The 435,000-nt window shown below is 38.3% G+C and overlaps 18 protein-coding genes, 2 long non-coding RNA genes and 4 other non-coding genes across 50 annotated transcripts in view; 15 read left to right on the forward strand and 9 right to left on the reverse strand.

The window, feature by feature from the left end:
• Positions 1–14,415: 14,415 nt before the first annotated feature.
• armc1 (armadillo repeat containing 1) lies at positions 14,416–21,652 on the reverse strand. 2 transcript variants are annotated; one of them, XM_026937838.3, is made up of 7 exons: positions 21,282–21,652; positions 20,451–20,658; positions 18,811–18,902; positions 18,068–18,257; positions 17,797–17,913; positions 17,630–17,704; positions 14,416–16,148 (listed from the first exon to the last, which is right to left on the reverse strand). In XM_026937838.3, the coding sequence occupies exons 2-7, from the start codon at positions 20,610–20,612 to the stop codon at positions 15,957–15,959; spliced, it is 828 nt and encodes a 275-aa protein (XP_026793639.1). In that variant the 5' UTR covers positions 20,613–20,658; positions 21,282–21,652; the 3' UTR covers positions 14,416–15,956. The 2 variants fall into 2 exon arrangements, with proteins under 2 accessions (XP_026793639.1, XP_053083860.1); XM_053227885.1 differs by lacking the exon at positions 21,282–21,652 and adding an exon at positions 20,913–21,196.
• A 111-nt stretch (positions 21,653–21,763) lies between these two features.
• On the forward strand, positions 21,764–31,145 carry mtfr1 (mitochondrial fission regulator 1). Of its 4 annotated transcripts, none has more exons than XM_053227881.1 (8): positions 21,764–21,921; positions 22,951–23,053; positions 23,158–23,256; positions 27,226–27,371; positions 27,546–27,772; positions 27,876–28,137; positions 28,727–28,901; positions 29,187–31,145. In XM_053227881.1, exons 2-8 carry the CDS (start codon positions 23,018–23,020, stop codon positions 29,232–29,234), a joined length of 993 nt encoding a protein of 330 aa, XP_053083856.1. In that variant the 5' UTR covers positions 21,764–21,921; positions 22,951–23,017; the 3' UTR covers positions 29,235–31,145. The 4 variants fall into 4 exon arrangements, with proteins under 4 accessions (XP_053083856.1, XP_053083857.1, XP_053083859.1 ...); XM_053227882.1 differs by having other exon boundaries at positions 21,765–21,896; XM_053227884.1 differs by having other exon boundaries at positions 21,768–21,867.
• Positions 31,146–32,315: 1,170 nt separating this feature from the next.
• On the reverse strand, positions 32,316–69,822 carry pde7a (phosphodiesterase 7A). Of its 6 annotated transcripts, none has more exons than XM_026938216.3 (14): positions 69,621–69,822; positions 46,913–46,973; positions 44,498–44,530; positions 43,795–43,884; positions 41,741–41,892; positions 40,959–41,022; positions 39,924–40,019; positions 39,004–39,104; positions 38,762–38,893; positions 37,757–37,848; positions 37,525–37,669; positions 37,068–37,164; positions 36,901–36,981; positions 32,316–34,730 (listed from the first exon to the last, which is right to left on the reverse strand). In XM_026938216.3, exons 1-14 carry the CDS (start codon positions 69,756–69,758, stop codon positions 34,540–34,542), a joined length of 1,473 nt encoding a protein of 490 aa, XP_026794017.1. In that variant the 5' UTR covers positions 69,759–69,822; the 3' UTR covers positions 32,316–34,539. The 6 variants fall into 6 exon arrangements, with proteins under 6 accessions (XP_026794017.1, XP_026794020.1, XP_026794019.1 ...); XM_026938219.3 differs by lacking the exon at positions 69,621–69,822 and adding an exon at positions 52,162–52,785; XM_026938218.3 differs by lacking the exon at positions 44,498–44,530 and having other exon boundaries at positions 43,795–43,881.
• An 8,971-nt stretch (positions 69,823–78,793) lies between these two features.
• dnajc5b (DnaJ (Hsp40) homolog, subfamily C, member 5 beta) lies at positions 78,794–84,498 on the forward strand. The gene is made up of 5 exons (XM_026938225.3): positions 78,794–79,049; positions 79,455–79,577; positions 81,648–81,861; positions 82,027–82,201; positions 84,123–84,498. Exons 2-5 carry the CDS (start codon positions 79,471–79,473, stop codon positions 84,206–84,208), a joined length of 582 nt encoding a protein of 193 aa, XP_026794026.1. The 5' UTR covers positions 78,794–79,049; positions 79,455–79,470; the 3' UTR covers positions 84,209–84,498.
• A 773-nt stretch (positions 84,499–85,271) lies between these two features.
• Positions 85,272–85,357, reverse strand: trnay-gua (transfer RNA tyrosine (anticodon GUA)). Its single transcript is given in 2 exon segments — positions 85,272–85,307; positions 85,321–85,357. It is a non-coding gene; the product is annotated as a tRNA-Tyr (tRNA).
• Positions 85,358–85,537: 180 nt separating this feature from the next.
• trnaa-agc (transfer RNA alanine (anticodon AGC)) lies at positions 85,538–85,610 on the forward strand. The gene has a single exon. It is a non-coding gene; the product is annotated as a tRNA-Ala (tRNA).
• Positions 85,611–85,884: 274 nt separating this feature from the next.
• trnay-gua (transfer RNA tyrosine (anticodon GUA)) lies at positions 85,885–85,970 on the reverse strand. The gene is given in 2 exon segments: positions 85,885–85,920; positions 85,934–85,970. It is a non-coding gene; the product is annotated as a tRNA-Tyr (tRNA).
• Positions 85,971–86,166: 196 nt separating this feature from the next.
• trnaa-agc (transfer RNA alanine (anticodon AGC)) lies at positions 86,167–86,239 on the forward strand. The gene has a single exon. It is a non-coding gene; the product is annotated as a tRNA-Ala (tRNA).
• A 286-nt stretch (positions 86,240–86,525) lies between these two features.
• Positions 86,526–96,329, forward strand: trim55b (tripartite motif containing 55b). 2 transcript variants are annotated; one of them, XM_026938223.3, is made up of 8 exons: positions 86,526–86,789; positions 87,785–87,954; positions 90,230–90,404; positions 91,398–91,493; positions 92,348–92,581; positions 93,474–93,496; positions 94,832–94,956; positions 95,091–96,329. In XM_026938223.3, the coding sequence occupies exons 1-8, from the start codon at positions 86,670–86,672 to the stop codon at positions 95,246–95,248; spliced, it is 1,101 nt and encodes a 366-aa protein (XP_026794024.2). In that variant the 5' UTR covers positions 86,526–86,669; the 3' UTR covers positions 95,249–96,329. The 2 variants fall into 2 exon arrangements, with proteins under 2 accessions (XP_026794024.2, XP_026794023.2); XM_026938222.3 differs by having other exon boundaries at positions 86,528–86,789; positions 90,227–90,404.
• Positions 96,330–97,627: 1,298 nt separating this feature from the next.
• crhb (corticotropin releasing hormone b) lies at positions 97,628–99,644 on the reverse strand. The gene is made up of 2 exons (XM_026938226.3): positions 99,067–99,644; positions 97,628–98,185 (listed from the first exon to the last, which is right to left on the reverse strand). The coding sequence occupies exon 2, from the start codon at positions 98,170–98,172 to the stop codon at positions 97,660–97,662; it is 513 nt and encodes a 170-aa protein (XP_026794027.1). The 5' UTR covers positions 98,173–98,185; positions 99,067–99,644; the 3' UTR covers positions 97,628–97,659.
• Positions 99,645–127,236: 27,592 nt separating this feature from the next.
• On the forward strand, positions 127,237–129,805 carry rrs1 (ribosome biogenesis regulator 1 homolog). The gene has a single exon (XM_026937813.3). It carries the CDS (start codon positions 127,272–127,274, stop codon positions 128,316–128,318), a length of 1,047 nt encoding a protein of 348 aa, XP_026793614.2. The 5' UTR covers positions 127,237–127,271; the 3' UTR covers positions 128,319–129,805.
• A 2,471-nt stretch (positions 129,806–132,276) lies between these two features.
• Positions 132,277–138,788, forward strand: si:dkey-97a13.12 (vexin). The gene is made up of 5 exons (XM_034298263.2): positions 132,277–132,405; positions 132,665–132,711; positions 134,442–134,621; positions 135,755–135,843; positions 136,444–138,788. The coding sequence occupies exons 1-5, from the start codon at positions 132,339–132,341 to the stop codon at positions 136,628–136,630; spliced, it is 570 nt and encodes a 189-aa protein (XP_034154154.1). The 5' UTR covers positions 132,277–132,338; the 3' UTR covers positions 136,631–138,788.
• Positions 138,789–141,945: 3,157 nt separating this feature from the next.
• mybl1 (v-myb avian myeloblastosis viral oncogene homolog-like 1) lies at positions 141,946–155,520 on the reverse strand. 4 transcript variants are annotated; one of them, XM_026938290.3, is made up of 17 exons: positions 155,423–155,520; positions 155,104–155,207; positions 152,232–152,328; positions 151,944–152,015; positions 151,318–151,410; positions 150,414–150,634; positions 149,593–149,779; positions 149,226–149,300; positions 148,748–148,846; positions 147,876–148,106; positions 146,549–146,914; positions 146,302–146,441; positions 145,932–146,046; positions 145,710–145,814; positions 145,494–145,604; positions 144,486–144,671; positions 141,946–144,408 (listed from the first exon to the last, which is right to left on the reverse strand). In XM_026938290.3, the coding sequence occupies exons 2-17, from the start codon at positions 155,124–155,126 to the stop codon at positions 144,280–144,282; spliced, it is 2,250 nt and encodes a 749-aa protein (XP_026794091.3). In that variant the 5' UTR covers positions 155,127–155,207; positions 155,423–155,520; the 3' UTR covers positions 141,946–144,279. The 4 variants fall into 4 exon arrangements, with proteins under 4 accessions (XP_026794091.3, XP_053084136.1, XP_053084135.1 ...); XM_053228161.1 differs by lacking the exon at positions 155,423–155,520 and having other exon boundaries at positions 155,104–155,390; XM_053228160.1 differs by lacking the exons at positions 155,104–155,207; positions 155,423–155,520 and adding an exon at positions 152,875–153,856.
• A 4,199-nt stretch (positions 155,521–159,719) lies between these two features.
• On the forward strand, positions 159,720–172,609 carry sgk3 (serum/glucocorticoid regulated kinase family member 3). 3 transcript variants are annotated; one of them, XM_026938083.3, is made up of 17 exons: positions 159,720–159,975; positions 163,961–164,151; positions 164,250–164,333; positions 164,622–164,694; positions 165,361–165,436; positions 165,705–165,780; positions 166,741–166,790; positions 166,937–166,994; positions 167,297–167,380; positions 167,554–167,685; positions 168,235–168,347; positions 169,490–169,526; positions 169,767–169,853; positions 170,144–170,239; positions 170,329–170,484; positions 171,537–171,626; positions 171,797–172,609. In XM_026938083.3, the coding sequence occupies exons 2-17, from the start codon at positions 164,074–164,076 to the stop codon at positions 171,965–171,967; spliced, it is 1,461 nt and encodes a 486-aa protein (XP_026793884.1). In that variant the 5' UTR covers positions 159,720–159,975; positions 163,961–164,073; the 3' UTR covers positions 171,968–172,609. The 3 variants fall into 3 exon arrangements, with proteins under 3 accessions (XP_026793884.1, XP_026793885.1, XP_026793886.1); XM_026938084.3 differs by lacking the exon at positions 159,720–159,975 and adding an exon at positions 159,998–160,127; XM_026938085.3 differs by lacking the exon at positions 159,720–159,975 and adding an exon at positions 160,693–161,324.
• A 717-nt stretch (positions 172,610–173,326) lies between these two features.
• Positions 173,327–180,495, forward strand: mcmdc2 (minichromosome maintenance domain containing 2). The gene is given in 15 exon segments (XM_034298211.2): positions 173,327–173,457; positions 174,410–174,531; positions 174,649–174,708; positions 174,790–174,985; positions 175,069–175,191; positions 175,870–175,971; positions 176,594–176,722; positions 176,815–177,052; positions 177,310–177,515; positions 177,660–177,826; positions 178,579–178,758; positions 178,880–179,004; positions 179,615–179,724; positions 180,104–180,219; positions 180,221–180,495. Coding segments are annotated over 15 exon segments (2,022 nt in total). The 5' UTR covers positions 173,327–173,360; the 3' UTR covers positions 180,272–180,495.
• On the reverse strand, positions 179,984–187,727 carry LOC113541286 (transcription factor 24). 4 transcript variants are annotated; one of them, XM_053228010.1, is made up of 9 exons: positions 187,453–187,727; positions 186,295–186,714; positions 183,989–185,973; positions 182,476–182,511; positions 182,190–182,239; positions 181,180–181,241; positions 180,935–180,981; positions 180,551–180,587; positions 179,984–180,252 (listed from the first exon to the last, which is right to left on the reverse strand). In XM_053228010.1, the coding sequence occupies exons 2-3, from the start codon at positions 186,667–186,669 to the stop codon at positions 185,863–185,865; spliced, it is 486 nt and encodes a 161-aa protein (XP_053083985.1). In that variant the 5' UTR covers positions 186,670–186,714; positions 187,453–187,727; the 3' UTR covers positions 179,984–180,252; positions 180,551–180,587; positions 180,935–180,981; positions 181,180–181,241; positions 182,190–182,239; positions 182,476–182,511; positions 183,989–185,862. The 4 variants fall into 4 exon arrangements, with proteins under 4 accessions (XP_053083985.1, XP_053083982.1, XP_053083984.1 ...); XM_053228007.1 differs by having other exon boundaries at positions 180,492–180,587; XM_053228009.1 differs by having other exon boundaries at positions 180,492–180,587; positions 180,935–181,032.
• Positions 187,728–188,434: 707 nt separating this feature from the next.
• On the reverse strand, positions 188,435–195,912 carry ppp1r42 (protein phosphatase 1, regulatory subunit 42). 2 transcript variants are annotated; one of them, XM_034298212.2, is made up of 9 exons: positions 195,794–195,912; positions 194,819–194,975; positions 194,548–194,714; positions 194,235–194,373; positions 193,658–193,774; positions 192,067–192,184; positions 191,698–191,829; positions 191,234–191,372; positions 188,435–189,701 (listed from the first exon to the last, which is right to left on the reverse strand). In XM_034298212.2, the coding sequence occupies exons 2-9, from the start codon at positions 194,948–194,950 to the stop codon at positions 189,683–189,685; spliced, it is 963 nt and encodes a 320-aa protein (XP_034154103.1). In that variant the 5' UTR covers positions 194,951–194,975; positions 195,794–195,912; the 3' UTR covers positions 188,435–189,682. The 2 variants fall into 2 exon arrangements, with proteins under 2 accessions (XP_034154103.1, XP_026793973.2); XM_026938172.3 differs by having other exon boundaries at positions 188,435–189,708.
• Positions 195,913–201,538: 5,626 nt separating this feature from the next.
• Positions 201,539–207,336, reverse strand: cops5 (COP9 signalosome subunit 5). Of its 2 annotated transcripts, XM_026937841.3 has the most exons (9): positions 207,253–207,336; positions 206,949–207,138; positions 206,038–206,272; positions 204,266–204,394; positions 203,774–203,839; positions 203,461–203,546; positions 203,105–203,216; positions 202,365–202,513; positions 201,539–201,755 (listed from the first exon to the last, which is right to left on the reverse strand). In XM_026937841.3, the coding sequence occupies exons 2-9, from the start codon at positions 207,083–207,085 to the stop codon at positions 201,665–201,667; spliced, it is 1,005 nt and encodes a 334-aa protein (XP_026793642.1). In that variant the 5' UTR covers positions 207,086–207,138; positions 207,253–207,336; the 3' UTR covers positions 201,539–201,664. The 2 variants fall into 2 exon arrangements, with proteins under 2 accessions (XP_026793642.1, XP_026793641.1); XM_026937840.3 differs by having other exon boundaries at positions 206,949–207,333.
• Positions 207,337–209,032: 1,696 nt separating this feature from the next.
• pign (phosphatidylinositol glycan anchor biosynthesis, class N) lies at positions 209,033–228,330 on the forward strand. The gene is made up of 29 exons (XM_026938095.3): positions 209,033–209,233; positions 209,486–209,731; positions 210,857–210,978; positions 211,126–211,224; positions 211,309–211,415; positions 212,655–212,779; positions 213,445–213,575; positions 214,549–214,668; positions 214,765–214,805; positions 214,905–214,964; positions 215,889–215,981; positions 216,075–216,130; positions 216,228–216,306; positions 216,396–216,578; positions 217,894–218,033; positions 218,619–218,718; positions 218,850–218,942; positions 219,799–219,890; positions 219,984–220,086; positions 220,306–220,414; positions 221,160–221,262; positions 223,804–223,906; positions 225,995–226,081; positions 226,193–226,248; positions 226,357–226,432; positions 226,952–227,025; positions 227,238–227,280; positions 227,367–227,419; positions 228,129–228,330. The coding sequence occupies exons 2-29, from the start codon at positions 209,505–209,507 to the stop codon at positions 228,250–228,252; spliced, it is 2,799 nt and encodes a 932-aa protein (XP_026793896.1). The 5' UTR covers positions 209,033–209,233; positions 209,486–209,504; the 3' UTR covers positions 228,253–228,330.
• On the forward strand, positions 228,216–233,192 carry LOC113541230 (probable G-protein coupled receptor 141). Of its 2 annotated transcripts, none has more exons than XM_053228122.1 (2): positions 228,216–228,349; positions 231,043–233,192. In XM_053228122.1, exon 2 carries the CDS (start codon positions 231,048–231,050, stop codon positions 231,939–231,941), a length of 894 nt encoding a protein of 297 aa, XP_053084097.1. In that variant the 5' UTR covers positions 228,216–228,349; positions 231,043–231,047; the 3' UTR covers positions 231,942–233,192. The 2 variants fall into 2 exon arrangements, with proteins under 2 accessions (XP_053084097.1, XP_053084096.1); XM_053228121.1 differs by lacking the exon at positions 228,216–228,349 and adding an exon at positions 228,437–229,499 and having other exon boundaries at positions 231,043–233,188.
• Positions 233,193–235,455: 2,263 nt separating this feature from the next.
• hnf4g (hepatocyte nuclear factor 4, gamma) lies at positions 235,456–248,053 on the forward strand. 2 transcript variants are annotated; one of them, XM_026938176.3, is made up of 10 exons: positions 235,456–235,637; positions 241,875–242,043; positions 242,205–242,299; positions 244,110–244,216; positions 244,656–244,811; positions 245,096–245,183; positions 245,289–245,441; positions 246,135–246,371; positions 247,216–247,338; positions 247,464–248,053. In XM_026938176.3, exons 2-10 carry the CDS (start codon positions 241,880–241,882, stop codon positions 247,595–247,597), a joined length of 1,257 nt encoding a protein of 418 aa, XP_026793977.1. In that variant the 5' UTR covers positions 235,456–235,637; positions 241,875–241,879; the 3' UTR covers positions 247,598–248,053. The 2 variants fall into 2 exon arrangements, with proteins under 2 accessions (XP_026793977.1, XP_026793976.1); XM_026938175.3 differs by lacking the exon at positions 235,456–235,637 and adding an exon at positions 239,206–239,431.
• Positions 248,054–248,400: 347 nt separating this feature from the next.
• Positions 248,401–386,433, forward strand: LOC113541128 (uncharacterized). Of its 2 annotated transcripts, XR_008300760.1 has the most exons (5): positions 248,401–248,674; positions 249,663–249,796; positions 280,104–280,188; positions 384,246–384,371; positions 384,505–386,433. It is a non-coding gene; the product is annotated as an uncharacterized LOC113541128 (long non-coding RNA). The 2 variants fall into 2 exon arrangements; XR_004576989.2 differs by lacking the exons at positions 384,246–384,371; positions 384,505–386,433 and adding an exon at positions 285,474–292,694.
• Positions 386,434–407,757: 21,324 nt separating this feature from the next.
• On the forward strand, positions 407,758–410,639 carry LOC117595807 (uncharacterized). Its single transcript, XR_004576991.2, has 2 exons — positions 407,758–410,088; positions 410,346–410,639. It is a non-coding gene; the product is annotated as an uncharacterized LOC117595807 (long non-coding RNA).
• Positions 410,640–417,019: 6,380 nt separating this feature from the next.
• zfhx4 (zinc finger homeobox 4) overlaps positions 417,020–435,000 on the forward strand; it is a 77,765-nt gene continuing 59,784 nt past the window's right edge. For 2 of the 4 annotated variants that reach the window (XM_053228201.1, XM_034298300.2), the window contains exon 1: positions 420,823–420,957. The gene's annotated coding sequence lies outside the window, so the exon portion shown is untranslated. Of the gene's footprint in view, positions 417,389–420,822; positions 420,958–421,790; positions 426,961–435,000 lie in introns of those variants that run through there. The other 2 variants (XM_053228202.1, XM_053228203.1) reach the window with 2 other exon arrangements.

The following is a 435,000-nucleotide window of genomic DNA, read 5'->3' on the forward strand; positions in this document are numbered from 1 at the left end:
GTGCTTTTGAGGGTTTTTTTTTTTTGCAGGCGACTGCGCCGGAGCGTTTGTCACTCAGATACCTAGCGAATTCGATAATTAATACCGTAATTCGAGTAAATCCACTCGGCGAGAGCCATAATGAAAACTGATGTAGCTACTTAGCACATCGAGCATCACAGGTGGGCCCAAATTAATGTGCAAATAGAGCTAAATTGCCTGCGCTCAGTGTTTTCGTCAGCGTCATTTCAGTTTGGGGGAGGTATCCGTAATTAATTCTGATATAACAAAGCCGTAAATCTAAGGTTAAACGCGTGTGTTAAACCTTGTGGGTGGGGTGGGGGGGATATCTCATCGCCGAGTCCCAGATGGGACTGAAATCTCGAGCGTTTTAGCGACACAGAGACACGACAACTGCTATATACGCTGTCGACTTCATTTAAGTGACTGAAAAACACAGATAACGCAGAGTACGTCCACAATGCTAATCAAAATCTGTTAGCGTTCCTCTAAGTAGATTTGATTGCAAGTTCTAAATGAATCCCTAATTTAGGCGAGATCATGAAAATGCTCATGTCTTTTACAGCAAATGATTTTGGGGTGTACAAACTTTCAACACTGTAATGACGCTCGTGTGAGAAAGTAACCGTCGCTTTCATCGTGTTGTTTCCCGCCTCACACTGCGCACATCCACTTTCCTTTAATGAACACGGTGGTTGAGACCAAACCCCAGACAAATCAGAGAAAATAATCACACATTTATGAATATTTAATATCATAGTCATGGCAAATAAGGGGTGTAATTAGTGGTTTCCATAAATTTGCAAATTGTTATTTCATGTTAATGAAAGAGCTGCAGTTTTGCCTCATGAATTATTCATACGTCAACAAAAAAGTTTGACTGAAAGAAGTGGAAAAGTGGTGCGAGACACCAAGAAGACACAAACAACTCAAGTGAAGTGGATGGATTTAAATACACACATCTTCACGTGTAGGTTTATCTGCAGCCTCCTTTCTGTACTTTACTATCACTTTTACATTTCATGAAAACATAAATACATTTTTACTTCTTATGTTCTCATTTAGACCTTCTGCCTGCTTAGACCTCAAATCTCAAATCATTGGCTAATATTTCTATGCATTTTATCTTTATTTATATCACAACACTGTTGGATTCTCGAATCTGATTGGTCACGAGGTGTCGATTCATTTTCTATAACAGCAACTTTGATGTCTGATAAAATAGAAAAATAAATGAATTAAGAATGTGCTGTTACTTAACAAAGAAAAATGTATAATCATTGATATGGTCAGCTTTTCTGTGAGGAGTCTCCGGCGTCAGTGTCGTTTTCCGTCACGTCAGAGTCGGAACAGTTTGCGCTTTACGGTTTCTCTGTAACAAGTAAACTTCAAGAAAGAGGAAAAAACACAGAGGCTGGTGAGGGAACGACTGTTTATAGCTGCTATAACGTAAGAGATAACAGAAACTTGTTTCGTAGACGTTCTACAACATTAAATGTAACTATAAATGGATAAAAAGTATGATGTGTCGTTCTTTAATAAATAAACAACTGCATAATTGTCGTGGTATAAGAGGAGTAAAAGACTTTAGCAACAGTGACTCTGCTTCATCACCAGTCAGTCATTGATTAATTTCCCATAACAGCACACCCCGAGGTGTTTTATTCCTTACTTTCACTGTGTTTGAAAGGAACAGGGATTTGGTGATATATATTCAACCCAGAATCCATCTGAGAGACGGATAAAAGAGAGACCGACACCAAATCGTCATCGGAGGCAGTAACTCACTTCTAAAAAGTGTGTAAAACCAAAATGGCTGAGGAGGGGGCTCGAGATCAGGGGTTAACATCTCGATGGAGGGGGTAAAGAGGCAGCGAGTCAGAAAACGGGGAACTAAACAAACCTGTGATCTGGAACTTCCTAAGCACCCACTCAGGAGGGATTAATGAGGAGTACGCTGGTGTGAAATTACGTGCCCTTTCGAGTCTAGAAAATAGTCCTACTGGTGCATGACCTTGAAATGAGGTGAAACAAACTTCACCTGATCCACAATTAACGATGTTACACGCCGAGAACGGGAAGGATGGAGGGATTGGGATGATAGACGGTGAAGAATACAATGTTGTAAATCAGTGATATTTGTACACCGGACATCTATACCTAGACACGATTAAAAAAGGGATTACAGAGGAGGAAAATGCTCGCCCCATCTCCCTGTGCCTTTGTCGTCTGGTGGCCGCCTTCAATCTTTGTGTAAATTCTCCGTCTGATGAAATGTGCTTAAAAAGATGAATTGGGATCGGAGGAGCTGTCCTGACATGATTATGAAGGATTCATCGGGAGCCATCTGCCATCGTTATGAAAAGAGGGGGGGTGAGGATGGGTTAGTCGAGAGAGCGCACCGAGACAGCAGACCTTCTGTTCAGCAGCCATGCCACTAGCACACAATAGACATGCAGAATTAACAAACCGGCCCGAAATACGCTTCAGGACAGACGTACGATATATACACACTGCCCTGTCGAGCTCCTTCACTTCACTTCACTTCAAATTCACATTGCTTTGATCGAAAAGGTACCACTAGGAACCAATATATACCCTATACATCACGTTCACACATCAGCTGGAGAAATGTCGGCAGCAGATGGGTGCCGTTGCTCATCAAAGCGTCCAGTTGTCGTTAAAAAAAAAAAGAAGGCGGAAATGGAGCCAGCATGCTCTCGACACGGACTTCAGCATCATGTGCAGATATCCGCCATTGTTTTCCTCGCACAATGCTTTGTGTAGGTGGGAGTTTGGTTGCTTGGTGTAGCTCAGGCCAAAAAAGATTCATCATACACCGGGATTATTGTATCAGAGGAACACATTACACAACAAAAAAGCCCAAGGAGGCATTTTCAGATTGCTGTTTCTTTTTTTTTTTTTTGGTTTAAACAGAAAGACAGGTCTTATCTTCTCATTATTATACTAACATGAGCACCATATTCTTTTTTATCCTTGTTTTAATATAAATTATATAGAAGTCAAAGTTAGATAGATGTACCAAATTACAGGTTTCCATCAACGGGATACAAACAACATGCATTCAAGGGCAAAAGTTAGCACTCCTATGCTTCTTTTTTCCCAATGGTAAATGTAAAACAAGGATCTATTTTGTAATTTATATACAAATCAAAAGAATTACAAGATGTTAAAAGTGAAACTTGAGTACATCCAGCAACAAGACGACAATCCAGATATGAGTTCAAGTACAAGATTTGCCCTGACAACTGCACTGTATATATATATATGTGTGTGTGTGTGTGTGTGTGTGTTTGAGAGGATACTGAGGCAGGAAATAAGTAATTATTGAATATTTATTTGTATAAAGTGTGTCTTTCTACTAATACTCTCTTAATTTATATTATTTGACAATTTTCTTGCTCTAAATTGGATTTCTGTCTTCTTCATTTTGTTCAAAGGGTATGCAAACTTTTGCACTTGACTGTAAATGTAACTTTAAAGGTATAACAGTAAACAGTACAAGAAATTCAATTATGTACCTTAGATGAGTTTTAAAAGTACACTTTATCTCCACGTTTGGTTTTAACTCATGATTCATTTATTTTCACATGAATTCTACCCATGATTCATTTCTCACATGTGATTCTTACACATGATTTGTTTATTTTCACGTGATTCTTATATGATTCATTTCTCACATGTGATTCTTACCCATGATTCATTTCTCACATGTGATTCTTACACATGATTTGTTTATTTTCACGTGATTCTTATATGATTCATTTCTCACATGTGATTCTTACACATCATTCATTTTTCACATGATTCTTACACATGATTCGTTTATTTTCACATGTGATTCTTATATGATTCTTTTTTCACATGTGATTTTTACACAATTCCTTTATTTTCACATGTGATTCTGTAATGTCTGGGTGTGTGTTGCTTTAAGACCCATGTTTGGGGTTTTCCCAGGCCCTGCACTCAGCGGGATTGTGGGTGAGATGAGTTAGGCTGCACCATTTTGTTTGTGCTCCTAAAATATAGATTCATCTGTTCACGGTAACCTGTGTTGTGTGGATCATGTTTCACACACTACAGGTTACAATTCTTACATTATTCTTTTATTTTCACTTGTGATTTTTTTTTTTTACACAATTCATTTATTTTCACATGTGATTTTTCACATGTATGATGGTTTTATTTTTCAGATGCAATTTACTCCTAATTATTTTCCACGTCATAGAATTATGTCACATCATGTTCATGTGCAATTTTAGGGCATAAAGCTGCCTAAAACGTCTCTTTTTCCCTCCCATTCCTGAGCAAATTTCATCATATCAGGCCATCACAGAGCTCTCAGAAATCACACTGAGCCGTATTTCGCCTCAGACAGTCGCTGTCTCCCGTGTCCGGTGCGATCAGCCGAGCAGCACGGTGATCCCCGTAACCCCCGAGTGAAGCGGTCAGAAATCTCAGCGCCGTTCCTAACATCTTTATGACAGGCCGTTACAAAGATAAACCCGGCGAGAGCTTGTGTAAAATAATCCCAGACGATCCGCAGAGGAACTCCCGTCGCCCCTGCCGCTTCAACCCAGCGCCTGTTTCATTCCCCTCTATTACAATCCTGCCATCACTTCCCATTCCAGGTCAAAGTTATGGTGCTTAATTATATGCCGGCTGCTCTCGCCTTCTAATAACCTGTCATTTGGGGCGAATTTGAATGTCACACCATATTGTAGAGGCGTAATGGTGTCCGGCAGATCCACTGATGGGACATTTTAGGACAATTATAGCAGAATATTCAAATCGCAGGTGGGATATTGAGCTCCCTCTCTCACATCCCTCCCTCTCTCATACACTCTCTATCACACACGCACGTCTTGACCCTGCGCTCGACGTTGACAAAATGAACGTCCCCCTCACCGAAACAGTTTTAACTGTAGCCTGATCGTTTTTATTATCCTCCCTAATCCACATATCAGATATTTCATCAGCAGCGGAAGATATGCATATCATGAATTATTTTGACACCGGGACCTTTTTAATTTTCGCCAGCGATATTTCATCTCCCCAATCAGGGTCTGAGATGCTGCAGCGATGCGGCAGCCATATTGAAGGCCATTTTGACCACCACCACCTTCACCACCACCTTCAGCACCACCACCACCACCTTCAGCACCACCCCACCCCCAATCCGCACCACCATGCCTTCAAATCATCTGGGAGCTTTAATGAGCTAAAGCCACAATTACTATCAGCTCCTGTGCTCACGCATTTCATTAACTCAGCCATGGACTGCGACACACACTCAGAGCACAGCGTTTGGAAACAGCTTCTTGCATAAGTATTCACCCCTCTTGAACTTTTCCTCATTTTCTAGTGCTACAACCTGGAACTGACTAATCCCAGCTTTACGTGGTCACTGACTTTGGTGGACGGTCTCCTTTAGGCAGAGTCATGATTGTTCCATATTCTTTCCAATTTTTAATATGGGATTTAATGTCTTTTCCAAAACTTTGTCCTGGATTTGTTGTGATAGCTCCTTGGTCTTCGGCTGTTTGTTTAGGTATGATCTCTAACAATCTCTGGCAAACAGATGTATTATTGTTGAGATCACATGACACTTTAATTACACACAGATTGACTCCATTCAACTAATTCCGTCACTTCTGATAGCAACTAATTTAGGGGTTTCCTAATACACCCCCTCACGCCCATTGTTCCCGGGATAGCCTCCACCACCCTGACCAGGATAAGCAGTTACTGAAGACAAATTAATGAATGAATGTTCATCAAATGTATTATATATAGCCCCATTAAAATATTTTATCTGAAACCATTAAAACACACGATTAAATTAATTGATAAAGCACTTACTGAAGATGAAGGAATGATACTAAATCATACTAAACATGTGATCACTTGTCACTGAAAAATGCGTTATTTCCGCATGATGATGGAAGTTGAAGGGATTTTCCATGTGTGCATATTTATATCCCAGGAATTGGTTAAAGGCAAGAATATAATTTTTTCAAAGCTTACAATTTGTGTGAGATATCTCTTGGGAGGTGGCAATATATTTGACACAAATGTTTTGGCAAGAAAATACCCATTTTCAAACTTTTGAGAATTATTTTTTTGGCCAGAACAAATTTCACCAATTGTTTGAATGATTTTTATTATTATTATTGTACGTCATAAAATGATGTATTTTATACAGTCATTGTAAAGGGTGCCAATAATTATGGAGTGCACTGTAAATGCACGCCATCAAAGCACTATATACTGCATATATATATGCAAATGTTGTGCATACACCCTAGCACACAGAATAACTTTTGTATTTAGCTAGTTTTAATCATGTTTGTCATGTCTCGAGTCCTCTATAGAGCTGCGTCAGATTTTGTCTCCGTGGCCTACGACTTTCTCACATCCCGGATGTCGACCCCACATTTAGAGTGACTTAAAGACCCCGTCGTTCTCTACAAAACCTCCACCCCTCCCCGGCCGCTCCATCATCCCACACGATAAAGAAAAATGTTTCAATTAAACCTCTACCCGGCTCCGGCGCTGAAGACTGATTGCATCCGATCTCGCCACTTTTACGTCCTCGAAAGTTATTTGACGTAAATTACAGGTGTCACATCATTTCTCCGGCGCACACTGGATGTAATTTACTGCTGATCTCACTGGCTGAGAGTCGCAGCTCGAATAAAATCGTGCAACCGCCCTCTCTCTTCTATCAGTCCTGCAGATTAACCATGCAAATACACGTGACACATTCGCGCACAAACATGCGAGGCTGAGTGATATCTCCGAGAGCCAGCCTGGGACACGGCTCGTTATCTGTTCCTCCGGAGTCGGGATACGTGTGCAAGATACGTAAGCAGTAACACACTCCGTGTTGTGCCGTCATAGGAAAATAATCAAGAGATTTTTTTATTCTTCTCCTATAAAAGCACATCCTGATGTGTTTTATTCCTCTTACACCACAGCAGTTACAAGTTCTATCTATTTAAGAATATCATACTTTTTATCTGTTTATAGTTACACTGAATGTCACAGAACATCCGTGAAACAAGTTCTCACGTATGTTATAGCAGATATAAACAGTCGTTCTATCACCGGCCTCTCTTTTTTTCTCTCTATTCAAGTTAATAAGACAAAAAAACACTTATGTTAGTTAGAAACCAGGAAGCAAAAAGCCTGGGGAAAAAGCGCTGATACTGGAGACTCCTTCCATACATTTTTCAAATAAACCTTTTTTTTTAAACAGAATAAATATCTCCTTGGATAAAAACTTCTTACACATCTTCATTTCTTCGTTAAGTATCAGCATGTAAGCGTTTATGTGAAGCGTTTGGGGTACAAGTCCTTGTGAATGAGCTGTTACCATAGAAACGGTAACGGATTACAAAACACAAAGAGGGCATTAATATAAACCTTGTAGCTACACTGGTGTTGTAGGATTCAGAGGATGGTTTGTTGTTAAATGGCGTTCAGAGACTCAGGACTGAGAATAGACGTGTGTAAAGGGAGGACAGGGAATTTTCTAATGAGCGAGCCGGATGAACACTAGCTCCATTGTCACTGCTATTGTAAGTGTAATGTTCTGACGTTCTGATATTTTTCAACGTTCCTCTTTTATTCCCTCTTGTCATCACTAAGCTGTATTCACACAGTCGAGTACAAAAGTTTGTATTCCCTGTGGGTTTTTCAAAGGAAACAAGGAATTTTTTTTTTTACAAGTTTACTTGCAAAAGAATAGAATTCCAAAGTGTCCAAAATGGCAAAATTAAGAGGAAAAAAAAAATAGGGGAAAATCAACAGAACAGTATTTTTAAAAATGGCTCCTGGCATGTCATAACTCTTCCGGTCTCTTATCTGAACAGGGCAGTGTGTGATTTCAGGCAGTTTTCACACCGATGTCAGGATGAAGGATGAAGTTACAGGTTTCGAGGATCCACCAAATCAAGGATCCAAAAGATTCTTAGATATTATGAAGTTATAAAAGTTATTAGAGAATATTTATATCACATTCAAAAAGCAAGATTATTAATATTACCATTCATATTTATTAATTAATCATTTCATAAATAAATATAAAATATTATTTGATAAATGATTACATATTATACAAAATGATTACAAATATTAATATATTAAATAGCATTTAATAATGACTTTATTTTTCATATATTAATATTAAGATTTGACCACAGTTGGCACTTGTAATAATCACATTTAATATCTTATGCTATTAATTACGAGTCTGCCTTTTTTTCCCCTTGGGGTGTATATACTTTTGCACTGACTTTTACAGTGGACTATTATACTGAAAAAATTGTCTGTAAATATGTTTATGAGACAAGAAATATGAGTGGAAGTATATCATGTCTTATAGTATATATATATATATATATATATGCTAATATTTATGCATATTAATTATTTTCTGTGAAATGAACGCCAAGGTGCGTCTCCAGTTTGAGCTGCATATTTTTATTTAAAAATATTAAATATTTTTTACATTTTTATTAATGTGTTAAATATATAATACATTATAATAAATTATACTACAATATTAAAATGTATTATTATTATTATTATTATTATTATTATTATTATTATTATTAATAAGGCAGACTCAGAGATATCACAGCTGACTCACGCCCCCTGGTGGTCTCTGGAGTCATCACTGACACCAGGCCTCACTCTGGCCCGGCGTTCCCCCGCCACTGTTGGCTCTTGTGACACTAAAAGCCATTCAGACACACACCTCTCCTACTGTACTGGGCATATGGACCCCTGACTCCATATGGGCACGGCGCTCAGGCCACGAGCGAAGGGTCTTCCAGGAGCAAAGCCCTACTGAAGAGGCTGACCTACTTCACCGGCTGCCGGAGGGGTGGAGGTGAAGGAGCAGCTCTGCTGGACACCACGCTGCTCAGGCACGTTGGGAAGATTGATGGATTTCCCTCCAGCTGTCTGAGCTCGGCCTGGTCTTGGAAGGATTTCCTCCTGCATGCTGCCAGCGGAGAGGTGAGGTGATGGGAGGAGTGCAGCTGGAGGTTTGTCAAAGACAGGAGGGGAAAATGTGATATTAAATTAATATAGTAATTACTCAATGTCGGTGCAAGATACTGGGGTGGGGTGAACTCTCAGGCTGAACTCCAGCCCCTAGAGGAAAAATGGCAAAGAATGGTAAAGAAATTCACTGAAATGTAGTCGATCAGCCAAGATATGTTCAGTGCCTGACGAGTTCAAGTTCGAGTTCAGGTTTAAGTTTATTAAAAGTTTATTAGTGCATTAATGTAATTGTTTAATACAATCAAGAAAGTCACCTAGTGAGAAAAGTCTAATAAATATTAGTTTAAATAAATATCAGACCATGTAATGCAAATATATATATATATATATATATGATTTAAATAAATGTATAATCACATTATCATTATTATTATAAGAACAAATGTAGAAATAAAATAAAAAAATATTTGATAATTGATATGATTTAAAAGTCCAGTTAAATTGAGGACTTAAATCTAACAAGTAATTATAAATAAATAAATATCTGGTTCTTTATGTGATTTAGGACAATTATTTTTCTTTAGCACATTTGGGTTTGACTCCGCCCCCTAGGCCCCACCCACCAGAATCTGAAGTAATGTTGATAATAATATAATTTTATTTAAATGGCCAGGCATTCTTTTGCTTTCGACTGTCTTTTTTTTTTTTTTTTTTACATTTCTGAATATTTTTTCATCAAGAGCCTATACACTTTATAATATAGAAAAAGAAATTACATATGATTGCTTCGAGACTTTATTTTTATACTTTTATCCCAACTCCTCCAACTTACACAAACAGTACACAAAATTCTTTATTTTTCAGGTTGAAGTTCAACAGATGGTTTCAGCTCTCTCCACACTGAATCATAGAATCCTGAAAAGCTAATTTCCTAAAGCATAAACGTTCTGTCCTTCACATATGGACATTTTCTTACACGACATAATGATTCATTGTTACTAACGTCATGTTTATTGACCTGTTTTCCCACAAGTCTTTTTCCCACCCTGCAAAGAAGGAACTTCTACATCATTTCACACAGAAAAAACAAATGAGCCGTTTAGAGTATAGTAGCTGCCTTAGATCTATCTAAAAACTTTTATTTAAAATTGAAACTACTTTAAAAAAGAAATTGTTTTGATAATATGATAATATTTTATTTTGTACTATAACTACACACAGTTTCATTTGTCATTTTTTCAGATCCAAGTGCAACATCTGTCTCCGTCATTGGAAAACTTACAGTCCCCTCTGAAACGATCGGAACGGGAAGGTCGATTCTTTTGTTTTTGTTTTGTTTTTGATTTTTCTTCACATCTCTCACAATGTTTCTGTCATCGATTGATGTCGTTTTCCTTGGCTGAACTGTTCGATGTCTGGTTGTTACTAAACCAGTGGGTTCTTTCTTTTACAAGACATTCCAGATTGTTGTATTGGCTATACCCAATGCTTGTGCAATGGCTCTGATTAATTTTCCCTCTTTTCTCTGCTTCAAAATGACTTGCTTTTCTCCCATAGACAGCTCTCTGGTCTTCATGTAGGTTTATCCATTTTAACAACAAATGCAGTCTTCACGGGCAAAACCCAGGGCTCAGTTTACCCAGAGACTGTATTTCCAAAACATTATGTTCTGTAGTCCATGTACAGATATACGTGTACATAATGACGTAAGAGAATATCCGTACATGGACTACAGAACATAATGTTTTGAAGAAATACATATGTTTTCCTCAAAGCATGATGTTTACTTATACAGTAAATAATATAAGATGTATACAGGAAATAATATAAGATTAATGATAAGATTCATCTACTAATTAGTCTATAAATGTCAGTGCAAAAACCTAGAGACTTCTAGAGAGTTCTATCATATAATCAGTTCATGGCTAGTGGATATGATGTATGGATATGATGTATGATCTACAGTACAGAGGCTTTGTGTCATTTTGGGATTTTCAAATCGCAGTTCAGATAAAGCTCGGCAAAAAAAAACCTGAACGTCACCTGGTGTGGTTTAAAAATGGCTCAGTCCTGCTGTAATTGTGTAATCTGGCTAAATGTGTCCTCCAGTGACATGCCATAAGGCACGCACACACACGCACACACACTCACACATGCACACACACACAGACAGTCTGTCTGATGATGAGGTCTATAAACAGCGCTGATGTGGGCATAGAAAAGTCTACTGCTGTTTACACTCATCATCATGAGGAAACAGTGAAACGGTGTTTTAGTCAGCATGTGATGCTGGAAGTGTGTACTGTGTGTGTGTGCTGAGTAAATCATCACACTGTGAAAATGTTTTCAACTTTGACCCCTGAAACGTAAAAAAAAATCCCACTGATCTCATCAGTAGCTACACGTTACGGCTGTGCGATGTGACAAAAAATATCAGATCACGATTCTCAAAGACATTTCTACGATACACATGTGTAATATGCACAATATTTAGATTTACTAAGAAACTGAAAACAAAACAGTAGTGTTACAAAAGACATGTATTTTTATATTTATGAATAACATTTATTTATATATAAAAAAATAAAATAAAATAAAATAATAGAACACTAAAAGGAGTAAAAGATTTTAAAATCTTTAAAAAAATCTGTAAAGAAATCTGTAAAGAAATCTATAAAATCTATTTAAAAAAAACATTTTATAATTTTAAACTTTAAGAAAAACATTTATTTATAAAAATAAAATCAAATAAAATAATAGAACACTGAAAGGAGTAAAAGATTTTTAAAATCTTTTTTTTTAAATAGTAAAATTTAAAAATTTCTTTTAAAAAATTATATAATTCTAATCAGCTGCTTCCGGTCAGTTTGTAAAAAAAAATTTTATTTAAAATGAATAAAAAAGATATTAGGAAATCCCTCAATATGGTAACATAATTGATCACAATATCAGTATAATTCCATCATATTGCCCAGCAGTGGTGGAAATCTTTTTGTGAATATTCTAAAACTATTCAAACATAAAGCTTAAATGTGTACAATAATATTCTTACTGTTTCGAGCTTTTTTCTTTTTTAATTTCTGAACTTTCCACCAACAAAACGTTAGGTCCAGTTTGACATTTGATAGGATTTTGTGATATTGAGGTTTGAATTGAATGGGTTCAATCCAAACCTCAATCCAAACCTCAATATCTCAAAATCCTATCCTACTAAAAACTTAATCATAAATAAAGACAGCTTTGATACTTCAATCAATCAATCAATCAATCCCAGCTCTCCTGGCAACACTTCATAGACCCCATTTTGATCAATTTTTTCATAAACACTGCTCTAGAAAGTCCATTTTACAGGAAGAAATCTAGATCCTACTGTTAAAGTGTGCTCTGGGTCTCAGGCTACAGGCTACAGGTGGTTAAAGCCGGGTTTAATAGACAGAATTTATCACAGACTTTTAGTGATTTACTACAAAACAAAACCTCTCATTTTTCCATGTAGAGCGTTTGCCACTTTAAATAAAACCACTTTAGCAAATAATCCCATATTTAACTTCAGTTTTCCTCGACTTCAGGAACTTTTGGGGTGAAATGGGTCTTTCATAAGAAGCGAAGCCAAAATCTCTCCCCAGCTCCCCTGCTGTTTACAATGCCAGCCAAGCCAATGTGTTTCTGTCTGTAGACATTAATTAAGAAATTTCTCTGGACAAATTTTGAGAAATTTTAGAGCAACACACCTTCTGAGTTTTCACACGAGGATGACCCGTGGAGTAGTTTACCCACAGAACTGAGAAGTACTTTCAGAAACAATTTAAATAAATTAAAGTAACTAATTTCTCTAAAGTCATGTTGTCGTAGAATAGACACGCTCATTCTGATAATGGTTATAAATCATTATAAATATCTGGGAAAGCTGATGCTTTGGAAAAGGCTTTTGAAGTTAAAGTGAAGTTAGATGAACATGAACTCGATGTGAAGCCAAGTTCTGTGTCTTTTAAATTAATTAGCAGCGATTTAACCTTAAATGTATGACTTATGGGACTCAACTAGCTCTAAAATATCCAAAACCAGTTTTCCAAAATGTTCTTTAAGCTTTCAGCTTCTGTTTACGTTTGCTAAATTACACCTTCACGGATCAAATGTTTCTAAATTGCGAGCTAGCTGTTACTAGCCACAGGACAGTAGCTAGCATTACTGCCTCAGCAGCAGCAGCTAAATTAAAATGTAGCTTGACTTCGTATTAAAGCTAGCTAGCATTAGCATGTTAAGAAAGCAGTTCATCGTCAAGCAAACGCATGCAGATTCATAGCAAAAGCATGTGTACTATGAGGGTTTTTGTGAGAGATATGATGAAAAATTTATAATATATAGCACTTTTCTCAAAGTTCTTTACATGCAAACTTTTAGAAGGTCACAAGAGGGTATAAATGACCATATGTTAAAGAACCTACGTAAATAACTAATGAATTAACTGTAAATCTGTCTAGAGTCCAAAGTCCAAAGATGCCACGTTAAACAAGATCAAGTCAGGTAGACTGAGCCACTTTTTTAGCATGCACTTTTTGTCACCAGTCTCCAAATAAGGCAATGCCACACCCACTTTAGAGACCAATGAAATCCTTTGTTCCATGTCAAATAATGTTGCGGCAATAGCATTTGCAGCAACCGGTTTTGGAATTTCTTTGGAAAAACTTCAGACGCTGCAGAATTATCTGCTCCACGTTACCTGACTTCACCCTGCTTTTAATCTGGATTTAAAACCAGTTATTTGTTCTTGGAAACACCGTTCCAAAATTTAGGGCTGATGTAAGAAACAGCTTGAGCTGTGATGCTCCTGCGAACAGAAATAAACAGTCCTAGCTCAGCTGAGTGAAGAGCTCAGGATGTGCTATACTGCTTCAGGAGATCAGCAAGATAGACCAGAGCTTTATCATGAGCAGGAATTCGAAGGTGAACGTAGAGATCTTTAAACTTGGCCTGAATAAACTGTAAACAGCTTTCACACTTCACCAGACGTCCCAAACTCCTGGTACCAGGTCCAGGAAAAAAAGCAAGACCTAAAAACTAAAAATAAATTTAAAAAAAAGACCCAAGATTGAGTTAATAAGCTCAGAATTTCTGTTCCTGTTGACATCACACACATCACAACAGTCTGATGTAGAAGTTACTTCTTATTGAGGCTGTTTCTCAGATGCTCAGTAACTTTAGAGATCAGATTTAAGAACAAACCAGCATCTCAGATCACACCAAAGTGTAGCTTTTGGATTCGAAGAAGAGCGAAATTGCAGGAGGACTTTATACCCATCATCAGCATTCATCAGCTTTATCAGAAATTAAGCTCTGTTAAAAACAGGGGAAGAAAAAAAATGAAGCACGACAAACACATTGTATTCTTTAATATATTTAATAGTGTCATTACTGTGAACAGGCAATAACTCCATGGTCTGAAATTCTTTACACACGTAACAGCAGACGTATTCTGTACACGAGAAGCTTCTACATCTAAACACGTGCTACGGTCTCGAACAGACTTCCTGATGTCACGGACGTTACCTGGGGTCAATCTAAAAGCTAAACGTTTCACTGGTGAGAAACTAAACGATGATTTAAATGCGTTAAAAAAAAAATCACTCATGCACAACAGCACAAGAGAGATTCAGCGATTAGTCAATCTGAGGTTGCGTTTAAATAACACTGTTGGTGAATTTTCCCTCCACTTTTTGTTCATATACTCGAGAGATTACTCATATCGAGGCGTTTTTATCCCGCAGGAGTAACAGACACGGATTGTGCATTTTGGCGATCGGGGTCAAATGAGACCCGATGAAATTCCCAACTGTACTGATTTAATAATCTGACCAAAAACCAAACACTAATAGTCGTCTTATAGGCAGTCAATGATAAAGAAAGTTATATGCAAGAAAATGAAGGCTCCCAAACAAACCTAGCCTCCCGACTCGAATTCAGTCTTCAGCTCTATGGTATTAATCTTTCGAGCAGTTACTACAGCAGCTGGCACGGAGCATGAGAAACTGTTAGCAGTCCAAGTAGTAATAGCGTGTGTTTTTTTTCCCTTTTTTCTGCATGCATCAAGGAGTTGGTAGATTATACAGCTTTGCTCAATGACTCTACAGCAGCCATTGCTGGTGTTTCTCCCATTCCCTTAACCGTCTATAAGACTGAAAACACCAAAATATGAATAAGGACATGGTTTAAATCTTCAGAAGTTGAGATGAGAACAAGAAAACGCATTGCAAAGTCTCTCTCCCACACACACACACACACACACACACAGACACACACACACACTTGCTAAAGGATAAGGACTCAAAGAGGATGAAAAAGGCATTGATTAAAGCAGAAAATCCCGAGGGCTTAAAGTGAATTTAAAACGGTTCATCGGTTTTCTTCAAATTAGCAAAGCGAGAGCAAGACAGTAAAACACACAAGAAGTGAGATGCAAAGGCAAAATACAGGAAAAGAGGGGAAAACAAGTACTCAAACTTCATGCATGAGGAAAAAGTTCCTTCGTACAAAACTGAAAATCCATCGCCAGGAAGATTATGCAACCTGGCAGAGCACTGAGTGTCCCAAAAAAAAAAAAAAAAAAAAACAACTACACAAATACCCAATGCTGTTTGGTATCACACATGGACCCATGAGGAGAAACTGGACCAAATCTTCTTTTAAAAAAACAGCTTCTGGCTGAAGGGAAAGCTGAGTGAGTGAGTGGGGGGAGAGAGAAAGAGAGAGAGAGAGAGAGACGCTACGGAGGAGACGCTCGTCATGAAAGCCATCTTCGTTGTTCTATGGCTTGGTGTCTCTTGTGGCGTGGGCGCTAACATGAGCTTTCGGAGGACTTGAGTTAGTTTGCAGCAGCCTGCAGTAGTGTTTCTGCACTGGGTGCGGTGGGTTATGGCGCAGCGTCACCAGTAGAACGAGCGGGACAGGAAGTTGGCGGCCGTGCTCAGCCAGCCCATACCGTCCTGCATGGAGCCCAGGCGAGACACGGCCTTGTGCAGCTCCTGAGCCGGACTCTCGTCCTCGGGGAGGTACTCCGGCAAGTCCCTGTTCTGCTCAACCTCCACGTCTGAATCCTCCTGAAACGGGATTACCATCTACACAAGAGACGCACAAACAAAAGTGTGATTCAGTGGGACTGGACAATGCAGGAGCTCCGACACCTGGGACATACAGATTTTGTTTTTTTTTTTTTTCCTTCAGACACACCAGTAACTTCAACAATCAGAAAAAGACAAAATAAGTTCCTCTGACATTCGCAGAAAAAAGCTGTCATTTAGTTTGCAGGTTATGTTTAAACTTCATGCGCTTCATGTCACGGTGGTGTGACGGATCTCAGACCTGCGTAGAGGGGAAACTTTCCCAAGACTGAATTCCGACACTTTAGAAACCGGCGAAAAAGCATCACAGTGACATTTCAAGGTTAAAAAAAATAATAACAATTTCAAGTTAGATTTTAATTCTCCAAATTTCCAATACTGGAGAAAGAAACTGCAAATTGAAAAACAAACAAAAAAAGAAAACAAACTGATAAGTTTAGTAAGAAACACAGTTGTGCGCATTTCCTTAATGTTTTATCAGCTCAGTATATGAAGGATGGCTTTAACGTAGCCAGTGATTCAATACATTTTAGAGCTGTTTTAATATAATGAAGTACAGGAAAAAAAGTTTTAAAAAAAGTTAGGAAAAGGGAGGCCACGTCTTCATCAATAAAAAACAGTGCAAGAGGAAATTAATTTGATCAGGGCTATAACACTACATATGCAGTAATAATTAGAAAAGTAAAACAGAGAGATGGACATGTACACAGAGACCTGCGTATAAATTAAATATAGTCATGTTGTGAATATTGACACCAAATCATCAGGTGAGGAATATAACATGAACCGTGACGCCACCTGCTGTACGGCAGAGGAACAGCGGGCTGAAAACACACGGCTCCACTGCCATGATAAAGGCTATTATAGGTCACGAGTGTGTAGCTGCCAGTAAAGAACACCCTTCCAATTATGGGAGAGAGGTCACGTCTCTTAATCAGCACACACGGCCTGTTTAACCGCATGCTGTGTGTGTGTGTGTGTGTGTGTGTGTGTGTGTGTGTGTGTGTGTGTGTATACAGACCCCCAACATTAAAACACTTGTGTGTCTGTGGCAGAATTGAGCAGGTCTGGGAAAGGTGTGTGTGTGTGTGTGTGGGTGTGGGTGTGGGTGTGTGTGTGTGTGTGTGTGGTGTTTAACCCTCCAGCTCTCAGTGTCATCCTGCATAAAGCTCAGGGCTCTTACTACAGCGAGGGCAGACAGAGCAGAGACACTATTGAAATCTGGATATGTGGTTATCATTAATAATAATAATAATAATAATAATTATAATAATAATGTTCGTTCTGGAATTTCTATAACAAAACTTCTAATACAAATTGGGGAGAAAACACATCAGTATCTTTCCTTGTTCCTAGAGTCTCCAGTTTCAGCGCTTTGTAACAGTCACAGTGGTTTGGCCATGTGACGCATGTTCTTGGTTTCAAACCCGCAGCAGTTTGAAGTTTTGGTGCAGGTCACGCGTCACGTGTTTGCTCACCTCATTACCGTCTTCTCCCTTCACCACTTGCTGCGCTTTCATCACTTTGGTTGACGCGATGGCTGTTCCCAGAGCCTGCAGATAAAACTCCAGCTGTTTGTATAAAAGTGACTACGATCTCATTTAAAGATTTTTTTTTTTGAATATTAAATCAGCACAAGCCTCACCTCAGCCTTCAGGTCGGAGCGAATCCTGACCACACACCTCTTAACAGCCATCTGGAAGGTGAAGCTGATGACCCCGCGGATTTTCAGCAAAGCCTCCTCACACAGGCTCCTCCGGGTCTGACACACACCAATAACAGAACGACAAAATACTAGCAACGAATTCAATCATCCGCATAATGACCAGTTTAGAGTTTCATCAACATGCCAGATACTGGGTAAAGAGTCACGGTGGCTCAGTGGAGACACTCAGGAGTTAGAATTCTGTCCTCACCGGATCGTCCAAGCCGTCGATCTGCAGCACCACGGTCTTGGCCCGCTTGTTGGTGGAACCCAGGAAGAACTGAGCCTTACGGCGGCACGAGGCGGCTGCTTCGGCCTGGTCAGCCTCAGCGTTGCTCGAGCTCTGCAGGATCTCGTAGATTTCTGAAGCCAACAATTTGGTCTCCCCTGGGGATGTGCTCCTGAAGAGAGCAAGAGAGAGGTTCATAAATATCAGAACTGTCAGACATGGTATCATATGAGAGTTTTATACACATACACACACACACACACACACACACACACACATATATATATATACACACAGGCTAGAAAGTTAAAAATTCAGCTCAGTGTCACTGGGGTTATTATATTTAAAACAATTTTATATATGAAGATTGAGAAGAAGGAGCTAAAATTTGAGACAACTCGATTATTTCCATAATGAACAAAATAAACAAACAGAAAGTGAAGCAACAGGGTCTTCTTTAATTTCTCACATAAAATACAAGCCGCTTGTAAACCTAAAGTACTTATAACACAAGTTTAAATAATTTAGAGGTCATTCCCGCCTCTTGATTTTCACCTTGTCACCAAAGAAACAGCTTTGACCCTCGATAACGCCACAGCCATCCAAGCGTGATCTCACCGACACACAAATATCTGTGATTAATCAGCGCCCCCTAGTGCTCAAAGTGTGTTTGGTGTTGGTTCAAAACGGGCGATATGATCATGAAGGCGATTTGAGAGACTTACTTCTGCATGACGTTCTGCAGACTCAGCATCATTCCCAGAACGCCCTTCAGCTTCTCCCTGTTGGCTCGACATTCTGCCAGGTAGCGCACGGCCTGATGGGACACACACACACACACACACACACACAAGCACAAGCACTTAAAGGTCATTTAAAGACAGATCACTGCTATTCAAGGTACTGCTGTGTTTACATACGCATGAACAGAACTGAGAAACACTTGTGTCACTTGACACAGCGACACTTAAAGGCTGCACACACACCCAATTACTGCCAGGTGCCAATACTTTTAATCTTGAGTGAAAATAATAACTTTGTGCACAAAACTTCGGTATATGTGTAATGGAAAAGTAATAACAAAAGTAAAAATATGCAGTACGCAACATAAAAGACTGTACACAGCTTTAGGCAAAAATATTGGCACCCCCGACTGTTGTTGGTGCCTCTAGAGAAGCTTCAAATGCGTTTACTGTAACTGATTATTCATAAGTGAAGTAGGTTTGAGATGAAAGCAGAATTTCAATCATAAATTTAGTCATAAATTTAAAGACTTCTACCTAGCAAGACTGCAGAAAATGCAAGATCAGAAGTGTTTGTTTGATATAAATTGGCATACACTTTTAAAATGTATACATTATTAATGTTTAAAAGACATTTTTTTCTCTTCTCTTTCCCTTTAGGGAAAAAAAACCACAAGAATTTACTAACACTCCTCTTCTGATAAACAGATTGAATTTGCATCGTAAGCTTTTAAAAGATGTACATGAGTCTGAAATGAAGTGAATATCCGAAGAGAATTCGGATACAAGCCCAAATCCATCCCAATTAATAAAATATTAATGTTGCAAGAATATTAACACATCTGGTGAAATAGCGCCGTTACAGAAGTGGTGTAAATGCAACAGCAGGTGGAACGAGGCCTCTGTCCGGATGGACTCACAGGAAAGTGCGAGTGTGTGAGCTCTGACATCACTGAGTCATGTGACACAGACGCACTCTTTCTGCATCCTGACCTACTCGAGTGAAATGGTTTATCAGATGCTGCGTCTCAATTCACATATTATCTGTACTGAATAGCGTCTGAGATTAGAATTAGTTCATCTCAAATTGTAGTATGTTGACATGAGGATCCCAAAGGTCTACTATTGGTCAAATACTTCTGATAGATTTTCGAAGTGTGGATCCGTGGACACTTTTTTTTTTGTGCAATGGAGGAGGAGGCGGTTTGTGATGGTTTGCTTCATCGTATTTAAGGACGCATTTTAGAGAAGTGTAAATGAAATGTGGAAAAATAAATCAAGGGAATGGCAAATTAGATTATTTAGTATAAATTATATAAGGAATAATGAATGAAGAAAAGCTGAAATGCAACGAGGAGGTTGTTTACGGTGACGGTGTGTGTGTGTAACTGGGAGACAACGTTCTCTGCATACTCTTTTGCTACACACTCAAAAGTATGTACTTTTTCTTCACAAAAAGAACGTATACTTTTTAGTATAAGCAGATGACTTGAGATCAGAGAGAGAGGTTATATCGGTCACCATGCACCCGCTGATGAGTGCACAGCGTCACACTGAGGATCAGCTCCGCTAACCCCACCCCACGTGGCCCCCTGCGTCTCTCTCATGTACGAGGATCTCACCAGCAGTGCAGAGTAGACGACTTGCGGATTGTGATGATCGAGGAAGAGGATGAGGCCCGGCAGGCAGCCCTGATCCTCGACAATAGCGCGCCTGTTCAGCGGGTCAGCAGCTAAATCTCGGAGCTGGTTGACCACAGCCAAGGCGTCCGGCTCGCCGCTCATGGTGCAGCCGCATGTAGTGCCATGTACACCAGAGGACCTTCCTGAGCTGTGGATGAAACAAACACAAACACATACATTTATCTTCACTCCTCTTCAAACACTTGCTCTTTGAAAGGCTCACACATCTAATCAGACACACAAACTGGTTATAAGAGACATCAGCAGCCATGAAGTGCAGGCAGTAAAGCCATTTATGACTGCCTCATGCAAACTATAGACCTCGTAATAACTCTATACAGACGTGGAGGCCTGTGTTGACATGCTAACAACAATCTAGCCATCACTGTTAGCTTAGCTTACTTGTACTCGCTATTAACTGCCGTTAGCTTCCAAGCTAGCAAGCTGTTTGTATAGCTAGCCAGCTGTTGCTACTGATTCTGAGGAGTGTCTTGTTCTCTTAGCTATCTGTTTTTGCTAAACAGTAATAAATAACAACAGCAACGTCGCGTAAATAAAATGTCATCAATTTAGATAGGTGTAACTTTAACATTACTATTAAAAAGCACTATTTGAACATGTTTGTGCTGTAGGACAGTTAACCTTGACCACTGTGTTTTGTGCCACTGCTGTCCACGCATAACCTTACAAAACACAGGCAGGATTGCTAAGCTAAAATGCTAAGCTATGCTAAGCTAACTAGCACATCATGATAGCTAACTGGGTCGTTACCTCGCGTTAGACGCTCTTCACGTCCTCCAGAAATCCAAATTATCTTTTTTTAAAGTCTATATGAGTGTGTGCGTTTATGACAGCGATAACATACGCATAACTGTCTTATAATTTAGCTACACAGATGACTAATAGCGACCAGGGAACATTTTCCAGTTCCTCGTCCATGAAACACACAGCACGCCCTGGAATTCCTCACGCTGATTGGTCAAGACCCCTGGCGACCCAGCCAATAGGAAAGACTCTTATTAAAAAGGAAAACGCGCCATTTAAAGCGTGGTTATTATATATTACGGACACATTTTAAAAATTATATTATATTAAAATAAGCGTATCTGCGTTCACTACTTTCTGGTAATTCACATCATGGCGTAAGGAAAGTATATAATTAATTCGATTGGCCCATTGAGCTGCTCGTCAGTCATTTTAAACCAATAGTTAACGAATGTATTTTATGTCCCGCCCCATATCTCGAATCCTATTGGCTCCTGGGTGACGTCTCTTTGAGAAACAGTTTTTCGTTAGCAACAAACGGTGTTGTTGAGTTAACGAACTGGAAAAAAACAGCTGTTCGGCGCAGATGGAGGTAAACCGGGTGTAGCAGATTGACTCCGGGTCAGTTTGAAGATTAGATAAGTTTGTAAGTCAACTTTATTACCATATTTACGCCGTAAATATTAACTTTTACAGTTAGCTTAGCTACCCGGCTAGATCCTAGGTTACGGCAGGGTCGCGTTCCAAATGGATCTGTGCTCCCTACATAGGTGCACTTCGTTCCCTACGGGTTTATAGTGGATGTAGTGCACTATGAGTGTAATAGGGAGGCGTTTGGGATCGAGTCAGAGTGAGTTGGATTGTGAAAGAAGGAGAAATGTGTCAGTGAGGGGATTTTGGCCTCAGGCAGCTGCTGGAGATAATAAAAGTTAAAATAGTCCATTTTTAGTTTTATAAACATCACACTGAGCAAATGTGTAGGAAGTTAAAGTGAGACGGAGCTAACTGCTAATAGTTTGGTAAGAGGTTAAGTGTCCAAGGTGGCTCGCTAGGAAGCTAAACTTTCTTTCATTCTTAATAAGTTCATAAGTTTCTCTTCAGCTTATTTTATTTTGTAATAACTTATTACTTATTTAGTAGTTTGGGGTTTTTTTTTCAACTTTTTTTTTTTTTTTTTTCTTGCCCTTCCTTCATCTTCCCTTTCTCTCCCTTTCCTTCACTTTCACTTTATCTTTACTTTTACCTTTTCTTTCCTTCACCTTCACCAAACTTTATCCTCCCTTTTCTTTCCTTCATCTTCATTCGCTTTCATCGGTCTCCCCTTCATATCACCTCTCCTTTCCTTTATCTTCACTTTGTCTTCTTTTTTCATTTTCTTTTCCCTTCATCTTCTCTTCTTCAGCTCCTTTTTTTTCCTTCCTCCTTCCTTTTCATCTTTCCATTTTCATATTTTCTTTATCTTGCACATTCCTTCCCTTCTTCTTCTCTTACCATCTTTCCTTCATCTTTTTTCCCCTCGCTTTTTAAACCACTGTCCTATTATTCCTTTCTTCCTCATCATTATTATTATTATTATTATTATTGTTGCTTGTTTATAATGCAGTAATGTCCACTAACGGCATCATGTGTAAATGCGTGTGTGTGTGTGTGTGTGTGTGTGTGTGTGTGTGCGCAGGTGACCGAGGTGAGGCACTCAGCATGGCAGAACATCACAGAGCAGTTTTAAGCGACTCGGTGTGACGATGAGAAGGAACGATGCGAGGATAGAGATGGACCTGGTCTGTTTAACATCTCGCTCCTCTGTGTGATGGAAGCTGTTTTCCTTCCTGTAGAGTTTCGCTTTGTTTGCTGACTTGCTCGCTCACGGCTCTTCTCTCTCCAGGCTTTTGGATCAGCGAAGCCTTATGGGTCGTCTCGCAGTATCGTTAGATGGATCGGCTCGACCCTCCCTCTGGCGCCATGCCCTCGGGTCCACTTTCAGGTACCTGTGTGTGTGTGTGTGTCCTGTGACTTTCAGTTTCCCTTTACTGTGAGTGTGTTTACACTGTAAATAAACAGGATTTGTCATTGCTGCATGTGTGGTGGATTTTAACAGGTCATACACGTTTACCTTCCATATCAGATTAGCATTAAACCTCAAATTGTGCTCAATAAAATGACAGAAAAGATTTTCAGGAATCTTTTGGGGAAAAAATAAAAAAATGCAAAATTTCCAACAGAAGCTATAGAGTTACAGCAAGGAGCCAATTCTGAAAAGAAGTTATCAGGAGCTTTAAATCTATTCATTTCCGTTTGTATCTGTGGTGTATACCTGCGTATAGTTCTACTTTTCTGCACTCTGTTTACATTTCCATCCCGTCGTTTCTGCAGTCTTCTACCCGAGAGCTGCACGGAGACGGAGACGGCCATGATACTGAATCACTTGACCTCTGAATACATTAGGAGCAACATTAAACACAGAACAGATACATACAGTAACTTTAATGAGTTATGTCCCTGTGTGTTCTCACTTTATACCTACCTTTTGGTGTTAAAGCCGAAACTCCTCCTCTTTTACTTTGTGAAGAAGGTTTCTGAGTTTATTGGTTTAAAAAAATAAGTACGGAATAACACACGACGGTCGTATGTAAATAATGCACACCGGGGTGGTGTGATGCGGTACCGCGTGCAGCAGATTGCCGCTAAACAGACTCTCCGTACCAGCTTCGCATTTTGTGCTGGTGAGAAACCAGTCCTAGCTTCTATCGGCTAATTAACTAACTAGCCTAGCTTCCTGTTTAGATTAGCTTTAGATTAGCTTGTGTGATTTGACAGCAGAATGTCAGATCACGTACCGGTGAACGCCCCAAAAACACACACACTGTAAAGTTTGAGGACAGCAGTCTGTCCTCCGTGTTTGTTTTTCACGCTTGTCCTTTACCTTTGTGACCTGCTCGCTCTTGACGTTACTTTTGACGCTCCACTGTGAACAAATCACCAGCAGCAATGCCTTTTTATTTATTTTTTATTTATTTTTTTTATAAAGTTACTACATTCCCGTTGAACTGCATATAAAACGTGCGCCGGTGGTTTAAGGGAAAAACCTTCACCAAGTGTGAAAGCACCTTAACATTTAACGAGTCATTTGTCTCTGGAGCTTCTGATCAAACGGTGATCTGTTGACGAGGGTTGTGTGTAGCCAGAGTGCGTGTTTGAGTCAGTAAACGGGTCGTTATGGGTCGTGTGGTGTGTGCTGCCGATTTTATTTTAACGTTCAGGACGTAGGCAGATGTGAGTCATGCTAAAATAACCCTCTATGAGTAACTGCTTTTGTGTGTACAAGGCATGGAAAATCATTTCTGAAAAAGAGTGAATACACACATTTCCACCCTGTGCAGTGCTGTCAAGCCGTTTTAGACATAGAGTTTACAGAAATGTCTTTCCTGTTTTGATGGCCAGTGATTTGTGAATCATAACATTCCAGGATTTGCATGATCCCAGCCAACTCTCTTATTGTGATGTCTAACATTTAAAAAAAAAAAAAAAAAAAAAAAAGAGAAGAAGCAAATGTATAATGGCACTCACGCTTTTTTTTTTTCTCTCTCTTCTCTCTCTTTGTCCTTCCTCCTTTTCCAGCTGTCCCCTTTAAGGAATGCAGCTTGTCTGCGTTAGGTTAGTTTATTGCCTACCTGACTGAAACATTTGCTCAGGTAAATCGAAGCCTGCTAGATATTTACTGACTTAAATACTGAAAGAGTTCTGAATATTAGCACCAGTAGTGAACGACCCGAGACGAACGAGACACTGCGTTCACGTTTTACAAAATCCATACATTCTCAAGAAAGACTTTTACGTTTAGTAGTAACACTTATCATTCCCTTAACTGGAACAAACCATGAACTTCAGCATTAATACACCATCAGAAACAATTACTAAAGTAAATATTATAATAATAATAATAATGATAATAATAATAAAGCATATCGTCTCATTATATCACGAGTAAAACGAATCCCACAGTAACCCACATGAACAACACTTTCACTAACTGATACATCAACATCAACCTGCTCTATAGAACAAGCTGTCTTTTAAATATTGCTAATTAATGTGGGTTTATTTTTACTCAGTGCAAATGTTATTAACGTTATTAACATTTAAACAGTCAAATAATAACCTTATACCACAGCACAGTTGAATTCTCGAATCTGATTGGTCAGAAGGTGTGCATTATTTTTGTATAACAGCACGACTCGGACAGTCGTTCCGGCTGTTACACAAACGACAGGTTCAGATTAATGCGCTCTTTCTGATACGTTATCGTTTCTATAGTAACAGCTCATACACAGGAACGTGTACAGCGGACGCTCCACATAATCTAAGACTAATAATAAGCAGATTTACAAAATGTTGTTGTTTAACAAAATAAAATGTATAATCGGTGATATGGTGAGCTTTTTTTGTTAGGAGACATTGGTGAACATTTATGGAAGGAGTCTCCAGTGTCAGCGCTTTGAAACAGTCACTGTGCTTTGCAAAGTTTCACAGTACAGGAAAGTGTTCAGGACAAAGGAGTTTATGTTTTCCAGTTTATTGAGAAAATGACAAGCTGCATTTTTTGAGAGAGGAAGAGAAAGAGAGGGAGGGAGAGAGAGAGAGAGAGAGAGGGGCTGATGAGGGAATAACTGTTTATCGCAGCTATAACGTGAGTGAGAACAGGAACTAACTCGTCTCTCGCACGTTCCTCAATATTAAATCAGCTTTAAAATGTGTCACGTGTCATTCATTAATAAATTAAAAGTTGTAATTGTTGGAAAATCGCTGTGGTATAAGTGGAATAACACACTAACTGCACGGTCTGTTGTGTGTTATACATTACTTGTTAACATTACTTATGATTTATTAATGCTGAAGTTTATTCATGCGGTAAATATTGTTATTTAAGGGAACGTCGATGAAAGCTTAAAGCATTACACATTTCAACAAAACACAGCTTCTTGATGCCCTCGTTCACTAATCTGACAAAAAAACCTCTGAGAACGTGTAATCTTCTAACACATTCCTAGCAGCTGAGGTTCGCTAATAAAATGTTGCACAAGAGTGTTTCGGCCGACTCGAGTCTCCACCCGGAGCCTCTGTGTTTAGGGTGGAGTTCATCATTCCTGTCCTGAGCACATCCTGACATGAGTCTGTTTTTCTCCTCCACCTCAAATATGTTAGAAACACAGCTCTTCAGCATCCTGCTTAAACACTAACGCAGGGGTGAACAAATCAGCACGGCCAGGACGAGCAGACTTCATGTCTGGGTTAGCAGGGTTAAATTCATATATACACAGAGCTCATAGCCAAAATGGTGGCCAACAATTTGGTGATTTTTTTTTCCCCCCCCTCCTCAATCTGCTACATCATCCACCACCCAGGAATTTATCTACTCCTTAGTTTCAAACTTAACTAGCTTAACATCCATTGTTAGATTTATGCTAGCTATGACTTCTTATCATTGTCAATTATGTTTCCAGGCCAAAACATGGGACTGGGCAGCACACTGCAAAATTACTTCATCATTTGTCCATCTCTAAAATGTAACCGCTAGTCACAAACACTGCTTTCATTTCAGTCCTGGAGACTTCTCAGCTCTAAAAAACGAACGCTACTAAAATTAACACATTTTCATAGTCAGTTAGCATTTGGCATAATGCTCATTCACTAACATCGCACAACAGGAATGTTCCAGTAATTTAGGAATTTGCACAAAATCTTCATAATAATGCTGATAGATCATGCGTATTACAGGTTTAAAGTCTAAACTAAACGTATATTTATATAAACTTGGGTGTAGTTTTTTCTTTGCTTGACCTCATGCTTTGCTAACGCAAGGTTAAATTAAAGCATGCTTTGCTTTTATAGTTTCGATCTGGTGTGTGTTTTTTGTCGTATACACTAACTGTGATTTTTCTGTTCGGTTGTGTAGCTCCAGACATTCGCTATCGGAGCTGGAGCAGGAGCTGGAGCAGGAGGCGCGGGCGGTCCAGGAGGACATGGCGGGCTCGTAGCATCGCTAGCTGACGTAGGGTGGATCGAGCAAGAGGAGAGCGCTGATGTCTCTGACAGACGGCGGTCAGTGTGGGGTTAAGCTCATGAAATAAACATGATGACCAGTGCAGGAGAGCTGATATTTGTAATTAGAATGATACAAAAATAATGGGATTGAAATTACAGTTCATCCCTATTAATAATATCAGCTGTAGTTTTTATTAAAAGTATTTCCTGTGCTGTTTGATGTCTCTCCAGGTTGGAGGCAAACTCTGGGCTGGCGTTTCGCACTCAGCAGTGCCCACCGCTCAGACGCCAGCACTCTTTACCCAGCATGCACCAGGCCGTGCCCGCTCCTCAGAGCCAGACACTCGTCAACGAGCAGGCCATTCAGAAGATCAGCGCTTTGGAGAACGAGCTGGCTAAGCTGCGAGCCCAGATCGCTCAGATCGTACAGGCTCAGGAGCGGAACGCACAGTCTGCAGGTAAACACGCTGAACTGAACTGAACACGCTCATGTCTGAAATGTCTCCAAGCACACGGTACTTACATGAGTAATGTACGCTCTTTTCATTTAAACACCATCAGCTCCTGCTCCAGGTGGTCCTTCTCCTCCACCCTCAGCACCTCCTCTTGCGCCTCCTCCTCCACCACCACCACCTCCTCCACCTCCACCTCCAGGCCCAGGCATGCAGAGGAGCGTTTCTGCTATTGACCTCATCAAAGAGCGGCGCAGTAAAAAGTCTGAGCAGCACACGGTGTTGGAGTCAGGGCCTAAACAGCCCGAGATGCCTAACATGTTAGACGTGTTGAAAGACATGGGCAAAGTGAAGTTACGCTCCGTTAAAAAGTGCGTATGGCTGTCGCGTAATACTTTTTTTTTTTTTTTTTTTTGTATGTTTTAAATAAAAAAAAGCATGCTAATCCTGCTATGATATAAGGTGCTAGGAGATCACATGTTGACGTTACCCTAAAGATAACAAAACATGACTGGCCATAAAGTGAAAGTTCATCCAGAAATTAAATGCACACAGTTTTACTAAGACGTGTTAGGGGTCCAAGCAGCAAAGGCTCGAGTTTTTAGGGGCCAAGCACTTTAGGACTTTCTTCTTCTTCTAATTATTATTACTATTAGGAGGCCAAAATTTTAGCGCTTGGAACCTTATTGTTTTCATTAGGATTTTTCTTATTATTTATTTATTTACTTTTCTTCATTGAATGGTGGCGCTATAGCACAGGGTTTTATGCTTTGGAGCATATTTCATGAACCAGAGATTTGGAGTAAATACAGACCATTACATCTACTGTTTAATAATAAAATTCAACTGATTGTACATAGAAGGTGCAACAGATGCATATTTTAATTAATGACTCTAGCTTTAGTTGCAGCTTCCTGTCCAATAACGAAGTGTACAAACTCATGATCTTTCCCTCTGCAGTCGTCTTGAGGAAGATCACACCAAGACTAAAGCCAGTGAACCCGCAGACCCCGCTGCTCTTATCGCTGAGGCTCTGAAGCGCAAGTTCGCCCATCGCTACCGCAACGACAGCGAGTGTGAGAGCAACTTCAGTCTCCCTGCTCGAGAATCCAAACCGCGCTCAGAGACGCCTGCGGTAAGATCCAGATTCGTTTCAGATCCTCCCATTTTCCGGAGGTTCCGGAGGTTTTTAACGCGTTAGAACGAGTGTATTAATATAAACCTGTGATTTGCAGCTGCATTATTGTCAGAGCTCCTGTTATAGAAAACTAATCAACACCTTCTGACCAATCAGAACTGAGAATTCAACAGCTCTGTGATTTAAACTGGTGAATTTCTACCACTGAGCATCAGCACTGATGTTCGTGTGTGTGTATAAATATATATAATGATGTTTGTTTGTGTTCTTGTGGCTCTGTAGTTCGGACAGCACATGTTGAAATCAACAGGAATGAGAAAACACGTGTGACGGCGGATCTGTGAGCTGCAAATCACGCGTGTACACACAGGAACAGACACTAAGCGCTCAGTCTGGTTTTCTGCACCAGCAGCATTGCAGATCACCGTAATCACAGAGTGTTGCACAATGCAACAGGAACCTGCTCGTTTTTATGCCTCGTTTATGCAAAGGACCAAAAAGCACGTTCACGTCCACGTCATGTCAGAATTACAGGAATGTAAAGATGACAACTCTTCTCAAATATGCACAATATCGAAAACAATACATATTTTTTGAAATATTTTCAGTTTTCACTAATTAGTAAAAAAAAAAAAAAAAACACTAAAAAGCTGAATTCTACAGCTGCTTAACTCATAACTTTAACTTTGGATGACGGCACTGTTTTTATTCTCGTCGTGTTTGTCGAAACATTTAACACATCATCTTATTTTCCGACTCTGACGTGACGTAAGCGATGGACTGAAAGCATTGGAATCGATTTCATCGTCTTGTTTTATTATTCTTCCTTTCTTAAAATTTGATTAAGAGCTAGCAAAAAGTGTGTGGATTGTGCTGATATATAAAAACACACACCTTCCTATTAAACCTGTTTCCTCTCGGTTCAGTGTTACGCAACAAAAACATGATCATATACGTGACATGAGCACTTTCTATAAATTCTTCTAAGTTTGTTAGTGTTAATTTATAAAGTCGGGGAGTTTATTTATGTGTGGTTTTAAATATTAATAATTTAGTCTTGTTAGTAGGATGTAATTTGAATTATGCAGTAGCTGCTGGTTATAAATACACACTACAAGTCATGATAATTCTTTTAATAACGTTTATTTTTCCTCATCATTGTTTCTAAATGCTACTCAGCTTGTTAGGAGGGTTGTGTGAGCTTTTCGGTATGTGATGTTTAGTTTTATTACTTATTAGAATTAAAAGACCGTTAAATAAGCCATCACAGCTCCACTGAACAAACATGAGGACAAAAGTTGTTATATACTGTAAGCAATGAGCTGATACAATTTCAGATCAGTTTTCAGTAATATGACCATATTGAATTTTTCCAAAATGACTACTGAAATAATTCCTCGGTTAAAGTGTCTGTTATGGCCATTTGGAGAACAGAATTATGGGATATATATATATATATATATATATATATATATATATATATGTCCTGGATTACTGTTTTGTTGACGATTTGACACGGACTAGGTCCCAGGACAACAAATCCATAAGCTCAAACCTGCTCAGAGCAGCTTATTCAGCTTAAACAAGACTAGATCACGTATTTAAAATGCTTTATGAATATGAAAATTGTGCCCATGTTTTATAACTAACTATATCACATGATCAACTAAATCAGCGTAATGTATTTGTTATAGCGAGACTCTAAATTATTTAAAAATTTGTCCTCGTGTCTAAAGAAAAACAGTGTCCGTGATTTGAATAAGCTCAGATCTGGAGTTCATGAGTCTGTTGCTTAAGTTCAGGAACAATCCCATGTTAGGAGTGTTACGATATAGCAATAAATTTCCACAGTACACTTTTTTGGACCAGCATTATTACTCAATAACACATGGTTAATTAGATATATACATTTTCACACTGGTTCCCTTTTATTTCAATATTAGGTTTGCCGTTTTGCATATTTTGCATCGTAAAAATAATTTCATCTTTGTTTTTGTGATATGGTCCATCCATATTCCACTGTTTATAACACTATAATACAGTTAACTCTAACTGAAGCACTTTGATGAAGTAAAATGTCGAGTGTAAGATACACTCGGCGCCCGAACATCCTCAAACATGCAGGAGTATTAAAGGGAATCAGGATGAAATATCTGTTATTTAAAACAGTTCCATTGTTGTGATATCTTTATAAAAGAAACTGGAATAAAGAGTTTCATCAATAAAATGTTTAAATTCTCATTTGTGAACTGCAACATTTTGTTTTTCAAAATGTTATGTATTCTGATATTTTATTAAACTGTAATACCACAACCTGCTGACAGACAGACAATTAGTAACAGTGTAGTGGGGTATTTTCCTGCTGTTTGAATTGCAGAGGTTTAACCTATTCTTACTACTGGTGAATTATTTTCAATATTACAGAATCATTACACCACTGCAGAGTCATTTATACTGTTTGAGATTTCATCAGACTCCTGTGAAATGTTTCCACTGTTGAAGAATCAATCGTACTATTGGAGAATCATTTGCACTACTGGGGAATCATTTCCATTATTAGCGAATTATTATACTACTAGAGAATCACTTTCACAGATGGAGAGTCATTACTCTATTGCAGAATGATTTACACTTCCAGAAAATCATAACACTATTAGAGAATCATTATACTGTTGAATCATGTCCTCTAGTAGAGAGTCATTACACTATTACAGAATAATTGTCACAATCGGAGAAAATGGGCTCCCAGGAGAAAACAAATAAATAAGAAAAATTAAATAAATCTGACACAGATATTCTGTAAATACTAGTGAGGTCCAGGAAAAGTTTCATGTTGGGCTTTATTGAACATGTGTTCATGTTCAGTCTAGAGACGTGTTACACTTTACTCATACATATCTGATTAAACAGCCAAGATTATACCGAGATCTGATGGAGAAGTGTGATATTTTTAATCATCTGGAGCAGTTTTAGTTCAGTGTTATGTAGTGTTGTAGTGTTGTGTTACTTTACCAGTAGTGCATAACTGGATGTGTAGATCACTCGATAAGTACAGCACCTTCAAGTCCAATCCTTGGGAATGACCTAAATCTTGGAGCGCAGGTCATCTAATCATAAATGAAAATGTTACAATACAGAATATAAGTTGGGAATGTGACGTCAAACTTTATACACAACAGTTGTGATTTAAAAGACCAACATGAACCTGAGCTGGATGCTCTGGAAGGTAATTTGGGGTTTTATCTTTCTAATGAAGGTTGTTTCATAGTATTTCATTAAGCATTAGTAGTTTCCTCTAAGCAACTAGTGGCCGGTTGTCTTCTTAATTACCTTCATCAGCCTGCAGGGGGCGATATCCAACAACATCCATCAACAGCTACAGAAAGAAAGAAAACCCAACAGACCCGAATCTTGTCATTCTGTACCATGAAACATCATGTCAACAATTTTTATTCATCAAAAATGCAACTGCAACAAGCATGTATCAAAAAGTCTGTACGACAAAGCCTTTACAAAATGGCTTGACACTTAAGTCTTCTCCCCAAAATGGCTGTTACAACAAATTGTAAACAGTTTTTTTTTAATCAACAGTCTTACAGCACTTACAACAAAAATACAACTCGGCTAAAATAAGAAAAAAAGCACCTGCTCTCTTTCAATCTGGAAAGAGACGCACAAAAAAAACACAACTGCACCATCTGTACAGAGTTAAAAAAAAAAAAAAAAATGGAATGTTCAATGTTAAAAAAAAAAAAAGAAGAACTAATTATTAAATCAATTTATCCGCCATATATTAATATTTTAAAAAAATTCTCCCATGACAGAAGGCAAAGGGCTGGACGAGAATCAAACGGACGTGATGATGCGCTTTAATGAAAATACAAGCTGGTTTGGTCACTTAGCTTTGTGCATAGTTTTAAGGCATCATTTTGAAGCAGTCTTCTGGATGGAGAGCTCGACTGTGGCTGAGACGCATTCTGAAAGGGAGTCTAGATCTACGTCTGTCGTCTGCAGATACCAGACGGCGGAGGAGGGGACAGCTACCTATAAAAGGCACCTTTCGCTTCCTCTTTTCTTCCAGCGGAGTGATGAGCAGGTTTGCGAGACCCTGAGCGAGATCCGTGGAGATTCCAGTCAGCTACATGTCCTGTGTGGCACCAGGCTCGGTCCAGGGCTCAGGAGGATAAGTGGGTGGAGTGACGAAGGGGAAAGGGAGAATCAGAGAGGGGAATGACAGAGGGGAAACAGGTGAAGGGGTGGAGTGACAGAGCAGAAAAAGGAGGGTCGGAGGGCAGAGTGATGGAGGGAGAAGGGAGGAGCAGTGGCACGAAAATGGGGTAGTGGGTGGAGTGATGGAAGGGAAAGGGAGGATGAGTGGGTGGCGTGATGGAGGGGAAATGTCAGGTCAGAAAGTGGAGTGATGGGGAAAGGGAGGATGAGTGGGTGGAGTGATGGAGGAGAACGGGAGGATGAGTAGATGGAGTGACAGAGGGGAAAGGGAGGATCACTGGGCGAGTGAAGCAGGGGAAACGGAGGATCGGCAGGGTGGAGTAATTAAAGAGAAAGGGAAAGGGAGGATGAATAAATCGAATGCTGGAGGAGAAAGAGGATCAGGGCAGAGTGAAGGAAGGGAAGAGAGGATGAGTGTGTAGAGTGATGGAGGGGAAAGGGGGGATGATCAAGGGGAGAAGATCAGGAGGGAAAGGAGGAAAGCCGGTCCCTGGTCCTTTCACAGCAGAAGCAGCTGCGTGTCCGAATCATGTGGCACCAGAATCTGGAGTGCAGGGAGAAAATTTCACAATGGAGCACAAAATGGCGCTTGTATGGCATCTGGCGTTTCAGACTGACTCAAGTGCAGTCCCTTGGTTGATTTTTTTCTTTTTCTTTTTTTTTTTTTTTTTTTTTTGTTCAGTACATCAGCAGTAACACAACAGTTCCAAACATGTAAAAGTGGTTCTTCACATCTGTGCTTAAAGGCAAAAGAAAAAAAAAAAAAAAAAAAAAATCACAGAACCAACATGATTCATTTATAACAATGACAACAAAAAAGACAATCTGTAAACAGTCTTCGTATAGAGGCAGCAAATGACTGGGCTCTTCACATTTGTCTTTTTTTCTCTTTCAGTTTTGTACACAAGAAGGAAGATTCGTTTGCAAAATGCACCAACACACGCACACCTACACACACTCACACTCACACACACACTCACACACCGTCTCTTGGCGCAGTCGTTTAAAAACTTGTCGCGTGAATACTCTTGGTGTTTGAGCGATTCCATAAGGGGTGGAAAAAATGGCACTTTTGACCCAGCAGAAGGGATCCATCGGGTTCAGCGTTCCCCAGTCCCAGCCGAGTTCGATTAGCAATGCTCCCCCCGGATGAAAACGAAACAAAACAAAAAAAACCCAAAAAATTTAAATAAATAAAATATGACATTTAAAAAAGTAAGAGTAAGAATGAAAATCGCAGCAGTAGCTGAATGAGGTATCCATGTATTGCTCTATGTCAAAGGGAAAAATAAAACGGTGTTAAAATTAAATAAATTAAATAAATCAGTGGTTGGTTTGAGATGGGAGGTGAGCAAATCAGAAGTGATTGAAGCTTGAGGGCGGGGCAGGGCGGGGCGAGGCAGTGTCAGGACTCGACGCTTCCCTGAGGTAAGGCTCTGGAGCCGCTGTCCTGCTCGAACTCGGCCTCCTCCGGCTGCAGGGCCTTCCAGCTGGCTTTGTTCAGGCACAGGTGACCCAGCATGGTCTGAGAGAGCCGCGTGTCCGAGAAACGAGCCCACTCGGCAAACAGCGGCTCCACAACGTACGTCATGAAACCTGCACGGTTACAAAGAGAGAGAAATCAAGATCGTCAAAATGAGCCACGTAGATTCACTCTTTAATAATTCCAGTCATGAGAACCATTAGATGGTTTTCCATCCAGCACTTTTATGCAAATTTTGGAGGAAAAAAATACCCTGAACGGAAAACAGCAGTGAAAATTGGGGGAAAAAAAACACACAGAAGTGGAAAAGTTGGTGTTCTGGTACAGACAGGTTAGAAACAGGTTTTTGAATAAATGATGACGCAGGGCAGTGGTCCTCAAAGTGGGATCTGGAGACCCCGAGGGGTCTAGGACTGTGAACGCAGCAGAACTCACAACCCATATTATCAACGTTATTATATTTACGGGTCCAAGCACCAAAGTCAGCTCAGACCTAATATGTTCTACAGGTGAAAAATTCAAGAACAGAATGCTCTATGGCTCCTTATCGTCATGAAATAAATCCATACTGTCAGAGTCTGTGGGATTTATTTTAGAATTAAAGGGGTGTTTCAGTGCTTTATTTAGTGTTATGTTTAGTGCTATATTTAGTGTTATGCATGTTTCAGTGCTATGTTTAGTGCTGTGGATGTTTCAGTGCTATATTTAGTGCTATATTTAGTGTTATGCATGTTTCAGTGCTATGTTTAGTGCTATGTTTGGTGTTATGCATGTTTCAGTGCTATATTTAGTGTTATGCATGTTTCAGTGCTATGTTTAGTGCTATGTTTGGTGTTATGCATGTTTCAGTGCTATATTTAGTGTTATGCATGTTTCAGTGCTATGTTTAGTGCTATGTTTGGTGTTATGCATGTTTCAGTGCTATATTTAGTGTTATGCATGTTTCAGTGCTATGTTTAGTGCTATGTTTGGTGTTATGCATGTTTCAGTGCTATATTTAGTGTTATGCATGTTTCAGTGCTATATTTAGTGTTATGCATGTTTCAGTGCTATGTTTAGTGCTATATTTAGTGCTATCTTTGGTGTTATGCATGTTTCAGTGCTATGTTTAGTGCTGTGCATGTTTCAGTGCTATATTTAGTGCTATGTTTAGTGCTGTGCATGTTTCAGTGCTATGTTTAGTGCTATGCATGGTTCAGTGCTATATTTAGTGCTATGTTTAGTGTTATGCATGTTTCAGTGCTATATTTAGAAATATCTATATGGAAACATGGCCACAGAGGACAGTCACCGTTGTTGGGACAGACGAAGAAACTTTCTCGATTTAAGTAATGAAATCACGGTGATCCTGAGCCAGATAAAGCACTTACTGTAGATGAATGAATGAACATCAAACATTAATTCTGTCCATTACACTGCTGTTTTGTCTCTTCTCTTTCTGTACACACACGTAAAACACACATTCACTTTGGGTATTATAGTCTTTTCCTCCCTATTCACTTTTTTTTTCCATCATCTTCAGGATTTTTTGCATGACTCGTTTGCATTTTCTTTTGCCAACTTTTCAGAAATTTGTGTTAACTGCCAACATTTGAATGGAAACTTATGTTACGCAATCTAATTCTTAGGTGTGTGATCAAAACCAAAAAGCAAGGTGTGGCTGATTAAAATGGCTAACGAATGCATATTAACCTGTTCAGTACCAAGCAATAAAAATCATGAGGAGTGTTAGAACTTAAATGATTTGTTCAGCTCGTTTTGCAGTAACATTTCCTAATAAAATCATACTCCCTAAGTTGCAGTCTAGTTGTTTAGTAACGTTTTCCCTCTAATGTACTTTAGAGGCCAACATCTGGCATTAACACTTTTTAAAAAAGTTCTCTATCACAGTAAGTGGCACACACTAATAACAAGATCGGCTTGTCTTTCTTGATAAGGTGTCTAGACTTCCTGGTTGGCTTTGATTCGTGGGATACAGCCATTAAAAACAAGGAGCTTGTTAGATGATAAGCTCGCCGTCCATCAGGGTGAAAAAGCGTCCCTGATGTCTGCGGTGTTTATTAAGCTAATCGCGTTTTATTTCAATCAGAGAGATAAATCGAGTGCCATCTCCTGATAATGTAAAGCCAATGACACACTATCTCCTCGTCCTGCCCTTAAATATCGTCTCAGACGTCTGCGGTTTGTCTTGGTCAGGAAAAAAAAAAGAAAAGAAAACCTTGATTGGCGTAAAAGACCTCGCAACACATCCCTGTGTCGCCGCATTCACGCTGACGTTCTTACCGATCTGAACATCAGCTATAGAGTTCGTGTCGCTGTCACACAGTGGGCTCACTTCAAGTTTGTGCTTTTTCTCGATGTCTCCTAAACAAGGGGGAAGAAAGGCGTCACATGATCACGCTCAGGAAAACGATCAGCAGTCACATCAGGGTGAAAGTGTGTGCAAGTACCTTGGTGGAAGAATTCTTCAGTCACCTTTTCACTCCACTGCTTGCTGAGTTCCCAAGGCCTGCACGGGTTACAGATGTCTGCACACTTCAGGGCCATCTGTACACACACACACACACACACACACGCACGCACACACAGAAAATACAATACCATTACGTGTGGTGTTAATCACTGAAATATATATAGGATGATGGATTTCAAAGGAGTTTCATGAGAGATGCTAAACAAGCCAAAAGACAATACTATAATATGTTTCCTGGACCGAAAAGTAGGGAAACACACACACACACACACACACACACACACACACACACTTCCATAAACTTACCTCTTTACTCTGTAATCCACATAAATCATATCCACATAACTGTAAATCTGTCCACCTTTAAATCATGTTTGCAGTTTGTTTTTGTATATTGTTGTCTTTTTTGCAGTTCTGTTTCTGGTCTTGCTCACCTGCAGGATGAAGTGGCGGTGAGAGGCGTTTCCCAGACACAGCTCCTCCTGGTCCAGGTGCGTCCTGAACCTGGACAGGTATTCGTTCTGCCTGCTGATATCTGTGGCCAGAATCAGAGACCCCAGCTGCCTCTCCATGTTCACACTGAGCACAGAGATCACCACGTCAGCCACTGACATGGGTTATACTGCTCATGAAGTGCAGCAGCATAATGCACGTGGGGATACTGACCTGTCCTCTGCGGGAAGGTGGGAGAAGAGCTCGGTCTCTCGTAGCAAACCCACTGCAGACCTCCAGTGATGGTTCTCCAGAACTGAGGTATTCTACACAACCCCACAAACACACACACGCACACACGGTGAGGACAGGGCTGGATTAAGACTAACGATACAAGGCGGCTTTAACTGCTGTAAGAATGCATTTAAAGGAATACTCTGCATCAGCGCATCTGCTGTGTGTGTGTGTGTGTGTGATTAGCGAATTAGAGAATTTTAACGTTTCGCAGTAATGAGAAAAGAACTGATAACATTTCCTTTTCCATCACTTAGCAGACGTGGATATCCAGAGTGACTTTCAGGACTTTCAGTAGTGCTTTCTAGTTGGTCTCAAAAACATCTTCTTACACAAGTTCAGGCTCAAGAATAGCATTGAGATGTTAGTAAAGCAAGAAAAGAAGACACACAAGTCAATGGATTTTTAAAAAGAAACAAATTAATTCAATAAGTGATCATTCAAGTGCTTGGTAAAGAGGAAGTGCTGTTTATCCAGTTTAAACTTATAATGGAAGTTCTCTAAGGGCAGTTCTTGAATCAATATATAGTTAAAAAAAAACACACACACACATTCGTAAATAATAATAAAGCTCCAAATGTGTGGTTCAGGAATTTAAGATCACACCAGAGTCGCCAGTGTAGTGACATGGACCGATTAAACGAGACCTTCTCTCATGTCTGGCTCATTCGAATGCATTTATTGTTATTGTGCATCTACAGTAGTTTTGAATTTGCATTACAAAGTCGCAAAACTGAAATATTTCCCAACAGCATAACAACTGCCCTTAGACCTCCATTATAACTGAGTCTGGAGTAAACAGGGTTTCTGTTCTTTTCTAAATACAGAGAAATTAACACACACACACACACACACACACACACACACACAACAGATGTAGGAGATAGATATTCAACTGAAAGACAATAGATTATTTCTTTACAGCGGTTCATGTGTTGCTCTCACCCTGTACAAAGAGGCTAGGTAATGGTTGGTTTTGATGAGGAAAGGCTGATTGACCCCGGGGTGGTCCAGGTCATGAGTGGCTGCTGCCAGCAGGCCCAGGAGGATATCACAGGAAGTGAGGGACTTGGCAAGCTGCACAGAGGATATACACACACACACACACACACATTATAAAATCATGCAGTGAGGATTTGTGAAGTCATATAGGTTTGAGTTCCTCCAGCTCTCCTGCAGTCGTATACCTTGGGCTCCTTCAGGTAACAGTGCATGGCCTGGGTCACGTCAGCAGCATGGACTGAGTTATGGTACGGGTTGTGATTGTGGTAATCCTCCTGAACCAGAACTGAGAGGAGCAGAAAAACACAGGAACGTGAATTCAGGCAAAAATCTGCAAACATTGTGTGACTGGTCGTTATAAACAAAGGGTGCCCTAGATGATTCATTTCAAGATGGAGGACGGTGAGGTGTACAAAACGTCTTCCTGTAGTCATGGAAACTGTTATGAAATTTTAACAGTGCCACCTGCAGTACTGGAGCACTCGTACGTGACTGTCCATACGAAACCGCTAAGAGCATACGAACTTATACACTTACGACAAAACATCATTGCCACATTGAGTATACTGGACCTCCTCCGAAGCCTAGATTTATTTCTACATGGGTGTAAGATGAAAAGAGTTTAAAAGAAAAAAAACAACAAAATTTAATGAATTATTCATATTGAAGAATAATATAAAATGTCATTTAGTGTAACAGATAATGTTAAAAAAAAAATGAATTGGATAATTATGATGCCATTGTGAGAATTAAACACCAGCACCAAAAATAAATAAATAAATAAATAACTTCTAATCTACTCACTTCACTGTTAGTTACTACTTTCATTCCTCTTTATTTGTCCACAAAATTTCTTTCCACTTATCAACTTTCCTCTTTTTCATTTGTGTCAATAAAATGGATTTATTTTAATATTAAATACTCATGTGAGGCTGCAAAACAAACCAACACCCTTTTTTGTTCTTCAGCCTTAACTGATATGATCTAACAATCAGGAAGTAAAATGACCATTTTGTCCTAAACTAAATTTGACACAGGACTAAAGTACAGCATGGGGGAAAATTTTTCTACTACAGTTTATTTCCTTATACGTCTATTTACTCACCTAAAAAGCGGCGTACTTTAACCATGTCTAACTGGAAGAGCTCAATTAAGCCGTAATGATTTAGCAGATATAAGGTCAAGTAGATGAGACTGTTTCCTGAAAATTCAGAGGAAAAGAGAAACATGACGGTTAATGTGATGTATAGAAGCCAGCGTTTTGAGCATCAGGAGCATTTATCACCAATATAAAAGAATATTCAGAGATTAATGCGAAAAAAATCTTGACTGAAACAGTTTGCACTGGACAGTTTAACCGTAGCTTACTAACATATATTACGTATCATATTATACCATGCAAAAATTTACATATCCTTGGGACAAACTGAAGAAGACAGATTTAATTTATAGCAACAATACATGCAGCGTGTGAGGTTTCTCAAATATTTCTTGCATTTCTTATTTTTCATGCACAATGTGTACTATCTGCATACAAACAGTGCACAAAAACATCATTACTTCAGGCTGTATTTCTAAAAGAAATATTTTTTTGTAGATAAATTGCAAAACAAAGCAATTTTTTTTTACCCCATTCGAAAACTTGGGGCATGCAAACTTTTGCCCTCAAGTGTATAGTATAATATAAAACAATAACCCACAGCATCAGATAGGAAAATAGAAATTCTGTGGAACGCAGGTAAAAGACCACTGTAACGTCAATACAGAGGTGAAATCCAACAAAAAAACTTTAATCCCGAGGATACTACATACTGCAATATGAACAGTGTTTCTTTATACACATTTATTTGCTACTGAATGTTAAACACTGGAGAGAATTGATGCACTTACGCACATATATGGGTCAGGAAGATGTAGGAATCTCAAATAGGAATCACACTTTACAGTGCACATATGTTCAACATTCACATGCGTTATCTGACCAGCAGATGGAAGCGTTGATCAAAAACACAGAGATGAACGTTTGTCACACTGCACTGTGACTCTTAAGAGGCGAATACCGGCATGATGCACAAAACACACACACACACACACACACTCACTCGAGCATCATGGACCTGAACGCTTTTAAAGCACTTACCATTTGTCAGCCTGTCGAAGAGGAAAATGTCAAAATTCCAGCTTCCAACCTTTTCCAACATACACTGCAAAAAATACGAGCAGGAAATTAAAATACAGCAATAAAAAAGCATAATACAGGCACCGTATATACTGCAGCTGTACCTGAAATATTATGTCATCAAATACATCACTGCAACATCGCCCACATGACATGAGCAGATATTTTAAAGATTACTACATGGCTTTAGAATATACATACACTTCATTCTGATCTATTCATTCATTTATCCGTTTACTATTTAACTCCTGTTTGTCTGAAAAGGACATCCAACCATATTAATGATTGATGTACAAGCCAAAAGAAAAAATTTTTTACAGCATACAGAAAAGAAAAGAAGCAGTCATGCAGTCCTGACTCGTTATCTCTTAAAATGCAAAGCGTCACTTTGAATACGCTGATGAGTGCGAGATTTGCATGACATTTACATTTACACATGCAGAACAAGTCTGTAAGTCTATTGTGTGCTGGTGTACTGCACGGCCGCCACAACGAATCCCACTGTTAATAATCCCACAAAAAAAAACCACGAAAGTTTGAATGTTAGACATTCCATGTCATAGCTTTTAGTTGTTGGATTAACTCGTGGTAGCTAGCTGGCTCACAAACTGAGTACAAACGACTTTCTATCAACTTCTCCTAACTATTTTCATTATGCTAGTTTCACTAAATATCTACGCATGTATGTGTGTGTGAGTGTGTGTGTGAGCTGTGATGTGTGTATGCTAGGACTGAAAACACACCCTGGCTTGTCCGCAGTAATCTTCATCCAGGATGTGCAGGGGGTTCAGGTGTGGAGCTCCCCGCAGCAACCGGGACGACAGGAGGTGACGCTGGAAACTGAAAAGCCTGCGGATCCTCCGGGCTGGAATCGATCCCGCTGACTCGGCACGGGCTGAACACACACACGGCCACACACACGGACAGTGATGAATTCACTACAGCACACAATACATACAATCTTATATGAGATAAAGGAATAGTCCAGAATTTTCTGTAGTGTGTGTGTGCGCGTTTGTGATTACCACAGACAAGAACTTCAACACTTTTTCTTGCACTAAGAAAACAGAAAACCATTTATTCCAAACTCGCTTATAATGGAAGTCTGAAGGCAGATGCTGAATTCGGGTTAAAGTTTACTAGAAAAACACATTTTGTAGAACCCTTTCATGAATTGTTCAGTGTTTGTAAATGATGCTCTAGATCTTTGTCGTTCATTCTTTCTGACTTGGAACTACTTTTTCCAAGGAAAGAATTTGCAGTTTTAAAGTTTAAAAACCAGAACTACTTTTTAAATATACTGCTCCAGTGTTGGAGACTTTTACACTTTTACTCATGTCATGTCCGTCTCATCCTAAAATGTTCATATATCATATATGTTGTAGTTTTGCATTTGCATCGTAAGGTCACATGTTTAAAAGTTTACTGACCGAATAAACGACTGCCCTTTACAGCGACTTCCATTACAAGTAAACTGGTTTTTCAGTTTTCTTCCCCCAGAAACAGGAAGTGTGTTGAGATTCTTGTCCATAATATGGACACATATGCTACAGACATAGCGCACAGTAGTATTCCTTTAATTTATAGAAATTAAATGTCAATAATGCTTTCTCTCATGTTCGGCTTCCTCTCGTTCCACTGTGACAAATCTGATGTCATTCGGAGGCCTGAGGCATAAAGTTTCTCACGAAGAGAGGGAGCAGGTCATAAAACATTGTTTCGGTAAATAACCCGAGGCGGCCCCGTGTGCTTTGTGGATTAAAGTGAATGAGGGAGGTGATTGATTAACACAGCATTGTTATGCCAGAGGGCACGAAGGGGCCGAGTGCTGACGCAGCAACTCGCTCCAAACCTCCGCTGCCAGATGCGAAAAGTTCAACTCCTGCCCGACGTGGACATAACACGGCCACGATCTGGAACAGCTCAGATATAAAATATTAAATAGCCAGCAACTGTGTCATGGCAGTGGTTTAGTGTGTAACAGAATGTGTAACTCCTGGATTTAATCGTGGAAAAATAAAACACCGTCATGCCGTTTAGAGCGTATAAACCTGTGAATTTCCTCTAACACATCTTCACAGAGGTTCTGGGAACCTTTCACAGAACTAAAGAGGTCATGGAAGAGAACTACACAGTTTCTGGATGAGTTTCTGATTTGCATTTCCACCACACTGGAACCATTATGCAAAATAACAGAAGTAACTTTGACCACTATGTATTTTGGTGCCAAAGAAAGGTTAAGAACTTGAGTTGAGATTTTGCGATTTTATTGTTTTTGCGTCATTGCACAAATATGGCGTTTTAAACTGCAACAGAAAGCTGGGCAATGCGACGACATAATATTGATATTGTTATAGGTATAAGTGTCTGTGCTTTTAGAAAGTGACTTTTCCACTTCTGCCAGTTTTCTCATACTGCCTTTTTTTTTTTTTTTCAATTTTGCAGCTAGGAACTAAAGTTGTGAGCGGGGAACTGGAGAAACGCTGGAGCTCACGTGTCATAGGATTGGTCATGGAATCATTTGAGCCATTTGCTTGGATTTGCCACTTTAATGTGACACTCGCATAGAATTGGGAAAATCTCTCGCACTGTCGTGTTCTGGTGTCGCTGAAATCAAACTAATGGTCCTTTAATTTACTGTACCAGTAAGTGTTTTCCAGTATACAGTATATACAACAGCAGCTCATATAATGTTGTCCAATAGCTTAGTGAGTGTAAAGTAGTGTAATATTTGGGTGTGTATGGACAGTATACATACAGTATAATATACAGTAGTGGCATTCTTTCTGGTACTTACAGTGTAAGGTGCGGAAATCGACACCCAGGTACGGGTGCGAGCCTCTTCGTTCGGGTTCAAATCCTACCTGGCTCCTCACTCTCACATCTCCTAGAAGGCATCAACAAAAAGTCCCTCAAGAGGTTTGTTAGCACACAGATCAAGGCCTAGCCTGGTGCTGGACACACAAACTACGCACAAACACATGCACACACGCACGCACAGCCAAAATGTGGGAAGGAGGGCGAGGAAAGAGAGAGAGAGACAGAGAGAGAGAGAGACAGACAGAGAGACAGAGAGAGAGCATGCAGCTCCATGCCGGGAGGAGAAAGGCATTAGTATTCAGACTGGCACAAGCGAGGTAAACGCGAGGAAAGAAAGGCAAGCTTGTGCCTCAGCCCAAGTCAGAATGGAGAGGGGGAAAAAAAAGTCAGAGGGACTTCAATGAGGTTGGCCAAAGCTCTCGAGTCACATCTGTTAAATTCTCATTCAATAGGCCTTTTCATGAGACTGTGTGTTGGGGACAGGAGGGGAAAAAAACATAAAGGAAAATATAATTAAAAAAAAAAAGCTTGCATAGAATTCTACTGAGTAATGGCAGCCTCCAACAGGTCATGTCACTAGTGATTGGTGTACATGTGCATTAAATAAGTGAATAAAGGTAAATAAATCAATAGGTAAATAAGTAAATAAAGGACAGCCTCCCACCAGTACATTTACTTACTTGAAAACAGCTGTTTGAATATTACACAAGCCCCTATCAAAATACCAAAACTGTGAATTACAATTACATAAAAACACTATCGTTTAAAAAAAGAAAGAAAGAAAAAGAAAAGAAATCATCATTCAAACAAAGGCAGACATGAGTAAAAATTTAAAATGCATTCAAAAGATCTGACAGAAAAATGTACAAAAGTGTAGCAGCACACGTCACGCATGCAAACGGGAAGTACCACACATGAAAAACCAGACTGAAGCTCCTCGAGCATGCAGGAGGAGGGGAAGCCGCTAAGGTGGAGAAGCGAGGGGCGGGAGGAGGGGAAAAACGCGCATCCCCATTACACAACCACAGCAGCTTTTTCTCCCACAAAACTCCCCGGTTTCGTTAGCACCGTGACCTTTGACCTCTGCAGCTCAGCTCTGTAAGCCTCTCCGCGCATTGACGATTATTAACAGCGTTATGTGAGAATGCCACCGGCTGCTTCTCGAGCGCCGACGCCTGCTGCGTGCTTCAGCTGTATGAAGGAGTTCCTCAGGGGGCGAATAAGTGGACGCTCTTGTTTACTCTCACGACCAGGCTGTTTGGACTGTTTTATCGGTCACAGCTCGAAATAAAAGTAGCAGGTCAGGGTGAGGTTGCTGGGGTTTTTTTGGCTCGGGGCTTCGGAAAGTACCGTTTATCAAAGCTTTTAAAAATTTCACTGTACATTCACACAACATTCACCGGTGATGTTTGTGAAGTTGAGTATTATTGCTCATACATTTAACAGCAGTACGAAAAAAAAACTGCATGTGATGAAATTTAAATAAATTTAACAAGCGGGAACAAAAAAAAAAAAACAGTTCCTCCATGAGCATGCTCATTAAAGACAAGACAAAGTCTAGATATGTAACTGTGAATAAAATCAGTCCAAAGCATTCTATTAATAAGCTTAAAGGAATACTCCAGACTTTTCAACCTAATCTTCATCTACCACATCTCTAGTGCGTGTGTGGGTGTGTGTGTGTGTGTGTGTGTGTGTGTGTGTGTGTGTGTGTGTGAGATTACCACAGACAAGAATTATAAGTGTTTTCTTGCATTGAGAAAGTGACACTTTACTCCAAACTCACATGTAATGAAAGTTTAAGGGCAGTTGTTAAATTCCATCAATAAACATTTAAACTACATGTTTTTTTTTTGTTTGTTTTGTTTTGTTTTTTTGCAGAATGCTTTCATGAACTTTTAAATTAAAACCATTTGTCGTTATGCCAAAGATACCAGCATGGCCATGTGGCTCTAACGGCAAAACAGAAATACACAGAAAAGCAAAATAACTAGATTTAAGGATGTAACTGAATATGAATACTTTCATATTCAGTTCACAGGGTTTCTGGTTGAGACTGGAGGAGTGCATCGGGACCAGGATGCTGCGGGACACAAACAAACAAGTCGCACGAGCAGGAGGTTTGTACGGTCATGCGGGCGTAAGCGAGCAGTCGGATATGAAGCTTGTGAGACAAACAAAGACCAAATTAACATGAGCATGCAGCACTTCATTTATCCTTAATGTAAATTAGGCTACAGGTTTGTTTATATTTTGGGAAATACATCTAGCTAATTCACTAGAACTGTATAAACATATATATACTGCATTCAGGCAAAAACAAAAAAAAAAGCATGAGCAAAAACAAAAAAAAGTCCCATGCACATCTCTAGTTCAGACGAATTATGAATATATTATAGAAAAATATTTTTTTCCAGTGTTTCCATGGGCATAGCAGTATGGTTGGGTTTTTTTTTTTTTTAAATAATTTGTGGTTTAGGCCACACCCACTCTGCATTTAAATCCAAAATCCAAATACAGATACAGAAATCTGGAGCACTAAACAGATACAATTATTGTGTTACACCCCTAATGATTTTTTTCCCTTTCTTGCTAAACAGCTTTGCTAATATTTTCTCTTATGGCAATCTCATGCTAACATGTATGGTCAAGTGGAGTAAACGGGTTTTGAAAAAATGTGTTGAAATTCTTCTCTGTGGTAATTACGCATAGCATTACAGCACTGGTGGATAATGATTAGGTTGAAAAATGCAGAAGTATCCCTTTAATGTCACTGTAGGATTGTGCAAAAGGAAATATGAGCTGCTCCGATTTCTCACCATCGAGCCTTTCTAAGAGGTCAAAAGGTCACTGAAAATCTGGGTAGTATCTATGTTAATCAAATTTACTGTAATCAGATCACATAAAATTTCAAAGGCGAGATCCTGAGGGGCTTTAAACCTTCTGCTGATGAGATTATCTGAGGCTGTGTGATTGACGGGGCAGGGATCCAGTACACGGTGAATGGTGTGATCAGGGACAGAGCTAGAGTATTTGCTGGTTTGTTTTTGTGTGTGTTGTGTGCGTGTGTTTGTATTAGTGCAAATGTTGCTTACCTAGCATACGAATATACAGAGCAGTTTGATCAGAACTGTCGTAGGAGATTGCGCCACGTCTCTGTGGGAAGGAAATAAAAAAGAGGTTCGAGTCAGAATTTAAACTGTCGCAAACCAAAATGAAATGCATTTTACTGAGACTAAAACTGCCTCAATGTGCATTAAAGATATAATCAGCCATCTTAGCTGGAGCAATTCTGAAATGCACAATGCAAAAAAACTGTTCTGCCTTTTTACTGTTCCCAAAAAAAAAAAAAAAAAAAAAAAAGAAAAAATTCAATTCAGTTTGCAAATCTCAGTGATGGTCTATAATATAGCTAGCTTAGCATGCAGAGTCTGTGGCTTAACATTTTCACGTACAACCACACGGTCATTCTCTAAAAATGATTGGTGTTTGGTTGTAAGTGGTTGAGGTTTTTTTTTGTTTTTGTTTTTTTTTTTTGCGATTTCACAAACTAAAACTAAAAATCCTTTTTTCAAGAGTTAGTACAAGAATATATATATTTTTAAAAAAGACTGACTGAAACTTTAAAGTCCTACTCAGCAACTTTGAAACAGTTTAGCTGAAGCTTGTGGTTTTACAGCTCAAAGTTTAAACAAATACAGACCTCCCATTAAGATTTTCCTGAAAAGCCACGCCTCCAAAACACATACTTATACTAGAATGCCTTAATGCTACATGGAAATAAAGACCTGTACTAATTGGGTGGATGATGGTGGTCCACATCAAGTTTTTTTCTGAATACAAAAGCTAAGCCGCCACAGAAACTTTGAGAGTTTGAAGTTTTATTGAATTGTGCCATGACGCAAGTAGAACGTCAAATATTATGTTCTTAAAACATATATTAAAAAAAAAAAAAAAAACACTGACTGCATCTTTAATAAAGACCACAATAAATATGAAAAAAGACACATGCAAGCAAAGCCTTTAACTTCTAAGCAACTTCATGTATAATCAGTACATGACTGATGCTGACCTCCGATCAGACTTCATGTGTCACGTGACAGACGCAGCCAGGCGCCGGAACGTAAACAAACGCATGATGTTTTCCTGAAGTATCTCTGAGGCGCCGTTTAAGTGTAACAGCACGTGCATGTTTCTCACACGGCCGTATTTCAATAGAGGTGTGTTTAACAGCCAGAGACTGGACCATCTCGCCAACACTGATCCAGCCTCCGCACACACACACACACGCGCTAACTTCAGCTCCACAGGAGGACACAACGTTCTGAATTAAGCACGCCTCATCTCTCCCGTTTAATCTTCTCGTCCATTTCCTGCCCCGCTACGCTAAGCCACTGGGTGATTAACACACAAACACAAACTCACACCTCGCCTCATGAAGTGACTGTGTTACAAAAGGCCTGGTTATTAAGCAGGAACGTCAAAAAGCAAAGCAAACCTCCCCATCCAAAATGATCCCTAATGGTCATACCTATAAAATTAATAGCACTAATATGTCAAAATCATATTAGATATTAGGAATAGTTTAAAAGAAAAAAAATTTAATTCTGAAATGGATGATAATTCTCTCTAACATTTCTCTCTTGAGCGAAAAAAAAAACAAAAAAAAGATTCACATTGCATTGATACACAGTGTAAATCATTCTTGAACAGTTCTCTTGTGATTCGATGCACAGTTTAGAAAAAACTAATTCGGAGATGCATCCTAACTCTCTTGAACACTTCTCTGCTGAACTGATACTAATACTAATACTACTAATACTACTACTAATAATAATAATAATAATAATACAAATTACAGAGATGCATCCTAACTCTCTTGAACACTTCTTTGGTGAACTGATACTAATACTACTAATACTACTACTACTACTAATAATAATAATAATGAAAGTTCCAGAGATGCATCCTAACTCTCTCGAACAGTTCTCACGTGAAAATTCTGAGAGAAGCTCTTGAAACTATTCACACTTGAATCTGGAAAAAAACAAATAAATAAATAAAAATAGAAATAAACTCAATTCTCATACTGACATCCTAACTCCCTTGAATCGATATCCAAAAAAAATTTGAAAAAAATCTGAGATGCATCGCAACGCTTCCTTGAATATTTCTTTCTTGAACTGATTCACCAGAAAATTCTGATATGCATTGTAACTTTATCGAACAGTTCTCTGCTGAACGGATGCCAAAAAAATAAAATAATAATAATAATAATAATAATAAAAAGATTCAGAGATGCATCCTGCCTCTTCTGAATAAATGCATGATTTTTATTGCCTGAAACATCAACAGTACTTTCATTACAAAGTGTAGTGAAAATGATAAAATTATACTTTAAAAGCAGCTAGCGGACATACTGGAAAAAACAAATAAATTAATGAATGCACATTTCTAGAACTCAAAAACATTGAGAAACATCAACAAGTACAAAAGAATTGGCACCCTGAATCAAAATCCAATGTGAGACCAAAAAAAATTAGGCGAATCCCTAACTCCACGTGTAGAGGTGGGCAATATGGCAAAAAAAATGCAATTTGATAGTTATTAAGTTATGTAGGCCTTTATAAAATTATAAATTCTCTAGCAATTTAACAATTTGCCTTCTACACTTTGCACAATTTGCTGTGCTTGAAACCATCTGACAAATGACTAAGTGTAAATGTAACAGTCATTTCAAAGAACTGTTAAAGAAAGAAAAAAAAAATCTACGAACTATTCAGAAATCTTTCTGCACGATGGCGCAGGAGGGAAGGAGACGAGGCTGAAAAGCTAAAGACCTGGCTCGTCTTGTGCTGGCTTTTCTTCACACACACACACACACACACACACACTCCAGTACAGCTTTTAGATGGCTGGACGTGGTGTCCCCAGATGGCACACAATTCAGCGTTTGACGTCAATGGACAACCAATTTGCATACTTGATTTTTAGCCATTATCAGTCCTGCTCTCCCTTCAGACTCCTCAAATGCAATTATGAAATAATTTCAAATAAGTAAGGCATATTTTTTCTCCCTGCCATGCAAAAACAAAACAAAAAAACTAAGGAAAGTGCAGAAATGATTTTAGCACAATATGCAAAAAAAAACAAAAAAAAAAAAACAAATCCTACATCCTACATGCATCATGTACCGGAAACAAAACCGTGACACAGGAGCAGGTTTTTAAAACGAAGGCTTGTAATATGATTCCAGTGTGGTTGTCTGCATCTATGGTTAATTACCGCTATGAAAGATAAACCCAGGGATGACTGTTTGAGGTGTGTCCACTCCCGGACTCAAACCAGGCACCCTGCAATAACGGCATGTGAATTGCTAGGGGACGTGACAACATGCTTGCAACAGGGAGACTTCAAGCGACAAGCACGCTGCCTGTTGAGTCATTTCGCCGTCCACAAGCGCCGTACTTCCACACATCACGCGGCGTACGGTGTGTGAGTAATCACGAGCAGGGGGTGCTGAGAGGAGCGTGCCCATATGGCACGGGTGTTACCGAGGGCTGGTATAACCCCAAGGAGAGCAGAATAACGTCAGCTGCTTTAGCATGAAAACGCTCAGCGGGCCATCGACTTGTGAGGACACACCTGGGACTTTCAGGGGATTTTAGAGAACAAAAATATTTCCTCTTTTCTGGGGAAACTACAAATATACAACCCTCAAGCTGCTCTGTGAAGTTTACATAAAAACAAATGAGCAGAACAAAAGAAAAGCACGATCAGAACCATTTATAAGCTTCATGAGGAATTTCAGCCCTGCTTTGAGGACTCTATTTGAACAGGTTAACTCGGCGCTGAATTGCAGAGCCGCATGCCAACTGCTACACAACAGGGAGGTGTGAACCAAGTTAAAGGCTCTTGTGAGTTTGCACGGACACGCCGGAGCCAAAAGACAGAGCACAGACACACAGCCTGCACATCTGCTACATTACTGTCAGCAAATAAAGAATAAAACACTCCGTGTTGGGCTTGTATGAGATAATAATCAGTGATGGCGTTGTTTGATGAAGTTAAATGTTACCACCCTGAAGTACCACTCCTAACAAATCCCTTCTTAATACATTATGATTAGATCACAACACCTACGATTTTTATGCAAAAATGTCATTTTGGATGCAGCAAATGTCTTCTGCATAAACGCTGGAAACAAGGAACATCACAAGACGACGGAGGTCAAGTGTGACAAGTCAATTTGCTTAGTACACACAATACAGCGATCAGATTGGTCAAAATCTATTCAGGTGACAATCTAGTTAAAAGACGCATGAAATGTGTGGACCAGGTGTAGATAAGCAGTTAAACAGGAAGTTCCAAAGAAAATTTGGACGGTCCTACCTGTTTGCATGACGACACCATTGAAAAAACTCAAAATTAACAATTCAGCATCCCATCATGTAGGAATAAAACACTTCAGGGTGTGCGTTTATAGGAAAATAATCAAAGCGGTTATGGTGTGATGAAGTGGAGTTACTGCTACCACAAAGTTGAGTGTTTTCCCCATAAGAGCAAATCTGGAAATGTGTTATTCCTATAAGTGCTATAAGAAGCCTTTGTGAATTGTCCCGTATACTGCAAAGTCCCTGTGAATGAGCTGTTACTATAGAAACCATAACATATTAATATAATGCTGATTTGCAGCTGGACTACTGTCAGTAATTACTTGTCATTTCTTTGGTACCTATGTGACCAGCTAACTGTTATACAGGTCTAATCAATTTTATAAATGATGAGCCCTCCCTGGTCCGATCTACTCATGCGGTTTTCTTTAGACTTCTGGATGACTGCAGAGACTTTTGGAACACAGACCGCATTTCTCAGTCCTAATCGAAGAATCCTTTCAGATGGATCAGACTTCGATCATATAGCAGCTATACACCGTCTGCAGGTGCGACTCTGGGATGCGCTAGTTAGGCCAAATTTGGAAAAACAATCACCAGTTCCACGGTGATCAATGCATATTTATAACATGCTGACCGCCTGCATGAAGGCAACGGCATTCACTCGTCCAAGGTGACTGTTATGGCTGTATCTGGGACGAGTGGAGCACACACTTACACGGTGTGTCGCTATTAGACTCGGAGGGAATCCTGTCTGATTCAGCTGTGCCATGTAACGACCGAATCCTTGAGTAGAAAAGTTCCAAAGGAGGACCGAGTCATGCAGATGTTAATCACACTAGTAGGACTTGCTCAATGTATTATTGTTGACGGCTGTCAGAGACAGAACATTTTTTAAAATCGTTTTTTTCTGAAGAGGTGTAAAAGCTACAGTTCACTCCAAAACCTACCTTGGAGAAAATCCATCTGATGAGAAAGGCAATTACAGACCAGATTAGAGCTATTCCCATTGGACCTTGAGGACACGGATGATCATAGTCTCGGTCTCCAAGTGTGGGTGTGTGTTACTGTGCGTGTCAGAGTGTGGGCGTACGTGTGTGTGTGTGTGTGTGTGTGTGTGTGTCAGAGACTCAAGCTTAAGGCCCAGACAGCGTGCTGAGTGCTGAGCTTAGTGCAGCTGTCTTAGCCGTGCTGCCGTCACCTGACCACACAATCATGGGACAGGCGCCATGGAGAGACACAGACATACACAAACCAGCTGTCCATGATGGCCATGAATGCCTCTCGTAAACTCCACCTCCCTCCCGCACCCCCCAACTCCTGCAGCTTCCAAGCGACAGCAAATCAGAGCAGCAGGTCCATTGACGCATGCAGGAGGAGGGGCTTAGAGGGACCGAGCACACTCCTGTCTCCTTATCAGCGCAGCTGGAGTGCACACTGTACACTCCATTTACTAAATAAAACACTGCCCAAACCTCCACCACCCTAATGAAAGATTAGGACACAACGATTTATTTTCCATTTGTTTTCTTGCACAGGGATTCATTCCTTTTTATAAAACTTATAGGGCCCACATTATTCATATATATATTACATATTACTTAACCCAGTGCCTAATCCACACACACACCTCCCACCCCCCATTCATTAATATTCATAAAACAGACCCCCCCCCCCCCCCACTCATTAATATTCATTACTTTGCTAATAGTCTTCTCAATAAAGCCAAGAACATTTTGCACATCTTCCATGAAATCTGCATGTTGTTGCTGTTTCAAACCGAAACAGAAATTTGCTGATTCATGAGTTTTTTTTTATCATGAAAACGACAGGATGTACATTTTTTTAACGCTGTCCTAAAAGAAACGAGCTGTTCTGAGAGAAATGAGAGTTGGACAATCACTAAAAAAACCTTGATCAAGTTTCGCTTTGTAGTAGGAATGGCTAATTTCTAGTTTCTTCAAGCTCTTTTTCAAATCATTTTGAATTTGTGGAATCGCTCGTGCTCCCTACGAGAGCTGTGTGTTACATATACCACCATATTAAATTGTGATCAAAAACAAGTACTGATCTTTTTTACAAGTGAAGCTGCTTCTACTCAGAAAGGTAGTATGCGGTTTGGGGCGAAGCCTGTTTTGACCACCGTGAACCAATCATAATGAAATATTCAAATGCCGTTCATGTGATGCACTCGTGCTACATGTTCATTTCAGCAATTGATCAACCACAGCAAATTATTCAAATGAGTCTCCAGCGACAAAGAGGTGATTTAAAACAGAGTGTGAAGTGAGAAAGTTTTTCCTCACAACAACCAAAAAACAACTAAAAAAAAACATACAGGTTTCACAATTTATCAATATTGCTGCAGCTCCTTATTGTCTGAAAACACAAGAGCTCAGTTTATTTTAAAAATACACTTCAAGGATGACAAAGTGGTACTTGTCAAAAAAAAATGGCTACATAACCAGTGTGCTAAGCTAGTTAGCTAGCTAAATCAAGCTAACATTAGTGATGAACAAATCATGGCTGTTCTATAAATCATTGAGAACATGGCTATGGAAACTGAGAATTTGTATATTTGTGTATGTTCATGAATCCTGCTCCGGAAAAGCAAAATTTTTCAAAATATATTTTTTTAAATATGCAAATATTTGAAAAATGCCCATGTTTTAGAAGACAAACATACATTTTAATCTATAATCTATATTTGGTTATGATTGCGAATATATTTCCATACCTTTGACATACATTTCTTTACGAAGAAAATATATTAACTATCTAAACCAAATACATTATTTATTTTGCAATATATTCTTAAGTGTAGGTCAACATAGGATAATTTAAAAATATCTGCCCTTATTCTAAGATGTACACTATTTAGCAAAAATGTATGTGGACACCTGACTGTAACATCCAGTGTGTCGTCCTTCCTTAAACTGTTACCACAAAGGTGGAAGCACACAACTGTATAGAAAGTCTTTGAATGCTGTAGCATTACAATTTCCCTTCACTGGAACTAAGAGGCTCAAACCTGTTCCAGCATGACAATGCCCCTGTGCACAAAGCGAGCTCCATGAAGACATGGTGTGTGAAGGTTGGAGTGGAAGAACTCGAGTGTCCTGCACAGAGCCCTGACCTCAACCCCACTGAACACCTTTGGGATGAACTGGAACACCGACTGAACCCCAGACCTCCTCGACATCCCAACATCAGCGCCTGACCTCACTAATGCTCTTGTAACTGAATGAACACAAATCCCCACAGATCTAGTGGAAAGCCTTCCCAGAAGAGTGGAGCTTATTATAACAGCAAACTCAATATTAATGGACATGTTTTTGGAATGCGATGTTCAGTGTTCAGGTGTCCACATACTTTTGGCCATATAGGACAGATTTTGAAATACATTGCTTTTCCATGTGGGTCAAGCCAAATGTGACGAAGGCCAAATGATCAGGGCTTTTTTTGGCAACATTGTCATTCTGAATTGGGTTTTGAGGCAAAACTATTGTATCGTGACCGCTCTGTTTTTAAATAAAACATCCATTCTTAACCAAGTGTGTATCATGTTCGAATCTATTTCCCAGTCACAGCCTTGGCCTTGCAAACGCCTAGTTTTGAGAACAGGTGTGCAATCAAACGCTCTCCCGCAGCCCAAATTAGGCCCGTCGTAGCATTGACATCACCACATATGTCTGTGGAGGAGAGTTTCCACAAATAGACTCGCAGCACGTTAGGCGAACTGAACACCGCACCACGGGCGCTACGACACACACAAGACTTCTCGCTGTTTCTCACATGACTTTCCACACGATGCGGACTTATTTAAAGGGTGCGATTTTAACTGTGACTTCTACTGTCTGGAAATAATCTTCTACACATGAGCCCTGAGCTTGAACACACCCCCACATGAGCTCCTACTCTGACTCTATCTTGGTTGAATATGCAAACTCATCTCTGTATGTTCACAGGGTCATATACTGAACCACACACACACACACACACACACACACACACACACACACACAAGGAGGGGGCTGCCAGAGACGTGGGTGGGTGAGAGTCCTGCGGTTTGAGGATCGAGAGATGAAGCACGCAACTGCTGATTCCCAAACCAAACACAGGAAATGTGGAGATGTTGCGTGTGACCACGTGTCCCCCGGGGTGAGGGAGGAAACGAAGACAATATTCATCAGAGGAGTCACGCTTCCGTTATGATCGTTTTATCAGTCACAAGTTATCCGTGAGCTGCTCGATAAGTCAATCACGAACATTGTCTTGGGTACAGACTGCAGCTGTGTCATTGGCCACGCCCACTGCCGTTCAAAATCATGATCCTGTGTACATGGTAGGGCTGTTAATTAAGGAATAAAATACTTGGTGATGTGCTGTTACAGGAAAATAAGCAACGACAAGGTGGTGTGATGATGTGGAGTCATTTTTACCACCATAAAGGTAATTTTTTTCCAACAATAGCACTACCCAATGGGTTTTATTACACTTATACAACAGCAGTTTTCCAATGCTAGCATTTTTATTCATTAAAGAATGAAACATCCATGAAACAGGTTGGTTCCTGTTATCACTTACATAGTAGCAGTTATGTAGCTTCAGTCATTGCTGCACTTTGTCTGGAAGTGACTAAGACAAAAAAAATCGCTTGTTACCATGAAACCGAAACGTCTTCTGACTTTTGATGAAGGAAAACGGAAAGTTACAGCTTTACCTCTGACTGTTACAAAGTGCTGATACTGGAGACTCCTTCAATAAATAAGACATTTTTTTAAGTCTGTTTTTTATTAGTCTTAGATATCTGGAACGTCTGCTACAGAAGTCCCCGTGAATTCACTGTTACTATAGAAATCATAACATATTAGAACGAGTACAATATAAACCTGTGATTACCATCAAAGCTGCTGTTATAGAAAATTAATCAAACATTCTGACCAATCAAAATGAAGAATTCAGCAGTGCTGTGTTATCAAGGCATTCATTCATGAGGCGTTTCATTATTACCGAATGTAAACGGAATGGTTTTAAATCAAACCAAAAGGGTTTTAATTTTAAATTGACGACAAATATGATAAAACAAAGATACTTTATCTGTGTACTTCTTCACCAGCTTTTTCTCCACTCAGACATGCACATAAAAATAAAAAGAGTCATGGAGCAGTTGCTTACATCTGGTGCAAAATGGGCTTCTTTGACTTTAACAGTTTCTAGGAATATATATTTATCCTTCTAATAAATTAATTATTAAGTGCAATAAAAGTAGCAATAATTAAAAAAAAAAAAAATCAAAAGTTAAAATTACAAGTTAAAGTACAATTGCAAAGTTTTCAAATTACCGAAAAATTATTAAATCTATGAAGGTCATAGCAATGCTGATTTTTTTTTTTTTCAAACAATTTATTATTTTTTAAAATTGACTTGTTATCTGCCATGTTCAGTGCTAAGGTCACGACCTCAGAGCTCCTGTCTAATCATGTCTTAAATTAAAAAAAATAAAAAAAATAAACAAAATAAAATAAAATGTCTGGTGGTGAAATTCAGCTGCCAGAATACAGAACAACTTCCTTTCTACAAAAAATCACCTATGCTTTACAGTTATTTTTTTCTGCTTCACTATTAAAGCCCCCCCGCCCCCCCAGGTCTCCAGGAAGTTACATTCACTTCTTCAGAAAGTGTCACAGTGCCATACTGAGGTCGCCTCGCTCGGAAGGGGTCATGTCCCTTCCTTCAAACATGTACAGACAGTTTCTGTTTTCTTTCCCCTTAGCGCAATAACGGTCAGTTTATCAGCACTTCATTCTTCCTCATACTATCAACTGAAGGCACATGAAAAAGAGCAAGCAAAAGAGGAAGCCGTGCCGATTCCCGTTCACTCTCAGCCTGACTCGGATTAAAGGAACAGTGCTCGAGTTCATAAATTCAGAGCTCCTTTATGAGTTATAGCACGCCGCTGTGAGACGCTGCATGACTGCACTGTACATTCCTGTAAGAGCCGGGCCATAAACGAGACCAGACTTTTACAGCATGGCTAATGGAGCTGAGCACTCGCTCACACAAACCTGCTGCTTCGGTGTAACAAAAGTAAACTTTTTTTTTTTTAAATGAAATACGATTTAGCACCATACTGCAGAAAGGAGAGACACAGAACAGGGTGCAAATATTTATTTTATTTTATATTTATTTATAATAATCTTTAATGTAGACATAATGTTTTATTTTAGATTTCTTACATCTGAGCATTAGTATAAAATGGTTATAGGTTTAATAAATGAACAACCTTTAATAAAAAAGTTAAATTTGGGAATTTTTCCAGAACCATCCAGAGGTGGATGATTTTTCAGCAAAACACAAATGACATTAAAAGATATGTAAAACAGAAAAATTAAAAATAATAATAATAAAATTAAAAATAATAATAATTATGTTGTATTTTGTGTAACTTTTACATTGTATATTGATATTGCATAATCGTGCATAATATGAGCAGACATTAACTAACAAAAGGTTTTTAAAAAATCACTCATTTCAGGTTTTCAGGTCTTTAAGCTCAAAATATGGCACATGGCTTTGTCATAAATGTTAAAGTTTAAAGAAAATCAATAACTCAAATTCTACTGGAAGAAACTGAATAACGCTGCGTTCTGAAACTCTGTAGCCTGCATTTTGCTAGCTTAATAATTTACATAGTCAAGATTGATAGGTTAAGTGTAGCAGCCAATGAAAATAGAGAAGAGGAGGCATGGCCTACATCACCGTCAGCTAAATAAATAATCTGGTCTTGCTAAATTTTCAGAAATTAACCGAAACTGTTGCCTTTGCTACTGTTCAATGGCCTTTCTGTGTAATTAATGCTTAATTAATGTTCTTAAAAATATGACTAATATATATTAAACATTCAATAAGAAATATTAATATTATTAATATTAATATGTATTTTAATTCATTTCATTATTCCGCATAGCAAAGCAATCCTTTTTTTCTCGTGCAGTCTGCTTTTGAATTGACAAAGCAAAATATACAAGCATTTATCCACTGTGAGCAATTATGTAATTATATGAAGAACAAGCACAATGAGAAGCAGTAAACAAACAGACATACACACTGTCCAAATCACACAAAAGCATCATGAATGAATAACTTACATTATCTCTGTCCAGTGCTAATTTGTTAAAAATAAAAAAATCCATCAAAAAAAGGTCAGAGAAACCTGCGGTCACAGGTCGGGACGTGTCCCCTGACCCTGAGCAAACTACATTTTATACACAGTTTCATATCAGAAGAGTGTCATGTGATTTTACTTCATTCAACACTTAAATTCACATTGTGTTCATTTATATATTTTACTAAATAAGGCTTGTTTTATTTAAATGCATTTCACCATGGCACTATGAAGATCAGCTGTAAATCCTCACTGACTGTTGTAAATATATAAGAGCATATATGGTTGGGAATTAAGCAACGGGACGACAGGCGTTACGCAGTAAATCACGTGGTAATGATGACATACGGAAGAAGAATACGAATATGAGAAACCGGAACCACAATACTGTGCAAATTCCTGCAACTTTTCTGTGTAAGAAAAACTCCATATAAACTGTGTATTAGACCGGTCGCAATTATGAACAGGGCTTTTCAGATCACATGTATCTTTAAATCAATTAATATTTTGCAAAAACAAAACTTTTTCTTTTATCCTTTTGAGGCATTGTTGATGCCTCAAAATAAGAACATAAGCAGAATATTGCTGAAAACACAAGATACACAACTAGGGGAGGAGTTCGTATTTTTGAAATGTTCAATATTAAAAATTCAAACAGTAAGGTGTATAGTAAGGAATGAACCACATCAGGTCATGCTGTTAGAGGAATAAAATCAACATTGGAGTGGTGTTATGAAGCAGAGTTACTGTCACCATCCTGAGGTTGATGATTTTCCTTTAACAGCATGTCCTGAAGTGTTCTATTCCTCTTATACCACAGCAATTTTCCAAGCATTACAATTTTTATTTATTAAAGTATGACACGTTATTTTTTTTATCCATTCATGGAGATATTTAATGTTGTGAAACAGCCATGAAACAAGTTAGTTCAGGTATAAACACGTTTCTCATTTGAAGCTAATAAGGTGAGAACACTGCAATTTTTCATGTTACCAAGAAACAGTAAATTTGTAGCTGCACTACTGCAGAAAATGAACACTTTCTGACCAATCAGGAAGCTGAAAAAAAACACTCGAGAGAATGCTGTTATAGGCAAATCATCAAATACATGGTGTGATACGGCCCGAAAGAGCACAAAGTAGAAGTTTAATTGTGAAATGTAGGAGTGAGCCAGTTGCAGCAAGTTTAAACTGTCACTCAGTGTACTTTATTGCAACTAGCACACAGCCAATACACACACACAGACAGACACAGACAGACACACATACCAGCTGATAAAAGCATAATGTTTTGTGTCATACATGCCATTTTGTGTGCATGTGTGGGTGGAAAATTGAATATTCATATAATATTCGCATAATGCTTTGAGAAAATTCGAATAATAATATTGTCTGAGACGCCCATTCCTATACACAGTGGTCTCAAGTCATAAGCTAGCTGACTGTCAGGATTATTTACACATGTGAATGTATGGTACATGTAAAATATTATGTATAGGGTGTGTATGATGCAGTAAGTCACACTTGCTGCACAAATATCACCATTTGCATTGTGCATTAAAGAACAATTGGTTACCAGACCATCTAGTGATCTAATTTTTGCTTCACACACAATTTTTCAGCCAATTTCTGACCAGAATTTTGCATGCACAAATCATTCTAACAAAGTCTAACAAATGCAAAATTCACGGCATGCATAAAGCAAATGAAATGCTCAAAATACTTATTAAGTTATAAAAGTACATGATATCTGATATTACATAAATTAATAAATACAAAAGAACACCAATATCAGGGAGATTAGTGAGTATCAGACATAGAACTAGAGGTTGCGCGCACTCACACACACAGACACACACACAAACAACAACAACTTGTGAAACGCTGAACAGCTCATTCAGCATTCTTACCACATCCTGAAACTACGTCAATCCAACGGCTCTGCATGAAACCCTTATCGCCTCACTGAAGATAAACAAATTCAAGAAGAAACAGTCTCCAAACACGAGCGAGGAGGCCTCCAACGAACACTCGCTGCACAGCCGACAGCTAATCTCTCACATTTCAGACTTCCTACCAACACCATGATACAGGCTGGTTCTGGATCTCAGTTTACACATGATAACACTAATGATAGAAACAGGAAGAATGAATACACTGAGGCGGGCGGCGTAGAGCTGCACGTGTACCAGGGGCACAATATGAAATTCATAACACTGACGACCTGCCATTACAAAACACTAAAGTACTATTGTGATGGTAATTCAGTGAAGGTTATTAATGAACTGAATTTATTTTCTGATGCATCTTAAATGAAGCTGGATGCTTCACTCTAGTTTATACCACAACCATTTTCTCAAACATGTGTGATAAATTTTGATCAAGGCCCCTGCTGCTTCTTCAAGCCAGATTTACTCAAGGTGATCATTCCAAAAGCTGTAAAATTAGTGTCAGGGAGCATAATATGGAGCCTGTATTGGTAGGTGTAGCAAAATTTGTACAAATTTGTACACGCCAAAGTCAACAATCAAGAGAAGGCTTCACCAGAGTGAATACAGAGGCTTTACCACAATATGTAAACAATTGGTAAGCCTCAAAAACAGGAGGACCAGATTAGAGTTTGACAAAAATGTTTCAAAAAACATTTGAAAAAGCCGGTACAGTTCTGGAACTGTATCCTATGGACAGATGAGACAAAGATCAACTTGTAACTTGTAACGATGGGAAGAGAAGATTATGGAGAAGGGAAGGAACGGCTCATGATCCGAAGCATACCACCTCATCTTATGGCGTGTACGGCTGCCAGTGGAACTGGTCACCTTGTATTTACTGATGATATGACTGCTGACAGGATGAATTCTGAGGAATATAGGGCTAAATGATTCAAAACTCATTGGACAGCACGTCACAATACAGACGGACAATGACCCGAAACACACTTTGAAAGCAACCTAAGACTTTTTTTTAAGGCGAAGAAGTGGAATGTTCTACGATGACCAGGTCAATCACCTGACCTGAATCCAATTGAGCATGAATTTCACTTGCTGAAGGAAAAACTGAAGGCAAATTGCCCCAAGAACAAGAAGGAAGTGAAGACAGCTTCAGTAAAGACCTGGGAGAACATCACCAGGGGAGAAACCCAGCGTTTGAAAGTTCCAGACTTCAGGCAGTCATTGACTGCAAAGGATTTGCAATCAAGCATTAAAAATGACAATTTAATTTATAATTTATAATTATGTTAATGTGTCCAATTAATTTTGGGCCCTTAAAAGGGGGAGCCACATAAAAAAGGGCTGTAATTCCTACACTGTTCACCCAATATTTGATGTAAATATCCTCAAATTAAAGGTCATTATTTAATTTCACCTCCAATATGCTGTGGATAATAACAATAACTTTGTCTAAATATGATCAGAACACACCTATTTTCTCGAAAAGAAGTCATCTGACTGACATTGCAACTGATCAGTCAGGCGTTTTCATGTCATACATCAGCACTCATTTACCCGCCACTAATATTTTTGAACAAAATGTTGTATAGTATTTAAACACCTAATGGTGTGAACTTCTTTAATCCAATAGCTATATCTTGCTCAGAGAAATGACGAGATTCTGAAGCTTGTGGCCAGAAAAGTGTACAACATATCAGACACAGTCTCATGATAAAGTACACTATAATTAAAAATATTTCTGCATAGCACAAACTTTTGAACTCCACCTACTTAAACATTAAATCGCTGACATGTTTTCTGGCAAGATCAAAAATTTACCAAAACGTGAGCACAATTTCATCAATTCTAGCAATAACAATTTCAGAGGGTGAAAATGAAGCGATTTAGCATTGTACAGTCTCACAAGCCAGACTTCTGGTACTTTCATGCTAAACATGGCCAAGTAGCATGAACTCTGACAGGAAGAGGCAATTTTACTGACGTGGCAGACAACCAACCACAGACTTTTCCTGTAGTGTATCAGCCTGATTTGTTTTTTTTAGATTCCAGTGACTACATCTTGCGCTCAATGGGTCTTGTTTACCTGAATACAAAGAAATTTAGTCGTAATTTGTGCGTAGGAGTATTTATGCAAGAAACGTGGTTCGAAAATCCAGTTCGTTGGGAAAAACGTTTGCAACCAACGAGAGCTTCCGAGTTTGAATGTTCATATTAGGACATTCACTAAAGGCTTCAAATCCTATAATTGGTGATGAGCTACTGCAATTTTATACACGCATTACGCTGTCAAGGTTAAATCATTTGCACACACCAACTGAATAAACATTTTGTGACACTCAGTCGTTCATATTAACGACTTGAAAGAAAAGAATCCAAAGCAAAGCCATAAATTAAGACAAATAAGCCTAGCCATTCAACCACGACAAAATTAATGATATGGTAACTGATGTGCTGCAATGGCTGAGTTGCATTACCAGAAGATTTAGAGCAAGCCACTCTTAGGAGGCACTCTTTCACTGTTTAGTCTTTTTAAGCTCTTTTTGCATTTTATGGAGATTTGTGGACATCAGCTGTGCCATGAAAGTGCAAAGTAATTTACGGATGATAGGCATTTATCAACATAGGCGCAAGACTATGAAGAAAATCAGCAAATGTGGCGGGAATTGTTAGTTTGGTGCGGCCTACAAAAACACTTACACACAGCTTTACTAAAGATTGATAAATAAGGCTGAACGTGTCACAGTGTTTAAAGGTTTCTTTTCCTGCTGGAGGCTGGTTAACCAATCAGATTGCAACCTCCAGGATTCTGCAGCTTGTGGCAGGAAAAGTGTACAAATGATAGACACTTTGTGGCCTCAGTGGTCATGTCAAACTGTGTGATCTAATCTCCTGAGCATGTTTGAGCTTGTGGTCTTGGCAACAAGTTCGACATCGGCTACAAAGAACGGAAAAATTCTGGATCAAATGTCAAATGAACAATAATCAAATCCAGTTAACTTGGTAATCCCTGTATTATGAACAGACTCATGCCTCTTTTATATTTCACACACACTGAGGTCACACTCGTCTGCTATGGTTTCACCTATAAACTTTTGGCATGCTGAAAGGGAGACTGTAAGAAGTATCGTCTCGCTAAAAACTATGATTCAAGAGCACGGCATCTGAAACAGTTAGTGGCTCTAATCAGACACAGCAGGATGTTTTCAGGGTGCATGACGACACAAGCCAGCTCCACCAGAGCACCAGCACCAACACTGTAAACTTCCCGAGTGAGCTGACATCACATTGATCGACCGGAGTGTCTGTATGACTAATAGCGGAAATCTATCAAGAGTCCAGCTGAGAGCCTGCTCTAAATACAGCAGCATCTCCAAATAAGACATCTTCTTTTTCTTTTTTCTAGTTAGTATTTATGGTGGTACAGAGAATCACAACAACAACAACATTTTTTACAAGAAGAGAAAAAACAACAACATTTACTGAGAACATAAATAGCAACACCACTGATCAGTATTTGTTGCCGCGCCCCTTTTCGTCAAACCTGTTACATCATCACGTAATCTCGGGCAGGTCAACTTGATACATTTTGACGGCTTGTAACTCAGATAAGCTGCATCACTTTTTTTGGCCAATATGCTGGTGAAAGCAAAGTGAAATGTTCAATGTAAGAAATGGTAAAGTTACAGTAGTAAATATTACCAGAAATGAACAATTAAAAAAATGTCCATCATATGTAATTCTTTAGAAATCCTTTGTGTCAAAATCAGCACTCCCATGTGGCCTGGAGCACTTCACTCTTCTCAGTGACCTCCAATGCAGCGTTTTTTTTTTTTTTTTTTTTTTGCGTAATATTAATATGCTGGTACTCATGAGGAGTTTATTTATGCCACCTGCTGCCATCATTAATTCATTTGTGGCCTACGCCAATCACTAGACTAACTATTAAAAGTATTTTTTTGATAAACTGCAGTTGCTTTTCAAATTTGTAATGCTTCATTTTAAAGATTTTTTTAATGCCCTAAAAATGCACAGGATTTTGTATGTTTGCATCACAATATAAAAAAATATGAATGTGTGTATGGCTGTTAACATGGTGTAATTTTTTCTTTAAATACCGTTTGGCGCTAAAGATGTCCATTTTGAGAATCTGAGACATAAAATTATTATTCTTTAACCACCAGATATCTGCTTTTTTGTGACATATCTTTGCACAACACAGTGAAGGATTAAATCACATCATTTTGGTGAGTAAAAGCCTTTAACATTGTCACATTCTGCATTCCTCAGAGCAAACCTGCAACATCTGTTCCATCCCGGTGGTTTCGGGAGCTTTGCACTGGCATGATGACACAGAAAGCTTCGATTTAGCATACACTCTCGCCCTCTTCGTGGAAATCTGAATAATTTGAAACGTCCCCCACATGTGAGAAGATGCCTTCTTTCACAAAAACGCGCCTGTTTGACAAGATCAAGAGTGGGAGAGTGGGACTGATGGGGGACGGAGTGATAGTAGCAAAACAGTGCAAAGAATGCAGAGAGAAAGTGTGAAAAGATAAAAAAGAGAATGTAAGAGAAAGAAAGAGAGAGAGAGCATTGTGGCCATCTGTGAAGTTGGAAAGGGGCCAAACCCCTGCCCCTAAAGCCCCAGCACATGTTTAACCACCTCATTCTGTAACATAGCCCACCTCGGTCCTGACAAACATGGCAGCATGGAACAACCCTACACACACACACACACACACACACACACACACACACACACACACACACAGCAACAGTCTCACCCTTTTGCGACTGCATGCGCACACACATAGCACTGCAGGAGTCACTCACGTTTTATGACTGCGCAGAAATAATGTTTGCAAAAAGCTAACTGCTCTCTGCAGCTTGTGAAATATCTAGCGCCGACTTCGTTTAGACAGAAATGCTCAAATAAAATCCTCCCTCATTTAACTGCTGAGATTTACACACCTCGTTGTCACTAAAATGACTGCACCTGTGTGCAAGTGTGGTTCAGATCAGCTTTGGTTTCATGCACCAGGATTCATGTAAACATCTTCAACTCGTCCTAGCACAGCAAGACTTCCTCTTCATTATATATATATATATATATATATAAATAAAACATACGATATAAAATAATATAGTGCATTATATAAAAAGCCATTTCAGATTCAGTTAGCCACAGAAAAACAGTATCTACAAAAAGAATGTGTTGGAAAAATGGACAAGCGTGACTTTTAGGGCAAATTTTTGTCCATTCTTTCATAAGCCTTATGCTGTTGTAGCTCATCTGCATCTGTTTGACATGTTAGGCGTTCTAAGATGCTTTTCTGCTCACCATGGTTGTAAAGAGTGTTTATGTCCACTTAATCTTGGCTCTCATTCACTTGCTCAGATAAAAACAATTTGCTAATATTCAGTGCTTTGTTGTCATGCACAGTACATATGGTTATTGCCAGCTTCTGAGTGGATATCTACAGTGAGGTCACATGCAATTGTTTTATTGGGGATAATTTTCCCTTATAAACGTTGGACAATTAATAATAATAAAGCTGTTGGCTAATTCAAATTGCAGCTCTTTCGATTTGGAAATCACACTCTTTTAAATCGTGATTTTGATATAAAGCCGGTTCATTATTCAGCCCTCGCTACAACTCCTGTCCGCCAAGAACAGGAATCTGAGGATACTTGGCCACAGGGTCACCAAAACTGGACAGCTGAAGATTGGAAAAAGATCATTACAACGGATTCTCTATGTCTCATGCTCAGTGGTTCACCAAGTGATGGAGACAAGCAACAACCTTGTTTTTAGGTTAACAAATTTATCCCAGTTTTATTGGCTATGGGACCCACTAAACATTTGTCCATTCCATCTCACCATGATGTTCCTGTTTCATCAAAGAAAGGTGAAGCCAGCCACAATGTGCTTAAGACAACACACAAACACAAGCCTCTTCGTCACAACAATTCCCTCCTATGCACATGTTTACATACGACAAGAGCACAAAGGCTTCGTCAAGTCTAGGCTTGGACTCAGGGCTCCATCCTACATTCCACACACACATGAAATTCCAGCCGAAAGCCTCGGAGCATTCCCATCTAAAGGCCAGAAAGTACCACGTCACACATTTGACCAATATTTCAATCAATTCTCGAACAGTATGAAAGCTGACGTTTGATCGATTTTTGCTTTTAAGTTCCATTTGTGATTATTTGGATGAAGGGATAAGACCCATAATCCCACTCTGACACATGATAAACAGGCTGCTGGGTTGCTATAACTAAAAGGCTCTGCAACACTCAAGTTCAATATAGAGCTGCAAGATGTATTTAATCATCTCTGTTAAACAACATATTAAAAAATACTAGAATAGTTAAGCAGGCATGAGCAGTAAAAGCCAACATCGAATGCATAAATAAAGAAATTCCAACGTTAAGTTTCTCACAACCCATCAGCTCAAACTTGATATTGTTTACAGAAGAACTATTTTTGCGCACACCACCATCTGCCCCCACCTCACAGCTGACAGTATTTTAAAAGCACTGTATTAAAAGTTCATTATATTTACATTCACATAGTTCAGGATTTAAAACTAACCAATAATTATTTTGGCTCTAGGTCTAGCACCTGCAAGCAATTCCGTTGCTCTATTGATGCCAAGTAACAAGCTACAAGTTTGAAACAACCGTTACAGGCCATATAACTTTGGATGTTTAAGGGCACTACATTTGTTTTTCCAGCTCCAGTAGAAACAGACTGAGAAGTAAACACATCTGTGACGCCGCTCAATTTATATTATTTACAAACTTGGAGCTGAAGATAAGAGACCAGGCAGACTGTAAAGATTACGGTTGAAGAGCACACAGAGCCAAAAGATAGAAAACAAAACTGCAGTACAGACCAGAGTATAAATACAGAGAGTAACAGAATATAAACCATACATTATGAAGATCAGAGAGTAAACCCCAAAATATAAACACTGCCAGAGTATACATACACAGTAACAAACTCACAGGTATTACACTCTTCTGGTATACGCCCAGATTTTAAATACTGAGTATGAACATTATGTGAAGCCCAAAGTATAAAAAGTAGTAAAGTTTGAACCCCAGTAGTCTAAATCACATGAGCATTAAACTCCTGTAGTATATTCCCAAAGTTTATGGAGCTGAATATATCCATTATATGAACCCCAAATATAAAAGTAAAGTATAAGCCATATAAATATAAACCCTTCCAATAAAAAAACACCTGTGGTGAACACTCAAAGTTTATAACACTGAGTATAATCATCATATGAACTCCAAAGTTTAAAACATAGTAAGGTCAAACTCTAGAGTCTGAATTCCGTTAGTATAAAGCACACGAGTATTAAACCCTTCTAGTATTAACCCCCCATAGATAAAACTGAAAAAACTTAGTGGTAAAAGCTTGACGTGTAAACCACGGGTATTAAACCGTTACAGTATTAAACACTATTAAAGGAGTATAATCTTTATCATGTAACACGCAAAGTATAATATACAGTAGTGTAATCCCTGAAATATAAACACAGTACAAACTCAGAGGAAACAACACATTAGTATTAAACCCCAAAGTATAAAAAGCTGTAGTAGAAACTCCAGATCACAAACAAGGAACAAATCTCAGAAGTATAAAACTAAAATACAAAAGCGAACAACCCAGTAGTAAAGATCTAAATTATAAACCACAAATATTTTAAACCTCTGTAGAATACAGAGTTTATAATAGATAGGTATAACCTTCCTCATGTACATTTTATTCTCTAAAATTAAACAATGAAGTAGTGTAACCCCTGAAATATAAATGAAGTACAACCCCCAATGTATAAACCCTAAAACAGAAACCCACATTAGAATTAAACCATTCTAGTATTAAACCCAGGTAGTATATACTCAGCATTGTATAACCCAAGGGTGTAACTTTCATCTTATAAACCCATGAGTATAAAAAGTAGTTGAAACTCCAGAATACAAATCTAATATAATCTCCATATAAAAACCACATAGTGTGAACACTAGAAGTATAAACATTGTACAAAACACCATTCTAGTACTAAATACCTGTAGTATACGTGCAGTAAGAACTTTTACCAGTATTAATCCATTCTAGTACGTCTACTTAACCCCTGTATGTTATATTCGAGTGAATAACAAAGAGTATAACCTTCACCGTGTAAACCCTAACGCCGTAGTCAAAATTCCTAATATAAACCGAATTTAACTGTATATGTGCTACAGTGTGAACCCCATGAGTAAAAACCTTAAGTACAATACACAAGTATTCTAGCATCACTTGTAGTTTCGGAGTTTTGTAACACATTTGAATTACAACCTTTACTGTATAAACTCCAAATGATAAAATGTTGTAGCTGAAACTCCAGAATACAAACCTAATATAATCTCTGTGTATAAACACCCGAGTGTGAACACAATTAACTGAACACAAGAGTATAACCTTAACTGTGTAAACTCCAAAGAATTCCAGAATACAAACAAAGGAAAAACCCCAGCTGTATAAACCCAAAATATACAAAGGAGAAAATATCTAGGAGTAAAGGTCTGAAGTATAAACCCTGTAGTAGCTATACACTCAACAGTATGTAACACAAGAGTACAACTTTCTTCATATAAACTACAAACCCAATATTAACTCAGTGTATAAACTCCAGTGTGAACCCTAGAGGTATTCATAGAAGTATCAAAGATTTCTAGTATTAAACTTCTGTAGAATATGTGTAGAGTTTATAGTACCTACAAGAGCAGCATATAACCCTAGAAGTATAAAGATTGAGTGCAAAACAAAACAAAACAAAAGAATTATACCATTCAAGGTGTATAACAAATTAATTGTAAAAACTCCAAAGTATATCGAAATTCCTTAATGTACACAAAAGTTAAAAAAAAAAAAAAAAAGACACAAACCTAGCAGTAAAAATCTGCAGTATAAACCCTGCAGTAGCTATACACTCAACAGTGTATAACACAAGAGTATAACCTTTATCATATAAACTATAAACCCAATATTAACTCGGTGTATAAATCCCAGTGTGAACGCTTGAAGTATCAAACAATTCTAGTATTAAGCACAAAATAAAACAAAAGTAATACACCATTCGAGATGTCCAACACCTTAACTGTGTAAACCCCAAAGTATAAGATTCAGTCATGTTAAGCGTGGAACCTAGACACGGGTTGAACCTGGATGGTAATGTGAACGCACAAGTGAAAGGAATGAGTTTGGAGCAGATTTAATGGGATTTTACCTGCGCCAGCTGCCGCGGGTCCGGAGCGCCGAACAGAGAGGAGCTGGAGCTGAAGCTGATCGCTCCTCTCCGGCTCAGCACATGCTTGGGAACCGGCCTGTCCAGAGGCAACACCGGTAACTGATAACATACTTCCATTGAACAATATGAACGCTGGATCCGGATCAAAAAAAGATCAAATTTAAAAAAAAAAAAAAAAAAAAAAAAAAAAAACAGATCACTAAAAAGAAAACTCAGGGGGTTGCCATGGATCGGCGTCTTGCAAAAAAAAAAAAGAAAAAAAGAAAAAGAAAGAAAAAAAAAACGAAAATGTTTTTTTTTTTTTTTTTTTTTTAATTGTTGTTGTTGTTTGTTTATTTTTCTTGAAACACAATTAAACCGGCGTTCAGGAGTCGAAGCGCTTCATTTTGTTCGGCTCGATGGGAAACTCGCGCGCGCACGCGCGCACACCGCCGTCGTTGGTGCTGTCCGTGTTCTCCCGTACGCGTGGTCCATTTTTTTCTCTATCTCCCCCTCTCTCTCTCTCTCTCTCTCTCTCTCTCTCTCTTTCTCTTTCTCTTTATTCGGTTTTTATTCCTTTCCTCCTTTTCTCGGGCAAACCGGGCCCTACTGACGACGAGGCCTGGATCTTTTTAGTATCTTTTAAAAAATGCTTCCTCATTTTTAAACTCCGCTGTGAGTGTGTGTGTGAGAGAGAGAGAGTGTGTGTGTGTGTGTGTGTGTGTTAGTCGAGCCTCATCGTGAAATGGCTCCGCGCACCGTTTCCGAATAAAAAGACAAAAGGCATGAACACTTCAAAAAAATCAAGACAGAGGCACGAAGAGGAAGAATGCACGAGCGATTAAAAAAGAAAAAAAAAAAGAAAGGAAGGAAGGAAGGAATCCACCAGGAAATGAGCAGGGACTCGTTTTCATTCAAGATCAGCGCCGCATTTTATTCGCCCCTTTTTATTCCGTCCCTTTTTCCCCTCAATGCGGATAGAGAGAGCAGACCTCTCAGCTCTCTCAGCTCTCACAGCGCACTCAATGCACCAGTGTGTGGCTTGGCCAAAAAAGCAAAAAATATATAAATAAATACATTTAAAAAATAATAACAATAAAGCATTTCCAGCGCAGGTATTTTGCCTCTTCATTCATTTGGCGCTCTTGAAATGAATAAAAAAATAAAGGAAAAAAAAAACCACGCACAGCCAGCTAACTCCACAGGCTTTTCTTTTTTTCTTTTTTTTTCTTTTCTCCAAAACACTGCAAGCTGCTTCCGACCATGCAGACAGGAGGCTGTCGAAAAGCGCCTCTTAGAAAAAAAATTCCAGCCAATACCTGCGCGGCTGCTCGTGTAAACCCGGATCTGATTGGATGAAATCGAAAGGCGATTTCAATACGAGGGATCTGATTGGCTAGACGTCCTGGGCGACTCCGCGACTGATTGATATGCAGTCGTGCGCCGACTGTATGGACCTCAGCGAGGGTATTCCACACGCCGGGGTTTGCCCTACATCACCGCCTGTGATTACCTTCACTGGCATGAGTCACTCTGTGAACACACATTCTCACTTAAAGTGCCCCTGAAATCAAAATAGGTGTTTTACACCTTGGCCCTTACTGTTATGGACGTCAATATGATAGCATATCTAGAGAAAAAGACAAAAAAATAGTTTGGGAGATATTCATTCATTCATTCATTTATCCGCCATATCCGGTAACTGCTTTATCCTGGTCAGGGTTGTGGTGGATCCGGAGCCTATCCCGGGTACACTGGGCATGATTACACCCTGGATGAGACACCAGTGCATGTCATACTCATTCATTCACACCTAGCCAATCCACCTACTGTGAGGTGGGAGGAAACCGGAGAACCCAGAGGAAATCCACGTGGGCACAGGGAGAACATAGAAAACTCCACATAGATAGTAGCTCAAGCTCAGGATTGATCCGTCGAGCTGTGAAGTGGCAACGCTACGCAATGTTTTGGAGATTTTTAATTTTATAGTTTGTCACTTACAGTAAATTTTTTTTAAGACTCATCCTGTACTAGTCTTGTGTTCATCCAATTAAAGTCCTACACACGACAGCGAGACAGTAACATCCATCCATCCATCCATCCTCTGTACCGCTTATCCTACACAGGGTCACTGGGGAGCCTATCCCAGGGGACTCAGGGCACAAGGCAGGCGACACCCTGGACAGGTTGCCAACCCATCGCACACACACTCCCATTCACACACTACGGACAATTTAGAGATGCCAATCAGCCTGCAACACATTTGAACTTTGAACTGGTGGAGGTAACCAGAGTACCAGGAGGAAACCCCCAAAGCGTGGGGAGAACTGGCAAAGCAAAAGCAGAGGTGGGATTCAAACCCCCAACCCCAGAGGTGTGAGGCTAACCACTAAGCCACCGTGCCCCCACTTGTAATGTCTGTGTCTTCATAGCTGTTTATGTATGACGAAGCATACAGTGTGCAAAGGAGCTGTGCAAGAATCCTTACATGCAGTATATGATGAACATTGTTGACGTTCATTTTTGGGAGCCCCTGCAGACACCAGGTGTAAAATAGCGCCGTTGCCATTACAGTGGACAAGCCGGAAGCGGAAGTGTTTGTGCAAGTAGCCCATTGCTCTCCAGAATGTAATGTATACGCGCAGGCCTGGGGCATGTCTTGCTCTACAGCAGCAGCTCATTAGCAGTTGGATATTTATTCATTTAGAAGAGGGTGGAGTTCGTACAATTTGGAGGCTATGTGACTTTTTGGAGGAGTGTTTTACCAACTCGGCACTGTTCAATGTCAGAATGTCACTACCTAAGTGATTCTGACTTTATACACTGTCAGGGCTTCTCCATCAGTAAGAGGAAGCAATATCATTTTATCTACCACTCAGAAATGTCAGATTCCTTCGGTGACACCGGCACCACTGACAATCAACCTCAGCTCAAATGTGTACGGCATAAAAATGCGGCATCTCGTTGTCTAGGATTCCATCGTTGTCAAAGTGGCCAGGCGGTGGTGAGAAATCCACATATTTAGCTAGTTTACTAAGCTACTGGCAAGTTTGTTTGGTGCAGCATATCTCGAATGCTATTAGCTGTTGTGTAAATCAGTCAAGCCTTTTATCATGCTGTCACTCTGACTTCCTGTTTCAAAAGGAAATGCATCAACATAGAGAATCTAATCACTGCCCTCAAGCATTGGGGCTTTAACTAGCTACAGGGTGAACAATACATCATTCCACAACATACTGTCTTAATTTTACCCTTTTAAAATAAACAAGCATGAAAAACATGTGTACTAATGCCCCTGTATACTTAGCATACTTAGCATTCCTGACGGAAAATGAGTCATAGGCAAATGCTGACCCACACTTGACACTTCATATGGCTCATATACCACCATGGAATGACAGCAATGAACTCATCCAAATCTGAGTGCCAGAACACGGCCGCAACTCAACCTTGATGACAGGAATGCTGTACAGCTGGGGGAAGTTGGGAATGACTTCAAGGGCCCCCAGTAGGCAAGGAGCTCCCCAAAGGACCACAGGGAATGGGCTGAGGAAGCCTTGTTTATTAACCTGTCAAGATTCAGATTGTTAAAAAGCATTACAATTATTCTTTTATTTCCTATGAGAATTCAGTTGATGGTTTCCATTAAGCATTTTCCCACCATGATCTCTCTGTGTTTATATTTTATCTAGGATATATTCAGTATGAACTAGTGTGTAAAAGTAAGAAATAAATCACTTGGGGGTGTGCTGCTGTAGAAAAATAATCATCAACCCTGTGGCATGATGCAGCCTTACAGGAAGCTGATTACTTTCCAATAGCTGCATGTCCTGAAGATGCTCTTATACCACAGCAATTAGCCAACACCAATAAATGACTTTTTATTTATTAAAGAATGACACGTCATCCATTTTTAGTTACATTTAATGTTGTGGAACATCTGTGAAATAAGTGAAGTCCTATTATTACTTACATTACAGAAGCTATAAACAGTTTTTTCTTCATCTGTCTCTCTTTTTTCTTTCTTAAGATAATAAGACAAAAAAAAAAAAACAGTCATGTTACCAAGAAACCAGAAAATGTAAATTCTTCTGTCCTGAAGACTCTCCAATGTCAACATGACACTGGAGACTCCTTATATAAATATTAAATAAACATCTCCTTACTGAAAAGATTTCTTCCTTTTTTAGGTGATATTCAGCTGAGATACTTAATATTCTAACATTCTTAATATATAATAAGACTTAATTCACACGATAAGACACCAAAATTAAAGCTAAGGGTGCAGTTAGTGTTTATGCATTTGTTTATTTCTTCATTTTTTTTATTAAATTGCACAAAATCAAACCACATCCCCCATACTTGTTTGGATTTGTGCAAATTTCTAATGAGACCAAATTGTTCTCAGAGCAGACTGATTGTAAACCATTTTGTGTGGTCATTCTGAACTGACTCATAAGTTACCTCATACTCGCTTTCATCTGTATATTTATCCAGAACACTTTCTTATTTGAATATTTATAGAAACATGAATAGATACAAACTCATCGGCTGGGTTAGCTACTATGCCTACAGTACATATGACCCCTGAAGGGTGTTGGAAAGTCATGGCATTTGTAGATTATCTCTACTCTTTCATACATTAATTAGCAGATCTTAGCACAGCTATTGTTTGGATTTATTCACCTCTGCTTTTTTTTTTTTTTATACTTGGCTTCTTGTCTTGGTGTAAACTGATTATGCTATTCAGGCCTCTAATCCCCTGAAATTCCAGGAATGATGGAAATTAGCCAATAACACCACACATTTAACATTGCATCACGTCCAGGATTACACTTCACATCCAACACTATAAGAAAACTCATCACTTTTAGGCCTGAGCTTGATTTATTTTAGTCGCAAGGGCAAACCTGGGCTCGTAAAAGAATTAGAGATAAGATGTTTTCGCTTTAGAGTGTTTGAATGTTTTAACTTGAATTGCAGGAGGCCGAGGGGACAATAGCGCGCCGTGCCATGGCAACAATCAGGCCGTATGCCAATAGTGGGTACAATGACTCGCTCCCACCTCCTCTCTAGCAGCTTAGAATACAATTCAGCACAGCCCAACCCCCTGCCATGCAGCCCTGAGCCTCTTCCGGCTAGATCAATTTCACCCTCCTGAAGCACAAACCTGGACCAGAATGTATGATAATTAAAAAATATGCATAGTGGATATGTAGTAAACTGTGCTTATGTACAAATATATAGGCAAAAGTATTTAACTCCTTTAGTAACTCCAAGCACAATTAAGACCAAGCACAATTAAGATGATTATTATTCAAAATCATTAACTGGAATATTGTTGAGATTTTTAAAAACAGGCTATATAACAATTAAAAAAAAACAAAACAAAATGTCCATATTTTCTGTCTTTTTCCTGGTTACGCTTTTTAATGAGACACCTCTGACTGGTTACTTGGTAGTCTTTAATAACCAGCTGCCCGAAAGAGTTAAATGAATGTTTATCAGTTTTTTCATCCATTTCATCCAATTTTATATTTTACACTGTAATTAAATGCATCAATCGACATGCTTTAAAGATTATTTAATACATAATTAAATAACATGATGAGAATCAGGAAGATTATAAAATTGCAAAACCTGGTTGTAATTACCATCTCAAGATGTATAAAAAAAATGATGAATGAGATCTTTTTAGTAGCTTTAGTAGCCTCTGAGTATGTAAAATCCTGAAATAAATCATAAGCAATTTATTGTGTGCACATTTGGTTGTTACAGTGATGCCTTAAATTGAAAATGTGAAAAAGTTTATAAATAAATAAATAAGTCAGATTTCCGAAAGGCTTTCATATGGGAAAAGGCAAAGGATATTCATATATCCATATATCATGATTCACTCTGGGGGGCACGGTAGCTTAGAGGTAGCTCCTCGTACTTCGGGGGTTTCCTCTGGGTCCTCTGGTTTTCTCCCCCAGTTCAAAGACTTGCTGTAGGCTGATTGGCATTTCCAAATTGTCCATAATGTGTGTGCGATGGGTTGGCACCCCATCCAGGTTCCCCGTGACCCTGTGTAGGATATGCAGTACAGAAATCAGATGGATGGATGGATGATTCACTCTAGGGTGGCCTGTGGTCATCCCTTAGTTACACCCATGCTTAGTTTCACCATGTTTAGAAGTGTTATGTGCTGTAATGATGATTTGGATAATATACTGCATGTCGGTATGCTTTAAGCCTTGCATGCATTGAGCTGCTTAACCAAAGCAGTGATGGACAGCATGCAACGTGCTACACTCTCCATGCACGGCTCATCAGGGACTCTCCCCAGTCCCTAACTAGGAGGAAACCATTTAGCAATGATTTGTTTCTAGAGGACTGTTTGCGGTACACAGTGTTCATGCGCCTGCATCAGCTTCACCGAGGGCCTCAGGGGAAGTGTGCTGTGCTGTGATGAGAGGAGGGAAGCGGCGCACCTGTTAATTCCCCCTGAGACGCCGAATCCGGTGTACGCTTTGCCCCAGTCATCAGACCACACACACACACACACACACACACACACACACACACACGCACTGCATAATTGACAGCGCTTGTTTATGTCAGGCATGGCGCAGGGCCCAGTCCTGATACCGCTTCTATTCACTTCCCTTCACCACTTCCACTTGGGAAGATCCATGACGCATTCGGGGGGTCACCGAACCCTCTTCCTACCAAAATTAGTTTCATTGCACATCTTCCTCTTAATAGCTTTCTTAACATTTCTCAAAACTACGTCTTGATTCAGCTCAACATCTTTATATAACTGATATATAAAAGAACCCCTTTTTCAACAAAACGGTGACCAAATTAAACCCCCCTGCGTGTTGGACTCGTCCAACTTGAACCGAGTAGCGGTTTAACGAGAGGCGCTTGTGTTTAATGTGAACTTTTAAAAAGTACTTTAACACAAACTGTTACTAAGAAAAACAACGTCATTTGGAAACAAAAAGGTTTTTATCCAAATAAGTGTCGAGGACTTTGTTTCTGTTGTTGCTTTGACGTTTGCTTTACCTTTTAATTTAAATTTAAAAACATTAGCTTATAGCCTACATGAGTGCATAAGAAGCTAAATGTTTTTATAACGCTGCTATTTATGTGTGAAAGTTTAAAAGCAAGAAAAAATTTATTTCTTTTGCCTTGTGAGAGGAAGCAGTGTCCTCAGCCGCCATCTTGTGGCTGTATAAGTCAAACACATGGAAATTATGCACAGAATTTGTGATATTTTTGTCGCATAAACAAAATAAAAACAACACATAACACACAAAATAAAACAGTCTGAGAAAACAACATTTAATCAGCCAAAGCAAAAGTAACAAGATCTGCACTACTTAATGTGTTAAATAGCCCTGGCTTTAACCACTTGCGCTTATATACGGAGTTTTACGGTAACCTCCAGGCTGTCTATTGTCTGTTTTAGTTAAAATGTAGACACTAGAAAAGTTTCTTATTATTATTGCTCATAAAATGTTTTCTCTCGAATAGCATGTTTGTTTTCTATCAGTCTATTCAGCTAAAATAGTCCTTTTTTAAAACATAAATATGCTTTAAATATACAAAATGATGAACATCTCAGTTCTCCCATTTAGATAAAACCACAATTTACTAATGGTAAAAATGTCCACACTACTGTTATTTAATATGAAATCAGTTTAATGTGACAAGTTTGAAAAATATGAAAGAAAAATGAAAAAAATATCTGGGAAATAGTGTTTTCAATTTTGAGGCTGACATAATTAATTTTCAGTAAGCAGACAAAACAATAATTATGATATATGATATGTGTCATTTAATATTTAAGCAAACTTGGATTAAAAAAAGAAGGAAAAAGCTGTTTTTCCTTTTAAACCAAAATATTTAACTCAACACAATGAAACAGTCTAACTGGAGACAGAAGAGTTTATCGAAGAGTGGAAGAATAATATAATAGAAAGTGAAAATGAGCGATTAATGTAGTACACTTTCAGAAAGTGGACATGTGGACATGTGGACCTCACTAAAAATTTCATCCTGGTTATGGTGTTATGGAATAATCCTGGCATATGGCGTACCCCTGGTTATGTGGCATCATTGCACTTGTATATGAAACTGAATAGATCTCTCACAAAGTTACATAAATACACATGATGTAACAACATCCAGCAAATTTACACCAACACCCAGTCTAAATGATTAAATAATTAATTTAGTAATGTAAATAGTATTTATTACTATATTAAAGCAGCAGTTTGTAATGTTTGAGCCCTCTGCTGCCTGTGAAGGAAATTGCACTGAAAACACTAACAATTCCCCAACCAATCATGTCCAGAACAGTGTGCTACTCCTTTCCCCTACTAATGGCAAAGTGCATTATGGGTATTTTCTACCCTTAAGGGTACGACATTTGTACACTAACTCATTGCTGTGCATTATACTTTTAGACAGGACTGTCCAAACTAGTGCATTATGTAGTCGATATGGTGAAGAGACAGGCCTAGTTGCAGCACCAGCTGTGTTTCGACAAGGGACAGCACTCATTCCAGGACAAGAAAAATGTAAATTTGTAAATGTAAATGTAAACAAAGGATTTTCTGTGGTATGTATTAAATTGTCTATGGACCTTTAATATACTATGTACGGTTATTATTGTTAAGACTATATACTGTGGTAAAGATGTGAAATAGTTATAATGTTCACATTATTAATTATGATATCACAGAAACATTATGTTCCTATGCAGTGAAATACACTACAAAGCATAAAAAAAACTATATCTCTCTTTTGTTTTTGTTTTTTAAATTAATTAAAGAATACTAAGAGTTCTTTCTAGACAAGTCTATTGTTTAAAAAAAAAAAGTATGTACTTGAAAATAATTTTTTTAATGGAGTTATTTTGAGTATGTGGTTGTCATGCATGAATTTTGTCAAGCATGAACTATACTCTGTGCTAACAACTAAGAGGCATTGTACACAAACGCCACAAAAATGCACCACAAGATGGCGCTCTGATATGCGTCTACTAAACACAAAAGATTAAGGTCTTCAGGCATACCTGCATGATTTTAGATATAAGCACAGAAATGAAATCTGGATGTGATCATTCCATAAACTCTTTCATTTCATCATCAGTCGCATCCCTGCATCCATCCATCCATCCATCCATTCATTCATCCATTCATCCATCCATCCATCCATCCATCCATCCCAGTGTCCTCCTATAGTTCACCAAACACACACACACACTGAAACCCAATCAAGCTTGTGGCAGTTACCTGAACTCATGACTCAGTCCATGTATAATTCATTTGCTCAGTGATCCACTCACTTATAGAGAGGCAACCTGATTCCAGTGACCCGTCTGCAAAACCTCGCAGAGGATCGGCACTTGCAGCATCAAAAAGTTGGGTTTTACAGGTAGGTAAGCTAATGGCATTCTTTCTGTATCATTTCTGATGTTGTGATTACAGCCAGATATTATGTTTTGGTCATTCTAGCATTCAAAATGTCTTGGGAAACATCACGGTTGTGTAATTTTGTATACTATTAAATATTCAGTACAGGCTCGGTATCAGGGATGGAATGATTCAGGCAGATGATACGTAAAAATATACAGGTGTGTGTTTTGAAGCTTTGTTGTTTGTAGACATAACAATTTTCCAGGCTACAGGAAGTAAACTTTCATTCAGCACCAGGTCAGCGATGACAAATTATAGTCCTACCAATTCAAGCCTGCGTTTAAAATGAAAAGTTGACCCTTGCTGCCCTGATGAATGCCTGTCACTCTGAAGACATTTTATTTATAGTATATGTGATGTGAAGGTAATGCTCAGGGAACATGAGTGAACAAAGACAGCGGGCCCTGTCCACGTCAGGCGAGGCTCTGTACCAGGTGCTTGGCCTTGACAAGAACTGCACCCATGATGACATCAAGAAATCGTACAGGTGGGTTCAAAGGTCTCTTGCTGTTCTTGATCTTTCTGAATAACTACACAACTTCTGAAATGAGATCTTCTGGTGTCTCTGGTGGCAAACATCTAGCAACTCAAATAGCTGTTTGTTCCTGGATGTGCTTGTGGAAACAGAGTTTAATCTGATGGAATGGACAAGCAGGCAAACTTAAGAAACGGACAGAAAGCAGAAAAATTGGTCATTTATCTATTTTAAGCTTTGGTTTCTGACAAGCTGTGTCGAGTTTATAAAACTGAAAATGTAATATTGTTGAGCTGTTTCAGATTTCAGGATTAAATTTAATAGAAAATGTGAGGCTGATGCTCTCCTGGTTGGCTCTTGCAGTGGGGAAACACTATCTGTCTATGGTTAGGAACGTCATAATGACTATAATGACTCCAGAACCACTTTTTTTTGCATTCATAAGTACTACAGATGGTGATATATTACAATAGATACAAAACGAAGTAAGAGGTAAACAAAAAGAGGTATTATGCTTCAGTTTTCCTCACACTCACACTCAGCCACCCTGCACTCACTTCATCTAAAAATATCACAAGCACTAAAACACTGATGCGACAAATGGGACAATTCCATAACATTAGTTCATGTCAAAGCCAGAGTGGTGCTCCAACAATTACAGAGACTTAAGTGCACTAATTTGTGCTGCCTTTAAGAGCCATTTAGATGTTAAAGCATTTTAACAGCACTTGCTTATACTTAATGAATATGTCATCATAGCAACTCTTTCTGAGGCCGTCAGCTTAATCAAAAATTAATGGGCATGTGTGTTTGGAGCATTATAAAATGTTGATGAGAAATGACAAATTTTAGCGCAGCACTGAAAAGTAAATTATATAAACAGAACTATGTATATTTAAAGCTTTTATAGTGCTTAATGTATGGACAATGGATGAACGTAACCTGTCTCTGTTTATATCAAGCTCATTTTGTTTTTAGATCTCTTTCCTGATGATCTGGAAGAATTTATATCACAGGTACATGAGGACCTTCTCAGTAGATTTCAGTTCCCAATAGAGAAACTCTAAAATAGTTTGGGGATAATACAGAACAAAGGTACTAAACTTACACACTCTTTAGAGGGTGTGTAAACTTAGTAAGAATAGCACATGATGATTCTAATAGGGGAATGTTTGGTGACGCACTGGTAACACAGTCTGAGCTCAGTTTACACACACTCAACTGGCATGTGTAAGAGTCAGGCATTTAAAAAAAATAAAATAAAAAAAGCCATCTATTCCCGAGCAAATATCTGTCTAATGCTGAGCTCCAGCACTGAGATCACATGATGAAACACAAATCCTTTTCTTTCAGTGAAACCTTTTTTTTTTTTTTTTTTACTTTTCCTTCTCGTTTTGTCATATAACAGTGTAAAGCAAACTGATACAGTCAAGTGCAAAAGTGTGCATTCTCTTAAGGCAGTGAAGAAGGCAAAGACAAATAATTTACACCAAGAGAACAAGGTTAGGTTTCTCAGATGTTCCTTTATTTTCACAAGTAATAAAAAGATGAACAAATTCTAAATATCAGTTCAAAAGTTTGCTTCTTCCTTTCTAAATGTGATATGAATATTCTATAGCAACATATATGTCCATCTTTTGCTTTTGTAACTGCCTCCAACTGCTTCTGTATCCTCCGAACAGCTTTTGGGTCCTCAAAAGCTGCAATATTCACCTCATATTTTTCCAGACATATCTGTTCTAAATCTAACCCTGCCAGATCTCACACAATGGCTTCTTCGAATTAAGTCTGGAAGATGAAAGGGTCATCATCTTTCAAGGCAAACCCATCTTCTTTCTTTTTGTCCTTTGTTAAATATTTTTCTGCTGATTGTATTGTTCATTCACTGTTAATTACAGAGAAATTTTTTTTTTTTTTTTAGATAAATTAAAATATCCTTTATTCATCCACAAACTGTAGGGGGTGCAAACTTTTGCACTGAACTGTATCACTAGTTTTGAACCATTGCCATAATCCTGTAGCTTCATTTTGGAGAATTTCTGTATTTGACGAGAGTCCTATCTCGTTTTTTTTTTTTTACAGGAAGCTCGCTTTGAAATATCACCCAGACAAGAATCCGGAGAACCCTGATGCTGCTGAGAAGTTTAAGGAGCTCAACAATGCTCACTCTGTGCTCTCAGACATCACAAAACGGAACATTTATGACAAATATGGCTCGTTGGGGCTCTATGTGGCCCAGCAGTTTGGAGAGGAGAACGTGAACACTTATTTTATGCTCTCCAGTTGGTGGGCCAAGGCGAGATTACCAGCACAGCACACAGCGCCATATTTAATTACTGTTCACATTGATTGTCATATGTGCATGTTGTACCTTAATCTACTTTTTACTTCTTCCTAAGTTTAAGTAAATAAGCTGTGTGTGTGTGTCTCTGCGTGTGTGTGTGTATACACTCATCTACAGGGTCTGTTTGCCATCTGCGGCTTGCTGACAGGCTGCTATTTCTGCTGCTGTCTGTGTTGCTGCTTCAACTGCTGCTGTGGGAAGTGTAAGCCTCGCACTCCTGGAGAGGAAGACCCCGAGTGCTATGTGTCTCCTGAAGACCTGGAAGAGCAGATTCGCACCGACTCGGAGAGGGGTAAGCACACACGCACACACACTCACACACACACACATACACTAATTGGTTTGACCAAGACAAACCAATATTTGATCTTAGGACATGCTTCTACATCAATAGTCCCTGCACTTTTATTTTAGATCTTAATGATGCTGAATTTTAGATTAATCATGCTACTCAGGACCTTGAGTTAGAGTTAGGGTTAGAGTTAGGGTTACGATCAGATGTGATGAAGTGGAGTTCCACCCTGAAGTTTATTTTCCAATAGCAGCACTTCCCAAAGTGTTTTATTCCTCTTTAACCACAGTAGTTACATTTTTTAAATGAAAGAACAACACATCATAATTTTATAGTTACATTTATTGTTGTGAAACATTCTCGAAACAACTTAGTTCCTGTTATCATTGACGTTGTAAACAGTCATTCCCTCACCAGCTCTCTTTATTACTTTCTTGATGTTAATAAACACAAATTCCTCTGTCCTGAAGACTTTCCTATGCTGTAAAAAGTTAAGTTACAGCTTTACCTCTGATTGTTACAAAGCACTGACACTGGAGCCTCTTTCATTAAATGCTAAATAAACAGAAAATTCAAGCCTGGTTTGTGGAGCCTCCCTAAGTAAGTTATTAGTATAGGAACGATTGCACCTGCAGTATTATCAGAGCTGCTGTTATGGAAAATAAAGCAACACCTTCCAACCAATCAGAATCGAGAATTCAACAGAGCTGTGGTATCATAGGGTATATACAGGTTAGGCTGTTGTTAAATACATTGAAAATACATTGAAAATCAAGACTCGGATACTGAAAATCCACTCATGAGCTAGTTAACTGGCAGTTAGCTAACCAGCTACGCTGTTGAGAAAATTGGGAGTGTTTTTAAAATGTATATTCATTTATTTCTAGGCATCTTAGTAGTTTTGAAAGTAGAGGTGTGTAAAAATATATAGTAAATAATTTATTACCCAAAAATATTATCATAATGGGTTTGAACATAATATAAATGCATTATTCTTTTTAAAAATGTGAAATGTAGGCAGATATTATGGTAACCTATATTTAAATAAAAAACTGTGCTACTGAATGACTCACTTTATCGTACTGTACCCCTTTCACATATTAGCTTGATGTCAGCTATTAAATGCTGTACACATTTCGCTAGAGAAAAACAAATCTTAACCATGGATACATTTTTGGTGTGTGTTCTCTGCAGAAGCCTTTCATATCAGGGGCCAAAGCTTAGAGCTTAAAATACACAATTTATCCAACACCCACCCTGTTACTGACAATAAATAGACTACATACTTCTGAGCCAGATGTTTGGATATAAACCGTTGTCTTTGCGCCAGTTCGCAGTAGGAGGTTTTTCAAGGCCCTCACAAAGCTGATAATTACTGCCTCTGAGTCATTTCTCCAAGCGAGTTTGCATACAGGTTATTTTTACTTATCACGCAATAATAAGAGGCAAAGTGTTTGTTCCTGGCCTTTGGGAAAATATCAGGCGTATCAGTAGACACAAAACCTTCATAAGTCACTTTAATGTCTGCTGAGTTCCTTCTGTCAAAAATATACACGTCTGCTGATTCAGACGTGTAGGAACAGGCAGAGATGTTTAATAATAAAAAACAGCTAGGAAAATACCACATACGTATATGTTTCGATTTACTTAAAAACTCATGTCATGGTGCGAGACTCAAAACTTTCTGGGTGATGAGGATTTAATAATCTCACCAGGCTGCCCTTCAAACTGGGATAAGGGAGCAAGTGCTCTGACGTCCTTGAACTGGATGGAAAACACATTTTTTCAGCAGGAGGCCCAATTACAGTCCATGTTCTAATGTGACCCTGCGTGAGATGCAGTACTCATTTTGCATGATGATGATTGTCCTCACTTACCTGTGTTTGTGTGTGTGTGTGTGTGTGTGTGTATGTTTGGCCAGATGGTGATACTCCAGTAATGCATCAGCCAACTAACGCAAGTGAGAAGACCCAGCTAATTGGGGACGGACACCGGACATACACCTGAGAGAGAGTGTCTTTATAAACAGCACTTTCCGATATGATTCTACTTTGAATAGCTGTTGAATAACTTAAAAAAATATATATCATACATGTCATAACATTAACGCTGGAATGTAATGGGGATGCACACTCTCAATGCACTAGCTGTATAGTTATGTGTCTTAATCATGGACGTTTTTCAACCAATGCTGTCTGTACATAACTTATAATGAACTATTACTATATATTTTTTCTGCAGATAATAAGACTTATTATAAAGTGACTCTGATGTCTAGTGTATTAAGAATAAAAGAAAGTTTTCACAGAAGTAGGACATTTCAGACACAATCATTTAAAAAAAAATTACAAAATGGCCCCGCTTAGTGGCATGATTTTTTTTTTTTTTTGTACATACCATGTCACTGCTATGTCTGACTTACTTATACCATCACCACACACACCAAAACACTACCATGTCAATGTCATGCTGTACTGGGAATAAACCACCATAAACCACCACATAAATATCTGATCAATGGTGATCCTATGGAGATCCTTTTCTACTGATGGACAGAGTAGAGGGGGGCCAATACATTGTGCATAGCAACAGATACGGTCAATAACAAAGTACAAAGTACAAGTTAAATAAAATGCACTTAACTACAAAGTAAGTTAGTTATACTATTTATTAATCCCTTACAAATGGCTTATATTGGGTTATTTGTTATATTTATTATAACTGGCTAATGGCGAGCACAGCTGTTGACTTAAAAAAATAGCAAAGACAGATGGTGCTGCCTATCCGATTCAGCATCATTAATGAGTGTGTTCCAGTGTGCATGTGAAATACACTATGGCCAAAAGTTTGGACACCTGACCATCACACTCGTATGTGCTTGAGGAATGTCCCATTCCAGATTTAATTCCAGTTTGCTCTTATAATAACCTCCACTCATCTGGCTTTCCGTTAGATTTTGGAGCATGGCTCTAGGCTGTGGAACATTTGTCCATTTGATAAACCTACGTACACTGATATAAATTTTTATTTTTGCGAAATTTACATAGTAAAAGAAGAGAAAAGGGATGACTCCTTCGAGCCGGATTCGAACCAGCGACCTAAGGATCACTGTGTAACCGCTACAGTCCTCCGCTCTACCAACTGAGCTATCGAAGGGCCGTGGGCCAGCTGATGAAATAGGGTATTAGTATGTAGTTATTAGTTATTATTGTAAGCACTGGATAGTAAGATGGGTGCTTCAGCTAGCTTGCTGGATAAGCAAAACACTTTCCATGCGCTTCTTACTGCTGCTACTACTGTTCATCTTTAAAGACGAAGCTTGAACCTTTTGAAGAAGGGGAATTAGCTCAAATGGTAGAGCGCTCGCTTAGCATGCGAGAGGTAGCGGGATCGATGCCCGCATTCTCCAATAGTTGCATTTTCCATTCCCCATTTGGCGCACAATTGTGCCTTGAACCTGTAAACAATCACAAATAGTCCGTCCATGCTGCACCATTGATATACGTGTAAATGAATCCATTTACTTTCCGTAATTCGTCTACTGCCACATCTCACCATGTAAACCAGCATCAAATCCATACCTTCCCACCAGTAACTGATCAGTGACCTCAGATAGCAATTCAGTGCCCGCTCGAAACAGATGTAAATATCAGAGTGAACAGGGTTTAAAACAAAACTTTGACTCCTTCGAGCCGGATTCGAACCAGCGACCTAAGGATCACTGTGTAACCGCTACAGTCCTCCGCTCTACCAACTGAGCTATCGAAGGGCCGTGCGCCAAGACCTAACGTTTGAACATAGACTTTAGATACCAGAATTGAGGTCTAACCTTCTGCTAGCGAAAGTAATTATCAGTTTTCAAAAACTCTATAAGCATACCAGAGTTAACGCTAGCTAACATTCACTAGCCAGCGTTAGTTAGTATTGTTAACATTATAAACAGGAAGCTCCAGCTAACATAACAAGGGGAATTAGCTCAAATGGTAGAGCGCTCGCTTAGCATGCGAGAGGTAGCGGGATCGATGCCCGCATTCTCCAAAGAAAGTTTTTCTTTCCTGATTTGGACAACGATTGCAATTGCAGCGTTTATAATCCATAAAAGAGTATATACATGATGTGTTATTGATACACTTGTAAATAAATGGACGAGTCTGTCTGTGCATTGCGACATTTTGCATCACCTCCATGTCCTGTCTCTCTAATTCCAATGTATTGGCTCAGCAGCCCCAACTTCTCCTGGCATGCATATATGGTAAAGTAAACATGGCAACTGACGTGACTGTTTCTAAAAACGGCTCCGGGTGACAGTCACAGGCCTGTGTGTGGGGTCAGGAACACACAGTGAGGAAACCACGCCACCATACACCATACACAGTGTGATCAATTATAAAGCCACTGTGCAGAGAAGATCACTGTGTATAGTTTACTTCTCATCTTTCTTTCTTTTTCTTTCTTTTTTTTTTGGACCATGGACATTTTGGAGAAGCAGCTGATTTGTCCAATTTGCCTGGAAATCTTTACAAAACCTGTAGTGATTCTGCCATGCCAACACAACCTCTGCCGGAAATGTGCAAATGACATATTTCAGGTACTATCTATCTATCTATCTATCTATCTATTTCTCTGTTTATCTGTCTGTCTGTTTCAGTTAACTGTTTTTTTTCTCCAGAAACTGGCCTGGCAAAATATAGTCTCAGGTTTTTATCAAGTTTTAAGGTTTTATCATGTTTTAAAGTATTTATTCTATGACATTCTGAATTAATTAGCTATTAACAAACGTGTCATTTGATTATTACCCATACATCTTATAACAGCAGGCTTCTAGTGGACTAAAACTAAGAAGTTTTATTGTATACACTCATTTACCCTTGACATTTGGTTTGGCTTCATCTGTGTCATATTTGAGCTGGTCACCTTTAATATAGATCCATATTAAATGTTCAGTGTAAAATATTAAGTTTAGCCATTCTCTGATTACCTGATAAAACCTCTGTTCCCTAAATAACAGATCACAGGGTAAATACAGGCCACAGACAAAAGGGCTTCCAAAAACTTTCCTAGAATAATATTACAAAGATAAGTGAGTGTTTTGAATAACAAATATGAACTTAAGAATTCTGTAAAACATAGTAATACATCTGATTCAAATTAAAAGCTTTTGGACTCAGAATATTAAATATAAAACTGATTAAAATACAAAAAAGTATAAAACTGAGTCTCAGTCATCTGATGAGTCACATCAGATCCAGTGTCACTCTTGGTGTGTGATGTTTCTCTATTTTTGCTCTTAAACACTGAGGAACTGAAGTAGAATCTGAAAGAAACCACCTTGTTTTTCATATTTTATTTATTTCTGTAATCACAGACCAAAGAGGCAAATAATGAATCTACAATCGTGATCCAACTGATTACTAATGACCTATTAATTATTATTCAATCCTGGCCCTTGGATGAGATGTGTTGTGATTAGAGAGAGAGAACAGAGCACTCCTTTTCTAGTACAAGAATGTGTTTTTGACAACATGAAGAACATGTGATTGTGTAATACTTATTTACTGACACGACTCCTCACCATGTAAACAGGCGTCAAACCCATATCTTCCCACCAGAGGAGGGTCAGTGACTTCAGGCGGCCGTTTCAGATGCCCATCCTGCAGGCACGAGGTTGTTCTGGACCGCCATGGGGTTTACGGACTGCAGAGGAATCTTTTGGTGGAAAACATCATTGATATGTACAAACAGGAATCCACCAGGTGAGCATGATTAAGTAAGGGAAGCCAGAACAAGATACTTACATTATGATCAGTATGAACAAAAAAATGTAGCATTTCAGTGCCTCTGTATTTATCCACTGGAAATAAATTATGTATTGAAGAAATTTCTGAAAAATTATTCAATCCTTTTTTTGTTAATTAGACTGACTATAGATGTACATTCAATTTCTATATAGATTTGTCTGCTGTCACTTTTAATGCAGTGTTTAAAAGAATGTATTTCCTGCTCTCACTTTGCACTTTGCTTTTAAGAACAGAAATCCCCTGGGCTGTACATTTTAGCCTGCTGTCACTCTTCCACTCTTCTCCACACTTAACCGTTTTCCATTTATTTATGAGTCAAACCCCTTCCTGGTTCAAACAGAGAAGACTTTTGCATTTGAAGAGGTTGTGCTGTGCAGGAAGTTGTCATGCAGCCTGTGCACCCGGTGCCCCCCTGAGCTCTGTGACTGATGAATGAAGTTAAATTTCTTTTTCTGAGACAGAGGAAAAGGTGATATGAGTAATTTAGCCAAACGATGGAGTACATTCTCTCTCCTATTGTCCTTCACAGGGGTTGACAAATCAGAAATTCATTAGCTAGTCCCTTGGGTTAATGTAAGCTCCAGTGTGCTCACATGTGTACCCAAATAGCTAGAATAAGAAGCAGCAACTCACGTAACTCAAAAGTGTGATGAGCTAATTATGCGCATTAATGCGGTCTCTAGAAAATAAGCGAGTGCTTGAATCCCTGGTTTTAGTCAACGTCTTTGTCCTTTCCTGAAAATGTCCTGATGAAGCATAATGTATGCGCCCTCACATACGTAAAAGGAATTGCTTAACATTTTGACTATGAGCTGTGGTGTTCCCTTGTTGCACATAAATACATGTCTGGCCTCCATGTTAATTATTTTGCTTGATGAAAGATTTAATTGGGATGTGACTGTGTGTTATGCTAGCATTAGAGTTACATAAGTTTTGTGCTGCACTGTACTGTGTTACTCTCAGTTTAATCACTGTTTACCTTTGTATTCCTGATTTGGGAAAGATCAGTTCAAGCTACTGTAATTAATATGCCTAGCCCGTGTCACTGGTATGTGTGCAGCAGGTGGTGAAATTCACAAAAGAGTAGAGCATGCCACAGCATCGAGGTCTTTTGCACCACAGAAAAATACACTATATACCCCAAAGTATGTGGACACCTGAGTATTGAACATCACATTCCAAAATCATGCGCATTAATATAGAGTTGTTCCACCTTTACTGTTATAATAAGCTCCACTCTTCTGGGAAGGCTTTCTACTAGACTTTGGAGCGTGGCTGTGGGGATTTGTGTTCATTTAGCTACAAGAGCATTAGTGAGATCAGGCACTGATGTTGGTGAGGAGGTCTGGGGTTCAGTCGGTGTTCCAGTTCATCCCAAAGGTGTTCAGTGGGGTTGAGGTCAGGGCTCTGTGCAGGACACTCGAGTTCTTCCACTCCAACCTTCACACATCATGTCTTCATGGAGCTCGCTTTGTGCACAGGGGCATTGTCATGCTGGAACAGGTTTGAGCCTCTTAGTTCCAGTGAAGGGAAAATATAATGCTACTGCATACAAAGATAAGATTATACATAATACAAATTATGTGCTTCCAACTTTGTAGCAACAGTTTGGGGAAGAACCACATATGGGTGTGATGGTCAGGGGTCCACATATTTTTGTCTATATAGTGAATACGAACATTTGCCTTTAAACCAAAATATCAACTGAAAAATTTTCATTTTCGATGATTCTTTAGTTCCATATAAATCCTACAAACATTCAACCACTTGTTCTCGAGATAGCGTGTTAACAAGAATATTCTGCTGAGCAAACGTTTATATATTTTGTGGTACTTAAACCCTACACATGGGTTGTACTGTATGGCCAGCCTTTCATACTAGGATTATATATTTATTTCTTTAAAGAAATTCATAATCTTGACAGGCCCTTCTCTTTCTAAGAAAGAATCTCAATATTTCTTTCCTCGCAGTGGGTCAGAAGGCTAAAGGTCTAAAGAGCTGCCTTCTGTGGCCAAAACCTACGAGCTTGCTGGTATCATGCAGCCCATACTCCTCACTCTATTATTCCTTTAATTAGGCTGTGACTAATGCTCCTGTTCTTGTCTGATGCTGAGGGAATTCTCCGCTAGATGATTCCAGACTAGGGTGTGCAAACTCTGCATTTTTTTATTAAGCAATTCACCTTTTGACATGTGGGTTCAGTAAGTGCTTCGGTGCTATTCCACAGTAGCAGACCTGCTCCAGAGAGGACAGATGACCAGCCCCTGTGTGAGGTGCATGAGGACGAGAAGATCAACATCTACTGCTTGACCTGCAGCATCCCTACCTGCTCCTTGTGCAAGGTGTTCGGCTCTCACAAGGACTGTGAAGTGGCACCTCTCAAAAATGTATATCAAGTTCAGAAGGTACAAGAGTCTGTATTAGAAGCTGTCAGACTACACAAAAAAAATGAAACACTTCATATTTTCAGGTTCCACTGTTTGTGATCATATAGCAAGTGCTTAATGCAAAAAGCTTAAGGCTGAAGAATTGTATATTCTGGGTATTTTTGTGCCTGTAGCACAAAAGCAAGGATTTGAGGGTGTGGTGGTACAATATCTGATCAAAACTAGCTAGATATCACTTAAATATTTTTACACTGATAGTGATATTTTAGTGGTGAATAAAATAATGCATGTATTGATTGATTGTGCTGTTGTGCCAGTTCTTCTTTTCCGAGTGCAATATATTTTGTCTGGTGTAGTTTTTAAAAAGGCTTTGTTAGACATGTTAGGAGTTTCTGTTACCACGCTGAAGTTTGTTTTCCTATAACAGCACATTCTGAAGTGTTTTATTCCTCTTATACACAGCAATTTGCCAACAGTTACAATTTGTTACCAAGTAAAGAGCGAAACATCATACTTTATTATCAGTTAATTGTTATATGTAATGTGGTGCAATGTCTGCAAAACAAGTTAGTTCCTGTTCTCACTAACATTACAGCATCTATAAACAATTCTTCCCTAACTGGGTTCTTTTTCTTCTCTGTCTTGAAGTTATTAAGACAAAAAAAATCAGCTTTTCATGTTACCGAGAAAGCCAGCCAAAAATCAGAGAAATCTGAATTTCTACATTCTTTTTTATAAACCACTGAAGGCTGATAATGAGCTTCTTAACAAGTCAAAAAATATTCTGAAAGATTTCCTGACAAAGTAATGTAACATGTATACTACACTGTTGTATATGATTTAATATCATGATTGTCATAAATTAAAAGTTGCAAAATATGAACTATGGTGTATTAAAAACTGATATTGGGTTGTAGTTATCATTGTAAATGTTCCATACAGACACTCTGTGTATGTAACTGTTTATGTATGTAAATTCATGTGATTGTTCATGTGTGCCTTAAATTTCAGACAGAGCTGACAGACAGCATAGCAATGATGGTGGGCAACAACGACAGGATCCAAGGCATCATTAGTCAGTTGGAGGAGACCTGCCGGGCCATAGAGGTGAGTTGCACCGTGTGTGTTCCAGTGCCCTGACAAAACTACTGAGTTTCGCCAGGTTATTGATGGGGAAAATGAGAACAGGCCCTCTGACATACTCACACTGGAGCTAATGAGACAGGCAGATAGGATGCTGGAGTGCTTCCAGCCTCTCATTGCTGTATCCTTGGAGGCTTTATGACTTACAAGCTAACCAGAGAGAGTTTTTTTCCTCGATCATGCATATGGCTGACCACAAGTCCTGTGTGAAAGAGACAGTAGATGGCAAGTAGGATGGGGTCAGCATTTCATGATTAGAGTTTTGATGACTCAGGTCACGGAAGCACAGAAGCACAAGATTTTGTGTATGACTAAAAAGTTGGAGGTTTAAAACAAGTTCATTAATCCAGATGAAATTTCTATCCTGTAGACTTTCCTGTGGTGAAAAACTTGACCATTACAAAGTGCTGGCACCATGAGACTTCATCCAAAAATGTTAGATAAACTTCTCCTTACAGCAGATTTCACCATATCAGCAATATTAAGTTGTTTTTAGATTTTTTTTTAATTAAATAACAACATGGTTTTTTGATCCATTTATTATTAGCCTTAAATTAATTCATAAGTCCCTGTGAATGTGCTGTTAATATAGAAATGATAATGATTATGTGCTGTTAATATGGAAATGATAACATATTAGAATAATATGTTATTCTAATAACATATAAGGACATTAATTTAAACCTGTGATTTGGAGCCGTACTACTGGCAGATTTGCGGTTACAGAAAATTAATCATCATGTTTTAACCAATTCAGTTTGAGAATTCATCAGCGCTATGGTATAAATCTTTTTAATCATTTCACATTCGTCTTTCAGGAGAATGGCAGGAGGCAAAAATCACATGTGTGTGAGAAGTTTGACCACCTCTATGCCATCTTAGAGGACAGAAAAAGGGAGATGAGTCTCAAAGTGACAGCTGAGCAGGACGAAAAGCTGAACTACATCCGTGGACTCAAGAGGAAGTATGAAGATCACCTGGAGAACATGACCAAGATTGTGGAGTCAGGGATCCAAACGATGGAGGAACCAGAGATGGCTGTTTTCTTACAGGTAAGTGAAATACACTTTAGTTCATTTTACATTGTAATTTTCATGTTCTAAACTATCTTTGGCTAATTAAGGGCGTTTTCACACTGATCTGAATATTCAAATATGTACCCAGGAACAATTTTAGTATTGTCTCGAGAGGGTGTGTTCATCCCAAGTATGCTTTCAGCAGCTTCACACACAGTTTAATGTCACTTGCGAGACACAAGATAATAGGCACATTTGTTTCTTGTCCTTATTAATGTTTATTTAATTGAGCTAATTAGTGTTGCTGTACTTTGGCTCAATTCTGATTAACCATTCATGAAGCCTTTCAGTCAGTGCTTCTTATTTACATACAAAAAATAAGTGTTTTTTTTTGTTTTGTTTTTTTTTGAGTTGTCACATTTGAATGTTTTCTATTAACATAATATACTGGCTATACTAAGTACTGTATTTCTTCTCCCCCACCAAATGTATTTTTCTGCTATTGTGGAACAAGTTCATTCATTCATTCATATTCAGTAACTGCTTTATCCTGGTCAGACATGTCGATTCAGTGCCCAGCCCCAGACCTGAACCCCAGACAAGTGTTGAGATGAATGTAAGACTACCTATACCTACATGTAGCGAACAACATGGAAACAGCTGAAGAGTGAAGCCAAAATGTGCCTGACATCCTCACCTGGCTGGCTCGTACTTCATTTTTCATCTAGCACACACATGAGATGCTCATTTTCATTTTGGCCAGCTTTCAAATTGAAACACCTGGACCATACCTGGGTTCAGAAACAGTATTTGCCCTCAACCAGATGTGCACAGCCTTGGGTTTGGAAAAATGTGAAAACTGTGAAAAATGTGATTTTATCCTTAATTGATCATTAGCACTTACATTATTCTGTATTTGGCTTTTCAGACTGCAAAACCTTTGTTACAAACGTAAGTAAACCCATTCACATCTAACAATTTTTTACATTTACATAACAATAGATATCACTTTCAACTATCATCAGCTACTATTGTTATAGTTATTTTTTATTGTTATTTGCTATTTACAGTTATATGCAAAAGTTTGGGCACCCCTGGCCAAATAACATATTTTATTTATTTTAAAGTAGAAGTAAACACAACTGCTGCAGCAAACTATTAAAAAACATGTTCACCAAAGTTACTGCAAATTTACTTTCTATTTGATTCAATTAAAAAATAGAAAAAATTAAATTAGTAACTGTGGCATGTGCAAAAGTTTGGACACCCTTCCAGGCCAACCATGGACTCCTCTAAGCAACTGACTGAGGTTTGGAAAATTAAATTAACTGATGGCTACAAAGCAGAGGAAGGCAATTTAAAGATATTAACGTGCTTCCAGGTCACAAGTTTCACTTTCAGTTAAAGGCAGGTAAGGGAAACTGTGGAAGTCAAGGCAAGATATGGAAGACCAAGAAAACCTTCAAATAGATCTGCTCATATGCTGGCGAGAAAGGCAAAGCAAAAATCCCCTGCAGGAAGGTTTAGCTAACACAGAAGTGGTTCTGCACTGTTCTGCTCTGCAGCATTGTTTGCACAAACACGATCTGCATGGGAGAGTCATCAGAAAGAAACCTTACCCGTGACCTCATCACAAAAGTAAACATCTAATGTATGCAAAGCAGCATCTAGATAAGCCAAAGGCAATTTGGAAGCAAGTGCTGTGGACTGATGGAACTCTTTGACCACAATCACCAAAGGTATGCTTGGAAGAAAAAAAGGAGCAGCATTTGATGAAAAGAACACCTTGCCAACTATTAAACCATGGGGGTGCCTCTATTACGTGTTGGTGTTGTGAGACAGCCAGTGACACAGGAAACATTGCACAGGCAGATGGAAGAAAAGATTCCAGTAAATATTAGCCAATTATGGAAGTTAATGTGACACAGTCAGTTAAGAAACTGAAGCTGAAACGACAACAGGACAATGATCCAAAACCTACTTCAAAATCTACCTATGCATGTCTAAGAATATCTCAGAACTAGAAGCATTCTGCAAGGAAGAGTGGGTGAGAATTCATTAAAGAAGAATAGAAAGACCCCTGGCTGGCTACAAAAGGCATTTTCAAGCTGTGATATCAATGCCACAGTTACAGTTTGTTCTATTTTTTAAGCTCATCAAATATAAAGTAAATGTACATTAATATTTGCAGAAAATGTTATTTTTTAAAAGTTTGCTGCAGAGTTTGTGTTCACTTCTTTTCACTTCAAAAATTCAAAATGATTGGTTTGTTTCCGAATCGGCCAGGATGAGCGAGGCCACGAATACATCCCACTTGGAAAAAGTGGAGCGTGGCTACGAGAGCATGGACCATTACTCCATTGACTTCAAGAAAGAACGTGGCGCTTTAAGTGCTATAAACTTCATCACAGGTAATAACGTGTTCTATAGCTTTAGCTTATGTCTGTTAGCATTGGATAAGTTAATGGTGTTAGAAGATCATATTGCAAGTGTGGCAGCTTTAAAGTAAGTGTCTGCTCTGTTTTTTTCCACAATATTTCTGCAGATGAAGATGAGGAAGAGGAAGATGGAGATGTAGTGGGAGCAGAGAAAGAAGTCCACAAAGAACAGGCTACTTCAGGAGGAGCAAATGCAGGGTTGCTGAGCAGCCAACCTGCTCCTCTTCCTCTGCCTCCAAATCCAGTCAAAAACACCAGCTCATAGCTCTCCAACTTCAGAATTTATTGCAGTTTACAGATTTCAATTTGTATGAAAAGTAACAAAAGTTAAGTTGACGATTAGGGGTGGGGTTAACATTTGTCTTTTTTTAACATAGTAAATTCACCTACATCTTCTTCACTAGTACAGATACATCCATCAAAGGCTTGATTTAGTGTCTACATGTGTAAATGTTCAGGCACCTATAACCTAATGAGTTATTGATAGTGATGAAGCTTGAAATATGCAGAAGTCACAACATCTACAGCCATGGCATTTGCAATATTTGACCTCTTGCTATACAGGAAACTACCCTGAAAAGACAATCAGACTAAACATGAATAAAATTCACCCGACACAAAAGACAATTCACTGAAGGGGAAAGGACGCGGGATGTGAAAGACACAAATTACTGTAGCGCCGGTTTTATCTTGGTGACCAGTGAATTCACAAGCTTCGGTCTTGTGAGGCAGGACAGTGGTCTCTTTGGTCGGAAAAAATTTTTTTTGGAGGAGCCTCTTATCACTGACTCATGCTCACACAGGACTTTTGCGTTGACATTTCCTAACCCCACACCTGGGGGATTTTTTTTTTTAATTTTGTTGTCTCGTCTAATATAATGCTAGGGTTTAAAAGGGGGTAAAATTAATCTTTTCCTTTGGTAGAATTTGCTAGAATTTTCTTGTTAGCACTTCTGAATATGGTATACTTCACAGATAGCTGATTTTCCCTGTTTTTATGAACTGAAAAAAAAGACTAGGTATAAATCATAGTGGATTGGCACAGAGTTTGTTTTTGTGTGATATTTTTACTCAAGTCGGCACCATCAGACTGTTTATTTTAAAAGTGACAAGATCTCCTTTTAACGCATGCTCATTTCCAATGTCACTGATGTAGAATATAACATGTTTCAGTCATTCATGTTAATTTCTCCATGAGGGAATGAGGGAATGGGGTTTTCGTTATCTCTAATGCTGATTGTAATGAGGTCCAGAGATCTGGGAAAACCCTGTCCCTATGGTCTGATGTTTGTTAGCACTACTCACCTTGGTCACCTGTGGTATAAATGCAATGTCTGAGTGATGAAGTGCTTTGTCCTGGTTTGTCTAACTGCAGTGAAGTAGATTTGACAGAACTCATGCAAACTAAAATCCAATGCTTGTCCTCACAGAAGGTCTCCAGTTGCTGTGTAGGGCACAATGAATCACACCAGCTAATTTGATTGTGTTGACCTCAGGTCAAGGAGCACAGTGTGAACATATAGTAATTACAACAGCCTGTATTTAATAGTATAAAGAGTTCAGAGGATTTTTCCCAAAAATGGAAGGAATTTTGGTTCTATACTCCACTGTGACAGTTCTATCAGGACAGGATGTTCTGAAATGACAGATGATAATGTGAGTCGTTGTTACAAAAAATCCAGATGTGATTTATTGGGACTGAAATTCGATGCTTTGTGTAGCAGCTTTTTAGGGCAATTCAGTTTTTCCCCCAAAGATGTGCTTTCTTCTGCATGTATTGTGCACAGATTTGCTCTCAGAGGATTTATCTGTGGTTTGGATGTGAGTTGCTAAAATGACCCATACAATGAAGGCTGGAAAGATTTAGGACATGATTTCTTAAAATATCTCAAAGTCTCAAATATCCCATTTATATGCAAGTATTTCTATTTGCTGGTCAATTTATTGATGGCTTACCTTCCAGTGAAAGTGTAAATGCATAAAATTATGTGGGTTGTGTATCTGCTTATCTTTCTGATGTGTCAAGTGTGTATTCACACACTCAGGACTGAGTCACGTTGTTTTGCTCTTTTCAGCGATGTAATGACTTGGACAAGAGCAGCCAAGAGAATATTTAATAATATTTCAGTATTATGAACATACAAGAGTCTTTGAAGCACTAGGAAGAATGAGCTGGGGTATTTTTTGCAATTGTGTTAACATTTATTAACAACTATGGTCATACATCAAAAATCTACACAAGAAGTGAAAAAATGTCTTTTAATGTTTTATTGAAAAATATAAAAATAAGAACATTCTCTTGCACAACAGAAAATTACTGTTTGCTCATTAGTTTATTAACAAACTTACAGTGTATTTTATAAGGTACAATGAAACTGGATGTCTATCCAGATAAAATCAACTTCTCAGTACAGTACTCTGAAAATATTTCCTTTTATTTTTTAAAAGAAAAGTAATGTACCGTCGTTTTTATGCTACAGTTTTGATTTAGCATTTGCACAGCAATTATGGAAAGTGACACCAGTGTCCATGTTCATTCTCCTATTTCTTTCTACAAATAAATAATACAATATATAAATACATTAGGATGGAAAAGCAGCACTGTGGTACAGGATGTTATGGTTTGTGCTAAATGTAAAAAAAAAAAAAAAAAAATCCTCTTTGTCAGATTCTAGGCTACTTGCCGAAAATCTCCATCATTTTCCGGTTGCTGTGTGCCTGCTGCGCCAGCTGCTCGGCCTTCGCCATCTCCAGCACTTCCCGCAGCAGGTGGAAGGTCAGGTCCAGGGAGATGGGTGGCTCCTCGGCGCGGCGAGGTCTCTCCGCTGGGGCGTTGCGCAACCCGCGGGCCGCCTCGGCGACCTCGTCCTCTTCGCGGAGCAGGTGCTGCGTGAGCCTGAGCTGCAGGGCGCGTTTGAACACCGCTGACGCCGGTTCGGGGCGCGTCTCAGGCTCGGACTCACGTTCACGCTGATTTCCGTTGCCCAACCGGATGAAGTATTCCTCTCCCAGCCGTGCCCAAATGGGCCGTGTGCGCCTCTGATCTTCCTCCTCTTCGAGCGCGTTGGCGGAGGGGGAGGAGAGGGAGGCTCGCCGGTCGGGACCGTCCACTGCTCGGCACTCGTTCATGCGTGGTGGGAAGGCAATGAGCAGAGCTGCGGCGGTAGTGACGAGAAAGTGGAGCTTCATTGCCGAGGGAATTCTGCGGGAGGAAAAACGATCACAATTACGCGCACGCCTATGGTCAACTGCGCGCTGCGGTTTGACATGAAACTGTGATTTACTTTAAAAAAAAAAAAAAGTTGAGGAAAGTTAATGAGTATGGTGACAGTTTTTGTCCGAAAAAGATGGTACTAGTTTGTGCCTTATCTCAGGGATGGTACCCTTACGCGTACGCCTGCTGTACCTTCAGAAGGCGCATGTAGTGTCCCTTTAACGCTTTATTCTAAAAGGTAATTACAGACCCACTACGTACCTTAAATCTTTTTAAAACGGTACAATATATCAACGTTTGCAAGTATACACAAGATAAGCGACAAGGAAAGCTACAGTTTAGTTTAGTACCTTTAGAGTAGAGTGCAGTCTAATTTTACTTTCTTTAAAAAACAAACTCTGGATGGATGAGCTGAAACATCATTTACCACAATTACTAGTAGACATTCACGACCAGGAACGATTCTTCAGTTAGTTGTGATATGAACAAAAACGGTTAGACAACAATTTATCAGAACATCCTTTAGGGAGCTCGAAATGGATTTTATGCTTAATTTATGAGTCTAGACTGCGTCCTAGCCGCATACTACAGTACTCAGTAGTATGTCAGAATAATACGGTACATCTGACATACTCACCTGTGATGTACTTTACTACTTAGTACAGAAGTATACAGTTTAGGACGCAGCTATCCTTTACAGTTTTACGCACCAACTTCAGCACCTTCATAGACTATGCACTATGATAAAGCACCAAAATCTCGTCATCCTGTTATCTTCATACATTGTACACAAGAATAATACACTAGCAACATTAATTAAAAAAAAAAAAAAAAAAAGAGCTTGCTGAATTTAAAAAAAAAATGCGTACCTTGTATGCGCAAATGTTGTATCCGCGGGAAGATTTCTCTTTTTAAACTTTTTAAACGCGATCTACTCTACTCTTCACCCCAGCTGTTCTCTGACAAGATACTCAAGATTAGAGTTTGGTGACTTCTTCGGAGGAGGGACTGGAGTTTGGGTTTATATAGTCTTTGCGCATGCGCACTGGGGAACGAGTGGACCTGAATGAACGTAAGAGAGCAGTTTGCTGGCAATCTGAATGAGTCATCGAGGTTCGTGTGTGTGCGTGTGTGTGCGTGTGCGCGCGCATCCTTATCTCATAAAGTGAGAGGTAGTATAGAAAAGTTCAAGTAAGAATGAATGTCTTGTTAAATTTCACACCTTCCCATGCAGAAAAGCTCTATTTTCCTGTCCTCTATTTCTGGAGTGCATTTTTTTACTACTGAATATGAACTGGATTTTAACATTTAAAGGCCAGAAAGGTGCATTAAAATATCCAGGACAAGCCTTCTTTATCTTTGTGCAATGACTCTAACATCTTAATTGGAAACCCTTGTGCAACATGAAGGAATATACATCACTGTTTATAAAACACACTTTATGTGGGTTTAATTGGAGTAATTAATTCCTTGCAACAAAGTGCAGATTTCGTAGTATCTAGTCTAACTCAGACAGCCTAATTAATTGTGTTAAATTGAAGATGCGTGACACCCTCTTAGAAGATGCTTTTGTCTGTATATAGTTTGTCTTTGTCAGATTAATAGGCATATTTCTCTTACATTACAGAATGAATTGGCTAGATTAATATAATTCATCTAGAGATAGTTTTTACCCCATGGATGTCAAGTCCTTAAGTGTCGTGCCACTCAGAGTTCAGAGGAGTTTCTGTGCATGGTTTCCCCATGTCCATGTGGGTTTCATCCGGGTCCTCCGGTTTCCTCCCACTGCCCAAAAACATGCCACGAGGTGGACTCACTACAAATAAATTGCCCCTAGGTGTGAATCAGTGTATGAATGTGTGTGTGTGAATGTGTGTGTGTGTGTGTGTGTGTGTGTGTGCATCCAGGGTGAATTCTCCCGTCTTGCATTCAGTGTTTTCGGGATCCACAGCGACCCCGACCAGGATAAAGCTTTCCTGAAGATGAATGAATGAATCAATGTCCATAGCACCTCAGTGAAATCTCACCTATATCCTCTTTCAAATCACAAATCTAAAAAGCATTTTTTTCCTCAGAGCTATCACACTCTGATCTATAACTAAGAGGATCTGATCGTCTCTATGCTACAGTGAGCTCTTGAATTATTCAAGAAAATTTGTGAAAAATTAACAAAAATGAATACATATGGACTTAAGCATATGGAGACAGACACAGTTTGGTTTTAGTTTAACTAAATATTATATAAAAGTTTCTTAAGTAGTGTATGTATTTCTTATTTGGTTAAGTGTCTGCTGGAGAGAATGGCAGCAACAAGTCTGTAAGTTGGAGACACATGTTGGAGACCTTGGAACCTCATTTATTTTGTTCATGTTGCTGTCCTTAACAGATTTTCATCAGGGTTCAATTCCAGTGACTGACACAGCCACTGAAAAACACTTGTTGTGTCATGTGGTGATTTCTGCATTGATTTGGATGTTCTGTATGTTTGCAGTCATTATATGTAACCTAGTCTTAACCTCCTGGCAGAGGCATCCTAAAAATCCTGGAATTTCAAGAGCCACTGACCACCAGCCACGAAAAAACCTAAAAGCATCACTGATCCACCATCACGTTGTGGAGTTTGGTTGTGGATTTTCTTTGTTTCTACCAAAATTAATGATGGTGTTGATGACTAAAATGTTCAAAGTTGCTCTCATCACACATTTCAAAGTGTAATTTATACTACGTTTGGTGACATTCAGGAGCTGTTCAGCGACAGTTTCGTGGGTTGCTCTCAGAAGGGTGTTGCAACCATTCCAAACAATGTGTTCTTTCAAGAGGTGATGCCTAATAGGTGATTTATAGAAATTAATAGTAAACTCAATAAACTGTGATTCTGAAACAGTGATCTTTGGTGTCTTCTTTGCCTCCCTCACTCCCCTTCTCACCATCTGGTTCCAGACTTTTGAATCTTTTCATTATGGTGGTGATTGTGCTTAGTCATATTTTTCACTGCTTATATATGTTTCCTGTTCATTACCTGACTTGTGAAGGTCAACAGCCATCTACTTCATTTGTGTTCATCATGGTGATGGATAATGAAGGAATTTTACAATATTGCAACCTCATATTTCATCAAAGGCAACTGGACATTTAAAGCAAATTCTAAACATGTTTAGGACTGTCACATGCCACTAATGATTTTGAACGATTTTAAAAGTGAAAAATTAAATCATTGTACATACTGTGTATTTTATACAGTCTTTTTGCCCATTCTCTTGAAGGGTGCCAGTAATTCTGGAGTTGACCATAGCTCGCTCTCTATTTATGTCACTCCCAATCTTGCTGTGTAAGATTATGTTTGGTTTCACGACGTTGTTGGAAATTAAGTGACCTCAATTTTGAGAAAGGCGTTATATAAATAAAACATTATTACTATTAATAGTTCGGTGCTTGTTACTTGTTTATGGGTTGAGTTTAAGGTTAAGGTTAGAGATTAGGATAAGAATGTAGGCGTGTTTTTCTTGCACACGGGAGAACAAAGACGTTCATGCTATATTAATACTCCAGAACAAGTGTTCACTGATGGAGGTTATAAATTATTCAAGTCACTTAAGGCTTGACTATACTGAAACAGCACTTATCAACATTGGAATGGAAAGTCTTGGCAAACTTTGCAGCTTGTCAGTCATTCAGTGAGAGAACAGTCTGGGCTGCTGAGACTCATTACAGATGCAGAGGAGCAGGACGACGTCATTGCTGTCTACCGCCGCTGTCTTTCTCTCTCGCTTTCATTCAGCCTGGTCCAGGAGGGAGACATGAAGATGGAGCACCTTGACCCGAGCTGCTTCATAAATGCCCTCAGAATGTCAACTGGGCGCTCCTGAGCCTCCACCCAGCTTCCCAGACTCATCTGATGAAAGGAATAAATCAAGGAATGTATGCATTCTTTTTCCCTTTTTCAGTGGAAGGCTGTCTTTTTAATAACATGCAACCTATTGTGTGTAAATGCTACAAGCATTTTATTCCCATGCACACTTCCGTTCACAACTTAGCAATTACACGAGACAAGTCTGATGCAATATCTTTCTTTATTGTTCCGCAGGATTAAAAAAAAAGTTATTGCAGTGAAAGAAAGGTAAAGGTAAAAGGTAATTACTCTTTAGTTTTGTGGAAGAACCCTAGGGATAATGGAGCCAAACAACAAGGGAAAAAAGTAAATTCATCTCGAGAATGATGTTATTAAGGATAATGACCGCATCCATCTCAAGCCAGAGCTGACAGGTGCAGAAGGCAGCAGCCATCTTAGTTCTATTTATGGATCTTTAGCAGAGCTAGTCTGTCAAAAAAGTTTTGAGTTAATTCGCTCAAACTTACCCCCAGTGATTCACTCCTGTAAATTAATTATTAATTTTTTCAACGCCTAGTATGCAGCCTCCCGTTGTTTCCTTTTGAGCTCAAAAGGAAATTTAACGCCCCTCCACATTCATCGGAAATATATTTATGTCAGATTTATTGCTTTTAGCCATGTGTGGGAGAGTTCATTTTGATTTATTGCATGGAGGCTCAAAAAGCAAGCACCAGGGTCAAAAGCTTAAGTGTTCCAAAACAGAGTCGAGCAATTTTTTTTCTTCTTCAGCGTCAAAGGTCTGATGTGAGACGCTGAAGCTTTGTGACAGAAACACACAACACCACAAAATCATCAGGTAAGTTTGCTGTTGGTCATCGATGTCATAGTGGTTTCAAATCAATGTCCTTATGTGGATGCAGCACCAGGAACACTACATTAGACGTCCAGGATGCTGCTCTGAATGGCTAATTATACATCAGGTCTTTAACATCACAAGTTTGCGTCCTAACAAGTTTTAAATGCAGAAAAGAAGCCTGATTCAAACTGGCAAATGCAGAGGGCAATGCACTTTAAAAAGCTATTGACAGTCAATGTAAAACTGTTTTTTTTTCTCCTTTCACTTCCTCAGTCTACTCCCAGCTTGGCCACTTTATCCTCAGGTAATTGCATTGGATTAAATAGGTACATTGTTAAAGAACACTCTTTCTTTTGGTCAATTCCGGGTGAATATCAATAAACCTCGTTGACATTATAAATGCGACTTTAAAAAGGCTTTTGAGTCCAGCTAATCTTTCTGGTCCTTATACATGGCTCTCTGACTCAACTGAAGGGCTCATCTGTCAGCTCAAAGGGGTGCTAGGTCATATGGCCTGAAATGGCTAATTGAATCCATAGTACTCACAATATTGGATTTACGCTTGCATTCATCAAGTTTTAAAGGTGCACAGAAACCTGTACAAAAAGACAGCACCTATAACTGTTGTTCAGTGCAATAGCTAATAAATCTGTTTATGATTTAGGGGTTGCAATATATTCTGTTGTCTTTATGTGATGGCAAGGGCATAAATCCTCACCATCACATAAAGACAACAGAATAAATATTAATACTCCAGTGCTTTTTGGCCTAAACAGTAGCTCATATGTGGTTACCACAGAAAGGAAGTTTTAACACGTCTCCATATAGTGACAAAAGTACAGAAAACCTTTACTAGTGGCAGCTCAGCCGTAGGGGCCAGTTTACACTAAATTTAGCTAGTTTAAAAATACTCCAGGACCACCAAGATCTTGTCTTATTGCAAATAATTATTAATTCTTAAGAGTGAAATCTAATAAATTTCTGCAAATAAAGTGCAAATATAAGTGCATACAGTGTATTTATGATGTACAGAACCATTTCTATAAGATATATTGCAAAGATTAAGAGAGGTAAAAGATGAAATTAAACACGAATGGACTACTTGCACAAACGGTTCTGTATTATAACCGAAATGACACTTCTGTTTTCCGGCTCATCAACTATAACAGCAATGATTACACTTGGTGACTGCAGGAGCTTCCAAAGATAAAAGCCTATGATGTTCATCTGTAAAAACACTTGGAAAGCTCCCTTTAATAAGTTGGTGAAAGGCACCAGACTGTATGCCTCGCCATATATAAACAACGAAGAAGATAAGAAAATACCTATTTATAGAAACGAACACCCAAGCTAATGCTAATCCAAAACTATGGCTTTATTTTAAGACAAATGTTAGATGATGCTGTCTCGCTGTACTGCCAAACCAGTGCTAATTTAGACATGAGATTCGCACTATTTCAAAATAGAAATACGTCATAGCCCCGAGTAGCTCATTCCTGCCACCACAGAATAACTAAGAGAGAACACCATTTTCACCAAACTAGACCACAGGAGAACAATTTTTCACAACTAGGGGGCACTATAAATATCCTGTGATGCCATGCAGGCTTGTAAATGTTTCAGCGTTTTAAGGGACTGGTGACACCTTGCTGTCAAATTTATCAAATTTATCACTGATGTACTCCCTTCTGTAGGTAGCACCACTATAATGGTGATCACCGACAGGTTTTCTAAGGCATGCTAACTTTCTCTCCCGAAATTACCCGCTGCTTCAGAGGCAGCTGAAGCACTATTTAATCATGTTTTCAGACTGTAAGGATTACCTTAGGGCATTACTTCTGATTGGGGTCTACGGTTCACATCGTTCATGTGGAAATCATTCTGCAAACTGTTAAATATCAATGTCAGTTTAACTTCTGGATACCACCCCAATCCAATCAGGAATTAGAGTGATTTCTACGCTTCCACGGTAGCACTTCTTGGAATCACTGCTACCTGGACGGAATATGCTCAGAACTCGTTAACCAACACATGCACAGGACTGACCCCTTTTCAGTGCATTTTAGGATATCATCCCCTATTTTTTCCCTGGTCTATGGAACATTCATATGTGTTTGCTGTGGATGATTGGATGAAACGAAGCAAACAGACATTTTGGTCCATGGATAAAGTAGCACACGTGTGTGTGCATATATGAGAGAGCAATTAAGGTCAGGGGTGCTCAGCCAGGTTAGCGATCCCACTGCAGTCTGAAGTCATGATGCCACTCCAACTGTCTGAAACCTACTGAGAGGCTGAAGCCTTGTGCCCCATAAAAACAAATGACAATTACAAGCACTGTTTCCCAGGCCTTATCCATCACCATCATTCATCCTCCCGCTGAGCATAAATCCTATTTTCATCTCAGCAGATGCATTAGTTAACACAGCCCTGCAACTTCCTGTTAGACTCCATTGCAACTGAAGATTTGTCCCAAAAAAAGAAAGATGCTGAAAATAAACCTGTTTGGGGACAGTTCATTTGATTAGCAAAAATATTACATTGCTGCAGAGGATTCTCCAAAATAAACAGTGTATTTTTTTATGAGACCATGTTTGGAAGGTAGGTACAAAGATTTAATTGATAAGCAGAGTCTTGCACAAATATGTGCTGCCCCACTTTTTTCTTTGATAATGCTCATTAAATATTGTATAAAGCTACCATTATACACACAATGAACACACCTGCACTGATTCATATAATCCTCAAAGAGTCTAAATAAAAACTTTATTTAATGTTCTGGGTCATTATATCACAAAATCTTAAAAACAGCTTCTAAAATAGACATGTGGATCGTGGCTCGAGACTTGGAGAAGGCAAACAATGCACATTTATATTTGTAAGGAGTAAAACATGACAAGATATGCTGTTATAGGAAAATAATCAGTGACAGGGTGGGGTGGTGGGATGCAAAACTGACTTACCCTTACCATGCCAAAGTTTTCCTATAACAGCACACTCCACAGTTTTTTATTCCTTGTACACCACAGCACTGTTTGTCCCAATGCTACAATTTTTGTTTATTAAAAAATGACACAGTGTACATTTGATCTGTTTATAGTTACATTTAATACTGTGGAACATCAGCGAAACAAGTTAGTTCCTTTTATCACTTACATTGTGGTTCCTACCAGCCTCTATTTTTTTCTCTTGCTCTCTTAAAGTTAATAAGACAAAAAATGGCACTTATATTACCAAAAAAACTACAATCCGCTGTTCTGAAGACTTATCATTGTCATAAACATAAAGTTACAGCTTTACCTCTGACTGTTACAAAGTGCTAACACTGGAGACTCCTTCCATAAATGTTAACTAGACGTCTCCTTACAGCAAACTATTACACACTATTACACCATTATCAATTATTACGCATGATAAAACTGCCATACAAGTCCCGGTGTTATGACAACATATATTATATAGAAAATTAATCAACACAGACAGAACAGCACTGTGGTATATACTATAATTGTAATTATATATTGTGCTTAAATTGTGCTAATAAATGTTATTGGTGTTTTTTCTACTTCCACCATAACCACAAAGAGAGAAATAGTGGTCAGTACACTACACAGTAGAATATTGTGATATATTTGTTTTGTGTAAAGGCGTACAATCAGGTGAAAAGTGTATACAAAGCGTAAGCTACAATTTTATTTCTGAATGATTTTCTTTGAGCAATTGGCACTAAATCTGGGTCACAATCATCGTTCTGACAATAAGAATTGCTCAGTCATCATCTGTTGTGGTGGAGTATTAAAAACGTTTACAGTGGTCACTCAAATACCCACACGTCTGTCCACGTAACCTTTACTGAACTCTGACTGGCAAAGCCCACAGTTCTGCACACCCATTCATATGTAGGTCAGAGTAGAATGATGCAGAACTATAGCTGACCCATATACAGTATACAGAAATGTAGTCATGACATCTGTTTTGAAATATTCATCATTGTATGTTATGTTTGTACTCATTCATAGTTAGAGTGGATCTTTGTTATACTAGATTTCCATTTCCTGAAGGAAATACATAGTGTTTGCAATGAGATGAAAGAGATATCTGGAAAAAAGAAATAAGTAAGTAAGTATGTAAAGAAGTGTTACGACCCATTACTTTTTTCTTGACTTTCCTCAAAGAAAGAAGGAAAGAAAGAAAGTGTCAGAAATGTAAAGAAAGCATGAAAGGCTGGGATGAAGATGAGAGCAAAAATTACAAAGAAAGAGACAGGAAAAATGTGAGAAATACAGGAAGAAAGTTAGAAAAGAGGAAAAAACAAAGAAGGGAAAAGAAAGAAAAGAAATAAACATGAAATAAGTCAATAGAAAGAGCAAGAGACAGAAAAAGTTGGAAAGAGATGATAAGAAAGAGAAGAAAAATAAAAACATAAAGAAACATATTATAATAAGAAAGAAAGAAAGAAAGAAAGAAAGAAAAAGAGAATGGGAGGCTTGTGGAAATGGAAAGAATGATAGGAAAAGAGAATATGAGAGAGAGACAGAAACTATCTGAGGAAAGTAGAAATAAGAATGAAAGAAAGTGACAGAAAACAAGAATGGAAGAGAAATGAAAAAGTGGGAAAGAGAAAGAACAAAAAAGAGATGGGAAAGAAGAATAGATAGTAAGGGAGAGAAAGTGAGATTAAGGTGAGGCTGTTGATTAGTCAACTCTGATGTTACAAGGAAGACATCATAAAGTTTAAAGCTTTTATTATAAATTTCAAAATTAAAAATAGTTTTTGATTTTCACTGCAAAGACACAGATTGAACAGAGCCTGTATACTCGATTCCTGTTGAATTTTTAAAAGTTTTAGTTTTCCAAAGAAGAAAATGAAAAAGAAAAAGAAGAAGTACCAAATTAAGTAACTGTGTTGTCATGAATAAACTGAAAAAAATGAAACCTTTGCTCAAAGTAAAAAAAATTGCATCAACTTGTTTGTTTAAGAAAAAAAATGCCTGCAACAAGTTGTAATATCATGACTGTGATTTGGTCTCAGATCGCACATTGTAGAACACAGCTCTAATGATATTTGCAACAGCACATGACCTTGACTGTTTTACTGCTTTTATACAACAGTTTAAAAAATACAGAAAAAAGCAAAGAAATGAAGAAAATTGTTTCAAACAGCTATTTTATCAGTCATTTCTTCCAAATGGCTTGTTGCTATGCAACAATGTAATACATACAGTATTGATACTGTAGAAGGGTGAAACTTTTTGTCAAGCCTGAAAACTAGCAGCTAGTCTGGAAGCTTCATTAGCTGGCTCCTCAGCATAACAGCTAATTATCATGTTTGGTAGAAAAAAACTGGGATTATTTTCTGCCTTCTGTGTAAACTTGAAGCAGGTTCCCTCAATACTGAGGAGATAATCTCTCACTATCATGCTGCTCTCACCCCATGTGTGTTTATTTATTTATTTAGAAAATTAGCACTATGGCTAACTCAACTTCTTTAGGCGCTTGGATTGAATTGAATTCTTTTTCCATGCATATGTAGCTTAGGATAAAAGCATACTGTATGTAGAATTAGCGTTGACTGAATTCCCTAGCCCAGCATTTGGCTATATAAAACAGCTGTATAGTGAAATGTCTCTAACTAACTAGTCAGTGTAACGCCATTGCGAATGTGTCATCTGGTTGTTCCTCGGTCAGGTCCATGTGACACGCAATCAATGTTTTGTGGCCTTTTGCAGCATGAGCAAGCACGAAGAGTGCAGCTGGGTCCTGTCACCGGCTGTACCCTCCCACACACACACACACACACACACACACAAACACAGTGTCTCTCTGAGTGATAAAGGGCATGAAATACACTTGGCTCTCTCGTTCTCCTGCATATTTCATCAGTTTGTGCAGCCTCCCTGTTTTAAACAATTATGTGTCCTCTCTCAATTCTCTTTATGAGCACGACTGTGGGACTGGACTATCTAGACGATTCTTTATGGAAAAATCACATACATTTCACATGTGACTGTATGTTTTTCACATGTGATTATGTTAGTAATGTGCATTTCAACATGTTACGCCCTGAAAAAAAACATGTGACATCTATGATTAATATGTGATAAATAATACCAAATGTCCTACATGTGAAACATCAACTTGTGAAAACAAAATGAATCATGTGTAAAATACTAATGTGGAAAAATAAATGAATCATGCCTAAAAAATTAAATGACAATAAATGAATTGTGTAAAAAAAAATCCAAAAACGAATCATATGAAAAAACAGTCATGTGAAAATAAATAAATCGTGATTATTTCCATGTGAAGTTTGTGAAGTTATGCACCTGAAAAAAAAAGAGCATACTTAGTATGTAGACTTTAAACTTTGGCAGTTAGAATCAGTGATGTGTGTTTGTCTCACTGTCCAAAATTCAGGACACCATTTCACCTTTATTTAATTTTTCATATTTTGGTTAAAATGACATAACAAAATATTGCAGCTAAACAGATGTGAAATATATTGTACAAGAGTTACAATATAACATCAGTCAACATAAAATGTTAAAATGTGTGAAATCTCAAACATATTTTGATTTAAAGTTTGCTGTCGGCAGAAATCATTCTTTCAGAGTCGACATCCAAATAGCAGGCGATTTGTGGCAATAACAACTGTATTGTGGGCCAAAAGAAAGTGGTTCAATTGTTAGCAGGAACATTTCAATTTCCGGTGAATGTGGTGTAAAATATTAAACTGCTTCTATAATGCCAAACAGCAAAGTGGATCAAAGAAGAAACAAGATAGAAAGATGATAGAAATACTATTCAAACATTGAGAATGAGAATCATGAGAACTGTCTGGGTGGGCGTGGCTAATATTTTAATGAGATTGCTTGATTGCTCTCACCAAAAATCCTAAACACAACAACAAAAGCAACAAGAAACAGGACTGTTCAGCCCAACATGTACCATCCTACCTAATTATAAAGTTAACACAATAGCTATGCTCACTAGGTTAAATTTCACTTTATATACTTTCTAGCCTTCTCTCACTAGATTGCTTTCATTTGCTAGATAGCATTTGCTTGCAAAATTAGTTTTTGCTTGCCAGTTTGTTTTCTCTCTTTTGGTTGCTTTGTTTTGCCAGTTTGCTTTCTCATGCTAGGTTGCGTCTTTTCTCGCTAGGTTCCTTTTTCTCAGTAGGGTTAATTTCTCTTGCTTGATTGCTTATTCTTGCTAGGTTGCTTTCTCTTTCTAGGTCTTTTTTGTGCTTTTCTCTTGCTAGGTTGCTTTCTTTCGGTAGGTTGCTCTCTCTTGCTAGGCTGTTTTCTCTTGCTACGTCGCTTTTTTCGGTAGGTGGTTTTCTCTTGCTAGGCTGCTTGCTCTTCTGCTTTCTCTTGCACTCATGGACTTTAGATACCTGGGGCTTTAGGCTGAGGCAACATTTGGGTATGAGAAGGGCGTGGGAGATGCCTCAACTTGCCTGCTGGATCAGCATGCAATAATAAATGATAATGCTAAAGATGTCTTATTGATGTTTTAAACTAGCTTTTAATGGCTGCTGCAGTGTCAGGAATGAGAATTTCGGAGGGGTCACGTAATGCCAACGCACAGCCTGGGACTGATGAATATACAATTAACAGAAAGCGGTTTTACTCATCTTCATATTCTGTGGCCAAGGATGCCAGTGACATGCTGCGAAGTTCATTTTCCTCAAGGTCGATCTCTTGTTCACTCTTCCAGCTGACTCTTCCTTTAGGAAATTTCAGGAACTTTCCTTTTTAATTGACTCTTTTTGCTCACGTGTCATACTGGCATACTCAAACTGGCTTCCTGTCATTTTGAACACATAAAAACACATTTTGAATATAAAAAAAAGATTTGTTGAGAGAACCAAAATTTGTGTATGACTGCTGATGAGTCATAGTAGCGTATATACACTATATTACCAAAAGTATTCGGTCACTCATCCAAATGATCAAAATCAGGTGTCCTAATCACTTGGCCTGGCCACAGGTGTATAAAATCAAGCACTTAGGCATGCAGACTGTTTTTACAAACATTTGTGAAAGAATGGGCCGCTCTCAGGAGCTCAGTGAATTCCAGCGTGGAACTGTCATAGGATGCCACCTGTGCAACAAATCCAGTCGTGAAATTTCCTCGCTCCTAAATATTCCACAGTCAACTGTCAGCTTTATCATAACAAAATGGAAGAGTTTGGGAACAACAGCAACTCAGCCATGAAGTGGTAGGCCACGTAAACTGACGGAGAGGGGTCAGCGGATGCTGAAGCGCATAGTGCAAAGAGGTCGTCGACTTTCTTCACAGTCAATTGCTACAGAGCTCCAAACTTCATGTGACCTTCAGATTAGCCCAAGTACAGTACGCAGAGAGCTTCATGGAATGGGTTTCCATGGCCGAGCAGCTGCATCCAAGCCACACATCACCAAGTGCAATGCAAAGCGTCGGATGCAGTGGTGTAAAGCACGCCGCCACTGGACTCTAGAGCAGTGGAGACGCGTTCTCTGGAGTGATGAATCACGCTTTTCCATCTGGCAATCTGATGGACGAGTCTGGGTTTGGAGGTTGCCAGGAGAACGGTACATTTCGGACTGCATTGTGCCGAGTGTGAAATTTGGTGGAGGAGGAATTATGGTGTGGGGTTGTTTTTCAGGAGTTGGGCTTGGCCCCTTAGTTCCAGTGAAAGGAACATTGAATGCTTCAGGATACCAAAACATTTTGGACAATTCCATGCTCCCAACCTTGTGGGAACAGTTTGGAGCGGGCCCCTTCCTCTTCCAACATGACTGTGCACCAGTGCACAAAGCAAGGTCCATAAAGACATGGATGACAGAGTCTGGTGTGGATGAACTTGACTGGCCTGCACAGAGTCCTGACCTGAACCCGATAGAACACCTTTGGGATGAATTAGAGCGGAGACTGAGAGCCAGGCCTTCTCGACCAACATCAGTGTGTGACCTCACCAATGCGCTTTTGGAAGAATGGTCAAAAATTCCTATAAACACACTCCTCAACCTTGTGGACAGCCTTCCCAGAAGAGCTTCAACTGTAATAGCTGCAAAAGGTGGACCGACATCATATTGAACCCTATGGGTTAGGAATGGGATGGCACTTAAGTTCATATGTGAGTCAAGGCAGGTGACCGAATACTTTTGGTAATATAGTGTAGTTTACATTTACAAATAAAAATAGTTAAGTCTGTTTTGTTGTAAATTTACTTATTTTTCCTTATTATCCACTTGAAAACATATTCTTTTGGCTTATATTATGTTCCTAAACTTATGTTCCTAAACTGTGGCCCTTGTCTGTACCCCTGCTGGTAACCCAGTGGCTTAAGACAGCCCTGGAGGTAAGAGTTGATGTCTCCTGACCTTACTACACCTTGACTTTTAGTAATCTGATGATTCCGCTGGCTTTAAAGCTTTGGCCCAAAACCTGCCCAAATGCATCCTGCCATATCTAATCCGTGTGCAGCATTTCAATTTTGGGTTGAAAAACGGACCAGCTGTGATGTCAGTATCATGGCTGCCATGATATCAAGACAGAGTTGTGGCTGTGTTCTGGCAACCAGATTTGGATGGGGTTTTTTTGCCATTATTCCATGGAACAGAACTCATTTGCTATCTGGGAAAGTGAGGAATTCACGGGAGACAGCTTGAGAAAATACCTTGACAAACATTCTTACTCTTGAGTAATGATTAAAAAAAACACTGTTGAGTTTCACAAGGAGTCACAGGACAATGATACCGATGCAAACCCTGCTGTGTATAATTAGCTGATGTGCGAGTTTCACTCTTGCTGAATGTTTGAAGAACAATGGAAATTATTCTTAGTAGTGTGCCATTAAAGAGTTGTATAATTGGAATGCGAAAGGGTCCCCTTCGTCTCCTCCATCCACATCATTACACGGCTTCTTTGACAACTAGTCATACTTCATCAGGTGCTGCTGATTGTGAAGCTAAATAAAGGCCTTCCTGTCTCATCTTCCACTCTAATTGGTGTTCATTAGCTTCAGGACTGATATCTTTGGTTCTTTTTATGACTTTCTGGCTTAAGTGAATCTTGGCCAAGAGTGTGATTAACACAATTAATGACTTAAGATCAGACATGCTAAATGGAGAATGGAGATTTAAATCTTATCTTTGTGAAATGATTCTTTTTATGTCAAAATACATCACCATAGTTGTGAGGAAAATTAATAACTGTTTTTTATTAATCGGATGAAATTTCAATTCACTTTAGTTTAGATCAATTTTATTTGTATAGTAGTTTTAAAGCAGCTTTACAGAAATCCAGAAGTAGATTTAGATCACATGAGAAAGACGAAGAGGAACCAGACTCAAAAGGGAAAACTTTCTATTCTGGGTGACACTGGATAGTGGGATTGTAAATTATTATAGTATACAGGTGTCAAAGAATAAAGACAAAGAAGTATGTTTGTCTATGTAATCTGAGCAGATTAAGAGTGAATAAGAGTCCTGGGATTAGCACAGGACAGTCTTTATGATTACAGCAGCAACTCTTAGGTACAAATCTCCAGCATCCAGGTGAGATTATCCTCTGAAGTATAGCTGAAATTTGGGTATAAATATGATATGGCTACACATAACACCTATAAATAAGTATGTGTAGAATGCAAAAAACACACACATCCATCACTTATTAAATTTCTTTCAGAAATTTCTTTCATACTTTATATTATTTGTGTTTTACATTTCTGAAGGTTCATTAGTGAGTAGTATCATTTTTACATTGAAAAAAAAAGGTATCATGCAGCACACTTGTTTATTAGATAGTCTTGTTATCTCATGGCTCCAGGGTCTCGGGTTCATTCCTAAGCTCGGGTTACTGTCCATGCAGGGTTTTGCTTGTTCTCCACGTGTTCACATGGGTTCTCCAGTTTCCTTGCTCCTCCCACCAGTGCCAGATTTCTGTTAGGTGTGAATGAGTGTTTGGATGTGTGTCCATGGTGTCCTGTGTTGCACTAGCATCCCTCCTCATGCCCAGTGCTCCCACAAACCTGACCAGTATACAGCATTTACAGAAGATGAATGAATGAATAAAAAGGATTCTTTAGAGAACAGGCACATTCAAACTGGCAAAACTAAACCAATGTAATCTCACACATGGTGGCGATATGAGTATCAATCTAACAGACTGAAGCAAACTGAAATACTCTCGCCTTGACAGGTGGATGTTTAGACGTTTGCGATCCTCTCATCAAATTAAGTGGACTGTTTATTTTTCACTTGCAAGAAGTCATCAGCGTAAGTGACTACAGTACGCAATGCTGACATCTTGTTCTGGACGTCACAAGACACCCATCAATTAGAGTAAACGTCTAAGCCAGAGACGAAGCTTCTTCTGGTCAGGTTTTATGTATGATTTAGAGACCTCTGCACTCATAAGATGAGTCAGTCCTTCCCAACAGAGCTGGATGCATCCCTTTGCAGCTTATGAGAATTTCTCCCTTGAGCTTTCTTTCACTTTTAACGCCATAAGATGAAACAGTTTTATTTAAAATCAGAGCAATATATACGCTCGTGAGTCAATAAGAGGGACTGCTCACTTACAAGGAACTGCTCCAGTCTGAGAAAATGAAGGAAATAAATACAGAGGATTGAATTTTCTCTCTGTGCCGCATATGTTTCCTGAAAATAAAAATGAAAAAGAATCACTGAATCTTAGCAGTTGATATTCTCTGGTATCTTTTTTTTTTCTCAGAACGCACACTAAGATTACCTGTGCCACCTCAGACTGCCAGTTTGTTAGAGCCACAAAAGCAAGGGGGTCTATTTTTGTTGGTACGCATTATGCATTAGTAGTACATTAAAGCTGTTAATCAAATGTTCTTTATCGAGTGTACCATAAACATGTCACAACACACAGTAACAAGCAATTTAGCCTGCTCAGGAGTTTGCACATTATGTGTCAAGTGTTGGTTCAAATTAGAGTCTCCTCTTAAAAGATTGATTAGACTTTATTAAGACCACCACTACCCTGACTGTACTTTTGATCTTACGCAAATATGTATAACATGCACAGGATTTTTTTTTCTTAATTTATACATGACAAAGCAGATAGGAAGAAACAGTTTGAGATGGTCATTTTTTTTTTTAGTCTATCCTCTAATTAATTACTTGTATTTTACTAACTGCTCATTCACGGAGACATCTTCTGTTAAGTATCCAACTGTCATCTCACCTTGTGGGAAGTGTATTTGCAACATCTACTCCATATAGGACTATTATTAATGCCATTACAATTTAATGTACATCTTCTGCAATGTCTCTTTTATTAAGAAGGGAATACATCAGGTAAATGAATAATTTTTATATCTTCAAACTAGTAGTAGTTTTGCATTTATGGCACTGTTACAAAGCCGTTATGTATATCTTTGACAACTTGCTTTGTTTAGATGTCACCTACATTTGTATATCACCAGAATGAATGTAAATGGAATTTGTACTTCATAGTAGATGTCTTAAAGCTTCCTGAATACGATGGTAATACGAACAAATGAATAACAAAATCAATAAAGAAATTTAAAGTAACAATCTTAATAATACCTTCTTTAATTTTCCCTTCTTTTGTCTCTCTTTCATATAACAAAAAAGTTACATACTGTCTAAATCCTCATAGTTTTTGACATAATTGAAGCTCCAATGAAGTGTTAATAAAATGTTACCACATTTCCTTTATGTCCTTCATTATAATCCCCTACTGACATCTCTGAACTTACACAAGTCAAAACCTTTCCAAGTAAAAACTATTCTACCAATTTTTTTTCCTCAGGAGAGGAATTCTCTCTTATGGTGTGAATGAAGTTTGATGCTCATGTTCGGTGCCCGGTAATTAAAGAGCAGGTTGTCGATTTCTCCACATCACTGCAGTTCATTGGACTGTGCTGTGCACTCCTTTCGCCACTCTGATGAAGGATGGCCAGTCCGAAAGGCCAAGCCATGACTCATGGCCAAGCATAGTTATCACACCCATTTCACCAATTATTTTTTTTTGGTATATTGTGTTTTGGTCATTTGGTCATTGTGTATGTTGTGTTCATTCGTTTTTGTGTTTTCATCTTCTGGCACTCATCTCAGAACATCCTTATTCAGCACCCTGTTGTGAGAAATGGACAGTAATTACTGCACATGTTGATCTCATTTTTATCATATATTTTATGAAAAAAGAATAAGGGTCCAAATTACACATTTTAACTGGAAAAAAGAGCATATAGAACAGCCTACATGAAAATCAGGTTGACTGTACATGAATATTTTAATTCTAGTCTTTCTAAACAAACAAGTAAAAACATGTCAATACATTTTTTAAAAATTGATTTATGGAAAAAATTGATTAATCTCATAATTCACACACACACACACACACACAAACAAACAATTGCACACAAACTGCATAACAGAAATAAAATAAAAAGCAGATTACTTCTTTTCCTATTTTCATTTCAAAGTGGAAAATGGATGAACACAATGTACACGAATCAGGTTTATATATTTAGATTTTATATGGTAGACCTACTTACCAACTGTTAAAATCCTTCCTCTAATCCTGTCTAAATTAGGCATCATTTGTTGCAATGAATCTTTCATAAAATGACAGAAGAAACAGCAATTTGGATTTATACATTGTTTGGGGGTGTGTTGTTTCATGGCTGGTGGCATTTAGCCCACAACGCAAACAAGAGACTGAGAAGCTGCACAGAAAAAGCGTATGTACTGCCTTCTCTGCCAAGAAATTCAGGAGCCTTGAGACAATGGAAACGTCCAATTCAAAGCTGCTCTTGAGGGTTCGGAATGACAACTGTAAAGTGGAAACAGAGCTGGCATGCAGTGTTTCTTAACACTCTTCAAAGCAATGAGTCATAGGCTTTTATTTATAGTAGGAATGCAAATGAGGTGCCTCAGCCGTCCGCACCATCTCTGCTGCACCTTTGACGGTGACTGTGGGGAAATTCATCGCCGTGTCATCAAAACGTCGCCAAGGTGGCACTGGTGCCACTTGTGAAAGAACTTTAACTTCTGTGCAAGGCCATGAGTCAGAACAGAGAGATGTAAGCATTTGACACAGCACTTATGTTACATTCAAATGGAACATTGATTGTGGAGTTTTGCTTTTGAAATGGGGAGTCAAATACATGATACACTCGCTGTTCAAGTGGTGAAATTCATGAGAATAGGCAACCCAGAAATATGTAAACTAACTAAACGAAGTACTGACTGAGGTTATCGATTTAGCTAGCTAACACATTGTAGCGTCTTCTATATAGACAAAGCAAAGGTGGAATGACAGTGAAAATGAGACAGAACTATCAGGAATATCAAGATTTCCCTACATATTTTGGTTAATTACTAAGAAAAGACTCCATACAAAGGGAATTAAACTATAATTACACTTAGCATTAACTGCTAACTGAATTTACATGGGTTTCGCAATATTGAGAAACGCTGTTGCTAGGCAACCCAGAAATATGTACCCCCAGGACAAACTAACCACTGACTGAGGTTATCGATTTAACTAGCTAATGCATAGAAGAGTCTTCTATATAGACAAAGCAAAGGCACAGTGACAATGAAAATGTGACAGAACTGTCAGAAATATCAATATTTCCCTCAAATCTGTTGGTTAATTTCTAAGAAAAGACTCCATAAGACTAAAATTACACTCTTTTTACACTTATCATTAAATGCTAACTGAATCTACATGGGTTCCACCGTACCAGGTGGCCATTTGCACCTGGGTGAAAATACTGGCTTTATTTACTTAATATAATAGTAAGACTTCCTAAACTAGTGAGCTAAAAGAAATAAAAAAAAGAACTGTGCTAACATTAACTGCTTCACTCGCTTACCTGTCATGTGCATGAGCACCTGATGTATGGAAGTGTGAGAGTTAACGCTAGCAAACTTAGCTGGTGTTTTTTACTTGCTAGCAAACCTGCTCCTGGTTAGCACAATACAATCCCTAGCTTAATGTTAGCATACTTGCTTGCGACCCTGGCTAAGTGTTTTCACAAGCCTAATGTTGGCTAGCACACCAGTGCATTGTTTTAATGACATGATATAATACCTAGCATAACCTAGCATAACAAGCTAGCTACTAAAGTCAAATAGCTAATGCTGGAAAGGTAACATTAGCTAAGCTAAATACTTAGATGTCATTGGCAAAATGCTGTGTTGAGGTAGCAGGCTAGTTTAGTTGACATAAAATAAGGATGCACACACTCTGTTTCACTTGCATACATCTGTTTTTGTGGTGTTTAAGGCTGTCAGTAGACACTGCCTTATTTTATTTTTCAACTGATGCCTCTTAGTAAAGTAACAGTTTCAGGAAGAAGCAAATCTGCTGTCTATCATGTCTCTTTTGTCCACTTGAGCTCACATTAACCCTGAAGCAAAAAAATGTATACATATATTAAAACCCACTCAGAATTGTTACACAGACCTCCCCTCATTCCGCGACAGCTCCCTTAAGGTTAGATAACTCGTCCATCTCCCTTTTTCGGAAGGAAGGTTATGAAACCAAGGAACTTCCCCTGCAGTAATTGTGGGGGTGTTAGCTACCTTTTGAGGCAGACAGCATAGAGCTCGAACCATTGGAGCATCACGTTTGTTTTCTGATATGGTGGTAGAGAAAGAGAGCGAGAGAGAGATATAGGAAAACAACAGGAATCCATTTAAATAAAGGAAATAACTAAAGAGTCACTAAAGAGCAATAATATGTTAAATAAACAAATAACACTGATACTAAAGGATCCCATGCCCTTTCCAAAATCAGCTGTGTTTTCAGGATCTAATTCAGTGTCCATGATGACCCCAAAGTGTCCCAAATGATCCCCGGCTGATGACCCGAATACTTTTAATCATGCGTGTAACTTCAGAAAAGCAGTCTTCTGGATAACAAAAAAACATGCTTTGTGCAGCAAGAATAGTTAATTTGCGCATACATGTAAATCTGAATTATTTATAGTCACCCAGAGCGACGCTGGATTTTACGCAGTTACGCATCTGTCATGTTCAACCAAGTGATAGTTTAGTGAACGGGGCCCGCAATTAGCAAATGTGGCAGCTGTCAGAGCCAAGGCCAGAGTGCCTCACATCCATCATAGCCAGGCATTGATCAGCGATACTCAGGGTGCCAGAATCAAAGGCCAGGTGACGTAGGACTATAAACTGAACATTCATTCAGCGTAGCCTTTCTGCATCCACAGGGGAGATAATTGCCCAGTTCTGTGATCACTCTCACTTCTGGATTGTGCTCCAACTCATACTAATTGATGCCCATTCCTGCATTTGGTCTGCATGTGTGCATGTGAGAGTTTAAATACTCTGAGAGTTTGTCTTGAGTCTACAGCTGGCTGTGACACAGATCAGAAGCAATATACATTACAAGTCAAAAATGTGTCTGTGTGTGTGTGGGTGTGCATGGTGCCCCACAATAGACTTGCACTCCATTCAGGGTGTGTCCCTGCCTTGTGTCCAGTGTTCCTGTGATTGGCTCTGGATCCATCGCAATGCTGTCTAACATTTACTGAAGTTAAATAACTGAAATAATAAAAAAATGATTTTTTGATAATGTCTGTATCCAAATGTGAAGGCTTTTCTCATAAAATAAAGTATATATCACTCAAACAAGCATGATATTTCCAAATCATAAGGCTTATTATCCAGTAACTACATGGAAAACAATGATGATAATAATAATTAATTAATAAAATAATTAAGTAAGTATTATATTGTAAGAACAAGAAGTGCTTCCATGATTTCTTGCAGTTTGGGAGGTTACTCTACATGTCAATAAAATTGTTGTGTTGGTGATTTTTTGGTCAGAACACTTTGTAAAATTTGGCATAGTTCTCAATCAATAAAAGTAATGGAGGGGAAAAAAGCAAAATAACATGCACCACATTCTGAGCACAAATGAGCACACTCCTTTGTTACTGATGTTTGGCATCTGGAATTTCTCTCAATTATCAAAAGGAAATCCAGACATGTTTTTAAAAATTCTTACAGTTATTGTAAGCTCACTCTGAGTAACATAATATTGAACATTATTGTTAATTTAACCTTAGTCTCTGGTGATATATGATGCATAGACTGCATGTGGCTGTAGTAAAGGGCTTGGCCCTGGGCAACTGCCCCTTTCAGACCTGATCTCAGAGCAAACTCCAGTTTGAAGACGTGACCCATTAAGATGTTTTATGATTCATTCATCTTCAGTAAGTATTTTATTCTGCTCAGGATCTGGAGCCATGAATACACGCTGGATGCCAGTCAATCACAGAGCACACTTAATCAAACCTAGGGGCAATTTAGAGTTGGCAATCCACTATCGGCATGTTTATTGGAGGTGGAGGAAACCATAAGAAACCCATGTGGACACAGGGAGAACATGTGAAACTTCACACAGGCAGTAACCAAAGTAACTCAAGACCCTGGTGATGCTATCGGCTGCACCACAATAACGCCCCATGTTTAACACGTATCACTTATATAAATTGTGGGATCCCCAGGCAGAAACACATATTCCTCTCTCTAAAGGGTTTAAAGGGTTAAAAAAGCTGCTCAGGAGGTAACCTGTGTATTTTGCTTACTGAGTTCTCTTAGTAACTTAGGAAGTTCACACAAATTATCAGACAAAAAGTCTTCACACTCTAAACCTTCCTAAGTGAACTATAGCTGATGAGAGTCTGTGACAACACAAGAATGACTTAATGAAGCAAAAATAAGATCGTCTCCAGTGTTTCATTCAGCTCTGCCCCTGTTTAAACGTCTGCATGTGGAGTAAAGGGGGTTTTAAACATCAGTGACGGAGTGGCCCTTCGGGATGTTCGAATCTTCATAATAGTCCCAGCATATTTCCCTAAAGGGCTGATTTGTCACTTGTCAAATGCAGATTTGGTGAAAAGTAAGTTGTTTGAGTTGGGCAGATTCCCTGTGGTCTGCCCCTGTCACTTCTGACTGCATCAGATGAGCGTGCGTCAAGGATTGATTTGATGTTAAAAGCTCCCATCTTTCCAATCTGTCACCTTGAAGAAGTTGTCACTCAGGACAAATAAACACTCATTAATGGGACGACGCTGTCAGTGAGAAACTTACATTACTGCCTGTTAGCTTACATCTGTGAACTAGTGTCTGACATCTGTTGATATCTGTTGAAAAATCAGCATTCAGTTGACAGCATTCAGTTGATAACATTTGGGGGGTTGACAGCATCATTATCCGTGTATTCCTAAATTTATTGGCATAATGTCTGGTATACTGGGCATCAGTACCATTGATTATGAAACTACAATTCTGCAGTTTTAGGCTATATCCTAAATGTGTAAGATGGAGTTGTGATATGCACATGCTATTAGCTAGCAGCAGGGTAAACCACATTTCTTATATACAACTTTGCACTTAGCGGTTTCTCTGTAACATGACGAGCTGATTTTTTTCAAGAGAGAGAAAGAAAGAAATACTTGTGAAGGAACGACTGCTATAACGTAAGTTATAACAGAAATTAATTTATTTTGTGGAAGTTAAATGTAACAATACACATTATGAAATATATTTTTCATACTTTTACAAAAAATAAGGTGTTACTCGTTGTTTATTAATTGATAGAAAAAATTAACATTGTGGAATTGCTGCGGTATAAGAAGAATAAAATGCTTTGGGACATACTGATTGGAAAACTCCTTAATAGTGGCATACTTATATGATGGAGAATCATTTGACAGTTTATTTTCTCACACTTCTCTGCAATACAAGCTGACTGAATCAATGCACTTCTTTTTTTTTTTTACAACTCTGTGTTTGTTTTTTTGTGTGTTCGGTTTTTTATTACATATTTTATGTATACATATTATCTCTCAGGAAGGTGTGACCAAAGGTTAGTGGGTGGCCATCTTTCTTTCAGTTATTTTAAAATGGCTCATGTTTTACACGTGAGCAAAACACGTGTATATGTGAACCCGGGGTTGCATTGCTGAAGTTACAAGGTTGGCTGCAATTCCACAGACACAAACACCACATATTTACATACTTGTTATTTTCCTGTTTTGTTCTGGATTTGATTTTGAGTGGTGTAAGGAGCATTTAGCCCAATGGCTTGAGTAATAATAATTACAGGCTGCATCGTTAGCTTTACTGACACCGTGGATTGTAGTTAGTGTCAGATCTGTGAGGTTTATAAACAGCAGGGGGTGAAAACGTGGCTGAGGGCTTCCCTTAGCGAGTAGTTCCACTGGATTTGGTGCAACGCCCTGCATGCTACTCGGGTGAGGGATGACCTCCGTTAGGGCTTGTTGCCATTTCTGTAATATTCTTTCCAGACCACAGCGTGAACCACACGGCTGCTGCTGAAGCATGAAAGAAAAAAGGTGGCGAAAAAACGCACTTTGGAATATCACTTCAAGGACTCTGGCTCACATGCTGGGCCTTTTCTAGGAACGTGTCCAGCCAGTGTGTCTGCTCTCTTCCCACTCTCTGCTTAGACGTCCTCTTCTCAGTCTCTGCCACATCTCCCAGAACATCCACCACACTTTAGCTGTATTGTACAAACCCAGAGATGAAAAGTACCCTTCTCTCCACTGCTCTGGTTTTCTTGGTTTATAACCATTTCTACAGAGCACAGCATCATGTATATCAGCTTCACTTCTAATCCTGCATCAGCCCTCACCTTTTGGATGAAGAAAATCACAGTTCAAACTCAGGTCAAAATTACTTGTATTGGGTGTGTACAAATGACATTCCTGAGAAAAGTCTAAACACACCTCATCCTTCTTCAGTTTTGTCCAAATATAGCCACCTTTGTCTCACTACGTCAGAATTTCTTCGGGATGAAAGGAATATCAGAGGAAATAAAATTTAACGGTGGTATGTGTTCAGGTGTTTTTTGGTATTATTGCATGACTGTGCTGATTAGCACCAGCCAGATTCAACTCCGCTTTCTTCCGTGGTAAGAACTTAAAAGAAGACTCCAGCATTTTTCAACCTAATCTCTAACCACAGCATCTGTAGCATATGTGTGATTAGTACAGGCAATAAGATTCCTTGTAATGAGAAAATAACAGAAATCCTGTTTACCTACAAAGATTCTACTGAATCTCTCCTTATGGAGTTTTATCCCACTTTCCAAAAACACCAGAACAATATAGTAAAAAAAAATTCCATACAGCATCCAGTACACCACAAATACTTCCCAACCACATCTGTGAAAGCACAAATTATGATTTACAGCTTCATTTTCAAGTACAGTTGACTAAAAGTATTCATGAAGACCTTCTACAAAATTGAACAACTGCACTTCCATTATAAGTATGTTTTTAGTTAACAGGTTTTCTGTTCTTTTCTCATTACAAGGAATCTTCTCATCAGTAGTTATCACACGTATGCTACAGACGTTGTGGATGGAGATTAGGTTGGAAAACACTAGACTATTCCTTAAAAACATATGGAACTGAGACCAGGATTTGTATGCATTCCTGAAAGGGTGTGTGCAGTTTTTTTCTACGAAAAAGCTGATAAATCGTGGATCTCATTTACTCGTATGGATTGTCTTTAGTGTCATAACCTTGCATTTTGAATTCATAATTAACCCCATTCAGTATCATCTTTTAAGATATGTACTTCTATTTCTTCAACACACCTTGCCTCTTACACCTTACCTTACCATCTTCTTAGCTCCATTAAAATTTCAGGCTTATGATATTTCTCAAGGTTGATTTCTCTGCTGGAAAATCTAAAAATTTCAACATTAGCTCATCATCTCTTTGGACTTGCTAACACCCGCTCCCTGGAGGTTTTCCTTATTTGGGTAGAGGCTCTCATGTTTACACAACACATGACTATAAATACATGTAGGCAACACATCTGTTATCAAATATGTCACTTTTGATTCAGTCTGATTAGCCATGTTGAAATAATTTTTTCCTCGACTTGCTCCTAGGTTTTCCCACCTAATTAAAAAAACATTAATCAGGATCAGGGAATCAGGGACAGTGTTTCATCCACTTAAAGGAAAAATCCACCCTGAACAACTTGCATGTTAATCTTTATCATTAACAAGCACCCAAGATTTATTTTGAACTTGAATTCTGAGTTTTTTTAGTTTACATTTCTTTCACTGACATGTTGCTCTGTTTTAACATTGGCTAACAGCTTCCCACATTACCCACATTGTCAATCAACTACCTGCTGAAAGTGATGCAGTGGGATTTAGCACTCGCTTCATCTCTACTTAAAGAGAGCGATGCAGCGCTGTTTTAGTGCTTTAGTCTGTCCTGCTCTCTCACCTCCTCATCTGTACACTCTGCTCAAACAGATCTGCTTCCAAAGTTTGAACTTTCATGCTAATACCACCGTCATCTCACTCGTCATCTTATAGATCACTAATTAGCCGAGCTGAGTCTCTGCCATAACTCAGTGCAATTGTGACTTTGAGTCCAGGACTTTGATTCTGGGACTTTGGAGTTTGCACTAACGTCTCCGCTACTTCTACACCGGATTTCTCGTTAAAATGACATTAAACGATCACTCATTTTGTAAGGCAGTGCGACACACAACTGCTAACTTCTCACAGAAATTACAAAAATTCAGCACCACCAAACAAATTAGCACTAGAATTACTAAAAACCTCACATATATTTCAGTATAAACATTTTTAATGTGTTTAATGTGGAGCTGTCCTTTAATCGATGTGACATCACTGAGTTTAGTGATTATTGGATCACGGTAATCCATGCTCATTGAAAATGAGACAGTGGGATCTTCTGGAAGACTGATTATCCCATAATCCACACACTGACAGTGTGACCTTTGCTGGGTTACATGTATTCCCAAGGCTGATTTGTGACACGTGAAGTCACAACTCACCAGCTGTAAGGTAATGGTAGAGTCTATATGCAGGGGAGATGTTAGATAATAAACGTGCATGGTAGATATCATGCCTGGAGTGACAATTATGCAATGTCAGGAAGTAAAGGTGTGTGCACATCAGAATGTAATGAAATCATGAGTGTGAGAACTCATCGTACCATTAGAGCTTGGTGTTGTCATCTTTAGGCCATTGTTAGTCTTTTTTGTGCAGGTATGTGCCCTCCTGCCATGTGAAATGTGTCTAAGAGCATGTAAAGCAATCACTCTGTGAGACAAAAAAAGGAGCTTTTGTTCGAGCAAATGCGCTCGTTCAGTTCTTATTAAGATTCTCACCATCGCCATACCTGCAGGCGTGTGGCGCAGCGTCATTCCTGCTCTCATTTCCATAGCCATCAGCAGCCTCACTTTCATGGCAAGACTTAACATTGCCTTTAATTAGCAGGGCTCAAAATAAAACAATGTCATTCACAAATACGTAGACATTTCCTAAATGCAAAATCACAGCTTGGCTTCTCCACTAGGCCTAGCTGTGAGTCAAAGAATGTTTGACTTTTTCTGCACTGCAAATTAAATTAAGTGGACTCATATAAGGAACACATGACATTGACATCTTATTTACATTATGCACCATACAGAATAGACAAGAATTTAGACGCAGTTGCTAGTTTTTTGCATTGCGATGAAATGAAGAGATTCGACACACACTGACCCTGAAAGCAAGTGAAGTCACATTGCAAGGGTTTCTGGGTTAAATGTTTTGAAAGTTCACAAAAGATATCTTTAAAGCTGCTAAAGCAGAGTTCATTGAGCATGATATTCCTGTCATTATGGATTCAAATCATAAAGCGGTGCCATCATCGTCTTTTTTTTTTTTTTAGAATCCTTGCTAAAACACAAACCCGCTGTAAATATGTCTATACTTACAAGTGAAAGCAAGGATGCAATTTACAATTTATTCTGAATACCGACATGTGCATGCATTTCAGACATACTGAAGCACTCCTAGTGCTTTTCTGATGCATGGATCTTGTATATCTTGTATAGTGTTATGTAATTATAGCACTCAGATATTCAACACACAGATGGAAATCATTTCTGAAGACACACAAATCTCTTCAGGTTTATGAATGATTTGAGATCATTACAACTACCTCAAAATGTGGGTTTAACTCCAATCCAGCTGTCATATCTACAAATCGGGAAGAACTTCTTCTCTCTAAATCCCTCATTTTCTTTGATTATCACACAGATTGATTACCAGTGTGAGGTACAGCATGGCACTCCGCTGTCTTTTGGACAGGGGCAGTTAGGAACGTTTCAACACTAATAATTTTAAATCAGTGGAAATTTTTATTCAGCAGAACTTACTGTTGCCCTTCGAGTCTGTGGGGAGACACCAGTCAAAGGTTCGCTATTCTAGTTAGAGAAGAAAATGGACCCCATACTAATGAGGGAGAAGAGAGGAGCTTGCAGAGACACAAAGGAGGATCAGCTTCCTTCTATCACTAAGTTCACAAAATGTCCCTCTCCCTCTGTGTGCGCTCCCCAGGGACGGGGGCGAGGCTTCAAAGTGTCTCTGTGCTTTGGCTGGGACTGAAATAATTAGGCCTAGACCTGAAACGTAGGAGTAAACCATGTTTTTTAACAAGGAAGATGGCCAACAGACTAGTGGACGCGCTTTCTGTCCATTCAGGAGTTTAAAAAAAGGTGAGCATTCTGTCCATAAATGGGGCTTTAATGATTTAAAGGCTCTTACAACACTACAGTGCTTCACTGTTTTGGCTGAAAAGGTGTTTTCCCATTTAATCCATTTAATATTATTCAGCATTTTCTCATTATGAGTTTCTCAATTAGGCTATAGGCCTGTAGACCCCAACTTCACTTTTTTGAAAGGATAAGTGTCTAAATCTATTGCTCAATGTGGATTTGTTGCTATAAAGATGATGAGAATGTAATGGTATTTAGTTTTCCTTAAAGTAATCGAAACTATTATTCTAATCTCCATCCCATTTGCCTGCCCCAAGTATAAACTGTAAAATTTATCCGGCAGCCCCACCTAGTGGTTAAAGTCAGAAATGCACCAGATACACTATATGGCCAAAAGTATGTGGACACCTGACCGTCACATGAGAGAGAATTAGGCTACAAATTAAAATTCTGGATCAAATTCAGCACCACAAATGATAATGAAGGACAATACAGGGAGGTGTAATAAGTGTCAGGTAATGGAGATGGTAGAGAATGGATTATTGCAATGCAATCAATATTAGACTAAAGTTTAAAAGTTTTTTTGTAGAGAAATCGAGCAGTTTCATTTGTAGAGGAGTACAGTATTTATTTATTTATTTATTTATCAAGAGAAACATGATTGTGAAGATGATACCTTTAAAAAAACTGACATTTGCAGTGTAGTCCAGTAGGGGGCAACAATAACCCTTTCAGCTGGCTGTTTAACCGCCTCAAGTCAAAAGAAGAAGAAGAGGAGCACGTGGGAATCTTGTATTCAAGATGGCGGCGTGCAGTATTGAAGACGTGCTCGCTAAAGCCGAAAAAGACGAGGCAGAAAAGTTAAAAAGTATCACAGTACATAAAGAATTAGACCTCGAGTTTGATATCGGAAACTTGCTGGCGTTGGACAAGAACTCGATAAACACTCGGGAGTTTAAACAGCAGAATAAAGACGAGTTTCTTCGCTCACTGGCTCGGGACAACACTCAGCTGCTCATTAATGAGATCTGGAAACATCCAAGCGAGAAGGTAGAGGAGGTTATCGTGGTCAAGCTGCCGGACCCCATCACCCAGTTACCCCGAGAAAAGCCCGCTCCCAAGCCGAGACCCCCGACCAAATGGGAGCAGTTCGCCAAACTGAAGGGCATCCAGAAGAAAAAGAAGACTAATCTGGTGTGGGATGAAGTGCACAAGGAGTGGAAAAGGCGCTGGGGCTATAAACGAGCCAAAGATGACACGAAGGAATGGCTCATAGAGGTGCCTGAAAACGCTGATCCAAATGAGGACCAGTTCGCCAAAAGGAACAAGGCCAAGAAAGAGCGAGTGGCCAAGAATGAGTTTAACCGCCTGAAGAACATCGCCAGGGCGCAGAAGCTGAAAGTCCCCGGCGTGGGACTCGCTCCAAGCAGCCAGCAGTCCAAAGCAGAGCTGGCCAAAGCTGTGAGTGTGGCCAAAACCTCCACAGCTTCAGTGGGGAAGTTCCAGGAGCGACTTCCTAAAGAGAAGCCGCAGAGAAACACAGGCAAGAAGAGACAGTTCCAGCCTCTGATCGGTGACTTCGCTGGAGAGAAGCAGAAGCACCTGGAGATGCTCAAAGTGATGGAGAGCAAGAGACCTCGCCTGGACATCACCAAAGCAGTGAATAAGCAGATGAGGGAGGAAGACAGTGAAGCTTCGGAAAGGAGGAGGGGGAAGAAGGGACGGAGAGGGAACGCGCCTGGAAAAGGGAGACGAAATGCCCCAAGTGGGAAAGGAAAAGGGAAAGGGAAGGGGGGAGCTTCCAAAGGCAAAGGACGAAAACCTGCAATGAAGCAGGGCAAACGTTAAAAAAGACTCCTAAAGCTTTAGTGAAATCTGGGACTTGTATTTGAACCCCAAACACACCTGAGCCTGTCGATGAGCATCACTCAGAAATAAAGTACTTTTCCTTGTCACTGGGGTGCTGTCATCCATCATACATCTTTATTATGTATGTTTTACTTGGAAAGATGCATCGGTGGTCCTTAAGGATAAATGATGTACTTCTAAATTATTTTTAAAGGTGAAAAATGCATATTAAAGGTACAAAAGATATCCCTGTGATGATACTCCTCCAGAGACAAGTGAAGATACAGTTTAATGTTTTTTATTTCTGAGAATGTACACACTGATGATAATATTGCAATAATACTTTTCTGATCATTTTGTCGGTGTTTTCTGCACTTCTAAGAGAATAACCAACTCTTGTTGCAGTAACAGATTTTTTTTTTCATATTTTTCCTGTTTTATGAATGGAAAAAAAACTGCCCTTTGACGCTTTGTCAGCAAATCATACCGTTCTGAAATAATGCAATGTACATCAAATATCGTTAGAACAACTTCAGATGTAATGATGTGAATATTTTTGCTCTTTTGTAACTAAAGCTGGAACAGAATAGATTTTGGACTGGAACCACCAGAACTATTACATGGGACACATCGCAGCCCTGTCCTGCATAGTTTAGTGCGTGATTTAATCTTAATTTATCGCTGTCCAGATGTTTAGTAGCATCTGGATATTAAAACTAGACGCAGGAATCTTTCAGCATGGTTGATGTTCAAAAACAAGAACCATGCATCCCTGCCTGAAATATAGAGTTTAGTGTTTGAGATACTGGGATATTGGATGTACTTTACTTGTCATGACATGACTCGAAGTGCCTTGTCTTATTTTGACGAGTAGCGATACGTGATATGGCAAAAATAGTTACTTGAAGGTGCCATTACAATACTCAGTATGTATTACAAAATTTAGTTTTGCTAACAGAGAACCAACAAAGCACTGTATCTATACAGCCAGTGATTTTTATTCAAAGTTTACATTAAAGATAAAATATTTGAATCAGAAAAATTGGTAAATAATTAAGGGGAAATAAGGGGGCAATGTTATCAGCAAGTGTCAGTGGCATTTCAAAAGCACTGACATACGCTCAGAAAAGGTTTGTTTTAATATTAATATATTAGAATACTGATATCATCATCATCATCATCATTATCATCATCTTGCCCAGCCACATTGATTAGGATTTTGAAATGAAAATCTGAAAAGATTTAATTTTTTTTTTTATTATTTTTTTGTGTGTTGTCGGCAATTTAGAATATCAGAATGTATTCATATTTTTTCTAAAATTACATGAGATGTATATTAAACTGTTTTATGCGTCATACTTGTAATTGTTATCCGGCATGAGAAAACCAGAGGATGTTTGTTATTGGTGCTTCAGATTCTGTCACGTCTGTGAAAACTGATTTTGCTTTTCACAAAGGTTTTTGAATAAATATAATGATATTATCGACATCGTGTCTAATGGGACTACTTTATAACACGGTTCCCTCTAATTACAAAGGTTTGACACAGCACTTTAACAAATTATCTTTCAATCATCACTTTTAATATTTCACTTTTACAATTTGTTTTCACCAAAGAGGATATTTTTGTAAAAAAAAAAAAATAATAAATATTAAATAAATAAAATTTCCCAATAGCATTTATTCTATGTGCTTTCCTAGATGTAATTACACAATATAATCTGATTTAAAATTTCTAAACTGAGAAGGGAAAAGATCAGTTCAAGATTTATTAGAACTGTAGCATTTATTAAAAAATCAAGTAAATAATATACGTCTCTGGTGCCCCCTTGTGGTCATTTTGTGGTATTGTATTCTCAATGCTGTAATGGACAAAATGATTTGTTGGCCTTGGCAAAATATTGATAATCACGATATATAAAATGTTCTCTTTTTCCATATTAAATACTTTTTTTTAATTAAATATTGCTAAATCTTTGAGCTCTGTTAACACTGTTTTGTTAGCAAAATTTCAGAAAAACAGAATCTCATGTCTTAAAATGAATATTACACATTTTACCTTTACATTTATTTATTTAGCAGATGATTTTATTCAAAGCAACTTGCAATTATGCTGATTAAATGAGGGTTAGGTTCAACAGTGGTTCTCCGGAAGTCCTGGAGATTGAAGTCACAATCTTCAGATTGTTTATTATTATTATTATTATTATTATTATTATTATTATTATGGCTTTAATTTTTGTAAAGTGATATATTTTTTGACATACCACCGTCCCTTACTGGTTATCCCAGTGTTTCTCAACATGGTGGTTCTTCAAAGAATGTATCAATGTTTATTTTTCACTGTTAAAAATTGCTACAATACTGTAATTTAAACCAAATCTAATTATGATAATTTAACTTTTTTTTTTTTTGTGTCTTTTTTGTGTTAACAGTCATTGTATTTTAATAGATGGATTGTTGGGTGTTTTTTGTGCTTTACACAGATACATCAGTATTAGCAAATAATAAAGCATTCAAAGAGGATTTTTAGTCCTAACTTCATTGTGCAATAAATCATGGTCATGCTAGGTTGCTTTAGGATTTACAAGTTAAAATTGTGCTGAAGATCAGAGCAAAATTTATAGAGGTAAACAGACTCTCTAGTGAGGGCTATTACTGTAAAAATGACATGATTTTTTTTGTGAATATATCAGAAATTTAGTGCCTCTGGTTATGAATGAGTGGAAAATAGTTTATATTTCTCTTTGACGTTTTAAGTAGAAAATGTCTGCTAAATACTTATTTATCCCAAATGAAGAAACAAAGCTGTCTGAAATATTGTAACAGAGTAAATGAATATTTACTCACTATGTAATTCATTACTCAGACAGATTTTAATTTGTCTGTGTTAATCCTAATCGTTTGTCCTATTATAAACACATGTCTGTATGAATCCTCTGGAGCTCCTGGGTCTAAATGACAGCATAAATCCATTCTTCATTTAGTTGATGGATGTTGTTTGACCGCTCACACAAGTGCTTAGGGGAGGCGGGATTCGGAGTGGGGCTAACCATCTGTTGACTGCAGTAAAAACAATCAAAACATCACCGTCCCACCTCAGAGGACGGGAATATACAGGGACACTCACAATCAAAATCAATCAGACTCACTGAGTTGACAGCAGCCTCTGAGGATCTCAAATGTGCACTGAGCCAGATGGAGAGGGCAAAGGTCACAGAGATATTAGAGCTGGGAGGTTTTTATATTCCATTTTTCCAATGATTAAAAATGAACTGAAAGAAAAACTAAATAATATAATATAATAGGCTCACTGACAACACTTTAAAAACTAATTTTACGGCCATGCTTATATAATATGCTCTGATTTTTTTTTTAAACCTGATTTTTTTCTCACAGCTGTATCTGTGTGATCAGAATTTCTGTGCATTACTGTATTCCTGCAGGAGATGTTACATTTATACACTTATAAGCATACAGGCTTGCTAATGTGTTGATGAGGCGAGTTAGCTGTGTCAGAGCAAGAAAACACTAAAATATCAAGTTTAATGGGACTCCATGGTCAGAATTGGAAATCATGGGAAACATGGACACTTAGTTTATCATACTTAGCTTTCAGCAAGTGAAAATATCTTCAATATAGTATTTCCTATTAAAAGATGACAATAAACCAAATATATGTTTATTGAAGCTATTTCTAGATTTTTTTTAACTAATTCCTAGTGTTTACTTCTAAAAACTAGCAAAACTCACTAACAAACTTTAAAGCTTGAAATAAGTAAAAACATCTAAACCTGAATGTAAAAGGCTGAATAATCTTATATTTGATTGATAATAATCTCATAATAAGAAATATTAGATAAATGCTGTTGTTGTTATCATTGTTTTTACACCTGCCTGTATCCACTTTTTCCCTCTGTGTCCTTATAAATCTCAAGCGCTGGATTAGTGAGTGGAGTTTATTTAAAGGAGACGGAGAAAGTGAAGCAGTCAGTGTGTCTCGCTGATACAGGATTCAGGATGCAGCACATTTACATGCAGAGTGATGAGCACTTCCAAGTCTTCACCACTGTCCTCACGCCTCAGGGTCAGTAACAACAAGGCGATAATAATGCACGATTATATTGTGTTTATGTAATATCTAATGTAATTTGTTCAGTATGGTTCCTGCATGACGAATGTCTCACTCAAGGCCAGTTTGTTGCATGAATATTTTGAGGCACAGCTGGGGAATGAATAGAGGTTTTGTTCTAGCACAATCTGTTAATATCAACTGTAAACAACTGTTAATAATCATTTGTAATTAAAGGTAGAAATAATATTGTTCTGAACGTATAATTTGGCAGTAAGAAGAAGAAGACGACACCGGTACAGATGTGAAGAACCAGATAAGGTATTTTGAAATTTCTTGGGGTTTTTTTTGTTTTGTTTTGTTTTTAAAAAAAAAAAACAGATCTACTGAGTTACTGTGTCTTATTACCTGGTTTAAGTGTTACTTTACTTAAGAACAGTCTATAAATGAAATCCTAGCCTGTCCTGATTTCATATAAACATGTGGGTGATTAATGTGGGTTTTTAAAAAATGTAATTATCACATGATCAGATCTGTTTACGTAAGGCATGTACCTGAGACAAGGTGCCTGCATCAGTGTGCTATAAATAGAAGAAGGTAAAATATGGTATAATATAGTTTTAACCATTATATTTGGTATAATCATGAAGGCTATGTTATTGATATTTTACTACAGTTCTAGTGCCACATTTATATCATTCTCTTAGGAAATGGAAACACATCAACAGTCAAAACTTACCAGTGACCAGTGCAATGACAGTGGTTACATACGTACAGTGGTTCCATACATACTTACTGTCTTACATCACTTACTGTCTATATTGCTTTATTGATTTTTAATTTAATATATGAGAGAAAAATTTTTGTCTGTTTGTATTGTCTTTACTCAGCTATTTTTGTTTGCAGATTTTTTTTAATTTTCAACATTTGGCTCCAATTGATTATCTGATTTAAATTTTAATCCTGTCGCTTCCCACTTGGAATTGTAAATGAGAATAAATGTATATTTTAGGAAATTTAATCTACTGACATAGCTGGAAAAATAGCATTAAATAGGTTAATGTATTATGATAGAAAAAAAAGACATATTGAAAGATTACATAATGTATTCATACTGTAGAGCATGTACTATTTAAAGTAACAGAGCCAGAGTAATTTAGTTTCTATGCCCATTACATTAAAAACACTTTTTAAAATTATCATAATGAATCAGCATGAATCTGACTCTACTGTTATTAAGATGCACAGCTATCTGGGACTGAATTTTAAAAAAGTACAACAAACAAACAACACCAAAAAAAAACCCATGTGTGTTTTCATGCTAACTCCTCTCTAATGGGTTTTGGCTTAATGGTATTCTTAGACTCTGACCTGTTTGTACTAATGTGAATAGTGTAACAGGTGGCTTGTTAAGGGTACAAGTGATCTAGTTTACGGATTTAGCCGAGACATTTTTACTCTTTTAAACAGCTTATCCTCTTTATTGACTCTCTTGGTGCCATTTCTTTAAGCCTTCCTGAACTTGGACAGATATTCTTCCTGATATTTGGATTGGTTTTTGGATTAAATTTATCACGTCCCTAAATTTACCAGACTTTTTCAGGACTGTATACAATTTTGTTAGAGAGAGTTACTATACATATGAGCTCACTCTCCATGTCTTTGAATTCATTATGTATGATAAGAAAATGATTAGAGGAAAATGTGGTAATGAATACTCACATTCACATTGGTAATGTTCACACTGATAATGTTATTCTTTATTATAATAGTGTTATGTGTATGTAATATGACAGTCACTCAGATACAAACGATCCGGCACAAATACTTATTAATTGATTATTTGTGACATTAAGGACATTTCAGTGGGGGTGTTTTCAAATTGTAAATCCATGTATACTATATATGGATTCTGGAATGTTTAAAAAGGAAAAGGTGCAGACATGGTGCTAGGCCAGAGTTAAAATTCTACATACATTATGCTTAATGGTTTGAAATTTCATGTTCACTTGAATGTTTCATTAAATACTGATATGCTATGTATCCACTAGGTGGTGGTAGCACACAGTTACGTCCCTCAGTGGCCAGATGAAATGGAACTGACTCGTGGTGATATTGTCCAAGTCCTTTCCAAGCAGGATGAATCCAGGTGGTTTGGGCAGCTGCGGAACGGACAGCAGGGCTACTTTCCTGCCTCCTGTGTCATCGAGCTGAGTCATAACACAGACCATGTACGTGAAGGCAATTTAGGGCCAAATATTCAAGCCCTCTGTTAGGTTTTTAACACATTATGTTAACCTTTCTTTTAATTCTATGGTAAAATAGCTATTATAGGATTAAACATTTGTTTTAATAATCATTTAAAACAATAATAGTGTGCTGTTATACAGTTAAGTACAGAATTTCACATCCATTATGGTTTCTGAGTTGAAAGTAGAAAAACATACAGTACTGTGCAAAAGTCTTAGGCACCCTATTTTTTTTTAGTACAAACGTTGTTATAGATTTTTATTTTATGACTTTATGACATTAGTTTTCCAGCACAAAATTAAATGTTACAGGAAAATGTTTGTATGTCAGCAAAGAAAGCAGCAGATTCCATAAGAGACACTTTTCAAAAAAATATAATGAAGGCTGCTGGGTTTTGCTGCAAAAATAAGAAGCGAGTCAACAGTCCAAGTCTCCAGAAGAACTGTGGCTGGTTCTGTGAGATGCTCAATAACACTTACAGCTCATTTCCTTATAAAACTGCACACACTGCACCTGAGGCTACTTTTTTTTTAAACGAGAAGGATCGTCACACCAAATATTGACTTTGCTTCATTTATTACTGTTTACTGCTCTTTAGAGTATTTTTTTTATGTGGAAACATTTAATTTCATTATTATTATTATTATTATTATGAAGGCATCTTTGCTCTACAGCATTTCTTTGCATGTATCTAAGACTTTTGCTGTATATCTGTATTTTACAATTTAACTATGAAAATAGAATTCCAAGAAGCTAGAAGCGTGTCCTAGAAGAAAACAACAATCCAGCACAAGGCAACAAATTTTTTTGAGAAGTCTGAGTAGAATCAGAAGAAAGATTTCACTATGACACTCTTGTCTTAAGGAACAGGTTCCCAACCTCGATCCTGAAGAACCCCCTGTCCTGCACATTTTAGTGTTCTAGGGGATATTAATTAGTTGAATCAGGTTTGTTAGAGCAGGGAAAACACTCAGATCTGAAGGACAGGAGGTGCTCCAAGACCCTGTATCCTGAGGGTATGCAAACTTTTGCATTCAGGATTCCATATAATGTAGTTATGTAAAGAAATGTGGTATAAAAATGGTGCTCATCTTGTTTCATGTTTTGTTCCTAGAGGGACGGGGCAGCTAAAAATGATGAAGGTTTAGGGAGACGCTGTTCAGTTCAGGTTGAATCTGTGGTGATCCTTCGGGAACGTGCTGGGTGAGTGTGTCTTTCCGCCCTGCTGCCTCCCCCCACGTCACTGCTCTCATCTTCACCGCCCATCCTGCCAAATCCACCCATCCACCCACCCCGAAGCAGCTGCTCCCCCTCCCAAGCCAGCACACCCCAAACAGGTGGCTCATCCCATAGCTCATTAGTTAACAATGCACACAAACAGCATGCCAGATCTGATCAATTGGTGCGTGGCTTATAAGTGGTGTCCCTGTGCACCCACAAAAGGGAAGGAAGTGCACTTCTGAGATATAGATTTTCCAATATGATGCTTAGTGTAATCAAAAAAGGAACCAAAACCCATTAAAAAGTGTGTAAAAATGAAGCAGCTCATCCCCATTTTTGTGTATTTACTTGCAGTGCTAGTGTAAATGTCTATAAGCTGACAATCTATCCTCGTGTGGCTGTAACCCCATGGAGATGTCTTAGGCCTGATGAGATTTGGGAAGTGTCCCTATTGCCTTAAGTAGTGGCAGCCACCAAAGCAGAGGCCGCTCTCTCCCTCCTTCTCTCTCAAAGTACTGGAATCTGGGTCAGCGGGAATAAACAGCGCCTTTGTGCTTGTTGTTTCCTCTTTGTGTGGCCCAGCGGAGGCAGGCAGCAGGCCCCTAGGGGCGGAGGAAGGGAGGAGGGACCTTTCCTGACTTTGAAGCAGGACGCCCAGGCCCCGTCCTCGGCCCACAGCTCGCCCAGCCTGCTGCACAGGATCCTGTCCAAACATCTCAGAAAGAGCCAGTGCCAGGGGGCCAGTAACGGGGCAATTGAACATGACTGAATGGCACCGACCTGCAGGACAGCCGAGAGCTCAGCCCACAGTGTGAGTGCTGTAGCTGTTTTGGGATGCCTGAACCATCACAATGTGCTGATTGTTACATAGATACAGTGAACAAGCCCTGCTGTTGCTGGAGTACTGCTGTGTCTGTTAAGTGCTTTTCCACCAAGCAGTGTGGTACAGTATACCAGAACTATTTACCTTCTGGTTGAGAACGTGTGTCTGTTTCCTACTGCATAATGTTACCCGTGAAAGTAGGAGGGGTTCTCAGAAGGAAGTGTGATGGAAACTAATAAAAAGCACAACTAGTCACTCAAAATTTGCAAACTTGTAATTTTCTCTGACATCAAATTAAAAAGGTAGACATACAGCTTATATTACATTAAATTACACAGTGCATGGCACTGTTCCTTGTCTGCCTCACAGGGAGAATTAATGAGCATGAGACATTGCTGGCCTGCAGTAATGGTGCCAATTGCACCCAAGAGTGTCAATACAGAAATCATACTGAAAATAGAGAGATTGCCAAGAGTAGATTGTCACTTTGTCAAATGACAGTTGTTGCATTAAAAGACAACACAATTCTACATTATGTACATTATTCTACATTATGTTATACCCCATGTAGTGAACATATATACTCACTGACCACTTTAATAGGAACACCTGTACACCTGCACATTCATGCAATTATCCAATCAGCCAATCGTATGGCAACAGCACAATCCATAAAATCATGCAGACAGACCAAGAGCTTAAGTTAATATTCATTTCAAACATCAGAATGGGGAAAAATGTCATCTCAGTGATCTTTGACCATGGCATGGATGTTGGTGGTGAATAGGCTGGCTTGAGTATTTGGGAACATGCTGATCTGGGAATTTTTAGGTACAGCAGTCTACACAGAATGGTGCAAAAAACAACAACAACAAAAACAAACACTGAATGAAGCTACTGCCACATGATTGCAGTACAAGTGGGTACAAGGAATACGAGTGTTCCTATTAAAGTGGCTGGTAAGTGTATGATAAATACACTTTATCATAATGTAAAAATCGAGCTAAATGTCAGCAACAAATGTGGATAAATGCATAGAAATAAATACATAGTTCTAGCCAGAGACAGTAACAGGATGATTCTGCCATGATTGTGGTGTGTACAGTTATTATTGGTCCTCACTATTTCATGCAAAAACAAGAACCAAAATCAGCCTGGTACAGATCACCTGTCAAAGAAATATCTACAAAATATGGGACCGGGGATTTATTACCGTGTTGTACTGCACTGTCCAGTGGAAAAGCACTCTAAGTGTACTGCAGGAGAAAATGACTACAGTCCAGTGACAACATCACTAATATGACAAAATGGAATATCAGTGTATTTGCGGTTAAGTTGGGACATGTGGAAATAAACCATAAAAGAGCAGAGTTATATACCAGACGGGGTAATTCTGCAAAATGTTATTATGCTAACTGTAGGCCTATTTTTTTTCCAGCATCCTCTCATTTATTTCCAGACTTTACTCTTTTATATTCCCTTATTTTCCAAGTAAGTCTCTCTGTTTAAACATGTGTTTATTTTTTTCTTTCTAGTCATTAATTCCTAAACTGTGTAACTGCTGTGTCTTGTGTGTAAGAGATGAAAAGGGTTGGAAAGCAGGAAAAAGAGTAATATTCTTTTTAAAAAATGTACATAGATTAATTTTTATTTTTATAGACTTGTGTTTTATTTTAACATTTTGATGTTATAACTGTAATTCAGACCATCATTCTTCTTATTTCAAAATTATGAAATGTATTTCAGTCTAGTAAAATGTGCTTTACTGTGTTATGTATTGATGATATTTTGATGCTAAAATTGACAAATACAAAGGAAATATTTAAGTTCATATAATACGTAAATTAAAGAGAACCCATAAAACAAACTCACAAAAATTGTGTCACAGCAAGTAAAGATAAGTAAGTATTATCAAACATTTCTCATTATGAGATTATTATATAAAAACTATAGGACGATTAAGCATAGACATATTTACTAGCTTAAAATTTTCTTATTCTGTGGAAGATAATTTTGCATCTTTCTAGATACAAACACTTGAAATAAGCAAAATTATCTGCCAGTAAAATAAAATTTCAAGCTTGAAATGAGTTAAAATATCTAGAAGTAGGCTCATTAAGCTTATATTTGTTTAAAAACTTTTTTGTTTAAAACCTAATAAAGAGACATAATAGTTGAAATTGCCTATATTCAAGATGTTTTTACCTGCTAAGATATTTGCAGTGAAGAAGTTTATATGTACTTGTATCCTGTGAGATGGAATATGATGTAATATGTATGCATATGAATCATGTTCTGTAAAACTGTCAAATGAACAGCTTTGAGCCGGTCACCTCATAATATAATGAGATTCAACTCCTGACATATATCAAATCACTAATGAGGGGCCTCATTAATGGTCACAAGCGTTTAAGATCACTTTAATGAAGACAACATGCACTAAATCTTCCTTTCCATTATACTCTTTTCTTTTGTTTCTGTAAAGCAGAGCCCTCAGGCAAGCCTAATAATTACCTATAACTTATTTTGTGGCCCACACACTCTTACATGCAGACACACTGTTATCTCTGGGGTATCTCTTTACACACCATCTGTAACTTGTTCTCTAAATATAGTGTATAAGACTGCACAGCATCATGCACCATAAGTTTATATGTCTACCATTTCTAAATCGCTCATCTCTATTTTCAAGTAACTGACTTTCTGGAGGTTTTTAGGCTACTAAGGTGCCTCGGCCATCTGCTCGACGGAGATTAACCAGTCTAAAAGCTGGGAGCTTTCTCTCTTGGCTTCTGATGGAGGGCTCTCTGTATGCTTTAATTAGTCTTAATCCTAGAGCAAACTCAGCAACTGCTGATGTCACATTGATGTCCTGGATTGGGGGCCAGAGTAGGGGAACCCACATACTGCAGAGCTTTTTCTCCTCATCTATGGCAGCTGGTACCTGGGGATAACCTGCAGAGCAGCTGTTAAGCTGGACAGCGAGAGCGTTCACTCATGCCACACCCAGAGAACACCATGCTCACCCGCGGTGTCCTACTCATTCACCAGGTGCCTCTCCTCCAGAATCTGACCCATGCTGCATGAAAGAAAACTGGTCCATCGCTGGTTACACCCTTCAATCAATGACCACTACAGTCCAGATGCAGGTAAATCACAAATGGCAAATACCTGCTTCTAAACCCACACCTCTTACAGTGACTTACTGTCTGTATTTCTTTCAAAAGCCTGTCATGAACCTACTACAACACAACTACTTCTTGGCTTGCTGCATTTATTCATAGCTTCCTCCTCCGTGTTTAAACACTATAGTTATGCGCCTGGTCTGTCTAGTGTCCAAACTCTCAGCAGGAGCCGTGTGCAGGCCAGTGGAAATTCTGACCTAAATAAACGCACAGGCAGGCCTGGCTGAAGCTCCAGCACCTCGTGTGGATTTCCCGCCCGAATTGAGGGTGCCTGCCAGATGACTGGGGCTGTCACTGCTATAATGGCCGACCATCTGCTGTCTGGCACGCACAAAAGCTGGCAGTGTGCACACAGGCAAGGGGGAGGGGCTTCGCGCTGATGAGTTTGCACCCTGCCACATGCCGTGTAGGGACACCTCTAAACACACATATATTACTAAGCAAGGGAGTGATGCATGGCTGTTTCTGCAGTTGTTATTATGTATGAATCATATGATGACTTTGCCATTGATGCATCCTCAAAAATATATTCGTATGTTCAAATGTTTATTAATTTAGCAAATCTGACACAATACCAACAATCTTTCAATCACTAAGAGAGAACCTTAAGAACTGAGCTACATCTGCCAATCATGAGCACCTCTAGCACTTAGAATAAACACACTGACTCTTTATTTATGGGTTCTTTATTTTGTTAGTTTGCATAGCTTCCTAAAAGCAGGGTTATACTTGGAACCCTTACTGAAAGGGAAATCCTCTCTTGTAGCTTTCCTTAGCATAGAACCTATAAAGAGGTAAAGAGGGCCAACAAAGAAACTTTAAGGGTGCTGTATGAACCTATATGATGTCATTAATGTCATTTAATGATTAAATGATTATTGCATTTTCTTTCTTTCTTTCTTTTCTTTCTTTCTTTTATTTTACAGACTATATATATATATATATATATATATATATATATATATATATATATATACATACACACACACATATATATATATACAAACCTTTTCTTTGCTGTACTAACTCTGGCATGTATTTGCATGAGAATATATTTTGCAGTAGAGACTTCAATGCACTTCTGTAAGTCAATTTTGTTAAGAGCATCTGCTAAATGCAGTAAATGTAAATTATATTCTCGGCTGTAGGGTAGAACCTGAAAGAGAGGCAAACTGAAGAACCCATAAGGTTGGCAAGAGAATCCTTTTTTGGCCTTGAGTGTTTCTCAGTTTATGAATCCTTTCAGATTCTTGCATCTTTGTACCTTCAGCTATGTGCACTTTTTATAAGTCGCTCTGGCAAAGAGCACCTGCCAAACTACCTCCTGTAAACGCACATGGAAAATGCAATAATGTTGCTGCTCATGGGCAGCCAATTGCATTTTGAATGCCACTCTAAAGTGCTAAATAATCAGCTTAGTGCGTAACTCTGAAGTATGCACATCACTGTCAGATCATACAACAGGTGTTTGTTTTGGGTTCGACCAGCAGGACCCCAGCTGCATTCAAGCACATACTGTACAAAAGCGCCAACCCGAGTTGAAGTCAATGGAGCCTTTGACGTCTCTCAAGCTGATGTTTGGCCACTAAAAGGCACAATAGCATGAGTCAGAAGGAGAAATGATTTAGAGTGCGTGTGCCATGGGCTTGTAATGGCTCTAGGCAGCAGAAGGCATGTCAGTGGGGCCTACGCGCTCCTCCATTCGGGGGCAATTGAGTGAATGGGTCTGTAAAACTAACAGACTCAGGGAACAATGGAGCCAAAAGACATTATTTCATGGCCGAGTGGGCCCCTTTAGCTGAAGCAGCTGACCTGCAGAGAGGCCTCTTGTTCAGAAGGGGTGTATGTACGTAGACCCCAAAGCAAAAATGTCAGCAATCCCCACTACCTTTAACACAGGTCCAGAAATTAAGGTTGGCCATCAGCTCCGGTGCCATATGCACCTGGTACTTAGAGAGAACGAAGGTGATGGATCTGGCCATGACATAAACAACGGTAAACTTTGGTGAGACAGGAGGTGGCACGGTGTGAGACTCAGGCACATGGATGATTGGGATGATTTTGGTAATTAATAAAAAAGGAACTGAGACCATAATACACTGAACAAAGCATTTTATTTTTTTCCCCCTCAATACGTACAAGGGTCACAAATGGGTACTGGCAGGATTCAGAGAGGCAGGCGATATATGTTCAGCAAAATAGTGTTGGAAGTAAAATGTCTTGCTTGTGAAAATGTGTATAGATAATGTCAGATAAGCTGAATGTACTGTTTGTCATGCATTGTTTTTAAACTGCTACATATATCTACTTTCCTTCAGAATCTACGATTAGGTGGTTGAGTGTTAAATAGAATTTTATACACATAAACTTGCACCTACATTAAAAACAAGACACACATGCCTCACAACTCTGTTGTTACCTGCACTGTTACATTAAACAATATTGAATCTTATGCTATGAAATGTGGTGAATAACCTAATGAACTCTGGGATTTGCAAATACATTTTTTGTAGAATTAAAATGAAAAAAAAAAAAAAAAATGCTACCCATAGGACAGGATGTCTTAGTGTTGGACTAACCAACTGATTTATAAAAAGCTCTCGGCATATCACAGAGGCTTGTTTTAATTATAATGCCTTAATGTAGACCCTTTAAAAACCTACTGAATAATTTCACATTGACCAGTATAACACACCGACACTGACTTGAAAAACGCTCTACTGTAAAAATTTCAATTACCTTCAAGTTAGATTTAAGCAGTACAACTGTTCTACATCTCCAAAGGATTGTGCTTGTGTTTCGTTCAGTTCTTTTCTGATTCTCAGCTACAGCACAGCCTTCAATTTCACCTGCAGAATTACTCAGTGAGAGAGAGGAACTCTTATTTGAGTCCATTTAACAGTCAGTGTTTCATTTGTACAAGAAAGAAAAATCAGCCACTTCAATCACCATCACAAAAAGACTCAAAATGTAAACACTTTAGGGGATTAAAAAAAAAAAAAAAACACTATCAAAAAACAGACACTCGAACAACATTTAAAAAGTGCAATTTGCCTACACAAGCAGTTGGAAGCTGAATGTTGCTACCTGTATTGTAATTAAACTTGTTTGAACTCACACAGAACTTTGGAGGTGACTAGATTGATGCTAGATTGAAACCAATTAGTAAAGAATGATTAGTGGCAGTGTATGTTGTTAAAAATTTTAGAAATGTTTCTGATGGAAGGTAGCCAAATATTGTTTCTTAACACAACAGAAATAAAATTCTCTTTATAGCTTTGAAATAAATAAATTAGTAAAGATTTAATAAATAGAACCTACAGCCCTAAGTGATGGAGAAATCCATCTCGTCTTGGAACGTGTTACTTGTGTGAGACTGCATATTAAATATCAGTACCAAACATGACTTCTGATAGTTTGAAACCTAAAGCAGCTAGGATGCAAGTTGCTGGTTTTGTTTTTAGGCTGCAGTCACTGCCGTGTCCGTCAGCGAAAGGTAGGTCTGTTTCAAAACGGGACAGACCAGGTGCTCAATAAACATCTCAACAACTCGAATTACAGCAACGAATAAATTAGAAAATCAAAAACAAACGAAAAAAAAAAGAGGTACCCTTCCATTCGACGCTACTTTAGCAGTTAAATGCTGTACAATACATTCAGTGAGTGTCAAACTCAGCAAAAACACGGAGCAGAACCCTTATTATGGTTCGAGCCAAAACAGTCACATTGCAAGTGCTATCCAGTTCCTCCTAAACATGCTTCAAGCCCCTCCCCTTTACAGTTACCCACAATCAGTAGTGCAACACTGCTAGTGCTCTTCTATCCTTAAGACACTATTTTTGTTTTTAAAAAATCCTCTAAAAAGCAACATGTTAAAAATCCCAAAGGACTAACTGGTATGTGTTGTCTTTTTTCTTTTTTTTTTTTTTTCAGTGATGAACTCCACCAGAAATCTTTTTCTTTGGAATTTCCTTAGTTGTCTGGAACTGACATGACGAGAGCAAAAGACAGAAAATGCTCAATAATGTGAAATTCTTTCTCTCTCTCTACATGTCAGTTACCAACAACTGAGGCAAAAAAGATCTTCATGAGTTCTTCTAATACTCCACACTGTCTATGGCTAAAAGTTACACGAGACGGCCAATGAATCACCTTATGCTAGATCAACAAATCTAGAACGGTCATCACAAAAGTGTAATCTTAAGAGGAAGACTGGTTGCGTTATTTTACTTAGAATATCAAGTCATTAATGCGCCTCTTTGTGGGTTAAAATACTTTGTAATACACTGTAAGTCTTAAGCACACATGTAGAAAAAAAGGTGAACATTTAGTTTCCTACACCAGATTGTCTAAAAGTGAAGTGCGAGGAATGAGGGGGCTGCTGTAAGGAGCAGAGAGGAGCTCTGGCGCTCACAGGACCAGGGCTCTGGAGGTGCAGGACGGCAGCTGGGAGGAGTTCAGGTAGTGCCTCGCTTGCTCCGTCATGATCAGCTGGTCCTGTGTCTTCCCAAACACCACTGCCTCCCACTCGCTGCTCACCTGAGGAAACAGAACATCGGTTTTAAGCACCATACATATCACCTGTTTAAGCTCAAGCTAACTGTAAAGTATCGTACCTGTGTGGAGGCTTGGTAGACTGGGCTTCGGCGTATAAGGAGCTCCTTTTTCGCCTGAGGGCTGAGAGGGCAGATGGGAAGTTGGGAGTCCATTTTCAGTGGGCCTGGAGAGCAGGCGAGTTCCTCCTCTCCTTCTGTCAGCGGGGTCATCAGAATTGCGCTGCTCAACATGCCATCGTTATGAGACTGGGTGATCAGAAGAAATTACTACAATCAGACAAGCCTAAAAAACCTTTTCTGAAGTTTGGTAAAGCAGGGCTATTGAAATATTTGTAGCCAGGGAAAAATTTGTTGAAAAAAATTTCACTGACCCCCTTATGAATGCAGCACAGAATTTTTTTATGAGCATAATTCAACTATTTGAATTTTTCCACATAAAGAACTCAAACCAGTGGTAGAAAAGTCACAGATATATTTAGTTTGAGCCTTAGATTAAGTAAGAAATAAAACACTTGAGGGAAATAATCAACAGTGGGGTGGCGTTATGAAATTACTGTTATCTCTCATATTATGGCAGCTATAAACAGTCGTTCCATAACGTCCTCTCTTTTTTTTATGTCTTGAAGACAAAAAATGCAACTTGTTTTGTTGCCGTGAAACCAGACAGCACAAAGTCCTCGGTCCTGAAGACTATCCCATGGTGGAAAACTTACTAACCTTCCTTTTTTCCTTTTAAAACTTACTTACTCTCCATTTTTCTTTGTTAAATAACAACATGATTTTAATCAATTTATTATTAGTATTAGTTTGTGTGGTATGTCTGCCATACAAGTCGATGTGAATAAGTTGTTACTACAGAAACGATAAGAATTAGCAATATTAGAATAAGTGCATTAATATAAAGTTGGGATTCGTCTTGCAGCCAAACTACTGTTAGACTCATGTTTTTATAGAAAACCATTAGATTTGAGAATTCAAGTGTGCTGTGGTATAAAAAAGAATAACGTTGTGAACTTCCTGGTTGTTTAGGATTATTTTGGATACTGATTACTACAGCTCTGCTCTCACCTGTGCAACACTGCTGATCTGCTGCTGAGGGAACAGTTGCACATTGAGACAGTCTTTCCCCCAACTGTCCAATAGCAGGGACTTCCTCACCTTCCTGGCAGGAGCATCCATCTTTTACATCAGCCAAACAATGAAAGAAAAAAGTATTCGTTTGGGTTAAACACTACAATGTACAGTTCATAATGAGAGAATGATCAGCATGGAAGTGCTGTGTACCTCATACACTCTTTGTTCAGGCTGTCCATGAATGAAGATATCCGTCCCTGTCTCCTCCTTCAACACTTCCCTAATGTCCTCCTCTAGGAAAGCCAGTGGTTGAGGCTGTGCCCAGAAATTTTTTTTTAAAAAATGCTCAAATACTGTACACTTGAGTATCACCTACACACACCCATGCAGTGTATGAAACATTAAAGCAAGGGGTGATTTAAAGATACCTACCACCATTTTTAAGGGCCCATGCATCTTTTCCTGGGCAGCCAATGCATTTTTGAAGGGAGTGGGTGTCCTCGGGGTGTGGGCCATTATGGACTTGCGAACTTTGGGTGTCCTGAAACTGAACAAATAAATATGTTTATACCAGAGCGTTGTTGAATTCTTGATTCTGATTGGGCAGAAGGTTTCAGCGGAGTAAACGTTTGGTTGAATGTCCCAATATTATGGAATGACCATAAAAGAATGAGAATTTAAGACAATTTAATATCCCTATTAAGTCTGTTAACCTGCAATTTCAGACCAAGCAAAAAAAGGACTAGCGGACACCCTGCATTAGATAGCTAAATGTTGTCTAAGCAAATAGATGCAATGTTACCCAGCATTCTCCTTCTGATGTTTGGGTGTGGTTTCTCTCTGCTGAGGTGTGCTGGAAAAGTTCTTCTGTGCACACACCGGAGTGGACGTTAATGCAGGATTGTCCAGGTTCAAATTCTCAGCCCCAGATATGTTGAAGAACTGGAGTTAAAAGTATAAATAAAAGTGAGAGCCACTCTGAGTGAAACAGAGAAACACATTGCGTAGAAACAAATGACTGTGGTTACACTCTGATTCACACTTCAGACCTGAGAGGGTGAGAACGGAAGTCCTTTAACTGGCGTGCTTTTCATTGAGCTCCTAGTGTTGTCTGTAAAAGAGCCGCAGTTTGCATCGTCACTAAGCGACTGGTCTGCTCTCTCTCTCGTCTTCTTCCTCGGCAGGGACAGCGGAGGGGAGTTGAATTTGCCCACAGTGGGAGTGTTATGAGGCACGGGTTTCCCCTGGCTCATTCCAATGCGGGGTCTGCACAAAGCAGGGGCAGGAGTGTGGTACCCAACATCCTCTGTGCCGTCATCTTGAGCTGGGTACGCGCCATCAAGGACGGGGGGTTTAGGAGGACTGACAGACTCAGATAGGTCAAAACTTCCCACCTCACTCCAGACCATAGGATCCTGCAGAGCAAGACACACTTTCTGTTCACATTTTAAGGTTCACCTAATAATAACCTTTTACTTTTATTTTATGTTTTATAGGATATAAACTATGATTTAAGAACCAGTGAAATGTAAATCATTGCAACCAACAGCTAACATGCCTTGCCCTTTTATGGATGGACGATATGACAAAAATATCATATCATATCATTACGCTTTTTCATGATTCACAATAGGTATCATGACATTTAGGTTCACTTAGGTTTGTACCAACGAAACAGAGGAGCCATTTTATAAAAAATTTAAGTTCAGAGATTTTTAAAATGAATTTTTTAATGAGGAAAAGGAGAGAAAAAGAAATGATTGTTACAAAAACGGGTTGTTGTACAAAAATGCTAACTGACTAAAGAGCTGGAAGATATATCACTATTTTGATCAAATATATCACAATACATTTTTAACCAGTTATATTTGTAGGCATAAAATAATAGTATAATTACAATGTAGGCACTGTTGAATGCTTGATTCTGGTAGTCAGAAGGTGTTGATTAATTTTCTATAACAGCAGCTCAGACTGTTGTGCAAATCACAGGTTTACATTAATGCGCTCGTTCTAATACGATATCATTTCTGTAGTAACGGATCATTCACGAGGACTTGTAAAAGAGGCTGGAAAGGTAACAACTGTTTATAGCTGCTATAACAGGATCTATCTTGTTTTTTGAGTATTTTTGGTTTGTTAAAGTTTAATATATTGCAGTGTCAATATTATATCATTATATCACCATGTGCTTTTCCTTGCCATCCCCTTATATGTGGCTGGAAAGTATTTGGGAATATATGGCTATAATATGAAAAATAAATAAATAAAAATGCAATACAACAACCTTAGCATTCTTATTCATACACTCTCTGAAATAAATGACACAATCAAGATGAATTTAAATGATTTTGGTATAAACGAGTGTCTCCTGCTCACCGAGTCGATGAGGTCTATCGTTTCTGCAAACTCAGGAATGGTCTGCAGACTAGAGAGTACAGCGCTGGCCTCCACTGCCAGGAACTTGCTGGGAGAGACGTGCAGTGGTACAGAAGGAGCACGGCCCTTCTCCGCTCGACCCAGCTCAACACCCGACTCCTCGGAAGTCCCTGTGGTGCTCATGGTATCATCCGCCAGACTGTCTGACCAGCTTGAGTAGCTCTCTGGGTTCTGAACAAGAGCCAACCATTGTGAGTCAGACAGGTGAGTTTAACAGCAAATAGAGAGTGAGATATGGGGTTTAATGATGAGCAGTGATGGCAGTTATGATGATGAAAAATAATGTGGTGAATAAAGACACAAACACTAACACTGAGTCAGCAGGCTAATCAGTAACCAATTATAATGCCTGCTCTAGGAACAAGTTACTCTGCTTTAACAAGTGTAACTGATAAACATTAATAAGGTCATTATTCACCCGAGTAACAAGTTAAACTATACTTTAACAGTTCCTAACAAGTTACTCAGATTTCAGAAATTCTCAGAGGTCTGGATACAACATCAAAAAGAAACATACAAATCACTGCTGCCAAGTTGTAGAGCACAAAAAGGGGAAGAAAAAAAAGCACAAAGTTTTAACTAGGATGAAAGCAATGACTTTCAAGCAGGTTTTCTTCGCCAGGCGCTCTCATGCTGTGCACTAAAGGATCTAGTTACTGCCAGCAGGCCACTGTCAGGTGGAGTAGCAATGAGGGTAAGCTAGGGTCACCAAGCGCAGATGTCGTGAGGGGCAGAAAGGGGGATAAGGGAGGTATGGAAGGGGTAGGGAAGACTAAGCACACTACTCTACGCGCACACACAGTGGTTCTTACACGAGGACCGGACTGTCTTCTGACTTCATTCTCAGCTGACATAAGGAGCAGCTCTAGCTCCTTAATTCGCTGCTCTTTGTCGGGATCGTCGTGGCACGGCTGTGAGATGGGGAACCGGGAGGAAAGGAAGGAAAAGACAGAAGAAGAGACGAACACAACGAGTTTACTGGCAAAACCACAAACACTTCAAAGGGGCTCTGATCCCAAATTCCACCAAGATGAAACTGCTTTTTTTTTTTTTTTAATTCAAGGCCAGAATTTAAGATAAGATTTGTATAATACCCATGATGTAATTCAGAATAAGAGCACTAATTCAGAATAAGAATTTATAACACCACAGCACCAGCATGCAGTTCAGACACACAACACTGACAGTTGAGTCAATTCTTTGATTGAGAGAAAAGTAGGGCAGGAGGGGGAAAAACAGGGAGAGAACAAAACGCAAAGAGGAAAAAAACAACATGAAAGTAGCACTTACCGACATGAAGCTCGAGCTCTCCGTGATGCTGTCCATACCCTGTCCACTCACAGAGCCGTACATGTATCCTGCAACCTGCACAGACAAGAATTAAACAAAATAATGATTTTTTTCCCCCAAAATAACTACATTTTCAATGACCATTGCAATTTTATGTAAAAAAAAAAAATCACACAAATTAAGGAAGAAGTCTTCATTTCAGTCTTGAGCCATTTACCACAAAAAAAACCCAAAAACAAAATACACATTTTACTTGAATAACTATCAAAATGTTCAAATCTTTCTAGGCTTAATTATAGTACTTCATGCCTGCCACCATTTTCAAAGATTATAGATATTAGTGACTTAAACGCGTAGTGGTTGTCACCTGTGACTGGCTGTTCATGAGCAGATGGCCGTGACCGTGCGAGTGCTCCACAGACTGACAGCCTTTATGGCGTCTCTTCTGAGGCTGATCAGCGCTGATGCTCCTGTTAACGTCCTGCAGGTAACCTTCCTGCTCCACCTTCCTGCGCATGGTGGAGTTCCAGTGGTTTTTGATAGAGTTGTCTGTCCTGAAAATAAAATACAGACACTTGAATGCATTGCTAATATCACAGTCGGGGTGGAGAAATCATTAATTCATTAGCGAGTCCATCAAGCAGATGAAACAATAAAGTCATCAAAGTCATTATTCTTTTCTCTTGAAAATGTCAGCAAGTCATTCACCAATGTTTGGCTATGAGTTGTGTTATTTTCTCTTCACATCACACGTAAAAGATATTATTCGAGTCTGGCTAGCATCTTTTATTTTTTTCTTGATATATTTAAGCACAAGGGTATATCACAGCTTTATGCTGCACTTTATTTTGTTCATCGGGGTTTCCACACACCTGTGTGTTCCTGATTCTAAAAAGATCATCCATGCACACTAATTAATCCACCTATAAATAAAGCCGATATGTGTGTGGTGGTGCAGCAGGTGGTGGGATTCAGAACAAGTACCATGTGCTATATTTATAGAATCAAAGTGCACTGCACCACGATGAAGCGCATTTTCTTTAAATATACACACCAAATAAAAACTCTTGGTTTTTTTTTTGGTTTTTTTTTGGTTTTCTCTCTCTCTGCAGGTATGGACCACTCGCCTACTGAGTCTACTTGAAGACCGGGTGACTGATTTGATCTTAAAAACACAAAGCATTATACCTTCCAGGCAGCAGCTTTGAGATCTCAGCCCAGCGGTTACCAAGCCGTTTGTGCGCCTCGTAGATAATGCGATCCTCTTCCTGGGTCCAGGAGGACTTCTTCACCTCAGGGTTGAGGTGGTTGTGCCAGCGCTCTCGACACTGCTTGCCAATGCGGCCCTGTAGGTGCTTAGCGATGACGGACCACCGCTTCGGGCCGTATTTGTGCACCAGTTCTATCACCTGTGATGATATGGTACATACAGTTGAGGAAAACTGAAACAGCCCAATTACAGCAAAGGTGGAATTTTTCATTTTAAAAATTAATCACTGTAATATTTGTTGCTCTGGCTTAGTATTTGAAATAGAACATAAAGAATTTAAATAAAAATGGACTAAAGTCTGTAAGCCAGTCTTCCACAGATGCTTGTTGTTGCTCTGTCTTTCCTGCAATGCAGCTATTTCCATTTACAGTGAGAGCAGGAATCATATTTGCATAGTGAGACAGCATTCACTGGATTCCTCTGGTACTGAGGTCACTGATGCTATTATCATTCAGGGAACGCATTACTTCACCTCTTAGCTATTTGTCCCTAATCAGGCTTTGCTCAGGCCTAGCTTCTAAAATTCCTCACAGAGTAGTGATTATTAGAGTAACTCTAGCTTATGGTATAACTTTCTACTTTATATAAATAAGTGTGATACAGTACGCAGATTTTATGAAAATCTCTTGTTTCTGTTTGCAGTTTACTACTAGATGAGACTAAACAACATCCTTGACTATGGTAATGTCTCGACATGTACTTCAGAGCAGAATCTTGCAGGCTCTTACACAAGGGATCTCTGCTACCCTCAAATGTCATTATTTCACAGCGCCCACCTCCCATGTCATCCCATCAGGCCGGTGAACGCCCAGCTCGTCTTACCCTCTGATCCTCCTCTTTTGTCCAGGGCCCTTTCACCAGCTCTGGGTTGAGAACTTTCTGCCAGCGGTGTTGACACTGGCCATCTGTTCTTGTCTGTCAAGAAGCAACCAAATCCCAGTTTAACACCTGCAGGTACCACACACCTACAATAGAACCTAAGGCTGCTAAAACTAAGCATATTTTAATCCTGTTCGCCATGTTTTGCTTTTTTAAGTAGTTAAACATAATTCTCTGTAATAGTCTTGAGCTTAATGTTAGTTAATTTGATTGGATAATGTTAGATATCATTTTTCTTTTCTGACCCTGGTGCCATAAATCACAAGTTTTCATTCATGTTTCAAAGATCTGATCAATCACGGCACACTTTAACTATTTTCCTGGTGTCTGCTCTATAAATATATAAAGATTGCAGACAAAGGTTATATGATACCCACAATTACATACAGCTATGAAATTAATTTACTATTTTGAATTGGATTTGTGTTTATACTTAGTTCCATTTAATTAATCACGAGTTATACATAGGAATTACGCTACACAAATATTCCTAAAATTTAATTCCACAGATTTAATTCTTACAAATAATTAATAAAATTAGAAATTTTGCCATGACTTTTATTACTTACTGGGAAATAATTAGCGATTAATCTCCATGCATCGGTGCCATGTTGCTCAACAAGCTTCTTGAGCCTCTCGTCCTGTACAAAATTTAAAAAAGTCATCAATAGTCTCTTCATTAGAAGTGTTTACAGTGATTTGGAAAATATGATGGCCCATGCAAATTCTTTTGAATCTCAGGGAGTTTCCGATTAGCCTACATCACTTACAATTTTAAAATAATGCACCGACTAGTGTTCTGACAGTCAGTGCTAAAACCGTAGACATGCCATAAGAGAGAGACGTGAACGTGTTACCTCTTCTCGGGACCATTTCACTTTGCTGAGCATCTTTTTCGAATTCTTGGGTTCTGTGTCCGTGTCTTTAGCCTGACGTTCATCATCCTCATCCTCACTGAAATAAAGGAAAGAAGGAAAGAAATAAAAGTGAAGAAAGGTTATCTATGTCACACATTTTGGCACCTTTTCCTGTTCATCACCACCTTGTTCAAACCAGGGTTCCAAGAAATTAAACATTAACCAGTTAAACAACCTGCTTTAAAAATAGCACATGCAAACTCGTGACTCAGAAAACGTATGCATGTGTTTAAACCTTTTTTTTTTTTACCCTAGAAACTATTACTGGTCTAATGAACTCTAAAAAGGTAAGCAAGTGCATTTTTTAGCGAATGACCAAGGAAACCCATGTGTGTTAGTTCACAGGAATTCCTTGTTGCTTGGTAACATTTCTCCACACAGAGAGATCTGAAGATTTAATCACAACACTGTGTCCTGGGATACTCAAGTATAAACTTCTCACCAAAGCAAGCAGCATTTTATCGTTAATCCAAAGCAGTCGGCTTTGAAATAGCACTAAATCATAGCTGGAAAACAACAGTGCATTAGACATACTGTTAGTAATAACAGTGATATAATCTGAAAATAACAAAACTTTGCACACTTGCACACACTCCTCAGAGCCGTGAGGTGTTTAAGGGTAAACTGTAGGCCAAAGTACGGCGCCGTCTCCTTATGAAAATCCAAAATCCTCCTACTAGGCATGTTTATGGGCCAAACAAGGCCTCCTGTTGGTTGTAAAATGTTATGCCCGTGATGAAAGAGCTATTTCAGCCAAGAAACATGGCAACTGGAGTTCAGCACGAAGCTCCCCCTCTGAGAAAGACTCTAATGGACTCTAAATAAACGGCCTCTTTTACTTTCTGAGGTGAACTGCTCACATCACTTATTCAGGAGGCAGGCCAAGTTCACTTTCAGCCAATGGTAGCACATAATCCGTCAGCCCACTATCCTTGAGGTTTCAAATCTATCCACTAATGTTCCACGAAGATTGCACTGTCTTACCCAAACAGAGTATAGTCAGACGTTAGCGTTAGCATTAACACTGAGATGCCTTATAAACAAACCTGTAAACGAATTGATGCATGATTGCATGTGAGCTGTGCTCAGACTAGCAGTCGCTTTGAAAATAAAAACAACACACACAAGTGAACTACTGTGGCAAGAAACTCGACACACACCCGAAACACACCCACACCCTTTTTAAGAGGCACAGAAAAAGGGCAAAACACAAAAACACACACACACACACACCACAGAGCTATACATTATTGATTGTTTTACCAGAACCTCTCCCTATTACTAAACTGCATCGCCCTTCCATTACATAGACAGCTAGTTGTTTTTGAGTACTTGATGTACTACGTATATTTTGTGTATAATGTAATTCATGTCACATCTTCCTCGGTCCGAAATGAGAGTAAAGCCCATTAAGTCATAACCTCATGACTAACCTAATGACTCAGTAGTTACATAATGACTTCATAGTCTAGAAATACCTAAGCCTGCTTTTTCACAGGTGTTGTGATCATCTCAAGCTTTTTTGCACATCTTTCGACATTTTTGAATCATTTAATACATTTTAGTAACCTGTGAAACACAATTACATCATGTCTAAGTAGTTACATAATGAATCCATAGATAGATATTCATTCTGTGAGTATTTTATTCTGTACTCTGTATAAACAGCAGTTAAGAGGTACAGTACTTTCTTCCTTGGTTTGAAAAGACAGGGAATTTTGGAAACTTTCAGGGGTTGAGATCATTTTAAGTCTTTTGCACATCTTTGAGCATGTTGTGAATCATCGAATAAGTGTCTAGAAGTAACCCAATGGAAAGGAGCTCACTTTTTCCTCAGTTCTTTAGGTCATTTTGCACATCTCTGGGCATGAGTCGTTGAATACATATATATATTTTTTAGCAACTAAGAAGACCCAAGTATCATAATGACTATGTAGTTACATGATATCTTCATGGACTGGGGCACAAAAATGTATTTGTAATTAAGTTTATGAAGTTTATTTACATTTATATGACAGAAACAATATTAGTCAGTTCCTTTTCAAAGGTGTAAGTAGTTAATACTAACAGTAATGTGTAAAATAAATGATTAACTACCTCAGCACTACCTGGCTAATCAAGTCAAGCTGGAAAATGATAGATGAGTGACAGCTAGTTAGTTAACTAACCACAACTAGCTATAAATACTTGCTTTTTTGTGTATACTTGACTACAGATTACTTCTAAAATCTTTATTATGGCTGTATTATTCTTTAAGACGCTTGTAATACCAAATTCAGTGCGAGTTTTTAAGCAAATTAGCTAGCTAGCTAGCAACAGTTAGCTTACACTGAATGACATAGCCAGCCAGCTAACATAATATAGCACTCTGTATATAAATATAAACATATATGTACAGAATTGTAACTTTAAAGCATAAATGATGATCACTGACACCACATTTTGAATAAATAAACAGAACCTGTTATCTAAAGTATTATAAACATATATACATATAGTTACTGGCTAACGCTAACAACTGTAGTAACTCTAGCTAGCATGTTAGTCCATAGTGTTGATTATTATTATCGATTTTGTTAAAGTGCATAAATATACAGTATACTATATTTATAAAACTGTTATCTGTATTAAATTCTCAAAATGTAGCAGGGAAAATTGGGGGGAAACATATTTTGATCTTTGGAGCAGCTGTCATGAAGTGAAGATCCGTTTATGCAAAGTGTTTCCTTCGCACATCAACATGCACACCAGCCTTATTCATTATTAATATATAGTGCGCTATTTATGTGATTAATTGTTGGATGTGTCTCACCTGCGGGGTTTCATGTTGGCCATGCGAACTGTGCTGCTTCACCCAAGTGACAGGTTTCTTCTCCAAAGTGAAAGAGTTAGAGAAATCCACAGTTGCACTTGCGCCTGGAAATCCAAACACACACCAAAAATCAAACACACTTCCACTTATCCCGACACATGCCGCTGTCAGGCAGGTGTCCGACCATTACTTCCATTACACTCTTACAGACAACAACAACAACAACAACAACAACACTGCCCAAGACGCAGCTGCAAAGCTTAAAGCAATGCAAGAAGAGAAGAAAAAAAATGCAAATAGGAGCACAAGTCAAACATGCCTTTTTTTTCTCCCTCTCTCTCTCTCTCTCTCTCTCTTCCCTCTCTGTGTGTTTGCCCGCCGTGTCCAGAGCTCACGCCCTCCTCCTCCTCCTCTTCCTCCTCCTCTTCCTCTTCCTCCTCTTCCTCTTCTTTCTCTTCCTCCTCCTTCTTCTGCTAATTTGTCCGTCCCGCCGAATCTCGCGCGCAGTCTCACTCCAGCTGCGTTTGAATCCTCGCATGTGATTGGTTCACAAAAAGAGAAGCGCGCTGACACAATGCTCCATTCACAAAACTACCACCAATAACAACAACACACTGCAGTGACTTTTACATACACACATACATACATACATTCATACACACACATACACACACATACACATACACATATACATACGTACATACACACACATACACACATACATTCATACATAAATACATACATACACACACACATACACATATACATACGTATATGCACGTACACACACACACACACATGCATACACACATATACATATACTTACGTACATACATACACACATATACATACGTACATACACACACATACACACATACATTCATACATAAATACATACACACACACACACATGCATACACACATATACATATACTTACGTACATACATACACACACACATACACACATACATACATACACACACATAAATATACATACGTATATACACATACATACACACACATACATGCATGCACACACACATGCATACACACATATACATATACATACGTACATACATACACACACATACACACATACACACATACATTCATACATACATACATGCACACACACATGCATACACACATATACATATACATACGTACATACATACACACACATACACACATACACACATACATTCATACATACATGCATGCACACACACATGCATACACACATATACATATACATACGTACATACATACACACACATACACACATACACACATACATTCATACATACATACATGCACACACACATGCATACACACATATACATATACATACGTACATACATACACACACATACACACATACACACATACATTCATACATACATACATGCACACACACATGCATACACACATATACATATACACATATACATATAGACACACATACATTCATACATAAATACATACACACACATACACATACATATATATATACGTATATACACATACATACACACATACATACATGCACACACACATACACACATACATTCATACATAAATACATACATACACAGACATACATACATGCTTATACAGTATATTTTATACACTATATAGGCCAAAAGTTTGTGGACACCTGACCATCACACCCATATGTGTTTGCTGAACATCCCATTCCAGACTTATTCCCCCTTTGCTGTTATAATGAGCTCCACTCTTCTGGGAAGGCTTTCCACTAGATGTTGGAGCGTGGCTGTGGGGATTTGTGTTCATTCAGCTACAAGAGCATTAGTGAGATCAGGCGCTGATGTTGGGATGTCGAGGAGGTCTGGGGTGCAGTCGGTGTTCCAGTTCATCCCAAAGGTGTTCAGTGGGGTTGAGGTCAGGGCTCTGTGCAGGACACTCGAGTTCTTCCACTCCAACCTTCACACATCATGTCTTCATGGAGCTCGCTTTGTGCACAGGAGCATTGTCATGCTGGAACAGGTGTGGGCCGCTTAGTTCCAGTGAAGGGAAATTGTAATGCTACAGCGTACAAAGACACTCTATACAACTGTGTGCTTCCTGCTGAACTGTATATTATAATATTATAGTATCATCATAAAACAAATGGTAAATATATTAAATAGCTAAATGATTTATACATTTTAAAAGTTATATTAACATATTATTATATTATTAATAGTATATATATATATATATATATATATATATATATATATATATAGGTAGATAGATAATATTATTATAATATACAATAAAATGAAATTATATGAAATTATATATTACTTTAGATTATATTATTATATACTACTTAAACAACTTTCTCTCTGACTATATAATATACTATACAATAATAAATGTGTAATCTGGAGAAATTCTGCATACATATATATATATATATATATATATATATATATATATATACACACACACACACACACAAAGCATAAAGGTGCAAAGATGCTTACGGTAAAATATACTTATACTAAATATAACAATATATTAGACTGATTTCTAGCAGTAAACTTTGCAATGTGGGTGGAGGAGTTTTATTTTTCAGTGGTAATATGTCGCCCTCTTGTGGACAGAGTGATCTTATCAACAATAAAAATATCTGTAGAGATGTTAACCTTGATTTTTAAGAGTAGGCATAATTATTTGAACATAATAAAGAATATATATAACAAACAAACAAGATCTATAAAACCTCATAGGCCTTCTACCATTCTAATTTAGACTGCTTTTTAGTATGCACACATTTCAATTTAAAGTATAACACATAAGTTAATTTATATTTTGTTAATGTGCACATAATGATGCAAATATCTTTTTTTAATATAATACTAATACTAATACTACTACTACTACTACTACTAATAATAATAATAATAATAATAATAATAATAACAATTATTATTATTATTATTATTATTATTATTAGAAGAAGAAGAAGAAAAAAAAAAATAGCTATACACATACACATTCTCCACTGTATGACCATAAACATCTAAGAATTTCATAGAAAAAACGCTTCAAAAAACACAAACCATTCATGCACACACATTCAAGGTCATATAACAATCAGATCAGGTCAGATCTGTGTCTGTGTCTCAGTCTTGATTTTCCAATATTCCACATGTATTTGAGCCCAGTATGGAATAAATGAAATGGAATAAAAATGGGTTGGAATATACAGTGTTATAAATGCTGTTAAATCAATAAAATGTATGAAACTGAACACAGAAAGTGACACTAAATTTAAAAAAAATCAAATAATACTGGCTATGGTAAATTAATAAACATTAACCAAATAAAACGTTATGTTCTGTACAACTTCTTTAATTGTGCTTGCCCTATTTACCTGACAGAACCATCTGAGAAAGATAGAAGTGTCTAAATTATCTTAAAGCCTGTATTTTAATTTTTTAAAGGCTTTAAAATGTACTATTTGGGCATAATGAAGACTGTAAACATGTTATTAAATCATTGCTCAGGTAAAGGAGCATTTTTCTGTTGGTTCGTTACAGACAGTCTACCTGAAAGTACCCCACTTTTGCTGAACTCACCTACAGTCGAATGACCCAACACTGTAAATGAGGATTTTCAAATATATAGTGAATTATTCTTTGTGTATATTAACATTTTAAGTTCTGTCACTTTTATTTAGTGTATATAGCATGTTTAAGGACAACAAGGGTTGATCAAAGTACTACACAGTAACATCAAGTTAATTCAATAATCTAAAATGCAATGAGAAACAAATAGAATTAGTTAGATTATGTAACAAATATAGCCTGAAATATCAGAAAATTCAAAAATATCAAAAAAGTAGGTCAGGCGATAACAGTAGCCATGTGGCCTAACATTAACAACAACAACAACCAGTGAGCTATTTTCAGCAAAGCAAATATATGGGCGTTGCAATCATATCAGCTGTGTGGAAATACTTCACACTAAAGGGGCCTTTTTTGGATTTTTTTTTTTTTTTTGGGACTGGAAATGTTTACATATAACATATAAATTTTAGGGAGAGTTTTTGCTTCAGTTTTCACATTTTAAAGCTTAGTAGTCCTTAAAAAAATATCAGTGGGTATTGGCTGATATTCAATGTTCCACTAACAGCATCACTCATTCATGCACTTTATCCTGGTCAGGGTGGTGGATCTGGCACGTATCTGGGGAACACTGGATATGATGCAGGAATACACCATGGACAGGATGCCAGTGGACACACTCATTCACATCTAGAGGTAATTTATCTTAACCAATCCACCTGCCAGCAGGTGGAGGTGGGAGGAAACTGGAGAACCCTGAGAAAACCCACATGGAGAAGGAGAGAGCATGCACAGAAACTCCATGCAGGTAGTCACCCGAGCTCGAGCCTGGGACCCTGGAGCGCTGAGGCAGCAATGCTACCAGCTGTGCCGCTGCGCTGCACCAGTATTCATATCAGAAACTAAAAAGTGGTATTGCGCAATCTCTATTATTATTATTATTATTATTATTATTATTATTATTATTATTCTTCCTGGGGCTTGGAGGAAGTGAGTTTCTCTGTCCTTCCGCGAGATGGCGCTGTTGTGTTGTGTCTATAAAGAATATCCTCATTGCAGTTTGGTCCCGTGACAAATAGCTTCCGAACTTCAGGAAAAACGTCAGTAAACTTTCTGGATAACTTTACTTGGCAGTTCCTTCACAAAACAGACATTATGGATAGTGGAAAGCGCAGCTTCAGCTCGGTTATCAGTGGAAAAGTTTGAGAGTCTTCACACACTGAAGTTTGGATTTTTGTTTTGAACTTCCTCTGCTGGACTCTGGTGCTCTTTCCGGGGAAACTTGGTTAAAAGGCAAGTGATAAACAACCAGGCGTGGAAACTTTCTAACTATCTGCTCGCAGAGTTCAGTGTGAAAGTGTCAGAAGTGTAGAAATGTAAAGGCATAGTGAAATGTGTTCATTATTAAACATGTGCTCGTTTTTGAGTTCCTTTAGGAACATTAGGTAAGCAAACAGTTTGTTTTCTTTTAGAATGATAAACACGAGCAACTCATGAAATGAGCAACAGTTTAAGTGTTTAGTTCAAATGACTAAAAATTAAGTTTGGAGACTGAAAAAGCTTCATATCTGAAAGGTCCATCTGAAACAATATAGGTTTATCAGGCAGTTTTTAAAACCCTGGATTAGATTCAAGAATTCTTATACTTTGAAAATATATATATTAGCTATTTTCTGTATATGCAAGTCATAAATGTTGGAAATATTTTCAGCAACGTATATGAAACTTATGCACAACTTCAGTATTTATAGTATTTCCTGCATGGGTGCATGATGGTGTATGAAATAAATATGTGAGTTGTTTATGTCAGTGGTTTTCAAAGTGGGGCCCAAATACCATCAGGCCTCTGTGATGTTTTATTTTATTACAGTGATGGAAATCATAAGTCATTATTACCGAAGCTGGTGCATTTATTTTTGAGTTTTGTCTTTTGTTAATAGTCTGTTCAGTTGGTCACTTGAATATAAATACCCAGAATATTATTGTACATGCTTGAAGAAGGAGTGCAAAAAGTCCTTGGTTTATTGATCATATTTACTCTTCTTTTTAGCAGCTCACATTCAGTTGACATTTTTGAATAGGATTAACTGTGAAGTCAAAAATTCACTAAACTGTGACTGTCTTGTTATAAGTTAATCTTTCCTCAGAATTAAATCAGACATTAACACCTGAGGTGTTATATAAGGAATTTTTACAATATTTAACACAATGAACAGGACATACCCGTCCAAATAAGCTTTAATCATGCCTACAGCTCAAGTGTATAATATCCTGTACAGCATGTTACTACATGTATTTGTGTGATTGATTGGCAGACTGTTGGATAACAGGAAAGAGCGATAAATGCAAAATTAAAACATTTTGTTTTATGGTATAATAACCCGTATTGGTTATTTCTACATTGCTCAACATCTATGACTGGCTGGATGGAATTTTTTCTCCTTTGTTTTTTTTAAGAGTGTTTGACCAATAGTAGACAATTCTCAGTTCCTACTTTTACTTTCAGGATTAAATGTCATACTGTGTTTAAGTCGCTTGACCTAGAACAGACGTCGGATTGTGTGCTCTGCTTCCTGATAGAGGAGCCCCAGAAAAAAGGACCTGAGAATCCTTCTACCTTAGATAGCCATTAAATCAGATAGGTAGGTGTATGTGCTCTTGGTTAAAGCTAAAAATGTGTTTAATTTTCTTGTTATAAAGAGGAGCACCACTGAAAAGGTGGAAAATGTTAAAATGCTTGTGTATTTGAACCAAACAACCAGGCTTGAGGGCAAACATCTTCATATGCATAATTTGCAACCATTAGAATATAAATTTATTCGTAAATTGACTCAGCTGTTTGACAAAATGGGGCATGACAACACGAATAAATGGCGTTCATGTTGCTTGTTTCAGGTGTCACGTTTAAAAAAAACTTTTGGCTACTCAGGCTGTGATTCACAATAAATCAATTTAAAATGAATATGTTTTGTTCAAATTCAAATAGAGAACAGAACTATACAATAACCGAGGACTAAGATAACTTGTTTCAGTAGATAATCTCACCTGTAGATACTGTAGATTTGTACATGAGAACTGCTGCTGTAATCTTAAAGACTGTCCTGTTGCTCTTACCAGGACTCTTATCCACAATCTGCTCATACCGAACATCCTTTCAACACCGTTTATCTTTACTCTTCTGCGTACACCTATATACTGTAATGATTTAATCGCACTATCCAGCGTCATCCAGAAGAGGATACATTCCCTAATGAGTCTGGTTGCCCTCAATGTTTTTTCTTCATGTCATCTCAGGGAATTTTTCCTCAACAATGTCGCCTCTGGTTTGCTCATTAGTGATCTAAATCTACATTGGGATTTTTGGAAAGCTGCTTTGTAACAATGTCTATTGTTAGATGTGCTGTACAAACAGAATTGAATGGCATGAATGGCATGTATGGCATGTGGTCATGACCTGAACTGGGTGAAATAAGGTTAAATAACTTTCTTTTTAAAAAAAAACTGAAGGACTCAGAACTGAGGTTTTTAATATTCCTTTGCTTCAAGAACACTCCAGTGTTGATGCAAAACACGTGTGTAATGGAAATCTAATGGCAGTTGATGAGTCTAAGGGCAGTTAATGAATTCTGTCAATAAATGTTTAAAATGCATGCCTATATAATCTCAAATTCAACTTCACTGGAACTTTAAAGGTGTGAAAATAAGACAGACATGAGAGAAAGTCTTTTTGTGAGTTCTATACAATTTTTCAAAACAGGACCAATACAGTAAAAAAGTAGTTCCAGTTACTTTACACTTTTCTGGAAGGTTTTGTGGTATCCATGGGCCATCAGAGTCACAGCTATGCTGAGAACTTAACCACAAACGCTGCTAACCTCTGAAAAAGTAGTCCCATTTCTGAACCATGAATTATAGATCTTCATTTGACTTCAGGAAAGTGTTCTACCAAAATTCAGGTTTATCCTAAAAGTCTGAGTTCACCAACTGCACTTAGACTTCAATTGTAAGCGAGTTTGAAGTAAACATGTTTTTTTTTTTTTTTTTGCACTACAGATGCAGTAGATAGAGATTAGCATTAAATAATGATTGAAATATACCTTTATGCTGCTTTGAATATTTTCCTACCATGTTCATAAGTCTCTAGTTCTTTGTGTACTAGTACAGCGTCATATGGTTGTGTTGTGAAGTTGGCGTGTAGCTCTATAATTATTTGCATTCCGAGTAAAGGGTAGGTGAGTGATTTTTTTTTTTCCCCCCTCAGGGAGACAGAAATATGTACGGAATGTTAACAAGTGGTTCCCCTTTTGTTTTGTACCATTTGGAAGAGTACCAGGACCACCATTACATTGAGGGTTTGTGTATTGAACTATTTGGGGATAGGATTATCAGGGTTTTTCAAGGCTACAATTCAAACCGCAAGGATTAAGTTCTATAGCCCTACTTAATTTTTCATATAGTCCCATTGCACTCTCACCTTTGGTGCACATTTTCTCTGTTTATGTACAGAAATTTTTATCAGTGGTCAATTTTCTGTATGTGGATCCCGTTTCTGTGGCCACAAGGACAATTCAAGCCTATTTTGCAGTACCTCCTTTCTGATAGTTACGGAAGTGAGTATATTGTAAGTCAAGTGTGTGTGTTTTGACTCACATTTTGAGTTGGAAAACATATATATAATACAGAAAGTTTTTCAATACAAGGCTAAGCTTAAACAGTTTAGTGTACAGAAGAAGCTATAGTGTGTGTATGATTATATTGTACATATAATCAATACTGTATCTCTTTAAGTATGGCACCAAGAGAAGAATATGTAATGTAAGATTTTTTTTTTATCTGTACATATGATGATGAAGATAAATATTGTGCTCTTGAACTTGAGAATATTCAGAAACCCAGCAGTCTGTATTTTCTTTTGCCAAGTTTTCAGAACCTTAAAATTTGGTAAATATATGAGAAAAATGAGATTGCACTCATAGTTGGACTGTTTGCTGGGGCACTGTGGCAGTGGGAGTAACAAAATGAAGCAGAAGGAAATAGAGGAGGAGTCACTCTGGCAGCTCAATGCTTCACACAGTGTGCACTGTGTGACTTAATTAGTGACCCTGATAGGGTCCCGCTGCTGTCATGCCAAGCTTTTCCATTCACACAGCTCTCTTAATCAGTATTAAATGCACCTTAAGCAGTGCCATAATGCACCGCAGTCAGGCAACAGGGCTGGCGAATGGTTGCAGCCCTTCTTTCAGTCTCTGATCATGCTTCTTCTGTCCATTCCACACAGCTCAAGAATGGATTGCCAGTTGTGTCTTTGAGCCGTGCTCCAGAACGGAGCACTAAGGAACCGCTGTTACACAGAGCCGCCTTCACTGAGCCCGGTCAGGAAGAACGATCAGGATGGACGCGCATTCAAGTTGCCCTAATGTCAGCATTCCCTGCTACAATGAGCAGAGAGACAAGAAAAAACGTTATACTGTGAGTACATATTACCTCATTGACTGCTCCTGGAAAAAAAAAAATAGTTTTGCCCTTGACATAATTTCTCTTTAAACACCACATTCCTATTGTTGTAGGTTTACAAAGTGATGGTCAGAGTTGGAAGACATGAGTGGTTTGTCTTCAGGAGATATGCAGAATTTGATAAACTGTATAATACCGTAAGTGAAGACTTTTTTTCTCAGAATAAGTACATGTTGTATTGCTTTTGTATGTCTTACCTACGCATCTATTAAAATGTAAAAAGATTTCCAAGACCGAGCTATCAGTCTGCTTGTGACTCTGAAATGATTCCTTGCAGGATTAATACTTTTTGTTTAAAAAAAATTCACTGTGTGGATGGATTTACTGAAAATAAATGTAGAAGTTTCAGAATTGAAACGTAGTTGCTAAGCAGTGAAACAGTAAAGATCGGACATGTTTTAAAAATCCCATTTATTTCAATACAGTTGAGAAAACAGTATCCTGCTTTGAATTTGAAGATACCTGCTAAGAGAATATTTGGTGACAACTTTGACCCAGGTATTTGTATGCATAAAACATTCTCTGCAGTTAATAATATACTCATATGGAGAAAATACATTGTGACTATTGCTAGGCCTTGTTTCTCAGGTGACATTCAGTTAAATAGAGATCATGCGCATGTGATGAACAGAGTTGTCTTTAATTATCTTAGTGACTCTTTTTTTAATGTGCCCTCCTTAAGTTGAGGAGCATGAGATTGTGGAATTTGACCTTTTAACAGTTTAATGTATTGCTATCATAAAACTGTGCTTTTGTTTTAAACTCATGTGTAACCAGTTAAATGGCAAATGCAGAAATCACTCACGGCTCAAGTAATTGAATGCATGTGTTTACAATTTCAACATGTGATAAAGGCAGGAATTAAGTGCATACTAGTACCCTACCTCTGCTACTGCATTCTCTGTCACCGTCATTTGCTTTCAGAAAAGGTTCTAACCAAGGCTGACAGCTTGAACCCTGTTTAGTATGTGATATTTTAGGAGATTGCATAATCTGAATAGTAGAACATTGATTGTTCACTGTGAAAGCACCACCTATGTACATTTCCTGACTCTTGCTGTACAGCTGATCATACTGCTTACATCTCTTCTATAATAATTTTATGATTATTATGATTCATGCGTACTTGAATCAGTGTATATATTTTCTTATTATCCCCATCAGAGTTTATAAAGCAAAGAAGAACGGGGTTACATGGGTTCATTCAGAAAATCGTGTCCCATCCACAGCTCAGCAATCAGTGAGTTCATCAGTCAATTATTTATTCAGTGCTGTGTGAACATTATTATTCATGAACAGTCGTGCTAACAAGTCCACCAGACTTATGCAAATTTCTGATCTTCTGGGAGATCAAAATGTCCTGAGCATGCAAATATAGCTAAAAATGTATTATCGTATCAGTTCAGCTGTGTATATATATATATATATATTTTTTTTTAGAGGTATTAATGCTACTTATCAGTAGTAGCTTTGTATTGTCTCAGTAAGACTTTTAACATTTGACACAGCCCTGACGTTCGAGACTTTCTCCAAATGGACAAATCCCAAAATGTCTCCGATGCTTCAGATGATGAATATGAGAAGGTTTGTCACAATCCATATTGTTCATTTTTATTATATATATTATTGTTCATTTTTGACGTTTAGGGTTATGAGGTGAAAATCTGAGTATTCACATTACATAATATAAAAGAGCAGACTACATACTGTGTGCAAAACTTTATATCCCTGTTTGCTGTTTGGATGTAAAAATATCACTGTTTTAGAATTTATCACCAAAATACATACTTCTAAGACTTTAAAACTATAACTGTATTCTGCAGCAAGACAACGGTCCAAAACATAAGGCAAAAGTTACAAAAAAAATGAGTAGAAGCAAAAGTAAAAAGGGAAAGTTTAGCAATTTGAAGAAAACAGTGTACAACATCTAGCAGAGATATCAGGATGAATAAAGAGGATATTATGAATATTACAAATGAGAGGATACAAAAGATGATCCGAGGATACTAAAGGGATTGGATGAAGTTAGAAAGATAAATGATGCCCATGTAAGTTATTAGAGAATACTTATATCACATCAGACTTCCCAACCTTTACAGATTTTCCACAGTGCCGCATCTTAACATCGGATTATGCTGCTATAAGTTATCACTTAAAAATAAGCCAAAAAGCAACTTCATTTTCCCCCCAATAAAAACAGCAGATGAACCAATCAAAAGATTTACATTCACACCTATTATAAATTGCTATATGTAACATCTTGTTCCCAGAATACAAAGAAAGAAAATGTCCATGTAAATTTTTCTAGTGTCTACATCTTAATGGCAGCTTCTCCCCCCAAGCACCTTGTGTCTACCTTAAGACCCCACATACACACACACACAAACACACACACATACACTCCAGTTTAACCTTAAACAAGTGACTTGTGAAAGGATTTTATCTAAAATGTACTGTGTTTTTTGTGTTCTTTGTGTCCTGTTTACAGGCATTGATTATAAATACACTGGATTTATTACATTATTATTTTTATTATCTTTACAGAACAACTCTGCCTCCAGAGATATTAACCTGGGACCATCTGCAAACCCTCAGTAAGTACAGTTTTCTGCTACCTGTCTATCCTGCTCTCATACGGTACATGATGAAGTGAAACTAAAAAAAAAAAAACCTGATTTACAGCAATCATGGACTGTTACACCACTGATTTTTTTTTTTTTTTTTTCACTTTTACTCCCAGGGCAAAACCCACTGACTTCGACTTTCTGAAAGTCATCGGTAAAGGGAGCTTTGGAAAGGTATGTTTGTGTTTAATGTATTCTCTGCATCTGTGTGAAAGATCTGTTGTTAGAATGTATATATATTTACATTTAAAGATTTAATGTAGTCACCACAACATGAAGTGTGGTGGTATCAGTTCTCCAGGTACTGAAACTTCTTTTTCCCAGCGAAGTGTTATTCGTTGTGTTTGTGGTTAGCAGCTAATAAATAATGGGCTTTCCCACTGAGAATTGAGAGCCTCCAAGTTCTCCAAGATTTATACGGTGTTTCTCTTCAAGCTGGAACTATTAACTAAATATGCTTCTTCTCACACCAAAAGGTTCTCCTTGCAAAGAGGAAACGAGATGGGAAGTGTTATGCAATCAAAGTCCTTCAGAAAAAAGTCATTTTAAAAAGGAGGGAGGTAAGTGTTTAAAATTGTGAATGAGAATTGCATTCTAAACTAAAACTGCACTGCAATACTTGTAAATATTGTATTTATTAAGCATCACATGTTATTAAAAAAACTATTTATTTTTATATTATTATAGTGTTCATGTTTTGTTTCCCTTATTTTTTTCTATACTGATATAACAGCAAAAACACATCATGGCCGAGCGCAATGTGCTGCTAAAAAACGTGAAGCACCCTTTTCTAGTCGGATTGCACTATTCCTTCCAGACAACGGATAAGTTATACTTTGTCCTGGATTTTGTCAACGGTGGAGAAGTGAGTAGCCTCTTTCGTGCATATGGTATGCGTGGAATGTCCTCGGATAGATGGAAACTGGGAGTTGTCTAACACAGGAAGTGGGGCCAACGGAGTGTTCTTAGGAACTGCTACCACTAATGACAAACCTCAGCCATTTAGCCAGTGAAGACACAGTGTTAAGAATAGACAAGGCAGGAAGAAGTTGCATTAAATAAAAAAACTGAGGAAGTGATGAAATGCTGGTAGTGTATGTATGTTTTCCTAAAATATATAAGTGACAGGCCCATTATTTGTCTTTTTACAGATATTTACAGATATTTAGCACCTTTCCCACTGAAATATTCAACAGTGACCTATATACTAGTTAAAAATTTAGACATTTCAGTTTAATAACATGATCCTGACCTCACCGAATTACTCATCACTGACTAGGAACTGAGTAGAGTGGAAGTATGAACTTGTAGAGATGTACTTGTTGATTAGGCAAGTGATTTTTTGTTTGTTTGTTTTATGTGTATAAACCTTAAATACAGTCCTAAACAATGTTTTGACTTCTGTTTATTGTAGCTTTTCTTTCACCTTCAAAAAGAGCGAACCTTTCCGGAGCCCAGGGCGAGGTTCTACATCGCTGAGATGGCGAGCGCACTGGGCTATCTACACTCTCTCAACATTGTTTACAGGTTAGTGGCCATATTATACACTATACATGCAGTCCAGAATTATTAGCACCTTCATTAAAATCAGTTAAAGTGAGTAATAATATTAGCTAAAGAAAATAAAGAGAGAGATTTTGAGCTTGAACAAGTTGGAATGCCATATAGTTTTATTTTAATACAATATTTTTCCATACATAAAAGGTCACTTCAAATATTTAAAAAATTATTGCCACCCCTACAGTTAATATTTGATGAAACCCTCCATGGAAAGAATAACAGCAGATTTGACTGTTTGTTTGCATTTATTTTAAATATTATAAAATATTTTGTTTTTTTTTCCATATAATATTATTTAAAAAATGAATTTCTGTATGAATGATTTTTGTTAAAGGAAACATTAAATTAGATTCAAATTTTCAGGACTATTATATTAATGAATAATTGTGTGTAATATTTATTTTGTCATTTTACGCAATATCTTGAATTTCTTTATTTCATAATTTATTTGGTCTACAGATGAAATGAAAACATCCTCCCCTTAATTAGTTAAGAAGTTTCCATTTGCCGTAATTTGGAGTGTGGTCATTCCCAAAATAACTCTGATAGTGAAATATTCTCTAATTTACAGCCTTTGGCCACAGTCATTGAGGGCATTCTGGCAAGAGAAAACTGATACAAAAACCTAAACAGTTTCATTTATAAAGAAGTGTTCTGAAAGAACAGTTGAGGATTATATTTCAGACTGTATGAGGTGGATTTCCTCTGATTGCTTCATCACAGCCTAATTTTGGGCAAGAATAATGTACATGTTGATGATGATAGGCTTTTCTTTTCAGTTAGCTTAGCACTCTTATGAAATCTGTAGTCATGCATGCATGAATTCATCAAACAGCATGATGGTATAACATGTTTTGTTCATTATGGACTCCTCTTTGCTAACCACAAAGAGTGGATGAACAAGTCCAACAGCAAGAGTAAACTATCATCTGCTCGTATATCATGATTTTAAAGGCACAGTAGCTTCAGTTATATCCACAAACTTATGTAAGTACAATGTTATCCCAATCAATGATGCAGCATAATGTGGACATTTACAGTAGAGTTCAGCATCCCTAGTGTTTAAAACAAATATGATATGATGTAAATGTTTTTGTTTTTTTATTTAGGGATTTGAAACCGGAAAATATCCTGTTGGACTTCGAAGTATGTCACTCCATCTATCACTCCATGTATATTCCTGAAACTGTAATATCATACAATATGATATGATAATCTATTATTAGATTAAGGTTTGGGTTAGAACTTCCTGGATAATCTTGCTGAGAATGTGACAAAACGGGCTCATGTCCCAGGCTCTATTTAGCAGGATTGCTATTTAGTTCAGCTCTGAAGAGAAATAGCCTGTTTGAAACCCTTCTTAAAAACTGTTTCCTGGCTGTTTAGGGACACGTAGTCTTGACGGATTTTGGACTGTGCAAAGAGGGGATCTCTCAAGCAGACACGACCACCACATTTTGCGGGACACCTGAGGTAATATTTTTGTGATAACTAGCAAGAATGTTGTCATTACGATTTTATCAACCTATGAAAATATTCTCATCATATTTAGCAGGATATGCAGGATACTGTTTTATCAACATATAAAAGTGTATTGAATATATAGTATGTGTAGGTGTTGGATATACAGTAGGTGTTTCTATTCAGTTTCATTTTCACTGTGTCATAAAGCAGCTTCTAATGTCGGATAAATTCAGCTGTACCTTTAGCACATTTTAGACTTACGTTTCCATGTTTTGATATATATCTTTTTCTTTTTGCAGTATCTGGCTCCAGAGGTCTTGAGAAAACAGCCCTATGACAACACTGTGGATTGGTGGTGTCTCGGTTCTGTATTATATGAGATGCTCTATGGCCTGGTAAGAAAAAAAATGCTCATTTTCTTAGTTTTATAAGCAAATTCTTATATCAATGTCTGAATTTGAGATTGCCCATCTGTTATCAACAGCCTCCATTCTACAGTAGGGACACGCATGAAATGTATGATAACATCCTGCATAAGGAGCTGCCAATGCGCCTAGGGGCATCCACGGTCGCCTGGTCCATTTTACAGGCTCTTCTGGAGAAAGACAACACCAGGAGGCTGGGATACAAAGACGACTTTGTGAGTCTTTATTGTTGTATTGTTCGTTTACCAGGACTGCTGGTTTCCGCTAGGAGCTGACAAGCTTAGAATCTCAATAAGCAGCAAGTCGGTTCATTTCAACACACTGGTTGACTGTCGCGGTTTTGAATCACATTTCAAGGGCAGATGTTAGAGTTGGTGAGGGGGATTTGGGTGGTTGAGTGTTGCAAGATTTGTATTTTATATAAATATATTTGATTAACGCAAGGCTCTAGGGACGTATCAGAGACACTGAGTAGCTCTGGAGGAGGTGCTAGATCACACATAGCACTAGTGTTGTGAATGCTGTTGATGTGCAACACCCCCTGGTGGATGAAGCTGTAATGTGTGTGTGTGTGTGTGTGTGTGTGTGTGTGTGTGTGTGTGTGTGTGTGTGTGTGTGTGTGTGTGTGTATTTAAAATTACAGATTTAGTTGAAGTACACATATATTCCGTATTTCTGTTCAAGCATGAAACGACTGTATTGTAGATAGTCATTTAATTTATTCAGCCATCTCCACTACTACTTTCATGAGTGATGATGAATGACACAGAGTGGATATTACAAATGCAGGTCACAGATATAAGTGTATAAAGAGAGTAAAACTATCTACATGCAACTGAATAGAAAGAGACACTTTCAGATGCTGAAAAAGTAAATGAGCTTATTTATAATGCATCATAGATTACCATGGGTTGTTCCATCAGACTATTAAAAAAAAGGCTCAGAAATTGTTTAGACTGTAGATTAGCGTTAGGTACTTAATATATTGGTTGTCTGAAAAGTATCAGACTGTCGTTTGTTCTATATGTTGGTCAAAGACAGACATCATTCCAAACACAGCAACCCTGACCAGAATAAAGTGGTTACTCAAGTTGAACGAGGTTCCTGATAGAACATTATTCTTCCATTAATATTCCTGCAAACACCTTAATGAGACGACAAGACAAGATTGGAATGCTATGATATTAATGTATATTTATATTTTTTTTGTCAAATGAACAGCCTTCAGTGATGCTTAATCTTGAATATCTGCACATTGTTGTTTCAGAATGAAGTTAAAAGCCATGTATTTTTTGCTTCCATTAACTGGGACGACCTTGTGCAGAAAAGGATCCCACCTCCATTTAATCCCAGTGTGGTAAATGTCTTCATTAATATATTTATTTCTCTAGTTTCAAACAAACTGCTTTATTTCAATGCATCCACAAAGCAATGACATGGAATAAAACACCTAAGAATGACCTTCAGTATTTAAAAAGATGAATGTGCATTATTCTAAAGCTGCTTTTCCTTTGTTTTTCTGTACAGGAGTCCCAGTATGACTTATCAAATTTTGATCCTGAGTTCACAGAAGAAACCGTACCCAACTCAGTGTGCATCTGCAAGGATAACTCCATTGTCAACGCCAGTGTCATGGAGGCTGACGATGCTTTTCTGGGCTTTTCCTATGCTCCACCTTCAGATGACTCCTTCCTGTAAAATTTCTTAAGAACTGTACTGCAGCTATTTTATGCTACCAGAAATGGCTTGGGTGTGCTCTTTCATTCAGAAAGCGACGAAAATGCAAAGACCAAACCAAGGCATTGTACACTTGATAAAAGGACAGATATCTTGTGATGCGGGGTTTTCCAATTTTTTTTATTTTTTAACCTCTCAACAACAGATTTATATTTTGTATTGTATAAATGCGTATACCTGAGATACTGTTATAGCTCAGGTATTCTATTTTCTCTTCCCTAGATTATTTTCTACAGTGGTAGTTGTTGTGTCAGGGAAGCCGGGTAATGAATTTTGAAACCAGATATATACATTCCACATTTAAATACCCCCTAATGAACTTTATTGTTCGTGGCACTTGTGATTGTTTGGTTTGTCCTCCTTTGAAAAATGTCTTAGTAGGATAGTTTAGAAGGCCTTTTTTTCCCCAGAGAATTTGCAAGATATCTTTTTTTTTTCTTTTCTTTTCTTTTTTTTTTAACCAAAGATGATGTGTTTTGTAATAACATAAAAATGGAAAACTGAAGTAAATTGTGTAACTGTAATTTAAATTAGTAAACTGTGGATGTATGAACCAACCTTGTGTTCTCAACCTGTCTGATAAAACTTCCATCCATCCATCCATCCATCCATGCGTCTTCCATACCGCTTATCCTACACAGGGTCACGGGAAGCCTGGAGCCTATCCCAGGGAGCTTGGGGCACAAGGCACGCGACACCCTGGACGGGGTGCCAAACCACCACAGGGTGCAATCACACACACATTCATACACCATGGACAATTTAGAGATGTCAGTCAGCCTACAATGCATGTCTTTGGACTGGGGGAGGAAACCGGAGTTCCCGGAGGAAACCCAAAACACAGGGAGAACATGCGAGCTCCACGCATACAGAGTGGAGGCAGGATTCGAAACCCCAACCCCAGAGGTGCAAGGCAAACATGCTAAACACTAAGCCACTGTGCCCCCCCAGAAACCTTTTTTTTTTTCATATTCACATCACCAATTTAAACTGAATCTACGTCTAACCACAAAAACATTACCTGATCCAATGATTTGCTTAAAGCTATCTGATATCTGACAAAGGCTAAATGCTAAATATCTTCCTATTCCTTAAATAAGTTCACTATCACTACATAGGTATAGCTTTTACACCATAAATGGTACAGTCTGTGTCCTTTTAGGATTTAGCCTTTGGTTAGCAAGCAAATATTAGCATTATAATTATTTGAATAAAACACCGTTTATGCGCGCGTGCGCCAGTATTCTGTCAGACCTCGAGGGAGGGAAAACTGCGCGCGAGACACGACCGTTATAAAGAGGCAATCACGTGGTTCGTTCTGAGGTAACGTTAGCTTTTCACTGATGAACACAATATGGAGGAGCTTCTGTCTCTGAAAGAGTCGATAGTTACATACTTGGACAGAAGTGGAGGCCTGAATAAACTTGTTGAAGCCTGCCAGTCTCTTAAAGGTCTGTTTTGAAGGGGTGAATATTTCATTTCCAGATAAATACCTCCATAGTTAAGCTGGCTTTACAGCTAGCATGCTAATTTATGTGAACAGCCCATGTAATAAGCTAACAAACACCACTAGCTTTGATGACAATCATAAATAACACTTTTTTTTTTTTTTTTTTTTTGCTTACCTGACATTAAAATGAGTTACTTTTTAGGGAAGCTGGTGAGTATTAATCCATTTATTTTCCCTGTTTCATATTATGCATGTGAATGTATTAACAGTGACCCATATAAACAACTTTGACATTTATTTTCCCTAAATGTTTGAACAACAAACATTAAGTGCTACTCAGGGAACCTGGTAAAAGGCTAATACATTAATTAAAAATATTTGCTTAAAAGCAATAGACCTACATCAAAACTTATGCAAATATAAATGACTAAAATAAAGCCTTGCTTGGATGCAATGAACAACAACAACAAACCCCACGTGTAAGATTTAAAAGCATATGTAAAAAAACATGAATAAAAACTGCTTAAAAATCATGTCATATGTCTTAATCAGTTACATTAACAAGAATTAATAATAAATTACAGTTTCTTTCATTTTAAAGCGAACTCGCTACAAATACTACTCAACCAAACTCACCGTAGGTCAGAGGTCATGAAGATAAAAAGCTAAAGCGTGCCTGAAAGAAAACAAAGAAAATTATTAATAAATAAATACGAATAATAAATGAGTCAAAAGACTTTTTTTTAAGGTTAAGATATTTGCCTAAGATTAAGATAGTTGCCACTTGAGTATCCAAGAAATTTAAGATGCAATTAAATGTATATCATGTGAGATTTTGTCATCAGAATAAATACAGTAGATATATGAGTCTCAGAACAACATATACCGTTTCATAACTATATTTTTGTTTGTACTGCTCCAAAAAAAAAGCCCTTTTTAATTTTTTTTTCCAGAATCCCAGCAGGTGTATCGTTTCAGTTTTGACGTGAACCCCTCTGATATAGTTGAACTGGATGCCAGACTCGGAGACTGCATATTACACGACCCCCTGAAAGCCACTTCGCTCTTTCAGTCTGTACGTTTCATTTTGTAAGATTACAAGTTTACAGTGATTATTTTTGTTAAGTTAGGGTTCCGGCTATGATTAAAACTGAAGAATGAATAAAAATTTAGGGATTTATCTGTTTCACAGGTTTGTTTTCTCTCAATAAAGACACTGTCACTAATTGAGCACATACACACAGAGAACCAGGTGAGTCATCATATTATGATTCCTTATTTTCCTGTCCAGTCAAAAATGTATTATTTAGTGTCTCTTTTTCACTCCTCAAAGGTTAATGTTGTTCTACGGCCAACACACATGCCACCATTTCCCAACTACTTTCTGGACTTATCCGAGTTCCCTCGTGGCTATTATCTGATGAGGCCTGTAACATTGGAGGGCCTTGTGATTGCCATGACTTGTGTGACAAAATACACTCAAGGAGCCAGATTCATCTGTGTAGAAGAAAAATGTCCTTGCTCCAGAGGTAACTGAATCAGATCTCCTGAGAATGAGCCATTGTAGTGCCTCTGTTCTCTCCAACTATCGCTGTTGTCACTATTCCACCAGGTTTCCACCATATTAGAGTACATGCACCAGGAGCTACGGAGTCAGCTACTGTCCGGAGCGACTTCATCTGCTTCCTTTGCTCCTCGCCACTCAAAGAGGATGTGAAATCTCGTGTTTTAGGGAGTAAGAACTAGGGCTAGGGTATTGCTTTATTAAGATCATGACACTCTCCTGAATATTGTGAGGATTGTCGACGCTTTCATAACTTTATTTTTACTCACTGTTAAAATGATAATCATTTCATTTTCCCTCTTCATAAATAACTCTGAACTTTTTAAGAGGTTTTTCATACTGTGGCTCCGCTGTTAGCACTTTGTTAACAAGTGCTAAGTCGAACTAAGTATTGTGATAAATATACTGTACTGTGAAGACATCTTTAAATATAACAAGCTAATATAATTACCAGCTAGATCTTATTTTCTTCTAGAGAAATTGTTTGGAAACTGAGATCAGAAAGACCTTCAGTGTGACAACTGATGAGAGATGATGTTGTATTTTGCTATTACAAAAAAGGAAACTATATAAAGGGCCCTTATCTACATATCAAAAGATCAAGCGACATTACAGAGAACACGGAACTGAACATTTCATTGCATAACTTTGTGAGGCAGTACTTGGTACATTTCTGAAATATTTAAAATGTTATACAGCTGGAACATATTAAGCAGTAGACTTTGATAGTTACATCCAATAGTCAGGAAAAATAAACTGACCTCATATTAGAAAGCCATTGTGGTGCATATGTATGATGATGTCTGTGTGTTTGCTTTTTTAATTGACTCTCATTCTAATTACGCTCAGATAAGCAGCTGGTTGAGCTTGTACACGAGAGAGCACTGGGTGTGTTAGGAGGCCATGAACCCTCCTCCCTGAGATATCAATCTGTCACTCTATTTTTAAGAGGTAGGTCAAGATGTGATAAACTGTACCACACAGTACAATTCAACTCTATTTTCTATTCACAGTAAGGACATTGGAATAAAATGAACTTGATTCTAAGGTCTAATGCTTAAATAAATAAACTTTGTCAACAAATAGTCAGTGTGAGATAGTAGACACTTTTTTCAGTATACAACACTGTCTAGTTTGTTCGCACTGAAAAACAGAAGTAAATATAGCATATTAAAAGCTGTTGGATGATGGACTATATTTGCCAGGCAAATGAAGTGGTGAGCCGAAGTGTCTCCAGCTGTAAATGTTCATGAATTGTAAATTAAATTCATAAATACAAATAGCACAGCAAACACTCTTGGTTAACTTAGCGAGCTAACATCAGGTAAAACTGAACATGCTAGGTCACATCTTAAACATCATTTAAGTATGTTTTAATTAAAGTATACTTTATGTGCTAATCTTGTAGCTTAGTACATACAACATACTTTTAAGTATTAGATCATACTGTGAGAAACAGCTTAAACTCCAGTTATTAAATACATAATAAAAATGTACATTACACCCATTATGTTACACTCATGTGAACATCATAACGACTAAACAATATCCTTGTGTTGTATCCTAATTTTAGATGAACTGTGTAACACTATGAAAATTGGCCAGCTCTACCGAGTAGTAGGAATACCAGCACATGTACACCAGTGGTCCAGTATTACTTGGACCATAGAGGCTTGCAGCATTCAAAATCTCATGCCTGAATGTGAGTAATCCATTTCATTTTAGTAAAAAAGGGTAACACATCTCCATGTTTTAAGAGTGCCAGGACAGCTGATCTTAGACTGCTTCCTACAGATCCGTCCCGTGTAAGCAACAATTTCCAGGCCCTGCATACTGCCTCAGCCACTTCCCCATGGAGATTCTCTGCCATTGTTGCTAACTCATTTGGCTCTCCAGTAGTCCCGCCTGGCCTGTACAGCACACTGAAACTGGCGCTGCTTCTTAGCCTTGTGCAGACCAAAGAGGAGAACTTAGATGCACACAATCATTTGGATGTGCTCGCACTCACCGGCGATACTCTTAATGTTGAGAGGTATCCTCCTTTAGAGACTGTTAGATAAAAGGCATAAATAGTCATTTTGTTGGCTCTGGATAAGTATGACATCCCTACCTTTGATAATTAATCGGGCCCAGATAACTAAAGAACTCATATATAATAGTTACTATATTCCTTATTTTATACTGATAAGGTTTTTATTAATAGCTACTTAATTATTATTTGGCTACATAAAAGCAAATAAAGCCACATAGATCCATAGCCACTATTTAACTGTTCACATTCATTGTCAGGTTAATGACGTACAGTCTGGGCCTGGCAGCACGGGGTATTCGCCACCCGGTTACTGGAGAACTGTTCGCCTCCTTGTCCAGGGATGAGCATGGAGCAGGAACAGCCAACATCCATGCAGGCTCTGCTCTCCTGGCTGCTGGGGGTGTGTGCCTACTAGGGGACTTAACGTGCTACAAGAAAGACAGGATAGACACCCTCCAGTCAGGTATCATGGAAAGAAAATAAAGTTAGGGGTATTTTATTACACAGATGATGTAAATAGGAGTAGTAAACCATTATCAACAGAGACCATTGTAAGAAATACTTTTTTTTTTCACAGTTTATCATGGTTTATCTTGTGTTCCTGCAGCATTAGATAACAGAGCAGTCTCTGTGTTTATCCCTGGAAAGAAATATGGTGAAGATGCTGACCAGCTTCTTTCTTTCCCCATCAACTGCAACTTTTGGGCCCTGGCTGATGCATTAACTTCTTCTAAAAAAGCTAACAGGCCAGACAGTGTACTGCTGGGCTCAGTGGTAGGTTCACACCTACCACGTGAAAAGTATTTCCTGGTTCTATTGAGCATTTCCTGGAACTGATGCACCATAGAATTTGAATTAATATACCTGTTATATACCTAGAAACTAATATACCTGAATTAATATACGGCATTTTTCCAGAAATAAATCAATTGGCTTTACTGAGGCATACCTTAGAAACAACACAATCGCCAATATCCATTTACCCATAAAGTGTTTTATCTAAAATTCTTTGCTTTGCTAATTCAGGGAAACGTAACAGTGAAAAAGTAGTGTTTTGTTTAGGATTTGCAAGATGGCGGAAATAAGAACGATCAGTTTTGACCGTAAACCATGTATGAGGTACACTGCAGATTTTTTGTTTTGACCTAAACCTGAAACAATGGTGCATTGGTTTTTAGGTGACACAACCTCTATCCACATTTAGTAACAGGAAGCAGAGACAATATACTGTTATTTGGAGAAGTTCCAAGATGCAGAAAAAGCCTAACAAATATTAGTCATCTAGGGTGTTTACAGGTCTTTATATATATTCTATTTATTAAATTGTTTTTTAAATTTCTTAAAAATTACATGTATTATCTTAATTTACATGGTCTTATATTTTAAGCTTTAGGCTGTTCTTAATCTGGTGCTATTTTAGAAAAGGTTTTTAAAAAAAATTTACATTTCAACTTTAGGATACCTGTAGATACCCTGTCATTTGGATTTTGAAAAATCTAATAAGAATATATCATACATGTATGTAGGAGATCGGTCCAGTACCCCCACAAGTTGTAGACACATTTGGGCTTGTGATCCAGTGTCGAGAGCCAGGAGGTAACCACCCAGTCCTTCCTATGACAGTACACACCCTGAGGCAGGCCATTTCACCAGGAGAGCCCATTTACCCTGCCTGCATGCAGTTTACCACACAGGACTACAAAGAGGTTGGACCACAAAAGTTTCTGTGAAGTACTGTTTCATTGATTGACCTTTTAACCCGTGTGCCTGGTAACATCATTCTGTGAATACTAAACTTTTTAATCACCCCTGTTATCTCCTCCTCAGCTCCTGGCTTATGCTCGGAGTCTAAAAGTAGACATGAGTGCTGAGGCTGAGAAGATGATCCATGGTTACTACATGGCCAGTCGGAGAGTGCGCTCCTCAGTATCTGTCACATCCATTAAACTGCTGTAAGCATGGGCTAAAAATAACTAGGTGTCAAGGAAGCAAGGGCTTAAAGAGAATGCAAACTGTTAAATCATGGTCCTAAAGCCTACAGCACAGTCCTGGGGCATTACATAGTTTTCCTCTTCTGCACTCCAAATTCAGTACACAAAGGAATCTGTGGTTGGCTGCTGAGTTGGAACAATGAATGGCAAATACCATATGACTGGAATTAGAAATTGCTGCAGTAAAGTCGAGTATACAATACACTGCACAATGCTGTAGCTTACCACTAGATGGTAGCCTTATAACATGTATGCTTTAGGTAAATGAGTTCTTCCTAGAATGTATTTAGCCTCTATACAAATTCTGGGGCACCTCAAGTCCAATAGGAGAAGAAAGACCATTATTGGGGGGGGGGGTCTATTCATTTATGATGATTACATAATTAATTTTATGCATAAGAAATTGTGTGCTTTACATTCTACACAGCTCATTACTGACCCCATTCACCAGTATCATTCTGGTTCATCCTAGATAAACATATATCCACAAGAATCCACTATTGCAGTACCAGTACTAGGATCACAAAGTGTACTTAAATACAAAATGTATTTTGCTTGTTGGTTTTGCCAGGATAGCCCTTGCACAGGCTCATGCCAAGCTTAACCTGAGGACTCTTGTTCTGGAAGAGGATGCAGTAATTGCAGTGTTGCTGTGTGAGAACTCAATTACCCTAAGACATGGTGAGATCTTTAAAAAAGTGAACCTTTTAAGATTAGCCATTTCCTACCGCAAACTACATAGATTAATAGTGCAATGTCTGACAGAATTAATATGCTCTTTCAAGTTAGTTTTAAACCAGTTTAAATAATTTAGGACTTGTATGTTATATTTTAAAGAACCTTCAACATAAAGCTTCATATTCAGTGAGGGATATATCATTAGCATGAAAAGTACATTGCAGCAACAATGAGGAAGAAATAAAAAGGACAAACTCAGACAAACTTTAGATGAAGGTTTCAACATTCACCTTTTATCACATTTATTAGTTCACTATATTTTAAGGGTCAAGATCAAACTCTTATTACAGCATGTTCTTGAGAGTCTGTCTTGGGAATGCAGGGGCCTCAGCGCTTGTTATTCCCCCTGATGCGGTGTTTCCCTGTGATCTGCGTGACCTGGAGTCCCTGCACAGACGAGACCTGACCTTGGAAGAGTTCCACCAGCAGATCCTGCAAGTTTGTATTCAACTATGCACCAGGAGCTGCTACCTACATCATGGAAGAATAAGGCACATTTAATCTCTGAGGTATCTCTGCATCATCTTTAAAAATTACACTTCTAATACTAAGGCATAAAAATTAAATTAACATGTAAACACTCAAATGGCAAAAACATGAATTTAGATGCAATAAGGTTCAGCTATTCTACGGTTAAGGCAGTATTTATTTGCTAACTTTGTCTTTATATAAATCTTTCACATCTTTTTATGTATGGATTTTAATCTTACCATATGTATTTTCAATTTTCTTTCCTATCTTGTCCAAACAAGTAATCAGTAACTTGTACCTCCAAGGTCACAGATGTCTTTCTCTCTGTAAATTCACTGGGGAAAAATGATGGAAAAAAGCCAACAGGTCAATGATTTTGTTAACAAAACAACAAATAGTCTAAACAATGCACTCTCCCAGATGTAATAATGTAATTATTACATGAGTGGTCAAACATCACACGTGTACTATTGATGCTCTGGCTTTAATATGGAACAACAACAAAAATCTTAGTTTAACAGCTTGCCTAACCCACAATCAGTTAATGTACATGACCCAAGATTGCTTTTCAGATAGTCACATTATCAACAACCCAATCTGGTCTGATGGGTAAACGGCGAAAATGTGAAAATCATCATAAATGCAGCATCTCAGGCACAATTTTGAGGAAAACATGTCTTACCATGTCCTGAGACATCCATGTTCAGTTTGTAATATCTGTGTTCATTTCTGAAGAGAGAAGAAACATCTCAATTGCACCAACTGCCCACATAAGATACTCTGTAATGAAGGATCTTACTATAAAACTCTCAGATAATCACAGCATCAACACACCAAACTGGTCAGATGGGTAAACGGCGAAAATGTGAAAATCATCATAGTTAGTACATATCCACATTGTGTCCATGAGAAAATGTTTCTCCTCACCTTGATGATGCAGCACAAACTGCAGCCAATTCAAATAAGTGCTTGTCACTCTCAACCTATTACTGCAGGACAAGAAAAGAGGAAAATAGAGTGAGTTTTTTTTTCCTTCACCAAATATGAAAAGATCAGAGTAGGAGAACAGATCTATGATCTTGAATTCACTATGGTAAATATCTATCACACAAGTTTAACAGCACTCTTAGGCAGTGATTATTTTTGGCACTACACAAACGGCATTACTCATGTATTCACCGGTGTACACATTCACCTTCCTATATCTGGAGAATTAAAAGCTCTGTCCACTAGGGGCAGGTCAGAAGAGGAGGGAAAAAAAAAAGAAAAGAACCCACACCTCACAAGCACTAAAACACCTTCTTTGAGTACATCCTCTGATTTTGCACAACAAGGTAAACGGTCAAGATGTGAGGAGTTAAGGAGATAATGTGCATCTTAAAACATCAGAAAAGCCACTGTGCTGCCAACACAGATGGTGTAACAGGCCATTAAACCAATCATGTAACATTTTAGAGCAGGAGTCTTCAATCTTATCCACAAAGAGCCACAAGCTTTCATTCCAGCAAAGCAGGAGCTACACCTGATTTCACTTGTTTAATCAGTTCATCTTGGTCTCCAATCAACTATCAAGTCTAACTCCAATTTGGCTAGAATAAAAGTGTGCAGCCACACCAGCCCTTTGCAGATAAGACTGAAGGACCCTGATGTAGAGGATATTGCTTTCATCTTACCGATGACAGAAACTGACACAAAGCAAAGCAGAAAAGTCATCATACTGCCCCCACTGTTTACATTACACTTCACTGTCGTCAAAAGCAAGAGCACTGTCGTAGCCTGATCAGTTGTATACGACAACAAACTGGCTTTTCAGAGAGTCACATTATCAACAACCCATTCTGGTCTGATGGGTAAACGGCGAAAATGTGAAAATCATCATATGCAGCAGCTCACCAGCACAATTTTAAATATTAGTTTTAAAAATAATACTGACACACCTTGTCTTGAGACATCCATGCTCAGGTTACTTCTTTCCAGTAGTTCATTTCTGAGGAGAAAACACATCTTAATCTCATATCATTCATGACCCATGTAATATTCTTGGGAGTAAATGATTGATATTGAATGCTCAGATAGTCACAACATCAACAACCCAAACTGGTCAGATGGGGTAAACGGCAAAAATGTGAAAATCATCACAGCTCAACATCTAGAATACTTCACAATCTGTGTTTTTTGTTTTTCAGTGCATCAAGTATATTATATGGAACGCTGTTGAATTACCTTGAAGTCTCGATATCACGTCATCATCTGGGTTTCCTGCTGAACAGAGAAAAACACAAATTGTTTAAAATGTAGTGTCTGTCCCTCCACCCCCGAAAAAAACTTACAGTTGAATTGTACTGTCCAATTGGGGTTTGGTTAAGGCCACCACCACCCACACTTACACCTCAAATAACCACTCCCTAATTAGCTCTTTTATGTCACAACTATTGACTTTACACTGCTTCAGATAAGCAGCACTGAGGGAACAATCAATAAGTGAACTCAATTCCACTCCAAAACTTGACTGATGAACCAAAGGTTAAAGGGCACGTGTAACACAGCTTGAGAGCACAACATCTCACACGAACACAAAGGTCTTACCACAGCTAGTATAACTCAAGGTCAGGACCTTTACCAAGACCGTAGCCCCTCAGAGAGGACTAACAATTCAGACTTTCCCAACATAGGTCATGTGAAGACCATTCCCTAGCCAATGTGGCCTCACAAGGGACAATAAACCTGGTCACAGCCAGCGGACAGTCCTACCAACAGCAATGCAAAGAGCAAAGGGGCAATTTATCATCCCAAGTGGGACACAACTGCCAACATGATTTATAACTGCTGTAAATTGTAAGTAAGATGCCTGTTGAACACACTGTGTCACGATCACACAATAACTTGATAAAACTTAGAAATAACAGTTCATAGCCTTGTGCTGTTCAAATACACACTAATGTTATGGGGATGCTGGTCATTTCAATCCAAATGAAATCTGCACGAGTGCAACTTGGATGAATTACATCCTCTCAAACTTAATACGCATCCGACTCAAAGTCTGGGAGGAATTTAACTTGAAACTACAGCAAGAGTGTACTACACACTTAATCATAGTCTAGTAATAAACATTTTTTTTAACCCATTATTCACATACAGCATGTTTTAACCATGAGTTCAATTTTAAACCTTACTTTTGAAATAACAGTAGAGCTTGTTTAGTTATAATTCACATAACAGCAATAATATTATATATAAATGAGAAATGCAAACAATGAAAGCATGGGTTTCAACCATGAGCTCAGTTTAGAAATCTACTTTTTCAATACCAGTTTTATTCATACCAATAACTGCATTTAAACTTTTAACATCATCGAAATCCTCTCCCTAGGCGCTTATTATTTTGTAAGACCTAAAGCCTTGAACCTTTTGAGACTGTAAGGAAAAAAAGATCACCACGTGGTCAGATCTCGACACAGAGTGGCCTAAAGACCTAGCAGTTTATCCGCCTTAGCCTATTTTTCCATTAACGCGGGGACCTTATACCCAAGTTAAAGAAATGTGAGTAACTTTGAACATAACATTAAAATTATTTAGGAATCTACATAATAAAAGTAACGGTATGAATTCCTAGGAATTTTCCTGTTCGGAAACTAGGCCAGGATCAACAGTGCTACAAATACTGGAAACCGCATGCACTTATTTTACCGCGACGTCTTTAAATAATCTTACAGCAACTAATTCTATCATATTTTACCTGGATAGGTGTAATTCAGCATGGTAATGCATACTGCTCTGGCGACTCCGCGGCCCTTGAAAATACCCTCCGTTGTAGGATCCATGCTGCAAAGAGAGAGATGTTGCGCATGCGCGTTTTATTATTTCAGCCCAGACTTCCCTTTGCCAAACTGCACATGCGCACTAGACCGTGCTGAGCGCAGTGTTGTAAAGTGCGGTGACAAAAGGATTCTGACTTAGAATAATATTACTTTTTATTTTTAATCTCAAGATGCCCGTGCTATGAACTAGTTTAAGTGTAGCTATAGGAAAAAAAAAATTAAAATAACACATGAACGTGAAGGCCTAAATAAATGAAAATATGCGTCCCAAATTCCCAGATATGCTATCCCAAATTTCCAAAAAAAAAAAAAAAACAGGATTAAAAATGGTTTTCAGTCAGTTTTCAAAAAAAAAAAACTTGCCATGCTGCTTTATTCTTGCTTGTTTAAACATTTTTCCTTCACATGTAGATAGTCAGCATCTTGAGGATTTCAGAAATATATGTTGGGGTATTTTGTTTTAAACTCAGGTAAGGTGGAAAAAAGTGTTTCAGTATGCCTAAATTCACCTCACATTTTTAAGCAGATCACGCAAGTCTACATATAGTCCATAAAAAAATACTGATGTGGTGAAAAATAAACACTCAAAGCTCATAGATGAATTAGCATCAATACCTGGCAGGAAAATTGACTGATGTAGTGACGACTGAAAACACCCATGTTATAGTGACATCTTACAAATACTAAAAGTGTTTTTTATTCCTACCAAGCATAAGTACCACCTAAAGATTATTTAAACAAGAAAGTCTGTTTAGTTTTCCTTATTTAATGAGGTTTAAGTAGATTCTGTTAGTCACTTTCATTTCAAAATCGACATTTACTGACCTCTACCTTGTGGACTTAAGAAATAATATATAGTTTAGTAACATGTGAGTATTAAATGCCCATCTATCTTTCTGTCTTTGGTGAGTCAGTCAGCAGACAAGTGAATTCATGCTGTATTTTATTTTATTTAATGAACTATATAAATTACTAAGACAAAAACACACTAGTAGACAATGTGAATGCGTTTCTTGTTTCAACGAATTTCCAAGCAGAAGTTGTGTAATCATGACATCATCCAGGCCTTGTTTTCAAACTGAAAACATTTGAATTATACAATACAATTATTTTCGCTAATATCATAATCTGAAAGTGGCAAGTAGTTTTAAATTATGGGTCTTTTTTTAATTTTTATTTACAACTCACAAATACACCGACAACCAAGTACGTGAAAGGAAAGAACAGGGTTTCTGCTAGACTTAGTCCAACCATTGTTGTGATCCTGACAGACCTCTTCACATGACAAATGTTACTTTATTCACACATGCATTTAGTGCAAATACTTTAACTGAAAGTGCATAGCCAACAAGTCAAGCATGACAGCTCGTTATCCCGACATAGCTACACAAAACCTCCAAGTACGGAATTGAAAGACACAGAATTTTGAGCAGAGACCCTCATCTATTCAGTAAGACATAAAAATCACGGTTGATTATATACAAATTATGTACAAATGTCAAATAATTAGGTTACATGTAAGTGTGCCGTAAACACGCAGCAACACAATCGCCATGCAGTCGTTTGTTTCATATTTGTACTCATTTCAATATGAAATTGGTGAAAAAAAATAAAAAAGGAAATAATAGTTTTAATTCCTTTGCAGAGTGACTCATTAAGACGATTTAAGGCGCTAGTTAATCATCTTGAGCGCTTACAACTGAGGTGGTCCACATGTTTGGCTCTGCAAACAACCTGAAATGATCATTTAAACCTTCATTTTAATTAAAAGAAAGTCTTGTGTGCAAAGGGATTATGTCTGGGAGGATGTTGATGATGATGCTCCTTGATTTTCATTCTGGCCTGAGTGACTCAGGAACTGGCCACTGGCACCGATATACAACCTGGAGCGCATGGGCCATTTCTGGAAAAAAATAATACATAAATATATAAGAAAATTTAGAATGAATCATAACAAGCAAAAGCATAAACGAGGCTAAGATGTCAGCATTTTCCAAAACTAACTTTTAAGTGATTTTTTAAATTTTGATTTGCCTTTTCAAGTCACCTTTATTTATATAGCACCAAGTATCAGCCAAAGGGCTATACAATAAAATTAAGTATTAAACTGAGTCAAAACTTCAATTTCTTGTGAAAGTTTTATAGCTTTTTTTTCCTAAGTCGTATGTAGACTGTGAAAAAGGATAAAACATGCATGCACAAAATGCAATTCTACTTTACTCACTTTGACAGGATGCAGGTAACCGCCGCCTTTGAGTGAATTTAACGGCTCGCTCCGTTTTGCGCCGTCTCCTTCTTCCATGCCCTCTTCCTGCAGGGTTTTGGTCAGATGTGCAATGTATGTTGTGGCTAATATGAGCACGTCGAGTTTGGACAGTTTGGTGTCGGGAGGTACCGATGGCAGGGTCCTTTGGAGCTCCAGAAACGCGTGTCTGAGGGTCTGAACGCGACTCCGCTCGCGCGCAGCGTTGGCTGCTGCCGGTCGCCCCCTGGTCCCGAGACCACCGCCTGCAGAAAGCACGCGCCCGCGCCTCCGGTCTGCAGGCAGCGCGTCGGGACTCGGGCTAGAGCTCGGGCTGGATGTGGGACTGTCATCCATAATTGTCACACATCCAGTTCCATCCACTAGAGATCAATTCCGAACCTAAAAAGTACAGAGATAATAAATTTTTTCCTAATAATAGCAATACATTAGATAACAATAGGCCTAAATCTGTGACATAGATCTATACATGAAAATTCTTGTGGTGTACGACGCAAGGTTTTCCTATTTGACTTGATCGGAAGCTGACCAAATCTCATTGCTTCACATATAAGATTTAGCGCAGAGTTATTATACGAATTCTATTAATTGCAGTTAATTAACGACTATCCAACTATCTGGTCACGCAAAATGATTGGCATATTAACGTTACACCATGCGTAAAATAATAACCTCCTACAACATCATGAGTTTCCCCATACGACTTGAAACAAAAAAGCAGAAACTTATTTCACAATATTTGTCACAAAAAGAGATAACGGCTCGATGGATTGCAGTTAAATAACGACTATATATACAAGCATAAGGTCACGCAAAATAAAACACTGCCATCATTTACCGTGTCAATCCTCAAAACATAAATTCATCAACATTTTCCACACAAGAAGTTCTGCGCAATAATAAATTTAATTTAGAAAATTAATTTAAATTAATTAACGACATTTCTGACGCATATTAGACCTATAAAGCAATTAACTTTACAATGTCAAACTTCAGATAATTCGGCCATCACCAGAGAAAGGACTGTAAAGTTGAATTAAAATGGCTGAAATTAAAAACTTAAAAAGCTCTCCATGTTTTAAAATGAGGACATAGGAGTGGATAATCACACAAACATACCTTAACGCTTATTTTCAGCAAAAATGCGTTCTTGAAAAAGTACACATGAAGGCAGGGAAGTTGGAGTTCTCTCACACGCTGCGCCAGCAGAGATGTATAGTTCCGTTCCAGTTGCAAAAAATATCAGTGGCCTGTACACCGGGCGCGGTTAGTGAAGAAGGTGCGTTTTTATGTCGCCGTGTCTGTGCCAAGCCCTCACCTGAGCGCGTCAGGTCTCAGGAGCCTCTAATTTATTGGGAAAACAACGAGCTGACAAGTCCTTCACTTCGGTGCAATTAATCACAAGGCTTTAAAACGCCCGGGCGGCGCATGAGGCTCCCCTTCTCTCTCTCTCTCTCTCTCTTTCCCCCTTTTCCTTAATCCTTTCGGTGTAGAGAAGAGGAGACCAACCTCCAACGCCAGAGGCAGCATTTTTCGGCCACACGCATCTACTTCTGTGCGAGCCACGACTAAAAGACTATAATTAAAAGGGAAACGTTACAAATAACCCCAAAATAACAAACTGATGTCATGGGACACTCAGAAATAAGGGTTCCTAACTGTGCTTTTCGTTCTCGCTTGTTTTGTAACTTCAGTATGTATATTTTACCTGGAAACCTTTAAAACTCGACCTTAAGGACCCAGAACCCAACGAGAGGTACACTACATACACTTTAAAAGACACAAAGCCCAAAACGTGTACCCTTGGTTGTACAGTTTGATAACTTTATTTCTGAGACTGTACGGCTTATAGCCTCTCTAAGGCATTTCCAGTATTGTCGTAATCTTTCCATTTTATGTAAATATTTGGGTTTTTTTGGTTGGGTGATTATGGGAGGGGTAGAATATTACGATATTACCTGCGTACTGCTGGTGGTCACTGGCTCCGACAGTTGGACAGTGTAGGATTTTAGGCTGATTTTCTAACCAGCACTCAGCACTTTGATTCACAGCCAATAAATAAACTCTAAACACTGCAATCAACAGGCAAGTATGAGGAAATTCTTGTGAGACTCCCAAATTAATCACCCTGATTTCCAGAGTCCACACACGGAGATGTCGGGGAATTAATGAATGGAATTATTCATAACTTGTATATCTCAGACTGTTCTTAATACACAATGTTTTTGTAAGGATGAAGTAACAGTTTTGCTCCAGGCCACTAATTATGAAGCACTGCAAATGAGGTTAAGTAAGCTCCTCTGCCTAATTACTCTATGTCTTACACAGTAAACCGCGGTGTGGTTAGAAAAAAACAAAACCTCTTCAATAGACTGGCCAATTACAGCATGGGGTTTATTGCAGGGTACAGTGACCAAATGAAAGGCATCTGATCGACATATAGTCTTCATTATTCTACAGTGAATATCTTTAGTAGCATTATTTGAGTGATAAAATGGCTCCACATAAAAAGGAAAATTAGAAGTCATTTTAAAAAAAAGGCAAAATTGTTTGATTCACATATTTGACATATTTCACTATTTCACTAATAATTCTGTTTAATGTGTTGCACATTACAAATAAAATTAGGCCTGAGAGTTATCACTTAGGATTTTGTACACAGTTACACAGCAGCAATGTGTTTTGCAAATTTTACAAGGTTGCAAAATAATCTTGATGCCAATAATAATGTAAAACAAATTATATAAGAACTAATTTTTGAATATTATGAAATATTAGGAAAACTCTAAAATGGCTGTCAGTTTGAACGTAGAAGCGTACATATGTCAAGTTTCACTTAAAGACACAAAGCACAGAGAAAAGACCTAAGGTTAAGGATATATTTTAATGCAAACACTGTCTCATACTGTAAATAACAGGAAGACCTGATGTTCAACAAATAGTAAACTTATTAAAATAAAATCTAATGAGGCTTTAAGATAAAGCTCACTGGAATGTGATAAAAACAAATTCTTACAGGCATCGTTTGATCAAATAGCTGTCAATAAACTGATCGAAGACAGAGGCAGTGTGTGAGTGCACAGAACGAAATGTGACTCGGAGTGCTTGCTGTCAGTGTGCTACAGCTCTGAAAGTGGCATTCTGACGTTATGACAGACAATTACTGTGGACTTGATCTTTTTGTGAGCGCTCAGATCCATTCCACATGCACTCGTGATGAACTGTCTCTGTGCAGGGTGCAGGCCATGGGAAACGTCTAAGAGGTCCCCAAAGTTTCTTCTCGAGGATGCTCAGAGAGGCATGTGACTCTGAACTTTCGTCTCTTGAATATCTGTAATTAGTCCTGCGCTCAGGGGGTCTTCATGATTCTTCATACTCATGTGAAGAACAAAAATGACAGTCATTTATACGTAGGTTTTACAATTTAAAATAAAATCACTGTCTATAATATGAACACAGAGAAATATCTGATAAACAAAAAAATAAAGTCAATAAAATTATTTGGTTAAATATACAGTATGAGTACTTATTCACAGGACATAATATTAAATTTAACTTTTAACTTAACATTCAATTCAATACATTAAAGGCTACATTACAGTTTCTATACGATCCATAAGTTTATACGATCCATAATTTTATACCGTCTCAAAAACAAAGATACTTTTCCTCGTCACTGGGGTGGCACCATCATTTTACCTTATGTTTCTTTTAGAATAAATCTTTAAAGGGTCATCAGTGGTCCTTAAAGTCCAATTTGTACTGTAAATTATTTAATTATTTATAACCATATAAAGATACATAGTAAAAGGTATGTACTAAAAGGTAAAACCATATAAAGATAAATTCAAAAGGTGTACCTCACCCAAACAAGAAAAAGTTTAGTTTATTACCTTTATTTCTGAGAGTGTAAATTGAACAATGATTATTTATTAAATAAATTAAATTATGGACATATTCAGCGTTAGTTACTGTCCACAAAATACATCCATTGTTGCACTGACTAAGGAATACAATTTATGTCTATATGCAGTAAAGTAAATTAAGCATCCCTGAAAAGATTTATGAAAGAATTTATAAAAATGTCTGTGTTAAAACAGTGTAATGATTACATTTCTTTTGGGTTTGAATGTGTTTTATAATGAATTTTTGTTCTATTATTCTATTTGGCACTGGAGTGATAGATATTCCATTTTAATATATCTATCACACCTGCTGGTCAGGCATGGGGAAGTCGATCACGTCCCTTAACTGATTTCTATGAAGCAAGCTTGTCAGTGCAACTTATCAAAGTATTGGACACGTAGCAAGGGTGTGATACTCCTGTGCTTCGCCCATAATGGGAATGCAGTCACTAAATCACTGGAGGACAGCACATGGGCTGAAGTGGTCCTAAACCTTAAATTTTGGGCAAGCTGGTCCAAATCAGCACTCTGGTGCACCTCTGGGAGTAATGCTTAAGTGGCTATGCTCTCAGGGGAGCGGGTAGTTTTTCCAAAGTTAAACTGTAGCTCATGACCTTACATACTGCAAAGAAGTGAAGCAATCGATATCCTAAGGCTAGCTGCAGAAGAGAAAGTTGTTTATTTGCATGGAGTGTTAAAAATATGAAATGTAATTTGACAAATAGCAGGTCATTTATCAACCTAGGAGAGAGGAAGGAAGCAGGCTGCTAAATGGAGCATGTTTACATTGATATTGTTTATACACATTTTTTAAGTACACCTCAAAATTTGTCTGAAAAATATAAACAGAGTATATAAGATGTTATAAGTGTATATAAATATATATATATATATATATATATATATATATATATATATATATATATATATATAGGTAGAAATGTAGAAATGATGTTTCGTTAGGAAGTAAGAGGTATTGCTGATGCTGTTCATACCTTATGTCTCCGCAGTCTGTCCGCACTGCGCCTGACCTCATTTTCATGGTGGGTCTCCCAAACCAGAGCGGCTTCCTCTTCCCCAGAAAGCCAGCAGAGTTATAGGCAAAGGGATGTTGGGGGCCCAAGTGAAAGTCAGCTGGAATGAAAACAGAGTGAGTCACATCTTGTCCTGATCCCAATACACACGACACAGAGGGACTTGAGTGTGTTTAGTTACATGCTGATGACATGTAAGAACACCGATCGTACCGCATATGTTTAATACTAATCAGAAAAATGTTTGAGAATAGAACAGAAAGCACATATACGGTATTTCGCCCAAATATTTCAAATGCTACAGACTAATTAAATGTATTGTGGCAGCCACTACATATCTGCATTCTGATTTTAAAAAGTAGTTTTTGTTATTATGAAACCACAGAAATCAGTCATAAATGATTAAAGAATACTAATGTTCATACCAGAAAAGGGATATGTGATTTGTCCTGTCATGTCTCTACCATCTGTTATTTTCTTCTTGGCATCTTTTGAGGCTTTCCAGTTGATTAAGAACTGCCTAGACAACTCAGATATCTCCTTCCCATCAAGTTCCTCTATATATTAGAAATAAATATAGTCTATGAGTATTGTTATAAAAAGACACATGGATGATCTTTAGATATCACATACAGGCAACAACAAAAGTCAGGTTAAGAGAACTCTGAAGTCTGAAATGCTTTCAGAACAATACAATACTGTTAAATGTTTAGACAATAAAAAAATAAATAACACAAACTACATACTCCATCAGTGCATAAACAAATAGTGATTTTGAGGTTCTATGCTCTTACCCAGCATTTTGCAAACAGTTATTAGTCTGTCTCTGTATTTGGGTTTATGACAGACAGGATTTCCACGCAAATCCATTCGATGCAGTTGAGGCCACTGGCTAAACACCGTCTCCAATTCCTGAAAGGAGAACACTAAGTTTATGTTTTTTTTATCGTCTCCAATTTAGCAAAATGTTAAACTCCAGGTAAGATTTAATTCAGGTGGAGAAAGCAACAAATCTGCGAAATAAAATCTGATTCCCAAAATCAGCATGTTCAAAAAACCTTTAGTTAGCAGCTTTAGTTAATTATGAAAATAAAGGTGTAAACAAGACACCGACTTGCTTTAATAAATACTGTCACTCGGACTAACAAGTTCCCTGGGGCAGTAGCCCTCAAGCACGTTGCCCACGGAGTATGTTTATCTAAAGACACATTAATCCAACGTGGAAATATGAATACTCTCTGGACACACTCTGATTGTTCCTTGCCTTCCTGTCTCAACCAAAGTGCTTCCACTTTTCAGTCCGCATGCAATCAAGTCTAGCGGGACCCCAGCGAGCGGCGCGCTCTCTGGCTTTGATAAATGATCGTGTCAGGGCCGTCACTCAGAGGGCTTGGCTGGGAACTGCCCAGCACCAAATTGCTCTCCCATGCCATATGAGTGCTGAATGCACCCCTGACTCGGGTCTTCTTCCAGATCCACACTGTACTAATGATGGCCAGTTATGAACCTGTATTTGACCAGCACTTCGATTCCCCATCCGCACCCGTCTGGCCACGCGCCACTAACAGCCTCTGCAGATTCCCATTTGTCACTCGGCTGACTGCTTGTCATAATCTCTTTTAAAAATCCATAATGTTTCCTCTGAATTCCCACTGAACTGTGCAAAGCAGGAATCGATCCTTTGGGCCCTGTCTATTCTGAATCAATACTGGCCAAAGGGTTGTATAAATTAAAGGAGATATCTGCTAAACATGAAAGCTTCCTTTGACACGTGTATCACAATTATCTCAAGTGCTGCCTCCGAGGCCTGGCCTGAAGTTACTGCACAGCTATACTACAAGGTTTTTTGCTTTCATTCCACATTTCTATCAGCCTGTATACACCAAATGGTCTCAAAAATGGCTCCTCTAAAAAAAAAATTAGGTTACATTTCATCCTTACTAGGGCCTCTTACAAGAGGAAACTAAATTTACAAAGTTTTCTCTCATACAAACCTAGAGTTAGAGTGTCAAATGTGTGATGTGGAATAAAATAAGTCTAGTGAGGAAGGAGGAAAACTTGCGCTTGTTTAAGTTGTCAGCAAAGGTGGTCCCTGGAGACCTAGCTCACTGATTTGTTGAATAATTTGTACCCTGTGTAAGTCTGTAGACTGGGAACTGCTGAGAGGATTTGCAGGATTAGTTTTTAGTACCCCATTTAGTATCATTTCACACGCAATAGTGCATATTACTATCAAATAAACAATAAAAAAGTGTAATAAATAGAGTCTTATTGAGTCTTTGGCATGTAATGCAAGATTTTTTATTAAATGAGTGCATTCTGTTCTGTCAGTTTAGAAATAAGCATGAAATATGAAAAAAAATAAAAAATGAAACGCAGTGTTACCTGTATGTCCTCTAGCTGGTTGTCTGCAGCATATAAATGTGTCAGTTTGTTAAGAACAGCCAGATCCTGTATCTCATCAATGTTGTTGTTGTTAATATTCAAAACACATAACGACTCCTGCAAAGAACATGAAGTTAGAATGAATGATATTAAACTTGAAAATAGCTTCTCAAGTAAAGAATAAGTGAAGTACTACTACATGGGAGGCTTTCTGGAGGAAAATCTGCTGCATCTACCCTCGCAGCAATTATGTTCATTATCAAAATAAACAAAATTGGTATATTTGCAGTTTGTTTACTGAAGACCAAGGCTGTAAACAGTTTCCGTTAAAGTGAGTGGCCACAGAGAACTCTTTTACTATCATTACACAAAAACGGCTTTAATACGAATCTGGCCCGTGTGTTGGCTTCGGTTTTGCTTTTTACCCATCTGCAAAAAAAGTCATATATGTGTATACACACACACACACACACACACACACACACAAAGAAAGGTTCTCATATTCCCAGTATCCTTAACACAGAAGGAGAGTCCAGGTCTCCAGTGTGTGGGCAGCGTTCAGCCTTGAGCTTCTCACCGACAGGCTGTGGACAGTACGAGGGTCAAAGAGCAGCTTCTCTCCTGGTGGGAGTCTCTGGCCTTCGATGTGCAGCTCCTTCAGCTCTCTCAATTGCTCCAAACCCTCGACCAGCGTAATGCTGTTGCCCCCCAGAAACCTGACAAAAAATAAACAGCTGATCATTGGTTAACTGGAAATAACGCTACACAGACTCTCCGTGCATTTTAGTATGAATGCACAGTGTATGATTTATCACAAATTTACTCAAAAAGATTTATATTTAACGTTTCTCCTCACTGTATAATATAGAAGGTTTAGGCAATACACTTACAATTTGGAGAGCTTCTGCAAACATGACAAGTTCTCTATGTGAGTGATTTTGTTGTTCTGCATGTACAAGTGCGTGAGATTGGAAGCAAAATTCAGGTTGCAGATGTGTGTAATTTGATTATCATACAAGTAGAGAACTGTGAGGTTTCTGCACATGGAAAGGTCATCCTGTGAGAAGGCATGAGACAGAAAATTAAATGAAAAAAAAAAAAAACGCCTCATTCGTGAAATCAGAACAAACTGAATTATTTAGAGAACACGTAGTAACTTACGATATCATCGATGTTCCTGTTTGAAAAGTTGAGATGTGTTAATTTCTTGAGAAAATGTTGGATGGAGAAATTTCTTTTGGTTTTAAGGCGATTGTTAGATCTGGCAATCAGATCTACAGTCAAGCGAACCATGGCAGCTGGGAGTTTTAGTGGGTTTCTGAAAAAATAAGGTGGTTATGAGATAATGAGCAAAATGTGGATTAAGAGAAGACTGAAATCTAAAAATATATTTTACTTGTGGTTAGAATAAACATTGGTTATTATATTATTTGGTTCATTATTTAAAAAAAAAACAACACAATCATTAATTTATGTAGTAACATTACTTATTACACAATTACTATTATACTTATATAATCAACATCATCGTATGTTGACCCTGGGATCACTGTCAGGCTAAAAAGCAGCTGAAAGGCCAAAGGTGAATTAAACACTTGCTCTAAATGTGACCTGACCTAACATTATACAGAAGGCAGCTCTATACACTATATAAAGAAAAACTAGCTCAATTCCCTTGAGGTTTGCATTATTTATCTCTGTGACCCTGAGGCATCTGCCTGCTGTGTCTTTTTCACTGTGTGTAGGTGAGAAAAGCTGTAAAAAAAAAAAAAAAAGACCAAAATTCTTTGCACAAACTTCCAAAGTGACTCTTCAGCAAAGGGTCAAGAGCTGCTCTGTCTGTAGAATGTGATTTGTCAAGGCAGAGAAAGAGGTGGATAATATATCCATCACAGGGTGACAGCATGTCTCTGCTACACTTGATCTTAGAGTATGAGGTTATAAAGAGATGCCCTGTGAAATCAGTAGAAATGGTTCCTCATGGGACTCACTGATGAAACCCTTGAGGGAAGAGATAGAGAATTTAGCTAACTTAGCTAACATTAGTCTATCCCTAACGCAAAAATATTACGATTTAGAAATAAAAAGAGATGAAACTGCCAGGTTATCTATCTACAAGAGCTAAAAGAGGATTACCTCGATCTTTAATTCGCCGTTTGTATAAGCAGAACGTTTACAGCCCTTAATAATAACAACACAAATCCTTTAGGAGTTAGCTCATTTTCACCCAGAGCGAACCGCGTTGTTTACGGAAGTGAGAGCTGCTGTTGCCATGGATACGCAACACCAAGCGAGGCTTCAGCAGAATCTCATTCACACTGCACACGATTAATACATATTAAAAATATTCACGCATAATTGTATAATATGATCATTATAATTAATTTTTCACATGATTCATTTATTTTCACATGATTCTATTTCACATGTGATTTTTTCCCCTACACGATTCATTTATTTTCAAATGTATTTTCTTTTCCAAACGATTCATTTATTTTCAAATGATTCACTTATTCACATGGGATTTTCCTCCACATGATTCATTTTATTTTTCACTCGATTCATTTAATTTCACATGATTCATTTTCATCTGATCCCCCCACATGCCATTTATTTTCACATGCAATTTTTTTTTCACAAAATGAATTTATTTCCACATGATTCACTCGTTTTCATATGATTCATTTTTTCACATGTGATTTTTTTCCACGATTCATTTATTTTCACATCATTAATTTTTTTCACATGTATGATGATTTTCTCACCTGAATCATTCTTTTTCCACGTGATCACATTGTTCACATAATGTCATGTGTTTACTCAGGTTCACATGAGCAATTTCAGGGCAGATCAAGGTGATTACACATTGCTCACATACTCACATGTGAAATACATACAATCATGTGTAATGTATGTGATTGTTTTTCCCATAACTGAAAGTAATAGCACTTTTCATTTATGTTAAAATATCAGTTAGATGAAAGGTCACATTATTTATACTTGCTTTTAAGTTTTTGAGCTTTAGATTAAACCTGCTCAATTAGACTTCATCACTATGACGTCCCTAAAAAATAATGCTAAACTCACATGACTGTGTGTCTCCAGACCCAGATACAGATACAGATTAAAATCTGCTTACACACTTAATATTTCACAACAGAGTAACCAATGCACATGCAGCGTATTTCATCCAAAACACCAACACATCATCAGGAATATCAAGCAATGTCTGATTTCTTAGAGTTGTTATGACTAAATACATTAAGGTAACAGGATCTATAACAAACATAAATGTTCACAAGGAAAATGTGGATGGATTGCACGGTTGGGCAGAAATGAATTGATTCAGTGCATTAGATTATTGCTTCAGTCAATATTAGAGGTATGAAAACAAACCATTTCCTGTACATTTAAAGTCTCATTATTTCAGCACATGCGCTTACATAGATGGCCATTACAAAGTATTTGGGTGAATTATAAGAGGTAAATTATTCCCCAAAAATATTATGGCTGTTTTACATGTTGGTTTTCATGTGAAATCAGGCAGTGTTTATTTTTAGAATGACTGAGTTTTCATTTCAGACTGAGACCTCGGTTTCAGGGCGCGCAGTCTGTACACCTGAAGCTAATGATATATAGCAGTGGGGAAGGATTTGAATACAACTGTCACAAAAGTGGGGAAAAACAAGCGAGACGTGCCTTAGAACAGAAATGCAAGTTTTTATGAAGGAGAAAACACTACACTGAGTCAAACAGTTACACAAACTGAAAGTTGAAGAACAGAAAAACTTACAAAATTTAAAAACCCTCTCACTACCCACTCTTTTCTTTCACCCTCCCTTTTTTGTCATAAGGTTTTCTATCTTTCATTCATTCTTTATTCCACTTTTTCTCTCACCCTTTTCCCTTTCTTATGAGCTCTCTCGCCTTCTTTATCTTTTTCTTCTTTCTGTATTCTACTTTTCCTATTTCTTTTTATTTCTATCTAGTTTTCCCTCCATTTTCCCCCCTCTTGTCCTTCTTTATATATTTGTCATTTTTAATCAAACTTCATTTCATTTTCTTCCCTTCTCCCTCTTTCCCCATTTTCTCTCTGTTTATTTCTCTCTCTTTCCCATCTCTTTTTCTATCATGTTCTCCCTTTTTAATTTTCTTTCTTTCATACTTTGCCTCCTTCTTTATTCCACTCTTTCTTATTTTTTCTTTCTTGTTTTGCCTCTAATTTTCCATCTTTATTCACCCTCTATCTTTCTTATGAACTCTTCTTCATTTTTTATTTCTCTTTTTGTCAGTCTTTCTATCATTCTTCATTTCATTTATTTCTCTTCTTTCCCTATTTTCTCCCTGTTTATTTCTCTCTCACACACACACATCTCCCACTCTGTTCTCTTTCGCTCGGTCTTTTTCTTCATACTCCTCTCTCTCATTTTCCTGTCTTTTGTACTTTCTCTTTATTTATTCCTTTCCTTTCTGTCATTTCCCGCTATTTTTCCATCTTTATTCACCCTCTATTCCCTGTCTGTCTTTTAGTTTTTGTCTACCTTTATTTCTCTTTTTGTGTGTTCTTTAGAAATATTTATTTCTTTTACTTTCCTTCTCTTCTTCTCCCATCCTCTCTCCCTCACTCACATCTCCTACTCTTTCTTCTCTCTTGTCTTTTTTCCATACTTTGCCACTTTCTTTATTCCACTCTTTATAAATTCTTATTCTCTTTCTTGTTTTGCCTCTAATTTATCTTCTTAATTTTGAGCTCTTCCTCCTTTTTATTTCTGTCACGTCTTTATCAATCTTTACTTCATTTCCTTTTCTTCTCCCTTCTGTCTCTCCCTCTCCATCTCATCCCCCACTCTTTTCTCCTTCACTCTACCTTTTTTCTTCATATTCTTCCATGTCTCCTCCTTCTTTCATATTTTGTGTCTTTTTTAAACATACTCTGTATTTGTCTTTCTGTCATTTCTTTTCTTCTATTATTCTATCTTTATTCACCCTCTCTCCTTTGAACTCTTCCTTCTTCTATTTCTCCTTTTATTCTTTAACTGTTTTATTTCACTTAGTTTTCCCCCCATTTTCTCACTGTTCATTTCTCCCTCCCTTTCTCTCTCTTCTTTTACTCTCCCTTGTTCTTCATACTCTTTCCTCACTTATTCTTTCTTTATCCTACTATTTACTGTATGTCTTTTTCTTTCCCTCCATTTTTCTGCCTTTATTTGCCCTCTACCCCTTTCTTTTCAGCTCTTCCTCCATCTCCATTTCTCCTTAAGACTGTTCTTATCAAACTTTATTTCGTTTACTTTCCTTCTCTCTTTCCTCACTTCCCCCTTTTTATTTCTCTCTTTCTCTCTGCCTTACTCGTCTCATTCATGCTACCTTTTCCTTCATACTCTTTCTTGTCTCATCTTCTGACTTCATCTCTCCTTCTATTATTCAGTAATAATTCCCATTTCACGTTTCTTCTTTTTTCCTCTTCATTTATATTCTTTCCCCACTTTTTTTCTCTCCTCTCTCTCTTTTTCTTCATACTCTTTCCTCTTCCTCATTTTTTTCTTTATTCCACTCATTCCATTTCTTGTTCTCTCATTCAGCTTCTCTCCATCTCCCTTTTGTTTTGCACTTTTCCAATTTCTTTTTGTCGGTTTTGTCCATTCTTTATCAATCCTTGTTTCATTTACTTCCCTTCTCCCTCTCTTTCCTCATTTTCTCCCTGTTTATTTCTCCATCTTCCCCATTTCTCTCTCTCTCTCTCTGTCTGTGTTGTAGTAAGCTCAGATTGCATTCTGTAATAAAGCGTATCATTCCTAATGGTAGCGTGGGGGAGTGGATGCAGTGACCTGTGTGTTGTTATATAACGTTGGGGAATGAGCTTCCTGAGCCTGAGTGACTCGCCACCATTTATGTATGCAGAACGCTTGGCTGGGAGGAAATGGAGCTCCTCGGCTGGCCGCAGTTCTCCCCCCTCTCTTTTCAGGCTGTCCTCCAGGGCAGCCAGCATGTTTCAGCCCCTTTACAACCAACGCTGGCTGAGAATATTCTGAGCTCCAAAGTAAACATCGGTGCTACCAAATATCTGAGGACCTACACAGGGTCATTTGTCCTAAAGGCCCCTGTCTAATAGGAACCTGGTGATATATAGCCATACTTAATTAGTTATACTTATCACCCTGATGTCCTTTCTGAGTTGCTTTTTAAATAGGCATTTCCCCCTGCCTATTTATTATTATTACGTTTTCTTTGAATTCCACAAATGAAGTAGAATTCCACTGTAATTTAAGGAGGCCTCATTAATACAAAGCATGCCATAAATGCGGCTAATATAGGCCACTCTGCGGATGTCCATTTGTAAAACGTAAAATGTAATACACTTTGCTCTGGGTTCCTCTTCATTTGAATTCTTTCTTTTTTTCTCTAAGTGAAGCATAAAAATACTCATGTGGTGATGATCACAAGCCTCATTTGTGATTCTAATGTGGAATTAGCATTAGCACGATTATTTTCAGTGACTGATTTGGATTAATTTTTAAAAAGTATATTAGGTAATATATCAAACAAAGTCTTGTCGTAGATGTTTTTTTTTAAAACTAGAAACGCACATTGCCTAATCACGATGTGCAGTGGTGTAAAGTTTCAGAACAATTTGTAAGCTATGAAGCTGTCTGTACTCTCTGTTACACCTTTGATCAGGTATAATTTAGTTAGTTTCTGATCTTTGATGTGATTCATGGTGAACACGTAACACTAATTCCCTTCTCTCTATGAACCCTTTAAACTGAAATTGTATTAGGCACAATTTAACAGCTACGAGTGTGATGTTATGCGGTGATAAAGATCTCGGAAATAGTTACATTATTATTTGGCAGTATAAATAATTGTGTTATATATTGATTTATTTATTGATTATTGAAAACGCATCCTTTGAAAATATGCCAACAAGTTCATCAGGTGAAAATCAGAAAAATGTGTGTTTCTACTTATTTTGATAAATTGATGAAGCCTGAGTAAAACTTTTAGTTCCATTATTTAAAAAATATTATAGTATTTTATAATAATATAGTATTTAATACTCATTATTCTTTGTAACCGTATATATAAATTTTTTATCAGGATAGCAGCAGGATGTAAGAAAAACATAGTAAGTTGTATGAATATCATTACATTTTTTTTAACAATATGCTTCCACCTATAGTTTTTAAAATGTAAGCTGTTAAAATGTAAGCATGTAACCTACATCATGATGTTAAGAACGAAAAAAAAATCATTAGCCGAGAATGGTGCCAGAGCTGTTGTCTGTAAGAAACTACAGGATGTCGGGAGTGTCTGCAGAGACAGAGAGCAGACTCGGAGGCTGAATGGATGCAGTGTGTCGAGCTTCTGTTTCTGTGATGCATCACTGACGCACCACAGACGTCCAGCTCAACCTCCTGAAGGATTGTGTACCGTGTGAAGACAACCTGCTCAGATCTGTCCTGGCCGAGACATTTTCTGCAGCCCGGCTTGTGTTTACCTTTGGGCCAACGCTGCCATTGAGTTTGTTATTCCATTATGTAATGCTATGACTGGTGAGAACCTAAATGACAGCTCGATTGGTTTTGTTGCGAGCCAGTGTATTCATGGTCTTTGTTAAAGTGTTAAAATCACACTCTGAGGCCGTACAGTCCTGCCCGCGCCAGATAACTGTAGGAGCTTGGAACGGGTCAGTGCTCCGTTTCAGTGAACCTAATGGAAAAATGAATTACTTCCAAATTATGTCTTCGGTGTTATCCAAATGTTAGTGTGTGAAAAGTCATATGTGCTGGTCAAATCAAAGAATTTAGATAATGACTTGTTTCCTGACATTGTTCATGTTTTAACTACAACAAGACACAACCCAAACATAAAATAAAAGAATTCAGACATTAACAATATTTATTCAACTATTAACAAGCAAAGCCATTAAGATCAGAGTGCCTCTTAAGTCATTGCTGAGCATACACATCACCACACATATTTTTTATATTTTAGGCTATGTCACTTTTAGTTGGCGGACGTGTTCACTTGATTGAAGAGCTTATCTTTGATGACTTGGGACATCAAGCCGTGAATTGCTTCAATGGTTGTTTTGCAGCTGAGGACGAAATATAAAAGTTTTAGACTGAATCCTGTCAAATCAACATCAAAGAAGGTAACAATATTTTAGAAAACTAGCAAGTGTGCACGCGCACACACACACACACACACACACACACAGAGTTGTGTTAGAATCACCAAAAGATGCAAAAGCACCAAACCACAACACTATATTTCTCGGGTTCAATACACTTTAAATCCCACAGATTTATCACGCTACTTTCTCATTTTGCAGCGGGTTTAATAACGAAGTTTAATGTCCTTTTTGCTTTGCTATAATCAGGACAAAAAAAGTCAGAACCTGACAATGATCTCTGTTAACAACAACCAATGAAAAAATGAGACCTTTAAAGCATGAAGCATTTCGCCAAACCTTTGCTTGGATCAAAAAACAATGTATGTCTTGTACTTTTTATCTCGTATATATATATCATCCAATATGTAAATGTACATGAACCTAACCTTGGTTTTTGTTTTTGTTTTTTTTTAATTATTAATAAAATATCACAAGCTTCATTACACAAATACCAACAATACATAGCCGCCACTTAATCTACAAATAAATCTCAGACAATCCTTATTCTCCCCCCGAGAGTTATCACCTTACCTGTCTCGTGTGGCCTTGGCCAGTTTGTCCTCAGACTTCCTGTCGTGGGTGTCCAAGCCGAGCATAAAGCTTCCTCGACCCAGCTGAGCCTCGGCCTGCTCCAGCTTCTCGGACAGATCGAACACCTGCCCCGTTGTGTAGTCCGCATTCTGAACACATCACAGCGCCCGGTAAGCAGACTGCAACGTCATGCACAATTTCCCCACAATGCTAACGCTCTGACAACACACCTTTTCAGCACTGTTGTGAAATTCACAAATTTGTTACAAAACATGTCCAAGCCGCATATTCGTGTATTGTTTCTGTATTGGCGGTGAAGTTTGCTGAGGGTGAGGCAGTACGCTTTGTGCAAAAAAGAGGCTCAAAGCCTCAGTCAGTCACAGCAGTGACACGGGTTTTCTCCAGAGGAGCAAGCGGCTTTGACAACTAGTCAATTTATCTTTGTTCAGTAGCTCATGTGTCTGCTCTTTACGCCGTTAAGTAAAGCTCAAAACGAAACGTCGGAGCCCACGACGTCGGCTCAATTTAGCCTCAGAGGCTTTTCAATGCAGAAGAAAATAAACTATTTAGAACCACAGCAGCATCTAAATACATCATTCAAGAGTGTTCTCTCTTTCTTTCTCTCTCTCTCAATACAGGCTCATATAAATCTTACGAGATATCCATGTCATTTAAATACAACAACTAATAAAAATATACAAAGCTAGTAATTAAATTTGAAAGAGAAGAATGATACTCACAGTTAGTAGACTCGATGAACTCAGAGTGTTGACCCAGTATTTATTCCAGAGGAGCTCGAGGAGTTTACGGTCCAGAGAGGACTTAAAATAAGTCACCTCTAGTGCATAGTACCTAATTTAAATAAATAAATAAATAAATAATATAAAATAAGTGTTTATTTTACAGAGCTAATTCAAGAACTATGCACTTGTGTGGTGGAATAAAAACTTTCAAGCTTTTCAACAAAAATAAATGATTGATATAAATAATATAAATATTATATGCAGTTTACTTTAATATTAAAAGTGTACAAAACATGTTATAATTAATTCACAATCATGCTTAAATAAATAAATAAATAAATAAATAAACGTACTGTTTGCAGTGCACACCAAAGTCTTCAATTTTATTAAGAGGTATGGTCTGGTACTCTGAAGGCCCCTCATCTGGAGGTTTGTAGCCCTTATATTGAAAGATAAATACAATTACAGATATTGTATTATTTTTTTTTATTTAGACTTTCATGAACTTGTTTTTAATTAAGTGTCCTGGACAAGAATTCTAGTGTTTATATCCAAAGTATGACAGCAATGACCCGTGAATAAAGAAGTAACATATACAGTAATATACAGTATTATGACACTGCAGTGACTGGTTTTTTTTTTTGGTATGAAATATATTTATAATACCTTTGGATATGTTCTAAAAGCTCCAAGATTGACTTTCCCTGCAGATATGGTACGCGTAGGATCGATCTTTCATGAAAAAAGCAAAGACAGGAATACAGTGTGAGCAGAAAAACTATTTCAGTAAGTCATCAACATTTGATTCATAAAGCACACCAGGCAGAGTCGTCTGATATAACTGAATAACTAAGTTATGAGCCGAATTCCTAATTATGATTTGTCCTAGGCACCGGCTCTGCAATCCCCCTGAAGTGTAAATAACGTACTGTATACTGTTACAAAAGCAACAGCCATTAATCAGACACCACTACAAACGTCACTCAGGCTATTTGTATCCCAGGGTCGGTCATGGATCACTGCCACTGCTCCGGTGAAACGGTGTTTCGTTTTGCTTTTTTCCCCCCGACTTCCTCCTATCTTGATGCGAATGAGATCAGGAAAAAAAACGAGTGGAAAAATGAGCAGGACATTGAAATATTTTTCTATAATATTTACCACCACTGCCACAAAGGGCTCCTGGAACTGTTGATTGAGCATCTGAGTGCTGACGTCAATCCCCGATAGCCAGCAGCCGTAACCGGGGTGACTGTGGTACCATCCGATGGCATTCTCCAACCGCCCCACCTGAAAAAACAAAAATCATTGCATTTAGCTGTAGCGTGTTTATATTTCAGTTGATGCTGGTGTCCCTGTGGTTCTTTATACATCAAGCATTAAGAATGACCTCTACTCAAAAATTCCAGCACAAGAACTTCCACGCCAAAATCAAATAAAATCCAAAGTACTCGAGAACTGCAAAAAAGCTTTAAATTTAATTTAAAATTTAATAAGACACAGAATTGGAAAATTCAGTCAGTTACACTATCATCAGTGCATAAAACAAATCCCCAAAACCATAATCTTTCTCTAATATAAAGTTTTTTTTTTTTTTTTGTATTTGTCAGCTTTTATTCAGCTTTGGACTTTTTGGTACTACTTTAGACACACGTAGCTGGTCAAGTTCAACAAGACGTGGCCATTTTTTTGCTTGTTAAGTCTGACCTGTACTCACACACTGATTAATCCTTTATCCTTACATCAATCTTCTGTACTGTGTCTGTTGTGTACACTGTAATAATAATAATAATCTTTAATAATTGTGTACACTGTAATAAATCAACATCTGTCTGTCCATCATGTTCATACTTCCTACTAACAGCTAACATTGACATATGGTTTATTATATGTTTATAGATGCAATAGCTAATATTTTTCATTCCTTACTAGTACACATAATGTGGAAATTTAAATAGAAATGATCAATAACAATAGTTTAGTCCACTGTCTCAGAATATTGTATTAAGTAGTCTGGGATGTTTGTTTATATTTGGACTGGCCTCTTGTCAATCATTTTGTAGACACGCCCCCAATGTCCCTTCACATCCTCATAAATAATTATGAGGAGAGATTTCATGTTTATAGAGTCGTAACTCGGCTTCCAAGCAGTTGAATGTTCAAGTGCGCTTGACAGTGACAGCTAATGCTAACTCTAACGAACCACTGTAAGTTTTGGGGGCGGAGCTTTGTGCACATGAAGGTGAGATCAATGACTAAAAAAATTGATTTAAATCTTATTTAACTCACCCATTTAACCGTTAGAAGCCTATTTTCCACAAATCTTATCTAATGCACCTTTAAAAGTACACTGATGTACTGACAAAAAAGTGGAAAATGTGAAATATGGAAATCTCTCATGTTTCAAATTCATCTCTCAAAGCTCTTTAGAGAACATTAGATACGAAAAGAAACAGATCAGAGAATAATCCAAAGAAATAAGGTATCGTTCATGTAACTGTTCCATTATTAGCACGACTAATCTAAAACTGATCAGAGAGTACGTTAATAAATCCAAAATTAACTGAATAAACCTGGATAACGTATAACGTAAGCACACATATGCAGTGATCCGATGCCGAGCTGCAGGACTCAGGGTCTGATACCGACCTCAAAAACAGATCAGTATTAAATCAGACTTCACTTATTTTCCCATATTATATACTGATGGATTTATGTTGCTTGACATGGCATGGATCTTGCATGTGAATGTAAAACTAAGATTATTTTAAAGCACCACATTATTGTATGTGTGTGACACGTTGCATCAAAAGCCTTGCAGAGAGTCAGATGAGTTATTAAGAGGAACTTCGGTGCTGAATCGGTTTTCAGTTCTGGACTTGCTGGTGTTGTGCGATGATGATGATGATGATGATGAGGAGGAGCTGCTTTACCTGTTTGGCATTCTCTATATAAGCAGCCATGTACTCGTAAGCAGCAGCCTGGGCATTCACTCTGGTCTCGGTGCCTTCCACAGGCAGAGCAAAGCTGTCCATGATCATCATGGTCTCTCCGTCCACCTTCCCCAGCATGAGCCCCATCACCTCCAGGTTCCCGCCGGAGCGCGCGTGCATCACCATCTTCAGCAGGGCCAGCGCCGAGATCTTGCAGTATTTAAAATAATGATGGCTGCACAACAAAAAAACATCAAGATCATCATTTTTATGCTTAATAAGCAGCTCAAAGTGTGTCACAGGAATAAAATGCAAATTTGCTTTCAGAGAAAGATGATACGGCATTTTTAAACACATGGAGGAGAAAAAGTTAGTATACGGTAAAGCAATGGAAAAAAGAAACATGATGTAAGAGTTTGCATTCTCTCAGAATAACAAGAAAGAAAGAAAGAAAGAAAGAAAGAAAGAAGAGAAAGAAACTCATTTTTATTTAACATGACATTCAGTGTGCAGAGATTTCCTTCATTTTCATAAGTAACCATCACTATCTGGTCAAATATTGTATATATTTTAATATACATTATATAGCCAAAGGTTTATGGACACCTATACAAATATAATAAATACAATATATTAATATTAATAATATATTACATATTAATATGTAATAAATACAGTATATCAGCACACAACTGAGATGGTAAAAGTTTGATGAATAAGCTGGTTGTTAATTCTAGTTGACTGTCTTTATTCTGGACTCAGACTCAGTATTAGTGGACACTTGTTTAGGATTGTTATTTATTGCTGTTGTGCTGTTTGTTTATTTAAATTACTGATGGCTGTAAACAAGGCGCTTCATTAACACCAGCCTGAGCCGCCACCGAGCACAACCTCATCCACTGCTACTCAACTCTTTCGTCCAGGGTTTGGCTGCGAGGATTTCCTGCTGCTGTTTTTTGTCATATTTGTAAATCTCGTCGATGCTCTGAACTTCTTGGATGCTGTTTGAAAGCTCCCAGGTCTTCTGAGCTATACTGCTCCCGGCCATAGCTAGCTTAAAGCTAAAGCTAACCGCTGTCTCCCAATGCAGCTTCTGTGGAGCTGTATATGATTACAAAACACACAGAACAAATTAGAGATAAGTCACAGAACTAGTATGAAGCTGGCTAACTGGTCTGCGAAATGGCATTAAATTTATAAGTATATAATTTATACAATCCAAGACTTTAGCTTGCTAGCTGCTAGCTACTAGCGCCTGCTGCGTCTTCTTCTACGGAAAATGGCTGTGCTGATGTTATGAGGTTGCCAGATCCGGCTATTAATCCCTAAATTTGGGCTTTCGATTACTTGCTGTTTAATAATAATAATAATAATAATAATAATAATAATAATATCATTAAACTGTTGATTAATTTTCTATAACATCAGCTCTGACAATAGTGCAAAGATTATAGTAATGTGCTTGTTTCTATAGTAACAGCTATTGTTTCTATAGTAACGGCTCATTCACAGGGACCTATATGGCGGATGATTGACATAACGAATAAAAACAATATATAAAACCATATAATCATTGATATTATGAAGTTTTCTGTAATTAGATGTTTATGTATGGAAGGAGTCTCCAGTGTTAGTGCTTTATAACAGGGTGGTTTACGCTGTAAAGTCTTCAGGACTGAGAGTTTACGCGTTTTGCGGTTTCTCAGTAACATGACAAGCTGTGTTTTATTTGTTGTATAACTTAAAGAGGGAGTGAAAAAAGAGAGATAACATAAGTGAGAACAAAAACTAACTATGTAACAGTTTATGGAAGGAGTCTCCAGTGTTAGAGCTTTATAACAATATGTTTTCCGCCATTTTAAAGTCTTCAGGACAGATGAGTTTACGCTTTCTGGTAAACAGTTATTTAGAGCTGTTCAAATGTAACTGAGGACAAGAACTAACGTGCATCATTTAGTGTAACTATAAACTTAAACAAATAAAAATACATGACGTTTGCTGTTAGGAAAATAATCAACGGGTTGGTAACAGTAACTCTGCTCAATCACACCACCCTGCCGTTGATGATTTTCCTATAACAACATCTCCTGAAGTGTTTTATTTCTTTTTTTTTTTTTACTAGCTTTTCAGCTGTAGCGGGGAATTTCACCCAAAATGGCAACCTTCTAAGCAGCCTGAGGGTGTAAATATCGCCCCCAAGCGGTGATGAGTGAAAATGTTCTGCCTTATAAAATAGATCAGTCTTCTAAAAGCACAAATTATTTAAAATCTAAGACACTGGATTGTCATTTGCTCTCTTCTATCAAATAGAAAATGTTGATTTTTGTGTATTATTGTTAAAATAATGCTATAGCTATTTGTCTATGAATACTATTAATAATACTGTAATAATACCATTAATATAAGTAATAGCTTTTAATTCTACAAGTCACCTTTCTCCACACGAAATAAAACACGTGAATGTATCTATGCAACGTAACACACATATAGGAAAGCTGTCTTTAATAAGATACAAATACAAATTAAACAAAAGAAAGAAAGTGACACAGGGCAGGGGGTGTATTAGTGTATAGGTTTTATATATTATTATTATTATTATTATTATTATTATGTTAATAAGTTTTACTAAGTTAAGCTCATCAGAACAGTTCAGACGAGCTTAAACCTTTGTGTATATAATTATTTAACTGGTTTTATTTATTTTGGTCAAAGTGCGCCCCCTAGTGGTGGAATTGTGAAACTGTGATTCCAAAATACACCGGTTTGAATAACAAATTACTTTAAATAAAAAACACAAAAACCTAATTTTTTATTAAAGCAAGATCACAATTAGATAAAAGATAATTAATTATATGAATATATCAACTACACGAACTGATGTGTACAAATAAACATTAAAAAAAGCAAAGAGAGAACCTGCTAGCAGTTAGCAGTTAGCAGTCAACCGTCGCACTTCATTACCCATCATCCTTTGAGCGAAGGTTATGTTCTGACGTCATCCAGGAAGTGGATTCACACAAGCTGTTCTAGATTGTTAGGCAAAATAAAGTCATTATTAAAGTTCATTTCGCCAGTTAATTATTGCTCATTGTTAGTGTGACACTGTGTGGATTTGTAGTGGGAAGAGTTGAAAAGTCGTACAAGCGGCTGTTATGCTGAAACAAGCATGAAACAAACATTACGCAATATCGCAAAGGTAAGACTAAAGGACTAAATCCCAAATTATCCCAAATGACTTCCTGTGTAAAATAGAGTGGACTACAGAGGGTGCAGTGTTGATCATAATCTACTCGGTATAGTGTGCTTATACAGGGAGTAGGGAGTCATTTGGGATTCAGCCCGTTTCTTAGCCATTCATTATCAAATGTGAAAATGAAATGATCAGTAACAGATGAATATCCAAGTGAACAGTTTTATCTTCTAAAAAATCTGCTCTTATATTCCACAGGATCAGCTCGATAGACAGGATGAACATGATCACATTCTTTATCGTGGGGCTTCTGGTCCACGTGGTCTTCTTCATCTCCATATTTGACATCTACTTCACGTCACCCTTGGTTCATGGGATGAGTCCTCAGCGTGTGCCCTTACCGTCGCCTGCCAAGCGCCTGGTGCTCTTCGTGGCAGATGGACTGAGAGCAGACAGCATGTTTAAGCCCGACACCAACGGCACCATCAGGATGCCCTATTTAAGGTAGGGACTGTGTGGAACATTCATTCATTCATTCATTCATTCATTCACTTTTTCTTACTTTGATCCTTCTACTCTTACTTTCCTCCATTTCTTCCTTTCTTCCACTCATCCATCTGTCTTTTTGCTCTTTCGTCCTTTCCCTCCTTCCACGCTTCTTTTCTATCTTTCTTCCTTTCTATTTTCTGTTCTTACTTTCTCTACTTTTAAACTTCTTTCCTTTCTTCCTTCCTTCAATCCTTCCTTCAATCCTTCCCTCGCTTCCTCTCACTCTTCCACCCTTCTTTTCCCCCCTCCCTTGTGCCCTCCCTCCCTCTCTCCCTCCCTCCCTGTATCTTCCTTCCTTCTTTCTGCTCTTACTTTCCTTCCTTTCCTTGCTTCCTACCTTTCTTTCTTTCCCTTCTTTCACTCTTCCTTCCTTCTTTCCCTTCTTCCTTGCTTCTTTCTACTCTTACTTTCCTCCATTTCTTCCTTTCTTTCACCCATCCATCTATCCTTCTTCCCTTTTGTCCTTTCCCTCCTTCCATGCTTCTTTCCTATCTTTCTTCCTTTCTATTTTCTGTTCTTACTTTCCCTACTTTTACACTTCCTTCCTTCCTTCCTTCCTTCCTTCAGTCCTTCCTTCAATCCTTCCCTTGCTTCCTCTCACTTTTCCACCCTTCCTTTCCTCCCTCGTTTGTGCCATCACTCCCTTTCTCCCTCCCTGTATCTTCCTTCCTTCCTTCCTTCTGCTCTTCCTTTCCCTTCTTTCACTCTTCTTTCCTTCTTTCCTTTCCTTGCTTCCTACCTTCCACTCTCCTGCTTGCTGTTTCAAAAAATTTCTCTGTGGAGCCTCTGTGTTTTTTCTTTGCAGGCCAGTTTGAGTGCCTCAGTGTTCCATCCTGCTCGTTAAATAAATCACACCCTGACTGGGTTCTACATGTTGCACGTTTGTCATCCTGGAGTGTTACTGTTGTCTTCTGTTTGCACATGACCACAGAGTCTGAAAAACAAACTGACCGTCTGCTTTTATCCTAAATTACATTCAGCAGCACGACCTGTTTACATTGTACAATTAAGCACTGTTCATTTTTTTTAATTAGGTCCGTCTATGTATTGCTCATTATTGTGTGTATTTACATCCATTAGGAGTGTAATTCAGGAGAGCGGTTCATGGGGAGTGTCACACACACGTGTACCTACAGAATCCCGTCCTGGACATGTGGCGCTTATAGCAGGCTTTTATGAGGATGTCAGCGCTGTGGCTAAAGGTAATTATCTGTAACAGTATGATTTATGTATAATGTATAACTGATTATATATATGTGTGTGTATTTAACTGATAATATATATATATATGTATATATATGTTGTTTATATATATGTGTGTGTGTGTGTGTGTGTATGTGCATGTACAGGCTGGAAGGAGAATCCAGTGGAGTTTGACTCTGTGTTTAATGAGAGCAGGTACACATGGTGCTGGGGAAGTCCTGACATCCTGCCCATGTTCGCTAAAGGTAAATTATGAATGTACCACATGCATATCCATGTTACTGTTGTAGTAAATACAGCAGCTCTGTCTAATTCCTTGTTCATTGTAGGTGCGAGTGGAGATCATGTGTACACTCACACTTATCCTGCTGCGATGGAGGACTTCGCTTCAAAGGACGCCTCCAAACTAGATACCTGGGTGTTTGATCAAGTGAAGGTGTGTCCTTATTGCTGATGTTTGAATGTTATTAGGGAAAAAATCCTCAAAAATTGTGTTCTCAGAAGTCTTAGGCACATCGAAAGAAATTCTGTAAAGCCGCAAGAGTTTCAAAAATAAAAAAGTAAAAATGATTACCGTATTGAACCGGAAATAGGAGCACGGCCTGAATCTAATTATAATTCAAACTCTAATTATAATTATAATACAAACATTTTTCCATAGCATTGATTGAAAAGATAATAATAACGTTTGGGAATATTTTTTTTCTTTCTTCTGACACATTAATGCAGTAGGCATAAAATAACCATGTAGGACAAAAGTTACATTAAAAAAATCATATATATGTGCCTTAATGTTATACTTTATTTAGAAATGTAAGATTATACTCAATAGCAGCAATAACAAACACTTACAAGACATATTTTCAAAGCAGTCCATCATTGTAGTAGCGATAAAATTAAAATGAATAGTCTAGCAGCACAAGCTTTTATTTGCTACATATAAATACACACACACACACACACACACATTTATGTGTGTGTGTGTGTGTGTATATATATATATATATATATATATATATATATATATATATATATGTGGGTGTGTGGGTGCGTTTGTACAAGTTTTTATTTTTAGTCCTTTGTGAGGACCAAAAATAACCAAATGTCCTTGCAATGAAAGGATAGTGTCAAATGAAACAATCACACAATCAAAAGACAATGTTTCATAGCTTTTATATTTAAAAATATAATAAAATGCCAAAATATTTCATTGAGGTTACTGAAGTTAAAATCAGGGTTAAGTTTAGGCCTAACGTTAATTAGCAACAGTAATCATTACGTCTGTCAGAAGTCCTTACAAAGATAGAAAACACAACATGTGTGTTAGAGAGGATCCAGATATGCATATGCACATTGAAATGTGATGTGAAGAAAAACATCATGAATTTTGATCAGATTGTTTGTATTAAAGTCACATGGCCTGATATAAAAGCCGAATAAATCTTGTAACTGGCCTATGATTGATTGAATCCTCGAGAGTAAGAGCACTGAACTGCGGACAGCTTGTGTCTTTTTATCTCAAATTAAAACGCTAGGTATCGATGGGAAGACCTTGTACTTGGTCAGCTTTTAAACACTTGATAGATACCAGGTGAGGAGTGTTAGTGGAAAATGTTAAACAGAAGCGATTTAGTATTAATGGTACACAGTCATATTTTCTCCTTTTTTGATGCAGGAGTTCCTCAGATCAGCAAAAGAGAATCAAACTCTCATGTCTCAATTGCATGAAGATAAAATTGTGTTTTTCCTTCATCTTCTGGGGATTGACACCAACGGACACGCCCACCGGCCCATGTCAAAGTAAGCTGTAAACCTTAAGTGAGGCATTTGCTGCATGTTACTGATCAACACGCTTCTGACACGATCTGTGCACTATTTTCCATGTTGTTCTGATGTGTTCACTGCTGTGGTTTTAGAAAGAATTCATCGCCTCATGATATCATATGTGTGAATTAACCTCAGGAGTAAAAGTGTCAGGGCAATTTTTCACAGCTGACTTCTTAAAAACACCATGTAGACTTTATATTATAGATTAGATTATAATACCAGACACAATTCAGTGGCCTAGATGATAGAAAATCTGAATAAACACTAACATTAAAGTCAGCCTAAACTTCATAAATTATATTTCCTTTTGTTTAGGGAATCTGCATGGACATGTCAAAGTGCAAAGGTTTTGCCACATAAATTTGAAAGAAGGAGCTGAACATGTCACTGGAAAATCTGAGTTGAACATGTGACAAGAGAGTGTAATTGCATCATTAAATATAAGCACCAATCAATTTTCAGTATGCAAATCCAGGCAGTGTAGCATATTCATAGAGCATGGATTTTTTTTAATGAGAGTAAAGCTGAAGGCACTATGACTGTATTGAAGAGGCACTTTACGAACTTAACAATTCCAGATTGACTGATAACATGCGTAATTTAGCAATTTTTTTTTTTTAATCTTTGTCTCATACAAGGGAGTATCTGGATAACATTGGCCTGGTTGACAGTGGAGTTGCCGAGATTGTTACTGTGTTGGAGGAGTTCTTTGGGAACGATGGCAGAACAGCGTATGTTTTCACAGCTGATCACGGCATGACAAACTGGGGTAAGATTTTTATCTGCTCTGAGTTCCTGCTCGCCATGTATCCATATTCAAATCCTTGCTTTTTTGTACAAGATTTTCAGTAATCCAGAGACACTTTTCAACTGAGTTTCATGAACGTTTTGAAAAACTAAAGAATTGTTGAACTTCCCTGAAGGAGACCTGTACAGGTCCTGAATATTTTCCTGGTTTGTTTCCACTATGCCGGAGGAACTATAGCAGTCCTGTAAAATAACAGATGTGACACAAAGTACAGCAGCACAGGGAAGACAACAAACATAGAGAAAGCTGAAATTGAAATTTATTGTATTTTTGTTGTTGTGTAAATGAAGTCAGGAACCAATGGGGATATGTTGAGCAAATATATCGGTCTGAATATGTTGAGCAAATTTCTCAAAAACATGATACAGTAGCTGAGAAAATGTTTATGTAGTTTTACTCTCATTGGTTCCTGACTGTTCAGACACCCTGTATTGTTACCAATGATAGCTTTTTAAGCAGCAGTCAGTGTAATTTCACATTTTTAACCTCGCAAAATTTTTGATTTTTTACACTATTTGGAACCCACTTTAGTAATCAATTGAGAGAATTTGTCATTCTATAAAGCTCGCGCTGGCCTAGTCAGTGACAGTAAATGCGACAAGCTTCGTAAGAATAGTTCAGAAGAGTACAGACTCTGGAGCTTGGCTTGGTTGTTGTTCAACTCTAGCTGTAATGTGAAAAAATTGTTCAAGTTGCTGGATGCTTGGGAAAATTCCTGCAGTGGAAACATACCTAAACTCTTTCTTAAAATGATCTGTGATGCTAATGTGTTTCTCCGTACTATTCATCATGTCTCTAGTTTAAGAAATAATCTACGGAAGTAATTCTAACATTTTATTATTTTTTTTTTGCATATTTAAACATATGACTTATTAGCATGTTCTGCTGTACTGAGGACACAGAGCCATGGCTGCTTATTTGGTTGTTCTTTTAGGGTCTCATGGAGCCAGTCATCCATCAGAAACCCTCACCCCCTTGGTGGTGTGGGGGGCCGGAGTTCAGAGAGCTCAGAGAACCACCACTTTTCAGAATTATGGTGATGACTACATCAGAGGTGTGTTTTCATCCTTTTAACCACTCAGAGTCATTATGTAGTGGACGTTAGATTGTAGAAGACTGACTGTAACTGTACGGTTTGTGATGATCTCAGAATGGGGGCTGGAGACGTACAGGAGAATCGATGTCAACCAGGTAGGATTGTATTTACTTTTTGTCTTTATTCTACTTTTTTTTTTCAGGAAGATCAAATAAAAAGAAGATTATTTTTCTCATCTGTTTTAATGAATGCAGGCTGATATAGCACCGCTCATGTCATCTCTCATCGGGGTTCCCATTCCACTCAACTCTGTGGTAAGACTGAGGTCTAGATGTTTTATATCCTTGTGAAAATGTTGATGATGATGATGATGATTATATAGTTGATATAGTTACTGTTATGGTTATATGCCTGGTTGAATGGATACTTAAATCTAAGTGTCATTAATAAAACTAGGAAGACTAATGTTATACGATGCATATGTACTATTTTAACTGGTGTTGGTTCTGAGGGTGGAAAGTTTTCAAATAGATCAAATGAATAAATATGATAGTACTGGGTATTGTTCTGAGAATCTTTTATACCAAAACAACACATTTTTAAACCTTTTTTGATAACTGTTTTTTGAATTGTGACAATATGTAAATCCTGCTCAAACACTGACAAACATAATAGTAGCTAACCTTCTCTTGCAAAAGTGAGAACAATGATCGGTAAACTGTTAAATTACCTGTCGATATACATGTTCTCACTGGAAAACATGTTTCTGTGTTTGGTTGTGGTGTGTGTCACCCGTAATCTTTAATCTCCCGAGGCACCAGGGCAGTGCTGTTCTTGATGCAGTTGAAAACTCCTTGACGGAGAATAATCCTGCATTTAATCAAAGGTTTCATCATTTTTGACGTATTACCTGACTTTGGAATTACTAGGTTAAGGCATTTATTGTCTTTTTTTTTTAAAGCATTGAAAATGTGCACCAAATTTTTTAGACTTTTTGGTTCTTGTTAGTACCAAATCCTTTACTTGGTGCCTTTTGGGTACTGATTTTTAGTACCCAGCCCTAATGGAAGGAGCCAATATGCTGAATATCTGAATCGTCATTTTTTCATACAATATTTATCCTGTGATTGGAGGGTCTGTGGATTTTTTTTTTTTTACTTTTTATTTTTGCACAGGAGGTGAGATTTCTTTCTCTCCTCATCTTCTGATATGCAACGTCTCGTTATGTTGATTTGCAGGGGGTCCTGCCGCTCAAGTACCTCAATAACAGCCAGCATTTCAAAGCTGAAAGCATGTATGCAAATGCCGTTCAAATCCTGGAGCAATTCAAGGCGAGTTCCACTTTGTTTCTTTTGATTAATTTGTATTATTGCTCAGTTTGAATGATGTGATTTTAATCACGTTTATTTTATTATTATTATTAGGTGAAAATGACGCAGAAAAAGGAGACCACTTTGTCGTTTCTCTTCACGCCGTACCAGTGAGTGGAGTGTTAGTCTTTTTAAGAGTGAAATACACAACACACCATATTGTATTTGGTCATTTTTGTTAATATCTCATTATTGTTTCCTGTCTAGACCTCTGACTGATTCTAAAATGACTGAGTTTGTGAGTCACACAAGATCACTAATCCAGAAAGGGCACTTTGATGAAGCTGTAAGTACTAAACTGTAATGTTAGTTTCACCCCCACTGACACAGTTTTCACCAAAGTATAAACAACTAAACTTTCTGTGCCTTTCTTAGATTCAACAGTGTGAGGTTCTGATAGATCAGGCCATGGAGGGATTGTCCTACTATCACACCTACGACCGCCTTTTCCTGGGCTGCAGCGTTGTCTTAGGTTTCATCGGATGGACGTCTTACGTGGTTTTGGTTATCCTGAAGACTCACGCCAGCCTGCGCAAACCACCTGCAAGCAGAGACAAGGTGAGATAAGATGCAGCAAAAATGTACACAACTTTACAAAATGATAAGATTTCCAAATAAAATATTAAGCTTAAACTAAAAAAAAGATAAGCTAAAAAAGAAGAAATCTCTTCATTTACTTTTCTGGGAAGGCTTGAGTTTTTTAAAACAAGTCGTAGTACATTTTTGCTAATTTGAGAAAGTACACTATTAAAGGGGCTGTCAGTATTTTATTGTTCAAATACTATGTGCATTTTTTTCTAATATTTATAAATGTGAAGGCAGAAATCCACACTGCAATGTTTAAGGTACTTTTAGACACCTGGCGCAAGTCCACTAGATGAGCCTTAAGCTAATGAAAGAAATACACAACATTTATGTCTTTTTTTACCTTTTAAATATTATTAAATATTAAATAAAATACAAACAGTGTATATTTTCAAAAACTGCTATTGAATGTTAAATTGGAAGCATGTGGCTGAACCTAAAATGTGTATATAGTGCCCTCTAATGATTATTTATGTTATGTAATATGTAGTAAGCATAGTGAATATGAACTAATTTGGGATTTGTTCTAATTGTGTGTTAAAGGGGCTTAAAGGTGAATTTAAAATGATGGATTATTATGTGGCTCCCTGGTTGTCTGAGAAAAGTAAAATTTCAGCTACAGAACAATTTAGAACAATCTTTAAAACAACTTCTACTTTTTATGGAGAAATAGAAGTAGACAGTCCTAAGATTTTGATTATTTAAATGAGGTTTCACTAATTTGTCATCGTAATCTCATTTTGATTTTTCAGCTTGTTTTCCCTTCCATTTTCATTTTCTCTGCTTTCTCACCTTTAATGTGTGCAGCGTATTATGAAGGGTGGCATGGACAAATGAAAAATATATCAATCATGAAATCCATCAATATTATAGAAATAAAAAAATAAATCAGTAAATCAGTGAATTAATACATTGAATAATACAAGCGCAATACGATAATAAGACATAGGAAACGTAAAATACCACGTTGCCGAATACATTTGAGCTAGTTTGTTCTAAAAAACTTTAAACTTTAATTTCTAAAGCTAAACCAAAGTAAAGACATGTTAGCATGTGTGTTTATTTTTGGTTAGCTTTAGAAAACAATTTTATATCCTCACCTTCATGTAGTGTATGGAAAGTATTCAACCTTTAACCATCAATCTATTTTTAAATCTATTTTTACTTCCCTATCAGATGGTTTATTTAAGTAATGTGGACTGAAGAACAAGCCACTTAATTTACACATTTTTTTTAAAAACAGATTCTTCTGAATCACCTGTCTGCTGTGTTTCCTGTGTTGTTTTAGACAGCAGGGAGACATCTGGGTCGGGTTTTCGTGTGTGTGGGCCTGCTGGTGTCCGTCTTTCTGTTTCTTCAGGCCAGTTCCTTCACCTACTACATCTACTGCCTGTTGCCTGTCCCCGTGTGGTACGGAGTCCTAAAAGAGTGAGCCACCCTTGATTATGCATTGTGTTAACAAGGTATATGTGAATGAAAACATTTTTTCAGAGGCTCAGAGATAGGCATCGGAGGTGTGAACATGAGGTCATCATCTAATATGAAACCATCTTTATCACAGCAATAATCTGTCAACTTGAGAAACTTCCTGGTTTCAACTGACCTGGTTTTCTAAAGCATACCATTGGAATTTTTATCCAGTCTTTGATTGGTCAAAACAGGCTTCTTCAAATTTAATACCTGTCTTTCAGTTGTATTCAACTGCACACATAATATCCATTTATGACATGTCTTTCCAGCTTGACAGTATATCACACTATGGGTGCAAAATGTATCGATTTGGAAGACACAGTCCTACGCAGAGCCTGTTAGTAAATCAGTTTGCACGGTTTTTGTGGGTGTTAGCAAGTTTGTGCTTGTTTTTACACACACAAAACGTGAATAATTTAGGGCTACAGTGTAGAGTTTAGGGATGTGCTTGGTTATTCAAGCATGGAAAAATTTACACCTCATCAGCTTTGTACTTTACCACTAAAGTTGTACATTTTGTCTTGTTAATGCTCTTGTTTTTAGATTTGGGATCCTTGTTGATCTTATGAGATCAGTTCCTTCCCTGAACCTGAGCAAATGCTTTGGATATTTTGTTCTAGTTACATTTGGGATAGAGCTACTGGTAAGTGGGACAGAACACAGATTTATACAAAATTATACACTGATACCAAAAAACACACATATACACTGGTTTTCTCAAAGCATAACCAGGTTTATGCTTCAAAAATGATATTTTTCTCTGCTGATTTGTAGGTTGTGAGTTTTTTCTATCGGGCTGTGTTGACCCTGGGACTGATAGTGCTGGCACTGTGGCCTGTTGTCTCAGGGCTTTATAGAAAAACCAAGGTGAGATATTAGAGTTGATTTTCTAGCCATGCTTTCACAATAGCAAGTGACAAAATGAAAGGTGAGCATTCATGTCCTGTGTAAGTTTGCAACGCAGAACTGTGATTCCGGTGACAAGAGACTAATGACATGAATTGAGGTTTTCCTTTTATGCAAATTAGTCACAATGAGGTAAAGTGTGAAAATTTTCACCAAATGACTGTAGTGAGGAGTTTCATTTCTAGTTGAAGTGAAGTGTAGCCAAGTATGGTGACCCATACTTGGAATTTGTGCTCTGCATTTAACCCATCCAAGTGCACACACACAGTAGTGAACACACACACACCGTGAACACACACACACCGTGAACACACACCCGGAGCAGTGGGCAGCCTTTTTTGCTGAGGCGCCCGGGGAGCAGTTGGGGGTTCGGTGCCTTGCTCAAGGGTCTCACCTCAGTCGTGGTATTGAGGGTGGAAGAGAGCACTGGTCATTCACTTCCCCCACCTACAATCCCTGCCGGACCTGAGACTCGAACCCACAACCTTCAGGCTCACCTTCGGGTTACAAGTCCGAGACTCTAACCATTAGGTGACGACTGCCCCCAATTAATATAATAATTGTTAATATATATTTTATGCAAAAGTAACACGGTGATGTGTGTAAATTATACAGACTATGCATTTGGACTGCTACCATATGTTATGTAAGGAATACTTAAATACTTCTTGTCATGATGTTATAGGAAAATAAACCATGACCAAGTAGTGTGAAGAAGCAGTTACTGTTACCACCTAGAAATGCACATCCTGATGTGTTTTATTCCTCTAATACTATAATATTTCCATATTTCCTGTGTTGTGTTGCTGTGTTGTAGTCCAGGTCAGTGAGCTGGGTGTTGAGCTGCTTGTGTCTGGCAGTGTTTCCTCTGTTGCCTGTTGTCGGACGAGAACCCAACACCAACTATGTGTAAGATCCCTCACTCGCTAGAGTGAAATATTTATATTTCTAGCCTTTTATGTCATATTTCTTATGTTGTGTGTTTATGATCTTTTAATTCAGGTTATGTGCTGGAGCTCTAATGCTGTTCACCTCGTTCCTCTACATTTTATCACGTAGACACGCAGGCCTGCATACGAGAGATCGTTGGCTGTTTATTGGCCAGGTTTTGTTTTTGTTTTTTTTTTGACCTCTTGCTATGATGCACCCATGCTCACACTCAGAGATAAACAGCTTTAATTTTATATTTGATAATATTCGTGCACCCTAACAAGGCAGCATAAATGCCCTGTTTTGGTCAAACTTAGCAAAGACTGTCTCGTAATTCCTGTAAGTGTGTCACTGATGAGCTAGAGCAGTAACACTGCTGTGGTAATGTTTGCAGATGCTGCAGGTGGCGCTGTGCGCATACGTGCCTTCCAGCACACACTCCAGTCTGCAACTCAAACAAGGCCTACCGCTCTTCAATCAGCTCATCAGCTGGACCACTCTGGGTTGGACAACTTTATGTTTATATTTTTGTTCCTTTACATACGCAATAACACACTGGAGCGTGCTATTATGGGAAAATAATCAATGATAGGAAGGTGTGATAGAGCAGAGTTACTGTTCTCACCCCAAAGTCATTTTATTTTCCAGTAACAGCACATCCTGAGTGTTTTATTTCTCTAATACCATGGCAAAATGTCAACAATTAAATTTTTTTCATTTATTAAAGAATGGCACGTCATGCTTTATATATATTTATAGAATCATTTAATGTTGTGGAATGTTCAGGAACAAGTTCCTGTTCTCACTGATGCTATAGCAGCTACAAACAATCGTTCCCTCACCAACCTTTCTTTTTTTTAAGTTAATAAGACAAAAGAAAGGCAAGACTCCTCTGTCCTGAAAGATTTTCCCGTGGTGGAAAACTGCGTGACACCGGAGACTCCTTCCGTACATGTTAAATAAACATCTCCTTACAGAAAACTTCACCATATCAGCAATATCTGTAATTTGTATGTTGTTACTATAGAAACGATGACGTATTAGAACAAATGCATTAATATAAACCTGTGATTTGCATCTGCGCTACTGTCAGAGCTGCTGTTATAGGAAATGAACCTACACCTTCTGACCAATCAGATTTGAACATTCAACAGTGCTGTGATATAATATTATTTAATCTGTTGCTCAAAATGTCTCTCAGTGTCTAACTGTCTGTCTCTGGCTTCCAAACTCTGCTCTCTTGTTTAGTCTCATCATTTTTTGTGCCGCTGCTGAGTTCTACGCGACTCTTCCACAGGCTGCTGAGTATTCTCATGTCCCTCATCTGTGTGTACCTTCTCCTCAGCACTGGGTAAGATACAGATTCTCTAGATATTGTATGGATTCAGTGTAAGATAAATATAAGATAAATATATCCAGATAAATGTACTGTATTTTTCAAACCTAGTTTGTTGTTTTTTCGGCTGCTCCTGTCGAGGGTCTTCACTGGGGTTGGTTCCCTGGCCGTGAATCGAACTCGGGCCGCAGCGGTGAGAGCACCGTGGCCTAACCGCTAGTCCTCCAGAGACCCTATTTCAAACCTAGTTTACATGATCATATTTCTGAAAACTAAAAATCGAAGGCATGTGGCATGTGTTTATTCGTTTTTTTTTAAATAGTAGAATGATTATGCTTATTGTGTTTAATCTGTTGAAGTATTGTAGTCATAGTTATATTTCATTCTTAAGTTTTGGTTGAGAATAAAGTTAACATGGGTAGCTACGGTACATCACTGATCTGCCTTCTGAATCTCACAGGTGATATTCTCAACACATACGTAGCTTTGGCCTTCTAGAAGTTCAATGTTTTTTTTTTTTAATATTATTTATTTATTTATTTATTTATTTTTATTGCCATTTCAAGATTTTAACCTGATTTAACAATGTGAGTCAGTGGTCTGTGAGTGGCTGTGTCACGTATTTGGTCCTGGCGTGACGCTGGTGTTGAATTGTTTTCATTAGTGGCTATTGTAATCCAATGACCTTATTTCATTGTAAGACAGTTGCACACTATGAACGTAAGGCCTAGCATCTGCATTATGATCTGTTCAGGTAGATTTTAAATAGTGTTATTAGGCCCAAACGTAAAATGTAATGTACCAGGAAGGTCAGTGCTAAGAAGTCATGGTAAACTTTGAAAGACTTTCTGAGTGCCTGTTTTTACTATGGTGACGTTACTGTGGTAATTCTACAGTCGCTGCATTGTTCTTCTCTGAATTCTGTCTCTTGGCTCACCACAAAGATTTCAGCTGCACATTTTGATATCCTGTGGTTGAGCTGGAGAACTTGGGAGGAAGTGGGATGGATATAGAGCCTTCTTTTACCAACAGAGGTTTTTTTTTTTAAATGCTTGCAGTTTAATGCATATAGTAGAACAGAAAGGTTGACCCACATTGCACATTAGTTGGACCTTTTTTGACTGATTAAAAAAAAAATAAATTAAAATGCATCACTTGATTTTACTCTGCTCCTCGCTTGAGCTAATATCATGCAAGACAAAAATGAACTTAAGTTCAAGTTCAGAGTCAGGCATAACTATGACATGTCTCTTTGTTTTGCTCAAACTTCACGCGTAACCTCTGTACAACTTCGCGTAACCTCTTTGCAACTTCAGACGTCCGGGGCTGCGTTTGAGGTCTGACCACGTGCGCAACTTCTGCATTGAATCCTTACTGCTGAAATAATCATTTCTGAATGTGCAGTTGAATTGTTTGATTCATAGGGAAGGGAAACCAGAGCTTCTAAGAACTGCCGCTGTAATCATAAAGACTGTCAGAAGGGGACAGGTTCCATGTTGAGTCTGGTTCCTCTCAAACTTTCTTACTCATCTTCTTGGGGAATTTTTCCTCACCGCTGTCACCTCTGGCTTGCTCTGTAAAGCTGCTTTGTAACATTGTCTGTAGTACAATAGACAAATAAAATAGAAATGGATTAAATAAATTATCAGGCACTGGGTCAAGGGTTATATCTCCATATTAAAGTCATTCAAAAGCTGCTCTGTGGGCTTTAAGATTAAGAGGGTAGTTTCTTTTAGTCATTTACCCATTTAGTCATAATCGTCATTGGGTTTATAACAAAGTAACCCTATGTTTAAAAAAAAAAAAAAAAAAAAAAAAATCTAAATAATGCCAAGTTTCTTTCTTAAATCAGTATGTATTATTAGCTTTAATGAGTTCATACTGTCCATTTGTTTCTAGTTTAATTCACTTTTTCAGTTCTGCTTGGTTGGTCTTTTAAGGTATTAGGATATAAGCTGTTTCCATCCAGACAATAACCCTAGTATTATTCAGAATATTCAAAATATATTTTATATTCAGTTTTAGGAATGATGCTCTGATGATTAGTTTACAGGAATATTCTGAAACTTGAGCAACAATGTCCATGCAACACAATTATTTCAGGCTGCATTACTATTAAGGCAACAATAAGAAACATATAAATGTCAGAACAGAAGTTTTTATAATGTTCATTTATATAAAGATATTGAGGAAATTATTGTTTTAATGCAATAGAGAAATATCCTGTCCTAGTCAGAATATATCTTTTTATGTGAACTTGATAGATGGTAGAATTTTTTTTTTTTGTTGTTATTTGTCCATATAAACTGCTTTTAAGTTCAACCTCATGATATTTTGAAGAGGTGTGTATAGTTTTTCAGTCTTTGAGTCCAGGGAAACTGGATTTATATCTTCAAACAAAGTATATCTTTAGAATGTGCAAATATACAGAACTGGATATTATTTGCATACAAGGGACTTAGATGGCTGCTGAGTCTTTTTCACTATGACTTACAGGATATCTAGATATAGCACCATCTGCAAGGTTATGTTTGCTAACGTTTGTGTTCTGTAAAGGTACGAGGCCCTGTTTCCTCCTGTACTGTCATGGCTGATGTTTGTGTGGATCCATATGGAGCAGGAAGCCATAGACACACACGGAATGTCCAACAGGAATGAGGTAACGTTGAGTCCCCCCCCCCAGACCCTCTCTCTCTCTCTCTCTCTCTCTCTCTCTCTCTCTCTGTCTGTCTGTCTGTCTATCTCTCAGAAAACTCTTTTCTTAAGTTTCATATTAAACTTCTCTAGCTTCTGCTAAACGGTGTTGGTTTTGGAGAAGTGATTTGTTTGAGGCAAATCAGAATTAAATACCAGGAAGAAACCTGTAGCTGCAGCACACACACAGTCATCTACTCACTCACTCACTCACAAACACAACCAGCCCCTGCAAACACTGACATGGTGGAATAACCTCCTTAGAAGACTACTTTCAAGTGATGTGTCTGCATACACACACATCTAAATGCAAATAAATAAATAAATAAATAATAAACCTAAACTGAAATAAATGAGTGAGACCATTCTCTTGGACCTTTTTAACTTTTTCCATTAACATAAACATTTATTTATACCTGTGTCTTAATAATAAAAAAAACACAACAAACAGGAAGTCTAAACAATGTCACCTTTGTTTTTGTCACACACCGTCACGAAAATGAGATACTCAAAAGCAGTTTGGTTCGAGGCCATAAATAGTACCAACTGGAGGAATGAAATAGTTGGAAGCTCTGTGTAACTATATTTTTTGGAAGATTTGTAAGCATTAAACTTTTCTTTTATATATATATACATTTGATTTGTTGATCAAGTATATAAATCCAGGATCTGGCCACTGTGTCCTACGTGACTTATAAGCACTGGGAATTTTTTTTAATCCATTACAAAAATCCATTACATAAATCCAACGAAAATCCATTGTTAATTTTAAATTCTTTCTATATCTGTTGCAGACCAGAGCAGATCAGTAGGCTTTTTGCCTGCAATGTTCGCAAATAGGATAGACATCCACTGATTTCACTATTTAACATTAGAAATGTGGTACCTAGCATCAGCTGCGTGTCAGTGTATTCTTCAGTGAAGTTTTTGGTTCCTGTTATCAGGTTACATGAAAAATGCTAGTGGTAAAGCACAAAGCAAGCTCAAAAAGCTTCCAGACCAGAGATGAATACCACCGGCAGCACTGTGTGTCTTTACTAAGTATCAGGTGCAGGTACTGAGAACCACAACATCTGGCAGTGGAGATCAATGCAAAACCAGTAGCTGAACTTAACCACATGTAACCAAAATGTGCTCATTTCAGCTATATAAATAAGATCAGTCTTTGGTCTTTTGTTTATGGTGCTTGTCTTTTGTGGCTCTACACATTTCCTCCATTTCCGCCATACACATTTTTTTTCTCTATCAGATGCAAGACATACATATGTTTCATTCATCATAATTAAACACTAAATTAACCTATAAAAAGTTAAGTACTTAAAAACTGAATGACCTGATCTACAGAATGTCTCCATACATAGGGGAAATAAACACCTTTTAGCAAAATGTCTTCCAAATTTTTTTTTTTTCATACTTAGTTGATATAATATTTCTTTTCGGATAGCCTTTAAGAATGCCTTTGACAAAAGAAGAACGTATTGAAATCATTCTCATGGCTTGATCGGGAAGCTGTCACAAGGTTGCGATGGACATGTAATTACATGCGTAACACCAGATGTGTTTAATGCGAGTATTTTAACACGAGAAATGGCAATCATGTAGAGGATGCTTTGTAAATAAAGCTACATTTTGCTAAAAAGTGTTAGTTTCCCCTATGTATGGAGACTTTTGGGACACCCTATATATTAGATTTGTGTGTGTTATGTGGAGAACATAGACCTCAGAGCCAGATGCATGTTATCTATGTTGTAAAGGAATACTGTTAAATATGAATGCTCTGGATGGTGCCATAAACTGACAAATGAGGAAGTATAAGTGTGTTTATCGGTAAATATTTTATCATTGGTGCAGTCTGAATTTTAATCCTGACTTTTAAGGATTCATTAAACATTTCGTCTTTGGGCATTTTTATTTTCTTGATGTTACAATATAGATTTCTGGATTTTCAGTGGATTTACATAATCACTGAAAAATGCTTTCCTACAAAAACATGCTACAGCTCTTAACTTTGTGCATTTTGATAAGATGTTCATAACATTAGGTGTCTTTGCAGCTTTCACACATTGATTTTGCTGAAAATATCGACTTATCCAGAATCAGGCAGCTGAGTTTGGACGATATCAGAAGATCGCACTTCTTTGTATCCTTGCACTTTATTGGGAAATGTTATTTTGTACCAGCTTTGTGTCTACAATTCATTATTTTTTTTTCTTAAATCCAGATTATTATTTGCCTTAATAATTTGCACCAGGTATTCTTCATAATCATTGCATTCTTTGGCACAGGAAACATTGCTTCCATCAACAGGTAAACTTCAGGGCCTTTTGAGGACCTCGGGTTTATAAAGGTTACAATTCTACACAAAGCCTATATTTAAATAAAAATAAAAACTCTGTTATCCTCTCTCTTTCACAGTTTTGACCCAGCCTCTGTCTACTGCTTTCTAACGGTCTTTAATCCTTTCATCATGGGTGGCCTTTTAATGTGGAAGGTACCGCACTTGCACACTAACACGTATCCAAATACCATTCTGTAGTGTACATAACTAAATCACTACAACATGTTTGTGTGAAATTTAAATATAGATTTGGAAAAGTTAAACCCAGTGACTGGAGAATAAGAAACATAACTTCTTCTTGATCTATCAAAAGACTTTTTATTTTCTGACATTAAAGGTGCAGTTTGTAATTTGTAGATGAGAGACAAATTGCCTGTATTTCCCTGGCCCATCCAGACTATATTTGAAGTATGTATGTTTTGTGAGTTGCCTTTTACGGAAAAAGGGGCAGAGTTGAGCAGCTTTGTTTCAGCTGGGGGCGGAGCTAATTTCTGGGCCAGAAAAATGCAAGCAGAGGCCTGAAATGAAGAATTTTGTGAGATCTAATGCACACAAATATTGCGAATTACAGTTTATTTGAAATTATAGGGTTGTTATTGGTCTGGAAGAAATTGCAAACTGCACCTTTAGTTTTTTTCCCTATGTTATGTATATATGTTGCTCTTCTTTCAGGTCCTGATTCCATTCATAATTGTAATGTGCACATTCGAAAGTGTTCAAGTGTCAACACGGCTTTCGTCACGAAGGTACAGGGTTTATCATCTCACATCATGAGACGCATCTATATCTTTTCAAAGAATGTACAAAATTCCTTCTTCTGTCACTAAAAGATGCCTCAAGGAAAATTTCAGTAGATTTTTCTAGAGCAATATGCTTTTTAGAAGAACGGTGTAAAACAACTTTATGGCCATATTTATACCTGTGTTAAACACATGTACATTATGTTTTTCCTTTCCAGCCTTTTCCTCATTGTGCTGGTCATCTCTGATTTGATGGCACTGGTAGGTTCATCAGGCAAGAAGTTAAGTTATAGTTTCTGTTTTTAAAGCTAGAACCCACATTTTCATTGTATTCTCCTGTTCCTCAGCACTTCTTCTTCTTGGTGAAAGACTATGGAAGCTGGCTTGATATTGGTACAAGGTAATTCCTAAACATTTCCCTATTTTCTTCTTCAACCCCTTAAAATCCCGGAAACCACTGACAGTTACAATTAGCACCCGAACTTGCAAAACAAGTTAGTTCCTGTTCTCACTTACGTTATAGCACTATAAACAGTCGTTCTCTCACCAGTCTTCAGTTAAGGCAAAAAATACAGCTTGTCACGGTAGCGAGAAACCACAGAGTGTAAACTCCTCTGTCCTGAAGAGGATTCAGCCACAGCCACAGCCTCCTCTGTCCTGTAACTTCATCTAAAGTTACACATACCTCTGACTGTTACAAAGCGCAGACACTAGACCCTCTGACCATACATGTTAAATAAACATGTCCTTACGGAAAACTTCATATCAACAATTACAAGCTTTTTTTTTAATCTGTTTATGTGGAGCAAATCCCTGCAAATGAGCTGTTACCATAGAAACGATAATGTATTAGAACAAGCGCATTAATATAAACCTGTGATTTGCAGTTGCACTACTGTCAGAGCTGCTGCTATAGAAAATTAATCAACACCTTCTGACCAATCAGAATCCAGTATTCAAAAGTGCTGTGGTATAAATGAAGATCAGTAACTAAACAGTAAGCTGGGAGTTCAGGGGTTGATAAATAATTTGCGTCAAATATGTCAATAGTTCTATACGAGAGAACTTTATATAGATATATCTAATGTTTTTTTTCCCCTCTCTTATAGCATTAGTCACTACGTCATTGTCATGTCCATGACCATCTTCCTGATGCTGCTGAGTGTGATGACACACATCTTGACCTCAAATAAACTCCACATTGGACAAAAAGTGAAGGTGCACTTTAAGTGATCTGCATTAGACAGTGTTGGAGAAAGTGGCAACAGCACTTGGTTTACACTGCACATACAACTTTCTCATAAGGAAACTAAAAAAAAAGAAATTTCTGGTAAATACACTGTTAATTTTTAAAGGAAATAAACCTTATAAAATGTGTGCGTGGAGGGAGGGGATATTGGGGGGGGGGGGGGGGGGGGGGTGTTTGGGTATGCAAATCCTCTCCCTCAAACTTGCAGGAAACTCACGTAACATTTATTTGTAGCATTGGTATAAATAATACAGCTGTTGTGCCACAGATTGAACACAAAAAAAAAAAAACAAATGATGTGTTGATGAGACTGTGTGTGCTTCATAACATTAAAAAACAGGTACTTATAAAACTAGACTGATTTGTTTGTGAATTTGTTCATTTTTAACTATTTCTGCCACATGAACATTATATGCAAATTTGTATGAAAAACTTGAATACTCTGTTTACTCTGTTCATGTGGTCTGTTTACATGTAGTGGTTTAAGCTGTACTGTTTTTTTTTTTTTTATAATACTGCATCTATTTTTGGCTTCTGCTAGGTATTTATTAACTCTGTACTGGACAGAATAAAGCGTAACATTGATCTTCAATCTTAGCGGAGGATTCTTCTTTAGTTAAAAACTGTATTTTTAACTTTGCTTTGTGTAACCTAATTCAAGAATAGCATCTCAAATCATCATCTCAGGCTTTTTAGGATCAAATAGGATCAACTTTTAATCTTCTAACAGTTATAATCAAGAGTGCAAAATTTGCCTTATTTTTCATTATTTTCATTATTGAATTTCATTATTATCTCAGGCCATGCTATTACTTCCTCCTCTGTCTGTAGCTACTCGAGAGAGAGTTGAGAATTTTGCGACTACACACAGATCCTTTTAACCATCTTCTGCTTTAATCAAGTCAAACCAGCCAGAAACTTTGACATTTGTAATATAAGGTTTTAACACAAAATGATTAAAACAAAAAGAATTTGAGTGAAAACTAGCTTGCTCTGTTTGAGGAAACTGCTTAGTGGCATTACATGTGCAATAGTGTGAATGACAAAGCAGCTAGTGTTGCAAGTCCCTCCCATCTCTTTTTTTCTGTCTCGCACAAATGCACACATGCCTGCAGTTCAGTCTACAGAAACAGTGCAGTTCATGTCTAAATGAAGATGGGGGGACTGAGACACCAGCACGTTGCTCTACTTCCTCTAGCACTGTCTATACACTCCAGCTTCTGCTGTAACGGTATGTGGTGCATACTGTCACCTTATTTTGTTTATATAAAAAGTTTGATTGGTTAAGTTTAAAAAGTGCTGAGATCTGAATAGTATTTGATGTGCTTGTTAGTAAAGGGTAAACTGAAAAAAAAAAAGATAACTACAGCATGAGGATGGAAATGATCATACTCCTAAAACACTGGATAAAATGTGAATCAGAAATATTAAGTCAAAGGTGCTTTGTTTTTAACTATTCTAAGCATAGAACCAGTAAATATGGATACACACACATATAGGTGCTGCTTTTTTGTCTTTATTTGTTTCTATTTTTTCATATTGTACATACATAACAGTGAGGAAGTTCACTGAAAACTATGAAAGAATACAAATGGAATTATGTAATAAACAAAATTGTTTTTTTGTTAGCAAGCTCATGTGGTCTTTCATAGTTTTGTTCTCTTCACTTGTATGGGTATTTCAAGAAATATTTTAGATTTTTAAATTTATTGTTTAACTTTCAAGTACATGTCTGATCTTTAAGGTCACAAAAAACATACCTTCAGTCAGGTGATTCGAGAGATCAGTAATAAACACTATTACATTTACTTGAGTAAGTTCTTGAATAAATTGTACTGGGAGTAGTTTTAAATGCAGTTTTAGGGCATTGGAATATGGGCAGTAAAATATTTTCATTTCTATGTGTTGTTATAGAAAAATAATAAAAGGTGCGCCAAAGTGAAGCGGAGTTACTATTACCACCCCAAAGCTTATTTTTCTCTAACAGCACATCCTGTTTTTTTTTTTAATTCTTCTTACACCAGAGCAACCAAACTTTCGTGTATCCAAAAGCATTACCTCTGACTGTTAGAAAGCTCTGACACTGGAGACTCCTTCCATAAATGTTAAACTTTTTCTTACAGAAAACTTCACCATATCAGTGCATACACATTTTCTTATTCTTTTTACTTTTAGTATCCACCGTACAAGCCCTGGTGAACAAGTTGTTACTACAGAAATGATAACATATTAGAACGAGCGCATTAACCTAATGATATAAACCTGTGATTTGCAGCTGCACTATTGTCAGAGCTGCTGTTATAGAAAATTAAACAGAAATTAGTAGCAGTGTGGTATAAATTTTATATTTGCTCACTAATAAGATCAGTTTTTCTACTATTTTTTTTTCTCACTTTGCCTGCAAACGTGTAAACTTATTGGCTGGAGCGTTTAATATTCTCTTGTAGCTACTTTACACTTTTCTGAGGATTTTCTACCCTATTCTGAGGATTTTCTATCTGCTTTTTTCAATCTTTTGACTTTTGTCTACTTGTCTACTTGTCTGCTTGATGATGAGCTTAGTGGACTTGAGAACCTCTGAACTAGAAATTTCTCTAGTTACAAAAGATAGAAAATCTTCTAATACTGTAAACTGTTTAACAGAAAGAGGAAATCCAAGAAAGTCAGTTTAGTCATCTGATTGTTTGTCAGTTATGGATGAAAATATTGTGAGAGCAAATTTATACCAGATGGTTTGTGGATTAAGAATAATGATGTTTATTTCCTCTGTTCAGGGACCATGAATTCAACTATGAACCAAAATGCTACCACCAACGAAACTGATGCCAGCTCTAACACGACGTCTGGAATGACGGGTCACAGAATCGCCCTGGTCATCATCTACACGCTGGTGTTCATGGTGGGAAGTGTCGGCGTGACCCTAATGATCGGTGTGCTAAAATCAAACCTGCGCTCGTGGACCACTGTCGCCTTTTTCAACTTGATCTTGGTCCACAGTATCTTCTTGCTCACCATCCCTTTCCGCATCAACTACTACGTGACGGAGAACTGGGACCTGCCTCTGACTTTCTGCAAAGTGGTCAGCAGCATGATCCACATTCACATGCATGTGGTCTTCGTCATCTATGTCATCATCCTCACCATTCATTTCTTCCATTACTTTAAAAAAGTGGAGCAAATGGAGTTCTATCGGAGTCTCCATGCCATGGCATTTAGTGTCGGCATATGGTTGATTGTGATAATCTTCAGCCCTGTGATCTTATATCATTATGGGACACATGCGAATGCCACTGAGCACAAATGCTTCCACTTTGCCGCAGAGCTCGGAGTAGTACCGGTGTGGGTTTGTAACATTTTTTTGTCTATTTGTACAGTAATCTTGTCGTGCATCGTGAGCTGTATACTTTCAGTCATTCTCTACTTGATGATCAAAAAGCATGGTGCGTCTTCATGGGCTCAGCAGGAGTTCTGGGCTCAGATGAAGAACATCAGCCTCGTGCTTATCATCCTCTTCTGTCTGGCGCCGTATCACCTGTATCGGCTGTACTATCTAACCAGGTTTTCTGAACTACAAGAGGAAAATGAGGTGTTTCTGGCCATCACATCCCTTACCTGCTTCGACATGATGCTTGTTTTCGCAGGGAAGGGAATATGCCATAGGTGCGGGGGTTGACTGCAGAAAACGCTGCTCTGTGGAACCTACTGTCTTAATGTTGCAGGAAAGGAGGAAGAGAACGAGGGTCGTGGTTTACTGCCGAGATCAAACTCAGCATCATTGATCTAAAGTGGTTGCAAATTGTTACATCGCTGACTCTTACCTTATGAATGCTGTATGGAAAGACGAAAACCATTTCTCAAAAACCTAACTGAAAGATCCCTTTAAATTTTGATTCTTTTAACCTCAGGAATTTCAGAAATAGTAAAAGGCAGCTTGCTTGTATAAGGTGAACTGCCATCTGCTAGTTTTCTTGGAAAGGTCTATTAAAGGTGCAATTTATTATTTATAAATTTCTTACTAGTACAAATGATCTGTATAAATATGTAGAACAAGATAATAAAAATTGTTTAAGCAGTGGCATCTGCACAAGTGTATTATTGGCCTGAGAAAACACATTTGGGAAATTGTGGTCGGGGTCGGAATGCATGTACTACATGTATTTACGTGTATCTCCTGTCAGTATTTTTATAGACACGCCCCAATGCCTTTTCATCTCAGTCTGTTCGGAAAGGGAGAATGTACATTTAGAACAATGGTTCTCAAGGTGGGGTCTGTGAAGCATAGCTTCTTTATTTTTATTTTTATTTTGATTATTTTTATTTTGTATTTGGTGGAAATCACAACTTACCGTTATCAAAGTTCTTATATTTATTATAGAGTGTTCTGTTGTTGAAACATTGTGGAAGAATATAACTGTACACATTTGAATAAAGAGCCTAATATTTAAATAGTTGGATTATGTTTAATTTATTTTGCAGTTAAAGGGGTCTCTCGCTGCAAAAAAGTTGAGAACCTGTGCTTTAAAAAGCAAGGAAAGGAGAGCTTAAAGGCAGGAGAAGGCTAAATCTTATAAATTGAGGATTTGGTGCCTTCTGTTGTCTAACACAGAGAAACGCAAATAAAATAACTGCAAATAAAAAGCAAACAAACAGTGAAATAAATAGAAAATAAACTGAAATATCAGAATCTGTGCATACCACGCAATTGAGCTAATTTTAGTTCACAGTGGGCTGGAAAAAATAGGAAAATAAGTTGACTATAATAAACAGTTACACTTTGAAATAAATTTTAATGAATCAAAAGTGTTTAATGTGCCAACCCAGCTTTCTTTATAAAGAAATTATAAATATTGTTCTACTTTCTGATGGGAACTGACTAATGGTTTCCATCAAGCTTCAGCATCGATTAAATGGTTTTCGAGAATCAGAAGCACTCATTTTTTCATATTTAATTAAAGATCCAGTATACAGTATATTCACTGTATAATACAGCACATTGTTGTAGCTTAATTTAATGGAATATTTATGTTATATAAATATCATATTATGTTAATATTTAATGAATATTTATGTTGAATAAGTTTATCATCAGAGACCATTAGACTCCTGCAGGACTTCTGAATCTCGTCAAAAACCATTTCACACATTTTGAATCAGCCACAGTCACCCGTTAAACCATTAGAACCTGTGATATCAACCCATGGAAATTAACTAACCATTACAAACCATTACAGAAAGAAAACACTGTGATATATAAGATAGAATAATAAGTATTAGATAAATTTGTCTGTGTTAAAGACGTTTTGACTGAGAAATGATGATGTGAACGAGAACCAAAAGCAATGTGTTCTTTCTTTCTTTCTTTCTTTTAAGGCAATTGCATTAGGAAAGATACAAGCCACTAATGTTTCTATGCTATGTTTTCTTTTTTTTCTTTTTTTTATGTAAGCCATCATATCGTACTAGATGAATTTGTGCAGAAAATCTGTAATTGATTTCATGTTGTTGTTGTTATTATTATTATTATTATTAGGGAGCCAGGCACCAAACGTGTGTAGGCACCCTATTGTTATTCCAGCTTTCTTCTTATTATTCTTCTGCTGACACAAGCACTGACACAAATCTTGGTAAGCACCTTCAGGACCATGCCCTGAGGCTATGCAATAAATTTCGTGACAGTGCCACCTACTGGGCGAAAGTTACAATAACATGCTAAAAATGCTTACATCTAACTGCCATTTTCTCTACTCCTCCTCCAAATTTTGTCCAATCTTCACCACATTTGGCTCACATCATCCTGAGACCTGTCTGAACAAAAGTTATCAAAGAAATTTTTTTATTCGAATCTCTTCTCCTGTAACGCGCTGGCAAATGCAAAAAAACAGGATGTGAGAGTGTATCTCAGCAATGCATTGACATATCATCACGAAACTTGATGAGTATCTTCAGAACCATGCCCTGAATGTACTCAAGAAGTTTTGTGACTGCACCACCTTGTGGTCAAGAACTGTAACTTTCAATTTTTCGTTATATCATTAGAAGAATTTGGGCTAAATTCAGTTAATTTTTGCTATAATTCCCTGCAATATGCTGACGGGAATGCACACCAACATCTGAAATTCAAGTGTACTTCCTGTTGACCATCTTGGATTTTGTCAGAAACTGTTTTTTCGTTATTCCTACAAATTTTTGTCCAATCATCACCAAATTAGGCATCTTCAGGTCCATGCCCTAAGGCTATGCAACAAATTTCATGACAGTGACACCTACTGGTCAAAAGTTACAATAACATGCTAAAAATGCTTACATCTAACTGCCATTTTTGCTACTCCTCCAAATTTTGTCCAATCTTCACCAAGTTTGGCTCACATTATCTTGAAACCTGTCTGAACAAAATTTAAGAAAGTAACTCTGATATTCAAAACCGTTCTCCCATACCGGACTGGCAAATGCATGAATCTACAAACCAGTCTTGAATCCCTTTGCCTATAGCTGTTACTCTGCTTTCCTGTGATTGCTTCTGCAACAGTTGTAGCATCTCTGTGAATGTGCGACTCATGATTTGACACTGAAACCTATTTCAAACCACATGCTACTGCACTAAACAGTGTAGTACACAAAAATAACAAAATACTTCCACAAGTGTCTGTTTTATTTCTCAGAGTCAAAGGTAAATCTCATAGTCTTTCTTAATACTTGTATTATTATTCTACTTCAACAAGTCTGGGTCTGGCTCACCGAGTCTGGGTGTTTGGCCCCAAAAATGCTGAAATTATTATTACTGTTATTATTATTATTATTATTAGTAGTAGTAGTAGTAGTATTAGTAGTATTAGTAGTAGTAGTAGTAGTAGTCTACATGAAACAATAGCAACAACAACAGCATTTATAATTTTATAAACATTATTATTATTATTACTACTATTACATAGTACTACTACTACTACTAGTATTAATTACTACTACTACTACTACTACTATTATTATTAGTTTTAGTAGTAGTAGTAGTATATGGCTACGAGAACAAGCGGGATTTTTAAATTAATCCATGTGACTGCTGTATAAGGCGTTTTACACACACACACACACACACACACCACTGATTCATTTCTTTTGGTGCTTTTTTTATTGGGCCTGGTTACTGTTTAACATCCCCACCCAGCTTCAGTTTGTTTAGTAAATCGATGTAATGAGACTGGCCTGACACTGCCGAGTGTGTCCCAGCTTTGCCCTGAGTTTTTTATCCTGAGGACACTCAACATGACTAACTGCTTTAAAAAACTCTCCCATTTTCCCTTTGTGAGAAAGATAGCAAAATAGCTCATTTAGATTCAGTGCTATCAATGAAAAGTCGTGTAAGGACGGATAAAAGGTAAGAGCTTTTGCTTTGCTTCTCCCCAGGTAGGCCGTGTGGAAACCGTGCTGTTTAGAAACTGTACCTCAGTTTTATACCTTTCCTTTGACCCGTGTTAGATTAGCCTGTATGCTAACATGTCAACTGCACTGTCTTAGCCTTTTGTACGTTGGACTTTATGACGTCAGCAGCTGCTACTTTCATTTAAACATACTAGCATACTAGTAGGACTTGTTGAAGTAGAATAATAATATAAGTATTGAGAAAGACTATGAGATTTTCCTTTGACTCTGAGAAATAAAACAGATGAACACTTGTGGAAGTATTTTGTTATTTTTGTGTACTACACTATTTAGTGCAGTAGTATGTGGTTTGAAATTGTTTTCAGTGTTAAATCATAGCCAAAATAATAAAAGATTAATATATATATATATATATATATATATATATATATATATATATATATATATATATATATATATATATACACACACACACAAAGTCTAGATTTATGAAGTCAGCAGGTTATTTAATTAAACATGTAATATCCAAGATATTTTCACAATATATTATATTTATATTCATACTGACAATATATTAAAGTTCCACATACGGTTTTATTATATTTTTCATATGCATCCAGTTATTTTTCCAAGATGTATAAAACGAATCATGAACTGTTGTTTTTGTTTGTTACTGATATTTGTAATGGTTTATAATGGGTATTAAATGTGTTGCTATTACAGTGTAAAAAGTCAAAATGGTTTCTTGATGAGATTAAATGGTCCTACAAATGGAATATTATAATGCGATTACATCCCTGACTGTTACCTTATAATATACCGTAAAATGTATATAATCTACATAATAATCTATACTACAACAGTGCAGTAGAAGTGGACTTAGGTGACCTGGATCTGGACTCACTTTTATATGACTATATATATATATTTATAAGACTCAACTTTTTATATGTAAATTACAGTATAATATACTGAATAAAGCTAAGTGAATGGTTATTTTTTTATGATGCATAATTCTGTGCTAAAAACATCCTGCTGCAATTTGTTAAGGTACCTGGAGTTCCTCCTTGGCCCTCTGGCATCCCGTTCAGGACATGACTTTAGAAGTAGTTTAGGATTACTGGACATGATTTGGATATGGCATGAATTAGACTTTGACTTAATCTTCCCTTGACAAAATTACTTATATATTTATAATATTATTTAGTTTTAAACAAGGTTTTTAGCATATGAGTGTCCATCTGTGATTTCCCTTTAGGTAAAATACACCTATTAAACCTAATCCTTCTCCTCTTGATACATTTTTGTGTGTAAAGTGAAAATAGTGGGTGTGACCTTGAAACAGTGTCGTGTGAACATTTACACTTCCCCTTTTAAAATGAAGCGCTTTGCTCGGCATTGGAGTTCAGTTAAAATGTAACTTCCTTTTACTCAGAAAACGAAGCCACTTTAAGTCCTCTGAATTAACTGAGAATCAGTTCTGCTTGTGTTTGTTTAAGATGGTTTAATGCATTTCAGTAGGGATGCATCAGTCCCACTTATGATATGGTAATGGGCATCTGCTGTTACTGATCTGATGCTGAGATCCTCACAGTAGATAAGCCAGCTCAGAAGTTTAGATATGTGCTGTAGGTCGACATTACATGTGCACAGAATATATAATGAATCAGTTAATCTGATCCGATATCAATCCAGACTCTCGGGTCAGTATGGACTCGGATACTGATGCTCAGTTTGGGAATCGGTGCTTCCCTAATTAATAAAACCTTCTGGTCATGCTCATGATGATGGTCATGTAAGACTTCCTTCCTGGTCCTAGCCGTTTGGACTTAATAAGCATGCGGTATTTCAGATGCTTAGTTTTGTCAGGTCTTTTTAAAATCAGACCTATTTATTTGAAATGTGATCATTTCCTTAATTCTAACTCAATGTCAGAGCAAATCACAAAAAAAATTATATGTCCCTTTTGGTCCATAGTAAGGTTAATGGCTTGTATACGACCACAACAGCCGTCTTTTCTGCATCCTCAAAAGACATATTAAAAGCTTTCACTCTGGATAAAAGCTAGACTTCTGTCAGAAATGTGTTTTTCACATCTTTGTGTTTACTGTGCTGTGAATATTCGTTCAACCACTGAAACCCTTATCAGCTGTGCGAGTTATCTTTATCTGCCAGTCACAGATGTAACACTGTGATCTTAATGACCAAATAATAAAACAGCCATAAACTCCTCTGACTCTCCTAATTAACTTTTAGTTAATGTTACAAATACAGTATTTAAGCTAAAGAAGTCTACTACTGGTGCCTGAATCATACCAAAAACTGTAATAATTGATGAAAATCATGACATAACAACTGATCGAATTAGTAGTTGTTATGTAGCACCTTTCCAAAAATATCCAAAGATTCATGAGAAGCTTAGATTAGTGATGTATAGTCTAAGCCGATGTTTGTTATAGGATTATATCGTAGGTTTGTCTTTTGGAAACAAGTCTGGAAAAAAAATTACAACTCCAAAAAGACACCAAGCTTCCTAATTTTGTAGTAGACTATTCCTGATGATAATACAGTGATAATACACTGTCTATAAAACAAATAGGCTTAAACATTATCAGAGAGTTTGCTTTTTCCTGTTTTATGGAAGAGATACTCTCAGGTTTAATTTATGATGGACAGAATGTACTGTTCATGTATGATCACATGCAGCTGTTTGTAAAGTTGACAGATATTTCACATTGAAGAGAAGAGATCCAACTAGTTAAACAATGCAGTTAACCCCAAGTTAATCCCAGAATTTTCCCATATATATTAATTTCACTCCATGGGACTGGCTGATGACACAATGTGCCTTTTGAAAAAAATGTTTTAGAGAAGGTAAAATATAACAAAAATGTAAGTTTTATTCTTGTTCAGAGAGTCAAAAGTTGTATAAGTTAGATCAATTAGATCCAATAGCCAATAGTAAAATAACTACAGCAGTATTTACTTCTTGTTTGTGAATAACTTTACTTTTGTTACCTGTAAAGTGACAATACTTAAAAGAAATTCTTCTAATCACAGTTGTTTAATTGTTGTGGTAGTACAATCTTAGTAAGATATAAATATAAACTCTTTAAAGATGGTGGTTATACATTTATTATAACATACTTTACTTACTTTCTTTGATAGAGCTCTGAAGCAGATATATTCTTCTTTCTTCATTCTTGAAGTGAGTGGCTCTTTGAGCACATCATATAAATTATAGTTTGACATTTCATTAAAAAAAAAACCAAAACATATCAGCAGTTCCTCTTATACCAAATTCGGAGCTGTTGTGACCTATGAGATTAAATGGGTTGAATACAAGCACGAGATGTTTATGTTCCATTTTTCCACTCTGTTTAATCTCTCACACAGTTAATGGTCATTTTCTATAGATTAAGAGCTTGCGATAGTTCCAATATAACTAGATTTATAACCTCATTCTTCTGATAAGTTTTGGATAAGGAGGGGAGATAAGTTTAGTGAATAAGTTCTGAGCAAGGAGTTGAGGAGTTTCAAACGAGGCTCCTCCCTCATCTTACTCGAGGACAAATCAGCATTCTGGAGAGATGGACACTCTTAAGGAATCAGTGGTATAGACATTGTCCTTTTTGCGCTTCAGCAGAAATAGTTAGGGAGGGATGAAGTTTTCTCTGACACCGGTATCTAAATCCCTCCTGGACATGGATGTAGCTAATTACTGTGAAGGTCTGGACCCGACCTATAGCACGCTGGGCTTTGAGAACGCTGACATGCTATATAGCGGGGGTGAGTAACATAACTGACGTGACTGACGTGACAGCTGCTGATACAAACTCTTCTCCATAAAATATTTTCACTTCAATGGAACTGGAGTTAGGCCTTCTTATTAGATGTTTCTGGAGGTCATTTGGTCTTAGAATGATGAATTAATGATTGAATTTTTGTTAAATAAATATATGAAAACAGCTGACGGATTTGTTAATTATGTGAGGCATCTTGACAGGGTTCATCTGTCATCCATCAGGACTGCTAAGACACTGAGAAATGCAATGATTGTGCTCCATCAACCAAAAAAAGCAAATTATTAGCCAGCAACAATGGATGTCTAACATCCTGGCTTAAATTTCAACAAAAGTTTGGATTCTACTGAACCATGTTGAAGCTGAGTCTCAAAAACTGTAAACAAACAAACAAAAAAAAAGGAACTCTCTTAATATAATATTGTTGGGACAGATTTTATAAATGAATATACAAAGATTGCACAATACTTTGAACAATTATAACTGTATAGCATTGCCTACATTCAGAACACTCAAAATACTTTGTTGCAGTCTGACAAGTTTGAGGTCATAACCTGATGCCGTAAGAAGTGGTTTATCTAAAACACTTGTTCTTCATTAACCAGATGCTGGCTTAAGATTGAGTGATGACAAAGATAGGCCAGTTTATCTTTACTGTTCTGTACAGGGAATCCACTTGCTGAGATAGAGGCCATAAAATAACTTTAAATTCAAAGCCATAAGCACATTCTATCAAGCACAAACAAGTCATCTTATCTACACACTGATTGAGTTGTTCATGTAAGAAGGTGTCTGGGCTGCAGAAACGATCATCACGTTGTTTTGCTCAAAATAATATTGAACATATGCTTTCTCACACTAATTGAATGTTAATCCTTTACATGCTGAAATTATAGGAAAATAATCAACGATGGTGTGGTGTGATGAAGCGTGATTTCTGTTACCAGCCCAAAGTTGATTATTTTTCTATAACGGCACGTTGTGTAGTGTTTTATTCCTCTTATACCACAGCAATTTGCCATCCATTACAATTGTTTATTCATTTATTAACAAAACATCATACTTTTTTATCATTTTATAGTTATGTTTAATATTGTGAATTGTCTGTGAAACAAGTTGGTTAAATGTAAACAGTTATTCTCTCACTTTCTCTTGAAGTTAATAAGAAAAACGCAGCTTGTCATGTTACTGAGAAGCCGCAAAGCTTATACGTAATCTGCGGACTTTCCTGTGTCGGAAAACTTGCGGAAAATTTACAGCTTTACCTATTGACACTGGAGACTCCTTCCATACAAGTTAAAGTTCTACCAGTGGGACAAGTCAAGGGACACTCTTTAGGGTGAAAGATTTAATCACTGTTTATTTAGACAATTGGACAAAAGGTTCCATCTAGCTAACAACAAAAGGCTTCCTTAAAAGAAAGGGTTTCAAGTACAACCCCTTTAGAAATCTTGAGCTATCCATAGAACATCTGAGGAACCCTTTTTAAAAGTGTCGAGCATGCTTTAATTGAGTTCATTTTTTGTGGAAATAATTTACCTGTTGTGTTTTTTCTTTGCTCCGTTTTAGATGCAGTGAAAGCATAACGTTTTTTTTTTTTCTTAAAATTAAGAGCATAAAACATGTGCTGAAGTCTATTAGCCTGCGTCTCAGAAGCTGACAGGGCAAAATTGCTTCTCCACGACAATGGGTGCACTTCTTTTTTTTTTAATTCTCAAATGAGTAAGGATCAGGTTGGGAATAGGGAGACGGCCTGATGCGAAGGAGATGGCTTTCAGCGCATTAAAATTCAATGATGAGATGTCAATCTCCATCGAATACGTGTCTGCAAGATAAAACATGAAGGCTAAATCCTAATTAAGTCTGTTCTGCATTAAAGGGAGATTTCAATCAGCTCAGGGCGAATAAAAGACCCCGGTCCCCTTGCTGCAGTGCTTTTGTTGAAATGTTATGATTTTGGATGCACAAAAGAATGATTGATTCTCCTCCTCTGTGAAGGTGAACAGAGGGATGCTGATCTCTATTTCACGAGAGGGTCGAGGCTCTCTTTGTTCACTTATGCAGAAATTCTTTATTGAAATCCTCTGCCTCCTCATTAACAGCGCTGATTGTGAGACAGCAGGCCAGACCATGGTGCCATAGATGTATTGCAATAGAGATTTTCTTTGTGGGTCATGCTAACCTCATGCTAGCTCTGCAAACCAGTCCTCTTTAGCTCCCGACTCCTGGTTTTCACCGACGTCTTTGCTTGGTGTGAATATTAGACTTGGTAACATGGTCTTGCAAGTGATTTCATAAGATTTTTAGCTCCTGCAAAATACATATGCTGCATTTTATATTCAAAGTGATCAATCGAGAGATCGATAGCCGTGCCAGACCTTAAATCCGAGCAGTTTGACTGATGTCTCGCTTTGCTGTGTGATCTGCAGAAAGCATGCCAACAGAGTCCAGCATCAGCCATGGGGATAATGGCGTAATCTCCAACTGTGCCATCTGTGGGGACAAGGCCACGGGCAAGCACTACGGCGCCTCCAGCTGTGACGGCTGCAAGGGCTTTTTCCGCAGGAGCATCAGGAAGAGCCACGTCTACTCATGCAGGTAGCCGACGCCCCTCACCCCTCGCATCCCTCATGTTTTTCAATTCTGCAATTAGTAACAGTAGGATGCAGTGCCTCAAATCCCATTCCGGAGGGCTGCTTATGTTTGAATTAAAGAGATTCATGTACCCAAGATGTGCCCTTTTTCAACCGCTTGATCAGGTTCAGTCGCCAGTGTGTCATCGACAAAGACAAGAGGAATCAGTGCCGCTTCTGTAGGCTTCACAAATGCTTCCGAGCTGGAATGAAGAAAGAAGGTAAACATATGTACATACTTATTTATAGCACAGTGCTGTTGAATTCTTGAATCTGACTGGTCTAAAATTGTTGATTAATTTTCTATAACAACAGCTCTTAATGCGCTCACTTTAATATGTCATTATTTCTATACGGAAATGTACAGAATAAAATATGCTGTTATTGGAAAATAATCTCTTTGGGGAGGTAACAGTAACTCAACTTCACACCACTTCACTGTTGATTATTTTTCTATAACTGCACGCCCCGTTGCATTTTATTCCTTACAAACGCTTATAAACAGCAAGGAAAAAGGAAATGCTTAGCACTGAAATAAGGTAAGCCATAAAAACATGCACTGGATACACGAGGAATGTGCAGTTTATTGGATGTATAACCTTGGCTGTGGATTTTATGACAGGCGATCATGTGCTCTCTACCTCACTTTCCGTGTGTGCGTGTGTTATTCAGGGCGGTGATCGGTTAAAGTTTTACCTCACTCTGTTTCTTGCTAGGTCAGTTTTTTTCTTGTTCCTCAGCTTCAAATGTAAAAGCATCAAAAAAATACACCATTAAGGTTATGAAGTTACACTATTACTTTTCATTCTCTTCATGCTGTGTACAGTTGAGTGCTACCCTAACCTGATTACATTCATCCTAAATATTCCAGCAGTCGGATCTAAATCAGGATTTATCTTTATTAAAAGGTTTGAACCCCCTGTTGATGTACCTAGTTAATGAATTTAACACAGCAAGTAATGTCGCCGCTTCACAGTTCCAGGGTCACCGGTTCAATCCTTAGCTCGGTTCTTGTCTGTGTACACATGAGTTACTGTAACCAGCCCAACATTGGTTGTTTTCCTATAGCAGCACATTCCAAAAGGTTTTATTCCTTCTTAAGTACAACCTTTATGTTTCTGTCCATGCGTCTGTCTATCTCAGGTTCTTGTTAGAGTGATTTCTCAAGAACGAGTGGTTGAATGTTTATAGGATTTATATGGAATTATCATTCATTGTACCCAGCGGATGAACAGGTTTCGGAATCGATCCAAACAGGGTCAAGGTCACAGCAAGGTCAAATGTCTGAAATAGTCTTTCTTCAATAGATTTCTGTTCCTGTTGAGTATGTTTTAAGGGTATTTCAGGCATACAAATTAGTAACAAGAAGGACTAGACTTGTTGGTGGTGTCGATGCCATTGGTGTCGAGGTCTACTTGTTTATTAATTAACGAAAGATGCATATTTACATTTAATATTGTGTAACATCTGTGAAACATCACTTACTTTATATCAGCTGTAAACAGTTATTCCCTCACCAGCCTCTCTTTTTCTCCCTCTTAATAAGACAACAATCTATCAACAAATATATATTTTTCATTGTTTTCTTTGTTAATTAAATCCACTGTAAGTCCTTGTGAATGAGCTGTTACTCTAGAAATAATAACATATTAAAACAAGAGCATTAATATAAACCTGATTTGCAACTGCACTAATTTTATAGAAAATTAATCAACACCTTCTGACCAATCAGAATCCAGATCTCAACAGCGTTCTCCTTGGTTTCATCATTTTCAAAGAAATGTTGTACCAACTTTTGCACTTGACCCTATTACCAAATACTAATTTGTAAATGAAAATTATGAACCTCTTGGCCTTTAATAATTAGTATCACTAGAACAAATGTTGTATTGAACAAGTGTATAGTGACTACACTTTGTGAGTCTTATTACTCAAAGGTGCCAGACAAACGCCATCATCTTAGCTAATCAGTAATCTTTTCGAGCTGTTATTAGCATTCTAATCAGCGGTGTTTTTTTGTGCGTTATTCAGCTGTGCAGAATGAACGGGATCGTATCAGCTCCAGGAGAAGCACACCAGACTCCCATGACCTTCCACCTATCACTGTGCTGGCGCAGGCAGAGTCCCTTTCACAACAGGTTGGCTGCTGATTGTACACGCTTACACACTCTGTATTCCATCTGCATTAACGTAGCATTTCACACTAGTGAAATTAACCTCATGATAATTGCAGCCTTAATATCTTAAGTTTATTCAAAAGATGCTCAATGTGACATTCTTCATAGACTCCAATCGTCCTTAACAAAGCTGATTAAAGACGGAATATACAGAAGAGAGACCGATATGAATATCTCATTAGAGTAACTCTGAAGAACGTTTCAGATATGCTTGGTTAATGATGATGATGAGAGACTGCGTCTGTAATTTGCATTAGTCGCTGCTTAAGCATCGGTTAATGTCATCAACATTTCCAATCATCTGCATGACTACTTATGTGAGTTTACTTTGCAAGGCAACAGCTTGTGTAATAATAAATGGTTCTGGAGGACGTGCTAACTTCACTCCATCTCCGTGTAGATCAGCGTCGCCAGTCCGACGGGCTCCGCTGATATCTCTGAGAAGAAATCAGCCACCGTTGGGGACGTGTGCGAGTCTATGAAGCAACAGCTGCTTGTTCTGGTAGAGTGGGCTAAATACATCCCGGCCTTCGGCGAATTGCCTCTTGACGACCAGGTAATGGCCATTCGAAAGCCAAACTGCCTGCGCTAATTGGGGAGGCACTTGGCTTAAATTGCAGGCCCTTTCGCTTGAGCTCAATATTTGCTATTCACATGACTGACTCAATTTATCCCTCCATTCAGCCTTGCTCTTTGGTTCTCCTGTTTTGTGCAGAATTTCTGATCTTCTCTGCCATGTTCTTTGTTATTGTATTGATTGATTATGCTTATAGTAGGCTGCTGATGCTTTTTAAATGAGCTAAATGTTCAGACTGTTCTCCCTCTGTTCCGGATTTGCAGGTCAGTTTATTACGAGCACATGCAGGAGAACATCTTCTGCTCGGAGTAGCCAAGCGGTCAATGCCATACAAAGATGTCCTGCTGCTCGGTAGCTATTGATCAGAATTTACATCAACTCTTTATAAATGCATGTGTACATCCAGGAAGGTCTCAGTCATAAATTAGTACAAATGTTGTTTTCTCCTTTTTCTAGGTAATGGCTGTGTTATTCACCGAAATTGCCCCGAGGCAGAGATCAGCCGAGTGGCTAACCGCGTCCTCGACGAATTGGTCTCACCCTTCCAAGACATACAGATTGATGACAATGAATATGCAGCTCTGAAAGCCATTGTTTTTTTTGACCCTGGTACAGTCTCGTATGCTTAAAGTTTTAAAAAGACCATTACATTACAAGTGACTAAGAAAAAGCCTTAAAAGAACACTTCTGGGTTTTTAACCTAATCTCTATCATTGCATCTGTAGTGTGCGTGTGTGTGTGTGTGCATGAGATTGCTACAGATAAGAACTTCAATACAATTTCCCTGTAGTGAGAAAAGAACTGAAAATCTCTTTAACCTAAACTCAGTTATAATGGAAGTCTAAGGGCAGTTGTTGACCATCAGTAAATGCAAAAGTACAGACATTGCACTCTAACTATAAAGGAGTAAGGATGAGACAGATGAGAGAAGAGTTTTATCCACGTTTCCTGACAGGGGAGCAGTTTTTGAGAAGGTATTTATGGTACGTTGTGCCATCAGATCCGCACAATAATGCTCTGCTTCACCAGTGATAAAGTAGTCACATCTCTGAAAGGAGAAATGATAGCTATAGGACTTCATTTACAAAAAACATTTCACTGGAGAATTCATGAAAAATTTCACTTATATTGACAAATTCAAAGACTGCTTTTAGACATCGATTATAAGTGAGATTGGAATTAATGGATTCTCTTTGCCACATACGCTACAGACATAGTGGATAGAGATTTTCAGGATGAAAAACCTTGAAGTATATCTCTCTAACTCATTTGAACGACTTCTGTTTTGTGTACGACCTTCAGATGCCAAAAGCCTCAGAGATCCCTCGAAGATAAAAAGCATGAGGTACCAGGTTCAGATGAGTCTTGAAGACTACATTAATGACCGTCAGTATGATTCTCGTGGACGCTTTGGCGAGCTGCTGCTGCTTCTCCCTACCCTGCAGAGCATCACCTGGCAGATGATCGAGCAGCTCCAGTTCATCAAACTCTTTGGCCTGGCCAAGATTGACAACCTGCTGCAAGAGATGCTGCTAGGAGGTGAGATGATAGAAAGCACTTAATTTGGAGATTTCTTTAGATTTAACAGAAAAAAACATACGAATTTAGATAAAAGGGCTCAATCAGAGATAAAGCTGTAGTTTACCAGTACGGGAAAATCTACAGAATGGAGGGCTTTATTGCTTCTTGGAAACATGACAAGCTGCATTTATTTGTCTTATTAACTTCAAGAGCAAGAAAAAAGAGAGGCTGGTGAGGGAATAACTAGCTACTCTAACATAAGAGATAACAGGAACTAACTTGTTTTGCAGATGTTCCACAACATTAAATATAAATATAAACAGATAAAAAGTATGATGTGTTATTCTTTAATAAATAAAAAGTGGTTAGCATTGGCAAATTGCTTTGGCAAATATTCCTTACATAATCAGTATCTTAACAACAAATTTAAATAATGGCAATTTAAATAAAACTAGGAAAAGTGCTCTTCATATAGTATAAATGGTTTCAAATCTAAAAATTTCAGAAATAAAAAACACAAGGCTTCAGTAAAAAAAAAAAAAAAAAAGAAAAAAAAAAAGATATGATGGTACATGCGTATATTTGCCTAATGCCTAATCTCATTTCTTCTGCAATTATATTTTTTTTTTTACTCTAAATTGGGCTCTTGGCTGTAAAATATTTCAGAACGTCCATCCTATAGAACTACAATTCTATAAAAGCAGATTAGAGATGACATGATCAGGACCCAGAGGAGGATATATTATGTCGAATTAATGATGTCAGAGCCATCTTTGCCCCCAAAGAAAAAGAAATGACCCCTTTAGGATTTAAGATGTCATTCATAATCAATACCTAAATGTATATGTCGATGGCCTCACAGGTCTGACCACAGAGCAGCCTTACTTGCACCATCATAGCCACCCCCAGCTCGCCCAGGATCCAATCACGGGCCAGACGTTAGTCATCAGCTCCATTTCAGGCCCTCTGCATGCACAGCAAATAGGTGAGATCATCATTTCTTGACACATCACTAGTTGAATATTATTGAAACAGTGCCACTGTTGACCCACATGCATGGACGTATATAATCCATTAAAGCTCATGCTGTGTTGTGGCTTGTTTTTCCAGCTTCTCCAGACACCCCGATCCCATCTCCTCCTCAGACTCAGAGCCAGGAGATCTATAAGGCCTCCTCTAGTCCTACACTCTTAATGCCGTCACAGCCCATCTCCAACAGACCCTCACCTGAGCCACCACTCTGAGGAATAAAAAGGCATCCTTGCATCATTAATAACTGTATTTGAGTGGAGCTGTATGCCCTGTGTGTTTGTAAATGTGTAAATAGTATGAGATGATTGAAAAAAAAAAAAAAAGATCAGCATATTATTAAAAATCTTTGAGACCATCGACGTTATGTGGTATGAGGTGAATCTTGGGAAAAAAAAGTCACCATTCTGGTGGACACACAAAAATGTCCTATAACATTTAATATGCAAATATATCATTATAATATGAATTTGACCCAGTTCTAATAATCACAGAAGCAGATGTGTGTCTGAAATCTTAAAAAGAGATAAATATGGTTATTAAAAATGAATTAAAAGGAGAACAATTGAAGGACATATGTGCAAATTATTTTACTTCAATTCTGTAATATGTGGAATTTCAAGCTATGTTGGTGTATTTATGATTATGTTTTAATAAACCAAACATTTTAATGGCTGCCTACCAATGCTGATTTATATGTTTAAGAAAGGATATATGCATAAGTGTGTACAATAAATGAGGCATAATGTGCATGCTATATCTAATATAGAAAACTAGGCTAAAATATTATCAGTTTTTGAGTGGTTATGTTACCATTTGTGATTTTTAAAATGATGTAGTGTTAGGGAAAATCTAGTGGGCTTTAATGTGATAAAGTCATATCCGGATCTTGCAGGTTTTAGTTTCCGTTTTGGTTGAAAAAGGGCCACTTTTCAAAACAGGCTGCAAATCAAAAAAATCTGGCAACCCTGACCAAAAGCAGCACGCGACAAGTCTCTACTTGTCTACTTGACAAGTCTCTATGGCGCGTGCGTGTTTTGTTTAATTGATTAGCTGAAGCTGATTAACGTCATGAAAAAAATCTTTCAGTGCACATTTTATGGAAAAAACACAGACAGAAACCGAAGTTTAGCCTCAGTAACTTGTTTATTTACGTTTATCTGTCGGTATTCTACTAAATATCGTCGAATATAGATGCTTTTCTAAAATGTGAAAATTGAAAGTTTTAGCTAACGCCACCTGGTGTACATTAAGGCTTGAGTAACGGTCCGGAAGTCCTCAGGTGTGTCCAGGTAAGTTTGCAAAAATGTTCATAATATGACTTCATTTTAATAGATAAATCGATACATTGGCATTATAAGGTTTTATACGACAGTTACATGATTATAAGATGAGAGATTTCGAGAAAGTTCTGATGTTCAGAATAGCAAAGAAAACAAGCAACAAAACAAACAAACAAAAAACTCCCAACACAATACATAAAGGAAATGCATTATACACTATATAGTTATTTTCTAAATAATAAGATTTTATAAAACAAAACAAAATATTTTGTTGTTTACATTACTTTAAGAATGAAAAAATATATAATATAATATATAATTGCATTGTTATATCAGTTATACAATTTAATAAGTAGACTAATACATAATAATAATAATCATTAAAATGCAGTATATTACACATGTAGCAACTTCTGTGTATACAGCCACTTAATTAGCTACACTTGCTTAATGAAAATTTCTTAAATAAAGCAAATAAATAAGAATATAAAAATCTGTGTATAAAAGCATGCAGCCTTGGTCAAGAGTCGCAGTGGTTTGAGTATTTCAGAAAGGGCTGATCTTTTAGGATTTTCACACACAATTTTACATTCTCTAGAGTTTACAGAAAGTGGTGTAGAGAGGAAACGCGTCTAATCAGCGTGTAGATGAAAATGCTTTGATAACGAGAGAGGAGAAGACTGATGGCCGGTTGGTTGTTTTAGGTGTGACTAACTCAAATAACAGAGTGTTACAATGTTTAATGTATTGTGCATCTGAATGAGTGAAACAGTACACATAAACGCACAGGCAGGTGACGAATTAATGCAAAAAACTAACATATAGTGTCTTAGTAAAGTGTTGGGCCACCACGAGCCTCCACAACAGCTTCAGTGCACCTTATCGTCGATTCTGCAAGTCTCTGGAACCATACTGGAGCGATGAAGAATGTTTTTCAAAAAGATTGGTGTTGTGATGATGGTGTCGTAGAGCGCTGGTTCTCCAAAATCTCCCATAGGTGTTCAGATGAGTTGAGATCTGATGACCGTGAAGGCCATTCATCAGTGAACCCTCGTGCCCTGGGGCTGGGGGCAGAGTCTTCCTGAAGAGACCACGCCCATCAAGATAGAAATAATTCATCGTAGAATAAAGGTGAACACTTTTTATTCATTTGCACTGACCGTTCCCTCTACGGGCATAACTCGACCCAAACCTTAACAGCAAAAAATAGAGTCCTTCACATTATAACAGAGTCAGCCATTTTTCCTTTAATTTGTCACCTGTCTGTATATACATACATCCAAATAACCTCCTTATTTATGTCTATATCCCTACTGAAAAAAAAAAAAACAGCTTAGACGAGCATGAAATTCATGCTGGTCTAAGCTGTTTTTTCCAGCAGGGATATAAACATAAATAAGTATGGATATGCAGTTTTTGGGGAGGGGTGCGAGGGTGAGGTTTGGAGCTAGACTGTAGGATTAAGAGAGCAGATGAGGTTTGGAGAGTTGATCTAAAATCAGGATTTGCATGGATATATAGAGGAATACAATATGTACTGTGATTTTCTTTGCATTAAACGCTTACAAAATTCTAAGTTAACCCCTTAAGCCCTGAGGAAACTCTGGTATTTCCTCACTTTTGTACTTACACACCCTTCCTACTAGTTTCAGTATAGTTACTGAATAATTCAGTATAGTTATTGGATAATATGCTTTATGATGCTAAGCAGGGATTGAGGGCTAATGGCAAAAGGAAGAAGCAGAAGAGATCTATGTTATTATATTATAGCACCTTTTGGGTTTTCTGTAGTTTTGACAGAACTATGGTTTAAATGGGTTTCTAATAAGCTCCAAAGCGGAATGTTGAGTGTAAATGTATTTAATCTAGTACCTCCTATTCAGTGAAACCCACGGATTATCCCCTGTTTAAGGAGATAATTTAGTTTTAACACTAATAAAACTGTAGTATGCTGTATACTGGCCACTAGTAAGATGTTTAAATCTTCTTTTCTCCTTCCTTCTCTATTAAATTGCAATTTTGGAAATGATAAGCAAATAACAATATTAGTACACGTGATTTAACCCTAAAGATTTTTTTTTTCTCTGTAATGACATATTCTCTTATTATGTTCAGTAAGGTGTGGATTTGGATGCTACATGTGACTGATTAACATGACATACAAAGCAAAAATAAGCAAAATTAAGATATTTCTACCATACACAATATACACACAGTACATCACAATATTTAGGTTTGATAACAGTGCCAGCAAAACAGTAGTGGGCTTCTTTCTTTTTCTTCAGTGCTACTTTTATTTAATATAAGTTGGTTAACATGGAAAAGGAGTTAAAATGAAATATACAGAAGAAAAATAGTATATGATATATAATATGTTTTACAGCAATGTCCAATGTGCACCTTATGTTTGTGTGTGATTTACTTGTGTCTTGTTGGTCAACATGACATGGAATCAAATATGTCTCTGGATCAAGTTCTTCGTTCCATCATTTCTCTGTCAGATACATGAGGTTCATCACTATATACTGATGTATGGCATGGCAGCAGGACTTGTTATGATCTTACTTGAACTAGGGTTCCAGTTGCTGCTACTAGTTAAAATGACCTGGTTGAAAGAATTATATCCTGTGCATTTTTTGTTAGACGCTAGTCAGAAAGAGATGCCACAAAGAAATGACTATAGGAAGAAAGGTCTGTCTTTTGATGGAAGGACTGATTTCCTAAAAAAAAAAAAAGACTTAGTCTAAGCTGTAGTTTGTTTCAGGTTTTGACAGAACTCTTGTTTATTTTCAGTCAAATAACCAAGACCGTATTATGAGCAGGCCAGATCTGGATTGGCATCAGCTCAGCGTTTATGGGAAGCTGTATTTAACGTTGGCATGTGCTGCTTTTTCTGGCTAGAAAACAAATCTTGTATCACCGAATGTGAAAGTGATGCAGTCAGCAACACTGTAGCTATTACAGTGTAGCAGAGCTGCTAGAAAGACAGAGCAGGGGTAAAATAAACACAGCAAACCCCACCAATCACTCCGTAATGGAGTAGCGGCTTGCGTGGGGTTAAACTGCAAAGCTCGACATGGGAGAGAGCTGAGCATCCAGTGCTCTTTTAATGAAGAGCCGCCCAGTGCACCGTGGCTCTTATTGGTACACAAAACGTAGTCTTAGTATTCGAGGCACACATCTCATTTCAAGCATGCAGCTTCATGTGACGATGTGGTATTAAGCCTTGATAAGCTGTCTGTGAGCAAACTGGAGTGGGTATAAGCATATCCCTTCTTTTTCCCTTTTTTGTACTGACTTGACACCCTCTGTGCCTCGACTTTCATCACTGTGACTGTAATCCATATGACCTATAAGGTGAATAGGGTGAGTTTTATTTTCCCATTCAGCAGAGGGCTTAGACATCAAGATTGAGGAGTTTGCGTTCATTTGATTGACTATTTAAAAAGCTTTTTCATGTTCAAATTCGACAAGCAACATTTGCACTTTAAAATGCAGTAATCGAAACTGATTTTGATTTGGATGATGTTTTGATGATTCCTCTTGGAGCAAAGGATTTGGTTTTGGATTTTTCTTCATATTAAAGCTTGTTTATTTTCCACTGTTGAAATAGTAAATGCTCTTTTTTTAATGTCTATTGTGTTTAGCTCTTGCTGTGCTCCCCTACTGCCTGTTGGTGTCACTATAGGCCCATAGTGAGTTGGTGATTTGGATTATTCTCTTTGTTGGTTGAGAATTTGAACCATCGGTCCTCATAAATCTGCCTTGATCTTTTGTTATGCAAAAGCGAATCGCTACCAGTAATGTCATAGCACATAGAGTTTGACATAGATGTTTGGTGCTATTCCAAATTTGTTCCTTTTTATAACATTCCAGAAAGTTAAAAAATGATCTTGAAAATGTAATTTTTTTTTATTCTATACAGTTAAATAAGATTTTAGATTTGGAATTAAGGTTAACATTGTCAAAAAGAGCCCATGTAAGAGCCATAGATTAGGTTCATTCTCAGGACACTCACACGCAAGCTACTAGTAATGAAAGCAGAGTTTAAAATTAATAGCGTCTGTCTGGCTGAAGTCCATCTTGCCATTCAGTATGAGATTAAGGGTAAAGATTATGCCTCATCATTTTTCTCATACACATTTATGCACTTATTGCCCCACTAGATCAACAGAAATTTCTCTTGGCGAACTGGAGCGGCATTCACAACCTGTTCATTTATTTCTTTATTTTTTTTTATGATGCCTACCCTTTTTCCACCTGGGGCATGTCTTTCTTGATTAAACCTCTACAGCTTTTGGGAAAAGTAAAAGAGCCATTTAAGGGTAGAGCCTGGAATCTTGTGTTCTTGCTTCAGAGTGCCACATTTTCTTGGACTTGTTTTATACATGCAAGGCTCTGAAAAAAGAAGCGGGGCAGACGAGGGAGAGAATGCGGTCGGCCTTCCTCGACACCTTGCATTCTTGCATTGTCCAGACAGACGTGGGAGAAAGCACTTGTAAAATGTATTCAATTCAAATCAAATTGGTGTAGCCCGGAGTAATCTTTTTCTATTAGATGTGTCACTTTTTGAAATTCTTCCCTAATATCCTTTACGACTCCCAATATAAGATTAGCGCTTTCTGTGCTGCTGCAGTTTCAGTGCCTTACTGAATTATTCACTGAGGCATGACCTTCAGTTATCAGGTTAGAAAGACCTTGATTATAACAGGAAGTCAAGTGTAGAAAATCACTCTCAGTTAAAAGAAGCGTTTCAGAGATTTAAATGATGTACAAAATGTACACATAAATAATAATATGAATTTAATTACATGGTCACAGTAGAAAAAGAGCTCTTGTGCAAGTTGCCATGTAAAGAATTCGATCTGGTGTGTTTGGAATTAAAGGTGAATTATTTGCAGTTACCACCTCTGACTTTTGTCATGTTAATAAGTGCGGAGCTAAAGAACTAAAGAAACTAGGCAGTTTATTCTAATAATTTGCTTACAGTCATATTCCATCCTGTTCAGTGATGGAAGCCATTTGTTGGCGATAGTTTCACGTGCTTAAAAATTGCACTCCTGCATGCTTTTTGCCCTGTGCAGTTAGAGTAAATGGATTTAAGCCCATTAGCTTCTGCCATGCTGGAATAATAGATGTCTCATTACGGCCACTAATAAATAACATTTGCAGAGGACATCTCAATTATTAGTAGTCTATGTGGAATAATACTTCTCTCATTATCTTCCTGGTAAACAAGGCCAGAGGAAGGACATGTTCCTAGGACCAGAGTGTGGATCCTGTCCTCTTTGTTGGGATGCTTGATCATAAAGCGACCCTCCTTTACAACATTTACATTTATGATGTCTTGATTGGATATGTTTATAGCCTCTATATGAACAGCTTTTATTGTTTGTAGGTTTAATGTGAACCGTTTATTAAGATCTGGTAAGGGATATTAGAGGTATGTCAGAACATTGATTCTGAGCTGATACAGTCATCCTAAAGGCTACAAAGTCTATATACGTTGGTGAATATTGTAAAATGAAGTTAATGATAGTAATTATGTTAAAATATATCAAATATTAAATAATTTTATTATTATATATGCAACTGTATCACATTGGAGCGAAGCCTACACTCATAGAAAAAGAGTTTTTCTCAGTTTCCAAAGTGGAACCCTTTTAGGAGCAAAGAAGTCTAAATGTATAAAAGAACCCCTTGAAGAACCATTTTTCTAATTGTTTAAGATTCACATTGCTACAAAATTTTCGTAAACATCAAGGTTTTGGTCTTCTAGGTTACTTTAAACATGTTCTTGTAATAGGAGCGGGTGTTATGGGAAAGATAATAAATGATAAATATTGTGTAAAAAAAAAAAAAAGGACATTACCATGATACATTAAACAGTATTTAATTCTGGGGGGGTTTGCTAGCAAAGTGCCAGAAAACAGTCCATGGATGTTTTTAAATCTAATCTTTTTTTTTTTTTTTTTATGTATTTAACAAGGCAATAAACAGAAATACAACATTTAGTACAAAAATAGATCCAATCAGATACTTGTCACAGTAACAATGAAGTTATGAAAGCCCTGACACCTGATGATACTAATGATATTCAGAAAAGTGGATCATTATATTAATATATCTGTATATCATTATGTCCTGCACAAACCCTGAAACAAACAAACATGTGTAATTTATACTTGTTGTGAGAAGGATGAGAGTGCCATTCATACCAATTGTTACTTTCTCTATATTTACGCTGATTTAACATTCAGATGCATGTTGAAGTTTGCTCTCTTAAGAATGTCTGTGTGTGGGAGCATGCAAGGCGACTTTTAACTGTGTTTGTGTATTCAGCGTGGCGTACCGTGGGGCATGTCTCTGGGACAGATAGTTCCTCGTTGCCTGAGTGCTGCAGTGTGTGCTCAGGAGGTAAATAACCCACCTGGCAGTGGAAGATTGGAAGCCCAGCATGGCTCCCTGATAAAGTCAAAGCCTGCTGTAACTTTCCCCCACTGCATTTATTTGTGCCCCATATTTCAGCGTGGTGGAGATGTAACAGCTTAATTTGCCACCAATCATATTTCTGCTCACCTACAGGATAATGAGGTGATATTGGTTATTTTAGACTTGGCTGCATGGATGCCTGTGGTAATTTGAGGCAGTGGTGTGGCGGGACGAGGAGGCTGCAATGTGACCCGGCCTTGGCTCGCATCTCAAATCAGCAAATAAATAGGAACCAAACAGTATGTCCTGTGGCGCTACCAGTCTTGTGATTTCGGGAGGGAATCTGTGTCCAACATTTCACAGAGATGTTTTTTCAGGCAGCACGAGTACTTTTAAAGAAAGCTTTCTGGCCACAAAATTTGACTAATGTATTTGAAAGAGAGAGAGTCCAAACCGACAATTCATCTTGGCACATTCCTGGTGATATCCCAGCACATTCTTTGTGTGTTTCGGGCCACCTCTGCAGGAAGCTTTGTTGGCTGCATGATTTTTTTTCCTCTCCCTCCCTTTCTTTTCCCAGACACGCGTTCCTCTGGCTGAGCTGTAAATTGAAAACACTGGCAGTGTTCCTCTCTCATTGCACACTTCAGAAATGGACTTCATTCGTTCGCATGAACTTCCCCTCACCCCTCACGTGCGAGACACTCATCATCCAGCGTGGGCCTCCGACTGAAGGCCGCTCCATCATGACAATAGCAGAAAGAGCCCCGCCGAATGACACCGGCACCCTTCTACCCTCCCAGATCTGATTAGGTGCCTCCATACAATCTAGCCCAACACAATGCGCTTTCATTACACCACGGATGCTGTCATTTCTCGTTTTCTCAATTTTTATCTTTCTAGTCTTCTTTTTTTTAACAAGTGTTCATCTCCAAACTCTGATCAGCAGCCACACTTTCATCAGTCTAATGCATCTGTCTGTCCTGTGCTCGCGCTGATGCGGCCTTCTCCTTAATCTCATTTCCTTAACCTCCTCCAATATTGCTTCCTCTGCATCATGAAGATCTAGAGCAATTCTTTTCCATATAGTAAATCACTGACTTGTACTTATGCGGATGCCTCAGAGGGGACCGATGACGTCTGATTGGGCCTCCTCGTCTCTTTTCTATGAGTGACATCACCATACCTGTCTCCTGACAACATGACAAGTTATTTACCTGGCCCGCAAGAAACGCATAAATATGCAAACGTCGCCCTGTTTTGATTAAAACAGTCTGTAAAAATACATACATTCTTATTTAATAAGGAGTCCAGGAATACTTTATTCACATAGTTCCAATGAGAGTGCTGTTAATATTCAGAAGCCTTCATAACATTTGTGAATAAATTCACTTGCACTGATTTGACTGCCCTCTGTCCCCTTTTTATTACACCTCGACATGGTGATGTCAAGGAACTCACAAAAACATTTACGGTCTCAGGATTGAAGGCATCTTCAAAATGTAAAAAGTTACATTTTTCTGTGTAAAATAGCATCATTCAAATTGCCAGTGATGTAAGGAATGAATGCCAATGTGCTGAATGACCAGGAGGAATTTAAATTAACCTCAGTTGTAGACCAGAGCTGTAGATTCCTTGAATTACAATAGATTCCTCTGATTGGTCAGAATGTGTTGATAAAATTTTTCTGACACTAGTGCAACTGCAAATGACAGGTTTATGTCAGTGCACTAATTAGAATATGTTATCGATTCTGTAGTAACAGCTCAGACACAGGGACTTGTATGCGGACACTCCACATAAACAGATTTAAAAAAGTGTGTAATCATTAATATGGTGAAATATTCTGTAAGGACATGTTTATTTAACATTTATGGAAGGCGTCTCCAGTGTCAGAGGTAAAGCTGTAACTTTATGTTTTCTGAAATGTTCAGGACAGTGGAGTTTACGGTTTGCGTTTTGTTTTAGTAACATGACAAGCTGCAGTTTGTTTTGTCTTATTAACATCAAGAGAGAGAAAAAAGTGAGGCTGGTGAGGGAACAACTATTTATAGCTGCTATAACGTAAGTGAGACGTAACTTGTTTTGCAGACGTTCCACAAAAATTATGACGTTGATCAAGAATAAAGGAAATGAAAAACTCTGTAATCATTGGCAAATTGCTGTGATACAAGAGCAATAAAACACCCCATCATTCATTATTTTTCTGTAACAGCACGGCCCAAAGGGTTGTATTCCTTACTTCATCAAAGGCTGACTCAAAGTTTGACGTACCCTTGATAATACTAATTCAAGTATCGGTATCACAAATTTCTACGGAACGTGTTCGGAAAAAGACTTTATAGTAAAAGTAAGATAATGACATGACTGTATTAGATGCAGATATTTATTTATTAATAACTTAATATAAAATAGGAATTATTATTATTATTAGGGTGTTGCTTACCACCTTAGACTGTTTTAGGTAAATTAGGTAAAATCCAAATATTTATATTTCATATCATAGAGAAAAAGAAAGATATTGATAAAAAAACATACTGTACTGGTCTAACAAATCAGCTGCATATATACGGCATAAAGTAAAATGTAAAAATAACACACAATCTGTAAGTCTGTAAACACCATCTGAAGGTGATGTGCTCAATACACATTGTAGAGAGATGCACAAGGACCCTTGCTCTTTAGATAGATAGATAGATAGATAGATAGATAGATCAATTTATTCTCCTTCCCAGAGGAGAATTCAGACATTAGAGCAGCAGCAGCAAAAGAATTGTTTGCAAGTAGGAAATAAACAAATGTAATAAAATAAATGTATTCTGTAACATTATAAATGGTAGTAAAAATAAAGTAAATATAACTGTCCTCTAAATAAATGTAAGTGACAGTGCAAGCAGTAACAATAATTTTAATGTTGAATACAGTCACCATTTTTAAAACCCTACTCACACCTTATCATCGCTGTTCTACCACTTTCTTGTTTATCACTACATTTTTAAAATACACAGTGATGCTTGGAGCACTCCTAGAAATTACTGTTAGTCCACAAATTGTGCACCGCTTTACGGTTCAGTTCCCGCAAGTCTCTGGATTGTATTTGACGCGTTTTCAGAAAGGACTTATAGATTGATACAAGAGCGTGTCTTTTCATTCCTGACAAAACTTTCTAAACTGTACAGCCTACACCATTACAGAAGCCAGTGAAGCTTTGCTTCCTTGTAGCGAACTTACTCTGAAAGGAAATTTCATTAACTTGAGAAAAAATGAACACACTGCAAATAGATCCAAACTGATTTTAGGTCTTGGCATTTCACCTCAGCCAAGTTGACCCACATATCCTCTGAGGCGAGCGTTAATGTTACGGCTTGCCCCATCACAGACACCTCAGCGCCACCCGATGTCCTCGGAGCGCACCTCACTTCTCCCAGGTCATCATGTACAATAACATTTACAAAGTTCGTTTGGCCATGTGACCACATGGCCCACATTCATGACCTTTATAAGAATGTGCTGTGTCTGCCTTGGGCTAACAGCCAACTGCATTGCTCTGCTGTGTACTCAGCGAATCCCTTGGCTATCGCTGCCTCTTCCCAACACGAGCTGGACTCTAACGCTAAAACAAATTAGAAGAGCTCAGCACCAAGTTATTTGGCAAATTCATGTTTTTTCAGAGTCGCAGTAAGGTTTTTATCAACCTTAACCTGTGTTTGAGTTAAAATGATCCGTTTCATTTAAATTTTATTAAATGTGGAGCGATGAATAATACAATTTAAAAAAATAAACATATTTTTTTCCATCATTAAAATTCTAATTCCTACATGAACCTGATGGTTTAGCTCTGCTTTTCTATTTGCTATTTTTAAAAATCATGTTCATATTAGATCATTTTTACCTGAAGCATAAAGGTGATTGTAGTTGCTCTCACATTTTGTCCATCTCTAATTTACATAAATACCTGCATTGAGAAGGAAGAATCTAAGCATGAGATGGTGTCTTGGGTTCACCTTTAAAAATATTAGCCAGCTAAGATGAAAACATGCTGGGTATAATAAAAGAATATCGTATTGCTGTTAAATCAAAAAGTATGGCTTGTCTCAATGGGACATCAGAATAGTGAGAGTTAAATTAGTAGATTTTGCTGCATCTGTTTATCTCCTTGTCCTTTTTCTCACGTCAGCCCAAGCTAGTGAGTTGCATGACAAATCTAACTTCATTAAGAAGTGTTGGCCCGGAGGGAGTCTGTTAAGAAATGTTTGTTAAACAGTGCGTCACTCTGTCCTACGTGCACATTTGACAGCTAGGCAATTTAAATAACACAAACAGCATGAGGGAAAAGCGGGTCGACAGGGTAATGCAGGTTCAAATAATCTGCATAGTCGCTCTGGCGGTCAAATTGCTGCTTGTTGTTCAGGCCGGCGCGCTCGGCTGAGCCTCGGCACGTGGAGCTTTAAATTATGATCAGAATGCCTACAATTGTGAGACTCCACCTTTTCAGGGGCCCCCTGAGTCATAGTGTTCATCAGAGCACACTGTCCAATGGGATTACCGTAAAGCCTCCTCACCCCTGATCAGAAATTCACATCCCCAGATACTAGATTGCTCCCTTCACTCTGTCCTCCTGACGACCAGTTTTCTGTCACGGTGTCAGGATGAGAAGGGGGAAAATTTTTACATTTTATACTCCCAAATTTTGCTGTCCGTCACATAATCAGTGGACGAATGGTAATACATTCTGTCAGAAAATGGAAATGGTGACACCACTTTGGAGCAGGGTGGCTGCAAGATTCGTGGTCAGAAAGAGAGTGCAGATTATGTGAGAGAGTGAATCAAGAGAAAAGATATATGAAAATGTGTGGAGGAAAAATAATGTATTTCAATGAATGTGACGATGGCTATGCCAAACCTTTTCACCTGAGTGATGGAGTATGCTGTGCTCAGACGTTCTTCACTTCCGCTTTTCATTAGGCTCTACAGTGAGGTGATTCACTTCTATTCTGTCACATAAATTCACGTCTACACCCCACAAAAAAGTCTCAGGGTTGCACATGTGTGTTAATTAACAATGAATAAGGAAAATAGTCAACTACTAATGCTATATGTGAAATTTGTATGTGAGGTTTTTAACACAGTAACACTTCACATTTACAAACATAATTTAGTTTAAAAAGCCATGCATTAATATTTCATTAGTAGTCACAAGTAGTATTTAAATTATTTAACTGAAAACTTTTGAACAATTTTGTTTGAATGTTAGCCAGGTAACATTCAAATACATTCGTTTCCATCCATGACTAAAATTAAATGTTGATAAAATGAACATAAATTACATCACAGCTTGTTACTAGATTCTAATAACTTTTCGGTAACTGATAAAATTAATAATGCTAATGCAACTGGAATTGAAGTGCAGACTGGTTACTGTGGACTTACTTTTAATCAGGGACAGAATAAACATTAGCCGAGGTTTATTATTTAATTAGCATACATTGCTTTGTTAACGTGATTGAGGGTCCATTAAAGTGGAAGTTTTGTACTCTTAACTAATGCTATTAATAATGTTAATTAATTAGCGTTACCTTTAAGGTGTTTTAGTCAGTGTCAGTTTTAAATAGTCAGAATAGTCAGCTCTGCTGTCATGCACAAACCCTTTGTGTGTGTTGCGTATTTTATAATAGACAGCTGTTTTTGTTCATCAGTAGAGAGGTATTGTGTGCTTGCCTCTGTTTGTCTGTGTGTGTGTGTGTGTGGGGTACGTGGAACGCATTTGTGAAGGGGGGGTTCTGTGTGTGGAGGCACACGTCTCTGAGCCCGCAGTGTGTGAAGGGTAGGGGGAATTAATCACCGTGTGGGGTGTGTGTGTGGGGAGGGAACGCCTGGCAGGAGGTCACCAAACGGCTCCCGACTATCACCGTGGGTCACACGTCTCGGGGGCCACGGCTGTGTATACACACACACACACACACACACACACACACACACCCCACACACTCCACACACACCCCACCATCTTATCCCCCTTCTGCTTTAGTGGTCCAAGAGGAGGCTAGCTCAACCTCACACTCGCACACATATACACACACACTTGCTCACACTCAACACACCCAGTGAATAGGGCGGTTGAGAGGACCGAAACACTGGTAAATATATTTCTGAATGTCTTGTCGTCATTTGTCAGTCGAGTTCCAACCATCGCTGCATGAATCATATCATACGTATCAGTCTCATTGTCTCAAATCTCATCGCCATCGTCATTTTGCGGTTCAAGCGAATCTTTTCATTTGCACCTCATCCTTCCATCCTGGGCTATCCTAAACTCAGTGGCGTGACATGACAGGGGACCGCTGGCTGGTAATTCCATGCACTTGTAATTCTGCGCCGTTCCTGATGAGGGATGTCTTGTTCTAGCACAGTATTCGGCTCTCGGGGGGGCACGGGGCTGTTGTAATATACAGGAGTCGGAGCACGCTTTAAAGAGACGCCCCGTTATTCCCCTTGGCTTAATCCCGCCACGTTAATTCTCTCTCTCTCTCTCTTTTATATGTGTGAGCGTGTCATACGGGCTGACGTTTTAAGGTGTGCAAATTTACGCCAGGCTTTTTTTTTTTTTTTATCAGCCAAGGAGATCCATCATCTTTAATCACGCGCAGGGCAGGATTGCTTCATCACGCACGCCTATTGGTCAGGCAGGATGGGACTCGCATTTGCATGAGGGGGAAGAGTGATGCACCAGACAAATGCTGTCCAGTGATCATTAAGGGCTGCAATTTGCAGTCGGGGGCTCCATTGGTGTGATGACGTGCATTTTAGGGTGGTGGTGGGTTTAAATCTCCAGCAGAGGGGTTTTTACCGTGGCTTCTGCATAGTAATAAACCCGGCTCAGAACGGCTTTAAAAAAATGCGGCTGATTATATGCACATTTTCACTGCTCTCTGTGCTTGCATTTAATGTACCACTGATGTTAATATGTTGAATTATGGATTTACACTGAGAACAGGACTGATCATGACCGATAATGCAGATTTTTGATACATATATATGTGTATATATATGTGTGTGTGTGTTCTCAAAAAGAAATATTTAAAAAAAAAAAATATATATATATATATATATATATATATATATATATATATATATATATACACATAATATATAGTCTTTTTTAATGCACTATTACGAAAGAAGATTCTTCAGTGATGTACATATGTAATTGTATTGATGTATAAGTTCCAAATCAAAATGTTATGATATATACACGCAAATTTCTTTCTCTTTCACTCCTCTCAGGGAAAAAAAAAACATCTGGATTTGTTTCTGTGCAAACCAAAAATTCAAGAAGCGTCTTTGTTTAGCCATACCGAGGGACATTTGCAAATCGGCTGAGTGAAAACAGATGGCATGAAAATATACAAAATAACTATTTATTATCAGACAGGAATGTGAAATATTGGCTCTTAATTTCAGTTTCAGAGAAATGAGATAGAAATATAGAAATGTTATAGCAGTGTTCATATAAAATAAATACAAATTTAAAAACTGTTAAAGAAAGTGCTTCTTTGACATCAAGACCTATAAGATGTCAGTGTTTTAAAGCACTGCATTCTTTTTTTGGATCATTCTGAGCCTGATACAAATACAATTTTTTTTCTCTTTAGAAAAAAAAAATAAAAAACAACATCAGGCTTTCTGTGGCTTTGATGCCCAGCTGCATGCAGTAATATGAGATGCAAAGGTAAAAAGGAAAGAAAACTGGTGTCTTCTCTCTCTCTCTCTCTCTCTCTCTCTCTCTCTCTCTTGCTCGCTCTCTCTTTCTGGATGACATGTGGCTAATGAAAACAGGGTGTGGGTTTCCTTCAGCGTCTTTCATACGCTTTAATAAAAGGTGCAGCCAACATTTTGGCCATTCCCCCCTCTTTAAATGTGTGTGTGCATGTGCGTGTGCGTGTGCGTGCGTGCGTGTGTGTGTGTGTGTGTGTGTGTGTGTGTGAATATGGAAATTCAAAACACCTAACTACAGGGGCTTAAGTGTAATCATGGAGTCAGGGTGGAGCGACACATTTGCACTCGTCTGCTAGTTTTTGCAATAATCCTTTGATTATTCCTAAAATATTACTACACCCATTCATCCCAAGACTGCTTCCATATGACACGGGTGTATACATTTACACTTGTATTTGGCTTTCACGGTCTTTGAGAATGAATATGAACTGCTCATAAACTTGCTTCATGTGGAATGGACGGTCTTGTTCGATCTCTGTTTGATCCCCGCAGAACGAATGTCTCTCAAAGCTCTCATTTTCAGTCTTGTTTCTGTTTTTTTTCATCTGCATGTCATGTCTGTGCCTGGAGGGATGTGTTACTTAACATGCAGGCCATTTGCATGTTTCCTTGTATGTTTTGAATTTGCAACGCTGTTAGTTTACATTTTATCTCTGCCAGTGGGTGGCAGTGTTTGCCTAAGCATTCTTTCAGGATGGAGGAAAAAAGGCGTGGAAGAGCCTTACTGTTGAACAGTTATATTAAAATAGGAAATTGTAAACAAGGCATTCTTTTATGCACATTTATAAAATATTAAAGAGTACGAGACAAGTTTGATGCGCTTCTTGAACTATTTGCATTATCATGAAGTACGGTTATGATTTAAGACCTTAAATATTCATTGTGATAAGTGTGTGTAAAATTGAATTTCTTTCACTTTTTGCTATGCAGGAGTGTTCAAAATGCAAGAATTTAAAAATCCCTGACTATTTTATGAAAATACGTCTGCAAATCTGCTTATTGTATTGCATGATTAGGAAATGTTAGGATGTCACAGAATAATTTAAAAATCCCAAACGAACCAAGCATCTTTTTTTCCCCAGTCAAATCCATTTTTTTTTTTTTTTTTTTTTTCTTCATCTCTAACCCCTAACTTTGACATTTAATGTTCTTAATATCCAGATTAAATTTTCTTTAATCTGGTCTGGAACATGTAAAATTATTTTTGCAATTACAAAGTGTCCTGATTCCAGTTTAAATATCTGAATAAAAAATATTTAAAAAAGTTATATATGATCAACATGCAATTACAAAGTGAAAAGCAATAAAGGTGGCATTCTGTGGTCATATTGGCTAATGAAAGAGGGAGATTATGGAGAGGAGGCTTTAAGATGGATTAACAGGCCACATGCTGAGCCAAAACATCTGAGGGCTTCTTTAAAAAAAAAAAAAAAAACAAGCTAAATGAACACACACTTTACAACAGCTTCATTTGCATAATGCCAGAAACACTGGTGTTAAATAGTTGTAGGATGACCGTAGCCTTGTCTTTTGAAGGAACCAAGGTCTCAGTGCTCTTTTTATATATGTAACCTTTTGGGTTGTGTTTGAACTGAAAACAGCTGAGACAGAGTTGGTCACATAGGAGGCTAAACACACACACACACACAGATCCATTGTGCCATACATGACTGAGTTAAGGGTTTAGCCTTTATCTTTTGTTGTCTGGTCAGTTTCTGTATCTATTGACCAGTTTGTGTGATATCCACTAATTTTAAAAATGAATGTTTTTCATATAGACAATTTATGTTCACAATGCAAACAGTTTAATTTTAGTTTGAACCAGTGAATAATAATAATACACTTGCTTTTTATTCCGTGTCATTTTCCATTTTGGGCGTGTTGGAGCAGCAGCAGCAGCAGCAGCGTGTTGGTCATCTCAGCTTGAGCGACATGCCGTTTAGGCCAGACAGCTGCTTTTTTAAACCCCACTGATAAGAGCCGCCCTGATGCTGAACATTGCAAATTGGAAGTGAAGATTGTCTTCTCTTTAGACTTTATCTTAAAGCAGTAAAACAAGAAGCTGTGAGTACAACTGCAGCTATTGATTTTGCCATTTCAGCAAATTAAGAACAAGACAGCAAAGCCATTAAACCATCCAGTAATTGCCATAGGTAGTTTTTGGTGATGCTGAGGTTGACATTTAAATCGGACCCTCACCCCCGGTCAAAGCCAGCACCTGACTGTCATCTGTCCCCTGATTATTCAGATGGATTCGGGAAAAAAAGGTGTCCGGACATAAATATGTATGCTTTGGAGTCCTGAATGAGAATTCATCACTCATGCATTCAGAGTATATCACTGACGTAGTGCACTCATACCTCACGCCAGTTCTCAGACTCATAATGTGGCTTGCATTTTATTTTCTAGTGGTACAGGCATGAGTCCATCTACACAGAAATATCTCGAGCAATATAAAGAATTATAAAGGAGTAAAGAATTAGATTAGCGAAGAACAGTGTGACTGAATTTGAAGGTTTTTAATATGAATAAAAGCTTGTGTTTAGATTTTGTCAGAAAATGACATTGTCATGTCATGGCGTGATGAAACGTACACACATATGCCAATTGGTGTATTATCATTTTAAATCATTATATTCATATTACTATTTCATGTGTTGTGACAAATAATGTTTTTTTAATATATACAATTGTGGTTTTTTTTTTATTTTGTTTATCACGAATAATGGAAAATAGAAGCAAAGATGATTATCCTTAACGTAGCACCTGGTCCACCTTTTTTTTTTTCTTTTTCATATAAATGATTCAAATGTTGAAAGAGTAGAACCATACAGTCAAAAGTAGCAGTGCATAAAAAATTCAAAATAGAGCACTAAAAGAGGAGCGGTGGAAAAAAAGGAAAAAAAATCAAAGGTACAAAATGTGTGAAAGGGCCTTCCAATTCACTGAGGGATATTAGAGCGCCTAATTGGTACAAGTGCAAATGAGTTCTTCTCGTGTGCACAGAAGGTGTCAGTCTAAAGGCCTCGGCTGCTTTTGAATGAGCAGAATGGCAGCAAACGTGCACGAGAATCTCTCCAGCTAATTCGTTGATTGCCCCTCGGAACTGATGGCTGCTAATTGTTAGGTGATTAACATGGAGTAGTAATTATGTTGGCCCAAGGGGGCGATTAATGTTTCAACATGTCATATTAGCACCGAGCGTGTCTGCTCTTTGCCTGTGGATTTGGAGACAGATGGCATATTGTCAACAGTGGCGAGGTTTTGTTTTCTGTCGAGCTGAGAAAAAAAAAGTGTGCCAGGGGAGCTGGCCTTTTGTTTCAGCCTCATTAATAAGATGCTAATTGTCTGCAATTATTTACAACATTACACGCTGAATAGAGACGTCAAGTGGCTGTGACACCGCTGTGGTCCTGCATGCGTTCCGGATGAATATGCCAAATTTGATTCGTTATCAGGTTTAAATTGTTTTTGTTTTTAAAGAAATTGTTTCACTAATAAATTTATTTGACATTTATTTGAATTAATGTGAACCATGAAAAGACTATATATTCTTATTTTATGTTTGATTGATTTAGCTAGATATTGAATATTATTTTAGCTTGTACAGTCAGACCAACCAGGTGTTGTCTATTTTGTTAAATTTCTGTTAAAGTTATTTCGTCATGCCCTGCTATTATTTATTATTATTTAATATTCTTCTAATATTGTCATACAGAGTATCCATTGCTGTGGGTCACACTTTTGTTACACACATGAAGACAATAAAATCTGGCATGAATGGCTTTCTAAACTCTGAAATGATCAAATCACTCACACAGCTGTGAAGATTTCACTTTCCAGAGCTAAGCAAGTGTTTGAGATCTCCCTGTTATGGGGAACACATGCCACATGCTAAAGTTAAAACCGAATGTACAGCATTAATGTGTACCTTTGCATTAGGAGGATATATAGAAGGTAAAACATAAGCTTTGTATCTTGGATTTGGTTAATATCCTATTTTTTTCCTTTTTATAACCCTACCTACATAACATGCTGTTTTAGCTAAGGATTATTAATAAAATATGGGATTCTGTAGGGGATAAGTGAAATTAGGTCATCCTTTTGCATCAAGATTTTGCTCATTTCTTTCCAAAAACTCAGTTATGAGGCATCATGAGCTAAAATGATGAGTTTGCTGTGACCCTTCATTTCCTTTTCCAACACAAAGACGTCTACCTTTCGTCACACACTGCAAATCCATTTCTCCCCCCAATGGCTTGGGGAGGCGCTTCAGTGCAAAAAAATAATGTTTTTGTTTGATGTACATTTCCATCAGTGTAATCCTGAACTTTGGGAGATTGAATTGCGGCGAAAAACGGCAAGCGAAAGATAAGGCCTCCTACATATTCAAGACTTTTACAGTAGATCGCAGGGACTCGGAGTGTTTCCCCGCCTCAGTCAAAGGTGGAATTAATTTCAGCTGGCAGCGTCATGCTGTGGTCATTTTGTATGAAGAGACATGTTGTTATTTTGATTTGGCCATTATAGCACCAAAATGACCACTCAGCATGCTGGCTTCTTCCAGCATTTAGATAAGCAGAGGGGGAAAAAAAGCAAAAAATATAAAATTACAGCCATTGAATTAGGTGTACAGTGTACCAGAAAAGAGTACAGCAGAAAAAGCTATTTATTTTATTAAAATAAGAACGAAGGCAAACTATAGACACATTCTGAAATCATGTTTTTGATGTGACACATCTAATTATTATCTCTTATATATTATATACAGTAGCATATAAGTTCAGGAATTGAGACATACATTTAAAAAAAATTAGCGAATCATTTGAATTATTCCAAATATATTCCAATTACATGATTAGCAGTCATATTCAGTATATTACATAAACAAAGTTATTCTCTTCTCATGGTTTACTATCTATAATATTTTGTATTAAGCTTACAACAGATGTAGAAATATGCCATTTCTGACATTTCATTCATGCTGTGTCATTAAATTAAAGTTTCTCTGACAGATACCAGGAATCTAGCCTGAAGTAGTTTCCTCTTATTTATTTATTTATTTTTTCCTTATTTGGACCACTCATCTTTTATTTCATCTTATAATTTGCATACTGAAAAGATGAATATTTTCTCATGAAAGCAGAAATTGGCCAAGTAATTAAAATTGAGATTAAAATAAATGTTCCCCTTGATGTAAAAAAGATTGTGGGTTAGAATAATCAGTGATTACATTTTAATCAGCTGGAAAATGTGGAATGTAGAGTCTGGATTTTATTAAAAAAAAAATTGAATGATTATGTTTTATAGAAATGCAATACTTTAGTGTAGTAAGAAGCTTAAAGCACAGATGTGTTGATTTAGGTTGAAAAATGAAAGGTTTTGATGTGTTTCATGCTGGATTATCAGCATATGTCTTGAAAAGAATTGTTATGTTTTAAATCTTTCCTCCTTATATATATAATATATATATATTAGTATCGAGGCTAATTTATCACAAATTTCACTCACAGGATTTATCACAATCACTAGGTGTTTTTTTGCACTTCCACTATTAACAAATAATGAGCATACATACTTAGAAATAACATCAATCTCTATATGATGTTAAGGTTTAAATACCACACAAGCTTCAATTAGCCAGAGACGCAATAATGCTAAAGGTATTTCAAGGTCTTTTATAGATTTTTTTGTCTTCACCTCCTTTGTTGTCAAAGCGTTACAACGGGACACACCGGTCTTTATGTTTCAAAATTGGTTTCACACTTCCCTAACAGTTTGTTCAGCTAAATCTGGCCATGATGTATCATTATCGCATCTTTTGGAGGAAATCTATAGGATCAATACATTCTCTAGCTTGCGGGCTTTGGCTTGCTTACATGCTGAGCGGCTTGCTGCACCACAAGTCAAGAACATCGAGCCACAGGCAAACCGCAGCCTAACACAACCGCTGCCTGGTCGTCCTCTTCATTCAGAGGAAATAAGGCAAGAAATATCAGGAGATAGTGCCGGTCGATTAGACATTCTGTGGGAGGGAAGAGCACTTTCCACTTTTTAAAGCCAATTGCTGCCTTTCAGGGAACTTATAAATGCTTGATTCTTTGCCAAATATCAATACCATTTTAGAATTAGATTACTGATCAATTGTGTGATCAAAAATTAAGCATAATAACGGACTGACATGAACATTTTTAACCTTATCCATGTTGTATTAATCACCTTTGCATTTAAAATACAGTGGCCAAGCTGAAGGACAGATTGATCAATCAAGCCTGTGACTTTTTTTTTTTTTTTCATTTTGTCTTCATTAATGTGGTCTGGTCAGCCCGAGCCAAATGTTGAGCACTTCGCAAGTAATTACCGTCCGATAAACAGGTCAAGAGTGAGTGCGGCCGCAGCTGCTGCCATTCGTGGTGGCAGACACTTCAGCCCGCTAAGCTTCAAGTATTGATTGGCCAGTCTGTGACATCTCCTAAGCCATGTCACCCAAGTGAAAGAAGACTCCAAATTGACCAGTAATAAAGTGTTGGAAGTTGTGGCCGCTTCCTCCTGGGACTTGTTCATGTGGAGGAGAGAAGGCCCCTCCTCTTGGACCATCAATCCTCCCTGAAGGCTCAATATAGTGCTAAATTAGCCAAAGGGAGAGAGGATAGACCACTAGACATCTGTTACAGACCCTTGACACACTTTTCAACCCTGGTCTCTTATTTAAATGGCTCTGTAAAACAGTCAAAAAAGCCTGGAGGACTGTAATATCAGGATTTACAGCTGAAAAGAGCCAGATTCAGAGAATCGGTTAAATCCTGAATGACAGGCCTTCAAGTGAAGGAGCGGTGATCAAGTCTGCGAGGTCCAGTCATTAACATTATCCTGACCTGATGGGCATATTCCTCTTTATTCACCGTGTCACGAAGTAATGCAAATCCTGAGAACTTCTGAGACGTGTAATGTACTGTATATTGATTAATGATGTCATCAAATCACTACTGCATGTTTTCCAGAGAGGATAAGATTCAATTATCGAGATCCATGTACATCTTGGAGAGTTGTTTATCTTCACAGTTTGGCAATTGGCCAGCAGAGGGAAAAAAAAAAAAAAGCTTGGTATTGAACTTGATAGTGAACTTGATTTTTAAGGTTTTTACCACAACACACTAGAAAGTTAGCTGATAGCATTTATAAAACCCACGTGCATCTCTCTCATCAAGCTGTATGACTTCAAATTGTCAGAGATATAATTTATCATCTGTAAAGATTGATGCATACAAAATGTTTCTGTGGATTTAAACTTTCATATTTTTCACATATTTTCTAGCTAGAACAAATTCCAACCTCTACAACTATCCAAGAACTGAAAGGCTACAATTATGTATAATTATTTTGTTAAGTGTCGTTATGGTGTAGTTATTATGACATTGATTGGATGTAGATATTCTTTTCCTTCCAGTGATCAAATTGTAGTTAGATGGATAGCTTTATATAGAAAAATGAACAGGAAAAACAGGAGGAATTCATGAAAACCAAAATTGTGATTTGAGGATTTGAGAATGTGTTAGAATGATGATAACTTCCTGGGCTGCTGGTGCCCAACTGTGTAATATTTGGAGGCTGGATAAACACTCGCTTTTTGCCACTCAGCTTTGTAAACACATTCCGAAAGGAAAAATGAAATATGCCAGTGTGACATATACAGAACCAAATGTTTGTGCATTTCAGTCCAACTTGCTGGATAGCATTAGCGCATATTTAACAAAGGATAAGTAGCTTACAATTCTGATAGCAAGTTTATTTTAAAAGCAGTAAATATACTGTATATGCATGCTTCCACTCATGTCAGGCTTGTAATTTCAATGCCAATTTTTATGATCAGACTTTGAAATGGGATTGGGTGTTTTTTTTTCAGACGGTTTCAGTTGTCAAGCTATGGATGATAAATGATTTGACAAGATATACACAGATCAACACATGCCTGGCTTCTCTTTTTTTTTCTTTTTTTTTTTTTTTTTTTTTTTGTCTACGCAGAGTGAATGTCTGAATAACGACCTCTAAAAGCATTAGTTTAAATTATATGCTGCTTAAATTATAAAGGACTTGATGGCCACGTCATTGACAGACGTGTAAACACGAAGTGACAGAACTGGAATGAGTACATAATCACTTATGGGCATAGTTACTTTCCTGCGCCCTCCACCCAGCGCGAGGGCCGTGAGCTCTTCCAGAGCACACTGAATTTATATACGCTCTCCTTGTTTCCACCCACTGTGGTGAAAAAAAGAAAAAGCGCCAGTAATTGCCGGCTATTTCATGTTGATTCTGGTACTTTTTCTGATTGCGCTGTCCTCCTCGTTCACGGGCCAGCGGTCACGTAAGCGCCTTAGCCGACTCCATATCAAAGAGCAGCGAGCATGGACGCTGTCGGTGTAAAAGCGGAGAGAGGCATACAGCATGAATATTTAATCCCGGGTGACGGGCGCTGGACTTTTGCTTTGTCTTCCTTTGGATTATGCATTTAAAGCTTCAGGAGATTAATGGAACTGCAAATAGAAGAGGGCTTTCTCTTTCTTTCTCTCTTTTTCTCTCTCTTTGGCCATATCTCAGAGATAAATGAAAGAATTACCATACATATATCTATTTCAAAACACTGCGGTTTGTTTAGCATTTGGAGCAGCCAGAGGAATCAATGTGTTTTCATTTAGAATATGTGTTTTTTATTATTTTGTTCCCACAAAAATAGAAAATGTAATGTATTTAATTTCCCATCCAGTAGGGATCCTGGTTTTTTATTTGGACGTACTGTGGATTTAATTAGAAATCAGTAAAATAGCAGCTTGCATTTAAGGCAATGATAGCTCAGTTTCTGCTCATTGATTTTGCATTATTGCTAAAGACGTACCATGGTTCCACTCTACACCAGGGGCCTACTGGGAAGGAGTCATGATGTATTAAAATGATTCCCAAAAATCAATTGTTTAGTCTTGCATAAAATACGAGGCATATACTGTGTGCATGTGTATGTGTCTGTGGGCCCCCTTCATTTTATCATTGACAGACATGTTCAGCTCAAACTTTCTTCTAGTTATTTATCTGCATATGATATTAGTCTGGATTCATCCTCTGATGTGGAGATGAGGAGAATTGTCTGTCAAACCAAGATTGCTAATTGTCTGATTATAGTTGCATTTCATATTTCCTTAAATATAGGTATTATCCCTGATATATAAATCTTTTGTCAACACGATATTTGAGAAGAAATTTAAAAAAACCCAACGACTCTGAATGCCACTCATTAGCGTATTGCGCTGTATATTTAAGTGGCAGTCTTTGATGTCCAACACGGACGTTCAGAGACGCATTTCAGAGTAAACTGCACCACCATTCCCTCTGAATGGATGGCTTTTGCGGATTATGTAAATCATCTGCGCAACTTTGAAGTATTTAGAGTGTTGCAGCAACTACAGTAATTATCACTGAGTCAAAGTGCTAAATGCAAGATGCTACAAAGGCACTGCAATTACCTCCGTGTTAATGAGGCTTTGAGAACAATGATGCGGTTTAACAGATCTAAGTTATAAATCCTGTCTTTGCCTGACTGCACACTTCACTGCACACTTTTTGTGTCTCTTCTTTTCTTCAGATGACACAACACGATCCACTTTGCAGCTGTTGACAACAAGTTCTTATCTGATCACCAAAGTGTCTGCTTTGATGAGCTTGAATTAAACTGCAGCCCTGTTAGAGCTGTTGAAAGAGCACTACTTTTTAGCACTTACATGGATATGAGGTGTTAAGAGTTTGACATCACACTCGGGTCCGAGAGAGTCTGAGCGACGTGGTCTCAGTCCACTTCCAAGCGAACTCTAGCATGGTTTGATTGCAGCGAGAAAGCGATTCGACTCTGAATCATCTCACCTATAGGAGGTGAATCAAACATGCCGTGTGTTTTGCATTGAGTGCGTCACAAGATAAGGCTGTGCTCTGTGTTCTGGAGATTTGGACTGACGGACTACTAGATGCAATACACAAAACCAGAGCGCCAGCTCTTTGTTCTCCATGCTTTAATTTTTTTTTTTTCAGTCACTGTATTCCCAATTTGTTTTCTTTTATTATGTGCATTATGAAAGCTAACCAAACCAAATAGCAAATGAATCAAAAGAATCAAATTTGCTCTGATTCGGATTCAACAAATGGACTAATAAGTGTGAAAGCAATATTAAACTCTCAGGAGCTGTCAGAAATTCTTAATTTTCTTATTAGTTTCAGTGTAGTTAGTAGATATGCCATAGTAGGTACTGGTTAATATGCTGTAATAATAAGCTGGGACTTTAAAGGGATCTTTGGGGCATAAAATGATTTTACATTCTGCATAGTAGTACCAGTAGTTTAGATCCTAAGTGGGTTTTCTGCTTTAATACACCATATTATCACATATTTTTAAATAGCCCAGATATTAATTCCAGTGAACACTCTCTTAAGCCAAAATTCAAATTTGGTGTGACTGTATCTATTCCAATATTAAAACTTTTCATCCGCTCACCCTGAGCTAGGCAGGATCTCCTTCTCCAGCTATCCTTAAACGCTCGATAAGCTGTGTGCCGTTTTCGAGTAGCTTTGATTGTAAGGTGAACAACGTAATACTATATAATCCAGTAGTCTATAAAATCCATGGACATTGTAAAAACATTACCCTTAGAGCACTCAAGCTGCAGGGCCAACACCTCCAGAAAAAAAAGGTCTTGTTTTGGCAAATTTGTGAGTATTGCCACCATTACGCTGATCAATACCCACATGTCTGTGTATTGATCCTCATGTCTGTGAGGGAACTTGGGGGAATGGATCTGTTTGGGTTTTCATTTAGACCACACATAGGGATCAAAAGAGTGCAGTGCTAAAGAGACAAGTGAAGGCGTTTTGCTCGAATGCATTTGCTTCCCGAGTTGGGGAAAAAAAGGCTCTGTCATGACATGTTTAGGTGTTATGATGATTAGTGTGACATTTTTACACCAATACTCAACCCAGAATGCCTGATGGTCCTTTAATAATTGTTGTTATACAACAGTACTGTTGAATTCTTATATCAAACGTTGATTAACTTCCATTACAGGTTTAATGTTTTATTAATGCGCTCATTCTGATACGATATTGGTTCTATAATAACAGCTGATACACGGGGACTTGTATGGCGGTTGCTTTTCACAAAGAAAAGCATATAATTATAGCTATGGTAAAGCTTTTTGTAAGGAGATGATTATATAACTTTTAGGGAAGGAGTCTCCAGTGTCAGCACTGCTTTTTGTCTTGGTAACTCCAAGAGAGAAATATAGAGAGGCTGTTTATAGCTACTTTAAAGTGAGAACAGAAACTGACTTGTCTCATGGACATGCCACAACATTAAATGTAACTATAAATTGATTTAGAAAAACTATAATTGCCATTCTTTAATAAATACAAATTGTAATCGGCAAATTGTGTAACAGTGACTCCGCTTCATCACACCACTGCATTGTTAATTATTTTCCTCCCGCACTATCACGTGCAGTGTTTTATTCCTTACTTAAAACATTATGTAATGGAAGAACAGAAGAGTGTTCGTAACAGCTACTGCGCATGTTTCTAAATCAGTCCTTATTTGTGACAGACCATTTGATAGTAGTTGAGATTATGTAAACGCTCATCAGATCATAATTCCTGCTAATTACTTAAATGTCAAATGAAGCATATTCCAGTCATCCAGACTGAATTAGCCCATGTGTGTGTGTGTGTGTGTGTGTGTGTGTGTGTGTGTGTGTGTGTGTGTTCTGCTATCCGCCTAACCCCCTCCTTCGACCCCCTAGAGGGCCTTGAGCTTCCTCATTAATCTCGGCACGACAGCCCTTGACCATTTGACAGTACGTGTGACTTCCGCAGAACATGGCTTCTGGACAAAATCACCCACTGTGCCAGTCACATGATGATGGAGACTATTCCCAAGTTTCCAAAATGGCTTAGATGTCCTGAATTGGCGACACTTTGAAGTGGATTCCTGTTAAATTGACTGACGTTATTACTATTCCAAGGTGTCACTTACCTGACAACGGACCAAATGTGGACGGAAACCAATTAAAATCTTCCCAAGGAGCAATTTCCTTCTGATTATTATAAATAAAACATGCATTTTATATGTATATATACACATAATACTGTGCAGAATCTTAATAACTCTACATTTTTATATATATCTAATATGTCTTATATATCCATGTTATGCTTAGTGTGTCAGTAGAAAAAAAATTTTTAGAGATGGCATGATACCATTTTCTGATATCGATACCAATACTGAAATCCTGAGCATCGTCCGATATCAATACTCATCTGATATTTTTTTCTTTAAAAGCTACTAAGCTTCAAAATGATTTATTTTAACAAAAGCACTTCACAAAAATACAAGGAAAAATACAAAGCTAAATAAAACGACAAACGTACAAAACGGCTGTTTTTTTTTATTCAAACAATTATTCATATACAAATCACTTACTTTATAAATATAAATAAAGTGTCAAATATACATTTAATAAAATCAGTCCTAACAAATAATGTGTTAATATATTATGTTATATGTGTTGCAGGATCACATTTGTTCTTTTTTTCTGCTTTTTGATCCACTGTTTTTTTGCTGGTATAGGCCCAATACTGATCGCGGATATGAGATCGCTGCCATTTCTAATAATTTCCAAATGCTATTATTATTATTATTATTATTATTATTATTATTATTATTGTTATTATTATTATTGTTGTTGTTTTTTTTTATTACAGACAGATTTTATAGAGAGTTTTTCTATTAAGTAATGGACCACATCAAGGAATAGATCACGTTTGTGACAAAAAAAAATCACATATATGTATACAAGGTGTTTCTAATTAACCCATAGATGAGATGTGTGTGTGTGTGTGTGTGTGTAGGGCTGGGAAATATGATGTTACAGTATCAACTTGTCTGAGAAAACACAGGTATCCTGCTATCTTTTTATAACTTTTTATAATCTTTTCCATTTTTTAATAACTAAATACTGATTGATAGAAGTCGATTTAAGGTTAAGGTTTTATACTGAATGTATAAGCTTTCTTCCTTTTCAGTGTTAAATAATTTATTTTACTTGTTTTTCACATTTAAAAACTTTAATTAATACCCTGGAATACTCTAAAATGTTTTGCTGGCAGTTTCTTAGGAAAACATAGAATTGCCTTAAAGTATCATGATATGATATTTTTTGTCACACCCTTATGTGTGTGTTTAGTGGTGTGTAAACTAATGTTGTCGGTGTGAGACTTACCCACACACCTCTCTTCATGGCTGTTGGTTAGACCCAGCCTGGCCACGTTCCTCCCTCAATGTTTTAATCATGATGTGCCTTGTTTGTAATTATAAACACTGCAGAAACACATATATCAAAGGTGTTTGATGGAATTCAAGCCTATGGGTATCTTTCTCTTGCTTTGAAAATGGCCGCCATCAACATCAAACGAGGGCTCTCTTTTGAGGTGTCCATGTTGGCGTGTTTGCATATACCTCAAAGGCCCCTGGCTCTGAAAGGCAAGGTCAAAATTTGTTGTGAAAACAATATTTTATATATATATACATACATACATACATTATATATATATATATATATATGTATATATACACATACATAAGGGTTTCTAGGGCTGGAGGAAAAAAGGAGCACAGCGCTCATCTGCACGTCCTCTCTTTAAATCCAGAGACATTAAAAATGCACCCCGAACATCAGACGAGTGTAACCTTACAGCATTAATGGCTTCAGAAGCTTTTCAAGTAGTAAACTAATCAAAGTACTTCAAAAGAGTAGTTTACTCTAAAAAAAGCATCCTAAATTTCATTCTGTTTGCCACTCTGCACTCGTATTTGATAATGCCCATCAGCTTGTTCAAGAGGTCGATTGAAAAGCTCTCTCTAATTGTTTCATCTAAAAGTTTCCTGTACGAAAGAAAAAAAAAACACCACAGCCCTGGAATATTTGTCTATCTAATATACTTACAATATTAAATTCCTGTATTGACTTGAGTTGCAATTTTCAAGATGTTGAAATACTGAGCATGCATGAATAACTTTTGTTGCTGAACCGATATAACAGTAATGGAACTCTCAACTGTTATTCTCTGTCATTGTAGATTAAGAGATCAAACTTAATCAAGGGATTTAAAGAAACACACACACACACACACACACACAAACACACATTCCTCTGTTAAATTAGATAAATGTATGGTCTGCTTAAATTCCTATTCTCATACTGTGATTTCATTTTATATTTATCTATCTGTGATTCAGTGCTGGTAAAGACTTCAGAACAAACACTAATCTTCCTCATGATGTGGACAGATATCCAAGACCAGCTAGCAGAACACTTTACGTTTTATTTTATTCAACTTGTACATGTACATAGATAAAATAAATCAATTAATATATACATTCTAATAACTAGTTGTGATACAGCAGTGTTTATAATGCATTTATAAATTGACCCTTTGCTTAGTATCCACACTGAGAACTGGCTTAATTATTTTTATTATTTTTTAACAATAAAGTGAATTCATATACATACCATTTCTGAGTACAGATATTCTTCTACAAGTTTTATAAAAAAAAATGTAAATCTCTCTGGGATAAATTCATTTATTAAATAGAAATTCTAGCTATCATAATACACCATATAAAATGGAGCTGGGTTTCTTTGGTATTGGTGATGTAATGTGTTTAACAATTCCTAATGCATAAATAAAGATAGCTATAAAGTAGGATTGCAGCTTTATTGAGAGCTGACTTTAAAGGAGAATTAATGACTTCATGCCTAGGCTAATTTGGACACACTATTTTATAACTTTAGTTAACTGAAAGAAATCCCTGCTGGAAAGTCAGCAAAAGGTTGGGAAGAAGGAGCAAATCTACAAACCTACTGGCTTTTATTAAAGAAAATAAGCATGTCAAGGTGTTCCAGGTTGAGTCGTGTGCACAGACTGTTTACAGTAGGACCAGCCGAAAATATCCACCTTAAGGTACGCGTAAATGCTAACATTGTGTTTACATTGCCATACTTATACTTAGTTTTGAGAACAGTATCAAACTGTCACGTTTGTAAAATGCTCCCACGTGCTTCACATCTCAATGCTTCTTCTTCTGTTTCATGCCAATTATCGCTGCAGTGTGCTCAGTAATTGCGTAGATTTTGAAATTGTGACATATTTAGCGAATAACTTTATTTAAATTAGTCTCAATTAGTTTAATTTTATAATGCAGTCAACAGTTATTCAGCCTAAAGGAACCAAATTTTGTCTGCTTTTACTTTTGTTGAATATGCAGCGAGTAAATGCATGAAATGCAAGTGCTGCTTGAATTTACGATGTAGCTGATAATTCTGTGATTTCGTGAGATTTTGCGTGTAAGTATGGTCAAAGCAAAGACGGCTTTTCAACTTTTTTCAAAATGTACATACTTTTTAAGCAGGTTTAAAACTTTACACATACAATCAAAGGCATATAAATAACATATTTATAACAGTAACTCATTCTGAAGAAAAAAATTTTATCACAAATTCTTATATCTGAAAAAAATTGTAGCCTCTGACACTGTGTTATTTTTGATGAAAGTAAATTAGGTGTGTGCAGCTTTGGCCTGACAGGAACGTTATGTCGCCTCTGGAATGATTCTCATTCACATATAAACACACGCCACAGCTCGATGAAACAAGATTCACTCTCAAAGTGAGACATACTTGATAGCCATAAAGGTTTTTTTTTTCCCTCACGAATGTGCGAAGATCAAAAGCGTTCTGCATTTCTTTCCAGTCTTGTATCCTGGAGCTGTGGAGCATGAATCGAGAACAGATTGTGTTGCTCTTACAAGGTATTGCTTTAATTTTAGCGATTGAGGAGGGAAGGGCACAAAATGAAAACCTCACACATCTTCTGTGAAAAACCTTGTTTCCTATCACAGCCTGTAATGTAGGCTACCACCTGCTCCTTATTTGCTTATAAATCAGCACTGTATCAAAATGAAAAGCAATTTTCCTTCGTTTATAATCCTCGGTAATAGTTCAAGCATTATTTTTAATCTTTAGATGTGTTTTTTCAATCCGAGCTGGAGCGTCTTAACTCTCCGACAAGGTCAAATATCTTAGCAAATAAGGCTTAGGCTTTGTTTTCTATGAAAGAATTACATGATTAATATCGAAGAATTAATCATATACTTTTGAGAGTCATCAGATTTGGTCCTGATGAGGATTATTCAGTTCCTGACCTACTTTTTCATATTACACATAGATTTATGCTATGTTTGTTTAGCAAGCTCCTACTATTATATTCTGAAAGCAATTTCAGTAAATTAAAGACTGTCTTTTTTTACTGCATCATGCCTGAAGTTTTGCAATCAGTCTTTTTTTTTTTTACGTATTTTATACCACAGTGCTGTTGAATTCTTTATTCTGACTGGTCAGAAGGTGTTGATTAGTTTTCTATAACAGCAGCTTTGACAGCAGTGCAGCTGCAAATCACAGGTATATATTAATGAGCTCACTGCAGTCCACTTGTATGGCTTGTATGGCAGATGCTCCACATAAAGAATAACAGTAAATGGATTAAAAACGTGTAATTGTTGATATGATGACATTTTCTGTAATGAGATGTTTGTTTAACATTTATGGAAGGAGTCTCCAGTGCCAGCACTTGAGTTACAGTCAGTATGTGTTCACGACAGTCTATGTTTTGTGCTTTCTCTGTAAAATGACAAGTTGCCCATTTTTTTGTCTTATTAATTCAAGAGAAAAAAGAGAAACTGGTGAGAGAAAGACTGTTTACAGCTGCTATAATAAGTAATAATGGAACTAACTTGTCTCACGAACATTCCTCAACGTAAAACATAACTATAAAAGTAAGACTTGTTTTTTAATAAATTAAAAATTGTTAGTGTTGGTGAGTTGCTGTGGTGTAAGAGGAATAAAACATATCAGGATGTGCTTTTATTGGAAAATAATCAACTTCACTATGGTAACAGAAACTCCACCTCATCACACCACCCTGTAGTTGATTATTTTCCTGTAACAGCATGACACTGAGTGTTTTATTCCCTATTTAACTTGTTCAGAAATTCATTTATCTGTTATATTTATACAGATTAGAAGGTTTGATGCACAGGTGATGTTGTGTAGATGTTCATATATTTTTTTCTTTGTATTTTCAGTGAAGTAGAGGCAGTGCTTCTGCGGGCAGTGTGTTGGTCTCCAGTTCTTCAGAGACGAGGTTGAACTCCTCTGCACAGCTGACAGGTAGGAGAAAGCAGCCGTCACACTTGCACCTCGACAAGCGCAGAGCCGTCCTGCAGCACAGCGTGTCCCGTTTTCTCTTTATCGTGACTAGATAATAATTTCACACCTTACTTTTTCCATATTTACCGTCGCCCATGAGAACATATTTTTTATTGATGCTGAGTCTTTTCATAAACTGGATAGCACTTTTCCCTTTTTCTTCCCTCGCACGTCAAAACAATCTCTGATTTACTATTGATGAGATTTATGACGTATTGGAGAACTAAGCGATCAAAAATTCTCGACAGAACTTTGTTGCATATTCAGTGATCATACCGGTGCCATGTGCTTGCCATGGTTTTAATTCATGGTCCTTTATAAGCTAATAATGTTTCGAGCTGGTGATTTACCTGCTGGTGTTTTTTCGGTGGAATATTCTTGTGCATTGATGGATATGTGAGCAAAAAGGAATTTTTGTGTGATGTTTTTTTTTTAAACTGACTGAGACATGGAAGGAATGCATTCAGAGTTCAATCTGGATTAGTTTAGCAAGATGTTTATCTTCAGCAGCTTTCCTACTACCGCTGCTCCATCTTCACTCATATTTATTCACTGTTATACAGCAAGCATAAAGCTTAATATCAATAATCTGACTTTCATTTCATTTTATAATTACACATTACACCCAAATAGTTTTATTTAAATGTCTGCACATGATTTAATATTTGCTGGATATTTCTTACTACTTCCTTTATCATAAATACCAACACTTTCATTTGAAAATTCGGCAGCATTTTTTATTTTTTCCTTTTTTTTTTTCACGGTGTATGATACCTTGCTGAGATCAAGCCAAATTGACTTTGATGCCTGCTTTCATCAGGTATTTTGCAAAATGCAAATATTACTCTAAAACTGTCCATTTGGCGTAATTGCTGATGTTTAAAAATGCATTGGTTTTGGTGGAATTGCCTGTCATTTCGGGATCTGTCGCACCTCGTTTGGGGTTAAAACATATCTGCAAGTGACATTTGTGCACTCCATTATAAGACATGTGATTACTTTAAGGACAGATTTGCATTTGATTGCGTAAATGAGCTCAAAACGTGGGTGCTCACTTAGAAATGTGTGGTTGTGTTATTTTGGGCTGGAAAGATTATTCATCATAGCGCATTATACACCCAGGTGATCTTTATTCTGTTAGCAGGAGCTCGACCAAATGGCTCATACACTATTCCACCGTCGGAGCTTTCCAGAATAAACTCGAATGAAAGAAATACAGAGTTTACACACGTGTACATCGATGCGAACTGTGATCTAATGATAATGACGACGAGAGACAGTGATGACTTTCCTCTCAGACAGCGAAGTCAGGCTGTTCCTGCTTTAATGGAACTGTACTTATCTCCTTACCAATCAAGGTCTTTGACATATCCAGCTCGCAGACAAAGGTGGCCAAAACATTTGCTCTGATTGACTCATTATTTGGGGTTGGAGCGACGTTTGGCTTTGACGTCCGCACAGCATATCTGTAGCTCTCAATCATAGAAGTAGGGCAATTGATGTGAATCTTAGCATCTGCCAATCACGCAGCTCTAATGAGTCTAACCCCTAACTTGCTGTTTGTCAGTTGGGGGTCCCTGGTGAACTACAGGAAATTACTACTTTACAGATCTTTTTCTCTGGAGAGATTAGTGTGATTCGAGAAGGTGGTCAAGTCAGAAAGGAATTGCTCCCTGATCACTGTTCATCAGAGCAATAATATTATATGCTGCACACCGTCTCATGACAGATATGATCACGTAAATCAGTCAGGACACTCTGCAGAAGAATAATTGCGGATTTTATGAACGCCATCCACTGCTTACGATAGACTGTATATTCTTGCTTTATTAATAAAATAGAATCATTTTAATGTCTTGGTTTTTAAAAATAAGGTAAATACTGAAACTACACTTCACTGGGCCTCTGTTTGCTATTATTATTCAAGCATATGGTGGTGAATATAGATTATAGATTTCAATTAGGGTGCCATTTAGCCCTTGCATTTTTAAAACAGGTTTGCATAGAATTAATATAGTAGAACTAGTATCCATGCTAATGGAATAAGGATGTTGTAATGGTTTACCTGAAATGGTTTTTTTTTTAAGTGATTTATCTGGAACATCTACACATAAACAAACACATAGGCTGTTGTGTTTAAAATGTCTTTTAAAATTGTCTTTTACCTTTACTTACATTTACATTTATATTTATGGCATTTGGCAGATGCCTTTATCCAGAGCACTTTACATACATATTTGTTTGTAAACTTTACATACATATTTGTAAATTTAATATCAGTGGGACATATTTTGGCACCCTTAGAGATTATTTCTAATAAGATATTCTCTGATTCGGTTAATGAAATGCGCCTCCTCCTTTACCGTTCTTTCTGTTCAGTCGATTACTAGAGGTAACATAATTGAGGCCTCATTGTTTTCATATGATTTAAATTTGTGTCGTTGAGGCTTTATGTCTTGGATGGCATTATGGTATATTCTCAATACCTCCTCTAAATGAATGTCAACTTGTTTTACTTCGGCTGCAGCCGATCGATACTTCATTAGGCTGAATTGTCTTGTGTCCATGGAACCTTGAAGCTGTGGCTTAATTACCTCCAGTATTATGCAGGGGTCTGTGTGTGAGTGTACGTGTGTGTGTGTGTGTGTGTGTGTGTGTGTGTGTGTGTGTGAACTCAGCTGCGTCCCCCTCCAACAAAGACCCTCAATGGCCTAAAGGTTGGACACTGGGGGGTGGGGGGTGTCGGCGAGGGAGACGAGGGAAAGGAGGAGGAGGAGGAGGAGGAGGCCGTGGCTGAAGCGAAACCCAGGGAGCTGCCACTCTTTCAGTACTGGCCAGTTTATTCATTCCAAATAGGGAACTGGAATGAGGAGAGATGAACATTTCAAAATGTCACCAGGCTCAGGGCTTTTGATGCTCTGCCCATGTGTATTGTGCAGGGGGCAAATCTAATTCCACCTCCGTTCTCTGAAAGAGTCAGCCTGTGCAGATCAGGAGGAGGACAGAAAAGAAGTAGGGGAGGGGGCAAAGCACAGATAAATTTAATTTCAACGCACATGCAGGGACGCAGTTTGGCAAATTTGGATAATTTAGAATTAATGGCTATCAAGGTACCATTCATCTGATGCCGAGCCGGGGTGAGGGGAGTGCAGCCAAATGGCAATCATGACAAATGACATCCCCTGTCTGAGGGCCACTTCTCTTCACTGGACTGATTTGTCATCTCTACTTTTGGCATTTTTTTTTTTCTAAATCCTGGTATCAACTCACAATGACAGTCTGATATTTTCTAATTTTCTCTGGCTGAGATGAGAGTGCACCAAAATAATGACACACACACACACACATACACACGCACACATATATATATCATATGTTTTCTTCCTTATTGTATGATGCACATTCAGTCCATGCCATTCCTTTTTGGTTTATGTATGATTTCCATATGTTAGTATTCAGTGATTATTCTTAGAAGCACCTATTTCATCACTGCACTTTGCATGTTTCTTTGCTAGTTACACATGGCAGTTAATCAGCTTTGGGTACGATGCTTGTCTTTAAATAATAACTGAAGTGCTTATAGAAAATTAAGCACAGAGGTTAGACAGCTGTTAGTGTAATTGAAAAGCTCTTCACTTCCGACCTTAACAAATTATAAACTGTCAGTAATTATAACAAGTAATTACGCTGTAGTCCACCGAGTCCAATTAGTGCATTAGCTGTAGTTAATAAGGCAATTGGTCCAAAAGCAAACATGCTGTGCCTCTCTGACTGATTTTAATTCTCTGAGAGGTGTTAAATCTGACTGTGATGGTTGTGAAGAGGGACAGAGACCTTTAGTTATCTCTCTGTAACTTTAGCAATATGCTGATAAGAGGGTTAATGATTCTTCCCTGCTGAGACTGCTCATATTTTTAGAGCTAGAATGAATGTAGGAGTTATTTGAGAAGAATAAGTTTCTTATCCAGGCTCATTTCAGCAGTCTGTAATATTATGTCTCGCTTTATTCCAGGGTTGTTTTTAGTGTCATGTTCAGTCCAATCAGTGTTTTATGTTCTGTAATTATGCAACAAGAGGTTTTTTTTTTGTGTGTGTGCAATATCCATCAAGTATGCATGGTCTCACATGCCTCGTTAGCATCTACACAAGAGCGTTTTATAACCTAATCTCTATTTACAGCATGTGTAGTGTATGTGTGTCTGTGTGTGTGTGAATAAAACAGACTATAATTTAGTAGTCAAAGAATATATATATATATGTTGTGGCATATGCACGCTTACTGTGATATGCATGCTTACACTAGTATGGCCAAAAACGAATGTGAGATTTTACACATTTGAGATACATACCTTATCTGATTATCAATTCTTTTTATATCGACTTGTTTAGGTGAACATCAGGAGCTACTTTGCATATTTGCATACTTTTGTGTAGATTTCATTATGCACGTAGGATATTCTGTTTATCAGGAATCTTCTTAATGATGCACATACAAAGCAGGGACAATGACATTAATTCAGAGATGACCCTATTTGCCAATGCACCTTGCAGCACCTTTCTTTTTTAACAGTTATTTAAATGGATTTTATAAAATGCAATGCAAAGTAATGATATTTTGATAATTTTAAGATTTCACAAAACAATTAAAGCCATTTAGGCAAAGAAGAATATTGTAAATAGAAAAGAAAGGAATGAATCATTTGGGAGCAAAAAGAGTCGACTCTTACTGACTCACTGTATTGCACATACTATGCAATAGGAATGTTTCAGCATTTTTCCACCAAATCTCTATTTTACTCAAATTTTTTATATGTGTGAGCCATTACTATGGACAAGAATTTTGTTGTTAAATTCCACCAATAAACACTTATGCAAAACATACAAATTTTGTAGGACACTTTGGTGAATTTTTGAAGTCAAAAGGTTTTATGAATTAAGCTCAGAATGTGAGAAGGATTATGTAGTTTTGCAGTGAGTTGCTTCAGTGCTTGGTAAAGTTGGGTAAAACTTCATAAGAACAGATCTATTGGGACAGTTTATGTTATATTTATGTTATGTTATGTTATTTCATTTTGTTTAAATTCGACAACTGCCCTTAGTGAATGTGGATTAAACAGGTGGAGTATTCCTTTAATTAGGATCACATGTATTTCAGTACCTAGGACAGAAGCAGGAACTAATCATCTAATCCTGGTGAACTCATCTCCTCTCTTCTCCTCTCCTCTTCCATCCCTCCATTCATAAAGATTCAGGAATTGGCTGAGGAGCTGCACTTGTCTGCCGCACAACAACTCTGTCCTCCGATGAATCACGGCTCGCCATAAACCGACGCCTATGGAATGAAGGTTTCATATCAGAGATCTGGGGCCATAAATGTCCTCTCCTGCCCCTGTTCTAGTGTAATCACATGCTGTTGCACAGGCCATGTCCACAGAGCCGGCCCTAAGTGCCTCAAACAGTCTAAAAAACCATCAGGACCGACTTGAAAAAGGAAACCGCCTCTCCACGCAGGGCACTCTGCGAAGGACACGTCGCATACAATCACCTGTGAAGCTGCAGAGATGAGAGAAGATATTTGTGCACTTTTGCATTCTCATGAATCTGTTTACGCGCACGGCACGTTGCGGCATACTGTAAACAACAATGAAGAAACGGCACGGGGTGACAGAAAGATCTAGAGCAATTCATTTCAGAGGAAAACATCCGTCTGTGGCGCAGGAGGCAGCCATTGCTCTTGCTTTTTAATATTACTTTTCTCATCTCGGAGTAGACGTGAGTGATTTCGACCCAGGCTGTGCGGTGATGACTTGCACAAGGAAAGACGAGCATCAAAACCCGTTGGTGTCAGACTAATCCGTTTGAAAGTTGCCTCTGATTGTTTCTGAATTCTTAAATTTGTAATTTATTCTCATGAAATGTTGTTAGGCAGAGGTCTGGTGTGGGGGCTAAAGCCTGACCTTGGGAGGTGTGTGCGTGTGTGTGTGTGTGTGTGTTTCAAATCAGCGGCACCTCGTGGGAGCTGAAGTGACTGACTGCTCCTGGCTGCAGACTTGCACACACACCATCATTAATGCGTATTATGATTCCTCCAGTGTCAGTAGAGGAGACAAACAGTCACAGTGTGAATCTTCCCCTCATCCTCGTACTCTCTTTCTTCCTCTCTCTCTCTCTCTCTCTCTCTCTCTCTCTCTCTCTGTCTCTCTCTGTCTCCCTCTAGCCTGCCGAGCCAGCAAAAATGCAACAGAGAATTATTCAGGATTCAGAATTTTTTCTGTCATCTCTGCCATCTACTGATAACAAAGCCACAAGCTAATACGGTTTGATTTGTTTGTCACTCATTTTTCATGTGACCTTTCCCTGGTATCATTAATACAGCTGGGGGGAGGAGTGGAGTGAGATGGCGAGATGAGAGGAGAGAGCTGCCAGAGGCTTTAACAAGTACTAGTGGTCAGATATAGCAATTTATGCTTTCATTCAATCCGGCAGCGGCTGGAGGAGAGGGATTGTTATTAAAATCTGAAATTACTGCCTATGACCTGCCACCTGGAATTTGCAGCTGGCCGCTCTGAGATGAGCACCGTGTGGTTAAGCAAATCCCTGCCCAAATTATGGTGTGAATAAAATGCCACACTGGTGTCCTAATCTTCTCCATAGGCGTGTTCCTGCCTAAGAGACTCTTTAGTGCACTATTTAATGCACTAGACACTAAAGAAATTAAATCTAAATGTGAGTGATAACCTAAATGATCTGATTATGTAAAATAGATTTTGAAAAATCAGATTTTCTTTTTTAATATAAAGGTTGTGTGCAGTATCATATTATTTTTACGTAAAGTTATGTGTTATATTTTAGGAGATATATTATGAGCTGTATTGAAGCAGTAATTAAATTGTTATTTATATTATTTATAGTATGATCAAACAGCGTAAGCTCACTTGTACTATAAAAATATATTATTTGTATTCACTTAAAAATGAAACAAATACATTCCTTACGTGTTAGAGCTAATCTATAATTTTGTTTATTATGCATTGGAATAATTCTGACTGTTGCAGCTAAAATATTATTGAATTTTATTTTATACTTTTATATTTTTATTATTGAATTATTAATTATTATTATTACTACTAAATATGATTATTTATTGTAAGCAATTTTAAAACCTTTTTGTGTTCCTTTATAGAGATTTTGATCAGTGATAGTCATATTTTGAGATTCTCTCCTGATTTATAATTTGCAGCAATATTTAAGTATTAGCCTGTAATAACCTGAAAGACACAAATGCACTTAACTGAATTTATTTTCCAGCCTCACGTTGTTTGTTTTCTTCCCTCAATTAACGGCTGTCCCTCCTTCTCTCATTAACATGATTATGAGGGACAGAGGCGAGGCCTGTTGGAGACATTTGAGTTTCCATGTAAACATATCAATCTTATGCGCGGAAAGCCCGGGCCTCCTCGCGCTGCTCCTCCCGTGGCGAAAATGGCCTGCTACTACCCATCAGCCCGGCGGTTGCCATGGTGACCAGGGTCAAGAAACCTGCCTCCCTCTACCCTCCCCTTCGCTCACCCAAGGCTTGCTCATGTCACTTGTGAAACTATGAATTTTATATACAGGTCAGGAGATGCATATCAGAGAAATAAGCGGTGAATCGGACCATGATGACAGCCCAGTGCTCAGATGTCCTTGAAATTCACATTTCAATCCTCTCTCTCTCTCTCTCTCTCTCTCTCTCTCTCTCTCACCCAAAAATGACTCTTGGATCCTCTTGTTGCTTTTAGGCACAATTAGTATTTTCTGAATGCGTCTGCAAGATGGACAGAGAGAAAGGGGGAAAAAGACAGAGAGACATGGGGAATGATTTTACATTTTTAAGTCAAGTTTTTATTTTCTTTAAAGAGGTAATATAATGGTTTGCAGCATTATTACAAGGAGATTTTACTAAGCACTTCAGGATTTCGGTTATTTTAAGTGCGTTGTGCCAACAGATTTTTTTTATTCTTTTATTTTCATAATAAAAGAAGGCATTGTATGGGTTATAAAGCTTTGACATGTAAAACCTTTTATATGGATCAAATCTTTTTAGTTTCTTTAACTAATGGTCTTTTCTTTTAAAACCACTCAAAAACCCAAACCTTTCAAAGCCTGTACTGATAATATCTGAATTAGACAACCTGCTGTATTTTACATATGTTCTTGTGATAACTATAACTATATGTGTCTTAAAATATTTATTCTACATCTCATAAATTTTTAAATCGATTTCTGTATGTGTCACCAGACAAACTGTGATCGTTGATGCCATAAATATTTGGCGTAATGTCATATTAAATTAGCTTAAAATGCTAACAAAGTGTTATCTGTAATTAAAAATGTAGACAGAATTATTGCCATTATTCATTTATGCAAAGATTTGTGGTGTTGTGTGTGAATTATGTTATATATTATATATTCGATATTATATATGTTATATCGAAGACCATTTAATTGCTGTTAAATCAGAATTCAAATAGCATATTGATCTCACCTCGGACTTGACCTTTTTATAAATTTTTCACCTGATGAGTAGAAAGGTCTGCTAATCAGAAATGTTTTATCTAATGGCATACAAGGATTGTCAGTCATTCTCCCTAGAATGGGGTTTTTATGACAGGCTCCCTATCATCCCTCCTCTTCGACGTTGCCCTTTTCTGACCTTTTGCGGTGCCCAAACGTGTCTGGGTTATATATCTTCTGTCCCGAGTGCAGCCTGGCCTATTAGCTAGTCTCTAAACCTCCAGTGGAGAGGATCAAGCCTAGGCGTTTCTACACTTCATTCATTTTGTTGCTCCCCAGCGATCGGTGGCCCTTGCCTCCAAATCCCTCCTTTATAGTGCACTGAAGTGACAAAGGCAGCCTTGTCTTTCATTTCCTTGATGTTCTTCGTACAGCTCGGTGGCTTTTGTGTCGTATTGATGCAAACATTACCATAAACTGCCACCCAGGGACCAGAAACAATTGACTAACTGTTCCCAAATCCAATACACTTCAGCTGGTCATATGCTAAGTGTAAGTTTAGTTAGGTTGAGTGCTAAAAGCACTGTTTCCTGTCCAGCCTGGACCAGCGCTCAGAGAAGGACGCCCGTGCAGGGACGCCTGTACGCACTGACAAAAGGGAATCAAATTTGTCGCACAGAATCCCTGTCTTCATTTCTGATGACTCAAATCCCCCCCCTCTTTCCAATTCCTCTCTCTCCCCTCTTCATTTCTCTCTCTTTCTGTTTCGGTGGCTCTCACCTTCTGTTCAGGTTCAACAATAGTGGGATTACACTTTAAAGAAGCTGCGCTTCAGCTGAGAAAGAGGGATTTGGCTGGGATGAGTGTTTAAAATGAACCGCCTTTGAAACCATGGACATTAATTACCGCCCTGGCACAGAGTGACAAATACTTCACTCATTACCAATGGAAATCGTGGGAGGAAGGAAGGAGGGCGGGGATTGTGGGGGAATTTCAAAAAGTTTCTTGTGTTGTAAATGTGAAATGGTGCCCGACCTTTTTTTTTTCTCTCTGCTGCTTAATGGGAGGGTCATTTGCCTCTCGGAACTTTGGTGGGGATCCCGGAGTCAAGCTTTATAGAGAGGGGCTTTATTCAGTTTCCGATACATGGAACAAAAAAAAAAAAAAAAAAAGCGTCAGCTGCATGTTTGATGTGCGCCTCGTAAGAGTAGAAATTGAGGAATTGTGATGAGCATGCAGTAATGGAGGTGAAACTACCTGCCATTACATGCTTCATTTCTTTAAACATGCTAATCCCTCAGAAGCTATACATTTACGCTGCCATTTGTAGCACACATCAATATTTATAACTACGCTAATGCATGCAGGTTCAGGCAAGAATACTGGACATACATGCGTTCTTATCACCTACGTTCTTAGGCTGTAGTCATTCTTCTTTCATTTTCTGATATGAGTCTTACGTCCTGTATTACGTACTGTGGAAATTACACATAATATATCGGAGATTGCAAGTGAAATCATGTAAGAGCTACTTTGTTACATTCACCATGCGTAGTATGATGATGGATATGTGGATTTTTTTTTCAATGTGAGTGAATTCGTTCTGTATGAACTGTTTATGAGAAACATAAACACAACAATATGTTTGAAATCTCCATTTACATCTCAAGGAGAAGCTTGTCCCAGTTAATGTGCTAGCTTTCAATGTTTTTTGCTTCTTCTTTTGCTTAAGAAACCATGATTTATATCCTCCATCAAAATATTAGTTGGACCCCAATGTTTAAAATCTGTAATATATTTTATTTTCTCATGGAAACCTTTTGGATACCTTTTACCGTATCGCATCATTTACAGCAATTGTTTTTGTCTAGTTAACATATCACTGAATAAACTACCGTCTTTATTTCATCAGATAAATGTTTTGTTTACATTTTTTTGTACAAATATCCTCAATACTTTTTATAACTTATATAACTGCAAAAATAGCTTTTGGTTGTTAAATTGTGTTTTTTCCCCCAAATGCTTTATTCTCACCTCTTTTTTTCCCAAGGCAAATATTTTTGTAGATATTAAATCATATATTTTGTGGCACTCCTATTCTTCTCCCATCCAGATACTGTGATACCTATTGCATATTGTGAAAATGTTTTAGTATCATGGAATGATATATTTGCATAATCACCCACCCCTGAGCTGCACTCCAGTCACTCGACCTCCCACGATTATTAACACCTGTCACACCTGTGTTTGCATTACTGCTGTGTGTTTGTATGTGTGTGTGTGCATACTTCCTGTTTCCTACCAAGCCTTGATGCATGTTTACATATATTTATGAGATATTTTCTACTTCCTCATGTGCGTTTGTATCCATCTCTGTGTCTTGCGTGCTAATCCACTGTAACAGAAATGTCAAAGTCTGATACATTAATGCATTCATACGAGCAGAAAGCAGACGTGAGATTAGGATGGAGATTGAATGAAATAGTAGTCATGAGGAGAACGTTTTTCACAAACATGCTTAAAGCCAGATATTTTCTCAGGATTAATTATTAGCACACCACAGTTTGTCTTTTTTCCCCTTCCTGTGTAATATTTTATATTTTAATATTTCAATAAACACACATTGTAGTTTTGGTAACATAAATGAAGGCATTAGAGGCTGTGCATACAGAGTGATTGTCACACAGTGCGTACTATCAATGGTCTGCTGTTGACTCCTTTAATCTGGACCGATGCTTTTAAATGACATTACAGAATAAGCCACAATTCTGTGGAGCACAATGGCCTCATTTATCGCACTTAATGTGCAGATTCTTGTAAAGAGACAATGGTCAACATTCGTAATGATCATATCCCTCCCTCTTTCTCTCTCTCTCTCTCTCTCTCTGCTTTTTTCTCTCTACCATTCTCTCTCTCTCTCTCTCTCTCTCTATTCTTCCCTCTGAGATTGAGCTCAGCAAGCCATGTCGGGTAACTGAATGCAACAGACCAATAGGAGGCATAGGTAGACCGTGGAAATTAGAACTGCTGGAAATTTAACAAGACGACGACCTTCTGGTTCTCACAGAACAGCAAAGACAACACAATTCAAATGGGAATGTTTTTTAAACATAGCTGTGTTACAATTCAACTAATAACCATCTGCATAACTAAGGAAGTTGTAATAATTTTAATTACAGTAATTAGAGTGCCAAATTTACACCATGATTTTCTTAGTGTCAGTGTTATTATTACCACTGCCCTAATACCACTACGTTTTTGAATATCTAATACAGTGAATTATATAAATAATTAATCTGTAAAGGGTTTTTGATGTATTAAATCATAGGTAACAGCTATTACTAATAACATTACACATCTGATGCCTGACCCTTCACAATTTCATATACACGGTATACAATAACACAAAAGTCTTCAGGTAGAAAACCGCATAGAAGTCATAATTCAGTGCCTTATGTGATATATTTTCATATTAAAGAACCGGAGCAGAGAGGTCACACTACACACACATGTACATATGACTCACTCCCATTTACATTCCTGCATGTTGTGACTAAGCGTAAGCCGAGATGCGCCGGGGCCCGAGTGTTGTGGAACAAAGAGAAGTGTGTGTAAGAGAAGTGCGAAGACATGGTTAATTATGCCAGCTGCCATGGCGGCTAGCACTGGCCTTTAATTTATGATGGCAGGGGAAGAAGGGAATGCATTCTGGAGGACGGTGACGACGAGGCCAGAGACAAGGGCTGAGAGAAATGAAGTCAGGAGGCTCAGGAGGAGTCAAGGACCTTTGAAATGATAGAGTGGGATTATCAATAAAATCAGCTGCCTCGAAAACCGGGAGCCAGTCTACTCTTGAAATAATGCTAGCACCTGAGGCAGTAGGAAAAAATAAATCTAATATGTATGTATATACTTATGTATGTATGCATTTTTTTTTTTTTTTTGCTGTCACACTGATTAAATTAGAAATGTACATATTGGTCACAAATTACTTTTAGCTTGAGTCAGTATATATCCTAAACTCAATTTATAATAAAAAGCATAAATAAAATCCTTTCATTTTATTAAAAATATCGTGTGTTGTGTGTTTCATGTTTAATGTAGCAGCGAGGTTTGAATATGTGTAGTATATTGTGGAGTAGTTCTTGCAGAACTTTTCTTTTTCCTCAAGTGCCCTTAAACAGTCGTCTCTCAGTTCGCATGATTCTGCAAGTATTAATGTAACTACAGAAGAAATTAACAAAAAAACCCTGCTCCTGTGTCATGGGGCTTGGATTCAAATGCCGCTGCTTGGAAAATTCAACTCAGCCTTCCTGAGGTAGACACATCGGCTTAGAGAGAGGCACAGCGGCGCTTCGCACCTTCAGCCGAGACAGCAGCATGAGAAGGCCTCAGGCAAGGAATAGTACGTGAGCTGATTCATGGGCCATGAAGAGAGCAGAGGACGAATCACATTTTCTCCTCCCTCGATTCCTCCCTGCTCAGGTAAAACAGCAAAATGGCCTGTGTTAGGGCCTCTCTCCTGTGACTGGCCACACTCACCATAATGCCTGCGCTTTAGATGCAGAGGTCCACAGGGCACTCGGATCAGGAAATGTTCGCTCCCCAGCCGCCCCGCCCGCTTCGTTTGTTACCTATTTGGTGTCAGAAAATTTGGCATCGAGGGAGAAGCGCTTTGGCTAGAGATTTCATTTATTTCCCTAAACATACGTTAAGCCATTGTTTCTGTTCGCCCTCCCCTCTTTCTTTCTGTTTTGCCGCAGAATCCGGTTGCCTGGCTAAGATGAATGGCGAGTGTGTAAAGGAGTTGACACCACAACACTTACTGGGAGGCAGCGCAAGCGGCCCCTAGTGACCTGCGATTCAAGCCCCAGATTATGGTTGTTCATTGTTTGTTTCTCTACTTCGCTGTAGTTGAGCCGCAGACTATCGCAGTGGCGTACACACAGAGTAAACCTTTCTCCTGCCAGGCAGATTGATCAGATCTGATTAGACTTGTGTGAGTTGTACGAGCTGAGTGATTCTCATAAACCTGTGTTTAATTACAGCATCTTAGAGCAAGAAAAATGTAATTCTTGTTGACTGACCATCTTTTTTTGACAATAAATTTCTCAATAATTATACCATTAAATTTAAAGTTTACTGTTATGTATATTTACCCTGTTATATACTATTATGCACTCCTCACTCTTGTAGCTACATCCCTAATTCATAGTAGTTACTACTACTAATAATATGCTAAAAAGACGTATATAATAGTAAGCCAGGACTTAAAGGGGTTAATATATTGATAGCTGTGCAATATGAGCAGTTTGTCGATTTTGTGATCTAAAACAGTCATCCGTCTCCTTTTCTGTTCCCATGATTCTGAAAGTATTAATGTATTATTCAAATGTAACTCCAGAAGAAATTAATCAAAACCCATTGAACCACTGGTGTGTCATGGGGCTTGGATTCAAACACTGTTTTCCACCGCCTGGAAAATTACAAATTTAACCCAGCCTTTCGTCACCGGTTGTTATTCAGATTTACCTTTAATGTGCATACGGTATAAATCTGAGTCTTTTCAACTAAATGAATTATAAATGTAACCTCTAAATACCTACTGGAATGCACACAACACTCTTTTTCAACTCTATCTTTTTTTTTTTTTTTTTTTAACATTTTACATTTTAAATTTATATCCAAGGATTAAAAAAATCATGCTTCCTTTTATTTTCTATATGATTATACAGCCTGTATATTGCAAGCGGTGTTTTCTCTTGGCCAGTGATCAATCAGAGTGTGGTATATGACAGGATTTCAGTTTCCACAGAATAATGAAGGCCTTGCTGTTGCTGCTGGCTCTGAAATGGGCCTTTAGTGACAGAGCCAAACCACCCTGTGCACAAGTCCTTCAGCTCCCTTTTTATAAACGCACCGACAACCAGCACAGGTAGATTTTAACCGATCTCGCCCTGTTCCATTTTCATAATGCTAACAACCAGTGAAGCGAGTTTTTTTTTCTCAGCACGGCTTGCATCCTGCTGTTGCTGATGTGATCGCGGGCCGGTCAGAACTCGAACAAAGAGGTTTTGGGCTTCACATGAACAGCAGGTGTGCTTCCCCTCCGAGTCAATTTCCTACCTACAGTGGCTTGCTCTCTCTGCCTTGATTTCTCACCTCGGCAATATCCAGCGCTGATATTCCAGCCTCTTTCGAGGTCACGCCATGCATCTGCTTTCCACCGCTCGGAAAGGGGAGGGGACGTATCTTTGGGGACACGGCAGTCATTGCTGTGTTTTGTTTTCCACACCTTTTGCCATATTCCCAGTGTAAGACTGTTGCTCTTTGGAGCAACTGTTTTCTCTTATTGTTTCTTCACCACGGGTGGCCAGTTTCATGCAAACCACTCCTAATTCTGTTATGTGTTTAAATGCAATATTATAATCACATCTCTTTTTTAGGATGAAATTCTTTTTGACAGGAATGGCGTGATTTTTGAGGCAGTAGAAATGTAGTTTTATTATTTGCATGTGTGGGAGATGCCGGGCGAATGCGAGCAGCTCTGCTGCAGTACATTGAGCTGATCCATGATCTCTTCATTTTACAGTATTAAGGCCTTGATTTAGCTAATTACTTGTTCAGTGAGATCTTTTTGCAATCTAAAGCAGCTTTGTGATCTCTGCTACTATTATTAGTAGTGACTAGTATTAGTATTAATATTAGTTTAATAGCTGACCTTGGAGAAGGTGACGTGCACAGTATTTCTTCAGTTTGTAATACACTGTGACTTAACCATAAGCAATTTTATATATAAAGAAGTTGCTGACTTGGTAAAGTCAGTGTTTAAATCTCACACTTTCTGTCATGAATTGTCTATTTGTTCAAGTGCATATGTAAATTCTATATAAATTATAATGTAAGATATAAAAATCAAAGATATACGAATCAAAATACGTGCATCAGGAATTGATTTATAAACTCATGGTGCCATCCAGTTTATATTTACCATCTTGGATGATTAATTTATAATGACATTGAGAATCAAAATCAAACCAAATTGTAAGATAGGACTGATTTGATTATATTTATATTTTATACTTTATTGTATTATATTTATTATATTTGTAAAGTAAATGTCAGATGAGAATCGATATCAGCTGATACTCAAGGTTTCAGTATCAGTATCATGTCATCTCTAATAAAAAGTGCTAGTGAAACCATATGAGCTAAAAACAAGTTGATATTCAGTCCATGTTATATAAGCATAATATTTATTCCATGCTGTGCTAAAGTTCTGAGAATGAGGACGAGGTAACTAGTTCATGCTTCTTAAGTTTCCTTACTTGCCACATGCTGCCATAGCAACTAGCAATGCTAACAGAGATGTCATTAATGTGATGTCCATTACTGTTGAAGTGTCTCGCCCTTGGAAATGAGACATCCTTAATTCTAATGGTTTGACAGTGTTCAAGCATACAGTCAGCCAATGTACAGTTCATTGCATCTTTTACAGGAGGCACAGCAAACAGCACTGTTGCATGATGGGTGCTTTTCTCCTCAGGAAAGCAACAGCCAGTTGAGGGCACATTGCACTTGTAAAGCTCTATATTTTTATTGTCAAGCCCCCTTTGTCAAAATACTTCTGCGTCATTGACATCTGGACACCGTTACATAACTACATGGTCTACTTATTTGCTAGCAACCAAAGCTGTCGTTTAAAGGACGCTCAGAAGTGTCTGAAATATATATTTTCTATTCAAAACAATACAAATTAATCGAAAAAGCAAGTAAAACACACATACGTCAGTTGTCTTTGTTCCTCTACCAGAAGGGAACTGCTGAGAGTTTCTTTTTTTCAATTTCCACAATAAACTTCACACCACTACCTGTGATTGGTCAGAAGGTGTTGATTAATTTTCACACGTTTATGTTAGTGCGTATGTTCTAATACGTTATCGTTTCTATAGAGACTGTGCGGTGGACGCTCCACATAAACATATTAAAAAAGGTGTGTAATCGTTGATATGGTGAAGATTTCTGTGAGGAGATGTTTATTTAACGTTTGTGGAAGGAGTCTCCAGCATCAGTGCTTTGTAACCATCAGAGGTAAAGCTGTAACTTTAAGAACAGGATGTTCCACATCATTAAACTTATCTATGAGTGGATAAAAAGTATATCATGTCTTTGCTGAATTAGTTAGCAAATTGTAGTTGTTAGCAAATTGCTGTAGTATGAGAGGAGTGACACACTTTGGGATTTTATTTTGTTATCGGAAAATAATCAGCTTGGTGGTAACAGTAACTCTGCTTTATCGCACAACCCCATCACTGATTATTTTCCTGTAACAGCACAACATGGAGAGTTTTATTCCTTACTTATGTATGTGGTTTGATTTCTCTTGTTCTCTGACATAATGGCATGTAACGTATGTTTTTAGGAGATACTTTGGTACTTCTGGTACTTTGACTAGACCCAATAGAGGATCTTGTTTTTGTCATTCATAGCAAATGTTGTTATTATGGTATCAAATCTAGCTTAGAAATAATCGCTATCAGATTGGATTTAGAAATCCATTAAAGCAGACTTTAATCTTATGCTCGAGTGTGTCATCTAATGTACTTTTCATATGCTTTGGTCAAAACATGCTTTCATATGAGCAATACAGCAATCATTTGGATTCACTTCTACAGATAAACATGTCATGGCAAAAACAAAAACAGGATCTTCCTCGATGTGCAGGAAAAAAAAAAGTACAAAGCAGAAAGCGTGATTAGCATACTGAAGCTCTGGACAAAATGTTCTGAATATGACATGATAGTTTTTCCTCTGCTCTTCAAGCAGTTGTTTTCATTTGTGTTTAATTAAGGCCAAAAGCCTCTCTGGACGGTTGTGCAAGCAGCGGCGATGCTTCGTGTAAGCAGCCAGACAAAGGTCACGCTATGAAAGAAAGCCTGAAAGAGACAGAGAGAGAGAGAGAGAGACGGGGAGAGAGAGAGAGAGAGAGAGAGAGAGCATATGCAAAGAACAGCAACACAAAAGCGTTAATGTATTAAGCAGCGTGGCTTCACTTTCAAAGGGACTAATTAATAAAACAGGAGTGGCCCTCTCATGTCGCCTGTCAGCATGGACAAAAGCAGGCCTGTTAAGCTGCGGTCACTCGTATTCCCCTGCCAGCCAGCTCAAGCTGCCCAAATGATGGGAGGCCCTTTTTGCCACAGGCAAGGCAATCGCTAATCAGCTGTTAATGGGCTTAATTGGACGTTAAAATATCTTAACGTATGAAACAGACGACTCTCGGGCATATGGCCACTGCATGGCCCAGCTGACGCTCATTTGAATCAACACGCTTTATTGTTTCACATTAGAAGTCCCTACGATCATTACAGGATCTGATCTGTGGATTGTTTTGTAAATTTGTTAAACAACCTTCAGTGAATTATTCAGATGAGCAGGGAAGTATAAATATCCTGAAAGAAGATGAGAAATGAACAGAAAAATAGATGGAAAAGATGCCACAGCAAGAGCCATAAATCTCTCTGCCTCCACACCTGATCTGAAGATACGTGTAATACATGGAACAATTAAACAGGTGTTAAGCAGAATTCTAGCAGAATATTACAACTTTGATGATCCAAAAGATGCTCAGGTGATATGAAAGTATTTATAGGCAGATACACACATATAAAAGGGAGATGCAAACTTTTGAACAGATATCATTTTTATTTCTTCGATCTCATTATCTTAAAATGATAATTCAGGAATGGCTGGAAAGCTTAACAATGTCTTACATTACAGTACAAAAATGTCTTCTTTATTTTATTGTAGGGGTGTGCAAACTTTTGTAACGGTGTTGGTATTTGTGTGCGAAAATATATATATATATAATATATATAGAAAACAGTTTAGTAACATCTGTAATGTTTTTATTCCATCTATAATGTGTGTCTCCACCACAAAAGCAATCACTGTGCTGTGGTGCAAATTAATTTGCTACATAAACCGCACACCATGAGGCTCATTCCCTTTTTTGCATGATTCCAATTTGGCCCTGACCTGAGCCTGACCTCGGGTCTGCATAAAGTGCCTGCGCTGGAGGGGTCAGCGTACTCTTTCTCCCCCCCACAAAAAACACAGCCACAACAATCTAATAAAGAGCATTATGGAAATGCTCTTTATGCTGTATGCATGGGGGAAAGAGAGCAGATTCATTCCTCCCGCTGGTTCACTAATGTGTTTGGATGTAACGCTGTATCACAGCTCACTCCCAGCAGCCGCTCGATTGTAACACGGGTTGGATGTAGCGGTCGAGTGATAGGGGTTTATCAGTGGCTGATGTCGATGCCGATTATTTACTGAGGAGGGAGGACGATGGCTGATTTTTTTTTTTCCCAGATACCATAGAACAATATAATAACAACTGAAAATACCACACATTTGCTTTACTTTTGAACATGCATACTGAATATTCACTGAAGAGCGTTTGAAAGAGGAAGAGACATATTAACTTTTAAATGAACTAGCTAAACATTGCTAGATTTTCTCTCCTATGAAACTGAAAAAATGTTTTAGCAGCCTTTGTAGAACATCAGATGTCAGCCCTAATCCATTTTGTCTGTGTTGTTAGCTGTCTTAGTTTAGAATCATGTTTTTTCACTAAATGACAGAATCAAACAAATTATATAGCGGCTAGAGTAAACATTGCTTATCTTCAAAATGGTGGCTAGTAAAATGAATTAAATTAATTTATGAAAGTCTTTACAAGCTAGGAATTCAGCCTTACCTTACCAATCAGGTGATGCTGATTACCTTAAAATGTGTGACATCAACCTAATTAATCAGCCGGGCCGATCAACTGGTCCACCAATAATTGTGTAGAGTCAGCTCTGCATCGATTGTAGGAACAGGGTCATGGGATCACAGGATCTTACCAAGCAAAGTGAACAGTCCAGGAGCTGCTATGCTGTGCATGGGTGAACTATTTCATAAAAATGTCAATATTTTAATCCTCTGTGTTAATCATATTCCTCACAAATACTAATCCCTCAAATTTGATTCATGAGGATCATTTAGTCAGCAAAAGAGTGAAGAGAAGGACGTTGGAGGTTACTGGTGACGGCAGTTAGCCATGTTTTTTGCGCTGTAGGTCAGAAGAGACTCCACATTGGCATAAGTGATGTGTTCATCAATGGTAATGCTGCTTTCATTTAGGGTGATGATTTATTCTGTGGCTGATACCCCATGATTGAGAGCAGCCACTGTCAATACGACAGGCAGATGGTCCCGAGACTGCGCAGCTTTAATTGCGCTGATTATTGGAGATCTTTCATAGTTGTATTGACTTGCTGTCGCAGTGCTGTTACTTACTTGATTGTTTCATTGTTTAAATGTAGATGGACATGCTATCGAGCACTGTCAGGGTTAGACAGGAAGATGAGAAAGACCACAGGATCAACTGGCAGTATGATATCAATGATCATGATAAATGACAGCACTTTTTTGGGGGTATTGTTGGTATTTTTAGAAACAGCATGTTGACACATGCAAATTTTTACCAAGATTTGTGTAAAAAGATATGAGGAAAAGGTAAGGGTTAGGGTAGGGGTGTTTGAATTTCTCATGAGATCAAGTCTTACTCCAATGTTACTCACTGTGATTGGACATGGAAATATAATTTCATCCAGAATGTTTCAGTTTTCCTGTATCATTTATTTCACATAGACTTGATGCCACAGATGGTTGCAGTTTGTTGTGGCTTTTCTTAAATGTAGCACGTCTGTTTAGCTGAAAACATGAACATTGAAATATATGGTGTGTCATTAAAAAAGTATTATGATACTTGGGGTTAGTCTTGTGATGTTACAGACAAAATTACACATTTTATTAACTTGAAATTAGGTATGAGTCAATAAAGATTGGTTGTCATTTCCCCAAAATAAAATAAAATAAAATTGAATTGAATTTAACTAAAATTTTCTTTCTTTCTTTCTTTCTTTCTTTCTTTCTTTCTTTCTTTCATTATATTTCTTTTTTAAAAGACTTCAACTTAATGGTTACAACAAAATACTTTTACACAACTTAAATTTCTTTCAGACAAGTGAAATCTGTAATGTTTGTAATGTCATGCTTACTTTTGTATGTTTGCCATTTTTGTTTTATCATTAACTAACAAGACTGCTATAGTAAAAACAGCGAGAGTAAAATCATAGTACTATCACTATATAGTTCCTGAGCAAATTATAAATCCACAGCAAATTATGCAAGATAAGACAGCTTAAGAAATTAATGTATGTGTTTAAAAATTAATCTTAAAATGATCAGTGGATAGTTATGTATAATTACAGTGATTAATGAAATGCAGTACACTCACGTAGCCTCACTCACAAAGCGGAAAGCTTTTCATTTGGCTCCTGGTACTAGCTTGTTTTTTCAGACCGAGGGAGGGAGAGGGGGGGGGGATGTAATTTCTGGAGCGGTATGGCTGCTGTTGCCATGTTGATGTTGATGTATTGCGGATTCATGCAGTGTGAATCTCTGCTGAGTCCCGCCTGGACCTCATTTGCTTTGGGGGCTGAGGAAATGCAATTTCGCTCTAGTCTCCCCACGAACGCTGAAAACCAACCGTGTGTGCTGCCGGAATTTCCCACTCCAGGAGGGAGGAATCTTTCCCGCCCTTGGCCGAATGCACAATTTTATAGTAATGTATTGTCCATATGTATAGACACTCCATCCAAATAATGTAATTTGGAACTGATTGGCTCTTTTGGTTCTAAATTTGGTGTACGACTGTGCTTGTTGTATGCCACCATCACTCATGTATGGACGTATCAGGCTCTATTTCTGTTACAGCATCATACATTTTATCACCTTTTCCTCTGATAAGGTGGAACTGTTTACTCCGTTTAGCTTGTCTTCTCATTTATAGACTGAAATACCGTGTGCCAGGTTGACCTTTTACACCAGAATAGCAAAAAGTCAAGGTCATTTTAGTCTGTGTATTTAACATTATTCACTCTGGCCAGCAAATAAAGGATCCTCTTTGACAATTCTTATTTGATTCGCTGAAAGGTCAGACTTGGCATTATTTTACTTTTTAGACTGTTAGGAATGAATCTCTTTTTGTGACATGCAAATGTTTAAATATTCAGAAAAGTTGAAACATTTATATAATGTCTATTTGTGCAGTGCAGCTTAAAGTTATTTTTTGCGACTTATATTGCCCTTTTTATCTTTATATTAGACCTGGATTTACTTCTGTCCACATATCCCTTAATGTGATAGCTGAGGTTTCAGAGGAATTCACTGCTGAATTAATTGATGAAATGCAGCAGGACAATATCCTACATGTATTTTTTTTTTGTTTCTGTATTTTTATGTCCCTCAGACATATAATATATGCTCTGGGCAGTTTTTTTATACTGAATTAAAGATATTTCAGTCTGCACAAGAAATTAGAACACAGTAGTCAGTTCATTTATATTATAATTATGATTGATATCTTTATATCAAATTAACATAATCATTAATGATTTTCATAGAAACCACAGCTATAAAGTTGAATAAATCGTGCAACAAGGACAGAAGTGAGATCAATGAATACAAATAAATAAAATTATATTTAAAAAGCACTAAACTTATTAAGCAGTTAACCACATACTTAATAACAGACAACTGCTTGTTTGTTCTTTTTATTTCTGTTTGATCATGATGATGTGCTTAATCATTCAGACCGAGTTTAGGGCTTATATACAAAAACAGGAAATAAGGAACACACTCATGTAGTAACTAATTAGAGTAAGAACAGGAAGTGAGACCAAATAAGGAGAGTGGAAGGCCAAGAAAGTCAGAACATGAGTGTAGAATGTGGGATGCCATACAAGTCAAAAACTATGAAGGATGTGATATATGTAACTTAAGAAAAAGAACCCATTTTCTTAGTGTTTAAGAACTGAAATACATCTTCAAAGCTCGAATTTGAATCCAGATAATGCTACAACCGTCCTGGGAGTCTAGGAGAGCAAAACTGGCTGTGCAGTGTGGGTAGGAGGGGCATACTCTCTCTCTACTGTGTGTCACAGCGACACTAGCCAATCGTAGATGTCTGTGAGCTCATGTTTGCGGAAGAGGGCGGATAGTGCTTTTGCTGCCCTGTTACGCTGCCCTGTGATGCAGCATCAGCAGCAGTTCGAAAAAGATGCGGTTGGCTGCCTGCATGTGTCTCAGTGTAAGCACGTGTTAGCCTTCATCCTGCTGGTTTGGTAGCTGTCGCATGAGCTGGCTAGTGGAAGCGAATTCTCCAACAACAAATTAGGGAGAAAATGGGAGGGAAAAAAACATGATTACTGAGTCAGGGGACAAAATGTATTCCTGAATACTAAATAATACCAAATCCTCTACTTACAAAGCTGCTCTCTATAATGTCATAGCACATATCAGCAATATGGGCAACACCTTCATTTCTTTTGGCGCTTTATATATTTGCCTAGTTTGTGTGTGTGATATTTTACTTTGAATTAGATGCTAGATATCCAACATGATCAACTGTGCAGAAAAAGAAATTCTGTATTACATTGGGCTGTCTTCAAATTCAGGCAAATTGGGTGGAGGATTTGAAGGCAGCATCTCAGAATTTTTATCTGTACCTCTTTTGTTTTTCATGCTTAAATAAAAGTTCACCTGTTCCTGTTCCTGCTACGCATACCCTAAATCATCTATACAGGCACAGAATTAGGTTGTTAAGGTGACTGGATTTATCGTTTTGGAAGTGTTAGCCACTTATCTGAGGTTCATGATCAGTTCTACTTAGTTAAACAGAAGCGGTTTGGTTCTGATGAAGTGCCTCAGATGAACGGTGAAGCATTTTCACTGTAAGTCGAGCCACTTTGCATCAAATGACAGAGAACCTTCATAGGCCCAATGCTTATTTAAGTATTAATGCCTGGTGTGTTCATGGCTGGGTGTGAGTGCTGCTGAGAGGTGACAGGAGTGTGTTTTGTGATGCCTCTGTGTGCTATCTGACTCACCATATTGCTAAATGAGCTGGCCTGTGGAGCAGAACGTGGCCCAGAGAGGATTAGCCGGGCCTCTCTGAGCCTCACGCCTGCAAATCAACCCCATTGTCTTGCCTCCATTTGAATAACAATGCGGGATGTAAGCTGACATTTTTTTTTGATTGTACACCATCAGGAAGCCGAAAGAAATACACTCATATGGAGCATATAAATAAAGCCGGGCTGAAGCCAGAAGACTGGAGATAAGAACCCGCTGAGGCAGGACAGAGTATCCTCTGAATTAAAGCTGTCCTCATCCCTGACTGGCGAGAGGGCTAATGTTAAACGAAGAAGCATGATGAACATGTGCAAACGGAGTATCGTTTGTTAATTGATTTGTTGAGAGTGATGCCAGCCGAGCTTTCAGTAATGGCTGAGCCACGGCCCTTAAATGCATATTGATATATTGATTACGAGTCGCTGGGAGCTCCCCTGTCCCAAGCGGCGTCCTCACGCCTTTCCCGTCACCGCTGATCAATTGCCTGAGAATTATGCTTTTACATAACAGCTGGTTTTTCTCACCTCAAGGATGATGTCACGCAGCTGTTTGGAGCTCCGTCATAATTAGTATCGACTGAACACCTGTAAATAACGTGACCCAGTGATGAGCAGGCATGTCCAAGATGCTTACGCCTTAAATCTGGCTAAGCAAAGATAGATTCGGGTCAGTGTCACCTACAACCTTATTTCACAGTGAGACAGGATTATATCTGATTTATGCAAAATCTATCATCATGCACGTTTGAGTTGAGTGTGACAGGCTGGAATGATGCCTAATATCACAACCTTAGTGACACTGTAAGTGCAGCAGAGATTTTTTTTAAAGGAATAAGACACTTGAGGGAGTACAGTTACAGGAAAATAATTAGCAAAGGGGTGGCGTGATGAAGTTAATTATTTTTCAGTAACAGCACATATTTTATTCTCTCCTACCACAGCAGTTTGCCAACCATTACTTTTATCCATTTATAGTTACATTTAATGTTGTGGAACTTCCTCAAGTAATTAACATTCTCAAACAATTTCCTGTTCTCACTTACATTATAGCAGTTATAAACAGCCATTTCTTCACCAGCCTCTCTTGTATTGCCCTCTCTCTTCAAGAATAAGACAAAAAAAAGCAACGCAGGTTATCAGGTTATGCAGAAACCGTAATGAGGAAGCTACTTGTAGTTAGAGCTTTACCTCTGACTGTTACAAAGCTCCTGACCGAAAACTTCACCATATCGACGATTATACATGTTTTTGTAATCTGTTTTTGTGGGGCATTCGCTGTACAGGTCCCTGTGAATGAGCTGTTTTATATAAACTATAACTTTTTAAGCTGTTTAACAAGATTTTTTTAAATGCCGGTTTAGTAACGTAGTCACACAATCTGACCATGACCATAATCTAAAGAAGCGAAAGCCCTCGGGAAATGCAGGTCAACAGATTCCTCCATCTTAAAGTCGATCATGCACAAAATGTCACTTTCTTTTCCATCGGGAAGATCCGTATCATTTTCACTTTTCACTCGAGGTCTTCAACCTTTAAGCTAATGGTAAAGCGTAGCATGGCTCTTTCTAACACCTCGCTTGTGAAAAACATGAAAAGTGCTTGCTATAATGACTCCGGGCAGCTTTTACAAGATCCCGAAATTAAATGCAATCAGAGCAGATATCGGTAAGACTTAATGAGATCAGGAAGTATCACTTACATCACTCCATCAATCAAAGAGAGGAAAAAGTAGAGTAGCTTGGCATGTCAATTGAACTGCTTCAGGGATGCCTAAGTGGAGGTTCATTAATGACTCATTCATTTACATTTTATCAGTCCTCTGGCAGACAACGAACTGAGATGCCAATTAGTTAATGTGTTTGCTTAAACTCCTCACACTTCGTAATTAACAAGAAACAGATCATGAGAACAATTCATCAGTTAATGGTTAATCAGAGCAATAATCTCTGTACTGCTGTCAAATAAATTTGACTGCTCTCCACACAATACGCCTCTCTTTTCATAATTACACCAGACAGGCCTGGCGAAGAATAGAAAGCATATTTTATGAAAGGGGAATAAAGCAGTTCGACATTTGGTTTTGTTCGTAATTAATCCCAGATCAAAGCATTAATTACAGCTGTTTCTGAATGCTGTCCTCTGAGTTTCTCATCATGCTGGGAACAATATTTTCGGCAAAATTAAACCATTTTCCTCTCTCTCTCTCTCTCTCTCTCTCTCTCTCTCTCTCTCTCTTTCTCTCTCTCCGTGTGTGTGTGTGTGTGTGTGTGTGTGGGAGACCGACAGAGGGTCTTTCCATTAGTGCCTTTCAGGCTCCCTCAAGTGTTGATGCTCTGTGCTCGATGTGGAATATGGCTCGGCGCCGTCGGACATGATCAGGCATTTTCCTCCCACAGCTATCTTTGTTTCTCTCAACCCCCAGATTGGACACAATAAGAAATCGGCACCAGGTTTTACACTCGGTATCTGTCAAACGCAGATGCAGCGACCTCGGAAATATACAGGGGAGACGCTTTTTATGGCACTTTTGGAAGGCTTTTTTTTTCTTTACCAGGCACAGTAATTGAAAACATGTCTAAATCCGAAGGCCTTTAAATGTCAAGGTCAAGCTTACAAACTCTTGTATGCGTTGATGGTACAAGTGTATTACTAGAGGTAGAGACACCGTACACTGCAGTGCAATGTCAAAAAATTGGGAAATGCTCCCTATTTTGTGGGTGATAAGATTTTATTATGTTTTTTTTTCCTTCATGTTGATTAGAAATAAAAAGTGAGCTGTGAGTCAATAGAGTCGTGATTAAAAGTTCAGAAAGGACACATCTGCCTCTGAGCTTCTTCTACACCCGTGGTGCTTTCCATACACACAAGCACCTTTTCATCGATGTTACGCTCATGTAATTTCCTACAAAGCCTCATGTCTGCATATCTAAAAGAAGTGTACAGTTATACAGATGAAGGTGCATCGCAGCTCCTCAGTGCACCTGATGAAGTCGACCTTGAAGAAAAGCATGACAATGAATTCACTTAATAAACCAGCATGAAACTTGGTACTGAGAGGTGTGTGGTGTTGTTTGGGGGGACGAGACGGGACATGGAGGCCACGTGGGACGAGCAGCCGCATACGGCTTCACAGGAGGCACTGCATGCAGAATTGACAAGAGGATGTAGAGGGGAAAAAAGGAGGCAGGCCAGGATGAATAAAACAAATCTAGGAGTCTGACTGGAGGTGCTTTTAAAAAATTCTGTGTCTTCATTTACGCTGGAGAATAATATAATATCCCTGCAGGAGGCCAGGCCAGAGATGGGCCTCAGTCACACACGGGCAATAAAAAATGAATTAAAAGATGAGGGAGACAGAAAAAAGAAGAGAGGGTTGAAAATAAATAAGGGCCGCGATGCCAAACGTCGGGCTTTGCTTTTTCATTGCAAAAGGTGCCCAGCCCACTGTAAAAAATGGATCACACTGTGCCTCAGAGAGTTAACTTAGTTTTTTTGTTTTGTTTTCTTGTATTTCTGGCAAAAAACTTTGTAATAGAAGTTGAAAGACACATCCACACCCTGTTTTTTTGTTCTAACACATATGTGTGAAAACCAGAGGCCTGGTGTTGCAGTGGACTGGTATGGACACGCAGACCCACCGCCATGATGAAAGCCAGCAAGCTTTGCTCTTAAGCCTATTAACAGCTGGCACGATTTTTTCCAGGCGGCACCAAGCCACACCTTTGCGCTTGCCAGCTCCTGTCTGGATCTATAATAAAGTGCGAAATGATACTTTCGTGAAACGATTCATTTCCACCTTGGCTAAGTGGCCACAGAGCTAACTGGAAACACATTGTGTGTCACGTACACGGATTTGCATGTGCAGTGACAGAGAGCAGACACACTCGAGCAGGCTGAGAGTGTGTGAAAGATTGGCTCGGATAGTACGCATATAGACTGCTACACATCTGATAGTGTTGTTTAAAGTGTACTTGCATGGGCCTGCTACACAATATTTAGCCACGTGTGTACATACACATGTCAATATCATATTGTCGTTGTTTTATGACGTAGCATCTACAAATGCAGCCTGTAGTATTTTCTTAGATAAGAAAATAGTTTGCTTTGTTTTACCTTGGTCCAATGAAACAGTTTGTAAAAATGCTAAACAAAAATGGAAAATCTTTTTGGATTAACTAAAACAGCTTATTTTAATAAGTTGTTTTATCTGCTTTCCCTTTTAGTTTTTCCCATTTTTGTCATTTGCCAATTCCCAGCCACAAGCTGCTGTAGCTCTCTCCTAGCACATAATTTCTCAGAGACACATGAATCATCTTCTTTAACTGCTGTTGAGGACAGCGCTATTCGCCCTCTTTCTCATACATGAGCATACAGGAGCTCACGATTGGTTATTGTCACTCTGATTGACAGGTAAAAGCGTATCACCCACCCAGAGAGTATGGTCAGTTTTGCTCTCTTGGACACCTGGCCATGGATGGCTGTTGGATGGCATCATCAGGATTCGAGCTCACGATCTCCCGACAATAGGGCAATAGCTTTTTCTGTTGTGTCACTAGGGAGCCTTTCTCTTTTTTCAAAATTATTCATCAAGATACAGTATGTCCACACTCATCTTGGATGTGCGCCGTGTTTTTTAAAAATCATAACAGAATCATACAAGTATGAAATTGGTTGATGCATTGCGTTGCGCATCAGTCACACTAATATAAATTGTGCAAAGGCTCAGTGTGACATCTGAGAGGGCAGAAGACCTATGAGGTCATTAACCCTGTCCTCGAGGTGAGGGGCAATTTTAGGCAAAACCTACAAGCCCATGTCTTGCTCTGACCTGTGTTCAGAAACTCCAAGAGTGATGTACAGTGCAGTTTTGTCAAAAAAAAAAAAAAAAAAAGGTTTGCAAATTTGCTGGCTTTGACACCATTTCTTGGCCATGACTTATTTGACCTAATGATCTAGAACATTGAAATAGCTCCACCCCAAAGGCAATTTTGGAGGTGCAGTGGGCCGATTGAAATGATCTGTGATGCACAGAGACTGGCTCCTCCACCCCCATGCTTTCAAACAGAGGCCGGTGCCATGCACTTCCCCACCTCCTAATGGCAAAGGCCGCTTTCTCTCTCTTTCTCTCCCTCTCTCCCTCTCCCTCTCCCTTTTCTCTCTCCCTGAATGCAGACATCTCTGCTCTGGCCAAGTCCAGAAGCCTTGAATGATAGTCAGAGCAGGGCGATGAAGGATTAATCTTCATCGTGTCAATCTACAGAAATGACCATATGTGTTCCAGGAGGCCTGGTGTCACTGGGCTCACAAAGCTGGTGCTCATCAGCAGAGAAGATTGTAGACTAGAGCCAAAAGGGCAAAGGTGAACATGGCAGCCAGTCGCCCCTCTTCTCCAGTATGATGGCAAACCTCAGACATAATTTATTAACATTCAGTTATATGTCATGGACGTTAAATGCAAGTGAAGTGAAAATCTAGCAGATCAAATTGATCCAATCATTTATCACTACATGCTTTCCTTCAGCATTTATCATTTTTACTACAAACTGGCAAATCAGCAATTTTTCTAAATTAAATATTTAACTAAATTAATATTTAATTTAGAAAAATTGCTGGTACATATCTAATGCATATTTATAAAGTTTTGTAAGTTGAATATGTAAATACATAGCAACTAATGTAAAAAAAAAAAAAAAAGCAGGTATTTATGCCATTTAATGCCAGGTAACATTATAGTTGTAGTACTACAATAGTACTACAAGTTGTTTAATGCATATCTGAAAAAAATACTATAATTTCTGTAAATACTCAACAGTTACCTGAAAGTAAAGGGATGTCGATAAGGTCATGTCTAAATATGGATATCATCCGGTGTTTTTTTTCACATTAATTGCCACATACCTATATACTCAACCTACAAAGTATTACATTACATTTAATTATAAATAATAATGGCACCTTAGCACCAAGTACTACAGTTATATCTACTTGAATATCCAAAATGTAAGGTGTGTTCAAGACATTACTAAAGTAAATTGCATACTAAATAAAGCCCCATGAATATGTTTTCTGAGCAAAAATCAACCTTCTAACACCAAAAAAGAAATATGCAAGCAATTTTCTAAGTATATTAGCTTTAATTTGTATTCTAGCTAATTTAACAATTGTAAAAAAAAAAATCGGATCTTATCTATTTAATGTATGTTATAAATAGCTGAGCAAATTTGCTTTATGTTTTATGTTAGAAATGACTATAAATGAGCTGGCTTGGTGTGATCCGTGTTCCAGGACAATAGTGGCATGTCAGTATCTATTAAAGGCCCATCTTTCAGATGTGTTTGCACTTCAATGAAAGCGCATTGTTTACTCCTTTCTCTAGCAGACAGCCTCCAGGTAGACTGAGCCATACAAAGGTTACATGTTTTATTATTTTTTCTAAGAAACGTAGATATAAAAGCCCTGTGTGCACATTTCTAATATTGTCTCTGCTGCACATTTAGAAATAATTAGCACAAGCCATCAATGGAAGGCTTTAAAAGAACTGTCAGGACTCTTAATATTATTATTTTTATTTTTACTCTTAATATTATTTTTATTTATCAGATATTTTCTGGAACTGCTTGGACTAATGATGGTCCAGTGAGCAGATGGATGTGATCTTTATGCAAGTGAATTATTATTATTATTATTATTTTTTTTTTTTTTGCAGGGGGGATACACTTTTTAGTGAAGACATTTGCCTACTCTTAGATGTCGTCTGCCATGCTGTCATTTATTTCCGGCTCAAACAGCTCATATAACTGAGTGTACAGTCCATTGTGCGGGTGTGTGACCGTACCAGAGCAGGTCATAAATTTGCTTCTGAATATGAGTTCAAATCTGGCAGCGCGCTGCATACAACTATTTTCATTATGGCACTGCAGTGTGTAATGAAAGAGGGGGAAAAGCCACAATATGCTAAAAAATATAACTAAGCAACATTTCGCAGAGAATATGTTTAATTCATAAATCAGCCTGGCATCTTGGTTATTCCCCCTAAAGAGAATCAAAGGCTGAGACTTTAGCTAAAGTCCTCATTATGGTTTGTTGATTGGGCAGAAATGAAGGATACAAGAACGGTTACGGGAAAGAGCCCTAATCAGTCAGAAGTCTAGCTGGCACTCACGCTGGTCTAAAATAATTATGAGCAGAGTCAGAGACTGAGGGCCTCTTTGCTTCAGTAACCAGTCATTTGCACCTCTTGACAGAGTAAATAACAGAACGGTGAGGCATTCTCGTTTTCAAGGATGCACCCCAAATTATGGAGAGAAAACATTTTCATTAAAAAACATCTCACAGCATCGCTGTGTACGGATTTCATTTTTCGCTCGGTGTAACTGTTCCTCATTTTTTTATATTCTCCTTATGCTTGTACAGAATGTCCTACAATTCTCCTTTTTCAGCTCTGCATCAGTAATGCTGTTTCTCCTTTAATCTGCCGTCTTTTATTTGTAACAAACTACGAAACCAGACAAAGAAAAGAAAGAGTACAGTGTTCTCAGCGGCGTGGTCCTCTGACCCTGGATCTCTGACAGTGATAAAAGAAGATAGATTGCACGTAGGCCGTAACAGAGGTGACCTAAACAGCATTTAACATTTGCCTCCCATGGCGTTGGTGATGAAATATGAAAGGACACCTTTTTTCTTTTTTTTTCCCTTTTTTGAGAAATTAAATTACACGTCCACGCTCCATCCCGAATGCCAAATAGAAAGGACACTTGTCAGCACTCATGCCTTAGTCAAAGTTTAGGACGGTGATACTTTTGATCGCTAACATGTTATGATGGCGTCTGACGGTATCAGAGTTGACAAAGCGGATTTGCTTGTCCGTACTCGTCAAGTGTCCTTGCAGTAACAGGGGTGTGGAGAAGAGCAAGACATACACACTTGTTCCACAGAGAAAGTGCATGTCATGGCACAGGATTTGAAAGCCTGTGCTCTTAAAGAATGTACAGAAGTAAGCGTTGCTATTAACTGAGGGCTTTGAAGTGGATCTCAAGGTAAGGATGTGCTAGTATCGGGTTCTCAGTGGTCCTGACCTCACACTTTTCGGCATTCATGCAAATAGGAGTAATGACCTACAAAAAAAACATCGAGAAGCTATCTGTATAAGATACACTCTTACTAATTGGGATCTTCAGAAGGTTCTTTCTTAGCTTCTTAGTTTGGAAACACTTGATTGTAAGGTTCTGCATAGAAGTTTTAAGAGTTTCTGCCCAAAGAGAAACTATAATGGTTCTACACTTGACCTATATGTGGCTAGAATGTTTTCCAAGTTTTTCAAAAAAATTGTTTTATTATTTATCCACAAACTATGCAACAAAATCTCCAGTGTTTAAATAGTGAATTAATTCTTTACAGTGTTCGTTCTGCTCTATCTGGAAATATATAAAGACAAAGCATCTGTTATAAATAAGTTATCCGCTGTGGTCAGGCCCCTGCGCCGATTGTGATTTTGAGATGTTACGACCTCTCGAGACACTTTTTACACAAATGCAAAGTGTTATAAATGGTATTTTCCTGACTCCTTAAGCTACAGTCACATTAGCAACGCCACAGGTGGCCATTCATTTTCTACGTAGACACATGACGTGTGATTTCTGCAACAACGACAAAGCAACATGTGAGCTGAGATTTTCTCAACTTTATGCAAATTAGGTAAATCCAACTGATTGGCTTGAATGATTCCTCAGACCAATTGTATGGTGTGTGTTTTCTCATTTTAAATTTCAAATTTAAATTATTTAAATAACTTAAATGAATGAATGAATTAATTAATTGAAACATTTAATATATATTATTTATTTAACTGATTTATTAAATTTATTTCAGTTAATCAGTTTATTTATTTAATTTTAGCATTTATTTATTTAAGTTTTTGTTGATTTTTTTTTTATATTGAAATGAATTACCTTTAATAGATAAATGTATTTAACTGATTCATTCAAATAAATAAAAGATTTTCATAATGAACCAATTAAGTCAAGCAAACATGAAAAATATCACATTTGAAACAATCTTTTTAAGTATGAGCAGGATGGGATTTGATGTACTTACAGGATGTGGATGTTATTTCTTCACATACAAAGCATACCGAAGCTGTTAAATTTAGCTTCTTTGTCTATGTGAGTAGACAGTGTGCTTTGTCTGTGTGTGTGTGTGTGTGCTGTGGCTTGTGGACACCCCTGTGATTAGTTTGCTGTAGCAAAAATCCTCGTGGGGAACCGTACCACTTCCTGAATCAGATAATGCTCCTGAGCTTACATTGGGCCGCTTCCATGTTTGACTAAAAGTGCCTTACATCAACTGTTATGGCTGGAGGATGAACTTCTCGAGCCGTAGACACAGTGCATCTGCGCTCGGCCATTCATCACGAGTTTTCAGATCCACGCCGGTGACTTTCGGAGATCCGTTCATTATCAATCATTCCAGTTTGCCTGCTGCAGCTTCTCCAGGCCATGGGATGATAATCTTATCCACCACATTTGCTAGAATATTCTGTTACATATCAATTTCAGCCATTTAGTCATCATTCCAGTGGCTCCAAGAAAATAGAATTATTTGTGCTTTCAGCTATTATTGATTGGCTCCGAGTTGAAAAAGTACCGGCCATTATATAGTACTTATGCAATCTTGTGTTAAAATGCATTTTAGGTATATATAATGCATAAATATCCCTTAATGGCCATAAACAAATGGCTTGCTTGTGGTCAGTTCCTATATTATGCCATTCTGAAAAGACATTTTGATGCTTTCCTCCTGTTTGAATACCTGACCTTGCTAACACTGAAATGTAATGTTTCTGAATGACTCATGCTTCAGTGATATTCACTCCTTACCTTTTTCCCTGTGCAAAAAAAGTGCTGCTGGAAATATTCAAACAAAATAGTTAATAAAAAAAAAAACAGTGTAATTTATAGATGCATCTTCTTTCCTCATAAGCAAGAAGTACATTACTCTGTGATTCACAAACGAACTGGCTGTGACTTTGAAAGTGCCCCAGAAAATCAATATGGCCTGATCATAGCTTGTGCTCTAAGTCCTCTTCAACACTTGTCCAACCTTTAGCCCTTGGCCACCGCTGCATCTTGGATCAAGTTCCTTTTGCTCCTCTACATAAAGCCTGAAAACATAACCTCTCCTAAATATAAATCAGGCCTGAACCGATGATCAGACCTCAACCAGTCACTTATGATCAGAAGAAATATGCTACAGTGTCTCAGGTGGAGCCTCGGATGAATGGAGGAGTTGCTCAGGGGAGTGCAGCAAGATTCGGACCACGGCAAGGGGGAATGAAGTGCCTCGGGCTCCTGCTCGTCAACTGAGGGACCTCTTTGGACACAGAGCCAAACACACACCAAGTTCAGCCCCCAGTCTTATAAATAATGCTAGTTGTTAATAATGAATTAATAATTACACTGCTGCTTTTATCTCAGTAGACCAGGCCATGGTATGTTTATGGGTTTTAGTAAGGCTTGGCTGCTGCCACGAGCACCTTCAGCTACTTTAAACTCAACTCTTTTGACTGATCTGGCCCTTAAACGTGGGTACATGGGTGGATCTTGGGTTCGGGACACGTTTACGGTTCATAGAAATGTCCCAGCTGACTACGAAGCCATTCCTCATAGATCCTCAAAGAAGATTTAACCACATTCTTTAAAAAGCTCAAAGCTCATTCCCTAAAAACAAAAAACAGAGAGAAATCACCAAGCTTGAACTATTGTGGACTCATAATATGTTTCCTCTGGCCATCCATGTTCAGCCAGCCCACAACTTCATTGCAGTTGCACAGTCAGACCCGGTCTCTGTGTCCAACATGAATGAAAAAGCACTTCAAACATGGGTGGGATTAATGCTGTATTTTCCTTCACTCACAGCGGTAAGAATTGTAATTAAAGCATGTTAATGATGCCAATTCTGTGTTCAACATTAAGGTGGAGTGTTTAGCTAGATGCACCAAATTTGGAAATAGGATTATGAAATTAAAGTCCATGTGGAGAATTTGATTTGTAAGTAGCAGAAACAGCATTCAAAACAATGGCATGTATGTGTCATCTGGAGTTACTAAATCAAGTTCTTACAACCAGCATGTAGGAATATTCAAAACTATACAACTACGGGAGATATGAAATGTTAGCAGTCTTTTTTAGGGGTAGACAAATAATAACTTATTAGCTAGCCCATTTTAAACAATGTTTTAACAAGGCCAAAAACTGTAGCTAGCATAATTTAACCCTTAAATTACTCTTATGACGAGCTAGTTAGAGCTAGTTAGCAGGTTAAATGCTTTATAATGTAAGAAATAAAACTTTGATGTAGCATATCACCCTTGCAACCTCTACACAAGTCTTTTCACATCACACTTTAAAAAAGATCTTCAAGTCAAATTCTTGATTTTATTTTGGCTCAACATGCTATTGGCAGTTTTGCGGTGCACCGTTCTGCATTTTACTTATTGTTGTTTGACTGATTGTTTTCACATCCTTAGTCATTTCTTTAAAAAAAAAAGTCGATCATTCATACAAGTGAATTTTCTCATTTGTTCAAAAGTTTCAACAGATAGCCAGAACATATCGTCTGTTAATGTGTGTAGTTGTAGTGAGCTGGATTCAGTAGCACAAGCTAGCACGTGCTAGTCACCCCACCAGGAAATGTTCAAACCAACTGGAGTGTGTTACGTTTTAAAGCATTTAAACGCTAGCCTGGGTGTGTATTCTGTTTGTCCCAGCCACCTGGGGTTACTGATTTTCTGCCCCGTTTGTGCTGCAGTGCTTTTGGAAAGTTGGAATTTTGCATGAGATGATATGTAGTCTGTTTGATTAGTATGTAATTTAGGCAGGAAAGAAATTTGGAGAACTGTATGCATACTGTTACTCAGTAGAACAACAGCAAATAGGCCTGACATTCTGACATTTCTCCCTCCAACCAGTGTCACTCACTTGACGACAGAACCATTGCCCAATAAAACATACAGTTGTTGTGTTTTTCTTGAATTTTAATGAGAAAAAACATCGCAGTTTAATTACTCTCTGTAAAAACTTTCCAGTACTTGTTTGTGTAGAGATACACAATATGTGTGGGATAGAAGAATGTGTGTGTGTGTGTGTGTGTGTGTGTGTGTGTGTGCTGGCAGAAGAGAAGCGAGGCGTTCTGCTTGTATAAAGGTTAGTGCCGTGTTTAGTTGTTGACTGGGAGAGCTGGAATGCCACGGTCTTAATGAACCCTCCAGAGGGATCGGCTCAGACGGAGCAGGTTGAGTCCGTTCTGCCAGGAATGCTGAAATTAGTTATTTCACCGAATAACCTCTGATGAAAGCCTGCCTTCAACTGACTGCCTTGTCACCAGCTTCTCAAGACAACAAACCAATTAGATGGAGCTGCTCTCAGGGCCGCGTTCTTCCGTGGTGCGAGAGAAACAGACAGGAAGCGAAAAGATTAGCTCATTGTTGGAAAATGTTTGGGGTCAGTTTTCATTTCCTCAGAATCCTCGCTTTTTAACGAGGAATGGTTCATTAATGTGTTTGTTGAATATGAATTTCAATGACATATGAACGATTTCTCTTTGGCTTTCCCTTTGTTATTATGCACATTGGGTCTTCTCACTGATGAAAAGGCTTTTTCACTCCTCTGCAAATACACTTTCTCCTTGATGGTTATGCATTTTATTTGACCCTTTTATATAACCTCGTCTCTTTGCTCCAAATGGCTGGCTTTATGTATAATTCCATAACTCACAGGTGCTCGAGCCGCTCAATTAGATTGCATAAATTAGTTGCTCAATTGGTATATGGCTTTGCAATCAAGCATATTTATTCTTTCCGCTTACCCCAGGGACGACACAGAGTGAAGCATGGGGGCCCGGTTGAAGTGTAAAGCCCTGAAGTCAATCTCCAAAGGTCCTTGAAGCCTCAGCCTCTCAGCCCCTGATATTAATGACCCAAGGGCTGTTTACATATTAATGAATGTGTGTAGTTTTTAATATGCTAGGCAGTAAATCAGCCTCACTCTGGACATCGTGTCATGTGATGGAGCTGCATCCGAAGGCCCCCCTTCCAATGACAAAACATGCACTTTAAAGGAAGAATGATCTCCATCCCGGGTCCTTCATTAGACCCAGGGTTACAGTATGGTTTAGCCTTGTCTTTTTATTTTACGGACAAACAATAATCACTCGTCCATCATGAGCCTGGGGAAATATAGGCACCATGATGGCTTCCCCAGGACCAACGCTGCTGCCACAATCACCCAGATTCGGCGTTGACGGCTAATATAATTAGAAAAATTCCCCTCGGCCTTAATGTGACTCCCTCTCAGTGGGGTGCACTTTAATTAAAACAAAGGCGAGAAAACACACTCGGTCTCCGACAGGGGAAATAAAAAGAGGGTTGCGTGTGGATTTTAACCTGCCTGTGATGAAGGATAGTGTAATGCCGTTTTCAGTGTGCTTTCGGGGCTTTAAATGGTAAATTGGCCAGGAGGCAGAATGAGCACTGCAGGGATCATGCGGTATATATATTCTCATTACTCTGATTGAGAGATTATCCCTACCATGGTGAGGAGTAGACGAATGCGAACACGGACAGCACTCGCACCATCTCTGTGCTGTTACGTTTCTCTTTGTCCATGCTGCCTTGGGGTCCTGCCCCTTGTGCACCCCCGTGTAATGTTCTTGTCCCCCTCTGGCTTAAAGCACGGCTTATTATAAAGGATATATTCACAGCACTGCGTCAGTCTGCTAAACACAAACAGACCAAATCGCCTTAATCCCTGAAGTGAAAGAGATCCTCCTGTTCATGTCCATGTGTGTTTGGCTATGATAAAATCCTGTGATTGAACGAAGGATTGGGAAAAGAACATAGCATAATAATAATATCTGTGTGTGTATCACTCTTCTCATTCTCTTTGTCTCACCATTTGTGCTGATGTAATGCACCCATGTTTTATTTCATATATCTTGAGTTTTATAAAGCATGAAATAATAAACCTCGCTGGTTGCTATAAATATGTAACCGCATGTAAAGCTGCACCTTTTTTCCTGCCATTCAGTCATGCCATTTTTCCCTTGACCTAGTCATTTTACACCGCTGACTGGCTCCAATAATTGAAGGTACTCGTGGTGATTTCACGCAATCAGACCCTCACATTCTTTGTGATGAAGTGAATCAAAGATGGGAGACCCTATTCGAAAAAAAAAAAAGACTATCTTGGAAATCGTCAATTATCTATACAATAGCTTATTAAAACCTTTCTCGCCCCTTTCTCCCGTTTCCACATCATAGATTCATGACACTTTTTCAATCTATAGGAGCTATATCTGAAATGATCTGACTCAAGCCCTTATCTTTTTAATCTTTCATAATGAAACTGCAGAGACAGAGAGAGAAAAAAAGAAGTCTCCTGACGGCTTGATTTCCATCCCGGTCTCTTTGTGAGGCGATAGTGTGAATGGAACGGACAGCCCACGCTGCCGCCATGACGCTGATAATATTCCAGTGTGTGCCCTGAATCGAGATTGGGTGCTGTGATATCCAGGGAGAAGAATAAGCCAGCATTACAGCTGAGATAGGACTTGGATTCATTAATTGCATTGTATTTGGGCCACAACAACATATGCGAGGCAAGAGGGGAGGGTTTTTTAGAGGCTTGGCCTTATTATCCCTCCTAGGGTTATTTTTATGTCTGCGCTTAGATCATATCTGCTGCTCAAGGTTTACAGTCTGCCCCTGAATGCTCAGGGATCATACATCCCTCCTTTTTAGTGCCATTATATCTTTTATGTAAATAAAAAAAAAAAACTTGAGGGTGTGTAGTTGTAGGAAAATAATCAACATCAAGGTGGTGTGATGAAACAGAGTCAATATTATCACACCGAAGTTGATTATTTTTCTATGACAGCATGTCCTGAAGTGTTTTATTCCTTTTATACCACAGTGTTTTTGCCAGTTATTACAATTATGATACTTTTTTATCTGTGTATAGTTAGATTGAATGTTGTGTAGAGAACATGTCCACAGAAAGGGTATAAACAGTTGTCCTCTTATCAGCCTTTTTTTTTTTCTCTCTTTTCAGGTTAATAAAAAACAACAACAAAACAACATTATCAAACAAACAACACTCAAAAGCTATAGGACCATAGCAAACTTAAAAATTTAAACATCCTTTTCAGCGCTATTGGTTCAAAATACGCTGATGGAAAGTTCATGGAACCACAACTAACCGCCCATGGACAGATGCGCCATGAGTTGTGCCCAAAAAGAGTTGCAGGATGACCTGAAAGCAGCAGGAACAACAGTTAGCAATGAACTTTCCCATCAGAAAACTTAAAGTTACTGCTTTACCTGTTAGCGCTGACACTGGAGACTCCTTCCATAATGGTTATGTAAACATGTCCTTACAGGGAACTTCCCCTTATCAATGATTACACATGATTTTTAATGTATTCATGTGGCGTGTCCTTCATACAAGTCCCTATGAATGAGCTGTTACTATAGAAACGATAAAATGTTATGACAAGAACTGTGATTTACAGCTGCACTACTTGAGCTGCTGTTATGGAAAATGAATCAACACCGTCTGACCAATCAGACCTGAGAATTCAACAGCACTGTGGTACTGTATCCTACATGTAAAATAGAAAACTGTTTGAGGAAAGCAGACGTCGCACACCTGATGTCTAGTCGTTGCATCAGAATGTATAAAATACAGTTTTCTATTTTAATCTCAGAGTCGGTACAGAGTTCTCACACGAAGAGAACTCTTTTGGGAAATTAAGTGTTTTAATGAAAAGCTCCTTTCTCCATGGCTAATGTTAGCACAGTGTAACACACTAAATTATTCACATCAAAAACTCTTTGTTACCTGATGGAGAGACGGATGACGGCAGGGTGATGAATAATATATTAGACAGAAAGCTTCTCGATTGTTCAAATGTCGTGTTTATGAAATAACTGTGCACTTTGTCACCTTGTTTGTTGTCTGTTTGTTCCTTATGATAGGATTCACAGATGAACTCTTACCACTGGATAATAATATCACACTTTGGAATTTGAGACAAAAAGGTTAAAGGCACAACATTTCACTGCTCAGGAAAAAGTATGTAATCCTCTGAAATTAAAGCAGCAGTGGAAAATGTGAGGATGGAAAGTTACGAAAGCATCAAATCAGATAAATCTGATGCAGGAGTTTTTTTTCCCTAAGATTCTAGATCCTGAGGCAGGAAGCAATAACATGCTTTGTAGCCTAGAAACAATGTACAAGAAAACCAAGACAACATTAATAAATGTTTAATAAACTACTCACATTTAATGTATGCAAAAAAACTTTCCAAAAACAAGACAATCATTACTCTTCTTCCAATTCAACGGTGCAGCTCCAAAGCAACAGTAATTATTAATTACGTTAAGTTGTTTTATGTTAATCCCCCGACAGCTGTGATTAAAAATAAACTGCTGCCATAGAGCGTTGCTCCGAGCGAGGCCCCATGAATTAACTACAGGGTGATTAATTTTGGAGTGATGATTCACTAAATATTTAACAGCTTTGCTTTGTACAAAGTATATCATGAATTATAGATGGGGAGAATTAGAATATCTTGATGTAGGACAGCGGTTAAAGAATTAACCTGCAATTGGGGAAGAGCAATTACCAGCGTAATAAATGATCTCCAAGTCAAGTAAGAGTCCCTATTTCTTATTTTTAATTAATTTCTGCACATCATCGCGAAGGGAGGGACATGTTCTTCTCATTACTCTGTGCCACTTTCAGGGCTCCTTTGTTCTTGATGAATAGCCGGCCGTTCACTGAGCTGAGATCTTTGTGTATCATTTTTTTCCCCTCACTATATTGTTTTGATCATGTCTCTTAATGATCATCTGGTTTAAATGTAAAGCAGTGCAGAGGTTTCTTTTTGCCTTTTTGAATTAACATGGCCACCCCCTTTATTTATTTATTTATTTTTTTGTAAAAGGGTCCCCATTTGAATGAGGGACGCTTCCCTGTGGGACGAAATATGAGCAGCTTGTTCCAGCGACCTGTCCAGGGGACCTCTGGTGGTGTGGAGGAGGAGGAGAAGTGTACATGGGGAGGGGGGCCTGCTTCTTCAGCCTCGTCTGCTTCTAAAGTGACTGAAGATGTTGTGAAGTGTGTGTTGTGCACACTAATTGGCTTTCTATAAATGGTAGTTGAGTGTGACCTAGACAGTTGTGTATAATGGGCCTGTCTTTCTGACCTTTACCCTCCTGCTCAGCATCCTTCCTCCTGACTGTACAAAAGAGAACACACAATGAAACTGTGGGCTGAGTAGGTTGCTGGAAAGTGTTGCAAAGGTTTCGGATGTGGGAAAACCCAAAATATGTGCGACGTAGCATTTTTGGGCACTGTTGTGGCTCTTTAACAACATGTTGTGAGTGTTCATTTTTATATAATAAGCACTAGGTTTGTAGGTCAAACTGCTTCTAGAGAGTATTATATATATATATATATATATATATATATATATATATATATATATATATATATATATATATATGTATGTATGTATATATATTGGGTATTCACATAGACATGTGGAAAAAAGTAAAAAAGAGTTACTCTTGTTAGATAGACATTAAAACAGGAATCTTTTTAAGTTAATGCTTTAGACCAAGGATATTCAGCTAATATTTGAGAAATCCAGCTGCATCAAATTGCTTGCATACAAAGGACCAGATAAACCAAAGTTACCTTTTATGCTTAACCAATAATGATTAGTAATAGAAGTAGTTATGTTTTGTTTCCAAACCAGTCTGCAGCACCTTCTATATGATGAATATCAACATTCTGTCACAAGCATATGTTGCAGAGCAACGTATCAAACTTTCACCATCATAATTTAACCAAACTCTTGACTTGTGATTTACCAGGCTCATGAAGTAACTTCTCCTCTTCTTGGCAAACACAACTGCAACCTTGCAAGTCACATGCAAATGTGACATGAATACACATCGTAGTGCAGGTATTTTTTTAAAAACTTGGAAAATCTCTGTAGCTTAAATAATACTCCTAAAGTATAAACAGGGTGGGAGTGGATTACTCCTCAGGCTACAGAGACGACAGACAGGTTCCACAAACTTTACACATGATGTGGGCTACACTCAATATGTTTAAAAAAGAGGTAAAATTATATTACATACTGATCTTAGTGGTAGAGGTGGGCTTTGATAAATTACATTGGTGCAGAACATGACATACAGAGCATTCAAGTGAAAGTTTGACAACGTATGCTTGTGACAGAATGTTGATATTAATTGTATAGAAGGTGCTGCAGATAAGTTGCATGTGAATGTTATTTCTGTGAGACAGGATTGTTCTGTTTCTTACTGATGCTGAAATTTGCCCTATCGTCTGGAGATCAAGCGTTTGAACCCTGGTGATGCCACACCCATTCATGGCTGGGAGTACCAGAGAGCAGAACTGGTCTTGCTCTCTGGGTGGGAGGAAAAACATAACTTTCTCTCCCCTGTCAATCACAGCGACCATCATGGGCATCTGTGCGCTCATGTATGCGGAAGAGGGCAGATAGCGCTTTCCTCCGAGTGTCACTGAACTGCAGACAGTTTTTTTTTCATACGTTGGTCGGTTCTGCTACAGTATTTTTCACGTGCTTAGTTTGATTCACTGAAACTCTGGATATTTTATTCAGTATGACCATTCAAATGTGAAGATAAAGAGAGATAAACAGGGTGGCTACACCGAACTCTAAAAGTCAGTCTTTGGATTTATTTTGTGTGGAATAAAAAAGTTGTATTCCCACTGGAGAATACTGAGTTTGAAGAAACAAGAATATAACTTTTGCTTAATGCTTCAAAGCTGCACACAAAATAAAACTAGATATGAAAGTCTTACAAATCTTATGTTAGGCTAGATGATAAAGCAAGGCTGAAAGAGAGAATTTTAAGTTCTCCTCTTGTTCCTGTTTGGGTTAAATTTAGGTTGAATTATAAAACTCTCAGTATCTGTGTCTGCATTTTGTCTGTATGTTTCTCAGGGAAGGCCTTTATCTCTGATTGTTTTATGGGTTATTATCCTGGTTGTCATGTTATTTAAGCCAAAGATTAAAGACTAAAAAACATGTAACCAATATCCATCCTCTTATGTCACATATTGTTGCATTTGTAGTAGTCTGCATTCATTTTAAAAGAAATGAATTACATTGAACTTGAACCTAAATACAAAAATATGCTTATGGTGGTCTTGATGTGCTTAATAAAGATTTATTAGGTTTAAAGCTCATTAATTTAACCAGAAAATGATCTGTTGAGACAAAAGTTTCTGTATGCTATATACTTTAATATGATGGAAATGTACTTTAAAATGAAACTCAAATGAAACTATATTATATGTTTCTTTTTTCATCCACTTTTCCAATACCTAAGTTAAATTTTAGTTCTATAACCACTGCGCTTTATCTGATTTTTTATTCAGGAATGTAAATGTGCAAACACTCTAGAGAAGCACCTGACTGAATAAAAGGTGTGAGCCAGATATCCAGGTGACCGTCCTCCCAAATCCTGCTTGAGTTTGACCTTTAAACAATTTCAACCAGCCTTTTATGTGAAATGCATAACATACATCACAAGTTCCCTGCTAAAAAAAAAAAAAGATTTCTTTGCAAGTCCCCAGGAAGCTTATTAAACCCACGAAGAAAGGAAATGAATAAATACTAAATGTGTTGCCTGTGTGTCGAGCGCTGATGTTGTTTGAATGGCATATTTCCCGCATGAACAGTGTATTTTCTCAAAACAAAAAAAAAGAGAGGGTACTCGAATATCATTAGGGTTCAATTCGGCATCTCGAGCTCAGAGGCGATCTCGGAGGCCACACCAGCAGGGTGGAAAACACCAGCGTTTGATGTTTTCAATCATCCACCAGCCTTTGTGTCTCTCAGCTGGTCCCTGCAGGTTGACTCTCTCTGAATAACATGTTTTTCACTTTAAAAAAAAAGAGAGAGAGAGACAGAGGGGAAAAAAACTTCATTTGAAAGAAGAGTGTACTATTGGGTCTCGGCATGTTTACTTTCATTATCTTTGGTCCCCTTTTCCTCTCCCTCTGCTGGAGAAGCCAAACAGTAGCCTTTGACGCTTGTAAAGGCCCAGCGGAGGGCTCGTGGGATATTCAGCCACTCTGTTCTGCATGATAGTGGTTAGACCAGACGGGGTGCTCAGCTCAGCCTCCAGCCAAACACTGGACTCGTGTTTATGAACCAATAGCCATACAAACACCAGATACACAAGCGCAATGCACATAAAAACAACAAGATTGTGCTCTGGCATGTGCGTGGTGGCCTGGGAAAACCTTTCACATGGTCAGATTTTGACATTTTCTACTATATGATGTTCTCCGGAACTGAAATTGAAGTTGCAGCATTTTAAAGTTGTCAAGAAGTCAAAAAGAGAGAAAGTTGCATCTAAAGATTCCGAACCAATTGCACTGAAAGACACCAGCACACTGAATTCCTGAAAAACAAACGCTATTAATTGATTCTGTTTGCATTATATGTGAAAACTAATGAACATGACCATGAAAACGGTCTATCTTCATTCATCATACATTCCTAAAATTAGCTCCTTATCTACCTAACATGATGTGTGCACAAGGCCAAGTTTAGAGAGATAAGGTTAGAAAGGTAATAAGGAGCACTTCTACATCATTTTGTGGAAATATATTTCTGTTTTCTTAAAGCAGAGATGTCAAATTTTGGTAGAAAACCCTGAGCTTTTTGGCTGTTTCAGCCACACTGACATCCGAAGGGTTTTCCCAGGTCACCACACGTGGACTCGGAGAACATACAGGACACCGTGAAGAGAAATGAAACAGATGCTCGTGGTGACTTGACGATAACCCTCAGATATTTACAGCACCGAAGATGATTGATGCAGTCATATCACGTCCTCTCCAAACAGTTTTGGGACGATCGCCACATTTTGTTTATGATGGATAAACATATTAGACCGTCTAAAGCCTTCACATCCAGGCTGCATTAGAAATGTAATGATTTGTGTGCAGCTCTGCTGTAGAAGCCCACTTATTGTACATAAGTGTTATAATTGGAAGTTTATTGCATTACCAGGCCGCAGAGTGTTATTTCCTGCTATTTGTCTAATGCATCTTAAAGAACGGTAATCTAATAAAAAATCATTATTTCTTCCCAGGCTTTTAGACATTGCGAATGATTTAAGGGAAAGTCATTTACAAAATGTGTCGAGTACAGTGTGAATTAATACCTCACCTTGTCAGAATATGTGCATAAAAAAATTCTATTGAGGCAACGCGATTTTATTAAAACGGATGTACGCGGCTTTCAAGATTGCCACGAGCTAGGATCATCGTAGATAAATGGCTTCACTCAAATAACAGCTTGCATGGAAATGTGTTTTGTACTTTCTGCGACGCTGCTTTCCTTAATGTTGCTTTTAACTTTTAATGCTTTATTATTAGATCTTCCACTGCAGCAGTTTTGCTTCTCGTCTCTTTCACTCGATACATTTTGACACCCAAAAGTTTAAAGTCGACTTCGGGACAATATTTGTGTTCTTATATATATGTGTGTGTGTGTCTGTTTAAGTAATGTGTTTTAAAGGAGAAACATGAAGATAAAACCTTGAACCTGGTGCGTGTATTATCTTGTGATGATCATTCCGTATGGAAAACACAAAGACTTCACAGACACACACACACCCACACACACACAGCTGTCTGAGGTGGTGCCTTGGCCTGAGATCACTGATCCCCCTGCTCTGAGCGAAGAGTGAAAAGATGCAGGAATGTCTGATTGCAGTGTGATCTGATGGCCGGTGGATTGTGTCTTGAGCGTGCCTCAGTCACACACACACACACACACACACACACACACACATGGATGCACAGCTGCCTCAGCTTGCTCCCTCTCTCCAGGGAGAAGAGAGGCTGCCTCACACTTACCATTGCTGTGAAGAAATGAATAAAACCAAAATGAGATATCGCAGTGACAGTCCTGCCTTTAAAAGCTACAGATTGTTATTGTGTCACATGCTGCCCGCTCCTTTTGTTGACGTTATGAAAAATGTATTGTGAAGAACCTTTTTGAGCATGCGAAGAATTGATGAGCGGTCCTGCATGTCCATGTTCGCCATTTCACTCTGTCTGCTTGTTATATATTTTTTGTTCCTGCTTCATTTTTCAAGCCGTATCAGTTCTCTAGGTTAAACTGGACTGGATTGAGTTTGCATAACTAGTAATACAAATTGCTAGTGTTTGTACTCACCTGCCTTAGATGACCAATGACCAACCTCTAATTTGTCTCTCTCACAGGGCGCCTCCTTATTTACAAGGCACCTGTATCCATTAACAGCAACATTTTCATAATTAAAGATGAAACAGTCCTTCACACGCGCTGCATGGCTGCTTCAGAAATAAACAGTGATAAATGGCCAAAGCCATCTCTGCTCCTGACTTTGAAAAATACCTGCATGCAGTTTCAGGTCAGATTCTGACAACAATTAGGCAGAGAAAAATAAATAGTCTTTGACCTTTTTTTTTTTTTTTTTTTGCTTATTCTTTTTTTCCTCCCTCCTGTGAGACATGGGAAACGCTGGAGTGTCCTTGACAGTATGTGCATATGCAGTGAAGAGCCAATCAGCACTACTCTTTTAATGATTGCACTGTTAAACTGCTAATTTTGCAAGATGAGACACAGGGGAGTTGTTGCGCTTTGACACAAAGCCATGACTCTCGCTATATCCATGAGGGTTTTTTTTTTTGATGAAGTGCAATGCAGCCTGTACTTTCCTTTAATTGGTTTTATTTCATTTGCAATGCTTCTGTATGAAATCTACTGCACATTTATTAATCTGAATTCTTTAAAAAAGATATCGATTTGTGGATTTTGTTCAGACTGTCTTTAATTCACACTTTCATTTTAGAAAATCCTCAAATTCGCCTTTTAGCAGTCTCAGTCCCCGGGCTGAATAAATGACATGGATATAAGCTTCCCTTGATGCTGTGGTGTAAAAGTATTAGCTGCACTAAGAGACCTGCTCCTGGTATAATTATGTTAGGAACCAATAAGACAGCTTGGAAATCAATATGCTAAGACAGATAGAGTATAGGATCACGAGCAGTGAACTGGCCATAGATTAGGCTGGCAGGTCCCCGAGCTGAAGATCGCTAGCATTTAAGCCAATGTTTGACTTAACGTTTCCCTGCAAGGAAATCATCAGAGCTTTCTCCATCCACCCGGGGCACTGGATTAGCTCTTCTCAGCAATTACACTTCTCCTTTTTTTCTAATTACACGATTTTGACCGGTTAAATCCTGCTCATTTTAATTTGCCTGATTTTTAACTTCCTCAGCTAATTTCAGTAAATATGCAATATCAGTCCTCTGCAGGGGAAAATGTTTAAGTCTGATAATTAAGACACACTCTTTAATTACTAAAACAAAAATGCCTGATTTATCATTCGAATTCTACACTTAAATAGCACCTACTTTTTTCTTTTTTTGTTATAGGCAGTGAAACAAATGCTATGATATGCTTTAAAAGCTCTCTGAATTTACATGAATATAAACCTGAATTCTGAATTATATTCAATTAGGTGTGTGTATATATACACACACGTGTATATACATATATATATATATATATATATATATATATATATATATATATATATATATGTATGTATATATAAAGCCACTGTGAGAGGAAACAAAAGGCGTCCCTTTTGGGTACAGTACATCTGCTCAAGCCCAATCAAGCTTTGAAAGCCACGGCAGAGAACAATAGCCTTCATCAGACGGGAACAAAGTCAGAGACGTAAGTGGTCCGAGTAAGTGTGCAATTTCTGCCCATATGACTGTCCTGACACAATTGCTCTAATTTTCCTCCTTTGAAATGACTGATAAAAGACTTAGGTAATTGCTATGGAGACAGCATTTCGTCCATCAAGAAGGAATGGAGGGTGTGTGTGTGTGTGTGTGTGTGTGTGTGTGTGTGTGTGTGTGTGTGTGAGGAGGAGCATCTGAAGTAATACTGCCTCAGGGCTGGAGGATGGAGTGTCAGTTTCTGCACAGTCCCAAATTAATACTTGTCCCCTTCTTCAGCCCTACTTTCCCCGCCATCTTATTATGTGATGCTAATTCGCGTTGATGTCGTATCGGAAAACACTGGCTGAAAAATATTCTAAACACCGCGTCTGGACTAATTCTCCAGAGGTCACAGAGAAGAGCGGTGTCGCCACACGCAAAAACGCTCTAATGCCCTGCTTCCGTGAAGCAGATTACGTAAATGGCATGTGAATTAAACGGATGCGCTCAGTCCTCTGAGTGCAGGAAGGTGAAGAGATCGCTCACTCTGACACCTGACTTCGACCTGTGTCCGTTCGGTCCGTGACCTTGTCCCCTGAAATCAAACTCTATTTATCTGCCTGATCTCTGATTATCTGGCCATTGCACCGTGCTCTTGAGGAGAGAAAGCAGACTGCCGTTAGGTAATGGGGAAGAGGCGGGGGCTGTGACACACATGAGCTCTGACACACAAGCAAATTACTGCCCTGGCCTTCGATTATATCTGTTTATTGTAAGCAATACCGTTCTTTTCTCTGAAAAAGTCTTATCTCTGATGTGTTGGTTAGATTCCCAAAGAGGTTTTTTTTTAATGTTTGATTTTGTTGCATATTTTTTAAAAAAAAAAAATATTTCACCCCTGTCAACATTCACCCCCCTCCCCCCCAATCTCCCTTCTGAATCTGAATTTAATTTCCACTCGCTCTGCACATTCCGCAATGGCTTTACTGGAAGTAAACATATCTCCATCATGCTCACGCCTCTGATTGCATCCTCCTTCCTATAAATCCTGTGAGGGGAGGTCTCAGAGCGTATGTTGAGACTCCAGATTCCCCTGAATCAGCTGTACTGGGATCCCCGAGGTCTAGAAACCTGCAGCAACCCCCCCAGCCTAACTCGCGCTAACGACTTCTAACGTGCTGACTTTAAAGCACAGTGCAAGCCCAAAGCCAGTAAATAATACACAGTAATGAGCTAATCAATACTTATTATGGTTTCATTGGTTCACTAAAGCAGGAACAGAACCTGGTGAGCACAGAGCAGTGGAGAGATGAAACACACACACACACACACACACACACACACACACCAGTGTGTCTGATTCAGATAGCATCAAGTTTTCCCCAGGGATTTCTGTATTCAGGAATACAGTTTAGCATGGCTGATTGACACAGATTGGATCTCATAAGGTCTAATTAAGATCCCAATAAAGATCTAATGATTTCGTCCCTGTTTTGGGCCGTTTGTTTTAAATTTTACTAAACCACGTTGCTTGTTTGCAATTAGCGTGTGTTCATTGCATGGGTGATGTGGTGCACTAGCTACTTTGCAGTACATGTGAGAGGGAGATTTTCTCTGATTAAGTCTACATGAAGACACATGAGAATTTCAGTGCAGAGAAACACTGTGAGGAAAAAATAGGCTTCTCCCTACATTAAGTAAGGAATAAACTCATGTTGTTATAGGAAAATAATCAATGAGTAGGTGGATAGATGCTGCCTGACATGAAGCCGAGTTACTGTTAGCACCTTGAAGATGTGTTTTCCTATAACAGCACTCCACAGAGTGTTTTATTCATTTTATACCACAGCAAAAACCTTTTGTTTATTAAAGAATGACACTTCATACTTACTATACATTTACAGTTATGTTTGATGATGTGCACCATCCATGAAACAAGTCAGTTCAGTTCAAGTCATTTCCTCACCGGCCTCTCTTTTTTCTCTGTTTGAAGGTGATAACATTAAAAAATCACAGTATGTCATTTTAGCGAGAAACTGCAAAGTGAAAAAAACTCCTTTGTCCTGAAGGTGTCAGAAAACGTACAGAGTTACAGCATTACCTCTGAGTGTTACAAAGCGCTGACACTGGAGACTCCTTCCATAAATGTTAAATAAACACATTTCGCCTTACAGAATACGTGACCATATAAATGATAACGTTTTAAAAATCTTTTTATGTGATGCATCCGCCATACAAGTCCCTGTGGATAAGCTGTTACTATAGAAACGATAACATATTAGAACCAGCGTATTTATATAAACCTGTGATTTGCAGGTGCACTATTTATCACGATTTATTGATCAAAACTTTCTGACCAATCAGAATTCAGAAATTAACAGCCCTGTGACATATCCAACCTTGTTTTAAGAATATTAGTGTTGGTCCAGGAATGGAGGTTTGAACTGCATGGTAACTCTTTAAAGCAAACTCCTGTATGCCAGGTTAGGACTGAACGTATCCCTTTTCCAAATTACACAACTACTAAGTTAAACAAAGCCAAATATCTGCTTTTAATCAGCCCAGAGATGTATTTAACAGGTAGCGGGTAATTGTACTAGACAGGCACGTATAATTATGAGATCTCAGACGTCTCAGACTTGTAATTACATTTGCACATTCTTCCAAAAGGGAATTAACCCAGAAAAAAGGGACTTCCGATAAATTAGTTGTCCGGAACCTGGATGTTAATTAAGAAATCCGGTGTCGGGTTGCTGTGGAGACAAAAGCATGGATTCATGGTGGTGTTTGCAAAGTAAAGCTCAAAGCCACAGGAGAGGAAAGACGAGAAGATTACCCACGCAACCCGAACCTAGGATCAGCAGCATGGAGCGCCGTTCCTATCATTCCCCTCAGAGATAGAATCGGCAGGCAACAAAAGACAGGTCAGGCACAAATACAGGCCTGTCAGCTGGCCAATGACTACACTCCCGGAGCTTCTCGTCACCAAGTCTGTCAGTGCAGAGCGGTTTGAAGCAAGCATAGTCTCTCTAAGACCTTCTGGTGCAGTTAGAGCTGCTTTGTTGCTAGATGTGGTGGTGGTGGTGTAATTTATGGTTAGCAAGGTGGACTTGAGCATATGACGCTGTCACTCCAGCTGTTTTGCTGAAGGTATATTTTCATTTATTCAGCTGAATCAAATTTGTAGGATCACACGTGACCTATTTCCTCCTAGATGTCAGGAATAAAACACTTTACCGCTCTGGAAATATATACCTCAAATTTACAAATCCTTCATGTGATATCAGTTCATGAGATTATTGTCTGCTACGCGGATGGTGCAGATGTTTATTGTTCTTTAGCAGTCTCTGACAGGGTGGCAGGTAGAAATGGGATGGTTTTGAACACACAGGTTTGAAAATAGCAGTAATCATTGTATATGGTGAAATGGCTCTGCCACTGGGACATGCAGAGAGGAAGTGCAGTCTAGGGGTACAGCACAGATGTAAAATAGGCTACAACAAGTAATTTTTATGCACTGTATTTTAGCCTGTCATCACGTTGCAGGCAGCAGGAGAGTGGAAGCGTGGAAAGGTGTAGCGGTGAAGACGGGAATACACAGCCTATCATTCTCGCTGCTGAGCAGGAGAGGCTACAGGGAGGGCACCCAGCAGGAAGCTTTGATGTAGATTGACAGATTAATCATTTCCAGCGTCCTGTGTTCTTGCCGACCTTGACAGCACTGGAACCTTGTGGAGAAAAAAAAATAAGAAGGAAGAAAAGAAAGAGGAAATCAGGAACAAGAAGTAAAAACAATTGTGGAGATAATATGCATTTCTCCAGTAAGTCGGAAATCTCCCCATTTAGTGGCCTTGGATCAGCGTCTTATTTCTGAGGTTTTCCATGGGTCTTTGCTTGCTTTTCAGTAATAAAAAGGAGTCTCTCTCATGTTCTTATGTTTATTTAATGCACTATATTTGTGTCCCTCTCTGGCTCCAAAAATAAAACCTTCCGAACTCCATCTGCACTTATTTAAGCAAATCTTTTAATTTAATTTACCTCTGATTTGGGTTGTGCACATTTTTATTATGCAGTCCTGCTCTCAGTGACCTCATTCCCACCTCCTAAGTCACGGCAGGGCAACCTCTGGCGCCGTTAACCTTTGACAGGTATTCAATAACAATCTTTCAGGTAACGAGCCGAGGGCTGCTGGTGCTGCGCTGCTAGCTGTTCCTCCGGTGCTCGGGGTGAGGAAGATGTCATGTTTAGTTTGCGCTTAAGTAACCTCGCACACTATCGGCACCAAACTTGGCTCATTGGCATGTGGACATGTTGCAATATTAACGGAAAACTTGTTCATGTAATTGATTGCATTGCAGATGCAAATCCCAACCCAAAGTACACACACAAACAGTATGGATTTTTTCTTCTAACTGAACTGTGGTTCTTCTTCCATTTCTTCAAATTGAGATTTCACACGACGTGGCATGTTGATGTCAGGAATTTTGAGCCGCCTCATTGATTCGGGAAAGTCAAGTCAAGTGCTATTGAACTGTACACGAGACCTTGTAAGACCGGTGAATGTAGTGATAGGAGCGAGAAAAGAAAAAGAGATGAAGAGAGCTGTAATGTAATTTGGCTTTCGCATGGCTTCAAGACGTTCCATACATTCCATCAGTACGAATCGTGATGTAAAAAAGATGGCCGAAAGCGGTGATCGCTCCTCCTACGGCATGTGTTTATCCAAACAAAGGGTCTAATAAAGCAGTCTCACACACACACACACACACACACACAAAATGCTTCAGAGCTGCCAGCACCAGCCATCCTCACTACTTCCTCGCTGTGATTCATAATCTATATTGATGCCTCTGAGACAGCAGGCTATTGATCTGGCCCTGTCTATAATCTCGCACCATATCCTCTGCTTGTTAGACATCTGTGGGAATATAAACTGGGTTTTCCATGCAACTTAGAGAGTTTATGCCTGTGATGCACCATGGGCGCAAGTTAGACCCCTTGCACCCTCCCTTCGACTTTCAAGAACTTTTAACCGTATAGTGTATCCCAAACACTCTTTATGTGTGTGTGTGTGTGTGTGTGTTCATGTTGGAATTCTCAGAGACTGAAAGTTTCTCTGTTAATAGTTTCAAAACTTATTCAAAATATGACTTGTGAATATGACTTGAATACGATATTCGTTACTTTCCCAAAGCTTTTTTGATAACAGTTCAACATTATCCCATCTGTTTTAAATCATTCCGAACGCCAGCTAATAGACGGTCTGTTGTTCCACTCACAGATACCAATCTCCTCGGTCCAAAGACAAATGATGAAATGGGTTAAACAAGGTCACTTAACTCAATCGCATGCTCTGTGGTCAGAGTAACTACACGAGCAAGCTTAATTAAATGTACAAATAATTAGTTGACCTTAGCTAATAAGCTTTCTCCCAAAATAGCCCATGCTGCAAAGACAGCAACAGAAAAAAAGAAGCTGACACAGTACAGCGCGTCAGTGAAATATTTCTAACGATGGCTGTGCATTGAGTATTTAAATATTTAACCAAGAGTAGGTGATTGGATAGATTGGATAAATCACAATCTTTGACATGAAGGTGGTCTTATGAATTTAATTATTAAGTCTTAAGATGAGATGGAATATATAAAATTTCATGGAGTCATATAAAGCTTGTCTACCGGGACTCGTTTAAACGGCTTAATTCCATTACCAGACAGCAATGATTTCTTGTCTTTAAAATTTTCATTTAATTAGCCAAATAAACCGTTTACAGTTTGTTAGGCAAAATGGTCTGCTCCATATTGTCCAAATTCTTTGTGTCCACTTTGCACATAGTCAAAACCCATTTGGACAAATAAAATGATATTTACCCCGTCTTCTCTTACAAGCCTTCAAGATTATAGGCTTCGGGGAAAATCAATACAAAGTACCAGCTTATCTGCCGATATATATATATATATATATATATATATATATATATATATATACACACACACACACACACACACACTCTGGGAGAACGCTAACTTTTCCTCTGCATGTTAGCCTTCTTCCCGTCTCACTTCAGCCCTGTCCCCTGATGAGGAAGCCAAGGACGTTCACACCATCCATAAAAAGTCCCCGAATGGCTTCCCTGTGAGAAGTTTATAAACTAAACTCCCAAACCGCTGCGCAGGTCCGAATGGCTAACCTTTAGCATGGTGAGGCCACAAACTTCAGGAGGGAGGAAGGGCTTCCGACCCTTCGGATGATTTGAAGACTCAAATACCACTTTCATTTATTATTTATCCCACTGGGCCGAGGGGAAGGGATGCGAGCGGAGAGTGTCATACCTGACTGGGTAATGTAAAGAAGTGGCCATCTCTGCGAGGCTCAACCCCAGGGACTCAAATCCCATTAAAGGCCCAGCAAAATTGCTTAATATCCAGGGCTGAAATAAGCTGTGGATCAAAATGTTCAGATGTGATGATGGGCGACAGGGCAGCTTAATATCTCTCTAACATTTCATGTTTTTTTTTTTTTTTTTTTACTTAACCAAGGAAAAGATAGGTATGTTTTTGTGTTGAATTTTAAAATCATATATATGTTCCAGATAGTATCTCACGTGTATATGTTACGCAGCAGACCTATTAGTCTTATTAGATCAATATCTAAGCAATGACAGTAGATGAAGAAGCTACAGATTCAGCCCATGGCAAAGCCCGAGCGCTATTAGATCTCTTTTGTTGTATCCTTTGTCTTTCTCTGCCATGTTAATGCTCTTGGGAAGGTAATGAACCTGCGTAATTGCAGAAGGGTGTAATGATGCATGTATGTATGAAGCATGGCCTTGTGCCTGTGCGTTGAATTTTTATCAATAAGAGAAATTGGATTAATATTTCAAAGTTAATGTTTGTGTTCAAGACGTTGGTGCAAAGCAAACATGAATTAAGTTTCACAGTCACTTGTGCAAAAATACAATTTTCTTTGGCATCGTAACTGATCTTTTTAATTATACCCTTAATAGCGTTATGGATTTTTGAAAGATAAATTAATATTGGCATTCTGGCAATTACAGGTCCTTATTATTTTTTATGAAAATAACGGTCAAGGCTCATCTACTTCCTTAAGTCCATAGGCAAGAAATAATTCTGTGTGTCTGCAGTCAATAAAATTATTATTTATATGTTTATTTCACCTGTTTTAGGTGGTTCTTTTGTACTAAACAGCAAAATATGCAGTGTTTTTGTATCATTGATTTCATTTTCACATAGATTTCTGTTTTTACCACCAAGAAACTGTAAGAAAAAAACAGAAAAACAGTTCAATTAAAGTGCATAGATCCAGATTCATGGCACTGATTGGGAAATATGCATTGATTTAGCTCTGAACTTGACTTGGCCTGACTGTGTGTGTGTGTGTGTGTTTTTGTGGTTTTCTAGCAATGCTTCTGCTTTCAGCTCGGATCTCAATACAGACAATCACCGGAAAATGTTTTGCACCATTATAAATAAGTGGATGCAAATTCCATACTCTCAGAACACACACACACATGCAAAAAAAAATCCATCTGGTTTATCTATAATGTTGAGAAGTGAGCTTTGCAGTCATGGAAGATTTTACAGTCTGTTTCCTCTATTCTTTTGGACGCTGCAGAAATGCAAATCCTGACAAATCTTAAAGGCAGAGAAAAGTATCCCTCACGTCATATGAGTGATGTAAAATACCCTAAGCAGAAGTTAACACAGTGTACAACAGACACAGTGAGGGAAAATGTATGTGTATATATATATATACACAGACACACACATACACACATAACAGGGCTGTAGGACAAATGAAGGGCATCGACTTGCACTGCAAACTGAAGCATGTTTGTCTGCGCCACAGAGGACCTAAAACCCCGCAAAACGCCTAGAGCGTCTCCATCATGCTTGTACTGCACGTCTCTGGTGAAACGCTCCCTGTGGTTGGCCTGCTTAAATCCAGAGCCTCCCCGCTGCACACAGGTCACACCGGCTGAGTCTTGCATGGGCACACGGTTTGTTTTTCATTTGCGTGTGATGCGTATCCACAGGGTTCGGCCCTCCATATGTGTGTAATGTAAATCGCAGGGTTGGACGTGGGCCGAGCGAATGAGAATGTGCCTGACAGATGTTCGGCGAGTTCCCAGTGAGCGATGCTGCTTGTTTCTCTGGCCTCTGGAGGGAACTCTGTGCCACACAGTAGCGTCTCGACTCGAACGGGTTCAGTCTGGGTTCAGCAGCGCAGTCACAGGAACCATGAGCCACCTTGTGTGAAAAGTTAGGAATGATTAACGTTATGGTTTATTTACCATTTTTTATTCTTATTTTGAATTCTCAAATCTGAGAAGATGTTGAGTAATTTTCTACAGCAGCAGCTCTGACAGCAATGCAGCTGCAAATCACAGGTTTATATTAATGCGCTCGTTCTAATGCATTATCGATGTAAGTTGATATAAGTTTACTGTACGGCGATGTATACTTACCATTTATGGAAGGTAAAGCTGTAACTTTAAGTTTTCCGACATCTTCAGGACAGAGCAGGTTACGCTTTGTGGTTTCTCAGTAACATGACAAACTGCGTTTTTTGTCTTATTAATTTCACGGTAGAAAAAAAAGAGAGGGTGATGAGGGAACGACTGTTTATAGCTGCTATAATGTAAGTGAGAACAGGAACTTTCAATGATGTGTCCTTTAATGAAAAATCTGTTAGCATGCTGTTAGAGAAAAATAATTAACTTCAATGTAGTAACTAATTCATAGCACCACCCTGTCATTGATTATTTTTCTATAATGGCACAACACCATGTGTTTTATTGCCTGTTTATTAAAACAGAATCACTTCTGCTGACTGGTGCAGATTATGTTTTTCTCAGTGATTATGTGGAAGCCTGTTTCTTATGGTTTCATGTTCATCTTGAATGTGAAACATGATTTTGGTTATTTTTAAAATTTTGTTATTTCTAATTGATGGTTGTAATGGTTAATCATGTAAACTACTGCTCATGCGATTCCGGTGAAATTTTGGAGCAGACGTTCATTCCAGAGCTGCTTTATAGTCATTTTTCTGTTTTTTTGTTTGTTTGTTTTTTCATTTTTTTTTGTATTAATGAATGTCTGACTGTCTTTTTTTCTATCCAGTATATTGAATTAAACATGACTAATATTACTGAGTGTTTAAAACTTAAAAGATTTTACATCTGTAATGTCCTTTATGACTCATCATATTTTTGCTAGCATCTTCCTGTAGCAAATGTTCCAGTGAACATACAGGAGAAAAATCTAGCAAGTTAACACTATGCTACAAATTAAAAGACAGTGAAATTGATTTCATGATTTAGTTCATACCACTAATGCATTTTCTGAAGGATAACTTTGAGAGCAGAGACGTCTTGATCCTGAGATCAGACTCACATGTGTCTATCCCAGGAGTATCCTAGAACTTAGGGGTGATAAAAAAAAAAAGCAGAAAAAAATTAATTAAAAAAATAAATAAATAAATAAAAACTGTATTTCAAACTTGAGCTCATGAAAAACATACAAATTAGAACGAGATCTGTGTGTTTGGAATTCATACATATAAATTGCTAATAAATATGCCCCTAATGCTAACAGTAAATCTTTATCTTTGCATCAGATAACTGGAATTAGGTGGACTGTTTCAAATGTAAAGAATGAGACTATTTTATTTTTTGTCACTTTTGGTAACAGTTTGGATTTTGTAGTATTGTAAGTTACATTTTGATCTATTTACATTCAGGGCATTTTGTTTAATGAATCAAAACGTGTATGTATTTTTGGCTCTCTCGTTAGCAGTGGCTAAACTATTTCTTGCTGTCAATTAATTTTAACGAATTGCCTATAACAGGGTCATAGAGAGGATACTTACAGCGTATCACATATTCAGTGAACTTCTGCTCCGATATAATGGTTACTGCTCCAGCACTCATTTATCATTTATCTAGTTTTAAAATGCAATCCATAAAGCTAAATGTAGATTTAGCAGGCGATCCAGACCTCACGGACAGTTAAGGGGATTCCCTTTTGAGGCTCAGTCAGCTAGTCTATACATAATTCTACAGTGTAACTATGACTTTAGACTTCAGCCTCCATCCAAAACCACAGACTGAAATAAAAAAATGAATTTGAAAATGTGCAGTGAAAAAAAGCCAGCTGCATATAAACCGCCGGACTGTGTGGTTTGTTATTTCATTCCTTGCAAGAATTCAGATGGAGGAGGTAGTGGTTTTTGGAAGTACATGAAATTTAATTGCTTTTCTATTTTTCATGTCTGGTTTGCAGGATCAGTGTGCTGTGCTGACACAGATGGATGAGAGTTTTGCAAAACATAAAAAATAAGCAATAATAAAGTGAGGGGTGAATGATGTTTTCTTTAAAATGTGTTATAAGCAGAGATGTGTAGAAAATAAGAAGCTGTTTAACAGTATGTCGTGTTTTTTAAATGCAAATGTGAATGAGTGCTTTTTGCAGTTACGTATTTCCATTTGCTCAAAAGCACGAAGCTGATGCGTTTTTATTTAACTCAAGTGAAACTAAGGACAAAAAAACAGGCAGTAAAAATATGAAACATTATGTTTTACATTGCTTTTTTAGCAGACAATATAATAACCTGGAATGGAACCCGGAGTAATTGCAGCGTCTTAAGTCCGAAAGCAATATGGAGGCTTTGATCAGTTGCAGGGGATCATTTTGTGCCTTTTTTGCCTTTGTGTGGTGGCCACACAGTGTAAAGAACAGTGCCTTTATGTCTCCAGCTTTAACGTTCAGTCATTTTTAACATAAAAGCCACAGTTATGCTGCAACTGCACCCAGAAGAAATGAAAACAGTATTGCGATGGCTGTATACAATATTCCGAAGCTGAGGCTTCAGTCATTTGGATTCAACTCATATTTCAGGTATAATGAATGCTCCCTTGTTAGCTGACAAAGTGAGCTGCATATGGGCTAAATCTGGATATGCAGGAGCCCGGGAATAATATAAAACTACAAGATCTATACATTATGATATATTATTAGTGTGCATAGATCATGCTAGACTACTTTTTTTTTTCTTCTCAGTGTCACTGAGGGAGTTGTTCCTTCAGGTCTCATTTGCCTGAGATCCATAATTCATAAGTATTAGCACTAGAGGAGCTTTTTAATGAAGCCCCTTTGGCCTCGAGGTCAGGTGAGAATCCAGCATTCAGGACACCGAAGAGAAGAAGATGGTGGAGGACACTGCCATTTAAGTCAGGTGCACCTAATTGACCCGTGCACTCGTATCTGTTTTGTCATTTAAATAACTCGCTGTAGTAAGCTTTCAATTAAGCACGGGTTGGCCGCTGTGTCCCCGTGCGAGATTAATGAGCTGAGATATTGGAATGTCCCTGAATGACAAAGCTGCACCACACCTTAAGCTCTGTTCGCTATTGATTCTTGTCCTTCTTATTCATCAGGGTCATACATCTGGTAAATCCTAACCACTCTTTTCTATAAGGTAGGCGAAAAAACAGATTTTGATAAAAACAGCTATTGATAAAACTATTTGGTCTTTTAAACATTCCACTCTGATGGCTTGCTTTTATTTCTTCTTCAAGTGTGTAACGTAATTTTGCACTTTCTCTCTCTCTCTCTCTCTCTCTTTCTCTCTCTTTCCACTAATGTATATAGCTAATGTATATATATAAATGGACGACCCATGTTAGATTTCTATAGGGCGTCCCATAGGTAATGTTATAGCGTATAGTACAAGGTAAATACAGTCTGTCTCTCTGCAAAGGCTTAGGTTTCAGGTATAAGGTGATAATGTAGTTAGGGACTGTTCGTAATGAATGACATAGAGGGGGAAAACGGTTCCAGAGTAGTCAAGTAGCACGTGTTCTCTTTCCTAAGGTCATCTTACTCACGCCGCTACACGAATACTCACCTGTAATTTTACGCGAATAATATGAGTTGGAGTTAGAGTTAGCGTCAGTGGCGTCTTCAGAAACTCATGGTATAATAGGATCAGCTAAGCTAGGAAACTTCACAGGAGCCTCAGAAGATCACCGATTTTATGGCAAGGTAGCAAAATTAGATGGCAGTTCAAGTTTTATTGACTTTTCCATTGACTTTGTGGCATGAAGGCCAGAAAAATCATGTTGTGTTGACTGGGAAAGGAGCTAAAAAGCGCCCAAACAGCGGGATCAAAAGGCGACAAGCGGGCGGTGACCTCCAAGAGCTGTTTTCATCCTCTGCAATGCTAAACAGGTAAAAATAAAAGTGCTGGATTAAACTTAAAGTAATGGCTATTGATATTTTTGCCTTCTTACCGGGTCACATGAGGCAGAGTGACGCTATAACTAGGAATGCAATCATAATATTTTTTTTTTGTAGTTATAAGTGATATCTCTCTAGATAAAACATTGATTTTAAGTTTACTGAAATATTTCACCTTGTAGATTTCCAAAATTCGTACAGATATATAAATACATCTGAACTAGTATGACTCATCTTTTATGTAAGGAACAAAACACTCAGTGTCAGGCTGTGATAAGAAAATAATCAGTGACAGGGTGGTGCGATGAAGTGAAGTTACTGATACCATGCTGAAGTTTTTTTATTCCTCTTATACCACAGCAATTTCCCAATGATAAATTTTATTAATTAAAGAATGATATCTTTTTTATGAGTTTATAATTACAATTAACGTTGTGGAATGTCTGAAAACATGGAAGTTCTTGTTCTCACTTACATTATAGAAGCTATAAACATATAAACATATATCATTCCCTCAACAGCCTCTCATTTTGTTTCTCTCTCCCAAAGGCAAAAATCTCTGCCTGGAATGTTAGTAAGAACCTGCATAGCAAAGCGTAAAACTCTTACACTTACACAGGTTTTAATTTGTTTAATCTGAAATAAGCATTCATTTCATGGTAATTAAGGTTGCAGTTAATAATTGTTTTTATCATCAGACAATCTGTTGACATTGAATCTGTTACATTCATTAATTGCTCTAACAATCATTTCCAAGCTTAACAAGTTATATAAATGAAAATACAAATAGGATCAATCTAAGTAATGGCACTAAAAGTCAGATACACAGAGCTAAACAATTATAATAGGTTAACTATTGTCATAAATTGCTAGTAAACTTGACTGCTGGTTTTTACTTACACAATATAATAGCCTAATCTTAGCAGGCTTGTTACTGATGCATACTTCTGGGCATGTTAGCTAAGCTAACCAATAAGCTGGTCAGCATTAGGAAAGTGCTATGTTTAGGCAGCTATCAAGTTTAGCTAAACTAACTATATATTGTATAGTTAATAACAGTACTTTATGCTGTTTTGTGCTGAAGAAGTATACACTAATATACTCTAGTGTTGAATTAGCAAATATGTCATTGGGGCGGGTGTGTAGACATTAGACACTGATATATTTCAAATGTAAACAAACCTTCAGGTGTGTAGACATTAGACACGGATATATTTCGGATATAAACAAAGCTTCAGGTTAGTGAGTAATATTCTTACGTAAATACATACGTCCTTCAGTAAGGGTGAACGAATATAGAGCAACTTTTTTCCAAGGACGGATAAAACACACTTGAAAGAAGACTAAATTCACACTTCATTGTGAATTCTTCCTTCTATACATGACCTAAGGGTCACATTGCTGTCAATCCAGAAAACATCTAGGGAGAAGAGGTCATATCTTAGAAAATTGTGCTGCTTGAGATGACATAAATGAAACACGATTTGGTATTATACAGATTTCTTTCATGTTGTAGTTGTAGAAAATATATATAGCTAACTGTGCATGACATTTTCCTGTTTAAATAAATATAGATATGAGATTTTATGTATCTATTTTATAGTAAAGTAAATAATGAATAAAAAAGTAGTTGTTAAATATATTTTATAATAGGCTTTGGCATTTATAATAGACTTTGTTTTATTCCTAATGCTAATGTTAATAATTATACAAAAAGTCATCTTTATTTCATGTTTGTATAATAAGTAGCTTTTCTTCTGCAATTAAGAAAATTTATTCTAAATACGCACACATCTGTATACTATATAAGATAAAATAAAGATACCCTCACCAGCCACTTTAATAGGAACACCTGTACCCCTGTTCATTCAATTCATTGCAATTATCGAGTCAGCCAATCATGTGGCAGCAGCATTATCCATAAAGATATAGATCAAAACATGGTGTGTTGCACGTTCTGAGATGCTTTTCTGCTCACCACAGTTGTAAAGAGTGATTATTTGATAAGCAATAATGAATAAATGAGTGAGTGTATATTAGTATATAACTCTTTCAGACAACTGAAACTTAAAACTTTATAAGTCCAGACCTTTTGACAATAAGATAATAACAGAGTTCTCCAGAAGGTAATTTCCCCAACAATGAAAATAAGCCATGAGTAGCTAATCTGCTCTGTAATACCGTCCGGTCCTTAAACAAAATCCTTCCATCGTATCACAGCGAGCACTTTTTTTTTCACCTTTCTAATAGGATTTTGAAGAAAATGGTTCTCTGAATCACCCTCTCCGTCTTGCTCAGCAATACCATACCATTTCTGCTGGGAAGTGGTTAATTGCTTTAAATGACTGATGATGTACGGGAGGAACCTGGAGCCAGGTAGCGTGATGGAAAATAGATAGCACCCGAGGTCCTGCCGCTGTAGAGAGCCGGTGAAACATGAGGGTTGCTGGTCAATTTCTCCTTCAGTGACACTCTCCGAATGGATGGCACAGATGAATTACTCTTGTCAAACAGCAGAGAGGATGGACCCAGTGCCTCAGACCTGATTAAAAATGAATAGAATTATTCACTGCAACTTTAGTAGGCTTTGTCAGTCAGGTTTTGTTTGAATCTGATTTACAGCAATTCAGAAAACAACTGTGTGTTTATCTAAGTAGGGTAAACACATAGTTGTTTTCTGAATACATGGTCCAAAAATGAATAAACTGATTACACCTTTGTGTTTACAGGTAGCTGCCATGAGTTCAGATTTTAAAGAGACTCTCGTAGAGTAAAACTGAAACTAAGACTTATCATGTGCGTACAGTAATTTAGTGTCAAATATAACATCGATAGAAAGCAGTGAGATGCATCAAAAACTATTCAAAGTACAATATGAATGCAAAATAGTGCACATGCTATTCATAAGGTTCACAGACTGGAATGCGTTTGGTTTAAACGCTCAAGTTTCCTTTCACATAGCAGTAGGTGGATTGGTTACTCTAAATTGCCTTTAAGTAGTGAATGAATGTGTGAGTGTGTGTGTGAGGTGTGCTGTGATGAACTGGCATCCCGCTTCAAGATAAAGCGCTTACTGAAGATGAATGAATGAATGGTTAGATTTCTCTATTACTGTGTGTAACTTTAATATAATTAAGCATAGACATTTTTTATAACCTTTACCAAGGGTGCCAATAATTATAGAGATGACAAAAGAGTCGCTGTTTAAGATTCAGTTACAAACAAAGGGTGGCTCCAATAAACTTGTTTAAAATTGCTTGAATCTGCTACGTCATATCACTTTTAGAAAACGTACATTGATTAAAACAAATATTAAAAAAGTAAGTAAGTAAAGTATACAGTAATTGATGTGTATTTATTTACCGACTTTCTATTACATCAGCGACCATTCAGCTAAAAAGTTCGGGAAACTATTTTTGACAGACTTATGTTAGGTGACTAAAATTACAATAAGGGATGGTAAACATTCTAGTGTAGTTTTTTTGCCTTCGAAAATAGTATTCAGATGGTGAAATTCGTTCTGACAGTGATCGTGCATAAGCCGTATTCATCTTGTATAATTTAATTCATGCTTTTTGACAAGACTAAGAAGTTAAAATGCCAAGCATCATTATTTGGAATTCATGCCTCAATACTTTAACAAACACTTTCCAAAACGTGGCATTTTCTTTCAACTGAACCCACAAAACAATAAACTTTCTTCAGCAACATAGCCGCCAGTTATGCTGTCTGTTACTCGTTCATCTTTGCCACTTCGGGGCGAAGTTAATACGGCACTTTTCGGAAAAGAAAAAAAAAGCTGGGCTCCTTATTTTTCAATCCGAGACAGAGCAGAACTGCATTTTAATGCTTTGTTCTTTTCAAAGCTTCACATTCGGTCGAGCCCATAAGGCTTTCTCAGAAATCAGCCTTAAGTATTGGATAATCTCTCTCTGGATGTGCAGTTGTGTCTTAACGACAAAAATGAAACAAACTGTTTATTCCCATAAATTCGGAGAGAGAAATCAGGGGAAGTAATTCGAGTAAACTTGCAGGTGTGGAGCTTTTGCAAAATTATTGCTGAACCATGAAAAATCCATCAGGAAGTTGCATTAAAGCAGCCTCTATTCATTATGTGGATCATTCTGCTGTTTTATTACATTGGAGTTTTGGGAAATATGTTCTGAATTGAGAAGTACTGTGCTGTTCGAATAGCGTTTCTGGTCTGCTCTAGAGTGTTTGGTTCTGTTTTGAAGGAAATTAAGTACGGAGCTAGGAATCAGACACACTGCTTAAAGTATTATTTCCTATTAAAATCTCAAAGGACAGCTTGCCTCAGAAAAAAAAGAGAGAAATCAAAAAAGAGAAGCTTAAAGAACATCTCAAAGGAGGATTTTTGCTTTTGGAAAACACGTCTACATATATTGCAATATAGACAGAAGCGTGTGCTTGCCATATCTTTGAAAGCTCTTACCTGTGAAAAAACAGTGGCTGCACAGGGAACAGCGAGTTCACAGACAGACAGAGACAATTCATGCTGCCAGCAGACATTTTGGCTTCGGCATAACGCTTTCTGATGTCATGTCTGCTTTCTGACAAATTTTTCATTATGTAATTCTGATTGTATCAGCGCCAGAGATGTGGACGTTCTCTGTGCAACTTGGTCCACCTGTGACTGCAACTTGTTCCCATGTGACATGGACTTCTTGAGTGGTATAAGTCTCCAAAAAGGGGAAAAAAAAGATCCCAGGTGTATCTCATTAGAAAATAAATCGGCCCAGCTGTGAATTACTAGACGGATTGAGCTATTCGCTACAGAAATGAGGGATGATCCAGATTCAAACACCAGAGTAATGGAGACTCCACCGTTACTGCTACTACATACATCTTTCCATACGTGCTGAATGGTATACTGTACACTATAGTGACAGTGACTTCTCGAATCTGATGTGTGTAATGGGCTCAATGCACAAACACTTCTACAATAGCAGTAATTTACAGTCGCTGTCCAAAGATCAATGACCTTCAATGACATTCATAGTGACGGCACTGATCCGATATCAAGGAGCACTATTGGGCCGATACCAGCAAAAAATGGTGGATCAGATATCGGAAAGTAAAGAACAAACAAATGGAAAAGATTGGAATTGGATTTGGAAAAGTTTTTTTTTTTTACATATATTACATGATTATGATTTTTTTTTTGTTAGGATTGATTTTATACTGTAGAATTTATACTATACTATATTATATTTATTATATTTGTCATAAAAGTGGAAGAGTTTAACCGAATAAAAAAGGTCATGTTTTTAACTGTATATTTTTACTGCATATTTTAGAGAAGTGCTTCAAAAATTAAAAAATGTGTAATTTTAAAGCTTAGTAGTTTTTAAATTAAAAAAATATTAAATGGGTTTTGATAATAGCTAATACTTGAGGTCTCAGTTTCGGTATTGTTATCGGAAAAGAAAAAAATGGCATTGTGCCATCTCTATATTTTATATATAACTCATATAAATGCCTTATATAAATGTAGGAATAATAGAGAAACCTGAAGGCCAAGTTGTTGTCTCGTTGTAGTGTAGAATGTGAGAGACGCACTGAATACGATGAGTCCATTGTTGAAATAGTGCACTTGTTCTAATTCGTTTGTATTGTGTATAAAAGACACTGGGCTTTGCAAGAAAGCATGTTTTATGATTGTAATGTTAAAATGAAAAAGAAAATGGTGAATGGAACTTAGGTCATGGTTATGGGCCAGACACCCAGTGCACATGTCCAGCATGACGTATTCTGTTATTTTTGCATTTTTGATAAAGTTTTAAAAGATTTCAAAATTACTCGTGCTGCTGTGGACTAGACCTAAGAAGGTGAAGGCTGCTGCATCATGCTAGTACTTTATACCCAAGGTAAACTGTAAGCAAGCAAACTTCAACAAGTAAACTTAAATTCTAGTATGCGTAAATTGGTTCTAGTGGTAGTTGACATGCAGTAATGATTTGGAAATCAGAGTAAAGCAGTACAAAATATATAAACATCAGTGAGTCCAGATTGTGCACAGAGTTTTGTATTTGTTTTGTCTCTTCTTTTTTGGCTTCCTTGTAGGATAAGAGTCTATACATGGAAAAGCTGTTGCTTAATATTTGATCTCGCAATATTTAACTGAAATTTGCTATTTAAAAAAAATCAATGTGTACATACTGTGAAAGGATTTTACATCCTTTCCTTAGGTTTTACATCATGCCTCATACACAAAGCCTTCACTACTCCAGAAAGTAAAGATGCAAAACTAGCTCATGAATTCTCCCAGTGACAGATCAGGCTTAAGATAAGTGGACATTTTTGGTCTAATCTAATCCTTCTGGCCTAATCTGGAGTCCAGAATGTTTCGATTGAGAAAGCAGCATGGCACCGTCAGTCAGGCTGTGATGGTGCCCCAACACGGTAAAGCACCATAACATTCCACTACGCGTCTCAGCATGACCTTCAAGCACCAATATTTCCTCTGGCCTCAAAGCCCGCTGTGTGTTCTCAGGGGCTAACTGTGTGACCTCACATCCCGCATGTCCGACCCTTCAGGGATTTGACCTCAAGGGGTCAAGACTCTCCTCAGCACACGCTACCAAAGAGAATCATGATTTTTCTTTGGGAATAACTGGAATGTTTCTTCTAAATTCCTATTTTGTTAAGATAATTATTGAACATTAACAATGATTGACATGATTAACAATGATTAACAAGATGTAGCAGACTTATTTAACTATTTGGCATCTCATTAAATTTACCATAAATACACACATACACACACATACATACACACACACAAGCTCGAATTATTGGGGAAGAATTGGGGAGAATCAAAAGGAAAAGAAATCAGAGTCCTCATTTTTCACAGTTAGGATTGTCACAGGCTGGAATTGACTTCGCCCCAATTCTTGGATGGAAAGGAGATCTGTGAGTGCTCTGTCAGACGTTTATTAATCCAGCCATATCTGTGTGTGTGTGTGTGTGTGTGTGTGTGTGTGGATTCAAACAGTGGGATGTTTGTTGCCATGGTGCTTGGTTGCAGAACTTAATTCCAGATCACTTGGAGCTCTGATTGCTGTGACAGTTTCGTGGGTCGCAGCTTCTGTGTGTGTGTGTGTGTGTGTGTGTGTGGAGGGGTAAACATAAAACACACAGTATGGCTTATGCAGTCTTTCCCACTCATTTATTAAAGATTTTTGCATGTTTAATTACATACAAACCTGCGAAAAAAGAATACCTAGGCTGATTTGCTAAACATGGTCTGTGAAGGAACATGTTTTTGTTTTTTTTAATGCAAGAGTTTTGCAGTTCTATGTAATGAATATGTAATTTGGTGCATTTTTACTTAAAGGTGTTTTATAACAGTCAGAAAGTGTGAGTATTACTCAGTATCTTAATGACAATTTTTTCAAATTGTAATGTAATATTAACACAGTAAAGTCGATTTCATATTTAATATTCGCCACAATTTCCCACAACAGCGATTATAAAATCTGTGCTAAGGTTTTCTTTACATTTACCTTATTGAGCATTTTATTTTGTGTTAATGTATTTCAGTACTGTTACTATTCATGTAATTACACATGTAGTCTCTTTGAGGTCTGAACAATTATTAAATAATCAACAGTTTCTTCAAAGTGCAGATGAATTCTGGATTCTGATTGGTCAGAAGGTGCTGATTTGTTTTCTTTTCTAACAGTAGCCCACAGAAGCCCTGCAGTTCAACGTAACTCTTCTATAATAGTAACAATGCTTTAACAGCGACTTTATATGATAAACAGTCTACACAATCTAAAGCTAATAATACACAGATGTAAAAAATTTATAATATGAGATGATAGTGAGATGCTTATTTAACATTTATGGAAGGAGTCTCCAGTGTCAGTGCTTCGTAACAGTCAGTAACTTTGTCTTATTAACTTCAAGAGAGAGAAAAAAGAGAGGCTGGTGAGAGAACGACAGTTTAAAGCTGCTATAACGTGAATGAGAACAGGAGCTAACTTGTTTCACAGATGTTCCACAGCATTAAATGTTACTATAAACGGACAAAAAAAGGATGACGTGTTGTTCATTAATAAATTAATAATAAAATCATTGCTGTTGCACAGAGCATGTGCACGATAAGCGCTCAGACATGCTTATACATTTGGACAAGGCTCAGTTCTTGCGTTCCAGCAGCAGGGAAACACAAACAGTTCTCAACCAGTGTGATAAATCAGCCCAATTCTGTAGGCCTATTTCTCTTTGTTTTAATAATCTTAACAAAAACCAGGCTCCTTTTTTTAGCAGCATAATGGCTGTCTGGTGTGTGGGATGTCTCCTTCCTTCTTCTTCTTCTCCCCCCTCCCGACTTTCCTTTTTTTTGCCGTTATTAATTTTCTCCTGTGTTACATTCAGCTGCTTTAAGCTGTTTTGCTTGCCTGGAAGATCCCTCCTGCTAGTTTCTGCGGCGCTGGTGAGCGTGGCTGCCATCCATTTCCCCCCTCCACGCGCGCCCCGGCTCTCATTTTCTGGGTGCTTCATTTTGAAGCTCACCCCAGGCATGCCGCTGCGGCCCGGAGCACTGTCACTGGTGCTGCTTTATGACCAGCCATTTTCATTAGATCCCCGCCATGCTGGCAGGACTGTTTTATTCACCAGCACCACCACCACCATCTCCTCCTCCCCCCCCCTCCTCCTCCAACACTCATTTACATTTTATTTAATGAGGATCCTGATCACCAGCGCACATTCATCACTCCTGCCTACATATGGGACAGGCTGCCTAGTGCCTATGGAGCCCCTTAGTACTACTACTACTACTACTAATACACACACACACTCTCTCTCTCTCTCTCTCTCTCTTTCTCTCTCTCTCACACACACACACACACACAAAACACACATAGGCCTATTTTGTATTTTCTGAAAGCACTATTTATAGTCGTGACTTGCCTCTCACCATATGATGAACAACCAAAAGTGTTCGAATTTTTTTTCATATCATTACCCGTGTATTATCATTATTTACTCCTTTAGCAGGTATATTTGACTTTACCACACAGCATGCACACCCCTCACTAGTGCACTCCGTTCACACACACATGATCAGCACTTAACAATTTCACTTTAAACCTGCTACGAAGAAAGATTTCACAACTTCACCACCTTTTATACCAAAGCATTGTGTTGTAACTACACTGCCATCCACCGAACAACTCCCCCTTTCCATGAGAAACACAGTTTAAGATTTTCTTTGGATAGCTTTCCTTTACTTTACTGTCTATTTTTTTTTTCAATTTTCCTTGGCCAACTCATACCTGTTTTTCCAAGCCACATATTTATGTTATTGCAGGCTGTCTGCTTTGCATTGCGCAGTGTATTTTAGATTATAATGACAGACCACAAAAATTTCAAACTGAACACTGCGGTGATGCAAAAAAAAAAAAAAAACCCTCACAAATGAACTAACTATCCATAATTAGGTAATAGATACTTGTTTTTCATGCTGCTCCCCTGATTGACGTGCATGAATATGTATTTCCAGCCAAGACCCAATTACTTTTGTAAATATAATCATGTTGGTTGGTAATTAGCATTGGCTTTTCAACTAACCCCTAACTGTTCTAAATTAGCGTAATAAGGGGTTACTGACTGTGAGGAGTCCGGGAGGTTTTTTTGGCCTGTATATATTGTTTTATCAGTGACCTGTATCCTGTTTACCTGATATAAGTAATGTCTTAGCAGTGGCGCTCCCTAAAAGCTGTGGGGGGGGTGGGGTGCGGGAGCAGGGATGTTTGGAGGAACGCATCCAAACTTATTCCACATGTTATCGTCTGTATTGCAGGCGCACGGCGCCATGGTTACCTTGGAAGTTTAACTTTAAACAGCTGGCGTACTTGGATTGTGAAATTGCATTGCCCTGCCTAAATTCACTTAAGATCAAAGCCTTCAGCTTAACACAGCAGCTCTCCTTTTCTGGCCTCAAGCCAAACGATAATTTGAACATTTTGTCTACTTTAAGGGGAACACTGTTGGTTGGTGGTGTATTCCCCAAATCGACAAACTGCAGCGTTTATGAGTCGGTTGTAATAAAGACGGCTGTGTTGCTACTTTGCAAAAATGTGTACGAAGACAGAGAAAGCTTTTGCTTTGAATCTGAACTTGAATCAAAGACGTCTGTCTGCATTCTGCATGCATGTCTTCGTTTGAACTTTGACACCTGATTCCCGGCGGCACAACGAGTGCAACGTTGTCCTCAGGTTTCATCTAAATTGCATAAAAAAGTGGACGATTCCTAGAGACTTCTCTCTGCTTTCTTCAATTAGCTGTAAGAGCCTTTAAGGTAATCATTGTCAAAGCAAACCTTCTCTTCCTGCTGAGACATCTGAAGCGAGCTTCATTCCGAGCCTCGTGTCTGTTTGAAATTCCAACTTCCAGACAGCGTTAATATACTGGATGCCTTCTCATTGATTAAGAGGAGAGAGAGGGAGGGCGGGTTGACTTCAGATAGGCAAAAGGCCGTGTACACAGGAGACACACAAGCTCCAATCAGTCTGATTGTGATTCTCTGGTGCTCTGGAGCTCTTTCTAACATTTCCATCAATACCAGCGGGGTTTATTTAAGCTGCCAGTGAAGCCTAATTATTAGCTTTAAAATCAAACACATGCAATCAATTTGTGTTGCACACCAAACGCACAAACTCCTTAAAGGAGAAATCCACCTGAACGACTTGCATGTTAATCTTTATAATTAACATGTGATCTTCAAGAGTTCTTTCATCGACATGCTGGTCTATTTTCACTTTAACGGTTTAATACATTACCCACAATACCATTCGACTGCCTTCTGATAGTGGTGCAGTGGGATTTACCCCTTGCTTCCTCTCTACCTAAAGATAGTAATGCAATGGTGCTTTAGTGCTTTAGTCTGTCTAGCTGTCTCACCTCCTCATCTGTACAAACTGATCATCTGCTCAAACTGATCATCTTCCAAAGCTTCAACTTTCCTGCTAATACCGCCGTCAACAACATTGCGCTCGTCATCTCGTAGATCGCTAACTAGTTGATCTGCTGTAACTCAGCATCCACTACACTGGATTTCTCATTAATATGACGTTGTATATCATAGTGACATTAATAAGACATGTATATTTGAGATAATTGAGATTTGTTTCAGCTAGTAAATGCCGTTGTATTAAAGGCTATACACTGTCCCCCGTGACGTCAGCATGGCACACGGGAATGGTGGCTCACAGGAATAATGAAAATACAGCAACAAATTAGCACTTAAATCGCCAAGGACATCATACATATTTCAGTATAACCATATGTAATGTGCTTCAGGGTGGACTTCTCCTTTAAGGCTATACACTTTTTTAACCAAAGCCATTTTTACCGATATTAACTCTGATATATCACCGAGGAACACATTGCATTTGCATACAAACAAGTGCATGTTGCTTCCCTTGGCTGAAAAACGTGTATCGAGAAATTCCCAGTTGCTCACAGCAGTTGTAATTGGAGCTGTTTCCCATTTGTGTTATTTCAAGCTCTCGATTTACAGCTTAGAACATTAAAAAAAAAAAAAAAAAAAAAAAAGAGAGGCACAGAGCCCAGAATGCAGATACGACCCTGCGGAAAGCCATTCCGCTCACAGACGCTGCATTAAAATGGAGCTCATCATACCTCGTCTCGGGCACTGGTGGGACCAAATATTTGTTTTCTCTCCCTTGAAGTGCACTTCTTCACAATGGCCATATTTACAATAATCTCCCAGAGCGTGAGCAGCATGCAGACACACAACAGCTCTAACTGCTGCGTATAGTCCAATCTTTAATTAAATGAACTCTTTCACCGATAAAGCTTTACGGTTGCTCTTGCATAGCCATGTTTATGATAACAAATCATAGGCCTCATTTGCATTACAATTGCAACGTTTTCTCGTCTCGGTTAAAATTCATGAGCATTTTCTTTGCGTCTTCAGGCCTCTCTGTTAGATTGGACTGTACAGCCTGGAGGCTGTCGGCTGTGACATTGTGTATATAACCGTATTAATGAGCTTTCCGTGTTCTCTGCTCTTTGTATGTTTAATCATTAACTGTGTTTCTTTAGCATGTTTGCACACGGCCTCAGTAGCGTCTGCAATAGTGTTGATAGTTTGTTTTTAGAAAATCCTCATTTTCATGAGAATTCATGCTACACTAAAGGTTCTGTTCAGTGCCATGATTTCTTTTCTAGAGCCTCTAAAAATGAAAATGCATGGTGAATTCAGCTGTTCTTGAAAGTGAAGAACAAACACATCGCCTATGGTCACTTGTGTCCACATTTTTCATATTGTGGTCTACGTCTGCACAGCGTACTAGTACTTTAAAAGATGATAGAAATTCACAATGATAGGTTGTTATCAATTTGCACATTTCTAAGTCAGATGAAAATATGCTGATTAAAAAAGGTCACATTTAAAATACATACAGACGGCAAATGCTGAATTCTCGAACCTAGTTGGTCAAAAGGTGTCGATTTCTTTAATATAATCGTACGTCTGTAACAGTAGTTCCATCTGTAACATAAACATTAGTATGTTGTTGTTCTTGTTTAATAAAGAAAATTGTTAGGATACATTTATGGAAGGAGTCTCAAGTATCAGTGCTTTGTAACAGGTCACAGTACTTTGTAAAATTTCCCAGCAGAGCAGAGTCTTCAGGACAGAAGAGTTTACGCTTTCCAGTTTTTCTGTAAAATGACAAGCTGGGATTTTTGTCTCATTAACTTTGAGAGAGAGAGAGAGAGAGAGAGAGAGAGAGGACAGGAGATGCTGGTGAAGGAACAACTGTTTACAACATAAAATGATAATAGGAACTAACACGTTGTTGTTTTGATGATGTCTAACACGTTGCTCCAAAATCTCCCATGGGTTTTCAGTTGGGTTGAGATGTGGTGACTATGAAGGTCATAGTATATGATTTACATCATTTTCATCCTTATCAGTGGACCCTTGTGCCCTGTGGATGGAGGCGGAGTCATTCTGGAAGAGACCACGCCCAGTAGGATAGAAATGTTTCCCCAATAAGATAACGCTGATCAGTCAGAAGAACTTTGGATTGATTTGCAGTGACTTTTTGCTCCAAAGCAACAAGTGGACATGAACCATGCCAGCAACAAAAAAAAGCCCCCCGTAGCAGAAGCAGTGCTATGATGCTAAACACTGTAATGATGTAAACACAATTTAATGCAGTTTATATTTTTTGTGTAAAAATATTCTGTTTCCATTTATCGGTCAAAAGTGAGATCAAGAGTCACAAGTTTGTACTCAGATGAACCCATTCCCTGTTTTAGTTCATGTGTTACAGATTATTTTCTTTTTAGGTCTCAACCATTTGGTAATTTTCTCATGCAGTTCCTTCCAGAGTGCTCAAGGCTAAGCTGTTTTCCTTCAGTTAGCATGAAAAAGTCCTTCATGATCATTTCTGTTCTTTTGGCCTTTCATATATCTTCAGATACATCAAAAATGCATTGAATACAAAGACCTTCATTGTTTATAACTTCGTTTATAAAAGCCTATATATTTTAGTCCCATAATGTAATTTGTTATTGGTTCTTTCCACTTTTTTATACCTTGAAGGCCTCTTCAGAAGTTGGAGAGTGGACTGTTGTGTCTGTTTGTTGAAGGTCTCATTGTTGAAGTGTTCAGGATGCATGTGATGGAGAAAGAGATATTTGTTTGCCTCTTCAGAAGCCTATTGACTTTGGAGACTGAATTTGTAGTCAATAGTCTCACAAACTGTTGTCCCTGAGCAGTATGCTACAATTACCATCCTTCATTTTTACCTTAGATGTATCCATGATAAAAAAAAAAATTATTTAGATACTGCTGACCTGTAAGTGTCCTTTAAACAAATGTTTCTCGTTTTGTGTGTCACGTCTACAGTTTATTTTCTCTGAGTGCATTTCTGCAGTGCCTCAGCTCTGTCCTTTGGCTCAGTTTAGCAGCTCATATCTACAAAATAACACTGCAACCCAAACATACAGCATGATTGATTCACTTCCTGACTTTCCTGATTCACTGGGTGTATTTATTTGTAATGTGTTGTAACCTGTTGATGTTTGTTTGTACTTGTTAATTATTGTTGTTGATTACTGAAGAGTTGCCACAGATACAAAAAGAATTTCCGAAAAGACAATAAACTAAACTAAACTAAAGTTGTTTTAAAGCGTGTCAGATTTTTTTTTGCTATGTTCCTTCCCCTTTGTACATTGTACACACAGAAAAATAGGGTTCCAAGGGCTCTTTGGGTTCTACTTAGAACCTGCTGAATGGGAAACCCTTTGTAGTAGGGTCATACACTGAACCTAGAAACTTCAGCAGAAGTAATGAGTAATCAATTACATGATGTCTGTGAGGTGTATAACCCAATTAGGATGCACAAAATGATTTAATCAGCTTTTTAATTTTCATTATTAATTTTAAATTCAAGGGTTTAATTGGATTTTGTAGGCGCACTAATTGTGTCTAGATGTAACTGTACACAGAACACGACTGTAATAGTGCTTTATGTTGTATTACATTTATATTCCCTGTTAATAGAGGCGTTTTGGGATGTTGAGCGCTGTGTAAATGTATGACTTAATGTTTCCTTTTGGTGGCAGCCATGTTGCAGGCTTCACCTTATTTAAGACTCCAAATCCATGTATTTACTTTGCACATTTAGTCGAAGTACAGTGTGTATGTGTGTGTGTGTGTGTATGTGTGTGAGAGAGAGAGAATCCCAAGTGTAATAAAAAAAAAGTACTTGTGTGATCTGACAGATATTGACTTTAGACTGCAGACATGTGTTAGCAAACATAGTATTCATGAACAAAGAGGAATTCTGATTCACTAGTGCGTGTGCGTGTGTGTGTGTGTGTGTGTTATGACCTTAACTATGACATCAGGTAAAGTAGTCCCAGATTATGTGCTGAAGCATATTCAATCCTCCCGGCTATGAATCTTAAACATATAAATATCGTTATTAAGCATGCTTGTTATATTTGTTAACCGGTTTATAGTACACAGCTTTCTGCATTAAGAATTCTGTTCCTTCTCATCTCTGACGTCATCGTATATACAAACGTGACCGGAACATGACTCGCCGTCTGATTAATTAATCTGCTAAAACAAATTTTTACAACCTTTTTTTTTCTTGCCGCAAGGACGTCGCACAGCATTATTGATGTATAAATCAAGCAATTTGATGATTGCCGGGCGCCCTGGCTAATGTTATTTCCCTGAAACAGATAACAATAATAATATGCATGTCTCTCGGAGCTCATAAATATTGTACTCAATCTCAGCAGAGAGGGTGCATATGCATAAAAGAGCACTTGAGGTGTGTGCGCGTGGGACTCGTATGCAGAGCGCCCTTTGTTAAGAGATGAGAAGTTCAACCCCAGTGACCCAGTAGCTGCCTGGCTATGCATATAAAAACAGGAGTCGGCATTAATATCTCGCCTAATGACCTCGCCGAATGAAAGCCCATTAAGGTAATGACATTGCTGCTGAGACCTTGATGTTTTCTTATTCTCCGAGCGTGCACATAGGCGAAGGCTTAATGAGAAAACATTCATATTGTCATGATATTAAAATGAAATGCATATATTTTTCTTGCTCTCACTCTCTCTCTCTCTTTTTTTAAAAAAATAAATCACTGCTTTGCTGCGGTGTGTTTTCATTTTGTACTAAATGAGCTAGGAGGAGTTTCTCACACCTCCCCATGGCAAATCCCTTTGTGTCAGAAAAAAAAAAAAAACAAACAGATGCTCAGCCGGTGCATTTTCACCTCCGTGATGAATGGAGACCAATCTTGGGTTTGTTCTCTATAGGATTTGTGCCGGATGGAGTCCAGTCGTGTCGCCTTCCCATTCCTGAGCAGGCGTGGGGCGCAGGAATGAACCTTATTTAGTTAATTAACTGAGACATCACTATCTTGATAAATAGGAATGCATGGCATATACATATATGTGGCAAATATGTTATCGTGTCCAGTGTACAGCCTACACATTTCACACGGATGACATTGAAACATGAGGCTGAAGTGTCATGTGATCCAGGGCTTATAATAACACTGATTAGCTGTGCATGAGAGCACTTCAAACACACACACACACACACACACACACACACACACACACACACACACACAGAGTTTTATTAACATGCAGTGTTAAAAAAAAGAAGAAAAAGGAGAAATTCCTTGTGGAATTAGTTGTTCTTGTCTCTCACTTCAAGGATGTATCTCTGCGCTGCCTCATTATCAGCACTTACAGTAACGACTTCTCAACCCTGATGACATGCACCTCGACATACACATCAGCCATAAATGAGCAATTTGCGTTCTCATGGCAACCATATATCCATTTGCCTGCAGTGCACACAGTGAAGAATGTGTACAAAAATAGGCACATAATTGGATTTATATACAGCATTTATTCTGTCTCTTGCAAAACAGACATACGGTCAAATCCAAACATGCAGACTGCAAAATCAGCTTTATTATGAAACCTACCTTTTTTTTTTACAAAAGTATAATTATTATCGATCATAACAGCCCAGTGTCTAGCGACATTCCAAGAGTCTCCTAATCATATTCTATATTTACAATGTTTAATATCCAAGTTGATAAAAGACAAATCGTAGTATTCTAACATCAGCTTTTGTCCTCGTCTTTCTTCAAACGGACCAGCAGATTGATCAATAATTTTAATTCCGGATCCTTTTTTGCACAGAGACTGATGTTTGTTTAGCTCTAGAACAAAAAAGAGAATAATTTATTCTATAAACGAGCAGCGGATCCCGGAGCCAAGCTCGCAGTGCATCCCAGCCTTGCATGGTGAAGCCCATCGCCGATCTAATTAACATGCAGATATGAATCAGCACATTGGCAATTCAAATTGCCTTCTCCCCTTAATATACCTCCAAATTGTTCTACTTCAAACATTATGTTCTCGCCCCCCCCACCACCACCACCACCACCTTTCTCCAGCTTCTCTATAACGACTTCTTTTTTTTTTTTACCCAGACCATCAGACGCTTATTGGACAATCTGCCCTGACTCCAGAAGACCGCCTCTCCCGGTTTTGTCCCTCAGGGTTGACATGGGCAAGTTTCCTGTGCCCTCTGATGGAGTTCTGGGTGGCTGAAATCCCCTTGGCACGTATACGGAAGCTCCCTGGAAAGCTCGATATCCGTGGTACAGTCCGGTGGAGTCAGGAAGCGGCGAGGCTGTCTACTCAGCACGTATTTGCATGCGACGCATATCTGAGCCCGGAATGCCAGCTTTCCGCCTCTCATTAGGCAAAAGAGGGGGAGCCCGCATCGCAGCTCTTGCCACCCCCACCCCTTGCCCGCCCCTCTCCCTCCCCTCACAGACATGTGTTCAAACCACACAGACACACACACACACCTCTCTTGGTGGAGCAGATCCTCAGCAGTGTTGTGTGTGTGTGTTTATGGAACTTGTAGAGCAGGTTGTTCTTAGGCGTGGATGTCACGTGAGTGCAGTACAAGCACACGGTGGTTCCTTTCTGCAACGCAACAAGTGGCAGAGTCAGCAGCGTGCAGTTATTCAGCGCCACCAGCGTTGGCTCCATGCCAGACCTGCCATCTGTCTCCTCCACACGCTTTGCCCCCCACTTCCATCACTTGACCGTGCGTTTCGTAATATTCCGTTTCCTGCCATCCCTACGGCATGTTGGAGGCGTGTTCCATGCGCCTCGCCCCCCGCCGTGATAAATGGCTCTCCAGGGACCAGGTGGCACAGTGCCAATGCCACTCTGGTGCCACATGCACAACAAGGCAGCGCTTATATATATATATATATATATATAAACACACACACCCACACAGACACATACACATAAAAACCCTCGTTCAGAAATAGTCCATATCTCCTGGTACCATCAAGGTTCTCCATTCTGCTGGTGCTTGGTGTTGAGGTTTTCCCTCCTCCTATTCCAGTGCATGTCCCGTTGAGGATGCTGGCACCTTAACACACACCACCACTGCGTTCCTCATTGGGGTGCCTGCTGCCGCCGCCGCTGCCTGCTCTTACCTCCCCGAGCTCTGCCACCGAGTCTGCCTCCTGCCTGGGAAAACGAGGGAATGCTGTGGGATCTATTGCACGCGTGAGCTGTTTGAAGCTGCAGAAAAGTGAATAATCAATTAAGTATTGATTTCTTGTAGGATTTTGTAAATTTCAAAGGCAAGACAAAGGGGATAGCTTAAGGAAAGGATGACACGGAACCCGGTGTAAATTAGCCGACAAAGCGCACTGTGGAATAAACTAACGCCTCATCAGGATTTTTTTTATTGTCTTCCCGGAATTAACGGCAGTTTGCTCGGAGACAACGCCGCTTATTAAATGAGAACGGCTGGCAAACCAGAGTTTAACCCAGCCACAGCGAGCCAGGCTAATTACGCCACCCTGCACAATGGAGCTCATTTGAATGTGGTTATGCAAATTATGCTCACTACCTTTTTTTTTATGGATCAGAAAGCCAGCCATGCTGGGATGAATTAGAGCCTATTATGTGGATGAAGCACTTTTTTTTTTTTTGAGCAGAAGAAGGTAAGGGGGGAATACACTCAGCAATGAAAGAGGCACTGGAGTGTCTTCATAGCACAAAACAAAACAAGCAGAAGAGGATGTTTTTTTCGTTTTATCTTCCAGGGAGGGAAAAAAGTGATCAATTATGCGGCGACAACTGATGATCCGCGCATACAGATGGAGTCCTCAACGATTGATAATTATCGTCGCTGGGCACGCTGAAATTTGCTAATGCGGACCGATAACTGGAGAGAAACGTTCGCCGCTAATGGCATTCAGCGTACATGTCTTATGCGTGATGACAACGGGCAATTATAATGAAGCATTCAATTCGCTACGCAGATAACCAGCGCTGACTGGGAAGGAGATGAAACGAAGCAAACGAACTTGTGTCTGTCTTTGTCCTGGCACCGATTATCCATCCGGACACAACGTGGATTAATTTACAGTTAAAAAAAAAAACGACAATGGAAAAAACACAGGTCGAGGAGGCAATTAGTAGCCGTTTAAAAAAAATTAAGAGGCGGATTAATGCACGACGTCGATGTTGTCCTTGGCGCGCTCCATACATGTGGCGAAAGGAAAATCCTGTCTCTGTCTGGCAACCGTGTCTGCGTGTGTGTGTGTGTGTATGTGCAGTGTGTCTCCAGCCGCATTGCCTCTCCGCCCATCCTGCTTTGCATATATGCAGACGCTGTGGGGGTCTGGAATAAACAGCAGAATGTTAAACAAGCGGATTTACATGTGGGTGCGATAGCATTGGTGTGCTGGCTCTAGAAAAGGGGATGGGCTTTTCAGGTACAGGATATGATGCAAGAGAAAACTGCGCCAAGGGATCGTGGGGGATCATGTCAGACTCCGTTATGATATGTACATTGACAGACACACCCCTATTTTCCTTGCTTCATTTTCCTTGCTCCCTCACCACCTCGTGGGAACGTACCAGGAGGTGTGGCACAGAGCCGTGCGACTGCGCCGAGACCTCCTAGCTTTACCCACGTGGATGCGAATAGCACTGGCACAGATTGGTCCGTCCTGAAAGTGGCACAGCACGCAGCATCGTGGGAACTCTCGCTCTGGGAATAGATTTGATTTTTTGACTTGCAGACAACTGCTTTGTGTTTTTTTTTTCATTGTTTGTTCATCAGATTTCTCTCAGATACTTCATTGTGCTTGGATTGATGGATGAATGGATGGAACGGGTACTGAAAAAACTGAAATTGTGTACATGATGTTGGATTGTTTTTTTGTCCTTCATCACATTTTATAAATATGAAACTGAAAAAGCAATGTTATGTATATTTCACTTGGAATGAAAACATTTATATTTTTGCACTTTGTGATTCTGAAACTATTTCAGAAAAATGGAGAAAACTTAAATTAAATGGGGAAGGGAACAAAACAAGACGCAAAATCACTCTTGTACCATCATGTGATCTGCAACCTTAATGGAATAAATATTTTGATATTGTTATTTTGTGTAGTATAATAGAGAATAAGATAATATTTAACCCAGCCTAGAAAGGATCTTACAGATTTATTGTCCCAGTGCCAAATCATATACATAACTTGTACACTTTTAATACGAAACAGCTTATATCTTATTGTACTGGTTTCCATGTGAATAAAATAAAAGGCCCAGCTCCTAAAAGCATGACTCAGAACACAATCAGATCTGTCCATATGCTTTCTGATGACACAGCTGTGGGTGAGCCTTAATCGGATCTTTCCATATCATATCGTATCGGATCCGGCCGAATCCTAGCAGCAGCCGGAATCAGACCGGAACCTCATGCTCGCGGGAATAGTGAAGAAAAATGAATCAACAACAAAAATTGAGGATAAAAAATGAACAGGGATGAAAATATTTAAATAATTTCCAAAAACACGCTAGATGTGTAGACCTGATCATGGAAAATCTGTCTTTTCAATATCTTCTATAGCTGCCATATGAAGTAAGATCAGCTGTAGATCTTTTCTAGTTATATCTAAAAGGAGTCTGTAAAAGACGTATAAACAAATATATTGAATTTGTATAAGCTCAAATAAACGTCTGTATTATTTAATTAAAATTTACTTACTTCATTTACTTACTCTGACTTTTATGCTAGTTTTGTACTGAATCATGTAAAGTTTACACTTTATCCAATATTAAATCTTTATATATACTTTCAGCCATTTCCTTTTCTTTTAATTTTATTTATCTTTTATTTTTTACTAGAACATTCCTATAGTCATCAACTATTGTATTGTTATTTTTTTTAATCTCTCACTGCTAAAGTAAAGTGCTGATCCTTTCCTTTAACATTTGAATTTATTGCCTACTGGCTCATATTACAGCACAGACATGTGTTTGTGTGTTTCCTGTTTTACAGCGAGTCTTCGTATAATAACTGCATCAATGTCTGATGACATAGACACATCAACTTTGGCCCTTGACATCACCTTTATGATTCTATTATCCTCGTTGGCAAATGAAGGTTATCTAAAGGATAAAATGAAATATTAATGGTGAGGTCATTTAGAGCAGACCCATTAAAACAGTATTATACAATTTCCTCTAACAAATTTCATTTTGAAAAACCATTACATTGGAAATAATAAATTAGCTCGCCGCAGTTTAATATAATTAGTGTAACCTAATATCATTATGGTCCTAAAATAGAACCGGCTGGATGAAAAGCCCAGTACTACTAAGCCCAGCCTAAATGAGAGAATATTAAAGTCATCAGTGATGTGATGTCCCAATTTAATGGCTGGTTCTAGGGTGCGGCGTGACAGCAGAAATATAATGTTTCATAACTGACAGTCCCGAGTTTGAGTAGCCTGCGGTTGCGGGGCCCGGACAATAAACTGTAATTTGATTGATGGAAAATTGAAGTGGTCCATCTAACATGTTGTTCCACTTTACCCCAGGCCTCGCAATAGCATGTACTGCCTTGATGATGTCTCGAACTTATTTTATTATTTTTCTTTTCTTTGGGTTTTTTTTGTTTTGTTTTTTTGAAACTCCATTTGTTTTTCTCAGGACTCATTTTTTGGACTAGAGTTTGGTTTCAGCCTCTGATATTAGACTTTAATTGTGTGGCACGGACCGTAGAAGAGAAAAAATAGCTGAATAAATGAAAGGAACCAAAAAGGAGAACAGTGGAAATGATTGATAGAGCTTGCTGGTGTCTTTATCATGCTGTCCTGACCCTCTCTCTCTCTCTCTCTCTCTCTCTCTCTTCCTCTTTTATTTTTTTTCTCTCTCAGGATTAAAGCAGATATGTCAGGTATGGAAAAGAGTGCATGAACGAAGGATAAATAAACTCTGATTGTTGGATTTCTTCCAAACAGGATTTCAGACAATTCACACATCTTAATTTGCAAGGGTGGGAGATCATTGAGTAATTGTACTTCATTACTACACTGCAAAAAAAAAAAAAGATGTTTTAGCAAATGATATCTTGAATAAAGGAAAAGTTATCTAATATTTCTAATTGTGAGATTATTATATAAAAAAAATAGAAGACCAAGCCTGTTTCCAAGTCTATTAAGCATGTTTCTCGACATTTAATAGCTTATAATTGTCTTATTCTCTTGACAGATCTAGAAATAAATGCTTGAAATAAGCAAAATTATCCGCCAATAGAATAAAAAAAAAAATGTAGAAATAGAGAGATGTTACTTGAAATTGCCTATATTCAAGATATTTTAGTTGCTATGGTAGCATTTTTTGCAGCTTATATTAAGTATTGTAATTGAGCAATTGTACTTTTCAAAAAAAAAAAAATTGCATTTTTACTTTTTACATTTTAGACCTTCAAAGTACTTGTTGCAAATCTCAAAGGTCTCCTGTTCTCTCACCTAACCCTTGACTGCACGTTATATGTCAGTAAAATGGAGGTTTAAGCAACAAATCAAATTCATAAAAAAAATAAATAAATCAACAGTGGTGCCAATTCATCACCTATTTAATTTCATCAGTTAAAAACATTTATACCCCAGCATGGTTGAATTGTTGAATCTGATTGGTCTGAAGGTGTGCATTATTTTTCTGTGTAACAGCATGGCTCAGACAGTAGTTCCAGATGTAACGCAACGTCAGGTTTATATAAATGCACTAGTTCTAGTACGTTACTGTTTCTGTAGTAACAGCTCAGACGCAGGAACTTGTACAGTGGACACTCCGCATAATCTAAAACAAAATAAAAATAAACAGATTTGTTGTTTTACAAAGGAAAACAAAAAATCGTTGATGTGGTGACTTTTTTTGTTAGGAGACATTTATTTTTAAATTATGTAAGGAGTCTCCAGTTTCAGCAATTTGTAACAATCATGGTGCTTTGTAAAGTTTCATAGCTCAGGAAAGTGCTCAAGACAGAGAAGTTTACACTTTTGGTTTCTCTGTAAAATAACAAACTGCATTTTCTGAGAGAGAGAGAGAGAGAAAGAGAGAGAGAGAGAGAGAGAGAGAGAGAGAGGCTGGTGAGGGAACAACTGTTTATAGCTGATATAATGTAAGTGAGAACGGGAACTAACTTGTCTCTCAGACGTTCCATATCATTAAATCTAACTATGAACCATAGACATGCATGACACATCATTCATTAATAAATTAGACATTATAATCTCTGGAAAATCGCTGTGGTATAAGCAGAATAACACACTCCAGACGGTGCGGTTATGGGAAAATAATCCACGGTGGGTCGTATCACTCCACCCCACCATGTTTTTGAATAACTTTGTGGTCTGTCATGTTCTATTCCTTACTTACTTTTTAATTTTTAATACTTTAGTACAGTTATAAGTAGCAACTTTCTGACTTTAACTTGAGTACATTTTCTGACACATTCATACACTGCAAAAATGATAGCAAGTAAAAATATCTTGAATATAGTCAGATTCAACTAATATTTCTCTTGATTAGCCTTTTTAACCAATTATAAGATTATTAAGCTTATTTCGAGACATTTCTGTATTTGTCTTATTCTACTGGCAGATACTTTTACTTATTTCAACGAAGCAACACGATCTGCCAAGAATATTAGACAATTTTAAGTTTGAAATGAGTAAATATTTTCTAGAAATAGGCTTAATGGTCTTCTTATTTGTTATATAATAATCTTATCATGAGAAATATTAAAGAACTTCTCCTTCTTTCAAGATATCTTCATTTTTATATGACATAAGTATAATTTCTCAGTTTTTTTTCCAGGTAAGGTTGGAGTTGGGGCGGGGCTAGCCTCATAACCTTTTCTTCCATCTTCTTACATTTTACTGAATTTGAACGAAATCCAAACACATCGTCCTCATTCAAATCCCTACAAATTTCCCATGAGGTCATTTTGCAGAAATCCGCATTATCCTTACTCGATTTTTAATTTTAAAACATTTTTAACAAGAGTCATTTCTTCACATCATGGAACATCGTTATAGCTGTTAACATGTTTGATATTTTATTAGACTGAAGGAAAGCTTTCTAACATCGCTTCTACCTTAGACTTTCTCTGCTTTTATGTTAATGTTGATTAAAAGTGTTGTGTTTATTTATGTATTTATCTAGTGTGGGTGTGTGTTTTTGACTGTATGCATAGTCGCAGCTGCTGTGCACTAATCCCATCTATTTAAAAAAGTGTGCCTCTTATTGTTACATGGATGTTTACTTATAATGTCAAGTATCCCTGATTTTATAAGCATGTTTTGCAGTCAGGGAGAATGTTTTCATCATGGGGCCATTACATGTAAAATCTGTGTTTCTTTTTTTTTTAAATAACTCTTTTGAAAGTCCTTGGTATATGCTAAGAAAGGATTTTTATAGATAAGGATCCTGTTCTGTATTCAATCGTAGGAGACTTCTTGTCATTCTCTTTAATAGCAAAAATGTGACAAGTAAAGAGCTATTGCAGGACCGGGACGTTTTTTTTGTTCATTCAGGCGCTGACCCATTGTTCGCCAACCTGTATAAATGCATACGAGATTGAAAATGGGTTATTTGGATGTAAAAATGAAAAAATAAATAAAAAAACACAAGGAAGCTATATGCCAGCAGCCGTCACCAGGGTTTTGTTCTTATCTTTTATTATGAAACCGGAATTGCTTTGGAAAGCAATGAGAACGAAGCGACTGAATGCAGCAGGACTATTTATGATGTGAGGCTTAAGACATGTCAGACGAGTTATAAGATTTAAAACCATTTTATTGTGGGATTAAAACAGGAAAAGGATTTCTATAGGAAAATATGAATCAGGCATTAAACAGGGAAAGACGAGAAATGTGAGGGAGAGAGTCACTCTTTTATTTCCTTTGTGTATTTTGTGCCATCCTCAGGGATGTTAATAGTGAAAGCAAAACCAGGTTTGTGTCTTGTTATTACAGTGGTGTAACGATCTGACAGGTTGGATTGATGCATTGATTTAAAAGGCAATGATTTATTTTAATTGATCCAACAACCATAAATTGATTATCTATTATAATTTAGGATAAATTGATTATTACAAAAATAATTCATATATTAATATGAATTAATTCATTAAACGGATTTGTTTAAAACAGGCTAGCAAGCTGATTTGCCTGCTAATACTTTAAAAATTATCCTTCTGTGCATCATCATCGTTCACAAATTAACGGTAGGCTTTCTCCAGATACTGAACTAAGTTGGTCACATATCAAATGGAGAATACTAAATTGTATCATATTGTTAAACATCGAATTGTTGCATTATGAATTAAATTGTATTGTGTTGTGTGGAAGTCTGAGGGTACACTTTTAACACAAAGCTTATTTTCACTTCATATTACATTGATCTTATTTGCTCAGGAGGCAGTCTTCAACTATTTCATCATTTCATATGTAAATAACATGACTGTTTATAAATCTAAATATTCTGTATATCTTGAAAAATATATGTATGATATGTGTTGCTCTTGGTTTAACTCTTGTGCCCACAACTGCTACTGCTTGTGTGTGTGGCCTGTCTTGTGTTTGCTTGTTTTTTTTTTTTTTAGTTCCACTGAGAAACAGTTGTAGCTAAAATGTAAAGCCTGTAGCCCACTATACGATTTATACACCACGTTTTTTGTTAAAAACGTATTTAAGTTTGATTTACAAGTTCGAGATACCTGCTCGGCTTTGTACCAGCTTCACTAGCAGATTAGCAAAGTGCTAGCTACAACGTACACTCATCGGAGGCACCAAAGACCTCTGCTACGTCCTTCCAAGATTTATTTATTTATTTATTTATTTATTTATTTATTTGTGAAGTCGCTTGTCATGTGCCATTGTCACTAAAATCAGAGCTCTGTGTTGCGCAAGCACGTTGCTTTGTTGCTCGCTAGCGTGAACGTATAGTAACTAGGGTATCTTCCTGTAGATTTCAAAACGGTGTAAAAATGACAAACTTTGACCATGTGAACGCTCATCTATGCGTTTTTTTGCATTTATTCCACTAATTGAGCTTCAAATTTCTAAGTGTTTCTAAGAAAAGATTCTTCCTCGATCATATCTCATAAAAGTCTAGTTCTGTGAAAGAGACAGCACATTGAATGTGTTCCAAACGGTAAACTGTAAACTGTCTCACCACAAAAGTTCCTCTTTACTCAGGAATTTTCTCCGATCTTACTAAGAGGCTGTTTGAAAAGTAGAGCGCATATGTCATGGTGCCCTTAACACAGCCCAGCTCTACAGGTATCCACGGCTTAGTTCTGTCAATGCGCTCGTTTGTCCGTGTTGTTAATATAAGCTTTCAGAATAAGATTGCAGCATCGTTCCTTTATTGAATGCGGCTCTGCAGATGCGCAGCGGCGTGATCTCTTTTAAGGCCGCTCGCTGCTGGTAATTTTAAACTCACAGACACTTGTGTTCCTGTGTTCCTGTTCTAAAGCTTCCTCATTTTCAAACTGGCACTGATGCTATCAGTTTTGGTCTCTAGAAACTTTGGCTTGATGTTTTCTTTGGGGTATTTATGTAAGCAAATTGGACAGCTTTGTTCGTTCTAGTGCATAAATGTCTCAACAGAAATTTTGAAGAAACGTCTTAATATCGCAAGTTATCACATTTGTGTTTTGCTGAGCTAGAAAAGTCAGTTTGTGGATAAAGACTGATTTTTTTCTAATAAAAGGAGTCGTAAAAAACGTTTCTGCTTTCTTAGTGATGTCATGTATTTACCATATTGCAGATTCTTCTCTAGTTAGTAACCGTGGTGATTAGTATGTTGTATGTAAGCAATAAAGCACTCCATGTTGTGCAGTTATGGGAAAATAATCAACGATGGAATGGTGTGATATTAGTGTGACATTACAGTTATCAACCCAAAGATGATTATTTTCCTGAAACAGCATGTCCTGATGTGTATTTTTCTCTTTTTATTCATTAAAGAATGAGACTTTGTACTCATCTGTAGTCTGAAATTGAAAAAAAAGCCTGTAATACACTACTCAGATCTTGATTTAGGAATTTTTTCATACTATGGTTCCAGATTATTTTCTTATAAAAATGTTTGGATCATAATTTTTCCACACAGTAATCACAAATAAATTTCTTATCACAATATGTCACAGCATGCATTCTACACGTTCATATTTTTGACAGAGAAATGTGTTTGTTTGTTTGTTTGTTTCAGTTTAACAGTGCTCTATGCATTTTCCAGTTTTATTTCCAAATACTGGATTTTGTTCTTCATTTTGTCTCTCCATCATATTGCTGTTTGTTTGCTGCTTTTTCACATTTTCTGGTCCATTTTGGATTTTGTAGTCTTTCCTCCCCAGTCATCATACATAATATTCTGCATTAATGAATGAATTTCTGAAATAAAAACCCAGCTACTTTTATTAAGGAAAACAAAAAGCAGACATTCTTGGCTTATTGCTTAGTTGATAGCATGGAAAAGTGTTTTTACTTTCTTTACATTTCACTTACTGATTTGGCAAATCCTTTAGACAGGATGCACTCTCAGCATCGAGGTTTAAGGTCTGACTCAAGACCCTGACACTGACTCATAGGGATTTGAACTCATAACCTTTCAACCTTCACTAGCTTCATAGCTTCGCCTGCTGTTTGCTCTCATGTCCTGCTGTGTGTCTGCTTTACTGCATTTCATTTTACCGCTATAGTGAGAGACTATACAGCTTTTTCACTCGATCGGCAGCTGAAACAGACGACCGCTCCAAAGACGCTGTCGTAACAGATGAGGCACGCCACTCCAATGCAACACAGCAGGGTGACGGTAGATAAGCTAGAATTACGCACTACAGGCAGTAGTATTTATCACTTTGCCTTATCCTGTTCCCTCACTCTTCAAACTTTATCTAAAGTGCTGCAGGTTTTTTTTAAATAGACAAACGCGTACCTAACACCTGGATGCATTCCGACGGACGACCTTGAGGGATATGTTGCCTCTCTGACCACCTGTAGTTCTGGTTTTTTTTTTTTAAAAGACTTTTTTTTTCTTACATTAAAGCATCAGCTTTTGTATCGTGGGTGTGCAGATATCACACAGAGAAGAGGAGAATCAATCCCGCAATCCACAGTTCATCCTCCCACTGAGGCCGATGTTTATACATGTGTGGATGTCTTACTTCTTTTTCTTAGTTCTTCATCCACTCGGGTCACTCCGGGCTAGGTGTACGTGCGTCAGGAGGTGCAGTGTGCAAAGCAAAATGTGCTCGCTGAGCATCTGAAATTAAAGTTCAGTCCAGGCTGTAGTATGCAACACGGCTGTAGTACTCAGCACACAAAGTACGGTTAAATGGTGTTTAAAAAGTTGATGTGAAGCGGCGGAAATCACAGAGCTGTCAAGCTTGGGACTAAAGAGGAAATGCAATGGAGTAACAAAGATACTGTGTTAGTAAACGAACAAGTAAACAGTGCGGAGGGCATTGTAATGGCGGATACGGCACTTGATTACTGATTTGTTTTAATAAAAAGGCAGCTGTGTACAGAACACATGTGCTACTTCATATATAATTGTGCAGTTAAACTGTTTTCTATTTTTCATTTGATTTTCGTCTGCAGCTTCCATAATTATAACATTTGGAAAATTAGAAATGTCACAAAACTCAGATTTCTTGGTTAGACTGCGGAAATTTATTTATGGCTTCCAGATGCACATTTCCAGATTATCCAGCTTTGTGTGACAAATGGTCCTAGAATGGTCTCATAGTTTTAAAAACACATTTTGTCATAACTAAGAAATATGTATGATAATGCTCTCTAAAAGTGGAGTCTGTGAAAGTACAGCATGACCAGGGGGTCAATGTTTTTTTAAATTTTGTACCATTATTAATGTTATTGTATTTACTATTCTATTATTATAGTTATTAGCCTGTTTGTTTATTCACTCGAATTGTCTGTGTTTAATCTCAAACCTCAATAACTAGAAAACAAGTAGGCCTGTAAATAATGTCTAATGATTTAATTTTTATAAATACGTGTCCTGTCTTTGAAATGTTTAGGAAAATGGACCTAGATAGACTGATATTAAAGTATGTTCATTAAAAATCTGTACTGATCCATGGATGTTTTTACTTTACTTTTTTTCACATTTAAAGGTCTCCACACGGATTGCACATTTAAGTTAGTTTTGAGCATAATTATGCCTAAACACTAGACACAAACATCTTACTACAAACATCTGGACCCGGGTCTCTTGGAAATGAAAATATATACAGAATTTTTAAGGATTAATTCATCTGCGAAAAGAAAAATTCTTGCAGAAGGTTCCAGCATGTAGAATGTCTGTTTGTTGAGCAGCTGTGTGACTCTGTCCTATACTGAGGTGTCTTTTTTACATGAAACTCCCTTTTCTCTCATATGCACCTCCCATGATTCCCCTGGGCGAACACAGGAAGTGTGGGCTCAGTATTCGGGAATTCAGACGAGCGCACTATTTAAAGAGAAGTTCTTAATTTATTGATCAGTGGGTGGAGGGTTCGAGGCAGCGAGTGTGGAGATGAGGTGAGGAAAGAGCGTTTATTTATCCCCATTGCTGAGTATTAATCATGCTGGATGCCTGATGTACGTCTGAGCTATGAGAAGATACAATTCTGCTATAGCCTGACTCATCACGGACTTTCCAGCCATGAATCACCCATCTCTCTCTCTCTCTCTCTCTCTCTCTCTCTCTTTTCCTCCCAATAGATTGAAGGATTATTTTTGTCTTCAATTTGTGATTTATATTCCCCCAGTTTGAGATAGAAAGGCATCTTGACATGTCTGATGTGTATACAGTTGAAATGACTGCTACAAATTCAACAAAAAAGACAGTACTCAAAAAAAAGGTACTTAACGGTACCGTTCAGAATATCACCACAAGGATACGTCTCTTCACTTTTACTGTGTATGTGTCACCTGGGAAGTGAATGTGGTGCACCTTCAAGTACATTATTTGACCTTAAAGACCACTGTTATGCTTTAGAGCATAAATTTTACATTGTTGGTACCTTGGGAAAAAGAAATGTACCCTTTTTTTCAAACACTCTGGAACTATTTCACGTCTGCACCTCTATTGTCCACGTTCCAGTTGTGAAATCTCTGATTGCTAAGTCGTCATTTGCTCTTTACGCTTTCCCTCTGCTATGCATTACTCCATTTTTACTCCATTTTTGAGCTGCTCGTTCACTATAATGAATGGCTCCATTTTGTTTACTTGGATGTTGCCATCTTGAAGGTTTTGGCTTAGCAAAGTCCAAATAAAATCCACTCAGGTTTGCAGGGCGTTAGTGCTGTTATGTGACTGTCGAAAGAAGTAATAGGGTGACAAAGAAATAAAGTAATAATAAATCTCTGAGCAGAAGGCATCTGTGCACATCTGGACACTCAGTACATTCCCGGGGTCTTTGGAGAGGTGAAACTAACGCACCTTGGCAAATTGAGATCTGAAATACACACACACACACACACACACACACACACACACACAGGTCCAGATGTGCAACAAAAGACCCCACAGAGCCTTTGTGTCTACATGTTTTTATGCGGATTTTTAAACCTTGTATCTGTGTGTAAATACACGTAAATTATATGTGTAACTTACGTGGTATATCCTGACAGTTGTAAAAGTTCAGACATTCTGTGCCAGGTAATATATTAACGTTTCTATATTTTCATTATGGTTCTCTAGGTGGGAGGGGCATACTCTCTCTCCCTTCAATCACAGTGACACTAGCCAATCGTGGGCGTCTCTGAGCTCATGTACGCGGAAGAGGGCAGAGCGTGGTTTACTCCGAGTGTGTTACGCTGTCCTGCATGAGCAGCAGTTCGGAAAAAGATGCAGTTGGCTAGCTTCACATGTCTTACAGGAAGCACATGTTAGCATTTAGTCTCCCTGGCTGGTAGCTGTTGTGTGATAGGCGAGAGCTGGCTGGTGGGTGGGAAGATCCAAAGAAAAAAAAATGCTTCTAGAGGTTACTATAGTTATCAAATACATTGTGTTGTTTATGTGCAGCTTTATATACGGTTTAGGATGTAGCCCATGACTGTGTGTTTTGCCGGTGTGTCGTCTTGCGCCTTTTTTGTACATTTCCATTTCCATAAAGAAATCATCTTAATGGATGTGGCGTTTTTAGAAAGACATTTCAGCGTGACTGTGAGTGTACAAAGAAAGCAGCGTGCAACTTTTTATGTGAGGTTTAAATAGTAGTTACTGTAAAGCGGTGCAGTGAGTGTGATGCCTATGTGTAATATTTACATATGAGTAGAAACACTTCCCTAAACAAACTAGAGTGGATGATTTCATGGACTGTGCGCATTCTTCCTCAGCTACATTTCCGTGCTGTCTATCTGCAGCAGGCCCCTGGTATCCCGGCGTGTCTTTGATGCCTTCGGATGATGCGCAGCTGCGCATTATGTCCGCCCTCGCTGGGCGTCGGATCCTTACTGCAGGTGTCTGATGGGGGTCAGAATTAGAGCGTGTAATCTGCTAATGTCGTGGAGGAACAGCCCCACATCTGGAAGCATTACTGTGCAGTAATTGTGGATGAATGGAGGAGAATGGATTTCATTCAAGCCCCGATCAGACAAACGCCACAGCATTTGGTTAAATGAGATTTGTGTTCATTTTGTAAGGCTTGCTTTTCCAAAGCAATTTAGCCTTTACTCTGTTTGTTGACATAGCTTTTAATGTGACAACTGTGACACGTTTCTGCAGCAGATGGATATATGTGCTGTTTTCTTTTCTCTCCAAACGGTTTCCTCTAGACAGGTGCTTCCTGTCCCGCTCTGATCTGAAATTAAACACGAGGCCAGATGTGGTGCCTGTAGCGTGGCCGAAGCTCCTGCACCGACCGTTTCATCAGAGTGCAACAGGGGGATCGGCCTATAAACCCCATGTCTGTGAAAGAGAAATATGTGACGTGCAGGTTTCAGAAGGCCAACTTTCCCTGAACCCTGAGTTCCTTTGTTTAAAGCTGAACATGTGTGTGTGTGTGTGTGTGTGTGTGTGTGTAAAACTGAGGTGTATGTGTGTGTGTTTTATTTAATGGAATAGTAAATCCTAAGAGCAATGTCTATTAGCATGAGTAAATAAATAACAGTATTTCTGTTTTTTAAAATTTTTATTTATAAGTTTTGCTAAATTTTTGTTCTGTTCAGCATTCTATCTATTTCACATTCTGGCTCATTAATATGGTGATATAATATCGATATCTGGATGAATTATATCACAGTGCCATCAGTACTTTTCTATCACTGACTGATGCTACTAAGCGTCTAAAGAAATTTTAATTTAACAAAACTAGGACACATCAATGCATGTTCATTTTAACTGAACTGAATCTTATTATTGACCCGAATTGAATTGTATCTGTGCTGAACCCAATCATATCAGATCAGTAGTGAATCGAAGTATACTGAATGGTTACTTGTTTAACTATACCGTTTTTATTACTGCTTATTGAGATGCGTATCATATCGTCTGAAAGATGGAGATTCATACCTAGCCTGTGCTGTTGCTCATAATGACAAGTTTCTGTTCCTTGCTATTTGTTAATACTAAATGATCAGTGAATCCATAGTTTCTTAGATTTTTGTGAACCGCACATGTACATTTTAGATGGAAACCAATAAGAACCGAGCAGAGTGATGTCAAGTGTTTTTTTAATTCCTGTCCGATCAGGCTGCATGTTGGGGTAAGCAAGAAAAACAAACATGGAGGACAGAGTATCGGTGAAATAGGAGTCTTGTTAGTGACCGAATATGCGGAGATTTACGACATACAGAATATTTCATTGCCAATATTTTAACATTGCAGTGTAACAATAATAACAACGTGTGTTTCTGGGACATTCACCCAGTATGTGATGTGACGTCCCACTTTAACTGTGGCTGCATACAATCATGTTGCACAAGCAGCTCAAATTCTCTCGATTTTCTGCAAACAAACACCTCATCACCAGAGTTACCCCAATCTTTATTTCATCTGCTTTACTGATCATAATAAATCTCATCTAGAGAGCAAGCTAGGCTAGTTAGTTACTAGCTAGGACTGATAGGAGTTGTAGTATGCTTTTTTTCATATCAGGACAAAAGTTTGACCATATTGTCCTCATTTCAACGTGTCTCACTAGATCCCTCCTTGCTTTAAACGAGCTCCGTCCTTTGTGACAGTGTGTGGAGAGCTTTGATTTGACTGTTTGCGTCTGATTTCGTGGCCATGATGGAGTGGAGCTCTCTCAAATCTCTCAGCCCATCCTAATAAAGCCGTGAAAGGTCAGCCGTGATTGATGCTTTGTGTGTCTCTGTCATTTTCAATTACTGGACTTGAGCTCGTAATGCCGCGTCCATATGAATTTTGCACATTGAGTCATTTTTATATTTTCTGCTGCCTGAGAATGAGATTTCAAATGCTGTCCTGTTGTTCTGTTGTGTAAATGTATATGTGTGTAAATGTATAAATGTATAAATGTACCTGTAGTGCATTGTGGGCTGTTTGTTAACCCTGCTACATCATTTAGTACACACATATACACTTGCATTGCATGTTTTACTGGCTGGATGTGATTAATACATCCTGTAGAAGCAAAGCAGTCACATTTTGAAAAAAAAATGCAGAAGATTTTCTGTAAGGTGCAACATCAGCTGTTTATATATTAAATCTTACGACACAAAGAGTGCAGATGTTATTCACAGCAGCCGTCTAGACCCCATTTTAGAAAGCCTGTTTATGTGAGTTTATATATATCATCATCATTGTTTATTTGCTTTATTTGTTCTGTTTCATTGAAAGGCAAGAGAGAAATTCAAAGCATGTTGAAAATGTGAAGATATTAATGTGCTTTATGAGGGTGAGCAGCTGATATATGGCCCAGCACCACTCTATTAAAAAACAGAGACCTGTGCCATTTGTGAAAATAGAGGTCATATATGCTGAGGTCATGTGATACCTATAAAATCAAACTTTTTTAATAACTAGCCATATATCACCCCTGCCTCCATCATTGTCAATGTTAAATCATGGGGCCAGTTTAGCAATGCATCCAAAAGACAGGTGTTATCGGCAGAAAAAAGCTCTAAGATCTAAAAGAATGAGTACATAGGCTTTGTTATCATCATCTCGCTTTATTTGTTGTCTTTTTTCTCCTTCTTTTAAAGGTACGTCTGAGCGCCTGCTCTTCCCCCCGCCGGTACCCTGCGGTAGTATTTTTAGCCCTCATTTGTTTGAGCGTTTTTTAATCTGAGGACATTGAAAAGTTGTGCCCTCCATGAAGTCGTCAATCACGCCGGAGGGAGAAGCGCAGGGCATGATTTGTTATCTGCTATTTCTCTCGCTGTGTATAGAGAGAGAGAGGGAGATAGGGAGAAAGAGAGAGAGAGAGAGAGAGAGAGAGAGAAGCTCACAGTGGCACGTCTGTCCTTAAGGCCATCACTTACACAGGACCACTGTCTGTCAAAAAGCAGCGGCAACTTTAAGGGCCGCCTTTGTTGGCTCGGACAAATGAGGGTGACCTTTAACAATAAAATAGACACCTACAGAGAGAAATGAAACGGCAGTTTAAATTAAGAGCACCAAGCGGTCATTTCAAACACTTCCTGTTGAACCACGCGAGAGGGAGGGGAAGAGGAGAAGAAAAAACAGTCTGAAGTTTTGAAGTTGAACTTAATTATACAACACAATGTGGGCAGCACTTGTCAATAATGAAATCTACCTGGTCAGGGATATTGACGAACAGCGTGGAATAAAACTTAATGTGGCCTGAAGCGTTCCAGAGAGCCATCAATTATGAATGCTATCGACTGAGCATGTCACATAAAAAAAGAGACGGAATTATTTCCCTTAAAGGCCAGGATGAGTTTATTCCTTTTTTTTTTTTTAACCCAATACGGAATTACAAACACTTCTGAAAAACCATTGATGAATATTCTAGAAGGGCAGATGGATGAGATAAGAAGTGACTTGAAGCTTTGATTTACTGTTCACACTAATAGCCACTTCAAAAAAAAAAAAAAGGCTGCAGTGAGTGGCCTGGTGGGATGTGTATTGGCTCCGGCCAAGCGGTCAATATTTTGGCTGGTTCTGTAGCTTTGTGTTCAGTCTACGGTCAGTGTAGAAAGTGCAGCGCTGTTTGGCCTTAGACCAAGCCGTGGTCAGTCACTTTTCAGTATTGCAGAATCAGTTTTTGATTTGTACTTGATGTTTTGTCAATTATGGGTTTTCTGGGTAATGGCTGGTTCAAATGTTGAAGGGATGGAAGGAATAATATTATAGCTAAATAAGTTTGAGAAAAAAAGACTAGTTATCTTTTGAATAATGTGAAAACAATAAGCAGCTAAGGAAATGCTGTAAAAGTTTTCACAACAGTATGAAGAATTATAAAGTTATAATTCATCATTCAATGGGATGAAATAAAATAATAGTCTAATTAATGCACAATTGCATAATTTAAATAATAAACATGATCCCTAAGAATATAAACTCATCTAATCAGGTTAGCTATTCACACAATTCAAGTACAGTGAAAAGTTACTAAGGTTAGCGTTAGGGGCGGAGTTAGCGTTCACACTCCTTCTGACAACTATATTTGTAAGCAACTGAACAAAATCCAAGTACACTGCACTCATGTATTCAAATTTATACAGATCTTCCATAAGACCAGGTTTGTGTCCAGGTTTGTGCTGCGGTTCATATAGCCTTTTCTGAAGGTTCTCGATTTTTCTTATAAAAATAAGGTCGAAAAAATATAAAGTAGTCTAATTCATGTTAAATAACATAAATATTAAACACCTAACAAAGATCCCTAAGAATATAAACTCAACTTTTCAACTTAACTGTTCACACAATTCAAGTACAGTGAAAAGTTACAAAGGTTAAGGTTAGGGATAGAGGCAGAATTAGCACATGTACCTCTTCTTACAGCTTTATTTGGATGAAACTGAACAAAATCAACCGTGTCGCCGTTGTGCATTGGAATTTATACAGATCTTTCTGAGGCTTATCGATCTTATAAAATAAAATAGGTTAGAATTATAGTCTAATTAATAGCATAAGTAAATATTAAACACTATCCTTAACAATATGAATTCAACTATACAACTTAGCTACTCACAAGATTTAGGTACAATAAAAAGTTACACCGGTTAGGGTTAGGGGCGGAGTTAGCGTTCATATCTCTTCTTATAACTTTATTAGAATGAAGTTGTTACTTATAACTTGACCAAATTCAATCATGTCACTATTGTGTTTGGACATTTGAACATTTGAATCTTTCTGAAGGTTATTCATTTTAGACATCTTAAGTCCTATCACAAGATGAAAAAAGCTGGTAATTTGTATTATATTTAATTTTTTTTTAATTTACTCAGACAGCTGCTTAAATCCCCTTAAACTGAGCCCTTGTCGTAGCTAATATGCATCTCTCCGTATATTGGAAAAGCCTAAACTTGTAATCTGGTGTGACGATAGCTCTAGGAAGCAAGAGTGCATCAGTAATTATAAATGAAGCTCTATACTGCACATCAGTGGCTTGTGTTATTTACCGTGATGAGCATCACTTCTCCACCAAAAGACTCTTTGTAATTAAAAACTCAGACGGTCTTCCTGGTTGGTTGACGATCAAGTTTGAGCTCGAGCTCTAGCATAACCTGCTCGACCAAATAATGAGCTATTTATTGCCGTCTCTGGTTCTGCTTAATGGAGTGGAGGTAACGGCTCAAACACCTCACGGCTCTCAGAGCAGTTTCTAGGGTCTCTTTTTTCTCTCTCCCTCCCCTCATGCTCTTTGCTTTTCCTCTTACAGATCCAAAATGAATTATTGAAAGCTTGAAGGTTTTGGAAATCCTCTGAATTTCAAGCACTGTTTCCATCTTTGTCAACTTCAGAGGACCGCATTGGAGCGAGCTCTCGTGTCTATGTAACCTAACCTTTATTCTGCCAGTGTGTGTGTGTGTGTGTGTGTGTGTGTGTGTGTGTGTGTGTGTGTGTGTGTGAGTGAGTGTGTGTAAAGCACTGGCCTTAGCACAGTGCACTAGAAAGGTAAAGAATGCACACAACCAAGTGGCCTGGCTTCAATGCTTTATGGTGAATATTAAACCGGTGCTGCTGTATTTATATGCTGTCGGCCATTTTTGAAGGTCTGTGATATGGAATGTGGAAGATCTTTTAGAGGAAATGCATGATGTGATGGCAGACTTGATGAAACCTTCGCTTCACACTGTGGAATATTTAAAGAAGAGATGTATGTGTGCTAACATTTGCTCATCTGGAACGCTCTCTCTCCGTCTCTCTCTGTCTCTCTCTCTCTTTCTCTCTCTCTCGGACTCTGCCTTGTACACCTGCACAGGCTGAAATAATTGAAAAATCATGTATGGAGGCGACAGATATGCGCAGTGCAGTGAGCGCACAGGAGAAATATCATCAATTTCTCAATCTTTTTTCTCCCTCTTACCCCACACACACACACCCACCCCTCCACCACCGAATCCTTTGTCTGTCTGGGCAGGATGGCAATCAGAAGCAGAGTGGGTTAAAGGTTCAGTTTAATATCGCAAAATTAATTTACTCAATTCCAAGAGTCAGATTATAAATCTTACTTATGAAAGACTCCTCCCCCTCTTTATCATAGCACTACTTCATTTATCCAGCCAATAAAACTGGCCACATGTGTAATAGTTCCCTCTCCCGAATTAAATTTTCCCCTGTGCGTTAATTACGAGGAATGGTCCAAAGCAGGGAACACACACACACACACACACACACACACACACACACAAGAAACAAATCAATACCTCTAAAAGATATATTCAGATGTGACCCAGAAAAGCATTACCCCATTTTACCTATTGATTTTCCATGTTTGCTGTTTTGTGCTAGATTATTTGGTGAAGCTAAATATGTTTTCTTGCACTTCTAAATATTAACACAGCCATTTTCACCATGTCAGTTTCAATCTGTTTGAGAAGAGCATTGCCCTTTTGTTTTAGTCTCGAATTAAATTTTGTTTTAGACCGTTCTTATTTTGGATAATGGATTTCGGCAATAATTTTAACATTGCAAGAGGAGCGCCAGTAAAAAAAAAAAAAGCTGCCCTTTTCTTTTTTTCCAGCACAAACACCCCACCACCATACAATATCTGATCCTTATGATTGGACGTGATGGATTTAGCGGTTACATTTGTACGAGAATCTGATTCCAAGCTTGATGGGGAAGGGATGTGAAAGATGCTTGACTTGATTGCGATTCCACCCACTGCCATTATTTATGACACATTAATGCAGCAAGCTGCAAACTCAGCTGGCCTCTCACTTATTTTCTGAACCATGCTCTCAGCCAGATTTGGGAAGGGGGCGGGGAAAAGACGAGGGCTTGCTGCTAAGCCCAGTTTGGCTTGGAAGAACGTGATTATCCATGTGGGGAGTCCCAGCATGTTCTGAAAGGTGACCCACCTGGGTGTGAGGGAGGTTGTGGTTGGACCTGGCCTCTCGACTGAATTTCGCTGATGTATGTGGTGAGAAGAGCCTCTTCCAGCAAAGCTCATTTGTTCACGGTGATAACAGAAAAAGCATTTGAGATGGATACAGTCATCTCTCAGTTCAAGTCCGACTGTGCGTACGACTCTCCTGTCATCATTGTGCGAGATTAAGTAGGAAAGGAAATGATGAAGACCAGTTTTCGAATGTTGATCTCCTGGGTGATTCCATGGGCAAGTGTCCTTCACAATAACATCTGTGCATGTTTCAGATAAATAACTTATATTATACAAATATTTACAAATATTAATAAAACCTACAAAATCTACAGCGCCTAAAAAAGGTTTTTTTTTTTTTTTTTTTTTTGCTTTTCCCAGATATAAGTACACTATGACTGCACTTTCCCTTGGAATTCATTTAATGTCTCACATTTGAAACATCCTTTCCCTTGTTTCATCCTGCAACAGTTATGAAAATCTCACATGAAATGTTTGGAATATTCCACGTGTTCAACAGGAAGTTCTGCCATCTGAATTTCCTGAAGATTATTAGAAGAAGGAAAGTTCTCTCATTCTTTTTTTCCCTTTATTTTCAATGATATTGTGATATTGAGGTCACTTTGAAAGTACAACCCTGTTACCTAAATTATAGACTGTTAAGCACATAGCTATTTAACCACATTTTATATGTTTGCTAATTCTGTGCAATTCTCTGTTACTCACTGAAGAGCAAAATGTAGACTGTTAGCAAAGAAAATCAGATGATGTTATCTGAAACATTTTTGCATGGCTAAATTCATGGTTTGTTAGATTCATTACTGAAAATGTATTTTTTTAAAAAAAAAAAAAAGGTTTAATTTTTCAGAGTTAAGGGTTGTATGGCACAGTAGTCGTGGAATCACCAACATGTGCATTTGGGAAATGAAGACCTACACTTAATCACGTCACCTCTTTACTTTAAAGAAAATTTCTGCATCCCATATCTTCTGCAGAAGAATAAAGAGAAGCCTATAGTGAATACTTGAGCTGCATGAGAGTGAATGACTTCATGTTCTTTCTTGAAAATGAGGAAAAGGATCTCGCAGCCCAAAGCCCTATGTGTATCTGCAGGATTACCATGATGGATAAGGTGATTACTGTATGATTTGCCAATTTCTCTCTGCCGGAGCCTTGCCATGGACTGAAATAGGATTCATCGTGCAAAGTTCTCTCCTCTAACCCTGAACCTAGCTGAAGTTTAGCATGTCTGTCACATTTCCTGCTTCGAAATGAGATTTCAGCTGACTTGTTAATTTCAAACGTGATCATCTCCTTTTTTTAAAGCTTCCTCCTACCTTTGACCCACTTCAGAAAAGTCCAGTCCTTTTGTGTGGACTTTCCATCAATAATATTTCTGTTATAAACAGAAATTCAGCCCACCATCTACATGTTTGGCCTCCTCGGATAAAGGTACTCGTGCGTATATATGCGTGTATATTTGACTTCTTTCAATTGCAAATCGCAAATGTATTCCTCTGGTGAGATGCGTCACCTTGAAGAATGACTCCTTGCCCCATGGGACAGCACTAAATACTTTTTTCATTCAGAATGATAATCAGCCCAAAGCTCAGGCAACATCTCTTGCACCTAGCTTTAATGGCCGCTAGTGATTAGGTTTTAAAATGAAGAAACATTTTTGTCCATTTAGGAAGGAGGGAGGAAAAAAAAAAAAAAACTCATGATTGCACCCTGAATTTATTCGACAAAATAGTGGTCAAGTAATTCAAAATTATATTCCTTTTTTTTTACTTGGCCTATGGGAAATTTGGAATTAATAAATAAATAAACTGTGATGCTGAAAAAAACGTAGAAAATTTCAAGGCTGATTACAGAAAAAAAAATATTTTTTTATCCGAATACATTTATATCCTGCTATATCCTGTGCAAAAAGCCATTAACGTGAAGCTGTACACACCACTGCAGTTGTCTATAAGTGCCTGAATATGTGTTTGTGTGTGTCAGTCAGACAGAAATCACGCTCACTAGGTGACAAATTGGGGGACAGCAGTGTCGCGAGAGTGATGGGATCGGTGTGTGACGATGGTGAGTGTTTGTCGGGTTGGTATTCACAGGCGAGTGAGGAGGTTGGAGAGAATGAGGGCTGCAACAGCAGCACTGCAGCAATATGAATGATACATTACGTGATTGTCTGCGACTGGACCCCGACAATCATGCCAGACTGCAGATGCTGACTTCCTCCTGTGTTGTCATTCTCCATTTTCAATCTCCGAGTCTGCAGTCTGCGATCCACTGTCTGTTCTCTGGTAAAATATGAATATGAAGAGGCAGCAAGTGGACTAGTTACCTCTCATTTACAGAAGGGGGAGATATGAAGTGAAGATCTGCATCACACCAGATTAGATAGAATGACCATGAAAATGGAAAAAGGCTTGACTTATTGGATGATGTAGTTTGTTTTAGGGCTGACTACCAAAGGATGTGACTACACGACTACAGAGGTGTTAACGTGTACGCTTTAGCTGTCACATTTAAGATTTTTGACTCCATGCTACAGCGATATGGGAGCAAACATTTCTCCTTTTTCAGACGCAGACCAATAAAATTCACCCAATGCGGGGGGAATAAACAACTATTCACTGAAGGGGAAAGGACACAGGATGTGAAAGATGCACTTTTTCCTCTGATAGTGATTACTTTCGCTTCTTTCTCTGCTTATTATTAAGTAATGATCACATTTGCCTCACTGTTTTCTTACTGGCATCTTGTCCACTGACATACACTAGGGATTTTTTGTGATAAAATTCTTTTTTTTTTTTTCTGTTAGCAATGTTGACACCTCTGCAACCAGCATGAAACAAGATTTTGAATGTTTAGCTATATTGTGAGCCAACAGAAAACAACTGGTCAGAAAAAAGAAAGAAATGGAGGAGCTGCTTATAATAAACTAGCGTTCACACTGAATTTTTGCCTTGCTGTTTATTTTTAGCTGTACAATTAGCCGTCTCATTCAACCCTACAGTATATGGGAGAGTTTAGTGTTTAAATTCTGCTTTTTTCTTTACTAGGGTTATGTTAGCAATGTTGGTGCAACTAGCATGAAGCAAGATTTTGAATGTTTAGTTGTAGCATTTCTGATTTTTTACACCTTACTTCAACAATATGGGAGGAACATGAGAACTAGGCTTGTCTGCTTTTTCAGATACAGGCCAAACACACATAACATTCATTCAGCAAAAAAGCCAATTCACCGAAAGGGAAAGGACCTTAGCATCCTCGAAGTGTTTATTTTCGCTTCATGTTGGCTTTATCTAGATGACCTTTGAGATGTGAATTTGTGAGCCAACAGCAGGCAAGAGGGCGGGACAGTAATCTGATCGATATGAATCCGGTAGATCCACTCACACTGGACTCTTGCCTTGCTAATTTCTTTCTCTTGTTTAGGGTCGATTTTTGTGGTAAAAACCTTGGTTCTGTGAGTTTTTTTTCTCTGCTTGTTAGCTCTCTTCATGCAACTAGCATGAAATTTTTCATTTTTTTAGATTATGAATGTGGAGAGATATTTTACTATTTAACACAAAAAAGCAAATAATTGACCGATATGAGGTTTCTTCATGTTTGGTATCTCATTCCTGCTCATCTCACACATTATATGAGAGTACTGTGACTGCTGTAACCTTCGTGTGCCGTTTGCTGTGTTTATTTTCCCCTGACATTAGCATAGACAAACTGTATATAAGTACAGAGGGTTTTGGAAGGGATTGTAGATGTTTGATATGCATTTCAAAGGTTTAAAAAGGCCAAAGCAAAGCCAATAGGTTAATTATTGAAGAGACGTGGAAGGGCTACATGAGTGAAGAGTATCCTAGCTTTCATCTTCCTAACCTTTTCACTGTCCCCCCTCTGCCCCACCCCATCCCGGTCAGAGCGGCTAATAGAGGACCTGTCCAGCGTAACCTAAAGCCAGCGCTTTAATGAACAGCCCTGATTAGGTGTTCTACCACCACTGAACTTTGCATACACTTTTATATGGTGTCAGGCTGTGCAGTTTGATTGAAAATCCATTAGCATAATGCCATTTTGCCTCAATATTAACCACCTATAAATACGGCTGAGTGGAAACACTTTTGTGTAAGACGAAGCACTTGATGTTCACTGTATAATTTCTTATAGAGAGGCAGAGGCGTACAATTATACATAATGGCTTGGATTAGGTTGGAATGGAAATAAAAAACAAGAAAAGCAGTGTGACTGTTTTGACCATAACGTAGGATGTGTATCTGACTTTAGAACATCATGCTGTTCAGCTGTGCCTGTTAATTGATGAGAAGAATAGCAGCAGTTTCAATGCAGCAGCGCAAAAAGCCGGCCTCACAGCTGGCCAAAGTGTCCAGCATATTATTCAGTTCCTCTGCGGATTCTCTTGGAATATATGCTATATGGAAAGAATCAAAAATAAAAATACAGGCATTATCTGTCTGCTGCAGCCGAGGCTTTTATCCTCATTTATAGGACCTGCTTGAGTGTGCGCTGAAAATATCGTGCTGGTGCACTTGGCGGGTTTTGTTGTCGCTGAACCCCCCCCACAGCTTCTATTTTTCCAGTGATTGCAACTAATCCTCCCCCACCACCATTCCTTATAGCACATCATGCTAAAAAGAATGACCGCCACAGACTGATGACTTTCAATATGCTTGCGTCTAGAGCGCCAGCGTCGTGGGGGCGGGAGGAGATGGAGGGGGGGGCGAGAGGGGGGTCAGCAGTAATTCATAACTGCTTTAAGATTGCGTGCAGCCCAGGCAGCTGTCAGAGGGACTTCTCTGCGGCTCTGGCGAGTACTGGGGTTTGTGCATGCTAAATGGGCAGGCTGAGTTCTTCCTGCATCAATCAGGCCTTTTCCGAATACATCAGGGCGAGTTTCATTATGGCCAGTTATTTACTACATCAGAACAAATTACCCAGCCTGCCTTTTCTCAACGTGATGCGGCCAAGAGGAGCCCGGCGTCGGGATCATATTGTAAACGTTGCTGGATAAATTCAGTGATTGAGCACATCAATCTCCTTCCAGTGCAGATGCCCATCAGCCCACCAGCATCACAGAAATTGTTAACGAGAATAAAATGTAAAAAAAAAAAAAAATCCCTATCCAGCTGGCAGACAATACTGCTCGTCCTCTATTTCATCACCATTTCCTTTCTCTAATTTACTCATCCTTACTGTTATTTTTGCAGACTAGCACGCTTTTCATTCCAGCCTTCAAAACTATTAGAGGAAGAAACATCTCACCGTGATCTGAGAGAGACAGGAAGGTGAACAAGCAGAGGTTTTGCCTGGTTGTTGTTAAGATTTGAAATTTTCAAGGTATAATAACTTGGCCTAAAAATATCACAGTTTTACATGTATCATTGAATTAATCGACTACTTAAAAACACACACATGACGGTGGCAAACATTGAAGGAAAAATGTATCATGTTGTAAAAAACATCTCTTTACACATTCTTTAATATATAACAAAAACTCAAAGGAAACCAAAGGATCACATCCCCTAATTGTTTTGTCATTGACTAAATGTGTGATGAGATTTCCAGACTTATATCTCCTAAATAATGGTGTTGCATGACGTCTGTTCATAATCACGATCGATTCACACAGTATAAGCGATCTATGTATAAAGCACAGAGATGGAAGTGTCTTCACCATTATGCAGTATATTAATGCAATATTTAAACTTCATTATAAGTGCTTGTTGCAGGGGGTGTGGCTAAGCAATTTGTGCTTGATGCATACTAGGTCACCTGACATGTATACATAACATGTATACATTCTTTACCTGGGCTAAGAACTTAATAACTTACCTAAAACTCCCATAAACTTTGCTTCTCTGACACATCCTTTTAAACCTCATTTGTATTTTATTATTCTCTTTTCCTATAGGATACGACTTTTGGATCCAGTGTGACATTTCCGTATCCTGCCAGTATTTATCACTTTGTCATTATAAAGACCATATACTGGGACAGACCGTGACATCGTAACACTCCAACCTTGCTGTGATGTTCCGTAAGTTTCAATGCTAAGTCTATTTCCTGTTTCTAGACATTGAACAAACTTACGGATGAAATGTCTTTCTCCATTATTTTAATTGCTGCTTGGTCTGTCTTATTTCTATCCCACATATTTAATGTGATATCAGTCACTGACCTGTCATCTTTTGAGGGATGTCTGCTGATCTTCAGCCTGGCCTAATCCCCAATCACGGCCATGCTCATGAATTAAATATCTATAATTACACGTAGGTGGGTCTCTACAGAAATAAAGCATTTTAACTAGTTACACATTTCATATTAGCCTCTCCAGTGATAATGAGATGATTTAATTATGATTAAATTTACCTTTTTTTAAGACACATTCCCTGTCTAACTCTAGATCCTTTATCCCAACAGTGTAGTATTATCATCAGACATCCACGCTCTCTCTCCCTGTCCCCCATCCCCCAGAATTTTTTGTTGCACAGCCTTGTCTCATTCCCTGTTGTATTCATGAGGGTGGCCCCAATAAGGCAGGAGCGTCTGGGAGGCAATAAATAGGAATATGAAGCGTTTATTGCTGCTGCAATGATTTCTGAGCTGGACTCTGATGAGAGCTGGGATCACTGGAGCGAGCAGAGATGCATGTATACAGCGTACACACCACACCTTTACGCACAGCAAGGTGTACATCAGTGTGGTGTGTGTATATTAAAATAATTACTGCTAGGGTGTCTAAACATGGCACTCATTGACAGGTAACGTGTGTAAGTGTAAAATAAAGGGCATTGATTGCACCCCCTGGTGTCATGAACGTGAGACAGTTGTGGGTTTAAGCTTTATTGTTTCATCCAGAAAAGGAATATAGAGATAGATAGCTAGAGAGAGAGAGAGAGAGAGAGAGAGAGGAGGGGGGATCTTATCTACTTCAGTAATGCCTAACGTGAGATAATGAACACCGTGGAGATAGAAGGCATATACTGTGGAGAGATGGAAAAATCAATAACACATGCATAGGGTTTACTAGGACATGGCTCCATCATTAAATGTAAAGATTTACCTCGCTTTTCAATATGAAATGAAACACAGCACACGGAATGTTTTACTTCGATCAAAACGCACATCATTGATAACTATAATGTCCTGTTTACCTCGTTTGTTTTCATATCTTTTCCCACGAGCTTGTAATTACTATACTTTGCTAATGAACTGTTTTATAACGTTCTCATTACGCCGTGGTTTTTACAGCTTTTTCTGTTTTCTCTGTTTGCCAGATGCTGCAGTTAGCAAGCACCTCGGTGTGTGACTTTCTTGCAGCTAGCTCAGACTGATGTTTGATTAAAGCCACGGCTTTGACAAATTGGGACAAATTCATTAGCCGGGGGTGTGCTTACAGCTTATAGCTTATAGCACCTGAGGTCAGGGCCTCTAGTCCATTAAATAAGGAAGGAGTGTCCAAGGCTGAGTGCAGACGTCGTGCCGTGGAAAAACTTTGCTTCTTCTTAAACTTAATAAATCCCGACATCTTATGGGGCATCGTTTGGCCTGAGCCGCTACAGGTGGTCCAGTGTGGGAGGTTTAAAGAGATCTGGAGGATCTGAACATCTAAAAGAGATCTCGGGGATGGAGAGAGAACTTCCATCTCATGGCATCTCCAGCAGCTTGCGATGAGCAAAATATGATAAAGCCCCTGCTGGGTTAAATAGGGCTGGCAAATGTCGAGACCCGTAAAGAAGATGAAGCTGGATAAAGTCTCCGGAGCTCAGATGTGAACACTGAGAGCCAGGAACCAGGAGCTTGAAACTTAACCCCCAAAGAGACAGCTCAGTAGAAGGTATGCGTGTGTGTGTGTTTGTGTGTGTGTGTGTGTATGACAAAGGCTGTGGATGAAGGAGAAAGCCTACCTACAAAGCCCGGGCTGTCTAGCAGGATTTGGGTGCTGTGTTGCTGCTGGAGATGATGCTCCTCTTTGATACCCCAGGAGAGATTATAGCAGGAGAGAGGAGTTAAAAGTAGCCTATAAACATTCTAGCTCCCGTCTCCAAGGCTCATGCTTCTGCACTGGCCATCAGAAGTGAGTTTGGAGTTTGAGGGTATTTCCCTGGTATATCTCTGCTCCTCACTCTGACGCTATAACAGTCTCCTTTGACGATGTGAATAAAATCCGTAAGAGAAACTTAGTGTCAAGTTCCGTTTTGGTAACACAAATTTGAATTGGTGACCAACAGCATAATTAGTTTGGTCTTCGAGGGGTGGTCTGTTGAAGACCTTATTTTTTGAGGAAGCCATAATTTAAGCTTTTACTTAATCCTTCTCAACTTGACTATAATTTATTCCTGTTCATAGTTGGCAAGTTGTGTAGCAACTAGTTAGTTAGCATCCATCTAGGGCTAAAGAGATAAACTGACAGTTTATGTAGAAGCCCTTAATTAAGTCAGGAGAGTTAAATTGCATTTATGAAGCCACCGTAACCAGAATTACTTCTTGAATTTAAAGCTAGCGTTTAACTGCACCGAAATAGAGATTTTTTCTCAAGGCTAATGTTCCTCTCCTGTCTTGGTCATGCTTATTTCATAAAGAGATGCAAGTTGCAAATTTCACAGTGTAAACTGTAGCCTTTGTTTACCACGCTCATTTATTTCCTTCCCTTTCCATGTCTGAGTTAAAATATCTGTGTGTGGTGTCTTATTTCTATTGATTTAACTCCTACCAGCTCTATAATGCCAGGGTCTTGCCTTAAGTGTTTCATTTGTTTTCTTCATGAACAGTACATGATGAATCTGAATCAGGCTGTAGGATATAACCACCATTTTTTATCCTAATATTCATTTTTTCACCTATAACATATTATCGAAAAATATTTCATACAGAATGCCTGCACAAATTGGATTTGAAGGCATTAAAAATGGTACAACTTTTCAGCCCCATTTCCAGAAAACCGCCATCTTTCACAAAAATAAGCAAGTAGCTTAGAAGGTTCTCCCAGAAGATCCTGGATTTATGAGCGGCTTCATCATAGCGATTAGCCAAAAGGAGTCTCCATCATGAATGCTAAAGTTTTATCCGAGCCAGTCAAGAGGTTAAAAAGCCAAGCACAACATCACTCTGTGCAAACTACACAGCACAATGCCGATTAGGCCCATTACCTCATAATGGAAATGTATTAGTGGAAAATACCACATAAGCGGCGCACATGTCGGTGCGCACTGCAGAACGACTCCTCCGCTACGAAGTGATGGATCGTCGGTGCTACAGAGCCGAGGTGTCTCTGAAATGTGGATTCCTGTAAAATTACGGCGCAGATATGAATCCTGTTTGTTTAATTTACGGTCTCATGGAACTGTAATCAGCGGAGGGCTGCAGATTCTCCGGAATGTTCCGGAGGGTCAGGAGCCAATGGAAAACAGCTTGAACGGGTAATTCAGAAGGTGCGCTTTAGCTTCCTGATTCACCTAAATGTCTCATGGTAAAAAAAAAAATACAATGTTATTATTAACATACAGGAAATGTGATGATTCAGGTCTTTGAGTGGCGTTGGAGAAATATGGTACTGGATGACTGACCATACTTGTGGTCAAATGTTCTCTCATCAGTTCCACTCACTGGAATTGACATCAGACTCCGATGCTCATCAATACAATAATTATAGAGGGTTAATGTCAACATTTCTGTTAAGTATTGCCTCGTGTGCCATAAACAAGTTCTCAGTTACAGCCCAATCAATCGGAGTCCGAGCGACTGAAAGATCTTGGATTACATCGCGAGTGTTTTGCCATGCTTTTAGAGTGCTAATAATGGCCTTTTCAGTCAGTCTTTTAATTATGTTAATCAAAGATGGAGGCAGTTGGAGCAAATGGATCCCACTGTTATTGTCTGTTATAGAACACAGTGTTGTAATTGAATTATTCAAAGTCTATTGACGCTTGAAAACGCTTTGGAAAGATTGCACATGAGGAATATGGCAGAATTTTTGCTTTCCATTTACTAATAACGCTAATAATCCATGCGAGATAATTAAGTGGGTTTGTATTGTATTTGCCCCATGATCTGTCTCTCGCTCCTCGAATAGAGGCACTCTGTGGTATTGATGTCCAAACAGAAGAGAAGCTGTTAGTCCTCGCTCTCAGCGCTGGGTTTCAAGTCAAGGTTGAAACTAAAGTATGATCAGGCTATTGATTGCCTCCGAGACTCACCTCAGTCAAAATTATTAATGAACAAGCGGTCGAAATCATTAGTGAGGACAAAAGCATTGTGCAATAAACAATTCTTTTTGTACCCGGAGGTTTATCAATCGACGGGTGCTTGATTAGAAAGAAAAATAAATTTGTCATTTGTATACATATTTCTTTGTGATTGTAAATTCAGCATTTGTTTTTTTTCCTCCATTCATCCTCTGTGTCACTGGCATAGTAGATATGAGGGCTGCACGATAATGACTAAAGTGATGATTACTATTATTTTGCTAAGCTCACCTCAACTCCGTCGATTATTTTTAATTAACTGTGGAACCAACTGAGGAGCCATGATTAGGATTAAATATCATTAGTTGATACGCCACGACACTCCTGAGTTGTGTTTGCTTGTCTGTTTATTTTGGAGATTAAGGCGATGGTGTGTAACACACAAGCTTTGTATAACTGGCTGCTGGAATGTGTAGGCGGCTCAATGTAGTGACCGTTCAGTCCCTCAGTGTGGGCTACATGCTGAGATCATGGCCTTCACGGCGCTTGGACGCTGTCAACGTGCCCTTCATTAGCTCCTCTCACAGCCCTGCCCTGTTTGCCCTCTCGGGTAGAGATGAAGAGATCCACACAGTCCTTAAGAGCAATGAGGAAAAAGAGGAGGTGAGAGAGAGACAGAGAGTGCTTATTATTAGCAGTGTAAGACATAAGTACAGTCTAATGATAATGAGAAAGTGCTAATAATGAGGAAGAACACAACCTCCTAACAATCCTAAACCTCAAAACGTTCTGTGCGTTTCAACCACAGAAGAAAAGATCCAGGAACAAAATGCTGCCAGACTGGAAATGAGAGTTGATGATGTGAACACTCAGGTTTTAGGAGATTATAGTTGCAAAAAAAAATAGTGTTTGTGAATCAGTAGCTACGATGTATGAACCTACATTGCTAACTCTAATGCTAGGTTTAATGCTATCTGCACACTCTGAATAAACTGTGCAGTGTAGATATGCGGCCAAATATCAAATTCATAGCCAGAGATCATTCTTGTAAAAATTTCTACCGTTGTTATTGTTTTGCCCATTGTAAGTTCACAAACTCGTGTGGAAACATGAGCTGATTCATAAAAATGTATGCTGCTTTGTTGGAAAAGGCTTGATGCTGTCTATAAAAATGTGTATGTTGAGCAGGCTTGAAAGCCTGGCTGTGTTGTGCTCTTTGTGATTACGACTCTAACACATTTAGGTGATTGTGTACACAAAGTTGGATTCAGATGGCAGGGTGATGACTAAAAGATGCAGGGCTACATTATTTTATGACCTCTCTCTCTCTCTCTCTCTCTCTCTCTCTCTCTCTTTCTCTCTGTCACTCGCCTGGCTCTGGCATTAGCTTTGTACCACTAGCTGTTCTGCTCCCAGCGCTGCCATTAACATTAGCATGGCTGCTTTCTTCCTCGCTTGGTGCCATTTTCTCCTGTTTTTTTCAGCCAGGCACATACATAATAATCGACATAATTCAACAAATAAATATCAAACGGCAGCCGAAGAGAAGCACTCCGCGTTATTATAATGCACAATGGTTTGACAGCTGCGAATGTTAGCCACGGCGCAGGGAGGATGGAGAGGTGCATGCAGAATCGACCATTTTCATCGGAGTGATTTTGTCCTAATGGCGGCTTCAGCGGCCTGGCTGTGCGCGCCCTCCTGCTGGGCTGCAGACTATTACTCAGCCAGCGCTCTCAATCACTTACTCATCTGGTGCTCTGCAACACTCGAACAGCAGGGTCTCTGCCATTGTTTTACGCCTTCACAGCCCTGCCATGAACCTAGCTGGCTTTCTTCACATATGCGCATGTACATGTACATGTATGTCTGCTAAAGTGAATGCAGACATACATGTACATGTACGTCTGCATGCACTTTAGCAGCATGGCTTGCTTACACAGACTTTTGGGTCTCTGAATGCATGTGCCTCACGATGGATATCTCTCAGAAACTGAAGCAGTGAAGCTGAAAGTGACTCGAGCTTTCTGCCGGTTAGATATCACCGATAAGTCCAATCCGCGGAGAGGCTCGGCTCGTCTAGGCTTGACTAGGCTCTCCCCAGCGAAGCTTTTCTGACATGGCACGCTGCATAAATATTTCACCGATTTGTTTATTTATTTACTCGAGTCATTTTATTAGAAGGAATCTTTCTTGGAAATGCCACAGTTAATATCCTGGTGCGGGGAGGAAGATGGAGAGGCCGGAGTAGAGTTATGGCGTGCACAGTGCATTTGGGTGACGTGAGCCAACATATTAAACTCAGGGGGAAGAGACAGAGACAGAGAGACTGAGAGAGAGAGAGAAATGGGGGGATGCAGCAGTAGCAGAATATGCCCGAGCAGAGGAAATGCCTATTCCCCCCCCCCCCTTTCATTTGCCTTGCAGCTGTTCTGAGCATGAGCAGGAAAAAATGCAGCGTATCAAACATAAATCAAGAGCTGAGACTTCACTTTCTCACTTGGCTGCTAGCATATCTGACGCCGAATTAAAGCACGGTTTATGATGTACGTAACCTTCTGTCCCAGCTGGATGTATCTAGAGCAATGAGAAAGAAGAACACATGCATGAAGGGAGGAGTTGGAATTAAGAAAATGGAGAACGTGTTAGCTTTCTGAAGCATCCTTGCTGTGTGTGTCTATTCTTCATCATCACAGTGGGGAGTGTGAAAAGGGAGGTTTTTGGAACATATCAATGATTTTACAGTATATCTTCCTGCTGTTTCCTTTCTTATCTTTACTCCTAACAGTTACAGTGTCCCATCTGACGATCATGTCAAGTCTCTGTTTTGTTCTTTATTTAATTTATCCTGGCTCTTCACCTTTTTTGACAAAATACTATGTCAGGACATCAATAAATCACCTCTCTCTCTTAGCTTAAGTACACATGATACTTTTTCAACAAATTAACATAAGGATGGTGGTGTTTCCTGTGGTGTCATGATCATTGTTTTTTATTCTGTCTGTGTTTGTGGCTGGATGTCAAAAAATACTCCTCAAGTCTATGTTTAGAGTTTTTTTTTTTTTTCCTATTTTCCTTTTTTTTTTTTTTTTTTTTTATAAATTAACAAAATATTATCCATACAGGAATAAACTCTGCAACTGTCATATCATCTAAAATTCTGTTTTTCAAATTTAACTAATTACCTGTTATATTTTATGTTTGGGATATATTTTAAATTGTTTAAATTGTTGTACTTTGCTATCATTCTTATTATTTTAAATCCGTTTTGCTTAGTTTATTAGCTAGAAAAAAGCTAGTGAAAAAATTCTTTTAAAAAAAATGTAATGATCACGGAAAAACAGCAACCTTGTTTGTCTTACAAATAAAATACTTAATTTTGTTTTTCATTTTCTTTTTTTTATATATTTGGCAGTGGCATATGTATATATTTAATATTTGAGGAGGACAAGACTGTTTCCGTGCTGCTGTCATTCACATTATGTTGTTTCACATTATTTATTTATTTATTTTTTTCAGAAAAGTGTGTTTCAGTTCCTCTATCTCCATCAAAACACAAGAGAAGGTTCCTCACCTACACATAAAACAGTGCGATCGATAGCAAGACTTTCTGAATCAGGGGTTGTCACAAAGTGCAGGGATGAAAAATACAACGATATACAAAACCCTCCAATTCCGACATCTTAAATGTCTCGCACAGAACGCCTGGTGACTTCGGCTTACACGTTAAATAAATGGTATGTCCATTTGTGCTCGAAATAAACATAGCAGAAAGTACATATAGGTCCGGATAATCTGGGATCTGGGTTTATTTTGGTTTCCGGGGATTTTCTCTTGTGCTGGAGTGATTCAGCGGCTTGGGTTTCATAGTGCTGATACTAGCTTCTTGCGTCACCTTCCTTGTCTGCGTCTCTTCCTCCAGGCGGCTTGTTAAGCCACGGTTAGCTAAGATACAAGACTCAGCATATGACACGGGCTTTTCTGGCTCTGCCGAGGCCAAAGAACTCGACTGTGTGACAGCAGAAACAAATATGTGCATGACATCACCGTTGGAACTCAAGGCTGCTCTGTTATTGCATTCTCCTACACACCATACACTTCATACACAAGCTCTGTCTCTGTGTGTGTGTGTGAATGGCGGCGCTGGTAAAATGCTCAGCCTGTGTGGCGTGTGGTTCTCACTCTGGATTCTCTCGTGGCTCGAGGGGTCAGCGTCTGGGCACCGGCTGGACGAGGAGGTGGAGGAAGAGGGGCGGAGAAAGAATGAGAGAAGATCAGAGAGGAGGTGAAGGTGTGGAGTAACTCTACCTCCACAAACTCCCTTAACATCATCCATCAGGGAGTCAACACCATCTCTGAGCTTCACACAGCACAGTTTTTTTTTCTGAGAGGTTCTAGGGGGGTTCTCCTGCTTCTCAAGGTGTTCTTCTAAAATAAGGGATGGCAAACTGCACCTTCGCAGCATTGCTGTAAATTCCATTTTCTGTTCTTGCCTATTAAAAGTCACAGCCCCTGATTCATCTGTATGAATTCCCCCACCCTACTTACAAAGAAAGCAAGATGGTATCATATTCACGCAGCTTCTGCCATAAATCTCAAGCCAACATGTGAGAAATCTTCAGATGAACGAGAGGTCCGAAAGCGTGACCCCCGCTACCCTGAACAATGAGCCCTCATGTGCTCAGCAGCTTTAGCAGACGGCCGGGAATTTCTGTTTTTGGAAGCGATAGCTACTGTCTATATAATATTTAGGGCCTATTCACGGAGCAGCTGGCGAGAGAATAAAAGGGCTTCCGCTGCTCGCATCTGCCGGAGAAGGATGTGGTCCTGCGCCTGCTCCTCCTCTCCTGCCTTCGCGCAAATAGCACTACATAGGAGACAGTTGTTTCTGGCCGCCCCTCCGCCTGTCATGGCTGTCAGACCAAATCCCATGACTTATGGCTTCTCCAGATGTAAGAGATTTCTAAGCTGCCTCGAACAGCCTGCGGTTTTGTGGTGTGAAAGAAAGAGAGAGAGAGAGGGAGAGGGAGAGAGGAGTTGAGTTTGTCTCATATGAAACATCAACATCAGTCTGTGTATTGTCTTTTTTTTCCCCATGGTTAGTATACTGATTTTATTTTCGTTTGTCATTCCATATTTCATAATCTCTAAACTACAGATGTTATTCATGAAAACACGCGAGACAAAACAAAAATATTTACTGATTTAAAATGCTTGTTGAAATCTGACACCTTTAACGTACATCTTTTTTTCTGGTTTGTTAACCTAAAGCGCAATGTAAAAGACACAAATTGGAAATGACTCCTTAACTTTGTTAGCCCGTTAGTGCGTCTTGTTAAGACTTTGCAACAGGACAGTTTATTTGAAATTATGACAGCATTAAGTTCACTAATGTATCTAGTTTTAAAAAAAAATCAATATCTGTAACCCAATCTCACACTCTTGACTCGGGTCTCTTTTTGGTTGGATGCAATTCCCCCCCTTCTCTTTCTTTCTTCTCTTAAATGGTAATTTAATTTGCAGCCACTAAAACCTTCTCTGTAATTGCTGATTGCCGTGACTAGAGCTGAGTGTGTATTAGATATGCCTCCACCCACACACACACACACGCACAATGCAGAGTCGTGTTATTTCACATGGCCACCGTGACATGACTCGAGCTTTCGACTTCCCAGCTGCGCTTTTTCTCTTAATTATGAGCTTAACCTCGTTCCAGTCCGACCTTCAACCCATCAAACGTCCGAGTGTCTCAGAAACTAAATTAACAAAATGGTGTTAATCAGGGTTGGGGATGTATCGGTGAAGTGTGGGACATGTGGAAGTGATTGATGTGTGTGTGTGTGTGTGTATGAGTGAAGTAAAGGTAAGGTCGAGTGCTGAGTGCCAGATGCAGGGCCATGTCAGAGTAATCTCTCTCTGTTTTATGCGGAGCCAAACGCATGGCTTTTCTTTCTCAGGCAGACCTGAGAAACAGCAACTTGGGGAAAAAGGCACAAAAAAACAAGAATAGAGAAAGCATTAGAAAGGGAGGTAGCAAGGTAGCGAGGCAGCAGTGCCACATAGGGATACAGAGTGAGAGGTGTGAGGAGCGATTACCGTATTTGTTTGATCCCGAATCTACAGAAAGTAATTCCTCTCCCCCATCATTACAGGTGCCACTTTGTGTTACACCTCTTTTTCTCTTTTTCTACATGTTTAATTTGTTCATCTTCCGTGTCACACGGCGCTCTGGAGGCAGTCTCTTTGTTCCTGGCGAATTAGTCGAGCGTAACTCCGTTGAAAATCTTGACTCGTATCGACGGGACAGTGAGAAAAGATTTCTCCCTCTCTGAAAATTCAAAGCCAGTGGTGCTGCACTTTGCGCTGCTTTTACCGTTGAGAGTTGAAAGACTTGAGAGTTAAAAGAACAGAGACGAGTGACGCCTGCACAAAAGCGTGACGTCATCTGAAAAGTGTTTGTGTTTAAATCCTAACAGGCATCCGCCATCTCAGGATGTCAGAACCATCGCACTTACTGAAACGTCATATCACTTTACCTGTGAATAATGGCACGATTCAAATGTGGCATTTACACACTTCAGGTGCTGCTTCTCACTTTTTTATTCGTAATGGACTTTTCACATGTAGTGCACGTTTAATCTGTGCTTTTTGCGTATAATTAATTTTTCACTTGATTTTTACATGATTCATTTGTGCCCATGTGTGATTTTTAAACATGATTCACTTTTTTCACATGTGATTCTTACACATGATTCATTTATTTTCACATGTGATTCTTGCACGATTTATTTCTTTTCACAGGTGATTCTTAGACATGATTAATATATTTTCACATGTGATTCTTAGACATGATTCATTTATTTTCACATGTGATTCATGCACATGATTCTTACACATGATTTACTTATTTTCACGTGATTCTTACACATGATTCTTTTTCATGCGTTTACTTTCACATGTTAATTTGTCACATGTAGGGCATGTGGTTTTATTTTCAACATTCGGCTTTACACAGTAATTCTTTTTGATATGTGTTCGCATACTGTTCACATGACATGTTTACATGTGCAACTTCAGGAATGCGCTTTCACATGTTATAATTTTCGCATGTGATTTTTCCATAAGTGGTATTTTCAAGAGGATCAGGAATGAAAGGAAGTTTTGGACATGGAGTATGTAGCAGTGTGTTTACACTGTTTTAGTGCAGAGGTATATCTGAGACTGTAAGTATCTGATGTTCTTGCTAGTAATTCAAAATCACAGACAATTATGACGTAGTTATTGTGTTATTTTAAACTGTACTGATTATATTTGATTTGGTCTTCTGTTGCGGCTTCCTCTTGTTTCTATTCGGCGCCGTTTTTATTCCACTCAATCTTCCAGAGTTAATTAAAGTCTCCTGTAATGAGAGATTGACATGATGGTAACACTTAAAGCTTTCTTTGAACTATGTGGCCCTTTGGTATTGCTGTTATCTTATTCTCCTCATCTTTTTGATGAGTCTGAACACAATTAGCCACCCATTTTGACGTCTTAATTGCTGCCGTTCGATCCTGGAGCTCAGGTTACTTCTCAGTGCAGTGTGCGGCATAATCTTTATAGATTATTGCACTTAGAGAGTCTTCCGCTAAATGTTAGTAACAGGTTGGGAATTAGTGGATCTTAAATAGCCACATGACTCACTTTATATGATCACATTTGTTTGTGTTCGCTTGAGGCCATCTTTATTCTTGACAGAGTTTCCCTGGCACTCAGTTTCCACACTTTCCACACTCATCTGTGTCATTTCTTATTAAGGGCTGAAATACTCTGCTCAGAGTCAGTGTTCTCTGGCAAGAGCTATCAAAGACATTGTACAGAAGCCCTTCCATCATGTTGTGGTACAAAGTTGAAGAAAAATGAAACATTGATGGACAAACCTACAAGTGGCTAAAAGATATCATAGATATCATTGTGAGAATTTTTGTTTAAAGCCAAAGTTGTGATTTTTAACTCTAGCTTTAGCTGAAGTTGATTTAAAGACATGACTGTAGGAACATGAGCTTTTTTCTGGTCATTTGTGGCTTTACTTCCTCCTGAAGTCATCTTTAAACAGCAGTCATATTCAGACATGGTAGGAGGACACAAAAAGGTACTGATACTCATCTGAAAAAAAAAAAATACTAGGATAAAATTTGAATTGCAGCTTTAAAAGCAGGAAAGTGCAATTTCTTCTATTTAATACAAGAAAGAATCACAAAGCATTACATTTGCTTCTCAAACTGTTATATCTATATATCTAACCTAACTGTTATATCTATATATCTAACTTTCATTCGAATAACTGGCAAGATAAATAAAAAAACTGTAGCTATACAGATATGTATAGTGATGCCTGATAACAGGTACATAGCCTGTAAAAACAAACTTTAAAGTAAATTAGCCTTCATTTAACCAGTAAAAAATGATGGGAAAAAAAACCTTCCTTCTTTGTACAGTTGCTACTCCTCTTTTACACTTCCCGTTTAGGCAATATGACAATATAATACTGATATCATGATAACTAAACGCTTCTCTGAGATATCATGGGTAGGTATTGTTACTATTTTTTAACAAGTACCAAACTTTGATTGAAATCCTTAACCTTTTTAAATGTTACAAATTTGTACAGAATCCCTCCTTTTCAATATAATAAAAATAATTTACAAAAAAAAACCCTATATACAGTTTTTAAAATGCAACACTACTGTTTTCCTGGCAGATTGTTAGCAATATCTTCCAAGTATCATGATACGATATTTTTGTCATATCGCCCACCCTTTACAGCTGTTGATTAATGTTTTTATATGACATAACTTCAGAAATGTTTGTTGAGTGTACTTAAAAAATTAAATAAAATTAAATAATCAAAGTGAAAAAACATTAATAAGATGGTGAATTTGAGGCTCCAGTCTTAGAGATTGAGTTAATATTTAATTACTCTATGTCATATTAATTAGGGTAATAAATTAGTATACTAGGTATCTTTCCTCTTTAATACATTTCTAAACACAATCCTTGCTAGCTGTGCCAAAATAAGTATTTAAATGCAATCTTGCTATTTGTATCCACTATCCCCTTATTTATTTATTTATTTATTTATTTTCCAGCCAGTGCTTGTTGAAGCCTAGTTACTTCCCCATAAGTGCCCAAACTTATCTAATGATCTCCTAATGATCTTTGTAATGTCTTTATAATGACTGAAGTTTGACCAGCCCTTTCTGACAAGGTTCAGCTCTCTGTGAGCTTCGACTCTGAGAGCGTCATTCAGAGATTCAGACATTACAAAATAAAAGTACAAGTACAAAATAAACTCATGCGTGTTGGCTTTGGGAAGTCATCCTGAGAGGCAGCTCAGATTGTCAGAACGCCCCCGCTCCTGTTCACGGTGCCATGTTACATTACGATCGTGCCATGTTTTAACCATCAACCTTTTTACCCTGTGTATGCCACACACACACACTGGCTTTCCCATGTCTCACACACACACGCACACACACACACACACACACAAACATACACATGCACAAAATACAGTTTCACAGTCGTCTTAGCAGATTTCCTTTTTTGTCAGTTTATAAAGCGAATGAACAGCTCTCGGGTCATTATATATCCTTTGCGCTAAAGCTGATTTGTGCAGGAATCTGTCTGACGTCACGATCCGAGGCTTTGACTCCCATATGGACCTGTTTATTCTTTTTAAACCGTTGAACGATTTCCACCTGCGGTCTTTAATTTTTTGCATCCAGGGCCTGTTTTTCACATTTACCCATGAACGTCTAACTCTTTCACTCTTTGGGGGAAAAAAAGCTCGGCTGATTTAACATATTCAAATTCTTTTTTTAGGTCAAGCTGAAATTTACAACGTGAATCCGAATTTATGAGAAAATTGAAAGTTTTTTTTTTTTTTTCCATCTGAAATGCCACAGGGTTCGTTATGCATAGCCGTGATAGCTTGACTTATTGATTATGGAAGGTGGTATGCCCAATTTCAAAGAGAAGGGTAGCTATCTCCATGTAACTTTAGAGAATTAATTGGATTCGGTATGGCCCTTCATGAGAAACACATGTCTCTGTACTGCTGCAGGTAATAAGATCCTCTCCTCATGTAATGAAAGGCCACTGTACCATCCAAACACACACACACACACACACACACACACACACACACACAAAGCCATAAAAATCACCCCCCAAAAAAGCAAGTAGCACTCATCTCATCTCATATCATCTCCCTCTGTCCTTCCCTCCCTCCCTCTCCCTCTTTCTCTCTCTCTCTCTTTCTTTCTCCCTCTCTCTCTCTCTCTCTCCTCTCTGTGGGATGAAATCACATCCAGAGAATGTCTCCAGGTCTTTTCGCCATCTTATCAGCTCCAGTAGCCGGTGTGTTTTCTTTGGAGTGGCACGATACACAGTCATCCGTTCACACAGTCCAGATATAAATACAGCGGATCACAATACAGTATAGTGTGTCATTAGGTCATTAATGCTAATTTATCATTGTGCCCTGGGTGATGATGGACAGCACATCTGTGCAAGGCATGAGCCTGATGTAGGAAGCGTCTTGCTTCGCTGTTCTCCTGCAATCGGGTCACGGAATAGTTTCTCCTGACCTTACCCATAAAATTTTTTCCCATGAGCAAGCATTTTTTTTTTTATTTCCTCATGGGAAGAAAGGAGCCATTTTACAGGAGATCGCAGCAAACTAAATAGAAGCTACACTGCTAACAGAGTCAAAACAAAGAGCTAAAATTAATCTTTAACAGTATATCTGTGGTGTGTATTACTGCTGAAAGATTTGAGTTTGGAGGGTAAAATCAAGCCAATGTGGTAAGCAGTTTGAGTTATTTTTTTTATTTAAAAACATTAACAGCACTGTACATAGGAGTTAAAAAATACTGTTGAAAACTTAAAACGAAATGAAATAATCATGTTTTACTGATTTACTAGCGATTGCCTGTAAGCAAATAGCAACTACATTGCTAATGCTAATACTCACAAAACTTTCTGCAAGTAGCTATGCATAATAAACAGGCCATCATATGAATAACTGTCATCTATGATAATGTTGTAAACCATGTTTTCAGTCTCAAATTTGAATTATTTTTAGGACTGCCCTTAAAGTAAAACCTGAGCGGTAGGATTTATAGATTAGTGTTGGAAAACAACTAGCTAAGTTAGGAATAAAACACTTGGGGGTGTACTGTAGTGTAGTGTACAGTGCAGCCTGACATGAAGTAGAGTAACTGTTACCACCACAGAGCTGATTATTTTCCAATAACAGCACATCATGAAGCATTTTATTCCTCTTATACCACAGTGATTTGCCAATGATTGCAATTTTAAATTATTAAACAACAACACATCCTGCTTTTTATCTGTTTAATGTTGTGGAACATACATGAAACAAGTTCCTGTTCTCTCTTACGTTATAGCAGCTATAAAAGGTCATTCTCTCACAAACCTCCTTTTTTTCTCTCTCTCTTGAAGACAAAAAATAAAAACACGGCTTGTTAGCGAGAAAAGCACAAACTCCTTGACTGTGTATTTTATCTTTTCATAAGTTTCTATAATGGTTCTAGCATCAGCTTACGCTTAACACACAGATAATTATTGACCTCATCACGAACCAAATTATTGAGCATTGGGAATAAAACAAGACTCGACCGAGATTTAGAGAACATTCCTGAAGAACAGGATCATCTTTTACACGCTGCACAGAGTTTCTCCCGCACTCGAGTCCAAAAGAAAGAAATGTTTACAGATGGATAGGATTTATAATTTCAGATAAATCAGATACCCATAGGCCAGTGCAACTCATAAACATAAATCATTCATGTAGTGCTTATTGTTTTCAGAATAGCCTAAGTGCAGCAGGAGAGTTAAGTAGAGTTAAGTTGAACACTTTTGTTTTAATAGTGTGTGTGTGTGTGTGTGTGTGTGTGTGTGTGTGTGTGTGTGTGTGTGTGTGTGTGATGCTCTGAAGCGCCAAGGCTTGATAGTCTCCATGTTTGGAGGTTGAGGTGGCAGGATGGCAACCCACTCCGTCATGCTCTCTCGTCCTGTGATGTGTTCTCTCTCTCTCTCTCTCTCTCTCTCTCTCTCTCTCTCACTCTCTCACCTCTTTCCTTCCTTCCCTTGTAGAAAAGATGCCGGTGAAAGATAGGAGCCCTGTCTTTGTGTGTGCATCACTATTCACACTGTTTCCAGTGCAAGTCTAATGAGAGAGAGAGAGCAAGAGGTACATCAGGATTTGTCTGTAGCAGACAGCTTAGGCAGAACTTAAAATAGATAAATAAAATATTCTGTCCCCAGGAGAACTTCAACCATTTGACTTGAAAAAAAAAAACAACTTTTTGTCTATTAGCAAGCTCGCTTTGTATTTTAAGCACTGTCCTGATGTTTAGGTGCATTTTTGCTGTGCACAAATAAGCTAAAATTAGGGTCCAGATAATGAATTTAATTAAAGGTATATGTGAGATGTATACGCTCGCTCTCCTCTTTGTGGGTTTTTTTTGTGCATCCGGATTTTGATCCTAATGCATCTGAGGATTAAAAAACTGTGCAGGTGAGGTTGTGTGTAATAGCACGCCCTGTCACTGCACCCCGCTTATTAAGATAAATATTGCGATGGGGAGATTTTCAGCAGTGCCTGAGAAAAAGGGACAGACACATTCATCTTGTGTGCGCTTGCTGTTTTGGGTTGGCTGGAGAAAATGGGTTTAAGCCCCTTTAAGTCACCCCAATGTATGGAAATGTATGTGCATTTTTAAAAGCACGGCTAAATTTATTTTCCCCCTCGCCCGTCTGAGCGTGCGGCTGATAGACCAATAGAAGGCATGATGGATGGACGTATAGAGAGAGACAAACAGACAGCAACACACACACAGAGACCCTATATAACAACTCAAGCCTACTGAAGTATTCATACACACCTTTAACATAATCCATTGTTTTCCATAATGCCTCAGTGGCACTGACACGGAAACAAACCGACGCTTAATGAAAGAGAATAACAGCATCGACACTGTTTATATACTTCTCAGTGGAGTATACTTCACCGTTTTGGAAATAGGTTCATACAAAAGGAGAAAATCTGATTAGAAATGCTTTTTTTTTTCTTTTCAGTTAATGAGAAAAAGTTTGCAAGTATATTCACACTGCTAATTATTTGTGGAAAGTTAATTCCCAGAGTTGTAATTAAAATATATTCAACCATTAAGAAGGGCTGAATATCAAAACATGCAGATTTGATTTTAATGTGCAAACCTTGTTAGCTTTACAATTATCTTTGCTAAAAGTCAAAAGTGCATTTCTTGAATATTTTGGTGGGTGAATTAATTAGAAACCAGTGAGAATTGTTGCAGAAATAATTGCTTATGGACTTAGCATGGCAAATGAAGACACAGGAATTCTAATATTTAATTCAAACATGATATATACTCCATAATTTCATTTTAAGATACACAAGTCTTGTGATTCTTTTCTTAATTATTTGAAGAAATTACAGCATGGAATAAAAAAAAAGATTATTTTAAATAATAATAATAATAACAATAATAATAATAATGCTTTATACATCCCAGGTAAACTAGTGTAATTTAATCTTTTTTTTTCTCTCAGGGTGGAAAATGTTTTCCTTTTTTTTCATTCACAGGCAGACAGATTCAGGTTGTGTTGTGACCCAATCTCAATCCGCCATTTTCGCTCAAGCAGACACATGATGTCACGATACATTAAGGAAAGATAGGACAAAGACACACAGAATTTTATCCTCTGTCCAAAAAAAAAAAGAATGATCTTGTTTTCTTTAAGCGGTCAACATTTGCAACCTTTACCATAACCAAATGTTAGGCTGTAAATTTATTTTTCATATGGCACACACGTGACTGAATCGCTTTAGCGAGTGTGTATAGGCCCAAAGGTCCTAGGAAATGACCTGCATTTGGGTGATTGAGGATATCCTTGAACTTGACAGTGGAGGAGAGCATGTGGGGGAAAAAAAAAGAAAAACCAACCCAAACAGAGGCGGACAGGGGGACGAATTCCTCCGAGTCTGAAGGAGGTGCACAGGTTAAAACAGGAGGGGAGAGGACCAGGCACAGACCAGGAGGAGATCTTCCATACAGAGCAAATAAGAGTCGCGATGGCCCACCGATCCACTCACTCGCTCTCTCGCGCGGCCCGGCAGAACCTGCTTTTAATAACAGTCGGAAAAAAAGACTGTCAGAACGCAGGCTAATTGGCCATCCAAGAACCCCAAAGGTCTCTCTCGCACAAATTGGGGAAAAGGGCATCTGCCCCCAATTCGATGTGATTCCTTTGTTACAGTCATGTCTATTATCCAAAAAGCTCATGGCTTAAAATAAATAAATAAATAAAAAGCTGGCTTTAGGGACAGTTATCATGCAGAACATTTGTAGAGAGACTGAAAGAGCACAGCAGATTGGAAGTAAATAAACTCAGCAGAAAGGCAAACATATTATATTTTCATTGTTGCTGAAAGATTTAATTTAATTGAAGTAAAATTCCCCACTGGGTTCCAATTAAAAGCAGGTTTTTTACCTCGCCCTGAGGGGGAACAGCTAATTATTCCGTTGACTACAGTTGTAGGGGGGAGTGTACGCAATTAGTACACAGTGTGTTTTCATCTTTTTTTTCACTTGTTTCTTTTTCTTCATTCAATTTTAATTGTGCTAACTCAAATATAATTGCTTAATTAGAGAGAGAAGAGAAAAGCAGACTCAGGATCGTGCCGTCTCAACGGAGAGATGCGACCCTGTGGATTTAATGCGATTGACTCCTTTAGAGAGTTTAATGCATATTTATGTTTGAGAGGGTTTCGAATGATGTCATTTTTACTAAAAGAACTCTGTTATTATAGTGATGAAGCTCAAAAATTAAATATGCAGCCATGAACATGAAAAAAAAATCATTTAAGCTTCTGTAATTAACACATTTTGTGTGATTAATCATCTAAACAAGATAATTTAAGATAATAAGATATTATACTATAGTTTAAGACATTTTTGCATTTCTCATTACGCTGCCTGTGTTACATATGATAATACTCTGTGTTAGAGTTATTAACATATCTGTTTTGAGAGTGTACCATGGTCAATTATGGCCTTAGGTGAATGAGGTGAGTTTTTGCCCCTTTTTCTAATACTCCTCTGTGCTAATAGCAGATTTAAAATAAAGCACACATGGAAATGATGGTGATTGAAAAAACATGAGACACAACGGTATAATTGTCCAGCCAGCCAATATGCTGTCATGCCATATATATAAAATATACAGCTATTTTATACAGCCTCCAGTCGCAAAAAAAGATGTTTTCAATTTAGCATGGCTCTGCGATCACGATATCACTTTCTCAGAGCCGTTCCAGATCGGGATGGCCGCAGCCGTCTGAGTTGATCACCTCGGCGAGCTCAAAGGCTTTCTCCAGGAAGAATAATTCCACAGTTGCTGAGGTACTGAAAAAGCAATCTGCAGAAATACCCCGGGGTCATGTCTTTGGCCGGGATGATTTGTGTGAAATGTCATACATTAAATATAAGTTTAACATTCAGGCCCAAACACTAAAAACTGCTGTTTGGCTCTCCCCCACCTCACAGACGTGCTTTAGGTTTTAGCTTTTAGGTCGTGAGCAAACATGGTCACAAAAGGAAAAAAAAATTAGAGCTCCCAATACACATATACATATACACACACACCACCTGCCCTTCATCTAGCCAATTTTAAAAAAAAACTAACACCGGTATACAGCTGCCTTTCATTTGTGAAGGCAAGTGAAACTTTTTCTTTCATTTGCCTTTTTTAAAAATTTTTTTTCCATGGGAACACTGGAGCTGAGCCAATTCGCCTCTGTGTGCTCTCCTGTCTTAGCAGGTATGAGTTTCATCTGCCATGCAATGAGAAAAAGGACAAAGCTGGTAACTAATTCATAAAGTCCGGGCGGAGATGCCAAAGCGAGCGCCGTCTCCGGGGACGTCGCAGAGCCAATCATGCCAGAGATCCTGCTGTCCATTGTACTCCATGAGATGTGACAGAGGTGCTACAAAGCATGTCATTCTCAGGATGGACAATTGATGCACGCACACACACACACACACACACACACACACCCCTCCCTTTTTTTCTCCGTCATCCCCTCCATTTTCCTGTCTGCTTGTTGTTTGTCTGTTTTTTTTTTCTTCAGAAACTTTCTCTCAGAGTAATCATAAAAAAATAATAAGCCTGGGTGTAGTCTGAGAAATCCAGAAATCCAGAAATCCATTGCGATTTTACAGCCAATCAAAGCTGGATGTAATTAGAAGGAGGGCTCTTTGCGTGAACCAATATATTGTTGTGTGTGCTTCTTTCTTTCTTTATTATTATTTTTTATTGTTTTTTTTACTTGCAGGAAATGTCAAAGGCCTAGCTCATACAGTCTGATATAATAGCACTTCAGCTAAAAGTCGAGCAATTAATTGAAGTGCATGCATTTGTTTTAAAAGCAAGTAAACACACCAAGGTCCTGTAATGTGTATCATTTCCACATGCAGATAGATGGATGGATGGATGGATGGATGGATGGATGGATAGATAGAGGTCAATCGCAGATCAGCATGAGGGATGGTTTTCTTATATCGCTGCTATAACTCCAGATGATGTTAGAACACAGGTTCTATAAAGACCTACTTGTATATAGTTATTTTCCTGTTAATATATAAACATTTTTGTGACTGTAGGAAATAAATAGAATTTTTAGTTAATACGTGTAGATTGTTTTATTCGTGTTGTTATTTATTGTTGTACTGCCAAACTTTTTGGGCAAATGACCCCAAATGGACATTTTTTCCAACCCCAAGCCCCAACCATCCCATTTTTTTTTACTCCGGATTTATAATTTAAGATGGTTAAATTAATATTCGACAAGTTTTTCATGTTTGTTTTCTTGGCTCCTGTTGTTCCACAGAAATTTGAGAAATTATTACACTAGTGCAGAGTGTCAGAATAGGGACTAAATTGGAGTAAATAGACTAAAATAGCATGTACACAGTAACATTTAAAGTAGAAGCACACCAAATACGTCTTTGGAGTTAGAGCAATATTCATAATATTTGTACAACATTTGTACAATAAATGAATAAAACAAAAGAGGACATTTTGAGTTTCTCTCATTAACCTTGTTTAGGAACCCTCGCTTTACCATTTATCCTTAATCTTTGTTTAATTTTTAATCTTTTGTGTAAACCACTTTGGGATTCTTTATTATTATTATTATTATTATTATTATTATTATTATTATGTAAGGATATATAAGTATGGTGCTTTTTAATGCATCTGCAGTTGTGTAATGAAGTGTTGAACATGTGGTGTGGTAACATACACACGCTACTTCAAAGAACAGCGCTGTTCTTGATGGAGTTGAGAGAAAAGTGGGCAATTTGTTCATTTATATTGGGGAGGAGATGAAACACGTCATCACTTCTTTTGTTCTGCCACGAAAAATAATTGTATAGGTCATACACTATGCAGAAAACTCTCTGTCATACTGTTTAATCTTTTATTAGCGCTGCCACATGCATAAATCCATATGCAGCAAAATTATTGGCACCTTGAGAACTTTTTTATTTGCTTTTAAATGGATTTCGCTCTCTCCGTATGTACTTTTAAATCTAAATATATGTATATATCTGTAAACCACATGGCCTGTGTATTATGGGTGCATCCCAGAATTTTTAATAATAATGAATCAGATGAAAAGCTGGTTAAGGAGCTTTGCCTTGGGTAGGCCTGCTATCGCACCGGATAGTGAATCCCGGACAATGGAAGTCTTAAAATGAGAGGGGTGGATCAAAGAGGCCTAAAAGGCCATTGCAATCCAATTGAAATATTTTCTAGGGATCTTAGGGAGGTAATGGATGTGTGAGAGAAGAGAGAAGCTCTGGCCATTTTGAATGCAACCTAAATTACTCATGGTTGAGGAAAAGGATGGAAAATGCATGTGACACTCTGATGTGAGGCTTGTATTAATGCTTGAGAGATGAATCTCTAATAAATGTGTGTTATAAGAGTGATTCATGATGCCAGTGTAATGACAACGGCGACAATGGATGCGATTTGAACTTTGTAATTTTGAGCATTTTCAGAGTCAACAGTAATTATTGTGAATGTGTATTGTTTAATTTGGTTCTATGATTAGACTTTCTTTAAACCATGTACACATGGAAAAGTGGTTTTGCTGCTCGTTGCCTCAAAACACTAACCTCTAACCTCTAACCTGAGCAATAGTAAATATTAAAAACATGATAGAAGCTCTTGACCACATGCAATTGCTCTGATTTCCAAGATTTTTACCTTTTAATTTATTCTCATTACTGATTCTGTTTACCTGTACACTAAACATCACTTCCTCTCCATTTCCGTGCATATTGCATATAATATGAACTAAATTACGGCAGTTTAGTGAAAATGTGATCATAATGAGAAGCATGTTAGATTTGTCAGTGTGTAACCTGTTCGTTGCGTTATTAATCAGCTCACTTATGTGTGACAGTGTCAGTGTTGGGAAAACACCTTCCAAATACCCTTATTAAACAGACAGACAAAAAAAAAATAAAAAATTGCGCAACATTGTGCTTTGACATATTAAACTTTTAGTAGAATGTCCATCACAATCCAACTATATTGTTCATTCATTCATCTTTAGTATTTGGTCAGGACCATGGTGGATCCAGAGTCATTCCCAGGAAGTACATCCTTGATGGGATGCCGGTCCATTACAGGGCACCACACACACGTTCACACACTCATTCACACTTCAATGTAAGCCAAAATTTTTAAAATGTTTAACTTCAGTTCCTGCTTTACTGTCTTCCAATTCAGCTGTAAACATTAACTTTTTTTACTGCCATTGAGCTATCAATCAGATTATTAATGGATTATTAGGCTGCGTATAAATGTAGTTAATGTAATATTTTAAAGTCCCAACATCAACTTGTGTGTAATGATGATTGACGCAGCAAGAAATGAACGCTATTGCCTTTCATTCTGTCCCCAACTTTACAAATTGACCCTGTAACAAAGTGTATATACGCATTAAAGCATGTATAACAGCTTAGATATTATTAAATACATATTATAATATTTAATAAATGCATATTTCTATATTATATAATTATTTTGACCATTGTGGACAATATGGGGTGTGAGTTTCAGTCTTGATTGTACACACACATACACACACACACACACACACACACATACAGAGGGAGAAAGAGAGAGAGAGATGAGAGCTGTGTATATGCTGCATACATATCCATGTGTGTGTGTGTGTGTGTGTTTGTGTGTGTTTGTGTGTGTGTGGAGCTCAACGTGTCCCTCGACCATTTCTCGGCCCCTCACACAGTCCTGACCAACATTCTTTTATACACACAGACAGCATGTCAACCACGTGACCCCTTCAGCCAGGGGACGGTCAGGTAGGACAGGTGCGTTTATGACACGTGTCCAAGAGGAGTGTGTGTCTGACCTCCATTCAGGAGCTGACACGCAGATTCCATACACACCACACACGCAACGATCTCAGATGGTTTATTGTATTATAGTTTATGTTATACCACATCATTGGTGAATTCTGGATTTGTGAGGAGATGTTTATCTAACATTTACGGAAGGACTTGCGCTTTACGGTTTCTCCGTAATAGGACAAGCTGCATTTTTTGTCTTATTTACATCAAGAGAAGGACTAAAATTCCAAAAACAAACTGAAGGCTTTACATTTATCAAGATAGTGGCCTGAGAGAGAGAACGAGAGAGAGACAGAGACAGAAAGAGCGAGAGAGACAGAGAGAGAGAGAGAGTCATGCTAGAGTTACTCCTCCTGTTAAATCTCAGCTTGGCTACATTGATTTTGCTCAAGTTTGGCATTACCAGCAGTAAATAATGTGTGTGAGTGTGTGTGTGTGTGTGTGTGTGTGTGTGTGGGCTTTGGCCTTTCTGCATTCATTCCGAGTGGCTGTTTGAACACAGAGCAGCACACGCACTCCTCTTTCCTCTATCATCCCGCTCGCCTCTTATATCCAAATATTGACACCGGCCACTTTTATCAGTGCTAAACTGCTCACGAGCCTCGCGCACACCTCGATTTCCTGCTATCGATTATCTCCTTCCCGGCAGCAGGTAGTCGTCCTGTCCTTGCAGGCTGTCCAGAGGAATCGCTTCCAAACGGCTTTATATGCACAATTTACACGCCCACTGGCGTTCTAAAGAGAACATTATCCTCGGTTCAAATCTCGTGAAAAACGCAACTCGTGGGTGCGTTCCTCATTTTTCGTTCACTGCTTGATATATCCATCATGTTTTGATGCGTGTTTGTATAACAGCACTGATCTGTTAGCACCAAAAAAAAAAAAATCATCGCACCGAATGGTTTTGATTAGGATCAATCAGGAAGCAGGCAACAAAGAACCTTCTTATATTGGGTATATGAAGTGAAAATGAGAAGCAGGAAAAAAAGCCTTTCGCCGGATTGTTTCAAGGTCTAACGTACAGAATGTGGCATCTTGGGTTTATCCTTTGCCTCACAGTTCAAGGACTTTTTTTTTCTACACCAAAGGTCAGAAGTGTAACATAATTATCCTGCGTATGCGCACTATAGGAAACATATGCTTCAGACCCATATGGATTCATAATCCACTGCTAGGAAGCATGGTGTTTGATGGTGAATTGACAGAGTTGTGTTTATTTCATTTATTCAACTGTGGTTAATTGAAGAATTTTGGTTTATTTCAGCCTGTCATTCGAGGAGCTGTTGAGGAACCTGTGTAGTGCACCTTACACACACACGCGCAGTACAGGACACCTCTGTTGTTGGTAGATATAAAATCATCCTGAATGACACAGATAATGAGAGCCGACCCGCACAACGCACACATAAACAAGCTCCGAGGCCCGCGTGATGAGCGCCGCTACACTCCCTCCAGTTGAAAAAATATTTGCTTTAGCGCTCATAAACAACAAGTTTCTCTCTCTCTTTTTTTTGCTTTCCCTGAGCTGAAATGTGGCCTGTCACAAAAGGTGCATTCATGGGGGAAAAAAGCCCCTCACCCGGATCCTTGGTGGCAGGAGATGAGCTGCTTCAGCTCCAGAATTAAATTATTTTTAAATGCAGCTTATGCATTTTACATGACCCATGCTGCTTCCTCTACCCTCTTCTATCCTTGCCTCACTTCTTTCTCTTTTTTTCCCTCTTTTAAAGAGCTCGGAGGTGGTGGAGGTAGAGGTGGAGGTGGATGTGGAGGTGGAGGTGGTGGAGGTGGAAGGGGGAGCCAGGATGTTGAACCCCAGGAATCAGAGACTTGCTGAAAGTTAACCGTTCTGGCCTGCTTTTTGCGTCTGGTGTCACTGGTGGTGACAAAGCCCACCTGAAACCCTCGACCTCGCCAATTTTATCACTGTATTCACGAATCCTTGTGTCCGTGTGGGATTTGAGTGATCTACTGTAACGCACAAGAGTAACGAATAACCGCCGGTGGAGAGGAAGTGAACACAGAAACGCAGGTGCGGTAGGAGACACTGTTTCCTCAGTACTGTTTTGATACTGTTTTTGTGTATGTGTGTGTCTTTGCTGGGGGTGTGTTCATGTGTGTATGTGCCCTTTCCCTTCCTTTTTGTGTGTATGTATGTATGTGTGTGTGTGTGTGTGTGTGTGTGTGTGTGAGTGCACGTGTGGGTCTGGGGTTTAATGCCAGTGGGATAAAAAGAAGGCTTTACAGACGAAGGTTTGATGTGCTGTTTGTCTTGGTTTTGCCTCTCAGCGAGCGTTGCTGGGTGCTTCTTTCGGATTTATCCGCCTTTCCCGGCGCTTCCCTCCTGCAGCTCTGCGATCCCAGGATGTTTCATCTTCTTTGGGGAATTTCATGGCAGTTAGTCCTTGTCATCAGTGAACTTCGCAACGTAATAAAACACTGCCTCCATTTTTTTTACTACTCTTTTTTGTGGACATATCTGAGGCCGGATTCCCTCCCGTTACTGTTTCCTGTAGTCGTGTCCGTGTGTTATCTCATACACCTAATAAAAAAGCCGAGGCTCCTGTGGGAGATTGGAAGGTTTTTGCCGTTGTGTGTCTGTCATTTTTTTTTTCCTTTTTTTTTGGATAACATGTGTTTGAGTCATGTTTGAGTTTGAGTGATGTTTGCCTCAACACGGATGTGTGTTTTTATTTTTACGCCTGGCCATGAGTGTATCCTTTGTGTGTGTACCTTTGACTTTATTTCGTGTGTGTGAGCATGGGATTTTGAGTTTTATAGACATTCCTTTTGGTTTGCGTTTACTTGCGCTATCAAAAAAAAAAAGCCATCCGGTCAGCCTGGTCTCAGCTCACTCACTCTCTCTCACTCACTCTCTCTCTCTCTCTCTCTCTCTCTGTGTGTGTGTGTGTGTGTGTGTGTGTGTGTTTGCCCAGAGCACACCTGTCTGCAGCTTCACAGCAACGTCACTGACAGATTTTTTTTTTCTGCTTTGCCCCAAATGTCCTCCAGTCTAAATAGACTTTACACACATTTTTACCCCTGCTGTGATATTGTATTACATTAGAGCTGAACGATATATCATTTTATAATCAGTATCGCAATACTAGACTTTACAATACCGATATCGTAGATGCATTAAATATTCAAATGAGCATACTGAGCATTTGTGCATATTTTCATGGGCATCATAAAAATAATCAATCAATCATTCAATCAATAAAATTCATTCTTTTATATTTTTTATTTTAAATTAAGTTGCAGTGTGTAACAATATAGTAATAATATGGTATTTTTCCCATATCCTGCATTCCTACTGGTTATTTTTGGTCATCATCTAAAAGAGCTTCTCCCAGAAAAGAGCTCACAGGTGAGAACATGAGATGAGTGCACGTTTGTTTAAGAAATGACATAAAACAAAGCATATGCATACCGGATATAAAATTAAAACTCTCATGCATCAAAACATTCCATATAAATAAATAAAAGAAAATTTGCCAGAAAACAAGCAAACATGACATTGGTTAAGCAGAATAATTCCCTCCCCTTAGACACAACCCTTCATCTTTTCATATCATATTTGAGCCATAATATTTAGACAGCGTGATTCAATCTGATGTTTTTGAGGACATTAAATACGGCAGGCTGTCTGCTCTCCAGATTTTCTGAGAGACAAAGGAAGAAAAAAAAATCTCCTTGTTTTATATGACCCACTTTTCTTTTGTTCCAAACATGAGTATAACCTCAGACACATGTAACCTCTGCTGATTTGTAGACCGACGTCAATTAGGATTAGCCTACGACTGAGTCATGCCAGAGGAGCGCTACCACTCGTTTATGTCACGCACACAGAACAGGCCGTCTCTGAGCTTAGAGCCGGCTGCGTGATTACCGCTTGATTGTTTTAATTTAGGGAATGATGCTGTTCATCCATAAAAGGACAAAGCGGTTTCTTTCTTTCCTTTTTTTTTTTTGAAGTCAGGGAAAGATTGGTAGGAAAGCATCCATTTTGATCGAGACACATGGTTAATAATACTACTACTACTACTACTACTCCTGTTAATAATAATAATAATAATAATAATAATAATAATGCTGTTTTAATTTGTCATGTTTGGTTTATTTCATTACTTATCTCTCAAACACTTTACTTGCTTGCCTCATTTCTATGAAGCTTGAGAAGTGTATAATTCTGACCAGGTGTGATCCAGAAATTGTAAAGTGTATTTTTTTCTTCTTCTTTTTTTTCTTTTTGACTAGGCACACTAGGTTCACACAATAAGCTTTCCCTCCTCCCTGCATCAGAAATGCAATCTGTTCCACGAGCAGGTTGCTGTCAGTTTAAAAATGACTATAATAAAAGTGACCATGAAGATGGATTCTGTGATTTTGCGTTTCTAATCAGTCATCTGTGAAGAGCACTTTTGCTTTTGATTCAGCGTGGTCCTGACAGGCCAGACGGATAGCAGGCAGGGGTGTGGGGAGGAAAAAAAAGAAGAAGAAGAAGGAGAAGCAGGATTATTAACTGTCTTCCTATTAAAGTTTGGGAGATGCTCTGCAGTGGCTGGAGAACGGTGGTGATTTAAGCTGAAAGCTTTCTACAGTGAAGAGGGAGAGAGAGAGAGAAAAGAGAGAGAGAGACAGATTTCTCCTCATCATCCAATAATCTCAGCTCTCACAGGCTGACTCAACCCTGGTGTCATGTGTGCATGTATGCATGTGGAGAAAGTGCAGCCAGGATGCATGCAAACCAAAAAAAAACCAGATGATACAGAACACTCAGCATGTCCTGCAGATCCGTCCTATCGATCCATGTCTTGTGTATTTTGTTCCTTGCTGTATGCATTCTCAAACATAAATGCATGCCAGGATGCAGCAACAGAACAAAATCTGAAAAATAAAAAAGACATAAAGCAGAAAATGAAGCCTAAATGAACCCAAATCACGCGAGCCGTAGTACGCGTTTTGGCCGAATCAGAGCGCTGAAATAGTGCTTGCTAGCGAAGGCTGTCAGGCTTCAAACAAAGCGGGCGCTTACCTTACGCACGACAATCCTCCATCTCTTCTTAACCAATCCTCAGTCATCCTTTTGCACCTCGGTGTGCACCTCTGAACCACGCAGATTTGATTTCCTGATTTCCCTGATTTCCTTCTCCTGCTCTCTTTTTTCCCCCTGCTTCTTCTCCAAATGTCCTCAATGCTGGCACTGTTGAAATATCTGTGCAAACAGTCTCCAGATTTTTTCTTTTTTTTTTTTTTAGCTGAGGCACTACGGGGCTGTTCTCAGCTATTTGGCCCCTGGGTGCATTTCAAACGTGGAAAAAAAGCTGGAGCTGCTTTCTCCATAGGGTTCGGAGGCTCCAGCCCAGTGGCTGTGCATGAGCACACTTAGAGTCAACCATGTTACACTAACCACCCATCAGAGAGCTGAGCTGTGAAAGAAACAAACACATACACCGCTGAGAGCTTTGGCTACGCTACACATGTCTGTTATAGGCCTCGGTCTTCCATGGCTTTGCGATGTCTTACATAGTTACAGCCACAAAATGAAATCACATCCGATAGTCTGCGATTTCTGTCATCTTTTTTTTTTTTTTTTTTTTTTACACGAATCTCAGCTTCCAGGTTATACTGAATCATCACTTTGGATTCTCAGACTGCATTGTTGTATATTGTGAATATATTTTACCTTTTCTGTTTGAATATGTGAAATTGCGGTCAAAGAGTTCTTTGTCGCATAGCCAGAGATATGGCTTTCAGAACACATCACCATTATAAGCGTTCATGTGTAATGCATTTCGACGTTTTGTTTTTCGACTCGGAAAAATTTAAATATGCATTTAATTTGGATGCTGTGTAACCGTAAAATAAAGCTGTTTGTATAGGCAGCCATTTAAAAAAAAACATCTAAAATGCTAAATTGATTCATTAATTATTTCCAGTAATTGGTATCTTATTCTTTTTTTAATGCAAATTGTACAATTCTGTACATAGACCTACTGAAAGTTAAACACACAGACACACACACGTCCAGCATACATGCATAATCCACCCACACACACACAGACACACACACGTCCAGCATACATGCATAATCCACACACACACAGACACACACGCACGAATGCATTCTATAACATTTTATCTTTATCTCATGTTTTTATTAAGTTGTTTTAATATTAATAAACTGTAAAATTATATACATGGCAGGATAGTATTACTATATAATTATCATTTAATATATAATCATAAAACATTCATGTAAAACACATAGCAACATAGCAGTATAGCTTATAACAATAAGCAATGCAGCTTATAATATTACAGAAACACCTTAATATTAGTGCTAGAAATGTGTGTGTGTGTGTGTGTGTGTGTGTGTGTATTGCTTACATTGTTTTAAAACAAGAAAATGTGGTGCAATTAAGAATACATCTGTGATCCAGTGGAATCAAGATTCATATTTGATGTAAGAATATTCGAGACTTACATGACTAATATAAACACACTCCCTACTTCCTGTATCCTTTTGGTTGTTCCCGTGAGGAGATCCTTAAAGGTACTATGTAGAACCCTATAACAGAGTGTTTATCTATCATAAACAGTGGCAAGTAAAGACAAACCCTTAAAGAATCCCATGAAGAATCATTTTATCTACTTCCTGCATGCTGCTGTTGAACTCTCGCCTCTCCAGTGCTGACTGTGTGATTATTTACGAATGAATTTAGTATTAAATGTGAGCAAGTGCATTACAGAATTAGAGGGAAAAGCCCCCAAAGAGGCAGACATGAAACATGCAGCTGCCTTAAACCCTCATTTCAAGTGGAAGAGTATGTGGAAATGTGATTTTTTTTTGTAACACAAAGAGACCAATAATTCAATAACATTTCAAAAGCATGAATTCTCCTCAGCTCTATAGTGCATTAGAGAAAACACAGTGCTCGTGCACATTTCTCAGTCAGTACTACAGTCTCCTGTGCGTGTGTGTGTGTGTGTGAATCCGTTGGTCCAGTTTTTGAGCTTCTATTTTAGCGTGTTCTCTTCTATCCTTGGGATTTCTCATGGGGTTATAAAGCAGCCGGGCCTGTCACGGGGGAGAGACACATCACCATCACTGCTCATATACAGGACACACAGTGAACAGCACGCAGCCACCAAACAGCGCATGATGGAGCAGCTGATTATTGATTATTTACATGATTAAGTCACTGGGAAGGGTCCTGGTTGAAATCATGTGATACTGGTATATTATAATAATAATATGAATATGAAATATGTTTATTTTTAATTATATATGCTGAATAATAGTTACATAAACAGTGTAATTTACATAATAATAATAATAATAATAATAATAATAATAATAATAATGTATTTAATTTAAATTATATGTAAAGTTTACTTAATGTAATTTACATAATAGTAATAATAATGAATAATAATACTGCTAATAATAATATGCTCATTTAAGTGAATTATTTGTTTATTTCCATTTATTTGATTTAAATAATGTTTACATAATTTTATCTACATAATAATAATATGAATAATAATATGAATATGAATAATTGTTCCTGGAAGATCAGGATTTTTTTTTTATATCAGAATTAACTAGTATCACTAGTGCTAGGTAAAGGTACTAAGGTACTAGTTAAAGGTTCTAACCACTTCAGTGGGTCTAAAAATCAACACTAGTGATAATATGAAATCCCGAAGTTTCCAGATTTAGTAGTGCTAGTACTACAGCTATAATAATAATAATAATAATAATAATAATAATAATAATAATAAAGACAATGGGATCATATTTAATGTAAGAAATTAATGACTGACGTTTCTTTGTGTGATAAATGATCAGAAGTGGAATATGGCCCCCAAGCCGTGAGTGTTATTGTTATCCGCGGAACAAAGAGTGCAGGTGCAGCCCAGCTTCATGCTCCTTTCATACAGACTCGCGGTAATAAAGCAAAGCATCTCTGCCTTACTAAATGCCACCAGGCTACATGGAGAATCCCAGACAGCCATATTCAGCCCTATAGGAGACACCTTTGTCTATTAAAGAGGCATCAAGGGCCAAGGGAGCAAGGGCCAAGTGTAGGGAGGGCACAGGGGGATGGAGGGAGTCCGAATGGGCGGAGGCGCGCTCATGTGAGTGCTGTTTAGTGCTGGACACTGGACAAAACTGGGCTCACTTTCCGACCTTTTATTTCTTTTTTTTCTGTCGCGCTAAATCCTGCGCGCTCACTCTTATCGATCACCGTGGTCACCTGTGAGCTCGTGCGCGCTGAATCCCACCAGGTGTACCATCATATATATATATATATATATATATATATGTCATGTATCGATGATTCATTTTAAACACTGCCCACTGAACGAGCGTCCATTCTGAGTGATCACTGATTAATTTGCATATCCGTGCATATCATTAACATGAATGAAGACATGTCTGATGTGTGTCCATTAGACTGTGCAAATGCGCAGCAGATACAGAGATCGAGTCACGTTTCTCTTTAGATCGGACTGTTTGCAATCATCGTGTCACTAGAGATCATGCTCTCCTTTTACATGCTTCTCCTCGGAAATGAATGTAACTTAATCGTTCTGTGTGTTGATCTGCTTTTCTTTTTTTCTTCTTTTTTTTTTTTTTTTGCTTTCCCTTTATCCCGCTCCGTCTCATTATTGCGGCGTTTCTGGTGCACGCGCCGCCCGGTGTCACACATCGATTTCCGCTTATATCATCGATCCAAACGTCCCGATACATCGATTTCAGGTCCACTGTTTTACAAACAAGCATTTGTGACTCTCGATTTTTACAGCTGCATCACGGATTGGCCTTGTGTGTGAGTGTGAGTGTGTGTGTGTGTGTGTGTGTGTGTGTGGCTTTCTCAGTATTTAGTGTGTATATTTCCTGGAAGCACGCACAGAGTAGAAATGTTGTAATATATTTAAATGAATAAAATATTACTATGAAGGCACAGAAAGTAGAATTCACCTGAACATGTGTTATTGTCTTGTACAGTAGTGAAAAAAACAAAAACAAACACCGTGTGCGTCCTTCCTGCTCATTAAAACACGCTCGAATTACGCGCAATCTCAGGATGATTGTGGCGTATTAAATTAAAGTTGGATAAGTCGGCAGGGGAGGGAGGCAGAGCCCGATCACCCCCCTCAACTTATCGGCCCTTTTTTCTGCTGTAACGGCATCGCGCCGCTCCTCTCTTTGCAATGACAATGTGCCAAATGTAGGCATTTTTCTAAAGAGTTTCCATATGCTGCCGTAAGCGGAGCCACGGAGAGCCAGGAGAGCGGCATCTCCTCCTCCACCACAGGTAGCCCTGCTTTCAGCTTTTATTCTCATTCTGCTGGGGATGCACTTTACGCTTTATATAAAGTGAAAAAAATAATATTTGCATCTTTTGTTTCTGTTGTTGTTGTTGTTGTTGTTGTTGTTGTGTAAGTACCCGATGTGGTTTTGTGGTTTTACGCACGCGTTTTTGGAGAAGATTGCACTGATGGTGGTCATTTTTGCTCAGATTTTATGAAAGAAATGTGAAGATTGCTTCATGGGACACTTTGTTATCGGAGCGATTTGACACGCTGATTTTGTTGTTTTGAAATCTTGAACTTGGATTTTTTTTTTTTTTTTTTAAATGTAGGATTTATTTATTGCAGGTAAACAAATCGATGTTGTTTACTTATTAAAGATATCGTGTTCATCTGTGAAATGAATTTTATTCTTAATTCATTCAAAGAGTTTTGTGTTTAGGAAATATTAGATCTTTATTTTATATATATATTTATGTATGTATTTGCAATTAGTATATTCTTTTTAATTTAAAAGAGAAATATTGTTCCCAAACCTCTTTTCCCACTAGTCTTTAAGGATAACTCTCCGAGGCTTTGCTTGTGTGCTGGGCTTTTTTTTTTTTTTTTTTTTTTTAGCTGCTGACTTTAGTGCTTTGTTGGTCTACTGTTTTTGTTTCGGACTGTTTCTGTAGTACAGAGGGTCAGAAAGTGTCCAAACGTGACCTCTCCCACCCCAGAGGGCGCCAGGCACTTAGAACCCACCCAGAAACTTTACTCCCAGAACCCGACTGAACCGTCATGTAAGAAAATACACGCTGCTCGTGTGTAATGAAGAAACAAATCAGAGCTCCGCTTTATCATGTCTGCTTAACAGTCATAACAGTAAGCATGCTCACAATACTATTCAGCGCTAAATGCTGCTTAAACATAATGAGAAAAAATAAAAAGTACTGAGATTATTTAGACATTCAGTTTTTCTTCTAATTATAGGAAATGCTATTACAATTATACATCTTTACTAATAATTAAGCGCTGTCACGACACACATCATCCAGTTTCACTGCTTTAAGTCAAACATGGATTTTCTTCAGTCTTTAAAACAGGACAAGCTACCGCACATGCACTGAACAGATATTAACTTATTAATTTAAGATTCGAGATCATGATGATAAATAAAAATGAAGCATTACGTTAACACAATGTTTGTTTAAAAGCAGCTTCGAGAATTAGAGCAGTGTAGCAGCAGGGAAAGTCGGGAAAGGTGGAGGCTTGGATTTGGAAGTGCATATGAGAGCTATCAGCCTTTTAAATTCAACTTACTTTCTCCATTTCATCGTGAAAAGAAAAACATTTGTGAGAAAGCGAATTAAAAATGCCTGGAAGGGTGTAAACACCAGCCACGTGCACAGCATCATCCGTCAAAAACATGCAGCGATGCAATGTAAATTACATGCAAAAGAAGTGAGTCCTTTAAAAATCGCTAAGTTTGAAAGTCCTCCGCGGAAATGCAAACCTGCGAAATGACCTTTGCATCGTCGCGGTTTTGCGTTTGTAGTTCATGAAGGTAAAAATAAAATAAAATAAAAGTCAAGCTCCCCGTGTGTTCATGAGTCTCCCGCTGCCCGTCGTGCCGGTGTGTAGGCTATGGTCGGCTCGGTTGCCCCCCAGGGTGTGTAAAAAAAAAAATCCGTGGATCTGGGGGCCAAAAGAGTTCACGCCTCCGCTGACCGAAAGACCCGTAAAGTCCAGACATGGCGGTCCGAGGGCACGCGCCTTTCCAGCACAGCTCACAGCATCCTTATCACCGACCTCATCGCTTCTCCTGACCATGAGATCCCGAGCTCAACTCAAACCGCCTTCGATTTTTCCCCCCACAAAGCAGAGCCGATCTCTCTCTGCTTTCTTCAGCATTTGGAGACCAAAAGTAGACAGAGAACCCGAGTCATGAGTCTTGGCGTGATCTAAAACTTTAAGGATGTGAATACAGAGCTCACTTTTTCTTTCTTTCTTTTTCTTTTCTTTCTTTCTTTTTTTTTTGGCTGTAGCTTATTTTTGGAGGCCCGTTTTTGTTTTGTTTTGTGCAAAGCTGCATGTGTGAAGTTTGCCATGAAACTTGCTTGAGTTATTGATCCTTTCAGTATTAGCATTTATGGATTAAGTATCAAGCCTGTAGCCTTGTTTATGTAACATAAACAGAAAGGTAACAATAAAAAGGAATTGTATTTTATGTCATTGATCTGCTTTGCTGCACTATTTTCAGCTGCAGAACATTAGAAATTAAATACACTCTCATTTTATTTTCAGCTGTATTAAAATATGAGCATACTTGATCTTGCATCACAATATTTAACTCACAATGTCTAATTATTTTTAAAATAGAACTGACTCAGATCAGATCTCACCTACTCATTTTCCCCCCAAAACATTATTTAGACACAAAAAAATTAAACTGCAGTCTAATAAAGCATCAGGCCTGATTGTATTTATATAATTATCTTCTGCATTGTTGTTCTGCATCATTTCTGCCCTTCTCTCTCACACACACGACATTAACATCGAGATGTGTTTTGTTGTTGTTGTCGTTGCTGTTGTTGTTGTTGTGCTCATGAGTATTTGATCGGTGCAACATCTGAAATATCTGAAAGTGCAGAATGTTACTGATTATCTGGAGCATTTATTTGAGAGCTCGAGCTATTTTGCTTGTTTAAAACGCGCATGTGTCGAGCAATCCGCCTCGGCTTGTATGATGATTTTTCCCCTCTATAATAACGTCACCTTTTTTTTTTTTAAAGTAGTAATGACTTCTAAAAGTGCTCTTATTGTTGTAGAGGATGTTCATCAGATTGCTGCTGGTGTTTGCCCTCCACCATCTCCATGGCCCCCCCTTTAGACCGGACGTAGGTATCGCGATAGTCTGAATCTCCTTCACCAAGTTGCACCAGCGCGTCGTTTGCAATGCGGAGACTGTTGATCACCTCACTAATTACGCCTCCCTCTCTCTCTCTCTCTCTCCCTCTCTCTCTCCCTCCCTCCCTCTCCCTCTCTCTCTTTCTCTCTCTCATTACCAGAGTGCATATCGGGAATAGACACACACAGACATGCGCACTCAACTTAATCAGCCATTTTTTTCCTTTTAAAAAAAAGCAGGGCTTAAACCGTAATAATTAGCCGAATAAAGACATATCGGATTTTCATTTCCGACCCTCCTTTTTTCCCTGAGAACCCCCTCTCTGTCGCCACACAACCGAAAGCGCGAGGCGGCCGTCGGCGCGGCTTTTACCGAGCGGACCCAGAGGATCGACTCGCTCTCTCTCTCTCTCTCTCTCTCTCTCTTCCTCTCTCCCTCTATCTATCTCTCTATCTCTCTGTCTATCTATCTTTCTCTCTCTTTTTCTCAGCCGGTCCTTATTTACGGCTGGGTACACATATTTTTTTTTTTATCATTTTTAATTTTTTTTTTTCCAAGATACTTGGAGGATTATTGAGTTTTTCTCCTTTTTTGTTACCAACTTTCGCTCTCCTTGGATGTGATTTTCTTCGAAAAGGCAGAACATTTCGCGAGAAGGAGCGGAGGAAGCTGCGGGGGGGACGAGTAAGTTTTTTTCCCCAACTTTCATGGAGTAGTTGGTGTAAGATTCAGGTCAGACAGGGTATTTTTCTTCTTCTTCTTCTTTTTCTTTTCTTTTCTTTTTTTTTGTAAGTATAGCGATATTCAGTGGTTGAACATTGCGTGTGTAGGCTGAACCAGTTGCCTTGTTTCAGAGCTGTCACGGAGCAGATATCCTGTAGCCTCGAGTGACACTACGGAACTTTTTATTTTAGCTTGAAATACGCGCTTGTGTTCAAAATCGTATCTACATGTTCACATTCAGATCCGCGTTGACCTTCTCTGTCTGTAGGCTAACTAGTGCAGGACGCACAAACAGTGCGCTTTTGTGTTTTCGCCACATGTGTGATCTAACCCTGTCGCTTCTTCAGTAACGCAGAGCTGCACCATGTGGGAGAACCAAAGCCTTAGACCAGGAGCCTGAGACCAGCACTCCGGACCGCTTTGCACACTCCAAATCGTTCCCGGTGTGTTTCTGCGTCCTAAAAATGTAGTTCCATGTCATTGTTTATACCTGCCGTTTCCGTGCCATGTAGAAAAGACAGAGACAATCACACACACACACTCACACACACACACACACACACAAAATAATAATAAAGAGAAAAACGCGAGTGTAAGGAAAACCAAGAATTCGGAGAAATCCCAGCCCCAAAACGGAGCGCGATGTTTCTTTCTGTTTCTCTCTCTCCCTCTGTCTCTCTCTCTCTCACACACACACACACGCGTGTAGATCAGCGCCGCTTCCGTGTTTTTATGGTAGGCTACCATTTCTCTTTCTGTTTTCAGTTCCATCCTGTTGTTCCGTGCAGGCATCTCGTTGTTTTCCGCCTTACCGTTACTGCGTTATTGTCCTCAGCGTCAAGTTTTCAGTGGCTGTGCTTTACGAGACCGGGCTTAGAGAGCCAAGGATGGAGTCAGAGTGTGTGTGTGTGTGTGTGTGTGTGCGCGCGCGCGCCGTTGCTTGCGGGCCAGTTTGAGGTTCTCGGCTCCGATTGGAAACGGGGTGACGGTGACACGCCGGGATCGATCAAGAGAGCGCAGGATAAAAACCGGCAGAGAGCCGGGAGTCAGGCTGCGTTTCAGTGTGTGTGTGTGTGTGTGTGTGTGTGTGTGTGTGTTTTGCGCTCTCTACATTATCAAAAATGCTCAAGCTTTATGGACTGCACGGATGTAATCTTTAACTTTATTTATTTCGATTTTTATTTTGCACTTTTTAAACCATTTCTTTACCTGCGTTAAGCGACATCTTTTTATTCTGCATATAAACCCTCCATGTTTTCTGCGTATCTTTAGATCTGGTTGTAATTCTGGATCGCTTTGGATATATTTACAAATGTTCTTGTTTGTATTATTATTATTATGATGATGATTATTATTACTTTATTAATAATAATAAATAATAATAAATTATTATTTATTATAGCATTATTTATATATATTTCTGCATCTTTTATTGTAATGACTAAATAAAGCTCTGTGTTAGTTTTTATCCTGCAAGCTTTTTTTCTTTTTTGTTTTTCTTCATCTCTCAGGTTACAGTATTATTTTAAGATTTTTTTCTTGCAATGCTTTATGTGTTATTGGCTCAACCTACAGTGATGTAGCAACAACATTCAGCTTCCAAAGAGCTAATTATGTAAATCCAGTCACATCAGATTGTATTTTCATAAACCTTCATAACGCATATGCAAAATGTTAGTCAGAGAAGATGTTCATATTCGCTAAAATGCTAGTCGTTATTCCAAGTGCTTGCTTGACACAAATTTAGGCTACGTGTGGCACTAATGTAGCCCATGGATTTGCTCCGATTGCTGTTTTGTCATTTGAAAATCTGCATATTTGTTAGACAAGGAGCTCGTAGAGCATTTCAGATTAAATCTGTAGAGCTGTCCAAGCCTGGCCTGTAATGACTCCTGATATTCAGACGTGTTTCTGAGGTACAATTGGCTCAGGGTTGAAAATGTATCATTTCCATGAAGCCAGATTGCCCTCTGCCTATACCATATTAATGTGCAAATCAATATTTCAAGGATTAAATTTCCCTTCCTCATATTTTATGGTTTCCACCTCAATAAGTCTCGAGTCTAATGGAAGAGGCCGGATGATTTAAAATCCCCCACAGCAGCGACGGTTGCTACAAGCCTGTTCAACACTGAAAATCCCATGGCAGTGCACAGGGCTCGACAGCCTCTGTCTAGTGACATTAACACACTCGGCTTGGCTTAGAAGCTCAGCGATGACCGTAGATCTGGTCGAACGCTAAAACATTGCTCTTATAATTAAGCAGGAGCTTTACACATACGCACACACACACACACACACACACACACACACAGAAGTAATGTATGCACATATTTCGGAAAGCTCCATGAATAAACAAAAGATGTCCATTCCCTACAGATTTTTTTTCCTCCTTCGGGAAATGTGTGTAGTGTATATTTTCCTTAAAAGGCCCTTTAAGAAGCACTCAGCAAAAATACAGGTTGTGCTTTAGCATGATATTAAGCATTTAGCAATGGTTTGAAACCTCAGGCTCCGAAAACACAAAAATGGTGTGTTATTACATTTGCGTCTGTGGAAATTCATTACGCTCTGTCCTGTACAGTGGAGCAGCTGAAAGGTTTATTTCTGTTTTCTTTAACCCCAGCGTTATCGTGATCCTCTAAGCTTTCGCTGTCCGTCATCAGGTGTTTGTTTTTTCTCCATTCCTCCTGCACCATCTGGACTACATTCTGCACAGCTGCATGAATTTCAGATGCGATAGAACATTTTTTTCCCTCCCATTTGGCTCATCTTACACCTTTTGAAGAGACTCGCTTAATTTAGCCTGCTAAAAGAAATCCAGACAGATGAGGACAAAGACCCTTTTAATCTGACCACGGCTGTTTGATTTCCTTAAAGATTCCTTTACCATCTCAAAATCTGCACATCGTCTCACATCTGGGTGTGATGTTATGAGGATCTTTTCCTTGTCTGTTTTGCTAAGGAAATGTTTGTCAGTGCGTGTGAGACATGTTTAAGTTATACCTGTCAAATCGAACATCAAACATGACTTATTTTTAATTTTAAGGGGAAAAAAGCATGGCAGTCATCACTGAGTGCTGGCTCGTCAAGAAACGCGAGGAGTGAGTGATTTGTTTGTGCTTGATGTGGATTTGCCTTGCGCTGCATGTTTAATAAAGACCACCGCTGTCTCTCTGTTTGTGTGTCTGCGGTCCTGATGATTCCACGGACAGCGTTGAGAAAATTATCACATTGTTGGCGGAGGAACTGTGGGGCTTTTGTTGCAGGCCCAATTGAATTTGGTCCGGTTAGGAGGCTGCAGAGAACACTCTCCTCTGGAGAAAGCTGAGAAGTCAGGAGCTGGCTTAATGTATTAAGCGGGGGCCGTTTGGTGTCAGCCCCGAGGCCATTATGGACGAGGCCGTGGCCCCCCTCTATCCCTTCCTCTTCCTCGCTCAGTGGCTGTCTGAAGGGTTAAACGCTTGGATTAGGTTCGAGCTCCGCAGCGCCTGCGGAAAGTGTGAGTGAATGCGTGCAAGTTTCGTGTAATTAGCGCTTAATTATATTAACATATGCAAATTGTCAGCTCAGAGGGTTTGTTCAGCTGGCACAGATCAGCCGAGCACAAACGCCTCATTGTTCCTGGGGCAAATAATGGATTCGGAGTTGGATTGTGGAAACGCATAACCAGCTATCTAATTTAAGTCATACCATAGCAAAATTTCATTAGTCTCTACGGAGACAGGGTTAATTGTGCTGACTAATGGCCCCGTATACAGTCACCCCTCCTTTAAAAAGAAAAAATACACATCCCAGAGTAATCCGCCTCACAATGACACTTGTTTATACACGCTTCCCTTGTGCGGGAATTTGCATATGCAAATCTCAGCTTGGGGGGTGGGTGGAAAAGGGGTGGTCTTCCTTTCCTCGTCTCGTTTGTCATGGCGCCTGATGTACGAGCGCAGAGACAACAAGACTGCAGATGGGATCATCCAACCTGGCAACATTCTTCCATAATTTGTTTCTGATTAAAAGACCAGACTGGATCTCATTCTGCTCAGGCCTTGGCAAAGAGAAGGTCGGGTCAGAGAAGAGTTTCCACAGCAACTAAAACTCTCTTCTTTTCCCTTTGGCTAATTAAATAACATTCTTAGAGCCTCTCCACTTTTTTTTTTCGAGGTGGAGGAAAGAGGATGGCGTCTCGAATAATCTCTAGTTTCCGTTAGCTAGTATGGGGGGGATACCCTCCGCATTGCTAGTACTCCTGCATTAATCCTGTTTTTTGACAGAAATGTAAACTGATATAATTGCTTTTCACTGGGGGGAATGGGGGTTTGTACAAGTGTGAAAGCATCGGAAAAGGATTAGCATTTTTTTGCATAATGCACAGTGGCTTTGAATGGCCCACTGAATGGATGACTGAGTGACTGAGATGAAAGCCGAGCGAAAACGCTGCCTGCCTCTCTCTTTATTTCTGGGCCAGCTCTCCCTAAAGATGCGTTTGTCGAGGACTCGAGACAACAAGCACGCGGCTTCATATTCCAGGAGCCTCCCAAGATGCCTGCAGATTTTGTCATTACGTGAAGTAATATGTATGGTAATGGCCCCCTCTCTCCGCTAGTAAATAGAGGCTCTGGCTGCTTTATGCAGCAGCGTTTAGACACAATAGGAAGGCCAGGCACTCAATATTGCAGGGCATTAAATCGCATTGAGGTGTTTTTATTGATAAAATACGAGAATGTATGTGTGATTATTTTTCTATATTCAAAAAAAAGAAAAGTGCTATATTTAAATAAAAGTCCATTTTGACTGTTTTATAAATGTGTGGATTTGATTTGATGATGACATCACGCTGACGTGAATCTTAAATGCATCAAATCAGCTGAAAGCTTGATGTGACAATAGAAAAGCCCATTTGCTGTGAGCACAAAGCAATTTCTTCTTCTCCCAGCATCAATATTTCCAGCAGAGAGACGGAAGTTCGCTTTGGCTTCATCGTGAAGGGTAGTGATGTCCCCCGGTTTAACCCCAGCCCTGTAAAAGGGGAACGCGCCACGGAGGATGGACTCAGTCTGCATTTTTGAAGAGGCCCTTCTCAGTGAGACAGGTCATGCTTTAATGTCTTGACTGGACGAGCCAGTGCACTGACACGCTTTACCAGATGTTGACTTGTTGCCAGTCGAATGCCGTATGTGCAGGAGAGTCCTCCCTCTCTTTGTCCCCTGTAGCATGGATGCTGTTAAAACGCCTCTGCCTTCGTAAAAGAGGAAGCTAATAGAATTACCGATGGCCCCCGACGTGCGAGTGCGCATGAGTGATGAGGACACGGGCGTTTCGGACGTTTTTGCGAGCCTTGTTATGGGAAGGCCTTGTTATCGTGAGGAAATGTAATTTCTGTCCTCACTGAAAACTTTCATTATTGAACACGGTTATCTAAATGTTTTTGTTGCTCTTGGTCTTCGGCCAGTAGGGATCGCATTACTTTTTCTGTCGGCCCCCACGTCTCGTCTAGGAGCTGGGGATTTTTTTTTCTTCTTCTCATGCTTTCTCCCGCTTGGCATGAAGCCTCTCATACAGGATATTAAAAAAAGAGAGAAAGAAAAGGGGGGGGGGATAGTGCATGCAACATTCATGCCTTTATTCCGGTTGAAAAGGGAATTATGAGGAGAGATCAACATGATGGACCTTGTATGTTAATCATTTGGCCCAGAGCTGTGTATGAAATCCTGTGAGGTTCAGGAAAGAGAGAGAGAGATACTGCACTCGTTTAATCGGAGAGCACCGCCCTCCCCGCTGCCATGGCAGAGAGCGCGCCGGGCCTGCTTCGACCAATCAGGGTTGACAACCCAAGCATGGCCTGCATGGCGGGGTTTTCTTTCATTAGCAAAGCCTCCTGACAGCGGAGGATGCTAGCAGCTCAGGGGCTACTTGGCACACGTGTGTGTGTGTGTGTGTGTTTGGAGCATGTGGAAACTGCAAGAGGTGAGGAAATCATTGTCATTTTCCTAAAACTCGAGCCTCGAGCTTATATTATGGGATCGCAGCATAAAAACAAATATATGTATTTTCTTGCTTTATTATCTATAGATAGATATTTTAAAATTCAGGTGAAATTCTGGGACAGTTTCATGATCAAATTCTTACCACCGTCGATCAGAGGTTCGCTGAAGCACTGGAATTTTAAATCAAGAGTCTGACAGTTCACTCTTGTTCGCTGTTGTCGACAGATTCGTGTCACTGTTTGTTTTATGGATATCGTCATGCTCTAAATAAGTTCAAAGCCCTTCGCCCTCGTCTGAAGGGATGCAGTTCAGATCAGTGACCTGCAGGGCAGATGGCATTTCCCAGAGACGTGAAATATTCAAACATGTGTTCATGCACCTTCTTCTCCAATCTGCATAGCACGCTGATTATTCTCTCTGAGAAGAGAGATGAGACCGTAATTGAATATGGATGACCAGTCGTGCCTTATGTAAACAAATAAGTGAGAGTCTGCCCTCATTAATATTCATGACAGTTAGTTAGCTCAGGACAATGAGCTGGGGATATTAGCACGGCCATGCCACATGTGTGTGTATGTGTGCATGTGTTTATGGAGAAACAAGCAGCTTTCCAGACACGATCCCTGCCCGCTGTTTGTGTTTTAGGCCTGAGGTCAGAAGAAGCAGCTGCCGTCTCCACAGAAGTATTTATTTAATGCTAGACTTCTCATATCCTGTCTCACTGCAGCAGTCTGGCATCTGCACTGGAATCATCTCTAATTATTTGCTTTAAAGATGGACACTGTTTAGTGGAGGTGTTGGAGGTGCCACTGTCGGTCACCTTGTCAGCAGATCTAATGATGGGGAAAGCGGTGGAGAAAATGAACGGTTGGTGCAGTTTGCGTCAAAGAGTCCAGGCAAAAAACCAAACCAAAACAAAACAAAAAACCCGAGCCAGAGAGGATTGTTCTGAATGATGAAGCATCTTTCTTGAGTCTAGTTTCGATTTTTAGGAAAAGTTTCATTGCCCTTATGTTATTATCCACACAGCGACAGTGGTAAAGATGGATAATCACTGAGAGTATTGAAAGTTCAGAAGCGTAACAGGCAAAGATGCTCGGAAATGTATGAAAAAGCCATTAGGGGGAAATTGAGGTCACTCGGGGTGGTTCTTAATAAAATCAAATCAGAGGCCCCTGCAAAGATCAAACGATACGTAAAAAACATGGCGCAGGGAGCTGTTAAAATTAGAAGAAGAGGTCGAGGGAGTGGGGTAAAGTATATTTTCCACACCAAGCCCTTCCTGCATAATGAAGGAATATGTGCTGTCTTACTGTATGTATGTGTATATATGGACATTTGATTTTCATTTCAGATTTCTTGCTTATTAATGCATGGCATTTAAGAACAAAACAAATCCTGCGTATTAACTTCCTGGACTTTAGAAATAATGTGTTTTCTTTGCTTTAATTAACTGGCGGTTATGCTGACGCAGGCTTTGTTTTCTCTTCCAACTTCTCATTGACCTTAAAATCCCCCTATCGTCTTATTCAGGCCATTTCACGAGCCGAGACACATAAAACACAGCAGCCTTCCATTCTCTGATAATGTTTCAGGCCAGACTGGACATTCAAAATGGCACCAATGGCGAAAAATCTGCGGCTCTTTTAATGTTGCTCTTCATTACCGCAACTCAAATAGTTTTCATCCCCCATGCCCTTTTCATCTAACAGACAAATCTTTTTTTTTTTCTCCTTCCTTAAGCAAACCATTAAATTAACGAATTAAACCTTAGTGGAAGAAGCAAAAAAAAAGCAATTATATTTTAGTGAGTTGTTTATTTCTGTTTCTTTTAGGAAGCAAATGGGACACCATGACTGATTTGTTGAAGTCAACTGGTCCCGAGCCAGTTGGGTTGGTACGGTGCGTGACATTCGGGTTGATTTGATAATGGAATATTGCGGTCCTAATCTAAGCCCACGCTAATTACATATGACAGTTGTTTGTTTGGAGTGGAATCCAATTAAAATGTACAATTTTCAAACGGAACACTTGAGCTCTCGCCAAACTAAGCATCGACCCCACAATGGCACTGAAAACATTTTTTTTTTTTTTTTTTTTTTTTTGCAAAGGGTAAACTCGCAACAGCTGTCAGTACGACGTTTGTTTAAAAAGCAAATGCCTTTGGTCTAAAGTTCATTTGGAGCACTCTCTAATTAAATATAAGCCCAGACTTTAAGTTAATTAGTAATTCTCTGGCTCCAGAAATGAGCGATATCACCGGGTTGGCTCATGTCCATTGTGTCTATACAGAGAAACTTTATTAACGCGTTTTGAAATATTTTGGTGCAGAATACTCAGGTTTGCGACTAGCTAACAGGACTGGAATGCATGCAGGGATACCTGGCCTGTGATTATGTTTATAATACCAGATAATTACAGGACCGGGAGTCGGAGAGCACCGCCTTTACCGAAGGGCCTTGAACTTTAAACCTTTATTGTTTCTTGTGGAAAAATGACAGTGCAAAAAGGTCAAAATCAGACAAGTAGCTGCAATTAAAAAATGGCGTCTCGTGCTCATCTCTAAAAGAGATGTTCCAAGAGCGGTGACAGTGCTGGAGTAAAGGCCTGAATGCTAGCATGTAGGAACAAGGAGCTGGTTAAAGGCTAAACAGTTGAAAAGACTCTGGGTTGTTAAATCAGAAAAAAAATATCAGCTTGCTTTTATGAGAGGAGATCAGGAATTATGTGACGCTGAATGGACAGAGAGAGAGAGAAAGAGAAAGAGAGAGAGTGTATGAAAGTGTATGTGTGTGTGTGTGTGTGTGTGTGTGTGTCCCTGGCAGGCATATGGTCCATGTTTGCTCAGTTATCTGCATGCTCTGTCCAACAGCAGCACGTCTGGCACGACCTTAGTGTACATAGCTGGTGAAGTCCACAAACACTTCTCTTCATTCCAGGTTGCTTGCAAATAAAAACCGATCAGTTAATCTGAGACCTGATTAATTCATGTCTTCCAAAATAATCCTGCATTGTTAGTGAATAATAATTCCACTTAAAAGACAAAGATACACGTTGCATGTAAAGCAGATGATTTCCATAACCGGTACAAGCACTTTCATATTCTCTATATGTCGTCCTTTACAAAGGCACGATTGACCAGTAGATTAATATTTATTTAGCACAGGGAAATCAAGGGATTAGTCAGTCATCATTTTAATTCTAATCCTGCTTTGCATGGACTAGACAAAGAGAGGGTGATTACGGAGCATGAGGCTGGCAAAGCTGCAATTAGATTCTTTCTCGTTGAGCATGGAAAAAACACATACACACACATACACATACTAAAGAAAAAAACGCTGAGACATTTTTTCACCTATCAAAGCAGAATGTAAACATATGTGTGTATGTGAGGACATCACGAGTCCATTTCAACATCAAGCTGATGAATAAGAGAGTAACCAGTGTTAATTTTCCTCAGAGCCTCCTTTGAGAATAAGTGTGTGCATTCATTCTCACATGAGCCTCTGTGGCGCTGTGTGTGTGTCTGTGTGTGTGTGTGCTCACGTGTGTATGTGTCATTAAAGTGCTGTACTCTCCAAATAACATATCCTCTCAGCTAATTAAGCTCAAATCCTCACAGGCGGTAGGAGGACGCTAAAAAAGTAGGATAATGCACTGATTTGCATTTGAGCCATTTTTTCTTTGCAGAATATACAGTACAGAGTGCTGATGTGTCTCAGGTGGGAGGTCGAGCAGATGCACGCTTTTTTTTATATTCCAGCTCTCCACTCCCTAAGCGTAATTCAAGTAAAAAAAAATGCAAAGTGTTGGAGTTCACTTTGCAAATCTGCGCATTAGGTGCATGATGCACCGAGAGAAACAGAGAGAGAGAGAGAGAGAGAGAGAAAGAGGGAGAGAGAGAGAGAGAAAGAGGGAGAGAGAGGAGGAGGATGTGGAGGTGGGTCATAACCGATGACTTGCCATCACATGGGCACCAGAAAGAAAAGATGTGAAACCAGATGTGGGGTGAAATAAAAGGCTTAAAGAGGAAGGCCAGTGGAGAACCTGCTCAGAAAAAGTGCCTGCAAGTGTTCCCCTTCACCCCTACTCTCTCTCTCTCCCTCTCTCTCTTCCCCACACAGTTCCTGTGTGTGAATGTTAATGATTTTTCTTCTTTTTCTTTCTCTCTCTCTCTCTCTCTCTCTCTCTCTCGCTTTTTTTCACCCCCCTCCCTTTCCACCTCCCTCCCTCGCTCTTCCAGAGACACAGCGCCATTGTTTGTTGCGAGGGCTCTTTTCTTTCAAACTTAATTACCTTCTCCCCTTTGTGGCGACTCAGGCTGAAAGTTTGCGCCGTGTCACGAGAGGTCGTCACACATTCTTGTGCGCCGGCCCTCGTTAATGGCGGCCGTGCAGGCGAGGCAGAAGAACCCGGGCAACATCAGCAGGAAGCTCTAAGCCGGTTAATGCAGTATAATTGTCTGGACATAGACTGGCCTTTGTTTGTGCGGTTCATTTCGAATCAGTCGTAATTAACTCCAGAGTGTTTCCAGATTGCTGGGCAAAGAAAAATTGCAGCTTTGAATTTGGGGGAGAGACATTAGCTATGTAGATTATGTTTCCCTTTGATACCAGGCCCTCATGGTAAAAGTTTTCAAATGGGTGAGGGGGTCGTTGAATGGAGCACAACTCCAAGCCTTTCTCTTCTCTCTTTTTAGTGTCTTTTTAAGCAGAATTAATAAGTAACATATGTTGTATACATGTGTGTGTGTGTGTATATATATAGTTAAGGCTTTAAGGCACTTTCCCGTGTTTATGCAGGTAGAAGGTTTTCATTTTACCCAAGGCAGAATTACAGATTTGTATCCATGTCAGTGTTGTTTGAATTTATTTCCTAAAGGCTTTTTGTGGACAGGTAATTTGTACAGAAAGATTCCCGTGCTACACGTATGCCACCACAGAATCGCGCCACACCCGGTGGTAATGATACGGTGTCTGTTGAAAATGAGGGCCTTAAACATATCTGTGACACCAGGGAGTCCCGCAGCTTCTACTGTTACACCTCAAGGCACAAACAGACTCAGCGAAAGGCTATGGAAAAAAAGAATATACAAATATATCTTTTTTTTTTTTTAACTTTTTCCCTTTTCACTCATTTTACACATGGATTCTATAAAGAAGAAATAATTAAACCCCCCCCCAACCCCCCACCCCGGTGTGTCCTACGAAGCCAGAGAAGCTGTTGATGTTCAGATAATACCACTTTGATAGATTTCTCATCAGCTTGGCAACAAATAAACAGGTATAATTACTCTTATGAAGGCCTATTCACAGCCACTGCGTGGGCTTCACTCACACCCTGACTCCCTATTGTCTTTGCCTAACTCACTATGACATTTTGATAGAGGATTTAGTGAAGGGAAAAATCCGAAGACGACTCAGGGGGGTGACCTTTACTAAACCTGATATAGTTCAAAGATTTTCTTCTTCTTTTTTTTCCCGCATGTTAGTGCTCTAACTTTTTAACCTGTATTTCTGCTTTACTAAAAGACAGAATGAATCAAGAGTAATGTCTTAGAGGGGAGAAAAAGAGCAAGTGAAATCCTCAGCTTAGAAGTAAAAAAAATGCCTGCTGTCCTTCTCGGTGAGCTCCTTAAAAAAAAGAGAAGGGTGACTGAGGGGGAGGCAGCGGAGAAAAACAATAGCCAAAAGAGTCCCTCAGCCCTCTTTTCCCAAGAACTTAGCACTGCGACGAAGCGAGCATTCCTGCCCCATTATTCCTCTCTCTTGATCAGATCACATTCTTTTTAATCACTTCACAGGGCCGCGTCTCCACGGACCGTGGCGAGAAGGGGGCCGGGACAGTCTTAATTAAAAACCTGAGGTAGAAACACTGTTTGCCGTTGCTTTGTTCCAATGGGAAAACCAGGAACTGTTTCTCCATGCAGGCAGACCTGTCCTCATTGTTTTCAGAGTCCTTTCTGTGCTGAGGGAAAGGTCTTTGTATTCAGGAGCGCTTTTTCCCCAGCCTTCTCTTTGTAGGTTTAGAAAGAGAGAGAAAGTAAAAAAAAAAAGGTGAAGGAAAAACTGTTTCACACTTAAGTCACCTCATGTGGGAGTGATGTTTTTTTAACGAAGAACAATCTGTGAACACACTTAAAAAATTTTATATAAAAAGAAATTTGGAGCTGTTATGAAAGAAGGAAGTTATTTGATAGTAGTTTTTTGTCGGATTAGCTGAAGTCTTTGTGTCTTTGTTTGGGGTTTTTGTTAGCGGACATGTTGAGTTATGGTGAAAAAACTGTAACTCTGGATTGAACAGACGTGGTGAGGTTCAGAGATCGACTAAATAACAACGACGGCTTGTGTTGTCATAGTTTATTTTGTGAAAGCGTGTTTAGAGATGTTTTTAATCATCATTATTTGTTAAATTATATCGATTTTGTATCTAAAATCCTGAGACATAGTCCCATAGGGGGAAAAAATAAAATAATGCATAATTCTTTCCCAAGTGTATGCTTTATATACAACCCTAAATCGACGAATATAAAAGAATTAAATAGATATAGCTATGTAAAATGACACCTGCAAATAAAAACACGCGAAAACTGTGCATTGTGGTTACATCTGCTAACAATTTCACATAACATTTGATAAAGACTTGTACTACAACGGACACACGTCACGTCCTGACAGTGAGATTGTGTCCATCATGTGAAGGTCATCCTTTAATGACATGAACCCAAGACTGAATGTGGCAGGAATGTGCCGTGTATGGCTCTCTCACACACACACACACACACACACACAAACACACACACACTGTTGCCCTGCACCCACAGGCTCTGAAGACACAGCTGCTGGCTCTGTGATGGTGCTTTGTGATCTTACAGGGGAGATGCACAAATGATCACAGGAGAGCAGAGTAATCTGGGCCGGGCCTCGCCGCCAAACGTGCTTTTAGACACACATTCCTGCAGGATTGCATAAATGCTGGCCCACCTACTCCCGTCTGTTTTTTTGGGCGGGAGGAAGCTCGTTTTTGGGTTGCTAATTTTGCGCTAGGATTAGATGAAGAGACTTATTTTTTCACAGGTTGTATGTCGTAATTTTTTTTTATTCTTTTTATTTGACAAAGCTAGCTCCATATACAGTGTGTTATATTTATATCTAATTTCTGTTGCACCTCTAGTGGCATGCTTCATTCATTTTCTGTGAAGCCCGGTTTAGCCAGGGGTTGTTTTAAATTAATCCAGAAATTGCTTCATAGACAAAAAAATCACAGCAAAACATACATTAGAGTTAGAGCTACATTAGAGCTACATTTGAGCTTATTTATTCAAATATTGCATCAAAACTTTTTATTATTTTCAAGTATTATTACCAGGCGTTCTCTCTCTTTCAGTTATTATTTGAAATGAATGCTAGATCTGGTTGTTTTTTTTTTAAATTCAGCACCAGCCTAGCATTGCAGCATAGCTATCATTAGCCTTCATGTTGTAGCTCATGAGCTTGTTGGTGGAGAGGCAGTAGATCCGTGTGACATGATGGAGACTCTTTTCCTGACATGTTCAGGGCACTGGGTCGATATTCAGGCTTCACATCTGCATTCCTGGCCTGAAGAATGAATCATATGTGATTCTAGCCCTGCAAAGAGAGAGAGAGAGAGAGAGAGAGAGAGGTGCAGAGAAAAAAAATGATTGAAAGATTTTCATCAGTGAGGCGCACGTATGATTTGTGAAAGCCTGGAGAGAGCCTGATTGAAGCAGTGACGGTTGAAAGATGGGCAGCCTTCCAAGATTGATAACATCACAATGGTATTTCAAATGGTGTTTCTTATGTGCCAGGATTTTTATTTATTTTTTTGGAAGATGCCAAGTAAAGAAAATGGAGGGAAAAAATAGTAAATCATTGGAGGGAGCCCTAAGGATGATTGGAGTGTGTGTGTGTGTGTGTGTGTGTGTGTGTGTGTGTGTGTGTGTGTGAAATATTTATTAGGGTTTTGACTGGATATTAGGTCAGTGCATGGGCTAGAATTC

This window comes from Pangasianodon hypophthalmus, chromosome 22 (genome assembly GCF_027358585.1).
Source record: "Pangasianodon hypophthalmus isolate fPanHyp1 chromosome 22, fPanHyp1.pri, whole genome shotgun sequence".
NCBI lineage: Eukaryota > Metazoa > Chordata > Actinopteri > Siluriformes > Pangasiidae > Pangasianodon > Pangasianodon hypophthalmus.

Excerpts from the sequence above, each read along its gene's own strand:
- armc1 (XM_026937838.3), bottom strand. The coding sequence starts at position 20,612 with ATGAGCGGCGAGCCGGACGCCTTGGCTGTGGTCAACCAGCTCCGAGAT. Across the intron at positions 17,914-18,067 it reads TCGACGGCTTGGACGATCCG|ACCCGGAGGAGCCTGTGTGA; the intron begins GTGAGGACAGAA and ends GGTGTGTGTCAG. Across the intron at positions 17,705-17,796 it reads GCTCCGACCTGAAGGCTGAG|GCTCTGGGAACAGCCATCGC; the intron begins GTGAGGCTTGTG and ends TTTTATCTGCAG.
- mtfr1 (XM_053227881.1), top strand. The coding sequence starts at position 23,018 with ATGAGAAGGAACGATGCGAGGATAGAGATGGACCTG. Across the intron at positions 27,773-27,875 it reads GCGGAACGCACAGTCTGCAG|CTCCTGCTCCAGGTGGTCCT; the intron begins GTAAACACGCTG and ends AAACACCATCAG. Across the intron at positions 28,138-28,726 it reads AAGTTACGCTCCGTTAAAAA|TCGTCTTGAGGAAGATCACA; the intron begins GTGCGTATGGCT and ends TTCCCTCTGCAG.
- pde7a (XM_026938216.3), bottom strand. The coding sequence starts at position 69,758 with ATGGAAGTATGTTATCAGTTACCGGTGTTGCCTCTGGACAGGCCGGTT. Across the intron at positions 37,670-37,756 it reads CACCTTCCCGCAGAGGACAG|TGTGAACATGGAGAGGCAGC; the intron begins GTCAGTATCCCC and ends CTCTGTGCTCAG. Across the intron at positions 36,982-37,067 it reads TGAAGAATTCTTCCACCAAG|GAGACATCGAGAAAAAGCAC; the intron begins GTACTTGCACAC and ends CCCCTTGTTTAG.
- dnajc5b (XM_026938225.3), top strand. The coding sequence starts at position 79,471 with ATGAGTGAACAAAGACAGCGGGCCCTGTCCACGTCAGGCGAGGCTCTG. Across the intron at positions 81,862-82,026 it reads TCTCCAGTTGGTGGGCCAAG|GGTCTGTTTGCCATCTGCGG; the intron begins GCGAGATTACCA and ends ACTCATCTACAG. Across the intron at positions 82,202-84,122 it reads TCGCACCGACTCGGAGAGGG|ATGGTGATACTCCAGTAATG; the intron begins GTAAGCACACAC and ends ATGTTTGGCCAG.
- trim55b (XM_026938222.3), top strand. The coding sequence starts at position 86,670 with ATGGACATTTTGGAGAAGCAGCTGATTTGTCCAATTTGCCTGGAAATC. Across the intron at positions 86,790-87,784 it reads GTGCAAATGACATATTTCAG|GCGTCAAACCCATATCTTCC; the intron begins GTACTATCTATC and ends CCATGTAAACAG. Across the intron at positions 87,955-90,226 it reads TACAAACAGGAATCCACCAG|TAGCAGACCTGCTCCAGAGA; the intron begins GTGAGCATGATT and ends GCTATTCCACAG.
- crhb (XM_026938226.3), bottom strand. The coding sequence starts at position 98,172 with ATGAAGCTCCACTTTCTCGTCACTACCGCCGCAGCTCTGCTCATTGCC.
- rrs1 (XM_026937813.3), top strand. The coding sequence starts at position 127,272 with ATGGCGGCGTGCAGTATTGAAGACGTGCTCGCTAAAGCCGAAAAAGAC.
- si:dkey-97a13.12 (XM_034298263.2), top strand. The coding sequence starts at position 132,339 with ATGCAGCACATTTACATGCAGAGTGATGAGCACTTCCAAGTCTTCACC. Across the intron at positions 132,712-134,441 it reads GATGTGAAGAACCAGATAAG|GTGGTGGTAGCACACAGTTA; the intron begins GTATTTTGAAAT and ends TGTATCCACTAG. Across the intron at positions 135,844-136,443 it reads ATCCTTCGGGAACGTGCTGG|CGGAGGCAGGCAGCAGGCCC; the intron begins GTGAGTGTGTCT and ends TGTGTGGCCCAG.
- mybl1 (XM_053228160.1), bottom strand. The coding sequence starts at position 152,975 with ATGCCTAGTAGGAGGATTTTGGATTTTCATAAGGAGACGGCGCCGTAC. Across the intron at positions 152,329-152,874 it reads GCTCTGAGGAGTGTGTGCAA|TGAGGATGAGGATGATGAAC; the intron begins GTGTGCAAAGTT and ends CCTTTATTTCAG. Across the intron at positions 145,815-145,931 it reads ATGGGCCCTTAAAAATGGTG|CCTCAACCACTGGCTTTCCT; the intron begins GTAGGTATCTTT and ends TTCTGGGCACAG.
- sgk3 (XM_026938083.3), top strand. The coding sequence starts at position 164,074 with ATGGACGCGCATTCAAGTTGCCCTAATGTCAGCATTCCCTGCTACAAT. Across the intron at positions 166,995-167,296 it reads GTAAAGGGAGCTTTGGAAAG|GTTCTCCTTGCAAAGAGGAA; the intron begins GTATGTTTGTGT and ends TCACACCAAAAG. Across the intron at positions 170,485-171,536 it reads TGGGATACAAAGACGACTTT|AATGAAGTTAAAAGCCATGT; the intron begins GTGAGTCTTTAT and ends TTGTTGTTTCAG.
- LOC113541286 (XM_053228010.1), bottom strand. The coding sequence starts at position 186,669 with ATGGATGACAGTCCCACATCCAGCCCGAGCTCTAGCCCGAGTCCCGAC. Across the intron at positions 185,974-186,294 it reads GTTACCTGCATCCTGTCAAA|AAATGGCCCATGCGCTCCAG; the intron begins GTGAGTAAAGTA and ends ATTTTTTTCCAG.
- ppp1r42 (XM_026938172.3), bottom strand. The coding sequence starts at position 194,950 with ATGGTTCGCTTGACTGTAGATCTGATTGCCAGATCTAACAATCGCCTT. Across the intron at positions 191,830-192,066 it reads AACTGTTTGCAAAATGCTGG|AGGAACTTGATGGGAAGGAG; the intron begins GTAAGAGCATAG and ends TCTAATATATAG. Across the intron at positions 189,709-191,233 it reads ACAGACTGCGGAGACATAAG|TATGAAGAATCATGAAGACC; the intron begins GTATGAACAGCA and ends TCTTCACATGAG.
- cops5 (XM_026937841.3), bottom strand. The coding sequence starts at position 207,085 with ATGGCCGGGAGCAGTATAGCTCAGAAGACCTGGGAGCTTTCAAACAGC. Across the intron at positions 202,514-203,104 it reads GTTCATCGAGTCTACTAACT|AATGCGGACTACACAACGGG; the intron begins GTGAGTATCATT and ends TGATGTGTTCAG. Across the intron at positions 201,756-202,364 it reads GCCAAGGCCACACGAGACAG|CTGCAAAACAACCATTGAAG; the intron begins GTAAGGTGATAA and ends TTTCGTCCTCAG.
- pign (XM_026938095.3), top strand. The coding sequence starts at position 209,505 with ATGAACATGATCACATTCTTTATCGTGGGGCTTCTGGTCCACGTGGTC. Across the intron at positions 214,965-215,888 it reads CCATTCCACTCAACTCTGTG|GGGGTCCTGCCGCTCAAGTA; the intron begins GTAAGACTGAGG and ends GTTGATTTGCAG. Across the intron at positions 218,719-218,849 it reads CATTTGGGATAGAGCTACTG|GTTGTGAGTTTTTTCTATCG; the intron begins GTAAGTGGGACA and ends GCTGATTTGTAG.
- LOC113541230 (XM_053228121.1), top strand. The coding sequence starts at position 229,418 with ATGAAGATGGGGGGACTGAGACACCAGCACGTTGCTCTACTTCCTCTA. Across the intron at positions 229,500-231,042 it reads CTCCAGCTTCTGCTGTAACG|GGACCATGAATTCAACTATG; the intron begins GTATGTGGTGCA and ends TCCTCTGTTCAG.
- hnf4g (XM_026938175.3), top strand. The coding sequence starts at position 239,305 with ATGAAGTTTTCTCTGACACCGGTATCTAAATCCCTCCTGGACATGGAT. Across the intron at positions 242,300-244,109 it reads AGCTGGAATGAAGAAAGAAG|CTGTGCAGAATGAACGGGAT; the intron begins GTAAACATATGT and ends TGCGTTATTCAG. Across the intron at positions 245,184-245,288 it reads CAAAGATGTCCTGCTGCTCG|GTAATGGCTGTGTTATTCAC; the intron begins GTAGCTATTGAT and ends TCCTTTTTCTAG.